This window comes from Lissotriton vulgaris, chromosome 12, assembly GCF_964263255.1.
Source record: "Lissotriton vulgaris chromosome 12, aLisVul1.2, whole genome shotgun sequence".
Taxonomy (NCBI): domain Eukaryota; kingdom Metazoa; phylum Chordata; class Amphibia; order Caudata; family Salamandridae; genus Lissotriton; species Lissotriton vulgaris.
In genome coordinates, this window is record NC_141700.1 from 574,499,349 (window position 1) to 575,076,064 (window position 576,716).

A 576,716-nucleotide genomic window follows, 5' to 3' on the forward strand; every position below is an offset into this window, starting at 1 on the left:
AACCCAAACATTGGTGTTTTTGTTTTTGGCCAACTACACAAAAGGGGCATGATCAGTGATTAGAAGAAAAGAGCGGCCCAACAGGTAGTATTGGAGGGATTGGACAGCCCACTTGAAGGCCATATATTCCTTTTCTAGAGTTGAATAACGAGCCACCAGGGGTAGTGGTTTTTGGCTTAGATAGACAATGGATGTGTATGTTGCCTGTCGTATCGGATTGTGATAGGACCGCCCTTAGTCCCCGGTCAGAGGCGTCTGTTTGGAAGGTGAACTGTTTAGTGATGTCAGGGCATTGTAGGACAGGCTTGTGGTACAATGCTTCTTTCAGCACAGTTAAGGTTTGCTGTTGTTCGGCTGTCCATTCCCTGATTGTGTTGAGGTAAGCCTTTGATAGCATGTCTGTTAGCAGGGCTGCTACCTCCGAAAAATGGGGTATGAACCTGCGGTAGTAACCCACAAGGCTTGGGAAGGCCCTTATCCCCTTTTTGGTTATGGGTAAGGGTTAGTTCCTAATGCCGTCTACCTTGTCCACCTATGGCCTGATGTGTCCCTCCCGAATGTGATAGCCCAGGAATCGTATGGAGTCAGTTGCGAGCATACACTTAGCAGGGTTCGCTGTGAGATCCACCTGCCGTAGACCGTCCAGTACTACTCTCAAGTGGATGATGTGTTGTTCCCAAGTAGGACTGAAAATGGCGATATCGTCCAGGTACGCGGCTGCGTACTTCTGGCGGGCTCTCAGTACTATGTTCATTAGTCTTTGGAACGTAGCAGGTGCTCCATGAAGACCAAAAGGCAAGACCCTGAACTGATACAGATCCAACGGAGTAGGATAAAGGTGTTTTCTCCTTGGCTTCTGGTGCCAAAGCTATCTGCCAGTTCCCTTTTGTCAGGTCTAAAGTGGTACGGTAAAGGCCGGTGCTTAACTGTTCAATCATTTCGTCCACCCGGGGCATAGGATAGGAATCAAAGTGAGAAAGGGAGTTCAACTGTCTAAAGTCCACACAGAACCTCACTGATATATTGGGCTTTGGTACGAGGACTATCGGAGAGCACCAAGGACTAGTGGATTTCTCTACGATACCGACACGTAACATGCACCTCTATCCCCTGTTCTACCCCTCTTCGCTTGGCTTCTGGTATACGGTAGGGACGTAACCGAACAGGCTTAGCCTCATTAGTTCTAATGTGGTGTTGGACCAGGGGCGTCCTACCTTGGTGTTTGGAGAAGACATCCATGTACTCGTTAAAGAAGGCAAGGAGGGTTTTTTCTGGTTTGTGTCTAGTTGGGGCCCCAACGGGATCTTACCGGGATCAGGGTCATGTTCTTGTAGCAGAAAAGAGATAGCTAGGTGTATGTATGTATGTATGTATAGGCATTTATATAGCGCACTACTTACCCGTAGGGTCCCAAGGCGCTTTGACCGCTGCGAAACCCTTCCTGGCTTCCCTGAGAGATGGTCCCTTAATGGGTATCTCCAGGGTGAGACCAGGCATCCCCGGCGGTCTGGTGGGGCCGTTAGTGAAGATGAGGCAAGCTAATGCCCAGAGTTGCCGAGTGTGATCGCTGATCAGAGTGGGCACCGAGGCGAGAGAATTATCGTGTCCTCTGACCCTGGTCCAGAAACCTGCCGCGCCGGGAATCGAACCCTGGTCCCGGGCCGTCCTCTGCTCTCGGGTCTGCCGCCTCTAACCAGTGAGCCACACTACTTCACTAGGTGTTGATGGTTGGTTATCTGTAGGGCGGTGGATGTAGCTGCCTTTGGGTTTGGCTCCTCCTCCTACTTCTTCAGGAGGTTGACATGATAAACCTGCCATGCCCTCCCGGTGTGGGATACCGCTACCCTATAAGTGATGGGGGATACCTGATGTGTGATACTAAAGGGACCCCTCCAGTGGGCCAGTAGTTTGTTATCTGAGGATGGTAGGAGAAGAAGGACCTTATCCCCCACCTGTAAGGATCTTAGTTTTGCCTGTCAATCGTATATCCCCTTTTGTCTTTCCTGTGCTGCCTCCAGGTTCTTTCTCACCTCCCCCATAACATAGTCAATCTGTCCCGGAGGCAGGTGGCATAGTCCAGGAGTCCCTGTTCCTCATCCTCTTCCTCTTCCCACCTCTCTACAGCCATATCTAACAGGGTGCAGGATTTACACCTGAATACCAATTCAAAGGGGCTGTACCCAGTTGAGGACTGTGTGTGAGTACAGATAGGTAACAAGATGAGGGGGAGCTGTCTTTGCCAGTCCCTACCAGAAGTGGATATGGTCTATTTCAGGATGTTTTTAATTGTGTTGTTATAACGTTCAACAAGCCCTTCTATTTGTGGATGGTATACGGATGTCGGTATATGTTGTACACCCAGCAGTTAGCAGACCTGGGCCATGAGTTTGGACATAAACAGTGTCCCCTGATCCATTAGGAGTTCCTTGGAGAAGCCCACCCGGCTAAAAAACCCTAGCATTACTTGGGACTATGCTGGCCCACGCATTCCCTAGGGTGGGGTCTTCTGCTTGTGTTGCTCTGAAACTGCGTGGTTGCTCCGTCACACCATCTGCAACAGAGGAGGAGGCAGAAGGGATGTTAGACAGCCCGTTGAGGACCACCTCCTGATTGTGTTTTTTCTTGGTGCTACGTGATTTCTTTTCCCTGTACCGGCCCCCTTTTATGTCCTTTGAATAGAAAGCTGTGTCTCTCAGCCAGTGGAGTTCCTCCTCTTCCTTAATGGCCCTGCCTAAATATGCAGGGAAGTCAATAAAGTCCGTCCCCATGATTCACTCTTCGACCAACTTGGGTACTGCTCCCACCCTCAGGCCCTTTTCTTCTCCTTTCTCCCCCAGGATAAACTCGGACACTGGGTAGGTTTTCTGGTCTCCGTGAACACAGGTAATGGCCACCCATTCCCCCGCCTTCCACTGTTGTGGCCTGATACGGTCCTGAGTAATCACTGAATAGTGACACCCAGAATCAATAAGAGCATTGATGGGAGTACCGTTTACGACTAGGCCTAGGTGATAGGCTTTGTTTTTGTCGCCCGCCAAGAGCACCCTCCCTTTTGCGTAACCCTCCTCTATGGGTTCAGTTGTGTTGTGTCTCTGGGGACAGAGGCGCTATATGCCCCCACTCGGCACAGCAAAAGCACTGGGGACCGGACCCCACTTCCTTTGGGGTGGGGCACGGGAGAAAAGAATGATCGATAAAAGGCCGGATCTGGGGTGTTACATATCCTGGAACAGGGGGTCTTCACCTAAGTACGTTGGTCATGGGTGGCTGGACTATGAGTGGCCTTGCTGCAGGGGCTCTTTGATGGGCGCAAGCCAGTTACATGGCTCGCGACATTATTACGTATGGGTGCTGTTTTACCCAAGTGCGAGCAGTGCTGGGGAGTGCATCCAGGTACTGTTCTGTTAGACCTAGGATTTCTGGTTTGCTAAGGTTTGCACCAAAGCCAGGCAGAAACCACCACTCTAGTAAGGATAAGGGAGTTACACTCCTAAAATAACCCCTGCTCACCCCCTTGGTAGCTTGGCACGAGCAGTCAGGCTTATCCCAGAGGCAGTGTGTAAAGTATTTGCACATAACCAAAAGTAATACAGTGTAAGCACTACAAACGGACACCACACGAGTTTAGAAAAATATCCAATATTTTTATATACTCAAACAATAGCCAAATACGATAAATATCCACAGTACAGTACTTTAAAAATAGTTGTGTTGCAAAATGTCTTTAAATTGCAAAGTTACGCTGAAAACACAGTTCACCCGAGTCAGTAGCTCGGTCCGAGCCTACCACGATGCTTAAAACAACAGAGTCTCACAGTTCTAGCTGAGCGCATCGGCACGGGCTAGCAACAGTGGGACCGACTCATTTACAGTACCTTTTTTCATACGACTCACACGGATGTGCCAGTCAGTCTTGGCATCCGTCGTGGTTGCAATACAAAGTGGCAGCGGTGCACGGTGCGGTGTCCCTCGATGCGGTGCAAGCAGCGGCTCGGTGATGATCATCCAGACGGTGTTGGTGAGACCAAGGCGGGCGGTGCAGGGCGAGACGGTGCTCGATGCGGTGCTGGCAAGTTTTGATGCAAGTGACAGAGCCAGTCGTGGCGTCCGTCGCGGTTACAGTGCAAAGTGGAGCGGTGCATGGTGCCGTATCCCTCGATGAGGTGCGAGCATCGGCTCGGTGATGATTGTCCAGATGGCGTTGGTGAGACCAAGGCAGGCGGTGTAGGGCGAGATGGTGCTCGATGCGGTGCTGGCAAGTTGCAATGCAGCGACAGAGCCGGTTGGCGGGAACTGGCCAGCTGTACGTGACGAGGCAGTCACGGGTGTCGAGCCAGCAATGACCGTGTTGGTAAGCACAGGCCAGCGAAGTGAAGCGAGGCGATGCAGTATGTGGTTCCCCTCGATGCGGTGCAAGCAACGACTCGGTGGCGATCGTCTAGGATGGCATCGGTGAGATTGAGGCGGGCGGTGCAGGGCGAGACGGTGCTTTGTTGCGCTGTCTTTAGGACACAAGGCCAGTGTCGGAGTCGGATGACAGAGTCGGTCGTGGTTCGCTCTCCTCTGTGGCAACTGAAACAACGGTTCCAGCTGCAGTACCCAGAGGGTGGTGAAGTCTTTGCAGATTCCTGAGACTTCTTAACAGGAGGCCAGCTCGGTTTCAGGCCCTTGGACATACTCAGCACAAGTAGAGAAAGTTCAGTCCAGTCCATTCACTGCCCAAGGCAGAAGCAGCAGCTGCAGGCCAACCCAACAAAGCAGCAACACAGCAAAGGGGAAGTACTCCTCCTGGCAGCTCTTCCAGCTGTCTTCTTGGCAGGTTCCGTGATCCCGGCCTGATCTACAGTCTTGGGGCTTGGGTCCCAATATTTATGCCAGCAAATCCTTTTTCCTCTGAAGGCAGAGGGGCCTGGCCCTAGTTCAAACCAATTCGTGGTGCATTCTGCCAGGGTGCACCTTCTTTCTTTGTCAGTGTGGGCCAGGGTCCTCAGACGCACTACAGGAGGTGGGCCATCATTGTGGAAGGTGATCTCAGCCCTATGCAGACCTAGGAACTACTCCTCCCACCCATCTAGGTGTAGATGTGCCTATTCAGCCTGGCTGAATCACCCTGTCTCCCCCCAGCCCTGTCACTCGCAAACCAGACAGCAAATACACATGCTCGCAGAGGCAGACTGGATGGTTAGGTCAGAAAATGCCAGCTTTCTAAAAGTGATTCAAAGAGAGTGAGCAACCCAGTTAAACCCTTGAGGGCTTGGGTAGTTAAATGAAAGGGTAGAGAGGCCTTCAAGGGATATAATTCAGGAAAGAAATCAGTTGTTCAATATACTTTTAGGATAAAGTTAATTAACCTAATGTATGAATCATATAGTTAAATACACAAAATCAATTTATAAAACACATAAAAACATGTAAACATATAAACAACAAAACACAAAGGTGTATCAAAAAAGAATTTTATCAAAAAGTTCATTGAGTCAGCAATAAATCAAAGAAGCAGGTAAGGAGATGCTGATATGAATAGCCTGATAGCAAATGATCAATAATACAGCAAAACCTAGAAAAAACATCTATCTCAGAAAACAAAGTGAATCAAACACTGTAGAGATAAGATGAAGGTCGACGTTTCGGTCTCTCTACAACAAAATTATCGAGACCATCCTCAGGACTGTTGTCATTAAAACACTGCTGTGAGCTGTGCTGTAATCTGTAACATAAATGTTAACAATTACAAATCTATTCTATTTAAAAACCATTACTCCATACACCCATGTGACAGACCTAACTACAGAAATACGTGACTTATGAAAACCGGACATCACTTACGATATGACAAATTTAACTACAGAAATACATGACTAACTTGAAATGGACAGACACTAGGTACATGATACAGAAACAATAATCGATGTATATCTGCATTGTGGCATTTTCTGAGAGGCATATACATTGAGCAAAGTTCCTACCTCTTAACGAGCTCACATTTTCAAATTAGTAGAACTGGTTATGCAGATCTTTTTAGAGCCTATCTTTACTTTAAGGCAATAAATCATAACAGAAAAAATGCAAATTACATGGTTGGCTAAAGTAACAAAAATAACCAAGTCTTCTGGTGGCATGTCCAGGAATCAAATTTCAATTTTACATCTCAAATATGTCATCATCTAACTTCAGAAAGCCTAGAAGGATAAGATTGTAAAGGCTAGGGCAAGACCGTTACATGCAATGTTTATCGGATAATGTAGATGTTTCACAAACATACCCAAATGGAATGAGATACCACAATGTTGGTCTCAAGGCGAAGTTTAGCGTTGGAAACCGGGCGGGTGCCTGCATAAAGAACCACGTGCTTAGTACACATATCGTGGCAAAAAGATGTAGAAAATAGCACTAAGTATGAAAAAGTACCTATGAAAAGAACACAATCGTCCCACAGGTGAAAGCGCCAAGAATACACTGGTCGATCGATTCTGGATGGCAAATGGATCAAAATGAAGGACGCTTAAAAATCTAAATACATATAAAAGAGAGACTATCAGTTTAATGTGTCTCTAGAACTTTTACAAATGAATTACGACCTCGATTCAACCCACCTCTGTAATATGGAACTTGGGGACCAAAGATCCTTTTAACATACAATATCTGTATCCATGGACATGGAATCTACAAATGCAATAATTGTGCGGCCTGTGCAACTACAACAACTATGAAAACATGTACGATTAATGGCATCAAATTTATTGCAAAAAACTTTTCCAATTGCAATACCACCAATGTGGTGTATTGCATTCAATGCCCCTGTTCACTCCATTATCTGGGCAAAACGATACAGCCTATTAAAAAACGTATCTTACAACATCAGTCACGGATTCGTTGCAAGAAAGAGAATGCCCCACTAGTCGAACATTATCTGCGAATGGGGCACAAAGAAATCGACATGATTTGGTGGGTGTTGGAAGTTATTCGACCTAATGCACGCCAGAATAATGTTGACAGAATCCTCTCACTAAGAGAGGGTAAATTAATCTGTCTAACCGACACGGTCAGAAGGGGTTTGAACTCTGCCACAGAATGGCATGCTCTTGCGTGCCTATCTTAGACAATATTCACAGTCTTAAATATGATGTCTCTGGATATGTCACGTTGTGTATGCATTGATAAACTTGCACTTCAACTCTGAAAAAAATGCCTAGACTTTTTTGACTTGCTGTCCTCAAGTATGTGGTTTTTTTTGAATATTGTAAAATGTTGATGTTTCACCAACCTACTTGCTTGATTTGCTTCTGTTTTAATTCTGTAGTATATATATGAATAAGTGTACTCTGCAGAATATTTCTTAATACTAAATCAACTTCCACCATGGATTATGGCTACCCGCTTTAATTTGGGTAATATTTTGCATCTTATATGGTTTACATAAATAAGCGCCCCGCTCTGAGTTTTCTATCCAAATTCACCTATAATATTGATTATGGCTGAATACTTGAATTTTTTCCAAGTTCAGTCGCTACGCTGTTTAAAAACCCATTCCAAGATGGCGCTCATAACTCTAGGTACCAACAGACATGCGCGTAGTCCTATCTCGCGCTTCAAACCATGCCTCAAATAGGGAGGCTAGCTGCCCGCGTTTTACTCGGCTTTTCCCCGTGTTTCCAGTCAAATTAACTTTGACCCGGCTCCGTATCTCAGGTAAGCAATATGCGCTAGTTAGGGCTTTCGTTACAGCGCTTTTTCAGGTCTGACTATAGACCATGACACTGACCTTTTGTCATATATTGGCTTTACAGCAATCATAGAAACGAAGTTGTCAAGCGCCCAGTGGCCACAATTTGGATAACTGCATCAGCTCATAAGGTAGCTATGCCCTATGGTGTGTTCACTCTGGCATTGTTTAAAGTCTTATGTTTGGCTAAGCAGGCTCCACTATTTCTTTTGTAGATTCCATGTCCATGGATACAGATATTGTATGTTAAAAGGATCTTTGGTCCCCAAGTTCCATATCACAGAGGTGGTTTGAATCGAGGTCGTAATTCATTTGTAAAAGTTCTAGAGACACATTAAACTGATAGTCTCTCTTTTATATGTATTTAGATTTTTAAGCGTCCTTCATTTTGAGCCATTTGCCATCCAGAATCGATCGACCAGTGTATTCTTGGCGCTTTCACCTGTGGGACGATTGTGTTCTTTTCATAGGTACTTTTTCATACTTAGTGCTATTTTCTACATCTTTTTGCCACGATATGTGTACTAAGCACGTGGTTCTTTATGCAGGCACCCGCCCGGTTTCCAACGCTAAACTTCGCCTTGAGACCAACATTGTGGTATCTCATTCCATTTGGGTATGTTTGTGAAACATCTACATTATCCGATAAACATTGCATGTAACGGTCTTGCCCTAGCCTTTACAATCTTATCCTTCTAGGCTTTCTGAAGTTAGATGATGACATATTTGAGATGTAAAATTGAAATTTGATTCCTGGACATGCCACCAGAAGACTTGGTTATTTTTGTTACTTTAGCCAACCATGTAATTTGCATTTTTTCTGTTATGATTTATTGCCTTAAAGTAAAGATAGGCTCTAAAAAGATCTGCATAACCAGTTCTACTAATTTGAAAATGTGAGCTCGTTAAGAGGTAGGAACTTTGCTCAATGTATATGCCTCTCAGAAAATGCCACAATGCAGATATACATTGATTATTGTTTCTGTATCATGTACCTAGTGTCTGTCCATTTCAAGTTAGTCATGTATTTCTGTAGTTAAATTTGTCATATCGTAAGTGATGTCCAGTTTTCATAAGTCACGTATTTCTGTAGTTAGGTCTGTCACATGGGTGTATGGAGTAATGGTTTTTAAATAGAATAGATTTGTAATTGTTAACATTTATGTTACAGATTACAGCACAGCTCACAGCAGTGTTTTAATGACAACAGTCCTGAGGATGGTCTCGATAATTTTGTTGTAGAGAGACCGAAACGTCGACCTTCATCTTATCTCTACAGTGTTTGATTCACTTTGTTTTCTGAGATAGATGTTTTTTCTAGGTTTTGCTGTATTATTGATCATTTGCTATCAGGCTATTCATATCAGCATCTCCTTACCTGCTTCTTTGATTTATTGCTGACTCAATGAACTTTTTGATAAAATTCTTTTTTGATACACCTTTGTGTTTTGTTGTTTATATGTTTACATGTTTTTATGTGTTTTATAAATTGATTTTGTGTATTTAACTATATGATTCATACATTAGGTTAATTAACTTTATCCTAAAAGTATATTGAACAACTGATTTCTTTCCTGAATTACTTCAGCTTTCTAAAAGTGTCATTTTCCTAACAGAATGTTAAAACCAACTCCACTAAAAGATGTATTTTATCATTCTGAGTTCAGGCATATTAAACTCGAATTTCTACCATGTTCCCTGAGTCAGTTAGGATCCTAGGATGTAATGATCAAACTGCCCAGCCTGGCCTATTTAGAACAGGTAGCCTTGCAATAGTGAAAACCTAAGTAGGCTGTACCAGGGCCTGCCACACACACCAGGGCATGTCCTGCCTTTTACCTACAACGCACCCTGCCCATGGGGGTAACTTTGGCCTACCTTAGGGGTGACTCTCATGTAGAAAAGGGAGGGTCTAGGGATTTGCAAGTGTGGCACTTGCCAAGTCAACATTGCAGCCCCAGGCTGCGCACAGGCTCCGCGCTGGCAGGCCAGAGTTACACTATACGGACTGTTTACATGGGTGGCACAAACCAGTGCTGCAGCCCACCAACAGCATTTAATCTATAGGCCCTGGCACTCGTAGTGCACTTTACTAGGGTCTGACACATAGATCAAATAAGCCAAACATGGAAATACTAATCCATAACACATTTTATACAGGAGCACTTGTACTTTACCACTGGACAGTAGTGAGAAAAGTGCGCAGTCATTACACCAGCAAAAACAGAGTAAAAACCGGTAGGTCAGAAAGCAAAAAGTCAGAGGAAACATGTGAAAAGATGGCAAGTCTAACACATGTCACCTCCAGCTGAAAGTAGGGAGAACTGTCCACCCTCCTGGGAGTTCTCCTCACTAAGGCGGAAGAACCTGGACAGACCATCTGCTTTGGCGTGTTCTGTACCAGGGCAGTGTTCCACCATAAAGTCCATCCTCTGTATGAAAATGGACCACCTCAGCAGTTTTGGATTCTCACCCCTCATCTGCATTACCCACTAGAGGGGTCTGTTGTCAGTCTAAATCCTGAAGTGAGTCCCAAACAAGTATGGTCTCAGCTTCTTCAGTGCCCATGCCACAGCAAAAGCTTCCCTTTCTATGGCACTCCACCTCTGTTCCCTGGGGAGTAGTCTCCTGCTAAGGAAGACTACAGGCTGATCTAGGCCCTCTTCATTGAGTTGTGACAGTACCGCTCCCACACCATGCTCGGAAGCGTCAGTCTGCACAACAAATTCCTTGGAGAAGTCAGGTACTTTGAGCACGGGTGCCGTGCACATGGCCGCCTTGAGGGCATCGAACACTTTCTGGCACGACTCAGTCCAGATCACCTTCCTGGGCTGCCTCTTCCACAGGGATATCATACACTTGGGTATGAAATTGGTCCCCCTGTCCGAAGATCCCCTTTAACGCTCGCCAACCACTGGCGCCGTCGTTGTCCTGAGAGGGATTGCCTCGGGGTACCAAGTGGCATGGTCCACCAAGACCAGGATGTACCTGTTGCCCATGGCTGTCTTGGGATCCAGTGGCTCTACAATATCTATCCCTACCCTTTCAAAGGGTGTTCCAACAACAGGAAAAGGTTGGTGAGGAGCTTTGACCTTCCTCCCACTCTTACCACTTGCCTGGCAAGTTTGGCAAGACCTGCAGTGTCCATCAGACTGCCTTTGCATTAGGGGCCAAAAGAAGTGGGTGACAAGCCTGTCAAAGGTCTTGTCCTGCCCCAAATGTCCTGCCAAAGGCACGTCATGAGCCAGACCCAGTAGGAAGGTCCTGAAGCGAGTACCATCAGCACACGAGCTGACCCAGGCTCAGCGAACTTAGGCTCGCTTTATAGGAGACCATTCTCCCAGTAGATCAGATGTGACCCGGACTGATTACCAGCTGCCTAGTCTGCAGCCTGCCACCGCAGACCCTCCAGAGTAGGCCAATCGTTCTGCTCGTGGCAGAACTCCTCCCTGGTGGGACCCCCTTCTTGCTGCCAATGGGTCAGCTCAGAGATGTCTCCCAGTTCGGCTACCTGTTCCCCTGTAGGCACAGTACAAGGGCGTCCCCCTTGAGGTCCGCCTCCTCCCGGTCCGTGGGAACTTCGGGGGCTGGTTTCCCGCGCCTCCTGCCCTTTCTCTTTGCTGGGACTTCGGCCAGGATCCAAGTCCTCTCGATGACCCTCTCTGGCTGCCATTGACCGAGTAGACATGCATGCCCACTCTGGCAACCCAAGCATCTCCAAGTGAGACCTGAATTCAACATCCTTCCAGGTCGTTACCTAGCAGACAATCAACCGGCATGGAAGGGCTCACAACTATCCTCAAGGGACCTGAGACCCCCCCATTCGAAGGGAACCAGTGCTATCTTACACTGGCACTCTGAATTGTCTACCGCAACTACTTGGTGGAATGCCCCTGGAATTATCAGCTTCTCAGAAACCAGGTGACACCTGACTGAGGTTACACTGGCTCCAGTATCTATGGGAGCCTCTACCCTTTTCCCATCTATGGTCACTCAGGTGCTATATTTCCTTGTGTTACGGGGCACCTGGTCTCCTGGGACCATCTCACTGTCTCCTAGTGAGATGAGGGTCATCTCTGCCGGATCCATACCCTCCAGTGGACACCCCTCCTCTCCAAGCGCTACATTTGCCAACACCTTGGTCGGTCCACCGGTGGGTGGCTGTGGCCCCTTCGGGCACTTGGGGTCCCCCTTCATGTGACCCACTTGATCACATGCATAACACTTCCGGGTGCCAGTCTCATCAGGCTTCCCAGTAGAGGCCCCTTTCTTCTTATAAACTAGGGGCTGGAAACCTTTACCCTGGGTACTAGTTTGGGGCCCTTTAGAGAACTTTTGACTTTTACCCTTGTCCCCCCACTCTTCTGCTGAGGATCCTGACCACCTTTGGCTGAGTCTCCCCCAAACGCTTACTTGTGGACCCTGGTACTCACCCAGCGGTCCGCTTCCATAACAAGCTTCCTGGGGTCAGTTAGATTTCTGTCCACTAGGTGCTGGCGCAGATCTGCAAAACATAGACTAGACAAGTGCTTCCATGCAATCAAATTGTTGAGCCCCTGAAAACCAGTTACATTACTGCCCTTCACCCAGCCATCCAGCGACCTACAGAACATATCCACACATTCCAACCAAGTGTTGCCTCAGACTTTTTACTGGACCTAAACTGGTCCCTGTACTTCTCAGGTGTGAGCCCATACCTAGTGAGGAGAGCCTCTTTCATGTCAGCATTGATGAGGTCCTGCCCCTTACCCAAAGCTATCAGGGTATCCCTAGCTTCCTGAGGAAAGAGAGGCCACAACCTCGCTCCCCAGTTCCTCTCAGGGACCCCATTCATATGAATAGACGACTCGTATCCTTGAAACCGCCTTTGTATGTCATCACCCTTCTTGTACTCTTTACCTACATTCTTGGGGATGTGTACAATCCTGTCTGTGTGTGCTGAAGGGTTGCTGCTACCATCTGAGCCATTTCTACTCTTTAGCTCCAGCTCCTTGATCATCCTCTTATGATCCAGTATCATCTTCCTTTCCTCTATGGCTATTCTTTTCTCTTCCCTCTCACTTTCTATTCTTAGTGTCTCCAATTCAAACTTTCTTGCTTCACGCCTGTCCTTCAGCTCCTCTGGGGACAAGCTCCACCCTCCAAAAAGCACATCCACCCTTGGTGCCCGATCCTCCGCTTCTCCAGTGAGATCACCAGATTGCCCACTGGCATGTCTGGCTGCTACCCAGGCCCTCAGCGCCTTTTCTAGCTCCTCCTTCCTGGTGAGGCCTCTAACCTGGACTTTCAGGTTTTTGCAAATGGTTTTCAATTCCCTTACGTTGTAGGATTCCAACCTATCCTCCTCAAAGGCAATTCCCATTGATGCAACTGACGATGCTCTAGATTCCGGCATATTGAAGTAGCAAGTTCAAAGTTGGCAAGATCAAAAATAGGCCAAAAAGAAATAGAACCTGAGATATGGTAGTAATGCACACCAATCACTGCAAGTCAAGTGCAAACACAAGTCATATCGTCACCGCTGCCACCAATGTTAGTCCTGGGATTTCTGGTTGGCTAAGGTTTGCACCTGACCAAAGCCAGGCAGAAACTACCACTTTAGTGTGGATAAGGGAGTTACACTTCTAAAATAACCCCTGCTCACCCCCTTGGTAGCGTGGCACGAGCAGTCAGGCTTATCTCAGAGGCAGTATGTAAAGTATTTGCACATAACCAACAGTAATACAGTGTAAGCACTACAAACGGACACCACATGAGTTTAGAAAAATATCCAATATTATAGGTGGAGCAATCATTGTGGAAGGTGATATCAGCCCTATACAGACCTAGGCACTACTCCTCCCACCCCCAGAGACAAAACCGGGAGGTCAGAAAGCAAAAAGTCAGGGGAAACACGACAAAAGATGCCAAGTCTAACATGTTCCAAGAGGATTTTGTCCATCACCTGCTCCGCTGGAGTTGAGGGGCTGCAACCATCGGTTACCGAGGTCCTGCACTCTGTAAAACAGTGCCCTGGGGTTGTCTTAGGGGAAGCCATTTTTCTTTCCTGAACTTCATTCGGTAGTGCTCCTAGTCCAACTGAGCCTTTCTAGTATGGCCTTCTTGATCACCTCGTATGGGGTTGTGCCTGCAGGGTTGGCGGCCTGATATGCAGTCTGCAGCTCCCAGGACAAAAGGGGGGGACGATGTACTAGCCTCAAAACACTCGGTTGACCATTGGGCGGTATCCGCGACACTCTCAAAGTTAGTGAAGAAGAAGTCGGGGTCTTCGCCAGGCTGGTATTTCTGTAGGACTGAACTGGGCACATTGGGGTGCACTTTGCTGCTGGCGATGGTGTCTGTTAATCGCTTGATAGCGGTGTCTTGTACTGCCTGGGTTTGGGCAATCAGGCCCGTCTGGGCTTGGAGGGCCTCCTGTAAGTGTTCCTGGTCTGTTGTGGCTTCAGTGGCCTGTCCTTCCACAACCCGCTGGAGGTGGCATTGGCCTTCAGCCAACTAATTCAGCATGGCTTTGAGTCCAAGGGGTTGGGACATGTTCTTGTTGTGTGACGGGACAAGAAGGGGCCACTTGTCATGCACCAAGAACAACACGGGACTCAGGGATATACTGGGATAGTCGATTTATTGCTTAACACTCTTTCAGTGTGTGTCCTTTGTCCGTTTTCAGGGTTCCGTTATGGCTTCTTCTCAGTGATCCTTCCAGGGTCTTCTGTTTGCCTTCTCTACGGTTCCTCCCCTTGGGAAACGGAAAACAGAGAGACGGTTAGTGTTATTTGGCCTCTTTCTAAGGCTTGTTTCTCCCGCCCTCTTGTGCACAGGAATCCTACTGGTGGCTTGCCATGTTCCTTCACACAAAGCCAGACAATGGATAGGAATGGTGAGGGGAAGCCCGCCCACAAGGGAGAGGGGTTGCACCATAAGTAACACCGTATGCTTGATGCCTAAGTACCCACACAACCCTAATGTACTTTTCTATGCCTGCCACCCCACTCTTTAGCCTCCACCCCTCAGTATTCCAAAAACACCACCCAACTAAACACTGAGTTGCGCAGCACCCCCCTGACCCGACTGTCACTTGCCTGAGACCGTGACCCGGCAACAGGTTCAGGGTGGTCTCCTCCGGAGAACCTTCCTGAAGGGTGTCCTCCTTCTCTAGGCCCTGGGCCTCCCAACCTCTGTCTGTTACTGTCCTCTTGGTGTTGTCTCATCTCCTCCATAATGCCCCCGGCGCTGTGACCCTTGCCTCCCTTGGGTCTGTTGTCGTCCTCTCCTGCTCCATGGCTTTTGTCTCGCTCCGGTCCGCTGGGTCTGCCATTCTTGCGTTCTCGCCACACAAACCACTCTCCGGCTCCGCCTCTCTGTTTTACTTTCTCCATCCTGTGCATGGCTTGTGCTTCCGGCCGGCAGGAATGCGTCCTTGTCGGTGCCCCGGGGTATCCAGGTACTGCCCTGGCTGCCGCTGCCCTGTCACAGAGGGGTTAATTAATTAGGGTGAAAACATAGTCGGAGTGATGCAGTTACCAGTCAGTAATTGAAGCATTACCACCTTGTTACGTTTTCTCCCCTAATTATTTATGTAATGAGACATAGCAAGCAATAACATCGACCAGGACAACTGATTATTTATGCTCAACTCGGTTTATTTAATCCTGGAATTAAACCTCCTATTACTTCATGGAAGATAGGCCCAAAACCTCCCCCAGGCCAATTTCCTGCATAACTCCGTAATGCCGTACAAATGTAGGAGGCGTAGACCAGGTAGCAGCCCTACAAATCTCAACCAAAGATGCTCCCTGAGCCTCTGCCAAGGAGGTAGACATGGCTCTAGTGGATCTACCTTCCACCTCAACTGGACATGGACTACCAACGTCTTTATATGCTAATGCAATCAGATACCTAATCCACCTACCCAGAAGTCTGGGTGGAAGGTTTAGAACCCTTCCCAGCCGGTCCAAAATTCACAAACAAAGAAGAAGCCACCCTGAAATCAGAAACTCTTTTCAAATAAAGCAGAATAGCTTGCTTGACATCCAAGGAATACAGCTTCACCTCCTCTGGGAGGAAGGATTAGGATGAAATACTGGTAAAATAACCTCCTGCTCCCTGTGAAATCCTGAATTTACCTAAGGGTTGAAAGAAGGACCATGACGTAAAATTACCCTGTCCTCGAATACCCTAAAGAAAGGATGCCTTATTGATAAGGAACCAAATTCCCCCAACCTCCTCCCTGAAGTAATGGCAACCAGGAAGAAAGTTTTCAAGGTAAGCAATCTTAAATCCACCTACTCAAGAGGTTTGAAAGGAGACTTCTGCAACACCTCCAGGACTAAAGAAAGATCCCAAGATGAACATACCAGTCTAGCCGGAGGCTTGAGATCAAGAAACCCCTTAAAAAGCCTCTGGACAAGGCCATCTGCATCTTGTAAATTACCCCAAGATGTCCGGAAAGCCTTAATGGCTGCCCATTGAATCTTAAGAGTTGAAACCTTTAACCCTAGAGCAAAACCATCCTGCAGAAAATCTTGCACCTTCACCAGTTCAACTGAATGTGGGACTAAATGATTAGTCGTGCACCATTTCTGGAAAATGGCCCAGTGTCTAGAAGAAATAGTGGAGGGGCTCCTAGAAGCCTGAATGGAGGAAGCCGCCTTCTCAGAGACCCACTTTACCTGTAACCTAGCCCTTTCAACCTCCAAGCCGTCAGCCGGAGGGTTCTTAATGGTTTGACCCGAAGGCAGGGAAATGCTAGGAAGGATGGAACTACTTGTTGAAGGAACTCCTCATTGATCCTCATTGACAATATCAGATGCTACCAAGTAGAGAGGGGTCATGCTGGAGCTACCAGTATCACACACAGAATCCTCCTGCTTCAACCTGATTAGGAACCGCAGAAGAAGAGGAAAAGTTGGAAAAGCATAAAAGATCCCCTTTGGGCAAGGACAAGACAGGGCATCCACTGCCTAAGCCCCCTCCTCCCTCACCCTGAACAGAACAGGGGAAGAAGTGTATTCTGAGCTGATGCAAACAAATCTGCTACTAAGGTCCCCCACTCCTGACAAATCCTGTGAAAGGCCTGCTTGGTCAGACAAAAGTCCTGAGAGGAAGGATGTTCCCTGCTCAATTTGTCCACTCTGACATTCAGTATCCCCTGAATATAAATCGCTCTCAGCTCCAGTACATTGTCCTGTGCCCAAAGAAAGATCTGATCGGAGATCTTCAACAAAGTTGGAGATCTTGTGCCCCCCTGTTTGTTCAGAATGGACTTGGCTGTGTTGTTGTCTGTCCAAACCAGGACACTTTTGCCCTTCAACAGAGGAGCAAATGCCATCAGAGCCAGATGAATTGCCTCCAGCTCCCTCCAGTTGGATGACCTCCACTGCTGCACACTCGACCAAAGACCCTGCACCTGCCGTGTAGCGAGCCAAGCCCCCCAACCTGTCATGCTGGCATTGGTTGTCAAGATGAGCGGTGACTGGGGCATTAAGCTGAACCCTTTCCTGATGTGTGCGGACTCCATACACCAAGAAAGCTCCTCTCTCATCATTGTTGTCATTGGAATCCACACAGACAAACCCTGAGATCCCGAGGACCTTTAACCCAGAATGTGTCGCACCACCTTATTGAGATGGAACCTGGCCCAAGGCACCAGAAAAATGGTCGCTGCCAGGTCTCCCTGCACCTGCACCCAGTCTGCTGCAGTGGGATTACTCTGCCCCAACAATTTAGACAAATGAGAGTGAATCTTGTTGATCCTCTTCTCTGTCAGTGAAACTCCTCCAGTGCTGGTTAGAAACCTTGAGCCAATGAAAGGCTGGTCCTGAACAGGCATCAGATGGGACTTCTTCAGATTCACAAACAAACCCATGATGTTCCAGAACTGAAAGAGTTATGACAGGAATGCGATGCCTTCCTGATGCAGAACTCCCACCAGAGGAGCTAGGACTTTGGTGAAGACCCTTGGCGCCGATTTCAGACCGAATGGCAGCACCCAAAATTGAAAGTGCAAGGGACACATGACGAACCTCAGAAATCTCTGGTGACGTCTGTAAACGGGGATGTGAAGGTAGGCATCCTGAAGATCGATGGTGGCCAGAAAGTCTCCTTTTGATACCAAATGAATAATTTGCTGCAAGGATAGCATTTTGAAATGGATTGTCTTTAAACACCGGTTAACTCCCCTTAAGTCCATTACTGGCCTGTACTCTCTGTTTGCCTTCTGCACCAGGAACAGAATAGAGTAAACTCCTTTGTCCCTTTCCAGTACTGGAACCTCTATAATTGCCCTCTTTTGCAAAAGGGCGAGAATGCCAGACCACAAAGCTTCTCTCTTTACTGGATTCCTTGGAATAGAAGTAGGGTGAGTTCCTGAATCCGGAGGTGTTTGAATGAACATTATCATATAGCCTCTCCGAAGTAGGCTGAGCACCCATTGATCTCTGATGGACTCCTGACAAACGCTGCCAAAGTCCAACAATCTCGCTCCAACTGGGCCCTCCCCCACTAGAAGGGGGAATAGTCAGGAACGATTCTTGCTGGTTACCACCTGTTTACCAGAGTCCTGCGAATTGGAGGATTTTCTAGGCTGAAATCGCCGTCTTCTGGAAAAATAACTCTTTGCATCCTTCCTCGAAAAAAATCATTACGTTCCAATTCCAAGACCTATAGGATCTAAAGGCAGCCCCCTTATAGGGAAACGTGTGCTTCCTATCTTTGAAAGACTTTGGTATGGTTGCATCCAGCTGGCCTTCAAACAACTTCTTCCCTTCAAGAGGAATTTTCAGGAGGAAAGCTTTTACTGCATAATCCGTCTTCCAGTCCCGCATCCACTAATGGCGGGGTGCCAGGATGGACACACCAGAAGCCACTGCTAAGGATCCAATAATATCTAAAGAAACATCAGCCAACATCTTTGCCCTCTGTTCCATTTGCAGCAGTAAATCAGAGCAGTCTACATTCTCCTGGATGGCAACAGAAAGAGACTCAAAGTACTTTACTAAAGGCTGTGCTGTGTATGAAGAATAAGTAGCTGCCTTCATGGACACAGAACTGGCAGCAAAAGACTTTTTAATAGCAGCATCATTCTTGCGATCCACAGCGTCTGCAGGAGAACAATCCTTTGAGTTAATCGCCGTCCTGCAAATCAAAGGCTCCAGAATAGAATCCACCTTAATGTTGGAATCCACCTTAATGTTAGAATCCACCTTAATGTATGCCCTTCAGTCAGGGCATACATTTTTCGAGGAACCCAGGAATACTGGACTGATCCACTTCCTGCCAATGCCTGTTTAAGTTCTTTATCCTTTTACGAAGAGGGAGAGACACAAGCGAAGGCTTGGCATACTGAGGGGTGAGACCCTCTTCATCTGGCTGGGATGAAGGTCCTCAAAGCCTAGGTTATGTCTAACGTGATCCAAAATCTGGACCAAATCCTTTCTGGAAATGTACTTACCATAAGCTGAAGTAATAGGACCCTCCAACTCTGAATCTGAGGAAGATTCCTGCATCTTTCCTTTTATTCTGGAAAACACAGCTTTCTTTTACTTCTACCTAGGCTTGGCAGCCAATGCCTTGACCACTGCCACCTCAATCATGGACTAGACCTGGGCCTGAGTCAAAAAGCAGTACTGGCAGGGGACTGTTCCCTGGGCTTCTTAGCACTCTGAGCCCCAGGCAAGCTCCCCCCAGAGTCAGAAGAGGAGGAAGCCATCCACTTTCTCTGCACACACCTTTTGCTCTCCATAGCAGAAAAACACATTGTGCAGCATGGAAGAAAATCCACAAATGACACACACTAGTGCTCCTTAAATCCCCTGTTCTGCCATCCATAATGCAGTAACGAAAACATTAGCATACAAATGCACACACAGCCTTGTCCAATAACCCAGGCGCCCCAGCAACCCTACAAAATGCAACCTAAATGTACTCAGCTGTGTCCACAAGAGAACACATTAACCGTGAGCTGCCCTGTGACCCTTCAGGTGCAAAAACTGATTTGACAAGCTACCCCCCCCCCCCATTGCTCAGCAGCTCAGGAGACACCTGCCCCTACCTTTCCGTTGTTCTCTGCACCTCTGAACAGGAACCGACCTGACGTCTCGAAGCGCATAGAAGCGTGCCTCAAATCACAGCTATAAGTATTCCCTGGGTCAAGCATTGCCGGTTAACTTCATTCCTCTGAAGCTAGAACACACACAGAGAATCCTGCCCCTCCCCATCAGGGGCTCAGCAGCCCGAAGAGAATTTGCATAGTTCTAGAAACAACCCGGTTCTGCCAGAAGCAGGAAGAACACCTGCATAGAGGTTGTTGCAGTAGTCCAGTCTGGATCTAATACAAAGGATATTTTCATGTAACCTGGTGTGGAGTCTCTTTTGTGGTGTGCCTAGTGTGTCACTAGTCTGTGTGTGTTGCACAAACGCTTCACACATTGCCTCTGGGATACGCCTGACTGTTCTGCCAAGCTACCAAGGGGTGAGCAGAGGTTATCTTGGGTGTGTAACTCCCTTGCCCTGACTAGAGTTGTGTGTTCTGCCTGGCTTAGGTGCATACCCTAGCCAACCAGAAACCCCATTTCTAACATGCACCTGCTCCACATTTGTGCTAGAAAAGTTAGGACTGTGCCTGTGGCTCCTGGCATGGAGAAAATACATATCAAAGTCCCAGACCAATGGAATTACTACAATGATTAGTTGACTGAATCCCTAGAACCAGCTCTAGGGACAAAAGCGCAGAAGAAGCCCAAACCGGCCAGCTGATTGCCACTGTGAGCCCCAAGAGGCTAATCCTCAAAGGTCACAATTTGGACCAAGTTCACTGGATTCAGAAGTGTCTTAGAAGTCCAGATTGGTCACCCAAGAGGGACACTAGACCCCACTGATGGATTTTATTCCAAACACTGTACAAGGAGACCAGAAGCCCCACAGCTGCTGGCCTTCTACCATCGAAAAGAGAACTTTATGGGACCCCTACTTCTGAAGCCAAATTTGCCTCCCATGACCCGTGGACTGAGGAATCAATACAAAAACACCCCCATCATTAACAAAGCAATTAGAGTATCATTGAGCATCTTTTCATCCTGCATCCCCAGCATCAGGACCACTCCATTGAAGTTTATGATGGTTGTGTTATAATGTTTGGAACTGAAATGGAAAACACTCTAGTGAACAGTTAACTGTCCAAGTCTACTCCATTGGCCACCTAGACCTTCTTCCTGTCAGATTTGGTTGCTCAAGCAGGGCCAGAGTAGCCAAACTTACCTTTACAGACTTTTGAAAAGTTTCCAACTGTTTGTTGACCTATGCTTATTTGTAGTTAAAATGAAAAATCATATCTCTGGAACCTTCCAGTAGATTTTGCTAATCTTGGACTCTTACGAGTCAAAAAATTACACTCTATTTTCTATAAATTGTTGTCATGTTTCTTTTGGGTTGAGTGACTTTCTTTGTTTGGTACTGTTAAATGCTTTACAATAAGCTCATTGTGCAAGCCTTGCTGCTCGAAAGTTGAGCTTAAGGTTATTCAAACGAGCCTGGCTGGACCCAAGACCATTTTTGATACCCAGCCTTAGCATATAATACACCCAAATCCTCACATCGGTGGCTTGCGGTGGGATCTCGAACTTGGGTGTAGCTGTAACAGACAATTAATAAGTTAACAACCACTGAGTCAACATTGCCAAGTTGACATTGAGCAAAACATTTCATAAGTGCCAGATTTTGTAATTCCAAAGGCACAGTTTTCCAGTAGTTAAAAAGTTGTAAAGTCTGCAAAATTCTTCAAGTATGGGGAATAATGGAATTGACTTGGCTACCCTGCCCTTGCTAAAATTGAGTGACCTAAGGACGCTGTGCAGGGATAGGAAACTTTTTTATATGAACCACTGCCAAAAAGGAGGATCTAAAGAGAGTCCTAACAGCCTGGGTAGAAGCAAGGAGAGCGCAGGCTTAGCTCGAGGAAAAGACCACGGGGCATATTTACAATGTCTGCCCCATCTCTGTAAATCAATAGGGATGCACCAGAACAGATGTTTCATGCAAATCCCCAATGCGCCAAAACAGATGTGTCGCATTTACAATGCGTCGCACCATGGTGCAAGGAGGGGCAGATGAGTGACTCATCTTGTGGCGTAAGAGCAGCGCATTACTGGAGTCGCATCGCAAGCGCAAAGCCACTCCAGCAATGACAAGGGGCCGCCCATACTTAACGTGGTGCGTTACTCCTTACGCCTGCTTTAAGTAGGCGTAAGGGTTTGCGCAGCGGCATCGTAAAACTGACTCAGTGAAGTCTTGTAGATTTAACTGCATCAGTTTTAGTGTGCTTTCGTGCAAGGGAACGCCCACCCTGCGACAGAACGCCCACATGAAACCTGACGCCCACATGAAACCTGACCCCCAATCATTCAAGGAATGACTCCCTGTACAGGAGTGAAAAGAGTTCTTCTTCTGGGAAGAGACCTAAGGACCTGGAAACCCAGAACAACCTTTTGGAGATTCAGGACTGGAAGCTAGCTCTGGAAGAAACATGATTGGCCCTGGAGGAGATGAGGGTAAAGCTGGAGATGAACCCCCAGGCACTAGGTGGCACCAACAAAGATCCAGATCTGACTGGAGAAAGTGCCTACGGTCCCAGGTTACCAAAAGGGATTGTTCTTAAGTATGTGAAGGGGGACATCAAAGACAAATGGCTGGCATCCTATGAGAGAGCTCATAGGATGAGAAGGGTGGGTGCACAACATTGTGGGAACTCGTACCATCAGAGGGGACAGATATACTGCTGACACTAGAGGAAGAGGTGGTACTGTCATACACTCACATGAGAGAGGCACTCATTGAGCTATTTGGTCTCCCCCCAAAGAAATGCAGACTTAGGTTAAGGAACACTCACAAAGGGGTGACACAGACCTGACACAGACTTGGGTGACTTTTGTAGATACCTCTGTGAAGTCACTGGAAATCTGAATTAAGGGTAACAGAATAGATACTTAAGAGAGGCTCTAAAAATTGGTGGTATAAGAACACATCCTTACAAATTGTACCTCAGATAAATTACACCAGCATCTGGTAGATTCTAAGCTATCTAGCCCTACAAAGTTGGGGAAGATGGCTGATGAATGTGTACGCACTGAGTTGCCTAAAAAGTCCCAAGGTGGTGAACACAAGAAATGGAGAAAGCCCCTCACCCCAGGAAAGATGGGACCCAGATTAAAAAGTCAGAATAACCCAACAAAGAGCCCAAACGATGCACAAGGTGGGGAGCCCTGAGCCACATCCCACTAAAATGGGAGAGGGTACCAAAGACCTATGACCCAACAGAGGCTGGGATGTGGTATGACTGTGAACAGCCAAAGCACAAGAGGGATGATTCAGCATTCACCACAGAGTCACCCACGGGTGATAATCCCAAGGGTATTACCTTTGTAGGAATTGGGGATAGATTTTTCCCTGGGGATTACAGTGGTTATACTGAAGCCACATTAGTCTTCCTGGGAAGGGAGGAAAGTGAACACTTGGCATACTGACCTTCTAATATGGTAAAATACAGACAGTGGCCAAGTATCAATGGGACTGAAATTCAAGCCTTGAGCGATACAGGTGCCAGCATTACCATGATTTTGACTAAGTTGGTTTTCCCAGGTCAGCTCATTCCTGATGAGGTGCATCAAATAGTAAAAGGTTCATTACATAGCTTCGGTAGACTTTGAGTGGGGAGGGAGACACAGGTCACAGAAAGTAGCTGCACCACCTTCCACCTCTGTGAAGTGTCTGCTTGGCAATGACCTTGAAACATCTGCCTGTACTGAGGAGGAAAGAATGCCCCATGCAGCAATGCTGGGTTTCCCTGAGTAGGTGTGTGTTTCCACCAGAGGACAAAAGGCCTTCAGGGAACATCAAGGGAAATTTGGACCCTGGAAAAATGTCCCAGTGACTAAGCACATAGAGGAGAAGAAAAAATTCTGCCAAGGCACTTACGCAAATACACAGGACCAGAAAAAGTCTAATCCTTAGGGGGAGGGCCTGGTCTCGGAGAAGGAGATTGCTTCCTTGAGAGGTGTCAGTCAGTCAGTCAGTAATAATTTTATTTCGGTCAATATGACCTTAAAAGTACTACTAAAATTACATACAATTCATTAGCATTAAAATCGATCACAGTTAAAAAAGAATAAAAAAGATGGAGCAAAGCTGTATGCATACAATAAACATAGTTGGGTAAAACATGCACAAGTATGGCCTATCACTGGTATGCGGTATGATATATTCGACTGGTTCCACGTTTGAGATAATCTAATCATGTAGAACAATTGATTGGTCTTTAGCTAGAGACAGTTCTAACAATACAAAGTGCATGTGTGACAATGCGTGATTTAAAGCAGGGAACAAAACCAGCTGTAGGAGATCAGAATTTGGTCTTAACCACAAGATACAGGTTCGGGGACAGGAAATCTATGTAGCAAAAGAGACCAAATGTGGATTGAGTGTATCAATGCAGGTAATCACAGTTATAGAATAATAATAGTTGGTCCAATAAAATTCTTCGTTTCATCTGTGCATAGCTGAGACCCTTGTTTGTTACTAAGATTTGGTTTTTAAAATAGCTCTACGAGTGCACCACATGGCGAATAAGAAACCTGCTGCAAAATAAACATCGGGAGGCTGGTATCATGTTTAAGTATCCTGAAAGCCTTGCAACAGCGTCTGGTCCCTAGTTTTCTACAAATCTGGACCAGCCACTGTTTTCTCACTTTAAGGTAACCAGGATAGCTGAAAAATACATGGAGATCAGATTCTATTGGGCAATCACATGCTGGGCACCCCAATGTTTGTAAGCCGCCCCAGTTGTTAGTGAAAGCGCGGAGGGGCAAGACCCTGTATCTAAACTGTAAAAAGAGCTTTCCTGCAGTTGCTGGCTTGATGTCATTCAGAGCCGGCTCTAAGCTATACCTATCCTTGGACTTTATGAAGACTGCAGTCAGCTTACCTGCTAAAGGTTTGCATTGGAGTTGGACCAATTTGAATTTCCCGTAGCAATCCCTTATCCTTTTCCTAGAGATTGAGGCACAAGCAACCTCCGGGTCATCCCAAATGTTGCCACGTCCCAAGCTCATTAACGTATGATGAACATAGGAGAGCCAGGGCAATTTGCCCGCCCCTGGTAGGCTCATCACCTCTCTTAGTTCATCTCTGTATGCTGCAAGTTCAGGGGTAGCCCACAAACGCCGCCAGAATAGGAGGGGTCTAAGATTAGATTTGTCCACTATGGGCCTTACCCCCAAGTCCAGACGTAGCGGCGTAAGAGGGGTACTCTGTGGGAGACTAAACAGTGGTCTGTCTGTGTAAGATTCTCAGAACTGCTGTGTCCCCATAGTTCTGCCCCGTACAACACCGCTCCCCTAGCTTGAAGCTTGCAATTTTCTATGGCAGGACTCACAGGTTTGTAACTTGATTTTCGAAATAAGTCCACCATATGATTGTGATAATTTAAGGGATGATTTTTAATTGGGGCCCCACAATCCATGGAATCTGTGATGGTGATGTCTAGGTAGTCAAATGAGGATACCCTTTCAAGGGGTTTGCCATGTAGAAATGGATTTGGTTGAGTTATTTTGGGAGATTTGAACACCATAAATTTAGTTTTTTGAAGATTGATTTCAATCCCTCTTTCCCTACAGAAAGCATCTAATTACCTATTTAATGCCCTCTGTATCCCCATGCGTGATTTAGATACTAGTAGAGTATCGTTGGCAAACATCATAGCTGGTATGTTGCGTGTTGCCAGCTTAGGGATGTCCAAGTCTTTTTCGCTGAGCAGATAATCTACTAATCTGTTTATAGAGAGGCTAAATAGGGTCAGGCAAGTGCGCATCTCTGGCTGACACCTCTGTTTACAGGAATGGGGTCCGTGAGGTTTCCCTCCTTCCCGTATCTAATTTGGGCGTAGTTTCCCTTGTGCAGCCGCTTAATGGCTTGGCACAAGTAAGGCGGCACCCCCATCTCATGGAGAACTGCCCACAGCTTCTCTCTTGGGGCCAGATCAAATTTGACCCTCAGGTCTACAAATATTAAGTAGAGGCTGCAACCCTCCAAACACACGATCTTCCAGTGTAATATTTGTAGCCTGAGGATTTGGTCCAGTGTGGACAATTTTTCCATGAACACTGCCTGCAGGGGAGTGAGTATCTTATGCTCCTCCATCCAATTCAATTCAATTCAATTCAATTAACTTTATTTCAATAAAAATATCATAAAAGTTCATAAATACATGAGTACATTCATAAAATATAAAAAAAAACATTATATACATAAGAATATCACTAAATACAGGTATTCCCTATGTCTTAGTTAATCGAATTTTTACAATACACGGTTAAAAATGTGTTTGTTATTTAAAAGAAAATTTAAAAGTTCATTTAAAACACTGTATAGACATTTCCTATCAACCTGAACGGGGCCAACTTTGATCAGTTATCTTATTACAGCTAAATAGGGTCAGGCAAGTACCCATCTCTGGCTGACACCTCTGTTTACACGAATGGGGGCCGTGAGGTTTCCCTCCTTCCCGTATCTAATTTGGGCGTAGTTTCCCTCGTGCAGCCGCTTAATGGCTTGGCACAAGTAAGGCGGAACCCCCATCTCATGGAGAACAGCCCACAGCTTCTCTCTTGGGGCCAAATCAAATTTGGACCTCAGGTCTACAAATATTAAGTAGAGGCTGCCACCCTCCAAACACACGATCTTCCAGTGTAATATTTGTAGCCTGAGGATTTGGTCCAGTGTGGACAATTTTTCCATGAACACTGCCTGCAGGGGAGTGAGTATCTTATGCTCCTCCAGCCAGCTCTGCAGCAGGAGCAGCAACACGTTTGCAAAGATTTTTCGTGTGATGTCTATAAGGCTTATTGGCCTATAAATAATTGACAGCAGCGGTGAGCCCTTTTTGTATATGGGGATTATTTCAGCTCCGGCCCAGTTAGCAGGGATATCTATACCTTAGAGCAGAGGTCTTCAAACTGGGGGGCGGCCTCCCTAGGGGGGCCTCAAGTGATCCCAGGGGTGGGCGCCAGGCTATGCCAAAAAGAAGCATTATGCTCAGAGCAGTGCTTTGTTTTCAGCATGGAAGAAAACGAGCAGCAGTAGCCTCTCTGCAATGTGCAGACACTAACAGCTTTTGTCATTTATATCAGGCTGGGAGAAGGTGTCAGAAGGGATGGGACTCCACATATTATTCTACACCCCCACCCCCATTTCGATTAATCACACTGTGGGTATTTTTACATGTTAGTAAGGCCTGCCTGACCACAAAAGTATGTTTGGCAATCATGTATTTGGTTACATTTTTAAAACACTAAGAAGATTTAACTTGAATGTTTAAATATGTCTCCTGTATAAATTAATTGAGACATATTTAAACATTGCCACTTTAATGTAATAATTGTGAAAAATTCTGAGGGGGGCCCGATTAATTTGATTTTTTCACTGGAGGGCACAGCATTAAACAGTTTGAAGACCACTGCCTTAGAGTATAGCATTTAATACCACCCAGAGGTATGGCGTCCAGACAATAGGTTCACTATGGACTACCTGTGTTGACCACTTTCCAGAAGGTCCTCATGTCCCGGGCACCCGGAGAGCTTCTCAAAACATCCCACATGTCGTTTTCACACCCTTTTTTTGCCTCACTAACACTGGCCTTATAGGCAGCTCTCGATGTTTTAATTAGAGGACGATCACCAGCCTTAATAGAGGCAATCAGAGCTGTTTTGACCTTGCAACATTCATAATAATACCAGGGGTGGGCAGATTTCCTATTAGGCCTAAGGGTTTTTATAGGAAAAAATAATTCTACCATAGTAGTCAGAAGCCTAGTATGATTCTGGGTAGCGATCTGGAGATCAATTCTGGCACCATTAGTGGGTACAGAGTTAATTGCGGTCAAGAGCGCGGATAAGGGCTTCGTACAGGGATCCCGATTTGAACTGGGACTGGTGTATGTCTGCCCAACGTACTCCCCTCCTACAATTTGTGAGGGACAGCCTATCATCAATAGGGGAATAGACACTTGATGTACTTCCAAGATCAGGCTTGTGTAGTTTTAACACGAGGGCGTTATGGTCGCTATCTAGTCGTGCCATAACTTTAAAATCAATAACCCTATTCCAGGATGTGGTCGATTAAAATGTAATCCAGTAAGGAGCCTCTCCCATTTCTAACGAAAGTATAATTACTGGATTAGTCATATTGTGTTCATCCGTGACATGCCCTTAAGGAGTATTTTAAAACAAAGCAATAAATCTGGATCATCAAAGGGGACCAAATTTTGGCTGGAGGGCATGAAGACTACGGGATGACCCAGTATTTATCTTCTTCACTGAGGCTATCCTTCTGCAAGCTATCTAGTGGCTCAAACTGACAATTAAAATCTCCTCCTATGACCACCATGTGATTATCTGCAAAGGTGGTTAAAAATGAAGTTAATTCCTCAAGAGTTTTTAACTCCTGGCCCTGGCTGACAGGTCTTGAGTACACATTTAAAAGGGCAATGGAGATCTTGGGGAAGAAATGCAGAAGGACACACAGAATGTCCTTTGAAGATGATTCTATCCATTCTGCTGAGTACCCTAGGTGGACTGCCACCCATGAGCCCAGGCCTCCTGAAGGTCTTCCTTTCCCATCTGATGTTGCAGGGATATTAAATATAACATAACCCGATTTTGAAACGTCCCCTCTTGCCCACGTCTCCTGGAACATGCAAATCTCATGTTGTTCAATTAAATGGCCCCATTCGGGGTAGACAATCTTGTTGTTCAGGCCTGCTAAGTTCCAGGATAAGATGCGTAACCTTGGGCGGTCAAGAGAGTTGTTATTTTTGGCAACTGGTAGGGGGGACTGTGAGGGAGACGCGGGGAATGATGAAGATGGTTGGTTATAAATCAAGGTCTTGTTTGGGCCTTCATGGGTATTCCCTGGTGAGTCGCTCATTCTCCCATCTCCTAGCAACGTCCAGTTCCCTGCATCATTCTCACAGGACTCAGTTACCAACGGTGTTTTGCTCAACTGCACTTCGAGCCAATGGCTTGGGCCTCAAGTCAATCCACTCCTTCAAGGCTACTAAATCTGTTTACTGTAGGAATATTGTAGATTTGTTGCCTGGGCCAATAATGTTCTGTGGCAGCTTAGTTGTAACTATAGTTTTCGCGTCTCCAGTCCCGCCCATTTTGCCTTGTGTCTTCGTATACCCTCTCAGGGGGATACAAATAGCCCAATAGGGCTAGAATTGAACCCATTCTCTAGTCCTCTCTATTTAGAATTTCTTGCAATTCTCAGGGGTTTCTAAAATTAATCACTATGCAATCACCTTTCTTGATCTTGGGCCTCCAACCTAACCATCCTACTCTACGTGTAGTTAAAATCTCTTCAGCGTCCTCATACCGGAAGTACCTGTGATTTGCTAGCCAGTGCAAGCATTTGTTTTTTTAATTCTTGGTGTGATTCATATTGGCCCTTTCCAAGCTCAGGGATACCTGCCAGGATGAGGACATATGGGGTTGAGGCCGGTGGGAGATTAATAACTGGAGGGGGGGAGGCATGGTCCTTGAGAGCCTCTGTGGATGTTTGTAAGTCTACCCCTACCCTTTGATTATTTGGCTGCCAAGGCCTAATGGATTGTTTAAGTAGGGGGGGTGGGCTTGCTCTACCAGTGGTGGCGATAGAAGACCTCTCTAAGTTGGCTCTAAAAGGGGCTAATGGTTGTTGTCTCTCTCAATGTAACACTTGAGTAGTTGGACAGTCATTGTGTTTGGAGTTTGGATTTGTCTTTATGGAGTTTTCAGCTACCTGATCTCCCGTGCCAGTGTCCATTTCAACGGTCCCATCGACTGCCACTCCCTATTACTTGTCCAGTTATTAATGAGCGAAGTCAGTTTATCTACCCTTCCTACAAGTAATTTAAGTTCGTCCTTGACTATGTCCCTCACTTGAATTTGGAGATCCACCAGTAGCTTGGTAACCCACACTGGCTGTTCACAGGCTGTTTCAGTGCTATTAGCTATCCCTCCCGTCCCAGTATTCCTAATGTCTTTCTTCTACTATGGCTTTCTTCCTTCTTGCCGCCGTTTTTACTTGCGGTTTGGGTCTCCCCTTTGTAACAGGTTGTATAGGAGATTCCCCCCTGGATTGGTCTGGAATGCTTGCGTCAACTATTGAAGTTTGGGCCCTAGGCAAATCATTTGTTGGGCTCCTAGGGTTCCTGGTGATTGTGAGGAATGAGATTCTAACGTATGGATTTCCAGGTTGAGAGTGATGGAGAATCATGTCTCTGTCCATTTGATTTCAGTGGTGACTGCTCCTAAAGCCTTTTCCAACATCCTATCCATAGAGATCGGCTTGGTTTTAGGTATATGGATAGGAGGGCCTTTAATTTCTTTTCTGTGCATGCTCGTTTCCCCATTCTACTTGGGTAGGAACGATTATCTTAGGTGCTGTAGATTATTTTAATTTGAGCACTAGTTATTGTCTAAAAGCTCAAAAGGGTGGGGTAGCTGCTTGGCTATAACTAGTTCAAGTGACCAAGTGCATGAATGATCAAAACAAAAATTCAACAAAAGAAGTACAATCTACTTGGTTACACGCCCAAAAGCGTGAAAACTCGCTGACAGGTAGACCAGCTGTTGAAAATAGCTCAAATGAGTTTTAAAACTAAGAAATGTAATCCAGTAGTTGCTCATTAGCACTTAATAGATAGTTAAAAAGATAAAACCTTGTTTAACAGTTAGACCATGAAGGACAAAATACTAAGGGCCCTAAAGGAAAAAAAAGCAACATGATTATGTGTTTAGCAACAGTAAGAAAATTTAAACATGGCCCATAAAGTGCAAGTTGCTGAGGGCTAGCGAAGTCAGGCCCTTATAGACAAAAGTGCAAGGTGCTTGATGAGTTTGGCAACTATAATGGGCATGTGAACAATTTACTCTTAATAAAACAGATTATATAAGGTCCCAGTATTAGATTTAGGAAAAGTACAATAGGGTCCAATAGCCCAAAGCCAGGATTAAAAAAATTAATTGGTAATGTACCTTGTTAGCTTAGCCGTGAAACAAACCAGTTCCAAGTAACTACATGAGGGGAAGTGGCGGTTGAAAGAGCAAGGTCTGTTAAAAGTGAGAATCTCACAATACCTTTTCTGCCACCTCTAGTAAAGAGCAAGGATCTTGGTCCTTAGTAGTAAGGGGGTGGCCATGCCCTGCCCTTTCCTGGCAATGACGGGCAAAGACGGGCCCGCCCTTGGCCCGGGCTTTCCTCGGGTGCTGTCCGCGTGCGTCCCACGCTGCAGGAGGCTGGGGGCGTAGATATACTGCCTCCTGGAGAGCTACCCAGCATCAGAAGGAGGCGACAGGCAGAGGATGCTGGGGGTTGTAATCCCTGTCCCTGTGCACCGTTCCCCTCACAGCTGGAGGGACCGGGTGACTGGATTGACGGCCTTTGCCCTCACGGCGGGTGTGCAGAGACTCCTGGAGTGAGTGTCCCCCTCTCCTGTGATAGCCCCAGGTGAGTAAAGCTGCAGCAAGTGTCCTGCGCTGCGGGAGGCTGGGGGCGTAGATATACCGCCTCCTGGTGTGCTGCCCAGCGTCAGAAGGCAGCGACAGGCAGAGGATGCTGGGGGTTGTAGTCCCTGTCCCTGTGCGCCGTTCCTATCACGGCTGGAGGAAACGGGTGACTGGATTGACGGCCGTTGCCCTTACGGCGGGTGTGCAGAGAAGCCTGGAGAGAGTGTCTTCATCTCCTGCGATAGCCCCAGGTGAGTAAAGCTGCAGCAAGTGCCCCACGCTGCGGGAGGCTGGGGGCGCAGATATACCGCCTCCTGGTGCGCTGCCAAGCGTCAGAAGGAGGCGACAGGCAGAGGATGCCGGGGGTTGTAGTCCATGTCCCTGTGCACCATTCCCCTCATGGCTGGAGGGATCGGGAGACTGGATTGACAGCGGTTGCCCTCAAGGCTGGTGTGCAGAGACAACTGGAGAGAGTTTCTCCCTCTCCTGTGATAGCCCCAGGTGAGTAAATCTGCAGGAAGTGTCCTGCACTGCGGGAGGCTGGGGGCGTAGATATATTGCCTCCTGGCGCGCGGCCCATCGTCAGATGGAGGCGACATGCATAGGAGGCTGGGGGTTGTAGTCCCGGTTCCTGTGCGCCATTCCCCTCACAGCTGGAGGGACCGGGTGACTTGATTAATGGCCGTTGCTCTCACGGCGAGTGTGCAGAGACGCCTGGAGAGAGTGTCCCCCTCTCCTGTGATAGCCCCAGGTGAGTAAAGCTGCAGCAAGTGTCCCATGCTGCGGGAGGCTGGAGGCCTAGATATACTGCTTCCTGGCGTGCTGGCCAACGTCAGAAGGAGGCGACAGACAGAGGATGCTGGGGGTTGTAGTCCCTGTCCCTGTGCGCCATTCCACTCACGGCTGGAAGGACTGGCTGACTGGATTGATGGCCGTTGCCCTGACGGCAGGTGTGCAGAGATGCATGTAGAGAGTGTCGACCTCTCCTGTGATAGCCCCAGGTGAGAAAAGCTGCAGCAAGTGAGAGTTGTGCCTGACCTGGCAGAACTCCAAGGAGCAAGTGGTCCCTCTGGAGAGGACTTATGCCTTGGGCAAAGGAGTTGTCCCACTCTTGAGGGCCTGAGATAGTTGGTTGTCAAGAAGGAGGAAGGTGATGTCAGTGGAACCTATAATGTGTTCTGGGAGGAGGAAATCCTGTACAGTGAGGCATGGGGTCCCACACCAGGGGCAACCAGGAAAGTGGTAGTGCCCCGGTATTACAGAGAATTCCCCCTTAACATTGTTCAAGACATCCCCTTAACTGGACATCTGAGGGAACCCAAGACCTGGGACAGGATAATCATATTTTTTACTGGCCTTAGATGTCAGACAAAGTAAAGGAGTTTTGTTGCTCCTGTATTACCTGCCAGGCCATTAGCAAGTCAAAGGCTCCCCTTATATCACTGTCTGTGGTCTGGACTCCCTTTGAGAGGGTAGGGATTGGCATTGTTGCTCCCCTTGACATACATATTACCTCTGGCATTAAGTTTATCTTGGGGTAGTGGACTATGCCGCCAGATGCTCAGAAGCAATTCCCCTTAGAACAGGCACTGCTCCTGCAGAGGCTAGAGCCCTACTTGGTATCTTTATCAGGCTGGGGTTCCCTGAAAAGGTCATATCAGTTAGAGGCACCAACTTCATGTCTGCCTATCTGAATCAATGTGGGATGAGTGTGGAGCGACTTATACGTTCACTACCCCCTACCATCTCCAAGGAAATTGTCTTGTAGAAAGATTTAACAAGACAATGAAATGCATAGATGCAATTCCCAAAACATACAACGTCATGAGAAATGTATCTCAAAGCTTTTTTTTGTTCCTTCTTCCATTATTTTATTTTCTTCTTCACAATTCCAACGTTGTTCTTAGTTACACTGCATAGTCACTTGAACAGCTTCAGTAGCCAACACGTGTTTCGTCAGTAAGGTATGTAATCACCTCTGACTTCACCATGGCTACAAATTAAATACAATTACAGACTATCAATTAGAATAAGGTACTCAGAACTTAAACACGTCACTGTAAAACCTGAGTGCCCCATATAGTGCTTCTTGTACCTGCATGACAGTGGTGCAATTTTAGCATCATCACATACTGTGATCATGTTCACATACTGTAGTAATCTGCATATTGCAGTCACTTAGAAATACATTTAAAAATATAAAATATAAAAAATAAAAATATATAAAAATATCACCATAAGGTATCCACAGAGATGAATCAGTCATGAAACATTTGTGCAAACCAGGTTTACAAAGCTCAAGTATGCGAGCAGAATGTCTATGAGGGTAAGCCTACCTCTTTATAACCTCTTCACTTCAGTGCTACCTTATAACCCATCAGTTGGTTTTCTAATTAAATAGAATTCACACAACAGCTCATCTGCTGTCATCAGTATTAGTTTGACTGTACAAATTGGGTTCTCAGTTCCTTCTGTTAAAAAAAACCTACTATTAGGTGTAAAACATGTACCCAAAATTGGATAATGTTTAAAATCCTCAAATTCTCACCTGTGGAATAGTGAAGTTATCTCCACTCTAAGGTGAGTAAAAACACCCAATATTATGCTGCCTTAAAAACAAACTAATGAACCATCTAAATCTTAGTGTCTGTCCACAGTCCTCAATCGTATGTACAATGACAAATCCGCCAGTAACCTAATTTTAAAAACAAAACATCATCATAGAAATGACTCCTTAATGATGGAAATTGTCCATATCACCAAACCATGTCACAAAGCTATGAAAGTTTCGAACCACATCCAAATACATCATACTAAATTTTGTAAAAGCGCATAATCTTAACCAAAAACCACAAATGGTAGATTAATGGTCAAGCCAAAAGCAATCAACTAAATCTCATCAAAGTAATAAGGCCGTAGATAGCATGAGTACGTATTTTCTATTGTGCATACCTATATCTTGTAGTATCCTCAGGAAGAGAGTACTCCATCCATATGCGCGCTACGGCATAGTGAACTGGCACCATATTGTCTCAGGTTTAAATACTATAGAGGAACACCGCTCTAAAGCGCTTAATTACTGCTAAGATACCCATTCAGCTGTCACATAACATTGCTATTGTTAACAAAAATTGTCGATTCCATTTTAATCCCCAAATCTTATGACGCTTGCAACAAGTGGTGTTCACAAACAAAGCGATTACTAGATAACACGTTAGTCTAAGATGGCGGCCAAAACCGCCTTCACAACCACCACTTTAGTTTAACCAATATGGCGGCTAAAAAGTTGCTTAGTGTTGAAACTCATTACTTGGGATGTCTAAATGCAGATATGTTACTAAATAAGTCTCCAACTTGTATTTTATGAGTTTGCCATGTGTATAACGATAAAATACCTGCATCTAAATCTAAGAGGACAGCACATTTTTTTCAGAAGAAAATGAGATTAATATATAAAATAAAAATGAACTTAGAAAGGGAAGTGATGAACCAATGGAAAAAAAAACGTACAGGGACGGCCTTATTGAATGAGAGGTGCTCAGAATGGTGTTAATATAGATACTTATATGCATAAATCAGTGAAAATGTGGTGGATAAGTGAATCAGCATACTTGCCAATTATGCCATCTATTATTGCTATTAAATACAATTCAAGTACAGGAAATATATAATATAATATTGGGCATTTTAACTTACTTTAGAGTTGGGTGAACTTTACCGTTTCACAGGTGAGAATTTGAGGATTATACACATTATCCAATTTTGAGTACATGGTTTACACCTAATATGAGGTTTTTTTTTAACAGAGGGGACTGAGAACCAAATATTTGTACATTCGAAGTAATACTGATGTGCTATATAGCAGGTGACCTGTTGTGTGGATACTATTTAATTAGAAAACCAACTTATGGGTTATAAGTAGCACTGAGGTGAAGAGGTTATAAAGAGATAGGCTTACCCTCATAGACATTCTGCTTCCCTATTTGAGCTTTGTAAACCTGGTTTGCACAAATGTTTCATGACTGATACATCGATGGTAGGTACCTTATGGATACATCAATGGTAGGTACCTTATGATGGTATTTTTATATATTTTATTTTTTATATTTTTAAATGTATTTCTAAGTGACTGCAATATGCAGATGACTACAATATGTGGGCATGATCACAGTATTTGATGATTTTAAAATTGCATCACTGTAATGCAGGCACAAGAGGCACTATATGGAGCACTTTACGGTAAAGTGTTTACGTTCTGAGTAACTTATTCTAATTAATGGTCTGTAATTGCATTTAATTTGTAGCCCTGATGAAGTCAGAGGTGATTACATACCTTACTGACAAAACACTTGAAGGCTACTGAAACTGTTCAAGTGACTATGCAGTGTAACTAAGCACAACATTTGAATCATGAAGAAGAAAAGAAAATAAAGGAACAAGGAACAAACAAACTTTTTGGACACATTTATTATGACGTTGGCTGCCCGGGGCATTGCATCTATTTAAATGACTGGGGCTCTCCTCAGACAAGCTAAGAGTGTTGGTGGCTTCTCTTTCCCTTGAAGCACCATTATTGCTCAGGGCAAAGGGGGTTCCAAGTTAGCACCCAAAGTACACTCGCAGGGTACTGTTTTGGCATCAGGGTGCCCTGTTGTTTTCAATGGGGATTATCAGGCTGCAACAAAGACTGCAGGGTCAGGGATGAAGATCTTCTAGAGGTGTCCACCAGTTGGAGAGGTAAGTTGGGATGCCTGGGGATGCACAGACACCGTCGGTTGGGCCACCCTAGGCCATGGGGCATCGAGTGCAGGGGTGTCTTTAGGCGTCTGGTTTTCTTACCAGCTCCAGTCGCGGTCGGGGGAGCCTCCAGAGAGAGGCTGCAGGCTTCGCTTGGAGATTCTAGGCAGGTCAGGGATCACCAGATCTCAGGTCAGGATCACTGGGGGGACCTCCTTGTGGTGTTGAATCACTCGAACTCAGGCTCTAGGCGACGGATGCAGGGTGGTGCAGACTCACTGATTTGGCCAGAGCCAGAGGTCTATGGGTGAGCAAATCCAGTGCTCAGAGGAGACAAAGTCTTTCTTGTGGAAGGCAGGGCAGGTCCTCAGGGTTCTAGAGGTTACTGGCTGCAGGACACACTGGGATTTTGCTGGAGCAGGTTCAAGTTAGGATAGGCCGGTAGGGCTGGGGCCAAGTCAGTGGTTGTCCTCCTCTTCTTAGTGTCAGCACAGCTCTTCGGTCCTTCTTCTTCTCTTCTTCTTGGTTGATTCTTGTCGGAAAAGGCAAGATTCAGGGTTGCCCCCAATACTAGATTTAGGGGCATTACTGAAAGGTAAAGGTTGGGACCAATGGGTCTCTTCCGTGGGGTGGGTACACCCCCTATTATGCCACCCTCCAGTGGGAGGGGGGCATATGCCTCACTCTGGTTGGCTGGTTCCCCCCATCTGCAAGATGGTGGGGACTGAGAGTTGTACTTCACCTCGCCTCCCCCACCTGGGGAGTGGGCTTGGCAAAGGTGAGCACACCTCCCTTCCTCACTTGGTTTTCCCGTCTATTCTTTTACCCAAAGTTGGGATTAGAACCGGTGGGGGCAGTTGCTAGAAGTACCAAAGGCCTTGGAAATCTCACAGATGCGGCAAGCCTTTGAAGGTTCCCTTTCATGGACCCTGCCCATCCTGGGGGAGGAGGCTTGGCACCTCGTCCCAGGATGTGCATATATTCAGACCCCAAGAGCAGCAAGCTCTCATCCCAGGGGTCTAGAAACATGTCTGGTGGTTGCAGTTGGCGAGCGGCCACTCAGCCTGTACACTAGTGTTAGGTCGTTTTTCAGGGGGCATCTATAAGATGCCCTCTGGGTGCATTTTTCATTAAATCCCACACTGGCATCAGTGTGGGTTTAAAGTGCCGAGAAGTTTGATACCAAACTTCCAAGTTTTCAGTAAAGCCAATATGGTACTGTGGAGTTCGTAACAATAAACTCCCAGCACCATATACTGTTTATTGCCTTAGTGCACTAACAATGCCTGGGAATTGACTTAGAGACGGTAGGGGTACAGGGCTCATGCACCTGTACCCTCTCCACTGGTATAGTGCATCCAGCTAGAGGGGTGGCTGACCTATGCCAGGGTAGTGGGTTGTAGGCAAGGCACCAAAAGTAGCAGGTTGCCAAGGCAGTGTGTGAGTGTAAAAAGGTACAGGGCCTCTAAGGGTTGCACAATGAGTGCTGCAGCCCTTAGAAGCCTTCTCTGGCCACAGCACCCTTGGCACCTGTGGTACCATTTACAAGGGACTGACCTGTGGCCGAAGAGTGCCAATTGGATTTTGTTTTCAATGCAGTTTAGGGAACGAACTTAGGCCCTGGGTACCTGTTTGGCAGGAACCCAGGGCACACTCAGTCAAAGCACATCAGCAGTTCAGCAAAAAGTGTGGCAACTATTCAAAAAGAGGGCAATTTCTCACACAACAACCCCCCCAAACAAAAGAGAATGAGACTAACCTTTCCATAAAGTCTTCATTGTACTTTAAAATGTAATATTGTTTAATTAATCAATCAAAAAACAAAACATAATTCTATCTACTTGATTATTATAACTCCAAAGTCTTTTTATTTTGGACGTTGGTTGCCTTCATTTTTTCAGGGAATATCTTGCTCCAAAACGTCATTCGATCATGCCTCAGTTTACTCCCCGTCTTCTGCTGAAGGTTTATCTCAAGGTACTGCTCTCCAACATCATAGACTGGCCACTGAGGTAATCCATCACCATTGGGGTTTCTGGAAATAATAGAACAGTGGATACATCATATATTTAAAAATAATTAATTATATAGAGTACAAATGTGATAAAAACTTGAAATGACATATTATTAGAGGATGCAGGATGTAGATAAAGGGCCTCACTTCGTATTTGGTGGTGAGGAAAAAACTTTAAATTTCAAGAGTAGGCGCTGCTCTAGGAGGAGCATACTGGTTGAATTGTCATTATTCTATCATTGCCCGACTCTGCTTCAGTCCCTTAGTAGCGCACACAGAGCAAATCAAGACTTACATCTGTACACTGCTTTGAACTTCAAACATTTTTTGTTATTCTTCACGGAAGAAAAAAATTTGAATGTACAGACCATACACAGATAAAATATTGACATTCCAATACCCTGTAATATTAGAATTATTTGATTTTTTTTGCAGTTTTAGATGGAGAGTCGAAATGTTCGAATTAAAGGAGAAAGATGCATATTGAACTTGTGTGTGTTCTGTTAATGACACCATGGGTGAGAGTATTTTAACAGTATGATGGCCCAAGTCGCTCAGAAAGTCACAAATCGACACCAACTAATGAATGAATGAATGAAATAGAATTTCTAAAGCGCAAAACTTACCCAGAGTTATCTAGGTGCTAAACAGATTTACGGCCTCATCGTGGTGCCGATTTACATCTAAGCAACAACAGATAGAAGGAGTGTACCCAGGACACAAAGTCCTAGTACGGAGAACAACAATTACGAATAGAAAGAATTATTTCTTTTTTAGAAAACCCTTCACTCACCGACCTGGTCGGTGACATGATTCATCATCGGGGTCCACCCGAGTGTCCGAGTACCACTCACGTGTGCTTCGACACCTGCAACTGCGGCGGAGCTTTTTTTTTGTGAAGTGGTGAAATTAAAAAGTGTGCTACGTGTACTCCCTATAAACTTAAATATGGAGTCAGTATGCCACTAATAAAAACAGGTGGTATACTACTATTGGTGTAATTTGGCCAAGGAGTATCAGTCTTTAAGTGAAGAGATGGTCAACATGTTTCAACCGCGTATCAATTGTCGGTTTTCGTAGGACCAAAAAAAGGAAAAAAAGGGTCCGGGAGGTCTGCACACGCTAAGGCGCACCCTTCCTTGACCCACCAGTGTGCTAGACTGTGTACTTACGGTTTAGTTTTCTTGCCACCTTCTGTGTAAGGGCAATCTGAAACAATAAAACACAGCATAGTGGTGGTGCAAAGGTGTACAATTGTGTTACAATATGCTCCATGTGGTATGTCTAGCGTCTCCATGATGTTTGGTTTTGCATGCTGTATCACACCATTTCATAAGGTGCCAATGTGTGACCCAGCTGGGTGTCTTCGCAAGTTAATATACATACCCACTGTGCATTCGCCATCAGATAGTGGGTGTCTTGTATGCAACGTAGCGATTTTACGGACGCTAAATGACTGCATTGGGTCAAAATGTGCATACTGTCAACGGACATATTTACACATAATCGCACAAAGTAAGGTGAGGAAGCCAAGGTATCTTTCACTAGTGATCCGATTTTTTTTAAATTAAATAAGTGTGAAGTCATAGAAAAGTACACTCAACGGCGGACTTACTAGTAATTTTTAGTAAGGAAACCCCATGGAAGCCTGTTGGGGGGCTGCCTATGAGCGTTTTGTGAACGGAAGAAACACATACGAGCATTAGTGGAGGCTCGTTGTCAAAGAAATCCCTTTTGGATCTCGCAGTAGTGAAGCGTGGGAAATTGCTTGCCCACCCTCTCCACCCCAACACTTACTTGTCAAAAGACAATGGCCCGTCAGATACCTATCTATTCCGTACGGCATCCCGAGGATAGTGCAAGCTGCACTTATGTGTGTTTTGAAAGGGTGCCGTACGATTGGACCAACGTTAGCCAATCAGAGCGTGTAGTCCTTGATCAGGTGACTGCGGCTCTGGAATCGTGTGGGGGTATATTTAGGGATCGATACTCAAGGATATTGGTGTTGTAACATCGGGGGAGTCTGTGTAAAGTGTCATATTAATCACAATTCTAACTTTATTGTTCATTCTTACAATTGTGAGGTAATATTAACGATTAAAGGAAGTGTATTTAACGATTCAGACTCAAGTGTGTTGTTTGCAAAGGTCCACATTGAAAATGAAGATTTGAACAAAATTGTCAATTTTTCCAGTTATGAAATAATGTTAATGTTCAAGGGTGACAAACAGAGGATTAGTGCACATTACAGACCGGTGGTCTCTGGCGGCATTTGTCACACTGTGGGTCTTCTGAAAGGGGTATAGGGTTGGAATCAACACAACTGTCGGGATCATGCCCCTGAGATATGTAGTAGTTAACAAAGGGGTTGAATGTGGATCATAGTATGTATTGCTTGGTCCTGAGTTTATACAAACTGGTCATTGTGTCAATCATCTTTGTCTAACAGTATACCAAGGTATATTGTCGTTCAAGCCTGATGTATTGGTGGAAAGTCTATATATCCATCTCTGTTCTTTTTCGAACAAACATTGTGTGGTATTCCCGCCTGGTTGGAAAACTTCAATTATGGTCCACCTCATGTCATTTGTGGTGTGGTTCATCGCCAGGAAGTGTCCTGTTAGTTTTGTGGTCACCTTTTTGCATCTGATTGTGCTTCTATGTTCGCAGATGCGTTGTTTGACTTTCCTCCCGGTCATACCCACATATTGTAAGCCACAAGGGCAGGTCACTAGGTAGACCACGTTTTGACTGTTGCAATTAATATGGGTCCGCTGTGTCCAGACTTGCTAGACGGGGACCCGGAGGGTCGGCCAAGTGCAGGGGGAGAGGCCTCCGGTGAGGGCCGTCTCCGGCGATCGTACAGACAAGTAACTTCCCCCCCACAGATGGACACCACACAAGGATGAGTTCAACACACTTTATATAAGAATCTTGAGGCAAGGTGATAAGAGATACAGTGGGGTCAGGACACGAGGATCCTCCTCCCAATTCTAGTCTCTGTAGGGGAAAGGGGTAGCGGGACAGTCTTAGTACCGGACCGGTACAGGTGCGGCAAGAGGGAAGCTCACAATCTTCGAGCTTGGGGGTCCGCAACGATGGGCCGCGGCAGCGCCAGCAGGCTAGGATGATGGTTCACAGCGAGGAGCGCCGCAGCAGCGCCAGCAGGCTAGGAAGATGGATCACAACGAGGAGGGCCGCGGCAGCGCCAGCAGGCTACAAAGATGGTGCACGGCGAGGAAGGCCGCGGCAGCGCCAGCAGGCCAAGACGATCGTTTGCGTTGGAGAGGGCCGCGGCAGCGCCAGCAGGCTTCGGAGATGGTTCACAAGAAAGGGCCGCGGCAGCGCCAGCAGGCCTCGGAGATGGTTCACAAGAAAGGGCCGTGGCAGCGCCAGCAGGCCTCGGAGATGGTTCACAAGAAAGGGCCGCGGCAGCGCCAGCAGGCCTCGGAGATGGTTCACAAGAAAGGGCCGCGGCAGCGCCAGCAGGCCTCCAAGGATGAGTTCTTCACGGTGTCTCTCGACTCCAAGATACAACTGCCCTCCTGCTCTGGAGCTGCCCCAGTTATAGGTCTGGTCTCCTTTGATGTCCGGACCCTCGCACTTGGAGGTCGGGAGGTCCGGGATGAGGGAGTCCAGACACCCAGCAGGGGGGTGGAGCCAGCGCCCGGGGAGGCCGGGGGCGATCGACACCTGGCGGAGGGGAGCCATTGACACTCCTTCTCCCATTGACCTGCCAAGTGGTCTCTTCACCCCCTAGGTGGATGGTGGTGCCTCGATGTCGGGGCCTGGCCAGGCCCTGGGTTGGGGTCGAGCCGAGGCCACGCGGCCTTGTTATGCAGTGTCCAAAGATGGCGGCTGGGCCGGGGCAGTGGTGCTGACGGGGGCCCGGGCCAGCCGATACTGGGGTGTTCGGTGCTGGAGTTCAGTTGTGGATGGGTCGTGGGTTGCCCCAGCGGGTTGCCGGGATGGTTCTTGTCGGGGATACAGGGAGAGCAGGGGTCCGGTCCCCGTCATGCAGGGAGGGAGCGGGCCTTCCCCGAGGCCTGTCCAACATGCGTCCCCCCCAGCTGAAGGCAGGGAGAGTCACCCATCCTCTTGGGTACTCTCCTCGCCGAGGCGGAAGAAGCGTGACAGGCCGTCTGCGTTGGCGTGATCTTGGCCTGGACGATGTTCCACAGTGAAATCCATCCCCTGCAGGGAGATGGACCATCGCAACAGTTTTGGGTTCTCTCCCCGCATCTGCATCAGCCATTGCAGGGGTCGGTGATCTGTTTGCACCCGGAAGTGGGTACCGAAGAGATAGGGCCGGAGCTTCTTGAGGGCCCATACCACGGCGAAGGCCTCGCGCTCGATGGTGCTCCAGCGCTGTTCTCGGGCCAGCAGGCGTCGGCTGATGAAGGCCACTGGCTGATCGACGCCCTCGGTGTTGAGTTGAGAGAGGACGGCCCCAATGCCATGATCTGAGGCGTCCGTCTGTACTATGAACTCCCGGCTGTAGTCGGGGGCCTGGAGTACGGGGGCGGTGCACATGGCGGCCTTTAATTTCTCAAAGGCCGCTTGACAGTCCGGAGTCCAGTTGACTGTTTTGGGGTTCTTCTTGGATGTGAGTTCTGTGAGGGGCCCCACAATGCTGCCATAGTACTTTACAAACCACCGGTAGTACCCGGTGAGCCCCAGGAAGGCTCGGACCTCGGTTTGGGTGACAGGTGGTTGCCAGGCCTGGATGGCAGCGATCTTGAGCTGGAGGGGGGCCACCAGACCCCTCCCCACTTGGTGTCCCAGGTAGGTCATGGACCCTTGGCCAATCTGGCATTTGCTGGCTTTGATGGTGAGCCCGGCCTGCCGGAGGGCGTGCAGTACCTCCCGGAGGTGGTGGAGGTGGTCTGCCCAGTGGTGACTGTATACAGCAATGTCGTCTAGATAGGCGGCGCTGAATTCTTCGAGGCCCGCCAGTACTTGGTTCACGAGTCTCTGGAAGGTAGCTGGGGCGTTTTTCATGCCGAAGGGCATCACCTTGAAGTGGTAGTGGCCATCCGGGGTAGAGAAGGCGGATCGCTCTTGGGCCCCGGGGGTGAGGCCGATCTGCCAGTAGCCCGCTGTTAGATCAAAGATGCTCAGGTAGCGGGCGGCCCCCATGCGGTCAATCAGCTCATCCGCCCGGGGGATGGGGTGAGCGTCGGTTCTGGTAACGGCGTTCAGGCCCCGATAGTCCACACAGAACCGGAGCTCGGGGGCCATGCCCAGGGCGGCAGCCTTGGGAACCAGTACGACTGGGCTGGCCCAGGGGCTGTCAGACGGTTCGATCACTCCTAGAGCCAGCATTTTGGAGACTTCGTTCTGGATGCAGGCGCGCACTCGATCTGGCACTCGGTACGCCCTGTGTCGAATAGGGGGGCTATCCCCGGTGTCCACGTCGTGAAGGCACCAGGGGGTGACTCCGGGGATGAGAGAAAACAGGTCTGCGAATTGTAGCTGGAGATCTCGACAGTCTTGGCGTTGCTCTGGGGATAAGGCATCGGAGAGTCTGACCCCTTCCACTGAGCCGTCCTGCTCGAGTGTCCTCAGCAGGTCAGGAAGGGGCTCGGAGTCTTCTTCCGTCCCACTATCGGTAGCCATCAGGAGGCTGAGTTCAGAGCGTACGAAGTGGGGTTTGAGTCTGTTGGCGTGGAGGACCCGTAGGGGGTTCCGGGGGGACTCCATGTCGATCAGGTAGGTGACGGGACCCTTGCGCTCTATCACCTTGAAGGGCCCTGTCCATTTGTCCTGTAGGGCGCAGGGTTCAACCGGGGACATCACCCAGACTTGTTGTCCCGGCTCGAACTCGATGGAGGAGGCATGCTGATCATACCATCTCTTCATGTCCTCCTGACTGGCTTCAAGGTTGGCCTTGGCGAGTTCCCTGAATCGCCGGGTCTGGTTGCGGAGGGTCCGGAGGTACTTGTCTACATCCGGAGGAGTCTTCTGGGGGGCCACCTCCCACCCTTCTTTGACCAGGCTGAGGGGACCCCGGACCGGGTGTCCATACAGGAGTTCGAATGGGCTGAAGCCCAGGGATTTCTGGGGGACTTCTCGGTAGGCGAACAGGAGGCACGGGAGCAGCACATCCCATTGGCGACGTAGGGGCTCTTCTAGGCCCATGATCATCCCCTTGAGGGTGCAGTTAAACCGCTCGACCAGTCTATTTCCTTGCGGGTGATAGGGGGTCGTGAATTTGTAGGTGACCCCGCACTGTTGCCAGAGAGACTTCATGTATTTAGAGATAAAGTTCGTGCCCCTGTCGCTGACGACTTCCCGGGGGAAGCCCACCCGAGAGAAGATCCCCATCAGGGCTCGGCCTACCACGGGCGCCGTTACGGTCCGAAGAGGGATGGCCTCGGGATAGCGGGTGGCGTGGTCCACCAGGACTAGGATGAACCGGTGTCCTTGTGCTGTTCGGGGGTCCAGGGGCCCCACAATGTCTATTCCCACCCGTTCAAACGGGGTGGTGACGATGGGGAAAGGCTGCAAGGGTGCTTTGATCTTTCGGCCGCTCTTCCCGCTGGCCTGGCAGGTTGGGCAGGCCCGGCAGTGGTTGGATGCATCATTCCGCATTTTGGGCCAGTAGAAGTGGGTCACCAGGCGGCTGTACGTTTTGTCTTGCCCCAGGTGTCCGGCAAGGGGCACATTGTGTGCTTGGTTCAAGAGGAAGTCTCTAAAGCGGAGGGGGACCACCAGCACCCGGCTGGCCCCCAGCTCAGCAATCTTTTGCTCACTGTAGAGCAGGTCATTGTCCCAATAAATCCAGTGGGCCCCCGAGGTGTCTCCTGCGCTCTGGGCGAGGGCTTGCTGCCGGAGTCCCTCGAGGGAAGGACATGCTCTCTGCTCCTGTTGGAATTGTTCCTGGGTGGGGCCACCCTCTTGACGCCACTGGGCCAGTTCGGGAAGGTCCTGGAGCCGATCGAGTCCTTCTTCGCTGGGTTCCTGAGAACTGGCTTCTAGGGTGGCTCCCTCTTGGACGATTGGGGGAGGAGGCTCTGGCCATTCGGGTTCTTCGGGACTGGGGATGGCGCGGGCGGTCATGGACCGGGTCGTTACGCAGACCCATTCAGGGAGGCCCAGCATCCCCAGGTGCTCTCTTCTCTCGACGGCTGACCAGGGGGAACTTTCGAGGTCGTTCCCCAGGAGGCAGTCCACGGGGGCATCATCGCGGACAGTTACTTTCAGCATTCCGGATACTCCTCCCCACTCGAAGGGGACGCATGCCATCCGACATAGGCTTTCTGAGTTGTCGGCCGACCGTACGGGGCAAAGGATATTTGGCAAGATCTGGTCCGGGGTCACCAGATGGCAGCGGACTGCGGTCACACTGGCCCCGGTGTCGCGGAGGGCTTCAGCCCAGTGCCCATTAATGTTGACCCACTGGCTGTACTTCTGCGTGTTGGCGGGAAGGGGTGCCCGCGGAATCAAGTCTCTTTCCCCTAGGCAGACCAGGGACATGGTGGCTGGTTCCCATTCGGGCTGGTCTGGCTCGTACTCTTCAGTGTCTTCTTGGGTTTGCTCTTCTCCCAGGGCGGCGGCAGCAACCTGGCGGGGCATAGGGCTCTGGTTCTTCGGGCAGTTGGGATCATTGGCGTAGTGGCCGGGTCGCTGGCATCGGTGGCAGGTAACGTTGGCGCGGAAACCTGGTCGCATCGGGAGGTTCCCCCTGCCGGCCGGGGGTGGGGTGTTGCTGGCGGGAGCCACCGGGACGGTGTCTCTGCCCCGACCCTGGCCTCCTCCTCCCCCTCGGGGGCGATGGAACCCTTGGGCGGCTCTGTTCTGTTCGCTGGGCCCGTTTCTGGAAACTCGGGTGCTTTCCCATCGATCAGCCTCGACGGCGAGTTGCCGAGGTTCAGTCAGTTTACTGTCAAGGAGGTGCTGCCTGAGCTCGACGAAGCAGTTGTTAGAAAGGTGCTCCCATACAATAAGGTCAAAGAGTTGCTCGTAAGTGGTCACCTTGCTGCCCTTGATACACCCCTCGAATGCTCGGCTAAAGAAGTTCACATACTCCACCCAAGTCGTACCCGGGATCCGTTTGCAGTCGCGGAACCTCTGGCGGTACATCTCGGGCGTGAGTCCGTATCGAGTGAGGAGGGCGGCTTTCATGTGGTCGTAGGATGTCATCTGATGGTCCGGGAGTTGCAGCAGGGCGTCTCGCCCTTCGTTGACAAACCTCCCCCATAACCTGGCTCCCCAGTCGCTCCGGGGAATCCGGTGGGAGGTCATGGCTACTTCATAGGCTTTGAACCATTGCTGGATATCATCGTTACGGTAATATTCTCTGACGACATCCTTGGGGATGTGGACCTTGGGGTCCGTAGTGACAGGGGGCTTGGGTGCCCGGGGACCCCGAGATCTTTGTTCTGCCTCCGAATCTCTAGTTCCTTCAAGTTGCACTCATGATCGTAGGCTAGCTTTTTCTCTTCTAACTCTCTCTGCCTTTGTTTCTCTTCTCGCTCCTCTCGGAGCCGTAAGTGTTCCAAAGTTATTTTTTGTTCCGCCAATTTGAGTTCTCCATCTAATCGAAGTCGAGCTAGTTCCAATTCGTGGAGCCTGCTCTTTTCTCGTTCTCGGGCCTCCTCTGGTGAGAGACCCGGTCTTCTTTCTTCTGTCGGCGCAGTGCTTGTTTCGGTTGTCTCAAGGCTTTGGTTTTGGGGTACGGCCGTACCCGTCTCTGCCCAAGATTCCAGGGCATGTTTGAAGTCCTCTTTCGTGCTCAGTCCTGTGGTAGCAATGCCCAGTTCTATGCAGAATTGTTTTAGTTCTCTGTGGCTGTATTCTTCTAGTTTTTCCATCTGGAATTTTTCCGTTGTTCCGTTGTTCCGCTCTCTTTTGTTGTCATGGTGGTTGTGTGTCGTGGGGTGAGTTACTTTCTGTACGATTAAGCGTTGGCTCGGATCGCGCCGCTGGCCACCAATGTTAGCGAGGAGGGCCGCGGCAGCGCCAGCAGGCTAGGAAGATGGATCACAATGAGGAGGGCCGCGGCAGCGCCAGCAGACTACGAAGATGGTGCACGGCGAGGAAGGCCGCGGCAGCGCCAGCAGGCCAAGACGATGGTTCGCGTTGGAGAGGGCTGCAGCAGCGCCAGCAGGCTTCGGAGATGGTTCACAAGAAAGGGCCGCGGCAGCGCCAGCAGGCCTCGGAGATGGTTCACAAGAAAGGGCCGCGGCAGCGCCAGCAGGCCTCCAAGGATGAGTTCTTCACGGTGTCTCTCGACTCCAAGATACAACTGCCCTCCTGCTCTGGAGCTGCCCCAGTTATAGGTCTGGTCTCCTTTGATGTCCGGACCCTCGCACTTGGAGGTCGGGAAGTCCGGGATGAGGGAGTCCAGACACCCAGCAGGGGGGTGGAGCCAGCGCCCGGGGAGGCCGGGGGCGATCGACACCTGGCGGAGGGGAGCCATTGACACTCCTTCTCCCATTGACCTGCCAAGTGGTCTCTTCACCCCCTAGGTGGATGGTGGTGCCTCGATGTCGGGGCCTGGCCAGGCCCAGGGTTGGGGTCGAGCCGAGGCCACGCGGCCTTGTTATGCAGTGTCCAAAGATGGCGGCTGGGCCGGGGCAGTGGTGCTGACGGGGCCCGGGTCAGCCGATACTGGGGTGTTCGGTGCTGGAGTTCAGTTGTGGATGGGTCGTGGGTTGCCCCAGCGGGTTGCCGGGATGGTTCTTGTTGGGGATACAGGGAGAGCAGGGGTCCGGTCCCCGTCATGCAGGGAGGGAGCGGGCCTTCCCCGAGGCCTGTCCAACAAGACTTTTCCTATTTCCAATTGTAGGGTTTTTGTAGCAGTGGTCAGGTGGCACACACTGCAATTGCCACATGGGTAGTGGCCAGAGACATTAGGCAGACCCCATGCACTGAGTACTGTGGTTTCTTCATTTGTCCTAGCGAGTTTGGGACGGGTATGTACGAGTGTGTCTCTTATACTCCTGGCTCGTTTGAATGAGAACAGTGGTTTTTCCCAGTGAGGATTACTTGTGTTCAGTATTTTCCAATGTTTATTGATACATTTTGTCATTTTGTTGGACAATGTATTGAATGTGGTGACACAAGTAAGAGGTGGCTGTTTTTCCTCCTTCACTTTATCTTCATGGAGAGCGTCTCTTGGCTGCTTTCTGGCTCTTTTTTGGACTTTCTTCAGGATGTGGTTAGGATGACCTCTATCTGACAACTTCTCAGTCAGATCTTTTGCCTGGCTCTGATAGTCTTCTAGTTTACTGCAATTTCTTCTCAGGCGGAGATATTGGCCATATGGAAGGTTTTCTTTCAGTGCGCTAGGATGGAAACTCTCGCATCTCAGGGCATTGGAAAATACTGAACACGGGTAATCTTCACTTGGAAAAACCACTGTTCTCATTCAAATGAGCCAGGAGTATAAGAGACACACTTGTACATACCCGTCCCAAACTCGCTAGGACAAATGAAGAAACCACAGTACTCATTGCATGGGGTCTCCCTAAAGTCACTGGCAACTACCCATGTGGCAATTGCAGTGTGTGTCAGCTGACCACTGCTACAAAAACCCTACAACTGGAAATAGGAAAAGTCTGGACACAGCGAACCCATACTAATTGCAACAGTCAAAACGTGGTCTACCTAGTGTCCTGTCCTTGTGGCTTACAATATGTGGGTATGATCGGGAGGAAAGTCAAACAACGCATCTGCGAACATAGAAGCACAATCAGATGCAAAAAGGTGACCACAAAACTAACAGAACACTTCCTGGCGATGAACCACACCACGAATGACATGAGGTGGATCATAATTGAAGTTGTCCAACCAGGCGGGAATACCACACAACGTTTGTTCGAAAAAGAACAGAGATGGATATATAGAATTTCCACCAATACATCGGGCCTGAACGACAATATACCTTGGTATACTGTTAGACAAAGATGATCGACACAATGACCAGTTTGTATAAACTCAGGACCAAGCAAGGCATACTATGACCCACATTCAACCCCTTTGTTAACTACTACATATCTCAGGGGCATTATCCCGACAGCTAGTGTTGATTCCAACCCTATAGCCCTTTCAGAAGACCCACGGAGTGACAAATGCCGCCAGAGACCACTGGTCTGTAATGTGCACTAATCCTCTGTTTGTCACCTTTGACATTAACATTATTTCGTAAGTGAAAAAATTGACAATTTTGTTCAAATCTTCATTTTCAATGTGGACCTTTGCAAACAGCACACTTGTGTCTGAATCGTTAAATACACTTTCTTTAATCGTTAATATTACCTCGCAATTGTAAGAATGAACAATAAAGTTAGAATTGTGATTAATATGACACTTTACACAGACTCCCCCGATGTTACAACACCAATGGATTTTTGCGTGCAAAACGAAACATCACGGAGACGATAGACATACCACATGGTGCAAATTGTAACACAATTGTACACCTTTGCACCACCACTATGCTGTGTTTTATTGTTTCAGATTGCCCTTACACAGAAGGTGGCAAGAAAACGAATCCGTAAGTACACGGTCTAGCACACTGGTGGGTCAGGGAAGGATGCGCCTTAGCGTGTGCAGACCTCCCGGCCCCTTTTTTCCTTTTTTTGGTCCAGACGAAAACCGACAATTGATACACGTTTGAAACATGTTGACCATCTCTTCACTTAAAGACTGATACTCCTTGGTCAAATTACACCAATAGTAGTATCCCACCTGTTTTTATTAGTGGCATACTGACTCCATATTAAAGTTTATAGGGAGTACACGTAGCATACTTTTAAATTTCACCACTTCACTCATTCACAAATGAACCATCTCCGCTGCAGTTGCAGGCGTCGAAGCACACCTGAGTGACACTCGGTCACTCGGGTGGACCCCGATGATGAAGCATTTCACCGACCAGGTCGGTGAGTGAGGGGTTTACTAAAAAAGAAATAATTCTTTATTTTCGTAATCGTTGTTCTCCGTCCTAGGACTTTGTGTCCTGGGTACACTCCTTCTATCTGTTGTAGTTTAATTAATTCTAGGGGACTAAGGAGTGGAACCCCAAAACCCTCACAGAAAATTGACAATGTTCTCCTTCAAGAGACGAATGTAAAAAAAAACTGTGCAACCTAGAGCACAAAAACATCAGAGTACAATGTAGAAAGATTATTGAGTCCTACAGTAACTTTAACATCAGGAACATATTGTGTTTTTCAAGAGTTAAAATGAAGTCTTCTGCACAAACAGCACTTGGCCCTAGGTTTTGCCTGTATTACCAAATGAACTTGTGTGGCCAATAAACTGTGGTAAAGCAAATATCGTTGGATAAAGCTAATAGCAAAGACAATTTACACACATTTCTCCCCTTGATCAGTTTTGAAACTCGGAAGAAGCAGAAAATTATAACTAGTGCTCTGTGCTGGCAGTGTATCCATGTTGCAATCTTGCATCAATTTCTGCTGACACTTTAAATTCGGCTGTAAAAGATTAGCAGTCTTACTACGGAAAACCAAATTCCTTAAGGAAGAGAACGTCACGGGGGTTTAAGGCAGTGTGCGTGTGTGTGTGTGCATGCATGTGTGTGTGCGTGTGTGTATATATATATATATATATATATATATATATATATATATATATATATATATATATATATATATATATGAAGGCTCAACCACTTCTCAGTTTCAATGAAAAGAAAGGCAGCACTCCCGGGATTTTAGCACAGATGAGTTTTTTATTATCTCGACAGACGCGTTTCGGGAAAGCTCCCTTCCTCGGTGTCAAACATTTACGCTCTGCGCGGCGCCATTATTTAAACAGACATCTGGCCAAGAAAAGTAAACACAAACGAGGGACAACCGCACACGTCTCTATGCGGTAAGCACCATTTGTAAGTGTAGTATTTACAAAGTCAAGATTTCTCAGACAGCAATACATTTCCTAATTGTCTGTGACTATGGAATGTAATATAGCCGTGGATCGGCAATCGCGACCCAGCCGGGTCGCGAGGTCCCTCCTGTGAGCGGTCAACAAGGTGGAAAGTGCATAAGGGAGACAAGTGCGCATAACTTCTATAAAGCGCCATGTGTAAATAACATATTTATAAGAAGTGAACATTTACAAATAACGACACATTTCATTGATTATCATTACAGTCAAACAGTGCTCATTTCTAATTAGATATCAAGCCATTGGACAGAACCGCGACGAAACGCGGTAAGCCTTGATTATTTTTTCACACTCGTCGTATTATCAGTTGCGGCTAAGCGAGGGATCAGTAAGCAAAACAGTGAGTTAATGGTGGGAGGAGTGTTCCGTGACCGGAGCACCACAGTATCAACCACCAGACTAAGATGTTCAATGTCACGGAACGTCGTGCAGCGGCAGTGGGGATATTTAAAAACAAAAACCCTGACATCACGCAACCACCGCAGAAACCGGCGGCGGAGGTCGGAAATGTTCTGGCTGCTCAATTTATGAAACTAGAAAAGCTCTACGAGAGGGAAATACGCAAATGGTGGGAGGGCACCTCCCTTCAAAGCTACATAGAGGTGCAACGAGTCCCAAGAGGTTTGCGTATTTTCACTGTCCCAGCCTACGAAAATTCAGATCCCTTGCTGTTGGAGGCCTGGGCAGCACATATAGCATCATCATGTAAAGGGATGTTGGAAATTCTGATACAATTCGCCTGGAGCGATCGGGACAAGGCCTTGAAAGAGATCGAGGCGCTCGAGGAAGAGCTAACACAGAATCCTGAGAAGGACCAACAGGAACAACTGAGAACATCAATGAAGAAAAGATTGGAGAAATATGAAATGAAAATTAAAAACCGGAAACAAGAAAAATTTGACCGGGATGAACAGGATTATGCCATGGGCAGGATCCTAACTTTCGCTAAAAGATATGACCAGAGCCGCAAGGAGTTGGCAAACAAAAACAAGACCCAAAAATCAACAGTCAAACCACTGTGGAAACTTCAGAATCGGAAGTCACAGAAGACGAACGATCAGGTGATGGCTTGGCCAGCTCCTCAGATACTTTAACAAAAACCCCTTTTCAGCAGGAATTCAAAATCATCCGACAAAACTGGCTAAGGGGTGGAAAGAACAAACCCCCAGAAGAGGACGACAAACCTGGAGGGGCGGCTGGAAGGGGAAGGGAAAGGGGAAGAACCGCACCCACAACACCGAGAGTAACGAGGAGCAAAAGAGGAGCCAGATGGTAGAGAAACAGGATCTCTTAACCATTGTGAATTTATCGCATAAAGAACTAACACCTTGCAAAGAATCAGTACTGAAATTAGGACTCACATTCTGCCCAAACGATCGAAAGGAATACACAAAAACAAGAATAGACTTATTCAAATGTATTCATAAAATCAAACTGTACAAATACTACAAAATCAAACCAACCCCTAAAGAGATCAAGTATTTGAAAACCAGTCAAAGAGAAACAGATTTTCTCCATGTAAATGACTTAACGGCATTGGAAATTTTGGAAAATCTACGACAAGAAAATGTCGTGGATTACACCGCAACTCCGGTAACATTATCTCAGAGACTATCGAGAGTTGACATAAAGCAACAGGCACCTAGTAGTGGGTTGAAACCCACTTCCAAATTTCTACCACAAATGCCTTCAGATGCTATTGACATTTCATTTTCTGGGACTTAATGATCAAAGAACTAATGGCTTTAAGAGTTGAAAAGCTGCCGGGGAACAGGAAGGACAATCTCACCAAAGCACGACGAATGGCAGTAAAACATCTAGCAGAGGACAGCAGTATTATCTGCAAACCTTCCGACAAGGGGGGCAATGTGGTCATTCTATCACGGGAGTCATATGTTGAGGAGTCAATGCGGCAACTGGGAGACGAGACCTGTTACGAATCTTGTTCAAAATCCGTGTACCAGGAGAGCATCAAGAAACTATGTGACATATTAAAGAAATGGCACGATAAACATATGCTCGATCTGGATGAGTATCTATTCTTGAAGACAATTAATCCAACTTTACCAACATTCTATTATCTTCCTAAGATACATAAGAACATTGATAAACCACCGGGGCGAGCCATCATTTCCTCAAACGGGGGACTGACAGAGAACCTCTCGAAATTCCTAGACTATTTTTTGTTTGAAATGGTTCTTTCTTTGAAATCTTATATAAGAGACACAACAGACTTTATCGAACAAACTGAAAAACTAGACTGGCAACCTTCATATTGCCTAATAACACTTGACATTACCAGTCTCTATACATGCATTGACCATACTAAAGGCTTACATGCGGTGAATTACTTTCTGCAGAAAAGACCATTGAAGTTGGCGATGCACAATGAAATGTTACTGGAATTAATTGAATTCTGCCTTAGAAATAACATATTTCTTTTTCAGGATAACATGTTCAGACAAGTCTCCGGCACGGCGATGGGTTCCTGCTTCGCCCCCAGTTAAGCGAATTTATTCGTGGGCAGGTGGGAGGAGCAGGTAGCCTGGGCCCCAGAAAACGAGGAATGGTCAAATAAAATTGTATCTTGGTTTAGATACATAGACGACCTGTTCCTAGTCTGGAATGGCTCGTCAGAAGAGGCAGAATGTTATGTTAAAGTGTTAAACAATAACAGTTGCAATCTGGTTTTTACTGGCCAGATAAGTTCATTATCAGCCAATTATCTGGATCTGAAAGTGGAGATATGTGATGGTAAAGTCAAAACAGCACTTTACAGAAAACCCCCTGCGGGAAACAGCACGCTACATGCGTCTAGCAGCCACCCCCACAGCCTAGTCAAAAGCATCCCCTATGGGGAATTCATGAGACTTAGACGCAACTGTTCGTTTGATTCTGATTTCAAAGAGGCTGTCGTTGAAAGTACCGGCAGATTTCTGGCAAGAGGTTACAAGAAAAATCTCCTAGACAATGCACTCCGTCGTGTTAAACAACTACAGAGGGAGTCATTGTTTAAAAAGAAAAAAGAGAAAAACAATCTGGAAGAAGGGAGGTTTTGCCTAATAACTACATACTCTTGTGATTCAAATAAACTCAGATTTCTGATGAAGAAACATTGGCATGTCCTTAAGACGGATAACATTATTGGTATGGACATCCCACCGGCACCCCTTATTACCTTTAAATAGGCAAGGTCTCTTCGTGACCAACTAGTGCACAGTCATCTAGATCCAATAGCGAAGAATACTGGATCAATAAAAGAAGCTAAGGGATTCTTCCCCTGTGGAAGATGCAAAGCTTGTGCATATAGTAAGCGTGTACTATCCTATGAAGTGAAGGGATGTAAGGGTGGCAGAAGAATTAATAAATTTATGTCTTGCCACACGAGCCACGCTGTATACTGTCTACGCTGTCCCTGTAAACTTATCTATATAGGGAGGACAATCAACCCAGTGAAACTTAGAATCCTGGAGCATATGAGAGCAATTGCTAGCAAGGATTTTTCCTATCCAGTCGCTCGACACTTTGCGATCAAGCACAAGAGCAACAGGAATCTGTTACAATACTTCTGTTTGGACCATGTCCCAGATAATGTCAGGGGAGGGGACAGATTACTAAAGCTCAGGAGACTAGAGTCACGATATATAGTGGACCTACAGTCAAAGGTCCCTGCAGGCCTTAACAGCGGGGAGGAGATGTCTATACATTTAGGCTAAATGAATTCACAGAGAGTTATACAGCTAAGGTATCTTATGGAATTCGATTTTTTGCACGTGGACTGATCATATATCATGTATTTAGATGTATTTCTCCATAATATCTATCTTCTAGAACAAATTTGAGAATTTGCAATTATATGTTTCAGGATAGAAAATATGAAAGTTTTGTTGTTGAGTATGTCCAGAGTGTTCCGTTATCGCTGCTTTCGGGATGGGGGATATTGTGTGACAGATATTCACTTTGATTCTGGACCAATGTTAAATTAATTCTGTGTAACGGTCAACGGTGGTTTATATTGGAATGAAATTGATGGTCATATTGGTTACATCATAGGGGATGTAGCAATCCGAATTGGGTTGCAATAGCCGATCCACGGCTTGATATCTAATTAGAAATTAACACTGTTTGACTGTAATGATAATCAATGAAATGTGTCGTTATTTGTAAATGTTCACTTCTTGTAAATATGTTATTTACACATGGCGCTTTATAGAAGTTATGCGCACTTGTCCCCCTTATGCACTTTCCACCTTGTTGACCGCTCACAGGAGGGACCTCGCGACCCGGCTGGGTAGCGATTGCCGATCCACGGCTATATTACATTCCATAGTCACAGACAATTAGGAAATGTATTGCTGTCTGAGAAATCTTGACTTTGTAAATACTACACTTACAAATGGCGCTTCCCGCATAGAGACGTGTGCGGTTGTCCCTCGTTTGTGTTTACTTTTCTTGGCCAGATGTCTGTTTAAATAATGGCACCGCACAGAGCGTAAATGTTTGACACCGAGGAAGGGAGCTTTCCCGAAACGCGTCTGTCGAGATAATAAAAAACTCATCTGTGCTGAAATCCTGGGAGTGCTGCCTTTCTTTTCATTGAAACTGAGAAGTGGTTGAGCCTTCATACTTATCGCGGTACACCACCGCGTTGCAGCACCCGCTTTGAAGAGTGACTCGCTGTTGGTGTGGTTTGAAGCAGGAATATATATATATATATAACCCACGTTGTGAGGACCGGATCGTTCCTCGTAGCGTGGATAAATCCTGACAGAACCAGACAAACACTATCTTTGTGAGGACTGATGTTAGACTTGGCTTTTTCTGCGGGTTTTCCCCACTGCTTTTTGAGCTCCTGCTTTTGACCTATTTTAAGTTGATTTTAGGACTCTAGGCACTTGTCTATGCTATTCAATGGTAAAGGTCTTATGCTCTCTATGCAAATTGTGTTATGATTGGTTTTCCATGATTGGGATATTTTATTTACTAGTAAGTCCCTAGTACAGTGCACTGTGTGTGCCCAGGGCCTGTAAATCAAATTCCACTAGTGGGCTTCAGCACTGGTTGTGCCACCCACACAAGCAGCCTTTCAAAGGAGTCTCAGACTGGCCACTGCAGTGTCTGCATGCAGTCTTTACTGACATGTTGACCTGCCCAATGTACTCACTTGCCAGGCCCAAACTGTACTTTTCTACCGTAAAAGGCACCCCACAGGTAGGCCCAGAGTACGCTCATGGGTAGGGTGCAGTGTATGTGAAAGGTAGGCCATTTATGTAATCACTGTTTGGGTTCAGAATGACAGGAGCTGGGGATGTGTATTCATAGTAAACAGACACAATGGTGGGGGGGGTTGAGGTGTGTCCTGCCTTTCCCGGGTGACTCATAGCCAGGCTCAATAGACCTGGCTGGATTTTGAGTAGTGCGAGGAGATGTCATTTGCACACGAATGGACTGTGACTGCCTTCCACAAAGTTATCTCCATCACCCGTAGAGAACCTGGGCTGAGCCATGAAGAACTGGTTCATGTATGCCAGAGGGACTGTGTTTGTACCAACTTCAAAGGAAAATGTGATATAAAAATTGGGCCCTGACCTCAGAACGTTAGATTACTGCTGGACTAAGGAATCTGCCAGGAAGAAGAGCTGGAAGAGCTGTGACTAGAGAATACCACTTTGCTGTGTGCTTCGCTGGGTTAGCCTGCAATTGCTGCTTTTGTCTTGCCCAGGGACTGGACTGGACTGTTGTTTCTGCATACTAAGTATCGCCAAGGGCTTGATGTAGAGCTTGTCTCTTGCTGGAAGTCTCAGGGAAATCAAAGACTTTAACATCTTCTGGGTACTGACTTCTGGAACTGGATGTTTCAGCTGCCACAGAGGAGAAAGGTAAGTAACCCACCACTGTCAATAAAGCTTTTGCCTTCTCTGTGACCTGAAGGCAACACAGAGGGCACTGCTGCACTTTACTCTGCAACCCGGCGGTCACCGGCACTGCCATTCAATGCAGCCACAGAGCCGCTACTTGCACCATGGCCTTAGGTCACAGCACTTCGCAACGACGAGGCTGCGTGCACCACAACCTGCGAACACTGCTTGTGAAGAACACAGAGCGCCATCCCACTTCGCACCGCAGCCCTGATCTCACCAACGCTCCAAGCTGACACCAACGCCACTGCTTGTATTTTGGTCCCACTGATGCCAGCACCATTGACTCCAGATCATCAACCGATGCCACTGCCTGCATCACAACCTGTGGACCCTGCACATTGCATTGCCCCACCTCACACTGCAGCCTTGGGTCTACCGATAACAACGCTTCAGCAACAACAATGCTGCTTGCACCGTGAGCTTTCAGCACAGCAACAAGCAACACCTCACTTCGCACTGCAGCCCTGGTTTCACTGACGCCGCTTGACGACCGTCACTGAGCGGCTGCCTACACTGCGACCTGAGGGTACAACGCGCTGCACCGCTCTGCTTCACACGGCAGCCCTGATGCCTGCCGACGCCAGCCCTCCTCACTACAAATTCATGGAGTTCGACCAGCAACGTCTGTGACTTCAAGGGCCTGACAACTCCTGCACCGACTTCCAGCTAAACGCTTTCCAATGCCACTCCTCCATAGCTCCCCACAAGGACTGAAGCCCTGCATCTCCAAAGGTATTGTTTCAAGGGTCCCCCTGATACTGTAGCTGACCTGCCTAACTCCCCGCAGCTATCAATAAAATGATGCAGAGAGGCCAGTATGGTACCCTTGCAGCCCCGGGGTTTACCACCTCCCTAGCACTATTTGTAAAATGAGTGCCTCCCCTACAGTCCCAGGGATCTCCACCTCCCCAGGGCATTAGTCACAATTTTATTTATGTGGGGGTTGTCCTAGACAATCTCTGCGCCCTGGGGACTGCCACCTCCCCAGGACAAATGTTGTATTAATGTGGGCGGAAATATGACAGAAATGCAAGTGGGTCATGCGGGCCACCTGCTCCCCCAGGGACCGCCACCAGCCCAGGGCTAATTCTATTATTAATGCAAGGAGCTCCAGTCCCCCGGCGCCCTAAGGACTATCACCTCCCTGGGGTGTAGCCTGCAAAGGAGAGGGGCATGTGGCCCCACTCCTGAAGCCCTAGATGGCCCTGGGTACCGGCAACCCCAGGACATAGCTTTACCTCTCCCGTCAATCCATATCAAATTGTGCTCCGCTTCAGGAAGTTAGAGCATTTTGCTTTTCCTTACTCAAAGTGGAGCACAATTGCTTGTTAGCGTGTTAGTACCTCTGTCTGTGTCAAAGCAATACCAGCATCTGCAGGAGCCGGGCAGCTGGCAGGGACCGTGGATGCTTTGAGGCTCAACTCGAAACAGTGCAAAAGTAAAGAAAGACTTGGATTTTGGAGGAGTAAAATTTCCTATTCCCACTCCAAACAACTGAACAGTAGGGAATGTGTTGAACTTCTGAGGGGCTAAAATTACCATTCTTACTCCAAACAAGGCAACAGTAGGGAAAGCATTGGATGTTGATGGGGTAACATTTACTAGTCCCACTCCAGTCAGCCTTACAGTAGGGTAAGTGTTGGACTTTGGAGGGGTAACATTTACTATTCCCTCTCCAGGTTGTACAACTGTAGGATACCATTGGATTTCAGAGCGGTGAGGTTTACCAGTCCTACTCCAAACACAACAGTGGGGAAAGTGTTGAACTGCAAAGAGGTTAATCCTACTACAGTCTAAACATGAGTAAGTACTTCACTTCAAACACATTCCATAAATAAGTAACATCATGAATGAAGAAAAAATATCAAACTCTTAATATAAAAAAACTAATTAACATAAAAACATGTAGATATGTAATGTAAAAAAATAAACAATAGTAAATAATTGTTGTTCAATTATTACTTAACTTCACTCTATATCCCTACAAACCAAGCAGCCCACATCTAAAATACAACTTAGAAAAACTGATTCAATAATGTATATATTTAATATCAAATAAATATTTAATTAATAATTAATTGTCCATTAATTATGTATTTATAAATGAACTTCATCGCTTAAACTCCTACACACCTAGCAATATAAAATAATAAAAAAATTAATAAATTGTTAATTAATTATTACTTAATTAACTTCACACCCACACAAACCTAGCAGTCTGCAACCAAAATATCAGTAAAGTAAAATAAAAAAGTATTACATATATTACTGAATTAAAGATCAATTAACTAACTACTTAACAATTAACAGTTAGTTGCTGATAATTATTACTGTATTAACCTCCCACCCTATATCTCACAAATCTAACAGCCCGCAAATAACATAACCAAAATAAATCAATATTATATAATTTAAATAATAAATATCAGTCATGTCATTAAATAAAATGTATTAAAAAATTTATAATTATTAACTTATTAACTTCCCACTTTATCCCCTATAAATCCAACAACCCCTACAAAACTCTAAGGGCCAGATGTAGGAGCCTTAATAGCGGTCGGAAACGGCCGATTTCGGCCGTTTCCGACCGGTATTTGGCTTTTGAGATGTAGGGGGCATTTTATTTACCGAATCGGTAAATTTACCGATTCTGTAAATCAAGATGTAGGTGGCACTGTAATCAGTGCCACGGGCCCTTACCGAATCGTTATTTACCATGGAATACTATTCCATGGTAAATAACGAATTCCAGTGTACATGCACATCTGTGCATGTATACCTGTGCCATGTGGCACACAGACATGCCCTAAGGGCATGTCTGTGTGTCAAATGGCACACAAGCCAGAAACAGGGGTGCAACAGGGTGTCAAAGTGACACCCTGTCATCCTTGCAAAATCGGTAATTTTACCGATTCTGTAATTACAGAATCGGTATTTGCCATTGATTCCTATGGGCTTCAAGGCCCATAGGAATCAATGGCAAATACCGATTCTGTAATTACAGAATCAGTAATTACCGAATCATACAAATTCGGTATTTTTACCGATTATTTTACCTACATAGCAATTACCGAATAGTGAATACCGAATCTGTAAAATTCGGTATTTACCATTCGGTAAATTGCTATTACCTACATCTAGGGCTAAATTATTATACATGTTTTTAAAAGTCTGATTTACTTAAAATTATAAACTATATTTACAAATGTATACTTATATTTGTATATAAAATAGTAACACATAAAATGAATACATCAACTAAAGCACAGTCAGATAATAAAAAAATAATATTTTTAACCACTGTGTTAGTGAAAACGATATTAAAACATCAATAATTATTTTAAACAACATTACTTACCTCAAAAAACAATATTCTTGTCAAAGATATTTGTGCATCACGATATTTGTATGTCATAATATTTATTTTCAGATATTTCTGTCTCCGGAAATATTTTGCCCAATATTTTGTCAAGACACCTTGGAGGATAGTAAGGGCAACTTACACTGCGGACAGCTGCTCGGTGCCAACTGTGGGAAAGGACAGGCCAATCTAATACAAGCATTTGAACATAGACAGAGTGCAAACGCTGGCCCGAGGATTCTTGCCAGCATCATAAGGAAGTGGAGAGGTTGGCAGAGGTGCTATTATTTACATGTGATGCCGTCAGAAAGATGCTCTTTTGTCCATACATGACAACCTTCATTCATTTCCCTGACATTTCTCTGACAACTGCCTGGGTCAGGAACTCACCTTGCCAATTCTTTTCCAATGAAATAACTATTTTATTTTGCCATTAATTGCATGCAATACTGTTAAGGTCAAACCTGACTTGATGGTACACTACATTAAAGTTAACCCTAAATAAGTTTTTTTAATGTAATGCAGCTGTTCAAATGAAGCAGGACAATTGTTAATAGAGTGATTGAGAGACTTAGGGCCTGATTTAGCATCTGGCAGAAGGATACTCCATCACAAACATGGCGGAGATTCCATCCACTTTTCTACAAGGATATAGTGCACGTGCAATAAGGCAGATGGGATATCCGTCACATTTGTGATGGAGCACCTATCCACCAAACTAAATCAGACCCTTCATGTCGCTGTTGAAGTCAGTAGAGATGAACCATTTTTGGGAAGGAGCTGAAGGTCTCTGATATTAAGGTCTCTGACATGATCATACTTTTTACTTTTGTTTTAATTGAATTTTAACAAGATATGTTCTGTTTTACCTTGCTTTTATGGTCTTCTTCGAAAACCGAATAAAGATAATTTTGAATTTGATCATGTTATTGAGTCAAAGCAGAAGAGGCAATTCGGTGCCTTGATACCACTGAGATCAGTTGAGGCACACCAATGTTGAGAGCTTGATGCTGCACTATGATGCAATTGAAGTAAAAGTAGTGGAACCATTGTTTGGAGACTGATGATGGCTGTAGGAAGGTGTTGTTATTGAAGCCAGCATGGATATACCATTATTGCAGTGATGAGGTAGTTTGATGCTGTTAAGTAAATGCACATGATATATAGTTAGGAGGATGATGTTAAAGATTTATGTCTCATGGGGAAGCTGAATCGTTGCTGGGAGTGGATCAGTTGAAGTGCACAGTGGGAGGGTGGTGCGAGCTTATACTAGAGATTATGGTGTACCCAATAGAGCTGCGTCATTGTTGATAGGGTATGCAGACTATTGATCTCATTGAGCTATAGGGTGTGTACATTTGATTGGAAGGCAAAGCTATGACATCCTCTTCGGAGTAAGGCCAATGAACTGAAACATTGTTCGGAAGGTGATGTCACTTTTTGTTTTGTATTAAATGCAGGAAAGATACATATGGGAATGCAAAGGTATCACTGGCTAAGGACCTAAGTGAATTGCACTTTACAGATCTCACCTTTGCTATCTAAGACAAGACAGGAAAAATATTTTTCTTTGACTCGTATAAAATATTTTTCTACAGGATGTAGTGGCGTATTTCCTAGCAGGGTGACATCACTTGACGGATTTTGATGATCCCACCTTTCCTCACATATACTCAGGCTGGCCCACCGGTCGGGTAAACCTTCCACTTTTAGGTTTGGTGCACCGTTCTGAGCTCAACTGACACTCCTTTACCCTAGGGTGGAATGTTCTCTTCCTCATACTGCTTCAAACGAACTTTCATACCGGCTGTGATACAGCATTAGTTTTTCTACTTACTCTCTAAAGGATTCCCTTCCCTTATTATACACTTCCCCTCTCTTTCTTCCTGTGTTTTCTGCACCTAGAGTACTTTAAATAAAAGTCACCTTTGTCTTACACTCAATATTTGGTTAATATTTGGATTCTAAATATGTATATATATAGTATATGATGCTACAGCCCTGAAGAAGCCCATTTTTGGCCGAAACGCGTTGGCTGTTTACCTATGAAAACCAAGCACATCTGCATTAAAGACACACTAAGGCTACATACAGCAATGTGGACTCATTTCTTTCTCTAAACGCAGATTTTGTGATTTACTTTGTATATATATTGCCTCTCACACCCCTTGAATCAATGTTTAACTTTGTCGTCAAGTGGCAGCTGGCCATCAGAGGTGGGCAATATTTTGGAACCTACGTGACTTGACTTGGCAGTGCAATCCTCCATAACCCGGCTGCCTTTATCGAAGATTAGTTACTTTTTGTTTTGTATTTAATGCAGGAAAGACACATTGCGGAATGCAAATGTATCACTGGCTAAGGACCTAAGTGAATTGCACTTTACAGAGCTCAGCTTTGCTATCAGTCTTCCTTTTACCTCAAAAATACGGAATTTAAACCTACTTTTCCGTTGCAACCTGGGAGTCTCTCCTCCAAGGCTCGTTGCCTTCATACCATTTTCCTGGCACTCTGGTCCCACTCTCCAGTGGTGTTCACTCCTTGGCTGCAGACTGCTGCAGTGTGGTGGAGGAGGCAGTCTGGATCAAACTTATTAGAGACTGGGGTTCATGCCATAAGAACACGATGTCAAGGGGCTCTTGACATCTACCGGCGGTATCCAAATTTGGACGGAAGGCACATTGTATGCAATTCATTGAAAGTATTTTTGTGCGCGCCTGAAATCTTATCTTTGCTTTTTCAGACATATGCGTGGATGATCTGGTCAGCTTGCCAGGAAAACAATAATGCCATGTTTATGGTTAATGGCACTGGGCGCCACTAAAATCAAACCAACAAATGGAGTAAAAATATTTGAAACACATTTCGTGGGTGATGGAGATTTTTGTGCTCAAAAACCTTGGGAAATGAATCTTTTATTGTTTGCGTTGATCTATGTTGCAGAATCAGTTAAACCTGCAATCTAGTGCATCAATAAAATTACATTTCTAGCAGAAAAAGAAAGTAAATAAGACCAGATGAAGTAGTGTGGCTCACTGGTTAGAGGCGGCAGACCCGAGAGCAGAGGACGGCCCGGGACCAGGGTTCGATTCCCGGCGCGGCAGGTTTCTGGACCAGGGTCAGCTGACTCGATAATTCTCTCGCCTCGGTGCCCACTCTGATCAGCGATCACACTCGGCAACTCTGGGCATTAGCTTGCCTCATCTTCACTAACGGCCCCACCAGACCGCTGGGGATAACTGGTCTCACCATGGAGATACCCATTAAGGGACCATCTCTCAGGGAAGCCAGGAAGGGTTTCGCAGCGGTCTAAGCGCCTTGGGACCCTACGGGTAAGTAGTGCGCTATATAAATGCCTATACATTTACATTTACAGATGTGAAAATGAAAAAAAGGCTAAAACAAAGTTTTTTATTACCCGTTCAAAAACAACCGGCAGTAAAGGATAATAAATAAGTCTCAAACATGGGAGAGTGATAAGAGAAACCTGTGTAAGAAAGATGGCCAAAGGTGTTTGGATAAACATTGAATTGTTGTGGGTCTTTGCAACAATGTCTACTGTAAAACAGCTAACTTCAGGGAAAACAGACAACATGTTTTGTGGATACAGGAACATAAAAGCCAATGTGAAAAAGGAGCAAAGAGCTTCTGAAAAGTCAGGACGTTAAAAATGAATGAAGCAAATAGACATTCCGAGTTTTTTTTATCTTATAAAGCACGAAATTACCCTTACCCATTCCTTGCAAAGTTAGCCCAGTATTTCATCATTGTTTTGCACAGGTTCTTCTCCTCCGCAGTAAAGGGACCTGAAAGGGCACATTATAAAAACATAACTTCAAATCAAGGTTTACAATAAAATGTTGTAACTGGTCATTTCTGTTCACTTCTGTCTCGATTACTAATACAATTTAACGTTGTTGAAATGTGCTTCATGTTTTGTGGTGTTAGTAACAATCAAGTGCCAGTGGACGAATCCGTATTAGGGATTTACACATTAACACCTTGCCTATTCAGAGGTACCTCTGTTTTACTGTCAAAATCCGCCTCAATTCTGAGTACTTCAAATGTAATCAATATAATATCTTCAAACACTAAAGAAGGTTTTTGTTACACCTATATGCAGATAGACCCAAGGGACCACGTGGATGTATCATTGCTCCTTCCATCAGGCACATCCCACCCCCCTGCTCTTTATAGAAAATGATGTATGGCCTCTTCCAAGCATCAATGGCAGTGCTCGTGTAGCTCCACCTTTGGGTGGCATGATCATTCTGCCCTCAGAGGAGGGGCTTTGAGAACTCCGCCTGCTCTATTACAGATATACATGCCGGAAAGAATGTTTTAAATGAGGAAAATCATGCATATGCCTCTAGAGTCTAGAGGGAGAGTGAGAGTACTGGAAGATTGATTACGTTTGAAGCGGCTTAGGTCCCTTTCGCACAATGAGGTCACTGAAATGATGTTGGATGCATACATGTAGACTCTGTTGGAAGTCCACAGAATTCTCTTATCATACAATGGGTTACTTACTAGGATAAAAGGAAACAATAGGGTTTCCAATGGCCCTACTCTGGCTCATGTCCACTTGTTTGGAAACCATATTATCCTCATACACTATGGCACTTTTTTTGTTAGTGAGGAGCATTATATAATGACAACAAAACGCAACAAATTATTTCATGCTTATTTTTAGTGAATTGTTGGTAGGCCACCTTGACTACCATCTCGTAGTTTGCATCGGAAAATGTATCTTCGCAATGTTATCAGCTCTAAAAATCGCATTCTTTAAAAACCTTTGGTACCTTGCACATAACACACCTACATTTTTCATTGAGTATCATAATAGTGAACATTTCATATGATTGACATCCACAACTGTCATATCCCTCCTAACAGGCCACGCCTGTAGCCTGGGGTACAACATTCGGGTTCTTACGGGCTCATGAAGATAATCCTATAGAATATCTCCTTTACAGAAATCAGATCCCCTATAATAAGTATTCTTGATAAATGTTACATACACCATATCATAATCTCATCAAGAAGTTTCATCAGCAATCAGGTCCAAGCCAGGATTTTCACAATGCAAATCTTCTACCACCCCAGGTTTGTCAAAGTTAGTAACCAACGCCAATACCCCTGCCTACTAAGGTAATCTTTGAGATTCCATGAAACAAAATGCTTCTCTACAGGCTGTAAATCAAGGGCATATTTACAAAGCTCCTGCACCACGAGAGCGTCAGTTTTTTGGCACAGCAGACAGTCCAATAACCCCTGTTCAGGTCCTCCTCTTTGATCTCTCTTTCGCCCTCTAGAGGTGGGTGGTGGGTGGAGAATTATCTCATTATATGTATTTTCAAGGGACTGCAAAGATTGGAGTGGCAGGGTTTGGGAGGAAGGGCATGTCCCTGCAACATGGCTAGAGCCTAACAGAGTCTAAGTATTTAGTATTACCACAAACCTCCCCAAAAAACTAGAGGTCCCAGACTGCATGCTCCTAGCATAAAAATGTGGCTGAGGTGTTGTATGTGACATGGGGATTCCTGGCAGCTGTTATTTTTTGCACGTGCCACACGCAGTCAGTTTTTATAACGAGACACCACATTCATGGGGAACTCATATGTTATCCAGAGAAATGGTGGATGTTATGTTATGTTACCAGTATTTGTTAAGTGCACGTACAACAGTCGGTTTCATGGGGCTGGAGTGGAGGCGAGTAGGTTTAGTTGCTGTTGAGCAAGGCATTAATTGTATACCTGTCATCATAACTAGGGTTTTAACAGTTTTCTGAATTTCATGTAGCTGATCTCCAGGGGGAAAGAGTTCCAGATTGTGGGTGCGATGACTGAGAATCTGGTGTCACCCATTCTCTTCTTTTTTAATTTAGGTACCGACAGATAGTTCATAAGGGTTAGATCGCAGTGTGCATTTTGTGGTGTACTTCTGGATTCTGGAAGTAATGAAGGTGGGACTTTCTTATTAAGTGTTTTGAAAACAATGCAACCAGTTTTAAAGATTGTTCTTTGTTCTACATGCAACTAGGGGGGGTCTTTCATCAGGAGGGGGATGTGGCATTGTTTAGGCTGTTGATATATTGATATAGCTGCCTTGTTCTGGACAATTTGAAGCCTATAAATGTGGCATTTAGGTAGGCCCATATATGGGGAGCGACATAATCTATCCTACAGAGGACAAGGGTGATGACAACTTGAATAAGGGACTCCGGGATAAGGAATTTCACAATTTTCCTGATTCTGCGAAGCATTGAGAGGGATGAGCAATTCACTGCACCAATTTGTGGGTTCATAGAGAGGTCATCATCAATATTCATCCTGAGACTCTTTACTGATTTTTGGGAGGTAGGGGATTCCCATTTTAGGAGATTAGAAAGATGCAGTCCAATATTCCAGCTTGCTTGTAGGGATGAAGATTTCGGCCTTGTCCGAGTTTAATTTCAGATGGTTGCTCTTCATCCAGTCACGGATGAACAGCATTGTGGTTTGAAAGTTCTCCTTATATTTAGGGGAGTTGCCAAACCTGAAGAGTAGTTGAATGTCATCCTCATTGCTGTAGATTGTGCATTTCCTTCTGTTGAGTGTGTGGACTAGAGGGCGAATATATAGGTGGGGAGAGGAACGAGCTCTGTGGGACTCCACAATATATATAGACTTTGGAAGAGTTATGCAAGGTTAGAAGGACAGATTGGGAATTGTCCTTTAGAAAGGAGGTAATCCAGTCAAGCGCCAGACCCCGGAGCCCCTTGACCTTGGCGTGGTCCACCAGGAGGTTATGGTCTAAAGCCACCAACAGGTTGAGGGGGACTAGCGCCTGGGTGAAGCCTCTGTTGCATTTTTCATGCATATAGTCCATCATAGAGAGGATGAATGCTTCTGCGGAAAGGGCTGGACAGAAACCTGCCTGATATGAGTATTTGTGCTACATGAGCTTGAAGTACCTTAGCCAAGAAAGGTAATAGGGTAATGAGGCGATAGTTTTTCAATGTAAGCAAGTCTTCGCCAACTTTCTTCTGGCGGGGTTCCAACATAGCCTCCTTTAATATGCTAGGTACATTCCCTAGCTTGAAGGAGGGGTTAAAAAGGGCCAGGGCTGTGTCCGGGACTTTTGAGACTACTGTTTATTTTTTAGGCGGGTAGGTATCATTTGATATCATTTGGAGAGCCCGATTTTACTTTGAACATCATGTCCTAGAGACAATCCTTGCTGATAACAGGGAATGAAGATAAGTTGGCAGCAGTGTGCTCCCATCCCCCTTCTGTTTAAAAAGGCTCCCTTGAGCCACTGGGATGACGAGCTCTTGGAGATGCACCTGTGCGCCAGGGAGAGGTACAGAGACCTGAGAGGATTGTGGCAGCTTTCTCAGCAAACCCCAGAAGAATTTCGTTTTATCTCTACTGATGAAGGATATAATCCAGAAACACATGTGCCTAGAGATTAACAGCACTAACCTGCACCAACTTTGGTGAAACACTCTGCAAAATTTCAAGTAAGCAATCAAATTGAACTGCATTTACCAGGATGCAAAGGGGTGAACTGTGCTGGGAGGTGAAGCAGTGTGCTCCCATCCCCCTTCTGTTTAGATAAGGTGACAGAGTTCATGTCTTTCAGGGTGATCTTATTTGAGAGGCAGCTTGTAGGGATGTTTTTTTTAATATCGATGTTGTCAATGAAGGAAGTATTAAGTGTGTCACAGAGAGTCTGACAGGGGGCGATGGGTAGTTTGACTCTGTCAGGATTTGAGAGTTTAGAGACAATTTCAAAGATCTCCTTGGGTTTGTTTGTATATAAGAAGATTGTGTTTGTAAAAAGGTATATTTTGCTTACAGAGTGTGCATTTTGTATTCCTTGAGGTGCTTTACAAAGATTTCCTTTGTATCCGGGAAATCATTATTTCACCATTTACCTTCACAGTGGCACAAAGCCCTCTACGACCTAGGACCCGAATGCCTCAACACGCGCCTGTCCTTTTACACCCCCACCCGACAACTATGATCGTCCAATCAAGCCCTCGCCGCAATTCCACGCATCCACAGATCAACCATGGGGGGTCGATCCTTCTTCTCTTAGCGGCCAAAACTTGGAATTCTCCCCCCACCCACCTCCGCCTTACACAGAACCACCTCTCCTTCAGAAAGCAACTAAAAACGTGGATATTCGATAAGTAAAGTACCCCCGCTCCCTCAAGCGCCTTGAGACCTTCTGGGTGAGTAGTGCGCTATACAAATTTTGAACTTGAACTTGAACTAGCTTGGCTAGTATTAGGTCGTCTGTGAACCACTTGGAAGCATCACACCACCTAACCTGTTTTGATCTATGTAGTGGGGAATGAAAATGGCTGGCACTTGTTAACCAGTCGGAGATCGCCTTTCCATATTGATTGATGTTATTATTTGGATCAGGTATGGTTGTTGCCCGAGAGTCACAGAAGGAACTCAGATTGACCCATGACTAGCTCCTAGAGAAAGTTCCCGGATGAGGAGGTTTTTGGGGGGACAATTCAGTTAATGAGAATTTGATATGATGGTGGTTGTGACCATAAGCTTGGGGATACTGTAAGGTAGGACAGGGACAAATGCTTAGTCCAGACTTGGTCTGGCCCTTGATATGTGTGGGAGAGAGCACATGTTGTTTGAGGTTTGAGCTGCTAAGATGGGCGGAGAAGTCCATAGATAATTGTCCTCTTAAGCACTGATGTGCACAGCAAAATGCTAATTGTCAAGCATTTAAACTAATATGGAATAGAGCTGCCTGCAAATATTTATCTTATAAAAAAATAGGCAAGCCAAAACTACTAATTAGGTGGTCGGGATCACAGACCGGGTGTCGGTCAGTTCCATGACCGATGCAGTGTCGGGCAGAAGTATCACTGAATTTCAAAAATTGGGAAATTAATGAAAAATATCTACTGGAATGCACAAAACATAAACATTAAAAGCAGGAAATCATGAGTTTTTCTGCTTCTGATGTAAAATGAAACTATGTCTTACCCATATCGAAGTCTCCATCAATGAAGGCTCCACCAAACACAAAACCAAGCTCATCTGAATGATCTGCTTTTACAAAGTCTGGTCTCAGGTTTTGAAATTTATCTGGCCGATGCTGAAATTCATAGAAGTAGACTGGAAGCCCAGTAGCTGATAAACAGAAATAAACATTCTCAAAACCAATATTGTCAAATTAAAAACATCATATTATTTATTATTTGTCAAAATATAGCTGAAATTAATCTTATATGGCTTTGGTTTATTTGGAAATGAGTACTTACCTGATAAAAAATTTGAGATTTTCCAATTGGTAAATGCCTCTGAAAAGTCCGTACAACACAAGCTTGTTGCTAATGTCGGAATTCCTATGGACTATTTTCTCCACTTAGTAATTTAGGCCAATGTGCATTGACCGTTGTACAACAAAAGCACTTTTAAAGCAAAACAAATTCACCAAAGTATCTTGTTTTCACAAGAACTTTGTCGGATAGACGACCACAGACAGACGATTATAAATGAGGTCAAGTCTGAAAGGCTATTCTACTAGCAGAATGTACTGGTAAAAATACTAAGGAGAGAAAATAAAAGCAAGGATGAATACTAAAGAAATACAAAAAACGGACACTGCTATTTTCACAGAATATCTGGAAAAAATGCCCTACCAAGTGAATTGTTTTGATCAGTATTATTACATCCTGGTGATTTCGGATGACTAGTTCTGGTGTAGGACTTTGATGGTTAGTTGAGCGGGTTACATATACACTATATTAGAAAGAACAATGATGTTTAATGGTGTCAGATTCCTTTTTCCAAGTCAGCTGCACAGGTTTCATTAGGGATCTCAGATTCCCGCATTCCTGCTCCATCAGCTTCTGTAGCATCACATATTATCTCCAGCTCTGGTGGGTTTCTTGCAGACAGTGATTTCTTAGAAAAGGTATTTCTTGTTGTTGTTGTTGTTTGTTTTTTTACGTTGGGACTGTTTGATGAATTTGCCAAAAACGTTTTTTTAAATGTGCATCCATTTTGCGTTCTTCATGGTTTAGTGCAGATACGTCAAGTAGGGGCAAGAAAAAAAGGTTGTCCCAAAAGGCTGATTTCCCATATTAATTCCTATTGTACTTTGATTCAGAAAAAACAATGAACAGAATAACACTAAGCTTGATACAATTAGAACTTTACTCAAGGATTGTGCCTTTTTTGTTTGGTGGAATATCCTGCAGTAGTTTTGGAGGAAGTCGCATTACAACAGGTGCTGGTGTTGGGCCAAAAGAAGTTACATTATAAGAATTACTGGACCGTTAATTTGTGGATAGCTCAGATATGGGTTAGCTGGCATCCTAGAATAAAAAAAACTGAAATAATAAGCCGAGCCGATTCGCTAAGGAAACTTTCTCTCCTGCGAGGTACTTTTGAAGAGCAGATCTGGATCCATTGATCCAAAATTATCTGATTGGTTCTCCATTACATTGATAGAAAATGTTGGGTCCACCAATGCAAGGCACAGGGACATGGTCTCCAAGCTCTGAACAAAATTAGAAGAGGGCACATCAGGGGAAGGGTTAGTATGCCTTGGCTCCTAGGCCATTGTGGCAGCGCATCAAAGTGACTTTCCACTTAATTAAAAGTTTAAAAAATCGTTAAAACATATTTTTTGAAAGCCGTAAGAAAGAATTACCTGGAGTCCGTCCATCTAGTCAAACCCGCTGTGCAAGGCAAAAGGCGGTGTGCAACTGGAGTTGGATGCCTATGGCAGATGGGAGTGTAGTCTAGCCGGAGACCAGTTCCTACAGCCAATTTCTACTGTGCATGGCCAAAGGCTGTGCACAGCGGCAGCGTTCCACCTGCTGGGAGATGGGTTCCAGCCATGCACAGCAGGGGTTGGTTGCCGATGGCAGCAGGGCTCAGGGCTGCAGGGAAACCACAGCTGAACATAGCTTTCGGCGGTGTGCACTGTGGATAGGCTGCCTGCAAAGCGTTAGGAGCAGAGCCTGATCTCTGGCATGGCACTGCAGCCAACTCCAACTGTACCTGGCTGGAGGCCATGCACTGCAGGGGTTGGCCTCCTGTGGAAACTTGGGCTCACGACCTGGGATGACCACTAGTGAAAGATCTGGTGCACGGATCTTTGAATGTAGTGTATGATTACAAAAAATGGCCCATTGATAAATGTTGGTGTCATTTGTATATATTTATTGGCATAAATAGAGTCGGCACATTAGGATTTGCGGCTGGTGTTTGGTTGCATGGCTGTTGTACGAGTTATTAATTGAAGTCTTAACCATACCGTACCTTGCAAATGTCAGTGCTGTTTGTGTTTTATAACCCAACTGTACATTAACTGTGATTTTATGTGAATTTCTAAGGTTTTGTACATACAAGAAAGCCAACCATAAATCCACCTTGACTATTGGTTTTTCAGTTAATGAATATATTTGAAATTTATTAATATATGTAACATGTTTTAGTGCTTTTGTTACACAAAATGCAGTGGTATAAAAACCCACATTTAAGAGGGAACCCTGTAATACAAGAAATATGTCAAGGTGGCCAGTGAAAGATGGATTCCATTATCATAACGACTACCACCAAACCACTCTGAAGAGCATTAACATTGTCAGGGTGCTAGCATTATGCAGCATGGAAGATCAATTGGTCATCAACGTTATCTTAATTGCACAGCAAGAAAAGCAAATTATGTGGTACATTTTGAAACAGTTATATTTTTATCTATTTAAAACAAAAATAGCATTTTTTGTGAAATCTGCAAATGTAACAAATTAAGTTGTAAATTATGTGGCAAATGCAGTAAACCCATAATCATGTAGTAAATGCTGATGCACAAGAATTGATGAAATATATTGACCATCGCCATAGCCCACTGTTTTATTAAGAATTTAGTGAAGACAGATAAACGAAGCTTAAACGTTACAATTCCAATAAGTGTATATGGTTAGCTTCACTTTGAAGAAAGATCTTTTTCAACATAAGTGCTTCAAAACAAAAATTTACATTTCACGATTCCCTTTGAAATACGGGAAAAAGCAGGTTTGTAGTCCTCAAAGTCTATTCACTGGGGAAATCAGGAGTCAGTGAAAAAACTATAGCGAGTTGAATACCAAAGTCAGTCCAAGACAAAACAAGGGTCAGCACAAGGAATAGGGAGTAAGGAAACTGAGTCAGCAGATGAAGGGAAAAAACAACGAAGGTAACAGAATGAAATTACTGGTGCAAACTACAGCATAATGCAGAAGAGTCGAAACACCAATGTTGCCAGACCCAGTCTTTAGCGTTTATTAACCTTTTAAAGGTCTTTCTTTCTGACCTGAGGCCACATTGGAGGAGTGTGGCTCACTGATTAGAGCGGCAGACCCTGATGCAGAGGTCTGGCCCGGGACCAGGGTTCAATTCCCGACACGGCAGGGTCCTGAGCCCAAAAATGTCCACGGACTCGATAATTCTCGCCTCGGTGCCTACTCTAATCATGGGGTCCCACGCTGCAACTCTGGGCAATAGCTTGCTTAATCTCCACTACGGCGGCCCACCCGCTGCAGGATGCCTGGCTTTCACCTTGGGGATGCCCAGTAGGGGTTCTCACAGGGAAAAGCCAGGACGGGTTCCCAAGGCAAGCGCCTTGATGCCTTCGGGTGATATGTGCGCTATATAAGTCGCAATACATTACATTACATTACATTAGGCACACATTGTCCGTCTGTATATTGTATTGTGACCTTTTTGTTGTGGAAAATCATTACTTAATAATAATCTCAATTGTTTTGAATTTTCCTGTGTGCAGTTTCTTTATTTGCATTTTCATTTACATTGTAAATTTGTGATACATACGTACATTACCTCCTGGAACCTCTGTAACTTCTGAATGCATATATAATATGGTGCAGAAGCAAAGAGATTCCCTCCTTTGCATGGGCCGCGCCCCTATGCAAATGAGGGGCCACCCTCTGATGATAGCGCTGGTGCTGTATGTGCAGCAGTGTTATCTGTATAACAGAAAGAGTTACATAAGGGTCTGCGGCCCCTTCTGTAATATCCGTGAATGCCCAATTCGCCCCCAGGCCACTTTATATAATACAGCCCCGGGAAGCTAGCTACCGATCCTCAGGTGTCTTGGGGTAGCGAGTTTCAGACCTGACCTGGAAGCTAACGTCTTCCATGACTCTAGTCTTCATTGCTCCCTCTCCCATCTTCTTCACGTTTCTTGACTCTTATATGGCATCTTAACTCAAAACCTGAAAGTTGGACCAAACGGTAAGTCGGTGGTAAACATTTGTTTTTCTTTGAGGAAGCTGAAGTCCAGGCTCTCCTCTGAAAAAAACACTTTCAGTGTGTCGGGACTACAGTACCGACTGCTGTAATGCCCTTTATGCAGATCTTCTTGAATCATAGGCGTAGCAGCTTTAATAAGTATGAAACTCTGTACTATATCTAGACTAGCTCATGGAGCCCATGTCTCAATAGCACGGTGTTCACAGCACTGTCTCCGAGTTTGGACTGCGTTCACTTTAAGTCTGTATGTCTGGACAAGCTGGCTCCCACTTTTCCTATTCTTGACTCCAAAATCTGCCCCTACTGTCCCTCCTGTAAGTGTAAAGGTAAAGACTTCCTGAAGCTCATCATGCAAGGTTGCTGGCTGCTCCGTCTTCTATCAGGCCTCCTATGTGGGGACCTCTCTGCCCCTTGACATCCAGCTCTGTAACTCTCTGACTGACTTTAATTGAAATTTATAGACCAGTCTGTTTGGTTGGGCAGTATGTTAAAGTCAGCACCAAGAGACTCTGGTGGGCGGAGTACACTACATAAGTTCTGTTAATCGGTCAGAAAGTAATAATCAACTGCTTCAATAAAGCATTGGGACCCTGAAAAGGAATAGTCAGATTTATATACCGAGATACAGAGTGCTGGAAACCAAAGGGGATGTTAGCAGGAAATAGCACTATTTATCGCTAAATGCGCTTAGCACATTTTTTTTTCATCGCTGTCTATCGCTGGATATTTTAGAGGAGAAAACTTGCTATTAGCAACGTTTTTCTCCATTGTCACGCATTAACGCCAATGGGGACTTAACCTGAGGATCCACCTCCCATTGAATAAACAGGTAAGTCATGTTTTTAGCAGGCATTAGATTATAGCGATAATCGCGCTTAGCATGATTTTTTTATCGCTATGCCTTCCTTGCTAATAGGCGATAGCTGTGTTAGCGACTGCTTTCAGTTGCTAACAGTTTGGGTACGCCCACTTTGCATGTCATTAGCGATAAATATCGCTGACATCTAAAGCGGGCCCCAAACCGGTCGCTATTGCCTAAAAGCTGTCACTAACTGCTGTTAGCGACAGCTTGCTAATAGGGCGATACAAATATCGCCGCTTTAGCAGCAAAAAGTGCCACTAAAGCGGCAATATTGCCCTTGCTAATATGCTCCCATGTTTCCGCCATGAGGGTGCACCAAAATCTAGCTGTTCCGTGTAAATTCTCAGTGAATTGAGATTAACCATGCACACCCTATTTTTTTCAGGTGAAATTCTGCACGATATACCCTTTTACTGTGGGGACTAATGTTCCAATTTGCCAGCTGCTCTGAGCTGGTTGTAAATGGAGTGGTGAGCCGGTGGAGGGTGGGGGGGGGAGAAGGTTGCTACTGGGGAGTGGGGCATCGGAGGAGGCTAATGTAAGGCAGGGGAGAGTTTCTCTTCTCCTTGTGCCTAAGAAGACTGAGGGCTGGGGTCAAGGGCAGGGATGTAAGAAGCTATTGTGAGCCAGGAGTCCAAAAACCTTTTGTGGGGCACATAGTTGGTTTCTGATCCAAGAAGCATCTCTTAAATAAATAAACAAACAAATATGCTGGTGAAAAGGGAAATGTATTTGAAGTCACCCAGTGATATTGAAGCATTTAGCATGAATACATGATGTAACTGGGTTATGGGGCCCCAAAAAATGCAAGCCCCAGGGCAAGCAAACCAGGCCCTTCCACTGAAATTGTCCTGGTGAGGGGTCTGGTCCAGGTTGCACTTGTGGCCCGATCCTCATGAGGCTTGACAGGTCAGAGTTTGCGGTCAGTAAAATCAAACACTGTATTCCACACAGAGAAACTCTGGGCGTGGATAATGAGGCCAGTTATAACTGGGCAGCCTTGTATCCACTGAACTGATGTGATAATACAATTCATGCATCTTTGGCTGCCTTGCTTGAATTGTTTAAATATGGCTGATTTTATGTCAAATGGCGAATGGTTGGAAATATAAATTACGCAGAGTACAAAGCACGACTGCAGACACACAGGGGCAGATTCACAATAACTGGCGCATCCCTGCATATCAGCAGGGATGTGCCAGTTATTGTGCGCCATGCCTCCGCCACCATGGCTTCTCCGCATTTACAATGTGGCGCACCAAGGGGCAAAAACGGCACAGATGTGTCACGCATCTGTGTCGTAAAAGCGGCGCATTGCTGGAGTTGTGGCGCAAGCATGACGCAGCTCCAGCAATGCTCTGGGGGGCCCTATTCTCACAATGCTGTGTCAATCCTTACGCCTGCTTCAAGCAGGCGCAGGGTTTTGACGCAGGATGGGCCCAAAAGTGACTGAGTGAAATATTGTAGATTTCACTCAGCCACTTTTAGGAGGCGTTTCTGCGCCAGAACGCCCCCCCGTGCGCAGGAACGCCTCCTTCTGGCGCAGGGCTTTACTACGTGACACATCTCCCAGATGCGTCACGTTGTAAGTACCCCGCACCATGGCGCATCTTTTGCGCCGCCACTGCATCACAAAAGTGATGCAACGGCAGCGTAAAAGGGGCGCAAGGGGCTTGTAAATCTTCCCCACACAACATTGTAGTCTACATTAATGAAAATATAAAAGCGGTGTACACTGTGAATGTTTTATATGGAGACTTACCTCTGTGATAATTTGCAGTTTTTATTGCTTGAAAAACAAACATAATATCTTCGAGCAACTGAAAGTAACCGTCTCTCAGGATGATGGGGTCCTGACTGTCACCCAGATACTCTTCAATTACCAAAGGTAAAAACTGTGGCTTTGATCCCTGTAAACATGGCAACAAACAAATTATGAGCGATTCACCAACCAGAATAATTGAAATTTTGTGAATATTAAATCACTTGTATATCGACTTGGATCATGAATGTGTTAAATGAGGATGTGTTTCAATTCTTATTTTGTTAGTTTTCGATTTGCCATTTTCTCAGGTCAAGTAAACTAATCAATGATGTACAATTCTAAAAAAACAACAAATTAGTATAGAAATACAATTCAAAACTATTCCTATTGTGAATTTCAAAGCTGTTTAAACAATGTGACAATGCCATTATTCCGCAGGAACATGGAACGAATGAACCTTCTACAAGTACAACTCAGTATCGGACACACAAACAGTGCATGGCTCAGGTCCCGTATTCCCAATTATAAAGCATACTGAGACACTACTCATGTTATAGCTCTTCCCATTTGCCGGCAAACCTCCTTAATAGAAGGCAGACACTTCTCAGATTTAAAAACATGGATAGAAGTTAAGAGTGCAGCAGATTTTGATGGGTTTTTTTCAATACCACAGACTCCACCATGAACCTATTACCAATCAATTTGACTCTGTGAGCCATTTGAGGGATGAGGCTGCCCTTTTAGTTGTGTTTTTCAATTTATGTACAGGCACCAAGCTAAGTATTCCTACATGGCACATTTAAGGTTCTGTAGTGCATGATGTATTTGTTAGATGTAAACAGCAGTGACAGGAGAGACTGGAGAAGCTGTTTATTCACCCAGAATCCTCAGGCACCAGCTGGCAACTGAGGCGCACCAGCATTCTAAGGTGAGCTTCACTCTAACATACTAAGGCAGGGATGTACCAAGGAGGGAGGGAAGGAGGGGTGGAAAAGATAGGGAGAGAGAAAGGGAACAATGCGAAGCAGGTGAGATTGCTAGCTATAAACCCGATAGATTATACATGTGGATTGCAAGACATTTGACTACAACAGTATTTTTTGTAAGTCTGAAAATAAGGGCAGAATTTAGATATTACTTGATCAGGTCCCGTTGTCACTTTTTCGACGTTCTCCCGCCTGCCAACTTGGCGGTCTGCCCGCCGTAATTAGATGTTGGCTTGTCCATATACAAAAGACTGCCACAGTCCCGCTGACTCTGCCAGGAATTCTCAAACATGTCGGCCGCGGTATGGGCAGAGGCAGCTGTCGGCGGGACTACAGGCCAGATTCCTGTTGTCCGATTACAATGTGCCTCACCTCCATGGCTACTGTGACAGGAATCCCTCCTACTTCGAGTTGACGGAATCAAAAGAAATTAGGTAAAAACATTTTTCCTGCTTCCCGCCTTCCGTTTTTGTTTTGTAACCCATCGTCAAGGTCCCTCCTTTGCTGCACCAACTCCAGCATGATGCCAAACGACGTCATTGTCACTGAGATTTAACACCATGCGCGCTAGCGCAATTCCGCTCCTGTGCTGAGTTTTTTAAAACCGCACTTTACGTGACGAGCTGGGCTCGTCATCAGCGTACGAGGAGGCTACCCCATGACGAGCCCAGCTCGTCATCAGCGTGGAAGGGGTTAAGGTAAGCTACTTGTACAATTGTCTTATCGATGTGTATTGACAATAGATGTAGCCTTGTGTACTTCTGCATTGGTCTTACATGCAACATTTTTATAGGTGTAATGCAGTAGTGTTCATTTTCCTACACTTCAAGGTAAAATGAACACACCTGTATTGATACTTAAAAAAAAAAAGGTTTTGTGGAGCTTTTGGGTGTTGTGCTTGTGGTGCCTGTAGGTGTGCATTCAATAATGTGTGTATGATGATTGTGTGATGTAATATGTACCAAAAAGGGGCCTAACATATTACCTACATATACATGATGACATATTCACAACATATATGTGTAGCAAGAGAATGATGAGTAGCACTTACATGTATTCACATCACCATGGCCTCATTTCATCAGGACACCACTGCCAGGACACCACCAGCAAGACGGGAACATCTAAATCTGCTTGGTGAAAACCCACTGGCATGATGACGACCGAGTACTGTTAGCCAGTCTAGAAGACCACCCCCACAGCGGTCCATTACTGCAACATCTTAATACAGTGGACTTGGGACCGCTGCCATGGCAGAATGGAGTCAGAATCACCAAGATATAAATCAGACCCTAAGTCAAACACTATATTCCTTCAAACATATTCTCTTAGGGAATTAGGGTTGGCTAAATATGCATGATAACCCATTGAGTAATTTTCCACAGTGCCTAAAGAGCAATGCGTTTCATGGAGTGCAAGATGCAAGGCCTGATTTGAGAAGGTTTTCCTAACTGCTAGCAGATATTTTTAAGCTTTCACTTTGACTTTGTTTAAGTAGGAATGCATATCATATAGGGAACACTCAACACCAAACAGCAGAATTTTAAGTACCTTAATCTCTGGAAGTTTTGACTGATGAAAAAAACCTCTTACCCATCATTATATAAAAATTATTTAAACCTCCACCATGCAATGTTCCCTATGAGCATTGATTCTATATGAGCAATGCAATACATTGAGAAAAAAGACCATGCCAAGAGAAACATACATTTTTATTTTTGCAAACTCCTCAATTCCAGCTTTTCAAGTAAATTGCAATTCTATCTGACAATTAGGGCATCATTTATATTTTACCGGTTGTCTAATCCTTTACCAGCCCGACAGAGTAAATTACTCCATCACCCTGATGGAGGTGCTGACAGCCAAATTTAGAAATGTCCACCAACCCAGAAGACAGTTCTTGCATTGGCAGAAACCGCCGTTATGGGGGTTCCTGTCAAGGCATTGTAATGGTAAACTCACCAAGTGTTTTTTATTTACAAAAAGAAAAAACAATAACATTACCACATAATAATGTATGTATGTATGCTTGTAGAATGTAATTGTAGAGCGCAACTGTGACTCCAAGGAGCATCATGGCACAATGGCAGGACCGTACATAAGATTCAGCATGTACCCTGCCAAAATCATATAAGTGAGAGAACTAATGCGTTTCAGTCTCCAAAGATCCTGTTTTTCAGGGATTTCCTGAAAACTAGTAATGTATGAGAAAACCAGAGGAGGCTAGGCACAATATTACAGGCTTTAGTCCCTAGAGCTGCCAAAGATTTGCCACCTTTCGAGATGTACCTAAAGCTGAGAGGCTTGAGGAGGTTCCCTGATAAGGATCTGAGGAGGCGATGCTTCACATAAGATTTTACTCTGGCCCTAAGGTATGTAGGTCCTGATGATCTAAAGGCTCTGAAGGTGATTACCAGGATCTTAAAAAGGACTCTTTTATGGATGAGTAGCCAGTGTATGGATTTTAAGGCTACTGAGACTGAAGAGCCTTGAGGTAATTTTAGGACCAGAAGTGCGGCTGGACTAGCTGCGGTTTCTTCAGGACGGACTTATTGGTCCCTGCATATAAGCTGTTACAGTAATCCAGTGTGGATGTAATCAGGGCTACTACCACCTCCTTTCTAGCCGTGCAAGGTGGTAGGTCAAAAACATTTCTGAGAGACTTTATCAGATGAAAGCGCATGCTGGCCACAGTGAGAGCTTGTTGACGGAAAGATAGTGAGGTGTAAAGTTTCCCTCCTTCATTCTTTACTACATCTACTGTGTTAGGAGGAGGAGGGATATCTTTAGGCCACCGTAGGCTGGGCAAGTAGGTGTTGGTTTTTCCTAGTAGCATGATCTCAGTTTTTTGGGCGTTACACTTCAGATGAATAGATTGCATCCAGTGAAAGACCGATGTGAGGCCAAGTTGGAGATTCTCTTCAGCCTTGGTGGACTGTTCGTCTAGCACTAGAATTTGCTGAGTATCACCGGCGTAAGGGATGGTTTCAACATTGAACGATAATATCAGGTTTTTCAGGGGAGCCATGTAAATATTAAACAGTACTTGGCCTAATGTTTGAAAAGGTCTACACCTATTATAATATTGTAATGTTTACAGCTCCATTCAAGACAATGGCAGCAGCTATAAACACTGGTATGGACACAGAGCTGTCAACATTAAATTGTGGACATCTACAATTTCTGATTCTCCCTCTCCCTTCATCTCCACGGTATGCAGGCGGAGCATAGGAATGGGAGAACCATAAGCTGTGGACAATGGAAAACCGGTAATCTCTCCACCTTTTACGGTTCACAGCATATTGCACCAATGGAAGGAGGGGGCAGTGCATTCTCAGGAGCCCCTATGTTTTCTCTGGCTCAGAGTCCGTGGCTTAGTTCTACCTCCTTTCACAGCTCATGCTGTCCAATATTTGAAAGTTACTGCTTTATTTGTGCTAATTAGATTAAGATGTGGCATTGCTCATTATCTTGTAGCCTTCTCCACTATGCGGATTCATCCGCCTGAAGATATGCTATGTCCATGTGACAACAGGAGTAAGCAAAGTACAATGCATTTTCTGCTATTTTGTAAATTTTATAAGAATTTTAGATGTTTTTATCTGAAGCCTCATCTCATTAGCCATTACATGAGCTCACACAAAGAAGCAGTGAAATTCTTGGTGACATTGGGTGATCCCCTGACTTGTTACTGTGTTGGCCTGTTTATCTCGAAAGCTATTAAAATGAGAAAAACTTTGAGTATCTAGCAGAAAGGAAATGACATGATTCAAGGAATTTTGGAATATTAGTAATAGAATTTTAAGTGTGATCACTATGGCTTGATGTCTGGTAATGTACTAAAATGAATTTGGATGTACGGTTTTTATGGAAGAAATGGAAAGATGTTATCAATTGGACTGTATTTATATTCTATACATGTTTATTCTTTGTATGATGTGCTTTTATGACAATCTTTTGATAGACGAATAAAGACTAAACGAACGAACAAACGAAAGTTACTGCTTTGGGAAGCAGTGAGTTTAAAACTTTCTGTGCAACTTGAGAGGCTTTTTTTTATTTAGGTCATTTTGCCATCATGGGGCAAAGCACAGTAAGCGCTTTATAGCCTGTCAGGGCGGGCTATGCCATCCATACGTCCCACTCTCTTATTATTGTGACTGTCTTTCTGCTTAGAGCGATATCGTTGGAGCAGGCCTTTACCGATTGGCTAGCCCTCTTTAGTGAGATACAATTCTATAATACTTAGGCACAATTAGGGCTGTAAGCCCTCAATCCTTGAACATCAACGTTCTACATCAAATATCACTGTGCAAGGTGATCAAAAGCTTTAACACCTCAACTCGTATCTTTAAGACAGCCAATCTGAACTACAGAGTAGGTCTATTTAGCCAATTAAAGTGCATGAAAAATCACTAAATGTGCTGTAAACTGGCTCTACATTTCATAATTTATATTTATACAAAATATTTGTATTGCTGTAATATTATACACACAAGAAGATTTAGCCATGCACTCTAATTGTTATAACTTAAAAATGATTTGTTCATTTACTCATATGTGGAGGCAGCCCATGAGGCAGCTACAGAAAAGGATACCTGATTCATCTAAAAGGGCCTTGTGCCTATAAATCAATGGTTTTAGTTCGTTTTAATGCAGCATATTTGTCGTTTAAAATGATTTCATTAGGCCCCACTGATGGCAAACATTCAATAAACATTGAAATACTGTAAGCAAACTAAAAAGATCGAAGAAACTGCAGTAGTGCTTCTCAATGTGTCCAATAAACATATATAAGCTTGAGAAGACACAGCAACTATTTCACACTTTTTAAAGTTAATTGAGGATTAGCTGAGCAAACTAAAAGACATGTCTAAAGAGCAAAGGTCTGTCTTACTTTCTTCTTACAATAAATCCCATATGTGAAATTGAAACAAAATTGTTAGCAAACTATTCAAATGCATAACACTTTAGAAAGTATCAAAGGCATTTAAAAACAAAATTATATTCATGTTTTTATTTTGCAATATTATCATAACTAACTGGCAATTTGTTCCATGCCAGGTGTGACATCTCCAGGCCGTCCTGGCTTTTTGCCGAAAGCACTTTGGAGGATATTCACAAGGAAGTGGCGGAGAGAAGAATTAGCCTTCTTGGCTTAATGCCTCTCCCCGCCACTTCGGAAAAGCTAGACTGCACCATATTCAAAAGGACATGGTGCAGCCTTGCTTTTCCCCCTGCGATGGTGCTAAGATTCACAACTTAGTGCAAACGCAGGCACCCTTGCACCAGAGTGCAAGGTTGTCTGCAAGCAGGGGGGTTTGTTTATGTACAGGAAGGTGTCCCTTTCTGCACATAAACAAACCTAAAATGCCAGTTTGTAATTTACATGTGTGCTGCTTAATGCAGCACACATGTAAGTGACATGGCAGCACAAGGCAGCACAAATGGAAAATGCAAAAATGAGGAGAAATAAACCATTTCTCCTCGTACCAACAACTTAAGACCAGGGTTGTCCCGGATTTAAGTATGGCGTTAGATCCTATTTATGCTGCCTTTGTGAATAGTAGGCAGCGTAAATATCAATGGGTGTTACGGTGGAACGCCCACCACAACACCCACTGCATGCCTCTTTACCGCTAAACACAGCATAAAGGGGGCATATTCACAAGGCAGCGTTAAGCCACGTTAAGTGGCTTAACGCTGCCTTGTGAATAAGGCGAAGCCCCTATCGCCGTGGCGATAGGGGCTTGTGAATATGCCCCTTTGTGTGCTAATGTTGAATGCAAAACTAAAAATGCGAAAATCCAGTGCTCTGTCAGCTAAAACATCAGGTATGTTGTACAGTTTTTCACAAAATACTGAGCCTCTTGGTAACTGGAAATACAGTAAATAGTTACAACATTGCAGTTACTTTTAGTTACCTCTTTCAAATATGCAGAAAAAGCACGTGATTGTCATAATTTTCTTCTTATGCCTGTAACAGCTATAGTGCCCAAGCACCCTGTATTGGAAATTATGGGGTGAGGTGACTGGGGTTATTTAGAGGCCATTTTCACATCCACTCCCAACCAGGAGTGACATAAAATGTTGCAGATGGCCTATTACACAGTGGGTCTGGGCCATTCCTTTTAACTGAAATCACAACACTGTCTTTTTTAGCATGAGGTTTTTCTGTGTTCCCCAGCAGCCGTGGTCGGTGCAGGTAACAGCGATGGGGCGGTGGGGCTAGGTAAGGGAGGATTTCGAGGGACAATCCTGAGGGAGAATGAAATATTTATTTAATTTTCCCCTGGCATCGTCCCTCGAAATCCCCCCTTACCTGTCCCACCGCTGTTACCTGCACCGACCATGGCTGTTCCCCAGGGGCACTCTAAGTGGTTCTCTCGCTGAATCTGTGATTGAGGGTGGGTAGTGTGAGTGGCAGTTGAATGCTTACAAGTCTCTCTAAAACCATAGCTACTCGTTTTTGAGTCCTTCTGGTGTCTAATTGTGCATTCACAGCTGCGTATCACAGAAGATGTTTTCTCAAAAGACAGAGAAGGAGGACACAATGGTGAATGTGAAGATAGTGCCAATCTTAAAATAGAGTTTGACCCATCTTTCCACTGTATCTTTAGAATTTGGCCTTTGAAGATAACCACAGGTTCAGTGATCAGTGTGGAAGTACTGAGCTAGAAAGTAATAGGGAAACGTTGTTTACAACACGGTCGTTACATCGCAATACCATTACATCGCGGTTTTTAGAATGCAAGTCGTTACAACGACTTACGTTGGATGGCGCTCTAGGAAAAGTAATAGTATAATTTACTATCCAACACCTTCCCTACTGTATGTAGACTGGAGTTGGAATAGTAAATTATACTACTCCTAAGTCCAGCACCCTCCAACGCAAGTCGTTGTAACGACTTGCGTTGTAAAAACCGAGATGTAATGGCATGCGATGTATTAGCATGCGTTGTAATGTCATACAACCAAAATAATAATAGTGGCCTCTTCAAACTTTAAAAGTAATAAGGGATTATGTATTTTGGACACAGCATTTTTTAACATTTCCCCTGTGGTTTTAGTGTCAAAGATGATAAACATGAAACAGATTCCATTAAAAAAATCACTGTTTCTGAATGCACATTCATTTCAGCAAATTAATGACTATGCACAATCATATCAACTATCTCACCTGACGTCTTTGAGATTTAATTTATACGCTTGGTATGAAAGCTGGACACCTTTCAGACCTGCTAATGTACATGTCTTTCCCACTGAGTCCTCTGTGCTTTTGAGCTAGGACTGAAAGGCATACACAAAAAATGCTCTTCATCATGATGGCAGCCAGGTGGAAGGGCAGTGAATCACTCATTGTTCCTCGGAGGAGAGCAGTGTTAGACAGGTGTGCAGTTGGTGGGGTCCCTGCACACCCTGGATTCTAACATAAATATAACAAGTCCGCTCTCTGAAAAAGAAATATGTGACCTCATAAGTGTAGCAGTGAAGTCATTGGGTGCTCTAAATATTGTAACCAAGTTGTACCTGACTGATGAGCCCTAATCAAGGCAAATCCAGTCTTGGGTTGCTTGTGTTCTGGTTCAGGGAGGACCTGGGTTGGCAGCTCTGGTTGGAGTCTTCCTATGGGAGCAGAGCCAAGACTGATTTGCATATAGTTGGGTGTAAACTGGTTTGGTATGGTGTGTAAAAGAATAATGGACTGGGATGCTGCCAGCGGCTGAGATTACTTCAAGCATTCCATCCATCACCTTTTGTATACCTCAGTAGGACAAAACACAAGATTGTGAGTATGAGTTAAAGTTTATGAAAATGGACGGTTTGTTCCTTTTGAGGTTTTTAAAAGCAGTTATTCGCTACGGGTTGTGATGCGAACAGCATGTGGGGTCATTTTCTGTTCAAAATGGATCAGAAAGGTAAATGATTTGATTGTTTTCAAAGGTTGTATCTATTGAATATATATGAGAGCAGTGCTAAGACTAAGGTGTAGGGGAAAATAATGAAGACCAAAAAATGTAACGGGCGCTGCAGAGATGGCTGCCCTGTTCTGAGGTGCGGACGCTCATTTATGATGTGCCACAGGTGATTGTTTAATCATCTTTAAACTCCCGAGAGCGGTGGAACACCTAGGAAACATCAGGACGTGTTTTGTTTCCTTGTGTCATTCAATTTGAAGCTGTGACACGAAATAGAGCTCTGTCAAGATGTTTCTCAAGATGGCGGCCGCCGGTGTTATTCTCCACAGAACATGCCGACGGTAAGCTAAATGTAGTTATCTAAGCTCCTAAATGTGATTTGTATGTGGCCCAAGATACTGTGCTGTATTATCTTTACTTGACACATCACTGTGTTTATAAATACCATGTTTTGCGCAAGGCTGCTTGCTCTTCAAAATCGGACATTTTAAAATGGCGGCAGTTGACTGAAACTTCTCCTCATACTGCAATCTCTAATAGAATGCCTGTAATTTGGTATTGCGCAGGATTATAGTGCTGGCTGCTTACACCATGTGTCATATTGTGCCATGATAGTACTTGCTTTGGTGCTTCCTATTGATTTATCGTCACAACGTCCTGTGTGCTTCATACATTGAGGTCATTCCACTGCTTTTGATTATTTCCTTTTGAATGGAAGATATGGGAAGCTCTTACATTTGTGGAGCTAAATATTGCCATTTGCTGTTGGAGCTCTCATGATATGACAAATTTACTTACAAAAGGATCCTTTCTTAGTCGTTGAAGAGTTTTTCATACATTTTACAGATGTGTTGGCCTTCGGTCTCTCAGGCAATAATACTTCATCTCACCTAAGTAATTTTAGCATTACTCTGTGCTCTTTTGCTTAACGCAACATCTACTCACGTTAAGTCATTTTGTGTGATTACTGTGTTTATTTCCTATGGCTGAAGGCATGGGTTTTAATTTTTGCCTGCGGGCAGTGAGTTAACTCAATGGCGGAAGGCATGGGAGTCATTTCTAAAAACAGAGATTCCAAAGGTCATTTGAAAAGGTCTAAACAAACCTCCCCGACCCCGGAGTCTCCGACTAAAGGAGGTTCAGATTCTGCCTTAACGGTAGATGCCATATTACTTAAACTACCCACTGTTTAGGACAAAGCTCAGAGCACCAAAACTAATACTGATCTACTTCAGGTGGAAGTGGCAGCAATTCGCAGTGTCTTGAAGAATCTCTCGCTATATGTGTCTCAGGCGGAAACATGAATAAATGTTTGAGGTACTGTAATGCTATAATTTATTCCTCATGTATAGTATATACGCTTTATTCGATAAAATTTATCATAAAAGCATGTACATCCAAAATTCCTATATATATATTTTTAAACCACATATAATACAACATAATAAATAATTCCAGCTAAACATCATACAACTGTATTAAAAGGACATAAAAAATTCCATTAAATCATAAATAGCAGTAAAACAAGCACATCAGGTGACAAGCATAGGAGCTGCCAGGCTACTGATTTTCGTTAAGAGCTTTGTTCTTATTAGCCATGCGCAGCCCAAATATTTTCCTACGCCACAGACCAAGGTGAGGGAGGAGGTGTCAGTTTTTAAAATGCGTAATGCCACCTGATAGTTCTTCAAACCAAGCTTTTTACAGACTGGTTTGAGCCATTTGGCTCTAGCCATCCTGTAAGCTGGGCACGCGAAGAGAAAATGGGCGATAGGCTCATTAGGAGCTGCACAGCCTGGACAAAAGGCAAATGGTAAATTGCGCCGGTTCCAGGCTGTTGTGACTTCGTTTAATGGAAGGATCCCTAGTCTCATCTTCAAGTAGAGCACCCTATCCCTATGTGTTTGGATAAAATCAAGAAAAAGTTCTAATCTGCGGATAGGTTTGTGCTCAGGGAACAACCCGGTGAGTTTCTCCATTTTAGGATTGCGCAGCTCTTCTGCCTGTACCCATTGCCAGTAGGCACTTTTTAGGTCCTGCTTGGATGGCGGAGTCTGGCTGGCCCAGGCCTCCCCAAACCCAATATCAAATAAAAGCTGCCTGAGATTCGTGATCCATTTGATCTTATTTCCTGTGTCAGCTGTTATTAATTCACTAAGGGCGGCAGCATAGTTGGACAGCTCAGGAGTCCTTCTTATGCGTGCCCAAAAAAGTAAGGGGCGAAGGGGTGCAATGTCCTTGATGGAACGTCTTCCCATGTCCTGATATAGGGGCTTCAATGGTGTAGAAGTTGGATGTGAGACCAGACCTCTAAAGAACTTATTTCAGATCTTACAAGTTTGATGGTGTTCTCAAAGCCCCATAATTCGGAACCATATAGGGCCGAGGGCAGCCCTTTGCCATCATAGACCACAAGTGCCGGGGCTACTTGCCTACTTACAGAAAGTTGTTGTTCTCTTATGATAGCCCCAGACACCCGTTTGTGACTGAGTAGCATTTTGGCCATGTGGGAACTCCACTTCATGCAGTTAGAGACCCACACTCGCAGGTAGTCAAAGACTCAATGGTGTCAAGTGCAATATCATTAAGGGTGATGCCATTTCTGAAGTGTTTCGATGGGCTTATTGTCATTAACTTTATTTTGCTTGTATTTATTATCAGCCCGAGAGTCACAGAAAAGGCTAAACCTATTTAAGAGTTTTTGAAGGCCTCCCGTAGTTTTGGAGAGTAGGGGGTCGTCGACGAATAGGAGGGTTGGGGTTTTCTCCCCTGCCAGGATTGGGGCATCGGCTGGTTCCTCTCTAAGATGTTTTATGACCCCGTTCATAAATAGAGAGAACAGGGTCGGGGCCAGCACACAGCCCTGGCGCACCCCCCTATTCACCACGACCCTCTCTGTCAACTGCCCTGTGAGCCCCATCTAGTTCCAGCGTAGTTATCCTCATGAAGACGTTTAATGAAATCGAGAATCTGAGGGGAGATGCCCAGTTCATACAGGACCTGCCAAAGCTTGGCACGTGGAACGAGATCGAATGCGGTCTTCAGATCTATAAAGGCGAGGTACAAACTGCCTTTCCTAATCACCACTGTTTTCCAGTGGATCATGAAAAATCTGAAGACCTGATCCATCGTACCCACCTTCTGTCTAAAGCCTGCTTGGTAATGTAAGAGGATGCTCCCATCCTCCATCCAGGACCCTAACCCTGCCAGCCACCTTCTGAAACACATTGTTTAAACTAATCGGCCTGTAGTTGACAGGTTCCTCCCTATTCCCCTTTTTTGTAAATTGGTACAACCTCCGCACCCTTCCATGAATCAGGAACATCACACCCCCTGGCTATCAGTTTCATCAACAGCAGAATAAAATGAGCCAAGGGCTTCGGATCATGCAGAAGCAGGTCTCCAGGAAAGCCGTCGGGTCCAGCAGCCTTTCCTGGAGAAATACTATCTATAGCTAGATTTATCTCGTATAGGTCAAAGCAGTGAGGTGGCAGAGAAGCCCCGGGGGTGGTTGTGTGGATCTCACTCTGGGAGCACTGGGGGCCTTCATCAACTGAATAAAGGTTAGAAAAGTGATCATGCCATTTTTGCCCTGTGATGTGGTCTGAAATTGGATCAGATCCTTTCCCATTCCCGCTATTGATTAGCTCCCAGAACAAGGTAGGATCTTTCTGTTTGGAGGCGTGTTTGAGCTCCTGCCAATGTGCCTCATCCCAATTGTATTTTGCTTCCACTAATGCCCTGGAATAGGCCTTTCTTGCTGCTCTGATTGCCAAAGGATCTTTCTTTCTAACCGCTAGGGATAGGGCCTGCCTCTTCTCCCTACATGCTGGTGAGTACCAAGGGTTTGCAGACCTTACTAAACATCTCTTTATTGCCCTGCTCTCTTCTACAATAAAAAACTTACCTAACTTATCTAATGTTTCTTGATAAAACAAAGAGAAAGTGAATAGGTTCTCAGCTTCGCAGTGGATCGTTTCGAGCTCCTTTATCTTTTGGTCGAGGAGTTTCCTAATACTTTGCAGTTTACATTCTTGGTGGGAAAATTTGTGCCATTTGAGGCGTCTATCACAATTGGAGGGGGTTACCTCTCTTGTCGACATTAAGGGAGAAGTTGATGCCTTTACCGTGGTAGATGACCAACCATTATGAATTTGCATGCATAAGGGGTTGTGGTCGCTATCCAAAGAATGCTTGACAACCAAGTCCAGGAGGTCCCCCCATAGTTGAGCATCTAGCAAAATGTAATCTATACGGGACGGGGAGCTGATCCTGTTAAAGGTATTTGCCCCGCTCGGGTCCGAGCGTGTCCTCCGTTTACAGCTCTTAGATTATATTCTAGTGTCAGGGCATTGATTGACCATTTCTTGATGGGAGCTATATTAATGGTCGGGATAGCCAATTTGGTATCCTCTTCATTGATTCCCAGAAGGTCCTCCCCGCTCAGAGGTTCGAATGTGCAGTTGAGGTCCCCAGCTGCTATGATGTTAGAGTGAGGCGGGATGCGGAATAACTTGCACTCCAGTGCTGTTATAGTTGCAGATGTTTGGGCGCCGGGAGAACCTTGACGCATTGACTTCAAGGTTTTGATCCTTGCCTTTAGGGCAATTAATGGCACTGGCCCCGGCTATCTGAGCAAAAGGCTTAAGATAGCCTCTTCAGTAAGGCACTTGAGATCCAATAGTCTACGCCTGCTGATCGTCCCTCGATTCAGACTCACTCGCACTGGTGGCAGAACTTTTACCGTTACGGCCGCCAAGCTTTGGAATAGCCTACCTTTGGATCTCAGGTTCTCCGAATCCGAACAAGTCTTCCATCGCAAACTGAAAACATGGCTGTTTTCTAAGCACTAGCCAGCAAACCCTTTTGCAGACCTGCTCTTGTGACAGATAGTCATGAACTAGGTAACCCCCTCTGTGATAAACAAGTAGTCTTAGCGCCGGGACACCCCCGCTGGAGGTAGCCGTGCGCTCTATAAGCTTCTTAAATAAATAAATAATAAATAAACCTCTTGCGTATATGTTAAAAAAGCTCAATGGTTGTACCGTTGGCTGACTCTCTGATGGTCAGGTGAAGAATATCTTGTGACCAGGAAGTATGTATGACAATCGACCAGTTTAGTGAGATATTAATCCAAATGTGTAATCCCCCAGAGGGGCGACCCTTGCCTGAGCTTATTGCTAGGGTGTAGTAGGTAGTGTAGCCAGGTTTGTATAAAGGCGTTTGGCTCCAGGTTTACTGGAATAAGCAGACATCGAACTTCTCGATGAACTCATTCCACTCAGGGAGGAGAAGTTTTTTCTGGAGCCCTGCTATGTTCCAGGAAAGGAAGTTAAGCACTTTCAAATTGGGCCTATCCACAGAAACTTCGCTGTCTCGCCCTTTGATTCTTCTATACAGGGGGGCTTAGGATAGAATTAATCACCCTACATCTGACTCCTACTGGGGTAGTGAGAGTTTTCTGCATTGGTCCCTCATCTAGTCAGTCAACTGTATTTAAGCCGGACCCTCCTCCCGACCTCCCTAGCACTTCGTGCTCTAGCAACCTAAGTGGTAACCAGAGTGGGGAGCGTCTAATCTGGATGGCTGAGTGCTCTGGAGAGGAAGTACGAAACTCCAGAGCCAGTAAATTCTCAGCAAGTGGAACATTGGTTAGCAACAGCTCAATACAATCTGTCTGGGAATTGCTTGATGAAATCCTCCTTACTCTAACCATGTCTTCACGTATTATAGACCTGCATCCCCTCACATGGCGCAACCAGTGAATTGCTTTGTTACGCAAGGATTCGCTGCTTTCGTAGCCTTGCCTGGAGGAGCATTTGGGGACTTTAACCATATAAACTGTTCGCGAAATACCCCTGAGGGAGTACAATTTCCTTGGGCAAAGGGTCTAGCCTGGGAAATTGGGTCGACATTAGAATGGCATAGGCGCTGAGATCTAGCTATGTTAGGAGAAGTGCGTGGGACCCCTGGGGCTTTTGCGGAATCAGCATAAGATCTTATAGTGCTGGGTAAAAGAGCCATGGGGGAGGGACCATTGCCTTGATTGCACAGTGCAGGGTGTAACCTGTCACCCACCCCGGAGGGAGCTCCTAGCAGTGACCTATTAATTAATGGAGCAGGTGCAGGGGGGGAGGCTGGATTGGTGGCCTGGCGACTGGAGGGGGATATTCAGCCCTACGATTTAAATCCTCCACCATTTTCTTTAAAGATGCCACCTCCATTTGAAGTAATTCAACTTTCTGTGCCAAACTCTCATTTATGGCTCCGCAGTTACATCTAGTTGCTGAGTCGCCAGTGCCAATAACAATATGTTTGCTTGCTGAAACAGATGGAGTACCCTCAGCAATGTGCTCCAGTGCTGCAAACCTATTTGAACAGGGGAACTGCTCATCAACTGCGCTATCGTAAGGATCCCCTGAATTAATTAAGATTGTTGGTGGTGTTGGAGATACATCTAAGGGGGATTCCTTCGAGCAGTCGGCCAGTGGACTGTGTAAAATGCAGATAGGGGATTTTTTGGATGGTTTCTTAAAAATTGATGGAATTACTCATAGGTTTATTGGCTAGTGCCTCCTCCAGGGGGTTAGTGGCGGCATCCAGTGCTGTGCTATTATTACCTCCCAGAATCTCTTCACATTCACTGACTATCGACTCAACTCTATTGAGAACACAGTTGCTGGCAGCATGAAACACTTTCTTTGCCTTTTTTCATTTCTTACACCCAGTTGCCGCCTGACCCTCCATTGTCTTCCTTTTGCCCATATGGTAGATGATGTTGACCAGGGGGAAAATCTGCAGGATTTGGCCACAAAAATGGGGCTTTCACTAGAGTGAAAAATTCTCTTGAAATAAACGTCCTTGAACATAAATCACAAGAGCCCAACAGATAGATGGAAATAAAAGTACCTTGTGACCCGTAACAAAGATGAAAGGGGGGGGCCCTGCCTGCCTCTTCCTGGCGATGACTGTCTAGGACGACCCCGCCTTGGCCCGGGATTCGCCCAGCGCACGCCCGCGGAGCAGGTGGCGCAAGCAGTTTAAATGCTGGTGATGGTAGGAGGGGCTGAGGATGTCAGCTTGCTTGCCCCTCTGTCTCCTGGGGCCAGAAGTCGCTCTGCTGGAAATGCCCCCGCAGCCTCAAAGTGGAGCATCACCCGCGGAGCGGGTGGCGCGAGCAGTTTAAATGCCGGTGATGGTAGGAGGGGCTGAGGACGTCTGCTTGCTGGCCCCTTGTCTCCAGGGGCCAGAATTCCCTCTGCTGGAAATTCCCCCGCAGCCTCAAAGCAAAGCGTCACCCCTCATTATGTTATGCACTGCTTTTTTTTCAAGACATTATACTGAGGAGGCAATATTCACAAAATAATGGCCATTATCTAAATGTTTTGTCGGAGTGCCGTTAGCCTTATCTGTGACCTGCTTTTCAGCTGTTTTTATTTCAGTGGGGGTGTCTATCCACATGCCCAACTACTAGCCGGTTATTCTATGACCTTTGATAACCTATTGGCTGTGGCTGTGTGAACAGATTGTTTCTAATTTCAGTGACTGTAGCCAACGGTTGCTCACTGCGCAGCACAATACGCTATCTGCTGACGGGAATCTTGTGGTTCCCGTTTACTGCACTAGATTCCTGGTGCTTAGGCACTTGTTGTGCGACAAAGAGGATATTCTTTCTTCTTGGCCATCAGTGTGTTGTTGTAGCTCTTACTACAGTTTTTGTGCATTATTCCAATGGCGGAAGGCATGGGTGTCACGCCCAAGGATAGAGATTCTAAAAGAAATCTGAAGAGGTCTAAACAGAATTCCCCTACGCAGAAATCTCAGCAAAGGGTAATATGGATTCTACTTCAATATTAGAAACTATTCTAATTAAACTTATTGCTGTTCATGACATAGCACAAAGCACTAAAACAAACACAGACTTACTTCAGGTTGAGGTGGCGGCCATTCGGAATGACCTCAGAAATCTCTCACTACGTGTCTCCAATGCAGTAACACGAATAAGCTTTGAGGAAGACTTCATGAATAAGCAAGCTAAACATGCTCAGAGTATAGAACGCTCCTTAGCTTAATTGAGAAGAGACCTAACTGAACAGGAAGATAGGAATCGTCGAAGTAACCTTCAAATTTTTGGCCTTCTGAAGGATTGTGAGAAATCTGCTCCTTCAATGTTAGATTTTTTGCTTACTTGGATACCTTCTGTCCTGAGCATTCCATTTGAAAAGGACTTTGAAATAGAACGTGCTCATAGAGTTCCCACCTTTAAACCTAAAACGTTATCTTTTCCAAGACCAGTGATTTTTAAACCTTTGCGCCATCAACGTTCTGAACAAATCCTAGCTCAAATGAGGAAGATTACAATTTAACAATGGAAAGGGCACAGAATATCAATATCACAGGACTTTGCTAGAGATACTGTTATGCGTCGTAAAGGTTTCTTGAATCTACGAAGAAGGCTTATAGATATGCAAATTCCATTTTCCTTTGCAGGTCCTTCGCGCTTCAGAATAACTTTTAGAGGTTGCACACAGATTTTTTCTGAACCTGCAGAACCTTCCCACTTTCTTGGATAATCAGCCTGAATCGCAGATGTAACAGATGGTGTCAGAATCTCTTCCGAACACGTCCCTTTCTTAATGTATATCAGTGCTTGACAACCTGAATCCATATTTGCTGTGTTTATGCTATTACATGCAGCCTTTTTTCTGCCTATGTGCTCTTTGTTGACATGATAAATACAGTAGTAAGTTCATACCGTATTATGGTTAGTCTCTCTTGACTGACTTTTCCTTTACAGCGTTTTCTCCTCCTTTGGATTTAGTCTGCAGTACTGCTGGTTTCCAAATATCTTCTTGGCACCTCTTAGTTCTTCTCGTGCTGATGGGTTGATTCATACTCTTGGTGCCTTCTTTGCATTATGCGTGGTTAATAGTGCCTCTTCTTTTTCTTTTTTGTAATGATAATTATTCACTGCATCTGATGTTACTCTATATTGGCTGTTATCTTTTAACTGCTCTTTCCTTTACAGGTCTTAAAGTTGTACATATTTCTATGCGTGTTATCTAAGAGTTATATCGGTCTTCGTAAATATTGTTTAGGTGTTGTTTTGTGATTAGTGGATATCATTATATCTCTCTTTTCCTTATCCTCTTTTTCTTTATCATCTTTATTCATTTCTGCCCTCCTCTAACTGTGTTTATGGTTGCTATTTTCTCCCATCCTCTTCTTACGTACTCTTTGTTTCTTAATTTCTTTTGTTTTCGTTTGATGAATTTTTGTTGGTTTATAATTCTAATAGTTGGTCTTCTTTGGTTCTTTCTATTCTTATGAGAATTGTTATATATCTTTCCTACCTCTTTCCAGGTCCTTTGTATACTCCTTTTCGGTTTGGCTTGAACTTTCTTTCCTTTTTTTCTGCTACTTTTCTAGTGTTTATTCTTTTTTGTGTGGCTATTATTCATTTGTATCTTCCTTTCTTATTATTTTTCTTGTAATTATCTGCATTTTGTTTGTACAATTATTATTGTATGTTTATATTCATTAATTCTCCTATTATCTATGCATTTAAGGCATAAATGATATTTTAGGTGGACTACGATATCTATTTCCTATATGTTTATATATTTATTATTGTTTACTAAATGATAAAATGTTGGATATCTATTTGTTATGTTATATTTTATTGTTTGAGATTTATTTGCTGTTTTTTGCTACAGTTTGAATACCTTTTCATAGATTTTAGTATTTTTCCAAGATGCTATCAATTTCTGTAGTGTTTCGCATGTTAGTGGTTTATGAATTATAATAATTTTTATTGATATATCTAATGCCCCATATTATTCTTTATTATTACTCATATTAACTATTTGCCATGCCTTAGGCTGTTAGTTATAATATGTATTATTGTTATTTAAGATGCCTTAATTTAGTACTGGCTTTGGTTGTTATTTATAATATATATTATAGTTTAACAAAACAAATAAAATGAGCTTTATTTGATTTTGAAGAATTAAAATCATAAAAGCATACACATAATCCAACAATACATCATCATACATAATATAAAATAACTCATTTTATGTACATCCATCATTGAAAACACTTTTAAAAGAGGTAAGCTAGTAGTGGCGAGAATATCATTTTTTCCTTCAATGCATATTCCGGAACTTATATCCTGCAAGTCAATTGTTAGCAGCTTTCCTTTTCCTCAAGACGTTCTTTAGAAAGCCCACCACAGACCCAATGCTACAGTAATGTTTGAGCATTTGAAGGTATATAAAAGCGGGGTGACACTGTCTCCTTCTGCCTTGAAGTAATAAAGGTATTAACCATCTTCTTCTCTCATTTTTATACAACTTATGGAATAAAACCACATGCATAGTACTTTGTCTAGATACGTTATCGCAGGGGCATTGACACAATTCTCTTGACCAGTCGTCTACGGTTGGGTATGTAATTAAATGATGGAACGTCCCAAACCTAAGTCTGGCCAGGAGATATCTGTCATAGCCACTTTGAACACAAAGCAAATAGGGTTGAATGGATATAGCCGTAAGGGTCAATTGATGGCTAATCACCATAGATTTGTTCAACTCTAAAGCTAATCTATTCTCTTCTAAGTGGGACATAGCCATTTTTTTAAAATGTTTTACTCTTTATAAGGTTCATACAGTCAGGCTTAGTATATTATTCTATGTGACCGATATCCTGCATAAAGCTTTTAACATATTCCAACCATGGGTTTTTGCGGACCAAATCTAATCTCATGGAGTCCCGAATTATCTCTCTTTTTAGTCTTGTGTTCCTCAGTGGTCCAGATTCTGTGCCATAACAATACTGGCTGTACCTTAATCAGATCAGCAATATGTACAACCCCCAGTTCTGAATGGCAACTAAAAACAGGGGCACTATTAGGAACACTTAAAAGGTATCTCAGAAAGGTATTTTCTATGCGTTGAATTGTACTACAATCTTGATAGCCCCAGATTCCTGCCCCGTAAATCGATATACTCACAAACCTTGTTTGGTATAATTTTTATTAGAATTTCTGGGGGCCTTTTCCCCAAATTTTTAGCAAAGTTTAAAAGTGCAGCGATAGACTTCATAAAAAGTAGGAACCTAGCCTTTAGTGCTGCAAGAACCCGATCTATCAAAAAGCACTCCCAGATAGCTGAATGCAGGGGCAATTTCCACCTTGTTTCCCCCCGCCTGGAAGCTTCTGGTCTTGTTTCTATTCCAGCCACATGACATCACAAAACCCTGTTTAGCGTTTAATTTTAAGCCGAGGGAGTCCATAAAATCTGTATAAAAAGAGAGGGCCCTTTGTAGTCCTATTTGGGTGAGGGACATGAGGACAGTGTCGTCCGCGTATAGGAGGGATGCGATGGGACGCAAATTCACTGTTGGAGGGTCCCTAGTGTTTGACACCAACTCCTGTTCTAAAGCATTCGTGTATAAAGAGAGCAGGAGTGGTGCCAATATGCACTCCTGCCTAACGTCTCATTCAACTTTGAAAGGGGCGGTACACTCACCCTCAATACCATACCGGACCTTTGCGGTAGCTCCTGTATATAGTTGTCTTAAATACTGAATTAAAACAGGCTCAACTTTCAATTCATTTAAAACCTTCCATAGTTTCTCATGGACCACACAATCAAAACCAGCTGAAAGGTCTACAAAGGCCAAATAAAAATTTCCAGCTTTCACTCTAGTATATTTGTCAATTAAAATACTTAAATTCAAAATCTGCTCATTTGTACCTAGACCAGCTCTAAAACCATATTGGACATCACTTGTAATATTGTTATCTTCGGTCCATCCCTGTAGTTTTTCGAGAACAATCCTGTCCTAAATCTTCATCAAAGAATCCAGTAAGGATATCGGGCGGTAGGACGCAGGGTTCTCGCGATCCCCCTTTTTAAAAGGTGCGTTCACAGTGGCCCAGAATTTCATACTGTCTTTAGACTCAGCAGCCTCAAGAAGGTCTTTCCAGGCTTTTTCTTTTAGCTCCGCTTGGTTCGTCTTATTTATTAGCGAGGAAAGGTGCGTTTACAGTGGCCCAAAATGTCATACTTTCTTTAGACTCAGCAGCCTCAAGAAGGTCTGGCCAGGCATTTTCTTTTAGCTCCGCCAACCTGTTTTGTTTTAGCTTCCTGATACAATTTTCTACACTCCCTTATCATGGGTATATATCTAACCTCACTGTGTAGTGCCTTCTTTAACCTGCCATAGCTACTGGTACCATTTTTATCGAACCATCCTTTTTTTGTATTACGAGTGCCCTTGGAATCTTTAAACAGAAAAGTTCTAACCACCTCAGTAATATTTTTAAACACAGTTAAAACGTACTCATGGGTTGGAATGTCGTTTAGGCATTTTAATATTGGGTTTAATGCTTTAGCTATTAATTCATTACTTAATTTTAAGCTATCCCTGTTTCCCCAATGGATAGCATAGCCATTCTTTTTCCCTAGCGTTATGTCTCGCACCCATGCTATCTTGTTAGCGGTGTTACTACGTTCCCCAATTTGTGTTTTTATGTTTACGCTTTGGCTGATGGTCGCTCATAATATTTTGATGTGTAGAGAAGGCCTTCACATTGCTCGCATAACGATTTGGGATAGTAATGAAATCAATTAATGACTTCGCTCCTCGCTTCCCATTCACAATTAACAAAACTAGGCAAAAAGAAGGTGATCACCCAAGAGCAATATTGGTCAGATTTAACATTTTTTTAGCAAGGGAAGCTGTTTTTGGTCTGGCAAGGCCAGACAAGAAGAGAACTGCCAAGGGATGTAATTTTTTTGTCAGGCCAGATTTCTATCAGGCAACTGTAACCAAACGGTGGCATCTTAGGCAGTTAATCGCTGGGTTTCAGGAAAAGGGTGCAGTAGTATATCTGCAAAATCCAGCCAAATTAAAAGTCATCGTGAAGGGTCAAACGAAATTTTTTCTTTCTGAAATTGCGGCAAAAGAATATTTAACCTCACTATGAAAAAAAAAACCTAATATATAAAGATGATGTTTTTCCTGTTTTATTTTCTTGTTTACATGCAAGACTTTGTAGTATTATCAGTCAGTTAGTTATGGTATGGTTAAGATGGTCATTGTTGTTGATATTCCTTTTTTCTGACCTTGGAAAGGAGGGGGGGGCACTCTGTGTTCCCAGGGACTTGTGCCTCAAATGGTGGGATGGAGAGGGAGGGGGAAGGAGTGGGGAGTGGGGAGGTGGTGAAGGGGGGGTTGTGGTGGTGGCAGTGGGAAGGGTGTAAATCGGCAACAGTGTTATTGAACATAGGTCAGTTGGGGTCTGCCCGAAGAATTTGAAGTCTTCTACTAGATATGGTTTGAAATTGAAAGTCGAAATTCTGTGCTTGCTTATTTTTGATCTACAAAATGGGTAGGAAACTGAAGGTTTGTACGTTGAATGTTAATGGCCTCAATGATTATAAGAAAAAAAGAATCCTGGTTAAAATGATTCAACTCTTGCAAATAGACATCCTTTGCTTGCAGGAAACACATGTAGCCTGGAAAAAAAGGGAATGGTTAAAAAATTTGAGGCTAGATCTGTTAGTATGTTCTAAGCAAACCGGGATTAAGAGGGGAGTCGCTATTTTTATGGGACGAGGTTTAGGGGAATGTATCAAAACCTCAGCAGACAAATGGGGGAGGTGGGGATTGGCAGAACTTAAGATTCATCAAAATAAATTCACAATCTGTACAATATATGGCCCAAATCTAGATGAATCTGAGCTGCTGAATTTCCTGAATTTAGAGCTACCTCTATGGAGTCAACCTATTATCCTTTGTGGGGATTTAAATATCCACATTGAAGCTGGGTCTGATATAAGCAAAGCGAGGAATATGTGGGGAATAAACCTCGGACTTATAAAGCTCTCCGCAATTTAGTGGTGGATAATGGGCTCATAGATGTATGGAATACTTTATATTCTGAGGATCCTAGATATAGTTTTTTTTCTGCCCCCCATCGGAAATTTGTTCGTCTTGATTATTTTTTTGTCTCCCAATATTTTATCGACAAAATAGAGATTGAAATCCTTCCCAAATTGCAGAGCACAATCCGTTATTATTAGATATACAATTATCCTCTATTATAATAGGCACTAAAACGAAATGGTCGTTTCAAGGGAACTTATTGTTTGAGGATGATCATCTGCAGTATATTACTAAAATTATCCAATAATTTTTTAAGATTAATAATAATACTGCTTCTGTTCCAATTGTTTGGGATACATTTAAATCTATAATAAGGGGAGAAACTTATAATTACTCGTATTTTCAACAAAAAGTTAAACGAAATAAATTCAAGAGGGATTGTGACACTATTAGGAAGGCAGAGATCAAATTAACAGATAATATTAAATTTAGTCGGGGTATCGAAGAAGCCCAATTAGATTTGTCTATCAAACGTAGTATAGTCTATTCTCATATAGCGGACCAGGTGGCATGTAAGTATAGACAGTATAAAACAGAAAGCTACGAATTGAGTGAGCAAACGGGTAGAGTATTAGCCCAAAGACTTAGGCAAAAGGCAGCAGCTAGTGATATCCTAAAAATCTGTGACATAAATGGGGTCATTAGGACTTCTAAAGGGGATATATTAAAAGCATTTAATGAGTTTTATCAGTTATTATATCAAGAGTCTGATGATGTTACTGATATGGGAACAAAGACTTTACAATATCTCGCAAGTATAGATAATGTGGGACTATCGGAAGAGCAGAAAAGTATATTAGCTGTGCCTATTACATGGGAGGAAATTGAGACGGCAATTTTGGGCTTGGCCGTTGGGAAGGCAATGGGACGAGATAGTATACCCATAGAATTGTATCGTGCATTTCGTAGTCTTCTCAAGCCTGAAATGCTTAAGGTATTCCAGCAAGCTTTTTTAGGTAATCCCCCTGATTCATGGTCGCTAGCTACTATAGTTATTTTTTAAAAGAAAGTGAAGGCTGTTGATGAGTTAGGGTCATATAGACCCATCTCGCTCATCACCGCTGATAGTAGGATCTTCTCCAAAATTATCGCCAATAGGTTGAATGATTTTATGCCAACTCTTGTCTCAGTGAGACAACTTGGATTCATCTCAAACCGAGATACAACAGGCCATGTCAAAAAAGTCATATCACTTCTGGACTGGGCGCAGGCCACGGAATCCCCGGTTGCGGTGGCCCTGTTGGATGCTGAAAAAGCATTTGACAGGGTCACCTGGGGGTTCTTGTGGTCTGTGCTGGTATGGAAGGGATTCCCCAGGGAATATATTGATGCAATAAAAGCACTATACTTTCACCCGAAGGCCGCAATCCGGATAACAGACACATTATCTGAAAATTTAATGATAACAAGGGGGACAAGGCAAGGTTGTCCTTGTTCCCCATTGTTGTTTGCCTTGTATATTGAGCCTTACCTTAATAAATTGGAAAAGGAGGCTGATATTGCTCCCGTTATTGTTCTACAAACTGCATTTAAAGTATTTGCGTATGCCGATGACATCGCTATTGCTACCTCAGATATTAGGCGGGCTTTACCTAAAATAATTGATTTAGCCAATGAATTTGGAGAGCTTTCGGGATACAAGTTAAACGTCTCAAAGACGCAGCTGGTCCATTCAGAAAAGGGCCGGCCTAATAACATAGTCTTTGTTTCAGAGGCACTGTATCTCGGGATTATAATATCTCCCAAAGTAGATGATATAGTGCGTCTCAACAAAGAACCGGTTCTAAAATCTGCAAATAGAACCTTGGAGAGGCTAAATAATTTAAATTTCTCACTATATGGTCGTACTAATATATGAAAAATGTTGATTTTTCCTAATTTTTTTTACCTATTTCGTACTATACCTCTCTTATTCTCATCTTTTTATTTTTCAAAAATTGATAGAATGTCCTCCAGATTTCTCTGGGGATACCATCGATCCAGAGGGGCTCTGAAATGGTGCACTCTCTCAAGAATGAAGGGTGGCTGGGGAATTCCCAATTTTCTGCTATATTATTGGGCTATCTTACTTAGATATATGGGCATATTCATTTTTTAAGACATTAGATTGGAAGAATCGGTCAGCCCATCCATATATGAAATGCTATTAGGGGAGGAAGCTCGTCAATGCCTAGTAGGAATACTAGAGCCTAGTTATTACAAAAAGACGAAATTTAAAATTATGATAACTGCTTCAATAATTTGGAAGTAGATTAAAAGGAAAATTCTTTTTTGTGGTGACTTAAATTATTATTCCCTGGTTTTGAATAATCGTATGCTACCTGAGATTTTTAAGGACCAAGTAATGGGCAGATGGCACTCAGCTGGGATTCGGCTGTTAGGAGATCTTTATCAAGGAAGTCAGGTTGCTTCTTTTACTTTTTTACAACAGAAATATAATTTATGCAGAAATGATTTCTTCAAATATCTTCAAATACGTAGTTTCCTGGAATCTAAGGGTCTCTTTGATCATTCAATAATGACTAAAATTGACATTTTGGAAACTAGTAGAACGCTAAAAAAAATTGGCATAATATATCAAATAATGATAAATAAATTTGAGGATGATTTATGTTTGGTTGACAATAAATGGCAGAGGAAACTTCAATTAGATAATATAGATATATCCAGAGCAATTGAGTTGTCAATTAAAATGCTATTTAATGGCTCGTTACAAAGCCAACATTTTATGGCTATTTTTGATCTATATTATTCTCCAGCCAAACTGGCAAAATGGAAAGCCAGAAACTGTGATAAATGTAATCGATGTGGCTATTTAGCTGCTGACTGTAGGCATATGTTTTTTAATTGTCCAAAACTTTCTCAATTTATTACGGATGTTCAATTTTTTTTAAATAATAGTTTGGGGATTGATGTACAATTGTCTGCCGAACTGATCATTTTTTGACTTCAAACGAATCAAATTGGAAAAAGGCCAGTAGCTGAAGAAGGATTTTTATTTATTTGCATGTCAATGCATCATTTTTGTATCACTTCTCGCAGGCTAGATCCAGAGCCACCAGCATTTAACCATTGGCAACTGAAACTATTATCTATATACCAATTAGAAATGGCGATTTATAGATCAAAAGGGCAAAAAAAGAAAATATTTGGTCAAAAGGTATGGGCTCTTATTTCAAATTGGATTTGATTTTGTAATGTCTTACTGTTCATCCTATGTAAGGGCATTCTATCGTTTTATTTATGCTATTGTATATGTTTTTGGGTATCTTGATCTATATGGTATCCATTTTGTTCTCTTGTCTGTATTTTGTTCAACATATAACTGATTGCTGAAATAAAATAATACATATAAAAAAAATGACTTCACTCCTCTCCCTATAAATGTATAGTCAAACTCGACCATGGGCATGCATATACAGCTAGAAAATCCCAGGTCGTGTTTAAACATGACCTCATTTAGCTGATCGCCTTTTGTAGTGTAAGTAAAATGAAAGGAAGGATCGAAGTTATCCAAAGTTAGGCCACACTTTCCGCCACCCGCCAACGGACACAAGCTTGTGTTAAAATCACCCTCCAAATGGGGATGGTTTCAATATTAGCATTTTGTTCGGATTCAGCAATGTCATGATTTAGCTTTCCTAAAACAGAACCCAAGTGATTTATTTTAACATTATTATAAAAATTTACAAGAAACAAAGCCTTCTTATTGTCCAGTTGAATGAGGATCGTTTCATAAAAATTTTTGGAACTAACCAGGGCACTTTTTGTGTGACCAACCTATTCGAAATGTATACACATAAACCACCTTTCGACCTGCCACTGGAAGATTGAATTGCTGGTGTGTGGTATGTCTTAAATCCATTTATGTGTATACTTTCTAAAGCCCAAGTCTCTTGTAGGCAGACAACATCATAGTTGTCAATAAAAGTTAACCATGCCTGATCATTCGCCTTGTTTTTTAAGCCCGCCACGTTCCAGAACAGGATTCTGCATATCCCTGCTAGATTTTCTTCTAGGGACTGGGCACCGCTAATATTAACTAGAGTACCTTCAGTCCTGACCACCAAATCCGTTTTCCGTATGATCTTAATAGCAGGATTAGCGGATTCCAATGAGGGTCAATCAATCCCATCCAGGGAGCTAAGGGGGCCGAATCTGTTTGACACAGATACAGGGTATACTGTTCCCCCCTGTTTCCCATCTAATCTAACACAATTAGCCAAGGTGTTAAGATAGAAAATCCCCAGGGGTCACACTAAGAAACTGCTATCAAAGAGATTTGACCTATGAAGTCTCGTTAGGACTTCCCTAACTAAGGCCGGTGCACCCAGCGAGAGCACAATACAATCCCCTTCATAGGTTTAATCATGATTGCCCACCCATGCCACCCTCCTCACCATCTTCAATTCTTTGAAGAGGTCATTTGTTAAACCTCTCCTTTTACCCAGCCAATTAATTGTTTTATTTCTCAGTGCGGGCTAGTCTTCTTTAATGTCTAAGGGCAGTTTAGGGACATCAGCCAAGATAATAGTATAGTTATTTATGATGCCCTTAATTTAATATTGCCTTAGATGGTTATTTGTACTGTTCATTATTCTTATTTATGATGATTTAATTTAATATATGTTTGATCTTGATGTTTCTCCTTTATATTTAATATATGATAATATGTTGGTCACTCCTAGATTAAGTAGTTCCTAGTATACTTGGTCTCTGATCCTATTGATGGAATGTTGTTAATATAGTATACATTTGCTTTAATGTTCCGCTGTTTAACTTAATATATATTTATTTTTGAGCTGTCTGCACTGTTAGTGTTGGCCTCTGTGGTTGTTCCTCCACGTTTTTCTCCCCATGCAAATTGTCTGCTACAGACATCCCCTGGTGGGGTTCCTCCTTTTTATGCTCCTTTTTTCTTTAGAGCATCTTTTCTCTCTTTTCTCTTATTTCTCGTTTCTTCTTTTTCCATTCCTATCTTTTCTTCCTTGGGGACTCTTTGGTTAATTTTTTATGTTTTTCCTGTTGTTCATTTATTCATCTACCTATTGAAAAGTTGTCCAGTCTTCCCTTTCTCTTTTATCAGATGTTCTTATTTGATTAAGGTCATGCTTATTTATAACTGGTCTAAATGTAATCTCTCTTAACGTTCGTGGATTGAATCATCCTGTTAAGAGGGCTAAGATTCTGGATTATTGCAAAAGCTTATCTGGTGATATTGTTCTTCTTCAAGAGACTAAGATTGCCTTTAAGAAAGCTTTGCTTCTGCGGAAGGAGTGGGTTCTTTATTTTTCTTGCTTTGAAGCTGCTGGTAAGAAGAACGGGGTTGTAACCTTGATTTCTAAGAACTCTGGTCTGTCTATTGTCACTGCTGAACATGATTCAGCTGGCAGATGGTTGCTTTCTCGCTTGTCCAATGGTTCAGACGATTTATATGTTATGAATGTTTATGCCCCTATACTTGATGATCAACTTTTCTGGCACTCAATAAATAAAAAGCTCTCTGATATCCCTCAAAATGCTAGAACAATTGTTTCAGGTGATTTTAATGTGCCTTTAGATCCTATCCTAGATAGACATTCTGTTTTTAAATTTCGTCATCCCAGGTCACATATGCTTAATATGTGCTCTTCTCATCAGTTTGCTGATGTTTGGAGGTTACATAACCCGACGGGCAGTGATTTCACATTCTTTTCCTCTCCACATTCTAGTTTCTCGCGTATTCATTATCTTCTAGTTGATACTGCTTTTCTAAAACATACTGGAAATGCAAAAATTCACCCAATAGTTGTTTCTGATCATGCAGCTGTCTCTTTCACTCTCCTTAATTTGACGGATAAACAATGTCCTCGTTCTTGGCGTCTCAATACAGAAATTGTAGACGATAAAAATGAAGTTAAGGAATTATATGTGGAAATTGACAATTTCTTCAATGACAACGAATCTTCGGTAAACTCTCCAATAGTGTTATGGGATGCATTCAAATGTACTATTAGGGGTCATATTATCAAAAAATATTCAAAAAGGAATAGCGGTATCAGAAAGTTGCTACAATCTTTAGTGGATGAGATCAAATGTAAAGAGATTGCATATAGAAACTCTAATGATAAGTCTCTCCTGCAAGAGATTAAGAATTTGAAATACTCTTTTAACTCCATTGTTACGAAAAGAGCTTATTTTGGCGTACATGCTCAAAAGTCTAGATGCTTGCTGCTGCAGAATAGAGCTGGTAAGATGTTGGCTGCCACTTTAAAGTATCAAAATGACAGTGTCAAAAGTGCTCAGATTTCTTACATTAATGACACTAATGGCTCTAGGAAATTCCATACTCCAGAAATTCTGAAAGTTTTTCGTGACTTTTATGAAAAACATTATACTCCCAAGAAACAATGTGACTTATCTGTGTGTCAGCAATTCTTGTCTTCGATTCCTACACATACTATTTTGCAGTTGGAGATGACTGCTCTAGGGCAACCGATTGATTCCGAAGAGATAATTCAGGCCATTAAGGCGACTCGGTCCGGGAAGGCTTCAGGGCCTATTGCTTTCTACAAGACTTTTTCATCCTCAATAATAAAATATCTCAAGAAAGTTTTTGATAACTTTGTAATGTCAGGTAAACTCTCTGGTTCAGCCGCTGAGGCTACTATTGTCGTGATTCCGAAAGAAGGGAAAGATCATTCTGACCCTAAAAATGTCTGTATTTATATACAAAATTTCATGGTATTTATATACGGTGAATGCTGTTGGCTGCAATCAATAGGCACTTGAGCACGTTAGCACTTATGTAATGATTAAGATGTCTGTATTATTGGATTCAGTTAGATTATTATTGTATTTAATTTCTTTTCTTTCCCATCTTCCTTTATTTTATGTATGTATTTTCCTTTATTCTTGTGTTTTCTCAATAAAAATGACTTGATTACAAAACAAAAATTCCGTCCAATCTCGCTACAAAATATGGAGGCAAAGATTTTGGCAAAAATCTTGGCTAAACGTTTAGAGAGCCATATTCCAAGCCTTATCCATGGTTTCCAGACTGGTTTTGTAAAAGGGAGACTTGCTAGAGATAATATCCGAACCTTTTGTCATATATTGGAGAAAGCAAAGCTATCTGCTTTGCCATCGGCTGCAATTGCCCTTGATGCCGAAAAGGCTTTTGATAAAGTTTCTTGTCCTTTTTTACAAGCAGTATTCCAATCTCATAACTTATGGGATTCTTTTATCAACATGCTAATGTCCCTGTATGCGCAACCTAGAGCTAACATCACAGTTAATGGGGTTACGTCTTCCTTTTTTAATCTACGTAAAGGCACTAGACAAGGGTGCCCGCTATCACCCCTTCTTTTTCTATTGGCTATAGATCCACTCCTTCAGTTACTTAATTTAAATGACAATATGAAAGGCTTTCAATTTGGTCCACAAACAATTAAAATGGCTGCTTACGCTGATGATTTTCTCATCTTTTCTTAAGACATTGCTACTGCCATTCCTGCCTTCTCAAGTACCATTAAAGAGTTTTCACTAATTTCAGGGTATACTCTGAACAGAGACAAGACGGAAATGTTTCCTCTGAATGCGTTGTGCTTCTCTTCTCACATGGGTAACTTCGGGTTTAAATGGCAGCCGACTCACATTAAATACTTAGGGGCAGATTTATGTTAACTGGCGCATCCCGAGGGATGCGCCAGTTAACATGCGCCACAGTGCGCCACAGCTACGCCACCCATGGTGCGCCGCATTTATGATGCGGCGCACCATGGGGCAAAAACGGCACAGATGCGTGACGCATCTGTGCCGGAAATGTGGCGCATTGCTGGAGTTGCGTCGCAAGCGCGACGCAGCTCCAGCAATGCTCTGGGGGGGCCTATTCTTTCAATGCTGCCTCAAGCCTTACGCCTGCTTCAAGCAGGCGCAGGGTTTTGACGCAGCATTGCCCTGAAAGTGACTGAGTGAAATCTCATAGATTTCACTCAGCCACTTTCAGGAGGCGTTCCTGCGCAGAAACGCCCCCCCTGCGCAGGAACGCCTCCTCATGGCGCAGTGCTGTACAACGTGACGCATCTCCTAGATGCGTCACGTTGTAAATAGGGCGCAGGGATGCGCCACGTTTCCGTGCCGTTGCGTCACGCAACGGCCGCGTAAACGTGGCGCATGCCCTTCATAAATCTGCCCCTTAGGAATTTGGTTTTGTAATAACCTTTTAGACACTATCTCTTATAATGAATCCCATGTACTAGCTAAGGCTAAAGATCTTTTGTCCTCCTGGTCTCCAAAATATATTTCCTGGTGGGGAAGACCTCAAACTATTAAGATGATGATATCACTGATTATTAATTCTTTAGCCTCCATGATGCCTGTAAGATTGTCCTCATCCTTTTTCCGTGAGATTGAATTACTTACTTCAAAGTTTTTATGGAGTGACAAACGGGCCAGAATTGCATATAAATATCTTAGGAAGCCATCTGACTTGGGTGGATGTAATTTTCCAGATTGGAAGTTGTATCAAATTGCTTTTTTATCGTCTCAGGGTGCTCTTTGGTTTTTACCGACTTCACACTATACCCCTCCGTGAATTTATATTGAACAAGAGTTGTATTCTCCCCTTTCTACCCTTTCTTTTCTCACTGCCTCAATACTTGTGTTACCTCATTCAAGTTGTATTATTTCTGACACAATTAACGCTTTAAAATGTATAGATAAAAAGGCTTCCATTCCCATTCATAAATCGAGATGGTCCTCATTATGGTATAATCCTAAAATTGTAACTGATATTGATGCTGTTATGATGTCTTCCTGGGCTAATAGAGGTCTTATGTTGGTTAAACATCTTTATGACTCCAATCATGATCCTCTTCCTTTTTCTTCTTTAGCCAGCAAATATAATCTTACCAATATGGATTTCTATTATTTTTTTAAATTAAAGGTTGCCCTCTCTAAAATGACCCTCTGCACAGACTCGGTTACTATTTCACTTTTATCCATGTGGTCTCAGGCAGGTCGTATTGCCTCAAAAATATATACATTTTTATTTGCGCCACTTCCCTCACAGGTTACTATTACACAAAATAAATGGTCACATCATTTTAATAGTGATATTTTCAAACATATCTCACAAGAGTCATGGAAGCTAATTGGGAAGGTTTCACTACGGAATAAGATTGCTCCTTCTCCTATGCAATCTAAATTCTTTACTATGAATCTTCTGCATTGGACCCATGGTCGTTTATACAAACTAAAACTGAGGGATACTGATCTTTGTTGGAATTGCAATTCTGTATCAGGCACTCACCAACATATGTTTTCTGAATGCTCGTTACTACAATCCTTTTGGGATTTAGTTCAGAAGCATTTATCACTAATCTTTGGTATTCCATTGGAGCTCTCATTACCTATGATATTATTGGGACCGTGGGCTGCTTGTACTCTCGAGTCCTCTTCCCTTGGAATATACTGATATGCAGCTATTAGATCTCCTTATATCAATTGCTGTCAAAATTATTTTAACTGAGTGGAAATCCTTTAATCTCCTGTCTTATCATACTTGGTGGGCTTGGGTATCGTTTCTTCGTGGGGCCCGTACTTCGGTTGCAGAGAAACATTGTACTTCTTCCATCTCTAATACTATTTGGAGGTTGTGATGTTGTAACTCGTATGTATTCACCCTGTCTCTTTAAGAATGCTTTCCTTCTCCTGGTTTCCATTCTTAGAATAGGAATGTTTTGATAACTCTTAGAATAGGAATGTTAGTGATATTGGTGTCAGTTACTTCCAGAAGCTGTTGATGGATGAGGCGAATAAACTATGCTCTTGAACCACCTTTAATCTTCTGTCATCTTGTTCAAGAACACCACATTTATATTGGTGACGATCCGATCTTACCTCGGCACGCCTCAACATGCAGCTGTCCCAAAATCGAATTTCCTCTCCAGCGGCGGAATAAATGAAAAGGAAGCGTTGTCTTCCCAGCGGCAGACCGGAAACGAAGAGGAGACCTCTTTGTGCGGTGAGGAGATAGCGGGAGGAAAATTAAGGAAAAGGGACTTTAAAAAAAAGAGAAGGGAAAGTAATTAATGCGCTCGTAGTCGGTAACAGTTAAAAGACGCTCGCGCTGCTCGTGCGTTAGAACGCGAGTCAGTTTAAAATACGTGGTGCGTTTCACCTTCTTGCACGCTGCGTGTCAGTGACTCAGAGCTCACGCTGTTAAGCAAATAGACGCTGCGCTTCATTCTTTCCTTGCGTTGCACTGACGCGTGAAGCAGAAGAAAGGGAAAAGAACATCAGCTGAACGTTCTGTTCTTTAGATTCGAAAGAGAACGAAGCATTGTTCAAAGAAGGGGCTAAAGCGTACAACAATTATCTTCTGCTCCTTTATGACATAATAAAAAAAAAAAAGGGAAAGAATACTGGAAGTGAAGAGACCTTTGTTAAATGACAATACACAATATAAAGAGCAATTGTTTTGATAAGGACTGGAAGTAAATAGGACATTGTTAAGTGATAATACTCAGTGTAAAGAAAATTTACTTTAACAAAAAATTAGTTACTCAAGCAGAATTCTTAAGAAAGAATAGAAAATAAAAGAGAAAAAGAAAAATGCAAAACGTGACACAACCTGCATTCTTTTTAATAAGTCCAGGAGAACCAAATGTGAAATGGCAAAAATGGAAGAAAATATTTGCTAACTATGCAAGGGTGTGTGGCACAAACTTAAGTGCTGAAAGAAAACACTCTTTATTATTACACTGTTTAGGAGGAGAAGGCCAAGATGTACTGGAACATTTACCTGAACTCACTGCAGCGGAGCAGAGGAATTTAAATGAATATGAAATAGCCATAGAACAGTTAGATCGTCATTACCTTCCTAGGTTGAGCACGATAATGGAGAGGTATCATTTTGGATTAAGAGGTCAAAAAAGAGATGAGTCTGTCGAAGACTATGTATCTGCTTTAAGAAAGTTGGCTTCTTCCTGCAAGTTTGGTCAAACTTTGGAGGAAAGGATAAGGGACCAGTTCGTATTAAAATGTGCTCATGACAACATTCGGAAAGAACTATGGCTAAAGGATGAACCACCTTTAGAAGAAGTTTTGGTAATAGCAAAGCAGGTTGAGCACATGACAAAGTGTGTGGATGAACTAAAAGGAGAAAAAGAAAAGATAGTGGAATCTGAGAAGAAAACGGAATCCAAAGTCGAAGAAGTTGTTTGTCAAGTGAAAAAGGAAGAAAAAGTCGACAGTGTGAAAAGTGACAATGGGATGAATAGGTTCAATCCAGGTTTTAACATGTCTAACAGGTTTTCTTGTTTCAGGTGTGGTAATACAGGTCATCTAGCTAATTCACCAAACTGTCCTGCATTGAAATCTGTTTGTAATGAATGTGGAAGAAGGGGTCATTTTTCAAAATGTTGTAGGACAAAAGGTAACAAGAGGGATAATACCAGTAGGAGATGGTCCCAACCACAGGTCAAGACTGTGACTTTCCAGATCAGTAGTGGTCATCTAGAACATCCCACGCATTTAGTCAAAGTGGATGATGCCATGATTGAATTTAAATTTGATTCATGTTCTCAGATTACCATGATTGATGAAAATGTAATGCATAAGACTTTTGGAAAAAATGTAAAACTTTTTAAGAGTGATATTTTACCCCTAGGCTATGGCAGCAAACCAATTAAGATTTTAGGATATTTCATGGCCACAATGGAATTGGGCTGCCGAATCATTCCAGGAAAGATTTATGTAACAAATTTTGGTGATGCATTAATTAGCTGGAGAGATCAACGTGATCTGGGTGTCACTCTTGATCCGAATGCCTCACCTCAGGTAAAAATATTAGAAATAGAAAACTTGTCTGAAATGTTTGCAGAAAAATTTCCAGCTGTATTTAAAGATAATCTAGGATGTTTAAAAGGATACAAACATTGTATAAAGCTTAAGAAAAATGCTATCCCTGTTATAGCAAAGGTAAGAAGGATTCCACTTGCAGAACAGGTAAAAGTTCAGGTGGAGATTGAAAAACTGGTTGCAAATGGCATAATTGAACCAGTAGAAGCTACAGAATGGTTGGCTCCAATTGTGGTAGCGAAGAAACCCACTGGGGAGATTCGTTTGTGTATTGACTTAAGAGCGTTGAATAAGGAGGTGGTAGTAGACAGATTTCCCTTACCTAATATAGATGAGATCGTTGGTACATTAGAGGGTGCCAAATACTTTACCACCCTGGATTTGGCATCAGCCTACCACCAGGTTGAATTGGATATCTCTTGTCAAGACTTAACCGCTTTTATAACACCCATGGGTACCTTTAAATTTAAAAGGATGCCTTTTGGATTAATTTCAGCGGCCTCTGTATTTCAGAGAATCATGACACATATACTTAAAGGGTTGAAAGGAGTAAAATGCTACCAGGATGATCTTTTGATATATGGGTCTAACATGCAAGAACACAATGAACGTGTGTGTGATGTGCTGAAAAGGTTGTCTGACTCTGGTTTATCACTCAAGAAGGAAAAATGCAAATTTGGATTGGAGGAAGTGAATTATCTTTGGCCACTGCATTAGGAGTGAAGGTGTTTTTCCTAAGTCAGACTTAGTTGTTTCTATTGATAACATGGCTGAACCAGTCAATAGAGATGAATTGTTATCCTTCCTCGGGATGGTAGAATTTTATGGGAAATTTATTGTACATTTTGCTGACAAAACAAAGAGTATGAGGAGACTCACTGGGAAAAGTGTCACATTTGTTTGGTCAGATGAGTGTAAAAAAGAATTTGATGGTATAAAGGAGGAATTAAAGAAAGCTCCTTGCCTACAGGCGTTTGTTCCTGGTTTACCCACGTATATATTCACAGATGCTAGTGATAAGGGATTAGGAGCGGTTTTGGTGCAGAATAAAAATGGCCATGATTCACTAATTGCCTGCGCATCCAGGTGTCTCCGTGGTCCGGAACTAAATTATTCCGTTATTGAAAAGGAATCTTTGGCCATATTTTGGGCACTTAAGAAATTTAAAAATTTGGTGTGGGGGACTAGATTCATTGTCAAATCTGATCACAAACCATTAAAAGAAGTTTTCTATAAAAAGGGTTTAGATTCTATCTCTTCAAGGATTAGAAGGTGGATAATATCCTTGCAGGAATTTGACTTTGAGGTACAATATTTACCTGGTGTGTCTAACAAAGCTGCTGATTGTTTTTCTAGATTAGTGAGAGGTGATAATTTATGTTGTGAAGAAGACTACATTGATGAAGATGACTTTCTCAATGTTTGTGAGGTTACAGAAGGGGTAGTAGGAAAAGATGAGTGGAAAGAGGAATTATCGAAAGATGAAGAGTTGGTTAGAGTAATGTCATTATTGAAAGACAATAAACGTCTAGACAAACCTTGGTCGTTAGTCTCTCAGGAGTTATCCATTTCTGATGACATGTTAACTCGTGGATTAAGACTTATTCCTCCCTCTTCCTTAAGGAAAAGGTTGTTGTTACATGCACACTCCGGTCATTTAGGCATTGTGAAAACCAAGGAGATGATACGTACTCAATTCTGGTGGCCTGGGATGGATTTAGAGATAGAGCGGATGGTTAGAGACTGTGTAGAATGCTGTGCAAGTGACAAGATTCTAAAAGTCAGACAAATGCCTATGGTATGTAGGGATTTGCCCAATCATCCTTGGGATGAATTAGCCATTGACATTTTGGGTCCCCTCACAGGTGTGTCTGATACACCTTTCTTGATTGTCTTGATTGATTTATATTCACGTTGGATAGAGGTAACTGCAGTAAGTGACATTACTTCCTGTTCTATTATTAAATTTTTATCTGACATATTTATGAGAGAAAGTTTTCCAAATAGCATCTTATCAGATAATGGTCCGCAATTTTGCTCTACTATGTTTGAGGATTATCTTAACAAATGTGGAATAGTACATAAACGTTCATCTTTATATCATCCTGAGACAAATGGTGCCGTTGAGAGGGTCAACCGTACCTTAAAGGAGTGTATTCAGCTTGCTAGAGCTAGTGGCTTGAATTGGAAGGAGGCACTGAGAGAAAGAATCGATGCATATCGTTGCTCCCCTCATTCAACCACTGGAAAATATCCTTTTGAACTGTTCAGGGGTAGAGTTCCGAACACTATGTGGTGCCCAGGTTGGATGAATCTGAAGAAGGGATTTGTTGATAATCGTGTTGGGGCTTGGAGAGAGAGAGAAATTGAGAAGAAAACTTGCAGGAAAACATATTTTGACAAAATTAAATGTGTAAAATTCCATGAGGTAAAGGTAGGTGATCTTGTGAAGATAAAGGCACCCGTAGGGAGAAGGTCTTGGTCAAAGTACACCAATGTTAGACCTGTCATTAAAGTTTTTGGCAATGCAATTAAAACACAGGATGGGAGGATTTGGAACAAAAGTCGAGTTGTTGTGGTTAAGTCTGAGAACACCGCTCGTGCTAATGATGATTCTGAATCTAACTTTTGTGGTACTATTGATCCTTCTCCATCCTGTTCAAATTTGTCATCTGATAATCGTGGGAGGAGTCAGAGATTACGCAGTGCTCCCATGTATATGAAAGATTATGTGTAATCAAGATAGATCTCACTTTTATTGTTTGTTCTTTTTATGCTTATCTTTTCTTCTTTTTCTGTTTTGCTAAGCTGTTGTAAAGAAGGGAGATGTGTGATGTTGTAACTCGTATGTATTCACCCTGTCTCTTTAGGAATGCTTTCCTTCTCCTGGTTTCCATTCTTAGAATAGGAATGTTTTGATAACTCTTAGAATAGGAATGTTAGTGATATTGGTGTCAGTTACTTCCAGAAGCTGTTGATGGATGAGGCGAATAAACTATGCTCTTGAACCACCTTTAATCTTCTGTCATCTTGTTCAAGAACACCACAGAGGTCACTGGATAAATATATGAATCTGTATTCTCAAGGATTGATAGGCCAATATCCTTTTGTCTCTACTTCATCATTTATTTTCCTCACTGCTGCAGGGGTCTCCCTCTAGCTATCTATCTATTCACGTATTTCTTTATCTTTCTCATTCTCTTTCTCTTCCTTTCTTTCCTTGTTCCTTCTTATTTCTTTTTCTTTCTATTCTTTCCATTCCTCTTTTTCCTTTTATTCTGATATTTTTTTGGTTTCTGTGCAATACATCTAATTTTTTATTATCAATCTAGTATGAGATACTCCTTGGATATTATATATTGACTCTGTACTTTTTGAGATCTCATTATTTTTCTGACATAATTCTATTGTGGTGTCTGTATTTTCTTAAATGTTTTACTTGTCTATTGACCATTCTACTCTATTGTATTGCACATTAGTATAACTGTATGAATTCTTACTTTTTAAAATAATAAAGATATTGAAAAAAAAGACCAAAAAATGCAACTATAGAACAAGTTTGTATTTGTCAGGATAGACCAAACATCAGGCAAAATATAGAACAGGGTGCAAATGAGAACATCAACAGATGTGCCATTTCAGGATTAGCAAGATGCATTTGGACACACATCATATAGGCTGGCTTCGCTGCTGTAACAATGTGCACCATGGTTCACTCGATTTTTATAATCAGCTATTTCCGCCTGGTATAAATGTCCTGAATAGGTGATGATTGCACCACCTTTTTGGCACAACAGTGGATGCTACCACACAAGTTTTTTGTCTACATTTTCCCAGACCATTCAAGTTTAAATATGGTACTTTTTCAAGCAAAGTTCGGTTTACACCTTGTATCTAAATTTACATTGAAGGTTTATCGACTTTGATGAAGCAAATGTGTAATCAAAGCCATCAGACAAGGAGTTGGCCTGACGGCTAGGGCAGTCAATCTCAAATCTGGCGAACCGGGTTTGAGTCTTAGCAAGGACGTGCGACATCCTGTGATTCTGGACAAATCACTTAATTTCGCCTTCCCTAACAAAAATGAATGTCCCCTCATGTAGCTCAACTAGTGCTTGTTTAAAGCGATCCAATACCCGATAACTTTGGGTCAAGCTATATAAAACTCTGTAAAAAAAGTAATGTTTAGATTATTTCTCGGCTTCTTGGGCAGTACACTAAAAACACAATAGAAAACACCATAATATGAATTTGCAATTTCTTTTAAAAAGTTAGCCTCAGATTCTATTAACTCATTTATACTCACTGAGGTTAATCTAAATCCCAGACTTACATTTTACAATGTTCTATGTGTATCTGGGTGAGCCACAGTCTACTTTACCTTTCCAAATTGTACAGTTTTCTTAATTTGCTGAACTCAAGCCAAGAGTACCTTTAGTGCTAGTCATCATAAGGTACTGGTGTGTACAACTCTCACCAGTACACAGTGTTGCTATGGTGCCCCGAAAACACGCATAATTACTATTGGCTGCTGAAATTTTAATTTACCATGAAAAAGACCCTGTGTGTCATAAACATATTTACACAAGTCAGGTTCATACTCATGAGTTCGGTCATATTATAAGGAGGCAGGTTTCATATTTCTTCCGTTTTGTAAACAGCCCTTTATTTAAAGAGTGTAAAAAGGAAGCGAGAGCGCAAATACGGACACGCAATAAAAGTACAAAAGAGAGGAAAAAATGAGGAGGGGATGTCAAAAAGGAAGGTGTAGTCGGAATGAGGCTTATGGAACGCCAATTTATATTTTCAATGAATGCATACAGTAGAAAGTAAACAGTCTTATTATTTTGCAACTCGTTACTGTCTTCATGATTTCTAACTATTTGTTCTACCTCACAATTAGAGTATATTATTTACCTTATTTCTTTAGCTAGCCAATCCATCTAAAGTATTCTGCATAAGACATCTATGTTTCACCTAACTGGAAAGATGAGGCTGTGAGAAGAAAGTGTCCAGTTCATAAAAGCATTTATGAATAGAGGACGTAGAGTTACAGGAGTACTCTTTCAAGTACTCTTACACATCTTTGTGAATCGCCCTGAAACTTCAAACTCCACATTAGTAAAAGTGCAAGAGGCCATAGTCCCTTATATTTGTACTAATGAATATGAATATAACATTACCTAATAATACAATTCTATGCCCATTTTACACATTTTCCAGCACGTTCACAAATGCATGTTAAGGGTACATAAAAGAGTATTACAGGGGTACAGCTGTACTATAAAATACATTAGTGTATATTAGCCAATATGTTTAACCTTGTTCAAAAACTGTATGACCTCACACCAAGACACAGATTCCATGTGAAATTGGTTGTGGCATATATTAAATAGTGAGGCTCTTACCACTATATTTGCAGATGACATCTGTATTAAAATGTTCACTGTTTCTCTGTCAAATCCTTCTTTTATTGAAGATTCCGGTATACCCATTGTCTGCATAAAACAAAAACAAAAATCATGATGGTGATGATTAACATTATTATCATTATTATTGATGCTCACCTAGCCAAGTTTCTGCTATTTACATAACACTTTCGCAAAAGCACTTTATTAAAGCATTTTAATATAACATTTTACTACCCACTCAAAGTGGGTACTCGCTTCAGCAATCTCTGTGCGGTCAGGATTGTAGCACGTGACCTGCAAATGTATTTCACCCAATAAAGGTGATCAGAGTTGTTAGAAATTGGGGTCTCTAGTTGGCAGGGGTAGGCACCTTTGTCAAAATAGGGACCCTTGCTTCTAGTCAGGCTAAGGGGGATACACACTTTAGATAACCCCTGCTCACCCCCTCGGTAGTTTGGCACAAGAACGCAGGCTTATCCCAAAGGCAATGTGTTAAGTATTTGTACCAACACTCACAGAAACACAGTGATAACACCACAAATGCACACTACAACGTTTTAGAAAAATCCAGCATACAAGTATTAGGAAAAATGACTTTCAAAAGGTTTTACCAACTGAATCCATAGAAAACTATGGATGCTTGATTTTTTGCAAAGTACCTGTTGTTGAGACAAAAATCACCTAGCTAAACAGCTGCAGCGATGGGAAGCATAGAAAAACAAAGAGATGCGTTGTTGCTGAGACCTTCGTGAATGCGAAGCTGTATACAGGGGAGCGATCCGTCGGATCTGGTCTGTAGGGGAAAGCGATGCGTCGATTCTGAGATGACTCCAATCTGCGGGTGATGTGTCTGGGAAAACTTGCCGCATAGGGACGATGCGTGGAAATCAGGGATGGGTCGGAGAACGATGTCGCGGCAGTGAGCGGCGCTGCATCATACTTTTCAGCTGCGATCCCTCGATGCGTCAATTCTTTCCGCAGCAACAAGCGCTGTGTTGGTTTCGGTAGTGGCACAGCGATGTGTGGAGATTCTTCACGCACCACGGCATTGCGTTGGAAAAACTGTCACAAGAAGAGCCTTGTTGTTTCATTCTTTATTCAGCTCCCAACAGCAGAATCAACCTCCAGAGGCCCAAGACAGTCACAGGCACCTCTTGGTAGGTCAGAACACCCATCAAGGAAGTTCAGGGGAGCTGGGGTTGAAGTCTTCGTGTTCCTGAGACTTCAAAACAGGAGGCAAGCTTTACTAAGCCCTTAAAGACTTTCCTCAAGCAGGGGGCTAAGATAACTGTTGAGTGATTTGCCATTTAAAACTGCGTATGTGCTATAAAACAATGATATACATTTAATGGACAATACACGAAGACTTAAAGCTTTTAGTGGTAAATTATCACATATCAAATTTCCGGATCTTTTAATACAGTAGGAGAACACATGGGTCACGCATGATAAATATGTTCTTACGTTAGCCTACACAATGGTAGAGCTTAATGAGACCAATGACATTCTCTTCTCTTTACTTTTTTGACTAAATGTTGATGCTGACAATTTTATGGTAAATTCTGTTCCTTTATACCATAATAAAGCCAAGTAGATGAGCTCCCCTCCTTTCTTTGCTTCCTAACTGAATGAAATGAATACTATGTAATATTTGCTGACTTCCTGGCATATTAACTGTTGCATTCAAATATTAAGATGTTGTATATTTTGATATTCAGGGACAGACAGAATACTGTTCAATTACAAGTGATTTGCTAATCATATACTTTGTAATTTTCTAAGAAAGTTTTTTTAATGTGTACATATTGTAAATAGTATTTTTTTGTAATTGCTTTTAGCCCTGAAGAAGTCCCATGAGGGATGAAATGCGTTGGCGGCAAAGCAATTGCGTAATGGTTTTAGAAGAATAAGTATAAAAGAGGACAACTGCATATCAATAAAGATTTTAAATTGACTACAATCAAGACATCTGGCTGATTAATAGTTATGCTTGGGAAGTCTTTCTGTTTTACATTTGTCCTTATTGCTAAACATTACTTGCACAACATTAGCTATTTATACAAAATATGCGATGTTCTCGGGTGCGGGGTCATTTTGGAATTTGGGCACAGCAAAGTCCTTCTCCTTTCCTTGGCAGAAAAAGCAACTGCAGGCCAACCCCAAACATACAGCAAGGGCAATACTTCTCCTCAGTTTCTCCAGCTCTTCTCAGTGGCAAATGTTCCTCTTGATTCCAGAAGTAGTCTAAAGTTCAGGTGTTTTATGTCTAATACTTATACCCCAAAATGTATTTTTCCTTTTTCTGCAAGGGTCTCGGAGCCCAGTCCAAACCAGTTCTGTCCTCTCTGGTGCATCATCCCGACAGGAGGTGGACACAGCCTTGTATAAGGCAGACAGGCCCTATTCAGGTGCAAGGGAAATCTCCTATCACCACTCTAAATGCAGCCCGGGTCTATTCAGGTGCTAGTGACAACTCCTCCCCCTACTCTGATGCAGTCCAGGTCTAATCAGCCCAGCCCTGACTCATTCAGAAAAGGAGGACACACATCAACCCCCCCCCCCCAGTGGCTGTTTGAGAGAATGTACCTCCCCAGCCCCTGTCACTGCAAAACCAGACAGTCAATACACAAACAGGCAGAGGCCCGAAAATGCCTACGCTCTAAAAGGTGCATTTGCAAACACACAATTTAAAAACCATCTTTAGTAAAAGATATGTTATTAAATTCTGAGTTCTGAGAGCCTAAGCTTTATTTTTCTATCTTATCCCTATGGGAAGATATTCTTGTAAAATGTTACACAGCATTCCCTATTCTGTACTATAGGGCAAAATAGCTTTCAAAAGTGAAAAACGAAATTGGCAGTAATTCACTATCAGAACATGTTACACACATCAGTACATGTCCTACCTTTCACATACACTGCACCCTGCACAGGGGTGTACCTTTGGTCTACCATAGGGGTGTCCTATATGTAAGAAAAGGGAAGGTTAGGGCCTGGCAAGTGGATGTAACTAATAACAATGGGGGGGTTATGCACTCCTAATCATTTGTGGCATTGTTCAATTGTTCACATTTATGAGAATACCAAGGGCCATATGTAGGTGGGGCAATACCGGTCGGTAACGGTGAAAATCAGTAAATTTCACCGTTACCGACCGATATTTAGGGATTTGAGATGTAGGAGGCAGGTTTCAAGGATTCGGTAACTTACTGATTCCTTACTGTAAGGAATCTGTAATTACCGAATCCTGAAAAGCTTTGTAGGAGGCACTCGAGTGCATTTTTGCATTCAGGATTCGTTATTTACCACCAACTATAAGTTGGTGGTAAATACCGAATACCTTTGAAAAAGCATGTTTTTGCTTTTTTCTCAGTGCAATGCGGCAGACATACATGCCCTTAGGACATGCATGTGTGCCACATGTGCACACAAGCACGATTCAGGGGTGCAACAGGGTGTCAATGTGACACCCTGCCACGCTTGAATATGTTCCCCCTATAACCGATTCGGTTTTTACCGAATCGGTAATAGTGAATGGATTCCTATCCATTCCTATGGGCCTCCAGGCCCATAGGAATGAATGGGAATTACCGAATCGGTAAATACCGAATCGGTAATACCGAATATTACCGATTCGGTAAAATGTACCTAATTTTTACCTGCATACTATTTACCGATTCTTAAATACAGAATCGGTAAAATTTGGTATTTATGAATCGGTAAATAGAGATTACCTACATATGGCCCTAAGACTTTGGAATTTCTTCACTAACATTGTACCGGCTACAGAGACAGAAATTCAACCATTTAAACCAAAAAGCACATTCATGGCTCCAGTATCGCACAAAACTCTTGATAGTTTTGAAATCCTGGTGAAAAAGGACCTAGAGAAGTTAGTTTATGCAAAAGTCAAGAAGAAACATATTAATTTCAGCAGAGCAGAATATAGCACATTACATAATATATCACAGGATAAAGAAATCATGTTTCATAAAGCTGACAAAGGAGGAGGATTGGTCATGATGGATCGAGTCATGTACAAAAACAAGGTCAACGAACACGTGAACAACAGTGAGATATATAGCAGACTTGAGAATGAGCCTACACAGGAAATATCAAACCATTCGGAGAACATCTTACAAAAGGCATTGGAACTCAATTGGATAGACGAAACAACAAAAAAATACCTGACTACAGGGTTCCCTAGAAGACCAAAAATATACATGCTCCCTAAAATACACAAAAATGTATCTGACCCTCCCTGCAGGCCCATAGTATCTGGATGCGGATCACTATTTGAAACTCCTGGTTGGTACATAGATGCACATCTTCAACCAATCGTTAAAAATTGGGATTCTTACATAGAAGACACAACAGCAGATTGTTGTTTTGCCTCTGACGAAGGGACTGATGGTCATGGTCGCGCTAGATTGCTGAATAGATCCTTAACAGTGCATCTACCAGGGCTGGCCTTGACCCCTGCAACATCTCAATTCTGCTGAAGATACCTGAAATCTGCAGGTTGAGCTTGGAGACTTTCAGTGTGAGAATTGGTTGATGTCATTTAGCCTCAGGGTGAGAAAATATTTTCCCATTTTGAAAAATAATACTTAATATAGGTTTGGTTAGTTAGCATAACCAGGTCACAATACTAAAAATGCATGTTTGAATGTTGTGCATGAAAATTTCTAGTCTCTTACTTTTCCGAAAAGAAAACAATTCAACTTCAGTTGAAATCACAGACTTTCTCTTTAAGCTGAAATGTATGATTCGTCTAGCTTCTTAAGCCAAGGAGATGTATTTGAAGCAGTTTGGAGGTTAATATGCTAAATATTTGTTGCCATGGTCGATGCTGTGAATGTGCAGAACAGTCCACTGTATTAGGTTGCATTTCTCGTGCTTCTGTCCATTGAAAATCGTTTGCAAGTAGGAGTTTTGAAAATGTATAGTCTGATTAGTTGGCTGTGCATGTAAATTCTTTATTCCACCTCTCTACCAAATAACAAGCTATGAAACTGTGTGCTGTCATTGTCTAAAACATAAAAAAAATTGCTATTTGGGAAGGAGCTGGAATTTTGGTGTTGTAAAACAGAAGGCTAGAAAAGCATGATCCCCTTTGTATTTAGGGCTTAATATTATGATCTAACTCATGCTAAATCCCTTGATTGACTATTGACTATCTATTCTACTTTCTCTTTAGATATCATTGATTTTTCAATGACTCTGCAAAATTGGAAAACTTGAAATGCCTGGTTCTGCACATCTTTCTTTATGGGTCTTGGCAAAGTTATGAATTACAATTAGAGACACTTTTGGTGGGTTCTCTATTTAATGCGAATTGACCCTCCATAATTTTAATTGGATCGGAAGATAACATGAAGACCAATTTGGGCTTCTCGGAATCATAGCTCAACATCCGCCACACCGAAGGCTCAAGACTCAAGTAAAGCGATCATCCTCCTGGGCCTGACTACAGGAGCAAACACTCTAGGTATTGTTTTGGAGCAGCAAAGCTGATGTGGACATTCCCTTGTAACCTCAACTGCATGTTGAAGGGCTAGCAGCCAACAGAGGGTCTGTCAGACAGGACCTTTAGCTAACAGCATCACAGGCAGTGATGAGGTGGGGAGAAGCATGATTTCATGGCCCAAATGGAGCTCTTCCTTAGTCTAATGAGTATGTTTCAAACTGGCGTCATAGAGCTTACATTGCAGCTTACTGCCACTGAGAGTGTATTAAGTGCACCTGATCTAAAACTGTAATACGTAGCCACTCACATGCCGTGAGTGGCCTGATCGCTGAATGAGCTTAATCCTCTATAACGCTCTATCTGCAACATATGTTTAATCTCACTGGGTTCCTGGAAGAATTGTTTGCACCGCAGAAGAGAAATGATGACTTCCCTGCATTACTGACAATGGCTAGCTATTGTTGGTATAAGAATCTAACCTAAAAGGGCATTATGCACCGGACCTACTGGTATGATCTTTGTCTTCTTTCAAAATACCGTGCAAGTGAGCTGCAATTGATACTTGCCGATGAACTGAAACGCTTACATTAGAGGATGGTGACAAACTACATATTTTGGTGTTTTCAACAAGCACTTCAAAGTCCCTACAGGACAATTTCTGATGGTTTACACATTCATACATACATTTATTAAGTGCACCTGATCTAAAACCATAATACGTAGCCACTCATATGCCGTGAGTGGCGTGATCGCTGAATGAGCTTAATCCTCCATAATGCTCTATCTGCAACATATGTTTAATCCCACTGGGTTCCTGGAAGAATTGTTCGCACCCCAGAAGAGAAATGATGACTTCCCTGCATTACTGACAATGGCTAGCTATTGTTGGTATAAGAATCTAACCTAAAAGGGCATTATGCACCGGACCTACTGGTATGATCTGTGTCTTCTTTCAAAATACTGTGCAAGTGAGCTGTAATGGATACTTGGCCATGAACTGAAACGCTAACACTAGAGGATGGTGAAATACTACATGTTTTGGTGTTTTCAACAAGCACTTCAAAGTCCCTACAGGACAATTTCTGATGGTTTACACATTCATACATACAGTCCGAAAGGCTTGGGAAATTTCCCTTGACATGCTACAAACTTACACAATACTATCTATGATGCTGCTGATGCTGCGATATGGCCACACGGCCATGACATTGCTATAGTCAGCATTATTGTACATGACTAAGGTAGACCTGACTACATTGTAGGATAGGGGGACAGAGTATCTCGATGTAGGACAGAGATTGTCAATCTACATTGGGATGCCCTAAACTGGTCTTCTAAAATGCTAGGTTTAAATTGATACAACATACTGCACTGATCATATTTAACACACAGAATCCTATTAAAAAATCATTTCAGTGTCAGACGTACCCCTGAGATGTCACACTACTGACACCTATCTCATGAATTGTATTTTGGACCTGCTCTTAATTTCCTTATTAGAATAATGTACTTACCATTAAAGGTCGACTGATGAGCAATGTGGTTGTGTAGCCTCAAAAAGGTTTGTTGGGTTCAGTGGTGAGATATAGGCAGAACACAACAGCATGTAAGTTTGCCCACCATGCTTTGCTCCTTTACAAAAGACAGCTGGCTACGTCACTGAAAAGCAATGATGTGCTACAGGAAGCACAGTGAGAAGCTAAGGATATCATTTGCCGAGGCAACGGTATCAGGGTGATGGTCGGTTGCACATAGCAATGGATTATTTCCCACTGAAATTTCTTCAGACTCTCTTGTAATACCTAAGTGAAACAACCCCGGTATCAAGAACTTGTCCATTGATAGAGATAGACGGAACCCCACCCATCCAAAAACTTGTCTACCAGAGGTGCGATTGTCAACAAATACTCACTGTAACTAACAATGGTTTGGAAGCAACCACTCCTGTTCAGAATGCACACTGCTAGATGAAGTATTGAGGAATAATGAGACACCCGAGAATTATTTGTGTTGCGGATGCCATCTTTCCCGGTGAATTGCTGACTAAGACCAAAGGCAGCGCCAGTTCTCTTTCTTGTTTCCTATGGACATTTTGTATACAGCAAAAGCTAACGATGGGAGATCTGTGTAATCTATCATTTTATTACTTCTGCTTAAATTCTCATTCATACTTCTTGACTAAGAAAGTAATGTGAAAGGAGCTGAATAAATAAATCAAAAGAGGTGGAATGTTGTAATGAGGAGAGATGAGATAGGACTGCTAAGCCATGTGGAGTGGCATCATTTTGCCAGAAGGTTACAGGATCCAGTATCCTCAAAATCCGTGAAATTTAACAAAGCCTAACTTACCATGTACTTGCTTGGCCCGACCGTTTGAAAATAAATGAAAGAAGAAATGGTTGTGGACAATGAAGACTGTCCCCAGCTTGGCATACAGTAAGGTAAGGCCATGGCGAGTATAAGAGAACTCCAGTTTAGCAGAACAAAATGGCATGGTCATGGACATTGAAAAGGGAACTAGGAAAAACAATAGACAATGGCAAATGTTTATCTTAAAAAATGCTGATTATTCTGAAGGTTTTCTGAAGTATTTGAAAGCATTTCCTGCCAAAACCATGTCACAGCAACTTATTTGTGAAGCCTTGCAGAAATAGTAGAAAGGATGTTAGTTCTTAGAGAGATTTTCCCACTTCAACCATCAAGAACTGGGGAAAGAGCAGTGTGTCACTGGAGTCATAGTCCTGCTTTGACAATACAAACCCCTGACACTTGGTAATGCATACATCTCAAACGAGAAACTCCTGTGTTTTGGTGTTTTTCACACCCAACTTGACAATGTAATCCAGGCTTTGATGGCACTAAATTACGATGCAGATATTGGATAAGAAAAATATATTGGGGAGATTTGTCAATACCCATAAACTATTGAGTCTGATAATTATCCCCGTCTTCTCAGTGGCCACCCCACGTCCCTTCCCTGCTTCCAATTTGAGACTATTGAAAATTCCACTCACTTGCAGATTTTCTAATGCAGTATTGAATCTACTGGCAAAAGCATCAACAGATCTAGGTTTCGTGAATTTGAATTGCCATTTGCATCTGTTTTTATTTAAAAACATTTTTACAGAAGGCCTTTAAGAAATATTTACACAATGATTACTGTAGAAGTTCCTCGAAACTGTAGTCTACATAGAAAACATGAACACTTTGGTTACATCTATTGATTCCAAGTATCCACATAAGATCCCTTAATACTTTATTTCAATCCTGGTGCTCGGTGATAAAACCAAACATCTCCTCACTGAGCCCTGAGATTGTAATTCTTGGTACTGAATGTAAAATGTTTTCATTTAGACGCTATGTAAGATCACCACAGATTTTTGTTTCCACTCGTCCCAATGGAGCAGGGACCATTTGACCATATCCATATTCAGGTTAACTTTGGCAGACACATCCATATAACCTATAACTAGAATAGGCGTTCTAGATGAAACTGCAGGTTTGAATACAAAACCAAATTCAATGCTCGTGATTTCATAAACAATGATTTCTTTAGTAAATTTTGGATGATATGATGTAAATAATGAATAAGCACTCTTACAAGGGGCATGATCCATCCCATTTCATTGTTGTTGACTCCGATTAAATAGGGGACGGGGTTGGAACCCAGTTCAGCCAAAATCTCTTCGGGATCCTTTGTAAGAAACACACCATCTACCACCGCAGGGACAATCAGATACATCTACAGGAAGCACAAAAATCATATCATTAAAACATTCATTATTTTCAGGGAAAGTTCACATTTGCAACATCACAATAACACGCGTAGCCAAGGTATTATTAAAGAACATATGAATTAAATGTATCTCTCACCGCACATTAAGAAGTATTTCTCGGTTTTCTTACCCCACTAACAAATACAAAAACATCCATTACATATGCGTACATATGTATTTATAGAAAGAAAATTCATTCAGAGAGCGCTGAGAGTGACTTTGATTCCCATATCCAAAATAGTCCCTATATATTTGCATTTGATTTAGTAACTCATGCAAAAAAGGTAACATGAGTGTCTTCCCTAAATACTCTGAGATTCAATAGATTCCTTTAGAAGATCAGTGTTGGGAAGTGGTGTGGTGCAGTGGCAAGGGAGGCTGACTCCAGAACACGGGAGCTCACCGATTGATCCCTGGTGCCGGCGGCAGTTTAACCAAACATCTTGTGACACTGGACAATAGCAAGCTTAATCTTCCCGACGGCCCCCAGTCCCGGGACGACCATCCGGAGGTAGCAGTGCTCATGCAAATGCTGGTATTTCACTTCATTGAAGCGGCATATTCACACAAAATTTCACAGGGGATGCAATATGCTTTGGAAAGTATAGAAATGTATGCTGCTTCCCGGAGCTACAGAACCCATTAATATATTTTTCAAAACATTAACAGTAAAAAAATAGGAAAAAAGTATTTTATTTTCTGTATTTCATATATTAGGTGTAAATTGCTAAAATAAATTGCTTTGCTGTTGCAGTATAAATATTCATGTAAAAAAAACACTAACCACGGATACCTCTATTAAAACACTTTGAGTCCAGTGCAGAGAAACATGTTTTTCACCATTACAGAGCTCTGAAGCAAGAGTCAACAGCAAGAGAAAAAAAAAGCAAAGATAACAATGTAGCTTAAATACAATAAGATGCCATTGAAAAGGGAGCCCTGGAATCCCTATTTGAGTTAATTAAAGTACTTGCTTGGTGCTAGGTAGGAGCTACATCAGTGAATTTTAACTGAGAGCAGTGTTCTGATTTTCCTGGTGTACTGTCAAATTCAAAATAGCATACCACAACACCACGGATACATGAAACAGGTGTATGTTCAAAATCAAAGCGTGCCAACACATTAGATTCAAGCGGAGGACTAACGATTGTCTAGGCCAAAAATGATCATATTTTAGTTTTCTCCCAATAAAAACAGTCTCCAGTCCAAGCAAGTCCATGGAGAAAATACATTCCCAAAATGTATGTTCAAGATCTCCGTTATTCCTCTTTCCAAATGTTGGAATGTAGATAAAAGTATCTCATGCAATGTGTTTAATGCCGGGAGTGTAATGGTGTCAAGGCGGGAATATTTCAGAAAGCTTGTGAAATGGACTTAAAGGGATTTATTCTCTAATTATTGATTTGATAAAGGAAAGGAGCTGTGAGAAGTTGGCCTGATATGTAGTGTTTCCAATTCTGGAACCACTGGGTATCAGTCCAAACAAACCCCAAAGATGTCTAGTTGTAAGTCAACCTTGTTAGACAAGCTATCCTAGTGGTAGCATGGACTAAGCAGCCTTAAAGGCTTAACTTAAGAGGTCGTGTTAAGCGAGCTGTTTTACCACATACTATCCTGTAATCAAATGAAAGGACACCACACAAGTATATATTATAAAAATATATGTATTTATTTCTAAATTACTCCCCAGTACTCTTTATGAGGAAAGGGGCACAAGCGTTAAATCAAAAGCACAGTATAACATACAAAGTTGCACAATTTTGGATAAGGGCCGGTGGCCACTTAAACCATATACTAAAAAAGTGGTATAAGAGATACCAATCGAACAGTGGTTAGGCCTAGGGCCTAGAGATTCGCTGGGAGCAGTCAGGACTAGCAATGCTGAAGTCGGGAGTAGCCCACGGAACTCGGGTGCAGCACGGAAAGTGTGGCTTGCACCAATGCAATGTCAATGGTGCGTAAAAGTTGCACAAAGTGAATTAAAAGATACTTCCGCTGAACCTAGAGGAACCAAACTCAAGACACAGACCCTAGAGGTGTGTACCAGTGTGGGAACACCGGCGTTGCAATGTTACCTCACCCACAGGCCGTGGGTGCACAGGGTCGAAGTGGCGTCGGGTTTTGACACGCAGGCTCTTGGTGCTTGGAGCTGTTGAAGCTGCAGGCGCTGTGAAGCAGAAGTGTCCGGTGCGATCCAAGGGTGGATCGAAGCAGAAAAGAACCTGAAAGCAGAGGGGACAGAGTCTGGGTCACTCAGCAGTGACCAGGGTGGAACCAGGACGGAACCAGGCAATGTCGGGCGCAATCAGGTGGTTGCCGATAGGCTTCTCTCCGCTGTCACGTGGGCTCTGGGGCATCTGCGACGTCCAGGAGCAGGTCACGATCTGTCCCACGTAGGCTCTCGCCGTCAGCACCGTCGGCTTCAAGATTGCAGCAAACAGCACTTGGCAAAAGCAATCCACGCGGAACCGGGAGATTGCTTATCACTCGAACCAGGAAGGTCAGAGTGGGGGCTCCTTTTTACAAGAGCTGGTGCAGATCTGGAGCAACCAGAAAAGCAAGTCGTATTCAAGTTTTCGTCGGCACAGGGGCCACAAGCCAGCTGGCAAGTGACCGGGCCAACGTGTCGAGCCGCCACAAGCAGAAGGGCCCCACGCAGCACTCGTCGAGTGTGGAGGGGGTAGCTTTGGTGCAAGTGTAGCTGGGGATGGGGGCTTCTCAAACCCCGGTGCACAGCTTCGAGGATCACTCGTGGGCTGCACGGTCAGCGTCTCGTGGCCTTTTCAAGATGGCGTGCCCCACGCTTCCGGTCGCCTCCACTGGTCTCAGCTCTGCAGGGACTGTGGATCGGGCTGGGAGAAGGCAGGCAAGCTTGATCTCGTTGATCTCTGTCGCTCGAGTTCCGGCGGGAACTGCAACAAAGCAAGGGTCGAGGGCTGGATGGTGCCTGTTTGCACAGGGTGGTCACTCCTTGACCACAAGGGAGATTCTTCAGGCTTCTATGTTGAATAGAATGTCGAAGGGTCCAGAATTCGGTTCTTATGTTTCTTCAGGATGATCTGAGTTGCATTGGCACTGCTCCCACTCTTATTCGAATCTGGTGGGCTGGACATCCTGCTAGGTCCCCTCCTATGGGTGGGACCCAGGAAGGGGGTGGTTACACCCCTTTCCTTTGATCCAGGCCGCGCTAGGACTGGGGCTGGAAGGCCCCAGAACCGGTTTGGCCGGATTATGCAAGGGGCAGCCTTGTGCTCCCCAGGCCGTGTCTGGTTTCTTTGAAACCTCCCTGCTACAATCCACTATCTCCTGTCTGGGGTGGTTTAACACCGCCCTTCGACAGGAAACCCTTTGTCCAGGCCACCATTTGCTGAGTTTCGGTCAGCAGCAGGAGGCCAGACCCGTGTCTGTGGCAGAGGCATCCATTTTGTGGATCTGAGGCTCATTTTAAATCAACCGCGTTTCAGTAAAGTAACATGTCTCATCCCTCTAGAAGGGTGGAATGCTACCCCCGTCGCCAGAACTGGCGAGGGGGTAGTATTCCAATTCGTATGACACCTTACACGACATGTTTTGATAAAGCCAAACCAAAGTTGCTATATAACCGCGAGGATTATAAGGCGCTTAAGAGTATATGGTATGGCATTATCCCGGATCAGCTTAGGGAGTTGTTCCCGACAGCTGCAGACAGGCTCAGCTCATGCCAGAGCTCCATCTCACATAAAACCACGCACTCTGCCTCCAGGATTGATGAGGCCTTCCATAGGAGTGGCTTACAGGCTATATATGTGTCCAGATATAGGTTTAGATATAGGTATACTATATCTAAGCAAGGGGTGATTACACCCACTTGCCCCAGCTGAGTGATCAGCCAGTTGTGTCAATTTAAGAACCAGCCAGGGGTGGCAAAAGCTATGCTTCAGCCCCTGGCAGGCCTTGGTGGCACCTATGCCCTGAGCACCTATAGTGCATGGTACAGGGGCTGACAAGGAGTCCATTTCCAATTGTGGTATGTACCTATAGCACATGTATTATAAATTTAGAGAGAGAACAGCAGGCTGGGGGTCTGATTAGCAGGCCCACAGCCTCAGTAAGTCGAAAACCAGTGAAGCAAAAAGCAAAAATTGGGGTGACCATAGGATAGCAGACCCTACTCTCCTACACAACCCCCCCCCCCCAAACGCAGGGACATTAAACTTAACCTTGACCAGATAAGTCTTCATGTTCTAAGTGGAAGTACCTGGAGAGACCATCTGCATTACCATGGTCAGTCCCTGGGCGGTGCTCCACTGTAAAGTCCATCCCCTGTAGGGAAATGGACCACCTGAGCAGTTTGGGATTTTCACCCTTCATCTGATTTAGCCACAAGAGGGGCTTATGGTCTGTCTGAATTAGGAAGTGAGTACCAAACAAGTATGGCTTTAACTTCTTCAGGGCCCAAACCACAGCAAAGGCCTCCCTCTCAATAGCTGACCAACGTTTCTCCCTGGGGGTCAGCCTTCTGCTAATAAAAGCAATGGGCTGGTCTTGACCATCTTGATTAAGTTGTGAAAGCACAGCTCCCACCCCCAACTCAGAAGCATCTGTCTGTACAATGAACTGTTTGGAGTAGTCAGGACTCTTCAGGATAGGTGCAGAGCACATGGCCTTCTTCAGGTCATCAAATGCCTTTTGACAGCTAACTGTCCACTGAACCTTTTTGGGCATCTTCTTGGATGTCAAGTCATTCAATGGTGTCACAATGGACCCATAGTTCTTTACAAATTTTCTGTAATACCCAGTCAGGCCCAAGAAGGCTCTGACTTGTGTCTGGGTAGTTGGAGGAGCCCAGTCCTGTATGGCCTGGATCTTGCTCTCCAGAGGTTGAACTTGACCCCCACCTACTAGGTGGCCCAAGTACACAACCTTGCTCTGCCCTATCTGGCACTTAGTAGCCTTGATAGTCAGGCCTGCCTTTTGCAGGGCCTCCAGAACCTTCTTCAGGTGGATCAGGTGATCCTCCCAGGAGGAGCTAAAGACAGCAATATCATCTAGATATGCTGCACAAAAGTCATCCAACCCAGCAAGGACTTGATTCACCAACCTTTGGAAGGTGGCAGGTGCATTCTTCAAACCAAAGGGCATTACCACAAATTGATAATGCCCACTAGGGGTAGAGAATGCTGTTTTGGCTTTTGACTCTTCAGCTAGTCTGATTTGCCAGTAGCCAGCTGTCAAATCAAATGTGCTCAGAAACTTGGCAGAAGCCAATTTATCAATGAGCTCATCTGCTCTTGGAATGGGATGTGCATCTGTCCTAGTGACAGCATTGAGACCTCTGTAGTCCACACAAAACCTCATTTCTCTCTTCCCATCTTTGGTATGAGGTTTTGGCACAAGGACCACTGGGCTAGCCCATGGGCTCTCTGATGGCTCAATCACTCCAAGCTCCAACATCTTTTACACCTCAGCCTTTATACAATCCCTGACATGGTCAGGTTGCCTGTAGATCTTATTCTTCATAGGCAGACTGTCACCAGTGTCCACCTCATGGGTGCACCAATTAGTCTGGCTGGGTGTGAGTGAAAACATATGTCTGTGGGCCTGCAACACCTGTCTGCAGTCCACCTGTTGCTGCTCAGTGAGGCTACCTGCCAAGGCTACTCCATCAACTGAACCATCATCAGGGTTCTGGGAAAGCAGGTCTGGGAGAGGGTCACTCTCTTCCTCCTGTTCCCCATCTGTGGCCATGAGGAGACTCATGTCCTCCCTGTCAACAAATGCTTTCAAACGGTTTACATGGAGCACCCTGTGGGGGCTCCTAGGGGTACCAAAGTCAACCACATAGGTGACTTCTCCCTTTCTCTCAATGATAGGGTAGGGTCCAGTCCATTGGTCCTGGAGAGCTGCTGGGCCCACTGGGTCCAACACCCACACCTTCTGCCCTGGCTGGAACTCGACCAGAACAGCCTTTTGGTCATGCCAAGCTTTCTGTAATTCTTGACTGGCCTCCAGGTTTTTGGATGGTCTCTCCATGTATTCAGCCATCCTGGAGCGGAGACCAAGTACATAGTCCACAATGTCTAGTTTAGGCTTTTTGAGAGGTAACTCCCATCCTTCCTTCACCAAACTCAATGGACCCCTCACAGGGTGGCCAAACAAAAGTTCAAAAGGGCTGTAGCCAACCCCCTTCTGTGGGACCTCTCTGTAAGCAAAGAGCAAGCAGGGTAAAAGGATGTCCCATTTCCGCCTGAGCTTCTCTGGTAAACCGTTTATCATTCCCTTTAGGGTCTTGTTGAACCTTTCAACAAGCCCATTGCACTGTGGATGGTAGGGTGTGGTAAACTTATAGTTTACTCCACACTCTTTCCACATTGCTTTTAAGTATCCAGACATAAAGTTGGTACCTCTGTCTGAAAGAACCTCCTTTGGAAAGCCCACTCTTGAGAAAACTGCAATGAGGGCTTTTGCCACCACAGGAGCTGTGGTGGTCCTCAGGGGAATTGCCTCTGGGTACATGGTGGCATGATCCACTACCACCAGTATAAATCTGTGCCCAGATGCTGTTGGAGGATCCATGGGACCCACAATGTCTATTCCAACTCTTTCAAAGGGTACCCCCACCACAGGTAGTGGTATCAGGGGGGCCTTTGTTGTGCCACCTGACTTACCACTGGCTTGGCAAGTGACACAGGAGCGACAAAACTCCTTGACATTTTCTGACATGTGAGGCCAGTGAAAATGTGGAACAAGCCTGTCCCAAGTCTTATTCTGGCCTAGGTGTCCTGCAAGGGGAATATCATGGGCCAAGGTAAGAAGGAAACCCCTAAACTTCAAAGGTATAACCAACCTCCTGGTTGTGCCAGGCTTGGGGTCTCTAGCCTCTGAATAAAGGAGTCCTTCATCCCAATACACTCTATGGGTACCTTGAGCATTCCCTGCAGCCTCAGCAGCAGCTTGCTGTCTGAGGGGTTCAAGTGAAGGGCAATCTAATTGGGCCTGCCCCAGGTCTGCCCTTGAGGGTCCCCCTGTCCCCAGAAACTCAACCTGGTCAGGTTCAAGCTCCTCTGAGACAGTCTCCTCTTGGACTGCAGAATCAGTTTCCTGTGAAACTTGATCCTCAACCTGGGGCAAGTGGGAAGGCACAGCCTTAACCCTCTTGCTCCTTCTCTTGGGTTGTGGTTGGTCTATTGTTTCAAGATCCACCACTGGTTCAGGAAGGCACTTCTTAGCCTGAGACCTTGTCACTGCAAGGACATGAGCTTAAATCCCTAGCATTTCTGCATGAGTCCTGTACTCCACTTCTGACCAAACTGAGCTTTCAAGATCATTGCCTAACAGACAGTCTACTGGGAGGTCTGCACTCACAACAACTTTCTTTAGGCCATCTACCCCTCCCCAGGAGAAGTTCACAACAGCCACACTATGGGAAGTAGTGGAGTTGCTTGCATTGGTCACTAGGTAACTTTCACCTAGTACAATCTGACCAAGGTCCACAAAGTCAGGTGTCACCATAGTGACACTGGCACAAGTGTCCCTGTAGGCCTGAGCCAGTTTCTCATTGATTAAGGGAGTCTGCCTATATTTGCCCAGGTTACTGGGGCTTACTGCAGTGGTCAAAGATAAGTCCACATCATATAGGAGAACTGCCTGTGTGGGGATTCTGACTAGGCCAGATTCCACCTCAGTACCCAAGGTTAACCCTACTAACCCCTTAGGTTGTGTACCACCACTGCTGACTGTACTAGGGGGTGCAGTTGCTTTAGGAGCTGCAGTGGTAGGAACTGGATTTTTCTTAGTGCATTCACTGCCCCAGTGTGAAACTGATTTGCAGGTATTACACCAAGGTTTCTTTGGGCCATCATTCTTCTTTTTCTTGTTTCCAGTTTGGGAACCCCCCTCCTTATTGCTAGTTTGGGGGCCTGAAGACTTCTGGTCCTTTTCTTTATCTTTCTGATTCCCACCCTTCTGGTCTGTTTTCTTCTGGTCACCTTGGTTCTGGTTTGTCTGCTTAATCCTTGTTCTGACCCATTTGTCTGCCTTCTTTCCCAATTCTTGGGGAGAGGTCAAATCAGAGTCAACAAGGTATTGATGCAACAGCTGGTTCTGACAGTTATTAAGGATCTGCTCTCTCATGATAAGATTGTACAATCCTGTATAGTCTGAAACTTTACTTCCCTGCAGCCAACCCTCCAGAGCCTTAGTGGCACAATCAACAAAATCAGTCCAGTCCTGAGTCTGTGCTTTTTGGGTGTCTCTGAACAACAACCTGTATTGCTCAGTGGTTAGGCTAAACCCTTCAATAAGAGCACTCTTCAGGACAGAGTAGTTTTTAGCCTCCTCAGGTCTAACAGTGAGGAGTCTATCCCTCCCTTTCTCAGAAAAGGAGTACCATAAAATTGCTGCCCACTGATCCTCAGGGACCTGCTGTACCATGCAGGCCCTCTCAAGAGCAGTCATCCATTTGTGGATGTCATCCCCTTCCTTGTAGGGGGGCACCATTTTTCTCAGGTTTCTATTGTCATAGGCCCTGTCTTTTTCTTTAGGAACTTTGCTGCCACCAGTGGCATCTAAGCCACACAATTTTCTTTCTCTTGCTAAAGCAAGTTTAGCTTGAGCCAAGGCTACCTCTTCCCTTTCTATTTGGAGTTGGACAGCCCTCATTCTGGCCCTATGCTCTTTTCTCTGGGAGGGAGTCATCCCTCTTTGAGATTCTCTTGAGGCACTAGAAAGATGAGAGTCCCCAGATTGAGATCTCACCCTCCTGTTACCTGGGAGAATTTGGTTATGAGATCTGGAGTGGTGCTGGCCCTCTCCATTCCCATGTAGGTCTAGGTTGGCCTGGTTAAGCCTGGCAACCTGTACCTGGGTCCCCCTCTGATCCTGATCTTCAGGCTCATCTAAATCTGAGCCTTCCTCTTCCTCTTCCTCCTCCTCTTCTTCTTCATCTGGAAGATTCTCATTCTCAGGGGAGTTTATCCCTTCACCTGAATCTAAGGGAGCCTGGCTCACCTTATCTAAGTCATCCTTTTCCAGGATAGCTATTAGGGAAGGAATGGTAGGGCCTCTGCCCTTTTTTAGCCCCCTGGCTGTGCACAAGGCACTCAGGTCTTTGTGGCTAAGGTTGTCATATCTGGAAGTTGCCTTGGTAGGGTCAACTGTTACAGGAGCAGAGCCTGAGGCTCCACCTGTATCAGGCATGACTGCTAGTGAGGTGTAAGTGGTGCACTTACCTACACTAAGTGTTTTCCTACTGTACCTTGCTAGTGAGTTGTAGTCAGGGTGTGCTAATCCCTTTAATCTACAACTACTAAGTTCAGTAGAACTTAATATGCTAAGCTTTTGATGTATATGTACCTAAGGTACTTGATGTGATCTTTCAATTTGATAAAGATTGCAATGGTAAAACAAACAGCAAGCTCAAATCCGCACCGCTGCACACCAATGTGAGAAGTTGGCCTGATATGTAGTGTTTCCAATTCTGGAACCACTGGGTATCAGTCCAAACAAACCCCAAAGATGTCTGGTTGTAAGTCAACCTTGTTAGACAAGCTATCCTAGTGGTAGCATGGACTAAGCAGCCTTAAAGGCTTAACTTAAGAGGTCGTGTTAAGCGAGCTGTTTTACCACATACAATCCTGTAATCAAATGAAAGGACACCACACAAGTATATATTATAAAAATATATGTATTTATTTCTAAATTACTCCCCAGTACTCTTTATGAGGAAAGGGGCACAAGCGTTAAATCAAAAGCACAGTATAACATACAAAGTTGCACAATTTTGGATAAGGGCCGGTGGCCACTTAAACCATATACTAAAAAAGTGGTATAAGAGATACCAATCGAACAGTGGTTAGGCCTAGGGCCTAGAGATTCGCTGGGAGCAGTCAGGACTAGCAATGCTGAAGTCGGGAGTAGCCCGCGGAACTCGGGTGCAGCACGGAAAGTGCGGCTTGCACCAATGCAATGTCAATGGTGCGTAAAAGTTGCACAAAGTGAATTAAAAGATACTTCCGCTGAACCTAGAGGAACCAAACTCAAGACACAGACCCTAGAGGTGTGTACCAGTGTGGGAAAACCGGCGTTGCAATGTTACCTCACCCACAGGCCGTGGGTGCACAGGGTCGAAGTGGCGTCGGGTTTTGACACGCAGTCTCTTGGTGCTTGGAGCTGTTGAAGCTGCAGGCGCTGTGAAGCAGAAGTGTCCGGTGCGATCCAAGGGTGGATCGAAGCAGAAAAGTACCTGAAAGCAGAGGGGACAGAGTCTGGGTCACTCAGCAGTGACCAGGGTGGAACCAGGACGGAACCAGGCAATGTCGGGCGCAATCAGGTGGTTGTCGATAGGCTTCTCTCCGCTGTCACGTGGGCTCTGGGGCATCTGCGACGTCCAGGAGCAGGTCACGATCTGTCCCACGTAGGCTCTCGCTGTCAGCACCGTCGGCTTCAAGATTGCAGCAAACAGCACTTGGCAAAAGTAATCCACGCGGAACCGGGAGATTGCTTATCACTCGAACCAGGAAGGTCAGAGTGGGGGCTCCTTTTCACAGGAGCTGGTGCAGATCTGGAGCAACCAGAAAAGCAAGTCGTATTCAAGTTTTCGTCGGCACAGGGGCCACAAGCCAGCTGGCAAGTGACCGGGCCAACGCGTCGAGCCGCCACAAGCAGAAGGGCCCCACGCAGCACTCGTCGAGTGTGGAGGGGGTAGCTTTGGTGCAAGTGTAGCTCGGGGTGGGGGCTTCTCAAACCCCGGTGCACAGCTTCGAGGATCACTCATGGGCTGCACGGTCAGCGTCTCGTGGCCTTTTCAAGATGGCGTGCCCCACGCTTCCGGTCGCCTCCACTGGTCTCAGCTCTGCAGGGACTGTGGATCGGGCTGGGAGAAGGCAGGCAAGCTTGATCTCGTCGATCTCTGTCGCTCGAGTTCCGGCGGGAACTGCAACAAAGCAAGGGTCGAGGGCTGGATGGTGCCTGTTTGCACAGGGTGGTCACTCCTTGACCACAAGGTAGATTCTTCAGGCTTCTATGTTGAATAGAATGTCGAAGGGTCCAGAATTAGGTTCTTATGTTTCTTCAGGATGATCTGAGTTGCATTGGCACTGCTCCCACTCTTATTCGAATCTGGTGGGCTGGACATCCTGCTAGGTCCCCTCCTATGGGTGGGACCCAGGAAGGGGGTGGTTACACCCCTTTCTTTTGATCCAGGCCGCGCTGGGACTGGGGCTGGAAGGCCCCAGAACCGGTTTGGCCGGATTATGCAAGGGGCAGCCTTGTGCTCCCCAGGCAGTGTCTGGTTTCTTTGAAACCTCCCTGCTACAATCCACTATCTCCTGTCTGGGGTGGTTTAACACCGCCCTTCGACAGGAAACCCTTTGTCCAGGCCACCATTTGCTGAGTTTCGGTCAGCAGCAGGAGGCCAGACCCGTGTCTGTGGCAGAGGCATCCATTTTGTGGATCTGAGGCTCATTTTAAATCAACCGCGTTTCAGTAAAGTAACATGTCTTATCCCTCTAGAAGGGTGGAATGCTACCCCCGTCGCCAGAACTGGCGAGGGGGTAGTATTCCAATTCGTATGACACCTTACACGACATGTTTTGATAAAGCCAAACCAAAGTTGCTATATAACCGCGAGGATTATAAGGCGCTTAAGAGTATATGGTATGGCATTATCCCGGATCAGCTTAGGGAGTTGTTCCCGACAGCTGCAGACAGGCTCAGCTCATGCCAGAGCTCCATCTCACATAAAACCACGCACTCTGCCTCCAGGATGGATGAGGCCTTCCATAGGAGTGGCTTACAGGCTATATATGTGTCCAGATATAGGTATACTATATCTAAGCAAGGGGTGATTACACCCACTTGCCCCAGCTGAGTGATCAGCCAGTTGTGTCAATTTAAGAACCAGCCAGGGGTGGCAAAAGCTATGCTTCAGCCCCTGGCAGGCCTTGGTGGCACCTATGCCCTGAGCACCTATAGTGCATGGTACAGGGGCTGACAAGGAGTCCATTTCCAATTGTGGTATGTACCTATAGCACATGTATTATAAATTTAGAGAGAGAACAGCAGGCTGGGGGTCTGATTAGCAGGCCCACAGCCTCAGTAAGTCGAAAACCAGTGAAGCAAAAAGCAAAAATTGGGGTGACCATAGGATAGCAGACCCTACTTTCCTACAGGAGCCTAGCCCTTTTTGGCACCCAGCAGCCATAACAATGAAAGCAAGGAAGGAGTATTTGTAACTTGTCAGCTTGTATTATTTAAGCAGCATGTGCTTGCCAGTGCTTAATTTGTAAAAAAAAGAAGTGCAGGTGCTGAACATTTTGCCAAGGAGGCCACAACTCACTTCTTCCTACAGTGAGCTCCACTTTCAACACTCTCACTTCCTCAGTCTCTATCTTCTAACCTTGATCTGTTATCTGTCCCCTAGGTCTTCACCTCTCTAATTGTTTTCTATCATCTTTGTCACACCTGGTATATTCATTCTAGCTCTGCCCTTTTTCCTCTTCACTGTTATCCAAGCTGTGCTCTCTCTCCCCTCGATCTTGGCTCTTTACTATCACTCTTCTAGCAGTGATTAGCTGTGCCTCCGTTTTATTATTTACAAAAAAGTGGTCGGCTGCATAACATTTCAAAGCACAATTTCCACAATGAATGATTAATGTGGTACACAAGACTGAAGGAATTTATACGACAGAATTTTAATTCAGCTGTCTGCAATATTATCACTTAAATTGACATATATCCTATTTATCATTTCATCAAATGCAACGTAATCACCTCCATAGTACATAAAGTAGTCACTTGATCTAGTGCTCCGTGAGTGTCAAAGAAAAGAGTTTAAACACGTAGGGTAGGGTGTGATTGGAATAGGTAAAGGGACAAAGAAAAGGAATTGTGTCCTGTGAACAATTCTACATCAATCTGAGAACATTTCCAGTCTTATATAGATCACAAGGTTCCCTGAGTAAACATTACACGGAAGCCATCTATGGCTAATTGAATTTTTGTGTGTATGTTGAAGAAGATACTGTCGACGTTTCGACCCCTGTGGTAAGGGCAGTTTGTTCCTCAGTATAGGGTCTTCATCAGGACTAAAGGGGATATGAGCACATATGTTGTGGCGTTAGTGATGTCCCACCTCGGTTGGAAAATCACGCCGTTAGGTTGATTTTATGGTCTTCTACAAAAGCGAGCGTTAGGTTTGTGTGGAGTCCCAGACAAGTTGAGGACTATTGTCGGTCAGTTGATTTTGAAGTTCTCCTCGGAGAGGGAAATTCAGCACGTGGCCAGTCACGATGTAGTATAATGAAGGGTGTAGATCAGTCACACCATCTGTGTCCCAGCAAGAATGAATCCCGCATTGGTCGAAACGTCGACAGTATCTTCTTCAACATACACACAAAAATTCAATTAGCCATAGATGGCTTCCGTGTAATGTTTACTCAGGGAACCTTGTGATCTATATAAGACTGGAAATGTTCTCAGATTGATGTAGAATTGTTCACAGGACACAATTCCTTTTCTTTTTCCCTTTACCTATTCCAATCACACCCTACCCTACGTGTTTAAACTCTTTTCTTTGACACTCACGGAGCACTAGATCAAGTGATTACTTTATGTACTATGGAGGTGATTACGTTGCATTTGATGAAATGATAAATCTGATATATGTCAATTTAAGTGATAATATTGCAGACAGCTGAATTAAAATTCTGTCGTATAAATTCCTTCAGTCTTGTGTACCACTTTAAGCATTCATTGTGGAAATTGTGCTTTGAAATGTTATGCAGCCGACCACTTTTTTGTAATTACACTGTGACCCAGGTCGGTGAGTATTAAGGGTTTACCCCGTTATTACCTACCACTCCGTTTTATTATTTGTCTGCTTTTTTTCCTCTGTCCTGTCCCCTACATCCTTTCATTTTATCTTCTCTCTTCTTAATGCTCTCTTCTTCACATCATGGCTGCTTTCTCTTTGTATCTGATTTGATCTCCTTTTCTTTTAATTAGCTCTGTCTTATCTCTCTCCTCTTGTTTCTTTCTCCTCTTTACTCCTGCTCTCTCTGTCTCTCATCTATAACACTGCTGCTGCCTGTGACCCCTGTCATCAGCGTGTATGTGACCCTGCTATTTTGAACTCTGTGTTTTCCTGTTGTCTTTCCTAAAGAAGAGGAAGATGTCAAGTGTTTTACTTTCTTACCTACACCAAGTACAAAAACAAAATCTACACCAAATGAAAATGCTTTTTTGCGTATATTAATCAGTGCAGTGTAACTGGGTTATTTGCAGAACAGGTAGCTGCTCGAGCACATCCACAGCAAGTGATGTCGCTGCTAGTGCTGCCTGTAATTAGTAGGTCCAGGGATGGTGATGGCATCGACATCCACTGCTCAGCTTGCTGTGACCTTGCCTGCTACAGCACAGGCATTGTCCCCAGCCGTAATGCTGCCAATGCCGGTAAGTATGGCTGTGGTGCCTACTGGACTCACGCATGCTCAGCAATTACCATACTGGGGTGCAGTGCACGGATTCTACAGATGACGCCATGGAGCACAAAAGTTGTGTTGGGCCACAGCCGCATTGAGCACATTGAGGATATCAGCAATGCAGGGCTGCAGGATATGCTACTCTGGCTATGCAGCAAGTGGAAGGTCCAGACTTACTTTTGTTTATTCTTCCTCAAGAGCCCTCACTCCCAAGTTCCAAATTCACTCTTGCAGCTTCCTTGCCTCAACTCTGTCATGAGCCAGCCCCCAGCTACAATTATCCAATGGGAGGCTTAGGCTCAGGCAGTGGCAGGGTGCAGAAGACTTGGGGAATAGAATGCAAGACTATGGGGCTTATTATGATTGCGGTTTTCCCGCATCCTCCGGGCCGGCGGAAGCCACCGCCGGCCCTGAGGATGCGGGAAAGCCGCTGCGGAGCCTCCACAGACCCACCGCCAAATTAGGATGGCTGGTGGGTCTGGAATTCCGTCCGCAGCTTTTCCGCCGCAGTCGCCTTCCGACCGCGGCGGAAAAGCTCTAACATGTCTGACGGTGTCTATCAGACACCGCCAGGCATATTAGGATGTCTGCACTTCTATGCTTTTCCACGGCGGCTTTTCCACTGTGGAAAAGCATACGGACCTTCACTTCGGGGGCCCGTTGCGGGCCCCCTGGGTGAAAGGGTGGTGGGGGGTGCACATGGGGGGTACCTATGGTACCCCCCAGCATTTGCGTGAACAAAGCAGCAGACACCGCGCGGTGCCTGCCGCTTTGTGCACGCAAATGCTGTGCATGCATTTTTACCATTGCGGCGGGTGCAGCTTGAAGCTGCACCCGCCGCAATGTTAAAGATAGAGGATGTGACCCCCACCCTGGCGGTCACATCCTAATCTGCACAGAGGGAACGCTGCAGCCCATGCGGACGTTCCCTCCTACTCTGGGGTCGCGGACGGACACAAGTCCGTCCGCGATCCTAATGACCCCCATAGTTTGTCGATGACTTCTTGGATTTGTGATCGGTGTGATGACATCATCACTAAAGTGGTGATACACAATCCTGCCTGCCTGGACAGGCATATGCTGGCCTGTCTATGAACATTTACCAGCCAGTCAACATGCTATGTATGTAATTCTTTTTATTTTGAATTTTGAACAATTAATATTGGGACCACCACTCGCAGGGTCAGAAATTGTGGTCCCGGCCCTGTGAAAGAAGTGCCGGTGCTGAGCACCTGAAAGCACCTGCTCAAATTAAGCACTGGTGATTGCTTTGTAACATCTTGGGTTGGATTAGAAAGCAATTTCAGGTGAGAGATGTTCAATGTGTTGTGCGGTGTATTCCAAACAGTGCATACCACAGAATCACTGAAAGTGAGTTTCTGCTGAAATTTTATATGACTTCGTTCCTTCAGGGCACTACGGACTCTATTCACAAAAGTAAATTTATGGTCATAAATGTACTCATATCTAAATTTACTCTTGCAAACGGTTGTAAATCTACACTTTTTTGCAATGCACCATTTCCGAGTGTGGCTTCAGACCTAAGTGCAGACTTATATGTCTCCACCCACTCAGTTCAGAGGGTGGAGTCATCTAAGACAGAATTTACACTTGTAAAGTTTACAACTAGTAACTTTTCACAGAGAAGCCGTGATTTCCACCACCAACGTGGAGCTCTTGCTATGGAAAGTATAGCATTTATTTGTGCCTATAATTATTATTTAAAGTAACATTAAAATGTAAATTCATTTAAAATAATTAGATTTAACCTAGAATTAACAAAATAAAATGTTACAGCACAAGAACACAGCAAATTAAATGTGTAATAAATAATGTAATACTTTGATCATAATAAAGTCATTTGAGAAGCAATAATGTTCGTTTTTTCGAAACACTCCCACTTGCATTTTATTATGTAATTACTATTTATCAAATGTAATTCATAATTATGCTGTTTTTGTATTAATATAAAAACATGACATTCATGAATTTAATCTTACATGTCCCTACTTGTATCCCTATATCTGCGGAGCTCTCTGCACACGGGGAGAAGATCTTCGCACAGAAAAGCTGTGAGTAGCGAAGACAGAGGTCTCCACAATTTGGCTAGTTATTACCATTTTAACCCTTTCGATGCTCATGACGAGCTCAGCTCGTCATGATGCACAGTTGAGCTGTGCTGATGACGAGCTGAGCTCGTCATGACACCAGCAAAATGGCAATTTCCAGCACAGGGGGGGGGAAAACGCCTAGCAGCCAAGTTAATTAGAACTACTTACACACCATAGAGATCTTTCTGTGATTTGAGCACTTACAGTACAAATGTTTCTTCCTGGGTACCTTGCAGGAATGCAAATCAGGCACATATTAGTTTCTGAAAAGACTAAGGTCACGATTATGAGTTTGACCGAGTGGGAGCAGGACCGCCACGCTGGCACCCAGCTTCCAAACTACCAAACCTGTGTGCCCACCGCCCGCCAGATTACACCTTTTATAGTCACTGGCGGGTGGGATCCTTGGCAGTGCCACAGGGACGCCTATGAAATAGGCCCCACAAGGGGAAAGTCAAAGTACCTAAACAACATGAACTATTGCATTCCATGAGTGTAAGGGCTGGGGTGAATGCACACAGGGGGGAACAACATGTGCTCCCCTGTATGCACCCATTGGCCCTTTGCTTCCTCTCTGCCCCGGTTTTCATGGAGTAGGAACTGCCTTGAAAACCATGGCAGAGAGGAAACTCATTACATGCTTGGCAGGACCGCAGCGGTCTCAAGACCTCCACGCGACTGGCAGGGATCTTTGATTATGGTGGTTCAATGGCGGTACTACTGCCCAAGTTGTAATAGGGCACTTGGGATGCCGGTGCGGCGGTGGCTGAACCACCAATGCTGCGCCACAGTGAGTTTGGCAGTCCATGGACCTCCAAACTCATAATTAGGCCTTAGGTTTGGGGGGGGGGGGTGACTTCTCCTTTTTTAAATGTGCATGATGAAGGGTCGTTAAAAAATGTATTTGCATGCCTCTGTCATTTGCCGAGGAAAGAAATGATGATTCATAGTTTTCTTTCCATTTTGAACTGCGGCTATCTTTTGCTTTTGTTGCAAAAGGCTAGCGATGAGTAGCTGAATTTTATATACTAACCAGTGGCAGCTCATCCCCTATGGCAGAGGAGCATCGCCCCACCCGCCCTTCCAGTACCCTCCAATACATGAAAGATTAAGCAATAATAAAACAAGTTTAAAACCCACTTTATTATTGTTAAAGACAGGCCATCACTCATCAAAGTATAACTTTGGGATGTTTCTTCTGGCAATCAGACACTTTTAGACACCTGATGAGCCCATACACTCATTATGCCAATTGAAGTGAAGTTTAAAATGTACCTGGAAAATTGGAAATATTGAAATAGCGCCAATAAAAATAACCATGCAACAATATAGTTGTTGGTACAGGGAGGGTGTGTGCTCACCAAAGTCACTACTCAGCTTAGCTGTACTTGTAGATGCCAATTTTTTGAGCGACACTACTATGGTCTCTGTCAGAAATAGAGGGGACATTTGAGGGCTCAGGACTCCTGTGTTTCTTTAGAGACTTCCAAATAGGCAATTTCAGAAGCAGCAGAGTAGATCAGAAGTAGTTCAGCAGGGCATCAGTCTTAGAACTAGCCTCCAGGAAACTTGTGGAGCCTGCAGCCAAAAATGCATGCTCGAGTTGTTGGAGTTGATACTTGCATTCTTTGGCAGTTCAGCAGAGCAACACTGCCAATCAGAGATAGTTTCCTAGATCAATTTTGATTTCCACCCACGCAAATTTGGACAGTTTGCCATCTCAAAATGGCTTTGTACTTTGTATTGGTGTTTTCTCTCTTTTGTCACTTTGCATCATGGAGGCATTACTGGTGTCGATTGGCGCACATAACCATAGATATTGACACAAAGCCCAATCTACTAAGCTAGCCAGACCAACATTTTGTAAAAGACATAAATGCCAGGAAGCAGGCATAAACAAGAGGAAATGTGATTGTGTTATTCAGAAAACCAAGGTTTTTCATATGTGTAGCAGTGCACAGCACGCATCCGATTCTTGAGATCTGTCAGAGGTAGGCTAGGCATAAGGTTTTTTACTGGAAGAATAAAATCCAATACTTGACATGGCACACTCGCCTCTGAACCATGTGGAGAGGATGTGCATCATGCAAGGAAACCTGTTCGTGCGCCAGCACAGGGGATGACAGCAGCACAGGGCATTTTTTGTAAATATGGCCATGCACTGTGTTTTGCCCCTTGCACACTTGCAGAAAGGACCACAGCAAAATTGTGTGCTGCACTGTATTGCATGAAAAAAGTCTAAGTCTGAGCATTACTGTCTTCTACTCAGATGGGTTATGGAAGTAAGGAAATCAGAAATGAACAAGGAGGAGTGAACGTGATGCCCTTGTGTCCCCGCGGCACGAGTGGTCCTCCATTTTTCTTTCTCCATGTTTTGTTGAAAAGTACTGTTATCAAATGATAGACTGACTCAACAATAAATTGCACAATGACCCACACGCACTGGAGGAGAACTGGGTTTCCATCATTGCATTTGTTGTTGCTTCTCAGAAACAAACCTGTATTTTGGGGTTTGCTTCTCGAAAGAACAGTAAATGTCACATAAACCACCATGACATAATGAGCCAGCCGACATTACAGTTTTTACCAAAAGTGCAGCGTGGAACTCTCAAGATGGTATGTGGGCCTGTGCTGAACTGGAAGAGACAGGGGGCCTCATTTATGAGGCTGTACGTCACTTTTACGCCGCCGGTGCATCACTTTTTGTGACGCACCAGTGGCGTACAAAATGCGCCTTGTTGCACCATATTTACAAAGTGACGCATCTAGGCAGATGAGTCACTGTGTAAACCCCTGCGCCACATTATACCTGCGCCGGTATAATGTATGCGAGGGGGGCGTATTGACGTAAGGAAGGGTCGTAGAAGTGACGCAGTGAAATCTATGAGATTTCACTGCGTCTCTTTTAGGACGCCTTTGCGTCAAAGTGTTGCGCCTGCCTCACAGCAGGCGTAAGACTGACACTGCCCCTTTCACATGGGGCTTGCCCCATGTGAAAGGACGCATTGCTGGAGTTGCGTCACTTTTGTGACACACTCCAGCAATGCGTCACTTTTGCGCTTACAGATACGTCAGAAATACTGACGTATCTGTAACTCCTTGTCAAGTCAGGAGATTTGTATAGCGCGCTACATACCCGGAGGGTCTCAAGGCGCTTAAAGAATGGAGGGGAATTACTTGTCAAATATCCAAGTTTTAAGTTGCTTTCTGAATGCTAGGTGGTTCTGAGTGAGACGAAGGTGAGTGGGGAGTGAGTTCCAGGTTTTAGCTGCGAGGTAGGAGAAGGATCTACCTCCCATGGTGGTTTTATTGATGCGAGGAATGATAGCAAGGGCTTGGTTGGAAGATCGTAGCTGGCGAGAGGGGGTGTAGAAGGAAAGTCGTGTGTTGAGGCATTCGGGTCCAAGTTCGTAGAGTGCTTTGTGAGCGTGGGTTAGGAGGCGGAAAGTAATCCTCTTATTGACGGGGAGCCAGTGGAGGTTTTTCAGGTGGCTAGAGATGTGGTCTTTACGCGGGATGTCTAGTATGAGACTGGCTGATGCGTTATGGATGCGTTGGAGTTTTTTCTGGAGTTTTGCGGTGATACCGGCGTATAGGGCGTTTCCGTAGTCCAGGCGACTTGTAACCAGTGCATGGGTGACAGTTTTTCTGGTTTTGGTGGGGATCCAGCAAAATGTTTTTTTGAGCATGCGGAGAATGTTGAAGCATGAAGATGAAACGGCGTTGACTTGTCTGTTCATAGAGAGTGAGGAGTCCAGGATGACGCCTAGGTTCCGTGCGTGGTCCGTCGGGATGGGTGCTTTTCCAAGGGCCTCTGGCCACCAAGAGTCATCCCAAGCGGATGGGGAGGTACCTAAGATAAGGACTTCTGTTTTGTCTGAGTTCAGTTTCAGACGGCTGTGCTTCATCCACTCGGCTACTTTTTTCATTCCTTCATGTAGGTTGGTTTTGGGTTTTGGCGGTGTTGGGGTCTTTGGTGAGTGATAGGATCAGTTGGGTGTCATCCGCGTAGGAGATGATGTTGAGGTTGTGTTGGCGTGCGATGGTCGCGAGGGGGCTCATGTATACGTTGAAGAGGGTGGGACTAAGTGAGGAGCCTTGGGGTACGCCGCAGATGACTTCAGTGGCCTCAGACTTGAATGGTGGGAGGCGTACTCTCTGGGTTCTTCCGGTGAGGAACGAAGTGATCCATTCCAGTGCTTTTCCTTGGATTCCGATGTTTTTGAGGCGCTGTAGAAGGGTGCTATGGCAGACTGTGTCGAAGGCTGCGGAGAGGTCAAGGAGGATGAGGGCGACTGTGTCTCCACTGTCCAGTAGAGTTCGAATGTCGTCTGTTGCTGCGATGAGGGTGGTCTCCGTGCTGTGTTTGGCTCGGAAGCCGGACTGTGAGGAGTCGAGGGATTTGTTGCTTTCGAGGAAGGCGGCGAGCTGGTTGTTGACGGCTTTCTCGATGACTTTGGCCGGGAATGGAAGGAGCGAGATGGGGCGGTAGTTTTTGAGTTCGGTGGGGTCCGCTGTGGGTTTTTTCAGAAGGGCGCTGAGTTCGGCGTGTTTCCAGCTTTCCGGGAAGGTGGCGGAGTTGAGGGAGCAATTGATGACGTCTCGGAGGTGTGGTGCTATGATGGAGTCTGCTTTGTTGAAGATGTGGTGAGGGCATGGGTCTGTGGGGGATCCTGAGTGGATGGAGTTCATCAGATGGATGGTGTCCTCAGTGGAGATTGGGTTCCAGTTATTAAGGATGTTCAAGGGGGGTGAAGGTACGGCAGAAGGTTGGGTGGGATGGTCTCCGAGTTGGTTGTCTAAGCTGTTGTGGATGTCTGCGATTTTGTTGTGGAAGAACGAGGCTAGGGATTCGCAGAGGGCTTGAGAGGGGGTGATATCATTGGAGTTGGCTGAGGGGTTGGTGAATTCTTTGACGATGTTGAATAGTTCCTTGCTGTTGTGGGCGTTGTTGTCTAGTCGGTCTTTGAAAGCTTTGCGACATGATGCATCATACATTAAATATGACGCATCAGGAATGTCGCAAGGAGTGCGCACTGAGAAGTGACACATCGCTGCTTTCACGCAGCCATGCGTCATTTCTCATAAATGAGGCCCAGGATCTTCACCATCCTAGCAATCCACCCACAGAGTTTTCAGTGACTTCCTAAGGCTTGCACATTGGTATTGGGGTATTGTGGTGACTGAATTACAAAACCTTGCACTAGCAGTGCTCACAGTGATGGGGATCGCTAGTATTTGTAAGGTACTATTGGCTGTACTGTTACCACTGGTACCAAGTGTGAGTAAGATAATGAGAGCTTTGCCGACCTTAATGGTTACACAGTAGTAGCACTACTTAAAATAATTGAGTACTGTTAAACTTTTTGCATTTAAAATCATCAATGCTCGAAAAAGGTTGTTTTTGTTAAAGACTGTTTAATTTCCAGACAGTTACACTGTTAAAGGACCAACATTTTTATTTTTTATTTAATGCGATTTTATATAGTGCGAACATTACCCAAAGGTGTCAGAGCGCTTTACATAAGAACCAGTTGCGATACATAAGGACTCAGAATTACGTGTGTTGCATAAAAGATACAAACAGAAAAAAATTGCAAATGTACAAGTTATAGTCCCACAAAGAGGAGCACTCAAGGAAGGGATACGAATGGATATACTCTAAGAGTCACATAGGTATGGCAGATAGTACAAAGGTCTACTGCATATACTAGTGATTAGAGTTATCTCAATGTACATAGGGAAGGGATACGAATGGATATACTCTAAGAGTCACATAGGAATGGCAGATAGTACAAAGGTCTACTGCATATACTAGTGATTAGAGTTATCTCAATGTACATAGGGAAGGGATATGAATGGATATACTTTAAGAGTCACATAGGAATGGCAGATAGTACAAAGGTCTACTGCATATACTAGTGATTAGAGTTATCTCTATATACATAGGGAAGAGATACGAATGGATATACTCCAATATTCTCATAGGAATGGCAGATAGTACAAAGGTCTACTGCATATACTAGTGATTAGAGTTATCTCTATATAGAGATACACAGCTAGTCCCTTGGATTGTTGTGTGCTGCTGGATTACTTGATCCAATTTGTATAATGCAGTCAATCTCCTCTGGTCAAAAGGGACAAAGGCCCTCATTATAACTGGCCTAGTAAATGGGCCAGATTTTCTTCATCCCCAGAGTTACTGATACTGGGGGTACTGGTAACTGTCTGACACATTGTGAGTTGGACCCCGTAGGAATACAAAGAAATGAGGAATTACCAAGTAAATCAATAATTCCAGGACTGAGTGTCCCCGTAATTATTGGTTCTTGAGCTGGACATTTACATGGAGCTTTTAGAAGGTAAAATCTCCATGTAAAAGTTAAGAGAATGGATAGGGCCGGTTAAAGCTGTCTGCACATTTCAGACGTGTGCCCTGCTCCTTTCGTTATCCACCTTTTATAAAACGCTACCAGGGGCAGCACAAAACGACAGCTCCCATCACTGTTGTCATTCTTTATTACCCTAAAATCAATAGGCTCCCAAATATTATTTAATTTTCCCCAAAACAGCAGTTATATCATAAAGGAGTCCACCATGATTACTGGCTGCTTTTACCTGAATTATATTTGACTTTGCTAAGCATTAACATTTCTTTTGAGATGTTTTTGAATCCAGGTTACGGATAAGGAAGACCCCTCACCCCCATTTTGCTACAGCATTCAAAGTACTTGTGTCCTCCAATATAGGAAATGCTTGCCAAACTTATGTTTTGATTAAAGTTTTAAGGGAATTTGTTTCCCTTATATAGTAGAGTAAACATGCAAATTCTGACACGACCGGCAGGTTGATCCAAACTCTTTAAAACAAAATGTGCTTTTTTATTTTTGCCCAGTAGATACTAGTGGTAGATATCTCCTCCCCCTTCATTCTGTGGAACTGCATTAAGATATGGGGGGGGGAAGGGAGGCATAGCTTGCTTAGCGCTGAAAGGCAACTGGGGCCCGCAAGTAGATTCTGCCCTGTCCTACTAAAGCTTCCCACTGACCAGCCACCTACCGTACTCTTTAGGATCTCCTCCTCAGTTTTCTTCCTCATGCAGCTTACAATCACAGCCGAATCAGGTGAGTCACAGCCAGTCGAATTAGCAATCACCTGTAGGTGTTTACAGAAACAAGGAGACATCATTTATGATTAACAGGAATATGTCTAAGTTACACTGCTACTGCATTGCTATGATCTAAAATATCAAATGGAATAGAAAGATGTGCTCAACGATGTAAAATCAACAAACTGTGAAGGAAAACCCCAAACTCAGAACCATGTAGTTGAAGAAAGCCTAGGTTTGCTCACAAGTAATCCTCTCATTTCTAAATGATGAATATTACCTCATTAAAATTAAGAGCTAATTTGCAAAGATTTGGCATAGGGCAGCGCTGTAAGTCTTTTTGCCGCACTGTCCTACACCAAATCAAAAGGACAGGAATGCACCATATTTCAAGATTTCTGTCCTTTCAGCCAATGCCGGAACACAATTTGGTGCCTAGTGCCAATGCAGGCACCCTTGCACCATGTTACAAAGGATTGTTTTTGTGCAGGAAGGGACACTTTACTTCACGAAAATAATCCATAAAGGCAGTTCCTTCTTTCTATGTGTGCTGCAGGATTTTTAGATTACTGCCAAACTAAGGAACCTGCCAGGAAGAAGAACCGGGAAAGCTGGAGGAGTACCGCCGGTGTGCTGTGTGCTGTTGGGGTAGGCTTGCAGTGGTTGCTTCTGTCTTGGGCAGAGAAAGGACTGGACCTCCCCACGCAGTAAGAAACAAATGCATCACCTCCTCTCCGGTAAGGAACCAACGCATCACCTTCCCTGAACAGCAGTAAGGAACTGACGAATCACCTCCCCCGGAGCAAGGAACTGATGCATCACCTTCCCTGTGTGTAAGGAACCAACGCATCTCCTTCCCTGTGTCCCTTTTTGCTTGTGGTTTTGACGCATCCAAGGTATTTTGTGTGAAAGTGTTGCATCTGCAGTTTGCTTTCAGCAGAACAGTTTCTTCCTTTTAGATTTTTATCGTTTTGGCCTTATCTGGTTTAGATAATGATTGCTTATTTTTCTAAACTGATGTGGTGTCCATTTGTAGTATTTTCACTGTATTATTGTCTGTGTTCACAAACGCTTTGTGCCTCTGATACAAGCCTATCTGCTCGTGCCAAGCTACAAAGGGGGTGAGCAGGGTTTTTTTTTAGAAGTGTATCCCCCGTAACCTGACTAGGAAGAAGGGTACCTACTTGGACAAAGGTGCAAACTCTTGCCAACTAAAGACCCCCATTTCTAACAGGGCCCAATAAAGTTGGCCCTCATAAAATGTGGAGCAATAGCCTTACAGCAGTGAAAAATAACTTTAGAAGTTCTCACTGCCTGAATTTGTAAAAGTACACATGTCCCACTTTTTAAACACCCTGCACTCTTCCCTGTGAGGCTTTAGGTACTACCTGAGGGGTGACTAATAAGTATTAAAAAAATGTTTGGGCTTGCCAAAGGTTTAGTTTGCTAGGTCAAAATGGTAGTTTTGACCTAGCATTTGAGAGGAATTCTTCAGTGGGTGACATTTGAGAGGAATTCTTCAGTGGGTGACACAATGAGTTCTACTAGTAGCATTTAATTTACAGGTCCTGAGTACATGAAGTACCATTTACTAGGAACCTATAAATAAATTAAATGTACCAATCAGGTGTAGTTCAATTTTCCCTTATTTTAGGGGAGCGAACAATCACTCTATCACTGGTTAGCGGGGGTAGCGCAGAGTGGTAACGCTCACAAAAATGAGTTCAGCAAAAACATTTTCCAATTCAGCAATGTTGTAACACATTTCAGCACTAGAATGAACCTTGGTCAGACGAAGAACAGCAGTATGGTATAGAAATAGACTAGACACTGCATGTACACCGATAACATGTGCAAATGAAAGTGAGGAGCAAATTTGCTTTTCATCCAAAGTGGAATACTAAGCATACGTACTAAAACCTTGAGACAAGGCTCCTATGCAAGTTATATGTTATATCTTAACGTAGTGCACAGCAGGTCATGTTCATCTGAATCTATGTTGGAATTACAATCAAAAGTCCCACACATAGGTCCTAAATGTTGTCACTGAAGGATCCAGCTAAATTTGAAGCAGTGTTCAGAGCTTGTTTCCTGCAGTTATTAGTTATATCCCCAAATTTGAGAAGCCAATGTCTTCAAAGCCAGTGATTGATTTTTGATGATCAGATCCTATAGTTTCTGATAACATGCATTCACTGTCGTGAAACAGCCAGCGGTTACAGTTGAGCGCCTCTTAGAGGGATTACAGGATTTTGATTTCACCTAGCCAGTGGCTACCATCCCTCAGTCACTAGGTCCAGGTGTCCAGAAGAATCAGGAGTTGGATGCAGGGCTCTGGGAGACACCATATGTCCGCCTGAAGTGTTAAAGCTAGTAATTGTCAGTGGCAAAATAACGTGATAGCAACCTCTTATTACAAGTGTCACAAACCTTCAAAGTGGCTGAATAAAGGAACAAAATACCTTAAAGTCAGGACGAATGCTTCCACAGTAAGACGTAAGGCCTGTGGGTGCCACCTACTGGTGGTTCAAAGGAAAAAAATGAAAACGTTTCAAAAATTGCCTTTTTATTCGGTTAATGGTGAGTGCTCTAGAATCAGAATGACTTTTTACCTAATGCGCTCAAAATGATTTCTCTATTCCTTCTTAAACCACAGTTCTATCCCTTACTCTGCATAATAGTGTACTTCACTCTAACATCCTTTTTATTTGGTATGGAAATAGCTGAATTTTGTGAGTACTAAGTTGGGAGGATGATCACCCCCACAAATTTAATGTTTTTTGTAGGCCCTGAGACATTGCAGGTATGCTCTATGCCACCGTTATCAACTTTAAGGAAATCATTGTACCCATTTTTGGATAGAAATTAATTGATATTGTACTTTAATACCAAAATATTGCTACTTACATAAGGGCTGCAATGTGTCCTTGGGTATAGAGATCACAAAAAATACATTCCTTTCAAAACAAGGGAAATTGGGACGGAGGCGCGGCACACTTCAAGATGGCCACCTAGTCCAGAGCTCTGTGCTGCAGCGGGTATTACCACAATGTTTTTTGTGGTTCCAGCTAACATTTTGGCCTGAAAAGGATACCTTCATGCATCGGAATATCCACTCAATGAATAAATATATTGGTATAGCTTCTTCTCCTCCTCTGCTGTGAGAAATCTTCAGATTTATTATTCCTCACATACAGCCGCCATTTTGTTTTTTCTTCCTGAAACTGCGATGGCGTTTTTCTCCTCAAAGATATTCTTTTGAAGTGACTTTCTCCATGTCTAATGATCCCTGTTTCTTCAGCATATATAGGGGTTGGCTTTAGCTTTCTCCCTTAATTTGTATCCAGTGGGGGTGCAATGGTCGCTTTACTTTACAGATTTGATGCAAGTGTGTCTTGTGACTGTTGTGGGGTGCTGTGCAGCCTTTCTCAGAGCAATATATATATATATATTGCAACACAACAACTTTTACCTTCAAAAGAAGTTAGCTCGAGCCCAAATTCATCAGCGTGAAGTTTTATTTACCACACAGAACGCCAAACAACACCCGACGCGTTTCGGTGCAGCCGCACCTTGGTCACGGGTAACAGTGTTTTTCCCATCACAAGTTTTAAAGTAAAATGTAATCAACCAACATAAAGGTAGGACTACTTGTCCTCACACGAGTGTATGTTTTACCACAGTTTGGCGGCCAAAACAATTCATTCTAAGTAACCAGTTTCAATACGAACTATGATAATGACATAATTTGGCAACTGTAGAACAAGCCCACTGGGGCTCAATTTCATGGTGATATGATATAATATCGCGCTCAGGAATTTAGTGCATAACTGCCCACTTGGGCAGTATTGAATCACAATAGAAGCACTGGTTACTTAGAATGAATTGTTTTGTTCAGTATTGAATTTAGTAACAGCCAGAATGTAATGCCATTTACTTTATTATGTTTACATTTCTCATAACGAGATACTCGTATATCATTGTGGTAAACAGGATGTATAATTATTTGCATTTGAACTAAACACATTCAAATATGGCCGCCAAACTGTGGTAAAACATACACTTGTGTGAGGACAAGTAGGTGTGGCAGGGTATACTCAGACATGAGTCCCTTTCTCACTGCACCGTCAGGATTCAAGCAAGCCAGGCCGAAGAAGGCTGAAATGCCAGAAACCGGTCCCCGGTAGCTTGTCTCCTTTCTGGTGAAGAATTGGCTTGGAAGTTTAGTCTGCCCTGTCCCCATGATGCACTGGGCCAGGGACAGACTGATTTGCATATAGCCAGGTTCTGAGCTGGGATGGTGCAGTGAGATAAAGAACGGTGATGGATCAAGCCCTGATCTTTGGACTGGGTAAGAGTGGTCTGCTTAATTCAGACACTCTGTTCATCACCACCCCCTTTTCTGAATCGATTTTGGCCACTATAGGTGTGGCAGGGTATACTCAGACATGAGTCCCTTTCTCACTGCACCATCAGGATTCAAGCAAGCCAGGCCGAAGAAGGCTGAAATGCCAGAAACCGGTCCCCGGTAGCTTGTCTCCTTTCTGGTGAAGAATTGGCTTGGTAGTTTAGTCTGCCCTGTTCCCATGATGCACTGGGCCAGGTACAGACTGATTTGCATATAGCCAGGTTCTGAGCTGGGATGGTGCAGTGAGATAAATAACGGTGATGGATCAAGCCCTGATCTTTGGACTGGGTAAGAGTGGTCTGCCTAATTCAGACACTCTGTTTATCACCACCCCCTTTTCTGAATCGTTTCTCAGAGCAAGACTGATATTCTAGCTGCTCCTTAACTCCTTTACCCTTACAATTTTTTCTTTTGCTCTTTTCACACATGGGTAGGAGTAAAAAGATGCTTTTTATTGGCAAGAAGTCTACAGTTCATGCTTCCGGGGCTTATTCACTTCATACGATTTCTAGTTCTTCTCTACACAGCACTGGCATGATGTCACAGTCTAATTCTACGTGAACAGAGGCTTCGCCAACCTCCTCTATCAAATTGAAAACTCCATCTTCAGCGAATAAATGCCTCAAACAGGATCCTCCTTCTCCACTGAAGTGCACCTTTCCTATGTCTTTGGACACAGTTTTGGAAGAGATTTGTGCTCTACGTCCATTTATTGAGGAAACTAAGTCGCGTCTCCAAGATCTGGATACTAAATGGTCATCTATGGAAGCCCGTATATCGGTGGTGGAACAACATGTTGGAGAGGTACAGGACATTTCTGCCAAAGTCGTTACCTTAGAGAAGGAGGTTCTCCTGTTGTAGAAATCTGCTGAAGAGCTTGAGAACAGGAATGGGCATAACAATCTTCACTTATATGGCTTTCCGGAGGGTTTGGAAGGAGATGATCTGGTAAACTTCTTCACTATATTTCTTCCAAAGCTTCTTGACCTTCCTGCAACTACACACTCAAGTATCCAGCATGCTCATGGATTGGGTCCTCGCTTATTCTCTGCTTGTGCTCCTTTGAAGTCACGAGGTATGATTCTTCTATTTCTCAAATTTACAGACCTTTTACAAATTCTGAATGCAGCTAAACTAAAAAAACAACTGTTATGGTCTGGCTATAAACTTTTTATCTCACAAGACGTCTCTTCAGCACCAGCCAAACGTCGGAAGGAATTTCTTGATCTTCGTTCTGCCCTAAGCACTCCGGGTGAAAGATATGGGCTGTTTCATCCATGCCTGTAAGTTACCTTTCAAAACAGAACCTCTAATTTTGAAGATCTGGTAGACCCGAGGAAATGTATTCATTCTCCACAACGCCAAGGGAAACTGCTGGTCCTTGCTCCATGGCTTCTATACCCTGACTTTTTTCTTCCTTATGATGATTATGCTTGATCTCTGATAATGTATTCTGTTCATTCTCCCCTTGCAGGTTGTTCTTAATTTTTGCTGCTTAATATGTTAATCTTTTCTCTTTGGAGGTTGTCTCTTTCCAGGTTGTCTTTAATATTTGACTTATAATATGTTGACTTTATGTTTCTCTTTTTCTACATGTTTATACAGACTATCTTTTGAAGATTTCTTGTGTATCCGTTTCCTGCTAGTTTTTTTTACCATTCCCCATTGTGGTATGTTCTCCCTGATTGGACGTGTCGTCTTCACCGGCGTGTTGCTACTCCTTGTATCCTCTTCCTGTTCTCCTCTGTAGGTACGTATTACAGTCGTCAGTCTTCTTTTTACCTTTATTTGCAGTCATTTATCCTTTATTATGGTTGACATGTACTGTCTTCTCAAACACCCTCTCCTTTTTTCTCTTTAACTCCTTTACCTCCCCTATTTTTTCTTTTCTCCCTTCTCTTCTCAGTATTCCCTCTTTTCTTGTTTATTTCTGTTGATCGTGTTTTTTTATACATTGTTCAGTTGATCCACATTCAGAGTTGTATCCTGGAATGTGAAAAGATTTATTAATCCCATAAAAAGACAGAAACTACTTTCTCATTTAGCCTCCTGTAATCCAGATCTGGTTTTATTACAAGAGACTCATTTGACAGAATTAGAGGCTTTAAAGCTTAAACAGAGTTGGGTTGGTTTAGTCCATGGGTACCCGCAAACTTTCTCTCGGGGGCCAAATTTACAGTGTGGTTTGTGTCCGAGGGCCGCACCGGTGGGGGCAGGGTCAGTGGGGTAGGGGGCAGGGCTAGAGCAACAAAAAAAACTGTGACCATGAGGTTGAACACAGGTCCCAGCAGGGGACGCCTTCATCCACTGAGCCACCAGACCCGACATAAACACATCTCTCTTTCTCTCTCCCTCTCCCTCCCTTTCTCTATCTCTCTCTCCCTTCTCCCTCCCTCTCTCCATCTGTCTCACTCACTGTCCCTCTCCCCCTCTCTCTCCCTGTCTCCCTCTGTCTCACTCACTCTGTCTCACTCCCTCTCTCTCTCTATCTCCCCCTCTCTCCTTCCCTCTCCCTCACTCTCCCTCAATGTCTCCCGCTCTCTCCTTCCCTCTCCCTCACTCTGTCTTCCTCTCTCTCCTTCCCTCGCCCTTACTCTGTCGCCCTCCCTTTGTCGCCCTCCTCCCTTTGTCGCCCTCCTCCCTCTGTTGCTCTCACTCTGTAGCTCTCACTCTGTCGCTCTCACTCTGTCGCCCTAACTCTGTCGCCCTCCTCCCTCTGTCGCCCTCCTCCCTCTGTTGCCCTCCTCCCTCCCTCTGTCTGTCACCATCCTCCCTCCCACTGTCTGTCACCCTCTTTATCCCTCCTACCTCCCTCTGTCTGTCACCCTCCCTCTGTCTGTCACCCTCTGTCTCCCTCCTCCCTTCCTTCTCCCTCCCTCTGTCTGTCACCCTCTGTCTCCCTCCACCTCCCTCCCTCGCTCTCCCTCTGTCTGCCTCCCTTTCCCTCCCTCCCTTGCTTTCCCTCTGTCTGTCTGCCTCCCTTTCCCTCCCTCCCTCGCTCTCCCTCTGTCTGCCTCCCTTTCCCTCCCTCCCTCGCTCTCCCTCTGTCTGCCTCCCTTTCCCTCCCTCACTCTCCCTCCCTCACTCTCCCTCCCTCTCCGTCTATTTACCTCCTTCCCTCCCTAGCTCTCCCTCCCTCTCTCTCCCTCCCTTCCCTCCCTCTCCCTCCATCTCCCTCCCTCCCTTTCCCTCACTCTCCCTTGCTCTCCCTCCCTTTCCCTTCCATGCTCTCCCTCTCTCTCCCTCCATTAACCTCCATCGCTATCCCTCCCTCGCTCTCCTTCCCTTGCTCCCCCTCCCTTTCCCTCCCTCCCTTTCCCTCCCTCTCTCACTCTCCCTCCCTTTACCTCCCTCCCTTGCTCTCCCTCTGTCTTAATCCCTTTCCTTCCCTCCCTCTCCATCCTTTTCCCTCCGTCCCTCACTCGCTCTCCCTCCCTTTCCCTCCCTTGCTCGCTCTCCCTCGATCTCCCTCCCTTTCCCTTCCTCTCCCTCCCTTGCTCTCCCTCCCTTTCCCTCCCTCCCTCACTCTACCTCCCTTTCCCTCCCTCCCTTTCCCTCCCTCACTCTCCCTCGCTCTCCCTCCCATGCTCTCCCTCTGTCTCCCTCCCTTTCCCTCCATCCCTTGCACTCCCTTGCTCACCCTCCCTCTGTCACCCTCTGTCATCTCACCCTGCCTGTGTGTGTGCCCGGGCTGACACAGCTTCCTGGGGACACACACAACCGCACCAAGCACTTCACAGGTCGTTTAAAGACCATTTGCATGTTAATGAGGCTTTGTTGTATTTCACCTCTTAGCGCTCCTGCAGCTCCACTCTATCAGTGGAATGCCGGGCCCACACAGAGCAGCAGAGTCTCTCAGAGTCGCACGACGTGTTTACAGACACTCTTTAATTATTTTTTTTTAAACACGGGTACGATGTCTGCAAGGTCCACGGGCTGCCAAGGAAGGCTTGCTGGGCCGTACTATGAGTACCCGTGGTTTAGTCCTTGTTTCACCTACCTCCAATAAAAAGAACGGTGTCACTATTGTATTTCATAAAAGGTTAAATTGTTCTGTTGTTTCTCAAGACATAGACTCGGAAGGTAGATGGTTATTAGTTATGTTACTTATTAACAATATTTCTTTGACTGTACTTAATGTTTATCGTCTGACTCAACCAGACTATTCCTTTAGGCAGAATATTACAAAAAATGTATTCAACATAAGGATGAATTTTGTGTCTTAGGAGGCGATCACAACCAGATTGTGGATCCATTTATAGACCGCAAATCCCACATTCAATTTATCCCTCATAATGCTCATAAGCAATTTCACAACATAATCTCTCAGACACACCTTATAGATTCCTGAAGTTTATGTAACCCAGATGTAACAGAGTATTTCTTTGTCTCTCCTCCTCATGGCTCCCTTACATGATTAGATTACATCTTTCTCCCTAAACACATATGCCAGAAGTTCATCTCTACAATTGAACCTTTTGTAATTTCCGATCACACCCCAGTGATTGCAGACTTCGATTTGCTTCAATCGCAACCCAAGTCCTCTAGGTGGAGGTGCAACAATTTCTCTTACAAGAACCTAACTTTTCTTCTTCATTTAACTCTTATACTGAAGATTTTTTTCTCTTGAATGGTGATCCAAATTCCACCCCTTCATTGATATGGGATACATTAAAAGGCTTCTGCTCGCGGTTTTATTATACATTTTGTTTCCAAGAAAAAGAAGAAATCTTGTGCTCAGCATAATGTCTTATTAACTAATATTAAACGATTGGAGCATCAACTTTATTCTTACTCCTCTGGCTCTAGTTTACAAGAACAAGTTTGTGTAAAATTGGATTTCAACAAATTAACCACTGATAATGCTTCATCTATTCTTCGCAGCGCAGTGCCCGTAATTTTGATGGACGGAATAAAGCCTGCAAGCTTTTGGCCAATTACCTCAAAGCTCGTAAAGAATGTGTGTTAAAGGATTCCATTCAAACTCCAGAGGGTAAACATAATTTTAAAGAACAGGATATTTCAGATGAATTTGTGACTTTTGATACACCAGAATCCCCTGCTTCTGCCTCTTTGATTGATACTTATCTTGCCCAGGTTCCTCCTCCTATCTGTGGAGATCTTGATTTTAACGCTCTTGAGTCAGATATTCCGATATACATAACTTCTAAATCTCTAAATTCACTTAAAAAAACAGAAAAATCCAGAGCCAGATGGATTTACAGTAGTTTTATCTACACTTCTAAAATGTATTACTTCCTAAACTAATACATCTTTTTCATTATTTCTGTAATACTGGCAAGGCAGATGGTATGTTTTTTAGAAGCTACTTGCTTGATTCATAAGGAAAGTTGTGACCCAAAGTTTTGTAAGAATTATCGCCCTATATCCCTTGTAAACGTAGATTATAACACTTTTGCTAAATGACTTGCTTTATGTCTTGAACCCCTTTTGCCTATCTTAATCGGTCCAGAACAATGCGGCTTTGTTACAGGCAGATTAACTTCTGATTATTCTGGAATGTTTTTCAATGTCCTGAATAAAGCCTCCACTCTTTCTTATTCCCTGGCTCTAGTATCTCTTGATACAGGGAAGGCTTTTGACAGAGTCGATTGGTCTTTCTTATTCAAAACCCTAAACTGACATAGTTTTGGCCCCAACTGTATTTTTCTTATTTCTCTGCTTTATTCATCCCCTACTACCTCTGTTTTAGTTAATGGTCTTTCTTTCTCAATTTTGTCCTTTACAACAGGGAGTTTGTTAGGGTTGTCCTCTTTCTCCTCTCTTATTTGTTTTATCTCTTGAACCTTTTTTGTCTCATATTCATCAGAATTCTTCTATCTCTGGTTTTATTTATGGAGAGTCACATTTAAAATTGTCTGCCTATGCAGATGATATTTTGCTTTTCATTTCTAATCCTGAAACTTCCATTCCCTCTCTATTGCAAGAATTTTCTGATTTATTTTAGCCTTCTGGCTATAAAATAAATCCTGATAAAACAGGAATTTTGCCCATTAACAAATTCTGTCTTAAACACCATTTTGATTTGATTGGTTTTCGTTCGAATAACTCTAAAATTAAATACCTAGGCATTTGGTTTAATAATTCCATTTTTAAGTCAGTTAAATCAACCTGAAGGAAGCCCTTTACCGTATTTTTAAACTTTTTAACTCTTGGAATCCTCTTTTTCTTACTTGGTGGGGTTGTCTTGATTCTACAAAGATGATGATCACTCCTATTTGACTTTATATTCTTTCTATGGTACCTATCTGTATCCCTTTTATATATTTTAAAAGATTGAATTCCCTCCTCTCTAAATTCCTATGGCTCGGTAAAATACCTAGGATTTCTTTGAAGCTTCTCAAGAAATCCAAAGGCAATGGGAGAATAACATTTCCTGACTTTCAGCATTATCATAAGGCTTTTTCCCTGAAGCAAGTATCCAGATGCCTTCTCACAGACATTACACCTTACACACCTTTATGGGTTAAAATAGAACAATCTCTTCTTGCTCCTTTTTCTATTAAGGAGATTCTCTCCTTTACTACGAAGACAAATATCATGTCTCTTCTGCTATTTCTTCACACGTGTTCCTTATTAAGACCTAATTGTCAACCACTCATTTCAACTTGAGAATCCTTCCTCCAATCTTTTCTTTTGTATAATCCTCTTATTACTATTAAAAATAGACCTTGATATAGGAAGTCTTGGAGACTTTGAGGTGTCATTTAGGTCTGTGATATGTTTGACGGTATGATCCCTTTTTCTTTTCCTCAGTTTCAAGTCCTAATCCAGCTTCAGAAAAAAACACAGTACAGAAACCGCCCTCCTCGCCGCAACAGACAACATCCACACCCTACTGGACAAAGGAGAAACAGTACTCTCAGCGGCGTCCAACGCTGTCTCTCACAGCACCCTAATATCCAGACTCCACGATGCAGGGATCCAGGACAAGGCCCTCGACTGGATCCGCTCCTTCCTCTCTGGCAGAACGCAGCAGGACAGACTCCCCCTTTCCTCTCAGACCCTACACCAACCACCTGCAGAATCCCCCAGGGGTCCTCCTCAGCCCTACCCTCTTCAACCTCTACATGGTTCCGCTCGCCCCCATCGTCAGAACCTACAGATTCAACATTGTGTCATATGCGGACAACACCCAACTCATCCTCTCCCTATCCAACGACAACTGGTGGCCCCCGACATCGGAAGCCCACCCACCCCCACGGACCACGCACGCAACCTGGGAATCATCCTGGACTCGGAGCTGAAAATAGACCGCCAGATCAACTTCGTCTCTTCCTCCTGCTTCCACACCCTTCGCCTCCTACGTAAGACCTCCAAATGGATCCCCCTCGAACACAGAAAGACCGTCACTCATGCCCTGGTTACCAGCAGACTCGACTACGGCAACGCACTGTATGCCGGAATAAACAAAAACCTCACCCGCAAGCTACAGAACATCCAGACTGCCACTGCAAGACTGGTCCTCAACCTGCCTAGACACTGCCACATCTCCCTGCACCTGTGCACACTCCACTGGCTCCCCATCGAGATGAGAGTCACCTTCAAGATGCCCACCCACGCACACAAGACCCTCCACGACAGCGGACCAGCATACCTGAACAGTCGACTCCAATTCCACACACCCCAAAGGACCCTATGATCAGCCCAGCTCTCCTATGCCGTGGTTCCCATCATCCAGAAAAACTAGATCGGGAGACCGCTCCTTCTCCTTCCTCGTGGCCAAATCCTGCAACACCCTTCCTCTCCACCTCAGACCGACAACACCGCTTCCCATCTTCGCTTGAAACCTCAAAACCTGGCTCTTCAACAGACCTCCTCCTTGATGGACTGGAACATGCACCCACCCCACCCACAGCGCCCTGAGACCCTTATGGGTGAGTAGTCACGCTTAACAAATGCTTGATTGTCCACATTCTTTCTGGCAAAAATCTCAACTTTATGGAAATAATTCTAGATGTCTTTTACTCTCTCACCTCTCTCCCCTCTGCTGCTCCCCCTCCTACAGTTGAACCTATTTTAAGAGTTTTGCTACTCTTTCCAAAGGCCTCCTCGATATATAAATCCCTTTCCACTTCAGATCCTGTTCGCTCTAAACAAAACTAGAGCTTGCTTGGGAAGCGGATTTGGGTTGTGTATGGAACATTGAATTCTGGAAAAAAATTTGGGCAAGATCATTAACAGTTTCTATATCTGCTTATACTACTCCATCTATGTTATTTTTATATCATAGATTGTATTTCACTCCCCTATCAATAGCCAAGTTTTTTTCACACAATAAAGACGATTCTTGCTGGTCCTGTAAATCCCCTTCAGCTGATTTGTTACATCTTTTATTTTCCAGTCCAAATGTTGCCTCCTTTTGGTGCGATGTATGGTCTCTCATATCCAAAATCTTTACCATACACATACCCCTGGCTAATAATATAATTTTTGTAGGTAGTTTATCAGATTCTTTACACCTACCCTCACATAAGAAAGGCCTATTTGATCTTATGTTAGCTTTAGCTTTTCAACAAATTACTTCTTACTGGAAATGTTCAGTTAAACTCTCAGTCAAGTCATGGTAGAATAATGGATGTTACTATAATAGACTGATTATTGCTTTTGCCTCCTCATATAATCCAACTGTTAGTTGATAATTATATTGGTTACCACTAATTACCTATTTGAACATGGTTGCAAAAAAATATGTTTCTTCTAAAAGTTCTGAACATTTTCAACCTCCGTGAATTGTTGTTTCTCTACCTTTTTACTCTAGATAATATTCTTTCATTATTATACTGCTTTTTGATATGTTAATATCTTCTTAATTTGGTATTAGTATGCAATATTACTCTATCTTCAGTTTCTGAATTATATTATACTCCTTATCTCTTCCCGCCCTCCAAAAATGTAAAATTGTAAACAGCGTTTTACTCTGGTTAATTTTGCCTTTCATATCTGTTGTTACTTATTTTATGATAATTCGTTTGGCTTCCTTTTGTAATTCTCTTTCTTTCAAAAAATCTTTTTAAACATAAAAAAACAAGTCATATTCATTATCTTTGATGCATTTGACGATTCCAGGGGCTCCATAAATATGTCAGCAGGACATATACCATAACTTACCCTTTTTGTGGCCGCTATCATTTCTTGATCGGTACAAAAAACACCAGGCATTAGAGCCGCTCCACTCTCAGAAATGGCTTTGTGAAATAAACCCTTGGACAGTGGGGACAACAGCTGCAAAATACACAGGCAAACATACAAAATCAGAACGCTTATTTGATCATAAACTTCGATTACGTTTCCAGGTCGCTATTAACATCAGAGCCTGTATATAGCAAAGTCAGAACTGTGTTACTTTCGAACATCTGACAGTTAATCAATAGGTTTTCCTGTAATCACCTTGTCTATAAACTGTTAATTATAAATTAATGATTATCAACCATTATGTTGTCTCAAAGTATGGCAAATGCAAATGAAATCTAGCAAGCATAAAAGAACTGCAACACTTGTTCCATTCGTAAATCACTTACAAAATTAGTTTACATCAATCTGTGGTTAGAGAACAATTCTAATTCTCTGAGTACCTTCTTAATGGCTACAATAATTCTTTCAGTTACTTTAAACAGTGTATACAAAATATGATAACTTTACTTTAGTTAATCCATCATTTAATCTGACATAGTGCGATATCGTAGAATAAATTTGCTCAGCGATCACACAAACGAACAAATCGTTTTGTAGAGGGAGAACAGCTAAGAATTAATACAGTGAGAGTGTGTTTATATAAAACCAGAGCTCTATCTTTCGTCTATTTTATGATATTCTAGGTTAAATAAATTGGGTCCCATCTATTTGATTTGCCAATGTTTCATTCGTGTTCTTAATAAGCCATTCCACAAGATCACTATATCATACTGAACTACATATTGATTTAAATTCTGTTCTCCTACTTTTCATGGCCAGCTGTCTGAAATATTTTATTGAATTAATGAATTCAGCCATGCACAATGTCTCTAGAGATGCTAGGACTGTTAACTAACCATAGCTCCATCTGATGTCATAGCCCAGCTGAAGGAATGATAAATGTAGGGCACCCAAATCCATTCAGAATCCAGGTTCTAGCAGAGGAAGGCCCAACCCTCGGGCTAAACCTACGTCCCCCAAGACTTTGGCCAACAGATCCATTGCGGACTCTCCATCATTCCAGCAACCTGCATCAGGGAGGTGAAGCTGCCTGTCATAGAACAACCCACAGCCATTTGGATAGCAAGCAGTGAAGCCAGACCATAGATCAACATCATAGTGTTCAAGCTAACAGAGTCCCTGTTCATTGATAACCCCTGAATGATAATAACGGGTGCCAAGACCAACAGGTCAACTGGGGGGTACTTGCAAGAGGAGGAACGAGCAGGTAGCACCCGTCTCATAAAATCTGACACCCAATAGGTATAAATTCACCCAAAGAAGTAGAAAAACAGGTAATAGTTTTGGGGGACTGGCAAAGGCAAACAAACGAAGGAAGGATGGGTGGCATCAACCAAAGAAATTCTGAAAGTCATTTGTGTTTCATGCAATTACCTTAAGGTAAAAACTGACTCAGTTAGACTTGAATTCTTTCTATTAAAACATGCTTTTAACTGATTGTCTTCTAATGTAACTGGGGGTGTATACAAGCTATTGGTTTGGACACAGTTGTATTCCTAAAACCACAAATGAGAATCTGGAGAGTATATTGAAAAGGAATGATATTAGACTCGTAGTATGTCAAATGATTTGTATGGTCATAATGGCACATTTTAATGTAGTAAAAGATTTGATTGGTTTTGGCATCTTTTTCATAGAGCTTTACATCCGAGTAGATAAATGCTTGCCTTGGCAGTGCATGACTTGGAACGAAAATACGTTCTGACCTCAAATATTGTTACCTTCCCCAAGAACCACAATGGACCATGCTAGCAAGCATAGTGTGTGAAACTGACGCGTTCCAAGGTTTCTCTAAAGGGTGGGGGGTACTTACCCCTTAAAAAAAAAATCTTCAAATAAAACTGGTGAAACAATAGATTTGACAGCACATTTGTAAATATGTATTGACTAAAACGTCATTAGAATTGCAAATGGTTGTGAAGGGGAACTAATGCAATAGGCCAACTCCTAAGGATCTGCTAAGCGTACCTAGGAGTAATAGGTCTCCAAACATGCCAGAGGAGATATTTGAGTTACTAAATACAAATTCTTAAGCTAAGAGAAATAACATCAGTTTTGAATACTGTGTCAATGTTTACTGCCCATCACTGTTGTTTTGCAAGTTAAGAGTCCATCAACATCATTTGCTGTTAATAACAGGACGTTCAGTGTGCCACATCTGCTATTCCAGTAATCACATCTCAAAATGTCAACGAGACTGGGGTGATCAGGAATGTCCAGCCAAATCTGCCCTGTTTGTTGTGCTAGGAGAGAGTTCACTCTATGAACGGGGGTATTAGTGTCCGAAGGTTTGTTCTGTGAGTTTGTTTATGAAAAATAAACCTGGAAATGGGAAACAGTTGAAACACTGTGGCCTCAGCCACATGTGTTCTGACTACGCAAGCGATGCCCCTCTTGCCTACATATGCGGTTAAGGCAGGTGATGGTCTAGCTTCTGGCTGCTGCTCGGCCGAAGCAGGAAGATGCCAGGAAGACAGCCAGAGGATGCAGTGAGACAAATGGGACTGGGGCCGGGGCCAGGGCCAGGTTTGGATGGCTTGAGGGGTAATTTTCAGGGTTAGGGGGGATGGGTTAGTTTTCAGCACGGGGTTCAGGACAGTTTTCAGGGCTTGGGGGGTCAGGGTGGTTTTAAGGGCTGGTGGGGGGTCAGGGTAGTTTTAAGGGCTGGTGGGGGGGTCAGGGTAGTTTTCAGGGCTGGTGGGAGGCCGGGGTAGTTTCAGTGGAGGTGGGGGGTTGGGGTTGTTTTTTAAATTAGGGTTTAGGGTGTGAGGTGTAAGGGCAGTGGAAGGATTGGGGTAGTTTTAGGGAGTGCAGGGGATTTTGGGTTTGGGGTAGTGTATGTAAAGGGGCAGGGTTTTATGCTCACAGGGAAGGGGAGGGGAATTGGTATTCAGGGTAGTTTTTAGGGTATGGCAGAGGGCGAGTTAGTCGTTAGGGCTCAGAGGGTCGGGCTAGTTATTTTAATTAGGGTTTAGGGTTTTAGGCCGAGGGGCAGTGGAAGGTGTTGGGATAGTTTTAGGGACAACGTGGAGGTGGGAGGGGGTTGAGTGGGAAGGATAGGGCCCCAGGGTGGGGGGCAGGTAGGGGTATTGTAGCTTAGGGCGGGGGTGGTGGGTCAGAGTAGTGGCGACCTTAGCCACGCATACCCATTTACCATTCATGCCTTTACCATGAAATTGCATGGTAACGGCATGCATGGTAAAGGAATGTGTGGTTAAGACGCATTTGTGGTTTGGGCTGAGTGGTAGAGGCACACATGGTTTAGACATACGTGCTTCTATCATACAACCCCTGGAAATGTTTGACTGCTGGCTATCATGTTTAACGGTGCCATCCTTGAAACTTTTTAAAATTGACAGGACACGCCATGGTGGAGGTTCTTGCTACTGAATGGAGATGTCTACAGGGCTGGAGGACATCTTTCAGTTTGGTAGACATGGTTGAGGTAAAGTTCTCCACCAACCTGTATGCCTCTACTCCATCTCCCAATCTCTAAATCAGGTCCTTGGGCTCTAATCTTGCAGCTAATAATTCCCTTCTCATGACACTCTAATAACTAATGAAAATACTATCACAAAAATGATTTTTGAAACTGTTGTATGCTGCTGCCTTTCTCCAAAACGGCTTTAAGACCTGTATGCCCAGAGTGGCTTTTTGCTGGGCCAACCTGCGATAATTGTTAATTAGCTTTCTTCTAACTCCGGAGAGTTGATGAGGCATGCACATCTCACATAGACAGTCCTCTCCCAGAGACAAAAGGGGCATCAGACTCACTGGGCCACATCGTTCATTGACTCGAGACTGACAGACCTGCTCAACCCTGTTTTCAGACGGCACTTCTTGGAAAAGGACGGAGATATCTTTAACAGCTTTGCCAACCAATGATAGGTCGGGCCTTACATCATTCCAAACATATGAGAAAGAAGAGCTTCTGGAGAGGATCTCTTTGAAAAGAAAGGTCACACAGCACCTCCTGACACCCTTCTGAAATGGGTAAGAAAAGAACAAAGATGATCATATGAGGTGGATTTGCTTTGACCTACTGTGTTTCGCAAAGCTGTGCAACTTATTTTGGCATCCCTGATGTATGGGTGCTAATTTTTCGCCACACTGCCGGCCCCGATTCCATGCCTTAGGAAGATGGTGAGCCCAGCTTATTTTTGTTTGTTTGTTCTAAACACACCCAGAAAGCAAGACTTTTGGAAAAGCAAAATATCAATGTCCCTGACATACTTTTTTCCCAATCTGACTTGAACATTCCTGCCATAATGTGCCTGGTGGTCTTGGGCATGAGCTCTTTGGAAGTATCAACTTAAATGGCACTGACCTTCCAATGCCATGCAGGATGCAGTTCGACAGCCTATGGCCCAACAAGACTGTGCTAACGATGGAGCCGGCCAAGGTGGAAAATTATGAATCCCTCATTTACAAATTAAGTTGAGGAGCTGAGAGGTTGTTGGGGGTGGAGAGATGGCGTTGGAGGCTTCCCTATTACTACTCATCTGTATATGAAGACATTAGTATTTTTCTGTCCATCAGAAATAATACAACTGCTCTCTTAGTAATTACAGTGACATTGTTCAAGCAATACTAGTCTAAGGCCTTACTGTGAGTTAATTAGAGGAAAATCCTCTGGTGCATTCTCCTCTGGATTTAGAACCATTTCCACAACTTAGAGGGGCATATTTACCACCCCATATCGTCACCGGAGCATCACTTTTTTGACACTCTGGTGTTGTAGCACCATTTTTCCTATTTACAAGGTGGCACTAAGCCCCTTAGTGTGGCTTAACTCCTGCTTGTAAATATGCCCCTGCCACCACTGTCCTCTCTGGCACAGAGGGATGCAATGGATGTTGCTGTCGCAACACCCATTGCTTTTTGACACAGCCTCAGATTTACAAGGCTGAGGCAGAATCAAAAACTTAACACCATAGAATACCAGACATTAGAATGGCGATAAAGGGAGAAATTATTACGTTCCCCTCGTTTTCTGACCTTACCATGTGTGCTGCATTCTGCAGCATACATAGAAAGAGCAAATCACAATTATTGAATATTTATGTGCAGGAAGGTGTCCTTTTCTGCACATAAACAATCACCCCTGCATCGCAGGGACCCTTGCAACATGGCAGCATGGTGGCTGCACTGGTGCTAGGCAGCGTTTTTTGCGCCAACCCTAAGGGAATCTCTTGTGAATACAGCGCATCCCTGTGTTTCAAAATGTCAGAGTGCTGCGCTGCCAAATTTGGTGCAGCTCTGCACTCCCAAATTTTTTTGGGGGGGGAAATATGCACCAAAAGATTTTGCATAGCGATGGCGGCTGCGACTGTGGCCATGTGAGTGTGGGTTTCTTCCTTCTCCTCCACAGTGGACAAAGCCGGAGAGCCACTTACCCGTTTGTGAAGAGCTGCACGCACGGATGGTGATACGGGTCGTGGGTCTTCCCTCGCTCTTTGGATGCCGTATGGTGTTTCAGTCTTTCGGCGGGACTGAAGCGGGACTGAGGCTGTGAGGAAGCACTACGAGCCACCGCTACACCACGCTGCCTGATTCCGCTGGATTGCCTGGGCGCCTGGAGGTGGGGAGGAGCTTGTGCTGTTGACGGAGTTCAGCAGCGCCCGGCAGCGAGTCAGACACAGAGTGAAGGTGAAAGGGGAGAGGTAGGAGCAAAGGTGGAGTGACCCAGAGCCAGGAGCGGAGCAGTGTGGAGTCAAGGGGCAGCGGAGCGGAGCGGAGGCAAGGTGATTAAGCTCCCAGAAAAGTTCTCAGAAAGCGGGTAGGCGGCGGTGGCCTGAAAAAAAAAAACTTGCTGATACTTTGCTGCTGAGACCAAGTTAGGGTGCAACAGTATGGCCCCGAAGGGTAGAGGTGCGAAAGCACGAGGAGCTAACGCCAATGCAGCTAATCTCGCTAATGTTGTTAATGCGGCAAATGCTGCAAATTCTGAACCTCGGAATGCAAGCTCAGTTGCTGGGGCGCCGACTACAGCCATATCGGCGCCAATTACACCTGCGACTCGAGGTGGTCGAAATGGAAATGCTGGAGGAAGCACACAGGTGTGCTTGAGGAAACTACATGCAGCATGGCACTCACACCCGCAGTTCTTACCCAAGCTTCAGGTGGGCCAGATGTAAATGGAAGTGACAGTGTGCCTAGGAACCCCACAGTCCCTGCAATTTTTTTAAAGAAAACCAACGTAAATATTAAAGTGAAAACCGGCACTGCATTAACAGCGAGTGGCAGCACTGACACTGCTATGGCCACTTCTATGGCCACGAATGGCTTGACTCTTCCCAATCACTCTGTAAATGCAGCGACTGCAGTGAATAAAGCTCCTTGTATAATGAATGATGACATGATTGACTCGGAGTCAGCTATCTCAGAAGGCAAGTTCTATTCGATGTCAGACCTCTCAGCTCTCTCCGAGGATGACAATAACAGCTTGACTGGCGAATGGGGAGATGAAGGTGATTTTGTGGGGGAAGATGACGAGTTTGAGCATTCACCCACTCAGACCAAGGGACAGTCTGTTGATCAAGATCAAGATACTGTCAGACGGAATCAAGAATCTGATAGAAACCCGCATGCAATGTCTCCCCTTGTGCAACCTAGCTGGGAAGGGGGGACTCTGGAAAACGTGGAAGGTGGGGAGCAAGAACAAGTCTGCAGTCATGGTATGGCAGTAGAGGAAGGAGATGGGGTTGCTCTGGACATTATTTACAAGAGCATTATGGTACACCACTCAGAGACCAAGGCAGAAAGTAGTCGTACCCAGGGAGCAGTTCGGAAGCTTTAAAATACGATGCGTCGCATCGTAAAATCTTACAATGAGTTGACTACGAGAGTCACTGAAACGGAGGAACGTATCTCTAGCGCGGAGGATTCGCTGACTAAACAGCAGACAGCTATAGAGACACTGCAGACAACAAGATCAGATGTAGAATGGAAACTAACGGATTTGGAAAATCGCACAAGGTCTAATAATCTGCGCGTCCTAGGTATACCCGAGGCTAAAGAAGGGAAAGATGTTCGTAAGTTCATTATATAAGTATTTACAGAAGCCTTCCCTGAGCTAAGTGACTGGCAGTGGGAGAATAAGATCATCAGGGCGCAGAGATTCCCTTTCACCCAGCGAAAGCATTATGGAGACTCTAGTGCAGCAGGGGGCTCAAAAGCTCAGCCGAGAGCGATTCTGATATGTCTCAATTTTATACTGAGAGAGGCAATATATGATTTAGCACGTCCAGACAGATGCTGCAAAGGTAGTGGATGTCAATTCTTTGTTTGCCCGGATTTCTGTCCATCTACAGTGCGGCAAAGATGGCAATTCCGGCAGTTGATTTCACTGTTTCAAGCCAAGGGTGCACAAGTATTTCTTTTAAACCCGGCTAAATTGAAGGTGATTAATAAGGGCCAGACTAAACATTTCACATCTGAAGTTCAGGCGCAAGAATACTTGAAGTCTCTGGATGCCAACATCTGAAAATGTGACATAAATATAAACTAAGTTGCTGTGGGTTTTTTCTTTTCTTTTGGCATGTTCGGCGCTATAAGGAGCCCTGTTGATGTGGGTGACTCTAGTCACATTGTTTGATTTTTCAGTTATAATTTTCCTCTAGCAACTCAATCTCAGACTTGCAGCATGTTTCATAAACTGTGCTTCCGTGCTGATTAACAGGACTTCTTACAAATAAGCCATTCAAACGAGCTGGTTGGCCAAAACCTTTTTTTTTAAAGGTTTAACTGTAACTGAGATTTCTTCACAGTTCGATATTCTATATAGAATTTTGACTAACATAGAGGGGCTGGTCAAGTCAGAGACTTGCCTTTCTTTTTTTTATGTAAAGTAGTGGAGGAAGAAAAAAAGGAAAAAAAAAGGAAGAAAGGGTGGGAAGGAAAAGAAAAAAAGAAGGAAAAGCAATAAGCACTGGTGGCGGTCTGGCGGGTTTCCTGTGGAGGGGGAGCACTCACACACACTCTCATCACTGAGGACAGTGTCCTCAAGCCCTGTTGTGGGTGGTAGGGGAGGGGAGGGTGGAAGGGAGGGTGGGGTCTGCTGGTGGCAGTCAGGGTGGGGGGGTTAAATGTAAAAGTAGTACATGAGCACACTTTTTTGTTTTATTGGTGGTATGCAAGGCGGTGGATGTATGACATTGTTTTTTTTCAGATTACGGAATGGCAGCTAGAACCTTAAGGTTAGGTACATTGAATGTTAGGGGTCTTAACTCCATTAATTAAAGTCAGCGTGTAGCTAGAGAACTTCAGTGGCTTCGCTGTGACATTATCGGTCTTCAAGAGACGCATGTAGTGTGGTCTAAACAGAACTTTTTAACTGAATTGGGATTGGGGTATAATGTCTTAGTGTGTACTAAACAAACCTGTACTGCCCGTGGGGTCGCTATCTTGGCAAAGAAACATGTTACTAGTACCGGTCGGATTTTAGAGGACAGCGGCCGTAGATGGGCAATCACAGAATGTGCTGAAGACTCTTTCAAATGCACATTATGCTCCATATATGGCTCTAATTTTGATGAATCAGCCATGTTAGACCACCTTAATGTTGAGCTAGCTTTGTGGCCTACGCCAGTAATAATATGTGGGGATCTGAATATAAACCTTCAACCGGATGCATTGTGTAATGACAGCTATGTGTATACTGGAAGAAAATAAAAAGTATTTAGGTCACTACAAGCACTTCTCACAGCACATGGATTGGTTGAGGGAGCTTTTACAACGGTTTGGTGGCATGACTCGACCTACCTGGGTCTTGCTGGAAGTTTGTTAGCCTCGCCATTGCCTGTCTCTTCCCCTCGCCGACGCTGCACTTGGGACATGTGCGCGGCCGCTGTGTAGGGGAAAACTACACTTCCCAGCATCCTCGGCACCAGGAAGCCGATCAGGGCCACGCCCAAAACACGCCTGGAGGCGCTTAAAACTCCAAGAGTTCTCCCGCATCGCGGGACGTGCCGGGCTAAGCCCGGGACAAGGGCGGGACCGTTTGTGGCCGTTAGTGGCCGGATGAGGCCGGGCTGGGCCTCCCCTCTTGAGTTTGTGCACTCATGCCCCCCTAGATTGTTATCTGGTCCCTCATGCGATTGCTTTCTGATGCAGTAAGATTTAAAGCCACACAGCATTTATTGTTTAAAGACTGTTATCCTCTAGTGTTTTTCATTGAGGTGCATTTTGTGTGGTATCTGCTAGTAGCAGTCGATGATATAGCATCTGTGTATATATTTCTATCTGGTTTTTCTATTCCCCTACTCATAGTGGTAAAAATGGGTAAACACACCCCTGCGTTGCTCGCTCCTGCCCCAAAGCTAAAAGCAGCTGCAAACCCCCAGCTTCCTAACCTTACAGAAACCTTACAGAAATAGGTATTGTAACTACTGAAATTAATGACATAGGCTTACCAGCTGATGCACAATCACGGGAAAGAATGGAGATTCCCTCTGAGCCCCCCCTGGAGAAATCCCTCAATAATCCATTAAGCAGTGGACTAACTAGCAGTAATATTGCCCAGCTACTTAACACCAGCCCAAACGTAGTGTACCCATTAATTCCTGCTAAAGAAAGTCAAAGTCAAAGTCAAAGTCAAAAGATTTATATAGCGCGCTACATACCCAGAGGGTCTCAAGGCGCTTGTAGAAGGGTGGGGAGTTACTTGTCGAATATCCACGTTTTGAGTTGCTTTCTGAATGCTAGGTGGTTCTGAGTAAGGCGAAGGTGAGTGGGAAGTGAGTTCCAAGTTTTAGCTGCTAGGTAGGAGAAGGATCTACCTCCCATGGTGGTTTTGTTGATGCCAGGTACAGTGGCAAGGGCTTGTTTGGAGGATCGTAGCTGGCGGGAGGGGGTGTAGAAGGATAGTCGTGTGTTGAGGCATTCGGGTCCGATTTCGTAGAGTGCTTTGTGTGCGTGGGTTAGGAGCCGGAAAGTGATCCTCTTATTGACGGGGAGCCAGTGGAGGTTTTTCAGGTGGTCAGAGATGTGTTCTTTACGCGGGATGTCTAATATGAGCCTGGCTGAGGCGTTCTGGATGCGTTGTAGTTTTTTCTGGAGTTTTGCGGTGGTGCCGGCGTAGAGGGTGTTTCCGTAGTCCAGTCGGCTCGTGACCAGAGCGTGGGTGACTGTTTTTCTAGTTTCGGTAGGGATCCAGCGAAATGTTTTTTTGAGCATGCGAAGAATGTTGAAGCAAGATGAAGAAACGGCGTTGACTTGTCTGTTCATCGAGAGTGAGGAATCCAGGATGACGCCCAGGTTCCGTGCGTGGTCCGTCGGGATGGGTGCTTTTCCAAGGGCCTCTGGCCACCAGGAGTCGTCCCAGGCGGAGGGGGAGGTACCTAAGATGAGGACTTCTGTTTTGTCTGAGTTCAGTTTCAGACGGCTGTGCTTCATCCATTCGGCTACTTCTTTCATTCCTTCGTGTAGGTTGGTTTTGGCCGTGTTAGGGTCTCTGGTGAGTGATAGGATCAGTTGAGTGTCGTCGGCGTAGGAGATGATGTTGAGGTTATGTTGTCGTGTGATGGCCGCAAGGGGGCTCATGTAAACGTTGAAGAGGGTGGGACTGAGTGAGGACCCTTGAGGTACGCCGCAGATGACTTCAGTGGCCTTTGACTTGAATGGTGGAAGGCGGACTCTCTGGGTTCTTCCGGAGAGGAACGAGGTGATCCATTCCAGTGCTTTTCCTTGGATTCCGATGTTTTTGAGGCGCTGTAGAAGGGTGCTATGGCAGACTGTGTCGAAGGCTGCGGAGAGGTCGAGGAGGATGAGGGCGACTGTGTCTCCATTGTCCAGTAGAGTTCGAATGTCGTCTGTTGCTGCGATGAGGGCGGTTTCGGTGCTGTGCTTGGCTCGGAAGCCAGACTGTGAGGAGTCGAGGGATTTGTTGGTTTCGAGGAATGCAGCGAGCTGGTTGTTGACAGCTTTCTCGATGACTTTGGCCGGGAATGGAAGGAGTGAGATAGGGCGATAGTTTTTGAGTTCGGTGGGGTCAGCTGTGGGTTTCTTCAGGAGGGCGCTGAGTTCGGCATGTTTCCAGCTTTCCGGGAAGGTTGCGGAGTTGAGGGAGCAGTTGATGACGTCTCGGAGGTGGGGTGCAATAATGGAGTCTGCTTTGTTAAAGATGTGGTGAGGGCAGGGGTCTGTGGGGGATCCTGAGTGGATAGAGTTCATCAGACGGATGGTGTCCTCAGTGGAGATCGGCTTCCAGTCATTGAGGATGTTCAGGGGGGGTGGGGGTCCTGCAGGGGATTGGGTGGGTTGGTCTTCGGGTTGGTTGTCGAAGCTGTTGTGGATGTCTGCAATTTTGTTGTGGAAGAATGAGGCTAGGGAGTCGCAGAGGGCTTGAGAGGGGGTGATGTCGTTGGAGTTGGCTGAGGGGTTGGTAAATTCCTTGACGATGTTGAATAGTTCCTTGCTGTTGTGGGCGTTGTTATCTAGACGGTCCTTGAAGGCTGCTTTCTTGGCATTTCGGATTAGTTGGTGGTGTATGCGGGAGGCGTTTTTGAAGGCGTCCTTGGTGCTGGTGGTTGGGTCTTTTTTCCAGGCCTTCTCGAGGGAGCGACAGAGTTTCTTGGATTTCTTAAGATCATCGTTGAACCAGGAGGCCTTCTTGCTGCCTAGTTTGATTTGTCGTTTTTTCAGTGGTGCTAGGATGTCGGCGCTGTTGGATAACCATTGGGTGAGGTTGGTGGCAGCTTGGTCTGGGTTTGAGGAGTGGGCGGGGGGCTTTTGAAGAAGCGATGAGGAGATCTGGTCGATGGAGATTTTGTTCCAGTTTCTTTGCAGAGTGGGTTGGGGGTGGTTGTTGGATGTGGGCTTGTTGTAGGTGAAGTGAACGCAGCTGTGGTCAGTCCAAAGTAGAGCTGTGGTGTGGCTGAAGGAAACATGCTTGCTGAGCAAATCATGAAGTCCTTCATACTACCAGTACTTGAGAGAATAAAAACTCTATCAGAAAGACTAGATCGCTTTGAGCAAGGGACACTCGATAACTTTTTCTCTGTAAAGGTCTTAATTAAGCTTCAATCTGAAAAAAGTCCTGTAATAGCTGCTCAGAAGAAAATTCCATCGGTGGACCCCTTGCAAATGGGTAAACATGCTACTTTAAACCAACAAGTTGCCCCAGGGCCCCCGACTGGAACTAAATCCCCAGTGACAACAGTAAAAACAAAGGCCATTAAACCCACAAAACAACCATTGACTAATGGGGACAAAAGAGCCAGTGAGAGTGCATCTGCATGTAAACAGAAAGGTGACCGCACTGATGGTATTGTAGAGACACAGAGTAAAGATCTTTCTCTAAAGCCTGATTCAGCTCATGGCACTGAAACTTGTTTCTCTCATGTGAACTTGACTCCAACCTGTATGCCTTATGTAGTTGTTTTGGTGGGAGTTCCGCGGCTAATGCCGGGCAAATCAGAGTCATATACCGAACTTAAAAACAAACCTACATTCTGGCTAAATAAAAATAGACTCCTCCCGAGGCAACTTGATGGCCATGTCCTTTTCGTCAGGCGAGTTAGTTGGGTGGGAAGCAGGATTAAGGATATCCCAGGTGACTGTATTTCAGTTAATTTCAGGGATGCACGAGTTGAAATTTTTATCTGTAACCAGCAGAATGCACATGATGATAGTGGTATCAACACTCATGGTTTGGGTTATTTTTACTCACGGCCACCAGGCAGGCACCAGGAGCAGAAAAAAGGAAACCAATTTTGGGGAGGATTCGCTGGCGACTCCCATGCTTATCCAAATCCTGCTTTTTGCAGAGGTCCTGCTTATTATGGAACTAATAATGGGTATTGACGCAGCGTTCATCTGTATACTAATCATTTGTTTGCCCCTGGTGGTAACAAAAGGCCCCAATGGAGTAGGTCTTCAATTATATCCCTTGGGAATTCCCTTACACCCCTTAATCTAACCCCTGCAGAAGCAATATACTCAGGGGAAAGGCAAGAGTTACCATCCCAAATTGAAGAGTCTGATTGCTGGTCTATCGTTGAGGAGGAAATAGATAATAATGCCACGTCTAGGCCTGATCCAGCTAATGGCCAGGTCACATATATCGTCCCTACAGGTATTTATATGCCCTAACCAGTTCTATCTACTGATCAGAGCAATGCTTCTTCGCTGCATGTCCTTTCGCCACTGTGCTTGGCAACTGAGACTGCAGGAGAGCATCAGATTCCATCTAGTGTACGGACAAATTGTTCCCAGGACTAAGTAGTGGCTGATGGACTACTGATGAAGATCATCAGTTGGAACATAGAAGGTATTACTAGAAAGTTAGCTCTCCCAGATTGGAATACCTTGGTGGAGTCTCATATGATTTGTATTTTCCAGGAGACTTGGAGCCTGGAACCTTATCATAGAGTTGGCTACACCACATACTTCTTACCTGCAGTTCTGCCGGGGTCTGGGTGGGACTGTCCTTCGGGCGGGCTCCTCATTCGGGTGAGCATTTCTTTGGGCTGTAGCATTACGCAAAAGCAGTGCAATTCGTTAAACATCCTAGGGATCTCATTAAGAGGACCAGGTAGAGGGAGAACCCTTGACATATTTAATATATATGCAAGAGGCTCTAAAGGTGGTTCCCTATCTCCCACAATTGCATTACTTGAAGGGGCACTTCGAGATTGCCGTGATGGCACGCAGGTATTGGTCGCGGGGGATTTAATTGCACATTAGAGCCTCTTGCGACAGAGGACATCCTGGAACTCACTGAGGACGATGCAAGGAGGGGTATACCAATGCTAACAATCCAACCAATAAAAATATGGTCACAAAGGGCAATTCAAATGAATGCCCTGACCATGGAGTTTGGCCTAAGAGCAATGAACGGAAGAACAGCCTAAGACCCCCTAGGCACTCCCACATATAATAGGGCTAACCATACATCAAGGATTGATTACATCCTCCTTGATATAACGCTTTGGCAAAGTGTCCAGGATATGGTAATATTACCTACTGTTGATAGCGACCACAATTTACTTTCATTGGGCCTAAAATATTTGTGGCCAAGCAAAAATGGTGCAGCTGTCCCAAGAGAGGTTAAGTCCACTTCAAAAGTTTTTCCTTCTAACTGTGGTAGGCGCCTTAAGTGGAGTAAAGTTGCTCTGGATGAAAATAAAGTTCTGACCATAGGAACACTGCTGGTAGCTACACAAAGTGAGCTAGACAAGATCCTTCTGGAACACTCTGATCCTTCTAGAGCAACTGCAGTGTTCTAGAATACCACCAAGTCAATAGGAAATCTATTCCTGCTACAGACACGAGGGGGCAGGGAAGAAGGGTGTCAGAGGCCTAAGGCCAAGCAGGGGTGGTATACACCCAAATGCAGACAAAAGAAGTCTGCTTTAATTAAGGCAGTCAAGGCAAAGTCTCAATTCTTGATTCAGCACGCTAGGAAAGAGTATAACCAGGTGATAGCAAATGCTAAAAAGGAGTGAGAGGACCTGTACTGGCAAACACTAAAAGAGGCCAGTGCTAGGAGGGATGCGGGTCGCTTCTGGAGCACTATAAGAGCTAGGAATAGGCCTGATAGCGATCTCATTACATGCAACATTACCGGTGAGGTATGGTTTGACCACTTTACCAAATTGTATACCTGCCAGTCAGGAGCCACTAGTGGCCCTGCTCATTGTAGCTCCCTTATACTTCCAGGAGAAAACACCTTGTTCCCGTTTACAATCAAGGAAGTCGAGTATGCGATTAGTTGTATTGTGCCCCAAAAAGCAGCTGGCCCGGATGGGATTCCCGGGGATCTGCTTCGCTCCAATCTGTCGAAATGGGGAAAGCTTATCCATACTATGCTTATCGCTATCGATAAAGGTGCCACTATCCCTGAATCGTGGAAGGTGGCTGAGGTCGTCCCCATTTTTAAAAAGGGTCATAGGGACGACCCTTCCAACTATCGCCCAATCAGCTTAATAGATTCCACTCAAAAGGTTGTTGGAAAGATGGTACTCGAGAGAATCTTGCAATGGGCCAAAGAAAACGAGATTCTCTCTGATTACCAAGCGGGTTTCAGGGCGGGCACCGGGAAAATAGAGCAGGCCTTTAGATTATTGCTAATTTACTGGAAAGTAGTTCTTATAGGCAAAGGCAGTCTCTATTTCGCGTTCATAGATCTAAAGACTACCTTTGACCTTGTGCCTAGAGAACGCCTTTGGGGAGTGTTGGCTGATATGGGGATCCCTCCCAACATTCTGTCCATCCTAGTGAGGCTTCATGAAGGAAACTTTGCGCAAGTGTGGTGGGGCACTGAGGGACAGAAAACCAACAGTATTCCGGTGGAGAGAGGGGTCCGCCAGGGATATGTCCTTGCTCCCATTCTCTTCTCACTCTATGTGAATGGTGTGGTCGAGCACCTGCTAAAAAAAACATCAGATGCCCCATCCCTGGCGGGGGAGCGGATTCCTACCCTCCTATTCGCCGATGACACGCTTTTAATATCTAAGACCCCAGTGGGCCTCCAAAGCCTTTTAGACAACTTCCAGGTTTTCTGTATCCAACGAGGCCTAGTAATAAACACAGTACTTGGTTCTGAACCCCCAATTAAACTCGTCCGACCTCCGGTTCTAAATCATGTACCCCTGGAAAGGGTCACTGTATTCGACTACTTAGGTATTCCAATTTCAGATACAATGCAGTGGATCCCACATCTTTGTAAAATGTTGTTAAGCCACAAGAGGGTTACGGGGGCACTTCTTAAGGAACAGCGGTCCTCTTCGGTTAGACCGATTGCCCCTGTCATCGACATTTATAAAGCGAAGTGTGTTAGTTCAGCCCTCTATGGGGCAGAGTTGTGGGGTACCTCTAATGTAGATCATTTGACAAGGTCCGATAATAAGTTCTTAAGGGACCTAATGTCACTCCCACAGAGCACCCCAATGTTACCCATGCTGCTTGATTTAGGTTGTCATCCTATTAGAGATCTGGCAAAACTCCGGCCGCTGCTCTTATGGGCGCGACTGTGGCGAGTACCTGAGTTTGCTAAGTATGCGTAGGGGTTAGCAGAAGTCATGGCGATGACGGGATGGCATAAAATAAAGTGGTTAAAAGATGTGAGATCCCTGCTTGGTAAACTAGGCCTCAATGAAGCCTGGGATGGCCGGTCTTCCCCCCCGAAGTCAACCCTAAAGATTCTCTACTGGAAATGGGTCGCTTTTAGAATTAGTACTGACCCAACTCTTGGCAGGTTAATGGAAGAGTTCCTGAGGTTTAAAGATGTGCCATTTCTGGAACCCTACTTAGATATTGTTTGCAAATCAGCAGATAGGGCTCTGTACTTCAGGTTTAGGGTGGGGGTCCTTCCAGTGCGCGCCTTAACTGCTCGTTGGAAACCCCCGTCCCAAACAATACTCTTTTGCCCTATCTGTCTAACCATAATCGAATCTGTAGCCCATATCCTGTTTGCCTGCCCGGCATACGTAAATCTGAGGAAAAGGTGGCTTAAACCCATATGTCGGCTGTTGGGCACAAGGCACTTTAGTGGAGTGGTGTGGCTCACTGGTTAGAGGCGGCAGACCTGGAAGAACGGCCCGGGACCAGGGTTCAATTCCCGACGAGGCAGGGTCGTGGACCAGGGTCAACGGACTCGATAATTCTCGCCTCGGTGCCTACTCTAACCAGGATCACACTCGGCAACTCTGGGCATTAGCTTGCCTCATCTCTACAACGGCCCCCCACATTCGCCGGGGATGCCTGGTTTCACCTTGGAGATACCCAGTAGGGACCATCTCACAGGGATAGCCAGGATGGGTTCCCCAGCGGTCTACAGCGCCACGACGCCTCAGGGCAGCAGTGCGCTTTACAAGACCACATACATTACATTACATTAACAAGGCACTTCGTATTTTAATGTCAGACACACGCTCATTGTTCGTCTGTGGTCTTTCAAAGTTGTTATCATGGTCATGGTCCATTAGAGCAAAAAGGCTTACTCAATGTGTTTAATTTGTATTTTAAAAAATTCTTATTTATTGCCCTACTTTCTTCGTTTGTAAATTAAAAATTTTGTGTAATTGTATTATCGAAAAAAACTTTTTTATGTATAAGTGTGTTTTATAAATATGTGATGCTTTTATGATATATCTTATATCGAAATAAAGCCTTATGATGATGATGGATTGGTTGATTCTTGGTCTTATCTCAGGGGTGGCAATCCTGGCTATACTTTTTTCTCTGCACCTCACCAGAAGCTAGTTCGGCTGGATTATTTCTTTACGCCACAATACATGCTTTCTGGTTCCGAAGTACAGGTTTATCCGAGAGCCACGTCTGATCACGGCCCAGTTGTCCTCTCTTTAATAACTAACTGTCTCTCCAGTAAGCCCCGGGAATTTTCCTTCGATCGCAAATTGTTGTTGGATTTAAACTTTCAGGAGCATATGATGAATTGGATGACAGAGTTTTTTAACCATAACAGGGGGAGCGCCGAGATGAGGAGAGTGTGGGATGCGTTTGAAGCCGCATTTAGGGGGGAGGTCCTCAGCTATGGGCTACATGCGCAAAAGCAAACTTGTGTACAATTGCAGAAGTTATACAGAGCTTTAGGGGAAGCTGAAGAACAGCTGGTGCAGGATATACATCTAAGTAGAGACAGTCAGGAGTCGGTAGCAGAAGTGGCACGGTGCAAGGCGAAGGTAAATTATCAATGGAGCCAAGAAGCGGCTAAAACATATATTATTAAACAACAGCTTCACTGTGAGTATGGGGAGGCAAGTGGCAGGGGCCTGGCCCAGAAAATGAGATTGAGGGAAGCCGCACAAAGAATCAACAGTATTATGGATTTTGCTGGGCAGTCGGTTGAGAGAGAGACTGAAATAGTTGAAGTATTCAGGCAGTTTTATGCTAGATTATATGATAGAGAAGAGTATGATGTCAATAAAGCTATAATATTGTTAGCTCAATACTGTAAACATGAACTGGATAGTGAAGCAGGCGAACAACTAGAGGCCCCGATAACGATGTCGGAACATGAGGCGGAAATTAGAAGGCTTCCAGCTGGTAAGGCAGCGGGCCCTGACAAGCTCCCGCTGGAGACCTATAAATGCTTTTTTAAGCTCTGAAACATGACATGCTTGCTACATTCAGACTGGCGCAGACTGGACTACACCCTAAATCATGGGACGAGGCAAGCATAGTGGTCTTTAGGAAAAAAGGGAAACCTCCAGATCAGCCAGCCTCATATCGACCTATCTCATTGCTAAATACTGATCGAAAAATATATTCTAAAATTTTAGCGGCAAGGCTGTCAGGAGTGATTTCTTAATTGGTGTCTCTGCGCCAGCACGGGTTTATCCCCAAACGCGGAACAACAGATCATGTGAACCGGGTGTTTGCTTTAATAGACTACGCAAACGGTATGGAAGAAGCTCTGAGTCTTATTCTTTTGGATGCCGAGAAGGCCTTTGACCAAGTTTCGTGGGCTTTCTTATGGGATGTGATGAAATCCCGAGGATTTGGGCCAAAATATATAAAATCTATACAGACACTATATCAGCAACCAAGCGCACGGATCTGCACAATGGGGCTACAATCGGCGTTGGTTTTAATACAAAGGGGGACAAGGCAAGGGTGCCCTTGTTCCCCTTTGTTATTTGCCCTCTATATTGACCCATTCCTAAAGATGATTGAGAATAGCTCCCGGATTCCGTCAGTCATAATACACCATCAACAATACCGGGTACTTGCGTACGCTGATGATGTCACTGTAGTTTCTCCAAAGCCTGCTGTGGCGATGCCCGAGATTAAACATCTTGCAGTTGTATATGGCTCGGTATCCGGGTACAAATTGAACACTGCTAAGACCCAGATTTTATGTGTAAACATCAGATCATTTATAGACCCCAGGGTTCTCCCAGAGGTTACGTATTTGGGGGTACAGATAAGAGCTTTTGCTTCTGCTATGGTGCAATCTAACTGGCAGAGGTTGCTGACTGGGATCCGCAAACAACTGGACCAGTCCGAATGCCTTCACTTAACACTGGTTGGCAGATGCAATATTTTAAAAATGATGGTATTACCAAAAATCCTGTATTTTTTCGGTGTGTACCATTAGAGATCCCCCAGACCAGCCTCACACAATTGCAGTCGATTTGTATGAAATTTTTATGGTCGCGGGGAAAGGAGCGACGTGCTAAAAAATACATGATCTTACCAAAGGAGAAGTGTGGCTCACTGGTTAGAGGAGGCAGACCTGGAAGCAGAGGTCAGCCTGGGACCAGGGTTCAATTCCCGGCTCGGCGGGGTCTTGAGTCCTAAAAAAAATGTCCACGGACTCGACAATTCTCGCTCCGGTGCCTACTCGATTCATGGGTTCACACTCTGCGACTCTGGACAATAGTTTCTTAATCTCCACAACGGCCTCTCGCGGCGGGATGCCTGGCTTTCACCTTGCGGATACCCTGCCGGGGTTATCTCACAGGGGAATACCAGGACGGGTTCCCTAAGCAAGCGCTTAGATACCGGGTCGGTGATTTGCGCTATATAAATACATGTACATTTACATTTACAAAGGCTCTAGGAGGGTGGGCTGTACCTGACTTTGTGTTATACTACTATGCTTGGATGCTCCAACACATGAATATTCTACTTACTGGGGTGGGGCCCTCAGACGCAGCTCTACAGCCCTCAATATACAGCTTGCTCCTGGGTACTGAAGACAGAAATCGTCTTTTCCTTAATATGGACTGGAATTATTACAAACGCACAAGGTTCAAGGTGGCTGCCGCTGCCTTTAAGGTGTGGAAGGCTATTAAAAAATTATATAAATTAGAAAAGGTTTCTAGATATACCCCATTGACTGCTCCAATATTTTTCCCCAGTATCTCTTGGGATCTTGTAGTGGTGAGTTGGCGACTGAAAGGTCTAATCACTTTGGGTGACCTATATATAGAAGGTGGGTTAAAATCGTTTGTCCAGCTTAAGGAACAACATCAGCTCCCAACCTCACATTTTTTTAAATACTTGCAAATACGTGATTATCTGTTGAAAGCCCGCCCGTGCATGCAATCCAACCCTCTTATTGAGGCCAATAAGAGAGCCGTTCGGATAGGGGTACTGTATAACTTAATGTTTGATGCCATGCCTAACGATCTTGAAATACATGTTAGTAAATGGGAGAATAGATTAGGATGCCAAGGGATCTTGCTTGAGAATTCAATTAAGATAGCAGGGCGAGTGCTTATGTCTGCCAACCTGGTCACCCAACACTATGAGACCCTTTTTTATTTGTATCATACGCCTACAAAATTTCAAAGTGGGGTTGTGATCCGGATGGGAAATGTTTTAGATGCGGTGCCCAGCAGGCGGACGCGATGCATATTTTTGGTACGTGTGTTGAATTGAGGAACCTGTTTGGGCATATGAATAAGTTTCAATCTGAGATTTTGGGTACTTCTTTTCAGCTATCATTAATGCAGATCCTACTGGGTATAGATATGGAGACTGATGTCGCCATGGCCTCTAACAATAATACTGTTTATTTGGTATTTGTAGCTACAGCTGTACTCAGGCTATGTATAGCTTCGTGTTGGCTGCAAAGAGATGCTCCCTCATTTGAAGCGTGGCGGACGCGGTTTCTTTTTACGTACAATACTGAATATAGTTTGTATGCTCTGTAAAGGAGGCGGAAAAGGATATTGGGTCAGTAAATCTGGTGTTTGGTTAGCACATATATGGAAGTAGATGGTTGACTATCCCTGACTCTCTCTCTGTACATTGATATATATCTTTAGTGCTGGTAACGCTATGACGTTTTTTTTTTGCTTTGTATAACTTTATACTGTTGGGCATAGCGGAATTCGCTTATGTTTATAATTTCTGGTTATTGTATTATCTGTACCGTTCTTGCATTTTCTTGATGAGAAGTTTCTATGTTTTATTGTGCTCATGTACAACATCTTAATAAAAAATAAAAATAAAAAAAAGAAGATTTTGCATAACTACCCAACTCAGGCCCTAATTACAAGTACCCTGGTATTTCTGATTCAGCCACAATCTGCCGTTTTTGGCCAAATCAGAATTAAAGATGATGCATTATTACCACACCACAACATCGGACCAGCATACCAAAACAACAGCCTCTCCTTCTATGCACCCAAGAGACACCTTCAATCAGCTGACCTCTCTCTAGTCTACAAGACCAGAACAGGAGGAAAGTCCTTCTCCATCCTCACAGCCAAGGCCTGGAACCACCTCCCCCTCCACCTCTGGCAAGTACCTACACTGCCCCAGTTCAGGAAGGATCTCAAGACCTGGCTCGTCGGATGACCCCAGCACTCAACAGAGCTTCCCCCCAGCGCCTTGATGCCCTTGTGGGTGAGTAGCTGTGCTTTACAATTCCCTGATTGATTGATTTATTGATCTGTTGTTCTTGGGTGCAGTAGCATGCATGGATTTGCAGATATGTATCCACCCGATAAGACATGTGGAACATATGCTCAGGAACTGCTCCAGAATTATGAGTTTTCATGTAGAAATTGGTGAAGTAATAATACATTCTGCTTTTAATTCACTCTCCAATCTATAGCATTGATGGCTGGTCACCTTATAATCCCTTTTCGAAATACCTTGACATGGTGTTTTCCATGTCCTCAATATAGGTAATACTGTTGGAGGTATTATTGCATTAAAATACTTACACAATTGTAAATAGAGCCTCAGAAGGAGGTCCTTCATTTGTATAGGTAAAGAGATAAAGTATTGTTTATGAGGTGGGTTCACACTACAGAGAAGTGAGTTTAAAGAAAAAAAAACTTGCCAATGCAGAAACGCTGATTCCGCCAGCAGATACTCCAAATATGGTGACAGACCCTGGATCCCCTCCAAAAGATTCAATGTTTTCCTGGACCCACTGCAGAGCGGCCACTTGATCCAGGAATCCCCAGTTACCACGAGCATGTTCATCACCAGTACTGGAAAAGAAAGCATTTTAGTCTGGGTAAGATAATTTCTCATTTTGTTATTTCTGAATCACGTTTTTGTTTTGTTATTACTTGAACGTGTTTCTTTAGTGCAAAAACATATTGGTAGACCCACACAGTTTAAGAAATACATCAATATAATAAAAGTAGTGGACTTAAAATTAAGCACATAACATAAATTAATTAAAATGGGGCATTTCAGGAAGATAAATCTATGTGCTAAGATATCAGTGCATGTATATTTATGCCTACACCTCACTGTAAATCTCTGCCTAGAATATAGTCAAAAACATAGAAACATCCGGAAGAGTTACAGGAAGTCATAGACATATGTATTCCCAAATCCTTCCATGAATGGGTAGGGAAGTGAAAAACCAAACATATGACTGCAAAGTTACTAGTAGTCACTACTAGTTACTACTAGTCATAAACCATACATATGTAGTTATATATAATGTAGCAAAGATCTCTGCCAAGGCTATATAGAACTATGAATTGAAAAGAATAGGGGCACAGGCATAACCTGAGGAAAATAGAATACAACTGACTATCATCACAAGAGGAAGCACATAGGTACAACTCACACACTAAGCACTGACTTCTCCCCCTTGTGCTGCGAGCCATCATGAAGCAGACATCATTGTGTTTGGTGTCACTGTGTGTGTGCTTGTGAGGGCATGGTTTTGGGAATAGAATGTCTCATGCTACTTCTTTGAGTGTGTGTAGAGCAGAGTTTGATGTGAGAACAGTATTTTTTATGAATCACTCACAATGTACATATTTGTAATTTTTCAAGTATGTGCATATCTTGAGTTTACATATTTGCAGTGTCATTTTTAAAGGTGCATACAATGTTTAAATGTCTTTGATTGTTTTTAAGTAGTTTTATTTCTTTTTTTGGTAAAAATGTTTTAACGTTTTTAAATTCAATTTAGGTGGGTGTTTGCAATATGTAATTTTATATGACCATTTTTCCTTTATTTTTTGTTTGGGTATAGGTTTTTCTGCTGACAGTGTTATATCCTTCGTTCATTGCTAAAAGTGTGATTCCCTTGTATTATGTGTAAGTGACCATGTGGGATGTGTGGCTTGCTGCGAGGCTTGGCTAGAGTAGATCTGAGTTTGTTTGGGTTGTACTACTACTGAAGCAGATGTATGTGTGTGATTTTGTATTTGCACACCCCTCCTATACCCTGTGGGCCCGGTTCACAGAACTAACTTACTACAAAATCCTAAACTCACTACCATTTTGGTATTCACGGAAGGCATATACTCATTTTGGTATTCACAGAAGGTACCTACTCATTTTGGTATTCCCAGAAGGCACTTACTCATTTTGGTATTCACAGAATGCACTTACTCATTTTTGTATTCACAGAATGCACTTACTCATTTTGGTATTCACAGAAGGCACTTACTCATACTAACTTTATGTCTGCACTCGGGCAGAAGATTACGGCCCGGTGGTGGAGATGCCGGGCGGAATACCAAAATGAGTAAGTGCATTCTGTGAATACCAAAATGAGTAAGTGCCTTCAGTAAATACCAAAATGAGTAAGTGCCGTCTGTGAATACCAAAATGAGTAAGCCTTCTGTGAATACCAAAATAGTAGTAAGTTTAGGATTTTGTTGTATGTTAGTTCTGTGAATCGGGCCCAGACTTCTTCACTTTGCTCCACCTGCTTGTTTGCAGATATTCCCATTTTTCTATCCATGCCCATTGCCATTTGTGCATTTACACATACAATGTATCTATTGCAGCTCAACCAAATGGAACTTTGACTCCGCACTCGATTTGTTTTTTGACGGTGTGCTTTTTTTAAAACAAATTTCTGGAGTGTAGTTGGTGCGTGATGTGAGTACCCTTCTGAGCCTCAGGGTCGAAATATAAGTGTCAATGCGTGTTTCTTGTGTCACAAGACTCACAATCACATCCGCACTCTCTATTATTTTCCTATACAGGTGAACAAGTTGTTTAATAAACTTCTTTACTCAATTGTTTGTCTGTTCATTTCATTTAATTCTCATGAAATTTTCAGTTTTCATTTTTCATTTTTCTCATTACTTCAGTAATTCAATGATTGTCATCGATTCATACATTGCCCGATGCATTTCGAGCTACACAGCTCTTCCTCAGGGGACTTTATATCTGAAACAAATACATTCCTTTACTATTGGTGTACCGGACTTATTTAAAACAAGCAATTCATGTTAATGGTCAAACACTCAAACAGTTAATTCCAGTGATCAAATTGCATATGAAATCACATTTCTCATGTTCCCCAGCGTGCAGAACCTCAAACTGGTGTGTCACCTTATGTCCCAGTCTTTAAAAAAATAAACGCGTGTATGTGTGAAGAAACTTCCAAGTAACTGACCTGTACCCTTGTAGTTTGTGACCTGGTCTGTGTGCTGTAATAAAAGAATTCACACGCTTGTAATCTAACTGAAATAAATTCTTTAAATGAAATTGCAGGCGTGTTTCTCCCACCCGTAGGGGGTTCTATCCTTCTCTTACCGTGTACGTAGTTCGTGTGGTTTCCCAATGATGGCCCGTCGGCGTGCGTCGCTCTTTCTACGCGATGTCTATGATTTTTATGCCGGTCACGTGGGACGGGTAAAACTACTTTGTTGACTTCCGCAGATTAGACGTGATGCGTCGGCGTGTATCGCTCTATACACTCAATGTCTATGGTTTGGTGCGCCGGTCACGTGGGACGACTTGTAAACATTGTGTATTAACTATTTGATGGCGCGTGTCGTTGTGTTTAGCTAAATAATGTGTGTGTGTAATGTGACCTAAACTGATAGATGAGAAATTTCGAGGTGAACACGGAGATAAAAATAAAAATAAAAATAAAAATAAAAATAAAAATAAATGATGAAAGATGTGGTGCAGATTTCCAATATTATACAATATTATACAATCGTGGTGCAAGGGAACGTGATAGAGAAAATACATAATTATTCAACCTTAGTATATACATGTTATATACAATTATACATGGTACAGTAAACAGGTCTGTACATGTCAACTTTGATCATATTGAGACCAAGAAATTTACATGGAGATGGAAACAGATCCGACCAAGGAATTTGAGAAAATCCTAGTCAACATCATTGAAAATGCAATAAAAATTGGCGTGATAGGCCAAAAAGAGAAAGAGTATCTACTGAAATCAAATCCCGCAATACCGTACATATACATGATACCCAAAATTCATAAGCACCCCACCAAACCGCCATTACGACCAATTGTATCCACAGTGGGATCAATACATGAGCCAGTTGGAAAGTTCATCGATAGACACTTACAGAACATTGTTCAGAAATCCTCTACGTATGTGAAAGATACCACTCATTTCCATAAAAATCATAGACATCGCGTAGAAAGAGCGACGCACGCCGACGAGCCATCATTGGGAAACCACACGAACTACGTACACGGTAAGAGAAGGATAGAACCCCCTACGGGTGGGAGAAACACGCCTGCAATTTCATTTAAAGAATTTATTTCAGTTAGATTACAAGCGTGTGAATTCTTTTATTACAGCACACAGACCAGGTCACAAACTACAAGGGTACAGGTCAGTTACTTGGAAGTTTCTTCACACATACACGCGTTTATTTTTTTAAAGACTGGGACATAAGGTGACACACCAGTTTGAGGTTCTGCACGCTGGGGAACATGAGGAATGTGATTTCATATGCAATTTGATCACTGGAATTAACTGTTTGAGTGTTTGACCATTAACATGAATTGCTTGTTTTAAATAAGTCCGGTACACCAATAGTAAAGGAATGTATTTGTTTCAGATATAAAGTCCCCTGAGGAAGAGCTGTGTAGCTCGAAATGCATCGGGCAATGTATGAATCGATGACAATCATTGAATTACTGAAGTAATGAGAAAAATGAAAAATGAAAACTGAAAATTTCATGAGAATTAAATGAAATGAACAGACAAACAATTGAGTAAAGAAGTTTATTAAACAACTTGTTCACCTGTATAGGAAAATAATAGAGAGTGTGGATGTGATTGTGAATCTTGTGACACAAGAAACACGCATTGACACTTCTATTGCAGCTCACACATTTACACGTACAATGTACCTTTTGGATTTACATTTATGAGTGTGTGAATTAATACTATAAGAGGACTGCTGAAAATACATGTAAAAGCGTCTCTGAAATTACCCCGAGAGAGGCAGACTTACGAGGACTGGCGCATCCCTGCATATTAGCAGGGATGCGCCAGTAAAGATGCGACATGCAGGAATACCCTTGGGCCACCACGGATGCATCGCATTTACAATGCCACGCACCGTGGCGCAAGAATAGCCAGATGCGCGCGCATCTTCTGGTGTAAGGGCAGCCCATTGCTCGAGTTGTGTCGCAAAGCGCGACGAAACTCCAGCAATGCTCAGGGGTGCCCTATACCTAACTTGCTGCGTCACTTCTTACGCCTGCTTCAAGCAGGTGCAAGGTTTTGACGCAGCATGGATGTAAAAGTGACTCTGTGAATTCTTGTAGATTTCACTGTGTTACATTTACGGGGCTTCCTTGCCATGGACCGCCCACCCTGCATACATTATACCTGACGCAGGTATAATGCAGCGCAGGGCTTTACAACGTGACACATCTCACTAGATGCGGCACGTTGTAAATCTGTAACATTTAGGCGCATTGTTTACGATGCCGCTGCGTCACAGAAGTGACGCAACGGTGTCGAAAACATTTTGCAAGGAGCTTTTAAATCTGACCCAGTGTATTTACTGATGAGTTTTAATAGCGTTTTAATAATTGCATGAACTCTACATTGCTGAAAGCATTGGCATCTCTTTGCAGGTTGACATACAAAAGGCCATAGAATGATCTTTATATGTCACTTCTGGTAGATGGTTCCATTGACTTGAGACAGCATGTGTAAGGGCAAAAACACCACTGAGCTCCCACAATTTTTTCAGCACGAAAACACCACAGGGAAAAAAAACATTACATCATGGTTAGGTTGTACCCTGGTGCACTTTTGTGCAACATTCCAAGTTCTGATTGTTTGACTGCTGTCCACACCTCACATTCTCCTTGTTTACGATTTCATGTTCTCACACAAATCTCTACAGATAGCACATGAAGTGATTTGTAAGGGAAAATATGACAGGTCAATGCAGAGTTTGTGCCTATTCTGGAATTTTAAAAAGTATCTATACTCTTGGGTCACTCAAAATTAGTTTCTTTATGGCTCACCTATGTAAGTGAAAAAGCATAATAGTATCAAGGTTTGAACATCTTCAGCACTAGATTAGATAAGAAATTGTTCATGCATATATAGGCCTACTGTTAATCATTCTTAAGGCCTACTACCTCTTATGTCTTCCTCCAACTGCCACTTTTCATCCAGACTCTTAATGAGTCCAAACTTTTCTTTTTTCATCTTTAGATAACTTGCTTAACGTCTACCTTACCATGTACCAGTACATCTTGACCTGGTCTCACTCCCATGAACTCCTTAAAAATGTATCTTTCAGCATGTAGCCTCTAAAATTGTTTTGGATCAGATGCTGTAGATTATAGTTTTGTACAGGAAGTGACCGTTTCCTGTACAAAAACAATACCTCCCAAAATGCAGACACCCTTACACTATGGCAGAGCAATGCCTGAATTGGTGCATCACTGCTAAAAGTGTGCCAGCACAGTGAGAGAGTATAACTGAGGAACTTCTTAGAAGATATGGAGTTGTTGTGCTCGGTTCCGTTCATGCAACGCAGTGCAGCAACTTTACTTGCTGTGCTGTGTTACATGAACTCTATGTATATCTGGCTCTAGATATGTGCTGTACAGTGCAGCACACATGCAATGTGTGAACTGTTAGGATAAATAAAAACATTTCTTCTTTTTTAGAAGAAAGCCCCATCTGCCAATTTCAACAAATAGAGTTTAGCTTCATAAACAATGGGTGGCACATGGGAACACTCATGTAGCACTCATTGGACAACTTCTTGATGAGAATAAGTACAGAGGCTATTTGTGTTACTTTAAGGCAGGACATCTAACCTGGGCTTCTATTGGAATTATATAGCGCATATTATCAAGCCCATTATTGCCGCTTTAGTGGCAGTTTCCTGCCACTAAAACAGCGATAATTTTAACGAGCTTTTTGCTAATATGCCCCCACGTTTTATGATTAGTCAGAAGCAGCACCTATAAAACCCTTTCCAGTTGAGGGGTTAGGACTCCCTCTAGCAAAGGCTAGGTGCAGGGTTCAAGTCCTCATGGGCTTGTTATGTCCCTGAAGGTCACAGAGGAGAACAGTAAAGTAGCACTTAGATTCACTTCAGGGGGTCCAGTTTCAAGAAGATGGTCCAGTTCTCCTTCAAGCAGCAAGGCAGTCCTTCAGGCAGCATACAAGTCCTCTAGTAGCAGCAGGGCAGTTTTCTGGGGTTCAAGGCAGTCCTTCCAAATTCTTCCACAGTTCCAGGAGTGTACTGAAGACGTGTTCTGAGGGTCCAATATTTACACTTGGTACCAGCCTTTGAAGTGGGGGATTCCTAATAATAACCCCTCATCTGGTTTTGGAAAGGCCTTCCCTTCCCCTGCCAGGGATTTAAGATGTCTGTGGAGACAAAAGGCTAATGCCAGGTACCTCTGTGTGTCCTGGAGGCAAGCCCTTTTAAGTATAAGTGGAGCAGGGAACAACTCCACCCCAGCCATCCTGGCAGAATGGACCATTCTGGAAACACCTAATCCTTTTTTCTCATCATCTGAGAGGTCTACACAAAGCACAACAGCAGAGCCAATCACAGTCAGGTGAACCAGGACACGCAGAAGACACAAAATGGTTAGGACAATGAAATGCCAACTTTCTAAAAGTATATCAAGATAAAGGACAACCCCTGAGTTGGATGCTCAAATCATTGCTTTTATATAAAAAGGAGGAAGCAGTCCACAAAAAGGTTTGTATAATGGACTAAAAACCTTGCAAAACAGGGGTTTGTGAATATTTGGTCCTTTAACTAAGATTTTTCATTTGCAGGAGGTAGTGTATATTAATGATAGTGATATTAATGTGAGGGATTTATGACAATGGATTCAGAAAGCACAAGGCATATTGTTTGATGCCTTCTTTATTAAAGAGATATCTAAATATGTAGAAACATTTAGATTTATTCAGCAGCAACAAGCAGAAATCAAAAAGGTTTTTTATGATTGTGCTTTTGGGTGGACCAGGAGAACGAGGAGTCAGATCCTCTATTGGGGTCAAGGCATCACCAGGGCCTCTTTTGTCCATGAGTTCAGACACTATCCGCATGGTTCATTCTTTCAGAGCGGAACTAAAGGAGAAGGCTTCTTTCAACAAAGACGTAGAGGAAGAGGCATATGTGGGGAGCACAAGCTAAGAAGTGCATGAGGCTTGTACAGATCTAGGACTTTCGGGGCAGCAGCCTTTTATTTTCAAAATTATTTATAGATAACTCATATCATTGGGTCTTGGAGATAATTCACGGCTACAAGAATGAGTTTCCACCAATCCGCTACAGGAAAGAAAGCTAGTGGATCATGAGGTTCAAGAGATGAGATTGAAAGGGTCCATTGTGGAGGTTTCATTAGGGAACATAGGTTTCATAAGCAATATATTACTATTGGAGAAAAAGTACTTTGGAAAGTATCCCAATTATAAAGTTGCGGGGTTTCAACAAGTGGGTGGCATATAATCGTTTTCAAGATGGAAGGGATTCATTTTCTGGGAGCTATTTTACAAAAAAAGGATTGGCTATCATATCTGGAACTGGAATATGGTTACTTGGCAATTCCATTTTGGGAGTCATACAAAACATTCTGGCAATTATTGTTGGCAGAAAAATTGTGAAAATATTATTTCCTTCCACTCAATCTGGCTCAGAATAAGAGGTATGAAACGTATCATTTACTGTAATAACATTCTCATTATGGGTTAAGACAGAGAAGAGTTGTTCTGCCAAACACTGGGGAGTGCAAGATTGTTAGAAAATCTGGGTTTGTTATGTTCATGAAAAAAGCAAGTCTGGTTCCAAATCAGGTGTCTCAGTTTTTAATGTGCATGGTTCACAAAATAGATGAGGCCTTGAAGTGTCTGAGGGTGAAATATAGGAACATTCAAAGAGACTTTAAAACAAACTTGAGATCTGATTTCTTTGAGAATGTTATGTTATGTCAAATTGTATAGTGCAGTAATTACCCATAAAGGTACCCAGGTGCTTTGCAGGTGGGGAGGCATCTGTCTCCCTGGGGAGCTTATTCAAAGAGCCAGGTCTTCAGCTTCTTACAGTCACGAGAAGCAATGAGACTCAATATGTTGTGGGAGGTCCTTACGTGCATTGCGTACGAGAAGGCATGGCCTACAACTATGTTTTAGTGTATGCAAGGTACATGTGCTAGTGAGAGCCCAGCTGAGCGGAGGTGCTTGGAAGGTTGATGGAAGTGAATGAAGCCTTAAGGTAGATGGGAGCCTGCGTTGTTTAATGCTTTGTATGTATGCGTGAGTAAGCTGAAATGAGTGCTCTTGCATATGGGGAGCCAGTAATGTTCCTTGAAATGTGAGGTGATGTTTGGGTAATCAAAGCAGGTTTAGGATGAGTCTTGTTAGGGTGTTTTGGATGGTTTGGAACCAGTTCAGAAGTTGCTTGGTGATTCCTGAGTTGTGTGTTGCCATTATCAAATTTGCCTGCCACCAGGTAGAGTCTGAATCAGATATTTTTCTTCTGAAGATCTCAGTTTGTCTGAGTTGAGCTTAAGGCAGTTGGATCTCATCCAGGTGACTACCATGGCCATGCAGGTGGTGAAGTTGGTTTTTGTTGCGAGGCTCTTGTCCCTCATGGTGAGTATTAGTTAGGTGTAACCTATATGAGACAACATTTTAGGTCTCCTGTCATCCACAAGACAAACTATTTTTTTCCTCGACCTTTACAATTTTGGATGCAGTAGAAGTTGAAAACAAGTAATTTGAGAATGTGTATGAGGTGTTCACAAGAGATCTGTTTAACAGAAGAAACAAATATTGAACAGATAAATATTATTGAGACTAAGCATCAGATGGGGCCCATCTAGATAGAACCTTTTGAAAACAGATTGAATATGCAGGTGGAAAGAGTTTTACTTGACATCTGGAACTAGAGACTTGGGACGTGGATGAGTTTCTTCAAGATTGGAGGAGTCCTGTTCTGTATGCTTTTCCTCCATTCACAATGATCATGAGAGTGAGGTTGCTAGTGAGACAATGGTTGGAAACAGTACTGGTAGTTATATCAACGTGGAGAACCTAGACTTGGAATCCTGCCATATTGGAGATGTCAGAGGGCTTTCCATGAATACTTCTGTTGTATCAGCGGATGATTGTAGGGTCTTTCAGGAGAACTTCACAAGTTGGTGAGGGCAAGAGAGTTGATTCTGGTGGCGTGAAGTAATTCAGGACAGACTGGGAAGTGCCAGGTATTTTGTGTGAGTCTTTAAAGCTTTTTTAGGAATCCTGGGCTCCATAATTCACAAAAATCATAAAGACTAGCTGGGCAAAAATGGTTATGCTGGAGTGTGGAGGGAAAGAAGATACTGTTTAAACTGAAGTAGTGCATGATGTGAATTACTTGTCTAAATTGTTTGGTAAAGGCCTGCTGTTTGTGGTTTGGATCAGCTATTGCCTCACTGTATGTTTTAGTGAATGGATGTCCAGTGGGTCAGGCTATTGTGGTTAGGATGTTGCTGCATAATATTTAGGCTTTGACACATCTGGATTCAAGAATTCATTTTTTGTGAGATCGGAGTATAGTATTGAACTTGTTGGAAAGTTGGGGATCGATTGAGTGTTTATCTCTTTGACATCAATCTTTGAATTTAAGGCTAATATTATGTTTGGTGTTTTGATTTTAGTAGTGTTTTTAACCTGGAACATTGTTTGTTTTTTTCATTGCAAGAGAAACAAAACTCATCTACCATATTCTATCTGACTTTTTTTTAGGAAAATGAGAGGTTGTGTGTTGTGAGATTTCCTAAGGGGTATGATAAACGTACTAGAGCTCTAAGACCTTTAAGACTTTTGTTGGGGGGGGAGGGTGTTACACAATTGATTATCTCTTTCAAATATCCTTACAGAGCAGTTTCAGCTCCTACCTTATTCATATGGGTGAAAGACATGATGTGTAAAGCTGGCGGGACATAATTATGTTTGGTGCATATTCGGTAGGAAGAGCTTCTGCTTCTTTTGTGACACAAACCCGGCATAAAGAGTTAGTAAACCTTGGGCCGCTGGTTCAAGATGAGGTACAAACATGTTTAAAATTAACTTCCTTGAAACTTGCACATTTACATACTCACAAGAACATACTGTGGTGCCAAGGATATATTGGAGGTTTGCAATAAAATGTAAACAAATGTATACAAGAATGTGACTGTAGGAAAATCAGAAATCTCCACTAAATACAGGCAGGCAAATAATTTAATAATATGCCAACCAACGCTTCCCCCCCACCTATCAACAACTTTTAAACTTTTTCAATTCATTGATAGCCCTTAAACTTTTCTTGGCAAACTGGCACCTGTTTGCCATTTCCATCTAAAGGTTTCAATCGTAAAATCTAACCCCATATGTTCACGCAGTCCTTTGTCCCTCTTTCACAAGTATTTGTTTTTTTCTTTCCATATCCTCTTTATTCAAATGTACGCGTCCCAAAATTGCAAAATGCATCTTCACTGGTTAGTTCTGCGCACTGGGAACCATATTTATCAGTTGTTCATGCAACTCAGCAACTCAATTTGCTGTGCTGAGCTGTGTGAAATGAAGAGGGCAGGAATGCACCATGTCTATCAAGAGATTGCACATTCCTGCTCTCTCTTTGCGCTGGCACACTTTTGACTGTCTAGCGCCAATGCAGGCGACCTGGCGCTATGGTACAGGGGAGGAAACCTTCCTGCACAAAAACAATCCTTTGAGGCTTTTTCCACTTTCGATGTGTGCTGCAGAATGCAACGCATGTACAAAGAGGAACTTAAAGGAGAAAAAATATATTTCTCCTTGTTACGCATCACCTGGTTGGGCATAGCTTTTTGATGCATTCCCAGGTCTACCACTCATGTTAATCTGGGAATGAAACAAAGTCATTGGGTGGATATTTGGAGACACCCATGATTCACCCGATAAACGCCACACTGGGCAGAGGAACACAAGGCAATGACTTGCTATGCCTTGCATTACTCTAGATTACTAAGCACTGCAGTGCCACAAAAGGTGGCCTTGCGCTGCTTGGTAAATCTCATCTAGGTTTGGGACACCCTTGGTGTACCTTGCGTGGCACAAGGGCATCGCAAAACTTTCACAAAAATGGTCTTGGGTGTACCAGGCATTTAAGTCCCTTTTGGTTCTAGGATTTGTAGACCAGGGCAGAAAACATAACCCCAGCTGCGGTTTTAATACTTTAGAATTGCCCTGCCTGAGCAAACTGACGACAAATAATGTAAACATGTTATTTTGCAATGTTAGAATGGAGTGGACGTGTTTATACTGGTGAAATTATAACGTGTTACGGAAAGCTCAAATTACTCCGTGATTAATCAAAAATAAATTAATGGTCCTAAAATATATGCAGGAAACTAGTACGACAAATGATTGAAATAGTTCAACAAAATCTGTAATTTTAAAATAAATCTAATGTATTCCTCTTCTAAATGTTATCTAAAAAAGCATGTAAAGTACATGGTCGCAAAGAAACATTGAAAGCATGTAAATCACATATTAAGCATTCAACAAATAAGAACGCGTTTTAGGACTTCATTTGTTAAGTATTAATAACAAGAACGTTAAGCATGTAAATGTTGACATTAGCAAACAGAGGAATGGTTGAGGGCATTTAAAAGAGCGTAATTTGTAAGTAGAATACCAATAGGATAGAGATGTAAAAGAACATTTCAATTCTTACAAGTGGAGAACACACACACACACAAACATAAAGAAAATTGCTTGCGTAAATAGAAATCTCTAACGCAAAACTGAATAAAGGACAGAATGCCTAGCCGCATATATACCTTATGTTCTTTTTTAATAAAAAGAAGTCAAGAAAAATGAACCGTTGCTGTAGGCAACCAATTGTTGAAGATCAAAAAGAACTTGATGGTGAGGTTAGCTGAATATGTGATTACAGAGGAAATGAACTGTAAAGACAAGCTCTGTTAGGGCCCAACATGAAATATCTGACCGTCATCTCTATACTAATGAAATTGTGTTGCATTCTAAAGCCATATCTTACCTGAAAAATCCAAGAGTGCCAAGTCGATATTGAATTATGACCACAATCACATTTTCATATGCTGATATAGGAGAACCATCATACATGGAGGCCCCTCCAACTGCAAAAGCTCCTCCATGGATGGACACCATCACCTGAACATAAGAACATATTAATACACTTGAACTGCGGATAAAATCACCTTCTTCACCCTTGTTTAATTTACCCTAATATACATCCTCTCCTTCTTGCATGGACACTTCGGATCAAGGAGGCTTCAAAGGGGCGAAATAACACAAAATGCAAACATCCTGTACGACTAGCCGAGAACAGTAGCCCCATAACCAGCAACAATAATACATCATCAATATGTTGTCAATAACTATAACTTGATCAGGATGGGCACAATTCTACAGCAGCCAGATATTCATGCTAGGAGATTCGGTACAAGAGAAACTGATTACGGGAAATCTCAAGAGGCTTGGCGTTTTCTTAATTCTGCCAGACAGTCATAAAACATGTATTGATAAAGGTATTGGACAAACTGCAACCAGCTGAATTTGAACTCTGACATAACGGAGATGGTCTTCACAAAGAGTAAGGTGGACCGCTGTGTTCCATCACTCTGTCCCTAAAAAGGTGGTAAAAAGCCTTGGGGTCATTATTGTTGAGGACATTTCATTTAAGCAGCAAGTAGGCGCTGTTACATCGGCGAGCTTTTACCAACTGCAGCTCATAAAAAAGATGAGGAAGTTTCTCACCAGGGAGGCTCTGATCCAGGTAATAATAAGCCCTAGTCATGTCCAGAATTGAATTTTCAAACTCTCTCTACGTGGGCCTCTCTAAAACCCTTCTGCGCAGAAACCAGCTAATTCAAAATCAGGCCGCCCAACTGGTATGCTTTCAGCCCAAATATGGCCCTAGCTCCTTTGTGAGGAAGGACCTTTACTGGCTGCCAGTAGAGCAGAGAACCAGGTTCAAGGTGTGGTGCATGGTCTTTAACCCATTCTATGTGTCAGATGGCCCCCGGCCGTCTGACGTCATGGTGGGCGTGTGCGTAGGACAACTGGCGGTCGACTGATTTGCGCACTCGTGGAATTTGCCCGCACAGGGGGGGAATGTGCGCCGGGCGAAGTGGTTAAGGTCCTGTATCTCAACTGTCCTGCCTTCGTGACGTAACGGATCAACAAGTATTTTCCTACTAGACAACTGAGATCTAGCCATATGCATTACTTGGTGTTCACAAAGTGTAAAAAACAACAAACAGGAGGTTATACGTTCTCCGTTCTTGCTCACAAGTCTGGAACACTCTGCCAGTGGACCTTAGGTCCAATGTAAACTACAGCAGATTCAGACAACTTATGAAAACATAAAAAATCCTAAGTGAACCTTTATTTCTAGTCATTGCCTTAAGTTCTGGAGTGTACAACTGTTATAGGACATTGGAACTACACCGGTTTCATGGCAATTTCCTTGGCCCTAGCAAGATAAGGTACTGTGCTAATGATAATTTTAGTGTTTTCAACAGCTTTAACTAGAGCGATTGTTAAGTTTTTTTTCAATTTCTGCAGAATGTTACATTTATTTGAAATCCATGTAAAATAAGAAAATGTATGCAATAGAAACTGAGCTAAAAGGATAGAGTAACAATAGTCTTGGGTTCTCTTTAATACAAAACAGCTGTCACTCATGAGAAACTGCAGACAACTCAAGAGAGCCTCCATTTGTCTCTTGTGTACTTTCTCCCAAATTTCTGTATGTTAATAGCGCTGTAGCATTTGATATACTCTATATTCAAAATAGAAGTACAAAGTTAATTTACATTAATATTTAACATGAAATATATTTACTAGGTTATTATAAACTTTGATTAACTTTTTACACCTTCCCTGACAGTTAAGTGTTTGGTAAAGTCTACAAAAAAAATGAAAAGGTTTATAGTATTAATAGTGTTATGGGAAACATTAAAGTATATTACATTTATATATTTATTTTAAAAGTAGAATGAAACTAAAAAATGTTACAGCACCATTACCTAAATTGTGAAATGAATCTTGAAATATAATAACTATTTTAAATTAAATAACATATATTTTTCTGAAGTTTAAATTAAAAAAACATTCCTATCGAAAGTAAAAAAAATGGTTTAGTTTAGTATGCATTTATATTTATTTATATGTTTAACTACTGTAAATAATTTACTTTAATTTAACATTATTTCACATGGGTTTTTATTTTAAGTCACTATCACCATTATTTTTTATGGGAAGGTGTTGCAGTACCAATTTTTGGCTATGTGTGGTTCTGGACTTACTCTAGTTCTGAGCTGGAATAATTTACTACTGTTTTGATTCCCTTTTTGGTTGTAGTAACTTTAGAAGTGCAGTTTTGGAATAGCAATTAGCTTTATGATTTGATGGATGCAAGCCCCTTTCAAAGCACTGTAACCTTCCTTAAACCCATCTTTATGCCTCTGTAACCCCTTTCCATTTAGCAGTGAGTAGGTTTCATTTTCAGACACTCCCACTTGTCGCTCTCACACAGTTCCTAAGTAGTAAACTTACAATGTGAGGTTTTCCCATAGAAAAGATAGGAGAGGTGGAGATGGAGATTTGCAAAATTTGTAGTACTTTAGTAGAACTATTGTAGTAATACGAAATGTACTACAAAATGCCGTTTATGAATAGCCCTGTGACTCTATAGAGGTTTAAATGTTTGCGCAGTAGAACCCCACCCTTCTATATACCTATTTTCTACTATAGCAATAGTAAATACAAAACTACAATTCACTAGCATTATAGTAGATACAAATGCAGTCAGTGTCAAGCAACAGTCTGGGTGATGGCTGCTGCAGGTGCAGAAAGATGTCAGTATCAGCCATCAGATTGTTCACGGCTGGTAAGGACCTAGCCTTAGTCTCAGGAACCAGATACGCCTGGTCTATGTGCCCCCCAATTAGTGAAGCCCTGCAGCGTCACTTATAAAGGTAGCCCAGGGTGATTTAAACTTCCGCTCTGCAGTGCCTAGGCAACACACCAATCAGCCTATAACCCCCAAACTATCTCAATTAGTCACAGAATTAGGGAAGAGGGAGGTCAAAAGTTAGAGGGTGAAAGGTAAGTCCTGTGCTCTCCATGGCACTGGAATCAATCAATTGTCTGTGAGTCAGCAGGACATATAGGTAGAGGTGCATTAAAACCTTGCAGTAAGTGCTATCTCAAAAACGGCTGCATAGAATCATATTGTGTTTGGTATCAAAGACCTAGGCATCATACCTCCACACCGGTAACCGGTATGGGAGGTAGGATTCCCCCCTTCTGAAGCGAGCTTCATGGCATCACTGGTCTCTCAGGGGTCAGCCTTCTCGACCCGGTCAGCAGAAAATGAATGCTACCGACCAGAGACACCTTCTGCCCTCCTGCTGCTGGGAAGGCAGCACAATAAGCATCCTGTCACAGGGAGGTGTGACCACCTCCCAGGTAGAATTTAGTGTATTGGGGATGGGTGGGTGCACTCTGAGAGTGCCTTAAAGTCTGCACTGGGGACACATTTGGTGTACTGTGCATAGTCCAGCTCACACCACTTCTGGAAGCCATTGGCTCCTGCTCTGGCACGTAGCTGGACAAATGAAATGGGTGTAACGACCCCTCTGTCCTGCCCTCGCCGAGGAGGGTCCCCCAAATCTGTCCAACCCCCTCCAGTGGGTACAAAATGTCTTATCTGGCTGTAAGTCTTTAGATTTTACATGGACAAGATTCTACCAGAAGAAACCATTGACCTTCAACCGTCTGGACACTCTGGACTTCCCTGGACTTCGACTGGGCCAGACTGCGCTCCCTGTCTGTCCAAAGGTTTGCCTGTGTCCTTGCTCCATACAGGCCCCTTGCAGTAGTGCACCAAGGACAACTGAAGTATCTCCATTGGGGTGATGGGATGTAGGCGAACGGCTCTGTATGCATTGTAATGTGCTGTTTTTCTGATAAATAAATAAATTAAAAAAAAAAAAAAAAAAAAAAGTATCTCCATTGGGGTGAAAGAGTCACTCCCCTGCACAGTAATACAATTGACCGGTCTGATGATCCTGCGCTCCTGCAGACTGTAAAAATTTCAGCAACACAGGAGATGGGTTCCTTGAGGTTGAGCTGCCCTCTCACTGAGTTTGAGGACAGCAACCCTCGTTGGGACCACATAACCCGAACCCCTTTAAACTGCATCCATTTGCAATTGCATACGCTTGTTGGTGATTTCTGAGCTTGTACATTGGACTCCATGTTGTCCTGAGCAGTATTTTCACCAAAGAACTCTGGCCTCTTTGCACCGAGTGCATCGTGGGCTGGTACTTTGCAATCTCACTCAAGGTCCCCTTGCAACTCCTGCTCATTCAGCCTGTGGGTCCTCCTGAGGGTCATCTTGATTTCTGTTGAGCTTTCCTGGTTGCTCCAGATGTGTCCAAACTCTCTGTTGCTTGGTGAGTCTCCTGGACCTTGCTGTTCTACACTGTAACCTGCTTGACCTCCCAGTGTGGTTTGCTGTCGCCAAGGCTTGTTGGTGCTCCAGCTGGTCACCGACCCCTCAGCACTCGACATCCTTTGTGGGACAGCTCACCTCCAGCTCCTGGTCATTGTCGACTTATCCTGGTCCTTGTGGCTGCAGAGTTAAGCATCCCTTCTTCGCACCCGGTAACGGTGGGCATAAATCTACTGAGCCCCTGGTCACTCTGAAGTGACCTAAACTCTGTTCCCTTTGCTTTCAGGTTCCTTCCTTCAAGAATCCAGGCTTGGATTCAATTGGACCCTTTTTACCTTCATGGCAGCAGTATTGCTTCACACCCCTCCATTGAGAACGACAGCGGTTTCTGTCATCACTCCAGACCTATGAACCCGGCTGCTCTGAGATAGGCAACTCGGGAACTACGAGGTGGCTCTCCAACCTCTTAAGTTCCAGAGGGTTTACTCAAAGTCCTCCTAGAAGGGTCCTTAAACTTTGAAATCGCAACCAGGACTTCCCCATAGAATTGTACAGAGCCCGCTGTTGTGTAAGCACACTGCCCTTGTCCTCCGTGGGGTCCTTATCTGCTCACCTTGGGTAGTTTCTTGGGGTCCCATCAATTGTACGTGCTCTAGACCTTGTCTTGACTCGAGTCATGATTGTTATACCACTATTTTAGTATATGGTTTGGCCTCCTCCTGGAGCCCACTGTGTATTGTGCTACATACAACTGTTCCATTTATTTCGTATTGTGTGCTTTGTGTTCTATCCTCGTGTAGAGGATACCAGAGAGTGGTATACTAATAAATACATATTTTTATATAACTACTGTGTGGCTCTCCTTTCATTTAGTCGAAATAGGAGGTGATATTCTGGTAAAACAAGCTGCTTTACATTCCTTCAAGATTAAGACTGAAGGCTGCTCTCCACAGATACCACTAGGATAGCTTTCTAAAGGTTATCTTTGACCTCATACACCATAAGGGTCTTTTGGACTGGTGCAAGGGGCCCACTTTAATTAGTGGACAACATACACCAGGCCAACTTCTCACAACTGGCAGTCAGAGTATTTGGGTGCGAACCTCCTAACCTTCTGATATCAAAACAAATTCCCAATTTTTTATTTTATTTGAATGACTCACCTGTATTGGCAGGTCAGAAAGTACCCTCTCTACTTTTTGCGGACAACACTTTATTAACAGCTAAAACCAAGCGAGGACTTCAGATGTTACCCTCTTTTTGGAGCATCCATGTCTTGGAGTTTAATGCATCCAAGACTCAGTTGTGGCTGGTGTAGGGAAGTGCAGTGGGGCGGGGCAGGAGGGGAAGTCGACAGACGATGGAATAGGATTTATTAATATATTTTATTTTCCTTATTCCATCATCAGTCGAATTCCCTCCTTTCCTCCCCGTCCTGCCCCACCACCCCAGTGCACTTACTTGCACCGGCCGCCGCTGCCAAGAAAAACTTTATGCTGTTCAATAGGCTCAGAAATGTTAGAGGTAAAATAACAATCAGTGAAACCTCTTTGGAGACAGTAACAGAATTTGATTATCTTGGTGTGAGACTTTCCGATTCTTACTTATGGATAGCGAAATGTTGAAAAGTATATTGCTATGGATACAAAGCATCCGCAATAGTCAGGTTTGCCAGGTGTGCAGCAACTCACCATGTGTCTACGTCTCTTGAGATCTATAGATCACAAGTTTTTCTGTCTTGAATGGTTCAGAATCATGGAGCCTTCAAGCTGCCGAGTTGCTTGGGAAAGCCAAAAACGATTCAGCTAGATCTTTTTTTAGGCTTCCCTAGAGCACTTCTACTTTTTCTGTTGAGGCTGGATCTGACCTTAAAACCAAAAGTGGGGCTACTGTACTGGATTTCTACCTGGGCAGATGTGGCGAGAGACCGTGTACCATCATTGCAAGACCACAAGCGCACAAGATCCCTTGACAGAAGTATATAAAAAATACTTTAGAAATCATGGGCTCAGCGAATATTTGTATAATACTCTATTTAGTCCAGATCATGCCGGCATGAAATAAATGTTCTGGTAACTGGCCTTAAAGAAACAACATGCCTCACCATCTCTAGGAAAATTGCCCAATTGCTTTCTAACTCAAAAATGTGACTATAAATTCGAAGAATTTTTGGATTATATTAATCTCCTTTAACCAGGACCTTGTTCATAAAGTTTAGACTGGGTATCTTTCCGTTAGCATCCTTTACAAGTAGGTAGTAGACCTCCGTATTTGAGTGTAAGCTGTGTCAACTTTGCCATCAATTTGAGGAAAATGAGGACTGATAGAGCGCCATGATGTTCAGAAAATTGTAGGGGTGCATTATAATCTCCAGTAGTCAGCACCCGCATATTTAGAGGATTATGTTAACGTGTGATCATTAGAAATGTAGGACTAATCGAATGTATTGCAAAATGTAGAGATGTGCTCACATTATTCGAAGACTAATATAGTGCTTTAACTGAGAAATGCCATAAGTAATGTAGAAATTATTTCATATGTGTAAAATGTTGCATTAGGTTAAATGTGCCATATTAAAGCTGCACGTTTAGAAATGGTATTAATGAAAACGTGTGATGTACTAACATGGTAAGAATAACATTGCGTTAAAAATGTAATGACAATTCATGCTTTTAAAGTGATTTTTCAATAACCTGCTTCTGATGATATGTTAGAGGTGCTTTTAAATGTGTAAAGGCCTGGGACAAGAAAAAGCCAGTGGATGCCTAAGTGTATTTTCTTAGTTTTAACTAATATTATGTGCTAGAGAAATGTTCCTTGGGAAAAGGCTCCTTTTGCAGTTGAATTTCGAATTGTAACTCAGAGTTTGTACAAGGTTGCTTCTCATGCATTTCTGTTGCAGGTGCAAGGCCGTGGAGCTTGTTAGGTAGAATGAACCATTGTTTAGGAGTTAGGTTAGTAGGAGTGAGAACGAAGGGAGCGCCTTGGAATGCAATATTTGTCATAGAAGGTGCCTGGGACCCAAGGACACAGCAACGTTTTTTGCACGAAGTCGACAGTTACTGGAAAAATCAATAAGCTAATGCCTGCCTCAAGGGATGTGACCAAGGCGTGTGTACTGTTTTGTGATTTTGTATTAGAGAAAGTGCCCCGAGGGAGAAGGTTCAGTTCTTGGTTAGCCAGGAAAGATGGAGTAGGGTCTTGGGTTTAGAGGGAACTAGGCAGGAGAATAGAAGGAGCATCTTAGAACAAGCTCGGTAGCTTAGGCTACTCACTGATGGAAGGTGAATGTACTTCTTAGGAAGTCTTCACAGCTGACACCTTATTCTCTTGCCTGGGAATGATGCTAAGTAGGGATGTCATTTAGTGGTAGTGTAGGTACAGACTAACTTTCTTTTATTCCCTTTGAACGAATGCAGTTGAGGCTTCAAGCAGGGACTGACATTATTTGCCTATTTGCTTTTAGAAATAACTCTGCTCATCATATTGAGTCGTATGAGACTCTTGCATAGGATTATGTTTGTATTAGTTCCGGTTTATTTCCTAAATCTTTTACTGAGGTGTCTGTATGCTCAACTATTTTTGGCTTTGTAATAAAACCCCTAAATTTCATTCAGTGGTCAGTGGTTCTTGAATTGGAGTAATTTGGCAAAATTTTGAAATTGTTATGACCACTGTTGTTCCCCCTTTACACTTCTTAGCAGACAATAAAGATCTAGTCGACCGAGGATTCTAAAGATTGGTAAGAAAATCTAGAAGAGGATCCGGCCTCATCACTCGGTAGCCGTAGAGGATGGTTGTCTCTAGAGTAAGGGGAGATCTAAATTAGGATAAGAGTTTACCTAAGGCCCATAGAATTTAGATGAGGATTGGCCAGGGGATTATCGGTCGAAGACGGCATTTCATGGAAAACGACGGAGAGTGACGGTGTGGCGAAAGCAGCAGTTCGTGGAGAGTGAGTATGAATAGGGTTTTGTGTTGTTAGATTGCGGCGCTTATGTTGTGGTGTCTTGTGTTGTAATGTCTTGCGGAGTTGGAATGCCTGTTGTATGAAAGGAAATCAGCCTGTGAGCGTGCACAGCCCGGGAAAGTCTTAGGCTCAAGGAGTAGCTTAGGCAGTTAGGGTGTGGCAGACATCCAGAGTAATTGTCGACCATTGTTAAGGGAATCGTGAGGTACCATCGATTGCCCGCTGGACCCAGATAGGGGGAATGAATGTGTAGGTGTGAGTAACTGACACTGGTATTGGGTTGCTGAGTGCTTGTAACCTATCAGATGAAGTGATTGTCCGGTCGTTTCATGGACAGACAGTTGGCAGTTTTCGGGAGACAATTACACGACTGTGGATGTACAGTCAGACTGTGGACGTACAGTGAGCGAAGTAATTGATTGGACGTACAGGCAGTTATTTCAGTGTGTGAATGGGACGTGTGCGTGAGTGAGAGACAAACTGTAAAGGAGGGGAACTGCTGCGAGCGGGGGCGAGTGACTCCAAAAGGTGCCGCGCTGCAATAGGGCGGTTGGTGTGATACCGCGCTGGGATTGGTGGATTGTCATAAGAAAGCGAAAGAACGCTGTAATTAGAGAGAAGTTAGTTTCATCATGAAATGTTTTAAAGTATTAAGAGATTTGTTTAAAAGAGAAAAGAAATTAGAGCCCCGGGGTGGAGGGAGGGAGAGGCTCCTTACATGGCTACGAATGTGGGTTTGCATACTATACTTTGGCTTGAGAATTGGTGTACAATGACTGAAGGTAATGAAGAGTTGACCTTTCCCCGATATGGAACCTTTAGATTGAAAGTGTTACATCAGTTGAAATCGATTATGGTTTCCTTCCGACCTTTACCCAGACCAACCTAGTTTGTGGCATTGCATGCATGGATAAGGGCGGCACACGAAAGGAACAGGGACAGAAGACAAGAAAGAGTGAAGAGGTCAGTTAGGGCATTTCAAGATGCGAGGTGGGACGCATTGGAAAAGAGATGGAGAGTACAGACAATTGAGGGGAATAAATTATACCCACTGTTGGTCAAGTCGGGGGGTACGCAGAAAAAGGGTGCTGAGGATGACGACAGTGAAACAGATGACAGCTTGATAGAAAGGGTATTATCTGAGAGAGACCACCTCCATATATTCCGGAGGCTGTGGGGAAGGAATTAGTTCTGACAGGGAATTAGGGAACCACAAGCCCCACCTAGTACTGAAGTAGTAGGGAAGCTCTTGATAGGAGAAATGCTGAATGCTGAGAGTGTCAGTTCTCAGAGATTACGGATGCTCTTAAAGTACCGGCTACCATTGGTCCCATAGTGTCAGTGTACCACCTAGAGCCAGTGAGGAATGGAGATTCATCTCAGACAGGAGCCGAAAGGAATCCTAGCATAGGAGGAAGTAGTATAGTGGGTGGATTGGTTCAAACAACAAGGCCTATAGAATCGAGTATGCCATTGCCAGCCACGGTGGATTCATCAAGGGGACCCATAGATCTGAGAGGGCTGAGGCCAAAATCCTTAGCTGATTTAAGACCTGACATGAGGATGTGGGATTCACCTGAAGTGAATCAGAGCATCAGGGCAAGGGAAGATTGGGACCATGGGAATGCAGAAAACAGGACGAGTTATAGGGGTACATCTGAAATGAGTAGGTGCCGAGAACAAGATAGCGACTGCAGGGAGTCGGATGGCCCATCCATTTGAGACACACTGAAAGCAGCAATAAAGGCAAATAGGTTAGATATAATGCGGTTAAAAGCAGAAGTTGACGAGATTGTTGAAGGGAACTTGCCCAAAGAGAGAGTGGACCTTTATGAGCCAGACAAATTATTGTTTGTAGCAAAAGATGTGACTCGCAAAGCAAGATCAGCACATGAGAAAATAACTGAATTGGCAAACAGATATGAGGTGGACTTGTCTAAAACGAAAATGTTACAAGGTGGCCATAGGTTACAGTACACTAATCAAGATCTAGATGAAAAGAGAATAATTGGATTAAGGACTCACATTAGAGAGTTGATCATAGGGATGAGAGCATGGATCAGGCTCGACAAGTGGAAAGAAAGATGGTCCAAGAAAAACAGTGTCAAAAGGAGTGTGACAGAGACACCTCCTCCAGGGGAATAGGGAACTACACCTTTCAAGAGGTAGCCAACGGAGGGTATGTGCATGTACCTTGGAGTAGAGGTGATTTGGCAGCATTCACAAACGACTTCCCGAAGTTGAGGGAAAGCCCAGTCGAATGGTACAAGCAGGTTGAGAGGTTTGTTAAGATCTCAAAGGTGTTGTGGATTGACTTGAACACATTGTTTGATATTGTGGTTCAGGGAGACTTGTGGGTAGCATGTAAGGTTGCTATTGAATGGCCCACTTCTGAACCGGACAGAGATGTTGTCACAAACGGTCCATCCCGAATGGTTATGAGGAAGTACGAACAGGTGATCACTGGTTGAAATCTGAGGTATTAATACAGGATATTGATTGGGTGAAAATAGATCGAACGGTTCAGGTACCGAAGGAGACAGTGCATGAGTATTATGAAAGGTTGTTGCAGGTCTTTAAGCAGTACAGTGGGTTGGATGTAATGGACCCTAAAGACATGGGACAGTTTGTTTCGAAGACTGTTCTAGGGTTGAGACCTGAGATTTGTCTTATGATCCAGCAGCATTTGATTTGTTGGCAGAACAAGCCGCTGGATGAGATACTGAGGTATGCTAGGTATTGTAGTGATGAGATAGATTCGCAGCATAAAAAGCTTAAGGACAAATTGATGCTGGTCCAGATGAAAGCCGCTGATAAGTGAGGTCAAGTACAGGCAGGAAGAGGTACACTGGGAAGGAAACAGAATGGTCAGAAAAGGGGAAACGTAGAGGACTCCAAACCAAGAGTAGATTTAGCAACTTTGAAGAAGACAACCGAGTGTCACCTTTGTCACCAGGTTGGACACTGGAGACGCGAGTGTCTGCTGAATCCTGCGAATCAGCTACAACCGGAGGAGTAGGTAGTTCAGGCGCCTGTGCCTGAAGTAGTTACAATAGTAATGAATCCCAGATCGATGAAAGGGGGGCTTTGGCTCTGCGAGTGCAGGTTCCCCAGTCACTGAGGATCCCGTCAGGGACTCGGACATACCAGCAGATGCCTCTATTTGATGAGAGTGATGATTGTTACCTAGACCCGTTAGCATGATGGTGCACGTGGGGGAGGAAGACTGCACACTTGGGGCAGTGTAGAGGTAGACCAGAGGGGATCATTTGTGGAAGCTGCCGTTGATGGTCGCCCTACCACCTTTTTGGTTGATACTGGTGCTACCCATTCTACTGAGAGATCTGCAGTAGTCCCCAACCTACCCCTCTCGGGACAATCTATCCAAGTTGTAGGTGTTGCAAATAGGAAAATAATAAGCCCTTTGATAGAACCAATTCCTGAGAAGATAGAAACGTTTTGAGATAGACATCAGTTTGTGGTGTGTGATTCGAGCCCTGTTTGTTTACTAGGGAGGGATCTCCTAAGCAAACTCAATTGTACCATTTATTGCACCTCTAAGGGAGTGGAATTGCAAACCAATGATGACGATGCTGCTTTTAAGGTCACAAATCAGCATTTGTGTATTGAAATGTACCCTGTTGTGACAGTGGAAGAACTTCCACTTGATTTGAGAGACTCGGTCTAACAGGAAGTGTGGGACTTTATCGGCGAGGACATAGGGTTGATTAAAGGAGATGTGCCAGTTAAGATTCAGATCAAGCAGAATGTTGAGTTCCCAAGAAAGCCCCAATACAATTTGACGCCAGAAACGATTGCAGGGATCAAACCTGTGATTGAGTCCATGATTAAGCAGAGGATTCTGAAGGAGATAATAGGCAGTCCATGCAACTCGCCTATTATGGGATTGCAGAAACCGTGTGGGAAATTCAGGATTGTGCAGGATTTGGGCTGGGTTAACGGCATAGTTGTTCCCTGTTGTCCAGTGGTACCTGTAATACTGTTCCAGATCCCATGTCAAGCGGAGTTGTTTACTGTGATTGATCTCTTTCAGGCTTTCTTCTCGATACCATTGCATGAAGAGAGCCAGTTTCTTTTTGCATTTAAGCTGGAAAGCCGTGTTTTAACATGGTGTCGTATTCCTCAGGGGTATACAGAGAGTCCATCGGTCTTTAATCAGATTTTGAAAAAGAACCTTGAGAGTCTTGTGCTGCCGCAGAACTCTGTTCTTGTACAGTACATAGACGGCCTCCTTGTTGCGTCAGAGACAGGATGCATGTAGGTTTGATACCATTGCTTTACTGAATCTTTTGGCAGAAAATGGACACAAGGTGTCGCCAAACAAACTACAATACTGTTTGAAGGAGGTGCAGTCTTTGGGTCACCGAATAGAAAAGGGCAAGAGGATGGTGTCACCAGACAGGATGGAAGCAATCATGGGTATGATGGTGCCGTCTCCACAGAGAGAGGTCAGGATGTTTCTAGGGATGGTTGGCTACTGTAGCCAGTGGATTGCCAACTTCTCATTGAAGGCAAAAGACATTCTTGGAGTTGCGAGAGGACCTTTGTCATGCTCCGGCACTGGGAATGCCTGATTACAACAAACTTTTTTCATTGTTTTGCTGTGAACGAGAAGGGTGTGCATTATCAGTTTTAGTACAAGATCATGGAGGTGTTGGTAGACCAGTTGCCTAATTCTACATTAGATCCAGTAGCTTCAGCATTGCCCGGATGTCTCAAATCCTTTGCTGCAACGGGTGTCAGCATTGAAAGGTGTGAAAGCATTGTCATGGGTCACCAGCTATATGTTTATGTTCCGCACTCTGTTGAATTGTTGATGACCAGGACCAAGACACAACACCTTACCAATAATAGTCTCACAAGCTACGAGCAGGTTATACTTGCTGCGGAGAATGTGACCCTTAGGAGGTGTTCTGTTTTGAATCCTGCCACCCTGATGCCGTTGCCAAACACACTTAATGAAGATTGTGAGGACCATGATTGTTTTGATGTGACTGAACTTTGCACCAAGCCGAGACATGACATTATTGATGAACCATTGTCTGACCCTGATGAGATTTTCTTTGTTGATGGTTCATGCTTAAGAGACAGTGTGGGTCAGTCGAGAGCAGCATTTACTGTGTGTACCATTACGGGAGTAGTTTAAGATGCATGCCTGGAAGGAGTATATTCCGCTCAGGTGGCTGAGATCATTGCTTTGACTCATGCCTGCTTGGCAGCAGACGAGATCCGAATACCCAGCTATACTGACAGCCGGTATGGGTTTGGTGTGATTCATGACTTCGGACAGTTATGGTCCCAGAGAGGTTACATGACATCGTCTGGATCACCCATCTGAAATGGGGAGTTTGTAAGGTTGCTCCTAGCGGCCTTATAGCACCCCAAGGCAATTGCAGTTGTCAAATGCATGGCTCATGGAAAGGGGACAGATTTCGTGTCACTTGGAAACCGCTATGCAGAGGAAGTTGCACGTTTCTGTGCCAAACAGGGTTGTTCTTTTACTGAGAAACATATAGAGGGGAGCCAAGAAAGAACCAAATTCAGCATGATGTTGGCCACGGCAGATACTTTGGATGAACTCAAGTGCCTGCAGGAACGGGTTTCAGACCAGGAGAAGAATGTGTGGATCAATTAAGGCTGTGGGAAAGGAGATATGGATATTTGGGTCTCCAGTGATGAGATAGCGGTGTTGCAGGATGAAATGCTGAGTCCAATGGCAAGACAGATTCATGGTGTAGTGCATTTGGGAAGAGATGCGATGGTGCGTGTGTTTAGACAAAAGTGGTACAATCCGTGATTTCGTGCAGTGGCGGAAGCTGTGTGTCAGAGATGTGTTACATGTCAACAATTGAATGCTGGAAAGAAAACTGTCTTTACAATGAGTCACATTGGGAGGTCAGGAGGACCTTTTAACAGGATGCAGTTGGACTTTATTGAGCTGCCTAGGTGCAACAGGTTGAGATACATCTTGGTAGTGATGTGTGTGTTTTCAAGGTGGGTGGAGGCGTACCCTACACGTAGGTGTGGCACACTTACAGTGGCTAAATTGCTGTTGAGGTAGCTCATTCGTATATTTGGGATTCCGACCTCTTTGGACCTGATGCCTTACCTTTGGTGTTGATGAGTATGGGCATTACTCCAGACAGGAGGACAGGTCTTTCACCCCACGAAGTGCTGATGGGGAGGGCTATGAGGTTACCAGCTGTGCCATCGACAGCCTTGATTAGCATCACAGATTATCTGATTCTCGATTATTGCAAGGGACTCTCTGCTGTCGTCTGTTCTGTGTCCCATCAGGTGCAGGCTGCTGTGGTTTCGGCTTCAAGTGATCTCTGTCATGACCTGAGTCCAGGGGACTGGGTGCTGGTTTGGAAGCACATGAGAAAAAGCTGCTTGGGTGCTTGTTGGAGAGGCCCTAACCAGGGTATATTAATGACGAACACTGCAGTAAAGTGTGGAGGATTGCCAAATTGGGTGCATGCTTCTCACACCTGTCAAGTTTCAGCACCCTTGGAAGAAACAGCTCTTCTCCCAAATGAAAATCTTTCTGAAGTGGCAGGACCACAGGAGGGGACAAGCCAAAATGTGAGGGTGACTGACAGAGCTGGTTGCTCACTCGACCAAGCTGAGGAGGGTCACGACAACAGCAACACTGAAACTGCCTCCGAAAGGGGAAGTTGCTGTGAAAGTGGTCCAGAGTCAGACTCAGCTGAAAGAAGTTGTGAGCAAGCTAAGTAAAGTGAGAGCAGGAGAACCAGCAGAGCAGAAGAGCAGTGGCCGGAGAAACAGAGGCGATTGAACTTGCGACTGGTCTCTGAAAGAGATCTTGATCCGGTGTCTGAGGAGTCTGGGTCAGACGAAGGCGAGGAAGGGCAAGCTCGTGGAGTTCTGAGGAGATCAAGACGAACGAGAGTGCCTTGCCGAAGGTATGGAACTCCAGAGTGGATTTACGTTGTGACTGATGCCAGGGGGACTGAGATCCGGAAGGGTGAGGGCAGTGACAGTGGTTAGTACCAGCCCTAACGTGAAATTGGACGTGCTGTTGTTGGTACCAGGACTTGAAATTGAAGGAGTACTGACCATCACAGTTCTGAATCCCCCTATCTGAGTAGAATTCACAATTTGATCTTGAATAGACTGGTTTTTCCTACGTTTGGACCTGAAGTGCCATCTCACGAATCAATTGTGCTGCGTCTTGAACTTTTGCAACATGTTCTAGAAGCTGTTGGAGAAAATGTTCTTTTGGATTAAAGAGACTTTGTTGTAAATACCCTGAAACAGAGAACCTAGGTCCAAGAGAAAGAAGAAGAAACGTAGGGACTTTCCATAGAGGACGGAGAAGGGTTATGGTTGTCTCTTGTTTGCTGTAAAAACGGAATTGAAATTAAAAGGGGACTTTCAGCTTCTGAGGTGTGGTTCGAGTGGTTCAAGCAACTGAAGAAGGAAAAAGTAACTTTTGAGTGCTGTTGCTGAACTAAGAATTGAACATAGTCTTGAGACCATGGAGGCTGGAAACCCAAATCGTAGAGCTAGGTGCATAGCAGGCACACTTGTAGGAGGAGTGATTCTCTTCATTATTCTGGTAGTTGTCGTTTCATATTTAGCACCACATGAGCAGGCAGTGGAGGTAGAGGGAACCTCGACACCTACCACTCCTAGCAAGAAAGAGGTCAAAATAGGAGACGTAAGAGCTTTGCTGCTAGAAGAGAGTCATAGGTTACATGCAGGTTTGTCTAGAGGTGACTTTAAGCTTAATGCGTATGCGAAGTTGTTGTATGAATATATTGATGCAATGGATGCGAAAGATTGTTATGTGTGTATGCAGTAGGCATGGGCGGAAAATCCGTTCCGCTCGCGGATTTTGCGGATTTTCGGGAAATCCGCAATCCGCGAGATTTGCGAATCTCCCGCAAAATCCGCAAATCCGCGAGCAGCGGATTTTGCTCGCACTGCTCGCACTGTTCGCGTGAGTTCGCGTGAGTTCGCGCCCCGCGAATAAGTGCAAAATTGCAGAAATACGATTTTAGCAAACTGAAAGTAACTACTTACCAGGTTCAAAAGTTCAGGCTCATCATTAGTAGCCATTTCCTGTAGTGCTTCCTGAGGGGCCCCTCCAGAGTTCAGTTGCCAGTTGAAACTATTATGTGACCCTGCTCTGAACCTCAGAATAGTTACACATATGCCACAAAGGTCCTGAATTACAGCTAAGGGAGACAAGCAGGAGCCAGGCTGGAAGTTAAAATCCATTAATCAGCCCCTAATTCATTATTGTCAGTTGGGGCAGGGCAGGTGTTGTAACTAATTTTGCAACAATGAAAGCACTTAGCAAGTGCAAAAGATCACTAATCAGGGCGCACTAAGGAAGCAGGTGCCAGCTAAAAAAATATTCTGTGACACATTAATCAGCCCCAAATTAATTCAGGTCACTTGAGGCAGGGAAGGTGTGATTTGCTTTGCCGAAAATAATGTACACTGGACAACCAGAGGGTGTGGTGATGAAACAGAGGGTGGCATGGGTGGGCCAGAGGGTGGCATGAGTAGTCAGAGAGTGGCAGTGGTGACAGAGAGTGGCAGTGATGAAGAAGAGTGTCCCAAACAGGCTGGACACGTAGAAACAACAAGTTCGCGAAACTTGCGACCCGACAGGTAAGTTCGCAATTTGCGAAAGTGTACAAAACCCTCACGAACTGGCAGAAACACGGGCGAACACAAAAAAAAAAAATCCGCAAATTCGCGGGAATTCGCGGATTTTGCGGATTGCGAATCCGCAAATCCGCAAAATTCGCGAACGCGAGATCCGCAAAATTCGCTCATGCTTAGTATGCAGTTGCCTGCTTCAGCAGATGAGGCTATCAGATATCACCTCCCATTGACATATGGTATTTCATGTACTTTGTTGCTTAGCATTTTCGAAGGTCGAAATCATTTTGAGTATTTCTTTTGAAATTATGATGCAGTTCTTCATGAAGTTCCAGCTTATAAGCATTTGAATAATTATGATTATTACAAATCAGAGGATAGACTTGGAACCTATTTCATTCCGACTCAAGAGTTGGCTACAGCTTATTCTCATCGTCATAATCTCACGTGCCAGTTGTCAGATGTGGAGAAGAAATTCATAGATCAAGTAGAAGATAGATACAGGAAACAAAAGCAGTTAAGGGATTCAGGACAGGGTAAAGTGGATTGGACAGACGAAGAGAAGTTGCACAAGTCGAAGGGGAGTTATGGTCCGATAGCTCTAGATGAAGTGCAGAAGGGAAAGTTGTGCATAAGTCGACCACAGACATATTATGAGAGTGTTAATGTGGGTCAGACCACCTGTGATCACGCTTTTACACTGGAGTATTATGCAAAGGACTTTTTGCAAAGTATGGTGCAGATAATTCCAACTGTGTATTTTTTTGTGGAAGGAATGCATATGTAAGGTTGCCTGCGAAATGGTATGGTACGTGTTATTTAGCGATCATTTTCTCCAAAATTTATCATGCAGAAGATTTGGAGCCTTTGGAAGGAGGACAGCATGTAAGAGTGAAACGAGATGAAAGTGCAGCAGCTGAGGTTGGAGATATTTTTGGAGCAATGATACCGACCTTGGGAGTTATTTTGAATGATGTGAAGATTAGAAGGTTGGCGACTGTTTTGAATGAATTGTCAATGAATACAGCAAAGTCATTGGTGTTGATTGAAGGATAGATGTTATCGATAAGAACTATGGTTTTACAAAATCGTCTTGCTTTAGACCTCCTCCTAGCAAAAGAGGGAGGAAGCTGTAAACTTTTGAAGGTCCAAGAATGCTGTACATATATTCCAGATAACAGCAAGGACCTGGAGAAATAAATAAGTAGCATTACTGCGATCCATTATGAGATTGAAGATGTGACTGAAGAGACTGTTTGGGAGAAAGTTGGTAAAGGATTTGGCATTGTAGGGAGTTGGTTTGCGAACCTTGCAAAAAGTGTTTCTTGGCATTGTGTTGAAACCTCTCGTTATAGTTGTGGCATGTGTGATTAGATTGTGGGGTTTGATTAGAGCATACAAGTGGTATAGATCCAGTAGATTGGAGAGATCATTGAGAGTGCAAGAGAGGCGAATGGAGAGACTGCAGGACAGTCAATACAAGAATCTTAAGAACATGGAGCTACTCAGAAGAAAAATAATGGCGACATGTTCTGTTTAAGTTGGTTCTTTCCCCAAGGATGGTGTCGTTTGTGATGACTCAGGTCATCAAAGGGGGGGACTAATAGAGCACCATGATGTTCAGAAAATTGTAGGGGTGCATTATAATCTCCAGTAGTCAGCACCTGCATATTTAGAGGATTATGTTAACGTGTGATCATTAGAAATTTAGGAATAATCGAGTGTATTGCAATATGTAGAGATGTGCTCACATTATTTGAAGACTAATGTAGTGCTTTAACTTAGAAATGCCATCAGTAATGTAGAAATTATTGCTTTATATGTAAAATGACGCATTAGGTTAAACGTGCCATATTAAAGCTGCACGTGTAGAAATGCGTATTAATGAAAACGTGTGATGTTCTAAAATGATAAGAATAACATTGCTTTAGAAATGTCATGAGAATTAATGCTTTTAAAGAGATTTTTTAATAACCTGCTTCTGATGTTATGTTAGAGGTGCTTTTAAACGTGTAATGGCCTGGGACATGAAAAAGCCAGTAGAGGCCTAACTGTATTTTCTTAGTTTAACTAATACTATGTGCTAGAGAAATGTTCCTTGGGAAAAGGCTCCTTTTGCAGTTGAATTTCGAATCGTAACTCAGAGCTTGTACAAGGTTGCTTCTCATGTATTTCTGTTTCAGGTGCATGGCCGTGGAGCATGTTAGGTAGAATGAACCATTGTTTAGGAGTTAGGTTAGTAGGAGTAAGAACAAAGGGAGCACCTTGGAATGTGAAGATGCAACATTTGGCAGGGAAGATACCTGGGACCCAAGGACACAGCAACTTTTTTTGGAAGAAGTCGACAGTTACTGGAAAGATCCACAAGCTAATACCTGCCTCAAGGGGTGTGACCAAGGTGTGTCCACTGTTTTGTGATTTTGTATTAGGGAAAGTGCCCCGAGGGAGGAGGTTCAGTTCTTGGTTAGCCAGGACAGATGGAGTAGGGTCTTGGGTTTAGAGGGAACTAGGCAGAAGAATAGAAGGAGCATCTTAGAACGAGCTCAGTGGCTTAGGCTACTCAATGATGGAAGGTGAATGTACTTCTTAGGAAGTCTTCACAGTTGATACCTTATTCTCTTGCCTGGGGATGATGCTAAGTAGGGATGACATTTACTGGTAGTGTAGGGACAGACTAACTTTCTTTTCTTCCCTTTGAACGAATGCAGTCGAGGTTTCAAGCAGGGACTGTCATTATTTGCCTATTGCTTTTAGAAATAACTCTGCTCATCATAGTGAGTTGCATGAATATCTTGCGTAGGATTATGTTGGTATTGGTTCCGGTTTCTTTCCTAAATCTTTTACTGAGGTGTCCGTATGTTCAACTATTTTTGGCTTTGTAATAAAACCCCTAAATTTCATTCGGTGGTCAGTGGTTCTTGAATTGGAGTTATTTTGCTAAATTTTAAAGTTGTTATGACCACTGTTGTTCTCCCCTTTACACTTCTTAGAAGACAATAAAGATCTAGTCAACCAAGGATTCTAAAGATTGGGTAAGAAAATCTAGAAGAGAATCCGGCCTCATCAGGAACATGTTTTATATTTTTTGACGGGTAATGCAAAGCCAAGATTGGCATGGGTTAAACGACTATGCCTTTTGCTGGGATTTAGGCTCTCTCGAGATGCTATCAGAATATTTAAATTTGATACTAGTCCTTGTCGTTTTTTTTCCATCTCAACCTTTCTATAATCTTCTTGACAAATAAGAGTCAAAGTATTGAGTTTGGGATAATAATGTAATTTATTACCAATTTATATGTACAGGTACTTAATTATTAAGTACATGTTTTACTCTGTTTTACCACGTAAACTGAATGTCTTTTTAAGATAATGTAAGTATGTGATTTTATGTTTCATCTTCTTGATGGATGAATTCTTTCAAAACTGAAGAAAGAAAATGTGTGACAGTTTGTGAGCTAATGAGTGAGGCAGTGTATGAGCATTTGACAGAGGTAGGGGGTGAGACAAGACATTGTGAGAGACTGTGCTAGAGTGAGTGACACTATGTGAAACGATAAGTGACAGCAAGTGACAAAGTAAGTGAGGCAGAGAGTAAAGCAGTCTAAGAATGTAAAACTGCATGAACATGCAAGGATGGCAGTAAGACAGTGTGAGCATGTAAATGAGATAGTGAGACAGCAAGTGATACAGTGAGTAAGACTGTGAGGGAGATCCTGGGAGTAAAAGGATGAATGAGATAGTGTAATCATATGGTTGAGAAAGTGAGAGTGAGCAAGAGTGAGTGAGTTAGACAATGAGTGACAATTAGTGACAGTGTGGGAGACATTGAGAAAGTTGTGAGGTAGTGAGTGAGACAGTAGATCTGAATGTGTCAATTTGTGAGAATTTGTGTGTGTGTGTATGTGTGTTTTATGCTTGCGAGTATGCTACTGGCCCACACATACTGGTGGTAATTCTTGTCTTATGGAGGTGCACATGGCTGCACGCTTCGGATAGTTTAATGGAGGCAATTCTTAACATAAGGGAGGTGGCAACTGTGGCAAAAAGACAATTCTTGTATATTGGAGGTGATTCTTGTTAAATGGGACACACATGGCAAAATAGTGTCACTGACATATTCAAGGAAATCATTGGCATAACGGATGGCAACCATGTCATATTGGAGGTGGAGGGCTGGGATCCATGATTTTTTACTTAGATCCCCATCACTGTATCCATAGCATCGATGGCAAAATAGGGACATGGAACATTGTATGCAATTATTGGCCTAAGGGGCACAAAAGGCATATAGATCAGTGAATTTACCGGGGTTGCAGGGTGCAGGCACGGTTGTAAATATTTAACAAAATAAAAAAATAAGCCACTTACCCTCATGCCGGCCGACCCCTCATGGTCTGCTCACCGCCGCCTCTCTCTCCTGGAAGTAGGAACAGGAAGCACACAGGCTGCTGACTCCGCTAACCAATCACAACACTGCAATGCAGTTCTATGATTGGTCTGAGCGCAGTGGATCAGGCAGGGAATGGGAGGCTAGGGCATGTTGTGCACCCAGGCTGTAATGCAGCCTGGGTGCAGAACATCCGAAGAACGCATGACAGCTTGGCCGGCCCGAGAGGGCCGTTCAAAGCGTCATTGCACACCTTGGAGTGGGCAAGCCACTCCTCCCCTTCCCTGCTCTGGCAGTCCATCCCCACCTGCCCTGCACCAGGAAAGGACAAAATAAAATGATAATAATCCTAGATATTATCATTTTAGTTTTCTTTAACAACTGCTCACAGAGCAGTGGGATGATGCTCCACCACCATAGCAGAGGAGCAGCTACTGATACAGATGGGCAAAAGGCAAGCCCTGTGACTCTGGGGGTAAGTATTGACATAAGGAGGCGCCCATAACACATTTGCTTTTAAACTGGATCAACTTCTCTGGAGTATCAGGCTTCACTGGCAGAACAATGAGGTGCTTGAATAATTAATCAGGACCCTTTCAGAGCCTATATGCTTCAATTAATGTGCAATACATGACCCACTCTGTGAAAATTCTCCTGGGGAAGCACCGTTTCCCGAGCCCCTAGAAGTAGTTGGGATCGCTCACATCACTCCGGCGCTTAAATTGAAGCCAAGGATTGCCAACCACCAATGAAACATACATTTTAGCACACGTGACGCCACCGGAAACTACATAAAAAAACTGCACAAAGAGGTAAAGTTCGAACTGGGGTTCGTTCACAGCAAACAAAGTGACTCTATAGGAATGTGCTTACAGGTAACTTGTCCTTATTCCTTGCTTCGGCAGGAGTGTATACGTTCAAGTACAGACAATCCTCGGAAAATTCCACATTTGGCAGTTTTACTTGAGAGATGTGTTCGAGCATTTCTATTGCCATCGGATTTTGTATGCACCTTGAAATGAAAAACATACACATAGATATTACATATTACACCATGTTAACTGCACTATAAGAAGTGATTTTAAATACCACTTTGCATGGGTGATGTATTTATGTTTTTTCCAAACATTACACAATTCTTCCTAAATACTTTTTTTGTCCAGCGTCATGACAATTGATAGTCTGATTTCTTTCCCATTATTTTCTTAATCTCTGCACCTACGTATTAGAATAATGCAAACACCAAACTGATGTTCTAAGGCTCACCACAGACCTTTAAGTAATCAGCATCTTTTTCATGAACAGGAATACAAATCTGAAAATTTCTGATTGTAATTTATTAATAGAACAGCAGCTTCAGAAACACTCACCTCTGAGTACTTCTTCACACCTCAAAACATAATTTAACAAAATCCCGACGTTCTGAAAATGTAGTGAAACACTATTTCTCATTTTACTTCAACAAACATTTTCATCGTCCCCGAAATTTCATATAATATAAAAAATATGTAATGGAAAATATATATTATAACTCAAACATTGAGTGTTTTGGTGACATTACATTACCAAACCACTCCGCTATAAATGGACCATCATTAATGTGTCCTCTCTCTTGCTCGACTTTGCGCCCCAACATCCACAATGTTGTCAACAACAGCGATGTAATTTCAGATTTTGCCATGATGTTATCAGTTATGTCATAGAACACGTCATGAGTGATGCAATATGTGAGGTCATTTGCAATTCATGGCAAGAGCACAAGTTATAGTTACTTTACGACAGAAGTTATAGTTACATGAGATAACTATAAATAGTGAATTTCAGAGGTTTTGTTAATTTAAATTGTATATTTTAACTGAGAATTTCAACTAACTATGATTTCCGTTTAACCTTCGTTTTTCTTATTGAATTTCTAAGGTTTCTTTCAATGGAAAGTAAGATAATATTACATTTCCTAACGGTAACGTAATTTTTGTTCCAGTGAATTTCTATGTTTTTTTAACATAAAGTAAGATCTCCATCTCCGTGCAAGGCGTGGGATTGGGTTAAAACCCGATGCGAATGGTCTTCGGCAGTCTGCGGTGTGGAGTTGGGCAAAAGGCGTGGCCTGTGGCCAGGCCCTGCCCCAACCACCTGCCTGAAACCTACCTTCTGCAGGCAGGCACGGCCTACGTCAAAAAGTCACCAATAATTAAAAGCACATGTATACTGTGCTTAAAAGCACATGCATACTGTGCTTAATAAAAGAGATTGTCACAAAATATTTTCAATAAAGCCTTACTTAAAAAAAGCTTCAAAACACCTTGGAGTCTTTTAAAATATTTTCAGGCTACAAAATGCAACCCTAAACCCTCCACCCATTTATAAATCTTTTTCATATATTTTCATTGCTTTTGTGGGTGCCCTGGGCCCACCGGGAAACTCACAGCTTTACATTTTGTGGACGGCTGCGGAGGGAACCCCAGGGCACCCACAGGCTCTGCAAGCACGCATGGCAGAAGCAAGCCACTTTGCTTGGTGAGTGCCCCAGTGCCCACTTGGGGCATTGACATGGCACAAATGTGTGGGGGTCGACTGGAGAGCCCCAGGTTCCTGCGGCGTGTACGTCTCCCTTGGTGGAAGCCTGCCCTTTTGCTTATTGGAGGGAGCCCACCTGTCGCATCTACTTGTCACAAAATGGTTGGAGCCATCGTGGAGAGCACCAGGGCCCCTTGGGTCCTGCTGGCTGTGTTGGTAGGAGCAGGTCACTTTACTTATTGATGGGTGCCCCAGTGCCAATCCATGGCACCCACAGGTTGCACATTTTTGGGAGCCATAAGGGGAGACTCAGACCCCCAACTGATTCCCAGCCAGCTTCCCTGGCAGGAGCAGACCACTTTGCCTATTGGTGGGTGCCCCAGTGCCCACCATGGGCACTCACATATTACAAATTCATTGGGGCCCTTTCTAGTTCCCTGACCAGCTCCCATTGTGATGCTGGGGGGAGCCGGCAACATGTATGCTCCCACCCTGCAGGAGCAGATTTTTACTGAGCTCCCCAGTGGAAGCAAACATTTTTCCCTGCCTGCAAAATATTTGATACTGCTCCCAAACATTTCTGGTCCCACCTGAGGTGGCAGCCATACCTACAGCCCTGGCTAATGGCGTCTATACTGCAGATGGTGAGGTAGGCCACATGTGCCCCTCCTCTCAATCATTAAATCCGTCTCAGAGGATCGGGTTCCGGGGCCAGTGTAACTCTTGGGGATTGGGGGGCACATGCCCCTCTCCCCATAAAACTAAATTCCACCTACCCCCGGGGTCTGCCTCCTTCCCACACGGGGGGGTACAGTTTTGGAAAAGATGGAAATCCACCATTTGTTTTCTCAGCTCTGTCAATCATCCGCGGATCTGTGGTATCAAACAAAAAAACAAAATACACTTTTGGCCCTGGGTGAGGATCCCTTTGGGACACTCTGCACCAGGGCTATGGGGGCAGGCTTTCCCTTATGCTTTTTATTATATATTTTAAGAACAGTGGACTGAGTCCCCAAGTCCTAATATGGCTACTGCCACATTTTCGTTGATGTGGTGGTAGCCAATCAGATCTTATCATTCGAACTGAAAGGTCTACAGATACCCGGTACTGTAATATGTACATTCATTTTTAACTTTATTTTCTCAAAAAACTGCTGAACGGATTTACACTAAATCACACAAAAATCACGCTTTCAGGAGTCAGGACCATGGTTTAGCTTCTCTCAAATTTGGTGTAATTCTGGCTGTAGCTGTGTCTAATTTTCCCATGCAAAACTTGCATCGGGAAAAAATATTTTGGGACCAACCCCTTTGTCTCAGTGCCCGCTTGACAGAAGAGCCTTTTTTGGTTTTCTAATAATTTTAGCCCTTTTTGACAAATCTTCAAGGGACCCAAAACCTAACTTGCCCATGCAATTTCCATAGGGATTTTGAACAGTGCTACAGCCAGAACTGCTGAATGAAATAACACCAAACTTTTCAGAGTGCTAGATCTTTACCCAAAAGGTGTGCTTTTGTGATTTGGTGTACATTTGTTCAGTATTTTTTTATAAATTGAGGTTCAAAATAGTTGTATACCTGGACAACTGGGTTCACAAGACTCTTAAGCTTGCGTTAAATTAAAAAATAGAGTGATCTGATTGGTCAAGAAGCGATTTTTCTAACACTTATTTTGCTTTTGCAAATCCTCCAGCGAATCCAATGGGAGTTTGTTCTCGGATTGGCTGGCCATAACATGAAGAGAAATGTTGTGGCCGCCTTTGCAGACACAAGTACTCGGTCTCTGTGTCCTGAAAAGTAAAAAGAAATAAGGTATAAGGGGGCAGGGGGCAGGGCAGGTGGCACTTTGACACCCTTGACCTTTTGGAGGGTCCGAGAGAGACACCTGGGCAAAATTTTAAAATAATATTTTTTGGGGGGTTTTATAATCCCATGGGTGTTTGTTTGTTTGTTTATTGAGTTTTATATAGCACCTGCTAGACCCAGAGGTATCAGAGTGCTTTACATAAGGAACAACATAGCAAGTTACAAGGTAAGATAATTAAAACATTTTTTCAACAGAAATTACAAAGTAAATGACACAATTATAAGAGGCAAAGAAGGAAAAGGGGGACAAGAATAGGAGTCTAAGAATAGGTGAGAGGGGAGGAGGGAACCTGAGTGGGATGGAGTAAAGGCAGTCCAGCAAGAAAGAGAAAAACGTTTGACGGTCATCAGGAGGAGTCAGGTGGGAAGAAGGAAGGGACAAGGGTCAGACAAGATGGTGGTCTGGATCATGGGAATCGATGGAGATCATCTCCCAAAAAAACAGCGGGATGCACAGAAGTCACAAAAGTCAAGAATCAAGGTATCAGAGCGCTTTACATAAGGTACAAAAATAGTGAGTTACAGGAACAATAATTTAAACATTAATTACACAGTCATTACAAAGTAAGTGAAACAATCATAGGGGAGAGAGAAGGTAGAGGGGGACAAGAATAGTGTTCTGAGAGAGGGTGAGGGGAGAGGAAAGAACCAGAGGGGGGGTGGAGTTAAGGTAGACCAGAAAGAAGGAGAACAACGCTTGAGGATCGTCAGGAGGTGACCGGAGGGAAGGGGGAACAACAGAGATCAAACAAGATGGTGGGTCCGGGTCGTGAGTATCAACGGAGGCCAATGACAAAATGGTGGGATGAACAAAAGTCAAAAATCCATAACGAAGACCCAGGGAGCAGGATTTAAGTGTGAAGAGTCAGAGGGGGGATGCAACCACAAAACCAAAGGCGGGCGGAAGGCTGTAGAAGGTGCATAGAGGCCCAGGACCATGGGGGCAATAGTGCTGACAATCCGCAGGGTGTAGCTCCCTCACCTCCATACCTGGAAAGGACTGACAGGTCCCAGAAGTTGGAACCAAGGTGGAACACACCCAAGCATACGGCCAGCAGGGGGGAGTCAGCGAGGCAGTAGTGGGGACAGGGAGAGCGAGCCGCTCCCAGATTGGCAGACTGCCGACGGGAACTCGGGTCCACAGGACCAACAGCGCCATGGCACTCAACCTCGACACAGCTTATCGCTGCAGGTGATCAAGCTTAGGGGGAGACAGCTAATCCTGACCTAGAGGGCAAGGGAATGGTCCAGAAGAGTGGAATCTCACCCCCGAACAATCAGCCGCCATCCGGAGCCTTTCAATGATGGCAGAGCTGCGCCACGGCTGGTCAAATCATCAGCAATCCGCTGTGACTCGCTCCGAGGGAGGTAGCAGAGGGATAAGACAGCAGCAGTGGGACGAGGAATGCCGTGCCCCGATGTCCGGCTGGGTAGGTGACGGCCGTAGGAGAAACCCTGGCCAGACTCCTCAATAGCCAAACCAAGCTGCTCCACTGGGCATCGGCCATGTTGTCTCGATGTCCGCAGTCAGGATACAGGAAAAATTATGAGTGGCCCAAGTGTCTGGGATGGGTTGCAACAAACAGCTGAAGGCTATGCTTGGCGGAGTTTGGCTGCCCATGGAGGATAGAGCACAGGGCCTGGCCGCAAGTCAGGTCCTGTAGTCACACCCCACTGACCAGGCAGTTGGCTGCACAGACAGGGTTGAGCCAGGACAGGCAGGGGTTGATCCTATTTATGGTAATAAAATATTACTTTAAGTTTTTTTTAATAAAAACTATGAATTCACTGGGAAAAAGTGACGTTATGCTTAGGTGAAATGTCAGTTTAAACATAACATTTTAAACTACGAAAACACTAAAATATAGGTATCACTAGTAACTACACCTCACCATGCACTGCTTATGACCTCATATTTTAAAACAAACACTAGTGATATATTCTGTGACACAATTGATAACATTACTGATGACAACTGAACTGACATCATTGGTGAAAACACTTTTCAAGGTGGGGTCACCCTGAATATGCCATTGTGACCTACTGGCTAGTGCTGCCAATCTTTGTACCTAGAGAACCAAATTTGAATTGCTTGAGTCAACATTATGTGATTCTCTGCAATTCACTTAATCTCCTGGGACTAGACATGTAAGATGATGTAAACTAGAGTTGTCAAATTTCTTGTTTTCAGTATGCAGTGAGCAGATGTGAAACTATAGACATGACACCATTTCCACATCCACCTAGCCCAGATTGAAAAAAGGAAGAAATGTAAAGGAAATACCCTGCAGAACAATTAAATCACTTTCCACACAGTGAGGAAGGCATGGAACGAGGAATTATTCTGCAGCCTAGCATTATCAGAGGCCAAACTATGTAATTGTTTTAATAGTAATTAGAATTAATTAATTACAATGGCTGGACCCGAACAGTGTTCTTCAAAGCAACATTTGCAATATTTAATTATAAGGTACTGTTTTTATTATGGGAATTTTGTAATGGTTTTAAATAACAGTGCAATACATTAATGTATTCATAATTGCATTTAGAAAAGGAGATTTGTGTAATGTGCATGCTCAATTAAAAATCATTCTTGGTCTTTTGCAGATGATTGTACTGCCAGAATGTCAACAATCAATGCTGGAGCATTAATATTAGCTGAATCAGGAAGGAAAGGGGGTTTTGCTTCAACTTAGCATTATTCGGAGTAGGAGCGCTCAAGAAACCCTCCTCTAGGTACCTTTGAATAATGACAAATGCAAATACTCAAATGACTGCTCTCTTGAACATGTTCTCTTAACTCAGGTATGAGATGGAAATAACTGACAGGCACTTTTGCATATTCCATATGTAATAAAAAGTTGTATTGATGAAAGTGTCTTGGTCTTCATGCTTAGGAGTCAAAAACTTTAGGAAACGCATTATTTAGACTGTGTGTTCCTCATAAATGCCCATACAATTTAGAATATTCTTCCAACCTCTGGATAAGTGATAATAAAAGTCAGACCAACAGACAACTGTACTATTATGAGAGCTATTACTTTGTGAGATCCACAGAGACGTATGAAAGGTATTTTCTTCAACAGTCTCTAAACGATGGGGCCTCAATTTGAGTGAGCATCAACAACTTTGTTGTAGCAGGAATATCACAGTATAATCCCTTTATTCACTTTGGGATCACTTTCAAGGAGATGCAGAAGTGTACCAGTTTCACACGCAAGCCCCTATGTTACATTCTGGGGGTGGACACCTCATTGAACCTTTTATCATTGGTCAGGTTGGTATTTTATTTGTTTTGTAATGCACAAACCCAAATAATGAGATTCTGGTGCACAAGTGATAGAAATGCAGGAGAGTCTTCATGGGTACCAGATTATTATGAAACATATGGAAATAGTGGAACTCACTGCATAAGTGACCGGGAAGTTATTAAGATGGATTATGGAGGTCTTTCAAAAAGTCACAAGTATCAATGCTTCTATTTGCATGTTTTATAGTTAATTTCTCACTCACTGGCATTACCTTTCTCCTAATAGAATGTCTTTTAGCAATGGTGTGGCCTTGTGTTGTATTTGGTATGTAATTGATCTATGATGCATGTCATGTTGAATTAGATGGAAACAAAATATGAGGATATCACTCATGTTAAATGTACCCATAAGATGTACTGTGATCTCATGGTTATACTGTTTGCTAACATAACAGCCTCTGATCTTCACATGCTCTTTGTTTGTTCAATGTGGAAACTAACAAAATAAACAGAAGATACCTAAATATCAACGAGGGTTCCACTTGTATCTATGGATTAGGGAATTAATCTGGGGTCAACATCAGTTAACAATTAAACAATGGAATAGTTGCTAAGTGATCACACTGGTAATAATTATATTTTTTTCTAGTTTCTACCAAGTGGAGATTTCAGTTGACTTCTTCCAGATGTTTTCCAATGGATCATGATTTTGAAATATGTTTTTTGAACATTTGCTCTCCTTCTGTAGTGGAAATTCCAACTTATTTCACAAGCGTCAATGCTCTGACTAATTTCGGAGGTTGCATCTTTAACAAGTACACTTTCACTTTTTCCATTTTGGACATTATATACTCAAATGTCTAAAAGTTATTCAGCCACAACTAGAGGCTGTAGAATCCATCATTTGTAACTGTTTAACCAGTTTTCCCATGGGAATGTTTTGGTATTTAGGAGAATTAATTTTTTCATATGTGATACAATTATACAATTGCACCTATTTCCACTAAAACCCTACAAGATAGCTCACATATGAAGAACATACATTCAGTGGCTCATCGTTAAGGCATCAGGCTTCCACCCTTTTTGTTTTCTTCCCCATTTTTTATGATAAAACTAATAAATGATAGCCAATTATTTACTATTGGTATAATAAAAAAAGATGCTTACCATCACTGTGAGCAAGGATCAGCCAACGCCTCAAGCATTAAATGATATAATAGCTACTGGAGACCCTTAGAGGGTTGTCTTATAACTAGATGCCATCCCATAGGTAATGCATTGTAGTATCACTTATACTAAGAGCCCCTGACAGTTTAGGCTTAAGCTCAGCAGTGCCCAGATTTGTCAGTGGATCGGTCTGTCACCTCTCTCTCTCCCATCTCATAAAAGAGTGCAGTGAAGTTAGGAGCCTCACTGACTCCACCCCAACCCATCCTGTAATGAGATGGAAGAAGGTGAGGTGAAACAGGAGGAGACTGAAAGCTGAAGCTGTCATATGGCTTATACTTTCTCAGTAAAAACTGTGCATTTGTTGGACAGCATCATCATCAGAACTGTGCAAGACTGACTCCATGCACAACTTCTGGATATGTTGGCCTTAGTCATGCTAGCTCACAGTGCATCATCTGTACCCCTAACCTGACAAGGTAACAAATGAATTGTGCAACCTCAGAAGATGACAACACTGACTCTCCAAGGAAATTTTGGTAACAGATCAAGAACCTTTTCGTTTGGTTACTCATGCATACCTAAAGAGATACACAAAAAATACACAACATACAGTTTCAATAATCATTAAAGCATTGTGATTCTTGAGTAAAATATGTGAGCTGTGATAATCAATAGAAGGAAACTGAATAATGCTATTACCATAATGAGAATGGTGAAGATAATGAACATTTCAACCATTTTGCTGATTACAGAGCATATATGCTTGCATAAAGGTGTAGTAATATATTGTAATCTTCCATAGCACTACCTAACCGAGTGTGTCCAGGGTGAGTGACTCTGTCAAATCCCAGTAGGGCGATCTAACTCCCTGATACCTGTGGGTAAGTGTTATCAGGCTACCCGTCGTGGTGGAGAGCTTGGCAGCATCCCTCGCATGAGGTAAACAGGAATCAGCTGGGCTGGATTTCTGGCATGGGTCTACCTCTCAGTGCCAACGAAATGCTTCTCTGTCTTATATAATAAACAGAATCCATTTTACCATGCTGAAGTCCCAGTAAGGCGTATTTGCTTTTGCTATTGTGATGGCTCTGTCGCGGAACAGGCAAAACAAACATTATTTTGCCTAGCCCTTGTACAGAATGTTTAAGGTATTTGATAATGTGCCTACAAACTGGATATGTAAGCAAAGCTCAGTTCAGAGAATATTATCCTGCACAGGCATGCATACGAATGTCTGTCAAATGTCATTGTGTTTAAGATTGAAGGAAACTTAACAATGTGAGCTTGTAAAATGGTGGTGTTCCTACTCGGGCCTATAATGTGACCACATAACAAAGCCTGAGAGTGCATGGTTATGTACTGTGCCGTTGTCTACTTACAGTTTACTCTTTAAAGCCTGATTTGGAATGGAGCTGTATCCCTGCCCTGAGAGTCCATGAACCAGCAGCTGAGGAACTAAAACAGATCCGCACAGGCAGCTGCTGGTAGGGAATAATGTAATATGCAAACATGGTAGTGGCAGACTGAGTGTGTGTGTGTTCTGTGTGTCTTCATTTGTTATGTCTGTGTGAATGATTGAGAATCAGGGCATGTGTGTGTGAGTTGAAGCATGTGAGTGAGCTTGTAAGTGACCGGGAAGTTGGAGTTTGAATGAAAATGTGAGTGAGAGAGTGTGAGAATGTGAGTAAGAAAGTAAATAAACATGACTGAGACAATATGTGCGTGAGGCACTGTATAAGTTGAACATTGTGAGGGAACTGTGTGTTCGAATGTGAGTTAGACAGTTAGTGTTGTGACCATGTGAGTGAGACAGTATGTGAATACAACAGTGTACATGAGGCAATATATGTAAGATAGTTTGAGTCAGTGGATGAGCATGTCAATGAAAATCTGAATGACACAAGCATGAGTGTGTATATGCATGTGTGCATGAGTCGAAGTGTGAGAGAATGAGAGTAAGCGGGTGATAGTAAAAGGGAATGAAAATGAGTGAGAGTGAGTGAACCAGTGAGTAAGATTGAGAGTCAGAAAAAGTGGAACTGAGTGAGAGTGACTGTGATACTGTGAGCGCAAGTGAATGTGATTGAGAACGAATGAGTGTGAGTGAGAATGAATGCGAGCAAATAACTGTAAATGCCCTGTGTGGGTAATAGCTTGTGTTTTTGAGTGAGTGTTTGTGTGTGTGTGGTTGTGTTTTGTGTGTGTGTGTATGTGTGTCTGTCTGTCTGTTGCTGGACCAGGGCCTTTCCAGAGCCTATAGCTTCTAATAAACTTTATATAAAAATTGTGATTTAAAATGCGTTATTTGACCTCATTTATTTTTTATCTGTAAGGGTGGTAAGGGGGTAGAATCCTGACTGGAAGAAGTAAGCATCCTTAGCTTTGCTCGTTCGCTGGAATTCGCAGACAGTATTATGCCCCACCAAAAAGATCACCAGCACCAATGCAAACATTGCCTTCTTACATTGGAGGGTAGGCCGTTGCCTCCCTAACATTGTTCCATGGCTCAGGAGGCTCAGGAGGAGAGAATCTCAATGTTCCAATCGGGGGTTTTGCAAAGGGAATTCCGAGGAAGGCATTAACAGCTCTGTCTGTTCCCTTAACTCCATGCTTTGTTCCTTGAACTTGACCATACTTTGTTGCTACTAGTGGGCGGTGAGCTTCTTCTCCTGTGTAAAATACAAATGTTGATATTGTTTAAGGATTCTTATCTTAAATAGGACAACTTTTTAAATAATGCCCAGAACCGATTGAAATGTACACTATTTTGCACTAAACAGTGTCCAAAATGCATTTTATTTCAAATTGTGCACTCTTTACTGTGGTTTATCCACAGAACAATAACATATATAAAAGAAATAAACATGCTTAATTATTACAGATAGAAAGTCAATCACAACATAATAGCAACAAGATCAGTCCCTAGAGATCTCAATACTACATCAAAAAATGTCATCACAAAGTCTATGACTTTTTTCATAGATAGTCTTTGGTGATTTAATTTAATAAATTGAATATTGCAATAACCGAGAATGGTAAAGAACAGGCCTTAGACTAGGCTTGCAACACTCACAAATGCAAAAGAAAAAATATGACCATAGTCGTAGAATGTGCATGCTCAATGATGCTTTACTTTCCTAAATATCAGGCGCAGGAGCAGCACGAATGAAGCACATCTGCCACAAAGCATCCCTATTTATTATGCCTTGAAGCCAGTACACTCTAAATAGGGCGGGCGGGATATCCACTGCTATTTGGTGGATGTTAAACATTTGCCAAACTCTAATGACCAGAGATATTTGTACACACAACTCAGCCAGCAAACGTTCAGCACTGCATTGTGCAAGGAGTACATAACTGGTCGTGCAGAGGAGGCTGTTGTCTTGCCTAAGATTTGTACTAGGCTTACAAATTCCGAGGCCTAGAGACATTTCAGAAGGATCCAACTTGGTGTGTGCTTTGGACTTGAGCACACATGCAACTTGTGAAGGTTTTGAGAAACAAACAGATTTTCCGTACCTAATGCTTGCTTGAAGGAGGTGTTATGCTATTTAAGATAATTAAGTTAACTCTGATCGGCTCTCTGGCTAGATTGGGTACTGTGTCAAAACATAAATGTGTTTGCGCGTACCCACCCAAGTACCACCGAGGTAATGCCCCCTTGCTGCAAATCAACACAAAGCAGTGCAAAGTGCGATTTGCGCTCAGAAATGGGGAATTTTCCTATGATAAATATAATTTGCTCTAGTATGTAAACATCAATACTTCACTTTGCATCTCTTTGCAGAAGCACATATTGGTAGTAAATCTGGGCTTAACTCTAAACCAACCACATAGCAAGCTTTGGGCAGCATTGTGAATGTCCATCTATGCACAGGCCAGAGTTGTGGCTTTATTTACCTACATTCAGTGGCTGGCTCTAATTCTTGAATGGTTGTCAACAAAAACCCATAATTATTTTCTTAACAGCCTCTACAAATTCATCCCAGCCTATTGTGACTAGTCTCTGACAGTAGCTTTAGTTCCATATATCTTTAGCCATGGTTCTCACAGCGCTGAGGGATTGCAGAACTAGTAATATATGTAATATGTTTACAATAGTCACATTTCTATAAACCATATGGCATGTTAGGTCCAAGAAAATCTAGGGTCAAGATATGATGACTGTTTGCTTAAATAGGGCCTGTACTGGTAATATTGCAAAGTCAAAAAAATATTTTCAGTTACTTTTAGCAATTTTAATATTCTTATTGCCTTTATTAATTTCCGTGTCTGGTGGCTCAGTGGACTAATGCGTCCACTGCAGGGGCCTGTGTTCGACCTCATGGTCACAGGTTCAAATCCCGGCGGGTCCACTCAGCCTTTCATCCATCTGAGGTCGATAAAATGAGTACCATTGAGTTGGGTAACAATAAACATCTGTTATTCAGCGCCAAGAAACCGCTGGGTGAACGTGCGCTTTACAAATACACATGTTATGTTATGTTATGTGTGATCTTAATCATGTATTTTATTGTTTGTTATGTACATATATAGGCAACGTCTATGGTTTATTTGGATCGAATTAAGGATGATGATGATAATGGCTTGGTTCTCTCCATTTGTGTATATCCTTGGGCTGCCATGGTATCTCCAAATGCTCCCACTCCACACAGCTAGAAAGATTGTTGTCTATTTTTCTAGCAGGTGTCGTGCAATATTATAAGTGCTTTGCAAACCCCCCTTGAACTCCTGCAGACGATCTGGCCTTCGAAGCAGTGGCAGCCATCATGCAATACCAAGACTGCGACAAAATTCCGTTCACTGCTCAAAACCTCCCACCCCAATGGCTGTTCTGAGCAGTGCAGTGAGGAGGAGCTTTGAAGGAGGAGCCGCTGTGAGCTGTAAGCTGCAAGGTAAGCCGTGCAGCGTGGACCGAGGGCTGCGGTCTGTTAGGCGGAGAACCCGCAAAGCTGCAAAGCCACAAAAAGCCAAAGCCAAAGCCAAAGCCAAGAATAGGCATAAGGCATCAAGCGACATCGGGCGGCACCGGGCGGCAAGCAACAATCCCCGCAAGTGCTCGAGAAAAGCCTGCATTTGCCTCCACCTGGCTGAAGTCTCGGCTGAAGCCTCCGCCCCCCGCCCTCTACCTCGGCCCGTCTGCCACGGCCACGGACCCGGCATTGGCGTTGGTGTTTCCTGCCAGAAAGCAATGGACTGACGGCAGAGGGGAACAGAGGCTCAGGGACACGGCTGCACCAGCTATACCGCACATGAGAAGCCCGGCCCCCGGCTTTTGGGGATTGTGCTGAGAGCTGGAGCATCGGTGCACAGGAGGAGGGTCGGAAGACCAGTGCCGTTAGAGGAGCGTCCGAGGAGCAATGGAGGAGCATCAGAGGAGGCACAGAGCAGTGCAAGGAAGAGCCAGGAAGAGCGGAGGAAGAACCGCACCCCCGGTGTGCAGAGGTTTGGGAGCTGGTGGGTGTGCTGGCACGCTGGTGTGTTGGTGTCGTGCGCGGGAGGACACTGTATAAGGTAATCTGAGGTGAGCCATTCCATCAGCCCTCCTCTGCCCCACACCTGTCTCCATCACTTTGGCTGCCCCCCAGCCGCCCCACCTACTTCACTTCTCCACCTGCAACCCGCCACCACTCACTCAGCACTGAAACAACAAGCGCTTGAGCGCAGCCCAAGACCAATATCAAGATCACAAAGATCAAAGCCCAGGAGCCAGCCAGCCAGGGTCTTATCAGCCTTACCAGGTTCAATGTGATTCCACCACTCGAAAACTGCGACACACACGGGGGAATCAACAAAGAGCAGCAATTAAAGAGCGACGAGCCACGTACCCCCTTTTTCGTGATAAATAGGCAAATAAGAAGAGCACAACTCCTCCTGTCGGCTTAAAAGCAGCCACTAGGACTGGGAAAATAGTTCAACTCAATCAAGTTCCAATCCCGGACAGCACTTGCATTTGATATACTCGTCGTCGCCTATCTAACACCGCAAAAACATCGCAAAAGCACCGGTTACCGGTCACCATCCTTTGCTATCCTGTCAAGCCTGCAAGGGGGTGTAAGGACGGACCGACGGATTGACGGATTGACGGACCAAACCGGGTTGAGTAGCGCCCTTCTCGAGGCAGACAGGCGAGTCCGTTGGCAGTCTCTACATCCGCTTATTTTAAATCGTGCAAATCTTAAATCCTGTCCCCAGCATCTCCAGCGCTCCCTCAAACATGAGGACCAGAAACTCAAATTTGATCCAACTGCAAGAGAAGCCCCGGCCTCACAAGTCAGCAAGGAGACAAAAGGCAAAGTTATTTTATCCACCTGGAAGAGGGAGCTTCAACCTAAGACTAGGGCCCAAGGATGACGAACTAATGGGAGTACCCGGAGCTACACCAATATCACCGATATCACCGGCACCAACGGCTCCGGTATTAGTAGCTTCATCAGGGATAATCTCCAGCCCACCTGATGACTCGGCCCACCAGCCTAATCCCAGTATTACAAAAATAATCTCTGGGATAGGTGGAAATAGAGACATAAGAGACTTCTTGTTCACCAAAGCACCCACATCAATTGAACCCAGTGGGACCTCAAATTCCCTATCCACCCTATGCTCGGGAAAATTCCCTGGTGTTACCGACACGGTAATGGAGGACGGGAAGACTCCAAACCCTACAACTCCACGGCGGCCAGCCATCCCACTTTCACCTAAAATACTCACGCTTCATGGAGGGAGACCTCTCGAACATCCGATATCAAACATGGATGAAATAAGACCTATCCAAACAAGCCCACCTACTGTGATCCCTAAACAGCCGGAGGACTCTAATTTGAGCTTCATTACAGATGGAATGACTATGGTCAATGAACCCAACAGGCCCCTCAAAGCTAATAGAGTAAAAGCATCTATACCCCGCCACCTTGCAAATCCAGCCGGCAAACTTGCCAAAACTTCGGGCCCCGGAACACGATAAAGATAAAGAGGCGCAGTCTTTAAGGTTCGAGAGCGGTGGGGCGGACAAGGTCGAGAAGCTCCCATTGATTGTAAACCACCTAACACTGATTAACGAGGCCCTCATCTCAATGGCAAGTTCAGCTATAATGCATGCCGACAAGCTTGACGCTCAAATTAACATCCTACAAGTCGTTGCGGGGCTGATCTCTGGGATAGACAGCAAATTGGACCACCTGAACTCACTAATACACAGAGCACAGGATAGCACAACCTTAATACTGAAGCCAGAGACATGTGGTTGCAGCCCCATACTGCTCAACTTGGAAAATTTACCAAACATAATGAACACATTAATTGAGGATCTCAAGCATGAAGTTAGCAAGCACCAGACCAACTTATCTGCACAGCAAAATGTCAACTCGCTTTCCATAACAAATGACAATATAAACCCACAAATTGGCGGCACAGACTGCCCTCAAGAAAAGATGAACTTGTGCACTGAGCCTTCGGCGATGGACAATGTGATTGAAACAAAATCCAGCCTCACCCGTGTCAACAATCAAGAACCTCACCACACCCTCAAACTGGATACCCCAGAAATGGAAAACCTTTCCAGAAAAAATAAGAAAAAACTAAGAAAACTTAACAAGCAGAGGAAAAATAAATTCCACACCAACAGCTCAATCAGGCAATGGTTGCTGCCCAATAACCAGATGACCATTGGTCATATTGACACCCAAAACGCGACCTGTCTGGCAGCCACCACTAAAATGACAGGGAATACCGTGGCAGTTACAGAAGCTACATACACAACCAACTCTGCCACAAGCTTGAGCACAGTGGACCCCCCTGCAACCCTTCAGCTAGCAGCGGCATTGAACAAACAAAATCAAGCACCGAACACACAGGGACAACATACCGAGGAAGCAACTTGGGCCTCACCAAGAGACCGTGAAGTCTGTCCTAAAAGCTACGAGCCTTGTGAAAACTTGACGACAACAATGAGTGGAATGACCCAAGTGTCTCGAGACATTAAAAAACCAACTAATCCTCTCATAACTTCGGAAAAAACTCTGAGTGCCCCACAAGGTACACTCGAGTCTAACTCTGAGATCACTAGGAACTGGGCTTCGAATCCTAGGCCACTCAGCCCACTTTGTCAGCTTTCATCACAGCATACAACAGGGTTATCAAATCAGGGCCAAGCCCGCTTGACCAGCCTGGCACAGGCAACCTCTTTTTGGATGTAGGCTAAAGACTTGAAGGACGTACATCCCGTACACAATTCCATCCACACAACTCTCCAGGACCGGAAAATATTGCTGTACCCTGAATACTTCTCACAGGGAAAGTGGGATATTCTCGACCGTAGCAATCTCTTAACACTCTGCATAAATATCCCTGGGCTGGAAGGGATAAAAACTACGGACGTAGAGTCAGTTTCTTTCCTTACCCCACACCCTAATGAGATAAACGAAACCACAGAGATAACCTTTACTAGCTCACTTATGGTAGAGGCCTTGAAGAGAAACGGCACGCTGCTGGAAAGCAGGGGCATAAAAATAAAGACTCAGCCTGCACTAAAATACCCTTCAATCCTAAAAACCAGCTATCCAACAACCGGCACGGACATCCAAGAACAGACCACGGGGAGGAACTCACGCATGAACGCTCCGCCCGATCGCGCCCCATATGTGGGGTCCATCCTCTAGGGGACCAAAGGTGGCACGAGTATAGGCCTAGCTAATGAAACCCCCATCAAAATAACAACAAAGACGGGTCAGGGCAAACGCTTCTGCACAATAAGGGGGCACGCGAGCAAAGATTGGTCCTGGCTGCCGCAAGCTCTAAATCCCAGCTCCTAACATTCATCAACCTGAAAATAAGGACCGAACCCACCATCGGTCGACAAATTGCCAAGAGATACATCCAAACCAAACCTCGAACAGTAGCAGATTGAACATCATGACCTGGAATGTCGCAGGAGCCATAAAGCTGTTCCAAAATTACGCCGCAATGACATTCCTGGAAGAGGCGGACATAATCTGCATACAAGCAACATGGGTGACAAAACCGATCTCAATAAGAGGGTACGCAGAATATGGCAAACCAGCAAACAAAGACCAACATATTTGGAAGACACTCAGGCGGGTTATCCATTTACATTAAGCACTCGCTCAATCTTCAATTCACAAAAATAAAAAATGTATCAAATATGTTCCTGGCGGGCATTCTGAAAGGCCTCCACTGGACCGACGGGCCAGTTCCAATTCTGGTGATTAACATCTATTACTACCCGCATGGGTCTGTGGCTAAGGACAACTTGCCCACGCTAATAAACCAACTAGAAGACCTGCTACTACAACACCCTCTACTGGACGTATTATTCTCGGTGACATCAACATACACAACATAGGGATCATGGCCACACAAAACCATCATCCCGGGGCCACTAATGCATTGAACGCTTTAATAAAATCTTACAACCTGTCAACAGCTCATTCCATCCACCTAAAGAGCAAACCTGGGGCTTTTGTTGCCCCCACATACAATAACCAAACAACGATCGATTATATCATTCTAAGTGAAAAAACTACAACCTTTGATGTCAGATTACTCAGGCATCAGCGAAACGAAAGTGGTCTGCAGAAATTCGGCAGAGGACACAATGCATCGGGGCCCCAAACGGTGACGAATTGCTAAAGCTAGCAAGAAGAATCAAATGGGGGCCGGTATCAATCACCAAGCTCAACAATTGGATAAATACCTGGGCAGGCTGGCCACCGAGCGCCCACAAGAAGGGGGCAATAGAAGCATGGGACAGAATCGCCGGGAAATTGGCTTCTCTACTTCGAGGAGACTCAGCCAGCATAAATCGCGGCACCCACCGCCCACACTTGGATTTATTCCGGCAATTAAAGAAAGCGCCAAACATCTGAGGTCAAAACGAAAAGCATACCGGAAAAATGGTACAGCATCTGAAAAACAACAACTACAAGAAGCTGCAAAAAAACATTTAAAGAAAGTGTGGGCGGCGAAACGTGAATATTGCGAGGGTCAATGGTTGAAAATCTTTGATTTGCTGAGACCTTGCAAATCGCAAGAGTTTTGGAGCCACTTAAACCACCTAACTTGAGAAACAAACCACAGAGAGAACTCCCTCGATGCACATACCTGGGTTGCCCATGTCAAAGCCGTATATAAAGAGGTTTCCACCAGACCTAACTTAAAGAAAGCAGCTGTAGTAATGGAGGAGTCAGACCTTACTGCTGACATGAAGGCTGCTCCTGGAAAAATTCTAGTATCACATTTTTTTTTTTAAATCAGACAAAACGGAGCACCGGGCCCGAACGGCCTTCCAGGCTCCATGTTCAAGGCGAACATAGATTTTTGGTTGAAAATCTGACCCACGTATACACAGAATGCTGGCTCCGGGGGGACGTCCCAGACTCATGGAGAGGGTCGCTCTTGCACCCAATACACAAGAAAGGGCCTAAATCAGATCCGACCAATTATCGCATGATTGCCCTTCTGGACATCAAGGGCAATGCCTACGCAACTACGATCTTGGCGGATCTAGCAAATTGGGCAAGCACAGAAGGACTCCTGCCCCTCTTCCAAACAGGATTCAGACCCGGGTCTTCAACCGTGGACAATATAACAGCACTTTCTTATCTAGTCCACCAAGCACAGCCGCGCAAAAGTCTACCCCTATTCGCCTGCTTTATCGACTACTCTGCAGCATTTGACGGGGTAGACCGCGCCATTCTCTGGAAGAAGCTGGCACTCTGGAGCATCAACCCCGCCCTATTGAAAGCAATTCAGTCACTGTATCAATGCACGTGGGCCAGAATCAAACTTTCGAGCAGCACCGCATCAGAGAAGATTGAAACGGACCGAGATTTAAAGCAGGGGTGCGTACTAGCACCACTGCTGTTTAACCTATATACAGCGAACATGGACAAAGCCTTGGCCGGAGCAGCTTTAGCCACACCAAGGATCGGAGGTACCAAAATTCAGTTTATGCAATACGCCGATGACTTGGTACTTCTGGATCATACCAAAATAGGCCTACAAAAGGCGCTGACGGCCTTGGCAAAATACAACGAAAAAAACAGGCTGGTGGCCAAACCATCCAAATCAAAAATCGTAATTTTTGGGCATTATCCGGAAAAAAATTACTCAAATGGAGGCTAGGCCACTTAGTCCTGGGATGCACGCAGCAGTATAACTACCTGGGCATTTGGTACCATGAATCGGGACTACCTGGTGTACATTTAAGGAAAATTCAAGGCAAAGGGAAAGCAATCACCTATGCCCTTTGCAAACTACAATCCACCTTACACAGCCCTACCACAACGGCTATCCAAAGAGTACTAAAGGCCAAACTAATGCCAGCCCTTAATTACGCCCAACAAGCGATTCCCGGAAAACTAAATAAGGAACTGGAAAAAATTAACTGTAGTGCGTATAAGAGACTGTTCCATCACCCCGCGTGCACCAGAAACACTCTTGTGCGACTAGAATTTTCTGTGAATCAACAAAAGCTGGAAGAGATGGCTGCCTTGTGTAAATATTACTACCTTACAACAGTGGCAAAAGAGAAGACATTGAAGGCAGTCTTAAAAAACATCTTCCTGGAACCTGGGAACCCTTGGTCAGTGACCCTCAATTCGGCAAAGTATCTCCTCAATTTAGCCATGGAGAACTGGGGCTCCGAGTTAGCGAATCATGCTACCGTTAAAAATGCAATCAAAAAACAAGTCCGCATCTGCTCTCGCGCATCGGATTTGGAGTCATTGGCTAAAAGAGGCCTCCACGAGTCCCAAAGTCTGCCACACACAGTGCAGAACTCTAAATTTCATCTCACTCAGGCAGTAGGCCGCCCAGCCCTACATAAGATTTTAGCCTACAGATTACATCCCCTGCCCCTTAAAGAATTATACACCACCGAACGGGCAGGTCTCACGATCAACGAATGCAGGCTCTGCAAATATAAACGGGAGTCCTTGGCCCACCTCCTATTTTGCTGCCCGGCCCTGCGCACAGCTCGCAGCCCTTACCTTAGGCCCATTATCTTACAGCTGGTGACACGCACAGCAAAGGAGGCGGTTTTCCGACTATACACACTGAACTCAATAAAACAGATGGCCACATTTGGCAAATTCATCCATCAGACTCGCACCAAGCTGATGGCCATCTTGAGTTAAAATGCCCAGAGGCTCAGCCGAGGCATGCTGGCCTGTAAGACTTAAGACTTTGGACATTATTCTTCTAGTCCATAAGCACTTAGATTTTAATCACACAGACTTGCCTTAAAGAAGACGACTACTTTTTAACTTTTGTAACTTTTGTAATTTTGCACTTGGTTTTAATGTAATGGTTTTGAGTAACCAAACAATAAATATTCATTCATTCAATGGCTGTTCTGTGGACTTCATGGTTCGTCATCCCCTGCCTTTGGCGATGAAGACTAGGGCCTGTTTCCTTCCAGCAGAAGACAGATCAGTACCCTCCTGCATACCTGTACTTCTTTTCAGTACTGTTTGCATTGTTCAGCTATTGGAGGATTGTTCCTGAGCGGCTGAGCAATGTTTTATTTTCCATTGCATTAGTTTGCTTCTTGTGCACCTGCATGCTCCTGTACCGATCTATGCCATGATGCATTTTGATATATTTTAATGCTTCCCGTTGTTCAGCCTGTTAGCCTGCTGATGGCTGCCCTGTTGGAGGGGCGAACTCAAGCTGCTGAATTATGTCTGTTTATGTTCGGGTTTTTGTTGAGCGCATGGCTGCCCAATTGCTTCCCAGTGCTAGGTGAGAGAGTGTCTGGTGAGGCTACGATTTTGGACAACTATTGTGGGAACAATCATGCCTTGAGCTTCTTCCTGATGCTGGGTTCTTCTTCAAGTAATCTCAGCTCCTGGGGCATGGAGCTCCACAGCTTCGGGACCAGATGTGAGAATGATCTGCCTCCCCATCTTGATCTCTTAGTTGTTAGCGTTCCCATGAGACAGTCTTGTGAGGATCTAAAACACCTCGTCAGTAAATATGGGGAGATGAGGTATCTGATTTTAAGCAGGCCCCTGCTATTCATTGCTTTGTGAGCCGGGCAGAGAGATTTAAATGTTATCCTGGTGTCAATGAGCAGCCAGTGAAGCAGTTTCAAGAAGATCTTTACTGATTTGTGTCTTGGAGTTTTGAGAAGTAGCCTGGCTGCCGCATTCTGTGCTACTTGCAGTCTGTTTGTGAAATATTTTGGTGAGCCCAGATACAGGGAGTTGCCATAGTCCAGGTAGGACACCACAAGTGCTTGGATCACAGTTCTTCTTATCTGTTTCGGGATAAGCCATATAATCTTCTGGATCATTCAATGTAGGCCAAAGCACATTGCCGCTCATTTTTTAGCTTGATCTTCCATCGTTAGTGTTAAATCCAATCACATGCCCTGAGTCTTTATAGGGGATTCAGGAATGGGAAGGTTTCCCCAGCCAGCTGGCCAGCTAATCACATGCCTGGGACAGTGGTTATTCCCCAGAATTATCACTTCTATTTTGACACCGTTGAATATCAGGCAACAGTTGGCTATCCAGTTAGCCACTTTTTCCAGAAAGGGCACTAATTGATGATGTTTGGAGTTCGGGCCACCCACCACGGTGACCATCAGTTGATAGGAGAAAATAAACAGCCCAAACTCCTGTACAATTTTCATCATTAGATGCATATATACATTGAACAATGTGGGACTAAGGGACGAGCTCTGTGGTACTCCACATAAGGCTGGCATTGTGTCAGAGAGACAGGTGGTTTCCATAATCTCAAATGCTCTATCGCTAAAAAATGTGGTTAGTCACTCTAGGGCTTTACCTTGAATCCCGACTTCCCTAAGCCTTTTTAACAGAATTAGGTGGTCTATGGTGTCAAATGCCACACTTAGGTCCAGGAACAGGATTGCAACAGGGCTCCCTTTGCCGAGGATGCTTTTGAGCTCCTCAGTGACCACTAGAAGAGCCTATTCTTTGCTATGTTGTGGTCGAAAACCCATCAGTGTCTGATGTAGATAGTTGTTCTCTTCCAGAAATTGGGATAACATATGGTTGACGTGTATCTCAAGTATTTGTCCTAGGATGGGTAGTAGCAAGATCGGGCCACTACAAGCATCATCCACCCCCCCTTTCTTAGGGCCCTCTTGCCATCAATTGCACTATGAGTCCACCTGCTTGCACCCCACACACCCCCACACACCCACACACCCACACTACTGACAAATCCTCCAGATCTCCATGTTTTACTGACTCTGGGATGTGCTCTTGACCATTGATAGGACATTGAAGGGGTACCTCGGCTCACCACTACCCGACTTCCTCCTGCAGCCCTGCTCCCATTCAGGTTTTATTCCCCATACTTTCTGTCCTGCTCTTCTCTGTGGGTGCCATCTCTGGTGCAATGGCCCGCAAAGGCCGGCAGTCTGAAGCCCCTAGCCTTTTGGAGGCTTGATTCAATACAGTGGGTCATGAGGTCCTCATTGATTATTTAGCCCACATTGGGATTTGTGGTGCAGCTCTTGACCTTCTGGCTTCCTACTTTTCAAATAGGGAACATACGGTTTGTCTGGGTGATTTTAAGTCTAACCTTTTTCGTTACTCTGAGGCATGCCACAGGGCTACTATTTGAGCCCTAGACTGTTTAAAATGTATGTTGCCCCTCTAGGTCAACTTATTAAATCCTTTGGTTTCTCTGTAATTTCTTATGCCGATGGCACAAATTATTGCCCCATTTTGAACAACGATAAAGCGGTTACCAGGAGATTTAACAATTATACTCATGAGGTGATTAAGTGGATGAGGCTTAACTGCCTCAGGCAAAATTTTGACAAAACAGAGTTTTTACTAGTTGGAAAAGACACCTCCTTTTAGAAAGCCTCCTGGTGGTCTTCTTCTCTTGGAACTCTCCAAAGACCAGCACTTATTGTCAAGAACTCAGGGGTAACGTTTAATGCTAATCTCACTTGTAGAGGCCAGGTTAGCAAAATCATCTTGCCCTGCTTCTTTACTATAAAAATCCTAAGGATAATTCACCCCTTTATCCCGTTCGAGCTACAAAAACTAGGAGTCATTGCAATGGTTTTGGCTAGACTCGACGACTGCAATGCTCTGTATCAAGGTCTTAAGTCAGGCACTTGGGACAGACTTCAGTTGGTGGAGAATCTCGCTGCTCGCCTGTTAAAGAACATACCCAAATATCACCCAGTGTCACGTGGTAAAATACTTCATTGGATTTTTATAAAGAAATCGGTGGCCTTTAAGGGACTGTGTTTGCCCAAAAAAACTTCTGTGGGGTCAGTCCAAAGGCTTTGTGGATACGTTTTAAGTGGTATGTACCCAAAATACATCTTTGCTTCTCTGTATGCAGAATCTTGGTATTACCCTATGGAAAAAATGTCTCATGGGGAGGTAGAAGATTTGTGTATCCCACTTGTAAACTGTGGAACATCCTCCCCTGGAACTTATACTTCGGTCGAATTTATCCAGCTTTTTAAAAAGCAACTGTTCAGCACCGAGACGCCTTTTGGCCTGTGCCACACCTAATAAAACCTTATCAATATCAATATATTTCTTTCATATAATTTTATTTCGGTCGAGCGACCATAAAAGCATTCATAGAAAAACAGGACATTAAAATCATGTCATTTTAAAAGTATACAGTAGTTACCATACTTGTTTACATGGATCTAATGATAACACCTATGTGGATCTAACAGTAGAAACAAATATACAATGGCACCTCACCTATATACAATAGTACTTGAGCTCATGTAGGTTGAGTAATTACAAAGACAGAGGCACTCGCTGATGAAACAAAGCCCTGGTGGAAGCCCATGAATATTAACAGACATGGGCCAAGTGGTGAGAATTTGTCTAAGAATGTAAAATAGCAATGCAATGTCAGTTCCTTAATACATGTTATGACTAAATAAAACCAGACAGGGACTTATACTTCTAAAAACATACCGGCTTAAAGGGCTTTTTAGGTCTCGCAGAGAGACCTATAGCTGTTCATCCACAAAGCTGACTTTTTACGATGAGGATTTGAGGATTTTCAACAGTTCACGAGAATCCCAATCACGTGACCTGCTCTCATGCACGAGCCTTCCCCCTGCCAGCAGCCTTTCTCCCTTCACAGCCATCTGTTCCTCTCTCCCCGCTGTCACTTATTCACGACCGCAGGCCATGCCTCCCATTTACTTCCCCGGCTCTGCTCCCCGCCCCGCCTCCTCTCTATCCCTCGCTCTCTTTCACCCTGCCCCCACCACCTCTCGATATTGCTGCTTGTTTTTTCTTCATTTCGTGGCCGATTTTTTTTTCCGGCCGCCATTGCTTGTTTCGTGCTTGGCTGACTGGATACACTGAAGTGTTACAACATGCTCACGGTCACACTTAGGGCTTGCTTCTTCATGAGACTCAACTTGAAAGTGCACTCTTCTTGTGAAATAACCAAACATACCGGAAGGTTTCATTTAATTAACAAATATAAACAAGGATCCTGGCACATGCCAAAATCGCAGTCGTCTGTTATTTCTAGAGAACCAAAGAGCCCTACCCATCGTACAACACTGCATCCACCACAACATAAAAAGTATAAATTAATACAAGAGACGTTTCGTATCCACTGGTATAATTACAGCGTCGAGAGAATACCACTGCCACCCAGTGGCCTTAAGTAGTAACAGCATCTCCTGTATTTAAAGGCTTGCAGGTACCGGTTGTTTAATTCAGTGATATCATGCAATAAGTAACCTTTTACAATAACTATGTGCAGATCGGATTCTTCTCGGAAACCAATCCCTTTGGCAATCCATTTCAACCCCCAATGTGCAGGACAGTTTACTATTGCTGAAATTAAGATTGTAATTAACTAGTGTGCATATTTACATCTCGTAATTAAATCATGCGTAACAAGACAGCTTCATTAAAGTTCAATACATAAAGCCAGTACAGGAATCCAAGTCTAATACCCTATGATACAGAGCCAACCGATTCATCTAATCAAAACCAACGTAGCCCTTTATCCGACTCGAAACCTCCGTGCTTCAATGTGTGCATTGTATTAATTGTGTTTACAATTATCAGAGTACACACGCCTACAAACCTCGAGTTGGCGTCTTATTCATGTTTTCCACGAAACACATGTCTACGGGGGTTCGAGGTTTGCTGTGGTATCCCCAACATGCTCTACCATGCAGCATTAACGTTTGTGTGTTTAGCTGACAATATATTTCTGTCTCTACTGACACATAGCCTTTGTTTTTAATGTTACTTGAGAGCGCATTTTTGCCTGATGTACGTTAATAATAACATTTGTCTTGGTTTCAGTCCTCTACATCTTTTAAAGGAAGCAAGCATACCTTGCGCCGTCATTTTTGAACCCTTGGCTGGTATGTACAAGTTACTGCTAATTTTTCCTGTTATGAGCAGGTGCAATTAATAAGAGATGCCTCTTAGTCCCCCCTCCCACAGGCATCTGAAGCTCCCCCCAGCGTGCGCTCGGCCTCAGGCATTTCTCCTCCCCCCTAATTATGTTCCCTTGTTTGCTTAGAATGTTTTCGCTCAAAACTTTAGCAGATTTGCTTCCACAATTATCATTTCACGGCATTCACAACGGTTTAAGTGCTTAAAATGTTTTGACACACTCTGCGTTAGTGGAACATAACATTTACAGTTTCACACAGCAAAGGAATGTTCTCGTGGCTGTTGAGGTGTGGCCAGGCAGTTTCTCTCTTTCAAAGAACCCACATTTCTCATTCTAGGATAATGCAAACATGCATCCACCCCCACAGCCCCGCCCCTCACACACACGCTCAGTGCTAGTACAAAATGTTCCTGTGAAGCCATTTGCACATGAATGCAGCTTGTGCATACCAGTGGCTTGTGTCTGGGGGAAGCTCGTCTGTAGTTTGCAAACCACAAACTAGCTTTGCGCCATCAAGATTGCTGTTTAATTCTGAAAAGACAGCATTCCGGAGCCTTTGGTATGGCAGGTCGTGAATCAAGAGATGGTAGAGGTATTTACAACATCTATTTAAAGGGGTAGCGTCGCCAAAAATATAAGAACTAAAAAAGACTTCCCTTTCTTGGCTCCGATTTGCACGCGCCTTGTGTGATCCTTGTCATCCGCTTTCCGATCCTGCTGAACTGATTTGTGATTTACAAGTCCATATTTGATTTACTGTGCAATAAAAGGTGTGCAACTTTTATTCATCAAGTAACTCTGTTATTGTATAATTTACCCCAATTTGGGTGTATGCTATATTTACACCTGAGATACAATGGGCCGGTGTGAAAGTGTTTTTTTTCCTTATGCGGGGGCTCGCTAAGTTGCCCAGTGAGTTTGATATTCAGCAATAGTTGCGACAATCTAGGCCAATGTTCAAGCCCTTTAAATCTTTATTTCTCTGCAAAAACATAATAGATCTTGTCCCAGGGCCAACAAATTGTGCTTTAGGCGAATGCTCGTCATTATAACTAATTAAGAAAGTAAAATCAGCGTATGTACAAATATAGTTTTTGTGCTGTCTTTCTGAGACAAACTTCTGGTAAGGCTACTGCTTTCATCCCTACCTGGTTGTGTTTTTTTCTTATCACTCGTTTCACATTGTCCTAAATATGCTGCACAGTAGTTCATTTTAGGAATGAATGTGCTTTTATTGCATTTATTAAGTGTGCTCTTCAGGTTTGCAACTTTAGTTACAATAAAAACATCCCTTTGCCTCTGTACTACTTCTCTTACAAGGCTTTCATTTTGAGTTGTCTGGACTTCAGATCTATGCTTTTTATTTCAAAATTTTGCATTTTCGGAATAAACTGCTTTTTGAGTAGGTAAGGAAATGAACAAACTCTTTCCCATTTAATTTGCAGCCAAGTACAGTGTAGCACAAAGTGATATAAAAAGTGGCACTGGATATTGCACCACCCCAGCACCACTCAGCACCACCACAGCATCACTCGGCACCACCACAGCATTACTCAGCACCACCACAGCATTACTCAGCACCACCACAGCATCACTCAGCACCACCACAGCACCAGTCAGCACCACCACATTATCACTCAGCAGCACCAAATTATCACTCAGCACCACCACAGCACCACTCAGCACCACCATAGCATCACTCAGCACCACCATAGCATCACTCAGCAGCACCACTCAGCACCACCACAGCATCACTCAGCACCACTACAGCACCACTCAGCACCACCACAGCATCACTCAGCACCACCACAGCACCACTCAGCACCACCACAGCATTTATTAAGTGTGCTCTTCAGGTTTGCAACTTTAGTTACAATAAAAACATCCCTTTGCCTCTGTACTACTTCTCTTACAAGGCTCTCATTTTGAGTTGTCTGGACTTCAGATCTATGCTTTTTATTCCAGAATTTTGCATTTTCGGAATAAACTGCTTTTTGAGTAGGTAAGGAAATGAACAAACTCTTTCCCATTTAATTTGCAGCCAAGTACAGTGTAGCACAAAGTGATATAAAAAGTGGCACTGGATATTGCACCACCCCAGCATCACTCAGCACCACCACAGCACCACTCGGCACCACCACAGCATTACTCAGCACCACCACAGCATTACTCGGCACCACCACAGCATTACTCAGCACCACCACAGCATTACTCAGCACCACCACAGCATCACTCAGCACCACCACAGCACCAGTCAGCACCACCACATTATCACTCAGCACCACCAAATTATTACTCAGCACCACCACAGCACCACTCAGCATCACCACAGCATCACTCAGCACCACCACAGCACCACTCAGCACCACCACAGCATCACCCAGCACACAGCACCACTTAGCACCACCCCAGCACCACTCAGTGCCACCCCAGCATCACTCAGCACCACCACAGCATCACTCAGCACCACCACATTATCACTCAGCACCACCACATTATCACTCAGCACCACCACATTATCACTCAGCACCACCACAGCATCACTCAGCACCACCCCAGCATCACTCAGCGCCACCCCAGCATCACTCAGTGCCACCACAGCATCACTCAGCACCACCACATTATCACTCAGCACCACCACAGCATCACTCAGCACCACCACATTATCACTCAGCACCACCACATAATCACTCAGCACCACCACAGCACCACTCAGCACCACCACAGCACCACTCAGCACCACCACAGCACCACTCAGCACCACCACAGCATCACTCTGGAACACTACAGCATCACTCACGGCCTCCACAGCATCACTCACGGCCTCCACAGCATCACTCACGGCCTCCACAGCATCACTCAGGGCCACCACAGCATCACTCAGGGCCACCACAGCATCACTCAGGGCCACCACAGCATCACTCAGGGGTACCACAACATCACTATGTGGAACCACAGCATCACTGAACGCCACAGCATCACTCGTCGCCACCACAACATCACTCCGCGCTATCACAGCATCAATCTGTGCAACCATTCAACAACTGGTTCAAATATGTTCTCTAAATGTTTCAAGCTTTATTACAAATGTCACAAAAAGATGTTAATATTTCACTTCTGTTCTTGGATTTTCATCACAATAAAATACACTGAACATAATCTTCACAAACGTTATTTACAAAAGTTTAAGCTATTGCCATTATAAATTACAATCACTTTTATTTAAGTATTAATTATTAAAAAATGTAAAAGCCATTGTTATTTGTAATATCATTACATCCAAGTCACGTGAATACAACACATATTGCATTACAAATGCTATAGGTGTCACATTTGCGAAAGTTAAAACTATTGGCATTGTAAATGACAAAGCTATTAACTTCGCTATTTTCAAAACCAACACATAAATAAAAAATGTGTCATTTACAATACCAATAGCTCAAACTTTCCTAATGCGAGACCTATTGCATTGCAAATGCTTGTTGTAAATTGAAGCTGGTGAGGAATAAAAATTCTTTGTGGGAGCTATAGTTTATGAGAACAAAATTCATTTTGGGACTGTTTGGTCTTGTCTAGAAACTTCCAGCGCCTGCGCCACATAGAGGTCAGGAATCATGATACAGCAAATACAATGGGTCTACAGATGTCATACTTTAAAACTCTGAATGCCTCAGAGCAGTGTGCAAACCCTAAATTCCTGAACAGAGAAACAATCCAAGATTTCCTTGCTGATTTATAAGCTGGTCAAAAAAAGATAACATGAAGCTCAGATTCATCCTCCCAGCTGCAGGCTGGGCACTCCCTCCGGACCCCGCACGTCTATTTACCAGAAAAGGCGCGGAGCGGGAGGGTACCCATTTTGAACTGAACATAAAGTTTCCTTGTCAGTGAGGGGTGGATATCGTCTAGAAATGCCTCAAATAAATATTTTTCTTTCAGAGATAGGACTTTAGCTGTCAATTGTCCAGTGGATGGGTTCCCTAACACCTGTGCTAGCTTGCTCATTCGATAGGCATTCACTAGATCAGAACGGGAAATTGAAGGGCAAGCTTCCTCCGCGTTAGTCCACAGGCTCGGTTTGACCAGCCTGCTGCATTCTTTTTTTACATGAATGAACCAGGGGATTTTTGACACACCAGGAATACTCAATATCTCCATCAGTTCCGTTCTGTAGATAAGCAACTCTGGTGTCACCCATAATCTGCACCAGAACGTGAGGGGTTTCAATTCTATTTCCTCCCCAATTGGTGTGATTCCCATGTCTAGCCAGAGTGGGATGAGAGGAGTGATGGAAGGGAGACTCAAAATTTGCCTCATAAAGCTATTTTCTACTCTACTCAGATCTTGACAGCAGCAGTGCCTTCATAATTCAGCCCCGTATAGTGTCGCACTTCTGGCTTGCATCTTGTAAATCTCTACTGTGGGGCCAGCAGGTTTGGAAGGAGAGTTTCTTAATAATTTATTTATTCCCCCCGATGTCTGCGCTAACTTTAGTTTCGATTTGGCAATTTGTGGGCCCCACTCCATATTTTCTGTCAGGGTGACCCCTTGATAATCAAATACTGTGTCCCTGTCCAGTCTGGTGCCATCTAAATTGTGGTTGTGGCGAAGTGTTTTAGGTGGATTAAAAACCATAATCTTGGTTTTTTGAGTATTTATCTCCAGTCCCCGTTTATTGCAAAAGGTGGCAAAACAGCCCAACATCCTTTATATGTCATCGGCAAACATGGTTGCAGGGACCTTGGTGTCTGCCAGTTTGGGTGCATCGTTTTCCCTCACCTCAGTAAGTTAGGCCAGTAAAGCGTTAACAAAGAAGCAAAACAGGAACAGTGCGAGAACACAGCCCTGCTTTATGCCTCTGTCGACGGGGAACCACACTGTCATTTCTCCTCCTTTCCCACATCTCACCTGAGCAAAGTTTATATCTTGTAGTCTAGCAAGTATGGTCAGCAGATAGGGGGGAATCCCTAGTTTAATAAGTACCTCCCACAGTTTTCCCCTGGGCAAAAATTACATAAAAGCTTCCACACTCCATTCTCACCGTTTGCCACAGAATTAGTTATAGCCCATAGATTTGATCAATTGTGGAGGTGTTCTTCCTGAAGCCAGCCTGGTATGGGCTTTGGATCACATCTCGTGAAGAGCTTTTGTGCCATGTCAATCAGACTGATCAGTCTGTAATTGGCTGGTAGGAGAGGAGAACTTTTTTTGAAAATTGGGACTATTTCGGCTCCTGCCCAGGTTTCGGGGATTGGCATACCCTTCAGAATGGCATTGAATAGAGTCTGTAAATAAGGTCCCCAAATGTTTGGCTTGTGCCGGAAAAGATCTCCCGGTATCTTGTCCAATCCAGGAGCTTTGCCGGGCGAGAGTTTTATTTATCACTACCACCTCTGTCAGGGTGAACTGTAATGCTTATTCACAGCTATCTCCTTACAGCGGTGGTGCTGGGGGGGTAGAGTCTGAAAGTGCGCTTCCTACACTTCTGCGGCTATTTTGGGTTCCACTGCTAGTTTGCCCTCACTTCTGCCCGTGCTGACTATTGACCAGAACCTCTTCGAGTCTTTAGAGCTTAATGCAGTTTTTAAATCATCCCATCTGTTCAGTTCACACTCCTCTTTTGCTAGGGGTGTGATCTCTTTATACGATACCCTCTTTAGCCTGATAAGTAGTTTGTTGTTGGCTTTTATAGCCGCCAATAGGTCCTGCTTGGCCTTGCGGCAGCTGTCATTGAACCAGGAGTGGATGACTGGTAGGCAGACAAAATATCCATTTTTAAATATCGACATACAATAATGTTGATGTTTAAATATCGAAGGTACAGAATATAGAAGGTAAGTAATATTGATTTTTTCAATATCGAAGGGACAGTAATATCGAATTTGTTAATATCGATGTAAGTAATATCGATGTAACTAATATCAATTTTTATATGATTTTTATGTATATTTTTATGTATTTAATATGTATTTACATTTTTTTAATGTAATGTAAGTACATTTTTTAATGTAGTACTGTAGCGGGTTGTGGGTTTATAGGGGAATAGGGTGGGAAGTAATTGAATTATACTAAATTAAATTTTTTTTTTTTTTAGGAATTATACATTAATTTTCATTAATTGGTAATTAATTTTTATTAATTTTAATTAATTGATTAATTGATAATTATGTTTTGTAGTGGGTTATGTGTTTATAGAAGATTAGGGTTGGAAGTCATTTAAATGTAACTACGTAATAATTAATTTTAATTGATTGTTTTTATTAATTATATTATTGTTAATTAATTATTAATTGGTAATGTTTTTTTATTGATTGGTGATTAATTTGAATGAATTGATTAATTGATAATTATGTTTTGTAGCGGGTTATGGTTTTATAGGGGAATAGGGTGGGAAGTATTTTAAATGTAATTAAGTAATAATTAATTTTAATGATTGTTTTTGCTAATTATATTATTAATTAATTATTAATTGGTAAATAACTTTTATTAATTGGTAATTAATTTAATCTGAATGGCAATCCCAAATCTACCTTCATGTGTTGCCCCTCCTTAGTGATTTGGCAGAGGTGGCCTCTGAGGGGGCAGTTGTTGGGAAAAATAGTAGACCCATCGAAATTCACAAACAGCTAGTCTCAATAATGTTGGAGGTCTTTTTCCCACCCCAGACAACCAGGGATAAAGTGACCAAGAGTCACCCGTGGTATACTGCTGAATGCCGCAAGCTGAAAGGAGAGTTGATTAATGCCATTAAAGAAAAAGACAAACTACGCATTAAGGCCCTAAGGGTGCTGTATAAGCAGGTTATAGAAAGGGAAAGAAAGTGCTGGAAGTTGGAACAATGGGAAGATTTGAGGGAGGCACTACAACGCAGAGACCTCAAATCTTTCTGGGCAATTGTCAGTAATGAGGGCAGGGTAGAGAGGAACGCTATAAGTCCAAATATAGCCCCAATAGTATGGGAAGAACACTTTGGCAGTCTCTACGCTAGGCAAAGCAATGATGATTCCGATTTGGAGATCCTGACCCTCCTCCATAAGCACCAACTGGGGGGGCTCCGGAGATTTCGACTCTGGAAGTAGAGACAACCATCAACAAGCTACTTTACAACAAAGCCCCGGGGCTTGATAAAATCCACGGGGACTTGTTTTGGTCGGAACCTGAAATATGGGCCCCATACTTCTGTATCCTGTTCAATACAATACTAACGGGCACAGATCCACCCGAGACATGGAGGGGGGCTGAGATAGTTCCCATTTTCAGAAAAGGCTGTCCCCTTCAACCCTCAAACTACAGGCCTATCAGCCTGATAGATATCCCACAGAAGGTGTTTGGGAGGATACTCCAGGATAGGATCCAGCTATGGGAAGAGGATAACCAGATCTTAAGTAATTTGCAAGCGGGCTTCAGATCTGGCATCTCAACCATCGACCATATCTTCCGCTTACCGGTCCTTTTCTGGAAAACTGTGAGTGTGGAGGGTGGCCGCCTCTACCTCATTTTCTTTGACCTACGGGCCCAGGTGCCCAGGAACAAGCTGTGGAGAGTTCACCATGACCTTGGTGTCCCGCACTACTTCTTGGGAGTACTGATCAGGCTTCACACTGGAAATTATGCCCAGGTCAGATGCGGAAAAGTGGAGAACTGTCAGGAAGATTTCCAGTGGAAAGAGGGGTACACCAGGGGTGTGTGCTGTCCCCTACCCTCTTTTGTCTGTACATAAATGGGCTCGTTAAACACCTTCTAACTATAAAAGATACGTATGCCCCAAGATTAGCCACAGGAAGAGTGCCCGCTTTAATGTTTGCGGACAACACTCTGCTGTTGTCTCTAACAGCCACTGGCATCCAGCATATCCTTGATGGATTTGCAGACTTTTGTGCCTTAAGTGGATTTGAATCCCCCTAGGCAAAAAAGACCAAACCCCGCCCTCAACGGAACACCACTCGAGAGAGTCAAGACTTTTGACTACTTGAGAAATTACTCTTGAGGAACATCTGGGGTGGGATGCACAAATAACGAAATCCTCACTGAGACTAACACAGACTGTGGATGGGTTATACAAAAAGCACATAACATCTCCATTCAAGCCGGCTGCCCCTGTTATCGAAATATACAGGGTACAAGCAAGAGCAGACGCATTATATGGAGCTGAACTATGGGGACACTGTCGACCAAAAAGTTTAGCAAAGGTTGAACACACATTGATGAGAGAGCTTTTTGCCCTTCCCGCCAGCACCCCACTTGTCCCATTAAGATTTGACCTGGGGTTATTCCCTGTGGAGGAGGAGGTTGCCCTGAGGCCTCTAACATATTGGTGAAGACTCTGGTCTGTCCCAGAGCTTGCTTCGTATCGTGCTGAGTTCCGGGAGGTATGGGTGGCATTGAGGTCAAGGAAAATTAACTGGTTATTGCATATCAAAGATTTGTGTGCACAGCTTGATGTCCCTGGGCTATGGGAATCCCATGAGTCTCTTCTCTGGCCTATTCCAGAACTGACCTAGTAAAAAGGTTTAGGTCTAATAATTTGTTGGCCCTGCATGCTAGTACAACAGTAGGGAGAATGACCAGTGAATTCCTCGACATAAAAAACAGAATACAAGAAGGATGAATTCCTAGATATGATCTACCCTGCTCAAGCTAGGAAGCTGTATTTACAATTTAGAATGGGTAGTTTACCACTAAGGTCATTTACCAACAAACGGGATGCAAATAAATGCACAGAGTGTCCAGCTTGCGAACACCCATTAGAAAATGTGAGCCATGTATCTTTCTTTTGTCCAGCATACGGGTTGTCCCGCAATAGGTGGATTAAACCCATCTGCAGGAATTTGGGACTTCGAATGCACGAGCATGCACTCAGGGTACTTAGATACAACACCCACCCACCGGCTGTCTTTGCTGTCTTCCGATTTCTGCATGGCATGTGGATTAAGCGTAGAACTTTTATAACAATTTGATTTCAGTTTTTAGGCTTTTAAGATAGCCATGATTCACTTTGATAACTATCCATTTGGTTTAATTCGATTTTTAGCCAGGAGCGTCTTTGATGCCTTCTGAAGTTATTTGTGTGTATATATATGAAATGTTTTTTTAACTTTAAAATGGATTTTAATGTTTTACCTTGTGTTTTTATATGTACTTTTATGGCCCACTGTGGTTGAAATAAAGTTATCAATGATGATGAAATGTAATTAAGTAATAATTAATTTTAAATAATTGTTTTTGCTAATTATATTATTAATTAATTATTAATTGGTAATTAATTGTTATTAATTGGTAATTAATTTTAATTAATTGATTAAATGATAATTATGGGCCATATGTATGAAAGTTACATTTTGGGATTCTCAAATAGCGATTTTTAAAGAATCGCTATATTTGAGAATCGCAAAATGCTATGTATGTAAGATTTTCAAATAATTTTGCGAAACCTACATATTCCTTAATTGTGAATCACAAATTGCAATTTGCTATTAAGGAATACCTCCCCATTCATTCCTATGGGCCTAGAGGCCCATTGGAATGAATGGGAAGACATTCTCAATTTGTGATTCTCAGTTAGAGAATCACAAATTGAGAATGCAATTTCAAGGGTGCCAGGGTGTCAAAAGGACACCCCGTTGAACCCCTGAAATGTGCATGAGTGCCCATGTGGCACACAGACATGCCCTAAGGGCATGTATGTGTGCCACATGACACTTTGAAAAATGCAAAAAAGTGTGTTTTTCTAAGAAATCGCAAAATACCACCAACATGAAGTTGGTGGTAATTTGCGATTCCTTATGGCCAAATTGCACTTTTTCTGGGCCTCATACATTGCATTTAAGGAATCGCAATTTGTGATTCCTTAAATGCAATCGCAAATTTGCGATTTCTTATTTTATGAGGCTGTTTTGCTTACATACTTACTACGTAGCTATTTCGCGATCGCAAATTCCGAAATTCAGTGAATTTCGGCGTTTGTGATCGTAAAATTGCCTTCATACATATGGCCCTAAGTTCTGTAGCGGTTTATGGGTTTTAGGAGAATAGGGTGGGAAGTAACTTGAATGTAATTATGTAGTAATTTGGTTTCATTAGTTGTTTTTGCTGATTATATTAGGGTTAACTAATTATTAATAGGTGATTAATTTTCATTAATTGGTATTTATTATTAATTTATTGTTACTTAATTATTTATTGGTAATTATGTTTTTAATAATTATGTATTGGTATTTGTAAATAGTTTAGATATATTTAATGATTACTTTTTAAAATATTTAAAATATTAATTTATTTATAAGTATGTTATATTTTAGCTTCTACGCTATCCAATGCTTTCCCTATTGTTGCACTCTTTGGGGTTGGAATAGTAATTTTCATCCCTACGCTATCCAATGCTTTCCCTTCTGTTGCACTCTCCGGAGTGGGAATAGTAATATTTACCCTTACGCTATCCAACGCTTTCCCTACTGTTGCACTCACTGGAGTGGGAATATTAATTATATATTATGTATTATATGTATATATTTAACTCATTGTTTATTAAATTATGTATATCAATTATTAATTTTTAATATTATAACATTTATTTAACTGTTTATTACATTTATAAGTAATATTTAATTTATTGGTCATATTTTTTATAATAAAAAAGCGATATTTTTTAATGACTATATTTTACTATATTTTTTACATCGATATTTTTTTCCGATATTTTTGTACTTACCCTGTTGGAGATAGGATGTCGATATTGTTGACATCGATATTTTTGTTGCGATATTTTTGTATGTTGATATTTGTTATATTGACATTTTGTCAGACATTCTGGATGACTACTTTGTTCCTCTTAGCATGCATCTCTGGGTGGAACAGATCCACTAATTTAGATGTCATCCCTGCATGCAATGCTGCAGTTTCGTTAAATAAGTCAGGCGTGGGTGTTCTTGAGACCAGTTCACTTAATTTAGTTAGGACCGAAGCTACGGCTGCATATAATGCGGACAGCTTCCCTGGCGACTGATGCATTGCCTCCCATTTTATTCTTCTCCTGTTGTTAGCCAACGTTAGCCCACTATCTGTGGCGGGGGTAGCGGTCGAGGCATTTCCCAGGTATGGTAAATTCACTACGAGGGATAAAGCGTTATTATCGCTGTCATGGCGAGAATATACTGCATACTGTTATGTGCTGCTATGTGCTGGCTTGTCTACTCTCCCTTGCCTGCCATTGCTCCCCCACCCCCTCCATATTTAGCACCAAACCCCTTGATGTGTCCAAGGGGGTCTGCATGCTACTGCTACCACTTTATCCTTCTATGTACTTCCCCCTCGTTTACTCTTCTTCTTTCTCTCCCCCTCCCCGGTCCCCCCTTCGCCGCCCAGGCCATCTTTCGCCTCCCTCCCCTTTCCCTTAGAGTCATTACTGTCCTTGTCACTGCCAGTTCCACAAACTGCCCAATGGCCATGACTGCGCCCACAGCCTCCCCCTCCTTGCACACCATCTTGTGGAAAATCAAAGGCTAACACACTACATAAAGCGCAAGAAGGTGCTGTCCTACTTGCAGTCAAAATGGGCAATCATGGCCCTTTTTCAAGAGACACACCTCTTCAGCCTAGAATCTGAAGGCTATGTTGGAACTGGGTGGGGCGAGTGATCCACAGCAGTTGCCGAGTGCCAGTAAAGACAGGCTCTGGCTCCTCCAGGAAAGGTGGCATTGCAGTTCTCCTCCATAGGTCACTGACAGTCACTGTCATCAAGTCCTGGTCTAACCCAGACAGCTGGTATGTTTTTGCCAGAGTGAAGCTTGGTGATTAGATGCTGTGCATAGGCTCGGTGTACACCCCTATGAGCACTAAGCATCTTTTTTTCCTCTAACTCAACTGCCTCTTCACAGAAATTGGGTCCTCTCAATACTTAATCGTTCGCAACTAGAACGTAGCGAGAGATGCAGTATTACACCCTACCAGCCCCTAAACTTGACTAACAATGCAGACAGGGCCCTCCTAGGGGACATGCTTTCTGACCAGGGCTTGGCGGATCAATGGCATCTCTCTCACCCGTCGGACGGGGAGTATACCTTCTTATCACCTGTACATGGCACCCAATTTAGACTGGACTACTTTCTGGTCTCCCACCGGGAGGTGGCCATCACCCAGGATTGCCAAACCATAGAAGTTGAACTCTCTGGCCATGCACCGGTCTTGCTTTCCCTGGACCTTGGCCTCACCTCCCTGGGCCGAAAGCCATGGTGCCTGAACATCACACACTATCGTACCCCCCAGGGCAAATTCCAATGTTGCTCACACATCTCCACATACCTGGAAGACAACAGGGGATTGGTATCCTCTCACAAGGTCTTGGGGGCAGCCCCAAAGGCAAAGATTTGTGGCCAACTCATGAACAAAGCAGCTCTGGCCATGCACAGAGAGTGGCTTGTCAGAGAGAACTAGATGGCGAGACTACAACGGTTATGCACCTCTACACAGCAAAGCCCGTATATTCCAAGTGCGGTCAACTGGATAAGGTCTGCATGAACCTTAATGCACTATTTACATCCAAGGCTGAATGTGCACTGCAAAGGGTTAAAGGTCACCACTATGAACAGGGTGAAAAAGAGTGCTGGATCTTGGCTGCTCAACTGCACAAACAGGAGGCTGCACTGGCCCATCATCCACTCCGCGGGCAGGGATGTTCTCACCCGCTCACAAGCCATAGACAATGAATTTGCTACCTTCTACTGAATACTATACACCCCAGAAGCAACAGCCAGAGCGGACCAGCTGGAGGCCTTCTTTGAGGGCGCGTAGCTACCTAGTCTTACCAAGGAGGGTCCAAGCTTATTTGATGGGGAAATTATTAAGGCTGAGATAGCACAAGCCAGCTCCAAGCTCACCTACCATAAGGCCCCCTGGGATGACCTCTTCCGCATCCAGCGATGCCTAGCCAAGATCTGCATTCTCCACCACTGGCATTCCTCAATACCCCCTCACATGAGGAATGGCTGGTGGCAACATTTCAGGCGGCTGCCCATGAAGGCATCATCTATAAGAGGGGAGATATTTCTCCAGAGATGGGTGCCTTTCCTTTGGGACCCTGCATATTGATACCTGGCCCAGCATGCAATTCCCCCGATGACCAGCCATCTGATGGCGGCATTGAGACTAGCACATTACTCTTGACTGTATGACCTCTCTGACAAAATACAGGGCCCTTGGCTATCAGTACTGTTATACTGTTCTCAATTGCTATATAATTATAAACAACAGCGCACTTCCCACAGTAATAATGCAACTCAACAGGCAGACAATTACTAGAACACTGGAATGGATCAACAATGTTTGCAAGCATATAGTGATGGTAAATATTAACTTATTGCTGTAATCCACTGTAAAATTAAGTATCACAATGCAAGATGGAACTACTTTGTAATGAAGTGGTAAACCTTTATTTTTAGTGTCCTTTGTGCTTGTAAACACCTGAAAAGAGGCAGAAACAAAGCAAACCCAACTGGAATCAGCAGCACTTTGGACATGCAACCTGAAAAGAAAAGGGACATCTGGCATGATTGATAAATCAGCAGACAGCCAGTTGTTCCAGCAGGAGCAGATCACTCTGTCCCCCGAATTAACAAAAGACCGCCAAGCTGGCTGTCATTTATAAAGCACTGGCAGGAACTGCCATGATGGCAGTTCCTGGCCACTCTTTATAATGCTTTTTGCTATTTGCTGCAGGGCTCTGGCTCAATGATGGAGCCCTGCACCAAATAGTTTACCTGCCCCCCTTGCCCTGGAAGTCGTCGCCCCTGGTATGGTGGGCATTATTCCTTTTATATTGGCCCTCACCACAAGGGTTTGCTTCGCAGTGACCGCTTTAAAATAAAACGGCCATATGTCTGCCCATCGTAATTGGGTGGGGGACAATAGCCATTTTTCCAATGGCCCTTACTCTGCTGGAGAGGTTTGTCTATGGCGCTGACAGAGTGGTACCCGCCATAGTCAAACCTATGGTCTGCTCAAATCTAAATTGGGTGGGAGGACCATTATTTTGGCGGTAATTGTACTCCGTCACTGTTACGATGGAGTATGCTTACCGCAAAGATATAAATTGGGCTCTACGTCTTAGACGTCTATATTAGTGCATTAATGGGTTCAGTAAGGAAATCCTGCCTCCAGGTTTTAGGGTCAACAATGTAAGTTCCTCACATCTCCTAAATAGGGATATCTCATGTCCTTTGGGCCCTAGATGCTCCGGGGCAGCTTTTCACTAGAGAGGGGAGTGGAGAGTGAACCTCAATAATGAAGAGAGGCAGATAGTTATCTGATCTGGGGGCTGGACCACAGAGAAAGAAGCAGGGTCAGTAGAAAATAACAGCTAAAGGTGGTGTCAGGAAGGAAAGTACACACTTGGCTGAATCACCACTAAGCTCACCTACACTAGTAGTAGTAGTTTCTTGTGCTGAGCTCTTCCAGCATAGAGAGAGTTGAGGCTGATTTCATCGTAAGTTAACCCTTCACAAATAAATGGGTAGGACTCAACTCAGTTCCACTTTAGGAGAGTCTAAGGTGGTCTGTGTCCAAAAGGTGTACAGCAACTGATGTTCAGTCTGTTGGGCCATAACCAAGTTCCAACAGCGTCAGTGCCCTCTTCAGGTTTCAAAGAATTGAAGAAGGAATATTGGGAGGGGGGCACATCAGGGCAGTATGTCTTGAACTTCTTTACAGCGTTTGGTTTGTAAAAAATTGCATACAACCTTTACATACATTATTAAACACTCGTGAAATAATGATAATAATATGATTGTTATATTAGCTAATCATATGCACTTCAAAAGGTATTACCTTTTGATTCCTGAATATTATCTGTTCATATAACATCATAGCTGTCATGTCTGTAACTACAGCCAATACTTTTTTTCAGATGTTCAGTATTCCTTTCTGAATACTCACTCACAACTGGATAAAAGTCACCCTTATGCCGTTATGACATGCAGCCATATCAAAGTGTTTCCTTTAGCCGACCTGTTAAGGATGGAGGACTGATCTCTACAACAGGCTCTGAAATGGTTGAGCTGTGGTTCCAGCCAAACGGTTTCAAATCCTTCATTAAAACATTCAGCAGATGATGTTATAAGGCACAAAGGCATGTCTGCTATGCTTATAATCAGTGTTTGTTGAAATGTTGATAAGACAGCTTTTAGATGTTAGTATTACACGCACATGGCCCACACTCCATTGAAAAAAAGGGATAGTAAAATGCAGAGTTAACAAACCTAGAATCAAAGCTGTAATTGGAGAAGTGTGGCTCAGGGGTTAGAGGCGGCAGACCTGGAGCTTGAGTTCGGCCCGGGACCAGGGTTCAATCCCCCACCTCGGCGGGTCTTGGGCTCAAAAATTCCACAGACTCGTTAATTCTCGCTCCGGCGCCTTCTCGACTCACGGGTTCACACTCTGCGACTCTGGGCAATAGCTTGCTTAATCTCCACAACGGCCCCTCGCGGTGGGATGCCTGGCTTTCACCTTGTGGATACCCTGCCTGGGTTATCTCACAGGGGAATACCAGGACGGGTTCCCTAGGCAAGCGCGGAGATGCCCCAGGGTAAGTCGTGCGCTATATAAGTTTCATTCATTTCATTTCATTTCATTTCATAATGTTACTGGTCTTTGCAACAGAATAGTCTCACTAGCCCACTGAGATGACAGGAAACACACCTTGCCTTCATGAACAACTGAGGGGTATATTTACAAAGAAATGGAGTGGCGCTGCAAGCAATGTAGCTGCGCCGTACTGCATCATTTCATATATTTGGGGAGGCACCCTATTTACAAGAATACAGTGACCCGTGTGTTTTCCCTTGCAAGGTGGTACCTAAAAAAGTTGCCTAGTGCCAACACAGACACCCTTGGGCCATGGTTCAAGGGTGCTTGATTTGCAGGGATTCCTTGCACTCAGGAACCCCTGCACCATGGTACAAGGGTATCTGTGTTGCAGGGATGATTGTTTAATTGCAGGAAGGGACACCTTACTGCGTATAAAGAATCTTTAATGGTGACGTGCTCCTTCTAAGTGTAATGCAGAATGCAGCACACATAGATGGCGCAACGAGGAGAAATACTTGTATTTCCCCTCGTTGCGCCAATCTAACATCTGTTATTCATTGGCATTAGTTCTTGGCGCTGCCTCAGATTTACAGATCCTTGTAAATTTGAGGCAACATTAAAAAGCAATGGGTGTTGCTGTAGAACCCCCACTGCAACACCCATTCAACGCCCCTTTCGCGCAAATACCTGCGTGAAAGGGTATGATATTTACAAAGCAGCATTGAGCCACGCAAAATGGCTAAACACCACTTTGTAAATATGGAGCAAGGGCCTTGCACCATCGAAGCATCTTAAACAGGGATGCTCCGATGGCGCAATGCCCTTGAAAATATGCCCCAGAAAACGGCCTTTTGGCGTTGTCCTATTGTCCTCAATATCAATGTTCTCAAATTGCCACACGACAGGCAGAAGTAGTTCAGCCACTCCTGTTTTTAGTTAGCATTCTGGCACGTGGATACTTCCTTTTCCCATTTTATATGAAGTGCGACTGATATCAAAATGCAAAGTAAAGCGCAGAGCTGGACACTTACCATTCTCAACGAAGGAATCTTTAGGGAACACTAGAGGGAAATGTGTCCATCTTCCAGCATATTTACCAACACTATTGGTTGAATTTCAACATGATTTAACAACCTTGCAGAGAATGTGGGGCTTATCGTCTGAATGCACTGAAGGATATTAGCCTAGCTCGATATGCGGGCATTACACCAGGCAGCAAACACCGACACACTCTCAACGCCGGTGCTTGCCCCATGGTTACTGGGGTTTCGCCACCTCCAACTGCAGCACTGTTTAATTAGGTGGTAGAGTGCAGGCAGTGATATATTCGTTGCCAATGAAAACTTTTCAGGGGCTTAAAGATTTTCCTGCAAGTACTTTCATTGAAAGAGGTGCGCTTTAAATCGCATTGGGCCAGTAACACAACTGGAAATGAACTTTAAAATGAAAGGGGAATTGTGCATTTTAAAGTAGGCTGCCTGTAATATCATTCAACCCTGGATATGAGCCGAATACATCTTGACCAGGGAGTTTTTAGATGCCCATCTACAAACCTATTGTTAAAGGTAACAGTAGACATATAGTAGGAAAAGCATGTGAAAGCTTCCCTCAGACAAACCAGGGGCCTCATTTGTGAGAAATGACGCATCGCTGCGTGAAAACAGCGACGCGCCACTTCTCAGTGCGCACTCCTTGCGACATTCCTGATGCGTCATATTTAATGTATGACACATCATGTTGCAAGGAGTTACAGATACGTCAGTATTTCTGACGTATCTGTAAGCGCAAAAGTGACGCATTGCTGGAGTGTGTCACAAAAGTGACGCAACTCCAGCAATGCGTCCTTTCACATGGGGCAAGCCCCATGTGAAAGGGCCTGCGTCAGTCTTACGCCTGCTGTGATGCAGGTGCAAGATTTGACGCAACGGCGTTCTAAAAGTGACGCAGTGAAATCTCATAGATTTCACTGCATCACTTCTACGACCCTTCCTTGCGTCAATACGCCCCCCTTGCATACATTATACCTGGCGCAGGTATAATGTGGCTCAGGGGTTTACAAAGTGACGCATCTACCTAGATGCATCACTTTGTAAATATGGCGCAACAAGGCGCATTTTATACGCCACTGGTGCGTCACAAAAAGTGACGCACCGACGGCGTAAAAGTGACGCGCGGCCTCATAAATGAGGCCCCAGAGGTTCTGTACAATAGCATCAATATGCTGAAGTGATTCAGCTGGTCAGCAAAAAGAAAAGCTGAACTCATACACACATAACTGGTACAACACAGTCGAAGGATGCAGTGAAGTCTGTCCACAAACCCCTCACACATACTCGCCAAGTGCAGTGTAGGCAAAGGTAGACACAACTTCTCTCACAAACAGCGTAAAGTCTGGTACTGCAGTCATCCATGAAAGGAGATACAATGCTGGAAGCAGCAGCTATAGCAATCCTCACACAATAGACCAGGTAAAGCATGGGTGTAGCACTGGACATTCCCAAACACACACCACAGGGGTAGCATGGGCATAAGAAGTGCAAGCTTCACTGACAGTCAAAGCTGCTACAGAACATGTAGCAGAAGTGCAAGGGTCTCTTACAGGGAACAGCTACATACTTCACAATCAGAAACTATGGAGTACATACAACAATAATACAAGATTTCAAACCACACCTGAAACATGTACAGAATTGGTCTCCAATGTAAACTCGTGAGCAACGTGTTCCCGGGGAATTGTTCAGAACAAGCACAAAGCTTTCACGATCCCATGGACTAAGGCATTAAAACCGGAAAATACTTAATGGTGGGTTGGCATCTATAAAAGGAAACTGTACGTCTTCTGCTGAAGAGTCAAGAGCAGGAGCCAACAAGTGGTTGCTCGTGAAAAGACCATTTTAGTAGAGGGTGAGGCAGACTGTCTCTGTTCCTTCTGCCTTCAAACGTTTAGCACTGAACCTGCCACACAGTCTCTGTCTTGCCACTGCTAAAGCCATCTCCTTTGTGAGCAACACCAGACAGCCGAGTTCAGGGTTGGATAAACACCACACAGGTCTGACCCCATTGAAGTAACTGTACTTAGTGTGCCACAGCCCAATTAGCCTACGTTTGTTAAGGGCTAAGCGCTGTCCTTAAAAGAGCATTATAAAGTTTCAGGAAAATGTAAGTTAACAACTTTAAGAAGACAGCGAAGTTTGTTGGCTACAAAACTATAAACACTGAAAAAATGTGATACCGGGCATAGTAAGTGTTGGAAAATGGCACCCCAAACATTTTGCCTTCCTCTTCCTCGTTTTTCTGAATCTTTTTTTTGGGCCTTAGGACTTTGACCAGTGTTAAAGTGCATGTGCCTGTCTCCTAAACATTGTGTATAACTGATTGGCATAATTAGTCGTATACAATATACCCAGGGCCCGTAATCCAAATGCTACTAGTGGGCCTGCAGCACTGGTTGTGCCACCCACACAAGTTGCCTTTCAAACCTCTCTCAGTCTTGCCATTTAAAACCAAACCAGCTTAGCTTTAAACTCCCTTTTTACTACACATAAGTCACCCCTAAGGTAGGGCCTAGGTAGCTCTAAGGACCGGGCGCTGTGTAACTAGAAAGTAGGAGATGTACTTTTAAGTTTCACATGTCCTGGTAGGGACAAACAGCTAAATTATTTTTTCACTACTGTAAGGTGTACTCTCTCATATGCTAGCATGTGGTTAAGATATTGACTACCATTTAGACTGGCACACAAATGTTGCTTATGGTAAACAACAGGTTGTGGACCCTTGCGGTATAGTATGAGCTGTAGCAGTGCAATCTTGACTCACACAGAGAGTACAGGTACAGCATCAATATCAGTAATGGCAGTGTGGGCCTTCCTCATACACAAAAATAGGTAACATTTGAAAGCAGTAGAGCAAGATCCATCATGCACAAAGAACCTGTGTGGAATGAGTGGCAGCAGTGTAAACCTGCATTATACAAAGTGCAGGCAAACAGTAGTCGCAGCAGTGAAGTATTCCCTAACACCCACAGATCAGACAGATAATGGGTGCAACACGGAAAGCTTCACCAGTATTTATAGAAGTTCATAGTGAAATACATCAATGTCACTTTTCCTCATACACATCCCAGGTACAGCACATATGGCTGCAGTGTGGTCTTCCTTCACACATGCAACAGAACAGTCACTCCAAGATGGCAGACAGCTAATCATCTATTACACACATTGATCCAGTGAACGTTAGTCCGTAGCAGTTCTTTACATTCAGAACAAGTTCAGCTCATGCAAGAAAGTGCAAGCTTTCCTCCCAGATGGAATAGGTGCAATATAGCAACATTTGTGAACAAAACTAAAAATACAGACAATAGTAGCCACAGTCATGTACTTTGCAATAGGAAGAATAATGCAATGTGTAACACTACCAGCATGCCCTGTATGAGGAAGAAACATAGCAATATTTCACGCTACAATCATGTTCTGTGCAATGAATAAATAATGCACTGTGCCACGTTATAATAAGGCACTGTGCGTTGAAGAAATAATGCAATGTGCCACGTTACAATCATGAACTCTGCAAGGGAAAAATACTGCAGTGCCTATTACACCAAGCATGTAGTTTGTCGGGCACAACTGAGGTCAGGGGTCATACGACAGTTCGATAGTTCGTTAGCAGCAATAATGGAAAGTGTAATACGACAGTTTAGGTGCTCCGTTAACAGTGCCCCCAATATGGATCAATGATGGCACAAAGTTACTGCTTCTCACTCCGGCCCTAGTACTGCTCCTCCTTGGGCCAGCACAGGCCGAGATCCGAGCTGAAGCAACAGACTCGCGCAGCTGACAGAGGTGAGAGGCCGAGACAGTGTCCCTCTGGGCACACACCCCATCCCAGGTGGTGATCCATGTTACCTGGGGTGGCGCGACTCCACTTTCCTCTCCTGCTTCAGCGGCTTGGGCCTTGATCCAGAACTCCGTCACGGGGTACAGCAAGCTCGGGCCGGGGCATCAGCTACTTCGGGGCTGCCGGCCCAGGCCACTGCTGTTTCACTCCAAGGGCCCAAAGATCTGACCCGCCCTCAGCACTGTGGAGACTTACTTCGGATTCAGTGCACACACTACTCAGGCAGTCCTCACCAGCGCCTCAGATTGCACCTCGAAACGCACTCTGCGTGTCCAAGACTTGCCTCTTTTCTGGTGCTCAGGATGACCCAGCACTCTTTACCAACGCCTCTGCTTGTACCTCAACAAGCATCCTGCGCATTAGAGTCTCTCCTCTTCTCCCGGTGCACACGATGTCCAGACGCTCTTCACCAAGACCCTGGCTGCACCACAACACGCACTATGTGCGTCCGAGTCTCACTTCTTCTCCCGGTGCACACGATGTCTAGGCGCTCTTCACCAATGCCCCAGCTGCATCACAACATGCACTCTGGCCGTCCGAGACTCACTTCTTCTTTCAGTGCACACAATGACCAGGCGCTCCTCAACAACGCCCTGGCCTGCACCACGACACGCTCTCTGCGCGTCCGAATCTCACCTCGTCTCCCCGTGCACACAATGACCAGGCGTTCCTCATCAACGACTTGACCTGCACCATAACACGAACCCTGCTCGTCCGAGACGCAGCTTGCTCCTGCATGCCCACAATCACAAGGTACAACTTCTGAGGGTCTCAAGCTGTAAAAGCACATGCACACCCTGTTGCTTGGGACTTCTCCGGAAACTTTTATGTTCATGTATTTCCAAACAGGGAGCTAGCTCACCTCGAGGTACCCTTGGGGTAACAAGACACAGCACAAAGCACAGTCTTCTTCAAGCAGGGGGACCCAGCGCCTCCAAGCACAGTCCTAACAGCCTCTCCCTTGGTTAGAACAGCAAACTGCAGACCAGCCCCAGATCACGAAGCAAGGATTGGTCTTTCCACAGCAGTCTCTTCAGTTGCTCCTTCTTTAGCAGAGGTTCCTCTTGACCATAGAATGGGTTCAAGCCTTTTCAGTCTCAATCCATCTAATTCATTCCAACGTTCAGGGGTATCAGCTCTCATAGTTATACTCCTTAATGTCTTTGAAGTTTGTTTGTGCTCAGGGGTCCCTGACCCCTCCCTGAATCAGTTCTGGATGCCTCCCTCCCAGTGTCGCCTTTCTCCCTTTGATACTGGGGGTCTGTATCCTTAATAACTCAGCAGGAGATGGGTCAATTGGTATATAGCACTAGCCTAGGCCTTTTCACCTCCCGGGCTTCTCCTCCCCCCTACTCTCCAGATGCAGGGCAGCCTGGTGCCATCTCAACCCCTCCCTGGGTCAAGACCTCTCCCAGATCCTCTCACCTCACAGATCCAGACAGACAATCCATATTTCAGCAGAGAGACACAAAAATGCCTGAAGCACAAAACTCAGTCACTTTCTAAAAGAGTGGTTTCTGAACACACAGTGATAAAACCGCCTTCACAAAAAGATGTGTTATGACACTGTGAGTTCATACACACTAAAATTCACCTCCTCTCCATTTTAAACTTACAGGAATCTAGGCTAACAAACACAACATCCAGCCTCCCCCATTCTGTCCTATGGGCAGGACAGTGTTTCAGCAGTGAAAAACGAAATGGAGTGTTTTTCACTGTCAGGACATAACACACCTTAATATATGTCCTGCCTTTTACCTACACTGCGCCCTGCCCAGGGATTACCTGGGAACTACCACAGGGGTGCCCAGTGTGTTTGCAAAAGGAAAAGTCAGGCCTGACAAGTGGTTGCACTTGTCAGGACAACATGCTAACTTAGCAAACTGCGCACAGGCCGTACACTGCTGGCCTGAGTTCCTTTCTCCGCAGGCCCTTGCTTTACTAGCCCTGGCACACACAGTGCACATCAGTGGGGACTTTACTAGTAAGGCAAACATACCAATCATGGTCAACCAAATACTATTACCCTTTACATAGGGAACACTTGTACTTTGATACTGATCAGCAGTGGCAAAGTACCCAAAGCATCTAAATTGGCCACTCTATGTCAGGAAAACGGTCTAGGGGGAAAGCAAAAGGTTTAGGCAAGTTTAGCCAAAAAGGCCAAGTCCTACATGTTCCAAATACATTTTTCTGTGAATCCTTATTTTTCGCAGTTTAGACAATTATACATTAGTATAGAGTTTGTCTATAGGGTGCACTCCTCGTTCTTTAAGGCTCATTTAGAACCAGCGCGGTTCACCAAAAATATGGTGTTGAGTGTAGCAGCACCTCAGCTCTATCCATTCACTAACATAACCACATCTGGATGGATTCTATACAGATATTTTTACAGTAAAACGATAATTAGCTATACAGACTGAACGGCATACATTAGGCGCTAATTTCTGGGCAGTTTTCCTGTGCAAAATGGCTGATTATTAATAGTGCCAAAACAGTAGTTGCATCTTGGATTTTGTGAATTTAGGTTCAACTCTGCTTTAATTTTCGGGTTAATGGTCACAGGAGGCCCATTTTTGGAAAAAAAACTCTACCCAATTTGCCCTGTTTGATAGGTAGACAGGTAGACTGCACATTAAAGCACCAGACAGGGACCCTGTGGATTGAAGCATGGAATGGGACTCCTGCAGTCGTCAATACAATTATAACTCTCTGAGCTGTGTCAAAAGCATACAAGTGTGCAAAATTGGATTTGGCACCCCCATTTGCTCATGTTTCTGTCACTTGTATGCATAATCATCCGTTTGTTCACATGCCTTCTTTTGTAATTTCCGCATATTGCATTTGTTATCAGTCATTTCAAGCTGGGACAGCTTCACAAATAGAGGTGTGTGAACCAGTTTTTTCACAACTACACATAGTTCATGATAAAGCCCATGGTTGAGCATCACAACCCTTTGGGGCATATTTAAGAGCAAGTCATACAGTGCAGCAAGTTGTCTTGATGTTCTTCTTCGCATGACAAGGAAAGGTCAGGAATGCACCGTATTTAAAAAGTACAGTGCATTTCTGCCTTTGACCCTGCACTGGCACTGGCTCCCTAGAACCGACGCAGTCGCCCTTGCACCTTGGTGCAAGGGGGTACAAGGGTGCCTGCATTGTAAGGAGGATTGTTTTTACAATACAATCCTGAGAGGCATGTTCCTCTTTCTAAGTGTGCTTCAGAATGCAGCACACATAAAAAGAGGACGCAATAAGGAGAAATAAAGATATTTTTCCTCTGAGAAGGTGTATCTTTTTGCCGCATTCCTAGGTCTCCCAGTAATCTGGGAATGTGTCAAAATCCATGGGAGTTACGTGGGAACACTCTGCCCAGGGCAGAATAACATAACACTGTGCTGCGTTACTCCTGATTATTTATTTTATTTATTCACTCATTTGTATGGCGCGGCGATTCATCCCCAGGGGGATCTCTCGGCGCCTGGAAGAGTCATACACTGTTGCTGAGAAATCATTGGAATAGCCAGGTATTGAGAAGCTTTTTAAAATGGCAGAAATTGGTGCATGCAGGGATGTCATCCGGCAAGATGTTCCAATGGGTGGGGGCTAAGTGCGAAAAAGCCCGACCACCCATCCTCGCCTTATTTATTCTCCGTACACAGAGCAAGTTACGACTGCTGGATCTCAGGAGCTGTGTGGGCTGGTCAATGTTCAATGTTCTTCATCAGGTAGGCTGGTCCCATACCATGAAGGGATTTGAAAACCAGACATAACAATTTAAAAAGGGGCCTCTTTCTGATAGGGAGCCAATGCAATAGGTGCAGGAGGGGTAGGGAGGGGGTCCAGGGCGGCTTGTTGAGGGCAAGACGGGCAGCCATGTTTTGAACAACTTGTAATCTAGAAGCCAGATCCTCCCTCATCCCCACCAGGAGTCAGTTGCCATAATCCAGTCAGGGCCACGCAAGGTGTCCTTGCGTGGCTTCATAAACTGCATTTTGGACTTGTGTCACTCTTACACCACGTTACGTAGTGGAGGAGCTACACAACCCCTCTCATAAATATACACCTTTGTAACATTTACTTAGCCCACATTGGAGCTAGTAAAACGTCAACAATGCATGCAAATGGAAACTTCAAGTTAATACCTCATCCCTTTAGCAAGGACATTAGCTGAAACGAAATATTGAAAGTAGCTAACATAACATTTAGGACAATAGTTATCTTACCTTTAGATGCATTTGCTGTCCACAAAACATTGACAACGAGATAGAAAAGAATGAAAGAAGTTCCCCAGCAAGACCACATTTCTCTGGACACAAGTTTACAACCTTCTTTCCATATAAGTCCTGGGAGTAGACAAATGCGTGCTTCAGGGCTGTGGAAGAAGTGATGCGGAGTGAAATAAAATACAGTTATAGTAAAACAACAGCTCAAACCCATCATCTCAATGAAGTACAGTCAGTTCAATTTACCCGCCTAGGAGGCACCCTACGTGGGCCGATTCAGGTATAAATTTGTTGTTCAACGCTCATCGGTTTACACCTATGTTTGAATGATGATTTACACATTTCCAAACTTCTTCTAACACTTCTGGGAAGCCACGACATTCGCAGGCTCTCAGGAGTACGCCTCTGAAGCTTTTGGGGGTTCTCATTTATACTATTGCTACGGCATTTTTCATGTGTACATTTACGTTGTCTATTTATTTTCTCGCCAGAGCAGGAAATATATTTCTCCTGGGACGAGCCCAACTCTTCTTCCGACAAATATATGTTGGCGATGTTCTTCCAATGCCGGAAAATAACTCACTATTGCCCTTGACGTGGTTAGGTTTCCAGTCCTCTCATGGGCCAGAAAAATGTTTTGCAGACCCACTAGCTTAGAGGTTTGTTATTTTGAAAACACATCTTACACAATTCAAGGCTTCCAATCCCAACTATCGCCTAAAGGAACATAGGGGCATATTATCAAGGGGGTTTATCTCCGCATTTTTGGCTATAAAAGACAAGAAAGCGGAGATAAAATTATCTCCCTATTACCTAGCTGTCGCTAACACCAGTTAGTGACAGCTAGTAGGAGATAGCGACCATCTTGGGCCCCGATTTGCATGTCAGTGATATTTATCACTAATGACATGCAAAGTGGGCGTGCCAAGATGTTAGCGACTGGAAACAGTCGCTAACATCGCTATCTCCTATTACCAAATTTTGGAGATATTCGCACTAAGCGGGAATATCTCCAAAAGCTAACACCTGCCCTGAGCAGTTCTTAGCCATGTTATCCAATGGGAGGTGGATAACATGGCTAAGAGCATTAGCTCGGTAATGCATGAATATCGCGGACTTTTCTGCGATATTCATGCTTTGCGGCGATTTTTATCGCATTTGCGTTAAACCTTGGTAATACCAACGTTTATTTGCGGTAAAAATCGCCGCAGCTCAGCGGTAAATTTTTGTCTCTAACCAAACAATAGCGATAATTATCGCTATTGCTTGGTAATATGCCCCCTATTTCCTCCCCATTAAATTGCACCATGCTTATGCAATATTGTGAGTAAATTGATTTATGAACGTAAACTCATATTTTGGTGGCCTGCTTGACTGATTAATTCAGAAATCACAATTTGCAGGTTTTCATATGTGTTTAGGAGATATTTGGAACTCAAATGTTCCCAGGAATTCTCCTGGGAGCAGCAGCAGTTGTGATTTCCATTCAACAATATCTTGAAGGCATTTCCACATGTGTAATTTTAAATACTGCACAATGATGTATTAAACAAGCACTGGCAATGCCAATTGGTCTCGGCATATTAATGAGTTTAGTGGGGTAGCAGTTACAGCATACTTACCAGGACAGCATTAATAACAATATATACAGGATAACTGCTACATTAGAGTTAGTAGGATAACAGAGTGAGCAGTACAGCAGTGGCGACAGATTTAATATGACAGTAATGTGAGCAGTGAGAGCAGGACTTTAGTGACAATTAAATTAGCACACACTAACAGCAAAATTAGCAGATGAGTAGTAACAGCAGTGTGAGGAAAACACTAATATTTGAAATTGAAATAATGGACATTTAAGGTGACAAACAGGTGAGAAACAGGACTATAGAATGGGATAAAGAGAGCACCAGCACGTAAGGCGAGCTCGTACACATGACGTACCAGCTGAAGACAGGATATCCTTGCTGGGGTGTTGTCCTCTGATTCTCCTTGGGATCATTCTGAAGGCTTTGCTCATGGAGCTGCAGGGGAGGTCTGGGGTATGTACTCTGCACTCAGTGCCTGGAAGCCTGTGCTCCATGGTTGGCTGTAGGTGCTACGTGCACTGTGTTGTGTTGGACAAGCACAACAATAGGTACTCTGCCATGGCTGCCATATAGTGTGAGGTGCCTTAGATAACAGCGGCCGAGGAGAAGACTGCAGGGATTCCCACAGCCTGAACCCACCCATGGAAACAAACAAGATGGAGGAAACTCTGTGTATTCTCATACAGGGAACTACTTGCATTGAAATGTTTATTCTGAAAATGTTTTTGATGCAGTATTAATCTCTAAGTATGAGTGACACACTAATTTTGCAGGTAAGCAATCCTTAATGCAGGTGACCCCACACTTTCAGGATGAGCTGAAAGGGAATGTATTCCGCAGCCTCTGTACTGGTGAGGAGAGGTGAAGCCAAGGAATACGATCCACTGTGCAATAATAGTAAATACATCAAATGGGACGGCAAACAACTCAACTCCCATCAGGTCTGTCTATATAACCCATTACATAACTGGGGCCCTAGTTTTTCTCTCCTTACTTACCTTGGTACCTTATCCATCATGTCTTCCATGTTAAATACACTAAAAATTTGCTAATGTTTCAAAGACCATCAGTTAACAATACAAACGGCCATTTTGTCTGCTCAGAGTTAATGCTGATGCAAAGCTTTTATTCAGTCTTTAATAATATTCATTTAAAGAAAGAACACGCACAGGTAAAGCCAATAGGTCTGGCCTTGGGAAGAGTGTGACTGTTACTGCAACCATAAGCAGTGGCTTGCTTGCTTCAGATGTTACAGTGAAAGCATTGCATCACTGTAATCTAGATGTCACTGCTTGAGTCCAGGAAGTAACTCAATTCGACGGTCACATTCTCACCTATAATATATTTAATTCCACAAATCTAATTTAACTCGTTCTGCATTTCTGTGAAATAAAGCATACGAATATTGAAACTAGAACACAACAAACTAGCAGCAGGAGGGAGAGAAAGCATTTGGTTAACATTTAAACTTATTCTAACCTCATTTAATGACACCTTGCACAGGGGTGGCCTTAGGCATGTGCAAGCTGTGCACCTGCACAGGGCCACCAAACCCCAGGGGCCCCCACGCCAAATATATCCTTAATATAATAATCCTCTCCGGATGGATGCATATTTGTGTGGCGGCCCCTGGCAGGGATTTGGCGGACTCGGGCTCTGTTCCACTTCTAAACACCCTGACCCCGGTCCCCCTCCCCCCTCTTCACTGCCTCCCGCCTGCGTTCCTCCTGGTTCCTGAGCTCTGGGGGGCTCCACCCCGCCCAGACCCCCTCTTCCGGGGCCCCCTACCTACCATGAGCCTAGAGCCGCCCCTGCCTTGCAGAGGGAATATATTGAATGTACCAGCGTCCGAGGATTCGCACTCCTCACTCATTTATTTTTCCACGTTACATCTGAATCTGAATACTGCTGAAAATAAATTTCAGACAACTAAGCGACACTTTCAGCACGATTCACCGCCCCTTCATGAGAGCCAAACAGCTGGTAATATCCAGCGGGTGCCTTGGAGCGGGCAGACGTCCAAAAACTAAACGTGCACTGTGGACGTCCGTCGACCCCAACCTCTTTATAAGGCCTAGCCAAGTAGAGACCAAGGCCAACACCCCCGTTATCGCCTTGGCAGCCAGGGATAAAGTAATATTAAGGATCGAAGTTACACACAGCACTTTTTTATTTATTTATTTTTATTTGATTTAGTGCGAATTTACATAGCGCGAACATTACCTGAAGGTGTGAGAGCGCTTTACAAAAGAACCAGTTGCGTTACATAAGGACTTTGGATTACATGAGTTACATAAGATACAAACTGAAACAAGCAAGACCTTAATTCTGATTAAATATAAGAGAGATAAATTAAGAGGGCTGATAAGAAAGTGACTCCCTAGATAAGCAGAGGACAGACAGGTTCGCACTCGAGTTTCATTTAGAGTTTTTAAAAAAAAGCTTGTAACTTAAACAGGCGTACTCTTGTAAGTACATAGCCTGGCAATTTGGGGACTGGCTGCAGGCTGCCGAGGGGAAAGGCAAGCTGGCAGCTCGAGGGAGCCAGCCAGCGACTGGTAACGAGGCGCAGGAAACAGGGCTCCATTATCTTACATTACACCCCGTGACCTCCAGTCCAACAGCACACACACTGACCCATTGTGCCCATCATAGGTGCCAGTGCCAGTGCCCTCTAGCAGCTCCCTAACCACACCCATCCCATTCACACCCTTCTCTGGTGCACACATGGGGCCTCATTTATGAAAAGTGACGCATCGCTGCGTGAAAACAGCAATGCATCACTTTTCACTGAGCACTCCTTGCGACACCAATGATGCGTCATATTTAATGTATGACGCATCATGTCGCAAGGACTTACAGATACGTCAGTATTTCTGACGCATCTGTAAGCGCAAAAGTGACGCATTGCTGGAGTGTGTCACAAAAGTGAAGCAACTCCAGCAATGCGTCCTTTCACATGGGGAAAGCCCCATGTGAAAGGGCTTGCGTCAGTCTTACGCCTGCTGTGAGGCAGGCGCAAGATTTTGACGCAACAGCATCCTAAAAGTGATGCAGTGAAATCTCATAGATTTCACTGCGTCACTATTACGAGGCTTTTTTCATGGGAACACCCCCTCTGCATACATTATACCTGACGCAGGTATATTGTGGCGCAGGGGTTTAAAAAGTGACGCATCTAACTAGATGTGTCACTTTTTAAATATGGCGCAACAAGGCGCATTTTGTACGCCGCTGGTGCGTCACAAAAAGTGACGCACCGGCGGCGCAAAACTGGCGCAAGGCCTCATAAATAAGGGCCCTGGTGTTTGTGCAGTTTACGATGTGTCCTGGGGCGGTGAATGATTGTAAGGGAGGGGGAGGGACAAAGAGCAGAGAATGTGGTGGAGGAGTGGGGTAGAGACACAAGAATGAAAATAAAACAAGCACGGCGCAATAAGCCTGGAGTGGCTTGAGGGACGTCCTCATTCCTTCACTGGGGAAGAGTGTCTTAGATGGAGGATGTGTGGACAAGCCATGTCTCAGTGCGATGTCTGTCTGATGTTTGTGTCTGAGTGACTGTGCTATATGTATCATTTCTGTGTAAAAGTCTGATATGTGAGTCTGATGTTTGTGTGCTTTCTGGATCTGACGTCTGATTCTAAAATCTGTGCCTGTTTTTTTTATGTCTGCTTGTGATGTCTGCATCTGTTTGTGTGTTCTCTCTGCGTCTCAAGCTATAGTCTGGATCTTGATGTCTGATGTGTGTGTGACTCCAATGTGTGTATCAGATGTCTGTGTTCTTGAGGTCGTATCTGATGTCTTTGACTGAGGTCTGTGAGGGGTGTCTGTGTGTTGTCTCTCTGTGCTACAATTGTTTGCTGCCTGCGTGTGGTGCCTTTCTCTGATTTCTCTTTTTACACAAGTTTACATGACCTGGATGTTATGAGCCTGTGAGAGATGTTGGCGGAGTGGGGTGCTAGCCTGCACAGGCTGGGTGATATGTATGTGCTTGATGGTGCGGTATGGTGCCTTTGTGTGTTACTTGCACAAGCTGTGTGATGGTGTGATTTGTCTGTAGTTTGTGGTGCTGAATGCGGTTTTGTTGTGCTAGACTGCATGAAACCAAGTTTTGGCGTGATATGTCTGTGCTTGATGGTGCAGTGTGGTGCCTTTGTGTGCTAGCCTACACTAGCGGGTTGTCAGTGTGATATGTTTGTGCTCGAAGGTGCAGTGTGGTAGGCTAAATGTGCTGGGAGTCAGTGTTTGTTGCTTTTATACTTCGATGTGGTAACAATCAAGCTGGTGGAAAGGTACAATATCTGCACTCAAAGATAAACTGGTTTCCAAGTTACAATAAACTAATTTGGAAGAGCTAAACATTCTGGAAAAGGGTTTAAATATTAGACGTAAAAATATTTTAAGCTCCAGATTCCCTGTATCCGAGACCGAGACCAGTCAGGATGGAGAGGAGTTGGTGAGACAGCAATTATTTATTTGTGAACACCTCTAAGTGAGTGCCGGGAAGAACAAAGTCATCACAATGTAAAAACGTTGGTGTGTGTGTACGTTGAAGTATGATATTGTTCACTACGGTCATCAGCATTCCCATCTTAATGAGACCAAATCCCTTTTTAAACAGGAGCCTTAGCAGGAAAAACTAGAACGGAGGAGCGCTGGCGAGGCCTGAAGAGACCCAGGAAAGCAGGCCTGACTGAGGATGTGGAGGAGGGGCAGGCTATTCTGTGAGCGAAGATGCAATGCAGTGAGGCGGCGGGACGGCGATCCGGGAGTCTTCTCTCCCCCACGGCACCTGTGCCACCCAGAGCATTAGCTGAGGCTCCGGGAACCTGGTGAGAAGCGCCCTTTCTCCCGCAGCAGCGGGCAGCCAAAGCGGAGCAGCAGCAAAACAAAACTCGGAATAGTCAGGGGGTGTGGCCAAAGGAAGTAAGAGGCCGGCAACGGAACAGGAGTGGCGGGCCTTAATAAGGCACGAACTACGGAAGTGGGGGGGGGGAGCAGGAGAGAAGGCTCAGACAGCGGGAGGGGTGGCACAGGACCAAAATAGTGCTCAGGAAAAATGCAGTAATGGGGCCAATAGCCGTGGAAGGAGACATGGCTGTCATAAGGCGGGACTAGCAGCCTCTAAACCAATCAGAAGGCAGCATTTACTAACCTAAGTCAATGACAAAGATGGGTGGAAAGTGGGTGGAGCTTCCCCCACTATACTGTATACAGCATCTCTCTGACGAGACAGCGCATGCGCTGCCTAGTCCGAGACCTAAAAATGACATATGAGTGCAATTCCACTAGTTCTTTTCTCAACGCAGGACTTTTTCTTTCTCTACTAACAAACCACTTCCCGTACACTTGCGTCAATTGTTGGGTGCTCCATTCCCATCCAAAAGCACATGCTTTTGCTCCAAATAGGAGAATGTCTCTTAACGTTTCCAAGCGGGTATTGGGCATAGGAAAAATATTTGTGGATTCCCAAAAACTCACTTGTTTGCGAATGAGCAGAACTTTCAGGGCATCCCAACTTAACAATAAAACATACTCGGGTAATATTACCTGAGAGAAATATATTTGCAAGTCCAAATTCACATTTGTAACTACAAAAGCTGAATGCGTAGTCAGAAATCAGGCCAATTGGCACATATAAGAGTCTGCCACATTGAGACACTGTTTGTCCAATTTAGAAACTAGCACAACAACAGTTATTCATTAATTAATATACATTAACGTCACTAATACTTGCTGCCCAAGCCATTCTTATAGCTCTGGGGGCATGGAATAGTCTGAATTGTCACACTTGTAGAAGTGTAAAGGTCAGTAGTTGTGTTGCTACTGTCAATGGCAGCCCTGGCAGGGCCAATGGGTGGTGCAAGCTCCAGTGGCCCCCTGAGGAAGGCCCTGGCACTTGTTTTACAAATTAAGCACTGCTACATTGGGATGCAAGGTGTATCTTCCACCCAGGTGCCACTGCACCTGATGCAGTATTAAAAGCTACTCCCCTACATTTGCGCTTTTAAGAATACACTTTCAAATGGCGTCGCTACTCGGACTGCATTCTTAAATCAAAGGGCTTTTGAATCGGGCCATTGTGGGCATAAACAAGGTCACGTTGTAACTGCCAAGCATAGGGTTTCAGCGGAAACTGTACAAACAAGAGAAGCTTTGCACAATATTGAAAGCTGTCCAGTCAGACATCTCAGAGGGGACATTGTGCAAAGGAACGTTTCCTTAGTTTCCGCAGCACTTCAGAAACGTCAACTTGTTTCTTCACTTAAAAAACAGGATGATTATTTCTCGAATGTTCCTATTCTCGAGCAGACCGTTAAATCTCTACTATTCTAATCGTAAAACTGTGGGACACGGGGACGAATTATGTTGAAGCAGTTAGTTCACGTGGGTAGCTTTTTTAGTTAGGCGAATTGAAAAGTACATTTTAAACGGGTTATATGTAGCGACGTCACATACCTCAGTTGCTCTTTTTCGGACTCTTTCTCAGGCTGAAAGGTGGAACTCGAGCCCGCGCTTTTATATCGGCTGCTCGGGTCAAAGTCTGGCGCTGCCTCCTTGGGGGATACGTCAAGGAGTCACAGTCACGCTCTACTGTTGATAAAAGATTGCTTTAGTGTTGAGTCAGATATACATTACTCCCTTATCAAGGTCACGCTAGTGTACTGCCATAAGCAACAAACGAACACAAGTTCTCTTTGTTACCTCCCCACTCACACATGCATCAAGCCATCAGTTTTCTTTCCCCTCACTGCACTTGACACTTCCTGATTGGCGCCTACCATTCATGTGCCGTGGCTGCCTGTACACAGGAACCCACTCAGAGATGCCAGCCCAGCTGCAAACCTACCCACTCATTCCAACAATGCTGCGGACAACACTACAAGCCTTTTCAACCCTTTGACCTACTCATCCTTTGGCGAGTCTGGCTGCTCAGTGGACCAGGACTGCTCCACCTCAAAACCTTCCTTATAGGTCTCTGAGCCCAAGAAACTGACCCTCTTTAAGGTACAGCTGAGCCTCGTGATCCTTTTTCTTGTAATCTAACCCGTCACTCAGAAATACTTTCCAAATGGAGCTATTTCTGTTCCTCCATTATGTTTCTTTTGAAAGTTTATATTGCAACTACACACTCTAAGCAAACCTCGAAGACGAAATAAGAAATGTGTCCTGTCCAATCAAATATTTTTGTATCTCCTGCGATCAGTATAAAAAGGTTGCAAAATGTAACCCCTTTACCTGATCCCAGATGGAACATAGCTTTAACATCACCTGACCATAAATTGTATGTATGTGAAATAAATAGCTGAAAGAAGTTAAATTACGAATAAACACACCATGTCAGCATGTTCCCTCATCATGACTCAAGTTCCCCTTGACTGTCCATGCTTGAATACATATTGCAGCAGAAGTGGTCCAAAATGAATCCCCTTGTGATCCACCTTTGGCCGTAGAACAGAGCATATCAATGACAATACTCTCTTGGCCTTAATGAAAATAAATCAAAAAGCACCACCACCAAGTTCTCTAACAGCTTGGATTGCAACAGCACATCCAACCATCTTTTCCCAAATCCTTAATCCGAAATTCTGTCAGAACCTTGTGAAGCACCCAATGTGCACCTCTTTCACAACCTTCTCACACCCACCTTTATGTAATGGGTCACCCTTTCCCATCTTGTTTGACTGCTAGCAGAGAATGAATTCTCTACCACTCACTTGCTGAACCCATTTTGGCAAGCAACCATCTTATTTGCAGGTACTGTCCAACCCATACTTAGAGAAGTTTTGTTTTATAACAGCTCTATCTTGTGCCTGGCTGGAACCCCTTCCCCACCACCATGCTGGATAGTGGTAAGTAGATACAACAACCCCACACCCGCCCTTTGTGATACAAACATGAGTTGGGTAATGCACACCTGACCAATCGCTGTCTATAATGCAACCCATTTACCTGGCGTGGGCCTTTTCTATCTCCAGAATTGATCCTCCTTATATGGATCTGAATCTCATCACATGGAAGCCAGCAATCCCCTCCTATATTAGCAAAGATCGACTGGATCATCACATGTATTGCCCAGGTGGGCATCATGTCAGAGGAACTGGACACCTCTGCACACCAAGGCCTTTTGTCTCAGATCTGGGAGCCAATTCACACCTAATCAATGAGCTACTCAGGTCATTGATGGCAGTTGAAAGCTCATGCAAATGGGCTTCTAGAGGCTAAAGGTAACTTTTTAAAAGGACTTTTTGTAAACATTTGTGACAAATCCTACTTTACCGAATAATTGGAGTTGTTATAAATATTTTAAGAAGTAATTTTTATCAGGTTCCTAGGTGAAGATTACAGTATTTAATTTCAACATTACATCCAAGTGCGTTCCTATTGAACAGCTAACCCTTCCACAGTGAAAGGAGCTATTTTGTCCCTTTCACCATAAGGAAATGTTTTACTTTAAACCTTTACATGTCCCACTCTTAAACTATGCACACTGCCTAATGGCCACTTAAGGCTAACTTACTGGCGAATTAGTGATACATAAATGGTGGGTTTAGGCCTGTTAACAGGGGTTATTTTATCAGGTTGAATTTTCAGTGTAAACCTGCACAGACAGGCTACAGGTGGCAGACCTGCAGTCATGTTTTTAGTGGTGGCAAAATATGTGCTAAAGTCCACTAAGGACATATAACTCACACACCCTCAGTAAACTTGACACCATAGGGGCTTGCAGTTTTAACATGCCAATCGGGAGTATGGCCAATTTCAACATGTTTTAAGAGCAAGACCTCATGCACTGGGGTCTGGTTAACAGAGTCGCAATGCTCAGAATCAGTAAAAAACAAGAGCACAAGTCCAAAATAAATGGGAGTGATTAGATCAAATAGAGGCATATTCTTACATGGGCAATATGGCCAATCTCTGCAGTGCTCGTAGTCCATGACTGTACAGTTGTTGGGCCCAGAAGTTGAGGACAATTCCTGTGGCCTATTACTGCAAAAATGTTAGGCTGATCATATTTCTGTACCCTCTGTACTCTATGTACATTTGTGTGTAGTTTATCTTATACATTCGGTATGTCCTTCAAGCATATTTGGGGGTCAGAACTGATGGAGCAAGGTTGCGCACGGAAAGCGACTTGCTTGGACTCAGTTCTCTCAGAATAACGTAATATTATGCTAATCAATATGTTTTGTTTACTAATAATTGCACCACACAACATTTCTAGTATCTAGGGGAAGCTCGCATATGTGCTTTTACTAACCGTAATCAAACTGCACTTTAAAATGGCCGCCGCAACGTTGGATTTTCTATTGCGCGTGCGTATGTCACACTCACGTGGCATGACGTGTTTCTCCATTTGGTGGGAAACTTTTGCTTCTGCGCACTAGAACTAAGATAACTCCTCTATGTTTTCACAAGCTAATGCTTGCATTGCTGCTATTACAAAATTGTTCGTTCTGCCTAAATCCTAATGCAATAGTTAAAATAAAATAATGGGAATAGAGTAGAGATAAGTGGTATACAGTGCATTCATTTATTTCTTGTTCTAAAACTGTTTCTCTTCTACTTTGCTATTAGCTCATTTTTGAACCAATCAAAATCAAGGTTGCTCCATCTTGGGTTCTGAATTGAACATGCGCTGACTACACCCGAGTCCACAAGCCATGGCATTGAATGGATGCCAAATCTTGACTTGCTAGAAGATGCGCCTGGGAAACTCACCCTGTGACCCCGCAAGAGGAAGCTGAACTGGACTGATATATTACATTGTATTTGTTATTGATACATTCACTGCCGGGTGGAATAAAAGTGAATGGGAAAATAAAGTTATGGGAAGGAACATCAATTTAAATAATTGGATGAGGTAACCTCAAAACTGGTATGGCGTGATGACCTTTCCTCGTCTTTTGGTCAATCAAATTGAGGGAATACACAACTTGCAACATTGGGGGGTGGTACACTGCCCTGGTAAGGTAGGCTTAGCTAGTTAGATTGTCTGACTTGTCTGAATAGCTGACCTGTCACTGACCCAACGCACTCAATAGGCGATCGAGAGCGGAGGTGCTGGTGGAGCACTCTGTCAGAAGATTTGATAGCCCAATCGGGGTCCGACTGTTAGCTGCAGAGAGGGGTGTGATGCAGGCATTGCACTTTAGCTGTGGGTGCCGGTCCTGACCTGCGGTGGTCTTGTCCTGATTCAGTTTGGTCCGCACCTGTCCTGATTTCTGGTCTGCACCTGTTCTATCCTGTTGGCACCTGCACTTTCGGGGTTCTGTCCTTATCCCAGCCCGTGATCAGGCTTGGTCTTCACACCATTCTAGGTAACTATACATCCATGTGGGTATGTCATTGTACTGTTTCCCTTTTCTACCCTTCCATTAATGTCAAATTGATTCAAGAAAATTTCATTATATTTCTATACTATCCTGTTTTGATCATATGCTTTCTAACTGAATGAGTTTTAATGAATTTATAATGGACTGACACTTACATTTTCATTAGATAAAGTGTTTAAAACTTAACCCGAGTTTGTGGTTATTCTATGAGTGCAATTGTTCCATAACTGCCTATTATGCTAACACCCTTGATCCTTTAGGACTTTAGGTACCGGTGACTAGGATTGGTAAGTCAAATGGTATAGGTCCTGAATGGTTAAACAAATTGGTTAAGTGTAGGTTTACCTGTTCAAAGTGTGTATGGTTTTAGTGGCCCAGGTGAGTATGGTAAAACGAGCAGGTGAACCCCCGCTCTATCAGAACCCTTCATCCTATTGTTAACTTTACAGAATGTTGGGTTATGTTGCCTTCTCAGAGGTATAGAATGTGAACATAATCAGTTCTTTTGCATTTCTCATGACACACATATACTAGTTAATAACAAATATGTACCTTTTTAAGGCGGCAGATGTTACAATAGACCAGCATTTGCTCATAGATACTTGCCAAGATTGATCTACATCCAGTGTCAGCAGCTCACTCCCCCAAGTTCTCTCTGGAATCTGGAACTTCTCCTCCCCTGCTGTAACGAGGGCCCAATACCAATGGGAAATTTATTTGTGGAAGGATTACTTTTTCCTCATCTCGGTCTCTAACTTTAGGTTTCCCTTTCTGGTTTCTTTCAGTGCCTTTGCCCAGCTTGACAGTTGGTAAAATTTGAATTTTGTTAAGGAGGCATTTGTTGCAAGGGATAATGGTTCCCAATCAGTTATTTTGTTTTGGTACATTTGTTGGCCCCATTCTTCTATTCCAGCTGATTTTAGGGGAAGAGACCGGCTGTCTTTAAGGCACTCTGGTGTGCCAGGGGATTCCCATATTGGGGCCAAGTCGCTGAAGTATGGTATATCCAGAGTGCACCTTATGTGATACCATAACTTTGCGGCAGATTTCAGAATCTTTAGCTTTACCTTCTTGAAAAACTTCGGATGACCGAATTTGTACAAAAAGTGGTTAGTTCCCTTAGTCAGTGCTTGAAGGTGTGGTGGGAAATTAATGGACGTATTTAGCAATATCCTACTAGCTTTGAATTGGAATGCTCTACAATGTTCTAGAAGATCGGGGCTTGCGATTCCCCCCTGCTCCTTTCTCCTTCTTATTTTGCTCCAAGCAATTCTGGATCTCTTTGAAGACCATATAAAACTTATCAGTTCTCCCTGGATTTTCTTTATTGTATCTCTTTTGAATTCCAATGGGATGGCGCTAAAGGCGAAGGTGAATTTTGGAATGATAGACATTTTTACTATATTGGATTTGCCCAGCAGTGACAGAGGTACTCCCCCAGACTTTTAGCAGTTTTCTTACCTCTCCTTCAATCCTGTGGATGTTAATTTGGGCCACTTTATCTAGGTCTTTGACAAGATCAATGCCTAGATATCTGATTTTGTCCTTATTGTATTGACTGGTTGAATCTTCATTCCAACTCATAGTTTCAGTCTTGGATTGGTTGATTTGGTAACCGGAGATTGCCCCAAACTTTTGCAGAGTCTCTTCAATTGCGCTAAAGGACCCTTTCAGTACCCGAGTGAAGATCATAAGATCGTCGGGGTACAATGCCACTTTTTTTTGCCAACCTTGATAGGAAAAGGGGAATATTTAAGGGTGGTTTCTAAGTTTTTCTGCCACCGGCTCAATGAATAAATTAAAAAGTAGGGGAGAAAGCGGGCATTCCTGCCTTGTTCCTCTTTTTATTTGTATATTCTCCGTAAGATTGCCTTTGATTCAAATTTTAGCCCTGGGGGAGCTATAGATCTTTTTAACCATGCCCTGAATATTCTCACCCAGATCGAATTTTTCTAGCACTTCATTTAGGTAGGCTCAGTTGACCCTATCAAACGCTTTGGCTGCGTCAATAGTGATTATGGAAATCATCTATTCACTACCCATAGAGCCTACTGGACTCCGAAGAGGCTTTCCAAATTAAATGGGGCAACAGTGAAGAACTGCAGTGTGGATTAGAAAAAGCTGATGATCTACACATATTCCGGCAGTGCCCCCAACTCGATGGTTTTTGGAACGAAGTGGGTAAGACACTAGATGAGGTACTAGGAAAACATCTCCCTGTAAGTATTGACCTAATTATTTTTGGAGTATTGGGTTCCAATTGTATAGAAAGATTGTCAGAATTACAAGAAAATCTATTATTCCTACTAATTTTGTTGGCTAGAAGAGAGATCTGTGTGAAATGGGTGAGCTCAGTTCCTCCGCTACACAGGGAGTGGTTGGCTTCAGTATTAGGAATATATAAAATGGACTAAAAGATATCTCCGAGTAAAAAATATACATTTTGGGAGATCTGGGAAAACTATCAAGCTGGTTAATGCATGGATAACTGTCATAAATACCAATGGCCAAGGGTGGTTCAACATTCTAACGTCCAATGATTATGTGACAGCAATATTCAATCCAGGCTGTGACCTGCTAGAGTAGCCATGGTGGCTAGCTCAAACCCCCCCGGTGAACCCCACAATTACAGTAATAAAAATAAGGGGATTTTACCCTCTCTTAAATAGTACAAGGGAGACTGCCACGACCCAGAACCAAAGCAGTGAAGGAAAAGGACCAAGAGAGGAGGGCCCCCGACAAATCTGTTACTAATAATATTGCACAATGAGGACAAGAATTAAAAAAATATATATATATATCAATTATGTACTTGATTATGTAATTTGTGATCTCCTCAATGATGGGTGACATCTGGCCACTAGCTCTGCAAATCTTTTGTGTGAGAAGGAGCAAGGGTTTGGCTGTATTATATGTTATGACTGTGTGACCTTACCATTGAATACACTAGCAATAACCATCTTGTATCCAGTCAGGCTCATTTGCAAAACCTTAAGGTCAACCTTGGATAGCTATGGCTTCGAGCAGCAAGGCTTGAACAAAGAAACTAGTGCAAAAGCATTTAACAGCACCAAAAGATAAAATAAGAAAGCCACACAACACACATTTATAAACATAGACTATATTTTTATGAATTTATAGAGTCCAAGATGAGCAAAACCCACTGGAGGGTTCCAGAGATACTAATTTTGAAAGAAGACATATTTTTTCATGCAACCGCAAACAAGCAGTGGTAACCGTAAAGTTGACAAACTTTCGAAAAGTTTGTAAAAGTTATTTTGACAACTTTGGCCTAGCTTGAGAGACCAAATACGACAGGGGGAAGGTCTGGGAGTCAATGGGGTAGATTTGTACAGCTACCTGACTAACAGAGCTTTTTTCCAGTCCGGTTCCAAACTTTACAGTACGACTGCTATAGATTTCAAAGGAGTGGTCCTGATGCTTCAAATGTAGGAGATAAAGATACTCAAGGATGTTCCAAGTGCTGTGTGCCTTTGTGGTTATTCTTTGGTCCAGAGGCACATGGGTCGACTTTGGTCAGAGAGGTTGGGTCCCTCAAAGTCCTCTTTGAGTCAGTAGAAAGCCAGCGGCAGCTGGACTACCTGTCTCGGTACACAGCGGTCTCAAGGGTATCCTTTAGTGCAGGCTGGTGTCCCCCTTGGGTGACCAATCTGGACTTAGACAGCACTCTCGGGTCCAGTTGACTAGGGTCCAACTTTTGGCCATCAAAGATCAGTCTCTTGGGGTGTCCAGCGGAAGTCTGTGAGGATTCTTTCGAAGTGGCTACTGACTTACTGAGTTGAGCTCCTTCATCTTTGATGGCTCTGGTGTTTGGCTGACTGACCCTCGGAATCACTTCTTAGACCTGGGGCATGACTTTTCACCAAGCCGGGTGCCACAGGCACAGTCCTCTCTTCGCTAGCCCAAGGTGTGGTAGGTGCAGTCCAGCAGGCGGTGCATTCTCACTTTGCTCAGTCCAGAGGTCACCAGGGCAGTTCTTCTTCAGCTCTTGCTCCAGTTCCGGTGTGAATTAAGGTTCAGGGTGCCAGTGGTGCCATAGTTATTCCTAGAAAGTGCCCTGGGAGGATGATATGGTCACTAGGCAATGGACTACCAAATCCCCCTTCCTCTTGAGGAGGACTTTTCCACCATCCCAGAGTGCACTATGCTGCTCGCTCTCAAGATGTCTTGACCCCTCCTCGATGTTAGAAGCCTGCCCCCCCCCCTAGAGGTATGGCTACTTGGGGTGACACACCCATAGGAAAATCAGTTTGGGCACTAGTCTCCCCTCGTTTAACTCATTGCTTGCCCCTATACCTGAACTAAGGGCAGCCCATCAGGAATGTGATCGCCATTTGCCCACCAATCACCTTGTGGTCTAACATCCTGAGAGGCTTGCTGTGAAGTGGAGGTAACACCTCACCTTGTAGCAGACTGCTATTGTTCCTAACCCTGGGAGCCATTCACACAACTCACCAGGTGGGCAAAAAGCTGGCTGGGTGCCAGTGACCATGTGAGGCCACAGGACCAATGGGGTCCAAGAGTGACAACTTCCTAAAACTTGCATTTAAGAGTGACATTAAATTGCACTTGGTCATCAAGTAGGGTTTAATGCCACAATTGTTTTGATACCTTATGTTACCCAGCTATGTAGTCCCCTTCAGAAGTTAGCTGTTTTGAGGAGTCAGCCGGTAACCCTGTGTTAGCCAATGGGGATACTACTCCTCCCACAGCAAAACCACAAATTAGAAGGGTTGCTGTTAAGGCATATACAAAAATACATGTTCTACCTAGTAATATACAGCTCCCTGCCTTAAAGCGCATTACGCCTCCTTAGGGGTGACTTACATATATTTTTAAAGGAAGTGGGGGCTTTGCTATTAGTTAGAATGGCAAAGTCAAACTATCAGTTACCATTGCCCTTCCAGCCTACAATGGCACACTGGGAGCCATTTTGTACGCTATCACACACAGAGTGGCACAATCCGTGCTGCAGCCCTGGATGAACACTGCCTTACATGCCCTGGGTACTCTGGGTACCATATACTGGTGACTTATACGTGAGTCAGTCCTTGTCAATTGGGGGCAGCCAATTCGACATAACCTTTGTAAGGGGATAGAACACTGGCACTGAGATTAGCAGCCCTCAGTGCACTCTCAGAGGTGATAAACCAGCAGCATCAGTCCAAAAGATGAGGGGGTAAACATGCAAAAACAGGTATTTTCTTCCATGGCCCCCGAAAGGTGATGTGTAACTAACCCTTTTCCTGGTGGTTCTCATCATCTAAGTGGAAGAACCCAGACAGGCTATCTGCATTGGTATGGTTATCCCCAGGTCTGTGTTTTACTGTAAAGTCCATACCCAGTAGGGAAATGGACCATCTCAACAGTTTGGATTACTCTCCTCTCATCTACATCAGCCATCTAAGAGGCGTGTGGTCGGTTGGAAAAGTTAAGTGAGTGAGTCTCAGCCTCCTCAGGGACCAAACAACAGCAAAGGCTTCCATCTCAATCGCACTCCAAAGATGCTTTCTGGGTGTAGTCCCCTGCTGATAAAGGTGACTCGTTTATCCTGACCCTGGTCATTTAGCTGTCACAGTACTGCCCCAATCCCATGTTGTCATACAGTTCCTAAGAATCAAATAGGACTATGTATCCAGACACCATAATCGTCAGAATGTAGGGACTGACTGAATCCATATCATCAGAGAATGTTGGCCCAATTCCTAGCTAGCTGACAGTGCCCTATCCAGACACCTAAGCATAACATGCCACCTCAGAACATGACCACTCTAATTCCCCAAGGAAATTGTGGAAAAAGGTCTACCCTTTAGCTATTGCTTAGGGATGCCCATAGGTAGACACAAGAAATATACAAATTGTTATTTCAAACATATATTGAAGCAGTTGTATTCTTCTGTAAAAAACATCAGCTGCAATCATTAGCAGGAGGGAACAAATCATTGTTACCATCATTACAACAATGGTGAAGAAGTGAAACAGTTCAACCCTTATGACAATGTTGTGTGATTACATGAATATATGATAATTCATATACTTATACTCCCACCTAACACTACCTACACTATTGAGAGCATAGTGAAAGTACTCTCTGCCAGATCTCTTGGGACAACCGAACTCCCCATAACTGTGTATGATGTATCAGGAAGACAGTCTGGTGTAGAACAGGCCGCTATCCTTTGCAGGATAGAGATTGGAGTCAGCAGGGCTGTATCTCAGTCACCAGCAAAGCATTCCAGGGTAATACATAGAAGTGCTCCTCTAGCGCATTTAGCTCAGAGGTGGCTTATATAATGAAAGCATTGTTTCAATCACACTGTGTCAAAGGTGCAGGTCTGATGTGATTGTTTGTCTTGCGACTTAGAGCTGTCTCCAGCAAGACAACCAAAATCGCCGGCATAATGGTCAATGTTCCTAGCCTTGGATGGAGTGTACTAGACAACTTGCTAATATGCCTACTAATAAATGTACTGCCTGCAGAGTCCCCATTTAGAAAATATGTCACGTTTAAATGTGTAACTAAAATGGCAATTTGTGTTCGGCCCTGTTGAACCTTGCAACACCCACTCCCTGACTGAGGGAGACTTCCTCATCAAACTAATCTTAAGAGATAGACTAAAAAATCAAACTTAATATGCTTTTCTATTGAGTGTAAAATGAATTTAAAATGCACTTTAATAATAAAAGCAACTGAAAGCCATAATGTGTTAAAAAAATGCAAATTAAAAGCACACAGTTAATAAAATGAATACAAATCAATTTCACATAAAAACAAGATGCAAAATTAAAATTCAGGAGGTTACCGAAAAGTTTTATATATCTGACAATGTTTCCACAGTGGCCAAAACTCATGTTCCAAAGAACAACCATGGTTGTATCCAGCCCAATCAGCAGCCGCGGATGGCGTGCCAGCTGGCAATGTACCCACTGAGGAGGATCCAGAAATCCAGGAGCCTAAGCATTCAGGAATGGCTCATAGTACACATCATGTAGCAAAGGTAGTCTCATAGTAAAACACTGAAGATGAACCCTTAGCTGACATACCCACAGATCCACATCCATATCTTGAACCAATTAAATTCCAAGACACAGATTCAATACACACTGAAAAGTGCACAGTAGACAGTGGAACACAGGTTAAGTAAAATGAAATATTATGAGGTATGGCTGGGTAGCCTTACCATGTAATATTATCACAAAACTGAACTGCAAAGATGGTCCTTGAATTAGCACTAACACATCCTTCACTCAGTCGTGGTAGAGTGGCAAAGAGCAGTCAGGATTTACTAGAGGAAAATGTGATAAGCATTTCAGAGTGCCAACATGGATGATAAGTAATTGTCACGACGTGAGCGAAATATAACACCATTTTATAAAAATAGAGTGTATTTTTATCTTAATTTGGACACCAAACTGAAAAGAGTAGCATACAAATAACCGGAGTTATAGCTTTTTGAAGCAATGTTAAATCAGTGCAATTAAATACATGTAAAGTATAACATTGCAGTTGATGGCAAAAACTCCTAGTGACAATCGGTCAACTACAGGTCAAGTTGCATTGTACTCTTGCATGGTAAAGGTAATGCGGGTTCCATGACCAAACCACAACAGTCAGTTCAATTTTACCTGGCCGGTGGATCCTGGGCGCAGAGTTGCCCTGACTGTCCGTGGTGATGGACAGGAGCTGCGGGAGAGCTGCTTTTGCTGCTGAAATGATGTTGCAGTGGAAAAAGATGCAAATGGACAATTACAGAGAGGTTGCTGAAGTCGGTCACAGGTCGGTTGGAGTTCCCCCTTGATGCTGCTTCGAATAAAGGGGTTGATTGCCGGAAGTCTTGGCAGCAGCAAGCACAGCGAAAAGCTTCTTGATCTTCATGGTGTCTGGAGGAGTGAGGTGGCGACCTGAGACCTTGGGGTATGTGAGACTACAACTTCCACAATGCACTTGACCACTTGGATTTCGTCGATCCCAGAGAGGGCCTGATGGCAAGCAATTCTTTGGATCCAGTGAGTGTTTTTACCGGCAGTTTGCAGAGGACTAGTGCCACTAGACCAGGGGATGCTGAGGGTGCTTCTGGAGTCCACTGAGGTCCCTCCCTTTTGGAGTGCTGAGGTTTAGCCAAGACATGGGTCATTCACTCAGTACCAAGTCTGTTGTCACAAGGAGAAAGTATCCCTCTTTTGCTTTGGTGCTGTGGGCAATGTCCTGTTTCTGATGATACAGGTCTCCCCTTGGTCCTTCCTTAATGCAAGGTATTCAGATATGAGGTTCTGGTGTCAGGGGGCCCCTTAAATCTTAGAATTAGAGGAGTTAGAGGTGTAGGAGCTAGTAGCCAATGGGCAGCTAATCACTGCAGATAGCTCACCCCTGGGGTGACCACATCTGAGGGTGTAGTTCACCTTTTCTACCCAGAACCCTCTATTCTGTTACTCCTAAATATGGCAGAAAGAAAATTGTGGTGTACAGACCAGGCTACTCACCCTGGAGGTGTGGTCAGCCTTCTGGGGGTGTACACATCACTGCAAATGTGCCTGGGGCAAGGGATAGGCTGTTTCCTCCAGTGGGAGTCAGCCCTGATGCACATCAGAGGTGCTGCAGCCTTTGAAGCTCAGCGCCTTGAAGTGCCATGTCACTAGCCTGCTTGGGAGGAGGGAGGTGTGTCCTCCTTCCTGCCAAAGCTTCGTTCCTGACTCCTAGGAGTGACCACACTGCTTGGTAGGATGTCAAAATCAGGTCTTGGTAGCAACCGGCGTGGGAAAGTACAGGCTGGTCAGCCAGAGCACAGTGAAGCTGGGGCAACCAGGTGGGCAGCCTCTAAGGTGCAGTCTGGGTGAATGCAAAGTCACCCAGGGCACGAGAATCATGTTAGTGGTGAGAAGTCATGTTGTTTGAAACTGAACATGACATATTTAGTGGTACCATAATGGAGCAGCCAATCTCAAGAGTATCTGATTGGCAACCCATGTTATCCTATGGACCGATAACACCTATAGTAATTTCCAATGGGGTTTGCCACTATAAGGACATATAGGCTTGCACTTATATGTCCTCACCTGTAATATTCTGCACCCTGCCTCCTGGGCTGAGGAGGCCTACCTTAGGGTTGTCTTACATACACCAGAGCCAGTGCATTTAACTATGTCGCTCATGGTGAGGGCCCAGTCGAGTTTGAGCAGTTTGAACTGCTCCTGCAGTCTGCAAAAGCATCCTGCTGTCAGTAGCTTGCTTGGGTCACTCGGGGTGGCACAAATCCATGCTGCAGTCCTAGGGACCCCTTTAATAGCTGTGACCTAGGTCTCCCTGGTACCAGGATCTTATGAACCTCCTTCACCTCACAGAACTCTCCTTCGCTAACCTCAAACCCCTACTGAACTCCACCCCTGCACATCACTGAGTTCCGTGAGACACCTTTGCCCCTGCAAGCATCCATGCCATCTCTTGGAGGAAGAAACCATAGCTTTCGTCCTCTCCTACAATGCTACCCCTGTCACCACCTGTCCGCTTGACCTCACTGAAATGGAAATCCTTGCCATCCTTCGGGACTACAACTCTGCCACAGCAACACGCTGCCAACCTGATGTGAGTACCGTACAAACCATCGCCACGGTCTCTATCAACCCCAACAGATCAGCGACCCTCCGAAACAGAAGTGTGGTCAAAAGCAATCTTGTGACTACTCACCTGTCGGCTCCGACTCCCAACACTCCCTCCGACCCCTCTCTGTCTGGTCTCCTAATCAACTGCCTAGCTGCAGCTAAGCACGCCGCCGATATTGCAGATCTCTTCCTGAACAAAAATCTCGACTTAGCAATTCTAACAGAATCATGGCTCAAAGAATCCTCTTCTCCATGCCTGGACCTCCTAGTCCCTCCCAATTATAACATCGCAAGGCTGGACAGGCAATTTAGCAAGAAAGGTCGAGGCATCGCCTGCATATACAGCTCTAACCTTCTTGTCACTGAACTTCGGACGGATACCACGGACTCCTGCGAATACCTCGCTCTCTCCATTTGCAGCAACTCCACCCAACTATGCAATCTGCACATATTTTACCACCCCCAAGGCATGAACGACTCCTTCACTGACCACATCATGGAAATCATCACAGCTAGGATTTCATCCAACTCTAAAAACATTTTCCTTGGTGATTTCAACCTAAAATGGAACAATCCCAATGATCCCCATGTCAATGCCATCAAAGACCTCCTGGCCGATCACACCCTGACACAAGCCTGTTCACTCCCAACACACTTGAAAGGGGCCACTCTAGACCGGATCATCTGTAAGGAATCAACAGTCAAGCTTATCTCTATAGACACATGCGACTGATCTGACCACCATGCCATTGCCTTACTACTACCTGGCACCCACAAGACAAGGGCACCTCAACCGGTTATTCCTAAACACTGGGTCGGAGACACCAAGAACCTGGACCATAGGGAGCTGGAAGCTCACTGCAAATCTGACCTCCCCCCATTGCATATTAAAATGGTCAGTGAGCTCAACGATCACTACTCTACGACCATATCGAAAAATCTAGATGACCTAGCTCCACTAAAACTGAAAAGAACCCAACTCAAAGACAGAAACCCCTGGTTCACAGGATCCCTTAACAATGAGAGGAGATCCCTCCGGCAATCTGAAAGAACCTGGAGACAGTACCCCTCTGCCGCACATCTAAAACTTCTATGCCAGACTAGAAATACCTACAACAGAAATATTCTCAACTCAAACAAGGAATTCTTCAGAGCTGAACTGGGGAACGCCAAGAACAGACACCGCAAGCTCTTCGAACTGGTTAGGCACCAATCTAATAAACTGGCCAAAACACAGAAAGAAAGGTTTATTTGTAGTGATTTAGCCTCCGCGCTAAGTGCACGCGACCTCTGTCCAGCGTTGGCCTTGCGCCGCCTGCGTCCTGAGCATTCTGTGACAGTTGTAATGTCAGTTGAGATTCGCCCTGTGACCTGTGAAGCCGCATGTATTTGTTTCCAGTGGGACTCAATAAAGTATTAACTTAATCTCATTTACGAGTGTTTCCTCTTGATTACTACACTCGATAATGGCGACGAAGGATTTTGAGTCCCACAAAGAACCCACGAGGAAGGAAAAGAAAAGAGAGTTTGAATGAAGATGTTCAGATACACGCACCTGAAGAGCAGCAGATCGTCGATCTTGTGAAGATAAATGTGAGTGAATCTTCGGGGGTATTCCATGGATTTTCAGTAGAATAACAGTCAAGTTGTGGATTGTCACGCTGACTCGGTGAGAAGGGGTTGCTGGATTTCTCACACGGAAGCGCTGTGCTGTGTACCACGTGACTGTTTGCCCCGCCTCGCTCCATCTAAAAACACAGTTGTTTAACTCTTTCACTCCAAGGGGATTTATTGTGCTGTGTCAAAGGGCGCTCACTCTGTGAGGAAGCATCGCATGACTTCTCTCACGGAAGCACAGCCCCTCGCTCTCTCAGGAGAAAAATACTGAAAAACCTGTCAGTTTAAACCTTATCACAAGGAATCCTTTTGGGACAAAATTAAAGCGGCAGATGAAACGAAAATAATACTGAAAAAGGAAAAGAAATTACTTTGATATTGTCGTGCATACAGTGTGCAACGTTACTCACGGTGACACGCACACCTTCAAAGTTCATTGTTGATTAATGACAGCATATAAAGGAAGATTAAGGGGAACATAAAAAAAAGAGAAAGAAAGAAAAAGAAACTTTGACTGTGCACCTTCCTTTCGTTGTATTCTTTGGTGGGAAAAGACGTAATCAGACACAATAAAACATAGTCATCACATCTTTTCACATAGGTGAGACAATTTTATATTTCCAGGTTCTTGTATCTTCTGAGTAGTCGATATGCAGTCTGTCCACCCTCCACCCCCATTTCTCGATGCTCCAGGAGAACCGCCCATTGTGTGGAAGAAATGGTTTGACGCTTTCGAGAACTATTTGGGGGCAATAGGTGCACACAGATTCCGCCCTGAAAGGAAAAAGTTTTTGTTATTACACTCTTTAGGGTTTGAAGGAAGGGATACCTTAAAACACTTACCTGAACCCGAGAATGAAGGAGAGGAAGAAGTTGATGAATACAAAAGCACAGTCAAAAAATTAGAAAAAAGATATGACAAGCAACCTAGCATTGTTGTACAGAGGCACAAATTCTTTAAAAGGGCACAAAAAATAGAAGAAGATGTTGATACTTATATAACAGCGCTCAGGAAAATGGTCGCAGAATGCGAATTTGAGAACTTTAGTGAACAGTTAGTTCGTGATCAGTTCATCAGCAAATGTAGCGACAAGTCCATTAGACAAAAACTTTTATCACTTGAAAACCCCTCTTTGGATGAATCCATTCGTATTGCCAAGAGTATTGAAACATCACAGACATCCATCAAAGAATTGGAAAATAAAAATACTGATGTGGTCACTTCTGTGCGCTCATCAAATTTCAAGAAAAAGAAAGAATTTCAACCAAATAATTTCTTCAAAAGAACTGATATTTGTTTTAGATGTGGATACACTCATCACGCAAAAAGTGGTAGACCTTGTCCAGCCAAAAATGCAGTATGCCGCTCTTGTGGAAAGGTGGGGCATTTTGATAAAGTGTGTCAAACTTTTAAAAAAGGAAATACTCGAGTGAATTGTGTCAAAGACTCAAGTGATAGTGACAATGACGACACACTTAGTGAATTGAAAGAAATGGTGCTGGTGGTAAGTGATGATGGTATAAAAAGGGGCGATCCCAATGATTGCGTAGATCCTCATGTGATGGTTGAGGTGGGTGACAAGTGTTTAAGACTTCTTGTGGACTCGGGGTCGCGAATTACAATGATAACAGAGTCAGTCTTCAGAGAAAAATGGGGGAAAAGATCTCTTCAACCACCTGACCGCGAACCAGTGTCTTATGAAGGGCGCAAAATTGATCTCCTAGGATATTTCGAGGATGTCATGGTATTTAAAAATAGGCGCATTCATGGGAAAATATATGTAGCCATAAATGGTTTAGACATATTAGGTTGGTTCCATCAGGGCCTTTTCGGTATGCTGTTACGCCCAGGGGCAAAAGAGCAGGTCTTAGCAGTTCGAGATCATGACCATGTGGAAGAATTGCTCAACAAATTCCCTAAAGTATTCTCAGGTGAATTGGGAAAAATAAAAGGGTTCAGACATAAGATAAAAATTAGAGATGATGCTGTACCTGTCAAACACAAGATAAGAAGTGTTCCCTTCAGTATCAGGGATGATTTGGAGAAAGAGCTCATGTCCTTGCAAAGAAAGGGTGTGATTGAACCCATAGAATCCTCGGATTGGGCTTCATCTTTGGTGATCGCTAGAAAAAGAAATAACGAATTGAGAATTTGCATTGATTTACGCAGTCTCAACAAGGTTATTTGGGTGGACTCTCACCCGTTACCCAATATAACAGAAATGCTAGGAGTGGTAGCAGGGGCTAAAGTTTTCTCTAAGTTAGACTTAGCCTCAGCCTATCACCAAATTGAGTTAGATAAAGATTCACGTCACTTCACTGCATTTAATTCCCCTTCAGGTATGTTTCAGTTTTGCCGCATGCCATTTGGCCTGGCATCGGCCGCATCGGTCTTCCAAAGAGTAATGGTCAATTTACTTAAAGATGTAAAGAATGTTGCTATCTTCCAGGATGATGTTCTTATTTTTGCAAAAGATCAGGCTGAACATGATGTGATATTGAGTAAAATTCTTTCAATCTTCCAAGAACATGGTGTGGTCCTGAAACGCGAGAAATGTGTATTCTCAAAAAGTAAAGTGGAGTATTTAGGTCACACCATTTCTAGCGAAGGTGTCACCCCTAAGCCCAGTTTGGTTCAGGCCATTATTGATGCGTCAGCTCCCAAAGACAAGGCGGGCGTCAAATCCTTGCTTGGTTTGACTGAGTTTTATTCCCGATTTATTCAAGATTACGCCTCAAATGTTCGTCCCATCTTAAAGTTACTTAAAGAGAGGAGTGAATTTGTGTGGGACTCAGAATGTGAGCAAGCATTTACCTGGCTCAAAGAACAATTGAGCACGGTTAAAGCACTTAAACCCTTTGAACCCTCTTTGCCATGTATACTGACTGTTGATGCAAGCAGCTATGGGTTGGGAGCCATCCTGACTCAGGAGGTTGGTAATTTGGAACATACCATCGGATTTGCTTCAAGGGTTTTGAGAGAAGCAGAAGCACATTACTCTGTTATAGAAAAAGAACTCTTGGCATGTTGGTGGGGAATTGAAAAGTTCAGAAACTATCTGTGGGGCAAAAAGTTCACGTTGCAAACAGACCACAAACCACTAGTTGCAATTTTAGGCAGTGTCAATAACAGCAATGCTACGCCACGTATAGCTCGCCTGGCGTCGAAACTCTTGCAATTCAATTTTGACATATTACACATCGCTGGGGGAAAAAACGTTAGGGCAGATGCTCTGTCTCGCTTACCTCCTCCTTACAATAAGTCTATGCATTGTGAAGAGGATGTTGAATATGATGACAAAGAAGACTGTATAATAGCAAGTGTAGAATTGGAAAAAGTGTGTTCAGTAATGGAAAGCAGTTGGCATGCAGCCTTGGAAAAAGATGTAATTTTGAGTGATGTGAAGAAATACATAATGCATGGTTGGCCTAAAGAAAGAAATGTTGATGTTGATTTACAGCCTTTTGTGAAAGTTTGTGATGAATTATCGTTTGAGGATGGTCTTGTGTTCAGATCCGACAAACTGGTACCTCCTGTGAGTATCAGAACCACCATTCTTAATAAAGCTCATGAGGGACATCTGGGCGCTACGCTTACCAAACGCAGAGTGAGAGAATACTTTTGGTGGCCACAAATGGATAGGGACATCGAAGCGCTGGTTTTAGAGTGTCCTATTTGTGCCTCGAGTGACAAGTGCCTTCGCACTTCGGTTCCCCCTCTCACCCCCATACCTCTTCCAGAGGCTCCTTGGGAGAAACTAGGCATTGATGTACTTGGACCTTTTCACAATTTGCCTCATCATTGCAAATTTGCCATAGTGATGATGGACTACTACACAAAGTGGCCTGAAGTAAGATTTGGACCCAGAGCGGACTCTCAAGAAGTTCTTGAATTTTTAAAAGATATCTTCATGAGAGAAGGTTTCCCCAGATATGTCGTATCGGACAATGGGGTTCAATTTGTTTCTGTCGAGGTGGAAGAATTCCTTAAAGAATCCTCTATAACCCACCTCAGAAGTTCCCTGTATCATCCCCAAACCAATGGACTGGTTGAAAGACTAAACAGGGTTGTGGGTGACTGGGTTAAATGGGCTATACAACACAATAAAATGGTTCCCCCCACAGTGAGGGCAATGTTATGGTTCTACAGAACCACACCTCACTCTTCTACTGGCATTTCCCCTTTTGAACTTCTGAGAGGCAGGAAACCTTGCACGGAATTTAGACATGCCTGGATGTCAAAATGGTTCAAGTCTAATAGTACTCAACAAGATTTGGATGAAAGAGTCAGACTCAAGGTTGGTGAAAATCAAGCCAAACAAAAAGAATATTTTGATGAGAGAAAAAGGGTCGCCAGCAGAGATTTTGTGGTGGGAGAGGTAGTTAGAATTAAAAGACAGGGTTTTGTAAAAAAAGGTGAGTCCAAATTCAGTAACCCTGTTATTGTGGATAAAGTATGTGGAAGTGCTGTTCGCGTCAATGGACGCAATTGGTGGAACATGAACAAGATTGTAAAGAGTAAAGTCATTAACAGTCGTCGGGGCAACTCTGACTATGACTCAGAGGCTGCTCCTCATGTTGTACCTGGTAACAGTTCAGTTCCTGTTTCGAGCAATCCTCCTAGTGTTCCCAGGAGGAGCTCAAGAGTGGTCCAGTTGCCTGTCAGATACAGGCGTTAATTTCTGTCTCTCTTTAGTGATTTTTCTTGCCTTACTCTCGTGTTGACTTGTTCTCTTACTCTCTCTCTTTCTCTCTCTCTCTCTCTCTCTCTCTCTCTTCTCTTATCTCTTTCTCCTCCTCTTCTCTGTTCTCCTTTCCTCTGCTTGCACCTGTATTCTTCTCATTCATCTGTTAAGAAAAGGAGATATATGTAGTGATTTAGCCTCCGCGCTAAGTGCACGCGACCTCTGTCCAGCGTTGGCCTCGCGCCGCCTGCGTGCGTGCGTCCTGAGCATTCTGTGACAGTTGTAATGTCAGTTGAGATTCGCCCTGTGACCTGTGAAGCCGCATGTATTTGTTTCCAGTGGGACTCAATAAAGTATTAACTTAATCTCATTTACGAGTGTTTCCTCTTGATTACTACATTATTATTCTGAGATGTTTGATGTCAAACATCCCATGATCTGAGGAATTCTCCTCTTTCTTTGTGGACTAAATCACAGCCTTAGGAAACGATCTCAGTTCTGCCATATACTCTCAACTCCTGCTTGACCTGCCTTCTCCTTCCGCAATGCCCCCACTGAATTCACCTTAAAATCGTTCTCACTGGACCGACTTCAATTTCTATGACAAAGCCTCTGTCTCTAAAAAACTATCCACCCTAAACCTGAATAACCATTTCACTGACCCTCTCCCATCCAGCTGCCTGACTGCTGTCGCCCATTCCATTATTCCTAGCTGGACTGCAATAATTAAAGCCTCTCTCCGGCAGGGAGCAATTCCCGAGTCTCTGAGAGCCGGTCAAGTCCTCCCAATTCTGAAAAAAGTGTCGCTTGATCTAGCTTCCCCAGACAACGTCAGACCTATCTCCAACATCCCTCTCTTAGCCAAAGTGCTTGAGAAGTGTGTGCATCAACAGCTAAGTCAACACATTAACAACTTAGACCTACTCGATGACTTCCAAACTGGATTCAGACCTGGGCACATAACTGAAACCATTGTAGATGGTGGCCGTGCACTGCACTAGTTATTAACTAATTTAAGACGTAAGTCGTGCTCCTATGGATTACTCCCCGCTCGAGAGTATGTGTAATAACAAAGGATTGCACTGGCACTGTGAAGTGCAAGTGTCTCCTAGGGCACTGACTGATGTGTGCTGAACTTGCCAGCAAAACTGCGAACAATAAAATTTTCAACAAAGTCTGTTTTCTTTTTCAATTCTCTTAAGTATTTTATTCATACTCATTAAGATTGTCTTTTGCAAGTTTTGACGATTTTTTCAATCATGAATTATATATATTCAACGAGTATATTTTACATCTGACTTATGTTTCAAATATGTAGAAAATACATTCCAATGCATTTCGGTCGAGGGGCCTTCATCAAGGAAATCTGTGAAACAAAGGTTGTATCCATCAGTATATTGTAAGTATAAATGTGGTTCAATAAACAGTATGAAAAAAACAATAGGACATGTTTCTAACTGTGACCTGATAAATAGCATAAAATGAAACTAAATAATCATATGTCTTTAATAGTCTGAATAACAGTCATAATATTTTCAGAGATTCATGTATAATTTGGTAAACCACATAGACATATTGAGATAACAGAGCTTCCTGTATTGCATCTATTGTTTTAATTTAAATAGTTGGGCCCTTTAAATATCAGCAGCCTGGCCCTTTAATGAAGGCGCGCGTAACTTTAAAACAAAGCTCTTCCCATACGCGTCACATGCCGACTTTGCCGCGGTGAGAGCAGCCTTTCCCATAGTGGGTTGAACTTCGAGAACAGAGTATCTCCGGTAAGAACTCCCTCCGAGCGTAAAACCTTTCATGCCAAAGCCATCTCTTAACGCGTACATTTTAATATGCGAGCGCAGCATATCAGCAACCCAGGCGTTTTCATTAGTAAACGTGTTAACTTAGTGTTATGACCAGATTCTCAGACCAGATAGAACCAGCTCACCAGAGCACCACCAACCTGGCCAAAACGTAACCACCTCCCTCCTCAGGACCCATCTATCCAGGCACCTGGGTACCTACCTGAGGATGGGGAACTCGCAATATACAAGCTCATATCATCAGAAACACCACTAAATCTATAGGGATTACTAGGAATACTCACTGATTACTAAGGACGTCCATGCCCTACACCACACTCATACCTCATAGTCTCGCGACCACATGGGTCCAGACTAATCTACCCTGGGGCAGTTCTGATGATTTACCATTACACACTGACCACAGTCAGTGCTCGCTCGGCACCTCCGCAATCCTGCATGCCTACACACTGGTCTGCAGCCCTAGTGCTCTCTCTCCCTCACAGCCTGGTCCACAATCCGGCGGACCTCCACACCAGGTTCACCCCTGGTGCTCTCTTACTCACAGCCCGGTCCACAATCCAGCGGACCTACACATCAGGCTTCCACCTGATGCTCTCTTTAACGCCGCTTACCAACGACGATCATTTTCCTATGAATACCTTTGGAAGGAATCTCTCATTGGCTACTCGGGATATGATACTACAATATTATAGCACACAACAGTTTACCAAATTAGATAATGTACTATCTATTCTCCTCCTCAAGGGGCCCCTCTCTCCCTCATTGCTCAGTCACTACTTACCTGACCGGGAATTACATCCGTTCATGAAAACAATGCCTGACTAGAAGAACAGGTTACCCTGATTGAACAAGAATACAAGGCACATGCTGGTTCACTAAGAACTGGGGTATCTTTATTACAATAACAATAAAATGGGAATAGACACATACACAGATGTGCGGGGTCTCTGTAACTAACAGGAACTGTAACACACTGCTGAAAGAAAAAGGATTAGACATACAGTATAAGGACAAGGTTAATGTTTGGAAATACAGAAGGATATCACCTGAGGGGTATGAGGTCTTGCTCTAGCTGTCATCTGGGCTCCTCTCTCGTCTGTGCCTTAGCTCGTCTTAGATCCTCTCCTGCACTCTTGGACACACATCTGCGCTGATCATTCTGCACTGGATTCCTCTCCCCCATGAACTCTCTCCACCTTCCAACTTCAGTCTAATGGTTTCTGCCGCTCTGATAACCGTTCGCTCCACTAGCTTCTTCACTCTATCTGATTGTCTCCATGCCAATGTCCAATTCACTCCAGCTGCTCCCACAGATTAATCCACGATATAACTTCAGTCTCTTCTAAAAGGCATTACTTAAGACTCCAGCTATTCACAACTCCTCCTGATAAGTAACTGCTTCTGACTGCTTCCTTCAGTTCCAGCTCACTGACTGTCTGTCTGTCTTCTCTCTGTTCCAAGCATCTTCTGTCTCTTCTCCTCCTGCAACTCCACTCCTCTCCTCTGCTCCAATTCAACATAAACTCTTTCTGATTCTCCACTCCTTCTGCAACCCCACTCCTCTCCTCTGCTTCAATCCAACTCAACTGCTTCCAGCTCAAACTCTTTCCAGCTCGAACTCTCTCCGCTCCTCCAACTCAACTGCTTCTGCAACTCCAGCTCAACTCACTCTGCAATTCCAGCTCAACTCTTTCCAGCTCGAACTCTTTCTGCAACTCCAGCTCAACTGCTTCTGCAACTCCAGCTCAACTGGTTCTGCAACTCCAGCTCAACTCACTCTGCAATTCCAGCTAAACTCTTTCCAGCTCGAACTCTTTCTGCAACTCCAGCTCAACTGCTTCTGCAACTCCAGCTCAATTGCTTCTGCAACTCCAGCTCAACTAACTAACTCCGCCTCTGCACTTCACTAATATGGAATGCTGTCTCCTCATGGAAAGTTCCAGCCATCAGCCTCCTCCCATCAGGTCCATGCACCAGGCTCCTTGCTCTAGACGTTCCCACAGTGATCAACTGCTTGTTTCGTCTAGAGACCTGAGCCCAGGGACACTTCTTGATTAGATTCAGCTCTGGCCGGTTCTCTCCGGTTCGCTTAGGACGAACAACAGCTCAAAACTAAAATATTACCTTTACCCTACAAGCATCTGAGCTCTGCAGGGACAGAAAGCAAAATGGAGTCTCTCTAGTTCTGGGCCTTATAGGCCTGAGAAGGATGAAATAACCCTTAGCTCTGTCAGAGTACCTACACAAACCATACCAATGTGTAATATAAAGTCAGGACCACAGGATCCACCCTCTACTATAGGCAGGATAAAGAAAGGACACATAATTAGGTCAAAGCCAATAGGCAATAGATGGATTAGAGTCAAGAATAAGGGATCTATCATCATATAAAGCAGCTATCCTCTTCTAGGTCTGGAAAAAAGGGCTTAAAAGGGCCAACACAAGGTAAGAATACAGATTATAGATGTGAGCAAGCTTAAAGTCTTCATCACTCCGAAATAGAGCCAAAAACCATGTCAGAACACTTAGTCACTTTATGCACAAGCAGTTCTCGGCAAATCGGACGACTGGGTTTATGTAACAGTTCATAGTACTAGATTGACAACCTGCAGGAAACTTGTAAAAACTCAGCGCGTAAATTGCATGAATTATGGGTTACATCTAATCTAAAATTACCATTTCCCTGATGAAGGCCCCTCGGCCGAAATGCATTGGAATGTATTTTCTACATATTTGAAACATAAGTCGGATGTAAAATATACTCGTTGAATATATATAATTCATGATTGAAAATATCGTCAAAACTTGCAAAAGACAATCTTAATGAGTATGAATAAAATACTTAAGAGAATTGAAAAAGAAAACAGACTTTGTTGAAAATGTTATTGTTCGCAGTTTTGCTGGCAAGTTCAGCACACATCAGTCAGTGCCCTAGGAGACACTTTCACTTCACAGTGTCAGCGCAATCATTTGTTATTACACATAACTGAAACCACCATGTTCCACATCATCGACAATGCCCTCTAAGCCCTTGACCCAGGCAAAATCTGTCTTCTAATCCTCCTAGACCTATCCTCGGCCTTCCACACGGTCAACCATGATAAATTACTCTAACGCCTCAAACTCAGGATGGTATTGGATGGCCCAGTTCTTGAATGGTTCAGGTCCTTCCTCCAAAACCGTTCACAGAGATTTCTAATTAATGGCAATCTATCTGCTCCCTCTCCGGTCATGGTTGGAGTCCCTCAAGGATCAACCCTGTCCCCCACCCTCTTCAACCTTTACCTATAACCGCTGGCCGAAGTACTACTCACTGCGAATATCTCCTACCATATGTCCGCTGACGACACTCAGATCTACATAAAAACGTCATCTCTTGAGGAAATTCTCTTCCTGAACGAGGCCTTGAAATTGACTGTCCAATGGCTCACCTTTAATCAACTCAAACTCAACGCAAAGAAAACTGAATTTCTCCTAATGTCCCCTCCAAAAACCAACTCTGAGATTCAAATTTGAATTAAGGCTATCACAGCCTTAAATCGCCCACCGACCATCGCGGACTCGGCCAAATCCCTGGGAATTAACCTTGACAGTAACTTGAACATGCGTGACTGCAACAACTTGATGGCCGAATCACCCATATTCCATCTCAGCTACCTAAGGAAACTGAAACCCTTCCTCGAGGCTCCTGACCTAAAAATGGCAGTCCAAGCTCTAGTCATCTCCAGACTGCAATATGGCTGTTCTACCCTCTCGGATTTACCTAAGATCTCCCTGGCTCCTTTAAAAGCCTGCCTTAACGCGGCAGCCAGACTACTTACAGGCACAAGGAAATTCGACCACATTTCTCCACACCTGAAAGCTTTGAACTGGCTTCCCCTTGAGGCAAGAATACAGCTTAAACTAGCATGAATCACACATAAGGCTCTATACTCAAATTTGCCTGCATATCTTGCTGAGAAACTTGTGGTTTCCGGAGGAACCAGACACTCCTGGTCCGCCAAAGACCTCTTGGTCCAACCTGCACGTTTTCGAAAACAAAAATACCTACAACCGGGCTTCCTCTGGGGCTGCCCCAAGAATATGGAACTCTCTCCCAACAGCCATCAGAACAATCCCTTCTCTGGCACGTTTAAAAAAGAATGCCTAAACCCTCCTTATGGGTAAATTCCTTTTTTAAACTCTGCCTTCAACGACCACTGATGCCTTAATCTACCTCCCACCATTGCCGCCCTTCGAAGTAACTACTCACCCCACCAAGAAACTTGGGGCCTTGTCTGGAGTATTTGTAAATGCAAATCATACTTACCATCCCTTATGTACCTCGCACGGGTGATGGGTGATGAGCAACTAACCTAGTCCCTCGTAGTTCTCATTGTCTAAGTGGAAAACCTCAAAGGCCATATGAATTGTCATGGTCAGTCCCTAGTCTGTGTTCCACTGTTAAGTCCACACCATGTAGGAAAATAGACTACTTCAGTAGATTGGTTTCTCCTCTCATCTACATCAGCCATCTGAGAGGCCTGTATCGAGTTTGAAGCTTGAAGTGAGTCCCAAACTAGTAGGGTCTCTGCTTCTTCAGGGACGTAAACACAGCAAAGGCTTCCTTCTCAATGGCACTCCAATGCTGCTCTCTAGGGAGGAGTTGCCTACTGATATAGGCAACTGGTTGATCCTGGCCCTCATCATTTGTTTGTGCCAACACTGCCCTAATTCCATGCCCAGAAATGTCTGTTTGGACAATTGACTCCTTTCTATAGTCAAGGTAGGTATTGAGCCTCCTTCAGGGTATCAAAGGCCTATTGCCTTCCTGTGGTCCAGATGGTCTTCTTAGGCTCCTTTAGGAGGTATGTTCAGTGAGTGGGGCCACAATGGTCCCATATTCCTTCACCAACCTCCTCTAGTACCCAGCCACGCCAAGGAAGTCCCTGAATTGAGTCTGGGTTTTGGGAGCTTCCCAGTCTGGAATAGTCTGCATCTTGGGCTTAAGAGGTTGGACTTGGTCTCCACCTACAAGGTGGCCAAAGTACACAACAGAACTCTGCCCGATCTGGCATTTCTTGGCCTTGATAGATAGGCCTGCCTGATTCAGGGCCTGTAACACATCCTTGAGGTGGACCAGGTGATTCAGGTGGAGCTAAAAACCACTATATCATCTAGATATGCTGCATTAAAGAAATCCAGGCATGAAATGACTCAATTCACCAACCTCTGGAGGGTGGCAGGTACATTTTTTAATCCAAAGGGCACCACTCTGAACTGGTAGTGGCCTTCTGGGGTTGAGAATGCCGGCCTCTCCTATGCTCCCTGGGTGAGTCCAATCTTCTAGTACTCTGAAGTTAATTCAAAGTACTCAGACACATGGCTGCACCCAGGTGGTCCATCAATTCATCTGTACTTGGAATGGGGTGATGTAGGAAAGTTGGTTTCTATTGCAGTAACCCACCCTACTTTTTGCCAGATTTCTGATGCATTTTCACTTAGTGTGCCCTGAGTCCCTGCCAACTAGGTTCCCATAGCCTGTGTTCTTTCCCTAACCTGTACCAGTGTTTCCACAATTGACACAGCCCTGGCCTATCTGTAAGTCCTTTGTAAGGAGTACCTATGATACCAAGGGCATGGCAGCCAGGAAAAAGCCTCTGAGGGCTACAGCATGTATTATGCTACCCTCAGGGACCTCTTATCACAAACGTGCACCACTGCCATTGCGGCCTGCATGCTATGGTGCAGTTAAAAGAGAAGAGTCGACATGACACATATCCCTGTACATTTGTATTGCTTTTTATGATGAAATTAACTTTTTTTTTAAACCAATGTTTTTAAATTAGAGTGTAACCCTAAGAGGGAGGTACCTTAATAAATCGTGATATATTTTTATAAATTCTAGTTCAATTGTTTCTTGTATTCAAGGGTGACACCCAATGGGATTAATGTTCAATGTGTATTGCATAATGTATTTCAACTAGCACTCCCCCCACAATCCTCCACACTGTTCTAACAATAGTCAACATATTTGACCTTTGATGATAATAGAAACCACAGGGTTTTATTTTCCACATATCCCTGTGCGCCATGCCTGCCCAGCACTTCATGAGGCCTAGATCAGCCAGCCTTAACCCCTTCGGTGCTCATGACGAGCTCAGCTCGTCATGAGGCACAGTGCTCGTGTGCTCATGACGAGCTCAGCTCATCATGACCACACCCATTTCAATTATGGTCCAGCACAGCAGGGGAATATCTTAAGCAGTCAAGGTGTTAAGGCAGGGTGCACTATACCTCATATAAGAATCTATCTGCATGAGCAGACAGGCCCCTATAATATCTAAGGCCATTCTTTGATATAAGTGCGCAGTGAAGCCATACTGAGTCTGTGGTGTAGAAACTGGTCACTATGAGTTTCCTAGCACCATAATGGCTTTGCTGAATCGTGAGAGTTTGACATCAAATATCTCAGAATAATAAACCTGCACTGATCCCAGTGTCATCATTATTTTCACATGCATTTAAGGGTCCCTTCTAGCGGGAACCCTCGAACCAAACCAATCACTAGTAGGTTCATGACTGGAGAACACTAGTCTGCCACCACAAGACAGGTTTCTGGACTCCTGCGGTGGTAGCCTTCACTCCCGGGTCCAGAAACAAAGCCTTTCCTAGGTTGAGGTATTCATACCTCCCCCAGGTCAGGAAGAGTCATCTGTGGTAGCGGAGCTTCAAAGGCCTTGCCGCCTTTGCAAATTTGACCCCCAGCCTCTCCTGCTATTTGTAGCAGGGTCCCTGCCTGTCTCACCCCCTCTTCGGTGGGAAGACAGGCGGGAAACATTAGCAAGCCCAGGAGGTGTGCCCACCTCTGCCAACTCCATCTCTCAGGTGGGGGAGGCAAGGTAAAGTCCACTCCTCAGTGCCCACCATCTCGCTGATGGGGGTGCATCCCCCAATCATGGTTAGAGTATGGGCTCACTCCCCCACGTATGGGGGGCACATCAAGGGTGTAGTCACCCTAAGCTTATTACCTCAAGACCCCTAACACGTCCCCTAACTACAGCATTTAGGAGGCAGCCCTGATTCCAGGACTTCAGTATTGACAACCTAGGAAGACTAGAACTTGACGACGTTACAGCAGTGAAAACTCCAGGCCCAAATGATTTGGCCCTAACCCTACCAGCCTGCCTCTAGCTCTGAACACTCCTGCAAAGAAAATGCTGGCTCCCAAAAATATTAGCAACCTCCTGACTTGATGTTGACTGGTCCCCTCCTTCAATAAAGACTCGAGACACCTGAGGACAGCGGCCCTGTCCACAAAAGAAGGTCAGGACCACGCATAACACACAAAACCTTGCTCCCGGACTTACATCTGCACCCCGAGCCATGATCCGTGTATAGAGGGTCCACCGGTTTCAAAGTTGTTCCTCAGTGGTCCTGACCTCCAAACCTTCGAGGCGTGCCACCTCCAAAGTTCAGTGTCAACAACTGCAGCCTCTTCACAACAACCCCCCACCCAACCACGACCTTAAAAAGTCAGGAGTAACCCAACATCCAAAGACACCTCTGCATCCTTCAGTCTGCATCCTGGTGACCACAGCCAACAGTGTCCTGCCATCACCTGGCATATCAACTTCCTCCCCTGGCTGTTAGTTCCATCGAACAGACCTTGTGGTCTGACCCTGCAGCCAGAACCCGAAACCAATGATCTCCATAGGGTAATATTGGCTGCTCGAAACTGCATGAGCACCCTGTACCTGGCCACCCCTGTGTCACTGGTGGTGTGGTATTGCTGCTGCCTTAACCCCTCTTTGCAATTACCTTAACTCCTGGAGAATGCCCTCCAAGGCCGCTTTACCTGCCCGTGAGCAGCCTCTAATAGAGGTGCCCCTAGTCCTCATTTACAAGAATTGGCACCCCTGCACTTTGCCCCCAGCCACCCTAGTGCCACTGGTGGTGCACCTTGAGTGCTGATTTGAACCTTGGGGAAACTTGGTTCTACCCACAAAAGGATAACACCAAAAGTCATTTTAATTATCTGCAGTTGCTAACTTCATTTTCCCCATAGGATTGCATGGTGTGGTTTAGCTTTGAAAACATTTCTAAGTTTGGACTCTGCCTTGTATTGCAACAAATCTAACTTAGAGTCTACGACTGCACAAATAGATCCTGTTCTCTAGCAGACAGCAGAATTATATCGTCATATTATCAGTCCAAGAAAATATCAGTCTGAGTCTTGTACGTTAGTATTCTTTGTTTCTTCATACTGTTCAAAGCCATAGTTATTTTACAAGTGGCTCATGACAGCACAAGGGCGTAGCAGGTATAGCCGAGATGTAGGCAACATGTGCTTCATCTTGGGTATATCGCCCATCAACTTCCTCAGGGCTATAATAACAACAATAAGAAACATACACTCTGATAACGTACAGTGTTGTTTGCCTACATATTATTGTTGTTGTATGTACTTTATTCGATAAAATTATCATAAAAGCATGTACCATCCAAATTCATCATTTTAAAAGGCAATACCGTTTTGAAAGACAGAACCATTATTCCATACAACCAATATATATACACATCTAAAAATTGCAATAAAAAAATGTAAAATAAAAACAATAAAAAGACATCAAGTAATAGGCAATAAAAACGTCAGGGCAAATGGAATGAGCCTATCTTTTGTTGTCCCTCAACAGCTTGTTTCTAGTTAGCCAAGCGCTGCCCTGGTACTTGGCTACCCCACAAACCATACTAAGGGAAGATGTGTCAGTTTTTAAAATGCGTAACACCTCCCTATAGTTCTTGGTTCCCAAGTTATTACAAATAGGTTTGAGCCATTTTCTTCTTGCATACCTGTATGCAGGACAGGCAAAAAGAAAGTGGGGAATGGACTCAGGGGGGGCTACACAGCCAGGACAGGAAGCAGATGTTACATTATATTGTTTCCAGCCTGCTGTGAGTTCATTGAGCGGGAGAATTCCAAACCTCAACTTCAGGTAAAGTATCCTTTCTCTTGGAGATTGAATGAAATCGAGAAAGGGTTCCAGTTTTCGAACAGGCTTATGATCCAGGAACTGCTCGGTCAGGATTCCCCGATTAGAACTAAGTGCCTCCTCTGCTTGCACCCATTCCCAATAAGCTTTCTAGACAGTTTGTTTGGGTGGCGGAGTCTGGCTATCCCATGCCTCCGCCAACCCAATGTCGAAAACAAGCTGTTTAAGCTTGCAAATCCATTTGATCTTGGTGCCTGTATCCAATTTGATGAGCTCACTAAGGGTAGTAGCATAGTTTGCCAGTTCAGGGGTCTTTCTCAGGCGTACCCAGAATAGTAAAGGGCGAAGCCTTGCAATATCTTTAATGGAACGTTTCCCATAGTCTTGCCGGAGCGGTATCAATGGGGTAGATAGTGGAAGAGAAACCACACCTCTATAAAACTTATTCTCCGATCTTACTAAGTCAATGGTATTCTCGAATCCCCATAGTTCCAACCCATAAAGAGCCGAAGGTAATGCTTTGCCCTCATACACCACAAGGGCCGGGGCTGCTAACAGAGAGTTGCTGATCTCTTAAAATTGTCCCTGACACCCGTTTGTGGTTGAGAAGCATTTTAATCAAATGGGAATTTCACTTCATCGAGTTATTTACCCATATACCCAAATGGTCGAAATATTTGCCTGTATCTAATGGGGTGCCATTGAGGGTGATACCATTTCTAAACCGCTTGGATGGGGATAGTGCATCAACTTGGTTTTGGAAGTATTAATGCATAGACCCCGTGAATCACAAAACAGGCTGAACCTATCTAACAGTTTTTGCAGGCCTCTCTGACTTTTCAAAATCAAAAGGGTGTCATATATATTAATCCAAGAACTCCATTTTGACAGGGGCCCCCAATCCTGCAGGGCGGGCTCAAAATCCAGGAATGGAGATCCTGGAAACTTGCATTTTTGCATTTAAAAGCTGGAACTTACCGCGATGAGTGTGCGACTCATTCTCTCCCCGGAGAGTTTGCTGGAATAAATGACGGCTTGGTCTAGTCGTGGAACAACGCACCGCCAGACAAAGAGCACCTCAACTGCCCGAAACAGACCGAGTAAGCAATTTCGCCGAAAGGCATCAGGGCAGCGGCAGCCGCCATGGACTGAACCCTGGTTCTGGCTCCAAACAAACACGGAAAAGGTTTGTGAGGGAATCGCGCAGCAAAAGAATATGGCAGAAACAATTAAGCATCACCCACTGAAGGGTAATTACTGGCAGGCTGTGGGACAACTACAGGTACCAGGTGGCTCGACATTGCAGTAACGCCCACTGGAGGGTTCGACATTTAAATGAGCAATGACTTGGCCCTGCTAGTTGGATCGCGGCCCCATGATGCACGCCCGGCTCCTCCTTTGAAGAAGACCAAAAGTGATGGTTGAAATGCATTAGGAAAACGGAGCTCTTTTAGTGGAATTAAAAGCTGGAACTTACCGCGATGTGTGTGCGACTCATTCTCTCCCCGGAGAGGTTGCTGGAATAAATGACGGCTTGGTCTATTCGTGGAAGAACGCACCGCCAGACAAAGAGCGCCTCAACTGCCCGAAACAGACCGAGTAAGCAATTTCGCCGCAAGGCATCAGGGCAGCGGCAGTCGCCATGGACTGAACCCTGGTTCTGACTCCAAACAAACACGCAAAAGGTTTGTGAGGGAATCGCGCAGCAAAAGAATATGGCAGAAACAATTAAGCATCACCCACTGAAGGGTAATTACTGACAGGCTGTGGGACAACTACAGGTACCAGGATGCTCGACATTGCAGTAACGCCCACTGGAGGGTTTGACATTTAAATGAGCAATGACTTGGCCCTGCTAGTTGGATCGCGGCCCCATGATGCACGCCCGGCTCCACCTCTGAAGAAGACCAAAAGTGATGATGATGTCATCAGTGATGTCATCAGTGATGTCCCTGACCATGTCATGAATGATGTAATATGTGACATCATCAGCATTGGATTGCGGATGCGCGAAATATATAGTTAGTGCAACTAACTATATGTGGAATTTCATTGGTTTTATATCAATAAAATGTCCAGCTAACTATATAGGAGGAATTTCAATGTTTTTTTTATATGTTAATTCCTAACTATATAAGGCCTGAAACCTATGGTTTTTTTCAGTGAATTTTCAAGGTTTTTTAAATGCTAATTCCTAACTATATAAGGCCTAAAACCTCTGGTTTTTTCAGTGATTTTCAAAGGTTTTTTAAATGCAAATTCCTAACTATATAAGGCCGAAAACCTATGTTTTTTTTCAGTGATATATATATATATATATACAGTAATTTGGGTACAATACATTTATGAAAATCTGGGGTTGGTTTGCATAAATTAACAATGGAGCAGTAGTACATTCATCAGGCAAAAGTTTAACAAATTTGTGGCGAATGGGGTTGCCGTGTAGTGCTTCATATAAGCAAGGCTTAAAGTGGGGGATTAGACCTGATGTTAATGTAATTGTATTGCCGCCGTGTGCCTGGGGGCTAGGTTTCTCAAACGAAACTGAAAATATCCGATTCCACAAGTCTATTTTTACAAGTTTCGAAATCAGGCTTCATAAAAGGAAACTAACTATTTTCAATATTTTTTGGTTCCACCTGAATGGATTTAAAGTGTTCTTTCTCAGTAAATCAAAGGGATGAATGGGCCTTGACAGGAAAGCTTTGCAGGTCATCTGAAAACAATGACGCAATACTCGGTCTGGCAGCTCTGGTAGATCCGGTAAAAGGGTTTCTCGCCGTTTATCCAGAGGAAACAAGGGTCTAAACAAAAACAAAAACTGTGGGTATCACAGAAAGAGCCGGAGGAACTTTCGGCTACCTGGACGACTGTACAACCACATAATCCACACGATGAATAATAACAGCAGAGACTAAGCTGTAATCCCGCATTGGGCAGGTTGAGACCTGGGTACTTTTAATATCATTTCAAAACCCAGTACCGAGGTAAAAAAGAATCGCGCGCATAGAAACAAGTCCGCCATATTGTAATTGAATTGTCGTCATTTTACACATTGACAAACTGCAGCGGACTTGCAGGTAAGTGCTTCATTGCTTGGGGGATTTGTGCTCGAACAGGTGGAGATTAATTAACTGTCGATTGCTGACCGCGCAGTAACAATCACTGAGTTTAGATTGGGTGCTTCCAACACAAAGATTTTTTAAGATCTAATTATCAGAAGCGCCAAGAGGAATGAATGGTTTATGAATACTAAACGCAGCATGATGTGACACAACTATTAGCAAGAGGAAGTACATGGGCGTGAGCCTTGACCTTTGACCTTTGTGAACCTTTGTGTTGCACATCAAGCCATACCAGACAATGAGCTGCAAATGCTTTATCGGTGTGTTTTAATAATTGAATTCTATCAAATATTGTATATAATTATCACAGCATACCACATATTCCAGCGAATACACATGATTAGAGTGTGTCTCCAACCTTTTCTATAACTAGAGCTACTTATGTTCCATGAAAGTGATCACGACCTACTAATATTGTCAGTGTTGTACTAGTGACCACATACAATAAGATTACTTTAGTGGCCACCCCTTGCAAGATTGCCAGAAATGATCACCTAGTGCATCATGCAGACTTGCCAGTACTAATGTAAAACGTTTTTTCGATTTGGAATTCCTCTACATGGGTAGTACTGGACAGTAATAGTTACAATGCCCCCAATCGCCAAGTTACCACACACCTGTGCAGGCACGGCTGCAGGAGGAGCCAATGACCACTCAGCAACGACGTCTCCTCTTTTCCCGGGGCTCCTCAGCACACGGGAGCCCCGCACCAGCCGGCATCATTATCCGGTCTCCCCCTTCGCACGGGAGACCGGCGGGCACATCAAAGGCTTCCCCCAGGCAGGGGGAAGCGGAAACCACGTCCTCCCGGCCCAGCCCACAACCAGGCGGCGGCCATCTTGAGGCGGCTCGGGCCGCGGCGGTGATCTCGGGAGTAAAACGAGGGGTGGGCACCATCGAAATTAAAATAAAACACAATAAAATAAAAGAAAGAAGCCCCCCAAGCCCCCCCCCCAAAAAAAATTCCGAAAATTTGCGGGGGTGCGAGCACGGGTGCGCACTTATAGATATATAATTTGTTTCTCTTTTATTTTTCTCAGGAACCACTGGAGGGATTTACACTATTTTACCAAAAGCGTGATCTGCGTACCAGACACTACCATTTTGACAAGTTTGGTGTACTTCCCTTCAGCGGTTCAAGCTGTAGCCGTGTCTAAAGGTCCTATGGAAATTAACATGGGGAAAACACGTTTTGGGACCCCTCTTTTTTCTCAGCCCCCACTTGATGAATCCCCCCCAAACTTTCAGGGAAGGAGCGGAGCGGAGCGAGCCATCTTCTTTGAGAAATTTGCGAAGATTCATCAACCAGCGCCAAAGTTATTCCCAATAGAATGTTGGGGATTTCCTATGGAAACTAGGTCCTAACTATATATACCTACTGGCTACCGCCAGTAGGTAATATATATATATTGGACAGATGTAACTGGATATTTCATTGCGCTTGCCAGATGCGCAATACAGTTGGCCCCGCAGCAACAAGTGACACGGAATGAAACACTGGCAAACCCGCTGTTCGCAGCGATTTCGAAACTGAGGGATCAGTATTTCCGATGCCCGCAAGGAACAACAGGACGCCATGTGTGGACTGAGATATTTTATATCGAGGGGGCTTGGAGTCTCGCATTTGACTGCCCCCACGCATGCGCTTATCTGAAGGGACTGGCCGCTGCGGTTATAGGGGACTCAGGGCGGTCTCCCGCCCTTTTCTTTGATCTACGACCTACCCGACTCACCTGAAGCTGGCACCAACCTACAGTTGTTCCCACTCCCACACTCCACCTGCTCTGCAGTGCCGGGACAGTACCTGCTGGGATTTGGAGTTCGTTGGACTGTTCTTGAACTCTTAATGGTGGGAAGACACTATTAGGGGGAGGGGATTCATGGGCTGGCGATTATTTCACACAGGAGGAGCGCATTCGGAATGGAATCTTTACAGCACAGGGCATTGAAGAAGGCGATTGTGCCAAAATGCATCTGCCGCTGCTGGGATGATTGAAATACATGGGTTTCCTGCACTGAACTCCCCTTGAGGCCTCTGACTTTTTCTTGGAAAGATGTAACTGGATATATATATATATATATTACCTACTGGCGGTCGCTAGTAGGTAGTTATAGTTAGGATTGGCTACCATAGGAAATCTGTAACATTCTATTGAGATTAACTCTGACGCCGGTTGTGGAATTTGGGTGTAATTTTCCAAAATTTTGCCCAGCTCCACTCCGCTCCTTCCCTGGAAGTTTCGGGGGGATTCGTGAAGTGGCGGCTGAGAAAAAAGGGGGGTCCCAAAACGTGTTTTCCCCATGTTAATTTCCATAGGACGGTCTGACAAGTCTACAGCCCGAACCGCTGAATGGAATTATGCCAAACTTGGCAAAATTGTAGGGACCGGTACGCAGATGTGCCTTTGCTATATTTGGTGGAAATTGCTCAAGTGTTTTTTTTGAAAATTTACTTCAAAAACACATATATATCTATAGGCGCGCTCCGAGAATTCACCGGAACCGCGTACCGGGGAGCGCATCCGGCGCGCTACGGGAGTGCGCAAGCGGAAAGCTGATTGGCTGTCGGTGTCTGTCAACATTCTAAACAGTCCGGAGAGTCCGCCATCTTGTGTCTCGGTAGAATCGAGACCCAAGAGGTGAAAAAGAAAGGGGGAAATAATTAAAGGGGGCAGAGTAGACACCCCCTGACCCCCTATGTTTTCTGAGGGGGGCCTAGAAGGACCCTGAAGGGCAAAAAAACTTTTTTTTTTTTTTGCAATTTTCGCCGGGTAAGCGCTGGGTGCGTTCCCAGGTGCGCTCTCCAGTACGCGCACCCTGAACGCACCACAGGGAAAAACAGTGTACTTATGTTTCTTTCCTCTCTTACTCAGGGCCTCATTTATGAGAAATTACGCATCGTTGCGTGAAAGCAGAGATGCATCACTTCTCAGTGCGCTCTCCTTGCGACATTCCTGATGCGTCATATTTAATGTATGACGCGTCATGTCGCAAAGAGTTACAGATACGTCAGTATTTCTGATGTATCTGTAAGCACAAAAGTGACGCCTTGCTGAAGTGTGTCACAAAAGTGACGGAACTCCAGCAATGCATCCTTTCACATGGGACAAGCCCCATGTGAAAGGGCCTGCGTCAGTCTTATTGCTGCTGTGAGGCAGGCGCAAGATTTTGACGCAACGGCGTCCTAAAAGTGACGCTGTGAAATCTCATAGATTTCACTGCGTCACTTCTACGACCCTTCCTTGCGTCAATACGCCCCCTTTGCATACATTACACCTGGCGCAGGTATAATGTGGCGCAGGAGTTTACAAAATGACGCATCTACCTAGATGCGTCACTTTGTAAATATGACTCAACAAGGTGCATTTTTTACACCACTGGTGCATCATAAAAAGTGATGCAACGGCGGCGTAAAAGTGACGCACGGCCTTATAAATGAGGCCCTCAGCCTTCTACTCTCACTTTTTCTTTCACTTTCTCTGTCTCTTCACTCCCTTACTTACCTTGTCTCACACTCACTTGTCTTTATCAAGTCTGTATCTCCAATCTTTCCTAAACATCACTGCTCTTTTCTTACCCTTCCACACCCCTGTTCCTTTACTACATTTTCTTCATTTATCCTCATTCCCGATGTTCACTCTCCTTCTCCTCACTCTCCGTCCCCACACTCACCTTCTTTCAGTCCCCCTACTTCACTTCCCTTCCCCTCTCATCCCTTTCTTTGCTTTCTCACTCATTTTCCTCTCTCACTGCACTCCACTTCAGTTACTCTTTTTCATTTTTTTAAGAATACAGCTCATTTTTGAGAATTGGAGGTAGTTCTAAAAATAACTTTTTCTTTTCTTCTTTTTTCTTTTTTTTCAACAAAAACAAAAACAGGGAATGGCAAACTGCTCAACAGGAGCAAAAAAATAAATAGACAAAATTAGGGTTGGGGACGGCAGCGGTGGTTCTCTATTGCTCGAACAATGTTCATAATACTTTGTTCCCCGTAACAAAGTAGAGCATCACAATGTTTGCATTTGATTGTGGCCTCATTAAAAACTGGCTGAATATTTGGGATCAGCTGTTCTGGTCGCCCCCTCACCGATGCAGTTGCTCCTCCAGTTGATGTAGAAGCACCATCCCCTGGAGCCTCTCGTGTCAGAGCCCTGACACTCTCCCGGGCCAAATTCTGAGGGTGCCTCCTCTGGACGTGACGAATCATGGTCCAATTTCCAAATGAATATTTTCTGGTAGGGTCACCCCGTGACAGGACAGTGTGACAAATTAGACACTCCACCTTTGGAGCATTTACTTTTTTTTGGTCTGCAGGTATGGAAAAAAAATCCATATAAAATGCTCCTTAACTCTAGGCGGAGGAACCTCTTTATCTATGAAGCCATTTGAGTCGTCACTGCTACTGCTGGGTCTAGCAGCCATGATAATCAAAAAAAGATTAAGCAGGAAAAAGACAGGTCTTGCAGTCACAAAAGTGAAAGAAGAAGTAAAGGAAATGGGTGGGGATTTCATTCTTTGTAAAAAAAACTGTTAGCAACCAATGAAAAGTGTTATTTTAAGGTCACATGACTTGACGCGCTTACGCTGCGCGCACCGAAGCGCTTCCGGGGGCGCTTACGCAGCGCGAACGTAGGCGCTTCCGGGGGCGCTTACGCGGCGTGCCTGAGTGATGTTTTGCTAGCTTTACGGAAATGCAAAATCATTTTCATTTCGTACATCAAAAATACTGCTTTGTTAAGTATGGTACTGAATGACTTGCATTATTATTTAGTTTTCATACATATTTTTTTTTACGAACACAGAATTAGCGCTCTTGCTACGCTCTCTGGAGAGCTTACCGGTGCACGCACCCGGAGCGCTACAAGACAAAATGATACGGGTAAGCTCACCGGAGCGCGCACCCTGAGCGCCCCAGGGAAAAATTATTAAAAAAAGAAAAATACTGTGAAAAAATAATGTAAAAAAATAAATTCATAATCATTACTACTTTTCCAAAACAGCTAAGAAAAAATGTGGTTACAAACTCAATATACAAAGGAATTAGCTTTGAAATTCACTGAAAAAACCATAGGTTTAACACTCATTAAAGTTAGGAATTAGCATTTAAAAAACCTTTGAAATTCACTAAAAAAACCATAGGTTTAACACTCGTTATAGTTAGTAATTAGCATTTAAAAAACCTTTGAAATTCACTAAAAAAACCATAGGTTTAACACCAGTTATAGTTAGCTGAACATTGTACTCATACAAAACCATTGAAATTCCCACGTTATAGTTAGTTGGACTCACTATAACTTGCGCTCCCGCAATCCACTGCTGATGATGCCACATATTACATCATTCATGACATGGTCAGTGACATCACTGATGACATCACTGATGAAATCTCAAATGACATCACTGATGACATCACTGATGACATCATCCATGTGAAAATATAATGCACCTCCTCACACTCTAATCTAACTTTTAATACATCCAGTGTTGAATATAGACTACCATTCCTGAAACCATTGACACACCAATACCAGTTACTACATACACACTCAATGATTCCTTGGTCTACACACACATCCACTCATTCACCAATAAAATCACTCATACATACAGTCACTCATCAATACAACACTATCATATGCACTTATACACCTATACAGACACTCATACACTGTCACTCATCCATGGAGTTACTCACAAACCTAGTCAGTCATGCAAAGAATCAAACACACTCCCATTTCCTCAACTATACAGTTATACAAACATAACCTTACATATTCAAACATATTCTAATACATACTTACTCTCTTTTACATATAACTGATACAAGTACAAATTGATCCATACAGTCACTTACGGTAATCACAGACTCTCATGTATTGTCATTGATATATGCCAACTCTCACATGCACAGTGTTTTACAGATGTACTTACTTGGACATGTAGCACTGAGATATTCATTCACTCACCAACGCACCCATGCACACAGTCAACTGCCCATACAGCTGTTTCCACATGAACTCTTGAACCCATACACCGGGTGAATCAACTGCTTACACATCTCTGCACAGAGTCACACACCTCCCAGCCACCCCCACACACTCTCAGCCTCACATACAAAAACTTGGGCAACCAATCAATAACCCATATAGCCACTCATATAACTACTGATCTACACATGCAGCAGCTTACACAACAACAGACATACTGATGCACACATTCAGACAGTTTAGTCACTAACCAATGCATTCAGTAAGACACATTTAATAACTCACTTATACAGTCAGTCACGCACCTACTAAATCCTTCATCCAGACACTTATACATCCACTCATTCTTCAATATGTAAAACATATTTAAACTTTACAGAAACACACAGCCACTGGATGATGTCATCAGTGATGTTATTAGTGATGTCATTTGAGATGTCATCAGTGATGTCATCAGTGATGTCATTTGAGATGTCATCAGTGATGTCATCAGTGATGTCACTGACCATGTCATGAATGATGTAATATGTGACATCATCAGCAGTGGATTGCGGGCGCGCGGGTTATAGTGAGTCCAACTAACTATAACGAGGGAATTTCAATGGTTTTGAATGAGTAAAATGTTCAGCTAACTATAATTGGTGTTAAACCTATGTTTTTTTAGTGAATATATATATTGACCCAAGAACTCCATTTTGACAGGGGCCCCCAATCCTGCAGGGCGGGCTCAAAAACCAGGAATGGAGATCCTGGAAACTTGCATTTTTGCCACATATATATATACATGTCATAAATACCATAATAGTTTGCTCAAACTCATATTAGGGATAAATGGGTTTTACCTTAGTAATGCTTGTATCCCAGGAAAATGTAGTCAGATGTATGAGCATATATCTAAAAGACACAAAGTAATATATAGAAGATCTTAAACACCATACCAAAGTAATATATGACAGTCTTAAAAAGCTTAGACTCGTAAGGCTAGTGGAACAGTCTGCCTCTTGTATTGTGGCATACAACCTCAGGTGATGAATAAGGTGCATTGGTTGCATATATATATACCTTTAGATGTCTCTACCCGAATTACAAGTTATTTCGAGGTAATAATCTTTTACTCATCTACAGCTCCCTGAATCTGACGTGCCGGCTGGCCCCTATCCGATATTAAATATGTGCAGGTTGATAGGAGGGCTAGAAACCCTGCTGGTTAATACCTTCTCATGTATTTCTGTAGCAGGGTGGTTGCTAAGGCATTCACCCTGAAAGATACCTTATTCATCACCTGAGGTTGTACGCCACAATACGAGAGGCTGACTGTTCCACTAGCCTTACGAGTCTAAGCTTTTTCAGACTGATGACCAGTATTGAAATAACAATAATATGTAGACAAACAACACTGGACGTCATCTGAGTGTATGTTTCTTATTGTTGTTATTATAGCCCTGAGGAAGTCGATGGGCGATATACCCAAGACGAAACACGCGTTGGCTACATCACGGCTATACCTGCTACGCATTTGTGCTGTCATGAGCCACTTGTAAAATACCTATGGCTTTGAAGAGGATGAGGAAATAAAGAAGAATACTAACATACAAGACTCGGCCTAATATTTTCTTGGACTGATAATCTGATGATATAATTCTCCTTTCTGCTGGGGAAAAGGATCTTTTTGTACATTTTGCTCTTTGTGAACCTTCGGACACAGAGGACTCTTGGATACATGGGTGGCCGTTTTCCAGCTGTTCCCTCGAGCACCTCCCAGATGTTATTGTTATCTTGATTATAATAATGGCATTGCGTGAGGTTTAACCTAGCCACACTCCAAAGTTACATTGCTAATTTGGGTTTTTGCTGCATGCCATTTTGTACTGTCTACTTATGCATTATAAACTATGAGTTCCAGATCAGACCATGAGAAGATTGCAGAGGATCTGTTTAAAAATCTTCATGCTTTGTTACCTGTAACTTCTAAAGAGTTTACAACATATTTTCTCTACCACAAAGCAACTTGTATGCTTCTACAAAAAAGGTACACCCCGTATCTTGAAAAGTACTATTGTTGTGAAAGTATCACTTACCTGCTACTAAGAAAATCTTGGTTCTAATAACAAAAATAACAAAGTAACAACTTTTTATATTTACTAATTGGTTTGGATTCTGTCTTTGAGTGTGTGACATAATTTCTTGCCTGAGTGTGTACAACAAATGCTTAACACTACCCTCTTATAAAACTAACTGCTTGACCACACCACCACAAATAGAGCTTTTAGTATTATCTACTTTAGCCTCTGCTATACCTCTGGGGATCCACTGGACTCTATGCACACTATACCTCTTTTTGGTGTAGTAAATACAGTGCAGGCTTCCTATAGCTGTGCATCAGTTTTGGTAACTACATGGAGATCCCTGTAATCCACACACAACCTTCTATCAGATGTTCCACCTTTTGAGTGAAGTTTGGGGACCAGACCCACTGGGCTGGCCCAGGGACTGTCAGAAGGCCCAAACACCCCAAACTCTAACATCTTGCTGACCTCAGTCTTGATTCAAGCCTTGACTTGGTCTGATGTAAATCGTATTTTTTATGAAGAGGCTGTCACTAGTCTCCACATCATGGGTACAATATGTCGTCTGTCTAGGGGTCAAGGAAAAGGTTTTCAGCAAACTGATCTAGGACTTACCTGCCGTAAGATTGCCGTATTTCAGTGAGGGTGACAGACAAGAGAACACCTTCAACTGACCCATCCTGGGGTTGTTTGACAGTAGATCAAAGAGAGGTTTACTTTCCTCCTCCTGGCCTCTATCGATGACCATAAGCATGTTTATGTCAGCTCTGTCCTGGTGGGGTTTTAGGCAATTTACATGGAGACCTCTGGGAGGACTACTTGGGATACCTAAGTCAATTAAATAGGTGACATCCCCTTCTTCTCCAAGATTGGATAGGGCCTAGTCCACTTGTTCTGGCAGACCCTGGGAGCCACAGGCTTCAATACCCGCACCAGCTGACCTGGTTGGTACTCCATCAGTGCTGACTTCTGGTGATACCAGCGCTAGTTCCTGTGTGCCATTTTCATCTACTCTGCCATACGTGAACATAGGGGTGCTTGGGCTCTTTGAGAGGTCTCTCCCATCCTTTTCTCAATTAACCCCTTACAAGATGGCCAAACAAACATCAAATGGGCTGATTCCAGGCCACTTTTGTGGCACATCTCTGTATGCAAACAGTAGGCAAGAACACAGGGCATCACATTTCCTTCTGAGTTTTTTAGTGAGGTCCATGATCATGTCTTTCATGGTTCTGTTGAATCTTTCAACTAAACCATTTGTCTGAGGGTGTGAGGGTGATAGGGCTGGTGAACTCGTGGCTCACACCACATTCATCCCACATAGCTTTTAGGCATGCAGGCATAAAATGAGTATCAGAAATCACCTCTTTAGGAAACTCAATCCTGGGGAAGATGCCAAGGAGGGCCTTTGCTATTGCAGGGACAGTTGCAGTCCTGAGGGGAATTGCCTCTCTGTATCTAGTGGCATGGTCCTCTACCACTAGGATAGATCTATTCCCAAATGCAGTTAGAAGGTCAAGGGGACCAACAATGTAAATCCTTACACTCTCAAAGGGTGTTCCAACCACTGGTAGTGGAATTAAGGTAGCCTTTGGTTGTTTGTGTGTCTTGCCATTGGTTTAACAAGTCACTCAGGAGCAAGTTTTGGTTTGTCCAAGATGCCCAACTAGGGGAATTTCATGAGCCATAGTAAGGATGTATGCTCTGTACATTTTGGTCACCACAACACACCTAGTTGCCCCCTGCTTGGGGGTTCCTGGCCTAAGATTGCAGAAGCCCATCCTCCGAGTAGACCTGGTGTGTACCTTTGACATCTTGCTCTTCGTGCCATGCAGCATTCTGCCTAATTCCTTCAAGGGTAGTACACTGTTTTTGCCCTTGGCATAGGTCCTCTCAGGATGATCCCTCTGCACTTTAGAGTTCTGCCAGGTCAGGCCAGATCCATTAGCTGCAGTTCCCTCCTCAGGCACCAGGGCATCTCACTCAAAGGAACTCTCCCCCAGGTTCTGCCGCCTCTTAGAGGCTGCTACAGCAGACCTCTTGGCCTTTCTCTGGCTCACTTGGTCCAATGTTTCAAGATCCAAGTTCCCATGACTTCACTGACATTCTGCCTATAATCTGAGAATAACACACACCAACCCAGGGAGACCCATCATTTCTACATGAATCTTCCTCTCCACCTCTGTCAATGCAGAAGTCTCAAGATCATTTCCCAACAGAGACTTCACTGGGATGGCAGGGGACACAACCACCTTCTTTGGGCGAATAACCCCTTCCCATTCTAAGCTTATCAAGGCCATTGGATGTAGTTTAGTCTCGTTATCAGCATTGCTAACCTGGTGACTGACATCAGGCACAATTTTGTCTGGGAAAAGCAGTCTAGCTGCCACCATGATGACACTAAAAATGATAAAGCAACGGGGTTTGCCCTAATCCTCCTCCAACATCTGGGCAAGAGAGCTTCAAACCATACGCAGGCAGTGTTGCGGAGGAATCAATATGGTATCCCTCAGAGCCTCTACCTCAGTTCTATTGCTCTTTGGCCTTTGTCTATACGTATCCAAACTTGAAGGCAAGACAGCCAGGGCTTCAATGTCCGCCTTACACAGGGAAACTAACGAAGCCTCTGTGTAACCTTTGGCCTCTCCAGAGTAAACCTCTACCTCCACTCCTTTGCTGGCTAATCCTTTGCATTTTCACCCACTGTGGGACTTTTTTGGAGCATGCGCATCTCTTTCCTTATGACTTATCTGATGACAGTCATGACAGGACCTGGCCGGAAGCCTTTGCTGGATCCCAGTTTTACCCTGGTATTCATTGCCTGTTGAAGGTGGAGAAGTCTCAGGCCCACCCTCCTATGAAGCATTCTAGGGGCCTTTAGAGAACTCTTTCTTTGAGTTTGGTTTGTTGCTCACTGCCTTACCCTGCAGGGAAGTCTGTGAACCCTTTTGCTGGTCACTCCCACCATGAATCTTTCTGGACAACCTAGTTCTGACCCATTTATCGTCAATCGTCCCCAGCTCTCTTGAGAGGACAACTTAGAATCCACCACATTCTGAAACAATTTCTCTGTGGTACACTTAGTTAAAATCTGCTCCTTCATAATCAAATTATACAGCCCATTATCAGTGTCTACCTGATTGCCTTTGATCTAGCCATCTAGTGTTTTGACTGAAGAATCCATAAAGTCAACAATGTCTGTTTTTGACCTTTGTGAGTGCCTCTGAACTATACCCTGTTCTCTTCTGTAGTAAGTCCAAATCCTTCTACCAAGGTCTCCTTCATATTTTGATAATCCTCAGGCTTCAGACCCTTAACGAGGAGTTAATTATCTCTGCCCTTCACTGAGAATAACTCCCAAAGTAGAGAGCCCCCGTGCTGGTATGTCATCCTCCTAATTCTGCAAGCCCTCTCAAAGGCAGCAAACTACTTGTTGATGTCATCGCCATCACTAAATTAGGGACAATCCCTTTGGGGATTTTAGGGTCGAAGGAGTCCTTCTTCTCCCTGCTACTAGTGTTGCTGCCACCTTCTTTGGGCTTCAAGCCCAACTTAACTCTTCTCGCTTGAAGGGCTAGTTTCGTCAATTTCAAGCTTTTTGTCCTCCAGGGAGAGTTGGTCAAGTTCATTCTCAAGGGTTCCGACCACCCTACCAGTGTGGGGTCAACTTGAGTGACATCTGTCACTGCCCATTGGTGAAGGGGGTCTGTAGCAGGGTGGCGGGTTTAGGGCTTCATCTTCTTCCCCACAATCATCAGTTTTGGCCAGGGCCTCATCCTCTTCAGGATCGTCTTATGAGGCATGACCCTTCCCTCTATCTCCCACTCTCATAGGAGCCTCTCCAGGTCCTACTTTTCAGCTGTTACGTTATAGCTAATGCCCCTTGCTTTGCACAACACCCTCAGATGCATGATCCTCAGGGCTGGGATGACTGCCAGGTTAAGATTCTGACCAGCCTCCATTGTGCTTAACTTTTACTTATTATTTACGACTGTTCTAAACCTTTTGGCAAATCTTTGAAGACTTTTCCTAACTTACCTAAGCTTTTTAAAACATAGAAATGGAATGGAATGGGGGGGGTCTACACAGGACCCCAACAATCGAATTAGAAAAATCAAAACAATTCTGAAAAAATATTTTTGATGTTAGGGTCAGTTAAGAGGATTTCTCATGCAAAATCACATATGACCAATTGGGATTGCAAAACACAAGTTTTGGAACCCTACCGCTTTAACACTGATGGAGGAAAGTTGAATATTATGTTGTATGGCTGGGTAGTCAGACCATATAATAATATCACACTACCCCAAAGATGGTCCTTGGATTCACACTGATATATATTCCTTGCAGTCTCACATTTTCATCCGCAGTCTCACAATTCTGCTCCTACTTAATTAGCAGGACTTTGGTACAAATCATGATTTGCGATCAGACAGGCAATGTTTTTATTGTTTGATGACGGAACAGGTGCCTCAATTAACACGTGGGGTCCCTTTGCCCTGCGGCCAGTGTTCTATACATTAAAACTCAACTATCCATCTGTGCCTCCAATAAGTGCTCCCATTTGATTGCTTCCTCTCAAAATCGTAGAAGAGTCATAGACAAATTTCCATTTATTAGAGGAGAGAATAATTTAATATTCTTAGGTCAGTCCATGAATATTTAGGGAAATTATATTTTGGAAGCTAACTTGCTTACTCTGTATGAGCGGGGATAGTTGAAGTACAGACCTGTCAATGTGAACAGGCTGAATGTTTGAATGCATAATTGTACCTCAGTGGTTTAAACACTGGTATTTCTCCCTACCATTTATGCCCCAGGTCTGTTCAGCTTTCTTACCCTTACATGCCCGTTTTCCTGGCACTCTCATGGTTTCTTCTGCAATCTCACAACAATGACTGAAAGCTCCTCTCTGGCACATAGTGCAGCATCCTTACTTTCAAGCTGTAGATCTCCTCTTAGGCTCACAGTGTAGGTTCCTTACTCTTACAGTGCAAGACTCCTTTCAAGGTCACATTTTCTGCTGTAGACTCAGGAAGCAGGCAGCTATTATGGCTGTACGGCACCACGTAGTGACGTGTGCACTTAAAGCCAATGAAATGCAACCATTTTTTTGGCTGCCTGCCAGAGACTTTTTTCATGGCCAAAAATGTAAATATTGTGGTCATCCAAGTCCCCAGCTGATTTTTTAAAATTATTTTGCAAATTGCGAAATCGTGAAATGCTGGAGGGTCTGACTGGAGAGCAACAAAAATAGAACCAAAATTCCAGCAATCAGGAATAACACTAACGGTATGCCTCCAAATACACTGGAAAGCAAAGAATGTATAGAGGTTGGAATGACTCCAAATACAGTCTGTAACATCCAGACAAAACCAGACCCAATTGCTTTAAAAAAGTGTACCACTCCCGCAGTATTTGGAGCATTACATATACAGTGCACAAGTACACCGAAATGTCGAGGGAGGTTTGTGCACAGTGGTGATTGTATTTCAGCAGAAGACCTTGCAACTTGGAGATAAAAAGTCTCCAGCAGAGGTCAATGCAACCTTCTTTTGAAACAATAAGGCTTTCAGATGACTTAACTTATCAAAGTTAACATTAAAAATAACAATTAAAGGCCATAGTGTAATTTCTCATGTGTGCACAAGCATATATTGTTGCAGCAGGTCAAGACCCTAGAAACCATCATCACGTATGGTACTCCTGGTTTTACCCCACAACAACATTGGTCGTTCAGAATCAAATAGCTTCAATTTGAAAGCAATTTGGAATCTGGCCAAATCAAGGCAGTTGGGCATCCTTCAGATGAAATGCCAAATTGGCCATGGACGTTTTACATTTGCCATGAAGTGCTACCTCTTTACAGAGTAATTAATGGCCAAATGAAGTTTCACATTATTTTCGATTGAGACAGACTTCAGTTTCCCCATTCTGACATCTCTAATCGAAAGGCAGGACCCATGTCTCGTGTACAAATCTCTCCCTTAACCACTTTGATGCTGATGACAAGGGCTTACCTGCTGTGTGCTGATGACGAGCTGAGCTCGTCATGTAACGCGGTAATTTTAAAAATGCAGCACACAGCGGGAAAAGCCACCGCAGCGATGCGGTTAATGCCTCATATCTACCCACTTGAAAATGTTTCAAAGATGTAAAATGAAACGTCAAAATTGGTAGTGAAATAAATACATGGATTGACCGCATGGCAGATGGTGTTTCAGCTACTGTAAAGGCCAATTTTTCTAAATGCTTACTGCTTAACATGGCGTAAGTTGCGTCTTTTTTCGCCATTTTTTTCTGTGAGCATGGTAAATTATGAGGCAAAAAAAATCTGTTGCATTCAGGAATTTCCAAGGCAAGCTTTTTGATTTCTAAATCCGCAATGTCCAACTCAATTGCATAATCGATCCAAGCTGACTTTGCCCATGTTGTAAGAGGGACATGTCACTTTGCATTGTATCAAATGCAGATGACACAATGATATTCAAAGAATAAATGTGATTGGACAATGTGGTCATGCCACTAGCCACAACAGTAAAAGCTTTTTCCAAATTAGCCCTGTCAATGTCTCATAAAAGTTCAGCAGCTTCCTACTGGCAAACATTCCTAAGTTCATTGAATGTATAGAAAGCATTTAGAAAAAGATAATTTAGGACCTAACAGGAAGTCTTGTAAATCCATGCCATCAGAGAGGAGAGACAAGTGTTCCTTAACTGGAGATAAAGTTTAATGTTGTTACCATTGCTGGTATAAGTTCCTTACACTGTAGATAGTAGCTACTCCTAAATATTGTGCCTGCCCATAATGTGGGTCTGGTCTGCTTGCTTTGAATCCTTCTGAGTGTTTAAAAAACATGCATGACAACAATTAGTGTCTAGGGGCCACACTACCTATCCTTCTGAACCTGCAAGTGAAGAATGATATGTACTACATTCTATATCATGTTGTTGAGCTGTTTCTCTGTGTAATTTCAAAATGTTAACAATTGCCAAAACCTGCAATGAAGGGTATGTTTAGTGTATTCATGTGATTAATTTTAGCAAAACGCAGGCAGGTGTTTTGCTGCACCGTTTTGTTCAGGAAAATCATTGGTCTAGGAATTAGATATCCTCTAAATAAAGCTTCATTACCCTGCACATGCCATTTATTGCTCCCCAAATCAATTTTAAATCAATGTTCTCTTTTCAAAATTCACAACCTTGTACGGACAGTTGGTAAATAAATGAATCTCAATAGATTAAATGTGTTTAGGTCAGCATATTTTTCTTTGCTAGGGAAGGGGTACATTTATAATAGTTAGAATCTGGGTCTAAAGGGTTGTTACTAAAAAAAATATGCACACTTTTGCAGGTCTGTTTTCAAACTACCCATTGGTGCTGGGCAAAGTTCCCATTGTATATAATTAAAAACTTTACATGGAATACTAGCTCTGGTAAATAATGGTGTGCAAAATGATGATACCAAAATATTTCAACATAATTAGCAGAATTTGTGTACACGTCTTCAGTGTCAAATATTGTATAAGATTGTAGTTCAGAAGGCATTGATTGCACTGTTGTTATATCACAATATTAAAACTAACTTCCAGGAGTAATAACATGATCCATACTAACTTTCAATACATAAGAAATCTGTAATGTTTCCATAGGACCAAAAATATCAAAAGGGACCTTTTTCAAAAACATTCCATCCGGGACAGGAAATGCAGAAGTGTTCACAAGGGGCATGTCCTGTTGCATGTTATGGGAAGAAGAATGTAGCTTCAATAACTCAGCTACCAGTTAGAGTGTTCTGGGAGATAAAGTTCAATTAGGAGCAGAAATAAAACAGTGCCAAATTAAATTATATATATATATATATATATATATTACCTACTGGCGGTCGCCAGTAGGTAGTTATAGTTAGGATTTTTTTCAATGTTAAATCTCAAAATTCTATTTGGAATAACTTTGGCACCGGTTGACGAATCTGCCTGAAAATTTCAGGAAAATGGCCTCGTCGAGCTCCGGTCCTTCCCTGAAAGTTTGGGGGGGATACAATAAGCGGGGGCCGAGATAAAAGGGGGGTCCCAAAACGCGTTTTCCCCATGTTAATTTCCATAGGGCGGTCGATTTCACTTTTAGCCCGAACGGCTGAATGGATTTACACCAAACTTGGCAAAATTGTAGGGACTGGTAGCCCGATGTGCCTTTGCTATGTCTCAAGATATGTGCTCCAGTGGATTTTGAGTAATTTAGGTCCAAAAAAATATATATATCTATAGCAGCGCACAGGTGCGCGCACCGGAGTGCGCTCCAGGCGCGACACGCGAGGTGCGCATGGAAAGCTGATTGGCTCTCGGGTGTCTGTAAACATTCCAAACAGTCCAGAGCGGTCGCCATCTTGTGTCTCGGTAAAATCGAGACATAAGAGGTGGCTAAAACAAAGTGGGAACTGACCATAAGGCGTCAGGGATAGACCCCTTTGACCCCCTAGGTTTGATGTGGGGGCTATAAAAGGGCCCCGCGGGGCATTTAAAATATTTTTTTTTTTTTTCGTTTTGCGCGGGGGAAGCGCTCGGTGCGCGCACCAGGTAGCGCACCGGGGAGCGTAAAATGAGGGAAAAAGATGACAGAGTTTTAAAAAAATGAAGTTTTCATTTAGAAATTGGAGGTAGTTCTTAAAAGAACTTTTTTTTTTCTTCTTTTTGTTGTTTTATATTTTTTTTGTGTTTTTGGAACTTTTTAAACTTTTTTTGGCTTTTCAAAACAGTTTTATATTTTTTTTGTATTTTTTAGGGGGAGAAACAAAAAAAGGGAATTGAAACTGGCTCAACTGGAGCAAAAAAACAAAAAACCCAAAAAATTATTTCTTTTTGGGGCACTTGTGATTATCACCTGCAAGGACGATGAGCTTAATACTTTGTTCCCCATAGGAGATAAGCTTGCCACAAGCAGTGCAAGTAATTTTAAAATCAGCAAATCTCGGCTGAATGCAAGGCATCACCTCAGATGTTTCTGGTTGCGAGGAAGAGGGTTGTTTTCTTTGGGAGGGGGTCCTTGATGACTGGGGGAGGTTACTGGCCAGTTCCCAGAACTCTGCGCGAGAGTAGTTGTTTGGATGCTTTCTTGTCATGTGCCGAATCATGGTATAGTTACCAAAAGAATATTTCTTATTTGGGTTGCCCCGTGAAAGTTCATCATTGCAGATGAGGCAAGTGACTTTGGGCGCATTCACCTTTTTTTTCCCCTCTGGAATTGAAAAAAACTGCCAAATGAAGTGTGGTTTGGGTTTATAAGGTGTGTTTTCTTCAGGCAGCCATCTTCTTCTCCCCTCCTCCTCTTCCTCTTCCTCCTCCTCCTGTTCTTGACCACCAATATAATTTGGAGCTGGTCCTCTTGGTGGTGGTGGTGGTGGTGGTGGCTGAGATGCTCCTGCTGCTGCTGCTACTGAAGCCATTTTAAAGTACAAAAAGGTACAGAGAGTTCCAAACAGATCTTCCTCAGTCAAAGGACAAAGTCAGAATAAGGAAAAAAGGTGGGGGCTTTCATCATTTGGAAAACAAAACTGTCCTGAACCAATGAGAAGTGTTATTTTCAGGTCACAAGACCAGGGGCTTCATCATTATGAAACTAAAACTGTTATGAACCAATGAAAAGTGTTATTTTCTGCTCACATGACCCGACGCGCTTACGCTACGCGCACGGGGGCGCGCAGCGTAAGCGCGTCGGAAGTTTACGTTTTGCGATCGTATTCGTACGAGTACTTCCGGGTGCGCTTACGCCGTGCGTATCACGCGGTCGCGGCTACGCGATACGTCACGATCATGTTTTCGTTTGCGATATTGGCGCTCACGAGACGCTCCCCGGAGTGCGCCCGGGGGCGCTTTTCAGAAATACGCTTTTCGGGGCGCACTCCGGGGCGCGCTCTGGGAGCGCTCCCCCCAAAAATTAAAAAAAAAAAAATGGGATAATTGTAGAGACAGGTAGCCCTATTCTGAAGTGGTTTGTAAAAAAATTAACTTTATAAAAATATGTATTGTGCTACATTGGGCTTAATATATGTTAGAGCCAAAATGTAGCCCAAATGTAGCCCAAAGTAGCCCAATGAAGCCCAAAGATGGCCACCAGAGATCAAAAATTGTAAATGTAGCCCAAAATTCAACTAGATGTAGCACAACTGTAGCCCAATGACAGAATGTACCAGAGTGTTAAAAAGAACAACTAGAGTGCTAACAGTCTTATTTATAAAGTGAAACTTATAGTAAGGAATTAGCATTTAAAAAACCTATGAAATTCACTGAAAAAAACCATAGGTTTCACACCAGTTATAGTTAGGAATTAGCATTTAAAAAACCTATTAAATTCACTGAAAAAACCATAGGTTTCACACCAGTTATAGTTAGCTGGAAATTTTACTGATATAAAACCATTGAAATTCCCACGTTATAGTTAGTCGGACTCACTATAACTTGCGCGTGCAATGCACTGCTGATGACATCACATATTACATCACTCATGCATGGTCAGTGACATCACTCATGACATCACTGATGACACCATCCTTGTGACACAGTGACAGACCTCCTTTCAGTGTAATGTAACCCATGAAACACATATTCAAAAATAGAAACTAATATTTTCAAAAAAGTGGATATACCCATACCAGTTACAACAACCAATTCAGTAATACCACCATCTAATACACATCCACTCATGTGTATGTATATGGGTTATTAGATATTTTTATTAGTATCAGTATGAGTGTCTATATGGTTTGGTGGGGGTATTACTTAGCACATAGATGCATGAGTGACTGACTCTTTGTTTGTATGTGTTTTGAAGACAACATATGTACAGGACTGTATGGGTGGATGAGTGTCTATATGTGTTTGTTAGTGAGTGAATGACTGTCTCACTAGTGTCTTTATCAGTAACTACATATGTTTTAATCTAGTATATATGAATATTGATGTATATAAGTGAGTATATGTGAGAGTAAGAGATTGTAAGAGTTCCTGTTTAAATAAGTATGTGTTTCTATAAGTGATTGTTTAAGAGAATAAATATGTGTAATTTTAAATAGAAGTAAGGTGGAAGTGTGTGTATAACTCTATATTCAAATAAATGGATGTCCAATAGTTTATTTGCACGTGTGAATATGTGTGTGAGTAACTTTTGGATGAATGTCGGTGTGTAACAGGATGTATAGGTGTATCACTTCATATGATGAGTGAGTATATGTATGAGTGACTATATAGAACTGTTGGTGAATGAGTGGATGTGTATATAGATAGTGGAATTACTGAATTGCTTGTTGTAACTGATATAGGTATCTCCATTTTTTTAAAAATTTCAGTTTCTATTTTTGAATATGTGTCTCAAGGGTTACATTATAGTGAAAGGAGGTCTGTCACTATGTCACAAGGATGGTGTCATGAGTGATGTCACTGACCATGTCATGAGTGATGTAATATGTGATGTCATCAGCAGTGCATTGCACGCGCAAGTTATAGTGAGTCCGACTAACTATAACGTGGGAATTTCAATGGTTTTATATCAGTAAAATTTCCAGCTAACTATAACTGGTGTGAAACCTATGGTTTTTTCAGTGAATTTAATAGGTTTTTTAAATGCTAATTCCTAACTATAACTGGTGTGAAACCTATGGTTTTTTTCAGTGAATATATATATATATATATATATATATATATATATATATATATATATATATATATATTACCTACTGGCAATAGCCAGTAGGTATATATAGTTAGGATTAATTCCCTATGGGATTTCTGAAAATTCTATGCCTAATAACTTTGGCGTTTGAGGACGGAATCGGCTGAAATTTTCAGGAAAATGGCACATTTTGTTTCTGAGCAGCCCCTGAAAATTTGGTGGAGTTTCGTCAAGGGGGGGCTGAGAAAAAAGGGGGGTCCCAAAACGCGTTTTTTCCATTCATTTTTCCATAGGGCGGTTGGACTCACTTTTAGCTCGAACGGCTGAATGGATTTGCACGAAACTTGGCAAAATTGTAGGGACTGTTAGCCCGATGTGCCTTTGCTAGGTCTCAATATATGTGCTCCAGTAGTTTTTGAGAAATTAACGTTCAAACCAAGATATATATCTGTAACAGCGCTCCGGGCAGCGATCCGGTCCGCTTACTTTTCGCGAAACGGAACTTTGCGCGCAGAAAGCTGATTGGCTCTCCGGTGTCTGTCAACATTCTAAACAGTCCGGAGCGGCCGCCATCTTATCTCTCGGTAGGATCGAGAGAGAAGAGGTGAAAAACGAAGGGGGAATTTATTGAAAGGGTGCAAGGTATACCCCTCTTGACCCCCTAGGATTGTTGTTGGGGTTATTAAAGGGTCCCGTGGGGAAAATAAAAAAGAATGATTTTTCACGGTAGAAGCGTTTCCCGGGCCGCGAACTGGGCCGCAAACTGGTAGCGAAACGGGAATTCGCCATTTTGTGCTTCGTTTTAATTGTTTAGAGACAAAAATTATCGCCGCACATCGGCCACAATGCATGAATATCGTTGAAAAGTCAGCGATATTCATGCATTATCGAGCAAATGCTCTTAGCCATGTTATCCACCTTCCATTGGATAACAGAAAGCTGATTGGCTCTCCGGTGTCTGTCAACATTCTAAATAGTCCGGAGCGGCCGCCATCTTATCTCTCGGTAGGATCGAGAGAGAAGAAGAGGTGAAAAACGAAGGGGGAATTTATTGAAAGGGGGCAAGGTATACCCCTCTTGACCCCCTAGGAATGTTGTTGAGGTTATTAAAGGGTCCCGTGGGGAAAATAAAAAAAAAAATATTTTTCACGGTAGAAGCGCTTCTCGGGCCGCGAACTGGGCCGCAAACTGGTAGCGAAACGGGAATTCGCCATTTTGTGCTTCGTTTTAATTGTTTAGAGTCAAAAATTATCGCCGCACATCGGCCACAATGCATGAATATCGCTGAAAAGTCAGCGATATTCATGCATTATCCAGCAAATGCTCTTAGCCATGTTATCCACCTTCCATTGGATAACATGGCTAAAAACCGCTCTGTGCGTGGTTTTTTTTTTTTTTTTTTTTTTTTTGCTGCGTGACGTTTGTTAACGTTCGATTCGATGGAAATCAGGAAGTGTTGAACACCATTTTGTCACTGCGAGTAAATATTTTGTTATAAATGAATCCTTATTGATAAACATTGTCTGCGCCATCTTGCGTTTTTGTCCAATGCCACAATTTTGTCGTGCACGGCAGCTATTTTAGATGCCTTGACCAGACCCACTCTCTGCACGCCGTCGATTCTCAGCATGGCTCCCCACCCTCGCACGCATCTCCCCCACGCAATGGTCACCCCCGCTCTCTCTCTCTCATGCATGGGCCATATACTTCCCCCATCTGCGCTGCTCTTCTCTGAGAATCACACCCTGTGCCCGTTCGACACCTCCCTTTCACCCTATTCACTACCGCACCCTCTGACACTTCTCTTCCTCTGTGTCCGATTGTCCAGGCCGGACCTAGGCTATCACCTAGCCCTGCGGATGTAGTGTATGGCTCCAGCTGTAGAGTATCCAGACATGCCAACCCTCCCGATTCAGGTGTGAGACTACTGATTTCAGTGCTAGTCTTTCGCTTCTCGATTCCTGCAAGGAAAAATGCGGGGGCATATTACCAACAACTAGCGGTAATTTTTTTCTCTAACTTGTTTAGAGACAATAATTATCGCCGCACTTCGGCGTATTTTATCGCACATAAACCTTGCTATTAGCAAGGTTTATCGCAAATGCGATAAAAAACGGCCGCAATGCATGAATATCGCTGAGAAGTCAGCGATATTCATGCATTAGACAGCAAATGCTCTTAGCCATGTTATCCACTTCCCATTGAACAAGCGCATGGTCTTTTAAAGATTTGTGAAGTACTCGGGGCGGGGGGGGCACTGGCACAATTTGCAGGCCAGGCAGTGTTCAACACGTGCATCACCCTTTCTCTGCCTGCTATTGCGCTCCATGTTTCGGAAAGGTAAGAAAATGAACGTGCATTTGAGTTTGAAATGTCCGATCTTGTAGCAGTACACTTGCAAAGCCCACACATGACAATAACCCGATTCAAGGCCCCATTCACCCGATTTTTTAAAAAAATATAGTACTCCAAGACAGTTACATTTTAAAACTTTATTAATATTTAAATATAACGAACGCAACAAAAACTGTAAATATATTTAACCATTTTTTTAAATTAACCAGAACTATAACGATAACAACAACAACAACAATAATATAACTTTTATGTCTAAATTACGCAAACATTTAGCTAATCTGCTAAAGGGGGGAGTCGCCATTTCTTTACAATAATCAATAATGAAAAATCCACATCAATAGGGTTGCCCGTTTTGTCGATGCAGCACTATAGTGCAATATACACAGCACCTGGGGTGTCAAGAGTGAACAGGTCTTTCTTTGTTCCTTAAGATGTTATCTCCGAGAATGCTGATGCATTGGTGTCTGTACACTTCTTTGTCAATTCTGTCAAGATGATAACTGCTTTATAAACAGACGATATCTTTGTTTCGTCATTAGTGTTAAGTGTGTCTGAAACTACAGTGCCCTTCTGGTTTTTTTTCTTCAGGCTCTACAGAGTTTTGTGTGTTGTTCTTTTGAGCGACAATTATTCCAGAGGTTTCAGGTTCACTTGTTTTGTTCTGCAGTGAGTTAACAGCTTTAGAGAGTTCATGTTTATTTGCTATGTCCTGCTGTTCGTGAACTGCTTCAGAGACGTCAGCCTCATTTTTTATGTTTCAGTAGATCCTGGACCTGCCCGGCCGCGCCCAAAATGGCGCCGGTGTAAATGGGACTCGTAACTGCTTGTTCTGTACTGGTTGCCCAACCTTGATATCACGAGATACATATGCAGTTTTGAAGCACATGGCGGAGGCTTGTCTGCTGTAGTGGGGCGCCCCTTTATCGTTTCAGTCGCCATTCCGCCCGCTTTTGCTACACTGTGCCTCATCCGCCATTCAGCTGTTTACCGCCCGCTCTTACGGCTACAGCGTCTCGCTCACCATGTAGTTGAGTTGCTCCCACTCTTGCGGTGCAGCGGTAGGCGGCTTCCACAGGACTCTTAAAATGGCGGCCGGCTCTTCGGATTTGGGCCTGGTCCAGTAAAATGGCCCTGGGACACCTTGGAACTCGGTCGCTTGTCTGCCAGGGCTTGGGTTCCATTCTCGAAAGCGTCCCCTCAGCCTTGAAGATTGTACAAAAGTCTTGGGGGCCCTCGACTCCCGCAGGCTTCCGGTGGGGAGCGGCTGCCATGATTGCTTGCGGAATGGCCACGACGGAGCTACGAGATGGTGGTGCTCTCATGGTGACGCCAGCTTCAGTCTGAAACATCCAGAAACAAGGTGGGGCTTTTATCGTTTGGTGAAAAAAAATGTTTTAATCCAATGAAAAGTGTTATTTTTAGGTCACATGACCTAGTCTTACATAATTAGGAAAAGAAAAGTAAAATGAACCAATGAAAAGTTTTATTAACAAGTCACATGACCTGTTATGCTTACGTTACGCGCTGCGCGGCGCGCTCTGGATCGTTTCCGGGAAGCTGCGCCTTGCGCACCGGAGCACATCCGGGTGCGCTAACGCGTCGCGTCATATGACGCATTACGCGACAATGCAGGTGCAGAATATAGTCAAAATGTCTCCACCAACCAGCGGTCGGAATTCCACCGCTTTCAGCAGTCCAAAAAGTTCGGTCAAATCTTAAGAGCGGGAGCACCTCAACTACATGGTGAGCGAGACGTTGTAGTCGCAAGAGCGAGCGGTAAAGAGCTGAATGGCGGAAGAGGCACAGAGTACCAAAAGCGGGCGGAATGGCAACTAAAACGGTAAAGGGGCGCCCTGCGACAGCGTGTCTTCAGGTGAAACGGATTGTGGGACAAGGTCCAGAATGAAAGATTCTTCAAAAGGGAAAAAATTCCGCCGGACCCCGGGAGCCGGCCACCTATGCCGGGGGCGATCTCAGGCCTCACCAGGGCAACACGACTTGGGGAGGGGGCTGGAGCCAAGCGCCCCCTCTCAGTCCGCGCCATCTCACCGCCCCTCGGGAGCCTCCGTCAAGCGGTTTAGGGAGGCACCGTATCACATTGTTTTCCAATGCAGTCAGGTCCACAAATGGACCCCACTACTTTGAATAGTGAAGCTGCAGCAGGTGCAAATAAGGTTTAAACAGTGTTACAAGAACTGCTTAGAACTCTGAAGTATGGCACTCAATAACCAGGACTTATGCCATTTATGTAAGGCAGTGACATGGAAGCAACTCTGGGACAAAAAGCATGAACGAACATTCACGTATGAAAATCTTATTTGGAGAAGGGGTAGAATCCAAACGCCCCCTGCCAGTTCGCGCCACTACACTGTATGTGGAAAATCTGAAGACATCATTCTACAAACTCTCAACGCTTGTTATCAGTGCATGACTTTCATGCTCGATCGATTGAGCTAGCCGGATCGGGCAATAAAAAGTATAAAATAGTTATGTAAATAGTTATTTAATAAAATGTTTTATTCTGTTTCTTTGGTGGTGTGTTGTGTATATTTATAATATTTGCATAGGGTTTGCCGTTATTTTTGGCGGTGTGGGTGGCGGAGTCGAGCTGTTTTGCAGCCCTCATGGTGTGGAGCTCAATTCATTTCACTATTTTCGTATTTCTCATGAAGGGTTATTCCTAATGTTTGTATTTTACCGAGGTTAAAAAGAGATCGAATTAGTGGTCTACTGATTTTGCTCGATTACTTTTATTTTTTTACACGATTTTTCACTATCTGCAAAGACTAAACAGAGTATTGCGACTTTGTGCTTGTTTGTAAATAGAGAATGATCCAAAGAGAACCAATTGTAAAACAGTAAATGCTTGGATAATAATCAATCAAATGGAGAGACAAGCAGGTACGACGGATTACAACAGGGGTAAAGGTCTGCGTTAACTACCGTTCACTATCTGCAAAGAGAGAGTACTACTAAGAGAAAAGAGGGGAGTGGGGGGGGGGGCAGCGTTCAAAGCACATCAGCGTGCATAAACACGAAAACGTTTTTACCTATCACGTACTTGACATTTGACAGCTTTTGATGTTTGCTATTAAAAAACCATTGAAATTCACAGAAAAAACCATAGGTTATACTCGATATATAGTTAGGAATTTGCATTTACAAAACCTTGAATATTCAATGAAAAAACCATTGGTTTTAGGCCATATATAGTTAGGGATTTGCATTTAGAAAACCTTATTTTACTCGCATAAAACCATTGAAATTCCATATATAGTTATAAGCGCTAACTATATATCGCGCACCCGCAATCCACTGCTGATGATGTCACATATTACATCATTCATGACATGGTTAGTGACATCACTGATGACATCACTGATGACATCTCAAATGACATCACTGATGACATCACTGATAACATCTCATTTGACATGACTGATCACATCACTGATGATATCATTCATGTGATAATACCATGAACCTCTTCAGACTCTAATATAACCTTAGATACAATCAGTGTAAACAGACAGTCACTCATCCATGGAGTTACTCACACACCTAGTCAGTTATGCCAAAAATCAATCACACCTCCATTTTCTCAACTATACAGTTATACACACCTTACTTATTCAAACATATACTAACACATATTTACTTTACTCTCTTATACAATCTCTGATACATGTTCACAATGATCCATACAGCCACTCACACATTCACTAGCTCTTATGCACAGTTATTTATAGATGTCAACTCTCACATGTACTGTGTTTTACATATGTACTTAATTTGACATGTAGCACTGAGATATTCATTCACTCACTAATACACTCATGCACAGTCAACCGCCCATACAGCTGTTTCCACATGCAGTTTTGAATCTATACATATAGTGAATCAACTACTCACACATCTATGTACAGAGTCACACACCTTCCAGCCACCCATACACACACACTCAGTTTCCCATACAAATACTTGGGCAACCAATCAACCCATACAGTTACTCATATAGCTACTGATCAACATATGCAGCAGTTTGTAGAACAACAGATATAATGATGCACAAATTAAAACAGTTTAGTCACTAACCCATGCACTCAGTGAGACACATTTAATCACTCACTCAATCAGTCAGTCATGCACCTAGTAAATCCTTCATCCAGACACTTATATATCCACACATTCATCAATATGTAAAACATATTTTAACTTTACAGAAACATACAGTCACTGGATGTTGTAATCAGTGATGTCATCAGTGATGTCATTTGAGATGTCATCAGTGATGTCATCAGTGATGTCACTAACCATGTCATGAATGATGTAATATGTGACATCATCAGCAGTGGATTGCGGGTGCGCGATATATAGTTAGCGCTTATAACTATATATGGAATTTCAATGGTTTTATGCGAGTAAAATAAGGTTTTCTAAATGCAAATCCCTAACTATATATGGCCTAAAACCAATGGTTTTTTCATTGAATATATATATATATATATATATATATATATATATATATATATATATGTATATATATATATATATATATATATATATAAATATATATAAATATATATATATATATATATTCAATGAAAAAACCATAGGTTATAGACCATATATAGTTAGGGATTAGCATTTACAAAACCTTATTTTACTCGCATAAAACCATTGAAATTCGCATATATAGTTAGTTGCGCTAACTATATATCGCGCACCCGCAATCCACTGCTGATGATGTCACATATTACATCATTCATGACATGGTCAGTGACATCACTGATGACATCACTGATGACATCTCAAATGACATCACTGATGACATCACTGATGACATTATCCAGTGACCGTATGTTTCTGTAAAGTTAAAATATGTATTACATATTGAAGAATGAGTGGATGTATAAGTGTCTGGATGAAGGATTTAGTAGGTGCATGACTGACTGTATAAGTGAGTGATTAAATGTGTCTCACTGAGTGCATGGGTTAGTGGCTATTAAATGTGCATCATTATGTCTGTTGTTCTGTAAACTGCTGCATGTGTTGATCAGTAGCTATATGAGTAACTATATGGGTTATTGATTGGTTGCCCAAGTATTTGTATGGGAGACTGAGTGTGTGTGGGGGTGGCTGGGAGGTGTATGACTGTGCATAGATGTGTGAGCAGTTGATTCACTAGATGTATGGGTTCAAAAGTGCATGTTGAAACAGCTGTATGGGCGGTTGACTGTGTGCATGAGTGTATTGGTGAGTGAATGGATATCTCAGTGCTACATGGCAAAGTAAGTACATATGTAAAACACAGTACATGTGAGAGTTGACATATATAAATAACTGTGCATAAGAGCCAGTGAATGTGTGAGTGGCTGTATGGATCATTGTGAACTTGTATCAGGGATTGTATAAGGGAGTAAATATGTGTTAGTATATGTTTGAATAAGTAAGATGTGTATAACTGTATAGTTGAGGAAATGGAGGTGTGATTGATTCTTTGCATGACTGACTAGGTGTGTGAGTAACTCCATGGATGAGTGACAGTCTGTGAGTGTCTGTTTACACTGAGTGTATCTAAGGTTATATCAGAGTCTGAAGAGGTTCATTGTATTATCACATGAATGATGTCATCAGTGATGTGATCAGTAATATCAAATGAGATGTCATCAGTGATGTCATCAGTGATGTCATTTAAGATGTCATTGATGTCATCAGTGATGTCATTTGAGATGTCATCAGTGATGTCATCAGTGATGTCATTTGAGATGTCATCAGTGATGTCATCAGTGATGTCACTGACCATGTCATGAATGATGTAATATGTGACATCATCAGCAGTGGATTGCGGGTGCGCGATATATAGTTAGCGCAACTAACTATATATGCGAATTTCAATGGTTTTATGCAAGTAAAATAAGGTTTTGTAAATGCTAATCCCTAACTATATATGGTCTATAACCTATGGTTTTTTGATTGAATTTTCAAGGTTTTGTAAATGCAAATTCCTAACTATATATGGACTATAACCTATGGTTTTTTCTGTGAATTTCAATGGTTTTTTAATAGCAAATATCAAAAGCTGTCAAATGTCAAGTACGTGATAGGTAAAAACGTTTTCGTGTTTATGCACACTGATGTGCTTTGAACGCTGCCCCCCCCTCCCCTCTTTACTCTTAGTAGTACTCTCTCTTTGCAGATAGTGAAGGGTAGTTAACGCAGACCTGTAACCCCGTTGTAATCCGTCATGCCTGCTTGTCTCTCCATTTGATTGATTGTTATCCAAGCATTTACTGTTTTAGAATTGGTTCTCTTTGGTTCATTCTCTATTTACAAACAAGCACAAAGTCGCAATACTCTGTTTAGTCTTTGCAGATGGCTCCGACCCCCTCCCCAAGTCTTATAGCACTGGTGTAGCCTGAGATCGCCCCCGACATAGGCGGCCGGCTCCCGGGGTCCGGCGGAACTTTTTGCCTTTTGATGACTCTTCTATTCTGGACCTTGTCCCACAATCCGTTTGACCTGAAGACACGCTATAGTGGGGCGCCCCTTTACCGTTTTAGTTGCCATTCTGCTCGCTTTTGCTACACTGTGCCTCTTCCGCCATTCAGCTGTTTACCGCCCGCTCTTGCGACTACAGCGTCTCGCTCACCATGTAGTTGAGTTGCTCCCGCTCTTGCGATGCAACGATAAGCGGCTGCCACAGGACTCTCAAAATGGCGGCCGGCTCTTCAGATTTGGGCGTGGTCCACTAAAATGGCCCTGGGACACCTTGGAACTCGGACGCTTCCCTGATAGGGCTTGGGTCCCATTCTCGAAAGCGTCCCCTCAGCCGTGAAGATACTACAAAAGTCTTGGGGGCCCCCGACTCCCGCAGGCTTCTGGTGGGGAGCGGCTGCCATGTTTGCTCGTGGAATGGCCACGACGGAGCTACGAGATGGTGGTGCTCTCATGCTGACGCCAGCTTTAGTCTGAAACATCCAGAAACACTGTAGACTACCAATTCGATCAGTTCCGGTAGCGCCCCAACATGACCCGGTAGAAAAGAACTTGCCCTCCCCTCTTTGACTGATGGTTCTTGTTGCCTGTCCCCTCTGTTGTCATTTAACAGAACTTTTTGGACTGCTGAAAGGGGTTGTGTTCCGAACGCTGGTTGGTGGAGACATTTTGACTATATTCTTGACCTACGTTGTCGCGTAATGCGTTATATGACACGCCGCGTTAGCGCACCCGGAAGTGATCCGGGGCGCGGCGCGCAGCGCGTAACGTAAGCATAACAGGTCATGTGACTTGTTAATAAAACTTTTCATTGGTTCATTTTACTTTTGTTATTCTAATGATGGAAGGCTTGGTCATATGACCTAAAAATTACGATTTTTATTGGTTTCGAACATTATTTTTTCTTAAACATATATGTTATAATGTTCCAGGCTAATGTACTTTCCCGGAAAATTTACAACTGTCCTGCAAGTAAAATATATTCCTTTTTCGAGAAAAAGGGCGTTTCTTCGTCCCATGACGGAGCCGTTGAGTAAAAGAGGCTCGACCTGCTGTCTTAGTCGCCGATACGCCTGATTATCAGATTCTTATTGATCACTTTATGTTGCATGAGTGGAAAACACAACTGCCCTTGACCATTTATCTTTACTGCGTTCCTACGTATTATACCTTTTATCCGTCATGTTATTGGACTGCTTTATTTCACTTGCCTTTTACTGATTCAAAAACAGTGACTAAAAGTAAAAACTTTACCAATGTAAATACTACTACCATGTTTTGTTTTAAAAACCTTTATTGTGAAAATGTCAGTATACAAATACGGGCCTATAACCACGTGGGCCGGCCACGGAGCAAACTGAAATCGTATATGATGAGGAGACATTTACACTGTAGAGGAACGTAACGAGCGGGCCATTAGGTTGCAAGAACTAAGGTGTCTAACAGTTGCGGAATCGGTGGACGTACATTTTGTAATTAAAATACGACAAAGCCACTTACAAAAAAATCATCTAGATATACATTTGCGGGCAAGTACCATGGGTGACGTTAATTCGAACTTTCAATAGTACAGTAATCAATAACACATCAGAACTTAATATCAATAGGGATGTCGAAATATTCAATCAATTCTCGTCCCCGCCCGCCATGAGCATCAACACTACATTCATATCTCGTGATATCAAGGTTGTTCAACCAGTACACAACAAGGAGTTACGAGTCCCATTTATACCGGCGCCATTTTGGGCGAGGCCGGGCAGGTCCAAGATATAGTCAAAATGTCTCCACCAACCATCGGCCAGACCAGAACCTCTTTCGGCCCTTTATGCTACAAGATGGTGTCTTCCATTTAGAAAATATTGTTGGCAGCATTTTGAAAGGAAAGATAAACAGCCGTTCTCCTAGTGAGTCTCACATTGTTACATTTAGGAAGAATGTTGAAGAGTAGTATGTTGAAAATCTGAAGACATTGTTCTACAAACTCTCAACCAGCCTTGGATGGAAAAAAAAATCCTGAAGAATATACAAACTGAAAACCAATTTTTGTCTGTATAGCATCAACAGCAACGCTTGAGTCAGCTTTGTGTGAAGCCGCCATTTTGATTCAATCAATAGCGTCCCCCTGCACACATTCAGGGACCTGGTCGTGTCTTCAGGTCAAACGGATTGTGGGACAAGATGCAGAATGGAAAAGGGAAAAAGTTCCGCCGGACCCCGGGAGCCGGCCGCCTATGTCATGGGCGATCTTTGGCCACACCAGGACAATAGTGAAGCTGCAGCAGATGCAAATAAGCTTCAGACAGTGTTACAAACACTGCTCAGAACTCTCAACGATGGCACTCAACATCCAGGACTTGCCATCCGGATCTTGGCGCCTTGTGCTGGTTCCGACCTATTCACACATCGGTCCACTACTGACATCACCTCATAAGCCAACGGGGCACCCCACGCCGACTTTCGGCGCAGCATTGTAGGATGGCCACACCAGTGCGGCAACTTGCTGGACACAACCTCGGTGCCATCCGGATCTCGGCGCGTTCGAGTCACTGTACCGCAAGAGTGACCGGAACTCAGCTGGACATGCCGTCTTTCGGCGCAGCATTGTAGGATGGCCACACCAGTGCGGCAATTTGCTGGACACCACCTCGGGCAATAGTGAAGCTGCAGCAGGTGCAAATAAGCTTCAGATAGTCTTACAAGCACTGCTCAGAACTCTCAACTATGGCACTCAACATCCAGGACTTGCCATCCGGATCTTGGCGCCTTGTGCTGGTTCCGACCTATTCACACATCGGTCCACTACTGACATCACCTCATAAGCCAACGGGGCACCCCACGCCGACTTTCGGCGCAGCATTGTAGGATGGCCACACCAGTGCGGCAACTTGCTGGACACAACCTCGGTGCCATCCGGATCTCGGCGCGTTCGAGTCACTGTACCGCAAGAGTGACCGGAACTCAGCTGGACACGCCGTCTTTCGGCGCAGCATTGTAGGATGGCCACACCAGTGCGGCAATTTGCTGAACACCACCTCGGTGCCATCCAGATCTCGGCGTGCTGTGATGCCTTCGGCCTTCTGTAGCCGCAAGTGCGGACGCAACTCAGTTGGACGGCGAGTGAAAAGATAAGGGGCGCCGCACTGCAGCCGAGGAGCCTCCATCTTGGGGGAGACGCACAGCCCCCACTGACTGACGCGACCTCACAGGCCAACGGGGCGCCCCACGCCGACTTTCGGCGCAGCATTGTAGGATAGCCACACCAGTGCAGCAACTTGCTGGACACCAACACGGTGCCATCCGGATCTCGGCGCGTTGTGCTGCCTTCGGCCTATTCGCACATCGGTCCGCTACTGACGCCGCCTCACGTGCCAACGGATTTTCTACGCTTTTTGTAGCCCTATGCCGCATAACAGGTCATGTGACTTGTTTATAAAACTTTTCATTGGTTCATTTTACTTTTGGTTTCCTAAAGATGGAAGGCTTGGTCATATGACCTAAAAATAACACTTTTCATTGGTTTAGAACATTTTTTTTCCCAAACGATGAAAGCCCCACCTTGTTTCTGGATGTTTCAGACTGAAGCTGGCGTCAGCATGAGAGCACCACCATCTCGTGGCTCCGTCGTGGTCATTCCGTGAGCAATCATGGCAGCCGCTCCCAACCGGAAGCCTGCAGGAGTCGAGGGCCCCCAAGACTTTTGTAGAATCTTCACGGCTGAGGGGACGCTTTCGAGGATGGAGCCCAAGCCCTAGCAGGCAACCGTCCGAGTTCCAAGGTGTCCCAGGGCCATTTTAGTGGACCAGGCCCAAATCCGAAGAGCCGTCCGCCATTTTAAGAATCCAATGGCAGCCGCCTATCGCTGCACCGCAAGAGTGGGCGCAACTCAACTACATGGTGAGCGAGACGCTGTAGCCGCAAGAGCGGGCGATAAACAGCTGAATGGAGGACGAGGCACAGTGTAGCAAAAGCGGGCGGAATGGCAACTGAAACGGTAAAGGGGCGCCCCAGTACAGCAGACGAGCCTCCACCTGGGGACGCCCGTTCACGCCGCCTCCCCCACGCCCCCCCCCCCCCCCGGGGCGCCCCACGCCGTTTTTCGGAGCAGCATTGTAGGATACCAAAACCAGTGCGGCAAGTTACTGGACATCACCTGGGTGCCATCCACATCTCAGCGCGTTCTGCTGCCTTGGGACTATTCGCACAACAGACCGCTACTGACGAGGCCTCCCCGCGCACCACCTGGGACGCCCCACGCTGTTTTTCTGAGCTGCATTGTAGGAAACCAAAAACCAGTGCGGCACCCAGGTAACATCACCTGGGTGCCGTCCAGAACTCAGCACGTTGTGCTGCCTTGGGACTATTCGCACAAAAGACAGCTACTGACCATTGTTGCTTCTTTTTGCAAAAAAATGTTTAAATGTATTTACAGTTTTTGTTGCGTTCAATATATTTATAAAGTTAATAAAGTTTTATAATCCTACTTTGTTGGAGTACTATATATTTTTAAAAAATCGGGTGAATGGGGCCTTGAATCGGGTTATTGTCATGTATGGGGTAGTGAATAGGGTGAAAGGGAGGTGTCGGGCGGGCACAGGGTGTGATTCTCACGGAAGAGCAGCGCAGATGGGGGGAAGTTTATGGCCCATGCATGAGAGAGAGAGCGGGGGTGACCAGTGCGTGGGGGAGATGCTTGCGAGGGTGGGGAGCCGTGCTGAGGATCGGCGGCGTGCAGAGAGTGGGTCTGGTCAAGGCATCTAAAATGGCTGCCGTGCACGACAAAATTGTGGCATTGGAAAAAAGGCAAGATGGCGCAGACAATGTTTATCAATAAGGATTCATTTATAACAAAATATTTTATCGCAGTGACAAATTGGCGGTCAACACTTCCTGATTTCCATCGAATCGAACGTTAACAGACGTCACGCAGCAAAAAAAAAAAAACGCTCACGCACAGCCGCTGGAAGACATGTATCAACATATATGAGCCTCCTCAGCCACCCTCAGAAAACATAAGGGATCAGGATACGTCTCCCGCACCCCCTTATACCTAGTAATTTAATTAAAACGAAACACAAAATGGCGAATTCCCGTTTCGCTACCAGTTTGCGGCCCAGTTCGCGGCCTGAGAAGCACTTCTACCGTGAAAAATCAATTTTTTTTTATTTTCCCCACGGGACCCTTTAATAACCCCAACATCATTCCTAGGGGGTCAAGAGGGGTCTACCTTGCCTCCTTTCATTAAATTCCCCCTTTGTTTTTCTCCTCTTCTTCTCTCTCGATCCTACCGAGAGACAAGATGGCGGCCGCACAGCCGCTGGAAGACATATATCAACATATATGAGCCTCCTCAGCCACCCTCAGAAAACATAAGGGATCAGGATACGTCTCCCGCACCCCCTTATACCTAGTAATTTAATTAAAACGAAACACAAAATGGCGAATTCCTGTTTCGCTACCAGTTTGCGGCCCAGTTCGCGGCCCGAGAAGCGCTTCTACCGTGAAAAATCAATTTTTTTTTATTTTCCCCACGGGACCCTTTAATAACCCCAACATCATTCCTAGGGGGTCAAGAGGGGTCTACCTGCCCCCTTTCATTAAATTCTCCCTTCGTTTTTCTCCTCCTCTTGTCTCTCGATCCTACCGAGAGACAAGATGGCGGCCGCACCGGACTGTTTAGAATGTTGACAGACACCGGAGAGCCAATCAGCTTCGCTACGCAAAGCTCCGTTACGCGAAAAGTAAGCGGACCGAAGCGCAGCCCGGAGCGCTGTTACAGATATATATCTTGTTTTGAACGTTAATTTCTCAAAATCCACTGGAGCACATATATTGAGACCTAGCAAAGGCACATCGGGCTAACAGTCCCTACAATTTTGCCAAGTTTCGTGCAAATCCATTCAGCCGTTCGAGCTAAAAGTGAGGCCAACCGCCCTATGGAAATTAACATGGGGAAAACGCATTTTGGGACCCCCCTTTTTTCTCTGCCCCCCCTTGACAAAACCCCCCAAATTTTAAAGGGCTGCTCAGAAACAAAATGTGCCATTTTCCTGAAAATTTCAGCCGATTCCGTCGACAAACGCCAAAGTTATTAGACATAGAATTTTCAAAAATCCCATAGGGAAAAAATCCTAACTATATATACCTACTGGCGAGACGCCGGTAGGTAATATATATATATATATATATATATATATATATATATATATATATATTCAATGAAAAAACCATAGGTTATACTCCATATATAGTTAGGAATTAGCATTTACAAAACCTTATTTTACTCGCATAAAACCATTGAAATTCCATATATAGTTAGATGCGCTAACTATATATCGCGCACCCGCAATCCACTGCTGATGATGTCACATATTACATCATTCATGACATGGTCAGTGACATCACTGATGACATCACTGATGACATCTCAAATGACATCTCAAATGACATCACTGATGACATCTCAAATGACATCACTGATGACATCACTGATGACATCTCATTTGACATGACTGATCACATCACTGATGATATCATTCATGTGATAATACGATGAACCTCTTCAGACTCTAATATAACCTTAGATACAATCAGTGTAAACAGACACTCAGAGACTGCCACTCATCCATGGAGTTACTCAAACACCTAGTCAGTCATGCAAAGAATCAATCACACCTCCATTTCCTCAACTATACAGTTATACAAACTTTACTTATTCAAACATATACTAACACATATTTACTCTCTTATACAATCCCTGATACAAGTTCACAATGATCCATACAGCCACTCACACATTCACTGGCTCTTATGCACAGTTATTTATATATGTCAACTCTCACATGTACTGTGTTTTACATATGTACTTACTTTGACATGTAGCACTGAGATATCCATTCACTCACCAATACACTCATGCACACAGTCAACCGCCCATACAGCTGTTTCCACATGCACTTTTGAAACCATACATCTAGTGAATCAACTGCTCACACATCTATGCACAGAGTCATACACCTCCCAGCCACCCACACACACACTCAGTCTCCCATACAAATACTTGGGCAACCAATCAATAACCCATATAGTTACTCATATAGCTACTTATCAACACATGCAACAGTTTACAGAACAACAGACATAATGATGCACAAATTAAGACAGTTTAGTCACTAACCCATGCACTCAGTGAGACACATTTAATCACTCAATCATACAGTCAGTCATGCACCTACTAAATCCTTCATCCAGACACTTATACATCCACTCATTCTTCAATATGTAAGACATATTTTAACTTTACAGAAACATACACTCACTGGATGTTGTCATCAGTGATGTCATCAGTGATGTCACTGACCATGTCATGAATGATGTAATATGTGACATCATCAGCAGTGGATTGCGGGTGCGCGATATATAGTTAGCGCATCTAACTATATATGGAATTTCAATGGTTTTATGCGAGTAAAATAAGGTTTTGTAAATGCTAATTCCTAACTATATATGGAGTATAACCTATGGTTTTTTCATTGAATTTCAATGGTTTTTTTAAAGCTAATATTTCTATCTGTAAAATGTATTTTTCTTTAAATCATAAAATATATTGTACATTTTTTTAATACAATTTTTTTTAAAAAAAAATTGTTCCGCTCCTAGTCCGCGAACTGGTCAGCTTCCCGTTAGCTGAATTCAAAGCCGCGACTTGGTACGCGAGCCGGTAATCGCTCCTTAAGCGTGACTGTTACGTTATCATGACGTTTTGCGTTGTCGCGTAATACATTATCCGACGCGCCAAGTTAGCGGACTCGAAAGCGGATTGGATAGCGGCGCAAAGCGCGAAACGTAAAGACAGCAGGTCATGTGACTCGATAATAACACTTTTCATTAGTTCATTTCACTTTTGGTTTCCTAAAGATGTAATACTAGGTCATGTGATCTAAAATTAACACTTTTCATTGGTTTAGAACTTTGGCTTTTCCCAAATGATGAAAACCCCTCCTTCTTTCCTCACTCTGACTTTCATCTTGATGAGAGAAAGACCTTTGTACAATCCAGGGAAATGGCTTCTGTTGTAGCTTCTGGTAGTGTTCCCCCACCACCACCTCCACCTCCTCATGGAAAGAAAGGACCACCAACTCAACCAATCTTTCAAGAAGAGGAAGAGCGGGAAGAGGAGGAAGAGTCTGAATATTTGCCTGAGGAGCCCAGGAGATACAACAGGAAGGAAAATTTCATTTGGCAATTTTTCAAATTTCCACCAGAGCAAAAGAAAGTGAACGCCAGGTATGTCTTTTGCCGAATCTGTGACGAACGTCTTTCTAGAGGCACGGATAAAAAATATAGTTATGGGAATTTCACTATGCACAGACACATGAGCAGGTGGCACCCAAATAACTACAGTGCAGCTCAGCTTCGAGACGAACAACAGAATTCACCAGCAATAGCCAGAAGATCGGTTGTGCCAGAAGTTACGGGACCTGAAGCAAGGGAGCTGATCCCAAATATTCAAATGGACATGGGGGAAGTCAAACAAGTTTGTATGAGGTGCAATCAAACATTATGCTACCGCGAAAGTAGTATAACTCTTATCTTTAGAGCCATCAAAAATCATGTATGTCCAAAACGCCCCCAAAAATAAATTCTTCTTTTTTTTGTTGCTCCTGTTGAGCCCTCTTCGATGAATCATTTTTGTTTACCCCCCTCCCCCCAAAAAATAAAAAAAAATACAAAATGTTCAGAAAAAAACAAAAAAATATAAAAAATGTTCAGAAAACTAATAAAAAAAATTTAAAACAACAAAAACAAAAAAAAAGTTCTTTTCAGAACTACCTCCCCATTATTAAAAAAAATTGGTAGAATTCTTTGAACTCTGCCAAGCTCTATTTCTATTAGTTCGCTCCCAGTTCGCTATCCGGTACGTGAACTTTGAGCGCACCCAAAAAATTTTTTTTAAAAAAAGGAACAGTAAGTATAAGGAAAGAAAACAGACAGCTATGTTACTATAAAGATAGCTATAGGGAGTAAAGAAAAGATACTGTGACCCGCAATTCACTTCTGATCATGTCATATATTACACTATTTTTCACATAGTCAGTGACATCATCAGCAGTGGATTGCGAGTAACAGTTTTTTTTGTTTACGTCCTATAGCTGTCTTTTTTGTAACATAACTGTTTCCTATCCTTAAACTTACTGTTCGTTTTTTTAACGAGATAACAGATATGCCCAATTATTACATCATTCATAACATAGTCAGTGACATCATCAGCAGTGGAATGCAGGTTAAAAAAGTAGAAAACATTTACCTTATAATTCTTGTTAATTTTTAACGAAAATTTTTCATACATTCAATCTGTAAAAGAGAGAACAAACATTTCCAAAAATATTAAAACATGTATTTAAAAATTAGAAAAAAGAAGGGAAAAGGTTCAAGAAGAAACACTTTTTAAACAACTTTGACACTTATATAAACCTCTACTTCTCTACGACCCCTACACAATCCTAAATATATTTATTTTCAACAAACAGTATCTTCATGCTGATGAAATGAGGCCTATTTTGAAATATGATGCTTCTTTTGCATTGCTTATGTCTCACAATAGTGATGCCATAACAGCGCAAAAGAGATGTGAAACCATCATAAAATTGTGTCTAACATTTAAAATGATTATTTTAGGATGCAAATAAGATGTGTGCTTTCAAGAGCTTTCTTTGAGGTGAGGCCTCTTTTCTTTTTTTTAAAAAAAACAGTACCCAGAAGTACAGCACTGTAAGCATTAAAATTGACACTTACAGAAGACTCAGCTTACCCATATGTACCTCACATTTCTAAATGTATATCATAAGTACAAAAACCATAACATTAATTATACATGTTAAATGGTTTATTTTTGCTGTTCTCAGAATGTATCAAATTTCACTTAAATCAGTGACTTGAAGGTATTCATCATATAACAGCGGGGAAAAAAAAACACAATCAAAATGACTGTGTTTAAAAAACCCATACAACCTAAGAAATCTGATTTCAAAACTCCTTAAAATTGACTTACTTTCAATGACGTCGAATGATCTCCTATAAACAGCATCCACTCTGTTGTGCTATAAATATTTTCAGCCCGCCACTTTCTGAAAGAAAACCTCCATCGATACGTAAAATATGTTACATAGAAAAAAAAACTTCTCTCATTCTATCACATGTTTCCACTAGGCCAAATCATGTTGCCGCGATTCGCAAGTCTTATATTTCTTCCAATCAAATCCCGACATTTTCTATTTACGCAACTTTCAAAAATAAAATATTTGAGATTATTTTCACAATCCTGGACTACTAATATCTTACTCTTCTTTATCACTCATGTTCTCCTTTTCCTTTGACACTGATACTGCTTACTATGAAGCAGACCTACTTGCATCAGGTTTATATAGTTGGATTTTTAATCTAGACAGCATTGCAGACTTACATTCCCTCTACTTAAAATTTTGGTTTTAAAAACACCAGGTAAGAATTTTTAAGGTCAAACGTCAATTTTTTTTTTAAAGTTACAACGGAATCATTACAGAATGACCAGCCGTTTCCAGACTTTAAGTAAGCTGTATAATGTCCTGATGTTGTTGATGGACCTTCATGATAGATAATTGCTACAGTTACAAAAGTCCTCCCTGATATTGACAGCTGAGAAGCCACAACATTTTTTATTAAAGTTGACAATTTTGATCCATCAGGCCTACATCGTTGGATCATTAAAATGACATACTGGCTATATCTACGTATAAATAATGTTGACATCATATCACATTTACATTGGCTACACTCCATGTTGTGATCCGCTGCATTTACTAGCTTATTAAAGGACACTGATTTACTGTCTGGCAAAGTTAAATATATAAATCTTTCTGAGTCTACACTAGTAGTACTTGATATCATACAGTTCTCGCAGTCATGCTGCCATTGATAAGAAAGCCCAAACAGGTGATCTACATCTACACCCTCATCTTGCAATACATCAAGCATATACAGTAAAAACTCCTGACAATCTTGCTGATTATTTTCAGAGAAGTCTGTTTGACCTGAACATTCATCTAACAGATAACGAACTTCAGACACACTTTCTACTTTTGTTCGATCAGTGCTACATTTCTCTAACACAGAATTCAACAAGCAGCATAAACTTTGCTCCGAATTGAACACAATCTGTTCTTTTAAACTCTCTAGTGAAAAGAGAACATTAACCACTACATTTGCATAGCAGTTGACACCAGAACTGTTTTCAAATTGAAAACCGACAACATCTTCAACAGAATCCACTTTCTTTCTGCTAACAACTTTCGGTTCATTGACTTTTAGTCTTTTTGCAACAACCTCCCTACTATTACTGATATTTCTACGTTTCTGGCCTACCACACGTTTCTCAAACAAAGGATATTGAGGCAAATGTGGCGCATACTCTCTTCTTAACCTATTGTATTCCTTAACACAATCTAGATCCGCACAAATGTTTGTGACATCACAGTCAATCAAGTACAATCCCGATAAAGTTCTAACTCGTGACAATGCCACTTATGCCATACCCTCCTTGAACACAGAACTGCCAATATTCACCAATGCACAGTCTACACTTAAACCTTGCGATTTATGGATTGTCACCGCATATGCCAAGCAAACAGGAAACTGTTTACGGCGAACATATAAGTCTTTAACAAGCAAAAACCTAGCAGAACAACGACCAATTTGCTGTACTTCCTCAATGCCATCAAATTTAATTCTTAAAAATTCGATTCCATCTCTATTTTTGTATTTCTCCAAATCAACAACATTACCCATTGATCCATTTACTAGACCTCTTTCTACATGTAAATTCCTTCTCAAAATGATTCGGCAATTTAAACACACATTCAAAGTCTTTTCAAAACCCGCTGTTTTAGATATAGTCTTCTCTAATGAATCCAATTTTGATTTCAAATTGTCTGACAAAATAATCGTTGATCCCATGTGCTCTAATTTGTCGATAGCTTCAAGTTTCACAATCTCTTGCGATTCTAAATTCAAAATTTTATTGTTGAAGATGGCACATTCTGCAAGAGTTGGCATGAGACATATCCCGGACTTCTTCTCAGTAATTTTCTGAAAAATATTCTCAGGCTCAATCTCTTGTTTGGGATATAAATTTGACAGTAATCGTGCATTTAAAGCTTCTCTCCCATGCTCGGTCACTTTTCCAATTCTAATATCTTGTAGAATATTCTTGTAATCTTCATCCTTTGCCTGACGCATATTTTCATGCAGTTCTGCATAATTGAAGTTTAACCATATATTGACGTTGCCAATGCTCCCTAGGCACTTCCTGGTATCTTCATGTGTGAGTATTTTGAACACAGGTTGACCTTTTACTGGTGTCAGCTGCAGAAGATCTCCGAAAACAATGATGTGTTTGCCACCAAATAACACATCATATTCAGTTTTAAGTACTTCTTGCATTCTCAAATGCACAAAGGCAAGCATGACATTGGAAACCATGCTTACTTCGTCAATGATAAGTAGTTTCATTTTCCTCAAGACTCTTGAAACTTCACAGCAAGCATCTCCAGATAACTTGTTGTATTGTAATTTGTTGTCATGCTCCACCGGCAGCATCAGTAGACGATGCAAAGTAATACCTTTAATGTTATGTGCTGCCAGTCCAGTAGGAGCGGTGACAACACAAGACAGCGATGACTTAGTCCTTTCCTGCAAATAACAAGAAATTGCTTTAATGAGGAAACTCTTTCCAGTTCCCGCTTCTCCACTCACGTACAGTCGGACAGGCTTCAACGACGTACATGAGCACTCTTTCTTCTCATGACTTAATCCGTGCTCAATTTCCTTGGTAACTTCATCATATATTTTCCTCTGCTCAACGTTGAGTTGTTTTTCCAAGTCTTCTAAGTTAACTGAATCCTCCTGAGCATGTGCCATGGCTCTTTCCACTTCATTCATAGCAGTGGCAGCTTCATTTTCGATAATAGGTCCTCCAAGTGGATCTTGACTCAATGAAACAGAACTCTGACTGTCCTGAGAACTGTCTCTGGCAATCTCGGCTGCAATCGTTGCTTCCTGCTCAATTTCCAAAGTTAGCATTTCTTGATATTTAGGAAAAGCAGGACATTCTATGGACTCCTTGGCTGCATTAAAAGAGTCTTCGTAACAGAGGAAATCTCCAAGCAGTTCCTCTTCTGCACGCCAAGGCTTGAAAAGTTGCAAAAGTGCTAAATAGAAAAACTCCTTTCTTTCTGGAGATTCACCACTCAATTTTCGATGGTTTACTAATTGGCATTTTCTTTGCTTGACTAGGCATCCCTCACTTCCAATTACAGCATACACTCCTTTCTCAATATCATCTTTGATGTTCCTCTTGAATATATAATTTTGGAGAACCTCATATAGACAAACATTCTCAAGGTGACTGCTTCGATTTGGATAATATGTATCCAACATGTTGGTCTTCAAAATGTCGGTACTGTTTGGCTCCTTTTCCGCCAAATACTCAATTTCCCGGACAGGTTTTAGAACTCGATTTCGCGTTGCAGCATGACCAAGACTCGCCCAAACGATACTCCTAGATTTGGCATAGAGACTTGCTGAAGACAATCGATCTGAACATTCGTAAGCTCCGATTTCTCGATGCGACAACATCTTCAGACTGAAACTATACAACTTCTTGCTGAGGCTCTTTTCATGGGATATGTTCTCCCACATATCCTTCAGTTCTGTCTTTTCTTTTTTGGTGATGTAAGATGTCACATACCGAGCCACAGCCATGCAGTTGTCACCCACAAACTGTATATCCATGTTAGCATTCCACATGGACAAAATCACTGGGTTGTAGTCATTGATGTACTTGGACTCTTCGTTCCTTTTCAAATTGTATGTATTTTTGGGTGATTTCCTCGTCACATTATGTCGTAGTGAAGACATCAAACTGTTCACTTTTCCTTTAGAAATCACCGGCCGTGGAAAGTTGAAACGACATTTGGTGTAGAACTTGTCCTTGTTTCTGAATTTACGACGACAGTACTTTCCACAACGATGGCTTTGGAAACGTAGAACTTGTTCTCTTAGGCTTTTCTTCTCCATTGCGTTTGGAACAGCACACGTAGAATACTGTTCTATGAAATTCATCACTAAGTCATCGGGATCTGTTCCAAATTTAGGAGCATCCTTGATCCACAACAACATATGTATATGAGGAGCACCTCTTGCTTGGTACTCCTTTCTCCAAAAGAAATCCAACACCTCTCCAAGAGGTGGATTCTTCTTATTTGTGATGAAAGACATCATAGCTTCAAATTTATGATTGAAGTACCTGCATACATTCACAGGATCCAAAGAACACAGTTCTCCAGGTGTCTTGAATTCAATGTTTTCAATATTTCCATTTGCTTCTCGTAGAAATTCAAGTAAGTCTTCCCAGCCATACTCGGCACAGCTCAGAGTGAGGAACCATGTCAGAGTTCCTAAGTTCCTCAGCATACATTTTAAATCACCATGACGACGATACCAATACTCATTAGTACCACGCTGACACGCCATGAGATTAATTAAGTGAGAATCCAAAATACTATCTTGGACATTAACTTTATGCATAAAGTCTCTTGCCGAGATATTTCGCATCTGTATACCACTTTTCAAGATGTGGTTCACTGCATATGACAGTCCAGACAGATCGCTTTCAAACAGGAGATGAAACAAATAGGGAATGCATTGACGAAACCTAGGATCTTCTCCATACAATCGTAAAGTCCGGTATTCAGACGCAGGAATTTGATGAGATCGCTCATCATATCTTCCTCCTCGACCTGTGGGAAATAGCTGTGGGAAACACCGAGCTTCCAAACTTTCCTCCCAAACACTAATGGGACTCCCTTTGGCTTGTTTCATTTGAAACAACTCAATAGCATTCCCCATGACTTCCTTGGAATGCAATGGATGAACACTATAATGTTCATATATTTCTTCACTTCTAGAGGCCTCTACTTTCTCAATTTGCCCAGCACACAAATCGCTATCCTCTTCATCACTTACTTCCTCTTCTGCAACATACACATTCTTATAATACTTATTATTTTTCTTCAAATACACTGTTGCCTTTTTGACTTTCCTAACATCCACTAAATCTTGCCATATTTTCTTATTCTTTGTCGGAACCCCATTAACCAAGATAACCAGAGGTTCCTCTTCCACTTCTTCTACTCCAATTGTGTTAATGTTTTTATTCAAATCTAAAGGCAAATAAACAACTCTTCCCTTTAATCCTCTCTGTAAATCTGCTGGAGGCAACTTCCCTGTCTTTGGCTCCATTCTTACAATAGCCTGAAAGGGATGAATACTTTGAATCAAAATAGATTCATAAGTATTTAAATCCTTCAATTCAGAAGGAATCTCAACCAATTCAAGATTATTATGAACTGCCCTAGCAGGCATCTGGTTTTGGTTTAATTTATTACAACAATAAGTACACACACGTTGATCCGATCCCAAATCAAAATAATTTTCTACCATCAAGTATGTGGCAAAATCCTTCCATTCACTATTATTTTCCCTTTCACTTTTTGCATATAAATCCACTACCTTAGTCTGATTCTTATAATAAGTACGTCGACAACAAAAACAAGTGAAATTAGGCCTCTCACTTGATTTCATCTGAAACGTGGCAATTTCCTTCTGAAAATTATCTGTACTGTAAACCTGTACATTATCTTCCACATTACTCTCTACTTCAGGGTCAATTTGAACATTCTCATCTTTACTACTAAAGTAACAAAACTCAATTTCTTCACAAATATTCTTCACATCTATTTCAGAACCATGCAAAAGAGCAGCACATAATTGTTTAAGCATAATTGCTGGACTCTTTGCATAATACAGCATTCTCACTAATTTTCTCACTTTATTATGATGCACTGCTAGCATCCTGAAATGATGAAAAACACTCTGGCATACTCTCCTGGAAAGACAAGCCAGTGAATGACCACGCAAACCTGTTATTTGTCTCACTCTGCAAGGATCTAAATCTTGCAACAACTTCATTTTCTGCTTCAAACTTTTCTTATTAAATGTCCGTATAAAATCACAAAGCAAATTGATGGAAACCTGTCGCACACTGCAAATAGAACTACACTTCCAAATGTACACAGGAGCCTTAGGACGTCTTCCTAAAACCTCATCACTTAGCGCCTCTTCTGTCTCTGTTGTCACAAGTTTTTCTTTTTCAACTGGACAACCATCCTTCACTTCATAAGCTCGACCACTGATGTCAACTGCATGCACCAAATCATTATCCTGAAAATAACTCTCCTCATTAAAAAATGCCTCAGAACTTGAACTATGCATCCATTCTCCGGAAAAAACTTCACAAAAGTTGCTACGATTTACTACTCTCTTCCATCTACTGTTTGTTTTAAAATCAGAAATTACCTTGCTTAGTTTCCTAATTCTATTGATTACCAAAATAAACAACTTTCGCTTAATTTCAAAAGCATGATCAATAATTTTCTCGACATTTTTCTTCTTCTTATAAAATGCCGCTTTCTGTTTGCATTTCTTAATATTTCTTAATAAATTAACTATTATCCGATTACGGAACATTCGTTGTCGAATGTCCCTAAACTGTTCTTTCCTTCTACTATCATGCACAGAGTTATCTCTTCCTCTACCAGTAACATTTTTCATGGGTCTTTTCTTTCCATTTAAATTACTCTTCTTTTTCTGAACTGAAACATTTGGGCGAGAAATACTTTTTTTACTACAAATATTTTTTAAGAAAGACTTTGTGCTCTTACCCGGAGCTTTCTTGGTGTTTTGATAAGTATTTAGGGAAGAGGACTGCTGCAATAAAACATCACCGTGCTGTCTTTGACGTTTTCGAGCCTTTATAATTCTATTTTTGGTAGGCATTTTTCAAACTATGAAAGAATCTGCAGTTGAATCTGTTGAAAAATATAATAAAAAATGTTAATAACCACTATTACCAAACAGTAAATGAATAACAGTCATCAAAAACTTAATGCCCTTCTTATTATTTAACATAGCACATCAAGGCATATGACTGAGTATGATGTTATTTTTCTTTTTTAAATGGAAAGCGTTCTTCATGGTGCAAGTTTCTTGTAAATACGCTCCCACCTGTGAAAAGGAACTTAGCAATGCAAAGCTGCTTGGGTCCCCAGTGTCTGTCAACATTCTAAACAGTCCGGAGCGGCCGCCATCTTATCTCTCGGTAGGATCGAGAGAGAAGAAAAGGTGAAAAACGAAGGGGAAATTTAATAAAATGGGGCAAAGTATACCCCAGTTGACCCCCTAGGAATGTTGTTGGAATTTTTTAAAGGGTCCCCTGAGGAAAATAAAAAAATATATATTTTTCACGATAGAACCGCTTCCCAAACACCGAACTGGTCCGCAAACTGCACGAGAATACGCCATTTTGTGCGTCATTTTAATTAAATTACTAGGAATAAGGAGGTGCGGGAGACGTATCCTATTTCCTTATATTTTCTGAGAGTGGCTGAGGAGTCTCATATATGTTGACACATGTGTTCCAGCGGCTGTGCGTGAGCTTTTTTTAAATTTTTGCTGCGTGACGTCTGTTAACGTTCGATTCGAAGGAAATCAGGAAGTGTTGACCACCAATTTCTCAGTGCGATAAAATCTTTTGAGATATATTATCAAGCCTGTGCGCTAAAATTATCGCCGATAAAGCGGCGACAATGGGCTTGATAATATACTCTGTGAAATTCCAATCGAAGCCCATTTTAGATGTCTTCACATCTAGCATGTACTTCGATTGGAAATCCATAGAGCATATTATCAAGCCCATTATCGCCGCTTTATCGGTCGTTTTCGGCCGATAAAGCGGCGATAATTGAAGCGCACAGGCTTGATAAAATACCACATTGTTATAAATGAATCCTTATTGAGACACAATGTCTGCGCCAATTTGCCTTTTTTACAATGCCACAATTCTGTCGTGCACGGCAGCCATTTTACATACCAGGCTGGTCTCAGCCTATCACCTAGCCCTGCGAATGTAGGGAAATATTATCAAACCTGTACACTAAAATTATCGTCGCATTATTGGCCGAAAACGGCTGATAAAGCGGCGATAATGGGCTCCATAATATGCTCTGTGGAAATCCAATCGAAGCCCATGTTGGATAACATGGCTAAAAACTACTCAACACCATTGTTTGGACATTATTAACATGGCTATGTAACTCCCATAATCAAAATTTAAATTTGCCAAGCACACTTGTGTTACTGCATGCCAGAATGCTACACCGAATATGCAATTACAATTTCGCAAAGTAACAAAATCTATTTCTATATCACTACAGACAAAGCCACAATTTAAAAACACAGCTTTCTTCAACATTTTCTCCTTAGCGATAAAAAGCGGTAGCAATGCATGAATATCACGCTGAAAAGTCAGCGATATTCATGCATTATCCTGCAAATGCTCTTAGCCATGTTATCCACCTCCTATTGGATAACATGGCTAAGAACTGCTCGCAAATGCGAAAAAAAACGGTCGTAATGCATGAATAACGCTGAAAAGTCAACGATATTCATGCATTATTCAGCAAATGCTCTTAGCCATGTTATCCACCACCCATTGAATAACATGACTAAATACTGCTCAGAGCCCCATGAGGAACGCTTTCCATTTAAAAGAGAAAACATATCATCATAGAAAAGAATCGTTTTTAAACACAGCATATAAATCAATTGTATACCTGCATTCAAGAAGAAATGACTGAAAATGTCCTTGAGACACACGAAAGCGTTTTCTGGAATACCCTAGCACCATTTTTCCGACATTATTAACATGGCTATGTAACTCCCATAATCAAAATCTAAATTTGCCAAGCGCAGGTGAGAACGTATTTACAAGACACTTGCCCCATGAGGAATGCTTTCCATTTAAAAATGAAAAAATAACATCAAAGACACTCAAATGCCTTATAAATATGACCCAAAACAACCTATGAAACTCTAATAGGACATATCCAAAATTTAATTGTTTTCAAAATGGTTTTTAAAAACAACATATCTGTTTCAGCTTACATAAAAGACCATGGAATGCGCTTCATATACAACAATACCTTGAGTTACTACATGCCAGAATCCTACACCGAATATGCAAATACAATTTCTCAAAGTAACAAAATCTATTTCTATATCACTATAGACAAAGCCACAGTTTTAAAAACACAGCTTTCTTCATCATTTTCTCCTTAAATCATTCTATTCTATATCTAAAATAAATAAATCTTTTCTCACCTTAGCAAATACTTTTTGAGTTTTGAAAACAGTCTCAGAAATACACCAAATTGTCTTCAGCAGAAGAAAAAGGATGCACTCCAGAGGCTGCAGCTATTGAAAGCACAGAAATACAGATATTCATTTCACATATCTCTCATATTAGCCAATCATAACTCTTCCCTCACTTTTTTCAAATCAAAACCCTTCCCCCCCTCTGCCCTGTCTGCCTTTTTTTTGCTTAGCAACGACCTCCTGAAAGACCTCTCATGTTTGCAAGTTCACACAACAATGTTTCAATTGAACTCTGAACTCTCAGTGCACCTGCGTATCCAGTGCAATCTTTCATTAAAAGTTTCTTCCTTGACCATTGAAATTACATGTTTCAAGAACACATCCATGCACCCTAACTTTCTGTTTTCAGAAATGGAAATGCGCCAATCACTGCTAATGAATAATTAGCATTGGAAATCCACAGTTTTTTTTCTTTACAAACTCCTACTGTTTCAACTGCCCTTTCATAACCACACTTCATCTGACTGCAGCACAACCTTCTCCCACCATGTTTAACGTCTGGATTGTTGGACATAGTTACATCCACTGGGCTCAAAGGTATGCTGACAACAGAAATTTACACAACCTCAATTTACAGGATGTGGAAATTAAATGGTTGGGCCATTTGATACTGGCGACCGCCAGTAGGTAATATATATATATATATATATATATATATATTCACTGAAAAAACCATAGGTTTTACACACGTTATAGTTAGGAAGTAGCATTTGAAAAACCTATGAAATTCACTGAAAAAACCATAGGTTTGACACCAGTTATAGTTAGCTGGAAATCTTACTGACATAAAACCAATGAAATTCCACGTTATAGTTAGTTGGACTCACTATAACTTGCGCGTGTAATGCACTGCTGATGACATTACATATTACATCACTCATGACATGGTCAGAGACATCACTTATGACATCACTGATGACAGACCTCCTTTAAGTGTAATGTAACCCTTAAAACACATATTGGAAAATAGAAATTAACATTTTCAAAAAAATGGACATACCCATACCAGTTACAACAACCAATTCAGCAATTCCACCATCTATATACACATTCTCTCATTCACCAACAGTTCTATATAGTCACTCATACATATACTCACTCATCATATGTAGTGATACACCTATACATCCTGTTACACACCGACAATCATCCAAAAGTTACTCACACACATACTCACACATACAAATAAACTATTGAACATCCATTTATTTGCATATAAAACTATACACACTCAACCACCCATACAGTCCTGCACATATGGTGTCTTCTAAACACATACAAAGAGAGAGTTAGTCATTCATGCATCTATGTGATTAGTAATACCCCCATGAAACCATAGGATCACACTCATACTGAGACTAAAAAAACATCTAAGAACCCAAATACCTACACATGTAGATACTCATCAACCCATGCAGCCAGTTATTCACAAAGTGAAACACTGATACATATATTTAAATATTTAAACATTACTCGCTAATATATGTATTCACTAAGGTACACTTAATAAGCCAGTTATCCAATCATTTCTTTTTGAAAAAAACATTCATTAAGACAATAATTTAAACATTTATTCTTTCCTCGACCTTTACATATACATATATAAAACATATTTATTTTTTAGAAAGACACACATTCACTGGATGGTGTCATAAGTGATGTCACTGACCATGTCATGAGTGATGTAATATGTAATGTCATCAGCAGTGCATTACACGCGCAAGTTATAGTGAGTCCAACTAACTATAATGTGGAATTTCATTGGTTTTATGTCAGTAAAATTTCCAGCTAACTATAACTGGTGTCAAACCTATGGTTTTTTCAGTTAATTTCATAGGTTTTTCAAATGCTACTTCCTAACTATAACGTGTGTAAAACCTATGGTTTTTTCAGTGAATTTCATAGTTTTTTTGAATGCTAGTTCCTAAGTATGTAATCACGTTCGTAACTACATAGTGTCACCGCCTACACGTCCTGAGAAGCGCATGTAAAGTCACATGACTTGAAAACAAAACTTCCAATTGGTTATTAGTAGTTTCTGTTCTGGAATAATTACACGAAGCACTCCACCCACTTTCCTCACAAACTTTTCTACTCTCAAGAGACAACAACGTCGAGCATCTTCCGGAAGTCTTTGCTGAAATGGCTTCCCTACCAGATTCATCTTCCGAATCTGAAGGAAATGAGCGACCACCGTTAAGAAGAAAAAAGGAATCTTTCATTTGGCAATTTTTCACTTATCCTGAAGATCAAAAGAAAGTGAATGCGCCAAAAGTAACCTGCACGATATGCAATTCGGAGCTCTCAAGGGGAAATCCAAATAAAAAATATTCCTTTTCTGCACACACCATGCAGCGGCATGTTAAACAAAGGCATCCTGAGCATTATGCAAAAGCATCGACAAGAGCCCTGGCCACGCTATTACCATCAGAGGTGGCCAGCACATCTTCTGGTGTACGACCTGTATCTCCATCGAGTGCTGAAATGGACTTGAGACCATATCTTGCGAAGGTGCATATGAAATGCAACAAGTGTGGAGAAATTCTTTTATATGGAGAGCAGAGCCTCGTTCTTATTAAACTCAAAATTGACAGTCACAAATACCCCAAGAAAAGATAAATTTCTTCACTTCATTTTCAAACTATTACATACTGAAAAATGTAGTAGCAACTTTAAGAAATCGAAAGCATTATAACACTTCTTTCCCCCCCCAAAAAAAAAAAAAAAAGTTCTTTTCAGAACTAACTCTTTTTACCAAATCGTGCTCCAAGAGCATATTATGAGATATTTTTTCGCCGCTTTATTTTAGTGCGAGACCGGGTGCGCGCACCCTCCTATCGCGTACAGGACCTGACACTTGCATATGAAGTCATGTGACTTCAAAACAACACTTCCAATTGGTTCTTGGTAGTTTCTATTCTGGAATTTACACGCAGCACTCCACCCACTTCCATCACTTTCTTTTCTACTCTCAAGAGACAACAACGTCAAACATCTTCCCGAAGACTTCGGTACAATGACTACCGTTCCGCATTCATCTTCCGAATCTGATGAAAATGAGCGACCACCTTTGACAAGAAAAACGGAGGCCACGCTATTACCATCAGAAGTAATCAGCACATCTTCCGGTGGACGACCTGTATCTCCATCGAGTGCTAAAATGGACTTGAAACCATGTCTGGCGAAGGTGCACATAAAATGCAACAACTGTGGAGAACTTCTTGTATACGGAGAGCAAAGCTTTACTCTAATTAAACACAAAATTGAGAGTCATAAATGCTGCAAGAAAAGTTAAATTTCTTCACTTTATTTGGATAGTATGACATACTGAAAAATATCATAGCAACTTTAAGAAATCAAATGCATCAAAACACTTGTTTCCAAAAAAAAAAAAAAAAGTTATTTTCAGAACTAACTCTTTCCACCAAAACATGCTCGAAGAGCATATTATAAGATGTTTTTTCGCCGCTTTATTTTAGTGCGAGACCGGGTGCGCGCACCCTTCTATCGCGTACAGGACCTGACACTCCCATGTGAAGTCATGTGACTTCTAAACAACACTTCTAATTGGTTCTTGGTAGTTTCTATTCTGCAATTTACACGCAGCACTCCACCCACTACCATCACTTTCTTTTCTACTGCACATGAAATGCACGAACTGTGGAGAACTTCTTGTATACGGAGAGCAAAGCTTTACTCTAATTAAACAAATAATTGAGAGTCATAAATGCTCCAAGAAAAGTAAAATGTCTTCACTTTATTTGGATAGTATGACATACTGAAAAATGTCGTCGCAACTTTAAGAAATAAAAAGCAAATAACACTTGTTTCCAAAAAAAAAAAAAAGTTCTTTTCAGAACTAACTCTTTGTACCAAAACAAGCTTGAAGAGCATATTAGCTGATATTTTCTCGCCGCTTTCTTATAGTGCGCGACCGGGTGCGCGCACCCACCTATCGCGTACAGGCGTCGAGACACGCATGTGCAGTCATGTGACTTTAAAACAACACTTCCAATTGGTTCTTACTAGTTTCTATTCTGCAATTTACATGGAACACTCCACCCACTTCCCTAGAAAACCAGTTTATCGTAAATCTTTTAAAGCCTCCTCTTATGAAATATTCGACATCAATCACATAGCAGAGTACTAAATAGCACTATATACACTCCGTCCCTTAATTATAAGAGACTTATTGCTATGTAAAATCAACTTTTGCTTTCCAAGATAATGTAAAATGCTGAGCCTATTACATAATTTTATTACACATATATGTTACTAGTCTCCTTCGAGTACTAACACCGTAGAAAATACCACCAATAGCGGTGATATTTTTTACACCGAGAACGGGCGATTTCTATCGCTTACAGCCCTTACAATTATAAAGTTTTATTTCCTAAGTCTCTGATCTCCAACTGTGCAACGTAGATCCCCTGTGTGTCGCAATAAGGTCCATAAACAAAAACTACAGAGCCAGCATTATAAACATACACAAAACAACAAAACGACAAGAGCCACCATGCTAATATATATCCTTAATATAATAAACCTCTGAGAATAAATACATATTTCCGTGGCAGCCCATAACACAAATGTGGCGTCCTCTGACTCTGCTCCATTACCAAACACCGTAACTCCCCGCCCCCCTCACTTTTCACTAAACTCCGCACTCCACCCCAGCCAAACCCCCTATTACAAACCCCCAACCTACCCTCCCTGCCCAAACCCACCATGAACCTCAAACCGCCCCTAGAAAACTTATAAGACACAGGATTACTAAAACTCAAAGAATACGCAAGAGGCACATAATGTAAATAGTACATAAAGACACATATTTTTTCCAAAATACTATTTAAAAACATGTTCTATTTTTAATACATCTATCATGCATCTGACCCTCTAGAACTGCTTTCAAAACGTGAACTATAAACCTCTACTTTTCATTTTCAAACCATACACTTTCTTCTGACCCTCTAGAACTGCTTTCAAAACATGAACTATAAACCTCTACTTTTCATTTTCAAACCATACACTTTCAATTACATTATTTTTTTTCCACAATTCATGTAATGTTACAAACCTTTTCTAAAATACACCAGTCCGTATCATTTATAAGGATTTATTTTCAGTCTTCATCAGTGACACTTTCTTCACATACAATAGAAATCACTATAACTTTTTAAACGACAATGCTAACGCGGTAAAAATAACCCTTCATTTACTTTCCTTTAAGAATGCACACTATGTACCCCACGCATGCGTTTCTTAATCTTTGTATTTGGCAGCGAATACCGACCTTGAATCGGAAGACATGAACAAGAGCGCCATTGTCACATTTAAAACTGAACGTTGCATCTGCTCACACACATATCTTTCACTAAGCTAACATTCACAGAAAACAGCATTGATGTAAAAAAAAATTGACCTTGCTTTACAACTCCCTCAAATCACTCCCTTATTTTTTAACGCATCCTCCAGTTCAAAAAAAGCTACTTTTTTAATAACCACTAAGCAATATATAAGTGACTAGACTCCTAGAAAATGTATCAAGTCATTCTGCTCCTCTCCACTGCATAGCCGACGACCTAATTCTGTGGAGTTGCTATACAACCAGCGGTGCTGCGCCGTTTCCTGTACCATCTTGGGAAATTCAAAATGGATGTCCCTCCTGTCTTCGCAAACGAGCCGGGCCACTTAGAACTATTTCGCCAGAGGATGCTTGACTACTACGGCATCTTACCACTCTCGACTTTGAATACTTCATATCGATTATCATTTCGATATTCGCATTTCACCTGTGTGCAGCCTGTATTTCATTGCCTGAGCTGTGATTTCACGTGGGCCCTGGATTTATGTCTCTGCAATTTGGTACCTCCTGAACCGAATTACAATCACCTCATGAATCCGTTACTTTATCATGAACAGCTTTGTTACAACGGAGGGTTTATGGCCTTTGCAGCGATACAAGGAGTTCTGGGTCATTGGAATATATTCGCAGCGGCGCAAGATTTCCTAACAGAGAGCTACATCGAAAACCCACCGAGCTGCCCTATGATGGTAAAAGACACTCCAATAATGACAGATCATGAATGCTCCTTTCATCTTCTCAATTGGATGGCTGACATGTTTTCAGATGATAACAATGATTTCATGTTAGAGGCACTTGCTGCATACTTTGCCTACACAATGGACGCTTAACTCTTTCCTAACAGCGAGCTACATCGAAAACCCACCGAGCTGCCCTCTGATGGTAAAAGAGGCTCCGATTATAACAGATCATCAAGTACTGCTTTACTCTTTTCCATTGGATAGCTGACATACTTTCAAATGATAAAACTGATTTCCTGTTACAAGCAGAAACTACCTATTTTGCCTAAACAATGCTTCAATAACTCTCAAACAAGCCATTGACATCCTCATTTCCTTTTGGTTTTCTATATTCTTCACGTTCTTTTCCATATTTTCTTTTGAAGAACAGACCTATTTGCTTTACTAACAGTGGACATTATGATTTCGTGTTATTAGACAGCTGATTCATAAAGTAATGATGTATAACCACTCGCATTTTCATATATCGTTCCTAAACTGAAAGGCCAGAAACCTTCTTCCATTTATTAAAATGTAGTATACTTCCTTATAAGAGTGTACAATGTTTTTTTCCAACTATATTCATTTTTCTTCAACTATAGCGTTTGTATTCCATGTACTACTGACAATACCAATTACTGTGTTTTTTGCAATTTCTGTACTCATATTACATAATGATTTGCCTTTAAAACAGTACATTTCTAAATAAACATTTCAAATATTCACGGTTTCTCTTTTAATCCATAATCTCAACTGAAATGATTTCATATTGAAAAACTATTCATGGGTTCCACATAACCTTAACTGTAGTCACTGAGGACCTTATTTATGAAGACCTACCGCCGCCAGTGCCTCATTTTTTAAAATGGGAAAAGTAACGCACCGGTGGCGCAAGGCCTTCATAAATAAAGTCCTGAATGTTTTCTTTTCTCGACCTCACTTACTGATACTAGAACCTGCAAACCAATTACGGCCTGTGAACCCTTTCTTAGTAGGTCGCGCACCGTAAAGACAGTTATACCACTGTTAACATTTTTTTTTTTACTGTTACTAAACACCGACAGAGTTCCGCTTTACTCAGAGTTAATCACTGCTCCCACGCTTCTACAGGCCAGACGCTATGTCGTATTTCTCTCCTCATCACCCTTTCATCTCCACAATAACAAACAGTTGTCCGCCATATAATTGTGCACTGTGGTGGGAACGATCAGTGATGTCACTAACCATGTCATGAATGATGTAATATGTGACATCATCAGCAGTGGATTGCGGGTGCGCGATATATAGTTAGCGCATCTAACTATATATGGAATTTCAATGGTTTTATGCGAGTAAAATAAGGTTTTGTAAATGCAAATTCCTAACTATATATGTTCTATAACCAATGGTTTTTTCATTGAATTTTCAAGGTTTTGTAAATGCAAATTCCTAACTATATATGGACTATAACCTATGGTTTTTTCTGTGAATTTCAATGGTTTTTTAATAGCAAATATCAAAAGCTGTCAAATGTCAAGTACGTGATAGTTAAAAACGTTTTCGTGTTTATGCACGCTCATGTGCTTTGAACGCTTCCCCCCCCCCCCCCACTCCCCTCTTTTCTCTTAGTAGTACTCTCTCTTTGCAGATAGTGAACGGTAGTTAACGCAGACCTTTACCCCTGTTGTAATCCGTCGTACCTGCTTGTCTCTCCATTTGATTGATTATTATCCAAGCATTTACTGTTTTAGAATTGGTTCTCTTTGGATCATTCTCTATTTACAAACAAGCACAAAGTTGCAATACTCTGTTTAGTCTTTGCAGATAGTGAAAAATCGTGTAAAAAAATAAAAGTAAACGAGCAAAATCAGTAGACCACTAATTCGATCTCTTTTTGACCTCGGTAAAATACAAACATTAGGAACAACCCTTCATGAGAAATACGAAAATAGTGAAATGAACTGAGCTCCACACCATGAGGGCTGCAAGACAGCTCGACTCCGCCACCCACCCCGCCCAAAATAACGACAAACCCTATGCAAATATTATAAATATAGACAACACACCAGCAAAGAAACAGGGTAAAACATTTTATTAAATAACTATTTACATAACTATTTTATACTTTTTATTGCCCGATCCGGCTAGCTCAATCGATCGAGCATGAAACTCATGCACTGATAGCAAGCGTTGAGAGTTTGTAGAACGATGGCTTCAGATTTTCCACATACGGTGTAGTGGCGCGAACTGGGAGGGGGCGTTTGGATTCTACCCCTTCCCCAAATAAGATTTTCATACGTGAATGTTCCTTCATGCTTTTTGTCCCTGAGTTGCTTCCATGTCACTGCCTTACACAAATGGCATAAGTCCTGGTTGTTGAGTGCCATACTTCAGAGTTCTAAGCAGCTCTTGTAACACTGTTTAAACCTTATTTGCACCTGCTGCAGCTTCACTATTCAAAGTAAGTGGGGTCCATTTGTGGACCTGACTGCATTGGAAAACAATGTGATACGGTGCCTCCCTAAACCGCTTCACGGAGGCCCCCGAGGGGTGGTGAGATGGCGCGGACTGAGAGGGGGCGCTTGGCTCCTGCCCCCTCCCCAAGTCGTGTTGCCCTGGTGTGGCCTGAGATCGCCCCCGGCATAGGCGGCCGGCTCCCGGGGTCCGGCGGAATTTTTTCCCTTTTGATGACTCTTCCATTCTGGACCTTGTCCCACAATCCGTTTGACCTGAAGACACGCTGTCGTGGGGCGCCCCTTTACCGTTTTAGTTGCCATTCCGCCCACTTTTGGTACTCTGTGCCTCTTCCGCCATTCAGCTGTTTACCGCCCGCTCTTGCGACTACGTCTCGCTCGCCATGTAGTTGAGTGGCTCCCGCTCTTAAGATTTAACCGAACTTTTTGGACTGCTGAAAGCGGTTGTATTCCGACCGCTGGTTGGTGGAGACATTTTGACTATATTCTGAACCTGCATTGTCGCGTAATGCGTCATATGACGCGACGCGTTAGCGCACCCGGAAGTGCTCCGGTGCGCAAGGCGCAGCTTCCCGGAAACGATCCAGAGCGCGCCGCGCAGCGCGTAACGTAAGCATAACAGGTCATGTGACTTGTTAATAAAACTTTTCATTGGTTCATTTTACTTTTGTTTTCCTAATGATGTAAGACTAGGTCATGTGACCTAAAAATAACACTTTTCATTGGATTAAAACATTTTTTTTCCCAAACGATGAAAGCCCCACCTTGTTTCTGGATGTTTCAGACTGAAGCTGGCGTCACCATGAGAGCACCACCATCTCGTAGCTCCGTCGTGGCCATTCCGCAAGCAATCATGGCAGCCGCTCCCCACCGGAAGCCTGCGGGAGTCGACGGCCCCCAAGACTTTTGTACAATCTTCAAGGCTGAGGGGACGCTTTCGAGAATGGAACGCAAGCCCTGGCAGACAAGCGTCCGAGTTCCAAGGTGTCCCAGGGCCATTTTACTGGACCAGGCCCAAATCCGAAGAGCCGGCCGCCATTTTAAGAGTCCTGTGGAAGCCGCCTATCGCTGCACCGCAAGAGTGGGAGCAACTCAACTACATGGTGAGCGAGACGCTGTAGCCGTAAGAGCGGGTGCTAAACAGCTGAATGGCGGAAAAGGCACAGTGTAGCAAAAGCGGGCGGAATGGCGACTGAAACGATAAAGGGGCGCCCCAGTACAGCAGACAAGCCTCCGCCATGTGCTTCAAAACTGCATATGTATCTCGTGATATCAAGGTTGGGCAACCAGTACACAACAAGCAGTTACGAGTCCCATTTACACCGGCACCATTTTGGGCGCGGCCGGGCAGGTCCAGGATCTAGTCAAACATAACATATGAGGCTGACGTCTCTGAGGCAGTTGACGAACAGCAGGACATAGCAAATAAACATGAAGTCTCTAAAGCTGTTAACTCACTGCAGGACAAAACAAGTAAACCTGAAACCTCTGGAATAATTGTCGCTCAAAAGAACAACACACAAAACTCTGTAGAGCCTGAAGAAAAAAAAACAGAAGGGCACTGTAGTTTCAGACACACTTAACACTAATGACTAAACAAAGATATTGTCTGTTTATGAAGCAGTTATCATCTTCACAGAATTGACAAAGAAGTGTGCAGACACCAATGCTATTAAGAAACACAAGGAAATCCTAACGCATCAGCATTCTCGGAAGAGGTTGACACAGATAACATCTTAAGGAACAAAGAAAGACCTGTTCACTCTTGACACCCCAGGTGCTGTGTATGTTGCACTATAGTGCTGCATCGAGAAAACGGACAACCCTATTGATGTGGATTTTTCATTATTGATTATTGTAAAGAAATGGCGACTCCCCCCTTTAGCAGATTAGCTAAATGTTTGCATAATTTAGGCATAAAAGTTATATTATTGTTGTTGTTGTTGTTATCGTTATAGTTCTGGTTAATTTCAAAAAATGGTTAAATATATTTACAGTTTTTGTTGCGTTCGTTATATTTAAAAGTTAATAAAGTTTTAAAATCTAACTTTGTTGGAGTGCTATATATGTTTAAAAAATCGGGTGAATGGGGCCTTGAATCGGGTTATTGTCATGTGTGGGCTTTGCAAGTGTACTGCTACAAGATCGGACATTTCAAACTCAAATGCACGTTCTTTTTCTTACCTTTCCGAAGCATGGAGCGCAATAGCAGGCAGAGAAAGGGTGATGCACGTGTTGAACACTGCCTGGCCTGGCAAGTTGCTGGCAGTGTCCCCCCGCCCGCTCCTGAAAGAGGGCACACACACACCGCCGCCCGAGTACTTCACAAATCTTTAAAAGACCATGCGCTTGTTCATGAGGCTTAAATGGTTTATCACCCCTTCTAGAACCCCTGCATCGACCCTCTGACGTTTCCTGGAAGAATTAGCACGTAACACAATACCAAGCCCTGTCAGCTGAAACCCCCGAGAAATCATAGGGCATATTATCAAGGGGGTTTATTTCCGCTTTTTTGGCTTTAAAAGCCAAAAAAAAGAGATAAAATTATCTCCCTATTACCAAGCTGTCGCTAACACCAGTTAGTGACAGCTAAAAGGAGATAGCGAACATCTTGGGCCCCGCTTTGCATATCAGTGATATTTATCACTAATGACATGCAAAGTGGGCGTGCCAAGATTTTAGCGACTGGAAACAGTCCCTAACCATCGCTATCTCCTATTACCAACTTTTGGAGATATTCGCGCTAAGCGCGAATATCTCCAAAACCTAACACCTGCCCTGAGCAGTTTTTAGCCATGTTATCCAATGGGAAGTGGATAACATGGCTAAGAGCATTTGCTGGATAATGCATGAATATCGCTGACTTTTCAACGATATTCATGCATTGCGGCCGTTTTTTATCGCATTTGCGATAAACCTTGCTAATAGCAAGGTTTATGTGCGATAAAATTCGCCGATGTGCGGCGATAATTTTTGTCTCTAAACAAGTTAGAGACAAAAATTATCGCTAGTTGTTGGTAATATGCCCCCGGATTTTTCCTTGCAGGAATCGGGAGGCGAAAGACTAGCACTGAAATCAGTAGTCTCACGCCTGAATCGGGAGGGTTGGCATGTCTGGATACTCTACAGCTGGGGCCATAAACTACATCCGCAGGGCTAGGTGATAGCCTAGGTCCGGCCTGGACAATCGGACACAGAGGAAGAGGAGTGTCAGAGGGTGCGTTAGTGAATAGGGTGAAAGGGAGGTGTCGGGCGGGCACAGGGTGTGATTCTCAGAGAAGAGCAGCGCAGGTGAGGGGAAGTATATGGCCCATGCATGAGAGAGAGAGCGGGGGTGACCAGTGCGTGGGGGAGATGCTTGCGAGGGTGGGGAGCCATGCTGAGAATCGGCGGCTTGCAGAGAGTGGGCCTGGTCAAGGCATCTAAAATGGCTGCCGTGCACGACAAAATTGTGGCATTGGACAAAAAGGCAAGATGGCGCAGACAATGTTTATCAATAAGGATTCATTTATAACAAAATATTTACTCGCAGTGACAAAATGGTGGTCAACACTTCCTGATTTCCATCGAATCGAACGTTAACAAACGTCACGCAGCAAAAAAAAAAAAAAAAGCTCACGCACAGAGCAATTTTTAGCCATGTTATCCAATGGAAGGTGGATAACATGGCTAAGAGCATTTGCTGGATAATGCATGAATATCGCTGACTTTTCAGCGATATTCATGCATTGCGGCCGTTTTTTATCGCATTTGCGATAAACCTTGCTAATAGCAAGGTTTATGTGCGATAAAATTCGCCGATGTGCGGCGATAATTTTTGTCTCTAAACAAGTTAGAGACAAACATTATCGCTAGTTGTTGGTAATATGCCCCCGGATTTTTCCTTGCAGGAATCGGGAGGCGAAAGACTAGCACTGATATCAGTAGTCTCACGCCTGAATCGGGAGGGTTGGAATGTCTAGATACTCTACAGCTGGGGCCATAAACTACATCCGCAGGGCTAGGTGATAGCCTGGGTCCGGCCTGGACAATCGGACACAGAGGAAGAGGAGTGTCAGAGGGTGCGGTAGTGAATAGGGTGAAAGGGAGGTGTCGGGCGGGCACAGGGTGTGATTCTCAGGGAAGAGCAGCGGAGATTGGGGGAATTATATGGCCGATGCATGAGAGAGAGAGCGGGGGTGAGCAGTGCGTGGGGGAGATGCTTGCGAGGGTGGGGAGCCATGCTGAGGATCGGCGGTGTGCAGAGAGTGGGCCTGGTCAAGGCATCTAAAATGGCTGCCGTGCACGACAAAATTGTGGCATTGTAAAAAAGGCAAGATGGCGCAGACAATGTTTATCAATAAGGATTCATTTATAACAAAATATTTTATCGCAGTGACAAATTGGCGGTCAACACTTCCTGATTTCCATCGAATCGAACATTAACAGACGTCACGCAGCAAAAAAAAAAAAAGCTCACGCACAGCCGCTGGAAGAGATGTATCAACATATATGAGCCTCCTCAGCCACCCTCAGAAAACATAGGGGATTAGGATACGTCTCCCGCACCCCCTTATACCTAGTAATTTAATTAAAACGAAGCACAAAATGGCGAATTCCCGTTTCGCTACCAGTTTGCGGCCCAGTTCGCGGCCCGTGAAGCGCTTCTACCGTGAAAAATCATTTTTTTTTTATTTTCCCCACGGGACCCTTTAATAACCCCAACAACATTCCTAGGAGGTCAAGAGGGGTATACCTTGCCCCCTTTCAATAAATTCCCCCTTCGTTTTTCACCTCTTCTTCTCTCTCGATCCTACCGAGAGATAAGATGGCGGCCGCTCCGGACTGTTTAGAATGTTGACAGACACCGGAGAGCCAATCAGCTTTCTGCGCGCAAAGTTCCGTTTCGCGAAAAGTAAGCGAACTGGACCGCAGCCCGGAGCACTGTTACAGATATATATCTTGTTTTGAACGTTAATTTCTCAAAAACTACTGGAGCACATATCTTGAGACCTAGCAAAAGCACATCGGGCTAACAGTCCCTACAATTTTGCCAAGTTTCGTGCAAATCCATTCAGCCGTTCGAGCTAAAAGTCCAACCGCCCTATGGAAATTAACATGGGAAAAACGCGTTTTGGGACCCCCCTTTTTTCTCGGCTCCCCCTTGCCAAACACCCCCCAAATTTTCAGGGGCTGCTCAGAAACAAAATGTGCCATTTTCCTGAAAATTTCAGCCAATTCCGTCCACAAACGCCAAGGTTATTAGACATAGAATTTTCAGAAATCCCATAGGGAAAAAATCCTAACTATATATACCTACTGGCGACCGCCAGTAGGTAATATATATATATATATATATATATATATATATATATATATATATATATATATATATATATATATATATATATATATATATATATTACCTACTGGCTATCGCCAGTAGGTATATATAGTTAGGATTAATTCCCTATGGGATTTTTGAAAATTCTATGTCTAATAACTTTGGCGTTTGTGGACGGAATCGGCTGAAATTTTCAGAAAAATGGCACATTTTGTTTCTGAGCAGCCCCTGAAAATTTGGTGGGGTTTCGTCAAGGGGGGGCCGAGAAAAAAGGGGGGTCCCAAAACGCGTTTTTCCCATTCATTTTTCCATAGGGCCTTTGGCCTCACTTTTAGCTCGAACGGCTGAATGGATTTGCACGAAACTTGGCAAAATTGTAGGGACTGGTAGCCCGATGTGCCTTTGCTAGGTCTCAATATATGTGCTTCAGTGGATTTTGAGAAATTAACGTTTAAATCAAGATATATATCTGTAACAGCGCTCAGGGCAGCGATCCGGTCCGCTTACTTTTCGCTTATCGGAACTTTGCGCGCAGAAAGCTGATTGGCTCTCCGGTGTCTGTCAACATTCTAAACAGTCCGGAACGGCCGCCATCTTGTCTCTCGGTAGGATCGAGAGAGAAGAAGAGGTGAAAAACGAAAGGGGAATTTAATGAAAGGGGGCAAGGTATCCCCCTCTTGACCCCCTAGGAATGTTGTTGGGGTTATTAAAGGGTCCCGTGGGGAAAAGAAAAAAAAATGATTTTTCACGGTAGAAGCGCTTCACGGGCCGCGAACTGGGCCGCAAACTGGTAGCGAAACGGGAATTCGCCATTTTGTGCTTCGTTAATTAAATTACTAGGTATAAGGGGGTGCGGGAGACGTATCCTAATCCCCTATGTTTCCTGAGGGTGGCTGAGGAGGCTGATATATGTTGATACATCTCTTCCAGCGGCTGTGCGTGAGCTTTTTTTTATTTTGCTGCGTGACAGTCCGGAGCGGCCGCCATCTTGTCTCTCGGTAGGATCGAGAGAGAAGAAGAGGTGAAAAACTAAGGGGGAATTTAATGAAAGGGGGCAAGGTATCCCCCTCTTGACCCCCTAGGAATGTTGTTGGGGTTATTAAAGGGTCCCGTGGGGAAAAGAAAAAAAAAATGATTTTTCACGGTAGAAGCGCTTCACGGGCCGCGAACTGGGCCGCAAACTGGTAGCGAAACGGGAATTCGCCATTTTGTGCTTCGTTAATTAAATTACTAGGTATAAGGGGGTGCGGGAGACGTATCCTAATCCCCTATGTTTCCTGAGGGTGGCTGAGGAGGCTCATATATGTTGATACATCTCTTCCAGTGGCTGCGCCATCTTGCCTTTTTTCCAATGCCACAATTTTGTCGTGCACGGCAGCCATTTTAGATGCCAGGCTGGTCCCAGGCTATCACCTACCCCTGCGGATGTAGTTTATGGCCCCAGCTGTAGAGAATTCAGACATGCCAACCCTCCTGATTCAGGCGTGTGACTACTGATTTCAGTGCTAGTCTCCCGCCTCCCGATTTCTGCAAGCAAAAACCCGGGGGCATATTACGAACAACTAGCGATAATTTTTGTCTCTAACTTGTTTAGAGACAAAAATTATCGCCGCACATCGGCGATTTTTATCGCAGATAAACCTTGCTATTATCGCAGAAAAGTCAGCAATATTCATGTATTATCGAGCAAATGCTCTTAGCCATGTTATCCACCTCCCATTGGATAACATGGCTAAGAACTGCTCAGGGCAGGTGTTAGATTTTGGAGATATTCGCGCTTAGCGCGAATATCTCCAAAAGTTGGTAATAGAAGATAGCGATGTTAGGGACTGTTTCCAGTCGCTAACATCTTGGTACGCCACTTTGCATGTCATTAGTGATAAGTATCACTGACATGCAAAGCGGGGCCCAAGATGGTCGCTATCTCCTTTTAGCTGTCACTAACTGGTGTTAGCGACAGCTTGGTAATAGGGAGATAATTTTATCTCCGCTTTCATGGCTTTTAAAGCCAAAAAAGCGGAGATAAACCCCCTTGATAATATGCCCCACGGTTCCTTGGGGGTTTCAGCTGACCAGGCTTGGTATTGTGTTACACGGTAATTTTTCCAGGAAACGTCAGAGGGTCGATGCAGGGGTTCTAGAAGAGGTGATAAACCATTTAAGCCTCATGAACAAGCGCATGGTCTTTTAAAGATTTGTGAAGTACTCGGGGCGGCGGTGTGTGTGTGTGCCCTCTTTTAGGAGCGGGCGGGGGGGCACTGCCAGCAACTTGCCAGGTCAGGTAGTGTTCAACACGTGCATCACCCTTTCTCTGCCTGCTATTGCGCTCCATGCTTCGGAAAGGTAAGAAAAAGAACGTGCATTTGAGTTTGAAATGTCCGATCCTGCAGCAGCACACTTCCAAAGCCCACACATGACAATAACCCGATTCAAGGCCCCATTCACCCGTTTTTAAAAAAATAGATAACACTCCAACAAAGTAAGATTATAAAACTTTATTAACTATTAACTATAACGAACGGAACAAAAACTAAAAACATTTAAACATTTTTCAACACAAAAAGCAACAATGGTTAGAAGCTGTCTTTTGTGCGAATAGTCCCAAGGCAGCACAACGTGCAGAGTTCTGGACGGCACCCAGGTGATGTCGCCTGGGTGCCGCACTGGTTTGGGGATCCTACAATGCAGCACAGAAAAACAGCGTGGGGCGTCCCGGGTGGTGCGGGGGGAGGCCTAGTCAGTAGCGGTCTGTTGTGCGAATAGTCCCAAGGCAGCAGAACGCGTTGAGATGTTGATGGGACTGTGTCCAGTGTCACATGGCTGACACAACATGTACGACAGGCACCCAGGTGATGTCCAGTAAACTGCCGCACTGGTTTTGGTATCCTACAATGCTGCTCCGAAAATTGGCGTGCGGCGGCCCGGGGGTGGGGGAGGCGGCGTGAACGGGCCTTCCAAGGTGGCGGCCATCTAGCTGAGTTGCGCCCGCTCTTGCGGCTACAGCGTCTCGCTCACCATGTTGTTGAGTTGCTCCCACTCTTGCAGTGCAGCGATAGGCGGCTGCCACATGGCTCTTAAAATGGCGGACGGCTCCTCGGTTTTGGGCCTGGTCCACTGAAATGGCCCTGGGACACCTTGGAACTCGGACGCTTGCCTGCTAGGGCTTGGGCTCCATTCTCGAAAAGCGTCCCCTCAGCCGTGAAGATTCTACAAAAGCCTTGGGGGCCCCCGACTCCCGCAGGCTTCCGGTGGGGAGCGGCTGCCATGATTGCTCGCGGAATGACCACGACGGAGCCACGAGATGGTGGTGCTCTCATGCTGACGCCAGCTTCAGTCTGAATGATCCAGAAACAAGGTGGGGCTTTCATCGTTTGGGAAAAAAAAATGTTCTAAACCAATGAAAAGTGTTATTTTTGCCTTTTGATGACTCTTCAATTCTGAACCTTGTCCCATCTAGCTGAGTTGCGCCCACTCTTGCGGCTACAGCGTCTTGCCCACCATCCAGCTGAATTACGCCCACTCTTGCGGTGCAGCGATAGGCGGCTGCCACAGGACTCTCAAAATGGCGGCCGGCTCTTCGGTTTTGGGCCTGGTCCACTAAAATGGCCCTGGGACATCAGTGATGTCACTAACCATGTCATGAATGATGTAATATGTGACATCATCAGCAGTGGATTGCGGGTGCGCGATATATAGTTAGCGCTTATAACTATATATGGAATTTCAATGGTTTTATGCGAGTAAAATAAGGTTTTGTAAATGCAAATCCCTAACTATATATGGCCTAAAACCAATGGTTTTTTCATTGAATTTTCAAGGTTTTGTAAATGCAAATTCCTAACTATATATCCACTATAACCTATGGTTTTTTCTGTGAATATATATATATATATATATATATTACCTACTGGCGGTCGCCAGTAGGTAGTTATAGTTAGGATTTTTTTCAATGTTAAATCTCAAAATTCTATTTGGAATAACTTTGGCACCGGTTGACGAATCTGCCTGAAAATTTCCTGAAAATGGCCTCGTCGAGCTCGGGTCCTTTCTTAAAAGTTTGGGGGGGATACATCAAGCGGGGGCCGAGATAAAAGGGGGGTCCCAAAACGCGTTTTCCCCATGTTAATTTCCATAGGGCGGTCGATTTCACTTTTAGCCCGAACGGCTGAATGGATTTACACCAAACTTGGCAAAATTGTAGGGACTGGTAGCCCGATGTGCCTTTGCTATGTCTCAAGATATGTGCTCCAGTGGATTTTGAGTAATTTAGGTTCAAAAAAATATATATATCTATATGCGCTCTCCGGTGCGCGCACCGGAGTGCGCTCCAGGCGCGACACGCGACTTGCGCGCAGGAAGCTGATTGGCTCTTGGGTGTCTGTAAACATTCTAAACAGTCTGGAGTGGCCGCCATCTTGTGTCTCGGTAAAATCGAGACACAAGGGGTTTGAAAAAAAAAGGGGCAAATGACCATAAGGGGGAAGAGTAGACCCCCTCTGACCCCCTAGGTTTGATGTAGGGGCTAAAATAGGGTCCTGCAGGGCATTAAATTTTTTTTTTTTTTTCGTTTTGCGCGGGGGAAGCGCATGGTACGCGCACCAACGAAGCACGGGGAAAATCCAGGACCATATTTATGAAGGCCTTGCGCTGCTAGTTTTGCGCCTCCTGTGCGTCAATTTTTGTGACGCACCAGCGGTGTAAAAAAATGCGCATTGTTATGCAATATTTAAAAAGTGACGCATCTATCTAGATGCGTCACTTTTTAAATATAGTGCAACGAGGCACATTTTATTACACTGCTGGTGTTATGCGTCACTTTTCTGTGCGCACTCCTTATGACATTCCAGATGTGTCATATTTAATGTATGACGAATCATGTTGCAAGGAGTTACAGATACGTCAGTATTTCTGACATATCTGTAAACATAAAAGTGATGCGAGGCAGGTGCAAGATTTTGACGCAACAGCATCCTAAAAGTGACGCAGAGAAATCTTATAGATTTCAGTACGTCGTTATTACCAAGCTTTTTGCGGGGGAATGCCCCCTTTGCATACATTATACCTGACGCAGATATAATGTGGCGCAGAGTTTTAAAAAGTGACCCATGTACCTAGATGCGTCACTTTTTAAAAATAGCGTCAGGTATAATGCATGCAGAGGGGGTATTCTCCCGCAAAAAGCTTTGTAATAGTGACGCAGTGAAATCTTTGAGATTTCACTGCGTCACTTTTAGGATGCTGTTGCGTCAAAATCTTGTGCCTGCTTTACAGCAGGTGTTAGACTGAGGCAAGACCTTTCACATGCTGCTTTCCCCATTTGAAAGGACGCATTACTGGAGTTGCGTCACTTTTGTGACGCACTCCAGCAATGCGTTACTTGGAATGTCATAAGGAGTGCGCACAGAAAAGTGACGCATCGCACCAGTGGTGTAAAAAAATGTGCCTCGTTGCGTTATATTTAAAAAGTGACGTATCTAGGTAGATGGGTCACTTTTTAAAATCAAGCGCCACATTATATCTGCGTGAGGTATAATGCATGCAGAGGGGGTGTTCCCCCACAAAAAGCTTTGTAATAGCGACGCAGTGAAATGTTTGAGATTTCACTGCGTCACTTTTAGGATGCTGTTGCATCCTTTAAATATAGTGCAACGAGGCACATTTTATTACACTGCTGGTGTGATGCGTCACTTTTCTGTCCACAGTCCTTATGACATTCCAGATGTGTCATATTTAATGTATGACGAATCATGTTGCAAGGAGTTACAGATACGTCAGTATTTCTCACATATCTGTAAACATGAAAGTGACGCGAGGCAGGCGCAAGATTTTGACGCAACAGCATCCTAAAAGTGACGCAGAGAAATCTCATAGATTTCAGTACGTCGTTATTACCAAGCTTTTTGCGAGGGATTGCCCCCTCTGCATACATTATACCTGATGCAGATATAATGTGGCGCAGAGTTTTAAAAAGTGACCCATGTACCTAGATGCATCACTTTTTAAAAAATAGTGTCAGGTATAATGCATGCAGAGGGGGTGTTCCCTTGCAAAAAGCTTGGTAATAATGACGCAGTGCGTCACTTTTAGGATGCTGTTGCGCCAAAATCTTGCGCCTGCTTCACAGCAAACCTTTCACATGGTGCTTTTTCCATGTGAAAGGACACATTACTGGAGTTGCGTCACTTTTGTGACGCACTCCAGCAATGCGTTACTTTTGTGTTTACAGATACGTCAGAAATACTGACATATCTGTAACTTCTTGCGAATTGATTAGTCATATATTAAATATGACATATCTGGAATGTCATAAGGAGTGCGTCCAGAAAAGTGACGCACCGCTGTTTTCACGTAGTGATGCGTCACTTTTCAGAAATGAGGCCTCCAGTTTATTCACTGTGTCATAACTTTCTTTTCTAACACTCACCTTCTTTCATTCCTCCTACTTCACTTCCTTTCACCTCTCATACCTTTCTGTTCTTTCTTACTCATTCTCCTTTCAATTATCAATGCACTATATTTCACTTACTCTTCATTTTTTTAAGAATATAGCTCTTTGATGAGAATTGGAGGTAGTTCTGAAAAGAACTTTTGGTTTTCTTCTTTTAACTGAACAGGAACAAAAACAGGGAATGGAAACTGCTCAACAGGAGCAAAAAGAAAAGAAAAAAATTAGGGGTGGGAAGGGCAGCGATGGTTCTCCAATGCTCGAACCATGAGCAGGACACTTTGCTCCCCATAGGTGAGGAGTTGATTGCAGTATCTGCATTTGACGACCCCATGGTTAAATGCAGGTTGTATGTTTGCCACCTGCTCCTGCGATTGTTCTCTCCTAGAAGAAGTTGCTCCTCCTGTTGATGTAGAGGCCCCATCTCTGGGAACCTCTTGTGCCAGAGCCCTGACACTTTCCCGGGCAAAATTCTGGGGGTGCCTCCTCTCCACATGGCGAATCATGGTGAAGTTGCCAAAAGAGTATTTTTTTGGGGGGTTACCCCGTGACAGGACCTGTTTGCAGATCCTGCACTCTACTTTTGGTGCATTCACCTTCTTCTGGTCTGCTGGAAACTTAAAAAATTTCCAGATGAAATGTTCTTTGACCTTCGGCTGAGGAGGCTCTTCATCAATGAAATCATTGGAGTCATCTTCACTGCTGGATGGTCTGGCAGCCATGATTAATCAAGAAATATGGAACAGCAAAAAAGGCAGGTCTTTCAGTCACAAAAGTGAAAGAAGAAGTGAAGGAAATGGGTGGGGATTTCATTCATTGTAAAAAAAAACTGTTAGCAACCAATGAAAAGTGTTATTTTAGGGTCACATGACCCGACGCGTTTACGCTGCGCGCTCCGGAGCACTTCCGGTGCGTTTACGCAGCGCGATCGTAGGCGCTTCCGGGGCGCAAACGTGGCGCGATCGTAGGCGCTTTTGCGTGCGTTTATGCGCCGCGAACGTAGGCGCTTCTGAGGGCACTTACGTTGCGCGCCGAAGTGACGTCATCAAACTTTTACAGAAATGCATAATCATTTTCCTTATTAAAAAAAACTAATTTTATTTGTATGGTACGAAATGTTTTGCATTATTATTACCTTTTCATTCATATTTTTTTTCACGAACGACAGTTGCGCTCTGGGTGCGCTTTCAGATGAGCTCACGGAAAAGCTTACCGGAGAGCTTAGCTGAAAGCTTCCCGGAGCGCGCACCCAGAGCACAAAAGAAAAAAATTATATAAAAAAAACATGAATACTTTAAAAAAAACAGCAAATTGTAAAAAAAAAAAAAGGTTAGAAACTCGATATACAAAGGAATTAGCATTTAAAAAACCTATGAAATTCACTGAAAAAAACATAGGTTTCACACCAGTTATAGTTAGGAATTAGCATTTAAAAAGCCTATTAAATTCACTGAAAAAACCATAGGTTTCACACCAGTTATAGTTAGCTGGAAATTTTACTGATATAAAACCATTGAAATTCCCACGTTATAGTTAGATGGACTCACTATAACTTGCGCGTGCAATGCACTGCTGATGATGTCTTATTAAGCCAGTTAACCAATCAATTTTTAAAAACCATCCATTTAGACACTTATTTAAACATTTATTCTTCCATCAACTTTTACATATACATATATAAAATATATTTATTTTTCAGAAAGACACACATTCACTGGATGGTGTCATCAGTGATGTCATGAGTGATGTCACTGACCATGTCATGAGAGATGTAATATGTGATGTCATCAGCAGTGCATTGCACGCGCAAGTTACAGTGAGTCCATCTAACTATAACGTGGGAATTTCAATGGTTTTATATCAGTAAAATTTCCAGCTAACTATAACTGGTGTGAAACCTATGGTTTTTTCAGTGAATTTAATAGGTTTTTTAAATGCTAATTCCTAACTATAACTGGTGTGAAAACTATGGTTTTTTCAGTGAATATATATATATATCTCCAAGATTGAATCAGGTAAGTCTATTTTAGCCAAAAAATAAATGCAAGAATTCCATGAGATGAAAGTCATCAATGTCGGCAAAATAGCCAGAGGTAGACTGTCCAAAAACAGAGTTCTCACAATCACAGATCAAAGTAGAACTTGTTGGTACCTCCAAAGGTGATTGATAATAAACAACTTTGTTGTTAGGAGTAGCAGTTCAAGACTGTGAATTCACACATGGTGTGTTTAAGGTGTTAGCAGTTGTAACAGGAATTATTAAAACTTCAGTGTCTGACGGCCCCAAACAAAGAGTAGCAATTTCCGTATTCTTTAATACGTGCAGATGGATTTCCTGAATGGTAGTAAGAGGAGACAAGTAACTGCCCAGGAGCTCTCGTGGCCTTCTGTGTAGGGTGCTCTGTATGGTGATCCAAACTCCTTCTTCTTGTAGACAATTTTAATTTATCTAGATTCCTGATCATTGGGATCCAGAAAGGAGTCACTGGTTACACCTTCACTGCTTCAGTGGCAGAACGTTTAGTGATTGCATTTGAGCGCTCATCTTGGAAATCTTGTAGCTCCTGTAAGACAGTGAAACTGTCATGATGAGGCCACTCAACTGAAAAGCAGGATGTCTGCAAGGGTAATGATATGCCCCCCCCCCCCCCCCGCCCACCTCCTGGAACACCTCTCGGCGCTGCTGGCATGAGACAGGAGGTCGGGCAGGTGTCTCAAAAATGAAAGGGGACTGGAAGAGAAAGAGAAAAACCCTGCTACATCTTGCTGCGAGGTCCAGACTGGCACCCAAATTGTTTGGGAGTGCAGGTCGTTTTGTCAGTGTTGCAGTTAGATTCGGGTTCTTACCCTTAAACCCTGCGCAGGCTTACTCTCTCTTCCTTGTGGCATAAAAAGGCACACTAGAAAGCTTGTAGAATGCACCTGAATGTGGTTATAGTAATTTCCAACTGGTGTCACAATTCCTACCACTATTCTTGCACTTGAAGAAACTGTATACAACAATGTACACCATAACAAATTAGTACAGACACACTCAAATGTGTCTTTTCACATGTTCTCTCTTGCCACTAAAATATGGAAGATTCTTGCACTTGCTGTGAGATAATAGGATGAGGAAAACAGAATACTACGTTCTGTAACGGTGCAAATAATAAAAATATTAACTGAACATACATGAGAACAAACTGGTCTTTTACAGTCCCTGCGCAGTGTGAAACCAAAATTAAACCAGCCTGCGTAGGGTTAATCCAAAGAGAAATGAAACCAGAAAGCATTACCTTCAAGCCGATGAAGGTTTGCAATGCATTTTGAATCCAGCATGCTGGGGTGGGACTCAGTCCCCCAGTAATCTTGGCGGCAGCGCAGGAGGTGGGGCCAGTCCTCCCTGCGCCTACAAACCACCTGGGGATCTCCCACAGTGCGAAAAGCATTACCTTCAGGGCAGTGGAGGCCTGTGATGCATTTTGGATCCAACACGCTGCATTGGGGCTCAGTCCCCCAGTAATCTTGGTGGCGGTGCAGGAGGCGGGGCCAGTTCTCAGTGTGCCTACAAACCACCTGGGGCTCTCCCGCAGCATGGGACGCGCACAGGCGTTCCCGGGCCAACGGCAGGTCTGTCTGCAACCTATCAGAGCCATCCAAAGGTACTGTGCACTGCTGATCATGACATATATTGCATTCATAGGGGCATAGTGGCATTTGTATTATCTGTGTGTGCCTATGTGCTGGGTTGCACCTCTTGGGGGGCGGCTCTATGGAGTCCTTGTGTTTATGGGATAAGATCTCACAGTCGTAACTCTTCTGTAACTACCACTCCCGCCACACCCTCAAGCTACTCACTCAGGAGCGTCAAAATCCATGATGGGGAAACCCATTAGCCAACCACCTGCCTGCCCCGTTATCACCTTGGACAGCAGGTTGGAGAGGGTGGTCAGCATTGTGTCTTGAGAAATAGAACCAACAAAGAGTAGACTGTCAATGAGGAATGAGGAATGACACATCGATTTCAGACCTGGAAGGTCTCCCGGGGGGTACCAGCTGATCCAGCATCTACCATCACACCCCATAATTTTGCGCACCAGACGGCTGGCTTTAACGCCAAACTTCCTACTGGTGGCACCCCTGACACCCTTGGCACTCAAGGGACTGCCTTGCCCAGGACATTACAAGTTATGGGCACCCAAAATGCAGTAGCCCCAGTTGCCGTAACCACCAAATGCAAGAGAACATGTGTGAAGGCGGGCTGAACTAAAAGGAAACAGCCCCATGTGCCAGTTCCTCCCGCAGTTGCCTATCATCATGGATGCAATCTTGATCATCATCTTAGCTCCATCTGTTCGCAGATCATTGATATGATAGACATGAAATGTATATCCTTATGGGAGCACTTGGATCACTTGGACACTGTAGTAAATAAACTTTCTCCACGGGGGAGACAGCCCTAATTAATGTTGCTCCAGAGGAGGCATCCATTCTTTCTGCACCAAAAGTTTTTAACAAAGTTTAATCCCCCCTCTGCTGTCCCGTGCTTGCTCATCGGTTTCTTAGCCGTGTCCTCTTGTAACACTTCTACTCAATTAAGGGAACAGCTCCTTCTGAAGGCCAATACAGTGTCAAAACCTTGCCCTCCTGAGAATGGTTGCCCTGACCTGACTGGGATTGATCCATCTGTGCCCCTTATTCCTATACTTGAACCCATCAACACTTTATTTGGCGACCAGCCAAACCAGAGTATTTCCAGTAGTACTGTTCCCGATCTTTGGAGTGGCACCCACCCAGGCCCAATACAGACGTGCTCGGCCTGCCTCCAGCAAAAACAACAGTTGATGGACAGAATACAGAACAATGTTATACATTCACCCCAGTACAGAGATCTGGGCCTAAATCCATCGTTTTTTTGCACTCCACACCACCCCATTTCAGACATGGCCATATGCAAATCAGCCTTGACCCTGTGCCTCATGAGAACAGTCCAGCCCGAACTGCCAAGCCATGTCTTTTCTGGACTGGAATCAAGCATCCTAGGACAGGTGTCTGGCTATCAGCCGTCTTCAGCCAGGATAGCTTGACTCCAGTGGTGTGGAGAGCAAGGGACTCACGTCTGAGCATACCCATCCCACTCGGGGTGACAAATGCAAAAACAACAGTTGATGGACAGAATGCAGAACAATTTCATACATTCACCCCAGTACAGAGATCTGGGCCTAAATCCATCGTTTTTTTGCACTCCACACCACCCCAGTTCAGACATGGCCATATGCAAATCAACCGTGACCCTCTGCCTCATGGGAACAGTCCAGCCCGAACTGCCAAGCCATGTCTTTCCTGTACCGGAATCAAGCATCCTAGGACCGGTTTCTGGCTATCAGCCATCTTCAGCCAGGATAGCTTGACTCCAGTGGTGTGGAGAGCATGGGACTCATGTCTGAGCATACCAATCCCACTCGGGGCGACAAATGCAAAAACAACGGTTGATGGACAGAATGCAGAACAATGTCATACATTCACCCCAGTACAGAGATCTGAGCCTAAATCCATTGTTTGTTTGCAGCAGCATGTCCCTATGTCTTGGTACAGGCAGGGGTACCACCCCTTAAGAGGGAACAGAGGGACCCTGGGATCAACTGGGCAACAAATGTGTGGATTAGCTGTCCAAGTACAAGAGGTTCAGTGTGTCAAACATGCAAGAGATCATCATGGTACTTAGAGTGGGCTGGGTGGGCAACACACCTCAGAAATTTGAGGGGGATTGTATTATTATTAACTTCTAGCGACAGTCCATTGTAAAGTCACTGCTGAGCTGCCAGGAGATCACAACAATCATTCACTGGTCATTACCACTGGGTTACTTTTATAAACCAATACCCAGAAGTTTTTTAAATGAGCCCGTTAACCCAGCTGCCCAAAATAAATGTTTGGCCTTGTCCAATATGGACTCTCAGGATTGAACACTGTCACCCCCGTAATTGATGGTGATGATCATGCACTCACATGTACTTCAAATTTATCTGAGCCACACAATAATTTTACCACACTCATCCCTAAGGCTCGCATCAACCCAGACCTAAACATACTCGGCTGGAATGTCGCTGGCCTACAATTATAAGTAGAGCTAGCAGATTGGTTGGAATTGGTTAGACAGCGGGACATTTTGATATTTCTAGAAACCTGGGTTACCAAAGATATATACCTCGAAGGGTTTGAATGCTTTAACGTCTTGGCCCCAATCTCTAAATCTGGCTAACCATCGGGTGGTCTCTCTATCTGGGTTAATATTGCTGTTGGGGGCAGCAATATTGTGCTACATACCCATAGCGATATATTTCAAGCTCTGTTATATAAAAGGGGGTATCCATTTATTTACTTAATTTCTATGATAATGATTTCTACAATTCCCCCAACATTTTCCAATTTATCTGACTTTGTTGTCACCTGACCTTAGAGAATAGCAATGGCTTTGACACAAAAGCCGGTATTTGCACCCTAGTGAAGACACCATAGCCCCATGGCTAAGGAGCAGAGGACAAATCTGTCATAGGGGAATGGAGCTAAAGGAGCTAAAGGAGCTAAAGAAATACCTGCAGAACCATGCTTTGAGAAATGTCATGGACATTGCTGCTGCAATTAACGATAACAACCCACCTGACCAAACATTCAGAGGAAGGGGTTGCACAAGCACCATTGATCATATTTTTATCTTCCCCGCCCTCGAAGGTTTCTAAGGGAAAGCAGCGGGCGTCCCCACACATCACGGCGACCTCAATCTGATTCAAGTACAGTTTAAAGTATCCCCGAGGCTGATGCACAAAATAGAATGCGGTGCCAGGGATCTGGTACCTTCAAACGACAAACTAAGATTAGCATGGAGAGGGGTCAATAGTGCTGACCTGTTCCACAGGATAGTTAGGGACAACTTGAAACTTTTGACTATTGTTTGTCCAAACAGGAACTCAACCCTGAGGTTATTAGCGCATTTACTGAACTTTGTGAGGTCATAAAATCTGCGCAGCAGGGTCCCAGATGGTTCAATAGCGAGTGCTCAGCGATTAATAGGAACTACGAAAGGCCCTATCAACTAACACAAGGTGCCCCCCTTTAATTTAGGCGCTTAGACAGAGGTATAAGCTGGTTATATCACGCAGGAAGGATGTATTATTCTCTGAATGATGGGCCGCTCTTGCCAATGCTGCCAGCCTAAGGAATGGAAAAACTTTTTGGGCTGCCGTTACAGACATGAGAGCAATGGGTCAATCTCTAACACCAATCAGCTGTAACATAACCAGCAAGGCCTGGGAAGCTCATTTTTTGAATGTTCACCTCAAAACTGCATATAGATCTATCCTACTCCTGAAAGATTAGGAACTGGCCTGCAGTGTAGGCGCTTTTTTGAAAACTGCTGTGCAAGCCCTGCAGTACACTGTGCACTTTATGATTAATGTTTTAATGTACCTGATTTTATTTCTGATATTATGATACAATTGTGTATTTTATATGTTGAAATGTGACTTTTCCTTTTATAGATATGCTTTTATCCAGATAAAGATATTGATTGATTGATTGATTGACTGATTGATTGATTGATTGATTGAAACCAGCAATACAAATGTCTGCTTTGAATACATGGGAGTAAAGATAATACACATCTGCCCAAGTTCACTGTGTCTGGAAAGCCTAATGAAGAGGAAATCTCCAAAGCAAGAATACACTTTCATCTTTTAAACAATTTTAGGCCAAACCCGATGCTCACAAAGAATGTAAAGTCACATAATTACACCTCAAAGAAAGTGCTTGGCTTCCAGATTTGCCCAGTCACATATTAATAGTTTGAGGCCAAGCGCGATGCTCACAGAGAGTGTAAATTTACGTAATCACATAATCACACTTCAAAGGAAAGAGCTTTGCTTACAGCTATGCCAGCCACACACTAACAGGTCTGTGGAAAGCACATTGATTAGGCACCCCCTTGAGAGCACAATCACTTACCTGAAGTCCTGAGCTCTGAAGGATGTGGGATGTCATCTTGAAAGGTCCTGATGACACCGCTGGTTGAAGGATCTGACACTGCAAACAAGAACAGCACACAATGCCAAGCATGGAGGCACGCTTTGGCTTGGCTATTTATAGCCAAATAGAGAGCAGCTGGAAAAGCAAGAGTCTTGAGGAGCAAACATGGAGGATGAATAGCAACAGGACAAACATGTGGTACTGCACTCTTCTGCAACACACGGCTCACATGCGAAAAAGCCTCAAAGAAAGTAACAAGCAATGGTCACAACCAAACAGGCATTGATCAAACAAGCAATGGTAAATTCAAGTGTAAAGATAATTTACACAAACACTTGTACCTTAAAGAATGTGATTACTTATGACCCCAGGGGATGTTGGTAAATCATGCAGGAGCTAGTCTGTGGATTACCTACAGAAACGCACATCTTGATGTCGAACAAGACTTCATAGGAAGTTTCGCCACCCAAGAGTTTTCTAGGCAGATTATTTAAAGCTCTCTGGACTCCATATAGATGATGGATCCAACTACGACCTGAACCTAATACTCTAGCTGTTAAAGACTGCTTTAAGTCGAGATTTTTCCGTTACACTATCGAATTTCCCTCAGGATGATAAAAGGAGCAATAATGCACAGCCACACCCAGGGTGCCCATGGTATCCAGAAATCCATAGAGGCAAGCGCTGGTCTGTAGTCAGAGTGGAAAGCGGCAACTGCCTACATCCTTAAAAAGACTTGCAGATCTTTCATAACAGTGTGGGCGTCAGCCTATTGCTGTGGCCAGACCCATAGAAATCTTGAACATGAATCCATTGCCCTATGAATACATTTAAAGGAACGGTCTGAGTTTAGAGGTCATCAGTGGTAAAGATAAACACAAGCCAATGGTTGGCTTTAGACTAAGAGAGGTGTCTGAGGTGGGCGAGCTGCGGTGGAAGTTTTAATTTCGTTGACTAATATCACAACTAAGGACATATTTTTGCATCAGTTTACATAGACCATGCCAACTATAGCGTTTCTGTGGTAGGGAAACTGTAGCCGCCACACCTGTATGGGCACATTCTACACCCTCATGAGCAGCTTAGATTAATTCTGGACTGTGGTCTTTGGTATGATTCGGTCCCCAACTCCGGGAATGCGATTAAAAGTTATATTTTGGGCAATCAATAGATAGGAGTATTTTTCTTGAAATTTTTTAGGTAATGGAGTGCCAAAGCATGAAGTGAAAACCAGGAGAGAGTTTTCCCGAAGGAACCCAGAAAGGACTGGGAAATGGTAACACTAAAAGAGGGGGGTTTCCTTTCTGTGGTTGTTTTATGGTTATTGTATAGTAGATCAAACCAATAGTATCAGACACCTGTTGTGAAACAGTCTTAGCTTTAAACAAATTTATAATATCCTCTGAGACATATGTATATACAGAACCAAAAGTTGTATCAAAAAAGTCACATTTATTAAAAAAGGAAGACACAAGTATTCATACTAAAGAGTTCATACAGTATTATACAAATACAAACATATACATTTCTTCCAAAATTTTACAATGTAAAAACATAAGGAAACAAGATAAAACCACTGTTGTCGACGCGTTTCGGTGCTTAGTCGGATAAGACACCTTCTTCAGGACTAATGATTAAAAACTTCATAGATCTAAAAGAAACATACGTGACATAAATTAATACAAGGTATTGGAGGATTTCTTTTTCACATAGAGAAATATTTTTGTCACTACATACAGGGTCTTAGCTATTGGTAGTCAAAATGTCTTACACTTAAAGCGTTTTCAATTCGCTATGCCAGTCTTGATCCTGGAGCGTAAAATTCCTTTTAATTATATATTCACCTCTGTATGACAATCTGGAGGGTTTAAAGTAACAACAATACTTAGTGTTATATGCTGCTCTCGTATGTTGCACACATTTTATTATTTTACATGCGCCAATGCTTACTTGGAAATGGTGTGCCGGTGTCATGAATTTAAATGGACTTTCCTTCAGTCGCCTATTTTGTATCTAGGTCGACTTGAGGTGTACGGGGGCCTTCTTACAAGTAGATTCCTTGTTTAGACAAACTTCACATCTGTAGATTAAAAGCAATGGACATAATCTATTTCCATGTTTGCTTAATGGTACTTCTGCGTGCAGTTAGATTTCATTGTTCACTGTCGGCATTATAATCAGGCCCATATATAGGCTCAAAGCAATGGACATAATATGTTACATTGTTTACTTTAAAGTAATACTGCGTGCAGTTAGATATCATAGTTCACTGCCTGCATTATAATCAGGTAAGTATTAGTTGAAGGGCTGAAAACAGCTCTGACTAGTTCATTTTAACTGAGCATTATGCTTATCTCAAAAGTCCTTATGTGAGAAAGCGAAATATTAGTGGATGATATGGATCTTAGGTACAGCCACTTTGTTGATCAACAGTGAGAGGGCTGGGCATTTGTTGTGGTTGTTTGTTGGCAGAGTCTTACCTAAATAAATTCTCATGCGCGCAATCTGCCTGGTATCTGTAGTCTCCAGCGTTAGTATGGAGCGCAGGACACGAATTGGATACAGTGCTGCTGTGGCTCTGTTGAAACAATATTAGCACAGCGTTAAGGCTGCTCTACGGTGTAAAAACACTTCAAACAGGTTACAAAAGTGCTTTTCTAATCCAACAACCTTGTTTACAAAAAGAGGGTCTGAAGTCCCCTATAGCTGGGCTTCTACCCCGAGTATCAATTTCCATGCGACCGAGTTGTTTCTTACCTCAAACTATTTTCATGCGCGCGGTCTGTCTGGTCTCCCCGGTCTCCAGATTCAGTTTGGAAGACGTTATGTTGGGGCAGAATTTATACGCTAGGTCACTGCAGTAAATAGTTTAATTGGATGCACCTGGTTATGGTTTAAGACACCGTCATTTCCAGCGCCATTTTTGTAGTCTTTAAGTGTAGGTAAAAGACTTCTGAGTGCGGAAGACAGACTTTGTTGAATGCTACTCCGTAGTCAAGGAAACGTCTACAGTCTGATCAGTATCAGACAGTGACGGCGCACACCCAATGTTGTGTTTACTCGGTTGTAAAAAACAAATGACGTATATTAAGGGGGCAAGATCTGATGGGTTACCAGATTGTAGTATTATTTTTATATTACCGCAAACATAGATAAAAGCGGACCCTTTTGTTTCATTAGGTCGACTCATGTTAGGAAGCTGCGCCATTTTGGTAGTTTTCAGATGTCGTCTAGAACTACTACAGTATTGGAGCGGGCTAAGGTGATGTCCCACTGTGTGGTCAGGGAAGCCTGATTATTCCATTCCATTTGTAGAATAGGCTCCGATTTCTATGAAAGAAATATCAGGTGCTGAGAATCCCACATCCTCAAAATCTTGCGGAGTCACAACCTTCACCATTACTGTGAACTAAATCACTTAAGGATTATTATTATGAGTAAATGGCCTGTCTGGTTTGATGTTACTACAATGTTATCTTGTTCTTAACTTTCTACTTAAGGATGGAGTTCGGTTGATCTATACTTTATCATCACTTTTTATGTAGAATACTTCTTTAGGTTTACATTATTTCATACACATTACTCAACTATGCTGTTCATATTTGTTCTCAAACACATTCCTCATACATATTGATATAGTAAGAACGTTCCTATTATGCAGCCATTATTTTAACGAGCCCGTTTTGGGGCGTAGGGCCAATTGTATAGAAAGAAGGGCATATATTGATGTATATATATATGAGTAATTATATATATATAAGGCTATAGATAATGGAACGTTCTTGTACAATTTTAAGTTCTAATCCATATGACATATAGATGATAATATATCATTAATGCATGTACGGTTTATTCAATTACCGCAGTCTATGTTTCAATTTCATACATAGTGCATCGTTATACAATATGGTTATGTACTTTAATTTGAAGCAAGGTCATGTGTTCATTCTAATTAGTACACTGATTTTATGTGAGATGGAACAGTGTGCACATAGTGTTATTATCATAAAGTGACAACATTTCATGACAATGGGGCCCATATTAGTTCGTTGATGTGACTCTTTCTAACCAATCTCTCCCACTCCTCTCTGCTATTGAGTCCATGGTGATAAGTTTGAAACTTAGACATAAAGAACTGCTCCCTTTGTTTGCGTTTGAGGTCTATATTACCTCCTCTCACTGATATTTTAATTTTTTCTATTATGAACCACTTGAGTTCATCCTCCTTGTGGTTTGCTGCTGACCAATGGTCAACCAGTGGGGCATTCTTTTTCTTATTCTTGAGCGCCGATCTATGCTCATTTAATCGTAATCTCATTTCACGGCCTGTTTCGCCAATGTATCCCTTTTGGCAAGGACAGATTATTAGGTATACCACATTGGGGGTTCTACAATTAACATGGTCGTTCATCCAGTGTGATATACCATCCAGTTCCACCTTGTCTGCCTGTATGATGGATTTGCAGTGGGAACATGATCCGCAAGGTTGATTGCTTCTAACGGGTCTTCCTTGGTCTATACTCAGTTGTCTAATGTTTTTTGGTTCCCTGTAGGTGTGTATTAGACAATTACGTATTGTCCTGTTTCTCCTGTAGGCGAAAATTGGTTTTGGTAGTGGACTTTTGCCTTGTTTGTTAAGAATGAACCAGTTTTTGTTAATAAGATTTTTTATTTTAAAACTGATCCCATTGTAGTTTGAGACCATGACAATAGTGTTTTCTGGTTCCTGTTTTTTGTTTTTTGGTTCGAGTAAAGTCTCTCTATTTTGATATTTGGCGCGTTTATAGCTATCTCTTATCAACCTTTTCGGGTATCCTCGCTGAAGTAGTTTGGTTTTAAGATTTTCAGCATGTTTCTCAAAGGAATCTTTATCAGTGCAGTTCCGTCTTATCCTTATAAATTGACTATAAGGGATGCCTTCTTTCTGGTTCTTCGGGTGGTAGCTATTATGGTGGAGCAGGGTATTACGGTCAGATGGTTTGACGAATAGCTCAACACATAGCTTGCCCATTTCTGCCTTAATTTTTATATCAAGGAAATCCACTGCCTTTTGACTCTGGTTGCTAGTGAATTTAAGGTTAACATCCCCACAGTTCAGCCACTCAATGAAAGCTGTAAGCTCAGTTTCGCTACCTTCCCACACAAAGAAAACATCGTCTATGAATCTAGACCAATGTTTTACATTTTCATAAAATGGGCTCAGTTCATTGTAGATATGATTTTTCTCAAAGTTCCCTACGTACAAGCAGGCAAGGCTCGGCGCGCAGGTGGCCCCCATGCTGGTCCCTTTTACTTGGCAAAAGAAGTCATTGTTGAATAAAAAGATGTTGTTTAGTAGAACAATTTCGATACATTCAACAATGAATGTGTTCTGAGCAGTGAGATAGCCTTCTTCGTCACTTAAAATCTCTCTCATCATCCTGATGGTGTCTTTTTGAGGTATGTTGGTGTACAAGGACTCAATGTCCATGCACACCATCCATTGGGTTTTACTGTTAAAACTAATACCTTCTACCTTGGAGATCATGTCTTTGGTATCTTTTATGTAGGATGGCAATGTCTCTACCAAGGGTCGAATAAAGCAATCAGCATACTTGCTCAGTGGCTCCGTGATTGAGTCTATACCTGAGACTATTGGTCGCATGGGGGGATTACTTATGTCCTTATGGACTTTAGGTAGTCCATAGAGGGCTGGTATTTTGGGATGGTTATTAACTAAAAACTTGTATTCATCCTCACATATAATGCAGTCCTCTTTAGCTAAGGTCACTATACTTTTCACCTTCTTTTTTAGATTGTTCCACTCGCCTATGTTGGATTTTCTGTAGTGCGATTTGTTACTAAGAAGATCGTACATTTTTTGATTATAGTCACAGGTATTAAGAATCACAATACTACCACCCTTATCTCCAGGCTTGATAGTAATGTCATCATATGTTTGTAGGTTAGTTAAAGCTACTCTTTCAGTACTAGAGAGATTATTCGGGGTCCATGTTTTTTCATCTAGTAGTTTTTCCAGGCCAATGGTGATGACCTTTTCAAACGTATCTATTTCTTGGCTCACCATAGAGATGTCAGGGGTCCAGGTAGAGGGAGGTTTGAGACCAGACTTATTGTTCTTTGGTCTATTTTCCTTATTCTCAAAGAACCGTTTGATTCTAATTTTCCGAAATAGATCTCTTATGTCCTTCTCTATTGAGTATCTACAGATGCCACGACTAGGGGCAAAACCTAAACCTTTCTCAAGTATCTTAGTCTCATCTGCTGTTAGAATTTGGTTAGAGAGATTAATGATTGGGGCCTTTTGGGTATGGCTATCTATTCCCAATCCTTGTGGCTCCGAGTCCTCATGTATGGTCTCCTTATTGTTCCCTCCTTCTGACGAAAACCCTGACGGCCCCTCCCCCGGGTCCTGAAGCCACGGGTCTGTCTCTTCTGGTGTTGGCCTAAAAATTTTTTTTGATACTCTGGGAATTCATCTCCACTTTCATCTCTAGAGTCGTTACGTTTACTGATATCTTGTGCCCTCTCTGCCTCCGAATCACTTGTATGATATGAGGTATCTGAGAAGGTCACATTTTTTTTGTAATATTTGTTTTTATTGTACCTGTATGGACGGTTATTGAACTCATTGGGGATAGGCTGGTCAAAATAATCCTTCTGTAAGTATGGGTATACCTGTTCCAGATTAAAATTAGCTATATCTTTTCTTAATTTATTAGTTTTTTTGTTTATCATATATTCTTGATACCCTGTGATATCTTCTTTTATTTCTGCTAATTTTTTGGTGGCTTCATCAAGTGCAGTGGACTCATTGAGTTCCTTCTCCATCTTATCTATTTCCTCTTTTTCAATTATCAGTAGTCCCTGTGCCGTGTCTATAATAAGCAACATCCAGTCGCGACTACACCTATTTGCTATTAGTGTCCAACTGTCTTTAAATTTCTCGTCTGTGACGAATAACCCGGGTTCATTAGTTATTTGTAAACCCTTAGGTATGACTCCCTTCTTGCAGTATTGGATGATAAATTCTGCATGGAGCTCAGTCCGGATCAGTTTTTTCTTTAGATTCCAGAGTTTATTCCATTTGTCTTCATCACTGCTAGATAATGTGACAGTGCTAATACTTTTTGAAGAACCTCCTAAGAGCTTTTTGCATTGGTCTTCTGAGAACCCGAAGGTTCTTAATGTATCCATATTGTTAGTTTGGACTCTCTGGCTACTGGAGCCTGAGTAAAGTGAAAACCAGGAGAGAGTTTTCCCGAAGGAACCCAGAAAGGACTGGGAAATGGTAACACTAAAAGAGGGGGGTTTCCTTTCTGTGGTTGTTTTATGGTTATTGTATAGTAGATCAAACCAATAGTATCAGACACCTGTTGTGAAACAGTCGTAGCTTTAAACAAATTTATAATATCCTCTGAGACATATGTATATACAGAACCAAAAGTTGTATCAAAAAAGTCACATTTATTAAAAAAGAAGACACAAGTATTCATACTAAAGAGTTCATACAGTATTATACAAATACAAACATATACATTTCTTCCAAAATTTTACAATGTAAAAACATAAGGAAACAAGATAAAACCACTGTTGTCGACGCGTTTCGGTGCTTAGTCGGATAAGACACCTTCTTCAGGACTAATGATTAAAAACTTCATAGATCTAAAAGAAACATATGTGACATAAATTAATACAAGGTATTGGAGGATTTCTTTTTCACATAGAGAAATATTTTTGTCACTACATACAGGGTCTTAGCTATTGGTAGTCAAAATGTCTTACACTTAAAGCGTTTTCAATTCGCTATGCCAGTCTTGATCCTGGAGCGTAAAATTCCTTTTAATTATATATTCACCTCTGTATGACAATCTGGAGGGTTTAAAGTAACAACAATACTTAGTGTTATATGCTGCTCTCGTATGTTGCACACATTTTATTATTTTACATGCGCCAATGCTTACTTGGAAATGGTGTGCCGGTGTCATGAATTTAAATGGACTTTCCTTCAGTCGCCTATTTTGTATCTAGGTCGACTTGAGGTGTACAGGGGCCTTCTTACAAGTAGATTCCTTGTTTAGACAAACTTCACATCTGTAGATTAAAAGCAATGGACATAATCTATTTCCATGTTTGCTTAATGCTACTTCTGCGTGCAGTTAGATTTCATTGTTCACTGTCCGCATTATAATCAGGCCCATATATAGGCTCAAAGCAATGGACATAATATGTTACATTGTTTACTTTAAAGTAATACTGCGTGCAGTTAGATATCATAGTTCACTGCCTGCATTATAATCAGGTAAGTATTAGTTGAAGGGCTGAAAACAGCTCTGACTAGTACATTTTAACTGAGCATTATGCTTATCTCAAAAGTCCTTATATGAGAAAGCGAAATATTAGTGGATGATATGGATCTTAGGTACAGCCACTTTGTTGATCAACAGTGAGAGGGCTGGGCATTTGTTGTGGTTGTTTGTTGGCAGAGTCTTACCTAAATAAATTCTCATGCGCGCAATCTGCCTGGTATCTGTAGTCTCCAGCGTTAGTATGGAGCGCAGGACACGAATTGGATACAGTGCTGCTGTGGCTCTGTTGAAACAATATTAGCACAGCGTTAAGGCTGCTCTACGGTGTAAAAACACTTCAAACGGGTTACAAAAGTGCTTTTCTAATCCAACAACCTTGTTTACAAAAAGAGGGTCTGAAGTCCGCTATAGCTGGGCTTCTACCCCGAGTATCAATTTCCATGCGACCGAGTTGTTTCTTACCTCAAACTATTTTCATGCGCGCGGTCTGTCTGGTCTCCCCGGTCTCCAGATTCAGTTTGGAAGACGTTATGTTGGGGCAGAATTTATACGCTAGGTCACTGCAGTAAATAGTTTAATTGGATGCACCTGGTTATGGTTTAAGACACCGTCATTTCCAGTGCCATTTTTGTAGTTTTTAAGTGTAGGTAAAAGACTTCTGAGTGCGGAAGATGGACTTTGTTGAATGCTACTCCGTAGTCAAGGAAACGTCTACAGTCTGATCAGTATCAGACAGTGATGGCGCACACCCAATGTTGTGTTTACTCGGTTGTAAAAAACAAATGACGTATATTAAGGGGGCAAGATCTGATGGGTTACCAGATTGTAGTATTATTTTTATATTACCGCAAACATAGATAAAAGCGGACCCTTTTGTTTCATTAGGTCGACTCATGTTAGGAAGCTGCGCCATTTTGGTAGTTTTCAGATGTTGTCTAGAACTACTACAGTATTGGAGCGGGCTAAGGTGATGTCCCACTGTGTGGTCAGGGAAGCCTGATTATTCCATTCCATTTGTAGAATAGGCTCCGATTTCTATGAAAGAAATATCAGGTGCTGAGAATCCCACATCCTCAAAATCTTGCGGAGTCACAACCTTCACAATTACTGTGAACTAAATCACTTAAGGATTATTATTATGAGCAAATGGCCTGTCTGGTTTGATGTTACTACAATGTTATCTTGTTCTTAACTTTCTACTTAAGGATGGAGTTCGGTTGATCTATACTTTATCATCACTTTTTATGTAGAATACTTCTTTAGGTTTACATTATTTCATACACATTACTCAACTATGCTGTTCATATTTGTTCTCAAACACATTCCTCATACATATTGATATAGTAAGAACGTTCCTATTATGCAGCCATTATTTTAACGAGCCCGTTTTGGGGCGTAGGGCCAATTGTATAGAAAGAAGGGCATATATTGATGTATATATATATGAGTAATTATATATATATAAGGCTATAGATAATGGAACGTTCTTGTACAATTTTAAGTTCTAATCCATATGACATATAGATGATAATATATCATTAATGCATGTACGGTTTATTCAATTACCGCAGTCTATGTTTCAATTTCATACATAGTGCATCGTTATACAATATGTTTATGTACTTTAATTTGAAGCAAGGTCATGTGTTCATTCTAATTAGTACACTGATTTTATGTGAGATGGAACAGTGTGCACATAGTGTTATTATCATAAAGTGACAACATTTCATGACAATGGGGCCCATATTAGTTCGTTGATGTGACTCTATCTAACCAATCTCTCCCACTCCTCTCTGCTATTGAGTCCATGGTGATAAGTTTGAAACTTAGACATAAAGAACTGCTCCCTTTGTTTGCGTTTGAGGTCTATATTACCTCCTCTCACTGATATTTTAATTTTTTCTATTATGAACCACTTGAGTTCATCCTCCTTGTGGTTTGCTGCTGACCAATGGTCAACCAGTGGGGCATTCTTTTTCTTATTCTTGAGCGCCGATCTATGCTCATTTAATCGTAATCTCATTTCACGGCCTGTTTCGCCAATGTATCCCTTTTGGCAAGGACAGATTATTAGGTATACCACATCGGGGGTTCTACAATTAACATGGTCGTTCATCCAGTGTGATATACCATCCGGTTCCACCTTGTCTGCCTGTATGATGGATTTGCAGTGGGAACATGATCCGCAAGGTTGATTGTCTCTAACGGGTCTTCCTTGGTCTATACTCAGTTGTCTAATGTTTTTTGGTTCCCTGTAGGTGTGTATTAGACAATTACGTATTGTCCTGTTTCTCCTGTAGGCGAAAATTGGTTTTGGTAGTGGACTTTTGCCTTGTTTGTTAAGAATGAACCAGTTTTTGTTAATAAGATTTTTTATTTTAAAACTGATCCCATTGTAGTTTGAGACCATGACAATAGTGTTTTCTGGTTCCTGTTTTTTGTTTTTTGGTTCGAGTAAAGTCTCTCTATTTTGATATTTGGCGCGTTTATAGCTATCTCTTATCAACCTTTTCGGGTATCCTCGCTGAAGTAGTTTGGTTTTAAGATTTTCAGCATGTTTCTCAAAGGAATCTTTATCAGTGCAGTTCCGTCTTATCCTTATAAATTGACTATAAGGGATGCCTTCTTTCTGGTTCTTCGGGTGGTAGCTATTATGGTGGAGCAGGGTATTACGGTCAGATGGTTTGACGAATAGCTCAACACATAGCTTGCCCATTTCTGCCTTAATTTTTATATCAAGGAAATCCACTGCCTTTTGACTCTGGTTGCTAGTGAATTTAAGATTAACATCCCCACAGTTCAGCCACTCAATGAAAGCTGTAAGCTCAGTTTCGCTACCTTCCCACACAAAGAAAACATCGTCTATGAATCTAGACCAATGTTTTACATTTTCATAAAATGGGCTCAGTTCATTGTAGATATGATTTTTCTCAAAGTTCCCTACGTACAAGCAGGCAAGGCTCGGCGCGCAGGTGGCCCCCATGCTGGTCCCTTTTACTTGGCAAAAGAAGTCATTGTTGAATAAAAAGATGTTGTTTAGTAGAACAATTTCGATACATTCAACAATGAATGTGTTCTGAGCAGAGAGATAGCCTTCTTCGTCACTTAAAATCTCTCTCATCATCCTGATGGTGTCTTTTTGAGGTATGTTGGTGTACAAGGACTCAATGTCCATGCACACCAACCATTGGGTTTTACTGTTAAAACTAATACCTTCTACCTTGGAGATCATGTCTTTGGTATCTTTTATGTAGGATGGCAATGTCTCTACCAAGGGTCGAATAAAGCAATCAGCATACTTGCTCAGTGGCTCCGTGATTGAGTCTATACCTGAGACTATTGGTCGCATGGGGGGATTACTTATGTCCTTATGGACTTTAGGTAGTCCATAGAGGGCTGGTATTTTGGGATGGTTATTAACTAAAAACTTGTATTCATCCTCACATATAATGCAGTCCTCTTTAGCTAAGGTCACTATACTTTTCACCTTCTTTTTTAGATTGTTCCACTCGCCTATGTTGGATTTTCTGTAGTGCGATTTGTTACTAAGAAGATCGTACATTTTTTGATTATAGTCACAGGTATTAAGAATCACAATACTACCACCCTTATCTCCAGGCTTGATAGTAATGTCATCATATGTTTGTAGGTTAGTTAAAGCTACTCTTTCAGTACTAGAGAGATTATTCGGGGTCCATGTTTTTTCATCTAGTAGTTTTTCCAGGCCAATGGTGATGACCTTTTCAAACGTATCTATTTCTTGGCTCACCATAGAGATGTCAGGGGTCCAGGTAGAGGGAGGTTTGAGACCAGACTTATTGTTCTTTGGTCTATTTTCCTTATTCTCAAAGAACCGTTTGATTCTAATTTTCCGAAATAGATCTCTTATGTCCTTCTCTATTGAGTATCTACAGATGCCACGACTAGGGGCAAAACCTAAACCTTTCTCAAGTATCTTAGTCTCATCTGCTGTTAGAATTTGGTTAGAGAGATTAATGATTGGGGCCTTTTGGGTATGGCTATCTATTCCCAATCCTTGTGGCTCCGAGTCCTCATGTATGGTCTCCTTATTGTTCCCTCCTTCTGACGAAAACCCTGACGGCCCCTCCCCCGGGTCCTGAAGCCACGGGTCTGTCTCTTCTGGTGTTGGCCTAAAATTTTTTTTTGATACTCTGGGAATTCATCTCCACTTTCATCTCTAGAGTCGTTACGTTTACTGATATCTTGTGCCCTCTCTGCCTCCGAATCACTTGTATGATATGAGGTATCTGAGAAGGTCACATTTTTTTTGTAATATTTGTTTTTATTGTACCTGTATGGACGGTTATTGAACTCATTGGGGATAGGCTGGTCAAAATAATCCTTCTGTAAGTATGGGTATACCTGTTCCAGATTAAAATTAGCTATATCTTTTCTTAATTTATTAGTTTTTTTGTTTATCATATATTCTTGATACCCTGTGATATCTTCTTTTATTTCTGCTAATTTTTTGGTGGCTTCATCAAGTGCAGTGGACTCATTGAGTTCCTTCTCCATCTTATCTATTTCCTCTTTTTCAATTATCAGTAGTCCCTGTGCCGTGTCTATAATAAGCAACATCCAGTCGCGACTACACCTATTTGCTATTAGTGTCCAACTGTCTTTAAATTTCTCGTCTGTGACGAATAACCCGGGTTCATTAGTTATTTGTAAACCCTTAGGTATGACTCTCTTCTTGCAGTATTGGATGATAAATTCTGCATGGAGCTCAGTCCGGATCAGTTTTTTCTTTAGATTCCAGAGTTTATTCCATTTGTCTTCATCACTGCTAGATAATGTGACAGTGCTAATACTTTTTGAAGAACCTCCTAAGAGCTTTTTGCATTGGTCTTCTGAGAACCCGAAGGTTCTTAATGTATCCATATTGTTAGTTTGGACTCTCTGGCTACTGGAGCCTGAGTAAAGTGAAAACCAGGAGAGAGTTTTCCCGAAGGAACACAGAAAGGACTGGGAAATGGTAACACTAAAAGAGGGGGGTTTCCTTTCTGTGGTTGTTTTATGGTTATTGTATAGTAGATCAAACCAATAGTATCAGACACCTGTTGTGAAACAGTCTTAGCTTTAAACAAATTTATAATATCCTCTGAGACATATGTATATACAGAACCAAAAGTTGTATCAAAAAAGTCACATTTATTAAAAAAGGAAGACACAAGTATTCATACTAAAGAGTTCATACAGTATTATACAAATACAAACATATACATTTCTTCCAAAATTTTACAATGTAAAAACATAAGGAAACAAGATAAAACCACTGTTGTCGACGCGTTTCGGTGCTTAGTCGGATAAGACACCTTCTTCAGGACTAATGATTAAAAACTTCATAGATCTAAAAGAAACATATGTGACATAAATTAATACAAGGTATTGGAGGATTTCTTTTTCACATAGAGAAATATTTTTGTCACTACATACAGGGTCTTAGCTATTGGTAGTCAAAATGTCTTACACTTAAAGCGTTTTCAATTCGCTATGCCAGTCTTGATCCTGGAGCGTAAAATTCCTTTTAATTATATATTCACCTCTGTATGACAATCTGGAGGGTTTAAAGTAACAACAATACTTAGTGTTATATGCTGCTCTCGTATGTTGCACACATTTTATTATTTTACATGCGCCAATGCTTACTTGGAAATGGTGTGCCGGTGTCATGAATTTAAATGGACTTTCCTTCAGTCGCCTATTTTGTATCTAGGTCGACTTGAGGTGTACGGGGGCCTTCTTACAAGTAGATTCCTTGTTTAGATAAACTTCACATCTGTAGATTAAAAGCAATGGACATAATCTATTTCCATGTTTGCTTAATGGTACTTCTGCGTGCAGTTAGATTTCATTGTTCACTGTCCGCATTATAATCAGGCCCATATATAGGCTCAAAGCAATGGACATAATATGTTACATTGTTTACTTTAAAGTAATACTGCGTGCAGTTAGATATCATAGTTCACTGCCTGCATTATAATCAGGTAAGTATTAGTTGAAGGGCTGAAAACAGCTCTGACTAGTTCATTTTAACTGAGCATTATGCTTATCTCAAAAGTCCTTATGTGAGAAAGCGAAATATTAGTGGATGATATGGATCTTAGGTACAGCCACTTTGTTGATCAACAGTGAGAGGGCTGGGCATTTGTTGTGGTTGTTTGTTGGCAGAGTCTTACCTAAATAAATTCTCATGCGCGCAATCTGCCTGGTATCTGTAGTCTTCAAGCGTTAGTATGGAGCGCAGGACACAAATTGGATACAGTGCTGCTGTGGCTCTGTTGAAACAATATTAGCACAGCGTTAAGGCTGCTCTACGGTGTAAAAACACTTCAAACGGGTTACAAAAGTGCTTTTCTAATCCAACAACCTTGTTTACAAAAAGAGGGTCTGAAGTCCGCTATAGCTGGGCTTCTACCCCGAGTATCAATTTCCATGCGACCGAGTTGTTTCTTACCTCAAACTATTTTCATGCGCGCGGTCTGTCTGGTCTCCCCGGTCTCCAGATTCAGTTTGGAAGACGTTATGTTGGGGCAGAATTTATACGCTAGGTCACTGCAGTAAATAGTTTAATTGGATGCACCTGGTTATGGTTTAAGACACCGTCATTTCCAGCGCCATTTTTGTAGTTTTTAAGTGTAGGTAAAAGACTTCTGAGTGCGGAAGACGGACTTTGTTGAATGCTACTCCGTAGTCAAGGAAACGTCTACAGTCTGATCAGTATCAGACAGTGACGGCGGTTTTGTAACCCGTTTGAAGTGATTACTTCCCCGCCTGACCCCACGGCAACTCCCCACGTAGAACCCTTTATGGAGTCTAATACCTTCACCGTCTACCTAGATTCCTGGCCCCTTCTTAACACCGACTCCCTCAAAATCATTCTAGACAAAGTCAAGTCCGGTTCTCCCAAAGACCCTCTTCCAATTTCAATACTGAAACAGCTCGACACCCCTCATATGCATGTCATCTTAAAAGCTCTGAATTCTTCTTTGTTCAAATCAACAGTCCCTTCACTTTGGAAACATGCCATGGTGACTCTCTTTAAAAAGCCCACTGCTGGCCCTAGCACTCCCTCAATTTACCTACCTATCTCCCTTCTGCCAGTCTTCTCTAGAATTCTTGAGAGAAATATTCACTCCCACCTCTCTCAGTTCATTGAAACTAATAACATCCTTCACCCCTCTCAATCCGGTTTCCGATCCAGGTTCTCCACTGACACTACATTGCTGGGAGTCACTGAGAGGCTGCTACAAAATCTTGATGCTAGAGAGACAGTGGCGCTTATATTGTTGGACCTCAGCACAGCGTTCGTCACAATATCACATACCATACTTATTAATACACTGAAGTCCCTTGGCATTCATGGACCTGCCCTGAACTGGATCAATTCCTTTCTGGACAACCGCACCTTGCAAGTTTTTTCTGCCACAACCAGCTCTGACACTCACTCATCACCCTATGGGGTACCCCAGGGCTCTATCCTGAGCCCACTACTATTTAACTTATACGTCAGGTCTTTAGCTGATATAGCAGAACAAGCCGGTCTGACTCTTTTTTCATACGCTGACGACTCACAGATAATTTGCCCTCTTACAAACTCCGACCCCTGTACTCCATCTTTCTTTCAGCAAGATCTTGGGGAAATCGCTAAATGGATGAATAACAACTACCTCAAGTTGAATGGTGAGAAAACTGAGATCCTGATCCTGGGAAAGAAGAAAGATCTCTGGGGCCCACTACATTGGCCAGCCGAGATGGGTGCTCTCCTGCAACCCTCTAGCCATGTCCGTAACTTGGGCTAACCATTGATGATTCGTTGACCATGCACCATCAAGCAGTCAAGGTTACAGCAGTGTACTTTACCATCCTAAAATGGCTCAGGAAGATCATCTGGATGCTGCCAACCCCCACCCAAAAAACAGTGGTTCATGCCCTTATCACCTCGTGGCTTGACTACGGAAACATACTGTACCTGGGCTCCAATAAGGCAGTAATCCGTATATTGCAGCTGGTACAGAACTCCGCAGCTAGACTTCTGTGTAGAGTTCCCAGAGCAACTCCCATTTTGGTCTGGGCTCGCGACTTACACTGGCTCAGGTTGGAGAACCGTATCAAGTCCAAAGCCCTGAGCTACATGTTTAAGATGAAAACCGGCATAGCACCTCTATATCTACAATCCCTTGTACGCCCCTACGTGCCCACTCGTAACTTGCGGTCTGCAACGCTCGGTAATTTCACAGTACCCAGGTTTAAACTCGCCAGGATGGGCGGTAGATCCTTTTCCTATCTTGGCCCATCCCTCTGGAATGCTCTTCCCCTTGCTATCCGTAATGAAACCAGTTACATCCGCTTCCGCAGAGCTCTTAAAACCTGGCTCTTTAACCAATAATTCCATCTCACGGCCACTCTATTTCTGCACCTAGTCTGGCATGTCGCCCAGAAACCCTTTTTGGGTAGCTGTCGCGCCCTATACATGCAAATAATAAATAAAAAATAAATATTGCAACAAAAACTGTGCCCCAAGTGGCACATTTATCTACCAGGGGCACCATCCCTAGTGGTAGGCACATTGTGAGAATTCTATGCTTATCTAAGGGTCTTGTACAGGGAAATACTGCTTCAAGCCAGGACAGAACTTACTCCCATCTGGTGAGAGCCTTACCCACAACTGGGTTAATGATAACTGGACTAATTGCATGCACGGCTATATGTGGCTGCGTAACTTGAACAGCCCTTGCGGGGGTTTGCTGTTAATGATTGCATAACAAACTGTATTAGATGTCCTTGCAGTCTGACTAGGCCCAAATTAAGAGCATGGAGCTCTACAGCTGGTAATGGTGCTAATGTTCACATTACTAAATCCTTTTGCACATTAACTGTTTCACTTCATAGGGACTTAAGTTCCTTTTTTTTATCATTGCTGTTTGTTTCTATTTTTAACTAGATTGTACTGTATTGTGTTTTTTTATCTTTATGTAAAAATGGAATTTGATTCTGGGAGTTGTTATTTGCGAAAAAAGAATTTGGGGACTTAAAAATATATGGGGGTACATTTAAATGAGGCACAATGAGCTCCCACATTTCCAAGCAAACATTTTTATTCTTGTGAGCGTCACGCTAAAGCCACCATTTTTAAGCGGTCAGCACTCTAGTCGTCAGCTGTCTCCAGGCTCATTTAAAGCTGGCCACAACACAGACATGCAGTGACAGAGGTAAACTTATGCTAGATTGCCCCAAAGATGACATATTCCTAACAATCCCCTTACTTGAGCCTTTTGCACAATAACTGTGGCACTTAATAGGGACCTAACCTCCTCTGTCTTTTATTATTGCTGTTTGGTAGCACTTTTAACTAGATTGTACTGTAACGCACTTTTTATCTTTGGTGCAAAAACTGAATTTGAATCTGGGGTTTCTAATTCGTAAAATAAGGTTTGTGGGACTTTAAGATATACTGGGAGACATTTAAATGAGCCAGACGAATACCCATATTTCCAAGCAGTCATTTTTATTCTTGCGCGTGTTCCGCTATAGCCGCTATATTAAACAGGTAAGGCTCTTGTCATTGGCTGTGTTAAGGCTGATTTAAAACTTTCCACAGCCGGGCGCGCCAATGGTGCACTGGGACTGGGTAAGAGTGGTCTGCTTAATTCAGACACTCTGTTCATCACCACCCCCTTTTCTGAATAGTTTTTGGCCACTATAGGTGTGGCAGGGTATACTCAGACATGAGTCCCTTGCTCACTGCACCATCAGGATTCAAGCAAGCCGGGCCGACGACGGCTGAAATGCCAGAAACCGGTCCCCGGTAGCTTGTCTCCTTTCTGGTGAAGAATTGGCTTGGTAGTTTAGTTTGCCCTGTTCCCATGATGCACTGGGCCAGGGACAGACTGATTTGCATATAGCCAGGTTCTGAGCTGGGATGGTGCAGTGAGCTAAATAACGGTGATGGATCAAGCCCTGATCTTTTGACTGGGTAAGAGTGGTCTGCTTAATTCAGACACTCTGTTCATCACCACCCCCTTTTCTGAATCGTTTTTGGCCACTATAGGTGGGGCAGGGTATACTCAGACATGAGTCCCTTGCTCACTGCACCATCAGGATTCAAGCAAGCCGGGCCGACGACGGCTGAAATGCCAGAAACCGGTCCCTGGTAGCTTGTCTTCTTTCTGGTAAAGAATTGGCTTGGTAGTTTAGTCTGCCCTGTTCCCATGATGCACTGGGCCAGGGACAGACTGATTTGCATATAGCCAGGTTCTGAGCTGGGATGGTGCAGTGAGCTAAATAACGGTGATGGATCAAGCCCTGATCTTCGGACTGGGTAAGAGTGGTCTGCTTAATTCAAAAACTCTGTTCATCACCACCCCCTTTTCTGAATCGTTTTTGGCCACTATAGGTGTGGCAGGGTATACTCAGACATGAGTCTCTTGCTCACTGCACCATCAGGATTCAAACAAGGCGGGCCGACGAGGGCTGAAATGCCAGAAACCAGTCCCCGGTAGCTTGTCTCCTTTCTGGTGAAGAATTGGCTTGGTAGTTTAGTCTGCCCTGTTCCCATGATGCACTGGGCCAGGGACAGACTGTTGCATATAGCAGGTTCTGAGCTGGGATGGTGCAGTGAGCTAAATAACAGTGATGGATCAAGCCCTGATCTTTGGACTGGGTAAGAGTGGTCTGCTTAATTCAGACACTCTGTTCATCACCACCCCCTTTTCTGAATCGTTTTTGGCCACTATAGGTGTGGCAGGGTATACTCAGACATGAGTCCCTTGCTCACTGCACCATCAGGATTCAAGCAAGCCGGGCCGACGACGGCTGAAATGCCAGAAACCGGTCCCCGGTAGCTTGTCTCCTTTCTGGTGAAGAATTGGCTTGGTAGTTTAGTCTGCCCTGTTCCCATGATGCACTGGGCCAGGGACAGACTGATTTGCATATAGCCAGGTTCTGAGCTGGGATGGTGCAGTGAGCTAAATAACGGTGATGGATCAAGCCCTGATCTTTGGACTGGGTAAGAGTGGTCTGCTTAATTCAGACACTCTGTTCATCACCACCCCCTTTTCTGAATCGTTTTTGGCCACTATAGGTGTGGCAGGGTATACTCAGACATGAGTCCCTTGCTCACTGCACCATCAGGATTCAAGCAAGCCGGGCCGACGACGGCAGAAATGCCAGAAACCGGTCCCCGGTAGCTTGTCTCCTTTCTGGTGAAGAATTGGCTTGGTTGTTTAGTCTGCCCTGTTCCCATGATGCACTGGGCCAGGGAAAGACTGATTTGCATATAGCCAGGTTCTGAGCTGGGATGGTGCAGTGAGCTAAATAACGGTGATGGATCAAGCCCTGATCTTTGGACTGGGTAAGAGTAGTCTGCTTAATTCAGAAACTCTGTTCATCACCACCCCCTTTTCTGAATCGTTTTTGGACACTATAGGTGTGGCAGGGTATACTCAGACATGAGTCCCTTGCTCACTGCACCATCAGGATTCAAGCAAGCCGGGCCGACGATGGCTGAAATGCCAGAAACCGGTCCCCGGTAGCTTGTCTCCTTTCTGGTGAAGAATTGGCTTGGTAGTTTAGTCTGCCCTGTTCCCATGATACACTGGGCCAGGGACAGACTGATTTGCATATAGCCGGGTTCTGAGCTGGGATGGTGCAGTGAGCTAAATAACGGTGATGGATCAAGCCCTGATCTTTGGACTGGGTAAGAGTGGTCTGCTTAATTCAGACACTCTGTTCATCACCACCTCTTTTCTGAATCGTTTTTGGCCACTATAGGTGTGGCAGGGTATACTCAGACATGAGTCCCTTGCTCACTGCACCATCAGGATTCAAACAAGCCGGGCCGACGACGGCTGAAATGCCAGAAACCGGTCCCCGGTAGCTTGTCTCCTTTCTGGTGAAGAATTGGCTTGGTAGTTTAGTCTGCCCTGTTCCCATGATGCACTGGGCCAGGGACAGACTGATTTGCATATAGCCAGGTTCTGAGCTGGGATGGTGCAGTGAGCTAAATACCGGTGATGGATCAAGCCCTGATCTTTGGACTGGGTAAGAATGGTCTGCTTAATTCAGACACTCTGTTCATCACCACCCCTTTTCTGAATCGTTTTTGGCCACTATAGGTGTGGCAGGGTATACTCAGACATGAGTCCCTTGCTCACTGCACCATCAGGATTCAAGCAAGCCGGGCCGATGACGGCTGAAATGCCACAAACCGGTCCCCGGTAGCTTGTCTCCTTTCTGGTGAAGAATTGGCTTGGTAGTTTAGTCTGCCCTGTTCCCATGATGCACTGGGCCAGGGACAGACTGATTTGCATATAGCCAGGTTCTGAGCTGGGATGGTGCAGTGAGCTAAATAATGGTGATGGATCAAGCTCTGATCTTTGGACTGGGTAAGAGTGGTCTGCTTAATTCAGACACTCTGTTCATCACCACCCCCTTTTCTGAATGGTGCACCAAAGGCATGCCTATCCGCACCCATGCGCGGACCACCAGGACTAGTTATTGTGCCCAAAAATATACTTTCTCGTCAGATGAAATCAAAGGGCATCGATCGGTGGGGCACTAATTAGACCCCAAACTCCAGCTGAAATTGCAGAATTTAGGACTCTCAAAAGTTACCGCTGCTACGGCTAATCCTGCTGGAGTGATGGATCCATTACTTGCCGATGGGCCTGGGAGTATTAATCATACAATTCACTGCTCCCATTCTGACCAGTTACTGATGATGTACCTCAATACTTGCTCCCTTTTAAAATGCCAAACAGAGATTTTCCACTTATCAAACTTCGACTCACCAGATACCCTTTACTTGGCGAATCTTGGTTTACTGAGGAATCCTTATCTGATATCCTAGCCGCCCTCCCCAAGCACTGTTATATACTTCATGAAAATAGGCCAACCATCAAAATAGGAGGTGCTGTAGATGCAGTGCTTTATGAAACATTTCATATTTTGTAAATTAATTCATCTAAACATCCCTGGTCTTGAGAGGTTAACTATCAGGATGGAATCCTTGACTTCACTTTTCATGTGTATCCTCACCTACAGACCTCCTGAATACATGCAGCACTTTGCATAGCTATTCTCTGAGTTAATTTCCCCCATCTTTATCAACCATGCAAAATTTTTATTAGTCAGTGATTTTAATTATTGGACCAATGATGAGACGGGAGGACAGATATATATGGACCACTCAGACCACCTCAGTAGTCTAAATCTTGAACACCAATTCTCATTAAAAGTCACATGCTAGCTCATGTTTAGTCCACTAATCTACTCTTGTATAACCTCACAATATCCCCATAAGATATGTTATGTTAAATCCATTTATATATCGCGCACAGATACTCCGAAGAGTGTCCCGGCGCGCACTCAGGAAAAGGAACCACTAACCAAGGTGCTATTCAAAGAGGAAGGTTTTTAACTTTTTTTTTAAGATCACTGGATCTGGAATACTGCATAAGGACATGGGAAGAGCATTCCAAGACATAGCACCTTTGCGCACAAAAGAACTCCCACCGAGCCTCTGGCGTTTAAATCTCGGGGTCTGCATCAGGAGCTGGGAGGATGACAGCATCTTTCTCATAGGATTGTAAAAAACAAACCTCTTCTGGAGATAAGAAGGACCCTGGCCTTACAAGGCCCTCTGGGCAATGACCAGGGTTTTGAATTTTATACGCACCTCCACTGGTAGCCAATGCAAAGAACACAAGTGGCCACGCACACTACATCTGCGAGATATACCCAGCAAGAGTCTAGCAGCCGAGTTCTGTATGACCTGCAATTTGTTCAGAAGGTAGCCAGAGATGCCCGCATAGAGCGCATTGGCATAATCCAACCGAGACAAAATCAAAGCACGGACAACCATTTCTTTGGCAGGTCTAGGAAGTAGAGGCAAAAACTTCCTCAAGGCTTTTAATGTGCCAAAGCAGGTCCCTGCCAGCTTTTTAACCTGGGTAGAAAAGGTCAGATTGTCATTAAACTAGACACCCAGATTTTTTGCCGCAGTGCCCATGGTATTAGGCATAGGGGAACCAGGAGGCCATAACCTCTCTTGGAAGTTAGCTGGAAAAGCACCATACAAAAGAACCTCTGATTTCTCTTTATTGCATTTTAACTGTGCCTGAGAGAGCCAGCCGAAGACCGTGGAAAGACAGTGTTGTGCAGCAAGAGCTGAATCCTCAGCCCTTCCCCAGGAGAACAGGAGCTGGGTATCATCAGCATAGGCCATCACCTTAGCCCCAAGTGACTCTGCTAAATAAATCAGCGGAGTAGCATAGATATTAAAAAAAGGGGGCTAAGGGATGACCCCTGCGGCACCCCAGTAGCTACCTGCTGAGGAGCCGAGACAGAAGGGGGAAGCCAAATCTGCTGGGAGCGATCTTCCAGGAAAGATTTGACCCAACGCCAGACGGAGCCGGAGATGCCAATCGCCGAAAGGCGATCCAGAAGCAAGGAGTGTGGTACAGTGTCGAATGCCGCCGACAAGTCGAGCATAACCAATGCCGCTCTTCCGCCGCCATCCAAACACCCATGAATTGCCTCTGTCACCTCCAACAAGGCAGACTCTGTACTGAACGAAGCACGAAATCCCGATTGGGCCGGATGTAATAGACCTCATACCTCTACAAAGTTGGTCAGTTGCTTGGTCACAACCTTTTCACAGACCTTGGCCAAGCTTGGAAGCAATTATATAGGACGATAATGTCCTGGTATCATAGGGTCAAGGGATGGCTTCTTCAGGAGGGGGAGAATTAGTGCCAGCTTCCAAGAAGCTGGGACACGACCCTCCTGCAGAGACATATTAACAATTGTATTGGCTTCGGGGTTAATAGTATCCGAAACCGCGGCCAGAAGTCTAGCGGCACAGGGATCAGTCGGAGAGCCCGACTTCAGAGATTTGAGAATTTTGAGCGAACCCGCTAGCTCAATAGGCTCAAAGGTTGACAGAGTATTAGTAGGGGTGTTAGCCGACCAACCAGTCAGAAAAGCTGTACAATCTGAAGTACAGGATGTAAAACTGGCTTGAATGTAACAGATCTTGTCCAGGAAGAAATTTGCAAGAGTGTTGCACCAAGTCACTGAGACTGGCGCAGTTTGAGCTTGGGCGCTGGGAGCCATAAAGCTTTGGATGATGGAGAATATTTCTTTGGAATTATTATTAGCCTGATCGATGAGTAGAGAGAAAAAGCAACTTTTTGCGTCTGCTATAGCGCTATAGTAGCTTTTTTGTTTTGCTCTCAATAACATTTTAGCTGGAAGACCATAATCACTTGAGCGCCAGGCCCATTCCAGAACTTTGCACTCGTGTTTCAGGGCTTTCAATTCTGAAGGAAACCAAGGCTTAGAAGGGGAATCTCTAGCCAACTTGGGCCGGCAAGGTGCAGAAAAAGCTGACGCAGAGGCAGAGATCCAATAAGTAAAATTGGACAAGTTCCCTTCAAGATCTTCCTGGAGAGTAGGCCGCAATGCGGCCAAAGTGTTGGAAAACTGGGTAGGGTCTATTTTACTGGATGATGACAGTTGGTCTGCCTAGCAGACTGAGTAATTTCCCACAAGAAATAGATAAGAAAGTGACCCGACCAGGACACCGGTGAAGGCTTGGCCACCTGAATCGGAAAGTTTGAGCAGACGGGGTCTAAAATATGGCCCCCCTGATGAGTAGGATGGGAGACCGGTTGTTAGAGATGAGCCAAATGAAGAGAACTAAGAAAGCCGGCTACATCACCTGTGTCAGGTTGGTCAAGATGCAGATTAACATCTCCCAAAACCAGTTAGCGAGAGAAGCGTAGCGCTCGCTCTGCCACCACATCCCCATACGATTTAAGAAAAACCTCAGAAGGACTGGGAGGCCGATAGATAAGAGAGCCCCCAAGAGTGAAGTGAGGTGAGAACTGTATCCTAAAGTCCAATGCCTCACACTCACCCCATAAAGCGGAGGCCTCACCATGTAGCATCCAACCCTCCTTATACAAGATAGCCAGACCGCCCCCTCTTCCAACTGGGCGGTCTACGTGATAGAGCTGTTAGCCAGCAGGGGACGCCATTGCTATAATGGGATTGGAAGCAGCATCCAGCCAAGTCTCAGTGACAAACAGCAAATCCAAAGAATTATCAGTGACCAGATCAAAAACATCCATATAATGCTTCCTTAAAGATCTCGCGTTAATCAGGGCCGCACTAATATGCACAACCTTTACAGCTCCGTTGTGCCGATTGTCAGGAAGCCTAGACGGCATCAAAGTAAACCCACAATCTGGACACACAGCATTCGACTGAGGGAACAAAGAAAAGCCTTCCTGCAGAGGACACAGAGGAGGCCGAAGAGACTCCAGTAACTCACCCCATAGCTGCAGTGTGGTCTGACCAATTTTCTTATTAAATTCTCATTGGCCATGCTGTTTGCCAAAAAACTGGTAGCTCGACCAGGAATACTCTCAAGTAGTTGGTTTTGTATCGATATGAGTTCCTTCTGTAACTCCCTGGCAGACTGTTTGCCTTATTTAAATCATAACATTTATTACAGCTAGTAATATTCATGCTCCTCCACATAAATCTAAACTGGCCAGACGGCATGACACATCTAAATGGTTCATGGTCGACCTAAAACTATCTAAGCTTCAACTGCACCGATACGAGCGTAAGTGGCAGAACGACTACTCCTCCGATAAGAAGGAGGTCTATATAAATCATCTCGAAGACTATAAAATGTGTATTCTGTGAAATTCATTTTTTTGATAAATAACATTTTCCTCTCCATGAACAAATCCAAGCAGATCTTTCAAATTGTATCAGAACGTTCTAATTCTGATAGAGTCCGATTACCTATCTTTCCTCCTAAAACCTTAGGTGATGCACGGAACACTTTTTTGTCAACAATATTATTAAAGATAATATTCCAATTAGTTCTTTTTCAAATGGTATCACACAGGAAGAAAGGAACTTGTCCACTCTAGCCACCTTCCCGCTATCAGCAAGGATTGCCTCATGGACCTGCTGGCCATAGTAAAATCGGGCTCATCTAATGAAACTTGCCCTCCAAAAGCCTTAAAGTTAGTATTCTCAAACTTCCCTGACCCAGCCTTGTCTTTCCTCAATCTCTCTCTCAGTCAAGGTAAGGTACTTTTGCAGGGATTATGCACAAACACAGAACTATGCGTAGGTTTATAGGACCGTAGTAGGTAGGGACTGAGTAATCCCACCACCTTAGTACCCATAAGCCCAGGACTGACTAGCTATAGTGCCTCACTTGCCTTCCTACTCACCCACCAAGAACCCAAGTGATTGGCACCCCAGAACACCACACTTCCGGCCCTCTCAGGAATCCCGGTTGCAAGGCACTCCCTTTTCGTTCCCACTCTTGTACTCATCCACAACAAGATCTGACAGAGACACAAACAAGTTTAAAAATGTTATTTTAACTAATGTGCTCTATTATGCAGTATATATGCCACAGCAGGCAGAAAATGCATATCACAAACACGGTCAGCATAGCAATTAGTCCATAAAAGGTGTTGTCATTATATACTACAGGATAGCACAGCCTACCTCCCCTTGTATAGAAGCAAAATGATTATATATTAGAAGATCTCTGGGTGTTCTCTGCAGACCCCGTACCTCAGTCTATAGATGATAAAGCTACATCACAGGTGCTGTCATGCTCTTCTCCCTGGAAAGGACCCTCTCCAAGTATTAGCTACCTAAACGTGTATTCCAGCAAGACCAAAGTACATATTCCCAAACAACAGTTGCAGCTGCATGTTTTATCTAGCTGCTAGGGCCTGACCAGAACAGAATAATAAGAGGCATTGTTGTTCGACCTTGCACACAATGTTCAGACTAAATCCCAGGAACTTGTGGTGCATGAAAAATAACCCTATGCTCTTGTGTGAAAGTTGCAAGAGAGGCTTTTGACAAACAAGCGTGTGTAGTAACGTGTGCAAAGAAGCGTACAGTCTGAGGTGTACTCCTGCTAACTTAGAGAAAACGACAATGTTCACTTGGTCCAGTGACAGTACCTGTTTAGTTCAAGGAGGCTGTAGTGGTACTCCTCCAGAAGAAAGTCGGTGAGGATGGACTCACATTGAAAAATATAACTTCCCCATTTTCCTGTTACCCTCCTTAGCACAGGTACTGGAGGCACATGTGGCACACCACCTTTGTTCTTTTTTAGAGGAATCCACATTTTTAGACCCCTGTCAGGCACGTTTCAGCCTGGCTCATTCCACGGAATTAGTCATTCTCTCTGGGGTCGATGATATGCATGGAGAATGCGACTGGGGTTTCATACAAGGGTGGGCTCTTTTAGATTTCTTGGCAGCCTTTGACATGATCGACCATAATCTTATGATGGACTATGTTAAAGCCGCAGGGTTGCAAGGTCCGGTGCCTGACTGGATTGCCTCTTTTTTGAAGGATCAATGTCAGTCGGTTGGTCTGACCTCTTTTAGGTTACCTAAAGTCCATTTGGACTGGGAAGTACCACAGGGTACCTCCCTCTCACCACATCTCTTAACTTTAATAAACGTCCCTTGGTCCAAGCTCTCAAAAACATAAACTGTACAATCTATAACTATGCAGATGATATGCAATTAATCTTTTAAATCGATGACTCCCCTGTGTCCAATTCGTTTTTTTTAAATACAATGCTTTTCATCTGTGACTAGATTAACAGTTACCTTCTTAAACTTAACTCCGACAAAACAGAGATTGCCATTATGAAGAATAGGTTTGATTATTGGAATGCATAATTTTGGCCTCATGAGATGGGAGTTACCCCGTCTTGGTGTTCTTTATTTATTCATTTATTTATTTAGCGATTTGTAGAGCGCCTGGTGACCCGGAGGCATCCCAGCGCTATAACATTTGTGGAGACCAGAGGAAAAAGGGGGACTTTATTTTGGGAATAGCAGAGTTTTCAGTTTTTTCCTGAAAATCAGATGACTGGGTTCCAGCCGCAGGGGGCGGGGAAGTGAGTTCCATCCAGACGATGCTTTAACAGAAAAACGTCGGCCGCCGGTACGTGTCTTCCTGTATCTGGGGACGTTGGCCAGACGCTCGTTATCTGAACGAAGGGACCTGGGGGCCTTGTAAGGAGTTACCAGGTCTCTCAGAATAGCAGGGCCTAGACCGTTGAGCAGTTTGTGTGCAGTGCACAGGGCCTTGAATTCGACCCTTTGGCGTATTGGAAGCCAGTGGATTGATGATGAGTTATCAACGAACACCCAACATGGGGCAGTGATCTCCTCCTGTTTTTTACTGTTCTTCAGAATTCGGAAATTCACAACGTTCCTTATCTCAGAGGCTCTCATCCATGTTGTAATTGCCTTTGTTATTTCCAAGATCGACTACTCCAGCTCCCTTTATGTGGACCTCCCTAAGTGCCTTCTTCACCGGCTTTAAATTGTTCGAAACCAGGCAGCCCTCCTAATATTCTGACAACCTAGACACTGCCAAATGAACCCCTTGAAGTGGGATCTCTATTGGCTGTCTGTAGAACAGAGGACAGTTTTTTAAACACAACGCATTATTTACAAAACCCTTGAGGGCAAAAGTCCTGCTTTCATTAAGTTACAACTTCAGAAATACATCCCTAAGTGAAAACTGCGTTCCTCTATCATGAACTATTTGTCTGTACCTGAGTTTTAAAAAAAAGAGAATGGGTGGCTCCAGATTCTCAGACATTGCCCCCTGTATCTGGGATTCTTTTCTACTTTAGAATCGAACAGACCTAAGTTACATCAAATTTAGACAATACCTTAAAACTTTGTTCTTCTGATAAGTATATGATTTGGGCCATCTCAGTAGCTTTTGATCAGTATTCCCTTGCTTTAGCGCCATGAAACTATTTGGTGTAGGTGCGCTCAACAAATTCCAGTAACATAACATAATAAAATGTTGGGTATGGTATAGCCAGCTAGGACTAAGGGGACCCAGTCATAGTTTGTTTAGTACGGATGTATGACGTTAGCACGCATACTATTACCACGCATACCTTTACAACGCGGTATTTACAACGAATACCGTTACAACGCATAGCGCTTTGAGGTGCTGGATAGTGGTAAGTATAATTTTATATTCCAACTCCAGTCCCCGTGGACACTAGGGAAGGTGTTGGATATAAAATTAAACGTATTCCCTATCCTAGAGCGCCCCCCAGCGCAATGCGTTGTAATGGTATGCGTGGTAATGCCTGCGTTGTAATGGTAGTGCGTGGTAAAAAATGCGTGCTAAACGTTGTATTAGTACATGTGGTACTTAGTTCCAGATTGTACGTTCCTGAAATGTTAATGGTATTTCTAAATCTTCATAGGCTCTCTATTGACCTGGTGTTACAGCTTCAGTGTATGTGTGAAATGATTGTGTATTGGCATGTGTATGTGTATAGGGCATGTATGTCTGCAACATGTGCACCCATACACAATTGAGGGGTGCAACAGGGTGTCAAAGTGACACCCTGCCACCCTTCAATGTTTTCCCCCTATTACCGAATCGGTATTTACCGATTCGGTAATTAGACATTCATTCCTATGGGCCACCAGGCCCATAGAAATGAATGGCAATTAGCGAATCGGTAAATACCGATTCGGTAAATACCGAATCTTAACGATTAGGTCATTTTTACCGAATGATTTGCTACATAGCATTTACCGATTCGAAAATACCGAATCGGTAAAATAGGGTATTTTCGAATCGGTAAATGCTATTTACCTACATCTGGCCCATAGTTTTTAAGAACTTGATGATGGTTTTGGCCTCAGTACTGTGTACCATTTCTACTTTGGGCCATTTTGAGAAATGGTCCACCAGAACAATAAGGAAGACTTGTTCACCATTTTCCCAAATTAGACCACAAATGTCAATATCTAATCTGGTCAATGGCATACAAGGATTTGACAGTGGTTGAAGTGGTGGCCTAAAAGTGCGCTGGGACTTGTCTGAGTTCTCACAAGCAGGGCAGTTCCTCACCCTCCTCTCTATTTCCAGGTCCAACCCCGGACACCAGTATGAGTTTTTAACTCTACTTTTTATTTTTCCAATACCAAGATGCCCTTCGTGGCAAATGTCAAGTAGTTTTGGTCGGGGTGAGGTGGGGGTATAACTTTACCATTTCTCATGATAAGGCAGCCTTCAGACGACAATTTGTGACTTAACTCCCAGAAAGTGCGCAAATGGTGGGGTAAGTCTCTTTTAATTGGCCAACCATCCATGATATACTTCCCGACCTGGCACAAAATGGTATCTGTTTTTTGGGCCGACAACCAATCATGTTGTGGAATACAAGGTACCTCATCAAGTATATTAACTACACAGAAGGACTCAATGTCTAGTGGAATCACTCATACAAGGTAAGGGTAAACAACTTAAACAGTCTGCAACAACATTCTTGAACCCAGGAACAAATTGTACATTGTAATTGTAGTCCATCATCCTGACTGATATGCGTGCAAGGCGGGGAGAGGCACTTTGTATACCTTTAATGGTTAGGACTTTGACCAGGGGTTTGTGATCACTTCTTAGGGTAATGTGAAATCCCCATATGTACTGTCTAAAGTGCTCTAAACCCCATGTACATGCCAAAGACTCACGCACTATAACAGAGTATCTCTCCTCTGTAGGTGTGATGGAGCATGAGGCAAATTCGACAGTCTTTTTATTGCCTAAGTTGTAAATCTGGCTCAAAATAGCTCCTAGACCCCTACCGCTAGCATCCGTAGTGACTACACTGTGTAAGGAGGGGTTAAAACCTTGCAATGTCGTTTTTAATGTTTGTAAATGCCTCCTCACAATTATCAGACCACACAAATTGACACCCCTTCTTCACAACCTGTCCAAGTGAGAAGGTTTTCGAAGAGAAGTCTTGAACAATTTTTGCATAAACTACAGATAACCCCAGAAAGGCCTTCACTTCATCTCTGTTTTTGGGGGAGGGAGCTTCTCTTCAAGGGGATAACAACTCTTTTTTTGGCTTAGTACCTTCCCCACAAATCTCATGTCCCAAGTAGGTGACACTGGTCTCAGCGAATTTGCATTTGTGAATGTCAGCAGTAAGACTGTAATTCTCCAAAGTCTGTAGTACTCTGTTAAGATTAGCATCATGCTCCTCCCTGCTGACTCCCATGACCATAATGTTGTTTTGAAAAATCAAAAGGTTAGGCTCATCTTTAAATAGTATGTGCATAAGTCTTTGAAACATGGCCACAGCAGAGGCCAGTCCAAAGGTTACCCTTTTAAATCTAAAACACCCGAAGGGTGTTACAAAAGTAGTGAGGCTTCTGCTGTCGGGGTGTAGTGCAACCTGATTGTATGCTGCGGACAGGTCAATAGTTGAAATCCATTTAATGCCAATTGTATGAGACAACATCTCGCTGATTCTTGGCAAGGGGTGCTGGTCAATGAGAATGTTTTTATTAAGGTCGCGGAGGTCCACACAGAAGCGGAGTTTGCCTTTGGATTTTTTTGCGCAAACCAAGGGTGCGACCCATTCCGCAGACTCCACAGGTTTAATGATACCAGACCTCTGTAGTTTAATGAGTTCAGATTTGACTTCCTCTCTGATGGAGGAAGGGATATTCCTGGATTTGTGTATGCAAGGGACTGCATCCTTTTTTAGTTCAATCTTATGATGGAATCCCTTCAATTTCCCTATTTTTTCAGAAAATACACAGGGAAATTTTCTAACGATGACATTCTTATACTCATCCTCCGATTGCAATGAAAGTACAGGATCCTGACTGTTGGGGTCCAGGATTATCCCAAGTTTCCCCTGGTCCATCCACCCCAGTACTGAAGGACCAATGACAGATGCATAAAACTTGCTTACGGTGTGTCAGTCTTTGAATAGGAAAGGTAGTTCCTTGTAGCCCAAGACATCAATGGGTTCCCCTGTAAATGTTTTGGGGGAGATGTCGGGACTAGTGAGATTACGGCCCAACACAGGTACAAACTTTTCTTCCCTGACACTCTTGTTAACAATGTTACAGGGTGAGCCTGAATCTGCTGCAATAGAAATGTCCACTCCACCAATATTTAGTTCACACATAGGATTTTTAAACTTGCCCTTCACATTAAGGACATCATCACTAACAAGTAGTACAAAGAGGTTCATGTCCTCATCTTCAGAAGAATTTAATTCATCGTATTCCTCAGGTACAACCATTTTTACGTTAGAGTTCCTCCTTTGTTCGCTCTGAAACTGTTTAACAAAATGGCCAAGAACTCCGCATTTAGAACATTTCTGCTTGAGGGCTGGAAATGTTTTATCGTTTGCTAAGTGGAATCTGCTTCCGCATCTAAAACATTTCCTGTTACCAGTCAACATGGCTCTGGGAGATGAATCTTTCCTTTGGCTAGAATCATGAATGGTTTTTTGAGCGGTGTTTTTAAAGCTTTTTACACTGGCTACTATGGGTTGTTCTTCTCCTTCTGGTTTATGCTTGTCTTCCGAAAGGACAGCTTTAGCACACCTCCCAGTAAGTTCTGCCCTTTTGACAATGTCAATGACTTCTTTGAGAGGAGCCTCACCCTTAGCCCGCAACTTTTCCTGGATTTCATGATTGGTAGATCGCATAATTATCAGGTCGCGAATAATTCGTCATGCAACTCACCAAATCTACAGGATCATGGTAAGTTCTTAAGTGCAGAGACAAAGTTTTCAATGGACTCTTCCAAACTCTGTTTGCGATGGAAGAATTTGTACCTATGGACTAATACACAGACAGTGTGTTTAATTTGTCAGATCCTCTAGACCATTTGCGTAGACATCACCTTGATTTCCAAGTCTTGGTTTTTTATTGATGCGGTTGTAAACTTTCATAGTTTGTGCACACAAGCAGTGCAGTAGAATTTTCTTCTTTCTTTCCGAAGTTAACTCTTCACCATCCTCCTCAAAAGTGGAGATGTAATTTTCAAAGTATTCGCATCAGTCTTCCCATTTGAGAGATAAATCTCCAGGCACAGGGATGAAAGGTTGAGGAGGTGAGAGGTTCCAAACGTTACCTAACGCCTGGAGAGAACGGGAAAGGGAGAAAAAAACGAGAGAATAGCAGAGAAAGAGAATTCAATTGTAGAATTAGTATTTGGAAGATGCACAAAGTGTGTGCATCACTGAAGTATCTGCTGTGCAGAACACTGGCAAAGAATGGCAACCAGAGTGTAAAGTGTGCGTATCACTGATAAAGAGATGCACTAGTTAGTGTGTGCATCACTGAAAAGTTGGAGATTAATGCTGAAAAGCACTGTGTAGCGCAGAAAAAAGTGTGCCCATCACTGTAGAATGACAGTAGCATCGGAATTAAAATCCTCAAAATAGCCGCTGCATGTTGAACGCGTACCCCATAGGAAAATGGCCGACGCGTACTTGCGGGTCAATGTTGTCACAGCTGCGCTACAAGGCCTCAAGGCGAGTCTGGGGAGCAATGCTGGCGTCACGTAGGGCGGAAGACAGGTTTTCCTCACAGGATGGTCTAAATGCAGCTCAGCAATCAAACGAAGCTCATCAATCACAGGAAACACATCCCAAAGATGCATAAATAAAGAACACCTCAGGAGAGGTGAAGTCTTGAGTGATGGGCACCTCCTCGCGCAGCGCAAAACTATGGCAATACGCAGGCAAAGGGTACACGTCCCATGTGGCACAGAGAAATGAAGTCAGTGCCCAAGGAAGGCTCTCTAATGCCGGAGAAAAGACAGCGCAGGGGGCCAAATGGCTTTAAACAGCATAGATCTCACCGTGAAATGCTGGGGGCAGGTATTTCGATCACACATGTAGCTGGTGCAGCTTCAAAATCCAAAGTAATTAGATGCAGGCACCTCAGCATATGGACCAGAATACTTGCCGCCCACTAAGATTGCAATCTCGAAGAAGGCAGAGGTGTGCAGGGAACACACGCAGGCTCGTCGTGGTGTCAGGTTGCCAAATTTGTAGGGGCCACAACACCAGGATCAGGTAAGTTGAGCAGTCTTTATTAGAAGTAAAGCCCGGACACTAATGGGCATCTCATCAGGACAGCAGTCCTCCTCCAACTGCCCCCCAACTGCCACCCTTGCCCAAGGTTCTATAATAGAACTGGGGAAAGTTGTAGTCCAGCGGGCGAGTGCGCGCGGCAAGGGGACAGTGCGCGGCAGAACACGAGACCTAGAACAATAGTAAACACAACATGATTTCCATGTTCTTCACTAACTATTTTCTGCATCGGGAGGATCGTGGGAGCCAGGAATAGGTGGAGTCTTAACTATAGAAATAAAGGAAGGACTACATTGCAGCGGTGTGAAGGACCCCAAAACAAAAGAGGGACCATTTTTCTTGGGGGGTATGGGGGGGAGGTTATCATACATCTGGACATAGTTAAGAATGGGAAGTTAGTCATTCTTAAATAAGTTAAAGTTGCCTGATATTCTTAGAAATGGTTATTATCCTATAAATAGTACAGACTAAGTAAGCAGTATCATGGCAAGCATTCAGACTGTTGCACACCCTCCAATGTATTTTGTCCCTGTCACACCCACCTTCAATAGAATGGGAAGAGTGGATTGGAATTTTTGACAATTATTTAGAGGCTGTAGATAATTTAAGATTTGCTGCTTCTAAAAAGAAGGCACTTTTACTAAATGCGTTGGGCAAGGAGGGACAACATTTTTTACATGTACATAGGTGATGGAAAATGTGTACTTGTAAGCAAAAAAAATATTGGGAAAATATTATGGTAAACAATTGAATATTGCCATAGAGCGTCATAAGTTTTACATCCATTCACAGAAAACCCAAGAGTCTGTAGATCAATTGGTGATAAGGTTAAGAGATTTGTCATAAAGTGTGACTTTGGTGCAATTACTGATCAGTTGAACAAGTAGTAAAGAAGGTTGAGAAAATGATGAGTAGTAATGCAAGCTAGACTGGATTTAGAGGGTGCCATAGATGTCGTAGTATGAGGCATGCTGCTGACTTTAGAAGGTGTGTTGCGAAGGACTAAGACTGCCGAAAATGTGGGAGATTTGTGTAGTTCCTAAAAATACATAGGATCTGCACGTTAGACAACATAAACTAAGGGATTGTTGTCCAGACTGATTCCAGACACCCCCAAAGAATATGTCAGCCTTTAGACGAGCTAGCTCACAGTGCCACCATAAGCCCCTAACCTTACCAAGGTGAGAATAGTTTCTGGCAACTATCAAACATGACAACCCTTGATTTCAGGGATCGTGGAAACAGTGCAGTACCTTTTGCTCAGTCAATTGTGCTCACTTAATCTCAGAGGCATACACAGAATAAACTATGGGGACGTTGTCAATAAGCATTTATTGAACCAGCGTCATATTAGTGTAAAACATGTTTGCTGCGACAACCATTAGACAGAAACAGATGTATAAGATTACAAGCACCGACACAATAAATAAAATGTAGAATTCTACCACAGTGTTAAAACAGTGAATATATGCATGCATATAGATACATGACAGTAATCAAGCTAATCAAGCTTACTCCTACAATGCAAACCCTTCCTAAGTGTACCTAGCATGTATGTGATTGTAAAGCCAAGAATCCCCTAGGAAAGAGCCAACCCCATTATCTGATGGGAGAGAATGAAGGACCCCGTCTTGGTCTCAAGTTGGACACCCCGCAAGGAATGTCAGACCACTGCATGCTGGAGCATGGGGTTAATTCAATGTTATGCGAAGTTTGTGGAAAAGTTTGCAGAGAAGACTTAAGTATTAAGGGAGTTATTAAGGAAAGGGAAAGAGATAGCTAAAGCAGAGATTTTAACCCCTTTTGAACTAAAGACCAGAAGCATTTTGACCGGCGATGCAAATGCCCATGGTTTTGGGGTGGTTAGTCCCAGGTGAGGGGTGGTGTGGATAGGCCAGTGGCTTTTTCTCCAGGATTTTGAGCCAAACAGCACAAAAGCACTCTGTTATTGAAAGAGAAGCCTTAGCGGCTGCTTGGGGAAAAGAATACTTCCACACGCATTTATGGGGTGTGCATTTCACATTGAGGACTGATCACAAGCCCTTAGTTAAGAGTGTTGAGACCAGTGGATGAGAATAAGGTGTCTGCTAAATTGGCACTCTTTGGATCTAGACTGCAAGAATACAAGTATGAGTTGGAGTATGTGGTCAGATGGAAAAATGTACATGCAGATTGTTTATCGAGGTTACCTTTGAAAACAGTGAATGAGAGTGAAATCGAGAAAGAGGTGGTTTGTATTGTGACAATTGTAGAGGATGCAGTGGAAGGGGGGTTTGAGACAGTGAGTGGGATGCCGTAGCTAGGGAGGATGACACTTTAGAGGATTTGGTGAGGAGTATTTGTGAGGGGTGGAAGCGAGAAGAGGATGTCAGACCTTTTCTGAGAAGTTATGTGAAGGTTCAGGAAGAATTGAATGAAGGGGCAGTGATGCATTGGTGTTGAAAGGGGAAAAGTTTGTGCCTCCAAAGGGAGTGATGAAGAAGTTATTCAGCTTAGCTAACAAAGGTTATTTGGACAGTATTTGACAAAAAAAAGGTTGAAAGAAAAGTTTTTGTCGTCTGGATTAGATAGTGATGCAAAGGTGTGGGTGGAGGAGTGTGCACAATGTAGGGAGAGTGATAAGCGTTTAAAGGTGGAAGGTAGAGAAACGAGTTCAGTTAGTGAAGCAAGAGATGATTGGACTAAGGTGTGTTTGCATTTTGTAGGTCCCATGGATTATCTGAGTGAGGAGAACAGGTTTGCTCAGGTGATTGTGGATGTTTGCTCAAGGTGGTGGTAGTTGAATTCATGAAAATTAAGCCTGGGCGGAGTTTACAGAGTCCTGCTACGTGGAACTCCGCGAAGTGCAAAAAAAACTGTGCCGGGATACGTGGAGCTTTGCAAGCAGCGGGGTGCTGTAAATAAATGCAGTTCATGATGATTTTCAGTGTCGGGTGCTTGTCCACACTGTGCAATCATCGTGAATGAGCACCATGCACAGCACAAGCGAGCGTTGCTTCCTTTCTGCTGCTCAAGTAGATATTTACTCGAGCGGCAGCTTTTTCAACGTGAACGGACGATTTCTCAACATGAATTGTCTCAAAAATAAGCGACCACTCGCAATGAGAAATCTGACTGCCCGCATTGATAAATCTTGCCGGGAGGTTGATTTTCCACGCTCGCGCTCGCCATCTTGATATTGACAATTGCGAACGAGGAAAAATCTCACCCTGAGGTGAATTTTCCTCGCTCGTGCTCGCCAACTTGATGTTGATGAACACGAGTGAGGGAGAAAACTCTGCTCCGCTTAGCTGAGCGAAGTTTTTCGGAACTCCGCGAGCTCCGCGTAACATGGAGTGCGGAAAACTCTGCAACCTCCACTAGCAGAGCGGATTTCACCTCCCAGACCTAATGAAAATCAAACGTAGAGTACCATTAGATTATTGGAACACTTGTTCATGAGAGACAATAGTCCAGGTGTACTTGTAACAGACAATGGAACCCAATGTACGTCTATATGCATGTATTTATTTTTGAAAAATAAGGAGTACGACATGTACTCATGTCTTTGTATAATCCACAAGGGAACAGAATGGTTGAGTGAGTGAATCTTATGGTAAAAGGAACCATACAAATGGCAGTGAGTGGTGGAAGTAGTGTGATCCGAGCAGTAGAGAGCATGGTGTGGGCTTATAGTACCAAGGAGAATAGAGTTACTAGTGAAGCACCATTCAAGAGAATGGGAGGATGGGATGCAAAAACAAAGTTATCTCCAAAGGTTGAAGGAGAGTCGTGTGGTGAAAGACGAGAGAAAGAAAGGGTGTGATGGGAAAATAGATTTACAAAAGGGGGTGGTGATGAACAGAGTGTCTGAATTGAGCAGACCACTCTTACCCAGTCCAAAGATCAGGGCTTGATCCATCACCGTTATTTATCTCACTGCCCCATCCCAGCTCAGAACCTGGCTATATGCAAATCAGTCTGTCCCTGGCCCAGTGCATCATGGGAACAGGGCAGACTAAACTACCAAGCCAATTCTTTACCAGAAAGGAGACAAGCTACCGGGGACCGGTTTCTGGCATTTCAGCCTCTTCGGCCCGGCTTGCTTGAATCCTGATGGAGCAGTGAGAAAGGGACTCATGTCTGAGTATACCCTGCCACACCTATAGTGGCCAAAATCGATTTACAAAAGGGGGTGGTGATGAACAGAGTGTCTGAATTGAGCAGACCACTCTTACCCAGTCCAAAGATCAGGGCTTGATCCATCACCGTTATTTATCTCACTGCCCCATCCCAGCTCAGAACCTGGCTATATGCAAATCAGTCTGTCCCTGGCCCAGTGCATCATGGGAACAGGGCAGACTAAACTACCAAGCCAATTCTTTACCAGAAAGGAGACAAGCTACCGGGGACCGGTTTCTGGCATTTCAGCCTCTTCGGCCCGGCTTGCTTGAATCCTGATGGAGCAGTGAGAAAGGGACTCATGTCTGAGTATACCCTGCCACACCTATAGTGGCCAAAATCGATTTACAAAAGGGGGTGGTGATGAACAGAGTGTCTGAATTGAGCAGACCACTCTTACCCAGTCCAAAGATCAGGGCTTGATCCATCACCGTTATTTATCTCACTGCCCCATCCCAGCTCAGAACCTGGCTATATGCAAATCAGTCTGTCCCTGGCCCAGTGCATCATGGGAACAGGGCAGACTAAACTACCAAGCCAATTCTTTACCAGAAAGGAGACAAGCTACCGGGGACCGGTTTCTGGCATTTCAGCCTCTTCGGCCCGGCTTGCTTGAATCCTGATGGAGCAGTGAGAAAGGGACTCATGTCTGAGTATACCCTGCCACACCTATAGTGGCCAAAATCGATTTACAAAAGGGGGTGGTGATGAACAGAGTGTCTGAATTGAGCAGACCACTCTTACCCAGTCCAAAGATCAGGGCTTGATCCATCACCGTTATTTATCTCACTGCCCCATCCCAGCTCAGAACCTGGCTATATGCAAATCAGTCTGTCCCTGGCCCAGTGCATCATGGGAACAGGGCAGACTAAACTACCAAGCCAATTCTTTACCAGAAAGGAGACAAGCTACCGGGGACCGGTTTCTGGCATTTCAGCCTCTTCGGCCCGGCTTGCTTGAATCCTGATGGAGCAGTGAGAAAGGGACTCATGTCTGAGTATACCCTGCCACACCTATAGTGGCCAAAATCGATTTACAAAAGGGGGTGGTGATGAACAGAGTGTCTGAATTGAGCAGACCACTCTTACCCAGTCCAAAGATCAGGGCTTGATCTATCACTGTTATATATGCATGTATTTATTTTTGAAAAATAAGGAGTACGACATGTACTCATGTCTTTGTATAATCCACAAGGGAACAGAATGGTTGAGTGAGTGAATCTTATGGTAAAAGGAACCATACAAATGGCAGTGAGTGGTGGAAGTAGTGTGATCCGAGCAGTAGAGAGCATGGTGTGGGCTTATAGTACCAAGGAGAATAGAGTTACTAGTGAAGCACCATTCAAGAGAATGGGAGGATGGGATGCAAAAACAAAGTTATCTCCAAAGGTTGAAGGAGAGTCGTGTGGTGAAAGACGAGAGAAAGAAAGGGTGTGATGGGAAAATAGAAGCAGAGGAATTTGTGAAAATCAAGTAAGGAATGATAGGAGATGGGGTGAATAGGTTTTCTAAATCCATGAAGGTACGCGAGGTCCATTATTGGCATGTAGTTTTGTGGAATGGTCAAAAGTGGAACAATCGAAGGGTGACATTTTATTGTGAGAAGGGTCATCAGTGTTTCAGGAAATGGGAAGTCAATCAATCAAACATTACATTAATTGTCTGGTACAGCTAAACACAAGTTTTGGATCCCACCACTAAGCAAAAATGTGAGATTTTGGGTGCATTATATGATATGACTGTGCGGCCTTACCGTGGAATTCACTCACAAAAAGTGTCCTAGGTCCAGTCAGGCTCACTTATGTCATTATAAAACAATGACATAAGAAAGCCATGCAACATGGAAGAAACATAACACTGATTTATAAAACTAGACTATATTTTAATACATTTTTAGAGCCCAAAATAAGCATAAACTACCAGAGGTTTCCGTAGATATAGATTTTTAAAGAAAACTTAATTTTTAATCCAACCACAAACAAACAATGGTAACCTTAAAGTTTGCAAACCTTTGAAAAGTTTGTATAAGTTAGTTTGACTACTCCTGTCTGGCTTGGGCGACCAAATCCATCATGGAGAAGATCTGCGGGGGTCAATGGGGTAGATCTGGACAGGTACCTGGTAACCAAGCATCTTTCAGTCAAGTTACAAACTTCCCAGCATGACCACCAGAGACTTCAATGGAGTGGTCCTGATGCGGCGGATTCAGGTGATGAGGTTGCTCGAGGATGCTCCAGGTGCTGAGGGGATCGATGGGGTGCCTTTACAGTTATTCCTCAGTCCACGGGTCAGGTGGGGCGACTTTGGCCACAAAATGTTGGGTCACTCAAAGTGCTCTTTGAGCTTTTATAAGGCCAGCAGAGTCTGGACTACTGATCTCAGTGTGCAGCGGTCCTAGCGGTATCCTTTGGTGAAGGCTGGTGCCCCTCTTGGGTGACCAATATGGACTCAGACAACACTCCCAGGTCCGGCAGACTTGGGTGCAACTTTTAGCCACTGAGGATCAGTCTCTTTGGGCACCAAGGGGCAGTCAGTAGGGATTCTTCCGAAGTGCCTATTGACTTTGAGAGTTTGGATACTTCAGCTTTGATGTTCCTGGTGCTGGTTCCAGGGGGTCAGCTGACTGACCACTGGAGTCACTTCTTTGGTCTGGGGCACAACTTTTCCCCGAGCCAGGAGCTACAGGCGCAGTCCTCTCTTCGCTGGCACAAGGTGTGGCAGGTGCAGTCCAGCAGGTGGTGCAGCCTTTCTTTCTGCAGTCCAAGGGTCAACAGGGCAGTCCTTCTGTCCTTGTTCCAGTTCTGATATGATCTAAGGTTCAGGGTGCCAGTGGTGCCATATTTATTTCCAGAAAGTGCCCTGGGGCGATGTTGTGGTAACTAACCAATAGGCTACCAGGTCCCCTTCCTCTTGGTGATTACTTTTTACACACAGAGTGGCACAATCCGTGCTGAATCTCTTGGTGGAGACTCTGCCTTAAATGCCCTGGGTACTGTATACTAAGGACTTACAAATAAGTCAATCCTTGCAAATTGTGGGTAGTCAATATGACATACAATCTGTAAGGGGTTTAGAACACTGGCAGGCCTCAGTGCAATCTCAAACTTAATAAACCAGCTGCTTCAGTCTAAAAAATATGGAGGTGAAAATGCAAAAAGAGGCATTTCCTTGCAGATAGAGTATCTGGACATTTTCAATTCACATTCAAACCCATATTAATGTGTCCGAGGTAAAACTGAGACAGTTTGCTATTCTCATGTTCCCACATGAGATCATAGAGAAAGAACCCTATATACTTGCCTTTAAATCTTCAGTCTATTTGTGTGGCTAGTAACGAAGCTTGATTTGTGAAGGTGAATGTTCCTGAAGGTTGGTTTTCTCTGTGCAGCTATTCCCACATGTGTTTTTGTCTCTAAGTAAATGCTTGTTCAGGAGTATTGTATGAGTAGGCAAAATGTTCTAAATTACTCTTTCCAAAGCATATAGATATATATAACTCATGAGTCATGGGTTCATTAGTGATGTTTGCTTTTAGGTATTGTAAGCACTTTTCTCTCAGTTTGGCAAGAACAAATTAGCATGTTGATAAATCAATGCTGGTGATTCCATAACATGATCAATAACCAAGTCAATATTCCATATCAGCTTATATAAAATTGATAATATTGTGTAACATGCTTTGAAATGTCAGTCCTGGTATCTCGCTATCAGCACCTTTTAGAGCTAATGGGGGCAGAGAGGTGGAGCTTGCTAGACCTTTCATCCGAGTGACTCATTATTCCTTTTTTATTACTTTCAGTGTTTCGTAAAGTGCTGATTAATATCTTCTACCTTAAACTGACTAAAGGAGCAGAACTAAACAATGAACAGGTAAGGGACCTGACTTTTACATTCCAGATGTCTGTGGTGGCTACTGCTGTGTGACTTTCTGCGATGCAGGCCCTATGGAAAGACTTCAGGCAATTGCTACCCGAAAAATGTCAGTTTTTCTGAATCGAAGGTAATTTGACTCAGAGTAGGAGATCAAAGGCATTCCACAAACTAGGACATTGCACTCTCATGGTCATTTGAATTAGCTATGAGAAGGAGATGAAAAGCATTCCACAATTTAGAGCACATCCTTCTCACAGAGCGTCTGAAATACGTTTGCCTGCAGAATAGGAGTGGTGGAAACAGATGTAGAGATGATTCCAGAATATTCCTAGCTGTGATGTAGTGTATAATATATCTACATGATCATCTGTACACTAGGGACCATATTATGATGTTGGTTGGAGGCTTTCTGACCGACATCATAGATTTCACTTTCAACTGCTGAATTACAATGCAGGTGTTCGCAAGTGAAACCGGCAGGTCATTCCGGCTGAATACCGACGGGCTCCTTGAGCCTGTTGGCCAGTCGGAGGCCTCTCCGTAATCCCTAGGAACGGCATTTCCACCATCGGCATTACGATGTCGGTGTCCGAGAGGCTTTCCAAGTCGGGCTTTCTGACATGGAAAACCAGTCAGAAAGCAACTTTGGGAGCCCCTACTGGGAGCCATTCCACCACGGCCTCCTGTTGTGGGCACCTATGGTGCCATCCTGTTAATCCCTCCACCGGTGGCAGGCACTTTGAGGTGCTTGCCACAGTGTAGGGATGAACAGACTTTCTCAATTCTCTATGGGAGCTGGTGCGGCAGCTTGTTTAAAGGTGCAGAACAACTCCCATAGAGAAATGGGAGTATGCAACAGCATCATGTGTCTCGCATTGTAACAGCGGTGTCGGGACCGCCGACCAGACTTCTTATAATGGAGGTGGGGAATCTGATGAGGTATGGCCCCATGAATGATATTCTCCTCACCAAAGATGGGCTCCCCCAAAAAGGTATCGCAGGAGATTTAGGGACAGTTAGAAACAGCCAAAGAAGTCTTTGGCAGATGTCTTGGTGTACTCCAGCAGGGCACTGAGTGGCTGGGTGAGGGGCAGGGAAGTGAATGATTTTACTGGGCTGTAAAATGTAATCTTGAAGGAGCACAGGCTCAGTACCTATTTTACAGAGGCATTCCAACACCTGGTTGACAGCAAGCTAACTGACCCCAAGGAGCTTGCAAAGGAGGCAGACCTCTGGATTACTATCAGAGTGTCTAAGGAGGTACCTGGGAATGACCCCAAGAAGGGTGGTTTAGGTTGCCCCCAGCAGAGTGAGGGGGAGGTCAAGTGTGACACAGACATGTCCGAGAGTAAAAAGGGGGAAGAGTTCCCAAGGCCCTTCTGAGAAACAGGGGAAAGGTTCTGGTAACCGGTGGCCCAGGGATCCCCATTTACAGCCCTGGGATTTGATTGTTGCGAGCTAGATAATTGCATGGGGCTTTGACTGTCCAATGAAACCACCCACTGGTGGTGTCTCTAAGGGGGTGGCAAATATGGAAATAAGGATTAGTGGTCCCCGGGGGACAGGCGCTAGAACATGCCTTAGTTTCCCTTAGTTGGGAGATGCTCTCAGAGAGTGAACTGGTGATCCCTGATGGTAGGATTTGCCACTTCCAGCAGGTCACAGTGCATGGGATCCCTGTCACTGCTTTGAGCGATAACAGTGCCAGCCATGCCATGGTAGTGGAAAGGGTGGTATCCCCAGATCAGTCCACTAGACAGGTGAGTAGGGTGACCCAGGCCCATGGACAGGACTTCTTCCACTCTATGGTGCTGGTGTCACTGGAATGGGATGGTGCAGTGACCCAGAGAAAGGTCGTAGTCGGTCCCCAGATGCCCAGCGACTACATTCTGGGGAATGAGTTGCCTCTGGTATTGGCAGACCAGGGGGTACCACTCTAAAAGGAGGGTACTGAGGCACAGATGGAGTGGCGGGGGCAGAAAGGCTCACCCCATAGGGAAAAGGAAAGCTGCAGCTTCCCCTCTCTCAAAAGATTGTGGTAAAAAACAAAAGCCCTCTCCATTCTTCAAAACTTTTTGGCTGAAGAATGTACAAATTGCACGCACTGAACAGTGGGTTTCCACCTTAACAAATATGTTTTAGGCTGTAAATGGGGTGCCATTGTGGGGAAGGCTGAGGCACATTTCAATGGTAATTCTGATGCCACATTGTTATTGACAGATGATGCGTCCCAACCCTCAGCCACCAGATCAAACTACCAGCACCCTCCTATTTATTATTTAAAACTTAATACGATCATAATGGAAAATGTATTTTCCAAGATCAACCGTACCTTCTGGCCCAGGTTAATTTCCATTGAGGAAAGATTATGCTTTTTGGAATCAACCTTTAAGGAAAAAAATCCAGAAAAATATGTTTGCATTATTTATGAGTCATTCATTGTATGCAGATGATGCATTTATCATAGCCAGAACAGGTAATGGATTACAGAGATTTGTGAAGTTTTAGTTCTCCTTTACGGAGAGTCTTGGTTTATAAAACAACATTGCCAAAACTCACATCATGTCCCTGGATCCCAGGAGATCTGCTGCAAGAACGTTTTATATTAAGGGACAAAGATCCAAAAAGATTACAGCATTTTGTTAATTGTTGGGGAATCATTCTTGATGATTTTGGCTCATGGTCACATTTATTACAATCACATAAAATACATATTTCTCACTCAATAGGCACCACATTCAGATTTGATTCCATATTAGGTAGCAAACCAATCAAATATATGTTGGACATCTATAGTAGCAAATCTGTATCTTAAGGCTATTTGCGGGTATTGCTGGCATTTGAGGTCATGTTGAACTTTTATCCCTACAGTTAGTAGAAAAACAATTTTGAAAACAACTACTAGGTATCTCTGAGGATACCTCAAATTATGCCTGCCAGGAAGAGTTATGCTACACTTACTTAGTCGACCGGATAAAATTAGTCCCCCTATTATTACGAATTTAAGCGTGGTCAAAATGTAGCCCCTCTATTATTATGGATTTCAGTATGGGCGAATCCTGCTACTATGTAAATCATCAAATTATCATTGATTTTACGATGTTCAACACAGCTTTAATACTTTAATGGTTTAAATGCCTGGAAATGGGTTGTGCACATATTTACATATATTTTTACTTTGGCTTATTACTACGAAATATAAGTTTTGGGTAAAAGAATATTTGCTCACCATTTAAAAAATAATTCCTCTGTAAACATCTATATGCAGATTAAATCAATTTGAAGAATGGAACTGTCCTGACTCAGCAACGAAATCCTGAGGGACTATCTTTCCCTTGACCAATCCAATCATATTTGCTGGTTAAACTACATTAGAGAAAGTCTTTCCAGCATGAGAAGGTCTGATCTATTTGAGAATCCATAAGGAAAATGTAAAAGGGATGTGCTTTAGGTAAAGTCTAACTTCTTCAAAATGCGCACATGGGCTAGGGAAGAAGAGGAGTTGGGGAAGCCCAGTGTTCGTAGGTATTCACTGTTGAAGACGGTGCCATTCACTGAGCCCTACCTCTTACGGCTCAGAAGTGCCCACAACTGTTTTTTACTGACTCGATTTCCTTTGGACCTCTTTCACTATCTCTATTTCCTAGCCCATCCCATGGTGCAAATAGAGGACAGTGTCTCTTACCCTCTGGCTGTAACAGAAAGTCCCCACAGGTTATGATTCACTTTTTAATGTTTTGTAGTTTTTATGAGGTCCCAAGAAAGTATTTTATTATTCCTATTTTTAAGAAAGCTAGCTTTATGTAGGTTATGCCGGGTTTTTACTTTTTTAACAACTGTTTTCAAGCCATTCTGATTAACACACTCACTGTATAACAGGCAGAAATTAGGCTTAGGAACAGCTGTGATTAACCTTTATGGGTACATTTGGGTAACTGTGGTAACATTAAATTGTTTTTATTATGGATTGTTATTTAACTTTACATCCTGTTTTTTTGTGTTAAAGTATTTGATGTAGTCTTTTGTAATGGTGTTTTTTATTTTATTTTACGGTTTTCCTGTAAAATCGGAATCCAAGGAAAGGCACTGGAATGGATCACCTCGTTCCTCTCCGGAAGAACCCAGAGAGTCCGCCTCCCACCATTCAAGTCCGAGGCCTCTGAAATCTTCTGCGGCGTACCACAAGGATCCTCACTCAGCCCCACCCTCTTCAACGTATACATGAGCCCCCTCGCGACCATCGCCCGCCAACACAACCTCAACATCATCTCTTACGCGGATGACACTCAACTGATCCTTTCTCTCACCAAGGACCCCAGCACCGCCAAAACTAACCTACACGAAGGAATGAAAGAAGTCGCCGAATGGATGAAACAAAGCCGTCTGAAACTGAACTCAGACAAAACAGAAGTCCTCATCTTAGGTAAATCCCCCTCTGCATGGGACGACTCCTGGTGGCCGGAAGCCCTCGGAAAAGCACCCATCCCGACAGACCACGCACGGAACCTTGGCGTCATCCTGGACTCTTCACTTTCAATGAACAGACAAGTCAGCGCCGTATCCTCATCCTGCTTCAACATCCTTCGCATGCTCAGAAAAACATTTCGCTGGATCCCCACCGAAACAAGGAAAACAGTCACCCATGCTCTGGTCACGAGCCGACTGGACTACGGAAACACCCTCTACGCAGGTACCACCGCCAAACTACAGAAGAAACTACAACGAATCCAAAACGCCTCAGCCAGGCTCATATTAGACATCCCACGCAACGAACACATCTCTGGTCACCTTAAAGACCTCCACTAGCTACTCGTCAATAAGAGGATTACTTTCCGACTGCTTACCCACGCACACAAATCACTCTACGACATCGGACCAGATTGCCTCAACTCTCGACTGTCCTTCTACACCCCCTCCCGCCAACTTCGATCTTCCAGCCAAGCATTCGCCACTGTCCCTCGCATCAACAAAACCACCATGGGAGGCAGATCCTTCTCATACCTGGCTGCCAAAACATGGAACTCACTCCCCGCTTACCTTCGCCTCACCCAGAATCACCTAGCGTTCAGAAAACAACTTAAAACGTGGATATTTGACAAATAATCCCCCTCCCCTCCCCAAGCGCCTTGAAACCCTCTGGGTATGTAGTGCGCTATATAAATTTTATGACTTGACTTGACTTGACATGATGATATGTATATGTGACCGTTTTTACATTGGGATGTCAGCATTTTTTGTACCTCTACCTCTGTTATACTGCATTTTTCATTTATTTTCTTGTGTTGTACTTCTTTTAGGTGTTATTTCCAAATTAAACTAGTTTTGACTGATGGAATTCATGCAAGGAGGCCACATTAAAACATTCAATTGTTTCAATATATCCCCACGAGAGGTTGCTGAGGCAAGAGCTGTTATAACAGATAAAACAATAAAAAACCTATTCTGCATAGCCCTGGATGATGCCATTTACTCTGATCCCCTGTTCAGTCTGAGGTCTGTTAAGTCTTATAGCTCCTTCACAGTAATGACTCTCTTGTGTAGACCAATTATTTTTACAACCTCTATAAGGTACCTCATATGTTCACCCTATACAAGAGTGAATGACTGTAAGGGAAGCCCAATGTTGACCTCAGTCCTGCTGTTTCTCCCTAGAGAGGCATGGTAGGTATTACATATCAGATCCCTTCTAAAATACCTGTGTCTGAATGGAGGTCCTAAGGACCTTTTTAAAATAGATCACTTGCAAAGTCCTATGTTAACACAACATTCTAATAAAGTGTTGAGTCTAGTGTTTCCTGTGGCTTGGATGGATGGGATATTATTCTACTTTTATTCAACAGGAATGATATGTTTCATTTGGAATGCTATTACCATAACCACCTTCTTTAATCCTCAGAAAAGAGTTTGGGATGTTGGCTCCCAAGTGCTGACAGGCCTCGGATGACATTGATGGCCTTTTTCCAGAGAGGCAGGTAAACTAGAAACTACGGAGCAATGCATTTATTTGTAACTGTTGGCTATCAAAACTGTTCATATAAATATGACAGACTAAATGTATCTTGGAGGCACATTAAAGTGAAGGTTTCTTTTTATTGCAACGTTTGTTCCAAAATAAGTTGAGAATGTTTCTCCACAGATAATATGAATTAGATGACCCAGACAATCACTCAGTCTAAGTGAAATTCAACAAAAGTCAACAGCCAGCCTAGTATAGGTCCTCCATGATGATGTTAGAGAAAATCTGTGAATTAGATAAAGCCCTGCTTGTTCCTGTAGGACATTAACATCTTCTGTGTGGTTTACCACCAGAACTTACCCTGTTTTTGCTGGTGGTAGAATTCCTTACACTTTACTCCTGCTGCCCAGTAGTAAACTACCTGTGTGTCATCTTTAACATGGATGAAGTGGCAACCTCTGAGCTGGCATATTTAGCTTGCCTGTAAGTCTCTAATCTGTGGTACAAAGTTTACCAAGGGCCTGGCAGTTAAATGCCCCTAGAGGGCTCCTATTATTCCATCTGCTACAGTGGCAGTGCAAATATGGTTCAAGCTGACAATTGTAGCATTACTGGAGCAGAATAACAACTGCAATTTGATTTGACCTGTCAAAATAAGCCATTTTAACAGGTATTTGAGAGTAGGACATGTAAAGGTTTAATATTAACATGTCCTTCCTGTCACTAGCACACAAAAGCTAATTTCCCTGTAGGAAGACTGGCTGGACAATGGGTAACACTAGAAAGCAATATTATTAATTAATCCTATTATTTCAGGGTAGGGACCCGCTCGAAGCATGATATGAAGAACTCTTTTTGGATATGTATCAAAATCTCGATTTAATGGTGAAATCAGATTTCTGATAAATATTAAGCAACACTTTTAGAAAGTTGCCTTTTCCCTGCCTAAAGCCTCAGGAAGCTAATTTGCATTAACCTCCTGCTGCAGCCCTCTGAGTAAATGGCCATGAATGAGATGTGAAAACTGCACCCAGAGCAGACAAAGGTCTTAGAGTGGGATGGTCCTTTTGTTCCTCTGGCACGATGACCGTTTGGGCTATGCCCGGGTACCAAATTTAGATCAAACGGACTCCTTTGTCACTGGCAGTTTTCAAAATGGCATCTGTGCAGGCCCCTTCTTTTGTTCCACCACTGCAAACTCAGTGGTTGGGGAGCTGCCCTCTTGAAGTGACTTGAAGTGACACAGTGGAGAGGCTGGTATTTACTCTAGCCACACCTCTTGTTGGGCAGATAGGCTCTGGACAAGGGGAGATAGGTTTCACCATCTTGGATTTAGGTAGAGAGGGGAACTTTGAGACTGTTTGCAGTATGGCAGAAAGGAAATTCTGAAAAAGTGGGAAGAGTTACTCCTGGTAACTTTTATCATTTTTGTTTGGGAGGGGCAAGGAGTCACCTTCACCCACAAGCTAGTGCCAGGCATAAATGTGGCATTCTCTTCCAAACACTTTCTGGGCCTGAGAAAGAACAGAAGAAGGTTGAACCTGCTGTCTGTGACCTGCGAGAAGCCCTAAAGGGCTAGGCCTACTTCCTCTGGTACGCAAGACAAAGAAGTGGACCCCAGGCATCATAAAGTTGACCCACTGTTCAAGCTACAGGAATATAACAAGCTATAAGAGGCCTTTACTGCAACTGTCCAGCTGATCATTTCCAACTGGACCTGTAATGGGCCCTACTGATGCCCTCTGCTGGAGTGAGTCTTGACCCCATTATGTGGTTCCTGGGGTCCTGAACCCTTGGGGCTTTCTGGCTGTACGTCTCCTACCACCCCTGAACATGTTGGACTTTGAAACCTTTTCAATTCGAAGACATCTGGAGGACTGGAAGAAACCTGCCATGCGGATCCAGCCAAGGTGCGTTGCTGCTGGGCCAAAGATGCAAGCTTCTCTGTAGCAGCAAATATGATGCAGTGGGAAATTCGTGAAAAATGTATCTGGCCATGTGGAGAGCTCTTCAACAAGAGATTACAGCCTTGCCCCACTGAAGTATTCCGAGCACTGAAAAAGTTCCTGAGTCTGAACATAAAAATCTTCATTGGGCAAAAGCATCCTGCCAGCGAGGGACCTTCTCTCGGTGCAAAACTTGAATTCCTCCAGCTCGGAGCATTTCCACCAAAAACAAATGGCTTCACCTGGACCGCATTCATAGTCTATACAAACTCATGGAGCCCTCTTTCCCTAGAGTCTGCTGCCATGATTTTGGACTTCCATTTCTGAAACTAAGGGGGCTAGTTACCAAATTCTCGTGCAACTCAGCACAGTAGCCAAAAATGCTGTGATGCATTGTCTGAGGGGATAGAAGGAGGTGGTCATATTTACAGAGATGTTGCACTGTCCTCTCTTCCAAGCACTGGTGCACAATTAGGCTGCCAAGCAACACGTTTAGTGTAGGTTTTGTACTGGAAGGGTCTTCTTTTAGTCAAAAATACTATACTTACTGTAACAGTAACACATTTCCTACATTGTATGTGTGCTGAACAGTGCAGCACACAGGCAAAGATGGAAAAGAAATGAGAAATAAAAGTATTTCTCCTTGACAGTGCCTATTCCTAAAGGGCATTACCTTTTCAAAATCTGGTCTACTTTTTTTAGTAGATAGGGTGTTGCCTAAAAAAACATGGGTAGTTGCATTGGGACGCCTTTGCACCATCCATAGAACGCCCCTTTAGCACTAAGTAATGATGCGGTACTTTCACATGAATTTCCAGTGCAATCAAGTTTTGCCCTGGAAATTAAATCAGAAAAAAAAGATTTTGAATTGATTTGAGTAATTTTTGTGATGCAAACACAAAATAAAATCTGAGTAAATATACCCCTAACTGCGAAGGTAAAACCTTTGGATGGTTCAAACCTAGTTCCTGTGTTCGACACACATTCCGTTGCGGTCACTCTCAAGTTGCTGCTTAACAGATTTTTTTACTTTTTTATTTTAATCTTTAAACATGCATATGTTTGTGGATTATGATTATTAGTCAAGGTGAATATTAACCCCCCCTGGACTCATACCCCAACTTCCTACAGTTCTTCTTTGAAACTGGGCTTTAGTCATCAGAGGTATGTACATTTTCCAAGTTGGGATTACAATCCTAGTCGGTCTAAGCTAGATACACACTAAAAGATAACCTGTCCTCACCCTCTGGTAGCTTGGCACAGAGCAGACAGGCTTATCTAAAGATTCACTGTGTAAAGTATTTGTGCAACACACACAGTGCACACAACGAAAAAGCAACACAAAAAATACTCCACACAGGTTTAGAAGAATAGAGAATAATTGTTTGACTAAAAGGAGACCAAAACAACCAAAACCCAAAACTAGAAACACAACTTACGAATGTAGCAAGAAAATACCAACAATAGTGCTTAGAAGTCAATAGTTTTAAGGGGTTACTTGAGGTTGCACTAGACCAGATTGGATACAAAGTTCCGGCTGACCACGATGGAGGGCAGGCCTGCTACGGGACTGAGGCAGGTCCCGCTGGCAAAGTACCTTGAATGGTGCAAGCAGTTGATGAAAGCTTCAGAGTCAAACACCTTTACGATGCAGGCACAGCACCGTCATTGAGCTTACAGTCCAATGAGGCGATCTGGTCGATTGGCTCCTGCATCAGGGTCAAAGGGCAATGCATCAGTTCCAATCAGCGCAAGTCTTCACTGTGTTGGTTCTGGACATCGGAAATCACCTTTCAAAAGCCCAGGACTTTATTGGCACCACATATCTGGGCAGAATTCAGAGATGTCAGAGTCCAGGTGCTGTTGCAGAGTTGCAGGAAGTCTTTGATAGCCCTGAGACTTCAGAATCGGGGGCAACTCCTTTGAGTCACTCTGGGTTCAAGTGAGATGGGCCCGGTACTTGTCATCCGCAGGGCAGAGGTCAAAAGGCAGCAGGGCTGCTCAGAAAAGCAGAAAGCAGTTCCTTCAGAGCAGAAGTCAGGCAAAGTAGTAATCTTTGTGGCACATCATTCTTTACTTTTGGCAGAGTACTTCACAGGTCTACTGCCTTGGTAGAGTCAGAGCCCCAGTACTTATACCCAATTGTGCCTTTGAAGTGGGGGTGACTTTAAAGCAGACCCTTCAAATCCACAGGTCCCCTTTCATCCCAGTCCTGTCTGCCAGGCTATCTGTGGGGGGTGGAGGATAATCAGCCTTATGAGTGGGACCAAGATACTGCTTATACATGCCCAGGAAGAGCTACCAGCTAGTAGATAAATGCAGGTGAGTTCTCTCTGTCACACCCACCTTTCGAGTGTCTGTCATTGTCTGGAGGGAATTCACAAGGTGTATCAGTCACCCATACCAGACATGTATTGGAGATAGGCACACAGAGCTAAGTTAAGAGCATAGAAATGTCCACTTTCTAATGTTGGATTTTCTAAACTAGTAATGTTAAATCCATCTTTGCCACAAACAGGGATTTCTCATTGCTATTCCAAAGATATGCACAATGAGGCAGCTGTTCCTTTCTAATCAGGAAGTACAGCTTTAAAGTGTTTTAAGGAATTCCCCATTCTAGCCTATGAGAGGAGTAGGCCTCACAGTAGTGAAAAACAAATGTAGCTGTTTGTCACTACAAGGACATGTAAAACGTACAAGTACATGTCATTCCATTTATTCACACAGAACTTGTGTGGGTGGCACAACCAGTGCTGCAGGCCCATTAGTAGCATTTAGATTACAGGCCTTGGGTATATGTTACACCACTTTACAATGTACTTATGAGTAAACTAAATATGCCAATCAGGTATACACCAATGTCACCATGTTTAGGTGAAGAGCACATGCATTTTAGAACTGAGCAGCAGTGGTAAAGTGCTCATAGTCCTAAGGCCAACAAAACGTTACAGCCAAAAGAGGAGGTAGGCAGGGAAAAGGTTTGGAGGAAGACCACCCTAAGGATGACAGGTCTAACAGTTCCATATTAGGAGTCCCTTCTTTCAATGTTTTAAAGTCTCTAATTTCATCATTGATGAAACTGTTTACCTCGTAATGGTCACAGTAACATGGCTGGATCAAACCTATATTCCCCTCGCCTTATGTCCATTTCAAATAACTTTGGTATAATAGGAGGAAGAGGAATAATGGTTCCTACAGAGGATTTGTAGCCATATGCAGTCAAGATTTGATGATGCATGTGTGCATAAAACACTACTCAAACTTGCACGCTGACTGCTATGGTCATGACTTCACCCTTGTTGGTACAGATGCTGTTACAAATGTCACAAATAATCTTATAGGTATCACAGTACCATTACTGTTAATATTGTCATGGCTAGGAGTATAGTATTAAATATTGGTTTGAGTCCTTACTGTTATTTATTGATGTGCTTTTAATTGTTGTTATTCATCTTTATAAATATTTTGAGGTCATAAGCGCTGCATTTATTGTGTGAGTTATGGTTTATATGGATTTTGGAGTGAGTTATGGATTGCATAGGTAATCATAACTGTGGAATTGCATTTGCTTTTAGGTTTGGAAACTGTAGTTTTTTCAAACTTTGTTAAGGTGTTTTGAAATTCTGTGTTCTTTAAATCATGTATTACATCCAAAATCTATGAAAGAATACCATACACTCAATTGGTTGTATGACGTTACAACGCATACTTTTACAACGCATGCTTTTACAACGCATTTTTCACATCGCAACATGCTTTACAATGCATTCCATTACAACGCATACCATTACAACGAATTGTCTAAAACTACCTTTCCAACGCATTCCATTACATCGCATACTAACTTTACAACGTATACCATTACAACGCATACCATTACATTGCATGTATGGTAAGTATTGGATAGTATAGGGGTAAAATTTACTATTCTAACTCCAGGGGGTGCAAAAGTAGGGGAAGTGTTGGATAGTGTAGGGGTAACAATTACTATTCCAACTCCAGGGGGTGCAACAGTAGGGTAAGTGTGGGATAGTGTAGGGGTAAAAATTACTATTCTAACTCCAGGGGGTGCAACAGTAGGGTAAGTGTTGGATAGTGTAGGGGTAAAAATTGCTATTCTAACTCCAGGGGGTGCAACAGTAGGGTAGGTTTCGGATAGTGTAAGGGTACTATTCGTTGTAATGGTATGCGTTGTAATGGTATGCATTGTAATGACTTGTTGAATTGACATGCGTTGTAATGGTATGCGTTGTAGTGTCATGCGATGTATTGGTTGTGTTGTAATGACATACAATGTAAGGGATGTTGCGATGTAATGACTGCTTTGTAATGGTAGTGCGTTGTAAAAGTTGCGTTGTAAAGGTTGTTTCCCACTCAATCCAGTGCAGGCTGCCAACGTCTTGTGTGCATGCCTTTCAGTACAAGACAGCCCCTTTCAATTTATTGTTTTCATTTTTTTATTTTTTTTATAATTATTTAGTATTTGTGGGGGTATTGCTGAGCCCAAAGGGGGGTCCACAATGGAACCATAATACCCTTCACTCCAAGCCTGCGGACCCCAATGGGAGTTTGAAAACACTCAGAGACTCGCACTCAAGTAAATGTAAATGTAAATGTAAGGTCTTTTGTAGCGCGCTCAATTACTACCGGAGTATCCTGGCGCGAATGACCGCTGGGGAACCCGTCCTGGCTTTCCCTGTGAGATGGTCCCATGCTGGGTATCTCCAAGGTGAAGCCAGGCATCCCCGGCGTCTGTGGGGGGCCGTTGTAGAGATGAGGCAAGCTTAATGCCCAGAGTTACCGAGTGTGATCACTGCCCAAAGTGGGCACCGAGGCGAGAATTATCAGTCCGCTGACCCTGGTCCTCGACCCTGCCGCGTCGGGAATCGAACCCTGGTCCCGGGCCGTTCTCAGCCTCCGGGTCTGCCGCCTCTAACCAGTGAGCCACACCTCTCTACAAGTAGGACCCATTTCTAGTTTGCAGTCTGAATTGTATGCCGCGAACAGAGAATGAGGGAATTTAGCAAAATTAACCTCAGGATCCTCAAACCCGCAGCAAAAGTAATATATATTTTTTTACATCTCAGAGAGGATCCCATTGTCTCCTCCCGTACCTGAGCCAGGGGGTTAGGCAATGCTACGACTGCCCACTTATGACCCCTATAATTTTTTATTTTATTATTCCGAAACTAAGCCTAGCTCCCTGCATTGCTGGCAATAACAGATTTGTGTCTGTTTCAGCCAGCCCATTGGAGCTTTGGGTCGGCAGGCTCGGGTGTGGGCTCCTGGACCCGAATGAATGACGAGGGAAAAAGTACCTCCTCCAACCAGATTCAATGTTTGTTTCAGATTTATTATTTTTTAATTTGTTCAAAAGATAAGCCATTAACCTGGTGCAGAAATCTCTACCAGTTACACTTAAAGCATAATCAAAACCTTTTGAAACACCAATTTCTCAAAAAAGTCTGAGAATTAACACCAAACCAATCAAAGGTATTTAGGTGAGTAAGCCTCTTGTTTATGACAGTCTGGTTTACTGCTGTTCATCCATTTCTTTCTGAGCAGGAAATCAAATAATTTTGTAGTTTAGATTAGAAATGTTACTTTTGGCCCCACGTCGTCCGTCTGTACAAATGATAAATAAGCACAAATCTTGCCATGCAGAAACCAAATCTGATCATCTATTATTTGAAAAAATGTTGTGCATATTTTTCTTCTTCTTTTCTAGTAAGATTCATGAAGCAAAGAACTCAACAAAAGAACGGAGGAGTCTTTTGAGGTTATGTCATATAATGTTAGATTTGTAGAGTGCATGGCTGTTCAGTCAGAGGGACGTCCCAGAGCTAACTGCCAGGAGAGAAGGAGGGAGAGGAAACTACAGATCATTGAAAAAGCCAGGTCTTTAACGCCTTTCTAAAGGCTAGAAGGTTAGGAATGTTTCTGATGAAAAGCATTAGAGAATTCCAGCATCGGTGTAGGCACCTTGAATGAGTGCCCTCCTGCTCTGAGTCTATGGAATCAAGAAATACGTGCCAGATAGAGGTCGGCCGAGCATAGGGCACGTGTCGGGATGTAAAGGTGGCAGGGATCCCTCAGAATCACTGGACCTGAGCCTGCAAGAATTTTATGCGTAAAGCAAACTGCCTTAAAATGGATTCTTTGCTCAATGGGCAGCCAGTAAAGGTGGCGCAGAAGGCCGTAGACTGAACAGTGTCATGGGACGGCAAGAAGCTGTTGCATTCATAGTGCGCTGCAGCCTTTTAATCACAGATTTATTGGAGTCAAGCAGCAGACCGTTACAATAGTCCAGCCTGGACAGAACCGTTGCTTGAACGACCAGCTGGCGGGTGTGGGGGTCAAAGACGCCCAGTATGGGTTTAAGGCTGTGCAGCAAACCAAAACAGGTCCCTGTCATGGACTTGGTGTGGTCCTCAAAAGAAAGGGAGCTATCAACCCAAATGTGTAGATTTTTTATGACAGCCTTTGGCAGGGGGCGTGCACCCAGCTTTGGAGGCCACCAGTTGCTGCCCCAAAGGTGTGTCTCAACCTAGTAGGAGAATCTCAGACTCAGCAGAGTTCAACCGAAGGCAGTTAGCTTCCATCCAGGCTGCAATGGCAGTCAAGTCTTCCTGAAATTCGGTGGCATCCAGGCAAGGATCCTTGGAAAAGGACAGTATTTGCTGTGTGTCTTACGCATATGACACCAGAGAGATATTGCTGGCATTGGCCAGCAAAGCCAATAGCTGTACATAAACATTGAACAGGGTCGGCCTCAGTGCCGACACCTGGGGGATGCAGAAGCATAGGGAATGCGTCAGAGAGTGGAAGGTGGGGGCGATGACTTGGAAGGACCTGTTGGTCAAGAATAATGTGAACCAGGCGAGGCCTTTGCCAGTGATGCTAATCTCCTGCACCCGGAAAAGCAGAATGTTGTGGGAGACTGTATCAAAGTCGGCACTGAGATTGAGCAGGATAGGTGCTGATGTTCTGCCCTCCTCCATGTTGCTCAGTAACTGGCAATAGGGCGGATTCCGTGCTAAGTCGCCGCCTGAAGCCATTTTGCGTGGGATCTAAAATGGAGCAAGATTCCAGATACTGAGTAAAAGTGGTGTTCACATGGGATTCCGTTATCTTACCCAGAAAAGGTTCCGACAGCTTCTTTAGTAATTGAATGACTTTTGCATGCTTTCAGGATTACGGGGGTTCTGCTTGCGAGAGGTAGAGATTGATGAGTTCCAGACAGCTAGGTAGAAGGTAATTTTGGAACTTAACAAAGAGTTCTGGTTTAAGTGGGTCATGTGGGGACCCAGATTTTATCTTAGTGACCAAGGACTGGAGGCCTACATCAGTGACTAAGGTGAGGGCAGGGAGGGAGAGGATCTCAGAGCCAGGGGGATCACCCCCCAAGGGGTTCAGAATCTATCATAGATGCTGTTGGACCCGGCCCGTTGGGAAGGTTCACCCCTAGACTTTTTGCTTTTTCCTAGCCTGTTTATGGAACCTGGTGTTGGTGATTTTAGGCCTCTGCACACTTTTTCACTGTGGTACAGTGTAAAGTGCTTGAGCTCTCTGTGAATGTGTGGTGAGTGACCTGCCCTCCCATAGGAATGAATGGGGAATATGTATGCCCATGGTAGTTCCTGATGTGTGGGGAGTGCAGGGGCGAGTTTGGTATGGATGAGCTCATGAGAGGGAATGCTGCAAAATGATGTATGCGGCATGACTGTGTCTAGTCTAGAAGTATTACTTTTAGAAGTGGGCATATTTGTGTAAGTTGGTGCTAGCGTGTGATTGGCTGGTGAGCCTGGCCCAGAGTGCCTGGGCCTGCTTGTGGATTGACTGTCTGGTTTGAGGATGACAGGGGCTAGAGAGCCCAGGAGGTTGTCTGAAGTCAGCCCATGGATGAAAGGCAGCATCTGCTGCCAGGGAAGTGGGAGGAGATGGCACCTGATAGTGAAGGGCTGTGCCTGCCTAACTACAAAGCTGGCTCCACCTCCCGCTGGGCGACTGACACCTCTGTCCCTGATACTGACAGGACTTCCCTCTAAACCAGTCTAGCTGGTTCTCACACTGCCTGCTTCAAAGGACTTCAAAAGACTTCAAAGGATTTTCTATGTATAAGAAGGGGCTGTGTCCCCTTCCAAAATGTTCTTGTTTCTAACTTGAATCTGCCAGGGGCATGCTGCTGCTGGGGCTCAGGGGAATCCCTGGGCCCTGCCCAGCTCCTGGACATCTGATGGACTGCTGGGGGACTCTTCCTGGCTGTCCCCCTGCCTGGCTACATCTTTAAGGACTTTTGCTGGACTTCTTGAGCTTTCTGTGGACCCTTCTTGCTGTAGGGGTCTGCGCTGGGGACCTTTGGTGCCTGGGAGCGCTGTGCTGGGATCCTAGCGCTTGAGAGCGCTCCTGGCTGCATTTCGAGCGTTTCGTTGCACGCATTTTGCGTGAGGATTGGCGGGTGCCACCCCGCTTATTTGATTATTAACTTTGCGAGTGCCCACCTCGCTTATTGCCAACTTTACTTTACCTTCGGCTGCCCACGCCGATATTTTGATTGCCTGTCCGCCTGCCTGCCTAGGAGAAGGGCCGCTGCGCTGCCCGCAGCGACCCGGAAGTGCTTGGCCGGCCGGCCAATCCCATCGCGGCCGGCCAGTAGTCCCGCCCCCGCAGCCCGGGTGCCGAGGAATGGCGACCGCGAGCCCGGGAAAGGAAGGGAGAGAAGAGGACGCATGGCGGCGGGTCGGCCGGGCTCCCGTGAGCTGAGGGAGCCTGGCGGCATCTGAGGAGGAGGCCCGAGTGAGGAGAGGAGCGGCGGGGGCGCGAGGCACATTGTCGGTGCCTGCCCCCACCGCCAGCAGAGAAGAGCCGCCGCCCGGAGGAGCCGCCCCTGAGGCCCGGTGAGTCTGGGCTGGGGCCAGGCGGAGTGGGGCAGAGCAGAGGAGGGGCGCCGGGACATGTTGTCGGTGTCCGCCCCTCCCCCGCAGTAGCGCGAGCTCGCGCTCGATGCAGAAAAGCCACGAAGGCTTCAAGGGCGGCCCCAGATGGCAGTGGGCCGCCCCAACGTTGCGCCTAGTGCCAGTAGGAAGCCATGAAGGCTTCAAGGGCGGCCCCGGTTGGCAGTGGGTCGCCCCAACGTGCACGGAGCCCGGAGAGGCTCCCCGCCTCATGTTCTATTTAGAGCCCTGAGAGGCCCTGGGGGCATTTTGAGAAGTTAGAGTCCCCCGTAAGCATGAGCGAATTTTGCGGATCTCGCGTTCGCGAATTTTGCGGATTTGCGGATTCGCAATCCGCAAAATCCGCGAATTCCCGCGAATTTGCGGATTTTGTTTTTTTTTGTGTTCGCCCGTGTTTCTGCCAGTTCGCGAGGGTTTTGTACACTTTCGCAAATTGCGAACTTACCTGTCGGGTCGCAAGTTTCGCGAACTTGTTGTTTCTACGTGTCCAGCCTGTTTGGGACACTCTTCTTCATCACTGCCACTCTCTGTCACCACTGCCACTCTCTGACTACTCATGCCACCCTCTGGCCCACCCATGCCACCCTCTGTTTCATCACCACACCCTCTGGTTGTCCAGTGTACATTATTTTCGGCAAAGCAAAGCACACCTTCCCTGCCTCAAGTGACCTGAATTAATTTGGGGCTGATTCATGTGTCACAGAATATTTTTTTAGCTGGCACCTGCTTCCTTAGTGCGCCCTGATTAGTGATCTTTTGCACTTGCTAAGTGCTTTCATTGTTGCAAAATTAGTTACAACACCTGCCCTGCCCCAACTGACAATAATGAATTAGGGGCTGATTAATGGATTTTAACTTCCAGCCTGGCTCCTGCTTGTCTCCCTTAGCTGTAATTCAGGACCTTTGTGGCATATGTGTAACTATTCTGAGGTTCAGAGCAGGGTCACATACTAGTTTCAACTGGCAACTGAACTCTGGAGGGGCCCCTCAGGAAGCACTCCAGGAAATGGCTACTAATGATGAGCCTGAACTTTTGAACCTGGTAAGTAGTTACTTTCAGTTTTGCTAAGATCGTATTTCTGCAATTTTGCACTTATTCGCGGGGCGCGAACTCACGCGAACAGTGCGAGCAGTGCGAGCAAAATCCGCTGCTCGCGGATTTGCGGATTTTGCGGGAAATTCGCAAATCTCGCGGATTGCGGATTTCCCGAAAATCCGCAAAATCCGCGAGCGGAACGGATTTTCCGCCCACGCCTAGTCCCCCGTAGGGGACTCCACCGTGAAGAGAGAGTCAGGGCGGCCCCGGTTGGCAGTGGGTCGCCCCAACGTTGTCCAGGGTCATGAGAAGGCTCGAGGGGGCATTGTCTGCAGAGCCTGAGGGCTCCAACGTTTGACCAGTGTTGGTCAGAGCCTGTGTGGCTCAATGTGGCGCAGTTTGTGCTCAAGGGGCACCCCTTCATTTCAGAGCCCCTGCCACAGTGTCTGTGATGTTCCCAGTTGCCCAGCACTTTGTGGGCAGCTCCCACGTTTAGGCTTTTAGTACTGTGAAACTGGCGCTGCATGGCAGCGCACCCTGACTTTGGACTCAGGGCATCTTTGCCCCACAAGGCCAGTTGGCCTAGGGACTGTCACAGGTAGTGGCTTATGTAGTGTTGGCGCAATGTGATTTCTATGCTTTTTAATAGTCATTGCTAATGTGAGTTTTTGCGCTATTGATTTATTATGCACCTCTGAATGTGTTACTGCATCATGTGTCTTTCTTTCCATGCGCTGCACCTCTGAATGTTTGGTCATCATGTGTATTCCTGCGCTGCACCCCTGAATGTATTTTATTGCATCATGTGCTTTATTCTTAACACCTCTGAATGTCTTGGGCGTCATGTGTTTTCTCTTTATTACTCCTCTGAATGTGTTTTATGCATCATGGGTAAGGTGTTCTGGTTTAGACCCCTAAACGCTGTGTGATACTTAGGTGGTTGTCTTTTCTACTCCTCTGAATGTAGGTTTATTGCATCATGAGTAAGGTATTCTTTCTTAGACCCCTAAATGCTGTGTGATACTTAGGTGGTTCTTCTTTCTTAGTACAGGTGGTCCTAGTAAGGTCCTGGTTCCTGTTACCAGTGGTTACTGGTTGTTATCTTTGATTATTATTTTATGTTACATTTATTCTTCATTCTAGAAGTGATTTTATATTCTACATTTTATCTAGAAGTACTATATCTGATTCTGACAGGCGCCCATGTGGCCCTGTCTGGTGTACATAATCCCTGTGAATATTGCCCGTGCCAGTTGGCACAATGTATATGTGTGATTTTATCTGGTATGTTTTTACAATACAAAAGTTATTTTTATAATAACCTTGTGTGGAGTCTCTTTTGTGGTGTGCCTAGTATGTTGTTGCTGTTGTGCGCTGGCGCAAATGCTTTACACATTGCCTCCGAGTTTAGCCTTACTGCTTGAGCCAAGCTACCAAGGGGGTGAGCAGAGGTTATCTTGGCGTGTGACTTCCTTGCCCTGACTAGAATGGTGGTTTCTGCCTGGCTTTGGCGTCAGCCTAGCCTACCAGAAATAGCCAGTTCTAACATTGTTGGTCAGCGGTGCGGATTTGGACTTGTGTTTGCGCTGTGCCATAGCGACAACTGGCTACATTACAAAACTCTGCAATTTTTTTCAGATAGTCACATGTTTGGGATTATTGTTTTTGATTTTTTTCCTCGAGTGTCATTTTCAAATGTGTTTCTGCGCTTTATGTTTAGTGGCAGATGAGAGAAAGTGACAGGGCGGGACACCAGTAGAGGGGGAGGTTCCCATAGATTAGGAATCCCTTGCTGGGTCCAGCGTCCAATCCCAAAATCCTGTCCCTGTGTGGGTAGATGGAAGAGAGGGAGTGTGAGGAGAAATGACTAGCTCAGGAGGGTGGTTGTTCCCTGAGTGTAGTGTGTGTGTCTGGATTCCCCAGTGTGGTAGGATCCAGTGGTGGCAGCTTAAATGTGTCCAGTGTGTTAATTCCCATTCCCCGCTCCCAGAGTTTGGTACCTGCGTCACGTGTGGTCAGGTTGAGTGATCAGGGGTGGTAGAAACTGCCTTACCAGTCCGAGGGCGGGGAGTGTGCGAATGAATGATGTGCTGAACTGGAGGAGTTGGTGTGAGTTTTCTTTTTGTTAAAGAGCTTGCATGAGAGGTGTACCTCTGGTGGTGTGCAGGAGGTCCTGCAGAGGCACTGGACAGGAAGGTGGATGTCTGGCGGTGTGCTAGATGTCTTGCAGAGGCATTAGGAGGTGATTCTAAAAGGAGTGGCTTGTGTATCTGATGATCCTGTGAAGGGGAAGAGGTTACTGTGTAACCCAGCTAGGTCCCAGTAGTATGGTAGGGGTGTAGGGGCTCACGCCCTGTCTCAGTGGAGGCGGAGTGAGTGTGGGACGGTGTATCCCACGTTGGCCTGAAACCCTATCTCAGGGCCTGGAGGGTTCCCTAAGGGAGCGCCAGGTCAGGGGCCTAAGCTGTACATAGGTCATTTGAGGAGGATCTTCCTGTGTCTAGAGGACGGGGAGTGTCTGTAACCAGAACTCCGGCAGTCCTAGTGTTGGGCAGCACCACTCCTAGTGGAGGGTGCAGAAGTCCTGGCTCGCTGAGCATTTGACCGTCTAGAGTGCTTGACCATTTGTGGGGCCTCTGGAGGTCATTCCCCGAGGAGGGGGGAAAGCCGGGTTGGGGTTGTGGCCTGACCTGGGAGGAGTACTGGAGGAAAGTGTGTCACTGATACGCCGCTGGCGTGTGCTCTGTCTAGCCTGGGACATACTGAGAATCACCCTGTGATAGGGAGTACTGGAGGAGAGTGTGTCGCTGATACGCCGCTGGCGTGTGCTCTGTCTAGCCTGAGACATACTGGAACTGGAAGGGGGTGCAGAGGGACGGTGTCCTTACTTCTGACCCCGGTGTAACCTGAGGGTTTAGATCTTAGGTTGGGAGATTAGGGAACTTCTAGGTCAAGAGGAATCTCTACCAAAGTGGATCAGCTGAAGAGACTGAGGGGGCTGCCCTTGCTGTGTGTTCTGGGGCTCACCTGCAGCTTGTTGTTTCCACCAAGGCAGAGGAAAGGAGACTTTGCTGTGTGCTGTGTCCCCCCCACCTGCTTGAAGAGGGACTGTGCTGTGTGCTTTGTACCTCAGAAGTGGAATAGTTTCCAGGTGGTAGACCAGTGATGGAGTGAGGTCCTGATCTGGTAGAATTGTGTTCTGGTGAGTGTTTCTCTGTGAGGGTGCGGAAACCCAGAAATAGAGGTAGGGTGGGGCATTCTTGCCCGTGACCTCTGGTCAGCCTGAGGGTATGGTCCCTAGGTTGTTGGATCAGTGGTAGTTGTAGCTACACTGAGAGAGAGAGTGGAGAATGGCTATTGTGTGCCAGGGGTTACTACCCCCCACTCTGTGGATTAGTTAGGACCTGTGATTTGGATGGCCTATGGCCTGGTCTTGGCTGTGGATGACTAGGGAGTACCAGTGTGGTATCCTAGTTGTGTCAGAGAGTTATTGTTTGGAGGTAACCAGGTGGGTTCAGAGTGGCGTAAAACCGGAAGGTGTCCCTGCCGTGCGGGTCCTTGTCTGTGGTTTTGTCGCCCAAAGCAAGGAAGCCCATCAGTGGAGTGATTGGTCTACCCTGCGTTTTGGCTGGAAGGGGGTTGTGTTGGACCCGGCCCGTTGGGCAGGTTCACCCCTAGACTTTTTGCTTTTTCCTAGCCTGTTTATGGAACCTGGTGTTGGTGATTTTAGGCCTCTGCATACTTTTTCACTGTGGTACAGTGTAAAGTGCTTGAGCTCTCTGTGAATGTGTGGTGAGTGACCTGCCCTCCCATAGGAATGAATGGGGAATATGTATGCCCATGGTAGTTCCTGATGTGTGGGGAGTGCAGGGGCGAGTTTGTTATGGATGAGCTCGTGAGAGTGAATGCTGCAAAATGATGTATGCGGCATGACTGTGTCTAGTAAATGTAAATGTAAATGTAAATGTGTTTCGATTTATATAGCGCACTTTAACCCAGGGGTCTCAAGGCGCTTGCTTAGGGAACCCATCCTGGTATTCCCCTGTGAGATACCCCGGCCGGGTATCCACAAGGTGAAAGCCAGGCATCCCGCCACAAGGGGCCGTAGTGGAGATTAAGCAAGCTATTGCCCAGAGCCGCAGAGTGTGACCCCGTGAGTCAAGTAGGCACCGGAGCGAGAATTGTCGACTCCGTGGAATTTTGAGCCCGAGACCCGCCGAGGCAGGGAATCGAACCCTGGTCCACAGCCGATCTCAGCTTCCGGGTCTGCCGCCTCTAACCACTGAGCCACGCTTCTCCAGTCTAGAAGTACTACTTCTCTAGTCTAGAAGTACTACTTTTAGAAGTGGGCATATTTGTGTAAGTTGGTGCTAGCGTGTGATTGGCTGGTGAGCCTGGCCCAGAGTGCCTGGGCCTGCTTGTGGATTGACTGTCTGGTTTGAGGATGACAGGGGCTAGAGAGCCCAGGAGGTTGTCTGAAGTCATCCCATGGATGAAAGGCAGCATCTGCTGCCAGGGAAGTGGGAGGAGATGGCACCTGATAGTGAAGGGCTGTGCCTGCCTAACTACAAAGCTGGCTCCACCTCCCGCTGGGCGACTGACACCTCTGTCCCTGATACTGACAGGACTTCCCTCTAAACCAGTCTAGCTGGTTCTCACACTGCCTGCTTCAAAGGACTTCAAAAGACTTCAAAGGCTTTTCTATGTATAAGAAGGGGCTGTGTCCCCTTCCAAAATGTTCTTGTTTCTAACTTGAATCTGCCAGGGGCATGCTGCTGCTGGGGCTCAGGGGAATCCCTGGGCCCTGCCCAGCTCCTGGACATCTGATGGACTGCTGGGGGACTCTTCCTGGCTGTCCCCCTGCCTGGCTACATCTTTAAGGACTTTTGCTGGACTTCTTGAGCTTTCTGTGGACCCCTCTTGCTGTAGGGGTCTGCTCTGGGGACCTTTGGTGCCTGGGAGCGCTGTGCTGGGATCCTAGCGCTTGAGAGCGCTCCTGGCTGCATTTCGAGCGTTTCGTTGCACGCATTTTGCGTGAGGATTGGCGGGTGCCACCCCGCTTATTTGATTATTTGCTTTGCAAGTGCCCACCTCGCTTATTGCCAACTTTACTTTACCTTCGGCTGCCCACGCCGATATTTTGATTGCCTGTCCGCCTGCCTGCCTAGGAGAAGGGCCCTGCGCTGCCCGCAGGGACCCGGAAGTGCTTGGCCGGCCGGCCAATCCCAGCGCGGTCGGCCGGAAGTCCCGCCCCGCAGCCCGGGTGCCGAGGAATGGCGACCGCGAGCCCAGGGAAGGAAGGGAGAGAAGAGGACGCATGGCGGCGGGTCGGCCGGGCTCCCGTGAGCTGAGGGAGCCCGGCGGCATCTGAGGAGGAGGCCCGAGTGAGGAGAGGAGCGGCGGGGGCGCGAGGCACATTGTCGGTGCCTGCCCCCACCGCCAGCAGAGAAGAGCCGCCGCCCGGAGGAGCCGCCCCTGAGGCCCGGTGAGTCTGGGCTGGGGCCAGGCGGAGTGGGGCAGAGCAGGGGAGGGGCGCCGGGACACGTTGTCGGTGTCCGCCCCTCCCCCGCAGTAGCGCGAGTTCGCGCTCGATGCAGAGAAGCCACGAAGGCTTCAAGGGCGGCCCCAGATGGCAGTGGGCCGCCCCAACGTTGCGCCTAGTGCCAGTAGGAAGCCATGAAGGCTTCAAGGGCGGCCCCGGTTGTCAGTGGGTCGCCCCAACGTGCACGGAGCCCGGAGAGGCTCCCCGCCTCATGTTGTATTTAGAGCCCTGAGAGGCTCTGGGGTCATTTTGAGAAGTTAGAGTCCCCCGTAGGGGACTCCACCGTGAAGAGAGAGTCAGGGCGGCCCCGGTTGGCAGTGGTTCGCCCCAACGTTGTCCAGGGCCATGAGAAGGCTCGAGGGGGCATTGTCTGCAGAGCCTGAGGGCTCCAACGTTTGACCAGTGTTGGTCAGAGCCTGTGTGGCTCAATGTGGCGCAGTTTGTGCTCAAGGGGCACCTATTCATTTCAGAGCCCCTGCCACAGTGTCTGTGATGTTCCCAGTTGCCCAGCACTTTGTGGGCAGCTGCCACGTTTAGGCTTTTTGTACTGTGAAACTGGCGCTGCATGGCAGCGCACCCTGACTTTGGACTCAGGGCATCTTTGCCCCACAAGGCCAGTTGGCCTAGGGACTGTCACAGGTAGTGGCTTATGTAGTGTTGGCGCAATGTGATTTCTATGCTTTTTAATAGTCATTGCTAATGTGAGTTTTTGCGCTATTGATTTATTATGCACCTCTGAATGTGTTACTGCATCATGTGTCTTTCTTTCCATGCGCTGCACCTCTGAATGTTTGGTCATCATGTGTCTTCCTGCGCTGCACCCCTGAATGTATTTTATTGCATCATGTGCTTTATTCTTAACACCTCTGAATGTCTTGGGTGTCATGTGTTTTCTCTTTATTACTCCTCTGAATGTGTTTTATGCATCATGGGTAAGGTGTTCTGGTTTAGACCCCTAAACGCTGTGTGAACTTAGGTGGTTGTCTTTTCTACTCCTCTGAATGTAGGTTTATTGCATCATGAGTAAGGTATTCTTTCTTAGACCCCTAAATGCTGTGTGATACTTAGGTGGTTCTTCTTTCTTAGTACAGGTGGTCCTAGTAAGGTCCTGGTTCCTGTTACCAGTGGTTACTGGTTGTTATCTTTGATTAATATTTTATGTTACATTTATTCTTCATTCTAGAAGTGATTTTATATTCTACATTTTATCTAGAAGTACTATATCTGATTCTGACAGGCGCCCATGTGGCCCTGTCTGGTGTACATAATCCCTGTGAATATTGCCCGTGCCAGTTGGCACAATGTATATGTGTGATTTTATCTGATATGTTTTTACAATAGAAAAGTTAGTTTTATAAGAACCTTGTGTGGAGTCTCTTTTGTGGTGTGCCTAGTATGTTGTTGCTGTTGTGCGCAGGCGCAAATGCTTTACACATTGCCTCCGAGTTTAGCCTTACTGCTTGAGCCAAGCTACCAAGGGGGTGAGCAGAGGTTATCTTGGCGTGTGACTTCCTTGCCCTGACTAGAATGGTGGTTTCTGCCTGGCTTTGGCGTCAGCCTTAGCCTACCAGAAATAGCCAGTTCTAACAGATGCTCTCCACCTTGTTGATGAAATAGGTGGCCAAAACCTCACATTGGGCATTGGATGTTATGGTGTTTTTAGGTGACAACTGGGATTTCACAATATCCTTTAGCAAAGAGAAAATAGTTTTAGAGGGGTTATTGCTGGTATTGATTTTTATTGGCAAAGTAGGCAGTTATCCTTATCAGTTATGATAGGCTTTAATGGGCGTTTTATATTCGAGTTTATCAGAGGGACTATATGACATCTCCAAGTGCGTTCTAAAACTTTACAGTTCTTTTTAGCTGTTGTGAGCCAGTCACCAAACCAGACATTGGCCCGGGATTTCTTGGGATGTGTCACTTTGACTGGAATACATTTGTCTAAAGCATGATTGCCCCACTTCCTGAAATGGTCACTTGACGTCTCGATGTTGGTAGACGTGCTGGGTGAGTGATGCTAAGAGTGTCTCAGAAGGTGAGGTGATCTAAGTTATGCAAGGGGCATTTATATATTGGATTGCGAAGGACCTTGGCTTTGGACCTTACTGAGTGTAACGAGAAAAGGACAAGGTTGTGGTCGGTCCATGACATAGGTAGGAGTGTCGGGACCTCAAGGAGTGGAATATTGGAAAAAACAGGGTTGAGGAGAGGGCCAACCTCGTGTGTAGGCCCTGGAACTCGTTGAACTAGTTGGTAGGCTGCCATGTCACCTAGGAAGTTGCAAATGTCCAGGTCGTTATGGGACTCCAGATGGAGGTTAAATCTCCAATAATGGTGAAGTTGGCAAGTTTAAGCGCTAGAGCGTTGGTTGCATTGACCACTGCTACTTTGAAAGATTTGGACGGCCCAAGGGGACGGTAAATAGCGCAATCCAGAGAACGTAAAAGAGCAAATCTAAAAATAGTGCTCTTGCAGTCCTGGATGGTTTCCTGGGTGAAGCTCTATGTATAGATATCTTTATAGATCACTGCAATGCCCCCTCTTCTCCCCATCCCTCTAATCACATTTCTCATGGCATAACTTGGGCCGAAAAAAAAGGGGGGTCCCAAAACGTGTTTTCCCCATGCAATTTTCCATAGGGACCGCCATCCCCGGGGCCTCTTTTTATTAAAAAAACCTGTGTGGGGGGCTCAAGCCCCCCCACATGCCCCGGGGACAGCCACCTCCCCGGGGCTCTTATATAGAAAATAGGGGGGTCCATGACGGACTCCCCAGCCATGAGGACCACCACCCCTGGGGCTTTACAAATGATGGGAGGGGGGCTGCGTGGCCCCCCTCCTGGAGCCTTTGATGGCCCTGGGGACCACTACCTCCCAGGGAAGGCTCCTGCAGTGTCCCAGGGTGCCTAACCCGATACACTGCTGTTTGCTATGGTAGGGCGGGAGCCTCGTGGCTCCCACCCTACCATAGCAAACTGCTTTGCTATTTGAAAGAGAGAGCAGGAAACCTGCTCTCTCTTTCAAGTAGGAAAGCAGATTGCTTTTCATCAGAGAGAGCAGCATGTAAGCTGCTCTCTCTGACGAAAGGCAATGCCGGCTCCCGAAGGACGCGGGGAGCCGGCTGGGACCGTGGGGCATTGGGGCTCCCTCCATGGTCCCCAATGTTATATTTCAGCCCCGGGGGATGGGGTCCCCGGGGATTATAAAAATTAGTGATAGAGGCTATTTTTTTTTACGGTAGATTTACTGTGCGTGTACCATGCACGTACGTACGACGTACGGTGCAAAGTCTATAAGTCGTCCCTTAAGCGTACCTAAGCAAGAAAAATTAAAATATTTTTCAGATGTTTATGAAGTGTATTTTTTTAGATGTTGGGGGGCTCTAAAAAGAGCCCTTGTGTTTATTGGGAGATTTTAGTACCTACACAAGTAAGTACCGATGCAGAGTCTTAAGTTCATGAGGAAGACTCTGTTCCCTTCATCTGTAAAATGTACACCATCTCTCCTATAGATGTGTTGCATATTGAAACGCAGATTGTTGCTGTAAATGGACCCCATTCTATAGTCTCGGAGAAAAGCAGAAACAGATTTATTCACATGTTTCCTAGCTTTCTCAATTTGTGGACAAAATTGATTGGACCAGTTCCAATTCTGCCTTTGGCATATATTAGAATAGACAAAGGTAGTTTGGGGGAAAAGTGACATCAGTTCAGTAAAGGTGTCCTTCATAAACATTTCCAGACCTACCCAAGTCAAAGTGCCTAGGTCATTGCCACCACAGTGCACAATAATGAGGTCAGGGTGTTAGAGATGGAAAAATGATTTCACCAATGGCATTAATTGGTGCCACTTTAACCCTCTCTGTCCAATCCATTTAATGTCTATATTTGGTAAACCTAGGTCTTTGTGAATTCCTTTCTGTTCTGCATACCTTTGACTCCAGAAAATATAGCTGTGTCCCACAATCCACACTCTAAGCATCTTGAAGAGAGGTCTTGATGCACTCAGATGGTCTCTGTAAATGAAAAGGCAGTTTGAAGATTTTTCTTTTTCTAAAATGGTGGATTAGTGGAGTTTTGAAAAAAGCATAGAAGGGATTGGTTGTTTGAAAACTTTTTAGATAGAAAACTAGGGTGCACTTTTCTGTTCTTTAAAAGCCTGCTATTTATTGGTTAAGAAAAAATGATAGAAAAGAACATTACTTAAGATAAGCTAGTATATTGACAAGTCAAGCACACTTGCTGTTTTGATTTGTAACCTTGTATGATGAACTTTTCACCTGTGTGCTCAGTTAGGTGTTCTCTGAAGTGTTTCTATGGTAACTGGCAGAATGTGGAATGGGGGTAGGATTGTAAGGTTTGTCAGTTCGAAAGGATTCAAAAGTTCAAGTAATAGAAATGTGTGTTTCGTTTTGATTTAATGTGGGAATAAATGTGATTTGTTTTTAATTTGTATATGTGTGTAGACTGAGTGTGTAGATTGTCAGGAAAAGTTTTCTATTTGCTGTAGGACTTCCTGATATATATATATATATATATAATATTTATTTATTTTTTAAATCACAGAATACGCGTATGGTACGTAAACGCTGTGAAAAACTGAAAAAAAACCGAAGCCTGCTTTATTGTTAATTAGCCCCCGGGGAATTTTTTTTTGAAAATGGGGGGCCCAGAGGGAGCCCCCGCAGCCCCGCGGACTGCCACCCCCGGAATATCTTTTTATTAAAAAAACCTGTGTGGGGGGCTCAAGCCCCCCCACACGCCCCAGGGACCACCACCTCCCTGGGGTCTAATATAGAAAATAGGGAGTCCCACAGCCCCCCTCCTGGACCCTTTGATGGCCCTGGAGACCACCACCTCCCAGGGCGGGCTCCTGCAGTGTCCCGGGGTGCCTAAACCCAGGACACTGCTGTTTGCTATGGTAGGGCGGGAGCCTCGTGGCTCCCACCCTACCATAGCAAACTGCTTTCCTATTTGAAAGAGAGAGCAGGAAACCTGCTCTCTCTTTCAAGTAGGAAAGCAGATTGCTTTTCGTCAGACGGAGCAGCATGTAAGCTGCTCTCTCTGACGAAAAGCAATGCTGGCTCCTGAAGGACGCGAGGTGCCGGCTGGGACCGTGGGGGCATTGGGGCTCCCCCCACGGTCCCCAACATTATATTTCAGGCCCGGGGGATGGGGTCCCCGGGGACTATAAAAATTATTGAAAGAGGCAATATTTATTTGTTTTACGGTAGATTTACCGTATATGTACCATGCAAATATGTATGACGTACGGTGCGAAGTCTATAAGTCGTCCCGTAAGCGTACCTAAGCTAGAAAAAATCAATTAAAAAGTATATTTTACAGATATCTATCAAGTTTATGTGTTTATATGTTGGTTGGTTCTAATGAGACCTTTTCTCTTTATTGGAACTTGAACCAATAGAAATGTGTGTTTGGTTTTGAATTAATGTGTGAAGGAATTTGATTTGTTATTGCCATGAATATATGTGTAAATTGAGAGGGAAAATGTGCCATTCTTTGGTTTTGCTGCAAACACTGACGTTGAGAGATTCTGTATAAGAATATCTGCTGTGTGAGTGGCATTCTTCTTAATCTACAATTCAGTTTGAGAGGTGAGTTGATAACTTGTAAGGGAATGTATGTGGTGCATTTTATTTTTAGTAAGAGTAATGTGTTTATCCTTCTAAAGTTTTCTAAAGTTTTTGGAATCTGCATTTGGATAACTATTGTGATTACATTATTTGGTAAGTTAATGTGTTTAGTGAGTCACTTTGTGCAATACAGTACAGTACTAAAAAATGTAGAATGTGTGCAGTCACTTTTATAGTTGTAGAATAGTTAATAGTGTTGCTTGCTTAGAATTAGACTTGAGTTCCAAATCTACATTTTGCAGTCAGTATACATACACTGCTGTATATACTGTTGGGCAGATTTACAAGCCCCTTGCGCCTCTTTGTTGTTCTATTGTGTCACTTTTTGGATGTAACATTGGCAAAAATAATGCAGCAGATTGGAAATGTATTTGCAAAATGAGTCAGGGTTGTCCACTGAAATGTTGTAGTTATATACATGGAATGTGTGCAGTCACTTAGATGTTTTAGTGTAGTAAATGTGTTTTGGTAAAATGTATAGTCTCATATTTTTTGCCTAGAATCACACTGAGCATCTGTGTACATTAAGGAGTTATACTTGCCCCTTTTTCCATAATCTCCCCTCTCTCTGCTCACAGTCTACCTCTCTCTGCTTATACTGTCCCCTCTCTTCTGATATTCCCCCTCTTTACTTTTTCCCACTTCTCTCTCCTCATAGTGCTCCTTGTCTTCATAGTCCCCCCGTCCTCATATTCCCCCTCTGTCCTCATTGTCTCCTCTGTCTCCTAATGCTCCCCCTTCTTTTTATACTCCCTCCTATGTCCTCTTCCTCTTCCCTCTCTCATTATACCTCCCTCTTAACAATTCCCCAGTCAGTATATTTACACTGCGGCATACACTCTTGGGCAGATTTACAAGCTACTTGCGCCTCTTTGTTGTTCTATTGTGTCACTTTTTGGATGTAATGTTGGCAAAAGTAATGCAGCAAATTGGAAATGTATTTGCAAAATGAGTCAGGGTTGTCTACTGAAATGTAGTAGTTATATATGGAATGTGTGCAGTCACTTAAAAGTTTTAGGGCCAGATGTAGGTAATTGCATTTTACCGACTCTTGAATATCGAATTTTACCGATTCGGTATTTATGAGTCTGTAAATGCAATGTAGGTAAAAAATAGGTATTTTTGTACTGAATCGGTAAAAATCGGAATCGGTCATTCGGAATTTACTGGTTCGGTACTTCTCATTCATTCCAATGGGCCTTTTGGCCCATAGGAATGAATGGGAAATACCTATTCGGTAAATACCGAATCGGTAAATACCGAATCAGTACATACCGAATCGGAAAGCGAACAAAAGTGAAACTTAAGTAGGCAGCCAATCAGGTGCTATCATCCTCCCCCTCCCTACCAGGACGTGGCTACACAGGCAGCTGCAACTAATTAGAAGCTTCTGGAGAGGCAGTTGGAGCAGAGAGTCCCTGAGTAGCAGAAAGAGTTTAGTGCACTTTTAAATCTGAAAAATGGCAAGCAGCAAAGACAAAGAGCAGCCAGAGAGGAAGAGGAAACTTAAATTCAGCAGCATGGAGCTGCAGGTCCTTGTTGAGGAGGTGTTGAAGGTGCACCAAAAACTGTTTGGCAGGCAGTCCCTCACTGTGGCAGAATCTGCCAAAAGGAAACTCTGGCTAGACATACTTGATAAAGTGAATGCAGTGGGAGTGACTACCAGAGACACAGAGGAGCTGAAAAAGAGGTTCTACGACCTCAGGAGCCAAACAAAAAAAAATTGGCTGAACACCACAAGCAGGCAACCAAAACTGGTGGAGGGAAGAACCCAGGACCACCCCCCCTTACTGACCTGTAGGAGATGGTGGCCTCAACCATTGAACCTGACAGCATCTGCGGACTGGGAGAAGTAGACAGCTCAGCCAGAGCTGCAAGCAAAAAAGGTAAGACGCATGCACAGCAATCCCCCCCACACCATCATCCTTACCTTTACCCTTAGTGGCTAAGAGAACCCCAGTCCAGTACCGCTAGCTCTATACAGGAGCAATGCATCATGGGACATGTAGTCAGGAAATGAAATACCATGTCATACAGCACAGCAACCAGCAAGTTAGGGAAATGATTGCAGACAGAATGAAGCGAAAGTGAAAAAGATTTAATTGTAGTGTCTGTGAGACAGTAGCGCTTAGCTAATGTACGTTCACTTGTCCACAGGTGACACATCTTGCAGGCGTTCCCAGGAGACTGAAGGCACGGCACCAGAGAGGGATGAGAGTCAGGAGCCAGGTCCAAGTGCACAGAACGTATCTTAGGACACAGGTGCCCCAAGTAGCCATCCTCCTTCACAAGACACAGGAATAGCTCCAGAGTTGCAGGCATCCCCAGAACGTTCACAATCCCCTCTGTTGCTGTCATCCCCAGATATACCAGCATCACTGCATGAGACAACACCTGCATCACAACCAAGCAGGAGGCATGTAGTGGCACCACTATTGGAAATGGACTCATCAGCAGGTGACATGGAGGGGGAAGACACACACACCTTGCCTGGGGATGGTAGCTCTGCCACACTGCAGTCCAGTGCAGAGGTGTCCTGTACAGGCGCAAGACGTCGCAGAGTCCAAGAAAGCAGTGCAGCTGCACATGTGGAGGGTTCAAGTGTGTTCCGTGGCCTGGAGGGGAGCATGGTAAAAATCCAGAGGATGCAGGGAAAGGCCATCATGTCTTGCCAACGCCAAATGAGGAACCTGAATAACAACATGGAAGACATAGGAAAGGGCATCAGAGAACTAGTAGATGTCAACAAAGAAAAGGCTGCAGGGATGCGTGAAATGTCACAATCGGTGCCGCTCCTGTGCACCAAACTAGACAATGAATTTGCTTCAAGGTGCAAGGAAAGGCAGCGTGCGCATCAACAAAATAAAGCCCTCAAACGCCTGGCCACAGCCACATCCCTGCTATGCAGGAGAAGCATAAACATGCAGGAGGGGGTAATCCAAAACAATAATGAGGTCACTAGGGGCATAGCCAGGATGACCAGTGCTCTTGAGGTGCTGATAAATGCACAAACAGCACAAACTGCTGCTCTGGATGTGGCAGAGAGTGAAGGGAGCACAAGTAGGAGCAGCTTGGCAAGCTCCCTTGTCGTAGAGACAAGGAGGAGCAGCAGGCGCAACGCTGAGGCTACAGCCCAAACGCAAAGTGAGCACAGCCAGCACCAAAAATCCGGCAGTGGTAGGCGTGGGTGCAAATGAGTATTTAAGTTCATGGGGAAGTGACCCAGGACTCACATCATCGAATGTAAATAATTTGTGTTGCACATTTGTGCTTTAGAAAACTACGTAGTGACACAATTAAACTACGTTGGGTGCATACTCCACCTGTCTGTGTCTCTTTACTTACTTAAAAAAAGTTGGTTGTGATCTCTTCCCGTCTGTGTCTGCCCTCAGTTGGTGTTGCAACTCCAGATGTGTGTGGTTCAGGCACTGCTTGGTCGTCATCATGGTCCTCATAACCAGATAACTCCACTTCGGTGCCCTTCTTAACCGCAAGGTTGTGCAACATTGCACAGGCTGCAATCATCTTGCAGCAGGTGACTGGTGTGTACTGGCGGGCCCCTCCACTTTTATGTGGGCAGCGGAACCTGCTCTTCCACAAACCAAAGGTGCGCTCCACAATGTTTCTGGTAGATTTGTGTGCCCTGTTGTATCTCCTCTGGCTGGGTGTTGAAGGGTTGAGGTAGGGTGTTAGGATGAAGGACCAGAGGGCATATGCACTGTCCCCTATTTGAAAAAAAAAAAACATGACTCACATGCACACAAACACATCCATCGGCAATATGTATCAAGGGGGTTTCACAAAGTGTGTTACCTAGCAAGTATCCTTCGCCAAATTCCCCCGCTGTCAGGCGTGCGTAGATCCCACTGTTTTGGAAGATGTAAGAGTCATGGGTACTCCCAGGAAATTTGGCTACTATGTCAGTGATGAGGTACTTTGAATCACAGATCACCTGTGCATTCATGGTGTGGGTGGAATTCCTTTTCCTATAAATGTACTCTGTGGCAGCAGGTGGACATATTGGTATGTGGGTGCCATCAATACACCCAATGATGTTGGGAAAATGTGCCATCTGATAAAAGTTTGTCTTGGTCCTGAGCAGTTCTGCATGCGCTGCAGGGAAGCTGATATAATGATGCATTCTCTGCAACATGGCGTCTAGAAATTTGCTGAAAAAACAGGACAGGCAGCTCTGGAACCCCTCACCTACCGCAGCAACCACACTCTGGTAACTCCCAGATGCAAGCAGGTGTAGGCTGCACAGCACCTGCACATGGGGTGGGATGGCGTGCGCCCTTGGGGTTGGGTGGTCAAACAGTGGGTGGAGGTCCCCGATAAGGTCCAGGATGGTTTGGGGGTCTAGCCTGTACCTTTGTAGGATCTCTGGCTCAGTTAGTTGGAATAGGGTGATCCTCTGCCTGTACACCTGCTCCTCCCTTCTCCAGACCCTCTCTCCTTCTGCCTGTAGCCGTAGCTGCCTCGCAATCACGTAGAATGCCGCCATTCTGGTGAAACTGTTGCATTTTGGGCCCTTTTTTATAGCCTGCAACTGGTTACCACCTGATTTCAATCCATGGTAAATACTGACTCTTAAATACCAAATTTCATGCAAATTCGGTATTTAAGAGGTTACCTACATCTCAATAGTCATTTTTACCATATCTTAATTTCCGAATCGGTAAATTTACTGAATCAGAAACTTTACAGAATCGGAAACTTTACGGATACGGTAAATTTACCAATTTAGTAAATTTACCGATTCGGTGAGGTTTCCGAATCAGTAAATTTACTGATTCGGTACATCTACCGATTCAGATGTTTTTGTGTCCCCTACATCTCAAAAGCCAAATACAGGTCGGTAAAGGCCGAAATTCGGTATTTTCGGCCGTTGATGACCGGTATTTGGTTACCTACATCTGGCCCACAGTGTGGTAAATGTGTTTTGGTAAAATGTATGGTCTCATATTTCATGTCAGGAACCTAAGTATATGGTTCGCAGATTTTGTTCCTCAGGAGCAGTACCCAAAAGCCCACCTTCCAGCAGCTTCGTCTCTGCACTAAAAGTTCCGCAGAGTAACAAAGTGGCTAGACGAGGGGAGGTAAGGGAGGGTACTGCGGGGAGGGAGATCTGGAACGAGAAGAGAACAAAACAACCGGAACACGAGAGTGCAGCTACGTAGTTGAAACTCCTTGGCACTCACGACAAAAGATCCCTAATTCCTAAAAGAAAAAACTGGTTAATGAAACATTTACATTCTAAGTTCTATTCACTTGGAAAAAACCAATCTTACTTCAGATTGACTAAGAATAAGAATGAGCAAATATAGATACAACTTATCACAAACAAGACTGTGTACTCCTGAGAGATATCTGGTTGTTCGGACTTTGAAGTATTCAGCAGCTTTTATAACTAGGTTCTCCTGCAAGCATTATTTATGGAATGCTCAAAATATATAACCTCTAGAAATGATACACAGCAACTCGAAGTTCGACTATAGAATTCAAAATGTGTCCACATTAATGAAACTCTTCATGTCTTTAAACACAGTATGACCGCATTCATACGATTCCTAATGTCTTTAAACCCTATATGACCGCATTTATGAAGACCAAAAGGCCTTAAAGATAGCTCTGTAATCGAACTGTCAACAGAACTAAACTCTAGGCCAAAAGATTTCAGTTCGGGAGAAGCGGGTATAAAACAAAACGGCTTTTGAACCGAAACAAGCAAAGTGAAGGTGCGAGTTCACAAGCTGCACCAAAACACGTAATACAGGACTCCTTCCAAGTTGCGGTTGAAGAGAAACAGGGTGGATCCTACCTTGTGTTTCATTAATCAAATCCAACTGGAACAGCTCTCAAGACTTCTTCAGGCAAGGCGGGCTGTCAGGAGACGGACCGGAACGAAGACTCTCCCAGGAAAGCACTCTGAATAATCCGCACAGCATCTTGGGTCTGGCTCCTTTTATAGTCCCAGGATCAAGTCTACCGTGGCTGCGCAGGGACAAAAGGACTCAGGCAACAACAAAAAAGACACAAGCATTGGCCCTCCAGAATAAACAACAAGCATAGATACATGCAATTTGCGCAGATTAAAACAAAGAAGGAAACACAAAGGACATAGGCATGACCTGAGATCAAGGACATGTATAGAAGTGTTTAAATAAATGACAAAGGCACATATTAGGTCAAGGACACTCACATGTCAGGCACATATCAAGTTAAAGACATTTAGAAAATCCTGGAAATCCTAACATTTCATGCCTAGAATCACACTGAGCATCTGTGTACATTAAGGAATTATACTTGCCCCTTTTTCGATAATCTCCCCCCTCTCTCCTCACAGTCTACCTCTCTCTGCTTATACTGTCCCCTCTCTTCTGTTATTCCCCCTCTTTTCTTATTCTTACTTCTCTTTCCTCATAGTGCTCCTTGTCCTCATAGTCCCCCCTGTCCTCATATTTCCTCTTTGTCCTCATTGTCTCCTCTGTCTCCAAATACTCCCCCTTCTTTTGATACTCCCTCCTCTGTCCTCTACCTCTTCCCTCTCTCATTATACCTCCCTCTTAACAATTCCCCAGTCAGTATACATAACCTGCTGCATACACTCTTGGGCAGATTTACAAGCACCTTGCGCCTCTTTGTTGTTCTATTGTGTTACTTTTTGGATGTAATGTTGGCAAAAATAATGCAGCATATTGGACATGTATTTGAAAATGAGTCAGGGTTGTCCACTGAAATGTAGTAGTTATATACGTGGAATGTGTGCAGTCACTTAAACGTTTTAGTGTAATAAATGTGTTTTGGTAAAATGTATGGCCTCATATTTTTTGCCTAGAATCACACTGAGCGTCTGTGTACATTAAGGAATTATACTTGCCCCTTTTTCCACAATCTCCCCTCTCACTGCTCAGAGTCAACCTCTCTGTGCTTATACTGTTCCCTCTCTTCTGATATTCACCCTCTTTCCTTATTCTCACTTCTCTCTTCTCATAGTGCTCCTTGTCCTCATAATTCCCCCTGTCCTCATATTCCCCTCTGTCCTCAATGTCTCCTCTGTCTCCTAATACTCCCCCTTCTTTTTATACTCTCTCCTCTGTCCTCTTACTCCCCCCTCTCTCATCATACCTCCCTCTTAACAATTCCCCAGTCAATATACATACTTCTGCATACACTATTGGGCAGATTTACAAGCCCCTTGTGCCTCATTGTTGTTGTATTGTGTCACTTTGTGGATGTAATGTTGGCAAAATTGTTGCAGCAGATTGGAAATGTATTTGCAAAATGAGTCCGGGTTGTCCACTAAAATGTAGTAGTTATACTCCACCCTCTCTCCTCATTTGTCCCCTTTTCCTCATACTCCGTCCTTTCATAATACTCCCTCCTATTTCCTGATATTTCTCCCTCTTTCCTCATAGACATCCCTGTCTACCTATACACATCTGTGTGTTTTTATACTCCTCTCTATTTCTTCATTCTCACTCCTCTCTCTTCATATTTCTTCCCTGTTTCCTCATACTGTTCATGTGTCCTCTTACGCTGAAGCACTTATAAATTCAGACAGGCACTCTCCTTACAGAAGTGTAATCTTTTAGTCAGTACTCAAGTATTGATGCAGTGAAGTAGGGCTTAGCAGATTAACTGTTTAGTTTTTTTTATAATGTTATGTATATTTTTTATAACAGATTCTATTCATCAACAGTAAAAGAAATTCATCATGCCTTCAAAAAGTGAAAAGAGGAAACACCATAATAAAGCTTATTATTTAAAGAGAAGTCATCCACAAGATTTATCTGAACAACAATGTGTGAAGAAAAAGAAAAAAAGTTCTGGTAGGAGAACGAAGATGTTTTTGAAGAACTTATCAAGTACTAGGAGTAGTGTGCACAATATCAAAAATACAAATTGTGTATCTGCAACTAAAAAGATAAGCAAGAGAAAAGAGAACAACCATGGGAATTCATCTTGTAAAAAAACAGTGTATAGTAAAAGGAGGAAGAATCAATTTCAGGAAATTAGAAAAAAAATGTTTTATAATAGAGTTTTTGTCCAATTTGATCAAGGAAGTGATGAAATGTAAAAAAAAAAGCAGCATTTTATAAGAAGAAGAAACGTATAGAAAATGTAGTTGAGAAAGCTTTTGAATTGAAAAAAAAAAGAATTTAATCAATAGAATTCGATCACTAGATAAGCCAATCCATTTAATGAAGGCCAAAAGTAAGTGGAGAAGAGTAATTAACAGAAGTAATTTTTCAGACGTTTTTTGGGGTGAATGGAAACATAGTTCAAGTTCTGAGTCTTTTTTTAATGAAGAGAAATATTTTCAGAGTAATGATTTGTTGCATGCAGTTGACACTAGTGGTCGTGCTTATGAGGTTAGAAATGGTTGTCCTATTGAGAAAGAGAAAATTGTTCCTTAGAAATGCAGAAGAGGTGTTAGCTGATGAAGTTTTAGGGAGGCGTCCTAAAGCTCCAGTGTACACTTGGAATTGTAGTAGTATTTGTAGTGTACGGCAGGAATCTATTGATTTTTTTACGCAATTTCTTACGTAACTATACTAAGACAAGTGTTAAACAAAAGACTAAGATGTTGCAAGGACTAGACCCTTGCAGAGTGAGAGAAAATACTGGTTTGCAAGGTCATTCTCTGGCTTGTCTTTCTAACAAAGTATGTCGAAGTGTTTTTCACCATTTCAGGATGTTAGCAGTACATCATACTCAAATGAGGAAATTAGTCAGAATATTGTATTATGCAAAAAGTCCAGCAGTAATGTTGAAAAAGTTGAACAGTGCTCTTTTGCGTGGATCTGTATCAGATGTAATGAACGTTTGTGATGAAATTCAGGTTAGTTACATTGGTCCTGAGAAAGAGAGTGCAGAAATTGATACATTAATAGAAGGAAATGTGGAGGAGAATGTACAACATTGTAGTACAGAAAATTTTGAGCAAGAAATTACAAAGTTTAAGGTGATTTCAGGTGAAAGGCCAAAATATTCTTGTATTTGTTGTCAACGAACTCATTATAAAAATCAGACCAGGACTGTTGAGCTGTATTTAAAAAGTGAAAAGGAAAATAAATGAGTGGATGGAATTTGCAACTTATTTGTTGGTAGAGAATTGTTTTGATTTGAGTTCTGATCAACGTATTTGTAAATATTGTTATAACAAATTAGATGAGAACAAAATGCCTGCTAGAGCTGTGCATAATAATCTTGAGTTGGTATATATTCCTTTTGAACTGATGGATTTAAATACCTATAAGTCTATTCTTATTCAATGTGTGCATCCATTTCAGGCTATTGTTCGAATGGAGCCTACAACAGGAAAATTGCCTCCTTCAGATTTTTAATGAGAGGATTAAAGGGAAGAGTTGTATATTTGCCACTAGATTTAAAGAAAAATATTGAAACAATTGGTGTAGAAAATGTAGAAGATGAACCTTTAGTTATTCTTGTTAATGGCGTTCCTACTAAGAGTAAGACAATCTGGCAAGAATTAGTGGATGTTAGGAAAGTGAAAAAGGCAATGTTGTATATGGTAAAAAATAATCTATATTATATAAATGTGTATGTGAGAGAAGAAATAACTGTAGAAGAAGATAGTGGCTCACCATCTGGACAAATTGAAAAAGTGGATGTGTCCAGAACTGAAGAAATCTACGAACATTACAGTGTTCATCCACTTCATTCTAAAGAAGTGATTGGGAGTACTATAGAGTTATTCCAAATGAAAGAAGCAAAGGGAAGTCCCATTAGTGTATGGGAAAAAAGCTTGGAAGCTCGTTGTTTCCCTCAGTTGTTTCCCACAGGAAAAGGAGGATGATATGATGATCGACCTGTGCAGATTCCTGCATCTGAATACCGAAAATCAAGATTGCATGCAGAAGATCCAAGATTTCGACAATGTATTCCGTATTTGTTTCATCTTTTGTTGGAGAGTGATTTGTCTGGACTTTCTTATGCAGTAAACCATATATTGAAAACAGGTGTACATCTGCAAAATGTTTCAGCAAAGGAATTTATGGATAAAGTACAGCAGAAAGATAATGTTTTGGAATCTCAGCTAATTAATCTCATGGCATGTCAGCGTGGTACTAATGAGTACTGGTACCGTCGTCATGGAGAACTAAAATGTATGCTATGGAACTTAGGAACTCCTACATGGTTCCCTACTCTGAGCTGTGCTGAATATCCTTGGGGTGATTTACTTCAATTTCTTCAAGAGGCAAATCCAAATATACTAAATATTGAATACAAGACACCTGGAGAATTGTGCTGTTTGGATCCAGTTAACGTATGCAGGTATTTCAATCATAGATTTGAAGCTATGATGTCTTTTATCACCAATAAACAAAATCCTCCTCTTGGAGAGGTTCTGGATTTCTTTTGGAGAAAGGAGTATCAAGCGAGAGGTGCTCCTCACATACATATGCTAATATGGATCAAAGATGCTCCCAAATTTGGAACAGACTCAGATGATACTGGGTTGTCTTTTATTGAAGAATATGCTACATGTGATATACCCAAAAGTACACAAGATAAGGACTTAAGACAACACGTCTTACGATTCCAAAGCCATCGTTGTGGGAAATACTGTAGTCGAAAGTACAAATCTAAGGAGAAATTCTACATCAAATGTTGTTTTGGATTTCCACATCCTACAATATCGAAAGGAAGAGTGAACAGTTTTATGTCATCTTTGCGACATACTATCACAAGAAAGTCTCCAAAAAATACCTACAACTTAAGAAGAAAAGAAGAGTTAAAATACATAAATGACTACAACCCAGTCATTTTGTCCATGTGGAATGCTAACATGGATATTCAATATTTTGCAGACATTTCTATTGCTGTTGATCGATATGTAACATCCTACATAACGGTTCGGTTCAAAATTTTTATTCGATTCAGAGAAGAATCATAAAAGTAAAACATTTTACAAAACATGATTTAAAAATATTTTAAAGAAAGCAATCTAAAATTACACATTGAACAGGTAAGAAAACATTAATTAATATATTCACAGGTAATTTAACATGGCAGAACATACAGAAAATAGGGCCCGTACGATCACTTTAAGTCAACAAGCGTTATTTCATAGAATATTCATACTAGAATAGCCATCAAAGGAAGCAAAAGAGATAAAAATCACAACACAACATTCTACATGAGCAAGAGGTCTAAGGCCAAATTAACCATACCGTTTCCTAATCTGGAGAGACACTCGTATAAAATTTAACATGGCGCAACACACTCCAGAAGATGACAATGATAACAAGTAGTCATAACCTTCTTTGTAATTACAAGGTTGCTTTCCCTTTAAAATAGGCTTAATAAACCTAGTTCTCGGATCCTTGTATAAGGAGCAAAAGAGGACAACATGCATAGTACTTTGACTAACTTTGTTATTACAAGGACAAGGGGGCAGCCTCTCACACCACCGCCCTTGTTTAGGAAAGGCAAAAAGAAAATGCAGAATGTTTAGCCTAAACCTTGTGAGATAAAATCGCCATTGCACATGAGTTGTGAAAGCTAAATAAAACTGGTGGTGTAAATTAACCATACATCCAGATGGCCTAAGCAGGGAATGAGCATGTGAAGATTTCCAATAACTTGTTTTGATGACAGTTTTAATGTCTCCCTGGATTTTTCCAGGGTTATCATAGATATCACCCAAGCCTATTTTATGAAGCATTTCATTAACATATGATAACCAAGGGATCTGCTTCTCATTTTCAAGGTTTAAACAGTCCTGAAGAATGTCTCTAGAGAGCTGAAGATCCTCAGATAACCATATTTTTCCCCATAATAATAAGGGTGAAAGACGAATGGTATCACTCACATAGCTCAGTCCTATTTCATCATGAGCAAATTTATTTGATGAGCCTGGTGGAATTGCCAGCACACGTTTTATGAATTTGTTCTCCATAACTTATATCGAGACAGGGCTTTCAAACCCCCAAACCCCTGCCCCATATGTAGCTACAGAAAACATTTTGATCTATACAGGGTTTTTAGATGTGCGACAGGTTTTTGACCTAACTTACCACAGAAGCGAAACAGACCTTCTACAGAGCGACTAGCGCTCTGAACTCGAACCTTCATTAATGGGGCCAACTCAATTTATTATTAGAAAGGTTTCCCAGGTAGTTAAAATTTTCTACCTTTTCAATGGTAAAATTATTTACCATGAACTTTATAGATTTAGTCCCCTTTGGGCCACAGACCATTGCAAAGGATTTTGTGAAGTTTACCTTCAGGTCTAAGTCCAACATGAAGGTATTAAAGGCATCAAGACAGATCTGCATGCTATTTCCTGTGAGGGTCATAAGTACCGTGTCGTCGGCATAAGAAAGCATTGGTATGCTCCTGCCGTTAACCTTTGGGAAGTCACAACAATGGTCCAACAGGTACTTTTCCAGGCCATTTGTGTACACAAGGAACAAAAAAGGGGCTAATATGCAACCTTGTCGTACGCCCTCAGTTGATAAATTTTGTCATTTCCCCCCCTGGTCCGAACCTTATGGCTACAGTTGTCGATTCATGCATTCTACGAAGCAAAGTGACCAAGGGTTCCTCAAAGCCCATATCCCCCATCATTTGCCAGAGCTTGCTTCTACACACAGTGTCAAATGCACTTGATAGGTCCATGAAGGCAAGGTGGATGGAAGAATTCCTTACCTTCATGTACTTACCTATGATTAGTGCCAATTTCAGACACTGTTCGACCGTCCCTTTTCCTTTTCTGAACCCGTATTGGGAATTCACAATGAGGCCCACCGAATCTGCCCATGTTTCCAATCTAGCTAAAATAACCCTACTCAACAGTTTACATGATGCATCAATTAGTGATATGGGGCGATAGCATCGGGGGTCAGATCTGTCGCCCTTCTTAAAGATCGGCACCACCACTGCCTCCTTCCGTGATGCCGGGATACGGCCAATAACAACTGCCCTAAACACGTTTAGCAGTAAAGGTGCCCAAACCTTGACATTATGCCTAAAGAAATCCAAAGGTACTGCATCAGGGCCAGGGGCTTTTAGTAATATGCCTTTCCTCAAGGCATCCTCCACCTCTCGCAGAGTAAGCGAAGAACTCGGAGACAAAGATGTCTGTGAGACCACCAGCTCCCTAGTGTCTTCCAATGGTCCCTGGGTTTGAATTCCATTTGGGTTAAAGATTTTTCCAAAGTGGGATTCCCATGATTCACCTGTAATCTGCATCACAATATTATCCTTACCATCACTCGTAAAAATGGGACGATTAATTACTTCCCAGAAGAGCCTACTATCTTTTAATTCCGAGGCCTTCTCTAGATCTTCCCAAGCTAGGTTTTTTAGATCCTGCTTCCTTATTCTGATGGCCTCTTTATAGGCCAATCTGGTCGTTCTAACCAACTCTTTGTTCCTTGGTTTTTGTTTTAATGCCTTTTTTAAGGATGTATGCGATGCAGAGCACACGGCATCAAACCATCTGGGGCCCTTTGGTTTATTTTTCCCAATTGGTTTTTTGAGATGCTCAGCTACATGCCCACATAAAATTTCAAAATTCCCTATGACCTTGTCAGGGTTAGCTGTAGGCGATAGACATGAGTCAAATTCGGAGCTATAGGCATTTAGGATCTCTGCCTCTAGGCCAACAGCATCTATTTTACCCCATTTGAGGGTGATGCCTTGATTCCTGTTATACTTTATAGGTTGCTCCCAGACTGGATGTTTCCTACATAACAAAATCAGAAAAGACAGAATTGAAGGAAATGTGGAAAGAGATTTCCCACAAGAAGAGTCTAAGTAAGAAATGATATAGGTACAGTTTGAAGATGTTATCTCATCGAGACATAGGAGCATATGAATGCTCGGATCGCTTATCATCTCCAAGTCTATACTCCAAATCTAGAAGAATAATTTGGGTGAGTCTAGGTCTTGCTGCAACACGAAATCGAGTACTTAAATCTGTACAAGAAATTGAATATTTAGCTGAAAAAAAGCCAGAAAGTACAGATATTGTGAAAACTAATATGTTGGATACATATTATCCAAATAGAAGTCATCATCTTGAGAACATTTGTCTCTATGAGTGCTGCAAAACTATATTTTTAAATGGAATATTACAGAAAACATCAATAATGGTATATATGCCGTGATTGGTTCTGAAGGATGGTTGGTAAAATAAAGAAAAGGACATTTGATTACTCACCGTAAACTGAGTTGCGAAACTCCTGACAAAAGGGAATTTTACTACTTAGCTCTTTTTCAACTTTTCAAGCCATGGCGTTCAGAATTGGAATTACTTGGAGATTTTGAGAGCTATGAAGATTCCTTCAACGCAAGTAAAGATACTATAGAATGTCCTGTTTTTGCTAATTATGTGAAAATGTTGAATGACGAAATTGAGCAAGAAGCTGCAATTGCAGCTGAGATTGCTAGAGACAGTTCTCAAGACAGTCAAACTTCTGCTCCGTTGAGTCAAGATCCACTAGGAGAAACAATTGTTCAAAATGAAGCAGCAACTGCTATGGAAGAGGTGGAAACAGCAATGTATCAAGCTCAAGAAGATGTAACAAACTTAGGAAATTTGGAAGAACAACTTAATGTTGAGCAGAAACAAATATATGAGCAAGTGAGAGAACAGATTATCCATGGATTACCTAATCAAAAGAAAGAGTGCTCTTGCTCATCATTTCAACCTATCCGAATGTATGTAAGTGGACAAGCTGGAATAGGAAAAGGTTTTTTAGTAATTACAACTTCTGTACAGAAAACAACTGAGTCGCATTTGTCTTGTGTTGTCACTGCTCCAACTGGGTTGGCGGCGCACAATATTAAAGGAATTACTTTACATCGTTTATTAATGCTACCAGTAGAGCATGAAAATGAATTGGAATACCACAAGCTATCTGGAGAAGCTTGTTGTGAAGTTTGAAGAGTGTTGAAGAAAATGAAACTTCTCATTATTGATGAGGTAAGCATGGTATCAAACTTAATGCTTGCCTTTGTGCCTTTAAGAATGCAGCAAATTCTTAAAACAGAATGAAAGAATTAATGAATTTGTACTTGTAAAGCGCACTTATACCCCAACCTGGGTTTCCTGGCACTGTACGCATACCGCTGTGGAACCCTTCCTGGCTTTTCCCTGTGAAATGTCCACTCCTGGGCACCCCCAAGGCGAAACAATCACTTGGGGGTATAGGGGGAAAGGGATAGGTAAGGCAGCCCCCCACTCGTACAGTGTTTAAACAATTAGAGCCTCACCTATATGTATACACATCCACATCAAAAACCACCAGGAGTAGGGACCCCTCCTTGTTAATGTCCCCAATGTTTCTTTATTATCTGTCTTATTTTGGTAGAAAGGGGATCAAAAGTGGTGACAACAGGGAGGCATGGTTGCTTCTCTTTTCTGTTACGCTCCAACAAAACATCACGTGGGGTGTTAAAAGCCCTCTTCTGTGCATGTTTAATCACTCTGGTAGGGTATTCCCGTTGTTTCAGTTTAGTGACCAACTCAGAGGATTGTTCCACATAAGTCTCTGTGGACGAGCAGTTCCGCCTGTACCTCAAAAACTGGCCCATCGGGAGATTGTCCCGGAGGGATCTGGGATGGAAAGAGTGGTAGTGAAGAAGGGAATTCCTATCCGTACTTTTGTGGTGCACACTTGTGACCAATTGAGAATCGGACACTGTAATGTCAACATCAAGGTAAACCACCGAGTTGTTACTGATGGTCCAGGTGAAGCGTAGACTCTCATCTACCTGGTTCAGCCATTGTAAAAAAGTATTGAGCCGGTCCTCTGTACCTGTCCAGATACAGAGGACGTCGTCAATATAGCGTCTCCACAGAGAGATGTTCCCTCTATATGGATTCGACTCATGGAGGATCACATTTTTCTCAACCTGGCCCACATAAATGCAGGCCAGGCTGGGAGCAAATGTAGCCCCCATTGACGTACCGGAGGTCTGTAGATATAATTGTCCCTGGTACTCAAAAAAATTCCTTGTAAGTGCCAGTTCGACACACTGCATGACGAATCTTTGTGGTGTGTCATAGAACCACTCCATTGCCCCCAGGGCCCGCGCTGCCCCTCGGGTGGTGCTACCGTGAGGTACTCTCTCTATCTCTCACACTTTTCTGGTGGAGGAAGTAAGAGTGGTCCTGTGTGATTTTTGGTATTTACACACATCCTAACCTTTGGATCTATGTCATTGACAAATCCCTGGGGACATTAACAAGGAGGGGTCCCTACTCCTGGTGGTTTTTGATGTGGATGTGTATACATATAGGTGAGGCTCTAATTGTTTAAACACCCCCAAGGCGAAGCCAGGCATCCCAGCACTGTTGGGGCCGTTGTGAAGATTAGGCAAGCTATTGCCCAGAGTTGCAGAGTGGGACCCATGATTAGAATAGGCACTGAGGCGAGAATTATCAGGTCCGAGGATATTGAGCCCAAGACCCGCCGAGGCGGGAATTGAACCCTGGTCCCAGACCAGACCTCTGCATCAGGGTCTGCCGCTCTAACCATTGAGCCACACTTCTCCGCAGAGTATGATGTATTATTTGAAGGAAAGCACGTCATAGTTTTTGGAGATCTACCACAACTTACTCCTGTAACAGGACAACCAGTGTTTAAAACACTGGCGCATGAAGATACCAGAAAGTCTTTGGGGAGCATTGGAAACGTTAACATTTGGTCTTTTTTTAATATAAGGAACTTATTACAAATATGTGACTGACAAATGATGCAGATTATGGAAGTATTCTTCTAGATATAAGAATTGGAAAAGTGACAGAACATGGCAAACAAGCTTTACAGAGACGATTACTTTCCAATTTGTTTCCAAATGAAAATATTTTTCCTGAGAAAATATATATGAGAATTGCAGAAAACAAATCTGTAATCTGCTTAATGCCAACACTTCGTGAATGTTCTATATTCAATGAAGAAATTTTAAAGTTGGAAAATGAAGAAATTATTAAATTGGAAGCTATTGATAAAATAGAACATGAAGGAATCACTATTATTTTGACCGAAAAGTTGAAGAGGAAATTGGATTCTTTAGAGAAAGTAAAACTGCTGGTTTAGAAAAGAATTTATATGCATGTGTAAACTGTAGGGTAATTTTACAACGTAATTTGAATGTGGAAAAAGGTTTAGTAAATGGAGCAATGGGTAAAATTGTTGATTTTGTTAATTATGCAAATAGAGATGGTATTGAATTTTTGAAAATCAAATTTGATGAAATTGAAGAAGTACAACAATTTAGTCGTTGTACTGCTCGGTATTTGCTTGTAACAGATTTGTATGTTCGCAGAAAACAGTTTCCTATTACTTTGGCGTATGCGGTGACCACTCATAAATCTCAATGTTTAAGTGTAGATAGTGCTTTAGTGAATATTGGAAGTACCGTGTTTAAAGAAGGTATGGCATATGTTGCTTTGTCTAGAGTGGGAACTTTTTCTGGATTGATTTTGATGAAACAAAAATTAGTGCAGATGCGAATTGTGTGAAAGAGTATAATAGGTTAAGAAGAGAATATGCACACAATTTAGGTCAATATCCAGTATTTGAAAAGCGTTTGGTAGGTAGAAAAAGAAGATTTGAGAATATCTGTAGTGAAGCTGTAGAGAAAGAAAAAAACCAAGATGAAGTTGTGATTGCAAGCAAAAAGAAAAAGGACAGTGTTGAAGACAATGTTGGTTATCAGTCTGAACATAGTTCTGGTGTCAACTGCTATGCTAATGTAGTTGTTAATGTTGTTTTTTTCTTGAAAGTTTGCAACAGCAAATTTTTGAAAATTGGGAAGAAAGATTCTGTTCCTTGTTGTATTCTGTTTATGAGAAATGTAGTAGTAATAAAAGTAAAATACAAAGTGTTTCTGATATTCGAAATGTTTTGGACATGTGTTCTGGTTGTACTCAATTTATGTAGAATATTCAGCAAGATTGTCAGGAGTTTCTAATGTATATGCTTGTTGTATTAGAAGATGAAGGTATAGATATTGAAAACCTTTTTGGTCTTTCTTATAAATGGCAACAGGACTGTGAAAATTGTTTGTTTACATGTAGCACTAACATAGACATGAAAGATTTATATATTTGAGTTTACCAGACTGTGAATCAGTGTCTTTTAACAATCTAGTTAGAGGAGCAAGTCAAAACATGGAGTGTAGCCAATGTAAATCAGAAATGGCATCAACATTATTTATACAGAGATATGGACAGTATGTAATGTTAATGCTGCAACGTTGTAGAATTAATGAAAGAAAATTGGAAACTTTAATAAAAATGTTTTAGCTACTCAACTATCAATATCGGGAAGAACTTTTGTAGCTGTAGCAATTATTTTTCATGATGGACCTTCTACAACATCTGGAAATTACACTGTTTATTTAAAATGTCTGAAAGGTTGGCTATATTGCAATGATAGTCAATTGGTTTTTAAACAACGTTTGCCTAAAGAGTTACCAAATTTGTACCTAATATTTGTAACGCCAAAGTTTTAGGAGCAAAATTTGACCTTTCAGGATTACTGCTGTTAAGGTAGGTTGGTCTGGTGTTGTAGAGTACTTTGTAAGTGAGGGTGAGGAGCTTGAAGGTGATCCTCTTGTTGACGTGAAGCCAGTGTAGATCTCTCAGATGGTGGGTGATGTGGCTACGGCAGGGGACATTAATGATCAGTTGGGCGGAGGTGTTTTGGACTTGTTGTAGTCGTTGCAGGTGTTTGTCAGAGTTGAGATTTAGAGAGTTGATGCTTACGTCTTTCGGAGGTATGTGGCTCCTTGGTGAGGGAGAAGATGAGTTGGGTGTCGTTGTATTAGCAGATAATGTTCAGGTTGTGATGGTGGGTTACTTGTGTGAGGGTGCCATGTAGATGTTGAATAACGTCAAGTTGAGAGATGAGCCCTGGGGGACGTTGCAAATGATGTCGGTGGTTTTGGATCAGAAAGGAGGGAGACGGATGCTGAGAATTACTATTGAGGAACTTCTGAACTAAGAATTTAAGATATACTATTTGGCCTTGAGGAAAAGTATGTAAAACTAATAAGGACTATTGTATGAAAATGAATGATAGTGTTTTAGTATTTTAAGATTGTTTAAGATATCTCATAGTTACGTAAGAAATTGCTGTTAGAAAAAAACATTTAACATATGTTTTATTTCTATTTTTTAGATTGTTATTGAAAATGTTGAATGTTTTTTTTAAAGATAATCTTATTGATTGTCTTTTTTTTGCCCGCTGTTATGTGATGAGTACTATTGAAATCACTGTTTCTAGTGAAATTCAATATATTCTGAGAACAGCAAAAAAGGCAAATGCAATGCTTTACAAATTATTTTGTGTTGTAAAAGATATATTGTAACTGTATTTTTGTTGTCTTCCACAGATGCTAATTTTATAATATATAATTTTTTTATTATTTATTATGTTTAAGGTAAGTATAAGTAACTGTTAAAAATGGCCGATGGAATGTGCTTCTACAGAGCTGAAGTAACAAAACATGGATGGATTACATAAGTGTGCAAAGATGGTTTGTATCTTTTAAAGACATTTGAAAAACTTAATATATATATATACTGAGTGTACCAGTAGTCTTTGCATTTTACTACAACATATGTACTAGTTTGGATCAGGTAAGGTGAATAGACATATTGTACTTTCTTTAGTACTGCATTTTATTATAACAGCATGAGTTTTTTCCTATAGTGATAAGGAGTGGCTGGTTTGAAAATTTAGGAGAATTTTAAAACTGAACATTCATAGCAATATTTATATTTATATAATCTTTTAAAGTAGTTAAGAATGGTATTTGTATAATATTTTTAAAGGGCAAAATAGTTGATAAAGCTAGTTTTGTGATATGTATTAGGAAAAATGATAAAATTAAGTGTTTACATTTTTGTACAAGGACCTACAACATAAGAAATTCACTATGGAAAATCAACAAAACAATATGGAAGACGATTTCGAAATTAGTAACAGTGTCTTAGAAGAGCTGAACATACCTTTCACTAGCAACGAGAATGAAGAGGAAGAAATGAATGCTGCAGATATCAGCTGTGATTTTCTAGATGAAACCTTGGATGGTGATTTTGTGGAAGCATTAGATGACATCAAGTTTGATCATATGACTTTTGAAATTGATAACCAGGAAAAGGAAATACCTGATGAAATTATTTTAGAAGCTCTATTAAATTATGAGATGTTACAAGAATTTATTATTATATAATAATAATGGTTTGAGACACTCTCCTTGCAGAGTTGTAATCATTCAGCTAGTACCCAAGTACTCAAGTTCATTTTTATTGTTTGATTAATTAAAATCATTACAATACCCCACTAGAACAAAATGATAAAAGAAATAGGATTATGTGGTCAATAACATTACCATTCAGTATAAAAATACCCAATTACTCATGGTGCAAAGTGGGCCTTAGGGCATTGACTGCTTCAAACCCCTTTGGACTATGCATGCACTCTTCTATGCACCGGCAAACTTGTCTTTTATAGCTTCTATTTCCCAGTTTGTATCCTTACACTTCCAGCAAACTCTCTGTTGTTGCTGATTCAGTATTGTACTGAGCTATTCAGCAGAATGTCCTTATCTATGCACTGTGCTAAAAATGAAGCTCTTTTAAATTCAGTCAGACACTATCCTTGCAGAACTGCAATTATCCAGTCAGTACCCAAGTAATCATGGAGCAAAATAGGCCTTAGGCCATAGACTGCTTTAAACCCCTATAGACTATGCATGCAGTCTTCTATGTACCTGCAAACTTGTTTTTTATACCTCCAATTCCCCAGTCTGCATCATTAGACTTTCACCAAACACTCTCACACTACTATTTCAATATTGTAGTGAGCTATTCAGCAGTATTTGCTTATCTATGTACTGCGATAAAACTGAAGCTGTTATAAATTCAGTCAGGCACTTTCCTTGCAAAACTGTAATCATCCACTCAGTACCTAAGTACTCATGATTTAAAATAGGTCTTAGGCCATAGAGTGCTTCAAGCCCCTATAGACTATGCATGCAGTCTTTTATGCAACTGCAAACTTGTCTTTTATACCTTCTATTCCCCAGTCTGTATTCTTACACTTTCATCAAACACTCCGTCATTGCTGATTGAGTATTGTACTGAGCTATTCAGCAGAATGTCCTTATCTATGCACTGTGCTAAAAATGAAGCTCTTATAAATTCAGTTAGTCACTCTCCTTGTAGAATTGTAATCATCCAGTCAGTACCCAACTAATTATGGAGCAAAGTAGACCTTAGGCCATGGACTGCTTGAAAACCCTTATAGACATGGTTGCAGTCTTCTATGTACCTGCAAACTTGTTTTTTATACTTTCAATTTCCCAGTATGTATCCTTACACTTTCACCAAACACTCTCACACTACTGTTTCAATATTGTAGTGAGTCATTCAGCAGTATTTGCTTATCTATGTACTGTGTTAAGACTGAAGTTGTAATAAATTCAGTCAGGCACTTTCATTGCAGAACTGTAATCATCCACTTACTACCCAGGTACTCGTGGATTAAAACAGGCCTTAGGCTATAGACTGCTTCAAACCCCTATAGACTATGCATGGAGTCTTCTAAGCACCGGCAAACTTGCCTTTATACCTGCAATTCCCCAGTCTGTATCCTTACACTTCCAGCAATAACTATCACACTACTGTTTCAGTATTATAGTGAGCCATACAGCACTATGTACTTATCTATGCACTGTGCTAAACATGAAGGTCATATAAATGCCAAGTTCAATCTTTATTTCGTTGCATTGCAACATAAAAGATAACAATAAAATACAATACAGAGAAATACTCAAAAAACAATAATCAATACTACATCAATACTACATTTCATTATAATTGGGCACCCTGTTGTTGAATCTACATTTCATCATAATTGGGACACAATATTATGGTTAGAATTTATCACAGAAGTTAAATAAATATTTAAAATATTAAAAATCAGAATAAAAAAGCATTAAATTGATTTATAACAGCCAGGCAGTCAAGGTCACACAACTAACTAAACATAATTCGTGGTTTAAGCAAGTCCAGGATAAGCATTTTTTTTTAAAAAAAAGAAAGAGTTACTTTCTGTCTAATGAAATTTACGGCCAATAAACATTTACTGATTCCGAACACTATTACTTGACTGGTATCCGTACATAAGATCCTGCCAGCTTCCTTATGGGAAGTAAAGCCAATGTTGTGACACAAGGGGACTATCCATTTTTTCCTTGCGTTACCATAGCTAGGGCAAAAAAACAATATATGTAGAACATCCTCCCTTTGATTATTGGTGCACAAGGTGCAATAATCATTGTTTATCTTCCCCCATCTTTTCTCAATGGCCCTTGTCCTCAGGGTTCCATATCTGAATTTTAGATACAATGTTTTAGCCAAGGGTACCTGGATCTCATCGAGAAATTGTTCGAAAGATGCCTCATTTTTTACCATAAGAAATTTTTCGGTAAGGGGACCGTGCGTTCTTATATACACAGAGTCATGGCTCACATGTGACCAAAAGGACAGTTTGACTATTTTCTTAGAGGCAGAATTTAAAGATTCCGTCTCATTCCAAAAATGAGTTAATCCTAGCTTAATTAACCAGGTTTTTACGTGTTTGAACCAGAAAATTTTACTGCCGCTATCAAGATCAAGGACTTCTTTCAAGCCATTTTTGTAATCAGTTAGTTCAAAAGTTGTCCATAGTCTAACCCACAACAATAATGGTCTCAACATTGCGTGATGATCAGTATGTTTGATGTTTAAATCAAGGAATAAGGGTATCAGTGGAGTATTGTTAGGAACTTTTAAAAGTCCCCTGATAAACTTATTCTCCTGTGTTTCGAAGGTCTTCTTGCATACTGGACCCCAAATTTCCGCCCCATACAGGGCGGCAGATTGGACCTTATATCTAAAGAGCTCTAATGCTGGGGTAACTGCCTTGTTCACACTTTTATTGTATCTCTGTAATATTGGAAAACAGTTTTGTTTAAACACCAGTTTTGATTTCTCCAGCTGTGGGCACCATCCCATTGACGAGTCTAGCAGGACCCCCAAGTAAGTAAAACTATGTTCATAATCTAGTTTTTGGCCGTTTAACATTAAATTTCTTTTAAAACTTTTGTGCGGGTTTAGTGCCATGTATTTTGTTTTTTTTATATTAATTTCTAATCCTTTTAAAATACAATATTGCTGGAACCTATCTAGTAAGGTCTGTAGGCCGCGTGGTGTTTGTGAAATTAAAATTGTGTCGTCCGCGAAGAGGAGGGACGCTACACGTTCCCCCCCAATCGGGGTGAGTCGTTATCACAATTTTCAATATAGGCTGCAATATCATTGACATAAAGGGAGAAAAGTGTGGGGGCCAATGGGCATCCCTGGCGTACTCCCCTTTTTATGGGGATTGGGTCTGTAAATTCCCCATTTGGGCCCCACCTAACCTTAGCATAATTCTCCTGATGCAAGCCCATCACAAGTTTTAGCAATTCACCAGGAAGCCCGTGCCTATTCAGAGTTTTCCAGAGTAAGTCACGAGGAATTAGGTCAAATGCTGCTCGCAGGTCTACGAAGGTCACATACAAGTGACCTTTGCGGATAATAACATATTTCCAATACAAGCAGCATAGCCTAAGTACCTGGTCAATGGTTCCCGTTTTTTCCCTAAACCCCACCTGATATTTAGATAAAACTAACTCATCCTCCAACCACGTATTTATTCGATTTAAAATATGCCTGGCATATATCTTCTGTGTTATATCTAAAAGACTGATGGGACGATAATTGGCTGGATCGCCACGGTCCCCCTTTTTAAAAATAGTAATAATTTCTGCGCCATTCCATGTGTCCGGAATATTGTCACCTGCCGCAACAATGTTAAATAAATGGTTCAAATAGGGTGCCCAAACGTAGACATTATACAGATAAAGATCACCCGGAATTTTATCAAGCCCGGGCGCCTTCCCTTGCTTTACCGTAGCAATTGCTGTCTCTGTTTCTTGTAGGTCAAAAACTACCAATGGGTAGGTATTATCTGGCGGTATGACAGTGGGTTCATCTATCACAACGTCAGTTGAGGTTTTGGCTGCATACAGCAATGTAAAATGATTGACCGATGTATCCTCATCCAGAAAAACCTCCCTAGAACCTTTTTCGCGTTTATTCCCCTTGGCCGCAAGTTCCCAAAATTGTCTCTGGTCCTTGTTTTTAGCAGCTGATAACATACTAAGCCATATTTCCTCATCCCAAGAGGATTTTGCTTTTAATATTATTTTGTTATATGACTTCCTTTTATCTCTAATTTCTATTGGACCTTTCCTTTTAACAGCATCAATCAGTGCAGTTTTGGCAAGGCGACATTCCTTGTTATACCAAGGTTTACCTATCGATTTTGCATTTGCCGTACCAGCCCCTTTTTTGGGTTTTTTTGTGAGAAGTTCTAGTAATTTACTAAAAAGGGATTTGTGTAATTTAATAAATTCTTTAGAATCGCATCTATGAGGACAATATGAATCAAAAGTGTTTGCAAAGGTGCAGTAGATGTTAGCCAGTAGGTCCTCTCTTTCCAATATATAAGCCCATTTAACAGCCCTACGGTTATTGCTGAGGATGATATTATCTATTATAGGTAAGGATACAAGACTGTGGCCTCCCTCAGTATCTCCCGGCCCCTTTAATAAACTTTGAAGAAAACTAGTTTCTAGTGGGCAATGATCACTATCAAATCTCTCTTTAACCTTTAAGTCAATTGTAAACGGCCACAGGTCAAAGGAGACAATGACATAATCTAATTTACTTTCATAATCTCGCCTCTTAAAGGTGGGTGCTTTCGGACTATCGGATGGCATACGCCTGTTACATGCTCTCAGGTCATGGGATGTAAACAGCCTTGTGATCTGAAGAGCCAATGTGGTACCAGCAACCGTTCCATTTTCGTTCAGGGCAGGTATCCCATTGGCAGTATCCTCATCTTCAAACAATTGGGCTATGCCTATAATTGGTTCAAAATTACAATTCATGTCCCCACATAGGATTACACTTGCATCTGTTTTTAATGTATCCATGAATGTCTCTAGCTTCCCTATACATGGTGACTCCTTGTGGGATGAGCGGGGACTATTATACACATTAAAGAGGTAGATCACCCTATTGTCCACTGTGGTTATTTCCAGACCAAGAATGTCTGGAGAATCAATGTTAAGCATTTTTATACCAATGTTAATGGTTACACTGATCCATATTAGTAGACCTCCAGATGCTCGACCTCTTAATGAAGGCACAGCCTCTACTTGGTAGGATTTATAACCAACCCTGTGCATCTGCACTGTGGCCCAAGTTTCCTGCAACACACAGATATCAAAAGTATTCATATATTTATTCCAATCCGGATCGCATAGTTTCGAACGCACCCCTGCTATGTTCCATGAAACGAGTGAAAGCAAGGAAGATCCCTCATTTGTCCCAAAGGGCAGTGGAGGTGTGGATAGAGGCAAACTACTACTAGCTTCATCACCAATTACAGCAGTACATATGCCTACATTTCGACATCTAGTCCCTTTTTCCTCATTAAACCCTTCAATGCATGAGACATTTTCATCCCCCTTATCATCCTCCCTGTTCTTTAAACTTCAATCACACTCCTCCATGCCGCTAAATATATCAAACCTGTTTGATAACTCTAAAGGTGTAAATGGCATCAAATGAGCCATTTTTCCATATTCACCTGTATTGTGACTAGTGGGTATAGTGTTACACCCATGTATCGCAGGAGTTTGAGCTAATTGATGCATATAGGCGGGGTTCCTGGCAATCTCCATATTAGAAAAATGGTTGGCAAAGGGGACATTGTTGGTTAAATATTGGGGGGGAAATACTGTGGATCTTGGATAAAAGTAGGTCAAAGGGCGCGGTACAATACAATTATTTTCATTGCCATAAGGCCAGTTCAGGATGTATTGTACAGCTTTTTTATCCCTGAAGTTTACAACAACAATATCTCCCCCTATGTCCTTAGATCTTCCACCCAACCATGACAGGCGACGGACATGGACTATTTCACCATTTACATAGCTGGCTTTAGGTCTATATAATGACAGCCAATGCATTATTTTATTTTTTAGCTGAAAGAAGCCTTCCCGTTTACCACTTGCCAGTTCCGGAACACCAGTGAGTACCACCACATATGGTAGAGCTTCCGGCGGGAGTTCGGTGGGTGGTCTCCTGCCCTGGCCCCCTCTTACGTGGCTAGTTTCGTTCTCCTCTGATCTTAAGGGTCTATTCGGAGGGATACTTGTTTCCCTTACTTGGGTGTTAACTGGGATATCAGGAATACAGTTCGGTGTTGCAATTGGTCTAGCCGCGGTTGTTTTTGACTGTATTAAATTAAGTTTGGGGGGATGTTTACTAACAGATGGTGCTCCTGTAAACAAGTGGTTAGAAACAACTGAGGTAGCTGCTTTATGGTTATTATGTATGGTGGGAGCAGAGGGAGTTACAACCACTACATCTGGTGAGGAAGTGTGTACCGTAGTAGGAGCTTTAGGAGGTTGTGATACTGTTGTTATCCCTAATGACCTGATGGAATTCCCATATGCTGTCAAATCCACCTCTATTTTCCCCAACCTTAGTTCTACTCCCTTAAGTCTTTCAGCTATGGCCAACATATAGCTTCGCACAATCAGTTCAATATTGTCCAGGAGAGTTTTAGGGGAGGCTGGTTGAGGACCTTCAACCGTTGTAACGTGGACGATGTCAGACTCTGTAACTGGTTGGGAAGATGGTAACACAGGTGTTGGGGGAGTTAATGCAGTTCCTGTTGTTTGTTTAACAACCAGTTCTCCCATAGCCACATTAATAGTAGAATTGGACTTCTTCCCAAATTCAGTGTGGCTTAATTTAGGCTTGTTTACGTCCATTTTCTTCCATCTCTTTTTTGAAGGTGGAGGCCCATGTATTTTATATGGCAAGGGTCTTAAGTTTTTACCTCTTACTACCTTCCCCGGCCTAGCTGTAGGTGAAATCATGGTCTTAAGTGGATTGGATATGCTAGGGGGGTCATGTATGATAATTTGGGTTTCTGACTGGGTTGGCGTAGAGGGAATAGCAGGTGCTAAACATTCCTTAAGTAATAAAGGCACACTAGCGGTTGGTGATATAGCGTCTAAAATTGTAGTATTATGATCATTATCCAGGGTAACAGGAAAAATGGGCTCAGATAGGGTCGTGTTTTTGATGCGTTCAATAGAACGACGGCGATCTGCCCGCCGCTCTGCTAAAAGTAGTTCTTTAATTCCCTCAGGAGCTACTTTAGGGAAATAGTCATCCAGGGTTCGATTTAACATGCCCCCATTTTTGTCTGAACCAGCAATAGCGGGGCTAGTAGCAGTTGTGGCCATCATAATGTAGTAGCAGTAGAGAGGCTATGGTGGTAGATGAAAAACTACTTACTCGTCTATCGGACCAGCTATTCGGGCCCAGCCCAGTCTCTTCAGGCCTCTGAGGGCCTAAGAGGGCCCGCCCTTTGCCTGGGCTTAGCCCCGGGCGTCCCGCGTTGCGGTCGAGCCCCCGCTTTGTAGCGCCGCCTGGCGCTCGATGATGACGCGCTCCAATGCGTGGTAGCAGTGCCCCCTGGGAAGGCGAGTTCCTCCCAACTGCGGCCGCTGGTGTAGTTTGCGGTACGGCGGCAGGAGGACCCGGCAGGGGGAGGCGGGCATGCACGCAAGTTGGCTCTGGTCACAGGTGAGTCTCCAGGTCACTCGGGGGTTCTATTCACGGACCCTTCTCTTTGGCAGCAGGATACACAATTGGCCGGTCGAGCCCCCGCTTTGTAGCGCCGCCTGGCGCTCGATGCTGACGCGCTCCAATGCGGGGTAGCAGTGCCCCCTGGGAAGGCGAGTTCCTCCCAACTGCGGCCGCTGGTGTAGTTTGCGGTACGGCGGCAGGAGGACCCGGCAGGGGGAGGCGGGCAGGCACGCAAGTCGGCTCTGGTCACAGGCGAGTCTCCAGGTCACTCGGGGGTTCTATTCACGGACCCTTCTCTTTGGCAGCAGGATACACAATTGGCCGGTCGAGCCCCCGCTTTGTAGCGCCGCCTGGCGCTCGATGATGACGCGCTCCAATGCGTGGTAGCAGTGCCCCCTGGGAAGGCGAGTTTCTCCCAACTGCGGCCGCTGGTGTAGTTTGCGGTACGGCGGCAGAAGGACCCGGCAGGGGGAGGCGGGCAGGCACGCAAGTCGGCTCTGGTCACAGGCGAGTCTCCAGGTCACTCGGGGGTTCTATTCACGGACCCTTCTCTTTGGCAGCAGGATCATATAAATGCAGTCATGCAGTCTCCTTGCAGAACTGTAATCATGCAGTCAGTACCCAAGTAATTATGGATCAAAGTAGGCCTTAGTCAATGGACTGCTTTAAACCCCTATACACTATGCTTGCAGTCTTCTATGCACCTGCAAACTTGCCTTTTATATCTTCAATTCCCCAGTCTGTATCCTTATACTTTGAGAAAACACTTTGTCTTTGCTGATTCAGTATGGTACTGAGCCATTCAGCAGAATGTCTTTATCTATGCAGTGTGCTAAAACTGAAGCTCTTATAAATTTAGTTAGTCACTCTCCTTGCAGAACTGTAATCATCCAGTCAGTACCCAACTACTGATGGAGCAAAGTAGGCCTTAGGGCATGGACTTCTTTAAACCCTGATAGACTATGCTTGCAGTCTTCTATGCACCTCCAAACTTGCCTTTTATACCTTCAGTTCCCTAGTCTGTATCGTTACACTTTCACCAAACACTCTCACACTACTGTTTCAGTATTGTAGTGACCCATACAGCAGTATGTGCTTATCTAAACACTGTTCTAAAAGTGAAGCAGTTACACATTCAGCTTGACACTGCTTGCAAAACTCTTATCATCCAGTCAGTACCCATATATTCATGTAGCAAAGTAGGCCTTAGGATATGTACTGCTTCAAACTCCTATTTATTATGCATGTACTCTCCTATGCACCTGCAAACTTGTCTTTTAAACCTTTAATTACCTAGTCTCTATCCTTACACTCCCTCCAAACACTTTGCCACTACTGTTTCAATATTGTAGTGAGCCATACAGCAATATATGCTTATCTATACACTGAACAAAAAGGTGAAGCAGTTACAAATTCAGCTCTACACTCTCCTTGGAGAACTGTAATCATTCTGCCACTACCCAAGTAGTCATGCAGCAAAGTAGGCCTAAGGGCATGGACTGCTTCAAACACCTATAGATAATATGTGCATGGTTTTGACGCAGCATAAGCCCAAAAGTGATTGAATTAAATCTTATAGATTTCACTCAGTCACTTTTAGGAGGCGTTCCTGTGCCAGTACCCCCCCACCCCTTTGCTCTGGAAAGCCTCCTTCTGGCGCAGGGCTTTACAATGTGATGCACCTTCCAGATGTGTCACATTGTAAATACCACACACCATGGCACATCTTTTGGACCACCGCTGCGTCACAAAAGTGACGCAACGGCTGTGTAAAAGAGGCACAAGGGGGTTGTAAATCTGCCCCTAACACATACAAATTCACCCAGGCAGTTTCACCAGCAGTGCAAATTGAAGCATAGACTTGCAACATATTTATGTGCATATGTTACATTCAAGTGCTTTGGAAGTACTACAGTATACTATAGGTAAACACCTTATAGATTTATGCTGTAGCACTTCCTTATAGTTGTGCACTTTCACATTCACCATACACTACTAATGTATTCATTCATTCATTTATGCACTACACATTCATTCAGACAAAGTTTTACACACTATCATAGAAATATAGCTCTTTCTTTGACAAGTGGAGGTAGTTCTGAGAAGAACTGTTTTTTTCTTTTTAGTTTTGTATTTTTTTTGTAACAGGGTTTTTTTTTAAACAAAAAAATTAAACTGCAACCCAAAAAGTGTCCAACAGGAACAAAACAATAAAAAAAAAAAATTAATGTTGTGGACAATGATGCTGCCGTTTCCTGCGTTTGATGAGGTTAATTGACTGTTCCCCATAACACAATAATTCATTGCAATAAATACAAGAATTTTCAGTTCTCCAAAATCAGGATCTATGTTAGGGTGTAGACTGCTTGCTGAAGGTGGTGGTGGTGCTGTCGGTGTACTCGCTGCAGCAGGCCGTGGGTTCTCCTGCAACCTTCATGTTTCAGCTCTTGCGAAGTTGTTGGGGTGCAGATTTTTGACGTGGCGCACCATACTCGCTGTCCCAAATTAGTACTTTTTTGTTGGATCGCCCCTGGAAAGAGTTGTCTCGCATATTTTGCAAGTTTCTTTGGGTGCATTAACCTTTTTTTCCCCTTCAGGGAAAGTAAAACATTTCCAAATTAAAGATTCTTTTTTTTCTTCTGAGGCTGTTCAGGAATAAATTCTTCCTCAGAAGAATGGCTGGAAGAGGACTCCATAGGTGTAGTCATGGTGATCTTCCCTCTATTTTGACGAAATTCACAGAAGAGATGCTTCTCCTTAGAAAGTTAAAGTATAATGATTAAAATGGGAGGGGTCTTTCAACAGTTGGAATAGGAAGTGTTATGAACCAATCAAATCTCTTCTTATGAAGTCACATGGCTTTGCGTATGCTTACGGTGCGCTTATGGTGCTCTTACGATGCGAGTACGTACGACGTACCACCGCGATTTGCGTAATTGCTTTTAAAAGTAATATACGCTTATTAAAAGTTAAAAAAAACTATTTTCATGATTATTACCCCAGATAATGTATTCCCTTAGTATGTACATTAAATACATAAATATATGTTTTTAAACAATTAGAAACTTTTGCGCCGTCCGCGTACGGGGCGCCGTACATGACGTCACACGGAAGCGTTTATGTAACTCGTAACATAAAAGCTCATTTGTAACGTATGCGCGGGTACGCGCAGAGTACAATTAACCGTACAAAGTATGGTGCGATCACCGTACGCGTACGATACGATTATCCCAAAAAAAACAATGAAAAAGGAATTATATAGAATTTAATTTTAATATATTGAAAAAAATTTAATTCATAAAAACATTATTTTTTAATTTAGTTTTGTTATTATTTTACATTAAGAATGTGAAATATAACTTAAAAATAAAATATATTAAACATTTATAATAAAAATGTAGGAAATTAGTATAAAAAGAATGAAATATAATAATTAATACATTTAAAAATTATCATTTACAAAAACTTTGAAATTCACTGAAAAAACCCTAGGTTTCAGCCACGTTATAGTTAGGAATTAGCATTTAAAAAACCTTAGAAATTCACTGAAAAAACCATAGGTTTCACACATGTTATATTTAGCTGGAAATTTCACTCATACAAAACCATTGAAATTCCACCGGTATAGTTAGTTCAGCTAACTATAACTCGCGCGCCTGCAATGCACTGCTGATGATGTCACATATTACAACACTCATGACATGGTCAGTGACATCACTCATGACATCACTCATGACATGTTAAATGACATCACTGATGACATCATCCTTATGAAAGAGTGGCACACCTCCTCTCACCCTAATATAACCTTTGATACACACATTGAAAAATAGAAACTAAAATTTTCAAAACAATGGAGATACCAATACTAGTTAGAAAAACCTATTCAGTAATTCCAAAATCTACATCCACATCCACATCCACTCATTCACCAACAGTTCTAAATAGTCGCTCATACATGTACTCACTCATCATATGTACTCATACACCTATACATCCTGTTGCACACCTACACTCATACAAGAGTTACTCACACACATACTCACACATGCAAATAAACTATCAAACATCCATTGAAATTCAAAGGGCCCATCGTACCCCATTTAAAATCAGTGCTTCAAAGGCAGAGTATAAACCACACGCAGTTCTGATATTTCTGGGGAACTTCTTTCTACGTCAGGTAATTGCAGAGAAAGCGAGACCAGAGGCAAGGAGAGCAAGAGGGGAGGTCTCTTTTTTCGTCCGACTGGACTTTTGTCATGCAACAGTTGAGCGGCGTTGGAGGTTGAGACTTTTAATTAAACCATTTCAGGAGAAAAATGCCCAGGCATATTTGATTAATCCAGCACAGCTCAAAGTGATTCACAATGGCCAGACAAAGTATTTCTCCTCTGAAATTTAAGCTAAAGAATATCTGGATATTGTGGGAAAACACAAAGAGTAATTATGTTGGATCTGTAATGGTTATTGCTAAGCTCCTATCATTTTCTATAGGCATCCCCCCTTAAATACAATTGATTGTACATCTGTATAATGCCTGGGAAAATTCAGCTGCTAATGGTTGATTGTATGGGTGTATTCGTTTTTTTGTTATTAATATAGTAAGGTGTGGGGTCCGTCGCGTTCCTAAATTCTTTATAGTTTGTTTTCCTTGTAGGCTCAAGAGAGTGTTTAGCCTGATCATGCTGTATTCATCACATGCACAGACTTAGGTTTGAGCGCTTAACAAGGGTACTGGGTGAAAGGTGGGCGGATGGAGGGGTTCCGGGGAGGGGTGAGGGGTTGGGTGTGGGTTGGAAGAGGGGGGAAGAGAGGAAGGGGGAAAAATGAAAATGGAGATATCCTAGTGCTGTGTAGTTTTGGTATGTTTGTTGGTAAGGCCCGGTCAAGGTACAGTCGAGTACCAGATTCAATTGATTCAATTGATTCAAAGGATTGATGGTGGTAATTCAAAACGATAGAATGGTGAACATTAAAATCTGTACAATTAATGTTGGGAGGTTAAATGATTGGAGAAAGCGGCAAAGGTTAGCCCACTTTGCTAAATTTAATGGTATTGATGTACTGTGCCTCCAGGAGATCCATCTACCCTGGGCAAAGAGGCATTTGATTAATATAAGAGGCTCTGAGATGTTGGCTTGCTCCTCGCAAACCTCCTCAGTTAGGGGTGTCTCAATTCTAGCCTGGGGGGAGCCAAGCGGTTTAAAGACGATTGTTTAGAGATATGGGGAGTAGCTGAGTTATATATAGGATACACATTGTGTGTGATCTATGGGTCTAATCAGGATGACCCTGAGGTGTTCGATGTCTTGGAAGGAGATCTAGCCAGCTGGCCCACCCCAATATAGTGTGCGGTGACTTCAACATATCTGCCGATTTGCACAGCAAGTCTCCATATGTAGGGCGAAAGCCTAGAGTATTTTGGGCACTTAGTTCTCTCATAAGTTCACATGGGTTGATTGCCGTCTGGTGGGATAAGGAGACCAATAACCCAGGTTTTACTTATTTCTCAAATCCCTTTCATAGATATACCAAATTAGACTAATTTTTAATATCCTCTTCAGAACTAAAAAAGGTCAGCATTAGGAAACTCCCGAAAGTAATATCGGATCATAATCCATTGATAATGTGCTATGAGCTGGATACAGCAGTTTGGAAAAAATCTAGATGGACATTTGAAAGAAGGCTGTTAGCTGATAATAGATGCATGGAACATCTCAAGAAATGGACTGTGGAGTATTTTAATGCAAACCGTTATAGTGCATCGAGGAATGGTGTATGGGATGCATTCAAAGCCACTCTGAGAGGGTAGACAATTAGCTTTTCCGCAAGGATCAGGAGAGAGGATAGAGTTGAGGGAGAGAGACTTACAGGGCAGCTAGCTGAAGCAGAAGCACAGCATGCTAGAGAGATTGGACAAGGAAAGGAAGGTGTGGAGAGCCAGCAAACGCTGATGACTATAAAAGCAGAGCTTCAGAAATTGGTAACCCAGAAAGCAATTAGTGAATATCAAGCTTCTAGGGCAAAGTTCTGTGAAACAGGGGAGCAGGCAGACAGAGTATTGGCATTACAGATAAGACAAGATAAGGTTAAGAATGTGATTGCTAGTATACAGGAGGGTGGTAAGGGTTATACTGAACCAACAGATATACTGCAGGTGTTCAAAAATTTCTATCAGTCTTTATATAATGAGGAGGGTGACACTAGTATATCCAGTGGTGAGTTCGGGGATGGAGGCCCCTTGTTGAATGAACTGGGTAGAGAAGAGTTAGATAAGGACCTGACAATGAGTGAGATAAGTGCTGCATTACAGGAGTTAGCAGCGGGTAAAGCCGCAGGCCCTGACCGAATTCCTCTGAAGGTATACAAAAGTATTGAAATAGAGATCGCCCCACTACTGTTGGATCTCTTCAACAGGATATTATCTTCAGGTATAATACCAGATTCATGGAAAGAAACCAGCATAATCGTGTTTCATAAAAAGGGGAAACCAAAGGAGAACCCCGGGTCATATCGCCCGATTTCACTTATCAACGCAGATACAAAGTTGTATTCAAAGGTTTGGGCTAAGAGGGGGGTCATTGGCAGTCTGGTCTCTCCGTGGCAGCATGGGTTTGTTCCGGGGCGCGGCACGACTGATCACACTAGGCGTGCTATCACGATGTTCGACTCCCAGGCTGCCGCGGGGGAGAGGATGGCCATGATCCTCCTCAATGCGGAAAAAGCCTTTGACCGTGTGGTATGGAAATATCTATGGGGTATACTGGGGGGCAGAGGCTTCGGCCCCAAAGTTATGAGAGCTCTTATGGCAATGTATCAGGATCCCGTTGCTCGAGTCCAAGTAATGGGGGAAAGCTCCGATAAGATCTTAACTAAGAGGGGGACTCCTCAAGGGCGCCCCTGCTCACCGATTCTTTTCTCACTGTATATCGATCCCCTGATTCAGAGGATTCTTGGCTGTGCGCAGATTAGTCCAGTTGTGCTCAATGGCTTTGAAAATAAACTGTTGGCATACGCCGATGATCTGGCGGTAATAACTCCTGACCCCGAGCAGGCGATGCCAATTCGGGCCGAAATAGCGAAGGAGTACGGCAGCCGGTCAGGGTATCTACTAAATGAGGGAAAAACCCAAATAATCTGCACTAAAAACATCATTAAGGCAGAAATAAGATATGTGGATTTGCCAGTGTTTCTTGGGGTGAGAGTGAATGCCTCAGTAGATAGGATTATTACCGATAATTATATGCCACTTATGAAAACAATAGAAGCAGAATTGAAAAGAATTGATGTGCTACATCTATCTCTGATAGGCAGGGTGAATGTTTTAAAAATGACAATGTTCCCCAAGGTATGTACCTTTTTCGTGCAATACCACTTCTTTTAGATGAGAGGGTGAATAAATATTTAGAATTAATATTCGTCAGGTTTATTTGGCAGTATGGCAAAGTCAGGCGCTCAATGAAGTATATGTCACTTCCCTGGGAAAGGGGAGGGCTGGCAATGCTGAATCCTAGGCTCTATCATTGGACATGCCTGCTGACTCAAATGGCCAACTCTTTCAACCAGTTGCTAACACAGTTAACCTATCTGAGGGTAACCAGTGCCCACCCTCCATATAAGAGCTGTTATTGGGGAGGAAGGCTACAGGTTTACTGTTGCTGGAAGTCGAGCGCCGTTACTACAGGAAGATGCGGTATAAGGTTCTGGAAGGGGCTTGGGGGGTTTGGAAATTGGCGCAAAAGATTTTGGATTTCCCAAAAATGAACCCCTACCTCCCTTTATGGAATTCTAGCCCTTTCCCTCAGCTTTGTATTTATAGGAATTGTCGGATTTTGGAGGAGCTGCAGTTTAGACTTTAGGTGACATTATGGAAGGGGATTCCATCTTGGGGTTTCGAAACTATTCAGCAGAAGTTCGGTATTCCCTCTAATCAATGGTTTAAATATGGTCATATTTCTCAAACATTGTCGGCCATTAGACCCCAGTTCTCTCTGGGAACTGGCAGTACGATGATTGAATACCTACTAAGAGGGGGCAAAAGGATCAAAATAGTATATAACTGTCTGCTGCTAGGCAGCCAGGATGATCTGGAGAAAAAGGAGACTTCCTGGGTAGCGAAATTAGGGGATCCAGATGTCGACCTCGATAAAGCCCTACTTTTAAATAGGAAAATATTTTGCTCCTCTAACCTGCGGGCACAGCACTATAAAACACTGTTTAACCTATATTATACCCCAGCAAAGCTGTTCACTTTGGGTGTAAGAGAAGATGATAGATGCCCTAGGTATAATGATGGTCTCGCGGATTTACTGCACATGTTTTATCATTGTGAGAAACTAAATTAAATTCGCAGGTAAATTATGAAATTCTGGGAGGGGCTGCTAGATGTTAAGATCAATCTATCCCCTACCCTGATGTTATTAGGCACGGATTGCGAGCTGGGGCTGTCAAAAGAAGCGGAAGCTCTGGTTTTTATTTCAGTAGCGGTGCTCTGGATTCTTATCTCCGCTGGCTGGAAGGACACCACAGCTCCTTCCTTCCAAATGTGACTCGCCAGATTGTTGGAAATGCACAACATAGAATCCTGTTTGTATAATTATAAGGGCAAAAAAAAACGGGAAATGGATATGAGTATTTGGGCACCACTAAAAAGCTGGCGGGATTCCAGATTATAAAATGTTAATTGTGTGGTTGCTCGTGTATTTAGGAATTGAGGTGGCTTTTATATCTGTGGTTGTGCTAAATCTTCTATATATTTTGTACATATTTGTCAGGTGTTTTTTCTCTTTTAATCCCCCTGTGAAGAACTGAATCTATGCTATATATTTATTTACCACTTGATCTGAGTTTTATATATTATGCTTTTGCTATTCTCTAATGATAATGTTTTCTGGAGTAATGAACTGTATATTTTTTGTACCAGGAATTCTCAATAAAAGATAAAAAAAAAAAAAAAAAAAAGAAATTTACTAAAAAAAAAATAGGTTTTACACATGTTATAGTTAGCTGGACATTTCACTCATACAAAACCATTGAAATTACCCCGTTATAGTTAATCAATCAAGCAATCAATCATATCATTTGCAAAGCGAACTACTCACCCATGAGGGTCTCAAGGCGCTGGGGTGGGGAATGCTGCTACTGCTCGAAAAGCCAGGTCTTGAGGAGTTTTCAGAAGGTCAGCAGGTCTTGGGTCTGCCGTAGGTGGATGGGGAGGGTCTTCCAGGTCTTTGCGGTGAGGTGGGAGAACGATCTGGCGCCTGAGGTCGCTCTTCAGAAGCGTGGAACTGTAGCGAGTTCGAAGTCGGCGGAGCGGAGCTGGCGGGTGGGGGTGTAGAAGCTGAGTTGCCTGTTGAGGTATGTTGGTCCGGTGTTGTGGAGTGCCTTGTGTGCGTGAGTGAGGAGCTTGAAGGTTATCCTCTTGTTGACCGGGACCCAGTGCTGGTCTCTCAGGTGGGGTGTGATGTGGCTGTGGCGAGGGATGTCGAGGATCAGGCGTGCAGAGAAGTTCTGGATGCGTTGGAGCCGTCTCATGAGTTTGGCCGATGCTCCTGCGTAGAGGGCGTTTCCATAGTCCAACCTACTGCTGACAAAGGCCTGGGTGACTGTTCTTATCGTTTCAGTGGGGATTCACTTGTAGTTAGTGCAGCTAACTATAACTCGTGCGCCTGCAATCCACTGCTGATGACGTCACATATTATATCACTTATGACATGGCCAGTGACATCACTCATGACATCACTGATGATATGTCAAATGACATCACTGATGACATCATCCAGTGAATGTGTGTCTTTCTGAAAAATAAATATTTTTATATATGTATATCTAAAGGTCGATGGAAGACTAAATGGGTAAATAAGTGTCTAAATGGATGGTTTATTTTGTAAAATTGATTGTATAACTGACTTATTAAGTGTATCTTAGTGAATACATGTATTAGTGATTAATGTTTAAATATTTAAATATCTGTATCAGTGTCTCACTTTGTGTATAAGTGGCTGCATGGGCTGGTGAGTAGCTACATGAGTGTGTATATGGGTTATTAGTTGGTTTTTTGAGTATCAGTATGAGTGTCTGTATGGTTTGGTGGGGGGTATTTCTTAGCGTATAGATGCATGAATGAGTAAATACTGTTTGTATGTGTTTTGAAGACAGAATGTGTGCAGGAGTGTATGGGTGGATGAGTGTGTGTATGGGTGTGTTAGTGAGCGAATGACTGTCCCAATAGTGTCTTTATGAGTAAGTACATATGTTGTAAACTAGTATATGTGAGCCTTGATGTATATAAGTGAGTATATATGAGAGTGAGAGATTGTAAGAGTTCCTGTATAAATAAGTATGTGTTTCTATAAGTGATTGTTTAAGAGAGGAAGTATGTGTACGTTTCTGTTGAAGTAAGTGTAGTGGTGTATGTATAGCTGTATATTCAAGTAAATGGATGTTTGATAGTTTATTTGCATGTGTGAGTATGTGTGTGAGTAACTCTATGTATGAGTGTAGGTGTGTAACAGGATGTATAGGTGTATGAGTACATATGATGAGTGAGTACGTGTATGAGTGACTATATAGAAATATTGGTGAATGAGTGGATATGTATGTAGATTTTGGAATTACTGAATAGGTTGTTCTAACTGGTATTGGTATCTCCATTGTTTTGAAAATTTTAGTTTCTATTTTTCAATGTGTGTATCAAGGTTATATTAGGGCGAGAGGAGGTCTGCCGCTCTTTCACAAGGATGATGTCATGAGTGATGTCATCAGTGATGTCATGAGTGATGTCACTGACCATGTCATGAGTGATGTAATATGTGATGTCATCAGCAGTGGATTGTGGGCGCGCGAGTTATAGTTAACTGAACTAACTATAACAGGGGAATTTCAATGGTTTTGTATGAGTGAAATGTCCAGATAACTATAACATGTGTGAAACCTATGGTTTTTTCAGTCAATTTCTAAGGTTTTTAAAATGCTAATTCCTAACTATAACATGTCTGAAACCTATGTTTTTTTCAGTGAATTTCCAAGGTTTTTTAAATCTAATTCCTAACTATAGCGTGCCTAAAACCTATGGTTTTTTCAGGGAATATATGTATATATATATGACAGCGTGAACAAGGGCGTGTAGCCTGAAACGCGTAGCTGTTCTCTGTGTGTTGCTGTAATAAAAGCTACCTTTGCTGATTCCTGTGGTCCGTCTCCCTTGTTTGCTGGCGCGCGCTGTGGTTGTGGCGCTGTGAGATCTGAGGAGGAGCCTGTCTTTGATATATATATATATCGTTTTTTACTGAGTTATCATTATACTCTTTTGAACCATATGTCATCAATGGATTTAACCGGACATAGCACAATGTTTCTATTCTTTTGCACATACATGCGGGGGGAGAAGGTGGTGTTTTAGGGATTCATCCCAATACCAGCAAACTGTTAATAATGACAAAAATGTTAGGCAAATATTCAATGTCTGAAATGTGGTTGACGCATAGTATTTTTACTATGTCTATCATACTGCTGAATTTTACGCTAATTTGGTTGGTTATCACTAAATGCACTTGCACTTTAAATTCTGCCATGTCCCTGTGTAACACCATGTGACCAAGGACTTTGAGAGGCCGAAACGTTATGCTGTTGTTCGTTGCGGAATAAAAAAAACTCACGGAATACCTTTGGGTCTGCTGTTTTCTTGAGGCAGCGCTGCTGTATTATGCTTCGAGTGCCTTGCTGAGAGCCCGTGTGGATATATATATATATATATATTACCTACTGGCGGTCGCCAGTAGGTATATATAGTTAGGATTTTTTCCCTATGGGATTTCTGAAAATTCTATGCCTAATAACTTTGGCGTTTGTGGACGGAATTGGCTGAAATTTTCAGGAAAATGGCACATTTTGTTTCTGAGCAGCCCTTGAAAATTTGGGGGGGTTTTGTGGAGGGGGGGCCGAGAAAAAAGGGGGGTCCCAAAACGCGTTTTTTCCATGTTAATTTCCATAGGGCGGTTGGACTCACTTTTAGTCCGAACGGCTGAATGGATTTGCACGAAACTTGGCAAAATTGTAGGGACTGTTAGCCCGATGTGCCTTTGCTAGGTCTCAATATATGTGCTTCAGTGGATTTTGAGAAATTAACGTTTAAATCAAGATATATATCTGTAACAGCGCTCCGGGCAGCGATCCGGTTAGCGAACCTTTCGCGTATCGGAACTTTGCGATGCGAAGCTGATTGGCTCTCCGGTGTCTGTCAACATTCTAAACAGTCCGGAGCGGCCGCCATCTTGTCTCTCGGTAGGATCGAGAGACAAGAGGAGGCCAAAACAAAGGGGGAAATTACCATAAGGGGGCATAGTAGATCCTCGTTGACCCCCTAGGTTTTATGTGGAGGTTTTAAAAGGGCCTAGGAGGGTCCAAAAAAAAAATATTTTTTTTTTGCGTGGTAAGCGCCAACTTCGCGAACCGGAAAGCGTTCTGGGCAGCGAACTTTAAGGATAAAAGAATGATAGACTTTTGTAATACTGTATGTTAATTATTTGTTGTTTTTGTTCGTTTTTTTATTTATTTATTTATTTTGATTTAAAAAAAATTATTTATTATTTTCATAGTTCATTAAAACTTCCAGCATTATATCATCTGGTATCTCGTCAAACATGGATGTTTCTGTCTCTTGTAAGGTTTGAATAAATTGTTCGTCAAAAGATTGATCCATAAAATCTTCATCCACATTTTCTTCATTTACAATGTCTTCGGATGTAATCTCGAAGGAAACATTACTTTTTTCTTGCTCCCCTTCCATTTTTTTGCTGTAAATTGCATAAAAAAAATAATTAAATTAGAAGAGTTAGGGCACTGTTGGGTTTAAGTTCAGACAGGTAGTTCTGTTTTTTTAACAGTGAACTTAAAGTAAGTAAATTCATAATTATAGCAGAGAAGTGTAAGTCAATCAATAAATATAACAGAGGAGTCTATCTGTATCTATAACTATAGCAGGGGGACAGTAAATAATTATCAAAAACGTTTTTACAAATTAATTTAAAGTGCCACTTACAAATTATCAATTTGATTTTCAGGGAGGTGAAAAGGCTCTTGAAATGTAGTTCAGGAAGTAGTAGTCAAAATGGCTGTGTTTCCTTCTCTTCCTTTATATATATTCAGGTACATAACCAATCAAATGCCAGGAAAAATAAATTGAAAATGAAAGTAACATTTTCATTGGTTGTCAATTCCAACACTTCAGATGTGTTTTGTGAAGTAATTTACCTCACGGTACTTAGAGAGGTCTACAGGCTTAATGGCAAAATGGAATTTCAATCAAATTTGTGAAAATGAAAGGGATTGTTATGTAGTATGAGCTAATCTATATTTGGTGAGAGTGTCTCTAGTCGTTTTTCTGTAAATTACTTTCCCACCTTTTTTTAGGACCGCTTTCCGGAAAGCGGCCCGGTTAGCGAACCTTAAGCGTCACGGGAGTCCACCATTTTGTGTTTCGGTCGCATTAAGATACAAGATGGAGGGCAAATAATGTTTAGAATGGGTAGAAGGGGTCATGGTAGACTTATCTTGACCCCTAGGTTTTCTGAGGGTGGCTGAGGAGGCTTATATGTGCGGAAAAAAAACATTTTTTTTAAAAATCCGCGAGGTTAGCTTTCGGTTAGCGAACCGGGTAGCGCTCCGGGGAGCGTATTTTGTGGAAAATTAGTGAAAAAAGTTAGAGAAAAATAATAATTGTGAGTGATCAGATGTAGGGTAGCTCTGAGAAGAGCTTTTGGGTTTATGGTACACTTAGGTACTTATAAGTAGGTACCAATGCACAGTCTTAAATTCAGAATGAAAATTCTGTTGCCCTCATCTGAGAAGTGAACTCCATCTCCTCTGTAGATATCTTGCATGTAGTAACGCAAGTTATTGTTGTACAGAGAGCCCATTCCATGGTCTCTCATGTAAGCTGAAACAGATTTGTTTACATGCTTCCTCGCTTTCTCAATTTGTGGACAAAATTGGTTGGACCACCTCCATTTCTGTCTTTGGCATATATTGGAATATACCAAGGCAGTTTGAGGAAAAAGTGCCATTAATTGCTCAAAGGTGTCCTTTAAAAGCATTTCCAGACCTACCCCTGTCAAAGTGCCCAAATCATTACCTCCACAGTGCACTATTAACAGGTCAGGTTTTGGCAAATGCATAAAGGTTTTCACCAATGGTATCAATTGGTGACATTTTAATCCTCTTTGGCCCAACCACTTAATTTCCACATCTTGTAAATTGAGGTTAGGTAAATTTCTGTTCTCAGCATACCTTTGAGCCCAGTGGATGTAACTATGTCCAACAATCCAGACCTTAAACATGGTGGGAGAAGGTTGTTCTGCAGTCAGATGAAGTGTGGTAATGAAAGGGCAGTTGAAACAGTAGGAGTTTCTAAAGAAAAAAAACTGTGGATTTCCAATGCTAATGATTCATTAGCAGTGATTGGTGCATTTCCATTTCTGAAAACAGAAAGTTAGGGTGCATGGATGTGTTCTTTGAAACATGTAATTTGAATGGTCAAGGAAGAAACATTTAATGAAAGATTGCACTGGATACGCAGGTGCACTGAGAGTTCAGAGTTCAATTGAAACATTGTTGTGTGAATTTGCAAACATGAGAGGTCTTCCAGGAGGTGGTTGCTATGGAAACAAGGCAGAGAGGGCAGAGGGGGGAAGGGTTTTGATTTGAAAAAAGTGAGGGAAGAGGTATGATTGGCTAATATGAGAGATATGTGAAATGAATATCTGTATTTCTGTGCTTTCAATAGCTGCAGCCTTTGGAGTGCATCCTTTTTCTTCTGCTGAAGACAATTTGGTGTATTTCTGAGACTGTTTTCAAAACTCAAAAAATATTTGCTACGGTGAGAAAAGATTTATTTAATTTAGATAGAGAATAGTATGATTTAAGGAGAAAATGATGAACAAAGCTGTGTTTTTAAAATGTGGTTTTGTCTCTAGTGATATACTAATAGAATTAGTTTCTTTGAGAAATTGTAATTGCATATTCGGTGTAACATTCTGGCATGCAGTAACACAAGTTATTGTGGTACATGGAGCCCATTCCATGGTCTGTTATGTAAGCTGAAACAGATATGTTGTTTTTAAAAACGATTTAAGAAATCAATTACATTTCTGGATATGTACTGCTAGAGCTTCATAGGTTGTTTTGAGCCATATTTATAAGGCATTTGAGTGTCTTTGATGTTATGTTTTCCTTTTAAAATGTAAAGTGTTCCTCATGGGGCAAGTGTCTTGTAAATACGCTCCCACTTGTGCTTTGCAAATTTAGATTTTGATTATGGGAGTTACATAGCCATGTTAATAATGTCCAAACAATGGTGGTAGGGCATTCAAGAAAACGTTTTTCTGTGTCTCTAGGACATTTTCAGTCCTTTCCTCTTGAATGCAGGTATACAATTGATTTATATGCTGTGTTTAAAAACGAATTTTCAAATCAATTACATTTCTTGATATGTACTGTTAGAGCTTCATAGGTTGTTTGGGGTCATATTTAGAAGGGATTTTAGTGTCTTTGATGTTATGTTTACCTTTTTAAATGGAAAGCGTTCCTCATGGGGCCCTGAGCAGTTCTTAGCCATGTTATTTAATGGGAAGTGGATATCATGGCTAAGAGTATTTGCTGGAAAATGCATGAATATTGCTGACTTTTCTGCGATATTCATGCATTGTGGGCGTTTTTTTCGCATTTGCGAGCAGTTCTTAGCCATGTTATCCAATGGGAGGTGGATAACATGGCTAAGAGCATTTGCTGGAAAATGCATGAATATCGCTGACTTTTCAGCGATATTCATGCATTGCGGCCGTTTTTTTTCGCATTTGCGAGCAGTTCTTAGCCATGTTATCCAATGGGAGGTGGATTACATGGCTAAGAGCATTTGCTGGATAATGCATGAATATCGTTGACTTTTCAGTGATATTCATGCATTGCGGCCGTTTTTAATCGCATTTGTGATAAACAATTACATTTCTTGATATGTACTGTTAGAGCTTCATAGGTTGTTTGGGGTCATATTTAGAAGGCATTTCAGTGTCTTTGATGTTATGTTTACCTTTTTAAATGGAAAGCGTTCCTCATGGGGCAAGTGTCTTGTAAATACGCTCCCACTTGCGCTTGGCAAATTTAGATTTTGATTATGGGAGTTACCTAGCCATGTTAATAGTGTCCCAAAAATGGTGCTAGGACATTCCAGAAAACACTTTCATGTGTCTCAAGGACATTTTTAGTCATTTCTTCATGAATGCAGGTATACAATTGATTTATATGCTGTGTTTAAAAACGAATTTTGAAATCAATTAAATTTCTGGATATGTACTGTTAGAGCTTCATAGGTTGTTTGGGGTCATATTTAGAAGGCATTTTAGTGTCTTTGATGTTATTTTTCCCTTTTTAAATGGAAAGCGTTCCTCATGGGGCCCTGAGCAGTTCTTAGCCATGTTATTTAATAGGAAGTGGATAACATGGCTAAGAGCATTTGCTGGAAAATGCATGAATATCGCTGACTTTTCTGCGATATTCATGCATTGCGGCCGTTTTTTTTCGCATTTGTGAGCAGTTCTTAGCCATGTTATCCAATAGGAGGTGGATAACATGGCTAAGAGCATTTGCTGGAAAATGCATGAATATCGCTGACTTTTCTGCGATATTCATGCATTGCGGCCGGTTTTTTTCGCATTTGCGAGCAGTTCTTAGCCATGTTATCCAATGGGAGGTGGATAACATGGCTAAGAGCATTTGCTGGATAATGCATGAATATCGTTGACTTTTCAGCGATATTCATGCATTGCGGCCGTTTTTAATCGCATTTGTGATGAACAATTACATTTCTTGATATGTACTTTTAGAGCTTCATAGGTTGTTTGGGGTCATATTTAGAAGGCATTTTAGTGTCTTTGATGTTATATTTACCTTTTTAAATGGAAAGCGTTCCTCTTGGGGCAAGTGTCTTGTAAATACGCTCCCACTTGCGCTTGGCAAATTTAGATTTTGATTATGGGAGTTACCTAGCCATGTTAATAGTGTCCCAAAAATGGTGCTAGGGCATTCCAGAAAACACTTTCATGTGTCTCAAGGACATTTTTAGTCATTTCTTCATGAATGCAGGTATACAATTGATTTATATGCTGTGTTTAAAAACGAATTTTGAAATCAATTAAATTTCAGGATATGTACTGTTAGAGCTTCATAGGTTGTTTGGGTTCATATTTAGAAGGCATTTTAGTGTCTTTGATGTTATTTTTCCCTTTTTAAATGGAAAGCGTTCCTCATGGGGCCCTGAGCAGTTCTTAGCCATGTTATTTAATAGGAAGTGGATAACATGGCTAAGAGCCTTTGCTGGAAAATGCATGAATATCGCTGACTTTTCTGCGATATTCATGCATTGCGGACGTTTTTTTTCCCATTTGCAAGCACTTCTTAGCCATGTTATCCAATGGGAGGTGGATAACATGGCTAAGAGCATTTGCTTCAAAGGTTGTTTGGGGTCATACACCATTTTTGGGAAATTATTAACATGCCTATGTAACTCCCATAATCAAAATCTAAATTTGCCAACCGCAGGTGGGAGCGTATTTACAATAAATTTGCACCATGAAGAACGTAAAATAGCATAATAGACACTCAAATGCCTTATAAATATGACCCAAAACATCTTATGAAGCACTAGCAGTGCATATTTCCAGAAATGTATTGGTTTTCATTTAATGATTTACTTCATTGGTAGGCCTTCACATGTTTTTTTACCTTGGTTTTTTACAGTGAAAATCTTATCTGCAACCATGTGTTGGCCTCACCTCAAATAAACAAAACAGGTGATGGACTGAATGTGGATCAATGACACACATTCACCCCAGTCTAAAGATCTGGGCCTAAACAAATCTTTAGATAGGCTACATCTTATCGTCATCCTGAATTAATCATTTAAAATATTAGGGAGTGATTTATGATTGTTGTATGCCTGTTTTGTACCATTGAGTGTCATTTTTGTGATGCAGTGCTGGTGGAAAACATTTGCTATGTTAAATAATTAGTAGGGAATTAAGTTTTAGATGACTGTTATTTATTTACTGTTTGGTAATAGTGGTTAATAACATTTTATATTATATTTTTCCACAGATTCAACTGGAGATTCTTTCATAGTTTGGAAAATGCCTACAAAAAGTAGAATAAGAAAGGCTAGAAAACGTCAAAGACAGCAGGATGATGTTTTATTGCAGCAGTCCTCTTCCCCAAATACTTGTCAAAACACCAAGAAAGGTCCGGGTAAGAGTATGAAATCATTCTTAAGAAATATTTGTAGTAAAAAAGGTTTTGCTCAAAAAAATGTTTCAGTCCACAAAAAGAAAAGTAATTTAAATGGAAAGGAGAGACCCATCACAAATGTTACTGGTAGAGGAAGAGATAACTCTGTGCATGATAGTAGAAGGAAACAACAGTTTAGGGACATTCGAAATCGAATGTTCCGTAATAGGATATTAGTTAATTTATTGAAAAATATTAAAAAGAAAGGCCAACAGAAAGCGGCATTTTATAAGAAGAAGAAAAATGTAGAGAAAATTATTGATCATGCTTTTGAAATTAAGCGAAAGTTGTTTATTTTGGTAATCAATAGAATTAGGAAACTAAGCAAGGTAATTTCTGATTTCAAAACAAAAAGTAGATGGAAGAGAGTAGTAAATCGTACTAACTTTTGTGAAGTTTTTTTCGGAGAATGGATGCATAGTTCAAGTTGTGAGGCATTTTTTAATGAAGAGAGTTATTTTCAGGATAATGATTTGGTGTTTGCAGTTGACACCAGTGGTCGAGCTTATGAAGTGAAGGATGGTTGTCCAGTTGAAAAAGAACAACTTGTGACAACAGAGACAGAAGAGGCGCTAAGTGATGAGGTTTTAGGAAGACGTCCTAAGGGTCCTGTGTACATTTGGAAGTGTAGTTCTATTTGCAGTGTGCGACAGGTTTCCATCAATTTGCTTTGTGATTTTATACGGACATTTAATAAGAACAGTTTGAAGCAGAAAATGAAGTTGTTGCAAGATTTAGATCCTTGCAGAGTGAGACAAATGACAGGTTTGCGTGGTCATTCACTGGCTTGTCTTTCCAGGAGAGTATGCCAGAGTGTTTTTCATCATTTCAGGATGCTAGCAGTGCATCATAATAAAGTGAGAAAATTAGTGAGAATGTTGTATTATGCTAAGAGTCCAGCAATTACGCTTAAACAATTATGTGCTGCTCTTTTGCATGGTTGTGAAATAGATGTGAAGAATATTTGTGAAGAAATTGAGTTTTGTTACTTTGGTAGTAAAGATGAGAATGTTCAAATTGACCTTGAAGTAGAGGGTAATGTTGAAGATAATGTACAGGTTTCCAGTACAGATTATTTTCAGAAGGAAATTGCCACGTTTCAGATGAAATCAAGTGAGAGGCCTAATTTCACTTGTGTATGTTGTCGACGCACTTATTATAAGAATCAGACTAAGTTAGTGGATTTATATGCAAAAAGTGAAAGGGAAAATAATAGTGAGTGGAAGGATTTTGCCACATACTTGATGGTAGAAAATTGTTTTGATTTGGGAGTGGACCAACGTGTGTGTACTTATTGTTGTAACAAATTAAACCAAAACCAGATGCCTGCTAGGGCGGTTCATAATAATCTGGAATTGGTTGAGATTCCTTCAGAATTGAAGGATTTAAATACTTATGAATCTATTTTGATTCAAAGTATCCATCCCTTTCAGGCTATTGTAAGAATGGAGCCAAAGACAGGGAAGTTGCCTCCAGCAGATTTACAGAGAGGATTAAAGGGAAGAGTTGTTTATTTGCCTCTAGATTTGAACAAAAACATTAACACAATTGGAATAGAAAAAGTGGAAGAGGAACCTCTGGTTATCTTGGTTAATGGGGTTCCGACAAAGAATAAGAAAATATGGCAAGATTTAGTGGATGTTAGGAAAGTCAAAAAGGCAACAGTGTATTTGAAGAAAAATAATAAGTACTATAAGAATGTATATGTTGCAGAAGAGGAAGTAAGTGATGAAGAGGATAGCGATTTGTGTGCTGGCCAAATTGAGAAAGTAGAGGCCTCTAAAAGTGAAGAAATATATGAAAATTATAGTGTTCATCCTTTGCATTCCAAGGAAGTCATGGGGAATGCAATTGAGTTGTTTCAAATGAAACAAGCCAAAGGGAGTCCCATTAGTGTTTGGGAGGAAAGTTTGGAAGCTCGGTGTTTCCCACAGCTATTTCCCACAGGTCAAGGAGGAAGATATGATGAGCGACCTCATCAAATTCCTGCGTCTGAATACCGGACTTTACGATTGTATGCAGAAGATCCTAGGTTTCGGCAATGCATTCCCTATTTGTTTCATCTCTTGTTTGAAAGCGATCTGTCAGGACTGTCATATGCAGTGAACCACATTTTAAAAAGTGGTATACAGATGCAAAACATCTCGGCAAGTGACTTTATGCATAAAGTCAATGTCCAAGACAGTATTTTGGATTCTCACTTAATTAATCTCATGGCGTGTCAGCGTGGTACTAATGAGTACTGGTACCGTCGTCATGGTGATTTAAAATGTATGCTGAGGAACTTAGGAACTCCAACATGGTTCCTCACTCTGAGCTGTGCCGAGTATGGCTGGGAAGACTTACTTGAATTTCTACGAGAGGCAAATGGAAATATTGAAAACATTGAATTCAAGACACCTGGAGAACTGTGTTCTTTGGATCCAGTGAATGTATGCAGGTACTTCAATCATAGATTTGAAGCTATGATGTCTTTCATCACAAATAAAAAGAATCCACCTCTTGGAGAGGTGTTGGATTTCTTCTGGAGAAAGGAGTACCAAGCAAGAGGTGCCCCTCATATACATATGTTGTTGTGGATCAAGGATGCACCTAAATTTGGAACAGATCCGGATGACTTAGTGATGAATTTCATAGAACAGTATTCTACGTGTGCTGTTCCAAACGCAACGGAGAAAAAAAGTCTAAGAGAACAAGTTCTACGTTTCCAAAGTCATCGTTGTGGAAAGTACTGTCGTCGTAAATTCAGAAACAAGGACAAGTTCTACACCAAATGTCGTTTCAACTTTCCACGACCGGTGATTTCTAAAGGAAGAGTGAACAGTTTGATGTCTTCGCTGCAACATAATGTGACGAGGAAATCACCCAAGAATACATACAATTTGAAAAGGAACGAAGAGTCCAAGTACATCAATGACTACAACCCAGTGATTTTGTCCATGTGGAATGCTAACATGGATATACAGTTTGTGGCTGACAACTGTATGGCTGTGGCTCGGTATGTGACATCTTACATCACCAAAAAAGAAAAGACCGAAGTGAAGGATATGTGGGAGGACATTTCCCATGAAAAGAGCCTCAGCAAGAAGTTGTACAGTTTCAGTCTGAAGATGTTGTCGCATCGAGAAATCGGAGCTTACGAATGTTCTGATCGTTTGTCTTCAGCAAGTCTCTATGCCAAATCCAGGAGTCTCGTTTGGGCGAGTCTTGGTCTTGCTGCAACACGAAATCGAGTTCTAAAACCTGTCCGGGAAATTGAGTATTTGGCAGAAAAGGAACCAAACAGTACCGACATTTTGAAGACCAACATGTTGGATACATATTATCCAAATCGAAGCAGTCACCTTGAGAATGTTTGTCTATATGAGGTTCTCCAAAATTATATATTCAAGAGGAACATCAAAGAAGATATTGAGTAAGGAGTGTATGCTGTAATTGGAAGTGAGGGATGCCTGGTCAAGCAAAGAAAATGCCAATTAGTAAACCATCGAAAATTGAGTGGTGAATCTCCAGAAAAAAAGGATTTTTTTTATTTAGCACTTTTGCAACTTTTCAAGCCTTGGCGTGCAGAAGAGGAACTGCTTGGAGATTTCCTCTGTTACGAAGACTCTTTCAATGCAGCCAAGGAGTCCATAGAATGTCCTGCTTTTTCTAAATATCAAGAAATGCTAACTTTGGAAATTGAGCAGGAAGCAACGATTGCAGCCGAGATTGCCAGAGACAGTTCTCAGGACAGTCAGAGTTCTGTTTCATTGAGTCAAGATCCACTTGGAGGACCTATTATCGAAAATGAAGCTGCCACTGCTATGAATGAAGTAGAAAGAGCCATGGCACATGCTCAGGAGGATTCAGTTAACTTAGAAGACTTGGAAAAACAACTCAACGTTGAGCAGAGGAAAATATATGATGAAGTTACCAAGGAAATTGAGCACGGATTAAGTCATGAGAAGAACAAGTGCTCATGTACATCGTTGAAGCCTGTCCGACTGTACGTGAGTGGAGAAGCGGGAACTGGAAAAAGTTTCCTCATTAAAGCAATCTCTTGTTTTTTGCAGGAAAGGACTGAGTCATCGCTGTCTTGTGTTGTCACCGCTCCTACTGGACTGGCAGCACATAACATTAAAGGTATTACTTTGCATCGTCTACTGATGCTGCCGGTGGAGCATGACAACAAATTACAATACAACAAGTTATCTGGAGATGCTTGCTGTGAAGTTTCAAGAGTCTTGAGGAAAATGAAACTACTTATCATTGACGAAGTAAGCATGGTTTCCAATGTCATGCTTGCCTTTGTGCATTTGAGAATGCAAGAAGTACTTAAAACTGAATATGATGTGTTATTTGGTGGGAAACACATCAATGTTTTCGGAGATCTTCTGCAGCTGACACCAGTAAAAGGTCAACCTGTGTTCAAAATACTCACGCATGAAGATACCAGGAAGTGCCTAGGGAGCATTGGCAACGTCAATATATGGTTAAACTTCAATTATGCTGAACTGCATCAAAATATGCGTCAGGCAAAGGATGAAGATTACAAGAATATTCTACAAGATATTAGAATTGGAAAAGTGACCGAGCATGGGAAAGAAGCTTTAAATGCACGATTACTGTCAAATTTATATCCCAAACAAGAGATTGTGCCTGAGAATATTTTTCAGAAAATTACTGAGAAGAAATCCGGGATATGTCTCATGCCAACTCTTGCAGAATGTGCCATCTTCAACAACAAAATGTTGAATTTAGAAAAGCAAGAGATTGTGAAACTTGAAGCTATCGACAAATTAGAGCATATGGGATCAACAATTATTTTGTCAGACAATTTGAAATCAAAATTGGATTCATTAGAGAAGACTATATCTAAAACAGCGGGTTTTGAAAAGACTTTGAATGTGTGTTTAAATTGCCGAATCATTTTGAGAAGGAATTTACATGTAGAAAGAGGTCTGGTAAATGGATCAATGGGTAATGTTGTTGATTTTGAGAAATACAGAAATAGAGATGGAGTAGAATTTTTAAGAATTAAATTTGATGGCATTGAGGAAGTACAGCAAATTGGTCGTTGTTCTGCTAGGTTTTTGCTTGTTAAAGACTTATATGTTCGCCGTAAACAGTTTCCTGTTTGCTTGGCATATGCGGTGACGATCCATAAATCGCAAGGTTTAAGTGTAGACTGTGCATTGGTGAATATTGGCAGTTCTGTGTTCAAGGAGGGTATGGCATATGTGGCATTGTCACGAGTTAGAACTTTATCGGGATTGTACTTGATTGACTGTGATGTCACAAACATTTGTGCGGATCTAGATTGTGTTAAGGAATACAATAGGTTAAGAAGAGAGTATGCGCCACATTTGCCTCAATATCCTTTGTTTGAGAAACGTGTGGTAGGCCGGAAACGTAGAAATAGCAGTAATAGTAGGGAGGTTGTTGCAAAAAGACTAAAAGTCAATGACCCGAAAATTGTTAGCAGAAAGAAAGTGGATTCTGTTGAAGATGTTGTCGGTTTTCAATTTGAAAACAGTTCTGGTGTCAACTGCTATGCAAATGTAGTGGTTAATGTTCTCTTTTCACTAGAGAGTTTAAAAGAACAGATTCTGTTGAATTCAGAACAAATTTTATGCTGTTTATTGAATTCTGTTTTCGAGAAATGTAGCACTGATCGAACAAAAGTAGAAAGTGTGTCTGAAGTTCGTTATCTTTTAGATGAATGTTCAGGTCAAACAGACTTCTCTGAAAATAATCAGCAAGATTGTCAGGAGTTTTTAATGTATATGCTTGATATATTGCAAGATGAGGGTGTAGATGTAGATCACCTGTTTGGGCTTTCTTATCAATGGCAGCATGACTGTGAGAATTGTAGGGTATCAAGTACTAGTAGTGTAGACTCAGAAAGATTTATATATTTAACTTTGCCAGACAGTAAATCAGTCTCCTTTAATAAGCTAGTAAATGCAGCGGATCACAACATGGAGTGTAGCCAATGTAAATCTGAAATGATGTCAACATTACTTATACGTAGATATGGACAGTATGTCATTTTAATGATGCAACGATGTAGGCCTGATGGATCAAAATTGTCAACTTTAATAAAAAAATTTGTGGCTTCTCAGCTTTCAATATCAGGAAGGACTTTTGTAACTGTAGCAATTATCTATCACGATGGTCCTTCAACAACTTCAGGACATTATACAGCTTATTTAAAGTCTCGAAACGGCTGGTCATTCTGCAATGATTCTGTTGTAACTTTCAAAAAAAAATTGCCGTTTGACCTTAAAAATTCTTACCTGGTGTTTTTAAAACCAAAATTTTAAAGAAAGAATCTCGGGATTTCCTGTGAAGAATTGCAAAATGTTCATGAAATGAGGGAATGTAAGTCTGCAATGCTGGCTAGATTATTGGTCCAAAACTTTTAATTATAATGTCATTTTGTAAAATCCGACTATATAAACCTGATGCAAGTAAGTCTGCTTCATAGTAAGCAGTATCAGTGTCATAGGAAAAGGAGAACATGAGTGACAAAGAAGGGTAAGATATTAGTAGTCCAGGATTGTGAAAATTATCTTAAATGTTTTCTTTTTGAAAGTTGCGAAAATAGAAAATGACGGGATTTGATTGGAAGAATTACAAGACTTGTGAATAGCTGCAACATGATTTGGCCAAGTGGAAACATGTGGTAGAATGTGAGAAGTCTTTTCTTGTATGTAACATATTTTTCGAATCGTTGGAGGTTTTCTTTTAGAAAGTGGCGGGCTTACAATATTTATAGCACAACACAGTGGACGCTGTTCATAGGACATCCTTCGACGTCATTGAAAGTAAGTTAATTTTAAGGAGTTTTGAATTCAGATTTCTTATGTTGAATGGGTTTTTTAAACACAATCATTTTGATTGTGTTTTTTTTTTCCCGCTGTTACATGATGAATACCTTCAAGTCACTGATTTAAGTGAAATTTGATACATTCTGAGAACAGCAAAAATAAACCATTTAACATGTATAATTAATGTTCTGCTTTTTGTACTTATGATATACATTTAGAAATGTGAGGTAGATATGGAGAAACTGAGTCTTCTGTAAGTGTCAATGTTAATGCTTACAGAGCTGTACTTCTGGGTACTGTTTTTTTTTTAAAAAAATGAATAGGCCTCACCTCAAAGAAAGCTCTTGAAAGCACACATCTTATTTGCATCCTGAAACAATCATTTAAAATGTTAGACTCAATTTTATGATGGCTTTACATCTTTTTTGCGCTGCTATTGCATCACTATTGTGAGACATTAGCAGTGCAAAAGAAGCACCATGTTCCAAAATAGGCCTCAGTTCATCAACATCAAGATACAGTTTGTTTAAAATATATATGTTTAGGATTGTGTAGGGGACGTAGAGAAGCAGAGGCTTCTGTAAATGTCAAAGTTGTTGAAAAACTGTTTGTTCTTGAACCTTTTCCCTTGTCTTTTCTAATTTTTAAATACATGTTTTAATATTTTTGGAAATGTTTGGTCTCTCTTTTACAGATTGAAAGTATGAAAAAATATTTTAAAAAGGTAACAAGAATTATAAGGTAAATGTTTTCTACTCTTTTTACCCGCAATGCACTGCTGATGATGTCACTGACACTATCTCTGATTTACTCTCTATAGCTGTCTTTCTTTTTACATTATTCTCTGTTTACTTCCCTTATACTAACTCTTCTTTTTTTTTAAAAAATATTTTTTTGGTTCGCTTCAAGTTCGCGAACCGGTCAGCGAACTTGAAGCGAACCAAAAGAAATAGAGCTTGCCAGAGTGATAAACATTCTAGCAATTTTATTTGAAAGGGGAGGTAGTTCTGAAAAGAACTTTTTTTTTTTGTTTTTGTTGTTTTATTTATTTATTTTTTTTTCTGAACATTTTTTGATTTTTTTGTATTTTTAGAACAGTTTTATGTTTTTTTTGTGTTTTTTATGGAGGGGAAACAACAAAAAAACAGGCATTGAAAAGGGCTCAACAGGAGCAAAAAAAAAATTACTGCTTGGGTGCGTTAGGGCACTTATGGTTTTCGAACACCATATTGATCAAGTTCACGCTCATGTTCCCATACGAGAGCATAGCACCACAATATATACAGGTAAACTTCATATGTTTAAAGTTTGGCTGAATGTTTGGCACAGTTTCCTGTGCCTCTCTTCCTGTCAAAGATATTGTTGACGTAGATCTGGCCACAGGAGTTGTCGGGGGATTATCTTGTAGGTCCCTTAACTCTGCCCGGCTGTAGTTTAAGGGATGCCACCTGGCCATATGGCGATGCATAGTATAGTTGCCCATACTATATTTTTTCTCTGTGCCTCTAGACAATCTGTATTTACAGATGAGGCAGGTGGCATATTTAGCATTGACCTTCTTGTCCCCTGGAGGGATGGAAAAAAACTGCCAGATGAAACTTGTTTTCCTCTTAGAAACACGGGGCAACTCCGGGATAAATTCTGGTTGATCTCTATCCTCTTCTTCTTCTTCCTCCTCTTCCTCCTCTCTGTTGGAGATAAATTGACTTGGTGGTCCTCTCTTCTTATGAGGAGGTGGAGGTGGTGGTGGGGGTGCACCAGCTGCAGCAAGTATAGAAGCCATTGCTGAACTCCAGGAAAATGGTCTTTCTCTCACCAAGATGAAAGTCAGAGTGAGGAAAGAAGGAGGGGTTTACATGATTTGGGAAAAGCAAAAGTTCTGAACCAATGAAAAGTGTTATTTTTAGGTCACATGACCTAGTCATACATCATTTGGAAACCAAAAGTGAAATGAACCAATGAAAACTTTGATAAACAAGTCACATGACCTGTTCCGCTTACGTTACGCGGTGCGCGCCGCGTCTCGGATCGCTTCCGGTTCGCGGTCCGGAGCACTTCCGGGAGCGCTAACGCGGCGCGTCATTAGACGCATTACGCGACAACGTGATACGTCGCGCTTCCGCGACGCGTCACAGTTCCGCTAATGTAACGTTTACCGGTTCGCGGACTAGGTCGCGGCATCAAGATGAGCTAACGGAAAGCTTCCCGGTTCGCGAACTGGAAGCGAAGAAAAAAAATATTTAAAAAAAAATTATTAATAAACATCTAAAATATATTTTAAGATTTAAAGAAGAATACATTTTACAGTTACAGATGTTAGCTTTTAAAAAACCAATGAAATTCACAGAAAAAACCATAGGTTATAGACCATATATAGTTAGGAATTTGCATTTACAAAACCTTGAAAATTCTCTGAAAAAACCATAGGTTATAGACCATATATAGTTAGGGATTTGCATTTACAAAACCTTATTTTACTCGCATAAAACCATTGAAATTCCATATATAGTTAGTTGCGCTAACTATATATCGCGCACCCGCAATCCACTGCTGATGATGTCACATATTACATCATTCATGACATGGTCAGTGACATCACTGATGACATCACTGATGACAACATCCAGTGACTGTATGTTTCTGTAAAGTGTAAATATGTCTTACATATTGAAGAATGAGTGGATGTATTAGTGTCTGGATGAAGGATTTAGTAGGTGCATGACTGACTGTATGAGTGAGTGATTAAATATGTCTCACTGAGTGCATGGGTTAGTGACTAAACTGTCTTAATTTGTGCATTATTATGTCTGTTGTTCTGTAAACTGCTGCATGTGTTGATAAGTAGCTATATGAGTAACTATATGGGTTATTGATTGGTAGCCCAGGTATTTGTATGGGAGACTGAGTGTGTGTGTGGGTGGCTGGGAGGTGTATGACTCTGTGCATAGATGTGTGAGTAGTTGATTCACTAGATGTATGGTTTCAAAAGTGCATGTGGAAACAGCTGTATGGGCGGTTGACTGTGTGCATGAGTGTATTGGTGAGTGAATGGATATCTCAGTGCTACATGTCAAAGTAAGTACATATGTAAAACACAGTACAAGTGAGAGTTGACATATATAAATAACTGTGCATAAGAGCCAGTGAATGTGTGAGTGGCTGTATGGATCATTGTGAACTTGTATCAGGGATTGTATAAGAGAGTAAATATGTGTTAGTATATGTTTGAATAAGTAAAGTTTGTATAACTGTATAGTTGAGGAAATGGAGGTGCGATTGATTCTTTGCATGACTGACTAGGTGTGTGAGTAACTCCATGGATGAGTGACAGTCTGTGAGTGTCTGTTTACACTGATTGTATCTAAGGTTATATTAGAGTCTGAAGAGGTTCATCGTATTATCACATGAATGATATCATCAGTGATGTGATCAGTAATGTCAAATGAGATGTCATCAGTGATGTCATCAGTGATGTCATTTGAGATGTCATCAGTGATGTCATCAGTGATGTCATTTGAGATGTCATCAGTGATGTCATCAGTGATGTCACTGACCATGTCATGAATGATGTAATATGTGACATCATCAGCAGTGGATTGCGGGTGCGCGATATATAGTTAGCGCAACTAACTATATATGGAATTTCAATGGTTTTATGCGAGTAAAATAAGGTTTTGTAAATGCAAATCACTAACTATATATGGTCTATAACCTATGGTTTTTACAGTGATATATATATATATATATTACCTACTGGCTATCGCCAGTAGGTATATATAGTTAGGATTTTTTCCCTATGGCATTTTTGAAAATTCTATGTCTAATTACTTTGGCGTTTGTGGACGGAATCGGCTGAAATTTTCAGGAAAATGGCACATTTTGTTTCTGAGCAGTCCCTGAAAATTTGGTGGGGTTTCGTCAAGGGGGGGCCGAGAAAAAAGGGGGGTCCCAAAACGCGTTTTTCCCATTCATTTTTCCATAGGGCGGTTGGACTCACTTTTAGCTCGAACGGCTGAATGGATTTGCACGAAACTTGGCAAAATTGTAGGGACTGTTAGCCCGATGTGCCTTTGCTAGGTCTCAATATATGTGCTCCAGTAGTTTTTGAGAAATTAACGTTCAAAACAAGATATATATCTGTAACAGCGCTCCGGGCAGCGATCCGGTCCGCTTACTTTTCGCGAAACGGAACTTTGCGCGCAGAAAGCTGATTGGCTCTCCGGTGTCTGTCAACATTCTAAACAGTCCGGAGCGGCCGCCATCTTATCTCTCGGTAGGATCGAGAGAGAAGAAGAGGTGAAAAACGAAGGGGGAATTTATTGAAAGGGGGCAAGGTATACCCCTCTTGACCCCCTAGGAATGTTGTTGGGGTTATTAAAGGGTCCCGTGGGGAAAAAAAAAAAAAAATGATTTTTCACGGTAGAAGCGCTTCACGGGCCGCGAACTGGGCCGCAAACTGGTAGCGAAACGGGAATTCGCCATTTTGTGCTTCGTTAATTAAATTACTAGGTATAAGGGGGTGCGGGAGACGTATCCTAATCCCCTATGTTTCCTGAGGGTGGCTGAGGAGGCTCATATATGTTGATACATCTCTTCCAGCGGCTGTGCGTGAGCTTTTTTTTTTTGCTGCGTGACAGTCCGGAGCGGCCGCCATCTTATCTCTCGGTAGGATCGAGAGAGAAGAAGAGGTGAAAAACGAAAGGGGAATTTAATGAAAGGGGGCAAGGTATCCCCCTCTTGACCCCCTAGGAATGTTGTTGGGGTTATTAAAGGGTCCCGTGGGGAAAATAAAAAAAAAATGATTTTTCACGGTAGAAGCGCTTCACGGGCCGCGAACTGGGCCGCAAACTGGTAGCGAAACGGGAATTCGCCATTTTGTGCTTCGTTAATTAAATTACTAGGTATAAGGGGGTGCGGGAGACGTATCCTAATCCCCTATGTTTCCTGAGGGTGGCTGAGGAGGCTCATATATGTTGATACATCTCTTCCAGCGGCTGCGCCATCTTGCCTTTTTTCCAATGCCACAATTTTGTCGTGCACGGCAGCCATTTTAGATGCCAGGCTGGTCCCAGGCTATCACCTACCCCTGCGGATGTAGTTTATGGCCCCAGCTGTAGAGAATTCAGACATGCCAACCCTCCCGATTCAGGCGTGAGACTACTGATTTCAGTGCTAGTCTCCCGCCTCCCGATTTCTGCAAGCAAAAACCCGGGGGCATATTACGAACAACTAGCGATAATTTTTGTCTCTAACTTGTTTAGAGACAAAAATTATCGCCGCACATCGGCGATTTTTATCGCAGATAAACTTTGCTATTATCGCAGAAAAGTCAGCGATATTCATGTATTATCGAGCAAATGCTCTTAGCCATGTTATCCACCTCCCATTGGATAACATGGCTAAGAACTGCTCAGGGCAGGTGTTAGATTTTGGAGATATTCGCGCTTAGCGCGAATATCTCCAAAAGTTGGTAATATGAGATAGCGATGTTAGGGACTGTTTCCAGTTGCTAACATCTTGGCACGCCACTTTGCATGTCATTAGTGATAAGTATCACTGACATGCAAAGCGGGGCCCAAGATGGTCGCTATCTCCTTTTAGCTGTCACTAACTGGTGTTAGCGACAGCTTGGTAATAGGGAGATAATTTTATCTCCGCTTTCATGGCTTTTAAAGCCAAAAAAGCGGAGATAAACCCCCTTGATAATATGCCCCACGATTCCTTGGGGGTTTCAGCTGACAGGGCTTGGTATTGTGTTACATGGTAATTTTTCCAGGAAACGTCAGAGGGTCGATGCAGGGGTTCTAGAAGAGGTGATAAACCATTTAAGCCTCATGAACAAGCGCATGGTCTTTTAAAGATTTGTGAAGTACTCGGGGCGGCGGTGTGTGTGTGCCCTCTTTCAGGAGCGGGTGGGGGGGGCACTGCCAGCAACTTGCCAGGCCAGGCAGTGTTCAACACGTGCGTCACCCTTTCTCTGCCTGCTATTGCGCTCCATGCTTCGGAAAGGTAAGAAAAAGAACGTGCATTTGAGTTTGAAATGTCCGATCCTGCAGCAACACACTTCCAAAGCCCACACATGACAGTAACCCGATTCAAGGCCCCATTCACCCGTTTTTAAAAAAATAGATAACACTCCAACAAAGTAAGATTATAAAACTTTATTAACTTTTAACTATAATGAACGGAACAAAAACTGTAAAAACATTTAAACATTTTTCACCCAAAAAAGCAACAATGGTCAGAAGCTGTCTTTTGTGCGAATAGTCCCAAGGCAGCACAACGTGCAGAGTTTTGGACGGCACCCAGGTGATGTCGCCTGGGTGCCGCACTGGTTTTGGGATCCTACAATGCTGCTCCGAAAATTGGCGTGGGGCGTCCCGGGTGGTGCGGGGGGAGGCCTCGTCAGTAGCGGTCTGTTGTGCGAATAGTCCCAAGGCAGCAGAACGCGCTGAGATGTTGATGGCACCCAGGTGATGTCCAGTAAACTGCCGCACTGGTTTTGGTATCCTACAATGCTGCTCCGAAAATTGGCGTGCGGCGGCCCGGGGGGGGGGGGGCGTGGGGGAGGCGGCGTGAACGGGCCTCCCCAGGTGGCGGCCATCCAGCTGAGTTGCGCCCACTCTTGCGGCTACAGCGTCTCGCTCACCATGTTGTTGAGTTGCTCCCACTCTTGCAGTGCAGCGATAGGCGGCTGCAACATGACTCTTAAAATGGCGGACGGCTCTTCGGTTTTGGGCCTGGTCCACTGAAATGGCCCTGGGACACCTTGGAACTCGGACGCTTGCCTGCTAGGGCTTGGGCTCCATTCTCGAAAAGCGTCCCCTCAGCCGTAAAGATTCTACAAAAGTCTTGGGGGCCCCCGACTCCCGCAGGCTTCCGGTGGGGAGCGGCTGCCATGATTGCTCGTGGAATGACCACGACGGAGCCACGAGATGGTGGTGCTCTCATGCTGACGCCAGCTTCAGTCTGAATGATCCAGAAACAAGGTGGGGCTTTCATCGTTTGGGAAAAAAAAATGTTCTAAACCAATGAAAAGTGTTATTTTTAGGTCATATGACCAAACCTTCCATCTTTAGGAAACCAAAAGTAAAATGAACCAATGAAAAGTTTTATAAACAAGTCACATGACCTGTTCTGCGGCATAGGGCTACAAAAAGCGTAGAAAATCCGTTGGCACGTGAGGCGGCGTCAGTAGCGGACCGATGTGCGAATAGGCCGAAGGCAGCACAACGCGTCGAGATCCGGATGGCACCGAGGTGGTGTCCAGCAAATTGCCGCACTGGTGTGGCCATCCTACAATGCTGCGCCGAAAGACGGCGTGTCCAGCTGAGTTGCGGTCACTCTTGCGGTACAGTGACTCGAACGCGCCGAGATCCGGATGGCACCGAGGTGGTGTCCAGCAAATTGCCGCACTGGTGTGGCCATCCTACAATGCTGCGCCGAAAGACGGCGTGTCCAGCTGAGTTGCGGTCACTCTTGCGGTACAGTGACTCGAACGCGCCGAGATCCGGATGGCACCGAGGTGGTGTCCAGCAAGTTGCCGCACTGGTGTGGCCATCCTACAATGCTGCGCCGAAAGTCGGTGTGGGGTGCCCCGTTGGCTTATGAGGTGATGTCAGTAGTGGACCGATGTGTGAATAGGTCGGAACCAGCACAAGGCGCCAAGATCCGAATGGCAAGTCCTGGATGTTGAGTGCCATAGTTGAGAGTTCTGAGCAGTGCTTGTAAGACTGTCTGAAGCTTATTTGCACCTGATGCAGCTTCACTATTGCCCTGGTGTGGCCAAAGGTCGCACATGACATAGGCGGTCGGCTCCCGAGGTCCGGCGGAACTTTTTGCCTTTTCCTTTCTGCTTCTTTTCCTACAATCCGTTTCATCTGAAGACACGACCAGGTCCCTGAATGTGTGCAGGGGGACGCTATTGATTGAATGAAAATGGCGGCTTGACACAAAGCTGACTCAAGCGTTGCTGTTGATGCTATACAGACAAAAATTGGTTTTCAATTTGTACATTCTTCAGGATTTTTTTTCCATCCAAGTCTGATTGAGAGTTTGTAGAAAAATGGCTTCAGATTTTCCACATACTACTCTTCAACATTCTTCCTAAATGTAACAATGTGAAACTCACTAGGAGAACGGCTGTTTCTGTTTCCTTTCAAAATGCTGCCAACAATATTTTCTGAATGGAAGACACCATCTTGTAGCATAAAGGGCCGAAAGGGGTTCTGGTCTGGCCGATGGTTGGTGGAGACATTTTGACTATATCTTGGACCTGCCCGGACTCGCCCAAAATGGCGCCGGTATAAATGGGACTCGTAACTCCTTGCCCGCAAATGTATATCTAGAAAATGTTATTGTAAGTGGCCCTGTCTTATTTTAATTACAAAATGTACGTCCACCGATTCCGCAACTGTTAGACACCTTAGTTCTTGCAACCTAATGGCCCGCTCGTTACGTTCCTCTACAGTGTAAATGTCTCCTCATCATATACGATTTCAGTTTGCTCCGTGGCCGGCCCACGTGGTTATAGGCCCGTATTTGTATACTGACATTTTCACAATAAAGGTTTTTAAAACAAAACACGGTAGTAGTATTTACATTGGTAAAGTTTTTACTTTTAGTCACTGTTTTCGAATCAGTAAAAGGCAAGTGAAATAAAGCAGTCCAATTACATGACGGATAAAAGGTATAATATGTAGGAACGCAGTAAAGATAAATGGTCAAGGGCAGTTGTGTTTTCCACTCCTGCAACATAAAGTGATCGATAAGAATCTGATAATCAGGCGTATCGGCGACTAAGACAGCAGGCCGAGTATCTTTTACTCAACGGCTCCGTCATGGAACGAAGAAACGCCCTTTTTCTCGAAAAAGGAATATATTTTACTTGCAGGACAGTTGTACATTTTCCGGGAAAGTACATTAGCCTGGAATATTATAACATATGTTTTAAAAAAAATAATGTTCGAAAACAATAAAAAGCGTAATTTTTAGGTCATATGACCAAGCTTTTCATTATTAAAATAACAAAAGTAAAATGAACCAATGAAAAGTTTTATTAACAAGTCACATGACCTGTTATGCTTACGGTACGCGCTGCGCGCCGCGCCTCGGATCACTTCCGGGTGCGCTAACGCGGCGTGTCATATAACGCATTACGCGACAACGTAGGTCAAGAATATAGTCAAAATGTCTCCACCAACCAGCGTTCGGAACACAACCCCTTTCAGTAGTCCAAAAAGTTCTGTTAAATGACAACAGAGGGGACAGGCAACAAGAACCATCAGTCAAAGAGGGGAGGGCAAGTTCTTCTCTTCCGGGTCATGTTGGGGCGCTACCGGAACTGATCGAATTGGTAGTCTACAGTGTTTCTGGATGTTTTAGACTAAAGCTGGCGTCAGCATGAGAGCACTTCCATCTCGTAGCTCCGTCGTGGCCATTCCACAAGCAGACATGGCAGCCGCTCCCCACCAGAAGCCTGCGGGAGTCGGAGGCCCCCAAGACTTTTGTAGAATCTTCACGGCTGAGGGGACGCTTTCGAGAATGGGACCCAAGCCCTAGCAGACAAGCATCCGAGTTCAAAGGTGTCCCAGGGCCATTTTAGTGGACCAGGCCCAAAACCGAAGAGCCGGCCGCCATTTTGAGAGTCCTGTGGCAGCCGCCTATCGCTGCACCGCAAGAGCGGGAGCAACTCAACTACATGATGAGCGAGACGCTGTAGTCGCAAGAGCGGGCGGTAAACAGCTGAATGGCGGAAGAGGCACAGTGTAGCAAAAGCGGGCGGAATGGCAACTGAAACGGTAAAGGGGCGCCCCACTACAGCTTGTCTTCAGGTCAAACGGATTGTGGGACAAGGTCCAGAATTGAAGAGTCATCAAAAGGCAAAAAGTTCCGCCGGACCCCGGGAGCCGGCCGCCTATGTCGGGGGCGATCTCAGGCTATACCAGTGCTATAAGACTTGGGGAGGGTGTCGGAGCCAAGCGTCTTCTCCGAGTCCGTGCCATCACACCGTCCCTCGGGGGCCTCCGTCAAGCGGTTTAGGGAGGTACCATATAACATTGTTTTCAAATGCAGTCAGGTCCACAAACGACCCTCACTTACTTTGAGAATAGTGAAGCTGCAGTAGGTGGAAATAAGCTTCAGACAGTCTTACAAGCACTGCTTTTGTAAACATTTTTTGTTTTTTTTGTATTTTTGCACAGTTTTATATATTTTTTTTGTTTTTGATGGAGGGGAAACAACAAAGCACAGGCATTGAAAAAGGCTCAAACTCAGAACTCTGAACTATGGCACCCAACATCCAGGAGCTTGCCATCCGGATCTTGGAGCCTTGTGCTGTTTTCGACCTATTCACACATCGGTCCACTACTGACATCATCTTATAAACCAACGTTATGTAAATAGTTTTTTAATAAAATGTTTTACCCTGTTTCTTTGCTGGTGTGTTGTCTATATTTTTAATATTTGCATAGGGTTTGTCGTTATTTTGTGCGGGATGGGTGATGGAGCCGAGCTGTCTTGCAGCCCTCATGGTGTGGAGCTCAGTTCATCTCACTATTTTCGTATTTCTCATGAAGGGTTGTTTATAATATTTCTATTTTAGCGAGGTCAAAAAAAGATCCAATTAGTGGCGTACTGATTTTGCTCGATTACTTTTATTTTTTTACACGATTTTTCCCGATCTGCAAAGACTAAACAGAGTATTGCGACTTTGTGCTTGTTTGTAAATAGAGAATGATCCAAAGAGAACCAATTCTAAAACAGTAAATGCTTGGATAACAATCAATCAAATGGAGAGACAAGCAGGCACGATGGATTACAACGGGGGCAAAGGCCTGCGTTAACTACCGTTCACTATCTGCAAAGAGAGAGTACTACTAAGAGAAAAGAGGGGAGGGGGGGGCAGCGTTCAAAGCACATCAGCGTGCATAAATACGAAAATGTTTTTATCTATCACGTACATGACATTTTAAAGCTTTTCATATTTGCTATTAAAAAACCAATGAAATTCACAGAAAAAACCATAGGTTATAGTGGATATATAGTTAGGAATTTGCACTTACAAAACCTTGAAAATTCAATGAAAAAACCATTGGTTTTAGGCCATATATAGTTAGGGATTTGCATTTACAAAACCTTATTTTACTCGCATAAAACCATTGAAATTCCATATATAGTTATAAGCGCTAACTATATATCGCGCACCCGCAATCCACTGCTGATGATGTCACATATTACATCATTCATGACATGGTTAGTGACATCACTGATGACATCACTGATGACAACATCCAGTGACTGTATGTTTCTGTAAAGTTAAAATATGTCTTACATATTGAAGAATGAGTGGATGTATAAGTGTCTGGATGAAGGATTTAGTAGGTGCATGACTGACTGTATGAGTGAGTGATTAAATGTGTCTCACTGAGTGCATGGGTTAGTGACTATACTGGCTTAATTTGTGCATCATTATGTCTGTTGTTCTGTAAACTGCTGCATGTGTTGATCAGTAGCTATATGAGTAACTGTATGGGTTATTCATTGGTTGTCCAAGTATTTGTATGGGATACTGAGTGTGTGTGTGGGTGGCTGGGAGGTGTATGACTCTGTGCATAGATGTGTGAGCAGTTGATTCACTAGATGTATGGTTTCAAAAGTGCATGTGGAAACAGCTGTATGGGCGGTTGACTGTGTGCATGAGTGTATTGGTGAGTGAATGGATATCTCAGTGCTACATGTCAAAGTAAGTACATATGTAAAACACAGTACATGTGAGAGTTGACATATATAAATAACTGTGCATAAGAGCCAGTGAATGTGTGAGTGGCTGTATGGATCATTGTGAACTTGTATCAGGGATTGTATAATAGAGTAAATATGTGTTAGTATATGTTTGAATAAGTAAAGTTTGTATAACTGTATAGTTGAGGAAATGGAGGTGTGATTGATTCTTTGCATGACTGACTAGGTGTGTGAGTAACTCTATGGATGAGTGACAGTCTGTGAGTGTCTGTTTACACTGATTGTATCTAAGGTTATATTAGAGTCTGAAGAGGTTCATCGTATTATCACATGAATGATATCATCAGTGATGTTATCAGTCATGTCAAATGAGATGTCATCAGTGATGTCATTTGAGATGTCATCAGTGATGTCATTTGAGATGTCATCAGTGATGTCATCAGTGATGTCACTAACCATGTCATGAATGATGTAATATGTGACATCATCAGCAGTGGATTGCGGGTGCGCGATATATAGTTAGCGCTTATAACTATATATGGAATTTCAATGGTTTTATGCGAGTAAAATAAGGTTTTGTAAATGCAAATCCCTAACTATATATGGCCTAAAACCAATGGTTTTTGTAGTGTCCTCAATGAAGTAATAAATAGTCACAAATCAGTTAAGTTGAGATGGAGCTTTAATTAAAGCCTCAGCCACAGGAACAAGCTTCAACTGCAATCCGGAATCCCTACATGTATTCTAGAATCTCACACGAGATCAGAATACAGGAGCAGGGAGTTACATAACTTAAAGGTACAGGCAAGAAATATAAAGAGCAACATCACACATCTCCCTTCTAATAAAAGACATGGAACAACATATTAGAAAAAGTGAACTCTCAATTGAACAGAAGATAAGAAGAGAAGGTTATAATGAATAATCTCTTAAATACACAGGAAGTCTACGAACTCTCTGACTCCTAGAAGAAGAAGAAGCAAAAGAATTGGAACCTTTAATCACATTAAAAGTAGAAAGATGAGAATTTTGTTTCCCATCAAGTTGAACAGGAATTCTTGACTTAACTACAACTACTCTGCTCTTGTTCCAAATTCTTCCATCTTCTGTTTTAATGGCGTTTCTAAAGACTTTCACCACAGCTCTTACATCAGTATATTTTGACCAGGATCTGCAACCAACAGGAGCTTTTATCCGAACTAAATCACCTACCAAAACTTTCTGTACATTCACACGATTATTTTTATCATAATAAGATTTTCTTTCATCAAGTTTTCTTTCTTCCTTCTTACGCCAGTCACCAATCCCATTATCAACCAAACCTTTATTCAGATCCATCCATCCAGGACACATCCAAGTGTTGGGGACCCTCCCTTTAAACAATTCGAAAGGAGTCCTACCAGTTGTGGAATGAGGTGCAAAACGATAGGCACTTATTCTTTCTTGAAGAACAGACTTCCAATTCAAACCAGATGACCTAGCTAGTTGTATGGCCTCTTTTAAAGTTTTATTGACTCTCTCGACCGCACCATTTGTCTCTGGGTGGTATAAAGAACACTTCTTATGTATTACACCAGATTTCCTCAAATAATCCTCAAAGAGTCTTGAGCAGAATTGTGGGCCGTTATCAGAAAGAAGACTATTTGGAAAACTTTCTTTTTTAAAAAGAGAATCCAGGAACTTTATCACCTCTTCTGAGGTAATCTCTCTCATGGCACACACCTCAATCCACCTTGAATAAAGATCAATTAGGACAAATAGATAAGGTGTGTCACTTACACCTGACAGAGGACCAACTATATCTACAGCTACCTCATCCCAGGGATGTTTAGGTAACAACCTCTTAACCATTGGCATTTGCTTAGTTTTTAATATCTTATCACTAGCACAGCACTCTGGACAGTCTCTGACCAACCTCTCAATCTCTAGATCCATTCCGGGCCACCAAAACTGTAAACGCAAAATCTCTTTTGTCTTCACAATTCCAAGATGCCCAGAATGTGCATGAGATAACAGTTTCTTTCTTATTCCAAGAGGTGGTACCATTTTTGTTCCTCGAGTTAAGAAACCAGAGTTTATAGAAAGCTCATCAGAAACAAGAGTCCAAGGTTTCTCTAGGCGAGAATTAGTACTCAAAGAAAGCATAACTTTTTTGACTTCCACATCCTTTTCAAGCTCATCTCTCCATTCTTTTTCTTCAATAGCCCCTTCTGTAATCTCACAAACATTTATGGAATCATCACTAAAACTAAAGACATCCTCTTCATCAAAATTCTCTTTTCCAACCATTCTTGAAAGACAGTCAGCAGATTTATTTGACACACCAGGAACATATTCAACAGAGAAATTAAATTCCTGTAAAGAAACTATCCACCTTCTGATTCTTGATGAAATAGCATCTAAACCCTTTTTGTCAAAGATCTCTTTTAGGGGTTTATGATCTGAAAAAATGAGTAACTTCGTTCCCCAAATTAAATTCTTCAGTTTCCTCAGTGCCCAAAAAATGGCAAGAGCCTCTCTTTCTATAACTGAATAATTTAATTCTGACCCTCTTAAGCAACGTGAAGAACAACAGATCAAATAATCCTTTCCCTCTCTTTTCTGAACCAAGACAGCACCTAGACCTTTTTCACTTGCATCAGTGTAAAGAATGGTAGGCAGACCAAGTACAAATGCTTGAAGAGAGGGAGCCTTATTCAGTTCAGACTTAATTCCCTCAAATTCATTTTTACATGCTTCAGACCATACATATTCAACATTTCTTGCTGTCAACTTCCTCAAGTTCTGAGTTTTATCTGCAAAATTGCAAATAAATTTTCCATAAAACTCCACCATGCCAAGGAAGGAAATTAGTTCCTCCTTGTTTTCTGGTTCTTTTACTTTATTGATGGTATCCACCAACTCTTTTTTTGGAAAGATCCCTTGATCAGTTATCCTGTGACCTAAATAGTTCACTTCTCTCACACCAAATTTACACTTACTTTTCTTGAGAGTCATCCCTGCATCTTCCAAACGTTTGAGAACTTCACACACACGTAAATAATGTTCTTTCATACTGTCACCATAAATTAATAAATCATCCTGATAGCATCTCACCCCAGGCAAACCATTTAGAATTCTAGACATAATCCTCTGGAACACTGAAGCTGCAGACACAAGACCAAACGGCATTCTCTTATATCTATAAGTTCCCATGGGTGTAATAAATGCCGTTAAGTCTTGTGAAGAGTCGTCCAATACAATCTGGTGATATGCTGAGGCAAGATCCAGAGTGGTAAAGAACTTAGCCCCTTCTAATGTACTCACCATTTCGTCAATATTTGGAAGTGGAAATCTGTCAACCGCCACTTCCTTATTTAACGCTCTAAGATCCACACAGAGTCTAATTTCTCCAGTTGGTTTCTTCACAATAACTACAGGAGCCAACCACTCAGTAGCCTCAACTTGCTCAATCACTCCATTCTTCAATAACGTATCTATTTCTTCCTTTACTTTTTCCTGTTCTATCAAAGGTATCCTTCTTACCTTCGCTACAATGGGAGTAGCACTCTCTCTCAATCTAATGTGATGTTTGTATCCTTTCAGACATCCTAAACTTTCCTTGAAAACATTAGGAAATTTATTGGCCAGATCCTCTCCCAAATCTTTTTCTCCAATATTTAAACCAACAGCATCAACTTGATGAATTTGTACCTGAGGATTGGCATTCGGATCCAGAGTAACGCCAAGTTGACCTTGATGTACCCAGCCTAGTAATATGTCTCCCTTCTTTGCAACATAAACTTTACCTACTATTGTTCTTCTTCCAAGTTCTATTTCTGCCATGAAACATCCCACCATTTTAATAGGTTTATCAGAATACCCAAGTGGTCTCACATCACATTTCATTATCCTTACTTTTCCAGCAAAATGCTTGTCAAATAATTCTTCATCAATTAAGGTTATACGTGAACAAGAATCAAATTTAAAATTAATCATCACATTTCCTACTTTTACCAGGTGAGATGGGTGATCGGTCACTTCACATTTTATCTCAAAAGTGACAGTTCTAACTTGTGGTTGTGATTGATTCCATCTTTTCCTTGTTACATCAGGTCTAAATACTTTTGTTCTACAAAATTTCCCATAATGGCCTTTTTTCCCACACACATTACATAAAATTCTTAAAGCTGGACACATTTGAGAATTTGCTAAGTGACTTGTTTGTCCACATCTAAAACAGGCTAATTTGTTACTCTGTCCTGGTGAAAAATTTTGACTTGCTGAATAATTTCCCAAATTTTCTTTTTCTGAAGTATTTTGTGTTTCTTCTTTTCCACTCTTTTTAATTTGACAAACAATTTCTTCAATTTTTGTTTCATCTTTCTTCTCACTTGAGAGACCTTTTTCCTTTTCTTTCTTTAACTCACCAACACACTTGGTCATATGTTCTACCTGTTTTGCTATAGCTAATACTTCCTCAAGAGGTGGTTCATCTTTCAACCATAGTTCTTTTCTGATGTCGTCATGTGCACATCTAAGTACGAACTGATCTCTGATCCTTTCGTCGAGTGTCATGCCAAAATTACATGAAGAAGCCAACTTCCTCAATGAGGAAATATATTCCTCTACAGTTTCATCCCTCTTTTGCTCTCTCAGACCAAAATGATAACGTTCCATAATGGTACTAATCCTTGGTAGATAGTGTTTATCAAGTTGCGCAATTGCAATCTCATATTCATTTAAATTACGTTGTTCTCCTGCAGATAAATCAGGTAAATGTTCCAAGACATCTTGTCCCTCCCCTCCCAAGCAATGAAGAAGAAGAGCAAGTTTTCTTTCTGCACTGAGATTAGTGCCACACACTCTGGCATAATTTGCAAAGATTTTCTTCCACTTTTTCCACTTTATGTTTGGTTCCCCTGGAGTATTCAAGAAGAAAGCAGGTTGTGTTACGTTTTGCATCTTTTCTCTTTTAATAAATTTGTCACTTTAATTTATATATTTTCTTGTAAATTATAAATGTCTTTATGCTTTGGAAGGTTATTATTTACTTATTTCATGAATAAAAGAGAATTCTCTGAGTGTTATTTCCTTTGTTGAGGGTCTTTTTTTTTTTGTATTATGATGTAAAAATAAGTCTGTGCTGAATGCTTTATGATGTAATTTAGAATCTGGGTAGTCCAAAGAAGATTGTCTAACGTTCTGTTTTTTAGTTGGAATTGTTTGATGGATTCTTCAACATAGAATATTCTAACATCTTTCTTCAAGCAATCTAGAATTCCTTTTACAAAGGCAGGTTCCAGACACAGCAGACACGTTTCCTTAACCAAGTATTCCTTTTTTTTTAGAATCTTTCTAGACGCGTGCAAAGAATGCGTGTCATTTCATGAGCTCTTCAAAAGATGCATCACACACGCGCTTCCCTTCTCGCGCTGAGCGCACGCGTTTAATCAGTTCAGACTTTCTTTTGTAACAATGTATCTTTCAACACGCTCGTGGCGGAGTGCGCTCGAGACAAAATGCGCCCGTTACTTTTACTTTAATATGTATTTCCCTCTATTTCCTCGAAACGGAGATAAACTTCACCGCCCACCAACTCCTCACCGTCTATTTTCTTTTATATTTACCGCCGCTGGGAAGACTTCGCTTCCTTTTGATTATTTTCTAATGCAGCCGCTGGAGGAGTTGGTGAATACTTCTTTCTGCTTGTCGAGTGTTGAGGCACGGTGCAGGGTTCACCCGATCGTCGCCAATTTATGTAGTGTCCTCAATGAAGTAATAAATAGTCACAAATCAGTTAAGTTGAGATGGAGCTTTAATTAAAGCCTCAGCCACAGGAACAAGCTTCAACTGCAATCCGGAATCCCTACATGTATTCTAGAATCTCACACGAGATCAGAATACAGGAGCAGGGAGTTACATAACTTAAAGGTACAGGCAAGAAATATAAAGAGCAACATCACAGTTTTTTCATTGAATATATATATATATATATATATATATATATATATATATATATATATATATATATATATATATATATATATCCTGAACACTCGAACCACTTCCAACTACCGCACACAGCGGTTTTGGCGAGGAAAGAGACACAAACCTCGCAGTTTTCTGGGCGGTAAATCTTCCTTTATTCAGTGAGACCCAACACACAATGCGTTTCGAGCCCTGGAGCCCTTGTTCACGTGTACCACAGTGAAAGCACCATCTACCATTTAAAATGCAAACAACCACACCCATTGCTAGACATCACAGGTCACATGATGATATATACGGAAAAAAGACTTAACATTTAACCATAGTGGTTTAGTAACATTCACATTGAAAGCACGGAAGATATAGCACAATTTGATTTTAAGAACATGTTACTATAAATGTAAAACATGTCAGTGCAAAAATATTATTTTATAAAATACCATTTTTCCATTAAAAAATGATATCATTTTCTTTAAAAAAAATAGATTCGATTTTTTTATATCTAAATCAGATCTTATTGGATAAATCCAATCCCCGCCTGCAATCTCATAGTCTTTAAGTCCATGATACCATATAACTGGATTAATCCATATTACATCATGCACCAAAAAAGAACGACCTGCGTATCTCTCTTATGCGCATAAACCAATTTTTACATCCATTTTTCTGTTTTCAAAGTGCAAACTAAGTGCGTACTGTGCAAAATAGTGCATATATAAATATAAAGTGCTAGAATAGATGACATATATAAATAATTATTAATCTGATATTGTTGTCCTCAAAAATACTGGTTTCTAAGATAGTTGCTTCCCAATTCAAAATGTCCATAAAGAACACTATGCTTATTAAGACAGCCAATAACCAAAAAAAATATAATTTTTTATATAACCTTGCTAAAAACCATGAGATCAATTAAAATCAGATCAGAAATCGGAAAGAAAACCTTCTATAATGACTGCAGAAAGGGAAATCATACAATTATTCGGAGCATATCCTCATTGTTCATAAATACTTCTCCCTACAGAATACTTCAAATCCCACGGACACATGCGCCATATTAACCTAACAGCTCTTATAAAAAATGCTGCATGTCCTCAGTCATGTTCAAACCATTGGGCCATTTACAATCATAAGGGTCTCAACAGGAGGATTTTTAAGAACCCCCACGTACTTAACTGGATGTCTGGGTTAGTACAACCAGATAAAGCCAAGGCTAACTAGTTCTGACTTGGGACATGGAATATAAAAAAGTGGGCCACCAATTATTGTAGAGGAAACACATTTAGGATTCCCATCAAAAGCTTGTATGATCAATATTATCACTTGGTTATCCTATAAGGGTCGCATGTCTCTAGATCATTGAGACAGAGATCGTACCCTTTATCGGGAAATGGGATTCCGACCCACAATCACTTTAGGACCATATGACTCTGATCTGATGGGATCAAGTGCAGTGCAAAAAAAATATGAAAGTGGTGAATTTAAAATAGGATAGAGAACCACAAGGAAAAGATTTTTATTTAAGAAAAGAAGGGCCTCTTCCTGTTAAAAACAAGAACATTGCAGTAATATATGTATCTTGCAGTTTAACCAAATACCTGCAAGGGGGGCAACATGTTTCAGCCTCTTGGGAATAGGACCCTACAGGAAGATATGGCAGGCATACTAGGGTCTTACTTGCATCTTTGTGCATTTTTGGATGATCACATTTAAAGAATGCAAATTCTTATATTTCACTATGACCCCTTTCTAAACTTTCTACCAACAAATGAAAAAAGGTATGGCAAGCATGTGAATATGCTGTTCTGCAGACGACAGAATATCATTGACTACCAAATACCTGACTGTAAGCCTCATCCATGTGCAACTCCATGATATGATTACCACATTGCCTCCTTTGTCTGAGGAGGGACGATGTGTGTTACCCAGTGGCAGTTGCCACTGAGTAGTTATAGTTAAGGTTGTGTTTCCATAGGAAAAGCATTTTTGGGTTCCCTAAAAATGTCGGCAGTTTGATTATTCTTCATGAAACTTTCCAAAAAAGATCTTCCACCTCAAGTCCTTTCTGGAAAGCTTTGGGGTGATACACCAAGTGGGGCCAAGAAAAAGAGAGGTGTTCCAAAATGCATTTTCCCCATTTATATTTCAATAGGAAATTTAGACACACCTACAGCCCAAATAGCGTATGAATTTATACCAAATTTGGAAGAAAGCTAGACATTGGTCCTCAAAGCGTGATTTTTGTGATTTGGCGTAAATCTATTCAGTTGTTTTTAAACAATTACAGCTCAATAACTTTGTATATATCATGTGCAGAGGATCCATGGACCTGACCGATCTCAAGCTGAGATGTGATTCAACACCAAGGTGGCGGAAGCCATCTTAGGACTCTAGACTCCTACAAAATATGCAAACAACATATATGTATGGTGGCAAGGTAGGCTTATCCTGCCCCTCTTGGTGTTTAGAAGGGGTCTTATAAGGGCTTTCCCTGGGGCCACAAACAGCTTTGTTTTATTTATTTTGCAACAAATCTGCCATGGATACATGAATTTGCAGCAAAATTTAAAAAAAACAACTAAAAAAATACCCCGGGTATTCCAGGTCCACGGGGATTGTACAGTAAAATTTATGGAAGGGGTGCTTGGCTGCCCTCCCAGAGCCTATAGATTGCCCTCGACATATCATGCTCTGGGGCTGATATAATTAGGATCAACTGTGTTTATTAACACAGCCCATATATAGCAGTACACAGCATGCCGCCTATAACCCAACAGGGCTGGCTGCATTCACTCAACGGTCTGGATCGCCGTCATTGCCATGAGAAACATTTGCAAAAAAAGACTGAGTTTTGATATGTTAAAGAATACAAAACAAGAAAATTAAAGAAAAGAACAATCCTTACCCGCCGCCCCACACCCTCATTCCTTCCTTCCACCTACTGCTAAAGGGTGAGTCAAGTGTGGTCAACTGGCCGGCATCCAGAAGCCCTATCCATACTGCATCCTATATCACTCATCAGCACTTGGTGGGGGGGAGTCCTGGGGATCAGTAGTAGAATGCGAAGATAGAAAGGGCAGGGCAATTGCCTAAATTCCCTAGAGAGTATAGAGATGAAGAGAGCCCACAGGAGTGACCGTCAATGGTAGCTTCTCCATTCCCAATAGGAACCACAATTGATGTAAATATGCAGTATGGCCGGTGACTTGTCAGTGCCCCATAATGAGAGAATTACCCAGAGGGCTGAATTCAGTGCAAGGTCCATCTGTCTCCCCCAGAGAGAGCACAAAGGAAATGTTAATGTATTAGGGAGCCCTAGGATAGCGTATGCTGGGAATGGTGGAATGGTTGTTTGAAAAATGAGATCAATATCGTCTAGGACTTGCTCCCAGTACCTAGTGAGTTTTGGGCAGTGCCATAAAAGGTGGAGTAGGGTACCAGCACCCCCCCACAGCCCCTCCAGCAGTCACCCATCTAAATTCCACTTCTGGATGCGACTAGGGGTGTAATACCAATAGAAGGCTATTTAGTATTGTTTTGGTGTTTATCATTGTGTGTGCTGTATGGTGTACTCTATAAAATAGGCCCTCCCACTCCTTGTCCGAGAGGGATCTACCAAGTTTGGTCTCCCACCGCCTCTGGCCCGGAGTCTGAGGTCTTTTTATCTTAAATGTAAAAAAACAAAAAACAACATAACTAATTGTTTTCTAAGTGCCCCTTAGAACACGGTTGAGCCCACCCTGACCTTTAGGCGGGTTATAAATTAAAAAGAGGTTTTTCCTCTTCCCACCTCTGAGTGAGGCAGAAGTATATGGTGTTTCTCTTTTCCACTCCATCACCCTTTTCTTAAGCTGAGAGGATACTATTTTTGCATTAGATTATTTCAGTGGGAGTATGTGTCTCCTCGGCTTTAATTTTGAAGGGATCTCTCCACCCTTCACAGGTCTCTGAAGTATCTTCTTCTGACCTTACTTGTTAAATAATTAATATGATGGAGTGCCAAGACACCTGCGAAGAGTATCAAGTCAATGTTCAGCAGTGAGATTGTTCGATAAGACCTGCATTGAGTTCGGTCCTTACCAGGCTTAGGGCTCATCGAGAAGAAGGCCTCTAACATAGACTACTACAGAGTGCCCAAATAAGAGAAAGAATTAAAAAGTTGCATGAGTAAAGGAGCCAAATTGGGGCAGGAAGTTTTGTATAACGCTGTGCTAAAGCCATCTGGGCCGGAACATTTTAAACTCTTCAGTCCGGCAATAGCTGTGATCACCTCCTCCATGCGAATGGGGCAATCTAATGTGTCAGCCTCAGTGGAGGGAAGGGGAAAGAGGATGGCGCTATTAAGGTAGTCCAGGCAATCAGCGGACAGTCTATCTATCGTAGAGTACCATGAGGCATAAAATTCCTGGAAGGCTGTTGCAATAGCTTCGGGATCTCGGACCTCACAATCAGTGACTGTAGTAATAGCCCTTATCGAGCCAGGAACTTTCTTGCTACAAAGACGACGTTCTAACATGCGGCCCCCCTCGATTGTTGCCCAGATAGAATCTATGATTAAGGTGCAACATAACCTATTCTGCCCAGTCTAGGTCTAGACGTCGTAGTTGCAAACGCTCCTTCTCTAGCTCCCTCCACACCCTGGGGGCACATTACCCCTTATGGACGGTCTCTAGTTCAGAGACTCTCCTTTCAAAGACTTTCTGTTTGTCATTTCGCCTACGATTCTCGGCTGCTGCATGAGAAATAAGCTCTTCATGAATGACCTGCTTCAAGGAGTCCCACTCCGAGGGTAGAGGCATTTCCCCATGGTCGTTAAGGAACAGATATTCCTTAAGCACCCCACGGATTGCATCCAGTGTGGTAGGAGCCTTAAGCATAGAGTCCCTAAGCCAGCAACCCAGTGATTGAGAGGCAGGAGGAGGCATCCGAAGCCTCAGTGTAATAGGCGCAAGATATGAGAGGGAGCAGGGTTTGATAGCAGTGTCGACCAACCGCTCCAGCACACCGGAGAAGACAAAAGTGATCAATACGAGCATACGTCTCATGTGCTGTGAAAAAAAAGGTATAGTACCTGTCCCCAGGGTGATACCAGTGCCAAAGATCTCGCAAACCGCTGTCCACAATCCAGCAAAAGCCCTCGGGTGAGAAAGCTCTGGTTTGGGTGGATCTCTTACCAGAGCGATCCAGACCAGAATCCATCATCAAGTTCATATCTCCCCCCACCACCATAGAAGCACCCGGATTTTGAAGGACCTTGGCCAAGGAATCAATCAAGAACCCTTCCTGATGCTCGTTTGGCACATGGAATGAAGCAAGTGGGAAAAGATAAGTGCCTTCCCACACCTGAAGGACCAAAAGGTGTCCCTTTATCCCTACAACCGTACCAAATACAGTCCCATGGAAGTGAAGAGAAAAGAGGATGGCCACCCGACCCTTCTTAACAGGACCTGTAGACAAGTATTGCTTTGGGAATTTCTGAGATTGCATCCTATGGACATCTTTGAATAGAAAATGAGTCTCCTGCAGAAGGCTACCCCCCCCCCCCCCTGCATTTTCAATGAGTGAAAGGATGGTCAAATGTTTTGTTGGATTGTTTAAGCCTTGGACATTGAGGCTTAGCAATTTAAGCTCTATCATGAATACGTAGAGGAGAATGTGCTATTATCAGGCCACCCCTCTAACCAAGACAGGGACCGTGAATCAATGTGCAAGCTTGTAGCGACAGGCAGGGACCCCCAAATCGGGTCACCCTTGCACATGTGAAATTGTACAGAGGAAGGAAGAAACCCCAGTAAACCAAACATCTTCAACAATAACAAATAATCAAAGAGTATAGAAAAGCAGTCCATCATACATAGAAAGGGGCATTCATCCGTGAAATCCAACCCCACCCCACCATCCACCCCGCCCTCTACAGCCCACCCATCTCATCCATGCCTTACATAGTCCTTCTAAAGTTAAGACCTAGCATTATCCACTCCGTCGCTGGACAGGGAGTGAAGGACAGCTGCACCTTGTCGTGAAACTGTGTTGGAATTGCGGCAAAGTCCCTCCTGGGTAGACTTATGATGTACGGTCTCGAGCAGAAGCAGATTGTGTTCCATGATGTGTGGGGTCAATATTTAGAACCCTGCAGGCCTCTGAAAACTATCAAAGTTGGTGTGTCTTGCCCTCCCAATCAAAGATCAAGTGAGAGGGGTGGCCCCAGGAGTAGGGAATGCCAGCATTCCTCAGATGAGCTGGGACTGGGTGAACGTCCAACCTTTTTTGCAATGTGTTCATTGCTAAGTCCTGATACAGCTGGGGGGGCTGCCCCCGAAACTGCAATGGTTGGGCATCCCAAGCTTTATGTAGGATAGCTTCTTTAGTTTTGAAGTCATGGATAAGACCAGGATGTTGGCTGGTGGTTGTTTGGCTGCTCTGGATGGCCCTACCTGATGGTACCTATCAAATTTAATCTCATCTTCCAATGGGAGCCCAGAACTGAATGGAACAACACTTGGACGTACTCCTCCAGAACAGAACATTCCGATGCAGTCGGCACTCCTCGTATGCAACTGTTATTCCTCCTGGACCTGTTTTCAAGGTCCTCTGCATGCGCCTGTAGGTTGATCTGCTACTCCTGAAGGCAAATTACTTCCTGCTGAAGACTCTCACTTTCCTCATCACTGGCAGTAGCACCACTTTACAGGACAGCAACCCATTCCCCAACCTCATCTATGTCTATGCGTACCTCTTTCAGATCCTAGGAAAGGCCATTCTTCACTGCCTGTAAGTCCTCAAGCAGAGAAGCAAATAGGAACTCCAAACATTTGTAGGTAACGCGGCCCTTAGAGGCCTCACCACTGCCCCCTGGAGCCAGATCTGCCACTCGACCTCTCACCAGTGGGTTCTCTAGGAACTTTAAGGAGCATGTCCCGCAAAGTTCGCCTGCAGAGACGTCGCTCTTTGCCAGGACGAAGGCCCAGCCAGACATCGCAGGAGCGCCACAGAGCACGAGTCACTGGCACCTAGGACAAGGTCAATGCAGGGGCCTCCAATAGCAAGCCAATGTCACCCAAGTTGATCAGGTCCATGCCACAGGCGCAGGGGCCCAGTTACACCAGCAGTGTGTCCAAACTCCAGGTGTCACTGAGAAGCTCAACTCTGCCAGCCCCTCCGAGTTTCAACAAGTCAGCCGATCACCAATATCTCTGTGCACCTCAGTTAGGGTGCAGGACTGGCTGGCCACTATCTTCCTTCAGGCCTTGATTCGCCACCCGGGGGCCAGTAAGCTCCACCACGCCACACCACTCACTGCTCCACATGGCGGTGCAGGAGCCCCCGACCCCACTGCGACAGGGGACCCAGGCCTGGAGGCCCCTCCCTCAGGCCTCATCACAACAGGTCCAGCTTCCTGAGGAGAAGCCACAGCTATGGGGGAACTGCAGGGATAACTGGGCCAAGGCACTTCAAGAGAGCAAGGGGCCAAGTCTGTTGCGATCTGCACCTATCATGCGATGTGGGTCCCGTGCTCACTACGCCACTGGAGTCAAGCTATCCTGGCTAATGACGGCTGATAGCCAGAAACCGGTGCTAGGATGCTTGATTCCGGTCCAGGGAAGACATGGCTTGGTAGTTCGGGCTGGACTGTTCCCATGAGGCTCAGGGTCAAGACTGATTTGCATATGGCCATGTCTGAACTGGGGTGGTGTGGTGAGCAAAATAATAATGGATTAAACCCAGATATGTGACTGGGGGTGAATGTTTTGCCCATGTGCAACATTCCGTCCATCATCTTGTGTGTTTTGTAAAATGTGAGGTGCGGCACCTCCTCTCAACCTCCTGGCATGGGATGGGCATCCAAGTACTATCAAAGGCACTGCATAAATGCCCCAGTGCCGAAGGCTCCTGCAAGATAGAAGTGCCTCTGAGCCACCCGCAGAAGGAAGCAGGTCCAGGCGGGGCTCCCATGTTGGGCAGGAGGAGGCAGTGTAGATCCAGTCTGGGGAGGGCCTCATTCGCGGCACTGCCAGACCCCGGCTGTTTGCCCCCACAGGTCACAGGTCTATATGGGGGCAGTCCTCCATGTGGGGCCCACAGGCTCACAGATCCAGCTCACAGCCACAGTAGCCACACGCAGCTGATCCCCAAGGCACATCATCAACCGCAGCTTGCAGTCATAGTCAACTCTAGTGATAAGCTCGCATTGAAGATGGGAGCTCGGTTTTCCAGTCTGGCCCCCACTGTGACTCACAGGTCTCTGGTCTGACTGAGCGAGATGTCATCAGGATACAGACTCACCACCCTCAAATGCCAAGGCTGTCCCATCCCTCCCCAAGGTCGCAGTGCAGGGCAATGCATGCTGCACAGTCCACTGATCTCATTCTCCGCAGGGACGTACGGTCAGTCTAGCAAACCCCCACCAGGCACTGCAGATCTTCCCGGTACCTGGACAGGCTGTCTGTAGCCCCGGGCTGCTCCAAGATGAGTGCAGTGGATTGGGCCTGTACACCTATGCTGTAGAATCGGCAGGGAAGGAGCAGCAGGGAGACACGTCAGTTCAAGCTGCCATCTTGGCCACGCCCCCGGCCCGATATATTTAGAAGGGGAGAGGGGACATGCGGCTCCTTTGCCAGAGCCTGGAAAGGCCCCAGGGACTCTGTACCCAAATCCAAATACATTATAAAGAGGAGCGGTCTACTACCTGGAGCCAGAAAAGGATTCAGGACCCCACCCCATCTAATATTTAAATGAAAGGGAAGGAGGCATGCAGCTCCCCTCCCTGAGCCATTTAAGGACCTGAGCCCCCATCCCTAGGGGTGCCTCACTGTGTTCTGTTTTCTTGCCCTTACGAGCAAAAGCAGGGAAGGCATGTCTGCTCCCACCTGGTGTGAGCTTTAGCATTGCTCCTGCCGGGTGGGAGCAGACGTTTATCTGCCTGCACTCTAGAGGGCAGGGAAACTCAAATTGCTCCTGCCTGGAGTAGCATCTAAAAACAGCTGCTCCCTCCGGGTGGGATGATAGACAGCTCTCAATGCACGTGGGATGGGTGCATTTGGGTAGCCGCAGAGCCATGGTGACCCTGGGACTCCTCAATGGCCTCTGGCATAGGGTGCTGTGCACCCATGTAAAGCCCCTTTAAATAAATAATAAATAAAAAATATAGTAAGATGGGGGCCCCCAGCCAACTATTGGCTCAGGAAGAAGGGCTATGCACCTACTTCCCCTTAAAATAAAATAAGGTCCTGGGGGATGGGGTACCCGGGGTCAGTAGAGGCTTGGGAGAGGGGTCTATGCAACCCCTCCCTTTAATTAAATAAATTGTGCTCATGAAATGGTATCCTGGGGCCCTAGAGGCTCTGGAGTGGGGTATTGTGCCCCCTACCCAATAGATTTGTTTAAAAACTGCTGCTCCTTCCAGCACCCAGGGTAGGTGCTGGTAGAGTAGCCGGCAGGTCACAGGGACCTGGTGCTACCCTGCGGTCACCACCAAAAAAGAAAGGATCTGGGAGACTTGGGTGGTGACTGAGAAACCCAAAACAAATAAAACAAAAATGAACAAATGAGCGGCAAAGGAGTGCCCCATATGCCCTAAGGCCTTTTAAAATAAAATGTTCATACTTGTGGTGCCCCTAAAAGAGGCAGGGGCACCACCAAGATTTTTTTTAATGCTGTGGGGTGCTACAGGGAGGACAGCATCTCCCCTATCAACACTAAAAAAAATGTAAGAAATAGTGAGTCTCCTAGGTCATTAAATCCAAGGCCAAATAGATTTTAAAAAAAGAGGGGGAGGCTGAAAAGGACCGCATCCCCAGAGGCCAATATTTAAAAAACATTGGAAGGATCACACAGTCCTCCTTCGTGAGCCGTTGGAGGCCCTAGGACCCTATCCATTTGGGTAGCTCACTTTGTCCCATAGTGTTTATGACCCCAGGAGAACTCTGACCTGGAGCTTCATGCGCTTCAGTTATAGTTGTAGGCCCTCTTTTGGTTGTTTTTATGATTTCCTATTGTGGGGACAAAGCCATTTGTAATTTTTACAGCAAAGCCTTCAAGTAAAGGTTAAGCACAGTGCCATCCAAGCTGAGCTGAATAATTACAAAAGCCTTTTACCACTCCTTGTCAAAGCTATATCTCTCTGAAGAGCTCAAACTAGAGCAAAGCGTGTGTCAGGAGTTGCTTTTATTAATTCTAGGTTGGCTTGAATAGTATTTTACCAATCCACTGCTGTATTACTGTGCCTATAATGGTAAAAGGCTCATAAATCATGGCTAATACCACAACATAATAAATTGCTGCATTACACACTCAGGCCAAATAGATAAGGTCTTTATGATAAGGGTGAAAAATAATTGTCAAAAAGTACAACACATGACACTTGCGAGACAACCTGATTTTAATGAAGACCAGAGACCCGCAATGTGGAAATACACATGGTCTAAACTGAAGCCTATCAGCCAAACAAAGTTGATTCTCACTTCACAGTCGCTCACAATGCTAGCCTTTGTTTGTGACGTATTCTCTATATTATCTCACAAACCACAATAGTCTTTTGTACCACTGAAGAAACACTGAGCACACCACCTACAGAACCCATCAAACAGAAAATAGTAGGGACAGTTGCCGACAAGAGGAAAGGTATCAGAATAAGCAAGAGTGAGAAACCCTCAAACATTTAAGCCACATCATTTTAAGCACCCTGAATCAGGAATTGGGGAGTCCCAGTAGGGCTACTTGGTAACTCTGGATCAGAGTGTACACTGCTCAGGTCTGAAGAAAGTGTTTGAGTACCCTAACCATGCTAGGTAATGCAAAAATTCTCATATCGCTGGAAAAGTTCCAACAACTAATTTGTCAAGTTCAGTTTCAGCTTAGGAACAATGACACAACCACGTCTAGTAACTTACACTGCTGACCATTAGCACAATCACAGACCAAAATATGAGAAAGGAATTATTTAGTCTATCCTGCTCACTGTCCACATCCCGAGTGACTAACTAAACTTTCAGAACTGACCTGGGTTAAGATATAGGGTCTGAAAGCTGCACCCTACTGTGATGCACTCTGTGGAGGCTACTGAAACACATCAACTCCACATGGACTTGGCAGTATATCACAGTAACACAGCCATTGGGCACATCTGTATCACACCATACTTGCAGGTTGGTTCAGCATCTGTCCAATGGCATTCCCATCCCCATTCACAGCCTATGTTGGAAAACCTCTACTCCCTAGCACACGTTTCAAGTCAATTTGCGGTTTCCCTCTTAGTGATAAGTAAATACAATAATACAATAACAGAATATACACAATTCTTTTTTCTGTTCCTTTGTTCACGCTTTATTCTGGTATTCTCGGCCACAACCAACACGTGTTTCGTAGCTACAGGGTTTGATCCCGCGACTTCCTCAGGGCTTTTCTGTCCAAGTATATAATTTTTCAATGTGGTGTTAATTCCAACCCACACAGGGGTTCTAATACGTATCATGGTTGATCTGAAAATGCACCAAATTTAAGTCCTTATCTTATATGAAATGCAGAGTACAGCAATAGTATTCATCCTAGCAGACCGCAGACCGTGTACGGCACGCACTCTCCAGTTTGTACAGTTTGGTGAAAGGACCGGAACGTAGAAGCGAAAGAAACTGCATTTTCAGATCAATGGTGATACGTATTAGAACCCCTGTGTGGGTTCGGAATTAACACCACATTGCAAAAAAACGATGGATTTAGGCCCAGATCTTTGTACTGGGGTGAATGTAAGACATTGTTCTGCATTCTGTCCATCAACTGTGTTTTTTGCAATTTTCACCCCAAGTGGGCTGGGTATGCTCAGACGTGAGTCCCAGGCAGTCCACATCACTGGAGTCAAGCTATCCAGGCTGAAGAAGGCTGATAGCCAGAAACCGGTCCTTGGATGCTTGATTACGGTCTAGGAAAGACATGGCTTGGTAGTTCGGGCTGGACTGTTCCCATGAGGCACAGGGTCAAGGCTGATTTGCATATACTGCGGTGTCACACATGGGTATTTCCGGATTGATGAGTTCAACCGGTTTAATGTTTGAGGAGCAGTGTCTCCCTTAAGGGCAGGCGATCCCGTCCTTATTGTTGCTCAAATCGAGCGAGATTATTTTTCTGAGTCTGGAGTTTTTAACCCACACAGTTATTTGCTCACCGAGAAGTAATCCTCTTATCCCGAGGGTGTTGAAATGCTCACTCGGGGCTCCTGTGAGTAAAGAGGAATGCGCATGCGCGAGAGAACAGTGTGTGGCAACTCTCTAAGCGTGCGCAACCAATCAGCGGTTCCTTTCGCGGCTCTCCCGCGATCGAGCTAATTCGTCAAAGAACGAGGGATCTGTTAATGTTTGCTTGGAGGCTACTTAAGGAGGAAGGGCGTTTTTGTAACTTACCTCCACTTCCGCTCGTCTTCAGAGCCGGGGCACCGACGGACAGGTGAGACTCGCCGGGCTTTCACTTCGATTTCACGGCCAGACTGAAGGGAGCCAATATGGCCCCTCATCCTTACTACTGTGTGTTAGGGTGGATAGATTACCCTTTAAGCAATTGACAACGATAAAAAGTCTTTTGGTATCTATGCATGGGTGTGGGTTAGGATACCCCACCATTACCTCAACGCCTTGTTTGCTTATCAGCTATGGGTGTTGATAGGTCTCATTCTATGTATGGGAGTAAGGACAAAAGATTTCTGATAGGATTTTTCTAACTGTTTATCAGAAACTTTGCAACTACCTTTCCAAAGTGAGTTGTTCTGAGGCACCTAGCAGGGCCAGGACAGTGCTTTTATGTAGTAAAACATTGTTAATTGTGCGATTCCAATGCGCACTCTGTAAATCTGGGATTAAGTTGGTGTCTGTTATGACGGTGGGGCTACTACCACACGTTTGTTGGGTTTCAGTGTAAAGCCATTTGGTCTAAGCACGGTAAAGTTGTGTGCTTACTGTTTCTTTTATTTTTACACTATAGAGCGGGGCCACATTCCCCCGAGCGGTTGCCGGGTGAGGTGAGGTCATCACCCACACAAAGCAAGCATGAGCGAATTTTGCGGATCTCGCGTTCGCGAATTTTGCGGATTTGCGGATTCGCAATCCGCAAAATCCGCGAATTCCCGCGAATTTGCGGATTTTTTTTTTTTGTGTTCGCCCGTGTTTCTGCCAGTTCGCGAGGGTTTTGTACACTTTCGCAAATTGCGAACTTACCTGTCGGGTCGCAAGTTTCGCGAACTTGTTGTTTCTACGTGTCCAGCCTGTTTGGGACACTCTTCTTCATCACTGCCACTCTCTGTCACCACTGCCACTCTCTGACTACTCATGCCACCCTCTGGCCCACCCATGCCACCCTCTGTTTCATCACCACACCCTCTGGTTGTCCAGTGTACATTATTTTCGGCAAAGCAAAGCACACCTTCCCTGCCTCAAGTGACCTGAATTAATTTGGGGCTGATTCATGTGTCACAGAATATTTTTTTAGCTGGCACCTGCTTCCTTAGTGCGCCCTGATTAGTGATCTTTTGCACTTGCTAAGTGCTTTCATTGTTGCAAAATTAGTTACAACACCTGCCCTGCCCCAACTGACAATAATGAATTAGGGGCTGATTAATGGATTTTAACTTCCAGCCTGGCTCCTGCTTGTCTCCCTTAGCTGTAATTCAGGACCTTTGTGGCATATGTGTAACTATTCTGAGGTTCAGAGCAGGGTCACATAATAGTTTCAACTGGCAACTGAACTCTGGAGGGGCCCCTCAGGAAGCACTCCAGGAAATGGCTACTAATGATGAGCCTGAACTTTTGAACCTGGTAAGTAGTTACTTTCAGTTTTGCTAAGATCGTATTTCTGCAATTTTGCACTTATTCGCGGGGCGCGAACTCACGCGAACAGTGCGAGCAGTGCGAGCAAAATCCGCTGCTCGCGGATTTGCGGATTTTGCGGGAAATTCGCAAATCTCGCGGATTGCGGATTTCCCGAAAATCCGCAAAATCCGCGAGCGGAACGGATTTTCCGCCCATGCCTAACACAAAGCTGGGTGAGTATCACCGTGAGGAAATGCCTCAGTGTGATCGAGCTAGTATGCTCTTTATAAATGCAGAATGCAAATTATTCATGCATGTGTGCCTGCACGGTCCCTGTGTTTGTGCGATTGGTGGGTGTATGTGGAACGCGGCGTTGTCTGACATACTGTCTTTTTGCTTTTTTTGTTAGGAAGAAGAATCATTCCTTTCCTTCCAGTGGACATTTAAGTATTTAAAGTCCTGGTATTTATGTAACTTCTTTAGTACATGCTTGAATTCTTCTGGTATATATGTAACTTCTTTAGTACATGTTTGTATTCTTTACTAATACACTTTAGATGTAGTTGCAGTAGCTATTTTTTTCAATCGGTCCTGAAGAAAGCCGGGTTAGATACCCCAATGGCTGAAACATGTCGACCCAACTGCACAGCGCTAGAGGGTAGTCTTACTACCCAGCGTGTTTTTAATCCTTGACACCAGGACTTATGTTTAAACGTCTCCTGTAGTCCTGTTAGTCAATTTTATTATTTGAGCACTGCACTTTTTTCACTCACATCATTTGTAGATGTAGATTATGATCATCACTTTCGACATCCACTTCCGCACTGACACCATGTGGGCGGACCAGGGATGGCATGATCAACAGTTCCCACGTGACGTAAACTCCACCACATGGGTGGTCTGATGGGAATTGTTTCAGCCTTCCATCACCTATAGCTTATACTTTTGGCAGCCTTGCTTCACGCATTCACCACCAGTACCGCACGGGTACTGTTGTAGGCACATACTTTCCTTGACTTGATCTGCTCTTTTGTGTGGTATGATTTGCATATAGCCATTGTTTGACCTAGGGTGGTGTGGAGTGCAAAAAAACGATGGATGTAGGCCCAGATCTTTGTACTGGGGTGAATGTAAGACATTGTTCTGCATTCTGTCCATCAACTGTGTTTTTTGCTAGTTGCATCAATTGCAGAAACATTGGTTTTGTTGCAGGGGCATTTATACAGAGGTACACAATGCAGTTTTGCAGTATTAGTAGCTGCTCCCTTTCAAAAAAATCTAAACACAAGACAACTTAAGCATCTTGACTTAATTATTCCAGAAGCCCTGAACTTACCATCATTGTTTGGCGTTCTTCCATTAAATTAAACAGTCTTCCCATTTGTAAGTGCGGATAAGAAACCTGTGCAGTATGACACAGATGTATTAATGAACTCATTACACGATACATGTAGATAAACCACAATGCATCATCTACCCATTGCACACACTCACACATGTTCAATGAAATTCAAAAGAAGGATGTATTGTTTTATCAATTTTTGGTTTAATGTGCATGTGTTTTAGCTGATCCCAACATCAGTGAGAAACAAATGCATAGATATTTTATTCATCCGTTTACTCTAAAATCTAGGGTTATATTCCCATAAGTTAAAAGTAAAGACCATGGACTAAGTCCATTGGCGAAGGAAAGTAAGTACATAAAAGGGTGTCTTGAGTATAAACAAAATTGATGTGACTTTATAGTTAAATTTACAAATCAACTTAACTAAGAAATCAAGGGGTACCCTTATAAAGCTGTTATTAATATTTTGTATGTTAGCAACTTTAGTAGGGATGATCAGAATGTTTTGAGCTGACATGGTTAGTTCCTTGTGATTCGAATCTGCTGTATCTAATTTGGTGTTCTGCCTTTAATCAGACAGAAGGCCTAATTAATATTCCAGTGGGAAGGCCCCTAAAACAAATTTTTCACCTAATCAGTCTATACATTAAACATTTCCAAAATAAGTAGTAGCCTAACAATACTTTTAAAATAATTAATTTTCATTATTTAATTGCATTACAAGCACCATTCCTATCTGTGTTTCTCATCATAACTCTTCACGCTCTTTCTTTAGTGCCTTAATTGCATTAATTTTTTCAGGCAGTGTCTTGCTCCAGAACGCCATTCTATGTTGTTTGAGCTGTTTTCCTGTCTTCTGCTGTAGGCTTATTTGAAGATATTGTTCATCAGCAGCATACATTGGCCACTCAGCTAATCCATCACCATTGGGGTTTCTGTAAATAGAACAGTGATATATTTAAAATGAATTGCATTTGTTAACAGAACAGGTAATTATTTGTTATTTCAAGTTTTTTTATCAATGTTATAGACTAGCCCCTCAACTACTTTATCACCACTGGGGTTCCTGTAAATAATAGAATAGTGAATGAGTGATATGCTTTCAAATCATTACATTTGTTAACAGAGCTGATAATAATTTGACAGGACATGAAGAAATGTCTGGCAGCATCCTAAAGTACTCTTGGGCTCTATCGGCCTCATTCTGAATTTGGGGACAAAAAAAGAGGTTATTCAAAGTTTGATGGGCATCCTGCCATCCAGCCAGTGTAGAGGCAGTTATATCATCCACCACCATGGTGGATGACTGCCCACAATATTTAGAGATTTACACCTGCTTGGTGGAGACCTATGTATCTTCAAAGGAGAACACCAACACAGCAGCTCCTCAAGAGGCAAGGAAAGTTTGCCCAGTGACAATTATGTATATGCAACCACTAAGCACACTTTTTTGTCTTTCAAAATTATACTACTAAGCTGGGGTCTTGTTTTAAAAAAACAATAAAGTAATGGCCTAATTCCCTAAAATATTTCTCCCAGGGTGTGGGTTAATGAAGTAAAGAGATCTGATACTAAGGACATTTAACATTTGGTAAATTTTTCCGAGATTAACCCGCCTGCTACACTAGGGGCCAAGAGTCAATTGTTTAGCAATAAAATCTTCATAACAATCTCGCATTCTATTGATGTCAGATTGTTCTATACTCTACTTAACACATATACATGAGAAAACCAACACCACATATCTTCTCCTTAACAATGATAGGAGATTTTTTATAATGAAGAACGTAACTTGCACTATATATATATATATATATATATATATATATATATATATATATATATATGACCCTGAAACGCGCCAGGCAAACTGATAATAGGTAAAGCAGGAAGGAATGTTTCAAAACGTAGGCTGGATGGTCGGTGCACTGTTGAAGTGCTTTGGTGAATGCTTAGGGCATTTTGCTTCTGATTATCTTGCACGGCGTCCCATCTGTGACCAAAGTCACCATCGTCTGGTGGAAGGAAAGTGCTATCCAGCAGTTCGAGGCCCGAATCTGTTACTACACATCGATTCCAGGGCACAGTGCACCACAAGAAAGACAGCATTCCAAAATGTGATACGACCTACTCAAGGTACCCTAATGACAAGCACAATTTTAAAAGAATGAACACATTGACTTACTTAAAGTATTAATGACTCTCGCTTCATGGACTACAAGTCCGAGATAATGCCAGTGACGATGCACTCAGCACACGCCCACTGTGGGGCCTGTTGATTAAAAACAGCCGGAAACATAAGTGAAGCGATTTCTGTGCGTCTTTCTTTGCAGCCTCTGAAGACGGGGTCTCTGACCCTGAAACGCGTCAGGCAAACTGATTATAGGAAAAGCAGGAAGGAATGCTTCAAAACGAAGGCTGGATGGTCGGTGCACTGCTGAAGTGCTTTGGTGAATGCTTAGGGCATTTTGCTTCTGATATATATATATATATATTCAATGAAAAAACCATTGGTTTTAGGCCATATATAGTTAGGGATTTGCATTTACAAAACCTTATTTTACTCGCATAAAACCATTGAAATTCCATATATAGTTATAAGCGCTAACTATATATCGCGCACCCGCAATCCACTGCTGATGATGTCACATATTACATCATTCATGACATGGTTAGTGACATCACTGATGACATCACTGATGACATCTCAAATGACATCACTGATGACATCTCAAATGACATCACTGATGACATCTCATTTGACATGACTGATAACATCACTGATGATATCATTCATGTGATAATACGATGAACCTCTTCAGACTCTAATATAACCTTAGATACAATCAGTGTAAACAGACACTCACAGACTGTCACTCATCCATAGAGTTACTCACACACCTAGTCAGTCATGCAAAGAATCAATCACACCTCCATTTCCTCAACTATACAGTTATACAAACTTTACTTATTCAAACATATACTAACACATATTTACTCTATTATACAATCCCTGATACAAGTTCACAATGATCCATACAGCCACTCACACATTCACTGGCTCTTATGCACAGTTATTTATATATGTCAACTCTCACATGTACTGTGTTTTACATATGTACTTACTTTGACATGTAGCACTGAGATATCCATTCACTCACCAATACACTCATGCACACAGTCAACCGCCCATACAGCTGTTTCCACATGCACTTTTGAAACCATACATCTAGTGAATCAACTGCTCACACATCTATGCACAGAGTCATACACCTCCCAGCCACCCACACACACACTCAGTATCCCATACAAATACTTGGACAACCAATGAATAACCCATACAGTTACTCATATAGCTACTGATCAACACATGCAGCAGTTTACAGAACAACAGACATAATGATGCACAAATTAAGCCAGTTTAGTCACTAACCCATGCACTCAGTGAGACACATTTAATCACTCACTCATACAGTCAGTCATGCACCTACTAAATCCTTCATCCAGACACTTATACATCCACTCATTCTTCAATATGTAAGACATATTTTAACTTTACAGAAACATACAGTCACTGGATGTTGTCATCAGTGATGTCATCAGTGATGTCACTAACCATGTCATGAATGATGTAATATGTGACATCATCAGCAGTGGATTGCGGGTGCGCGATATATAGTTAGCGCTTATAACTATATATGGAATTTCAATGGTTTTATGCGAGTAAAATAAGGTTTTGTAAATGCAAATCCCTAACTATATATGGCCTAAAACCAATGGTTTTTTCATTGAATTTTCAAGGTTTTGTAAGTGCAAATTCCTAACTATATATCCACTATAACCTATGGTTTTTTCTGTGAATTTCATTGGTTTTTTAATAGCAAATATGAAAAGCTTTAAAATGTCAAGTACGTGATAGATAAAAACATTTTCGTATTTATGCACGCTGATGTGCTTTGAACGCTGCCCCCCCCCTCCCCTCTTTTCTCTTAGTAGTACTCTCTCTTTGCAGATAGTGAACGGTAGTTAACGCAGGCCTTTGCCCCCGTTGTAATCCATCGTGCCTGCTTGTCTCTCCATTTGATTGATTGTTATCCAAGCATTTACTGTTTTAGAATTGGTTCTCTTTGGATCATTCTCTATTTACAAACAAGCACAAAGTCGCAATACTCTGTTTAGTCTTTGCAGATCGGGAAAAATCGTGTAAAAAAATAAAAGTAATCGAGCAAAATCAGTACGCCACTAATTGGATCTTTTTTTGACCTCGCTAAAATAGAAATATTATAAACAACCCTTCATGAGAAATACGAAAATAGTGAGATGAACTGAGCTCCACACCATGAGGGCTGCAAGACAGCTCGGCTCCATCACCCATCCCGCACAAAATAACGACAAACCCTATGCAAATATTAAAAATATAGACAACACACCAGCAAAGAAACAGGGTAAAACATTTTATTAAAAAACTATTTACATAACGTTGGTTTATAAGATGATGTCAGTAGTGGACCGATGTGTGAATAGGTCGAAAACAGCACAAGGCTCCAAGATCCGGATGGCAAGCTCCTGGATGTTGGGTGCCATAGTTCAGAGTTCTGAGTTTGAGCCTTTTTCAATGCCTGTGCTTTGTTGTTTCCCCTCCATCAAAAACAAAAAAAATATATAAAACTGTGCAAAAATACAAAAAAAACAAAAAATGTTTACAAAAGCAGTGCTTGTAAGACTGTCTGAAGCTTATTTCCACCTACTGCAGCTTCACTATTCTCAAAGTAAGTGAGGGTCGTTTGTGGACCTGACTGCATTTGAAAACAATGTTATATGGTACCTCCCTAAACCGCTTGACGGAGGCCCCCGAGGGACGGTGTGATGGCACGGACTCGGAGAAGACGCTTGGCTCCGACACCCTCCCCAAGTCTTATAGCACTGGTATAGCCTGAGATCGCCCCCGACATAGGCGGCCGGCTCCCGGGGTCCGGCGGAACTTTTTGCCTTTTGATGACTCTTCAATTCTGGACCTTGTCCCACAATCCGTTTGACCTGAAGACAAGCTGTAGTGGGGCGCCCCTTTACCGTTTCAGTTGCCATTCCGCCCGCTTTTGCTACACTGTGCCTCTTCCGCCATTCAGCTGTTTACCGCCCGCTCTTGCGACTACAGCGACTCGCTCATCATGTAGTTGAGTTGCTCCCGCTCTTGCGGTGCAGCGATAGGCGGCTGCCACAGGACTCTCAAAATGGCGGCCGGCTCTTCGGTTTTGGGCCTGGTCCACTAAAATGGCCCTGGGACACCTTTGAACTCGGATGCTTGTCTGCTAGGGCTTGGGTCCCATTCTCGAAAGCGTCCCCTCAGCCGTGAAGATTCTACAAAAGTCTTGGGGGCCTCCGACTCCCGCAGGCTTCTGGTGGGGAGCGGCTGCCATGTCTGCTCGTGGAATGGCCACGACGGAGCTACGAGATGGAAGTGCTCTCATGCTGACGCCAGCTTTAGTCTAAAACATCCAGAAACACTGTAGACTACCAATTCGATCAGTTCCGGTAGCGCCCCAACATGACCCGGAAGAGAAGAACTTGCCCTCCCCTCTTTGACTGATGGTTCTTGTTGCCTGTCCCCTCTGTTGTCATTTAACAGAACTTTTTGGACTACTGAAAGGGGTTGTGTTCCGAACGCTGGTTGGTGGAGACATTTTGACTATATTCTTGACCTACGTTGTCGCGTAATGCGTTATATGACACGCCGCGTTAGCGCACCCGGAAGTGATCCGAGGCGCGGCGCACAGCGCGTAACGTAAGCATAACAGGTCATGTGACTTGTTAATAAAACTTTTCATTGGTTCATTTTACTTTTGTTATTTTAATAATGAAAAGCTTGGTCATATGACCTAAAAATTACGCTTTTTATTGTTTTCGAACATTATTTTTTTTAAAACATATGTTATAATATTCCAGGCTAATGTACTTTCCCGGAAAATGTACAACTGTCCTGCAAGTAAAATATATTCCTTTTTCGAGAAAAAGGGCGTTTCTTCGTTCCATGACGGAGCCGTTGAGTAAAAGATACTCGGCCTGCTGTCTTAGTCGCCAATACGCCTGATTATCAGATTCTTATCGATCACTTTATGTTGCAGGAGTGGAAAACACAACTGCCCTTGACCATTTATCTTTACTGCGTTCCTACATATTATACCTTTTATCCGTCATGTAATTGGACTGCTTTATTTCACTTGCCTTTTACTGATTCGAAAACAGTGACTAAAAGTAAAAACTTTACCAATGTAAATACTACTACCGTGTTTTGTTTTAAAAACCTTTATTGTGAAAATGTCAGTATACAAATACGGGCCTATAACCACGTGGGCCGGCCACGGAGCAAACTGAAATCGTATATGATGAGGAGACATTTACACTGTAGAGGAACGTAACGAGCGGGCCATTAGGTTGCAAGAACTAAGGTGTCTAACAGTTGCGGAATCGGTGGACGTACATTTTGTAATTAAAATAAGACAGGGCCACTTACAATAACATTTTCTAGATATACATTTGCGGGCAAGGAGTTACGAGTCCCATTTATACCGGCGCCATTTTGGGCGAGTCCGGGCAGGTCCAAGATATTGTCAAAATGTCTCCACCAACCATCGGCCAGACCAGAACCCCTTTCGGCCCTTTATGCTACAAGATGGTGTCTTCCATTCAGAAAATATTGTTGGCAGCATTTTGAAAGGAAACAGAAACAGCCGTTCTCCTAGTGAGTTTCACATTGTTACATTTAGGAAGAATGTTGAAGAGTAGTATGTGGAAAATCTGAAGCCATTTTTCTACAAACTCTCAATCAGACTTGGATGGAAAAAAAATCCTGAAGAATGTACAAATTGAAAACCAATTTTTGTCTGTATAGCATCAACAGCAACGCTTGAGTCAGCTTTGTGTCAAGCCGCCATTTTCATTCAATCAATAGCGTCCCCCTGCACACATTCAGGGACCTGGTCGTGTCTTCAGATGAAACGGATTGTAGGAAAAGAAGCAGAAAGGAAAAGGCAAAAAGTTCCGCCGGACCTCGGGAGCCGACCGCCTATGTCATGTGCGACCTTTGGCCACACCAGGGCAATAGTGAAGCTGCATCAGGTGCAAATAAGCTTCAGACAGTCTTACAAGCACTGCTCAGAACTCTCAACTATGGCACTCAACATCCAGGACTTGCCATTCGGATCTTGGCGCCTTGTGCTGGTTCCGACCTATTCACACATCGGTCCACTACTGACATCACCTCATAAGCCAACGGGGCACCCCACACCGACTTTCGGCGCAGCATTGTAGGATGGCCACACCAGTGCGGCAACTTGCTGGACACCACCTCGGTGCCATCCGGATCTCGGCGCGTTCGAGTCACTGTACCGCAAGAGTGACCGCAACTCAGCTGGACACGCCGTCTTTCGGCGCAGCATTGTAGGATGGCCACACCAGTGCGGCAATTTGCTGGACACCACCTCGGTGCCATCCGGATCTCGGCGCGTTCGAGTCACTGTACCGCAAGAGTGACCGCAACTCAGCTGGACACGCCGTCTTTCGGCGCAGCATTGTAGGATGGCCACACCAGTGCGGCAATTTGCTGGACACCACCTCGGTGCCATCCGGATCTCGACGCGTTGTGCTGCCTTCGGCCTATTCGCACATCGGTCCGCTACTGACGCCGCCTCACGTGCCAACGGATTTTCTACGCTTTTTGTAGCCCTATGCCGCAGAACAGGTCATGTGACTTGTTTATAAAACTTTTCATTGGTTCATTTTACTTTTGGTTTCCTAAAGATGGAAGGTTTGGTCATATGACCTAAAAATAACACTTTTCATTGGTTTAGAACATTTTTTTTTCCCAAACGATGAAAGCCCCACCTTGTTTCTGGATCATTCAGACTGAAGCTGGCGTCAGCATGAGAGCACCACCATCTCGTGGCTCCGTCGTGGTCATTCCACGAGCAATCATGGCAGCCGCTCCCCACCGGAAGCCTGCGGGAGTCAGGGGCCCCCAAGACTTTTGTAGAATCTTCACGGCTGAGGGGACGCTTTTCGAGAATGGAGCCCAAGCCCTAGCAGGCAAGCGTCCGAGTTCCAAGGTGTCCCAGGGCCATTTCAGTGGACCAGGCCCAAAACCGAAGAGCCGTCCGCCATTTTAAGAGTCATGTTGCAGCCGCCTATCGCTGCACTGCAAGAGTGGGAGCAACTCAACAACATGGTGAGCGAGACGCTGTAGCCGCAAGAGTGGGCGCAACTCAGCTGGATGGCCGCCACCTGGGGAGGCCCGTTCACGCCGCCTCCCCCACGCCCCCCCCCCCCCCCGGGCCGCCGCACGCCAATTTTCGGAGCAGCATTGTAGGATACCAAAACCAGTGCGGCAGTTTACTGGACATCACCTGGGTGCCATCAACATCTCAGCGCGTTCTGCTGCCTTGGGACTATTCGCACAACAGACCGCTACTGACGAGGCCTCCCCCCGCACCACCCGGGACGCCCCACGCCAATTTTCGGAGCAGCATTGTAGGATCCCAAAACCAGTGCGGCACCCAGGCGACATCACCTGGGTGCCGTCCAAAACTCTGCACGTTGTGCTGCCTTGGGACTATTCGCACAAAAGACAGCTTCTGACCATTGTTGCTTTTTTGGGTGAAAAATGTTTAAATGTTTTTACAGTTTTTGTTCCGTTCATTATAGTTAAAAGTTAATAAAGTTTTATAATCTTACTTTGTTGGAGTGTTATCTATTTTTTTTTAAACGGGTGAATGGGGCCTTGAATCGGGTTACTGTCATGTGTGGGCTTTGGAAGTGTGCTGCTGCAGGATCGGACATTTCAAACTCAAATGCACGTTCTTTTTCTTACCTTTCCGAAGCATGGAGCGCAATAGCAGGCAGAGAAAGGGTGACGCACGTGTTGAACACTGCCTGGCCTGGCAAGTTGCTGGCAGTGCCCCCCCCGCCCGCTCCTGAAAGAGGGCACACACACACCGCCGCCCCGAGTACTTCACAAATCTTTAAAAGACCATGCGCTTGTTCATGAGGCTTAAATGGTTTATCACCTCTTCTAGAACCCCTGCATCGACCCTCTGACGTTTCCTGGAAAAATTACCATGTAACACAATACCAAGCCCTGTCAGCTGAAACCCCCAAGGAATCGTGGGGCATATTATCAAGGGGGTTTATCTCCGCTTTTTTGGCTTTAAAAGCCATGAAAGCGGAGATAAAATTATCTCCCTATTACCAAGCTGTCGCTAACACCAGTTAGTGACAGCTAAAAGGAGATAGCGACCATCTTGGGCCCCGCTTTGCATGTCAGTGATACTTATCACTAATGACATGCAAAGTGGCGTGCCAAGATGTTAGCGACTGGAAACAGTCCCTAACATCGCTATCTCCTATTACCAACTTTTGGAGATATTCGCGCTAAGCGCGAATATCTCCAAAATCTAACACCTGCCCTGAGCAGTTCTTAGCCATGTTATCCAATGGGAGGTGGATAACATGGCTAAGAGCATTTGCTCGATAATACATGAATATCGCTGACTTTTCTGCGATAATAGCAAAGTTTATCTGCGGTAAAAATCGCCGATGTGCGGTGATAATTTTTGTCTCTAAACAAGTTAGAGACAAAAATTATCGCTAGTTGTTCGTAATATGCCCCCGGGTTTTTGCTTGCAGAAATCGGGAGGCGGGAGACTAGCACTGAAATCAGTAGTCTCACGCCTGAATCGGGAGGGTTGGCATGTCTGAATTCTCTACAGCTGGGGCCATAAACTACATCCGCAGGGGTAGGTGATAGCCTGGGACCAGCCTGGCATCTAAAATGGCTGCCGTGCACGACAAAATTGTGGCATTGGAAAAAAGGCAAGATGGCGCAGCCGCTGGAAGAGATGTATCAACATATATGAGCCTCCTCAGCCACCCTCAGGAAACATAGGGGATTAGGATATGTCTCCCGCACCCCCTTATACCTAGTAATTTAATTAACGAAGCACAAAATGGCGAATTCCCGTTTCGCTACCAGTTTGCGGCCCAGTTCGCGGCCCGTGAAGCGCTTCTACCGTGAAAAATCATTTTTTTTTTATTTTCCCCACGGGACCCTTTAATAACCCCAACAACATTCCTAGGGGGTCAAGAGGGGGATACCTTGCCCCCTTTCATTAAATTCCCCTTTCGTTTTTCACCTCTTCTTCTCTCTCGATCCTACCGAGAGATAATATGGCGGCCGCTCCGGACTGTCACGCAGCAAAAAAAAAAAAGCTCACGCACAGCCGCTGGAAGAGATGTATCAACATATATGAGCCTCCTCAGCCACCCTCAGGAAACATAGGGGATTAGGATACGTCTCCCGCACCCCCTTATACCTAGTAATTTAATTAACGAAGCACAAAATGGCGAATTCCCGTTTCGCTACCAGTTTACGGCCCGTGAAGCGCTTCTACCGTGAAAAATCATTTTTTTTTTATTTTCCCCACGGGACCCTTTAATAACCCCAACAACATTCCTAGGGGGTCAAGAGGGGTATACCTTAGCCCCCTTTCAATAAATTCCCCCTTCGTTTTTCACCTCTTCTTCTCTCTCGATCCTACCGAGAGATAAGATGGCGGCCGCTCCGGACTGTTTAGAATGTTGACAGACACCGGAGAGCCAATCAGCTTTCTGCGCGCAAAGTTCCGTTTCGCGAAAAGTAAGCGGACCGGATCGCTGCCCGGAGCGCTGTTACAGATATATATCTTGTTTTGAACGTTAATTTCTCAAAAACTACTGGAGCACATATATTGAGACCTAGCAAAGGCACATCGGGCTAACAGTCCCTACAATTTTGCCAAGTTTCGTGCAAATCCATTCAGCCGTTCGAGCTAAAAGTGAGTCCAACCGCCCTATGGAAAAATGAATGGGAAAAACGCGTTTTGGGACCCCCCTTTTTTCTCGGCCCCCCCTTGACGAAACCCCACCAAATTTTCAGGGGCTGCTCAGAAACAAAATGTGCCATTTTCCTGAAAATTTCAGCCGATTCCGTCCACAAACGCCAATGTTATTAGACATAGAATTTTCAAAAATGCCATAGGGAAAAAATCCTAACTATATATACCTACTGGCGATAGCCAGTAGTTAATATATATATATATATTCACTGAAAAAACCATAGGTTTCACACCAGTTATAGTTAGGAATTAGCATTTAAAAAACCTATTAAATTCACTGAAAAAACCATAGGTTTCACACCAGTTATAGTTAGCTGGAAATTTTACTGATATAAAACCATTGAAATTCCCACGTTATAGTTAGTCGGACTCACTATAACTTGCGCGTGCAATGCACTGCTGATGACATCACATATTACATCACTCATGACATGGTCAGTGACATCACTCATGACATCACTGATGACACCATCCAGTGAATATGTGTCTTTCTGAAAAATAAATATTAGTGAGTTATGTTTAAATATTTAAATACATATATTAGTGTTTCACTTTATGTATAAGTGGCTACATGTGTTGATAAGTAGCTACATGCGTATGTATATGGGTTATTTGATATTTTTAGTAGTATCAGTATGAGTGTCTATATGGTTTGGTGGAGGTATTACTTAGCACATAGATGCATGAGTGACTGACTCTTTGTTTGTATGTGTTTTGAAGACAGCATATGTACAGGACTGTATGGGTGGATGAGTGTCTATATGTGTTTGTTAGTGAGTGAATGACTGTCTCACTAGTGTCTTTATCAGTAACTACATATGTTTTAATCTAGTATATATGAATATTGATGTATATAAGTGAGTATATGTGAGAGTAAGAGATTGTAAGAGTTCCTGTTTAAATAAGTATGTGTTTCTATAAGTGATTGTTTAAGAGAATAAATATGTGTAATTTTAAATAGAAGTAAGGTGGAAGTGTGTGTATAACTCTATATTCAAATAAATGGATGTCCAATAGTTTATTTGCACGTGTGAATATGTGTGTGAGTAACTTTTGGATGACTGTCGGTGTGTAACAGGATGTATAGGTGTATCACTTCATATGATCAGTGAGTATATGTATGAGTGACTATATAGAACTGTTGGTGAATGAGTGGATGTGTATATAGATAGTAGAAGTACAGAATTGCTTGTTGTAACTGATATAGGTATGTCCATTTTTTAAAAAATTTCAGTTTCTATTTTTGAATATGTGTCTCAAGGGTTACATTATAGTGAAAGGAGGTCTGTCACTATGTCACAAGGATGGTGTCATGAGTGATGTCACTGACCATGTCATGAGTGATGTAATATGTGATGTCATCAGCAGTGCATTGCACGCGCAAGTTATAGTGAGTCCGACTAACTATAACGTGGGAATTTCAATGGTTTTATATCAGTAAAATTTCCAGCTAACTATAACTGGTGTGAAACCTATGGTTTTTTCAGTGAATTTAATAGGTTTTTTAAATGCTAATTCCTAACTATAACTGGTGTGAAACCTATGGTTTTTTCAGTGAATTTCATAGGTTTTTTAAATGCTAATTCCTAACTATAACTGGTGTGAAACCTTTGGTTTTTTCAGTGAATTTCATAGTTTTTTTAAATGCTAATTCCTAACTATAACTGGTGTGAAACCTATGGTTTTTTCAGTGAATTTCATAGGTTTTTTTAATGCTAATTCCTAACTTTTTATTCATACTCATACCTATGTGTTTTTTAGTGAATTGCTAAAGTATGTTTTTGTAAAAATGAACACTATAATGTATATTGAGATAATATTTTTAATTTAAAATATTTTTTTTATATTTCGCTTTCGGTGCGCGCACCGGTGCGCGTACCGTCAGCGCACTAACAAAAAAAAAAGAAAAAAAAAATGAAGGAGGGACTGTGTAATAGATAGTAAGACAGATAAAAAGTGTAAAAGGAAGTAACTGAGAAAAGAAAAATGAATAAGGGAGCAAAAGAAAGAAGAAATAGGAAGAAGACTAAAGCAGAGGTTAAGGGAGATTGTAAATGGATGTTGAAAGTAAAAGGAAGGACAGTTAAGTATGGGAATGTCAGGTAGTGACGGAATCAGAGGAAAAGAATAGCAGTGATTGAGGGCAAGTAAATATCAGTGAATATAAGTAAAGAGGGGTGAAAGAGGGTACATGTAAGTGAATAAGGGTAACACATGGGGAGTAATAGAGACAAAGAAGAGAGAGAGTAAAAGAAGGACTGTCACAAAGGGACTAAGTGAACCAGTAAAAAAGGTAAGTGAAGGAGTGTGCATAGGCAGAAGTACTGAAAGAAATTGAATGTGGTCGGAAGTAAACATGGAACAAAAGAATAAGTGAGGGAAGCAAAGTAAGGAAATAGGGGTGCGGTAGGGTGACAGAAAAATAGTGAAAATAAAACAAAAGGTGATAACAAAAAAGATTTTGTAAACACACTTACCATATAATCAATGCAAACTTGTATCTATGAAAGATAAAAGAAAAAACACGTTATAATTTCTTAAAAATATATAATAAAATAGAAACAACAGTTCATGAGGTTTAAAAATCTACAAAAGTTTACTAAGAAATGATGCAATAGTGAAGGATACAAAAACAGAAAGAAAGTAATGTAGAAAGAGAAAAAAAAAGGAAAAAGAAATAGAAAGAGAACAAATTCCTAAAGGTAAATAAGATACTAAAAGAATGTAAGATATCAAATCAAAATCAGTAAAGATAAGAAAATAAAAGAAAAATGAGTGAAAAGGAGAGAAGTCTGATTGAGAAACTATAAATAAAAAAGAGGAATAGAAGATGATTGAGAGTGAGTGAAGTAAAGTAACAGAGTGAAGGGATGAAAGGAATGAAGTTAGTATAGAACGATGGATAAAACAGGAGTGAGAGAGTAAGTACACAGAAAGACAAAAGGAAGAACTAAGTGAACTACAGTACAATGGATGCGAAAGAAAAAAAAAGGAGAAAAAGAAAGAGAGGGTTAGGAAACTAAAGCAGTGGTACTGTGAGAATATGAAAAAGATAAAAAGTGGTGGAAGGAACAGAGGAAATGCAGACAGTTCCTATTAGATTAAGAAGTTGTGAATGAAGTGCACTAAAGAAACAGCGATGAAAAAAGAGTGTAAATTAGTAAAGAGAGGTAAATAAGGGTGAAAAAGAAAATGAGTATAAGACAATGTGAACACAATATAAATTACACAATGCAAACTACACAATAACTTCTACAATATGTTACATTATTTATTTTTGCTGTTCTCAGAATATATTGAATTTCACTTAAATTAGTGAGATCAAAGTCTTCATCATATAACAGCGGGAAAAAAAAAACACAATCTAAAAGATTGTGTTTAAAAAAACCCATTCAAACATACATCTCATATAAGTACACTAATCTTTGATTCACTTACTTTTCCGTGAGACCAAATTGCAGATAGTGAAGGTCCTTTTGGTGGAAAAAAGTCTGCTGTGCTCTATAACTTCCATTTCATCGACTTCCTATGAAAAAAGATCTAACAACATCATATGTTACACTTTCCTCACGGCCAATTTGTGTCAGATATATCAGTATTTTTTACTTTGAGATCCACTTAAAGTATCTACATGAGATTGCAGATAGTGAAGGTCCTTTTGGTGAAAAAAAGTCTGCTGTGCTCTATAACTTCGATTTCATCAACTTCTAACAACATCATATCTTACATTTTCCTCACGGCCAATTTGTGTCAGATATATCAGTATTTTTTACTTTGAGATCCACTTAAAGTATCTACATGAGATAAATAATTTCAAATATTAGATTAACTAACTAACTAACTAACTTTTATTAACTATTCCCGTCTTCAAAGGCCAATTCCCTTTACTAAAACTTTGGTTTTAAAAACACTAGATAAGAATTTGTAGAGTCATAAGGCAAACGTTGTTTATAAGTTAAATGAGAATCATTGCAGTAACTCCATCCATTTTCAGATTTTAAGTAGCATGTATAATGTCCTGAGGTGGTCGAAGATCCATCATGATAAATAATAGCTTCAGTTGTAAAGGTCCTTCCAGAAATTGATAACTGAGAAGCCACAAAATTTTTGATAGAAGTTGTCAATTTAGTTCCATCAGGTCTACATCGTTGGAAAACTAAAATAATATACTGCCCATACCTTTGTATAAATAATGTGGACAGCATTGTACAGTTACATTGGGTACACACCATATTATGATCTGCTGCTTTAACTAGATTTTTAAAAGACACTGAATTACAGTCTGGTAAAGTCAAATATATAAATCTTTCAGTGTCTATTGTAGTAGTACTTGATAAACTACAATTGTGGCAGTCATGCTGCCATTGATAAGAAAGACTGAAAAGATTATCTACATCTACACCTTCATCTTCCAAAACACCAAACATATACATTAAAAATTCCTGACAATCCTGCTGAATGTTCTGTGAAAATTTATCTTGACCAGAACACAAATCTAAAATATTTCGAATTTCTGTTACACTTTCTATTTGTGCTGTAACACTGCTACATTTCTGAAACACAGAATTCAATAAACCACACAATCTTTGATCCCGATTTTCAACAATCTGTTCTTGTAAACTTTTAAGAAAAAAAACAACATTAACCACTACATTAGCATAGCAGTTGACACCAGAACTGTTTTCAAACTGAAATCCAACAACATTTTCTCCACAATTCTTTTTCTTCCTGTTTTCAATTACAGTTTTCTCTACTTTTTGTCTTTTTGCAACTACCTCACTACAATTATCCTCATTTCTTCTTTTTCGGCCTACCACACGTTTTTCAAACAGAGGATATTGAGGCAAATGTGGAGCATACTCTCTTCTTAACCTATTGTATTCTTTAACACAATCTAGATCGGCAGAAATCTTTGTCTCATCACACGCAATCAAGTACAATCCTGATAAAGTTCTGACTCGAGATAATGCCACATATGCCATACCCTCTTTAAACACAGATCTTCCAATGTTCACCAATGCACTATCTACACTTAAACCTTGAGATTTATGAATTGTCACTGCATACGCCAAACAAACAGGAAACTGTTTTCGGCGAACATATAAGTCTTTTACAAGTAAAAATCTAGCAGAACAACGACTTATTTGTTGTACTTGTTCAATGCCATCAAATTTTATTTTTAAAAATTCAATTCCATCTCTATTTCTGTAATTCACAAAATCAACAACATAACCCATTGCTCCATTTACCAGACCGCTTTCAACATTTAAATTCCTTCTCAAAATGATACGACAATTTAAACACACATTCAGAGTCTTTTCAAAACCAGCTGTTTTTGAAATACTTTTCTCCAATGAATGCAATTTAGTTTTCAAATTTTCTGACAAAACAATTGTTGCACCCATATGCTCTATTTTATCTATTGCTTCCAGTTTCACAATCTCTTCATTTTCTAAGTCTAACATTTTTTGATTGAAGATGGAACATTCTTGCAGAGTTGGCATCAAACATATCCCAGATTTCTTCTCAGTCATTTTTTTAAAAATATTCTCTGGAAGAATGTTTTCATTTGCATACAAATTTGAAATTAATCGACTATGCAAAGCTTTTTTCCCTTTCTCAGTCATTTTTCCAATTCTTACATCTTGTAGAATATTTTTATAATCTTCATCCTTGGCCTGTCGCATATTTTGAAGCAGTTCAGCATATTTAAAATTTAGCCATATATTAACATTTCCAATGCTTCCAAGGGACTTCCTGGTATCTTCATGCGTGAGCATTTTAAACACTGGTTGTCCTTTTACTGGAGTCAACTGCAATAGATCTCCAAAAACAATAATGTGTTTTCCTCCAAATAACACATCATAGTCTGTTTTAAGAATTTCTTGCATTCTCAAATGCACAAAAGCAAGCATTAGATTTGAGACCATGCTTACTTCATCTATGATAAGAAGTTTCATTTTCTTCAAGACTCTTGAAACTTCAGAACACGCATCTCCAGATAGCTTGTTGTAATGCAATTTATTATCATGTTCAACTGGCAGCATCAATAAACGATGTAGAGTAATCCCTTTAATGTTATGTGCTGCCAGACCAGTTGGAGCAGTTACAACACAAGACAGTGGTGAATCAGTCCTTTTCTGCAGATAACTTGCAACGGCTTTAATTAGAAAACTTTTTCCTGTCCCCGCTTCTCCACTTACATACAGTCGGACAGGGTCAAATAATATACATGAGCACTCTTTTTTCTCATGTCTGAATCCATGTTCAATCTGCTCTGTGACTTCATCATATATCTTTTTCTGCTCAATGTTTAGTTGCGTTACCAAATCTTCTAAGTTAACTCCATCCTCTTGAGCTTGTTCCATAGCTCTTTCCACCTCATCCATGGCAGTGGCAGCTTCATTTTGGATAATTGGTCCTCCTAGTGGATCCTGGCTCAATGAAGTAGAACTCTGACTATCTTGAGAACTGTTTCTAGCTATCTCTTCAGCAATTGTGGTTTCTTGCTCCATTTCTTCATTCAACATTTGCAGATAATTTAGAAAAATAGGACATTCTATGGTATCCTTAGTTGCATTAAAAGAGTCTTCATAACAGAGAAAATCTCCAAGTAGTTCCTCTTCTGTACGCCATGGCTTAAAGAGTTGCAAAAGAGCTAAATAGTAAAATTCTCTTTTGTCTGGAACTTCACAACTCAATTTTCGATGATTAATCAAATGGCCTTTTTTCTGCTTCACTAGACATCCTTCATAGCCAATGAGTGCATATTTTCCATTATTGATATCTTCTGTGATGTTCCTCTTATAACTGTAGTTTTGAAGAACTTCATACAAACATGTGTTCTCAAGGTGAGTACTTCTATTTGGATAGTATGTATCCAACATATTTGTCTTCAAAATATCTGTACTGTTTGGTTCTTTTTCCGCCAAATATTCAATTTCTTGTACAGATTTCAAAACTCGGTTTCGTGTTGCAGCAAGACCAAGACTCACCCAAATGATTGTTCTTGATTTGGCATAGAGACTTGCTGATGATAACCGATCAGAACATTCATATGCTCCAATTTCTCGATGCGACAACATCTTCAGACTGAAACTGTATAATTTCTTGCTTAGACTCTTTTCATGTGAAATGTCCTCCCACATTTCCTTCAGTTCTGTCTTTTCTTTTTTGGTGATGTAAGATGTCACATATCGAGCCACAGCAATAGAGTTGTCAGCAACGAACTGAATATCCATGTTAGCATTCCACATGGACAAAATCACTGGGTTGTAATCGTTGATGTACTTAGATTCTTCATTTCTTTTCAAATTATATGTGTTTTTGGGAGATTTTCTCGTCACAGTATGTCGTAGAGATGACATCAAATTATTTACTCTTCCTTTAGAAATCACTGGTCGAGGAAATGCAAAACGACATTTCGTGTAGTACTTTTCCTTGTTTTTAAATTTTCGACGACAGTACTTTCCACAACGATGAGATTGAAAACGTAAAACTTGTTGCCTTAAATTGTTTTCTTCAGTAGATTTTGGAACAGCACATGTTGAATACTCTTCAATGAAACTCATCACTGTTTCATCTGAATCTGATCCAAATTTGGGTGCATCTTTAATCCACAACAACATATGTATATGAGGAGCACCTCTCGCTTGATATTCCTTCCTCCAAAAGAAATCCAAAACCTCTCCAAGGGGAGGATTTTTTTTGTTGGTAATAAAAGACATCATAGCTTCAAATCTATGATTAAAATATCTGCAAACATTCACTGGATCTAAAGAACACAGTTCTCCTGGTGTTTTCAATTCTATATTTGGTATGTTTTCATTTGCCTCTCGTAGAAATTGAAGTAAATCGTCCCATGCATACTCAGCACAGCTAAGAGTGAGGAACCATGTAGGAGTTCCTAAGTTTCTTAGCATACATTTCAATTCTCCATGACGACGAAACCAATACTCGTTGGTTCCACGTTGACATGCCATGAGATTGATTAGCTGAGATTCCAAAATACTGTCTTGCAGATTAACTTTCTCCATAAAGTCCCTTGCACATACATTTTGCAAATGAGGTCCACTTTTTAATATATGATTAACTGCATAAGAAAGCCCAGACAAATCACTTTCAAACAGTAGATGAAATAAATATGGAATGCATTGACGAAACCTTGGATCTTCTGCATATAATCTTAGAGTCCGGTATTCAGCTGCAGGAATTTGAACTGGTCGATCATCATATCGTCCACCACAACCTGTTGGAAATAATTGTGGAAAACAACGAGCTTCCAAACTTTCTTCCCATACACTAATGGGACTTCCTTTTGCTGCCTTCATTTGAAACAAGTCAATTGCATTTCCCATTACTTCTTTGGAATGCAAAGGATGAACAGTATAATGTTCATATATTTCTTCAGTTCTAGACACATCAACTTTTTCAATTTGACCAACTGAAGAATCACTATCTTCTTCTGTAGCTGTTTCCTCTACTCCAACACTTACATGTTTGTAGTACTCATTGTTTTTAACTAAATACAACGTTGCCTTCTTGACTTTTTTAACATCCACTAAATCTTGCCAAATTTTCTTACTCTTTGTTGGAACCCCATTAACTAGAATAACTAAAGGATCTTCTTCTACTCTTTCTACACCAATTGTATTAATATTTTTCTTTACATCTAGAGGCAAATAAACAACTCTTCCCTTTAATCCTCTCAGTAAATCTGATGGAGGCAATTTCCCTGTCTTAGGCTCCATGCGTACAATAGCCTGAAAAGGATGGACACATTGAATCAAAATAGATTCATAAGTATTTAGATCCATCAATTCAGAAGGAATATCTATCAACTGAAGATTATTATAAACTGCTCTTGCAGGCATTCTATTTTCATTTAATTTTTTCAAACAATAAGTGCAAATACGCTGATCCAAACTCAAATCAAAAGAATTCTCCACCAACAAATAACTTACAAAATCCTCCCATTCACTATTATTTTCCAATTCACTTTTTGCATATAAATCAACTAACCTAGTCTGAATTTTATAATGAGTCCGTCGACAACACACACAAGTTACATTAGGCCTCTCACTTGATTTCACCTTAAACTTGATAATTTCCTCATCAAACTTTTCAATACTTGAAATTTGTCCATTATCTTCTGCATTACCATCCATTACTATATCTATTTCTACACTGTCCTCTTTGTTCCCAAAATAACAAAACTCAATTTCTTCACAAATAGTCTTCACATCCACTTCAGATCCATGCAAAAGAGCACTATTTAACTGTTTAAGCTTAAGTGCAGGACTTTTTGCATAATACAACTTCCTCACTAATTTCCTTACGTTATTATGATGCACTGCTAACATCCTAAAATGATGAAAAACACTCCGACAAACTTTTCTAGAAAGACATGCTAGTGAATGCCCTTGCAAACCTGTGCTTTCTCTCACTCTGCAAGGATCTAACTCTTGCAGGATCTTCATTTTTTGTTTGAGACTTTTTTTACTATATGTACGTAAGAAATTTCGAAGCAAATCAATTGATTCCTGTCGCACACTACAAATACTACTGCATTTCCATGTGTACACTGGACCCTTAGTACGTCTCCCTAAAACTTCATCAGCTAACACCTCTTCTGCATCTCTAGATACAAGTTTCTCTTTTTCCATCACACAACTATCTTTCACCTCATATGCACGACCACTGGTGTCAACTGCATGCACCAAATCATTTTCCTGAAAGTAACTCTCCTCATTAAAAAAAGGCTCAGAACTTGAACTATGCATCCATTCACCAGAAAATACTTCACAAAAATTACTCCGATTAATAATTCTTTTCCATCTACTGTTCGATTTGAAAACATCCATTGCCTTATTAAGTATCCTAATTCTATTGATTATTAAAATAAATAATTTTTTCTTAACTTCAAAAGCCTGATCAACAATCTTTTCTACACTTTTCTTTTTCTTGTAAAAAGCAGCTTTTAGTTTACTTTTCTTTTCATTTTTTAGCAAATTTAAAACTACCCTATTGCGAAACATTCGCCTACGAATGTCCCTAAAAACATTTACCCTTCTATTGCTAACCATTCTCTTCTCTCCTGGTCCAATGGAAACATTTTTTGTGGGCTTCTCTTTCCTTTTTAGATTTGTTGACTTTTTCTGTATATTCACATTAGCAATTTCATTTTTTTTCCTACGACATATGTTGCGAAGAAAAGACTTAATTGGCTTACCAGAAGCTTTTCTGGTGTTTTTTGAAGTAGTTGTTGAAGAGGATTCCATAAACTCTGTTGTTGATGTTCTCCTTTTCCGTATGGTATTTTTGATATTTCTTTGCCTTGAAGGCATTTTTGCTTCCTTTTCAGAAGTTGATTTGAATCTGTTGTTCTGTTAAAAAAACACATGAAAGACCACTATTAGCAAACAACAAAGTAATGTTAAAAAGCAAACAATATAAACAATAAATTGCAACATATTTAAGTTTATACAATAGCAACTCATGGCTTTATTTTTAAAGGCCTTGCGCCACCAGTGCGTCACTTATTACCCATGTTTAAAGTCAAGCATCAGCTGCACATGGCATTCATAAATAAGGGCCAAATGCAAATACCAATCAATTGCACCCAAAAATCGATTTTTCAATAACATGTAAGAAACACTGCGCAAAACCTAAGTACAACCACTCAATATCATCAAACAAAGTCAGGGCCTTATTTATGAAAGCCTTGCGCCAACAGTGCGTCACGTATTACCCATGTTTAAAGTCATGCATCAGCTACACATGGCAATCATAAATAAGGGCCAAATACATATACCAATCAATTGCACCCAAAAATCGATTTTTGAATAACATGTAAGAAACACTGCGCAGAACCTATGTACAACCAATCAATATCATCAAACAAAGTCAGGGCCTTATTTATGAAAGCCTTGCGCCACCAGTGCGTCACGTATTACCCATGTTTAAAGTCATGCATCAGCTGCACATCGCAATCATAAATTAGGGCAAAATACATATACCAATCAATTGCACCCAAAAATCGATTTTTGAATAACATGTAAGAAACACTGCGCAGAACCTATGTACAACCAATCAATATCATCAAACAAAGTCAGGGCCTTATTTATGAAAGCCTTGCGCCACCAGTGCGTCACTTATTACCCATGTTTAAAGTCATGCATCAGCTGCACATGGCAATCATAAATAAGGGCCAAATACATATACCAATCAATTGCACCCAAAAATCGATTTTTCAATAACATGTAAGAAACACTGCGCAAAACCTAAGTACAACCACTCAATATCATCAAACAAAGTCAGGGCCTTATTTATGAAAGCCTTGCGCCAACAGTGCGTCACGTATTACCCATGTTTAAAGTCATGCATCAGCTGCACATGGCAATCATAAATAAGGGCCAAATACATATACCAATCAATTGCACCCAAAAATCGATTTTTGAATAACATGTAAGAAACACTGCGCAGAACCTATGTACAACCAATCAATATCATCAAACAAAGTCAGGGCCTTATTTATGAAAGCCTTGCGCCACCAGTGCGTCACTTATTACCCATGTTTAAAGTCATGCATCAGCTGCACATGGCAATCATAAATAAGGGCCAAATACATATACCAATCAATTGCACCCAAAAATCGATTTTTCAATAACATGTAAGAAACACTGTGCAGAACCTATGTACAACCAATCAATATCATCAAACAAAGTCAGAGCCTTATTTATGAAAGCCTTGCGCCACCAGTGCGTCACTTATTACCCATGTTTAAAGTCATGCATCAGCTGCACATGGCAATCATAAATAAGGGCCAAATACATATACCAATCAATTGCACCCAAAAATCGATTTTTCAATAACATGTAAGAAACACGGCGCAGAACCTAAGTACAACCACTCAATATCATCAAACAAAGTCAGGGCCTTATTTATGAAAGCCTTGCGCCACCAGTGGGTCACTTATTACCCATGTTTAAAATCATGCATCAGTTGCACATGGCAATCATAAATAAGGGCCAAATACATATACCAATCAATTGCACCCAAAAATCGATTTTTCAATAACATGTAAGAAACACGGCGCTGAACCTAAGTACAACCACTCAATATCATCAAACAAAGTCAGGGCCTTATTTATGAAAGCCTTGCGCCGCCAGTGCGTCACTTATTATCCATGTTTAAAGTCATGCATCAGCTGCACATGGCAATCATAAATAAGGGCCAAATACATATACCAATCAATTGCACCCAAAAATCGATTTTTCAATAACATGTAAGAAACACTGTGCAGAACCTATGTACAACCAATCAATATCATCAAACAAAGTCAGAGCCTTATTTATGAAAGCCTTGCGCCACCAGTGCGTCACTTATTACCCATGTTTAAAGTCATGCATCAGCTGCACATGGCAATCATAAATAAGGGCCAAATACATATACCAATCAATTGCACCCAAAAATCGATTTTTCAATAACATGTAAGAAACACGGCGCAGAACCTAAGTACAACCACTCAATATCATCAAACAAAGTCAGGGCCTTATTTATGAAAGCCTTGCGCCAACAGTGCGTCACGTATTACCCATGTTTAAAGTCATGCATCAGCTGCACATGGCATTCATAAATAAGGGCCAAATACATATACCAATCAATTGCACCCAAAAATCGATTTTTCAATAACATGTAAGAAACACTGCACAGAACCTAACTATCACCACTCAATATCATCAAACAAAGTCAGGGCCTCATTTATAAAAGCCTGGCGCCACCAGTGCATCACTTATTACCCATGTTTAAAGTCATGCATCAACTGCACATGGCAATCATAAAAAAGGCCAAATAAAAATACCATTCATATGCACCCAAAATCGATTTTTAAATAACATGTAAAAAACACTGCGCAGGACTTATATACTAACATACAATTTCACTTCTAAAACATAACTATCTGCTTCCAAATATTCTCCATAGAGAAAATAAATCTCTATCTAAATTAAATGAATCATTACTTACCTTTAGAAATGCTTTTGGAGATTGAAAACAGTGTCAGACACACACACCAATTTTTCTTTAGCAGAGGAAAAGGTGTGCTCTCAATACACTGAAACCAAGACTGGCATAGAAAATCTCTATCTTTGTACACATATGCCTTAATTCAACCAATGAAAACTCTTCCCTCACTATTTTCAAACCAACACCCATCCCCCTCTCAAACCTTTCTATCTGTTACCATAGCAACTCCCTCCTAACTGAACTGTAAGGTTCAAAAGTTTATCTTACAATGTTGCAAATTAACTCAGCAAGGATGTTTGACCTGTCAATACAGCAGCCTATACAGGGTATTTTTGCTTTTGGTGAATTTTTTTAAACCATTCAAATTGCTTCTTTCACACAACATAACCATACACCCTAACTTTCAGTTTTCAACTATCTGAATCCACCAATCATTGCTAGTGATTCAAGAGCACAGAAACTCCACAATTATTTTTTTGTGAACTCCTACTGTTCCAACTGCCATTTCATTCCCACACTTCATCTGACTGGACCAGAACCTTCTCACATCATGTACTCTGTTTGGGTTATTGGACATAGCTACATCCACTGGGCTCAAAGGTATGCAGCTAGCAGAAATTTTCATAACCTTGATTTATCAAATGTGGAAATCAAGTGGATTGGCCACAGAGGATTAAAATGTCACCAATTGATACCATTGGTGAAAACCTTTTTGCATCTGCCAGAACCTGACCTTATAATTGTGCACTGTGGTGGAAACGATCTAGGCACATTAACTGGGGTAGGTCTGGAAATGCTATTAAAGGACACCTTTCATCAATTGATGATACTTTTTCCCCACACTGCCTTGGTATATTCCAATATATGCCAAAGACAGAAATGGAACTGGTCCAACCAATTTGGTCCACAATTTGAGAAAGCACGGAAACATGTAAATAAATCTGTTTCTGCTTACATGAGAGACTATGGAATGGGTTCATTATACAATAATAACTTGCGTTACAACATGCAAGACATCTACAGAGGAGATGGAGTGCACTTCTCAGATGAGGGGAATAGAATATTCCTCCTGAATTTAAGAATGTGTATTGGAACCTACTTGTAGGTACCTAAATCAACCACAGAACCCAAAAGCTCTTTTCAGAGCTACCCTAACTCTGATCATTCAAAGCGTTTATTTTTTTCTAACTTTTTTCACTATTTTTCACCAAAGTACGCTTTCGGGTACGCTTAAAGGTGCGCGCACCAGGCGCTACCCCCGCGAAAAATTAAAGAATTTTTTTTTTTTTTTTTACGTTTATGAGCCTCCTAAGCCCTCCTCAGAAAACCTAGAGGGTCAAGAAGTCTCTACAGTTCCCCCTTCTATCCATTCCGAACATTGTTTACCCTCCATCTTGTGTCTCAATTGTACCGAAACACAAAATGGAGGACTCCCGTAACGCTGCCAGTGCGCGTAAAGGAGCGCGCACCCCTAAGCGCTCGTTAAAAAAAGGTGGGAAAGTAATTTACGGAAAACCCAATGGAGCCACTTTCATCAAATATAGAATACGCCCTACTACATAGCAGTCCCTACCATTTGCCCAAATTTGGTGAAATTCCATTGAGACATTTAGGCTACACGCCTGTCTAAATATCCTGAGGTAAATTACATGACAAAAACACACTTGTAATGTTAGAATTTACAACCAATTAAAAAGTATCTCTCATTTTCTACGATTATTTCCTGACGTTTGATTGGTTAAGTACAACAATATATATAAAAGAAGAGAGGAAAACACAGCCATTTTGACTACTGCTTCCTGAAGTACACTTGAAAACAAATTTCACTGACAACTTCAACTAATTTCTCTAAGGTAACTTCTAATTATGGAAGTATATTGTACACGTTAAGTTTATTTCTTAAAAAATATTCTGTTAGTGATATGCTATCCCTCTTTAATAGTTAGAGATAGAGATAGACTTCTCTGTAATAGTTATGGATTGAGTTAGGCTTCTCTGGTATACTAGCTCTACTAATATAGTTAATTTATATGCAATTTTCAGAAAGAAAATGGAAGGAGAAAATAAGGCAAATGATACTTCTATCAAAGTAAAGGTGGAAAAACCAGAAGATGAAAAAAAAGAAGTTGATTTCATGGATGACTCTTTGGATGAACAGTTTATAGAATGTTTGGAAGAAATTGAATCATGTACATATAATTATGAGGAAATTCCGGACAATATTATGTTAGAAATTTTATTAAATTATGAAAAAGAATCAGAGGAATAAATTTATCTTTAATAATTTCAATTGTTTCAGACAATATTCTTTTTCATATGTAATTCATGAAGTATTACCAAAAATGTTTAAAATATAAAGTGAGACTTATAGTATACTGTTCAACTATTTTTCTGTTACATAGTAAGTTTACTCATAGTTACTACCTTTCTCCCACTATATTATCTCATATGAATATTTTACACCTCATTTTCATAAGTGAACAGGATAGACTACTCATGATCCCCTAGAAATTCTCAGGGAGTGCTTAAAAGATCTGTTTCTCCTTTCCAGACAGACTATATTATGAATTCCATATACCACAAAAAATACAATAACAACATGCAAGATGTCTACAAAGAAGATGGTGAACATTAAATTTAAGTCTCTTCATTAGTACCTACATGTAGGTACTTACATAAAATAAAAAATAAAAAATAAAACAATTCATAAACATACAATTTTTGAAGTGATTATTTTTCCATAGTACCCTCCTCGATACGCTCCCCGGTGCGCGCACCAGGCGCTTCCCCCGCGAAAATCGAAAAAAAAAAAATTTTTTTTGAGGCCCCGCGGGGCCCTTTAATGGCCCCATATCAAACCTAGGGGGTCAGGGGGGGTCTACCCTGCCCCCTTATGGTCAATTCCACCCTTTGTTTTTGCCACCTCTTATGACTAGATTTTACCGATAGACAAGATGGCGGCCGCTCCGGACTGTTTAGAATGTTTACAGACAACTGAGAGCCAATCAGCTTTCTGCGCGCAAGTCGCGTGTCGCGCCGGGAGCGCTCACCGGTGCGCGCACCGGAGAGCGCCTATAGATATATATATTTTTTTGAACGTTAATTTCTCAAAATCCACTGAAGCACATATCTTGAGACCTAGCAAAGGCACATCGGGCTACCAGTCCCTACAATTTTGCCAAGTTTGGTGGAAATCCATTCAGCCGTTCGAGCTAAAAGTGAAATCGACCGCCCTATGGAAATTAACATGGGGAAAACGCGTTTTGGGACCCCCCTTTTATCTCGGCCCCCGCTTGACGAATCCCCCCCAAACTTTCAGGGAAGGACCGGACCGCCATGAGACCATTTTCCTGAAAATTTCAGGCAGATTCGTCAACCGGCGCCAAAGTTATTCAAAATAGAATGTTGAGATTTAACATTGAAAATTATCCTAACTATAACTACCTACTGGCGACCGCCAGTAGGTAATATATATATATATATATATATATATATATATATATATATATATATATATATATATATATATATATATATATATATATATATATATATATATATATTACCTACTGGCGATAGCCAGTAGGTATATATAGTTAGGATTTTTTCCCTATGGGATTTCTGAAAATTCTATGCCTAATAACTTTTGCGTTTGTGGACGGAATTGGCTGAAATTTTCAGGAAAATGGCACATTTTGTTTCTGAGCAGCCCTTGAAAATTTGGGGGGGTTTTGTGGAGGGGGGGCCGAGAAAAAGGGGGGTCCCAAAACGCCTTTTTCCCATGTTAATTTCCATAGGGCGGTTGGACTCACTTTTAGCCCGAACGGCTGAATGGATTTTCACGAAACTTGGCAAAATTGTAGGGACTGTTAGCCTGATGTGCCTTTGCTAGGTCTCAATATATGTGCTTCAGTGGATTTTGAGAAATTAACGTTTAAATCAAGATATATATCTGTAACAGCGCTCCGGGCAGCTATCCGGTTAGCGAACCTTTCGCGTAACGGAACTTTGCGATGAGAAGCTGATTGGCCCTCCGGTGTCTGTCAACATTCTAAACAGTCCGGAGCGGCCGCCATCTTGTCTCTCGGTAGGATCGAGAGACAAGAGGAGGCCAAAACAAAGGGGGAAATTACCATAAGGGGGCATAGTAGATCCTCGTTGACCCCCTAGGTTTTATGTGGAGGTTTTAAAAGGGCCTAGGAGGGTCCAAAAAAAAAATTTTTTTTTGCGTGGTAAGCGCCAAGTTCGCGAACCGGATAGCTTTCTGGGCAGCGAACTTTATGGATAAAAGAATGAAAGACTTTTCTAATACTGTATGTTAATTGTTTGTTGTTTTTCTTGTTTTTTTTGTTTTCTTTGTTTATTTATTTTTTTTATTATGATTGTGTTTCATACTTTATTAAATTTTCTAACATTTCATTGTCAGAAATGTCATAATTTATTATAGGGTGTAATTGTTTTTCATTTTGAAGCAAGTTGTCTACTGCTTCAACACATTGTAGAAGTTTGTGGTCTCTACTGTCATCCATAAAGTCATCAAGTTTGTCTTGGCTGCTCTCTTTCAGTTCAATCGAAAATGAAACTTGTTGTTCGCCTTCCATTTTGCCTGAAATTTTGAATAAGAAAATATATATTAGTAGAGATAGGGCACTGTTGGGATTAATTTTAGATAGGCAGTTTTTATCAGTGAATTTATCTTTTGGCAGTGTATAGTATGAGAGTGGAAATAGGACTATAAAAAAGTGTATGTGATTTAACCAAGACAAGCCTTACTCCATTGATAACTATAACAGAGAAGTCTATCTAAATACATTACTACTACAGAGGGATAGTGTATATCTAGCAGAAAAAGTCTACTATATTAAGTCATAGTGCACAATATATTAAATTATAACTTACCTTCACAAAGAAGTTGAAGTTTCTTGAAGCTTTTGAAATAGGAGGTACAACAAGAAGTAGTAGTCAAAATGGCTGTGTTTCCTTCTCTCCCTTTATATATATACAGGTATATAACCAATCAAATGTCAGGTAATAAAATTAGAAAATGAAAGTAACATTTTCATTGGTTGTCAATTCCAACAATTCAGATGTGTTTTGTGAAGTAATTTACCTCACGGTACTTGGAGAGGTCTACAGGCTAAATGGCTAAATGGAATTTCAATGAAATTTGTGAGAATGGAAGGGATTGTTATGTAGTATGAGCTAATCTATATTTGGTGAGAGTGTCTCTAGTCGTTTTTCTGTAAATTACTTTCCCGCCTTTTTTTAGGACCGCTTTCCGGGAAGCTGCCCGGTTAGCGAACCTTAAGCGTCACGGGAGTCCACCATTTTGTGTTTCGTTCGCATTAAGATACAAGATGGAGGGCAAATAATGTTTAGAATGGGTAGAAGGGGTCATGGTAGACTTATCTTGACCCCCTAGGTTTTCTGAGCGTGGCTGAGGAGGCTTATATGTGCGGAAAAAAAAATTCCGCGAGGTTAGCTTTCGGTTAGCGAACCGGGTAGCGCTCCGGGGAGCGAATTTTGTGGAAAATTAGTGAAAAAAGTTAGAGAAAAATAATAATTGTGAGTGATCAGATGTAGGGTAGCTCTGAGAAGAGCTTTTGGGTTTATGGTACATTTAGGTACTTATAAGTAGGTACCAATGCACAGTCTTAAATTCAGAATGAAAATTCTGTTGCCCTCATCTGAGAAGTGAACTCCATCTCCTCTGTAGATATCTTGCATGTAGTAACGCAAGTTATTGTTGTACAGAGAGCCCATTCCATGGTCTCTCATGTAAGCTGAAACAGATTTGTTTACATGCTTCCTCGCTTTCTCAATTTGTGGACAAAATTGGTTGGACCACCTCCATTTCTGTCTTTGGCATATATTGGAATATACCAAGGCAGTTTGAGGAAAAAGTGCCATTAATTGCTCCAAGGTGTCCTTTAAAAGCATTTCCAGACCTACCCCTGTCAAAGTGCCCAAATCATTACCTCCACAGTGCACTATTAACAGGTCAGGTTTTGGCAAATGCATAAAGGTTTTCACCAATGGAATCAATTGGTGACATTTTAATCCTCTTTGGCCCAACCAGTTAATTTCCACATCTTGTAAATTGAGGTTGTGTAAATTTCTGCTCTCAGCATACCTTTGAGCCCAGTGGATGTAACTATGTCCAACAATCCAGACGTTAAACATGGTGGAAGAAGGTTGTTCTGCAGTCAGATGAAGTGTGGTAATGAAAGGGCAGTTGAAACAGTAGGAGTTTCTAAAGAAAAAAAACTGTGGTTTTACTATGCTAATGATTCATTAGCAGTGATTGGTGCATTTCCATTTCTGAAAACAGAAAGTTAGGGTGCATGGATGTGTTCTTTGAAAGATGTAATTTGAATGGTCAAGGAAGAAACAATTAATGAAAGATTGCACTGGATACGCAGGAGCACTGAGAGTTCAGAGTTCAATTGAAACATTGTTGTGTGAATTTGCAAACATGAGAGGTCTTCCAGGAGGTGGTTGCTATGGAAACAAGGCAGACAGGGCAGAGGGGGGAAGGGTTTTGATTTGAAAAAAGTGAGGGAAGAGGTATGATTGGCTAATATGAGAGATATGTGAAAAGAATATCTGTATTTCTGTGCTTTCAATAGCTGCAGCCTTTGGAGTGCATCCTTTTTCTTCTGCTGAAGACAATTTGGTGTATTTCTGAGACTGTTTTCAAAACTCAAAAAATATTTGCTAAGGTGAGAAAAGATTTATTTAATTTAGATAGAGAATAGTATGATTTAAGGAGAAAATGATGAAGAAAGCTGTGTTTTTAAAATGTGGTTTTGTCTCTAGTGATATACTAATAGAATTAGTTTCATAGAGAAATTATAATTGCATATTTGGTGTAACATTCTGGCATGCAGTAACACAAGATATTGTAATACATGGAGGCCATTTCATGGTCTGTTATGTAAGCTGAAACAGATATGTTGCTTTTAAAAACGATTTAAGAAATCAATTACATTTCTGGATATGTACTGCTAGAGCTTCATAGGTTGTTTTGGGCCATATTTATAAGGTATTTGAGTGTCTAAGATGTTGTGTTCGCCTTTTAAAATGTAAAGTGTTCCTCATGGGGCAAGTGTCTTGTAAATACGGTCCCACTTGTGCTTGGCAAATTTAGATTTTGATTATGGGAGTTACCTAGCCATGTTAATAGTGTCCCAAAAATGGTGCTAGGGCATTCCAGAAAACACTTTCATGTGTCTCAAGGACATTTTTAGTTATTTCTTCATGAATGCAGGTATACAATTGATTTATATGCTGTGTTTAAAAACGAATTTTGAAATGAATTAAATTTCAGGATATGTACTGTTAGAGCTTCATAGGTTGTTTGGGGTCATATTTAGAAGGCATTTTAGTGTCTTTGAAGTTATTTTTCCCTTTTTAAATGGAAAGCGTTCCTCATGGGGCCCTGAGCAGTTCTTAGCCATGTTATTTAATAGGAAGTGGATAACATGGCTAAGAGCATTTGCTGGAAAATGCATGAATATCGCTGATTTTTCTGCTATATTCATGCATTGTGGCCGTTTTTTTTCACATTGCTTCATAGGTTGTTTGGGTTCATATTTAGAAGGCATTTTAGTGTCTTTGATGTTATTTTTCCCTTTTTAAATGGAAAGCGTTCCTCATGGGGCCCTGAGCAGTTCTTAGCCATGTTATTTAATAGGAAGTGGATAACATGGCTAAGAGCATTTGCTGGAAAATGCATGAATATCGCTGATTTTTTTGCTATATTCATGCATTGTGGCCGTTTTTTTTCACATTGCTTCATAGGTTGTTTGGGTTCATATTTAGAAGGCATTTTAGTGTCTTTGATGTTATTTTTCCCTTTTTAAATGGAAAGCGTTCCTCATGGGGCCCTGAGCAGTTCTTAGCCATGTTATTTAATAGGAAGTGGATAACATGGCTAAGAGCATTTGCTGGAAAATGCATGAATATCGCTGATTTTTCTGCTATATTTATGCATTGTGGCCGTTTTTTTTCACATTGCTTCATAGGTTGTTTGGGTTCATATTTAGAAGGCATTTTAGTGTCTTTGATGTTATTTTTCCCTTTTTAAATGGAAAGCGTTCCTCATGGGGCCCTGAGCAGTTCTTAGCCATGTTATTTAATAGGAAGTGGATAACATGGCTAAGAGCATTTGCTGGAAAATGCATGAATATCGCTGATTTTTTCTGCTATATTCATGCATTGCGGCCGTTTTTTTCACATTGCTTCATAGGTTGTTTGGGTTCATATTTAGAAGGCATTTTAGTGTCTTTGATGTTATTTTTCCCTTTTTAAATGGAAAGCGTTCCTCATGGGGCCCTGAGCAGTTCTTAGCCATGTTATTTAATAGGAAGTGGATAACATGGCTAAGAGCATTTGCTGGAAAATGCATGAATATCGCTGATTTTTCTGCTATATTCATGCATTGCGGCCGTTTTTTTCACATTGCTTCATAGGTTGTTTGGGTTCATATTTAGAAGGCATTTTAGTGTCTTTGATGTTATTTTTCCCTTTTTAAATGGAAAGCGTTCCTCATGGGGCCCTGAGCAGTTCTTAGCCATGTTATTTAATAGGAAGTGGATAACATGGCTAAGAGCATTTGCTGGAAAATGCATGAATATCGCTGATTTTTCTGCGATATTCATGCATTGCAGGCCTTTTATTATCACATTTGCAAGCACTTCTTAGCCATGTTATCCAATGGGAGGTGGATAACATGGCTAAGAGCATTTGCTTCAAAGGTTGTTTGGGGTTATATACCATTTTTGGGAAATTATTAACATGCCTATCTAACTCCCATAATCAAAATCTAAATTTGCCAACCGCAGGTGGGAGCGTATTTACAATAAATTTGCACCATGAAGAATGTAAAATAGCATACTAGATACTCAAATAACTTATAAATATGACCCAAAACATCTTATGAAGCACTAGTAGTGCATATTTCCAGAAATGTATTGGTTTTCATTTAATGATTTACTTCATTGGTAGGCCTTCACATGTTTTTTTACCTTGGTTTTTTTTCAGTGAAAATCTTATCTGCAACCATGTGTTGGCTTCACCTCAAATAAACAAAACAGGTGATGGACTGAATGTGGATCAATGACACACATTCACCCCAGTCCAAAGATCTGGGCCTAAACAAACCTTTAGATAGGCTACATCTTATCGTCATCCTGAATTAATGATTTAAAATATTAGGGAGTGATTTATGAGTG

The 576,716-nt window shown here is 43.0% G+C and overlaps 2 protein-coding genes across 5 annotated transcripts in view; both read right to left on the reverse strand.

The window, feature by feature from the left end:
* Nucleotides 1–37,754: 37,754 nt before the first annotated feature.
* Nucleotides 37,755–277,538, reverse strand: LOC147677777 (fatty acyl-CoA hydrolase precursor, medium chain-like). Of its 2 annotated transcripts, none has more exons than XM_086945434.1 (14): nucleotides 277,404–277,538; nucleotides 269,359–269,507; nucleotides 229,713–229,917; nucleotides 219,319–219,457; nucleotides 196,982–197,115; nucleotides 184,552–184,705; nucleotides 162,702–162,815; nucleotides 149,113–149,208; nucleotides 125,309–125,449; nucleotides 116,235–116,324; nucleotides 76,119–76,266; nucleotides 69,214–69,360; nucleotides 63,942–64,014; nucleotides 37,755–38,029 (listed from the first exon to the last, which is right to left on the reverse strand). In XM_086945434.1, exons 2-14 carry the CDS (start codon nucleotides 269,435–269,437, stop codon nucleotides 37,843–37,845), a joined length of 1,707 nt encoding a protein of 568 aa, XP_086801560.1. In that variant the 5' UTR covers nucleotides 269,438–269,507; nucleotides 277,404–277,538; the 3' UTR covers nucleotides 37,755–37,842. The 2 variants fall into 2 exon arrangements, with proteins under 2 accessions (XP_086801560.1, XP_086801561.1); XM_086945435.1 differs by having other exon boundaries at nucleotides 269,359–269,528; nucleotides 277,404–277,432.
* A 266,170-nt stretch (nucleotides 277,539–543,708) lies between these two features.
* The window catches only part of LOC147677778 (fatty acyl-CoA hydrolase precursor, medium chain-like), a 356,692-nt gene continuing 323,684 nt past the window's right edge, over nucleotides 543,709–576,716 (reverse strand). For all 3 annotated transcript variants that reach the window (XM_086945437.1, XM_086945438.1, XM_086945436.1), the window contains one exon: nucleotides 543,709–544,464. In XM_086945437.1, coding sequence (XP_086801563.1) covers nucleotides 544,278–544,464 — 187 coding nt within the window. In that variant the 3' untranslated portion in view covers nucleotides 543,709–544,277. The remainder of the gene's footprint in view (nucleotides 544,465–576,716) is intronic.

Excerpts from the sequence above, each read along its gene's own strand:
- LOC147677777 (XM_086945434.1), bottom strand. The coding sequence starts at position 269,437 with ATGTGGTCTTGCTGGGGAACTTCTTTCATTCTTTTCTATCTCGTTGTC. Across the intron at positions 219,458-229,712 it reads GCAACGGCCTACCCTCCAAT|GTGCATACAAAATCCGATGG; the intron begins GTAAGAAGGCAA and ends TTTCATTTCAAG. Across the intron at positions 184,706-196,981 it reads GGCACTCTTGGATTTTTCAG|TACTGGTGATGAACATGCTC; the intron begins GTAAGATATGGC and ends TTTCTTTTCCAG.